Source organism: Eurosta solidaginis, chromosome 4, assembly GCF_040869045.1.
Source record: "Eurosta solidaginis isolate ZX-2024a chromosome 4, ASM4086904v1, whole genome shotgun sequence".
In the NCBI taxonomy this organism is placed as follows: Eukaryota; Metazoa; Arthropoda; class Insecta; order Diptera; family Tephritidae; genus Eurosta; species Eurosta solidaginis.
This window is the reverse complement of record NC_090322.1, coordinates 245,576,829-246,056,811: the sequence shown is the minus strand read 5'-3', so window position 1 is coordinate 246,056,811 and position 479,983 is coordinate 245,576,829. Positions and strand designations below refer to the sequence as shown.

Here is a 479,983-nt window from a genome sequence, read left to right as displayed (position 1 = left end):
AATACTTTGCTGTATTTTTATATTTTCACATGCATACTAACAAACATGCGCATTTTCTTCAATAATAGCACCGACAACGGCGAACTGCAAAAACCTCAAACGGATTTACGCGAATTTGAATTTTCAACACAAACAACTCAATCGAACTTGCCGTGCGTCCAAGAGGCGCCGTTGCAGCGGGCTAAGTGGGATGTCTGTCCACTGACAGCTGGCAAAAAGCATCTTAACGGATATGCCTGCTACTGCTGATAATGCGAAAGGCATAGGAAAAATTCCAAGGTGGGCGGAAGAGTTGCAATGGATGTGCGCTAAATTCCACATCTTAGCAAATATTGCTGGTCCCCAATTCCCTACGGTGGGATGTACGAGTAGTTTGATTGAGGTAAAGTACATATTTCATATGCTACATTTTTGAACTCAAATTTTTTCCGCCAATGAATACCTACAAAGACGAATAAATTTTTTAGGAGCAAATATTGCACATTGAATAGTATATAGTTTCAAAAAAGATGAATCACATGAAATGTCATGGAGGGACCTAAGGTGTCTGAGGAAGATAACACATTTTTTTTGCAATGTTGATCGATCTATGAAGTTCTGCGGATAAGAACTCCACGGAGTGGAAACAAATTATAAGTTAAAGAACTAAGTCAAGGCATCGGGAAGCGAACTCTCTGATGACGAGCATGGCAAACGAATGTGCCACAATGGCCAGGAAATAAAAAGCGAAACGCAAAGTAAAGCAAACCGAACTCGTGAAATACCTGTATTATTTACTACTAGAATGCAGGGCGCAATTAGTATGTAGCTTTAAATTTTCTCCTATTGATTTCTTACAAGCGGACTGAGACGTCTATCGTCGACTAATCAAGTGCTGCGACCTTCTTTGCCAACTCATTGGCCCTTTCGTTAACTTCCATTCCTTTATGACTGGTCCAGTCTGAGCGAAGTATCTCCACTGCTTATTTGCATTCCAGGACACTGCTTGATGAAGTTCTGTCAGGTTATGAACTTAATCGCCGCCTGATTATCAATCATATTAACGCGACTACACCTTAAGCACGCTTGCTCCAGAATTTTTCTTGATTTCTTCACGGCTACAATCTCTGCCTGAAAGGCACTGAAGTAATCTGGCAGCCTGTAGGATCGACACAGGATACACAGGGAGACTCCTGCCAATTATGATGACTGGAACATCATCTGCACTCCCATTTTCATTCTCCCAGATTTTTATTTTAAGTGTAACAGCATTTAATTTGCTACGTACTTTTTGCATTGGTTTATTTTCCGGTCGATTTTTTTACTTTGAACAAAAATTCTAATGCTGGCTGGCAACAGCACAAAAAATGTTACTGGTAACCATAGCAACGGGTGGTTACCATAGCAGTCGGCGCGAGCGGCGGTAGTCGTGCTCACACGTACTCGTTGTCGGCTTTGCGTTGATGTAAATCAAAATTTTTAGATTTTTTCGATTGACAGCTGGTCTATTTGATCGTGGACAACGTGATTGACAAGCATTAGTGTGTTAGTTTTGTGAGAACGTGAAATGAGCAAGTTGGAGGAAGAAAAATATTTAACGTTGCGGTTTATTGAAACCTACGAATGCAAAGGTCGGATGAAAAAATTGCCAAAAATCAGGTAATTTCCTTAGTGGTTTAAGATTAGCATCTTATTATATTAAATTAAATAAGCAACAAAACTGCATACTCGAAAAAATTCTTTGAAAAAAGTACTAACATTTTAATGAAAATTCGCAAAATTTATAACTAATAAAAAATCGTCATCCGATGACATGTCTACGTCCGCACGCTACGAATTTTCAATACAAATGGCGCTTGATGCTTTCTGCTTGTGTGGTGGTCGGGCAAGCGACAATAACCCGATACTCACATAACCACCCGTTGCTATGGTTACCAGCAGCATTGTTTGTGCTGTTGCCAGCCAGCATAAGGCAATTTGTGATTGATTGTCAAGAAATCGACTAGTAAATTAGCTCTTATAAAAAGGCCTGAAGATCTACCAATTCTTTGCTATCTGGCACGTTTGAATACAACAAGCTTATTAAACACAGCTTAGAGCTGCTAATCGGAATTGAAACGCGAACCAAATTGAGATATTTGATGATTTTGCTATGGAAATCCAAAACCTGGCATGTAATTTATAATTTACTAATTGAAAGTAAGCAAGCTATTTTGTTTTTGTGTTAATATCTGATACTAAGCCAACAATTAAACGTTTTAAATGACAAAGCTGCCACACATTTCAAAGCAAAGTCGTAGCAAAAAAAGCCAACGCAAAAACTGGCAGCGCCACAGCAACGAGTTGAAATGGCGCTGTTGAGCAGTTGAGTGAAAAAATGTTGAGGCATTCCAAAATCTCTCTTTGTACGTAGATGGTGGAAATAATGTTTAAAGCGGACGACGGCAAGGCACAAAACATGTTTTCTTCAAATTAAAACCAAGAATTAAATAATTTCTTTCGTTACGGAAATAACTCTCGATTTGTGTGACGAAAAGTGTGTGAAGTTTGTGTTTAATTCAAATAAAAGCCAATTAATTTGGTGTGCAAAGTTATCGCATATTTTCTGGCAAAGCGTTTTAATAAGATATAATAACTCCCTTTTTATTGCTTGTTACCTACTCATTCTTGCGTACGTTCGCGCTCGCCCGCTTATCTTCGTGTTGTTTGTACGTTTTTTTTTTTGTGACAACAACAAAAAGTGAAGGAAAACAAAACGAAAATTAAAACGAGAAAGAAATTGGAAGAAAAAAATTGCAACTCCATCCAACTGGCTGAACAGCTGCAATAAAAATTTCCTTACAACGAAGTCCAAACCTCACTCAACTCAAATAAAGGTGGTACCTCTTCGAACAAAATTAGTATTTGCACGTGAAAACGAAGTTTTGGTTATTTCATCAATTTCTTGATGGATTTCAAGTGAATTATTTTAATGATTTCTCTAATTTTCGCCGCAACTCTATTTTTGGCAGTGACTATGCAGGAATAAAAATAAAATGGTAATTCACGCAAGTGAATTTCTTAAACTCAAAAAATGTTGAGTTAACCCACGAGCATTTCAATCGAGCGAAGAAGTGAAGTAACGAATGTGGAAATAAAAAACACGAATTAAAAAAACCGAAAGCTGCTGGAGAAAAAAAAATGTACCAAAAAGAGCAGTGATAAATTTAGTGCAATAGAAATAAAAAAACGTAAAATGTCAACAAAGTAGGGGAGGGGTAAAGAAATAAATAAAATACTAGTGATTAATTAAAGCAAAACTGTTGCAGAAAATTCCAAGAAAAATTCAACATAGCCAAATAGTTTAAAACTTCATAACTTTTCGTAAAATCTTTGTAAAAACGCCAAGTTTAACAGAAAGTGGATTTGTGGTGGGGGTGAGAGAAGGTCATGGAGAGGCCAAAACCAGCATCCTTAACAAAATCAAATCTATACGTTGTAATGGTAGTGTGCGGCCCTAGCCTACCTTACCAGTTGTCCACCCACTAGAGTGACGGAACAACAGATATCAAAATCACCCATCGCCAAAGTTTGTCAAGCTTTTCGAGGGCATTTCGGCTATGTGATGCCGTCTGAAGCCGTATTAAACAAAATATGATAATGGGATGAGAATATTCCGGGCGTAAGACATGTTTGCCCTAAGAGGCAATTAAAATCCAAAGTATCGTTGGCTTAGCGATTATTGAAAGTTAAAAGGCAAATTTTTAGAACTCCCTTAGAAATTCACTAATTTCGGCAGCCTAAAGACTCAATAAAACCTTAGCCAGATCATGAAGGGAGGAAAACTATCATTTGAAAGAAAGGGTAAGAGTCGTGTAACAAGTTCATTTTTCCAATGCCGGACTCTGGATAAAAGCTAAACAATTTCTGACAGGAGACTTGGCATTAACCTATTTTCTAAGACTATTTTATCCGACCTTTATGCAACAGGACTCCATAATCCCACTTCGGGCAAGGATTGTGAGAAAAAAATTGTTGGTCATTGTCCGTTGCCTGATACAGATCCTGTACGTTCCGGTCACAAGAACTTGGGGTCGCCAGAGCCCCGGTTGCTAAAGAAACAGGATTCGCCACGGGTGGGCGATTATGACAATTGGGTTGGAGAAGCTACATATTGCGCTGGCAACTCCTTGAATCAATTTGATATTTTAGTTGCCTCTTACGACAGGCATACTCGCCGCGGGTATATTCTAGGCCTCCTAACCAGCTGAAGGGGCCTGGAAGGGTATTTTTATTTTTTTTTGATTGATTGATTGCCAACTGCTATCGTACATAAAATCCGCTGCCAGGGATATGCAAATGATATGTTATTTAAACCATCAGGCAAATTTGATAGCTCCCACCGCGCCATCACAATAATGCCTCTGCTGGCATATGATGCGATGAGGGTATAAAGAGCAGCTCCGTCGACGGAGATTCCCGCTGGCATGTGCTTGCATTAATGCTAAATTTGCTACTCATAGTTAAGCCTTTCCTACTAACTGTAGCAAGTGAGGGCGTCACCCATTAGAAGCAATTTAGCTCCTCATGGAACTTGGGGGTGGGGAGGGAGGGAATGGCCTTTAGGTTTAATGTGGCCACATAAATCGTTCCCGAGATGGTCGGGCTAGCACCTTAATGGTGCTATGGTACCGGATCTGTATCCGGCAAAGGACCATCACATCGATAACACTCCCTAAAGCCTTCGGGGAGCAACCTTATCGTTACAACAACAACAACAGGGTGTTGGAAGACATTTGGAGGGAGGAAAAACTACCGAATAGTGCACAAACAACGAAGGGTTTTTAGCGCGTTTTTTAATTGCATCACATCTGTTCCCTTTGGCAGTTTTCAACTACATTTTAGTTACAGACTCATGAGAGGGGTGTGAGAGGCGATGGTTCAACAATATGGTTGAAGAGATGGTTGGTGTCATGTGGACACACGTTACAAGTAGGACATATATGTTTTGTATGTCGGGGTTGATTCTGTATAGGTAAGAGTTTAATCTGTTATAGTATCCAGGACGAAGTTGAGCTAGAGTGACTCGCGTTTCTCTAAGGAGTGTGCGTTCATCAGACTCATACACGCCATCAGTTTAAGAGATGAACCTACGCCGCAACAGGGTTATTCCATTAAAGAATATGTGTACTGAGCGTGAATCATGATGCCATCATGGCACTATATTCATGTTAGATTAAATCCTAACTAGTTCTGGAAAGTGGGGAATCTGTCCTTGCTTGGGTACCTGGTACCATAAAGTTGTGAAGGGGTATCAGCTTTCATTTAGTGTACAAAACTCGTCGGAAATGAGCAGTTTCTTGTAAAAGGTATGCATACTACCAGGGAGAGTCAGGGAAGTTCTGATCCAATGTTAAGGATATAAAGCATTTAATAGACTTTCCAACAATTAATTGAGAAAATTGATGGAACACTGTAGACTTTCGATAATAAATATACGTACATACATACATATACATATATGAGAATACCTAAGAGGATAGCTCTCTTTGAATATAAAAATTTTACTTTTTTCACTAGGAGTGCGACTGTCATCCCATCTAAACATCCTAAAAAATTTATTAAAAAAACAACAACACTACTATGCTAGTGTTGAGTGCTAAAACAAAATTTAGGTAAAAGCTCCCGCTGTTTCAAAACTGCGCAAAAGATTTAAAAAACATTAAAGAAAAATTAATAAAATTCAAGCGTTAAACTAATCGTTTACGAGTGTTTTCAAAAAGTGTGCGCCTGCGCTTAGCGTTAAAATTTCAAAAAAAAAAAAAATTATTAATAAAGTGCATAACAAAATTAAGTTTATTTGGCACTCGATTTTTACATTAAGCGGTAAAAAAATAAATAAAAAAAATTTATATTTTCCCAACTTCCATTCGAAACGACCAGTAAACCAAAATGTTTACGGAAGGTATTTTTCCAATTGGTGATGGCCTTTTGGACATCAACGAGGAACGACTCAAAGAATTGCTGGTACCCGACGATATCAACGAAATCTATGACCTGGAACAGACACCATTTGCCAGGTAAGTTTGTAAAACAATTTCAATGCAATAATCAGCGTTAAAAAAAATCTGCACATAGCACCGTACCCTAGAATTGAAGTTAACTTTCTGGATTAAGGATAATATCACATATGTATGTACATATTTTGATATAAAAAAAAACCCAATCTTTTTTAAGGCTTTTAATACCTACATATTTTCTTTGATACCTATTCGTGCATGATTATGTCTTCATCGCCTCACACTATCTTGACAGATTAATTTCAAATTAGCATTCTTATAAGCATATAAGAAGATATAAGTCTAGGGGCAAGTGTAGAACTCTTACTACTTGATCTACTATGCCGTTCATTGCCATATGATCAAATCGAGGTTGCGGGGTTCAGACGCCAGGCCGTAAATATCGTCAACAATCTGTTGTTATTGTTCAAACAGAAACAGTGGTTTGTCTTATCCAATAGGTGCAATCACCCACAAATTGCCATCAATAGCTTCTAACGGTAGTCCAATGGGCTAGGGGGGCACATAATATACTTGCGACAGGTATACCTGTCGTAAGAGGCGATTAAAATACCCAAATGACTCAAGAGGTTGTGTATCGCAACCCTTTCAAAGGGCGGTACGTAAACATTGGGTATGTTGGAGCTAATTCTGGATAAGTAAAAGTTTAAACTATTACAGTATTCAAATCGAACTGTGCCGACTAATCATGAATGAGACTGAGGGCTTGTTTATGGTCATCAGGTTCAAACAGTTGAGTTCTTATGCGTCGGATTTCTTTGTGGTGCTTACAGAGATGACTTCTTAAGTTCCTAGAAGGCGTGCCACTTCAATAAGATATCTGTTGGCATGCTCAGGTTACTGGGTATTCTTACTGTCAAACAGTGTTTAAAGAATACTGTTGCATCATATGCCGAACATTTTGGAGTAATCAGCGATAAGGAGAACCTTGTTTCTGCCCCCAGTCGGAGGAGGTAATTGTAATCGACTTTCTCTTCGAAGTTCACGAATTTATGAGGTTCTTTAAGAAGGGAATTAATTTTAAAAATTACATTTTTGTTTAAATATGCTGATTTTCTTTATTTAATAATTTGGGAAAAATTTAAGCAGCTTGAATCAGGACGGACAAGGCGACAGCTGTTTCTATTATAATTTAAACCCACACTCCTAAGATGGTTGAAGTGTTACAAACTGTTGATTTTGTTTTCTTGCTTCAGAGCTCCTATCTCAGAATTTGTTTCAAAAAAGACCTAATCCAATATATTTGGACGTTGATTGGGACGCTTATGAAAAAATTCTGATATTGGGGTTATTCAACAAAACTCTGAGATAGGAAGTTTGAAAAAAAAATATTCTTAGATAAACCGTTTTGTTGTTGTTGTATTAACAGTGGATATACCGTTTTCGAACTGGCATTCGAAATAGGGTGACACTCCAATCAGCCGTCCATGTATGGTCTGCATGAAGATGACACAATCACCTGTCGAAACGCGTCAGAGAAAAAAGAAACACATTTAAGTTTCAATTAATTTTCTTTCCGCAACTACTGATTACTTACGTATCTCACCCAAACTATTTATGTAAGTACATATGCTAGCACATTCATACGTACATAATTTAAGATTTACAAACCGGTACCTTGATGAATTCTTTTTGAGTTTCATCATACCCAAATTTAAAAGTTAGTAATTAACTTCATTCACTGCCGCTTCATACTAAAGTAGACGACGGCTTCCTTTTTTGCAAATTTTGTACTTCCATATGATGTGTGCAGATATGTTTATATGTATACATGAATATCGGCACATTATTGGAAATATTTGTTGAAAAATCTGTACATATTTGTATTACCTCTTCTTTAACTGGTTAAAATACTAAGATAAGTTTTTTTTATGTCCAAAGTCGTCTTACCAATCTCACCGACTAGCGCTGCTACAACAAAACCAAACATGCAATCATTCATTTAAGTCTTTATTTATTCATTTACTTACTCATTCAATGAAGTCAACTCGAACCCCTCGAACCGTCGTCAATCGTATACAAGCCAAACTTGGCATAATAATATGTACTTTATTTTTGCGCTTTAATTCTGCTTTGTTAGCAATTTTTCTTATTTTCAAATTTGCTTTGTTCAGTTGCTGTTGAATATTTGTTGTATCTCTTATGTTTTTGTTGTATGCATGTTTACCTTTGCAAAGAATTTTTATGTTATATGAAATGTGTGAGCTAAGTAATAGCATTCCAATTCCAGTTAAAAACAGTCCGGAGAACAGCTTCACTCAGCGTTTTTGCATGAGTAGCTATAAAATATACAGCTGCGGCAAATGATTAGAATACAGCACGTTGACACGTTTGCGAAATTTTTTTACATTCAATATTATGTAATCTGTTGTTTTTAGAGTATTTCTTAAGAAATTTTAGTTTTAGAAAAATAAAAATCGATGTGGAAACAAAAAAAGCTGAAAACGACGACAAAAATTAAAATCTTCTATAAATACAAAAAGTTGAAGTAAAATAAAGATAAAAAAATTATAGGAAAATGACATAAATATATGTATAAAAAAACCGGCCTTGAAGACAATAAATTAATATAATAAAAAAAAAAGTAAAGAAACAAAATTAAAACAGTGAGAATCTAAGAAACGAAAAAAAGTAAAAATAAAAATTGAAACAAAATTAAAAAATAAGTTTCTATAACTAAAAAAGTTGAAAACTTAAAAAGAGAAAAAAGAAGTAAAACAAACTAAAAAAAAGGTTGTTTGTTTGTTTAATGGTGTGTTCGATTTATACTTATTATTTAAGAATTCATGAGCTTAACACCGGCTTATAATAATTGAATATTCAAGCCTTAAGTTTAAGGCAACTACAGTTCCACCGTGTGATTCCCGGTTCTAATCTCGGTGAAACCTTTGATAACATTACGAAATTGCCTGATGATGATTACGTGGCGGTTTTCGAAATGGTACCATCGCAATATGCCAGTAAATGTTTCTTTCTTTCTTTTCAGTTTCTCTTAAAAAACATAATAACAACATAAAAAAAAACAAATAAAAATACACAAAAAGTAAAAAAAAATAAAAAAACAAAAATACAAATTCTAATAAGTAAAAAAGTAAAGAAAAAAATTTGTGACTAATAAAAAAATTTAATTCATGAAAAATTAAAAAGTAGGAATTTTTAAAACCAGCCCAATTAAAATATAAAAGATTTCAAGAAGAATACCACTTACTAAATTTTTTTTCTATATAGATACACGTTTTTATATATAGTTTTGATACAAAAGTATTTAAAAAACTTCGAAAAGACTTTAAAAATAGTCATAACAACAACCACTGTTTAATTATTTATTTATTTATTAGTATACACATTTAACAATTAATCAGACTAAATATAGTACGGATTACAGATAAATTACAGAAGCATACAAATTGAACAAAATTATATTAAAAAATATGTATATACATTATTAAATCAGTTGTCGGGATGGACTGTGATGCCGAGCAACGGGAATTGATTATTAGTGCTGTCGGAATGGACGTGATTTCGAGCAGCTGATGTATATTTGACACACAACAAGTAGGGCTGCGATATGTGGGAGGTTGGAAAGGACGTGATTTCAAGCCACCCGCCCAAAGTTACTGGATCTGCTGATAGACGTGATTTCGAGCAGCTGATGTATATTTGACACACAAAAAGTAGGGCTGCGATGTGTGGGAGGTTGGAAGGGACGTGATTCAAAGCCACCCGCCCAAAGTGACTGGAGCTGGTGATAAGTGTGGGAAGTTGGAAAGGACGTGAGTCTAAGCCACCCACGCACATCATTGCGTGTTTAAGGTAGTCAGCAGATATTTTTTATTACGTAGAGTGAGTCACACGTATCAATGTTCAGTGCTTATTGAAGTCAGTACACAGACAACGATGAGGTTCGTGCATTTCAAAAATTCGATATGCATGTGCTTATATGAAGCGGTTGAAAATGTCTAGAAAGGGAACATTAAATAAAATTTCACCGAGCAGAAAAGGGCTATTTACCATCCCTCTAATAAGTTTTACTACAAATAACACACTACGACTCCGTAACGTCGAGAGCTGAATAAGTTTTAAACGGCAGGAGTAGGGAGGAAGAATCAGTTTAACAGTAAAGAATTTCTGTATTTTTTTTATTAATATAGTGCTGTTATTTTTTAGATATTTTTCATTCAGGAAGAATTTTTTTTAAATAGCCATCTTGAACTAAAAATCTGTTTAAATTTAAAATGTATAGGGCTGTTTTTTTGTATTTACATATATCTGTCCTATAAACACAAATTTTCTTCCCACATTTTGTTTTTTACTGTTTCTTTTTTACCAAAAGCAATACAAAAGAAGTAAATTGAAGTAAAATTAAAAGTTTTTAATAGTTCATTCTAGTCTTTGTCAAGTAAATTAACATTGTTTTTTAAACATTTTTTAGTTGCTGTAAATTTACATATCTGTATCTCTTGATATCTGAAGTTTAAATAAGGTTTTTTAAATTTTTCATTAAGAACCAAACTTAGTAATTCACTTTGTTTTTTAATTTTTTGCATGCTAACTTTTTTGAATAAAAATTGTAGTAGGTGTGACAAACACTCTTACCAATTTTTACTTTGTTTTAAAAATTCCTTTTATACACTTCCATCTTTTTAAATTTTGTAGTAGTTAGTAATTTTTTTTACATACAAAATAGATTTTGTAATACATATTTTTTAACCCTATTTTTCCCTCTCTATTATGTTTTGTATCCTTTTCATTCAATATTTTTAAAATTTCTGAATTGTTTATCTTTATTTCTTTGTTTTTAATTAAAAATAGTTTGTTTAATTTTTTTTTACTAAGCCATTTATAAAATTTTGAAGCAAAACTAGTATTTCATTTTGTTTCTTAGTTTTTACCGTTTTTAATAAACTGAATAAATATCATTTTCCTCAATTTTTTGTAATCTTTATTTAATGAAAAAAAAAACAAAAAAAATTTAAGTTATTTTAAATAAAAACATAAAATTTTTTATTATTAATTTTTTGGATTTTTTCGCTCTCTCACTTTTAAAATTTTTAACTACGTATGTATGTAAATAACTTTTTTCTTTTATTTTTTTTGCTGTTTTGAATTTGTGTTTTCATTTGAGTTTTTCGCAAATTTTCTTTTATAACTATGACAGTTTTTCTGTCCCAATTTTTTGTTTTTAATTTTTTAAATTCAAAAATGATTTTTATAAATTTTTCTTGTGTTTTTAAATTTTTTTCCATTTCGTTTTTTATTCCTCTATAATTTTGATTCGTTTTCATATATGTACACCCTTTTTGTTTAAATTTCCTAGAGAAACAACACTAATTTAATAACAAACAAAAAATGCTTAAGTTGCTCAAAGATTCGAATTATCATTTGTAATATGTATGTACTTTAAAAAGTCAATAAAAACTCTCAGTGCTGTTCTTTAGTGAAAAACACAGTCCCCGGAGGTCTTAGGGAGTGTGATCGATTTTGATAGTACCGTGCCGAACAAGTATTCGTGCCACAGGAAAACTAACACTAGGTACTAGTTCGACTATCTCGGCAGCGATTTGACATGACCATATTGAACTCTCCAAACCATCCCCTTATACCATGAACCGACGCAGCATTTTTCCAATCTTGCCATTTTTATTTTCTAATTTCCTTTCGTTTATTTTACAAGTACAATTTTTTGTTCTCCATTTACTATTAGTTAAAATTTTTATCTCAATCCGTCCGGAAATCAGTTAATGTATGTAGGTGTGTATTTGTCATTTTATCATTATTGTGATAATAAATTTTTCATTTACATATATATAAAGGCAAATGGCTTCTCATACATATTTATACCAGAAGAATCTAGTAAAAAGACTAACCAGTATCATGCAACTTGGGAAAATTTGTTTTTCTAAAAAGAATTTATAACAATAAACAAATTCATACCCAACTCTACCTAATAAAAGAGATATCCGAGATGACTTTCAGACTAGACGACTTTAGAGACTACACTCATCTCTTTTGTTGATTAAAGGCATAACAACAATTTGCTAAATGATAACAAACATGTGGTTTTTTATTTGAGTGTTTCGCATCTAAGGTTTGGTGTTTATTTATTCTTTCCACGTTCTTTTCGTGTGATAATTCTACATTTTTGTTTCTGAACAAAATGAAGTTTGAGTATTTATTTACAAGCTGTTGGAATTTTATCTGAATAAGATAATAATAATAATAATAATAAATTATATTTTTCAACTTATCACATTTTGGTATGTATGTACTAGAGATATACGCCGCCGATAAACGCCGCCGCCGAATGTTAAAAATATCGGCGTGCCGGCGCGGCGTCCGGCGCGTTACTATATTTTCTACTCATTTAAGACTGTTTAGGCCATTTATTGTTCATGTCGAAAATTGGCCGGATATGGTCGAAAGTGGTATCAACGGATGCGCATCACTGCCAGTTATAAGAAACTAATTGCGAAATTTAACTCTTTATAACTATTCAAAAGTTATTTAAAATAACAGGCGCTTTCGATGTCAGCTTAACACCCAATTCAGCAAGTTATTAAAACAAAATACTAAAAGAAAAGTTATATAATACATTTATATGCTCACTTTGCATTTTTGAAAAAATTAATAATGAACAATTAATTCAAATAAAATGACCCAAGGCGAACATGTTTTTAATCTGTCCTCAAGAATAAGCGAAATCAGGTTCTAGGGGCATAAACACTCCTTTGAAATTATTCTTACCTCATACTTAAGTTGAGGATATATGTACATATGAGAAGGGTTTTAAAAATCGCTTGGGCTTACATTCAAACATCTGTTGTTTATTTGCGAAACTATACAATAGCGTCTGAAATGTTAATTTTGATTTTCACACTTCATCCTTCAACACCCAAGTCTCCCGGTTTGACATTTCCTAAAGTTGGCGGCCCTATCGAAAACTAGTCCCTTGGAGTGAATCACATTGATTATAGCCTATCAACGAAGTTTAAATATCACCTACAAGTTACGGCTCCTTTTACAATTGTGATTACGTAGGCACATATATCTATCAGGTGAGGCTTTGTCCTTCCCAAGAACACTCAAAGTGGTGAAGCAAAAGCTTTCCCAAGACAGTGGAACTAATGACCGTATGTGATACTACCCTAACGTAGTGGACAGTCGAACTTGTCTGAAAACTGAAGCTACGCGGTCATCCATAATGAGCTTCTATATCGTAAGGCCGGAAAACAGTAGTTAACAACTTTCAACTTAAAATCCGTCGACTTTCATTCTAAATTTGATTTAACGAAGACTATTGAAATCAATGTTGTGAACACAAACGTCTGCAATCTTTGGTCTACATTTTAAAAATTTTATTCAGGGTCCTTGTAGTAAAATTTTAATTATGTAGATGCGCCGAGGATTATACGGATTTTCACCCATGACGCAATGACATCCTCTTAGACTGCTTATGATTTCGAGGGCGGCATCTTTGGCCGAAAAGTCACTCCCTAAAGTTTCAAAGTGTAGCTCGGCAGCATAGCGCAACAAAAGCATCCGTTGGAAAGTCTTCGGAGCTATACCTAGAGCTTCTAGGAAAGTGACATCGACAAAGGTATGAGTTCGAAGTCGCAGTCGTATAGCTTCTGTACTCGCATATGGTGTGAGGCTCAGGAGGCATGGTAGCGACTGGTGGTAGGGATTCCTACTGTTCGCACATCGGGAATTTTAGCTCTTAAAAACAGCCGAAAAAACTGGAGGCGCCCTGTGCTACGATAGTCATGAGTATTAATACACCATTCATAACAACCCTAAGTCGCCTTTATGCGTGACCGCCAAGGAGCGACAAATGATTTAAAGAAATTGTGTTCGCGACGATTATTAGGAGTTAACTCTAGGTGAAACTACGCTTTGCACGAGATATACAGGCAAAACTGTGACTATTTTATGAATCTCTATTTCTTTTCAGCAGACGCAGCAGTACCAATTCCAAAGACCGGGGTTAGATTCGAAGCCTCTCTGCAGCATGCGAACGAGGGACAATCCCTTCGCAAGGAGCTACTCCTGAAAATTTTTGAACGGTCTGCGATATTTTGATGCAAAAACCCCGGATCTTTCCGAAATGGCCAACACGTTGATTTCCTTAAATACATATAAACAAAAACTTTCCTAAATATTATTTTTTTAAATAGAAAAATTAAGCTTTTAAAGTAAGAACATCGGCGTACGCCGGCGCGCCGCCTACGCCGCCGCCGCCGGTATATAATAGAGCCTACGCCGCCGCCGCCGATTAAGTGATCGGCGTAAACCTCTAGTATGTACATGTGTGGAAAACTCACAGATCAAAAAAGTATCCATTCGCGTTTGAGTTTCATAATACTTATAGTACCTAACTGGTAGTGTTTTTCAGCCAATTATTTAGCTTGGCGCTGGAACACATTGTTTTAAGCACAAAAATTGATGAGTTGCTCCGATTGACGTGCATTCCAACAGTATTAAAATAGTACAAGCCGGACCCGTGCGCATCTTGCGCAACCAATATATAAGTCTCTTATCAAATATCAACAGAAATCAGCTGTTCTATCAATCATTAAAACTTACAGCTTGCGCTGCAATCTGGCGTAATGGTAGCAACTGCCGGCAATGCAGTGCAAATATTCACAATAGTGCCATAGTACAAATAGGTTTCTTTGTGTGCTCACAATGGTTTTTTGTTTTAACAAATTATTTTAATAAAATATAGCCAAACAAAAGCACTACGACCAAAATTGCCCAAAGCTCGCTAATAGCCCGAATTTCCATCTTTACAACCAAAACTTTACTTATAGATTTGGATTCCAAATACGAGCGCAAAAGGGACCCGTACATAAAAAAAAAACAATTAGAAATAATATATATGATAATATAAGAAATTGAGTCCGATGAATGACATTGTCTATCAAAAAGTTTTAGCAGGTGAGAATTGAAAATGCGGTCATTCCAATCTCCCAAAACGTGTTGAGTTGTGTTAATGGGAATTTCAAGCATTCCTACATCACTAATACTCACAGGATTTAAGTTAACACCTAAAAGAAATTTGTATTAAAGTAAATGCGTTGGCACTTAAGTATTTTAAAATGTTTACAATGCGCATGCAAAGTAATTAGATATCTAATTATCGCCTTTACAAATCAGCTGCCCATTGTATGTATTGTTAACAATGGAGAATATTTGCATAAATTAATAAAAAAAAAACACATACATAACTACATACACAAATATCTACGAGATAACTAACTTGTCAAAATGCATTGAAATTTATAATTTAAAATTAAGAGCAACATGACAGAAAACTTTACAAATTGTTGACAACAGGAAGTCAATGCCACTTCTGGTGAGTGCTAAAAATGACGTGTGGTCAGTGAATAGCGTGCGAGCAACGAGTGCGTGTGTGCCACTTCTTATTTTCTGTGGGCATTGGTATCATATTTTCTAATTAAGCTACTTTACCTAACAACTTTGACAAGTTACATTATTGTTGTTGTGAAGACTAAACCCACATGATGCATGTGACGTGTTGGTTGTGTCTAATGCATTTTTGCGCTCATTTTTAGTAATGGGTAAGCTTATATTAATTAGTACACAAATTAAATATGTATTGATGGGAAAAGATCTATTATTTACAAGCATTGTTTTAGTTTGCAGATAATTGTAAAGAAATCATATTAAATATTTCTTACAGATAATTTATGTATTTTTATAGTTATTTTAATGCTTAGAATTATTCGGACTTTTGTTAATTAATTCTTGTTAATATATTCCTGTCCACATCTTTCAGCTTACGTTTTAAAGCGTATTGTTCCAAAAGCAAGATATATTCTGTACAAGAAGGTAAACGTCCCCACATGTGTAGTGTGTTGTCTTAACTGTTTGAAAAAAGTAAATATTTGGCGTTAGAAAGTCTGTTGTGTTTCAAAAGCAGTGATATAGTTCTCAAGAAAGCAGACGTTCCCAAATTTATCGAGTTTCAAGCAATTAACATACTTGGCGTTTAAACGTTTATTGTGTTTCAAAAACGGGAAATATAGGCCCCTATTATGAGACAAATTCGATCTTAGACTGGTCGAAAGAGCTGATCGAACAAATGTTCATTTGGTATTATGACACTCATTCGACCAAGACTAGTGTCATTGTTCGATAATTCGATAAATTCAACCGTTCAGAAAAGCACATTCCCATCATCTGTCAAATAAAATAAAAGTTAAAATTTTTATTAGGAAGAAAAAAGCTTAAGTACTGGAACTAGCCAGAAGCATAAAACGCTGAAATGAATTTTAACGCGTAATTGTAGCTTTCTAAACATTGTAACTTTCTGAACATGTTGTTACATGTGTTAAAAACTAAACTTCATAATGACCATAGAAGCGTTCATGGACTTGCTATCCAGTAAAGATGAATGGCTGCAACAATGCACAAGAGCCAAGTCTATTCCAATCATTTTGAAGTTGGCAACAATTCTCAGATTTTGCGCTAGGGATTGTCTCAACTGAGCATCGGGTACGAGAATGCACTCAGAATTTTTTCCACCAGATCCTTTCTGCAAGTTCGTTTTGTTATAAACGGAGTTTGTCCAATTTATGAAATCAGTCTTCCAAGCAGGTGTCTTGTATTCACGACCTTGGACCTACATATATGTAGGGTTCTTAAATTATATTGACTAAATTATTTTTATTTAACTTTTTTATTGTTACTTTCAACTTTGTAATTTTAATATGTTTTACAATATTTTAATTTTCAATATTGATTTTACTATTTTCGAAAATTTTCGTTATTATTCAATTTTGCATCATGAAAATATAATATTTTCTTTTAAACAATTTGTGTGTGGATATTAATTTTGTTAAAAACAAAGCATCCTACACAGCTATTAGGTAGCAAAAAAGTAGAAGATAAACACAAAAAACTTACATTTCAAACAATTTTCTTCTAATTCGATACAGCGTCGACAACAAATTTCTATTCGTTTCAAAACTAGATACACAACGAAAATTTCGACAGACATTAGATGTCATAATACCAATTTTTAATTCGATTTTCGATGTTCGATAGCCAGCGAAGATCGATGATCGAAAAATGCTCATAATAGGGGCATTGGCTACTCACAAGCAAGGAGAATTTAGTACCAGGTGTTGTTATACCAACAGCTGATTGCTTCTTCTTGATAATTTTCCATACAAAGTCTTGTACAACAATCAGCCCTATTCTTGAATCCATCGTAGAAAATCTACGAATACAACCCTCCGCTACGAATACGACGAATTTGCTATCACTGAACTCATGTGAAACCGAAAAAAGTGCTGCCAACATAAAATGTCAAATTTTGGTTATTCGAAGTCAGCTGAGCGATTGTAAATAAAAAATTTCAACTTAAATTTTAGTTTAAAATTGCATTATATCATTTAAAATAAAAGTTTAGTGCTTAAAATGGATTCCATATCATTTGCAGCTTTGTTAGAAGAAAATGAGGAAGAAAGGCGTGATTTAAAAATTGCGAGGAGTCTTGAAATTAGAAGAGGCTATGTATGTGAAAGGATCCGTGTTTTAATGCACTTATAAAGGTTTTAAAAAATTGTGTTTTATAAAAACTTTCCACCTAAGCAAGGCTGCGTTTACCTACGTGCTCGGTGTTATAAATGAAGGAAGTACACCGTTCGGTGGGCCATCTTCAAATACTCCTATAATACGCTTAGCATCAGTATTATGTGTTTTTTTTTGCGGAAGGTAGCTATCAGCACGGAGTTGGAAAAGATTTTGACTCTCCGATGTGTCAGACCACATTTTCCAAAGTTTTGAAAGATGCCTTACTAAATTTCCAAACGCGGCTATGTCCACAACTGATACACTTAAATATGACCAACGAAGAGAAACGTAGCGTAAAAAGGGATTTCTACGAAAAATATAGGTTTCAATGTGTAATCATGTTTTATAGTTTTTGTAATAATTGTCATTATTATAAGACCCTTAAAAATTTAAATAAATATTTTAGTAATTTAATTCTTTTAAGCTTTCTTCCAAATCTGTGAAGCTCTGTTGCCGATATGCATACATGCATACATATTACAAAACCATTACTTTTTTCTAGGTAGTTGCATCTTTGGTTGGTGGCGCAATACTATTTGCAATGTTTTCCCAAATTTTGTTAACCTCCTCCTTTGGGCACTTTGTAAAGCCTAGCACCATTTCAGGGTGCTGCTGCAATAGGTCTAGTAAGCGGGAACATTGTTGGCGAGTTGTGACAATTTTGGACCTATTATAACAATATATTGCAATTTAATTAGTATAAATATCACTTTTAATAATATACTTACATTTTATTAGTTTAATATTCCTTTTTATTCTGAATTTGAGATAATTTCACTTTTTTCCGCAAGCTGATACGCGTCGTAGAAAATTTGTACGAAACTCTACGATTTGACAGTTCGAGTGAGTTCAGTGAAGGCTTTCTACGAATTTCGAACTTACGATAGATTCAGTGAACGGAATTTCGTAGAATCTACGAAAATCGAACATACGATTGATTCAAGAATAGGGTTGAATATGTCAGTTAATCGAAATCAATGAAAAGTTTCTTTTGACTTGACATTGTTATACACGGCGAATTAGTTTTATTCGCTTTGCCATCACCTTATATGGATTCGCCTTGACTCACAAGACAGAAGTAAATATTTGAAGTTTTGAAGTTTATTGTGTTTCAAAAACAGAAAATATACTCTACAAGACAGCGAGCAATTCAATAGTAAATATATATGGTATTTCGAAGTTTATTGTCTTACGAAAGCAAGATGTATACTGTGCAAAAATGTAGGGGATCCAAAATGTATGGGCGTTAGAAAATTTATTGTGTTTCAAAAATAAGTGACGTACTCTACAGGACAGCAGATGTTTCACAACTTGATGTGTTTTATGCAAAGTACATGTGTACATACTTCGCGTTTATAAGTTTATTGAGTCTTAAAAACCAAGAGTATATTCTACAGGACAGCAGCATTAAGTAGTTGGTGTAGTCCGGTAACACATACATACGAGATTTTAACACGTGTCTCGTCAGTATCAACTTTGTTCTAAGTCTCAGCGAAAACTAGAAAAAAAAAATAGTATAAAAAGCAAGCAAGAGCATAAAGAAAAGAAAAGCCAAATAATATTAATTAAAGGTGCAATCGGCGAGGTACAGCGACAATTTCGGCAAACCAAAGGCGAAAACTGAAGCAGACAACGGAAAGCAGCAACACAAAACATCATAAAAAGTAAAGAAGAGAACTAAAACAGAGCTGTAACAAATTTTAAAAGAAAGTCATACAATGAAGCTGCAGACGAATTTAGTCGTCCCTGTGCACATTGTGGCGCGCCGGTGATAGTGATGACCAAAAACAATGATTATCTATACAAATGTCCATGTAGTTAGTGCAGCACGCTGCAAAGCAGTGCAGAGCAGCCAACGTCATTGTTAGTGGACGGACAGACTTTGGTAAAGTAAAGTAAAAATACCGCAGCAATTCGAAAGCCAGCCACAGCAACTCGAGACATGGCGAGACAAACGACATACAAACAAATAAGACCAGTCCAATAAACCAGACCCGGCTCAACCAGTATAGTGTAGCCAACGAGTATGTGTGTATGGATGTTCAAGCGTGGAGAACTGCAAAAACAAGTTATTTTTTGTATCTTTTCTTATTTATTCATACGTTACGTTTAATATAAAATTTTTCGGCTCTTTTTTCACTTTTCATTATGTGTTTTTTCCTGAAGCTGCAAAATTTACTATACAATTGCGTATGGTATACGACGAAGTGCAAGGATGTTGTAAACATTTTAAAATTCATATAAGCTCAGGAACACGGCGAGCAGTATTGATAACATAGTCCCAAAAATCCTTCATCAAATATTTATATTTATTTCACATTCTTTAGTTTATGAATAAAATGTAAATTAGAAATTTAAAAAAAAAAACTAGTTGTTATGTGGGTAAATATAAAATGTAGAGCATACAATTGTCTACCAGCTGGCATATTTTAAAAATTTAAATCTGCTCTGTTTGTGTAGTCCTTGTAAATGAAATTTCGCAAAATCTTTTTCTAACGTAAGTGGTGGAACAGGAATAAATAAATTTGTCAGGTTGTGTATAATTGTTTAGTAATTAAAAAACAAAAGCATCGAACAACAAAAACGACCGTTGTTGTAACCAGAGTGCCTAGAAAAGATAATTTCGTTACCAATTTTTTCCTATTGCGTGTAGATGAAGCTCGCTTAAAACACTACGGTGCGGTCTCAATTTGTGTACTTTGCTTTCTATTTGGGTACTTCGAAAATGTTCACTTTGATGTAGACGTCAAATTATATGTGTTATCCTTCTCTTGTGCTTGCCTTTTAAAACAAAATTAAAGGAAGAAAATAAAAAAGGCGCAAATAATGTACCTATGATTTTGTCACAGCGACTAAAATGTCACAGGCAATCGTAGCGATAACTTCGAAAAAAATCGCAGTGACATACAGACTGTAACAACATTTGGGTCTCGTTCGCCATCAAGCTTACCAATAAAGGCAATCATCTACGATCATTGTGAGAACATTGCGATCTTTGGTGCACGTGATTGGGAACGGCGATTTAGATCATATTTCTGGTCTATCACTATTTAGTCGCAGCTATATATGTGATTTCGGATTTTTGCAAAGCGGGATTATGAACGGCAATTTAGATTATATCTTTTCAGTCACAGCCACGAAGAAAAATAGCTGCGATTGAGAAGACACAGTTTTCGAAAATCGCGGGATCCTTCAACTCGAATCTGAACACCTTGATTGCAACTGACATCTTATATATTCTTACTATCTTTCTTTGTCATAATTATTTTAATACCCTCGCTCATGCAACAGCTACATGTATAAGGGGCTTTTTTGTTGTTTTCCATTATGGCGGTTGCCCTTTTTGCATTCAACAGCTGCCTGTTATGTTTACATTTACACGGATATTTGCTTTTTATGTTCTGTTTATGTTTGTAAGTTTGTAGTTTCTTGCAGAAATTTGCATATTTCGTAACTCAGTTTTATTTGCTTGGCGTTTTGCTGCTGCGGCTCTAATGCTAGAAATGGTGCGAGCTGAATGTCTTCTCAATTTGCATTAGAGTGCGAATGCAATTCAAATATAAATTTTTCTATGAATTTCTTGCATGGTTTCCAATGAATATAGGGGTAGTGCCTTTGTGTGTGCAATTTAGCTTAAATAAGATTTCGAAGACGGTCGTTTTGTGCGTCTGTCATTCCTTTAGTTCAGTTGCTGCTCTTTCGTTCACATCATTATACACACATGTGTATGTATCTGTATGTACTTATTTATCCGATTATTGCTTCCGTACTCATGGACGAATATAATAATTGAAATGCCAATTTCTTTGTCCGCCCTTCCAAGGTGTTTTTGCAAGTGCAGCTGTTTGTATTGTCTTCACATTATTTTTTTTGCATGCGCATTTAAAATATTTATCTAGAACACTTACTACTGGGTAATTCAACCTGTGGGACGACCTAGAACGTCGAAAGTTAAGTTATGTAGACACAAATCCTGGGTGATCACGACCTTGCTTTTCCTGCGATTTCCGCGGATCCATATGACAGACTTACTTTCCGCCTACGGTAATTGTTGGCAGGCTAAATTTTGTGCCAGACTGCGGTCGATCGTAGTGCGAGGAGAACAAAGCGTCACGGTGTGTTTACGGTTCTAGGGTGTTCGTATTATTTGCCGAGTTGAGTTCGTTTGATTTCGGGCTTTGTCGTGTCTATGTTCTTGGTTGCTGTTTTGTTGATTGTTGACAACAGCGGTGGGTTCACCGTACGCGGTTGTTATTGCTTTGTTTTGCAAATGTTCTGCTCTTCCGTTCTGCACGCTCTGTGGGCTCGCTGATTTCTCATTGTTTGCAGGATCTGGCTATCCCGGATTCATGCAGCCAGCTTTTTCATTATTTCTTTTATATTTAATAGTTTATTTAATTTCACATTTTTTTAGCAACTTAATCAAATTTTTTTATTATTATATATCCGAATATATCAACTACTTACTCAAGTTATTGCCATCTTCTATCCAATTGCCACTGCCTTCACATTTTGCGTTAAAATTCTTGTATAAATAATTGTGTTCCTGCTGTACATCCGCCTTTAGTTGCCCTCCGCTTTTCATACAAAAACCCTAATGCTTTATTGGTACTCATCATTAACGTCTGATAGTCAACGTCATGTTTTCTTCGTTCATTAGCTTTTCTCTTCACTTTGTTCATCATAAATTATTTATACTCAAGAATGTGCAACCCTTCACCAGTTGCATGTTTTCACAATTTGCTTTTGATTTGTTGTTTTTGTTTTTACTTTTCTTGAAGTACGCCTTTGTCGTTTTTTCTCGGTGGCTTTGTTTTGTTGTTAGTCGATGTCGGTTATTTATAGTTTTACTTATTTTTTACAATCTTTTTATCTATGTGACCGTTAGAGTTTTGCAGTGAAAAAAAATAAAAATTTCCAGAAAAATGCCAATCGTTCAACGCAATACTTCCAAGTATTCCAGCCATAGCCTCCTGTTGGCTGGTTTATGTCTACCGAATTTCTGCAACTTTTTCTGCATGCATTGCGTGTTGAAGTGAATTTGAATTCGTCAATCACGTCGTTCCTTTTATTATTATTTCGCATTCTGAAATTCTTATAAAAAGGTTGGCGTAATCTCTTTAATGCCATAGTTCCAACAAGATTCCACACACAAAAAGAAAGATTCCACTTCTGATACTTTTACCATTTTCTCATGTTGGGTTTAATTTGTTTTATTCATCTTGTGTTAATACGTTTCTTGCTTTTCTTATTTTATTGGTGCACATTCTCCTTTCCAAGTCACTTTTCCAGATTAGCTCAACTGCTGAGTACGTTATATACGCTGTCGTATATTCTTAGCTGGCATCTTGCTTGACTGCCTGCCTGCTTGGCTTCTGTGTTGTTGTTTCGTTAGTTTTGTCTGCTTGCGGATTCTGCAATTTTGCGTCCAATGACTGTGAAGGTCGTTCGCTTCTGCTGCGCTTATGGATTCTTTATACACTTTTCAGCTGTTTTTTCTTTTATATTTAAATATTTTTGTTTGTTTTTATGATTTTGTTTGTTAAACTTTTTGTTTTTGGAATTTGTTTTATACTACAGACTACGCTTTCAAAGCGTATGTCAGTTTCCGTAAACTATGTAAATTTCCCCCTCCGTTAAGTTGTCGTTTCACTTCTTATTGATTTGCTTTATTATATTGTTTGCATTGTTGCATTTAAATTTTTGTTGTCTTCTTTTTTTACACTTAAATTTTGCGCAGAGTTGATTCGTGGAATGTTTTTGCATGTTAAGTGGTGGAAATACGTTACTTTTTAATAAAACAAATTCTCAACTCAGGAAGTTGAAAATTAAGAGTCGTGCAGTGTTTCGATGATGAGAAATTGGTAGCGCAAAGAGGAAGTTGGTTGATTTTACTCAAGCTATGACTACTTATATAGTTATGTATGTATTTATATTTCGTATTACTGTACATATTTACACGTACAACGGTATGAGTGTATATTCTTAATGCCAAGGGAAAATACTATATCAACTTAAGTATTGTAAAAAAAAACTATACCAAAAAGTTTACGTGCAAAGAAATATGTATTTTATTCAAGAATTAAGAACAAAGGGGAAGATTAGCACGTGTACTAAAACACGTTTATTATTCAAGAATTGAGAAAAAGGGGAATGGAATAACTTAACTATGGAAGGTTTTATGTTGGATGGCCATTTGTTAGATTCTGATTTTCCGTCTCTCTATGCACAATTTGGGTTTGAGAATAACTGCTTTTGGGTGGTGTGCCAAACTCAGTGGTTTGTGGCTAAATTCGTTGGTAGTGATTCTAATTGCTTAGGCTTCCTTCGATTGATAACGTTTTTGTGCCCCCTTGATTACGTTTTTGAACACACATTACCTATGCTTGTTTGATTTCGTATAGTAATTTGAGGGGTTTGAACAACACATCAGGCACGATATATGTTTTTTTGTTTATTAAATCTCATTAACAAGTTTTCTGTTAAAATATTTCCATGTTGAAGCGGCTTTGGGAGTGTTCGAGAGAAAAGTTCTTCGAAAGATTTATGGACCTGTACGCGTTGGCGACGGCGAGTACCGAAGAAGATTTAATGATGTGCTGTACGAGCTATACGCAGACATCAATATAGTCCAGCGAATTAAAACGCAGCGGCTGCGCTGGCTAGGCCATGTTATGCGAATGAAAGATGATGCTCCGGCCAAGAAAGTGTTTCTATCGGAACCCGCCTATGGAAGCAGAGGTAGAGGGCGAGCCCCACTCCGTTGGAGAGACCAGGTGGAAAACGATTTAAATTCCCTTGGTGTGACCAATTGGCGCCGGTTGGCGGACCGAAGGAGCTACTGGCGCGCCTTGTTGGACGGCCATTACCGTTTAGACGGTTGAGTGCCAATTAAGTAAGTAAGTAAGTTAATCGTAGACCTTTGTGTTCGAATGGAGAATTTTCAGTTTTTTTAAATTTAAATTGTTTTCAAATGTATAGTTTGCAAAGTTATATTCCGCTGCGCTACTGGGTTCTTGAGTTTTCTTTCTAGAACTCCTTATGTGTTCACGAAATCGAGTTCTAATTTTGCGACCAATTTGGCACCTGTACTTTTGCTAGTATTCGCAACTTAACTCCCTGCTCGTCTAATGGGTTCCCCTCGTTGATGCCGTTATTAAATTTTTCCTACGTTGTACCTGGATTTAAAAGCAGTCTTGTTGGTATGTTTTAAGATTATCTTAACTTTTCTTTATGTCCTTGTGCTCCAGCCATCGTCAACCATAGAATTGTCGTCGTCAAAGTCTAAGAGCATCACATCATTATTAACACGATATCGCCAACTATTTGTTTTTTGTTATATCGTTACTGTGGCCGCTCTTTGTCAGGCATCCCTCTGGTGTGTACGTTTAATGTGAAATTGCCGAGCGATTATATAAAACAAATCTTCGAGAGACAATTTTCAAGCGCCTTCCAGCCACAAGTTTCAGCAGCATCAATATGAATACTCGTCAAAAAGGTAAAAATACCACCACCCAAAGTAATGATAGTGACGAAGAATTGGACGGAGATACTACAGTGGTAAATATAGAAGAGTGTACCGCAGCCCAGTAAGCATTGGGTGGTACCGGCGAAACACTGGCTTCGTTAGTAGCAAGTATTGCATCGCTTCGAGACTGTGTGCGAGAGCTTCGTTACGAAACAAGCCGTAGCCAAGTGGAGCTGCAGCAACTGCGAGAACGGATTGAAACAGATACCGATACTACCGCGCCTACTAGTTTAGCACCAATCTTGGGTGCGCCTGCTCCATCATCACAAGCAGCGCCACCACCAGCACAACTACAACCATCGTCAGCAGCAAATGCAATGCTACTAATGGAAGGACATGCTACCAAACTGTACCCGCTACCTACGTTCGATGGAAACCCGGAGGATTGGCCGTTATTTCTGGCGAATTTCGTGGACATCACTGCTGAATTTTCGTACAATAATAGGCAGAATCTCATGCGCCTTCAGAAAGCGCTCCAAGGCAATGCAAAGCGCGCAGTGACATCAATGCTGATCTACCCAGACGACGTGCCAAAAATAATAAAAGAATTGGAGTTCAATTTCGGCCGACAAGATTTACTCATACGATCCCAACTGCAGAAGGTGCAACAGTTTCCCATAATACACGACAATCGCTTCGACCAAGCAAACCGTGTGCGAAACGTGTCAGCGTATTTGAAATCAGCCAAGTGTGATCCACCTCATGAACCCCACTTTACTGGACCAGCTGATAACAAAACTTCCAGCATCAAAGCAATTCGAGTGGAGCAAGTATGCTTCTAACATTTCTCCATTCCCAACTGTGGTTACCTTTTCAGACTGGCTAAGCGATCTTGCGAAAGTTATAGCAATTATGCCTGGAGCCACCGCCGCGCTACAGTACGAATGCTAATCGTCAGCATGGTCTAAGTGGGGTTCAGTTCGCCGAGTTTTGCGTACAAGTGAAGAACGACCAAAGTGTCTATGTTGTAGCGAAACTCACTTATTAACCGATTGCCGTAAATTTCAATCAATGGAGATAGACGCCAGATGGTCACTTGTCAAGCAGCAGCGGTTATGCTTCGGATGTTTGGTGAAAGGTCACAGTCTATTGAATTGTCGTCGCCGTAAACCATGTGCGCTAAACAATTGCAAGCGTATACATCACCAATTGTTACATAAGGAAATTGCATCACAGTCCACATTGCCGGCCGATCGAGAACGCCTTTTAAATTGTCGCGAAGAGCAGGTAGCTAATCTTTTTAAAGTTGTTCCCGTTGTTTTGGCAGGACCCTTAGGTAAGATCACCACGTATGCCATGATCGACGAAGGGTCGTCGGTTACGCTCCTCGAAGACGATGTCGCCGCACAGTTAGGGCTTCGGGGACATGTCACGCCTCTCACCCTACAGTGGTACGGTGATAGCCAAACAACGGAAAACTCTAAACGAGTATCATGTGAAATTGAAACTGTCGACAACTGTCACGTATATCCACTGAAAAATGTTCATACCATCAAGGGTCTCAATTTGCCGACGCAGTCATTAAACAAAGAACAATTTGATCATTTAAAGAATTTGCCAGTACAGAGTTATAATGTCGTCAAACCTGTTTTGCTACTCGGTCTTGATAATGCCCACTTGTATTTGCCAGGAAAAATCGTCGAAGCTTGAGGTGAGCAACCAATAGCAGCAGATACAAAGTTAGGCTGGGTAGTATACGGGCCACACAGTCACGAAAGTATCGCCAGGAGTATTTTTCGATCGAAAGTTTTGTAGTACGAAATGCAGAAGTCGTCTTAGAGTCTGATGCGAATCAACGCGCCCGTAAAATACTCACGGAAACTACAAAGGATCTCGGTCAGCGGTATGAGGTAGGGTTGCTTTGGCGACAGGATTCTATGGTACTTCCGTCGAGCTATGCCATGGCGAAGCAACGTCTACTAAACGTCGAGACGCGTATGCAGAAAGACCCTATTTATGCCAAAAAATACAGAATGGAAATAGCCAAGTACATTGACCGGGGATACGCAAATTTGCTAACGCCAGAACAGGCTGCCTATGTACGACCAACGACATGGTACCTTCCGCACTTTGGGGGTGTCAACCCTTCGAAGCCAGAAAAACTACGTATGGTGTTCGATGCAGCCGCCATTTCTAAATCATGTTCTTTAAATTCCTCTTTACTTAAAGGTCCTGAACAAGCACAGCCATTAATAGGCATTATCCACAAATTTCGTCAAGGTATCGTCGCAAAAGGAGCTTAACAAGGAAAACCGATTATTCGACTTTGACCTCATCGACCAAGAGATGTGCAACCGAAATATCCAGTGGGTCTTCAACTGTCCTGCGAATCCATCAGCAGGAGGTTGCTGGGAGCGCCTCGTACAATGTGTCAAACGATTGTTACAGCGAGTATTAAAAGAGGAAGCCCCGCGCTTAGAGACCTTCAACAGCGTTTTAATAGAGGCCGAAAACATTATTAACAGCCGCCCACTGACAGAAGTGCCTGTATCGCCGCAAGACGAAGAGCCTTTGACTCCGAACCACTTTTTACTGGGTTGTCTTAACTCCACTCAGACGCCGGCTATAAACGAAGAAAAATTATGCCAAAGGAAACAATGGCGTATATCGCAAAACCTCAAAGACCGACTATGGAAAATATGAACACATGAATATTTGCCTCAACTCCTCCGACGATCGAAATGGAGAGAAAAGGCAACGCCTTTGAAACCTGGACAGCTGGTGATTGTCTGCGATCCTGCAAGACCTCGAAATCAATGGGAACGAGGCCTAGTGACCGAGGTGTTTACCGCAAAAGATGGCCAGGTTAGGACTGTCAAAGTTCGCACACCATCCGGGACAATACGTAGACCAGCCAGTAAGCTAGCCGCTTTAATGATTAGTGAATCCTCCTGCGGATCCACCGGGGGTGGGGGGGGGGGGATGTCGTTACAAAATGACGTACAAACGTATGACTGGGTACATTTGCCAATTTACGTGCCTACTGGGTTTGCCTGCCTTTTTATGTTTTTTATGTTTGCCTGTTTTTTATGTTTCTTTTATTGTACCACCTGTATGTATAGTATAAGCTGTGCTGTTCTTTTCCAACATCGCATAGCGGGACTTTAAAAATCACCTAATCAACTTTTGATTTAAATAGGCAGAATTTGGCTGAGAAAATTATTCTCGTACATTCGTTCGCAACGTTGGAGGCTGCAAGGACACACATTAGTGAACACTCCACTATGTCAAAGCAGTGAAATAATTATTGACTTGTATAATTTAAATGAAATAAATTAAATCCCATAAATTAAACTCAGTTTTGTTCTAATTTTTTTGGCGATTTAAGGTATAACATCCTGCACCTTTTATATTCGTTTTTAGTTAAAGGGTGTACTCAAATCTCGTTATTAGTTATCTAAAGTCTGCAGTTTTGTGCTGTGGCTGGTTTCAGGTACTGTTTATTATCGTGTCGCTCGCCGTGTATTTTCTATATACTCGTATATATTCCATGCTTCAGTTTTTTGTTTAATTTGTTTATTTTCATGGTTAGATCTAAATATGTAGTTTAGTTTTACTTCAGTTTCCTTGTCTATTAGTTTAATTATTGGAAGTATTATATTTATGGTCCGTCTAGTGAAAAAGTTCATTGTTGCTCTCAATGTCCTTCGTTAATATCATCAACACATCAGACACAAAAATTTACACTAACACAGCTGTTAGATGTTTCACATATTGTTTATCTAAGCTTTGTATGAGTACTTACATGTTTATAGCTGATATAGGGGAGTCTGATTTTTTGTCCTATGTATATATGCTGCTATTGAATCTCAAGTATTTCGGGTCTAACGTGATCCCAACTGTTCTGGCATGTTTTTTTGTTTTGTTGACCAATACTTTGTGCATAACGCTCATTGTGTCAGATTTTGGTATCTATAGGTAGACATTTATGTTGAATGATACATGCTTACTACTACTCACACGTAAATCTTGTTTGTTCTGTTTCATTGTTTGTCATGATTTCTACACCAATGTTCCCAAACTTCCCAGATTAATGGAAATTACGAGTTGTCAGGTAGGTAAAAATAATAGGGCAACTTATTCAAACTCGCAAATGCCTCGTAAAGCTTGTAAACCGTACACAACTTTCAAGCTTATATAAACTTTTTTTTAATTTTGGACCTTTCTATGGTTAGGAGGCATTTGTGTGAGTTGTTCCAATGAACTATACGTGGTGAGTGTTGTAATTTGTAGTGCTGTTGTAACAGTAACAGAGCTGTAAAGAATATTTTGCAATTTTAATTGTACGACAAAAATAAATGAAATAAGCAGACACAATTTCAAGAGTAATACAAACATGAAATATTCTTCAACAAAGTGACCACAATTCCTAGCTGTAAGTCAGTATGTATAATTTATTCTCACTGCTAACCATTATGTTTTGTATTCTGATTGCGAAACCAAGAAAACTGTTAAAAATATTTTGCAATTTTGGTTACTGTACAAGATATAAATGAAATTTAAAAAATTATAACAACAACGAAACAAAGAAACGTGTGAAAATCTCTACGTAACAACAAGAAGTGAATTCTTGATTATGAGCATATGCAGGTAACTACAGCACCTAAAACATGCGCTAAATGGAAATTTCATCATGCTTAGCTGTGCTCAGTGCCATTTACATAGGTGAATGCAATTAGCTCACGTAAGTAGTCGTGGGCACCATTCGTAATAGGCCAATAACCTTTTTCTTTAAGTGCGCACCTTTGAATGACTAAACTACGAGACAACAAGTAAACATAAATACTAAAGAAGAACAAATTAACAAGTATAAAGCAGACAAGACATTCAAAAACACCTCAAAGGAAGAAATAAAACAAAAATGAAAATGTGTGAGATTTACACACCAAGGCTAGCGAGGGAAATGTAAGAAAAGTACAATGAAACGATTAAAAGGGTTCTGTGATAAATAAATTAGTACAAAGCCGCTAAAGTGAACAAGAGGTTATCTTTGGAGTAACTGGGTTCAACAATTATTTACACACACACACCTCATACACAGCCACACATTTGTTATTTCGATGCTCGTTTGTGAGAATACACTTAAGCGTTTAAGAGCTATAACAGTAAGGATTGCGAAATTGTTAAGAACATGTATGTATGTACATATATTAAGTTTTCTGTGAAAGTTTGGTAATGCAGTGTTAAGTAGTATTGGACTAACGGTTCTTATTTAATTGTGTTTTTATAATTACATTTTTTAGTGCTTTAAAATAATAGTATTAAGTTAAAATAATAGTAAATTGTATGTAGTATCTATAGATATTATTTTAAAATATTAAATTATAGGTAAAAGTGAAAATTACACATCAATATCATCCCGAAACGCTAATCATTCAATATATTTTTTAGTTGAACTCATTACATTATGCAATTAACCGATCATAGCAATTCGCTCAGCTGCAATTCCAATTTAAAGAAAATGAGAAACACTATGTTTTAAGCCTTGAAATTTACATGTTTATAAATCTTCCAAGTAAATTGTAATCGCTTTTTGTAACAAGCTCCCGATGTACCCAAATACTGTGATGATAGAAAATCTGGAATTACCCTACAAATACAGAGGAATAGGTAGAGAAAATGAAGGATTCATGCTTTACGAAAAATAGTCAATAAAAATCTGAAACAATAAAGATTTTGTATCTGCATAGCCTGAGAAACTGTGGACACTTTGAAGATCACGTTAAACCAGAAATATCTCAGATGTAATAACAGCATATAAGGCGATTAAACCAAATGGGAATGGACAACCCAACATCAACCATATTATGAAGTTCAAACAAATCTTGGAAGACCAATTTATGGATAATTTTACAGTTAAATTACTAATAACATTAGTCGCAATATACATATGTTGATGATACTAAATGCGTTATAACGAGAAAACAAGAAAACACAAAATTGTTAATTTAAAAAAACCTGACCTTTTTGGATCTACCTGTGAAAGTAAGCTTAACATAACAAGGAGGTGGATGTGTTATTTTCAAACCCCAAAATAATGAATATGGAAAATATTTAGTCGATAAAACAAAAATTATTTAAAATGCCAAGAAAAGGTAAAGTAAACCATAAAATGACAGATAATCCTAAGAACTGTTAACATACACAGAAAAAATATCATACAAACTAGCTTAGGTATTATAAGAGGATAACATCTAGAGTGCATTCAAAATTAATAACAACGTAAGAAAATATTTAATAACGGCATAAACGGGAGGGGACCCACTAGACGAACAGAGTGTGTATAAGATGACTTGCGAACATGAACAGAGCTACATACATATATATGCCAGAATGGTCAGGATATTGTATATAGACTTGGTAAACTTATAAGAAGTTTTAGCAAGAAAAATCTTAAACTAATTAGTGCGACTAAGGCATATCGGTGAAAATAAATTACGTCCAATGATAATCAAAGGTACAGCCAAATAATTGTTTTAGAGCAATTTTCCGTATCGAGTATCGGGAGAAAATCGTTCCAAAATAATTGATAATGTTTGTCTCCAGACTAGAAGGTGTAATGGAGGACGAAAAACGTACCAAATAATTTAAATGCTTTACATCATCAGTGATTTCTGCCCGGTTGTCGCTGGATTTACTGTGGTAATTCACACACTGACAAAATCACACGCCCTCGAATAAATGCCAACTCTACGCAGTGAATCTACAACAAATCCGCAGTCTATATACCCCCAATATAAAAAGCCAGCCATCTCACTCTGCAAAGCTTGGCATTACTTACATTCACTATGTCTTTCATTCAACACGCGCATCCTTTCAAGCCAAACAAACAAACGATAACAATAATATCCGTCAAAATAGCTGCACCTGCAGCAAATAACATTAAATTAAAACGCGCTATTGCTGTAGCTTATGTAACGGCACTCACCAAATATCCGCGGACCCATTTCAATTATCCAACCGTCATCCTAATTCGTGACATTTTCAACAAAACGATTGAAATAAAAACTGAGCTTAAACTACACCCACAACACCACCTACCATGCAGACATGCTTTATGTTTGACGTATGACGTATGCACAGCCTATGACGCACTCCATTATTACAATAAGCTAGTTAGAGGCCTGTGGGAGTTGTTGTATGCGCAAATAAACCAAAAAACAAATCAAGAAGCCATAATATAAAAAGGATATCAAATGTAGCACGTTAAGTATTCAAACTGCCAAAATGTGAAAAGTTTTGTGTGCTACAAATGGGTAAAGGCAACAGCAGCAGTGAAAGCAACACAGCTGTTCACTTACATGAAAGCTGACCTAACCTCAATAAAAGTGTGTTGTGATGATGGCTTTAAAAGTGGAGCAAAGGCGCGTAGAAAAAGTGGTTGTATAAAACATGAAATATTGCTAAACTTTTGTAAACGACGAAAAAGTTAAGAAAGGTTGGGAAAATCAATGGTGTAAAGCAGAGGGTAGAATGCTACACTGGATCATTTCACTATTTTTATTATTACTCAGTAAAACCAAGAAAAACGAGACAGGAAAAATAATAATAAATCACTCCCCTCGAATTAGTAGTAATTTTCTTCAACCTGAAAGGGTCGCCGTAGAAGGACGTTTCTTATGGGGTGATTTCGAAATCAAATGTCAAAATACCAAATATTAACAGCAATTATGACGTCAAGCGGTGGATGTGTATTGTATAGAGTTTCAATTCCAAAAAATTTTCATTAAAGATAAACAGGCACATTTTAGAGCTTTGTAATAGGACACACGTCACTTTTGAATGAAGGGGAATCCAGACGAAAAAGTGATTTAGCGCGATATTAAAAATAGACACATACATACATAAAGCCAGCAAAAAAGAAATGCAGCAGAAAAAACGTAAATACATCAACCACAGCCCACCAGAAAGCGAAAATAATAATACAAAATATGTTGTACAAGATCAAAATGTGAGGCAACCAAATGGCAAATAGTTGCGGTGTGGTACAAAATATGAACGCTTGTGTATGCGTTGCTGTAATATCATTGAAATGGCATGGCATTTGATTTCAATGGCAACACTCGAGCTCATGTGGTGAGTATGAGAGTGCTTTTTGTGCTATTTGAATGCCAATAGGCCGGTGATGAGTTGGGGTGATGTGGTGACGGCGGTGGTGCTGGTTGCGACTGCAGTAGGGCGAATAGTTTTGTTGTTGGCTAGTAAAAGGAAGGTGAGAAATTGTAGGAGGCGAATGTGAATTTTTTTTTCGTAATTTAATATTTGCTTAAAGGAATTTCTGTTGAAAATGTAGTGGTCACTGAAGCGTTGAAGTGGTTGGTGGAAAATACTAATATACTTTTTTTTTAATGTGCCTTAAAATTAAAAACATTATGTATGTAATTTAGCAAATGCTTAATTAAAAATGTCTCATTAAGATTATGGGAATTTGAGAGCACTTGAAGGAAAAATCGTGACTTCAGTCATCTTTGTTCCTTACTTCTATATATATATATGATATGGAGTAAAAAGCCTGAAGAGGTACTTAGATACATCAAAAGCCTATAGATACAAAATTAGGCTGAAAGGTCTTGCACATACCTTTTCCTGGGAATCGTGGGGAATTTCTTGATGTATTTTTCATGGTGAAATTAATAGATGAGATGGTGAATAGCTAATTTATATCTGACGCGAATGTTTCACCAGCTTTTTCTTGACGTCAGCCCCTACTGGGCATACAATTATTTTCTGAGCAATTTCCTATGTCTTCTTTCTATACATTTCACGACAACCCTGTAAAGGGCATACAGCTTATTTTGAGCGCTTCGCTTTAGCCCCTTCTGGGCATATAGCTTCTTCCAGAATATCTTACATCAGGGAAGATACAAGGTTTTTGAGAGCGCTTGCCTCATGACAAGCAGGAATGCAGGACCGAAGTAAAGATACCAATCCTGTGGCTAGACAGGTAGCTGCAAACCAAATCAAATATTATAGATAACAAGTTCTCTTCTTTGAAAACTCAAAACCTCTTCCTTGCAAAGTAGTTATTGATTTTTTAAATAACAGACTATTTGTATATCAATATCTTTTCGCTACTTGGTCTGAGTGTGTCGCTTATCGGCTTCCGCTACACCTTCCTATCCAACCTGCCGGTTATATTTTTTAGCATAATAAACAAGTCAATATGAAGTTCGATAAAAAACAGCAAAAATATAACATCGTGAAATAAATCACCGATAACAAACGGCCTCATTCTAAGCTTCAGCACTCGTAATTTTTCGTTCCAGCACTCATTACGTTGAAGCAAAAAAGCTAAAAATATCTGCATGAGCTTATTGGTCCCATGTACGCTTATCAATAAAAATAGCGATAAGAGTACTTTAAGCTATATGTCAACCAATTTTATCAAATTTAACCAATATGCACAATGCTTGAGGATATGAATAAATACTATAATATAAGCAATAATAAGTTTCTAACAAAGTTTTCATTTTGTTTGTTAATGAAATCTTTTATGTTATGTTCTACATAGTAGAGGTTTACGCCGATCACTTTATCGGCGGCGGCGTAGTCTCGCAGATCGTTAAAATATTTTCAGGAGTAGCTCCTTGCGGAGGGATTGTCCCTCGTTCGCTTACTCCAGAGAGGCTTCGAACCTTACCCTTGGAATTGGTACTGCTGCGTCTGCTGAAAGGAAATAGAGATACATAAAATCGTCACACTGTATATCTCGTGCAAAGCGTAGTTTCACCTGGGGTTAACTCCTAATCGTCGTGAACACAATTTTTCTAAATCATTTGTGGCTCCTTGGCGGTCACGCACAAATGCGACTTACGGTTGCTATTAATGCTCTATTAATACTCTTGACACTCGTGGCACAGGGCGCCTCCAGTGTTTTCGGCTATTTTTAAGAGCTACAATTCCCGATGTGCGAACAGTAGCAATCCCTACAACCAGTCGCTACCACGCCTCCTGACCCTCACACCATATGCCAGTACAGAAGCTATAGGACTGCGACTTCGAATTCATACCTTCGTCGACTTCACTTTCCTAGAAGCTCTAGGTGTAGCCCCGAAGACTTTCCAACGGATGCTTTTGTCACGCTATGCTGTCGAGCTACACCAGAGAAACGCCATGAAACGTTAGGGAGTGACTATTTGGAAGTCATTGCGTAATGGGTGAAAATCGTATAATCCTCGGCGCATCTGCATGATTAAAATTTTAAAAGCACCCTGGATAAAATTATTAAAATCTAGACCAAAGTTTGCAGACGTTTGTATTCACAACATTGATTTCAATATTCTTCGTTAAATGAAAACGATATTTTAGAATGAAAGTCGACCGATTTTAAATTGAAAGATGTTAACTACTGTTTTCCGGCCTTATGATATAAGAGCTCATTATGGATGACCGCGTAGCTTCAGTTTTCAGACTAGTTTGACTGTCCACTACGTTAGGGTAGTAGCATACACGGCCATTAGTTCGACTGTCTTGGGAAAGCTTTTGCTGCACCACTTTGAGTGTTCTTGAGAAAGACAAAGCCTCACCTGGTAAATATATGTGCCTACGTATTCCCATTTGTAAAAGGAGCCGTAACGTGTAGGTGATATTTAAACTTGGTTGATAGGCTATAATCAATGTGATTCACTCCAAGGAACTAGTTTTGGATAGGGCCGCCAACTTTAGGAAATGTTAAACCGGGAGACTTTGGTGTCGAAGGATGAAGTTTGAAAATCAAAATTAACATTTCAGACGCTATTTTTTAGTTTCGAATTTTAATTCATTGCTCATTATTAATTTTTTGAAAAAATATGCAAAGTGAGCATATAAATTTTTTATATAACTTTTCTTTTAGTGCTTTGTTTTAATTACTTGGTGAATTGGGTGATGAAAAGTCCGTGTTAAGCTGACATCGAAAGCGCCTGTTTTTTTAAAAAACTTTTGAACAGTTAGAAAGAGTTAAATTTTGCAATTACTTTCTTATAACTGGCAGAGATACGTATCCGTTGATACCACTTTCGACCAATTTTCGACATGAACAATAAATGGCCCAAATAGTCTTAAATGAGTAGAAAATATAGTAACGCGCCGGACGCCGCCGCCGCCGCGCCGATATTTTTGACATTCAAAATCGGCGGCGGAGGCGTTCATCGGCGGCGTATATCTCTACTACATAGGTATCATGATGCGAAATGTAATTTTCCAGGAGCTAATTATTATTTTTCGATTATTTTCGATTTTCAAACTGCTTTTACAAATTCGCTTCTAATTAGCTGCACTGCTCTATAATTGTACTGTTTGCTCATTCGTGCGAATATTTTTCTTTTTCGCACTGTCACTTTTTACCACTTTATATACTGTTATTGACATACTCGTATCTTATTAATGATGACTTTTCGTCATATGTCTACGTGCTTTTCTCCGTTACTTCAATTTCATTTTTCGTACATACTCTTAATTTTCAGTATTGACAAAGGTGGGAAATATATGATACCTAACGCTTTGGTTTTCTACACCAACAACTGGCTAAATCAATATTTTTGTATTAACAGTTTGTTTTATTAAATTTTTTTAAATTTACTCTTCATAGTTTTACTAAGAGAAAAACTGCCTATTAACTTAAGAAATTATGTATAAAAATGAAGAGAGTTTTCGCTTCATAAAAAAATTTCATTGTTTGTTAACTTCACTAATTTTATTAGCCCAAAAAATGTTGTGAATTGTTAACACAGCAACATTGAAATATTCGTACGCATTTTTTTTTACCATCTGAACAGCTTTTTAATTTAAATCGATACGAATGGTTTCAGTAGGGTTAAGGAGTTAAAAAAGCATTTATCTACAGAAGGCATGCTTGTCGTTAGAAGCAACTAAAATCGATAGACCAGCAGGTTTGATGTAGAAAAAATCGCTTCTGCGGCAATCGGCCTTCTAAGTAGCCCCCAAAGTGGGGACTGCCCAAACATATCTGATATTTCGTAGCTACTGAAGCTGGGCTCGATAAACCGCGAAAAAGTAAGGCAAGATAGCGATATTATTGCTGATGAGAGAGCAAGAAGAGTGTCGACTAGGTGCATTCAGTAGTTCCTGAAGAATACTTCCGAATGAAGTTAAAATATCGCCATTAAAAAATAACTGACAAATACATATATGTTTTGTATAAAACCAATTTGTGGATTAATTTCATATACTTTAAGGCTAGCTAGAGCTAGATAATTCGATAAATAAATAATTAACAAAAATTAATGTTGCTTCGGCCGGGACTTGAAGCGTTCGGTGTGAAAGGCGGATTACGCTACCACCACATCACAGCGGATTGCTGTTCACATCTGCCATTACTCAATACATCGAGCGACAGCGTTGACTCCAAAATTTGTTTTCATATCACCCAGAAATATGTAATACTGTACAATTACTTCAAACTTTTTCATGTTGCACTTTTTTGGTGCTAAATTTGAAAGTACATCAAAATTAGTTTTGATACTACCCCGAAAAGTGTTAAATTTGAACTTAATTTTTGTTTTTGTGTATATCTGCACAACATACATAACTTTCGTTATTACCTTTACATATCTTATTTAATTCATTCTTGAGTATGGGTTTGCTTTGGCTGACTTTGGAAACGCAGCCTTCTTCTTTTCGACAAGGTTAACTTGACTTCAGAAAAGTGTTTTTATCGAAAAAGTCTAAAGTCGAAGCAAAATTGTTTCGATTTAATTTGATCTGTAAGGACCTCAGATAGACCCAATGTGTTCATATAATGTTGATAAATAATTATGTATTTGGAAAAATCCCGAGTCAAGCCAATCTTCTTCTTGTAGCGGTCAGAAGATTAAGGTACTAACCCGATAAACTCGAGAACGATTTAATATGGGCACATTGAAACCTCTAGGCCATCTCGTTTTTAATTATTCGTTTAAATGTCGGTTCATATTATCTTAATGCAAACCAAATTCAAGAAATTAAACCAAATAAAATATGTTACTTTATTATAATTTTTAACAGTTACACTAAGTTACCTTTACTGTTTATTTGTTATCATTATAGGCATCTACTTTTAGTATAAAAGCTCAATTTAATTTTTATCTTTGTTCAATATACATCTTTTGCATTTAAATTTCACTTAAGTATTTAAATTTGTAAATATTTTTATTTTATCTTCTTATTTTAATTTCGCATATTATATTTCTTCTTTTGATTTTGTCATACATTTTTGAAAATCATTTCCATTGTTTTCTTATGCGAAATATTACTTTAATTAATTTGCATACTAACGTTTGCTCTCAATACAACTTTCGAAATCACAAAGGCAGCTCAGCTGTTTTAACAAATTTTTTTTGGTTCACCTAAATTCAATCATAAGGGCTAATTACATTCACGACGGCGGTGTAGCCGCCACATCTGTCATATTATTTTTACACATGTTCTTATGAGTGTCGCGACAGAGCGGCACGACAATCAATCACGAAACCCGTTGTAGCCAGATTAAACCTAATTCTATTTTTGGGAAGCGACAGTGAGTGGAGTCCTTTTTATTTTGTTAATAAAAACTAAAATAGAAGTAAATAACAGATAATAAAAGCTAAAATCTTTCTTTTGGGCGTTTTTTTAATTATAATTTTTTCTTAAAATTTTCGCTATTCTTTGCTGTAATTTATATTGGTGGCTGCCGCTCTGAAAGTAATTAAGAAGCCAATGCTGGGCTACGGTTGTCGTCAAGCTTTGTTTTATTGTGGTTGTGGTCTGTAGACGCCGTGTTGAATATAATCAGCCCTATTGTTGTGTGTACATATTTGTTTTAAATTGTTTCTTTGTTTCAAAAAACATTTCGTTCCCAGCATGGCGGAACCATACAAGGTGGCAGCATGGTAACATACCTACAAACATAAATAAAAGTTCCATGTAATTTGATTTTGTAAATTAGATGGACTAATGTCAAAATCGTACTGCGCCGGAAGTTGATGTATCACATCAAATTAAAAAAGTACAAATCAGCTGTCCCGTGCTGTCACCTTGTATAGTTCCGCCATGGTTCCCAGTCTATACGTTTTGTTGAGATTGTCTTAAAACACACCTGCTGTGTTATACTCATTTTCTTTACAATAAATAAGTAGTACCTATCAATCTAATTTTGTTTTGTTGATTAAATGTGTTGCCTAAATTTGCTAAAAAAAATCTTTTCTTTCTTTTATTTACAGGTTTGTACCACATGAATATTCGAATTTGATGTTTGCTGGAAAATTCTTTATATTTTATATGTACATAATATATATGGCTTTATTCTTAAGTAAGTTCTCTATCTGAAAGTAGTTTTATTCTTTGAAAATAACACGCTAATTAAGAGTTTGATAAGTTTTTTGTGAAAGTATGGATAAGCAATAATTAAGCACGAAAAGTTTTCAAGTATTTACGAGATCAGAATGGAGATTGCTCGGCACTAGGAATTAAGTTTCCAAAACAAAAAGTGACAATGCAAATGAAAAACATTTTAAACCGAAAAACAACGCCTAAAAAGTGTTCGAGGTGCACAGTGAGGCTGGAATAAATGGTGTTCGGGTTAAGAAAAATGTATGGACCTTAATTGATAAGAATGCAGGCGAGAAAACGTATGTAGTGTAGTACTCATTATAGAGGGGGAAAGCTTGTACTGTGAAAAGGTGAAATGAAAACAAAAGCTTTTTAAAGATAATAGTGAAAAAAAATATACAAAAACAACAAAAAAAAAATTTGACGAATTTTTAGATAAGTATTTGGAAATCGCCTAATTTTTTTTTTAAGTTTACAGTTTACAAAGTCTATACATCCATGTCCCATACGAAAAACAGAAATAGCACATCACGTTGAAATATCAGTGGAAATCCACCAAAGCGTATGACTTTCAAATGGAGCTAAAGACTGTAGAAGTTTGCAGGAAATTCCATTTATGTACGAATGCTCCGACAAAATTTGGGGCAGACAATTCTTTTTCTAATCGGGGTCGCCCCTCGGCAGTGGTTTGGCCAACACTTCAACTGTATTTCTGCCATGTAAAGCTTCTCAGTGAAAATTCATCTGCCTTGCAGCTGTAGGAAAAATTAAAAGGGGCACCTCTCCTCGGAGATAAATCGCGCAAGTTTTAATGCTTGTATTGGACCGATTTTCCGTCATCCCTCATCAAATTCATACCGCGTTGTGTAGAAGAGCTTTCCTGCATGCGTTTTGCAGGGTCATGCCTTGAACCGCTTAGTCTTATTGCCTTCGTTCTCGGCTAGTCTTTGCTTTTGTCCCTGCCCTCTTTCGCTTTCATTTGGCTATTTTCTATGTCTTCGTCTTGGTTTAGTTTTTCTCTTCTTCTACTCCTCAGTTTTAGGCTTCTTTTTTCTCCATACATATACTCGTTTTTATTTTGTTCGTATTTGTCTTAGTCTTTCTCTTGGCCTCCGTGCTTATCTTTGTTTTGCACCTTTTTTGCTATATTTGTCTTCGTGGTTATCTTCACCTTCATATTTGTCTTTATTTTAACATTTATCTTCGCATTGCTCTTGGTTTGCATCTTCGTGTTGGTGTCACATTTACTTAATCCCGTCTTTCTCATTGTTTTCGTTGCCTATATCTTTCTGGTTGTTTTTGTATTCGTGCTAGCCTTTGTCCTTCTCTAGGCCTTCGTCTTCAGAGTACGCTCAAACACACTTTTGATCCTAAAAACGACGTGTCTGTCTTCCCAGGGAAGGATTTTCAGGGCACTCATGCCGCTAGGGTAGGCACTAAATCCTACGAACACAGTCTGCAGCTGCAGTTAATTTGAAGAGAAGGCAGAATGCGGTAAGCCCCTCCGGTCAATAATTTTTTCGGTGATCTCACGGTGATATCTCCTCCCGAAAGAAGGGGTTAGCTAAATTTATTGACTCTACTCAGTTTCTCGATCCACGGTAACAAGGTACAGCATTGTTAGAGCAAGGGTGAGATACCGTTTTAGGGCTTCATAATGCGTTCATTCGTGGCTGCAAGAGCCTTTCAGTCCAGTCCTCTCAACCTAACTTAACCTAACCTATGTATGTATATGAATCTATTGAAAGGAATACACATTTCTTCTGTAAGTAATTTTAAATTAATAACAGACCAAGCCATAAAACTATGCACATCTTTTGATCTGCAATGGAACAGAACCCCTAGAGCGAGTTTTAATTTAGAAATTGTACACACGTTGATAGCACTAAAATATATAAATATATTTTTAGCCATGTTTATATGCTATTCTATTCAAAAATACAATAGAAACAATAGAGCTATCAAACAAACAGCAACACAAATAGATGGAGAAATTAGTATCGCAATAAAAATTCACACACATACTCCACACCACACTTGTGCACACTGGAATGCAGAAAGTTCGAGTTCGCTCGCAAATCCACGAATATGTGCGAGCTTGCATGTTAGATCGTGTAGTAAAAGTAATAAAAGCATCCTATTGCAATCAAACGAAGCGTAGCTGGAGAATGCGTCGAGTGGTTGCGCGCACTATCAATTTGTAATTGGAGAAAATAAAAAATCTTTGTGAATATTAAAAAATGAAAAACTGCGGTAACGTTTTATCTGTATGAATATTTAATCTCTGTTAGATTGTGTTTTGTTAGGTAGCATGTTGTGATGATTATTCTAAACAATTATGCATATGAATGCAGCAAAATTTCCCACCATCGAGTAAACAAATGTCAAACAATAGCAGCGCGCGTAGTAGGAGGTGGGCGAACGAATGAGAGAGGAGTCTAGCATAGCTGTGCACTAGAGATATACGCCGCCGATAAACGCCGCCGGCGCCGCCGATTAGGGTCGTTTGTCGCACGCCGCCGCCGAATGTCAAAAATATCGGCGCGGCGGCGGCGTCGAGCGCGTTACTATATTTTCTACTCGTTTAAAAATACTGTTTAGGCCTTTTATTGTTCATGTCGAAAATTTGTCGGATATGGTCGAAAGAGGTGTCAACGGATGCGCACCACTCACTGCCAGTTATAAGAAACTAATTGCGAAATTTAACTCTTTCTAACTGTTCAAAAGTTATTTAAAAACTACCAGACGTTTTCGATGTCAGCTTAATACGGACTTTGCACCACCCATTTCACCAAGTTATTAAAACAAAACACTAAAAGAAAAGTTATATAATAAATTTATATGTTTACTTTGCATATTTTTTCCAAAAAATATTGAAAAATGAATTCATATAAAATTACCCAAGGTGTTTCAAATTGTTTTCAAATTGTCCTCAAGTTGTTAAACAAAAGCAAAAAAGGTACAGATTTTTTTTTAATTTTATATTGCGATTGGCTGAAAGAATAAGCCAAATCAGTGGTGCAAAATCTTTTAGTAGGTTCTAGGGGCATAAGCACTCCTTTGAAATGATTCTTACCTCATACTTAAGTTGAGGATATATGTACGTATGAGAAGGTTTTGAAAAATCATTTGGGCTTACATTCAAAAATCTGTTGTTTATTTGCGAAACTATACAATAGCGTCGGAATTGTTAATTTAAATTTTCACACTTCATCCTTCAACACTCAAGTCTCCGGGTTTGACATACAGTTGTCGGCCCTATCCAAAACTAGTCCCATGGAGTGAATCACATTGATTATAGCCTATCAACGAAGTTTAAATATCACCTACACGTTACGGCTCCTTTTACAAATGTGAATACGTAGGCACATATATGTATTTGCTTTGTCCTTAGCAAGAACACTCAAAGTGGTGAAACAAAAGCTTTCCCAAGACAGTCGAAATAATGACCGTGTGTGCTACTACCCTAACTTAGTGGACAGTCGAACTAGTCTGAAAACTGAAGCTACGCGGTCATCCATAATGAGCTCTTATATCATAAGGCCGGAAAACAGCAGTTAACACCTTTCAACTTCAAATCCGTCGACTTTCATTCTGAAATATCGTTTTGATTTCACGAAGACTATTGAAATCAATGTTGTGAACACAAACGTCTGCAAACTTTGGTCTACATTTTAAAAACTTTATCCAGGGTCTTTGTAAAATTTTAATTATGTAGATGCGCCGAGGATTATACGATTTTCACCCATGAGTTACGCAATGACATCCACTTAGACTGCTTATGATTTCGAGGGCGGCATCCTTGACCGAATAGTCACTCCCTAACGTTTCAAGATGTTTCTGTGGTGTAGCTCGGCAGCATAGCGCGACAAAAACATCCGTTAGAAAGTCTTCGGAGCTACACCCAGAGCTTCTAGGAAAGTGACGTCGATGTGGTCAGGATTGCTACGTTTGCACATCGGGAATTGTAGCTCTTAAAAACAGCCGAAAAACTGGAGGCGCCCTGTGCCACGAGAGTCATGAGTATTAATAGACCATTAATAGCAACCATAAGTCACTTTTGTGCGTGTGGCCAAGGAGCCGCAAATGATTTAAAGAAATTGTGTCAGCGACGATGATTAGGAGTTAACCCCAGGTGAAACTACGCATTGCACGAGATATACAGACAAAGGTGTGACCATTTTATGTATCTCTATTTCTTTTCAGCAGACGCAGGAGTACCAATTCCAAAGACCGGGGTTAGGTACGAAGCCTCTGGAGTAAATGAACGAGGGACAATCCCTCCGCAAGGACCCAAAGCGTTCATTTCCTTAAATACATACAAACAAAACCTTTCTTAAATATTAGTTTTTTGAATAGAAAAATCAAGCTTTTTGAAGTAAGAACACCGGCGTACGCCGGCGCGCCATCCACGCCGCCGCCGCCGGTATATAATAGAGCCTACGCCGCCGCCGCCGATAAAGTGATCGGCGTAAACCTCTACTGTGCACAAGCAATAAAAAATATAATAAAGTAGCAAAGCGCGGCTGTTGTTGTTTTTTTGTGTATATGTATATAGTAAATGCTGCTGAATCTGTGTCGTTGTTGGGTGTTAAGTCAATATTGCACTTTCTCACCACCAAGAGAGAGTCACAAAAGACAAGACAAAGCGTTGTGCGTAAGTGGGGTATCAGCAACGTCGCTCGCGTGCTCAATTGAAGAAGCTGATGATAAAAATTGCGCGCATAATCATATAAGTTTTTAAAAAGCAAATACCCGTGCAATTGAAGAAAATGAAAAAAAAAAAAAAACAGTGCAACGATGAAACGCGTAGATGCAGCAGTCTTTTATTGCTTTCATCAACGTTAAGTCAGCGGATTCAGCGTCATTATTGGAGATATCATAAAATAAAACAATATAGAAAGAAAAAAATTCCTGAAAACAAACGAAAATCTTACAAGCTTTTAAATGTTAAGTGGAAATGAAGAACTATCATTTTGCGCAGCGCTAGGGGAGTAAGAGGCGTAAATCGTAAAGCCCCTACTGTTTACGAGCGGAAAAAGTGTTTTCTTGCGTACGCCAGTGGTCCTAGGCCGTTCAATGTCTTTTGGTATTGCACGCTTTGGAATGTCAAGGACATCATAACAATTTTATGAGCGTCATCTGCATATACAACTGTTTTACTTTTTTTTTTAAGTTTTAAGCGCATGATGGCAAATACAAAACTTTTATAAATATATTTTTACAACCAACATTATACGTTAAAATTCCGGTGTGTAGATAGATAGAAATATTTATAAAAATTGTTGAGACTTTTAGAGAGGAAGCGAATGCACTTTCAGTTGTTAATCTTAAGACCATTGACGGCGACACATGCAATTACAACGTCACATTAAGTTAATTGTTCACAAAATCAAGTGAAACTCTGTGCCTAATAATGATATATTTTCATTAGAATAAACGAAAAAACATATTCGTTTAGGTTTAGTTAGGAGGGTGTGGATGGAAACTTCCCATATTTCCGCCCTGAGAGATTTTTATCCATCAGTGAGTGACGGGTGTGGTTACATTCGTTCAACCACATACTTCCTAATTCGTCTTCAATAAGCTACTTGCTTAAGTAGGTACAAAAGATCCACCTGTCAGACTCTTGAAAAATCATGCCTACAAAAATCTGAGAAATCTTGTCATGGACCTCAGTGAATAAAGTGATATTCCTTCTCATGCAGACACCTTCTGCAGAGGGTGCTTGTTGGCCAGCGAAGCAACGGTGAAAGAGCACAGTGAGCTGCGATGATGACCATTAGTACTCCCACTGCAAATTTGTGAGGTACAAGAAAGAAGCTTATTCCTTTCATTGACATGGATACCTCACAATTACCCCGGCTCACAGCGAGGTTGTTTTTCCAAAAGTGAATTTGTTTTTCTTCACAAGATCGGTTAGTGGGTGTACTACGAAACTATCCGCTCCGTTTATGTCCGGAAAAGTTCCGACTTGACCATCTCTACAGCAAATTCATTTTCTTTAATGTTGCTGTGCTTTGATCCAACAAAAGAAGATAGAGAGCGAGAATTGACACCCCCGCATGACAAACGATTTTGTAAAGATAGATTCTAATGTCTTTAAAAATTGCCAACAAAAATCGTTACATTTCTCTACAGCCTCTTAGACTGGCCTGTCCTCTCTCTATGGCGCAGACCTCCGCCTGGAAGGCACTGCAAAATTCAACAAGTCGGTACGAAAGATTGACTCCCAAATGCTTCGAATCTAATCTAATATATATTATAAATGGGAAAGTTTGGATGTTAAGATGTTTGGATGTTTGGATGTTTGGATGTTTAGATGTTTGGATGTTTGGATGTTTGGATGTTTGGATGTTTGGATGTTTGGATGTTTGTCCAGACGTTTGTCTTTGTGACTCAATAACGCAAGAACGGCTGGACCGATTTGGATGAAATTTTGCACACATATAGCCAATAGTCTAGAAGGATCTACTAGCTATATATTTTTCAAAAGGGGCGTGGTCCCCGCCCCCTAGGAACAGTTATAATTTAATTATTATATTTTTTCGTCTTTGCGACTGAATCACGCCAGAATGGCTACACGGATTTTGATGAAATTTGGGACACAGACAGTAGTCTACTAGCGAAATTTTTTTCGAACATGGAAAGAGGGGTGGCGGTCCCACGACCCTTCGAGAAATTATTTTTCATAATTTTTACACATTATAACTTTACGTATACTGGCCTTCACCAATATCACAGACTCAAGGGGTCAAATAAGTCGAGGGCTTACAAAGTAAGCAGTGACACCCTCCGCCCGCCCCCCTTTATCTCCCCCTCTGGTGTAAAATCCATAAATTGTTATAACTCAATCTAAATTGTCTCCTAAATCAATAGTTTTTGGTATCTGGTACATACAGATCGAGATCTAGACAATTTTGGAGGAACGATCAGTGGTCCTCTCCTCTACTCCCGCCATCCGCCCTCCATCAATTGTTTTTATTAGCACGCTTTTATTAGCTTTACCTGTATGTTTCTATCAAACTTTTTATTCGCTCCAATGCGCCTGCTGCCTTATTAACATGGTTTTATAATTAGCTTCACCTTATTTGTGATCCCGTAAGGGTCATATCGAGACCCTTCCGGGATCATTTCTGGATGGTTTTCGAGATCGGTCCGGGATTACGCCGGGGTAATTTCGGGACTTTTTCGGGACTATTTCGGGATCATTTTGGGACCCTTCCGGGATCATTTCTGTATAGTTTACGGGATCCGTCCGGGATCCCGTCGGGGTTATTTTGGAACATTTTCGGGACTATTCCGGAATCATTTCGGGACTATTTCGCGATCATTTGGGGACCCTTCCGGCATCATTTCTGGATGGTTTTCGGGATCCGTGCGGGATCTCGTCGGGGTCATATGGGGACTTTTTCGGGATCATTTGTGGGCTCTTCTGGATGGTTTTCGGGATCCGTCCGGGATCTCGTCGGGGTCATTTGGGGACTTTTTCCGGATCATTTTGGGGCTCATCCGGCATCATTTCTGGATGGTTTTCGGGATCCGTCCGGGATCCCGTCGGGGTCATTTCGGGACTTTTTCGCGACTAATACGGGATTATTTGGGAACCCTTTCGGCATCATTTCTGGATGGTTTTCGGGATCCGTCCGGGATCCTGTCGGGGTCATTTCGGGACTTTTTCGCGACTAATACGGGATCATTTGGGAACCCTTTCGGCATCATTTCTGGATAGTTGTCGGGATCCCGTCACGGTCATTTCGGGACTATTAGGGGATCATTTGAGGACCTTTCCGGCATCATTTCTGTATTGTTTTCGGAATCCTTTCGGGATCCCGTCAGTGTCATTTTGGGACTTTTTTGGGGCTAATACGGAATCATTTGGGGATCCTCTAGGGGTCGTTTCGTGACTTTTTCTGTTTTATTTCGGGATCATTTGGGGACCCTTCCGGCATAATTTCTTGATGGTTTGCCGGATCCATCAGGGCCATTTCGGGACCATTTTGGGATCATTTGGGGACCCTTCCGAGATCATTTCTGGATCCGTCCGGGATGCCGTAGGAGCCATTTCGGGATTTTTTGTTACTTTTCCGGGATAGTTTTTGGACCCTTCCGGGATCATTTCTGGATCTGTGCGGGATCCCATCTGGGTCATTTCCGGACTATTTCGGGATCATTTTGGGATCCTTCCGGAATCATTTCTGTATGGTTTTCGCGATCCGTCGTTGATTCCCTCGGAGCCATTTCGGAACCTTTTCTGGAGTATGTCGGGGTCATTTGGGGACTTTTTCGGGATCATTTGGGGCTCTTCCGGCATCATTTCTGAATGGTTTTCGGGATCCGTGCGGGATCTCGTCGGGGTCATTTGGGGACTTTTTCGGGATAATTTGGGGGCTCTTCCGGCATCATTTCTGGATGGTTTTCGGGATCCGTCCGGGATATCGTCGGGGTCATTTGGGGACTTTTTCGGGATCATTTGGGGGCTCTTCTGGCATCATTTCTGGATGGTTTTCGGGATCCGTCCGGGATCCCATCAGGGTAATTTCGGGACTATTAGGGGATCATTTGTGGACCTTTCCGGCATCATTTCTGGATAATTTTCGGTATCCGTTCGGGATGCCGACGAGGTCATTTCGGGATTATTTCGGGATCATTTGGGATACCTACCGGCATCATTTCTGGATGGTTTTTGGGATTCGTCCGGGATCCCGTCGGGGTCATTTCGGGAATTTTTCTCGACTAATACGGGATCATTTGCGGACCCTTTCGGCATAATTTCTGGATAGTTGTCGGGATCCGTTCGGGATCCCGTCACGGTCATTTCGGAACTATTAGGGGATCATTTGAGGACCTTTCCGGCAGCATTTCTGGATAGTTTTTGGAATCCTTTCGGGATCCCGTCAGGGTCATTTCGGTGCTTTTTCGGGATCATTTAAGGATGGCTTTCAGGATTCGTCCGGGAACCCGTCAGGGTAATTTCTGGACTTTTCCGAGACTATTTCGGGATCATTTTGGGACCTTCCCAAGATCATTTCTGGATGGATTTCGGGATTTGTCCGGGATGCCCTCAGGGTCATTTTGGGATTATTAGGTGAGCATTTGAGGACCGTTCCGGCATCACTTCTGGATGGTTTTCGGTATCCGTTCAGATTCCCGTCGGAATAATTGCGGGACTTTTTCGGGATCATTGGGTTCCCTTCCAAAATCATTTCTGGATGGTTTTTGGGATTCGTCCGGCATCCCGTCGGGGTCATTTCCGGACTTTTTCTCGACTAATACGGGATCATTTGCGGGCCCTTTCGGTATCATTTGTGGATAGTTGTCGGGATCCGTTCGGGATCCCGTCAGGGTCTTTTCGGAACTATTGGGAGATCATTTGAGGACCTTTCCGGCATCATTTCTGGTTAGTTATCGGGATCCTTTCCGGGTCCCATCAGGGTCATTTCGGGACTCTTTCGGCATCATTTAAGATTGGTTTTCAGGATTCGTCCGGTATCCGTCAGGGTAATTTCTGGACTTTTCCCAGACTATTTCGGGATAATTTTGGGACCCTCCCAAGATCATTTCTGGATGGATTTCGGGATCTGTCCGGGATGCCGTCATGGTCATTTTGGGACTATTAGGTGATCATTTGAGGACCTTTTCGGCATCACGACTTTTTCTCGACTAATACGGGATCATTTGCGGGCCCTTTCGGCATCATTTCTAGATAGTTGTCGGGATCCGTTCGGGATCCCGTCAGGGTCTCTTCGGAACGATTAAGTGATCATTTGAGGACATTTCCGGCATCATTTCTGGATAGTTTTCGGGATCCTTTCGGGGTCCAGTCAGGGTCATTTCGGGACTTTTTCGGGATCATTTAAAGATGGCTTTCAGGATTCGTCCGGGAACCCGTCAGGGTAATTTCTGAACTTTTCCGAGACTATTTCGGGATAATTTTGGGACCTTCCCAAGATCATTTCTGGATGGATTTTGGGATCAGTCCGGGATGCCGTCAGGGTCATTTTGGTATTAGGTGATCATTTGAGGACCTTTCCGGCATCACTTCTGGATGGTTATCGGTATCCGATCAGGATCTCCTCGGAATCATTGCGGGACTTTTTCGGGATCATTTGGGGTCCCTCCCAAGATCATTTCTGGATGGATTTCGGGATCTGTCCGGGATCCCGTCAGGGTCATTTAGGGGTGCGTTCGAGATCCCGTCAGGGTCATTTCGGGACTTCTTCGGGAATATATCGGGATAATTTCTGGATGGTTTATGGGATCCGTCCATGACCCATTAAGGGTCATTTCGGGACTATTAGGTGATCATTTGAGGACCTTTCCGGCGTCACTTCTGGATGATTTTCGGTATCCGTTCGGGATCCCGTCGGAATCAATGCGGGACTTTTACGGAATCATTTGGGATTCCTTCCGGCATCATTTCTGAATGGTTTTCGGGATTTGTTCGGGATCCCGTCGGGGTTATTTCGGGACCTTTTCGGGGCTAATACGGGATCATTTGGGGATCCTCTAGGGGTCGTTTCGTGACTTTTTCTGTATTATTTCGGGATCATTTTGGGACCCTTTCGGCATAATTTCTGGATGGTTTGCCGGATCCATCAGGGTCATTTCGGGACCATTTTGGGATCATTTGGGGACCCTTCCGAGATCATTTCTGGATCCGTCCGGGATGCCGTAGTAGCCATTTCGGGATTTTTTGTTACTTTTCCGGGATAGTTTTTGCACCCTTCCGGGATCATTTCTGGATCTGTGCGGGATCCCATCTGGGTCAATTCCGGACTATTTCGGGATCATTATGGAATCCTTCCGGAATCATTTCTGTATGGTTTTCGCGATCCATCGTGGATCCCCTCGGAGCCATTTCGGAACTTTTTCTGGAGTTAGTCGGGATAATTTAGGGACCCTTCCTGGATATTTTCTGAATGGTTTCTGAGATCCGTCCGGGAGCCCGTCAGGGTAATTTCGGAACTTTTTCGGGACTATTTCGGGATCAATTTGGTACCCTTCAGGCATCATTTCTGTGTGGTTATCTGGATAAGTCTAGAATCGTGTCGTTGTCATTTCGGGTTTTTTTGGGACTACTTCGGGAACTTTTGGAAACACTTCCGGGGCGTTTCTGGATGGTTTTCGGGATCCGTCCGCGACAGCGTCGGGGTCATTTCGTGGATTTTTCTGGATAATTTCGTTATCATTTTGGGATCCTATCAGGTTATCAGCTCATAAAGTTCTTTTTTTTACTCAATTACAAAAATAAAATGCATTAGACAGAAAAAAAATTTTAAACAGATAACTTTATAAGCAGGCTAACGTGAATAGCCCACATATTTCATTTTCTCCTTGCGGACGGGGCCGCGGGTAAAGGCTATACACTATAAACCTGGTCTTTGGTTTGTGTAAACGGTAATACTCCTATCGCTTTCTAAGCCTTCATAGAATTCCCCTCTCGATGGAGCTCTTATGTTCTTAAAGTCAACACATGCCGTAATAAAGTACATATTTGGAAGTTAGGTCAGTTCAGACATTGTTCTTTGAATACTTTCCGCAAAGGATGCGCTTTTGCGGCCAAACCCCACACGACCGAATGAAGAGACACCAAGTAAAAGAGCACGTTTAACACCCTTGTATGTACGTACCATGTATACTTTACAGCGACACTCCCCAGTTCCTTTCAAAGATCCAATTTCAGTTATGTAAATTCGATGTAGCCAAGCAGTAAGTTTAGACTTTTAAGGCAAAACAACCTCATCAAGTATATTGTGGGAAATCTGTAAGCAGCTCTTTAGTCTTCAGGTGGCGCCCGAGCGGGAACACGAAAAGTACCTGGAAACCGATTATTCAAAATTGAGTGTGAAAGGATCCAAATGGATAAGGATTATTACTAACGATTAAAGAAGCATCCACAATTAGGTAATTTAACAAAATATGCTGACGCTGCAGCGCGTGTATTGAATGGATTTGAAAGAAACAAAATTATTTATCACGTCACTAAATTTTTTATTTTTTGCCGTTCATGAACGTTTGAACAGCAAAGCCAATAGTCATATGTTGCGGCGGATTCCTTTGCAAATTAATTGTCCAAATAAAACGCGAGATATCTAGAGTAATTCACTTAACTAGTATTAACGTCACTTTATTAAACAATTAAATATTAACTTTTACAAAGGTTATATGCTAGTTGAAAAACGTTATTAATATGCGGAATAACTTAATAGAAAATTCACTGAACGGCGGTGTCCAACTGCACTAGTCGAGATCAAAAAACTAATAAAATAGGCAAAGCAGTTCTTCTTAGTTGCGGACATGTCAAGGCTACGGACATAGCATAAAAGGAAATAAGTGAACTCCACATTCTCTAGTTCATACTCCTTCCTTCCATAAATCCTTCAAGTTCCACCTCCGCTATTGTAAACTTTAATTTCACTAACTCCTTTCAACTGCTTGCGCACTTATAAAATAATAAAAATGTCTTGTTATTGCGCTTGGTGTCTTGCTGGATACGCAAATAGTAATCATTTATTCGAATGCAGACTTCTGGAGCCGCTCATAAAATATATATTGCATATTTGAATATACAATGGGAAAATGTTCGCCCGCTCCATAAACCTATTACCACACTCGATTAGCTATTCATTTGCCTTTATTCATTCATATAACTATAACTCAAATGCCAAACGTTCATGCGTACATACTTGCTACGGTTTGCCTTATTCCATTCATCATTCGTTGTTGGCGTCCACCAACGAAAACGCGTCCATTTGGCGTACGTTTTGTGGGCAGCGCAATTAATGCGTGAATACGACCCTCCCACATACGTGCATTTAGCTCTAAATGTTTTTATTTGCACTTTAAGCATTGAGATTACAAATTCATTAAAGAAGAGTTTTATCATCTCGATTAGCAGCTGCCTGGTAGAGGGTCGGTAATCAGAGCGGTAATGCGGGGAGAGTGTGCATCGAAACTACCCACACTTCCATTCGTAGACAATTTTGTCCATTGTGAATGTGCTCGGTTTCTTTCAAAACGCTTCATAAGGCCTCGCAATCATCATGGTTGGGTGATTGCCTGACCATCTCAACTGAAATTTCGTCGGGAGTCGTTGGGATGTCCTCCGCCTGGAAGTCTCGTTTTCCTGTCATCGACTGTTGCTTAGTTCTAGAATCAAAGTGGTGGATCGATGGTTACAAAACGTGTCAAAAACTACTCCTGACCTGCTTAAAACTTTTCGAGACTTGCTCCTGAGAAGTGAACTCCGTTCCTCCTTTTGCTCGTGCGTTAACATTCTCGGCACCCGATACGCGGAAACTTTTCACATACAATGCAATTTGTTCAACTTTTTACGTCATCTTCCATACTATCTATCAACTATCGTCTTCTGTCAATGTTCTTCCCAAGTTAAACGCATTGGCCCAGCGTGAAACTGTGAATTATCGTGGAGAAGATTCGCCTAATATCTCCACCAACTTTATTTATTTTTTTCATTTTTATGTTCGCTTCTGGGCAGTTCGCACTCAAATGAATATACTTGGGAAACATGGCCCATTTACGTGATTTTTATTTTCGTGAACTAAGGGATACCTAAGCAAGTAGAGGACACTTTATTTTTGTTTGCACTGCAAATAAACGATTATCAGCGGGTAAGGGGGTCAGAATATACCCGCGGTAGGTATGCCTGTCGTAAGAGGCGACTAAAATACCAGATTCAAGGGGTGTGTAGCGCAACCCTTCAGGTTGCCAGCGCAATATATAGCTTCTCCAAATCCAATTGTCAACCTCACCTATCCGCGGCGAATCCTGTTTCACTAACAGACGAGGCTCTGGCGACCCCAAGCTCCTCATGGATCTTGGGGGTGGGGAGGGAGGGGATGGCCTGAAGGTTTAATGTGGCCACATAAATCGTTCCCGAGATGGTCGGGCTAGCACCTTATTGGTGCTGTGGTACCGGAGCGTACCGGATCTGCATCCGGCAAAGGACCATCACATCGATAACACTCCCCAAAGCCTTCGGGGAGCAACCTTATCGCTACAACAACAACAACAACAACATTACTTTTTGATCACTCTTCTTATTAAATGTTTAAGAAGTTTACGCACTCGTGGTAGGCTATTGTCTTGCGAATGAAATGTCTACAAGTGTTTACTCGTATTATGCCTGTTTGTGTCTCATTCTCTTGTTGATCGCTTCTACAGTGGGTGCGTGTGTAGTGCTCCCTACTAGGGCGACTGTTTGTGATGCTACTGTGGCAATCTAGCGGCTAGAGGTGTGATTACTTGTGATGCTTCTGAACTAGTGGACATGTCTGGTAAAGCTTGAAACAAAACCTGCACCTTGGTGATCATGGTTGAAAACGCCATACTGGAGTCCTTAGATAGAATGCTACGTCTTTCCGTTATGTGCGTTTGTATATGTGTCACAGCCAACGACCTTATCCCATCAATAATTCTACGGAAATTTCTACTTTGAAGCTCAATAAAAATCCGACTTCATAAAAGTATGACGCACCTTAATGTGCTGTTCTATGAATGAAAGTGCTTTGAGGTTTTCTCAAATCATTTTTTACTCAGACGGCAATAATATTTTAATTTTAATCCAGACTATGGACGGGATGTAATTTTGCAATTAGTTTCATAACAAAAAAATAAATAAACAAAAATTTCAAATGAACTGTTATTGCAGCATTACAGTTAATATTTCCAAGCCTATACGCTACCACTTTAATTGTGTACTTCCCGCATTTACACTTTCTGATTTGGCTTTCCTTCTAATACCAACAAATACTCCTCAAGCGCAGCCACTTTCAAACTTCGCAGAAGCGTCGCACCAGCCCTTTGACTGCGAAAATGTTACTCTTTTAAGAGTTTGTGTGTAGAGCAAATGTTTTTCTTTGTATGCTTTTTACAGTCAAAGCTGCAGCCGTTAAGAATTTGCGCAATAATTTCTGTCTTTCGTAGAATCTGTTTGTATTTCTACTAGACTGTCTGACCGCCTTCCTGCCTGGCAAGTCAACTTCTGTAGCGCACGCTCTCAAGCTAACCCTCTGCAGTCAGTGCGGCGTTAATACTCTTATATAAATCTGCTGACAGTGCTCTTGCTGCGTTTAATTCAGTAGGAAGACTTGTAAGCTGACTGGCTAACCAGTCAGGAAGGAATTACAAGCCTCATCAACGGCGCGCAAAATCATTTGTATGAGGAGCAAAGGAGCCATATTAAAAACTGCTCTTGCTGCTTCAATTGTTTTCTGGCCAAAACAAACGAGCTTACTTAGTCACTATGCAACTTCAATATATATATATATATACACATACATTAGGTAAACCTAACTTCCAGGCTCTCCCACCAGTTGTCTCTTTTGTGTGCATTCATTCATAGACTGATGGTATGGTCGATGTTACATTTTTCGCAATTCAACAGCGCACAGTGTACAATTTCGAAGCGGATAGAAATACGGAAAGCTTGCTTTCCTGAGCGTCTGGAGGCCAAATTGTCCAGACACAAATAGGGAGCTGCCATGCAGTTAGAAAGTGCCTGAGTGGACACATCAGCGCAACTGTTGCAAGCGATTATGCATTGTGCCCTAATACTCGTACCATATTATTTTTATTTAAAAGTAGCTCGATGCCACTGCGAATGAGGTCAAGCAATCCCTAGAAGCCTCATCATCAAGCTGGCAGAGCTTAGAGGGCTTTGATTGGCGCCTAAAAAGCATTGCAATGATCAGGTAGCCAAAATTTTCGTTCAAAACAGATCAATACTCTCCCAACCCTCCCGTCCAGTCTGGATCTGCCCCATAGCAGCTTCTCAGCTCTTTCCTCGCTTGAGCGAATATGAGCGGTAAATGTATCAACTGGGGTGGAAACTGGCGGTGATGTAGTCGACAACGGTCAGAATACTGAAGTCTTATTGCTACAACCGGATACAGCATTACGTCTAAAGCCAGTGTAGGTGCATACGAAGGGCCAACCGTTACACCGCTTTCATCCTCTTGACTGTGAAGATGGGAGTCGTGCTCAAACCACCTCTGACAAGGACTGCCTGCTCATCAGCATAGAGCATAACTTAGCAGCGCCTTCTTTTTAGGTCCGAAACAGGGCATTCACAACGACGAACAAAATCAAAGGGGAAAATAACACACCCCTGTAATGTATCTCTTCCTTTCCTCTGAACGTCGCTTAAGCATTACCGTGGCCGTACTACCTCTCATAAGTTAGCTTACGAATTTTGCGAGATTTGATTAAATTCTCAGTTCTAGTATGGCCCTTTGAATAGACGCTGACAGGACATTTTTGGAAGGTTAAAAAAAAACGCTCACCTTTGCTCGCGGGTAACCTATCCATCAGTTGCACTACCGAACGAAAAGCTGCATATACCTGTCAGCGCATAAGACGTGTTGAGAAGCCAAAAAAAGCTCTCAAAGAATCCTTACTTACGGATAAAAGAGGAGTTCTATCGTTTTTAATAGAAACGATTGGTCTAGATTCTTTGGAAGCGACGGGAGAGTTTCCCCCTCCTTTTGAATGAAGGTACCATGACCAAATTTTTAGACGATTTTGTTACCCCTCTTTGTTTCGGAATTATAACGAACGTCGATCATTTGGAAGGGCCTGTGCTTAATGGGATAAAGTTATTTGATTTAGAATCTTTGAAAGCTATGAGGTGAGTTAAGTTCCACGTTCTCGCAAATTGGTGAAGCAGAATTTTTTCACCACGGCAAATTATATCTCACCATAGTCCTTTGTTATTGTCTGAAAATATGAATTGCGATAAACTACCTTCAAATATCCTTAAATATAGTAAATTGTGACAAATTAAGAGAATTCTCCCCTTCGTCTTTTGTTATCGGTTCGAATCACTAAATGATCAAATAAATAAACTGCAATATTCCGTATATCAAAATGTTCTTCAAAATTCGAAAGTATTTGTGTACTTACAACGTGTTAAAATCAACCAGATTGGGTATTCCATATATTGCGCTGCTTATTTACTACTCAGTTATTTGGCTCCCTACTTTTCGTTAACAGCCTTCCCGAATAGTTGCTTATATACTTCTCGCCACATAATCACTATCGTTTGCGCTCTTGCCGTTGTTGTTGCTGCATTTATTAACACGGGGCATAGTGATGTGTCGAATTTGCGAATACTCGCCACATTATATCTTTTGTGCTAGTAAAAATTCAGTTCTATCCCTCGGCACCTCAAAACCGTACACTGTGCGTCAGGAGCTCCGAGCAATAGTAAGCTGTAGTGGGGTGAGTGCGTTGTCGAGTGAAATTAGCTCACATCGGGATGTAATGCATTGTGTTGTAATTTTTAATCGTGCCCTTTTTGCTGCTGCTCCCCTGCTCATCCTCTACTTGTTGCGTTACGAAACTGAAATACTTTTACTCTTCCATCCCACTGAACTGCTAAAGTGCTTTTACTATACTCACTTCAAACTATGTACGTATGAATGTTTGTACATTTTCTTTTGAATCATAAAAACGTTTGAGTTATTTTAATGCACTTAAGTCATTATCAAAATATTTGCTGTTCTTCCTATGCCCTGCAGTCCATCACTGTAATATAGCATAGCTTGGCGACAGGTTTTATTTTCTCTTAAATTTATACGTTGAATTTCATACATTCACTCTGTGTACTTTTGCACTTGTCTTAGGAGGCAATCAAGAAGGTATTCAAATACTATTCTGGTTGTGGTCTCAGTGTAGGTGAGGTAGGTCATTTGTTACTAGCGGTCGGAATAGGCATGAGCACAAACCTCCTGGCAAACATACCTCTTGGTCACTAGGTCTGAGTGAGTTGGCCACAACCTAACCTCCTCAGCACAGTCGACCAAAGATTTGAAATTCCACCTTTTATGCAAGCAAACTACAATTATTAACAAAATTCTTACATTTTCAAAATTTGTATCCAAATATACCGTTACTTTAGCTACATAAATATTTACTTTAGCATTAGACTGTCTAATAAATACTTCTTCTAATTGCTGCTGCTACATTCCAACGTCTCGACTTCTGCTACATACATACATATTCTGAATTCCACAAGATTTCTAGTGCGGAACTTTTCTAATGACAATAAATGCGCGTATCCGAGGAAATGAGATAATAATTGCTACTGCAACAACAACATTAATATTAATAAAAAAGTTCTACGTATTTACTAAACAATTCAGCGCACATTGTAAGAAATGTTGACATTATTTTGTCGGCTACTGTCGCATTTTGTTTGAATATACAAAACGCTAAATAGTTGAGGCAAGGCAGACCGAAAAATTAAAAATTAAAAAAAAAAAAAAAAAAAAAAATTACAGCTGCGAACAGAAAAATAGCAGCCAATTTTTATCAAACTTCGTTGATTAAATATTTTTGTTTATTTTCGACAATTTAAGAAAAAACTTCTATGAGTTTTGTTACTGAAATTATGCAAACCAAACTGAAAAACGATTTGGAACAAATTTTTCAGAAAATTTAAAACTTATTATATGGAATTTTTGGACTTTTTCGAGTATGCAGTCTTGTAGTCCAATCAATTTTAGTCTGACAAAGTACAATTGGCTTTGGTTTTTGACAATTTTTTTTTCCTAAGAGTGTTTTAGATTTTCCTCCATATAAAAATGAGGGCTATGCTGCCGTATTGAAGAAAATCTAAACACCCTTTGACAAAAATTTGTCAAAAATCAATACGAATCTTGAGACAGCTACAGCTTGTCCTTTTTGAGACTAAAATTGCTTGGGTTACAAAGCTGCATACTAAAAAAAAATTAGAAAACTAAATAAGAAGTTCGAAATTTTCGCGAATTTTGAATTTCTCCGAAACGTGTTTGAGTTTGGTTTGCATATTTTAAGTTACAAACTTCATCGAAGCTTTCTCTTAAAATATCGAAAATATCAAAATTGCCACTGCTATTTTTCTATTCGCTGCTGTACGTAAAAATGAATTGAGCAACAAAACTCATAAAATGCGAAAAAGTGAAATGATGTACAATTATCATTTAGATGCGTTGTTAGGCACGACGTTTGACAAATTTATTGTCACTAAGAAATAATTTTTATTTCATTTTAAGTGTTTCTGGAGATTTTGAGCATCAAATTGTTAAGAACATAGCATGGCGCCAAGCTTTATTTATTACAAGTTATTTTTGACGGAAGGCGACACTCCAAACGAATGAAAATTATGGAAACCAATATAGAAACTGTTTTCGAAAAAATTACATTTCTGGGAAATTTCAAAAATCTTTATAAAAATTTCAAACTATTTAGAATTTCAGAACCTTTTTGAGTATGCACTTTTGTAGTGCCATTGAAATTTTTGCAATTTTATTTGTTAGTCTTTCAGATATTGTTCTGTATAAAAATAGGAAAAAAAAAGAGAAAATCTAAAACACCATTCGAACGTTTTTTTTTAAATCATTGCGAATTTTAAGCGACTTCAAAATTGTATTTTTCAGCCTGCATAATCGCACTGAAAAATCTGAGTGGAATTTAAAATTTTCATGGACATTTTTGAGCATTTCTCAAAATTTCGAATTTTTTCGAAATCATTTTTTTTTATAATTTTTGACGGAAGACGATTGGAGTGTAGTCGCAAACGGGGACCTCAATCTTCTCTACATAATAATATAAATCTCTGAAGGTTGTAAGTTTTCTAAATTTGTTTGAGTATGCAAATTTAGTCTTTCAAAGTCTTCATTGGTTTTTGCCAATTTTTTTTCTGAAAGATGTTTCAGATTTTCTCCCATAGTATGGAAGCTTTATTATCGAAAAAAAAGTCATATACCAAAACGAGTTTTGTGGGACCTATAGCTTGTATAAAAAAATACTTAAATGATTGGGCTACATACACAAACTCTATACTCAAAAAAATGCAGAAAGCTCTAAATAAAAAGTACGAATCTTTCAGAAAGTTTTCACACATTTTCGAAGTTTTCCAAAAACGCTAGCAAATCAATATCAATTTCATAGCTTTAGTTACAAAATTTATATATGTTTTTTGTTAAATTCACAAAAAAAAAAAAACAAAAAAAAAAAAAACAAAAAAAAAATTAATTGAAGAAATAAGGGTATCACATTTTCTACTATGAAACTCAATTTAACAATTTTGCTGAAAGGTCACGTTTTCTGAATCAGTACAATATTTCTTGTTTATAAACAATATTTAATTTTAATTAATTTTTCTTGGCGCAAATGTTTGTATTCTACAGTATTGCAATTTTAATTTAAATAAATAAATCGAAGAAAAAATTCCAAAAAAATTATTTCCAAAAAATTTCGTGACCAAATCGTACATATATGTATGTATATCATGAATTGATATCAGAAATCACATCACGTACACTTGAATCACATTCATGCATGCAAATGGTCAAATTTATTGTTACGCTATTTAGAATGACCTGTAACGGTAAACTGAAACGAATTTTTTGTTTGAGATTGCGAAAATTTCGCGTTGTTATTTCTTTTGATGTGTTTATAAGTAAATGAGAAAAATGAGATTTATAGCAAAAAAAGCAGTTATAAAAAAAATAAAAAAATAAAACAATACACCTGAGTTTAAAAAATTTGCAGAAAAAATTATGGGCAAATTTTAACGGTTGGTGTTTGCTTTTGTAAATTTCCAAAAAAAAAAAAATCGAAAGAACTGTACAATGAAAATTTTGAAAACCAATTTTCAAAAAGTTTAAGATTGAAGAAGTCTTTCAAAATCTTTGTAACATTTTTATTTCCGAAGGGTGTTCACACTTTGTATGAAAAAAAATTTGAAACACCCTTTGGAAGAAAATTTGTTTGAAAGTCAATGCGAATTTTGAGAGGTTTAAAAGTTGTACTTTGTCTAAAATGGTCTAAGTAAACATTTCGAAGATTTTTAAACACTTTAATTTTGGATTTTTACGAAAATATTTCAGAACTTTTAGGAAAACACTTTAAAATTAAAAAATAAAAATTTCGAAGCTGGTTAAAATCAGACCTGTTAAATTTGAATTAGCATTAGTAATCAATTAATTAGATGCCTATTTTAATGGCCAATGATTATTTCAATTGTTTTCCGTAAGAAGCAATTACTAATTGATTACCATTAGAAAAAAATCAAAAAAAAAATCATGATTTTCTCCGATTATTTAAAAAAATCAAAAATAATCAAAAGTAATCAAAAAAGGCGTTTTTGATTACTTTTGATTATTTTTCGATTATTTTTTATTTTTTTTTTTTATTTTTTTTTTATTTATTTATATTTTATTTTTTATTATTATTATTATTTTTTATTTTTTTATTTTTTATTTTTTTTTATTATTTTTAATTATTTTTGTGCTTCGTTGAAAGAAAAATTCTCGTTAGTTGCATGCACGGAATAATTTCTACATACAAGTACATTTTAGGATGCAATATTAAATCGTAACCGCTTATCGAGGCAAATATATACATGCAACATATAGGGCGAATGGTATATGAGCGTTGATCTAAACATATTCTCCGGTAAGTATATACACGTGCATGATTTGATACACTCATTATATAAAATAATAACGGTCCTCTATGTTTCATCCTTAAGTCAAGCCAATTTTGTTTTGTATACAAAATTAATATATCCACTATTTTGGATTATGTTATGGCTATGTACTGATTACTTTGTACATATAAGTACATTGGAGGATGTACCGGTATATCGTGAGCGCTTATCTAGGCATATCTGTACATATGTATGTACATACCCACCTACAATTATCGTGTCTATAAGTGTTTCCGATGAATAGAATGGGGAGTGCGTATTAAGGTTTCAAATGAAACCTCCGACAATGACTGACGCCTTGGAGCATTTATAATTCCTTCAAAGGAAAATAATCGCTCAACAGGAACAGAAGAAGTTAAAGGCGTATTGAAGAGTTTTGCAGTTCAACGCACTTTGTGTTTTCCAAATGTCCATGCTAGTATATGAATCACCCAGATAACTATACAGCTCATTTTGTTCCAAATTTTTCAGCCCACCTTTTGTTGCAGAACATTGCCCCACACTGGCGATGATATGAAACCAATATTACTAAAATAAAGCGAACAATATCATAAACTTTGATTACAAAACAATCAGTGCATAGCCATAACGTAATCCAAAATAGGGATATGCATACATATTAATATTGTATACAAAACAAAATTGGCCTGACTTAAGGATGAACCATAGAGGATCGTTAATATTTTATATAATGAGTGTAGCAAATTATGTACGTGTATATACTTACCGGAGAATATGTTTAGATCAATGCTCATATACCATTCGCCCTATATGTTGCATGTATATATTTGCCTCGATAAGCGGTTACGATTTAATATTGCATCCTAAAATGTACTTGTATGTAGAAATTATTCCGTGCATGCAACAAACAAGAACTTTACTTTCAACAAATCAAAAGTAATCAAAAAAACAAAAAAAAAATCAAAAATAATCGGAAAAATCAAAAATAATCAAAAGTAATCAAAAAAGGCCCTTTTGATTACTTTTGATTATTTTTTGATTTTTTCAATAAAAAAAAAATAAATAAATGTAAGGCGCGATAACCTCCGTAGAGATCTAAGGCCGAGCTTCTCTTCCAATTTGCGTCGTGCTCCTCTTGATTTTTCCCTACAAATTGGCCGGACGGGACCTACATGTTTTATGCCGACTCCGAACGGCATCTGCAAGGCAGATAAGTTTTCACTGAGAGCTTTTCATGGCAGAAATACAATCGGAGCGCTTGCCAGACACTGCCGAGGGGCGACCCCGCTTAGAAAAATTTTCTTCTAATTGAAAAATCTTATTTCTAAAATTTTGATGTTGCTTTGCCCGGGAGTTGAACCCGGGGCATACGGTGTGATAGGCGGAGCACGCTACCATCACACCACGGTGGTCGCCAAATCATGATTTTTTTGATTATTTTTTTTAATTAATTGGAAAGTAATCATTAAAAATAGAAAATAATGGTAAGTAATCATTAAATGGCGTTTAAAGAAAATAATCAATGGAACGGCTAATCATCACCATTAGTAATCATTATTTAACAGTTCTGGTTAAAATGCTCTTTGTTTCATATTTTATTAAGGTTTTTTTAGTTAACGAAAAAAAAAAAAAAATTGCTGTTAAAATTCGCTAATAGTTTTTGTTACTTATTTTGATTGTTTTATTCAAAAATTCGTGCCGTCCTAAAATTTTCCAAAAATGAAGTGCTTTTCATTTCATAAGATTCGAAATTGTTTCATTCACTTGTTTTGTGATTGTTATTTTTTTTTATATAACAAAATAAAGTTGTAGTAGCTCTAATTGTTGTTGCTGTTTTCTTGTTTTATCTATTTAATTTTATTTTATTTTTGGTAAAACGTATCACTTCACTCAGCTTTTGGCTATGCATTGACTTAGCGCGTATGCGTCATAGCGGGAAGTTAAAAAACTACCGGCAAAACACGTACGCACAATTTCAAACCAATTCGGTTTGCGTTAACCTCAATTTTTGTTAGAAACTAAAATCGAATTTGAACTACTTGCATGCACACATACATAAATCTGCCTGTAAAAACATTCAAGCAAAAATTACTTCCAAATTACATCAGTTATTTTCAATTTTTATACTCGAGAGTGCTTTGCACACAGAGTATATTAACTTTGATTGGGTAACGGTTGGTTGTACAGGTATAAAGGAATCGAGATAGATATAGACTTCCATATATCAAAATCATCAGTATCGAACAAAAATGTGATTGAGCCATGTCCGTCCGTCCGTTAACACGATAACTTGAGTAAATATTGAGATATATTCACCAAATTTGGTACACGAGCTTATCTGGACCCAGAATAGATTGGTATTGAACATGAGCGAAATCGGATGTTAACCACGCCCACTTTTTATATATATAACATTTTGGAAAACACAAAAAACCTGATTATTTAGTAAATAATACACCTAGAATGTTGAAATTTGACGTGTGGACTGATATTGAGACTCTTGATAAAAATTTGAAATTTTTTTTAAATGGGCGTGGCACCACCCACTTGTGATAAAATCAATTTTACAAATATTAATAATCATAAATCAAAAATCGTTAAACCTATCGTAACAAAATTCGGTAGAGAGGTTGCCTTTACTATAAGGAATGCTTTGAAGAAAAATTAACGAAATCGGTTAAGGACCACGCCCACTTTTATATAAAATATTTTTAAAAGGGTCGTGGACGAATAAAATAAGCTGTATCTTTGCAAAAAAGAGCTTTATATCAATGATATTTTATTTCCCAAGTGGATTTATAACAATAAAAAGGAAAAACTTCAAATTTAAAAAAATGGACGTGACACATAATGCACTAAGCAATTTTCTACGTTTCGGGAGCTATAACTCGAAGAAAAATTAACATATGGTAATTAAATTGTGTACACATATTTTCCTTATAGCAGAAAATATTTCTAGTAAAAATGGACGGGATCGGTTATAGACCACGGCAACTTAGATATAAAACAAGTTTAATAGGGTCGTAGACTAGAATAATAAGCTATAACTTAGCAAAAAATAGTTTTGAATCAATTATATTTCACTTATCAAGTTTTATTGGAAGAGGAAATGGGGCGACATTTTTTAAACGGGCAGTGCCACGTGTTATGTAGAAAAGTAATTTATCTGAAATGAAATGTACAATTGAAGCTCACGCTAAGTATATAAAGTTCGGTTACACCCGAACTTAGACACCTTTACTTGTTGTTTTTTTTTTTTGTTAATTTTGTCCATTTTATAATTTTTTAGTAAGTGTGTTAACAAAATTCGAGTTAAATTCGAAAAAATTGAAAATTAGAAATTTTTTTTAAAAGTCTCCAAAAAACTTCAATGAACTGTATTACGAAAGGAATGTAAACAGTTCCGAAAGAGTTTTCGAAAAATTTGAAAATTCGTGGTTTTTTAAATCCATTGAAATTTCATTTATTATTATTAATTAATTAATTTTTTATTATTTTTATTATATTCTTTATTAATTTATTATATCACACTTTTACAATTGTGACACTAAATTTATTGCAATCAAATAAGTGTTTAGCCGTAAAATTTTAAATCTACAATTAATTGAAAATCTTTAATTGCAATTCGGTAACAAAATCTCTTTGATTTGATTTTTTAAATTTTATCAGTTTCTACCTTTCTACCTTTATATTTTATTTTCCTTAATTTAGATAAAAGTACGAAAAAACGAAACAGTTCCAAATATTCCAACATTCGTTTTATTTTTTCAAATTTAAAAATTTTTATTTAGAATTTTAGGACAATATTTGAGTATACACTTTTATAATTGTGACACAAAATTTATTGCAATAAAAAATTTATATAGTTGTAAAATTTTAAATCTAACATAATTGAAAATCATTTATAGCAATCAATTTGATTACAAGTTCGATTTTAAATGCAATCAATTATTTATTTAATCCCAAATTTTATTAAATCCCCAAGAATGCAATTATTTAAGTATAACGTGGTATTTGCCACTAAAGCAGTTTATACTAGAGCTTACTATTTCTTCTCGAACACAAGCGAGATTTTCTAGACCCGAGAAATCGAAAACTCGACTTCTCGCGAGATTCTCGTGTCTCCAAGTACTCGTAAATCTCGCGAGCTTCTCGACATTCTTACTTAATCGCTCTATGGACACCTCTTTGAAGTTGGCAAGACAACTTTTACGTGGAAAAAAATTACCTATTGGGAAAATTGCCGTGAATTTGCCGTAATTTATCCGTGAAACAAAAAAATTTGCCGTGGCCATATTTTAGAAAATACAGGGTGGCACGCCAACTTCACGTGAAGTTAGCGTGCCACCCTCAGAAAACCACCTTAGAGACCAGCTAGGAAAATAATTCTTGCACACGAATTTGCCGTAAATTTGCCGTAGATAAGTGGCATATTATATAATTTCGAAAAAATAAAATTTAAATTTTTTTATGGTGCACCGCCAACTTCACGTGAAGTTAGCGTGGCACTTTTCGAAAACCACCTTAGACACCAGTTAGGAAAATAATTCTTGCGCGTGAATTTGCCGTAAATTTGCCGTGAATTATCCGTGAAACCAAAAAATTTGCCGCGGCCATGTTTTAGAAAATACAGGGTGGCACGCCAACTTCACGTGAAGTTAGCGTGCCACCCTCAGAAAACCACCTTAGAGGCCAGCTAGAAAAATAATTCTTGCACACGAATTTGCCGTAGATAAGTGGCATATTTTATAAATTCGAAAAAAAAAAAATTTCAAATTTTTTTATGGTGCACCGCCAACTTCACGTGAAGTTAGCGTGCCACCCTCAGAAAACCACCTTAGAGACCAGCTAGGAAAATAATTCTTGCACACGAATTTGCCGTAAATTTGCCGTAGATAAGTGGCATATTATATAATTTCGAAAAAATAAAATTTAAATTTTTTTATGGTGCACCGCCAACTTCACGTGAAGTTAGCGTGGCACTTTTCGAAAACCACCTTAGACACCAGTTAGGAAAATAATTCTTGCGCGTGAATTTGCCGTAAATTTGCCGTGAATTATCCGTGAAACCAAAAAATTTGCCGCGGCCATGTTTTAGAAAATACAGGGTGGCACGCCAACTTCACGTGAAGTTAGCGTGCCACCCTCAGAAAACCACCTTAGAGGCCAGCTAGAAAAATAATTCTTGCACACGAATTTGCCGTAGATAAGTGGCATATTTTATAAATTCGAAAAAAAAAAATTTCAAATTTTTTTATGGTGCACCGCCAACTTCACGTGAAGTTAGCGTGCCACCCTCAGAAAACCACCTTAGAGGCCTGCTAGGAAAATAATTCTTGCACACGAATTTGCCGTAAATTTGCCGTAGATAAGTGGCATATTTTATAAATTCGAAAAAAAAATTTCAAATTTTGTTTTATGGTGCACCGCCAAATTCACGTGAAGTTAGCGTGCCACCCTCAGAAAACCGCCTTAGTGGCCAGCTATTAAAATAATTCTTGCACACGAATTTGCCGTAGGTAAGTGGCATATTTTATAAATTCGAAAATGAAAATTCAAATTTTTTTTATGGTGCACCGCCAACTTCACGTGAAGTTAGCGTGCCACCCTCAGAAAACCACCTTAGTGGCCAGCTAGGAAAATAATTCTTGCACACGAATTTGCCGTAAATTTGCCGTAGGTAAGTGGCATATTTTATAAATTCGAAAATGAAAATTCAAATTTTGTTTATGGTGCACCGCCAACTTCACGTGAAGTTAGCGTGCCACCCTCAGAAAACCACCTTAGTGGCCAGCTAGGAAAATAATTCTTGCACACGAATTTGCCGTAAATTTGCCGTAGGTAAGTGGCATATTTTATAAATTCGAAAATGAAAATTCAAATTTTTTTTATGGTGCACCGCCAACTTCACGTGAAGTTAGCGTGCCACCCTCAGAAAACCACCTTAGAGGCCAGCTAGAAAAATAATTCTTGCACACGAATTTGCCGTAAATTTGCCGTAGATAAGTGGCATATTTTATAAATTGGAAAAAAAAATTATTTGAATTTTTGAATTTTTTTTTTTTTCGAATTTATAAAATATGCCACTTATCTACGGCAAATTTACGGCAAATTCGTGTGCAAGAATTATTTTTCTAGCTGGCCTCTAAGGTGGTTTTCTGAGGGTGGCACGCTAACTTCACGTGAAGTTGGCGTGCCACCCTGTATTTTCTAAAACATGGCCGCGGCAAATTTTTTGGTTTCACGGATAATTCACGGCAAATTTACGGCAAATTCACGTGCAAGAATTATTTTCCTAACTGGTGTCTAAGGTGGTTTTCGAAAAGTGGCACGCTAACTTCACGTGAAGTTGGCGGTGCACCATAAAAAAAATTTAAATTTTATTTTTTCGAAATTATATAATATGCCACTTATCTACGGCAAATTTACGGCAAATTCGTGTGCAAGAATTATTTTCCTAGCTGGTCTCTAAGGTGGTTTTCTGAGGGTGGCGCGCTAACTTCACGTGAAGTTGGCGTGCCACCCTGTATTTTCTAAAATATGGCCACGGCAAATTTTTTTGTTTCACGGATAAATTACGGCAAATTCACGGCAATTTTCCCAATAGGTAATTTTTTTCCACGTAAAAGTTGTCTTGCCAACTTCAGAGAGGTTCTATGGACAGTATTTATAAACTTGGTTTTTTTAATTGTGACTTTTTTGTTGATTATATTTCTTCAATGACGTTTAACTCAAAACATGTTATTTATTATACATATAATTTTGTTCGCAATATTTTATTTTCCATCGAGCCATCAAGAACACGGCTTCTCGCGGGATTCTCGAATCTCGAATTACTCGTAAGGCTCGCGAACTTCTCGACTTTCAATTCAGTCGCTGCATTGGCAATATTCTATACATTTCGGGGTTTTTTACTTGTGGTTTTGCGGACATTTTGGCTTGTGCTCCAGAAGAAATCGTAAGCTCTATATAAAACAGCAATGAATCGATTAAGTTGAATGTCGAGAAGCCCACGAGCCTTACGAGTAATTCGAGATTCGAGAATCTCGCAAGCCTTACGAGTAATTCGAGATTCGAGAATCTCACGAGCCTTACGAGTAATTCAGGATTCGAGAATCTCGCGAGAAGGCGAGACTCGCGAGAAATCTCTTCTTGAACATGTTCGAGAAATCGTAAGCTCTAGTTTATACGCAACAAAAACACTGAGTAAAAGAAACTACTTTATCAGCAAAAATAGCAATGAATCAACTTATGGCTTAAACAATTAAATTTGTCATTTCACTACCTTCATTCGGCCCGCACATTCGCAGAGATCAACAAAAAGTTACACGGCCGAGTGATAACTTTTTTCCTCTGCCAATTATTTTATTCCGTTGTATTGCTTTTAAGCTGTATTTACACAATTGTTAAGGCATTAGTGGTGAGCAACTGTCATTAGCAACAACTGTTAGTACAACACATAACATACATATATTGACAAATGAATAAGCTTTCCACTTCGAAAAGTAAAATCGCAAAATTTACATACATACATACATACATAAGTATATGGGGTAAAAGTCAACTACCGGGAAATTTAATGCAAAAATAATCCCGCTGGCGGCATAGGGCTTAGCAAAGATAGTGTTAGGTACAGGGTGAAACATTTTGTAAGTTATTAAGAAGAAAAAAAGATGCCAGATTGAGGTTTTACCGATTTAGAAAAACTGAAAACCTATTTCCAGTGATACTACAGATATCCGAAGCAATCCGGAATTGTCCCTCTATAATCTGTAACACACTCCTAAAATGGTCGCGAAAATAATCAGTAAAGTGTACTGGAAGTATTCGGAATAGCGCAAAATGATAACGAAAACAATCCCTGATGGCTTCGGAGATAGACCCGAAATTGAGCCGTAAAACCAATTAATTTTGAAGTAACTCTGAAAATAGTTCCCAATTGAACCCAAAATTATCCCAATTTAGTCCTGAAGTTATGTCAAGAAAAATCTAATATTCCAAATATAGTCCCAAACTGACCTAAGAAACCATCCTGCAATGATACCCAAAATGATTCTGAAGTAACCCAGAAAATAAATTTCGAAATAGTCTCAATTGATCCCAATTTATCCTGAATTTATGATCTTGAAGTAACCCTGAAAATAGTTCCCAATTGATCCCAAAATTATCCCGATATAGTCCTAAAATTATGTCAAGAAAAATCCCAAATATTCCAAATATAGTCCCAAACTGACCTAAGAAACCATCCTGCAATGATTCCCAAAATTATTCTGAAGTAACCCAGAAAATAAATTTCGAAATAGTCCCAATTGAACCCAATTTATCCTGAAATCGTACTGCTATAATATTTTATTAAGAAATACTTTCTCTTTTATAGTAAAAATGTCTTCCAACACTATTACAATTTTTACATACAATACTTACACACTAAAAATAACTACATTCTGATTTCTATTTACCAAGTCAGCAAAATATTCTTATTACCTAACTATGTAATAATATTTGGGCAGTCACATTGACAAACCGACGCTGTCGATCAGTCATGCTGATCGATACGTGAGCTGGTCAGCGTGACGCATACGGGTTAAACTGTAAACGGATACGGCTCCCCGCTGGATTCAATATAACTTATCTATGCCGCTATGAGTTATTTGCGTGTGGTCGAAAGTGAAATTCATTTGGTTTTACATTACAAGCTAGACTCACTCTGGCATTTACATAAATACAAATACCTTGTATTGTGGTAATGCCACACTGCAATGATCTCATAAACAATCCCTAAATGATCACGAAATGTTCTGAAAATAGCTCCAAATTATCTTAAACACTATGACGAAATTATTCACAAATGTTCCTAACTTAATCCGGAAAACGATCTCAAAATTATCCTGTAACCGTTCGAATTGATCTCAAAATTAATCTCGAATGATTCACAAATGTTTCCGAAATAATCTCACATTGATCTTGAAAACGATCCCGAAATGCTTTTCAAATGATGCCCAAGTAACTCTGAAAACACTACGGAAATGATCAAAAAACAGTCACAAAATGATCCAAAACTCAAAAACAGTGAATAGGAGTAAAGGTAAGAGACAGAACAATAATTTAACCTACATAACTAAATGCAATGACAAAAAGAAAAATATACTATGATTCTACTTCCCAATTATTGAATATATAATAAAAAGATACTACAATCATAAGACAACTTTTCATTGAGGATTGTACCATCGGAATTTTCCATAAATTGATGTTCATGTTTTCTAGTAATGATGGGGTGATCAAATTTATTAACATTCCAATCTATTAAACACGTGTAAACAATATTTCTCTTTCCATTTGTCGGCGCTAATATTTTTTAAATTTAAATTTATTACCCTGGCGCATGTTCGCACTATGTTGGATAATAAAAAATTCAGCCCATTATTTTGCAAATTTTTATTGTACAATGTTTTAGTTATTTCTTTATTAAATTTTTTCTTTTTGCAACTTAAATAGCGGTAAATGGAATATAAACATAGTTGTAATTTGCTATATGCATGTAAGCTGTCGATCGCTTTTCGGGCGATCGCTGCAATTTTTTCACAGCTGATTTTGCAAATGTGTGGCAAATATTGTTAAATTATAAAAACAATAAAATTTAATGAGTTAAGTAAAATGTGCGGTAGTATCCATTTATCACGCCACATTTAACTGTTAATGAATGAATGAAATGACATGTTGCTTTTGCTTTAAATTGGAGGAAACATTTCAAATATCTTTATACGAAAACTTTAAATAAAGAACACATTATCATATATTTTGTTTTCAAATAATTGATGAGAATTGTTTAGCATTGATTTTAGAATTATTGGATAAATTTATTATCGTTTTGGAGTAATTTCGATTTTTTGTGATTTTCCGTCATCCATTGTCAAATTTGTTTTGGGAACAAACCGGTTTTGGCGAAGTGCCGTCTTCAGGCTCATTTTTTGTACTGATCTGTTGTTGTCGTTTCTCTTCTATTTATATTATATTAAGACACTTCATACATAAGCTTGAAAGAATACCTCTGACACAAGAGCATAAAAGACAGAGAGCTTGGAGTAATATACATATGTATAACATTGCTGCAAATAACGGATATAAAAAACCACTAGAAAAAAACTTAAAAGAAACCAGTGCGAACAAAAAATAAATAATGAAAAGGAAAGTACAAACACTTGGGCGCCAATGACATACTGGAAGGGCCACATATAAATTGGCAAACCTTTTTTAAAAATACAATATGAGCACAGCGTTCAAAACATCAAGCAATTGAGGGCGAAAACTAAGAACTAACACTAGCTCAGAGCATCCATTTAGCAGCCACAGCGTATACAAGCTTGCGTGCGAATGCCAACACAGTTACTTTGGGCAAACTGGACGAAATGTAAGCACGAGGTTCAGATAACGCATTCGAGATCTAACAGAAAAACATTGAATCCAACCACCATACCAGAGTCCAACTTCGCGCATCACATGGACGAAATATTTCACAGCAAACATCTATAAAAAATTCAAGGTCCTTCACGTACAGGCAAAACAAACAAAGAACATTGGACGGTATAAATATAAAACACTGACACAATATTTGAACCTTAAAAACTTGCTTACAACAAACACACAGAAAGGGTCAAACTACTAATGTTACTGACTTCTACCCGTCACAGCTAACCACACAAAATGATCAGTGAGAACTTTTATGGATGTGTTATTATGGATATTCAGGATATGTTATTATGGATATTCAACTCATCTGGATATTCAGGATATGTAATTATGGATATTCAACCCATCTGGTATTGTTCAATAAATTTATTCGTTCAATATTCACGATACATTTTTAATTAAATATTCGTTTAAAGATAAATTCAAAAGTAAAGTAATATGAAAATTTTCACATCAGATACAACATGAAATATAAAAATTTTAAACTCGATTTTTAAAGAAAAATTAAAGTTTTAACAATAACAAGTATTTCATAACAACGTGTAGTAAATCCCTACAAGAACCACCGCCGTTTCTAAAAGAAAACACAACACACACACATTCACAAACATCCAACTTGTCAATACCTGCTCATGCAACTACGAACTTTAAATATAGTATAAGCGATAACGAGAGATCAGAATGGAAAACATCACTTAAGTTGGCACACCACCGAAACTGGTGTGTCAAGGGATGGCGGAAAATCCTTCCAATATACATCAATTATCCACCCTGTCGTAAAAACTAATAAAAAAAACCAAATTATTCATTTGAAGAATAACTTCGACACAATTTCAGGATTAAGTAGCCTAAGGCCCTTGTTGCTATGGCTTTACAGCTATATTATTATTTTAGCTTTTGAATAAATAAATAAATAGAATTTCAGGATTAGATAAGAATGTAGTCGCGTTGACTTTGATATGATTTTATTACCAGTTGGGCATCTGTTACCAATTACTACGACACTTGGATGTGTTCAAAATATCTTTAGGAAGACTTCGCTTCGGGTTTTGGTAAATGACATTTCGGGCTTGTTTTTGGAACCAATTTATGGTCGTTATAAACTGTATGTATTTGGGTTTATGTGATAACTAAACGCTCTTAAAATTTTGACTAGTTGTCTTAAGTTTTCGAGATGAAATGATTCGGTATTTATCTGGAGTTTGTATGAAGCAGATAATTGGACTTTTTTATTATTAAATAGTAACGATTTCGGATTTTATCTTTTTTTAGTACTCTTTAGGCTGACCAGTTCCTCACGAGCCAAATATGGACAATTTTTTTATTAATTCGAAACAGGTCTTATTTTTGTTTTTACGCCCTCTTTCATTTTTTTTATAACTACTCTGCTATCTATTTATGGAACATCAGTGTAGCACATGCAAACAATAGCCTAGTGCCAAATCCTCACCCACCGTTTGCTGGTAACCATTATATGCAAGAAATGTTTTCAGTTCTTTTCAATAAAATCTTTTTTGTTTTTTTTGCCTTGTGAACATGGTATTTATATTTATTTTATATCGTATTTAGTTCACCTCAATTCAGTTATTGTTTGCATTTAAATATCTCTTTTGCCTGGGGTTGATATTTATTAACTTTTCGTGCTCTACACTCTGTGCTGTTTTGCAGGAGAGTGCGGGTAATGTAGCTGATGCTTGAGGTAATAATGCAACTGAAATAACATTATTTAATGTATTATGCAAAAGACTTGGTAAAAACCGGCAGTGAATTACTTTATGTGTTTATTTATTTATTTTTATTTATTCATTTGTTGGCTTATGGTGTGTAATTCGTCATGCACGAGTATGTAAAATGAGATTATTCCATAGGTGTGTATATATGTTTTTTTTTTCCGATGTCTTGATAGATCTAGTCTATGCACAGCTACACCCACTCACGAAACAGTAGCTAAAATAGATATTTGATAACTTTGATTATAAGTTCGCAAGGAGTTGGTGTTCGAATGACAGCCACCACAGACAAAGTGTCATTCATTGTTTTGTCACAAACTTTGATAGGCAGTTCCCAGCTATTAGATAACTGAGGTGCTAAATCACTGTTAGTGTTGTTGGCTTTTGTGTAGACAGTTTGTCAGAAAAGCAGGCGGTTGTAGGGACTGTTTGAATGGTTTGCGTTCCATTGAATTGTTACGTACCTTCGGTTGCCTGCTTGTGTCCTTCGGACGAACGCCATGTTACGTTCCCTGCTACAGATATGGATATCTTGGAGGGCGCCGCCTCCAGGTCGACGCAATGACATATATTGCCACTAAACCACTAAACTTTACCTATATGTCGTGGTGGTCGTCTCCGCCACGTTTTTACTTCCATTAAAACAAAGCAAGGATCGAATTTAAATTTGATTTTAAATAATTACTTTATTTTTAAAGCTACTTGAAAGAGTATCTATGAAAATAGTACCTCGTTGTCAAAGCTGCCGAAAAATTAATGATGGCCGTGAAACATAAAAATGCCGATGCCATTATTGCCATTCGTCATTTTTATATTTAATTTTACACAACATACTTTGCCTACTGTCTTACACATTAGGGGGACTCATGTAACCGTATAAATGCCTTATAAAGTGTGTAAACGTATAAATTTATCTAGTGCGTAAACGAGCTGTCAAATTTTGTATGAAAAATCATTTACACAATTTGTATAAATTTACGCGCACATTTCATTGTGTAAACGCGGTAAACTCAAAGGAATGCAACCTTGCAGACATTACAGGAGAAATCTCCAACATCAGCAAGTAAAGGCGTTTTAGTTTTGATTTTTCACTTAATCTTGGCATTTTTTAATTTGTATAACAATCAAAAAAATTTTGTTTGGCAATAATACAGCTGATAAACAATCAAGTTTATCAAGAGTATTACTAGGTGCGTTCATATAACCGCGTGTGTAAATTGATATAATTTTACACCTTGTATGTTTATATGCTTTCATGAGTCCCCCTATTGTATTACAATAGCTGACTTCTTATTAGAATATGATTGAACATGTTTCTTACTCTTTCTTACAAAGTGCACCATTCACAATGACACATCTTGCATTGTCAGCAATGGCGTTGCCAGATGTGTCGCTATGTATTAAATTGGGTAATTTTATCACTACAGAATCAGCGGTAGCCGAAGGGCTAAAATAATGCATTACAGCGTTGCTGCAAGCCCATAAGTTAAAACTCCACACCTATTGGATCAGAAGTTGCAGTAATTTTGAATGTGCTAGAAAGCTCAATACTCAAATCAACTTCGAAAGCGCTTTGTACAAATTTGATGATGTATCAAGTAACAGAAAAAAAGTTTGGATAAACTTGAGCGAATCATCCCCAGCGAACGTAAGTGGTAGTTAAGATGGCGCAACGCCCATTTGTTTCCAAACCAAATTTGACAGCTAAAAGTGATCGGAAATATTAACAAACAACTAGTTTCTACGAGAGGAAGGAATCATTAATATATCTTTTAAACAGCCAACTATATGTGGTGTTAAATTTTTTTCCTTTAATGATAAATTTTTAGATAAGTCGACCCAAGTTGTTTCGTGCCTGTAAAAGATGTAATGAAATTCATTAGGGCTCAAAACGTAGAATGAAATACCTGTGGTCCCACAATAGATCTAAAATAAAGAAAAGAAAAGGCAAAACAACTAAAATAGATATAAACAAATCAAGAGACAACAAAACACAACAATGAAATCAAACAAAAACGCAATACAACAGAACACTTAACAACCAAACAAAACAAAATGAAACGAAGGAAAATAATACGAAACAAACAAAAAAACGCAACTTTACAAAACACGATAATATAAAACAAAACGTAAGAATACAGAAAAAGCACAAGACAAAGCAAGTCTTAATCCAATAAAAAACAACAATAATGCAAGAACAGCAAATAAAATAAAAGCTAAAACGATGAAACAAAACTAAACACTACACACAAAACAAAATACACAAAAACAAAAAACAGAGCAGTAAAATAAAAAATAAAAACAAAACAAAGTAAAATGAAACGAATTGGATGAGATGAATTTTAAGAAAATAGAATTCTGGGTTTGAATTCGAGCTCAAGGCCTATAGCAATAAATTTTGTAATATTTTTTTTTCTATAAGTTAAAAAATATTTTTTAATTTGGAATTGAAGAAAAGCATTTTAAGACACCTGCCATAACTTCGCAGAAGAAAGAAAAAAATAAAAAAAAGGAATGTAATGAAAACAAGGAAAGTTAAAGGAGGAAAATGAAAAGGAAGAGACAATATATCAAAAGAAACGAGGGGAGAGAACTGAAAAATAAATTCAAAGAATAAAGGATAGAAAAATGGAAATAATGTTAAGAAAGTAAAAAAGGGGACAAACAAAAAATCACAAAGCACTACACCTAGAGAATGTCAAAGATTCACAATTTTTGCTAGATTTTTACACTCCTTCAGTCTACATATTGGAACTATCGATGTATATCCCTATATGATTGCATTTATATAATTTTTGTAAAGACTGCCAATTAGTTACTTGGACTTCGCGCATGCTAATTCCAATTAAATTTACCACTCAAAGTTCATACTATATTAATTTGATTTCATGCAGAAAGTGGAAATAAGATTCCCACAACTTTCATATCTGTGGGAATAGAAGTATTTTGATAAAAATATTGCTTCGGCTTCTCTTGTGAATGCTTCCCTTAGGCCGAAACGCGAATATCTTTTGAACTTGCTAAACTGCTCCCCTAATAGATATTTGAAGTTTAGGTCCTTACCAAGCAATCAAGAGTTGATGATCGTTATTTTTTTTATATTTAGTTTTCTTCGTGCCAAGAAACAGTTTAGAATGGAAAGCTTTTCTAGTTTCAAAGCAGATTTTAAAGTGAGAACACTATTAACAAAATACTACTAAAGTAGTCGATTTGGTTTAGCCTTATTTCAATCATTCATTCATTGTGATAAATTGCTATGGTTAGAAATATAATGTAAATTCAAAAATATAAATATACATATGTATATGCCACAACAACAATTGCTGACCACAAGCATGCCATAGAAAAATTTAGTTGTTTTGTGGTGGACCACAAAAAACATACACAACAGACCTACCTTAAAGAACCTTCAGCTTAACGCAGCTTAGCACCAAATCTAGCTATGCCTCAGCTCACCTCAATGCGCACTCAAAGGTGCAAAGCTGCAGAACCAGCAACAAATTATCCAACAGCTGGCCACGTCGCTGCTACGAACAAAAAAAAATATAGTAAGTAAAACCAGCTTGAGGCAGGATGATGGATGATGGTAATTTTTCAAGCTCAATTCAATCTCGAATTCTTCTTGAGACGCGCTGATAATACGCCGTGATTACTTATTATGTGGCTGACCGTGCAACTTTTGTCTACTTCACACAGATACAATGGAATTTGCAAACGTCGTTGAGCTTAAGGAAAGATAGCTATTAAGAGACGTGTGCTGTGTTGCATATATGCAGACTAAATGTAGACGAGTTTATGTAGAAATCCTCCAACTAACAGAGTTGCCTCAATATGTGTTTTTCTTGTTCTTTTTGGAATGCGGCTTGGACGTTGAGCGACCTTGAACGTTTTTTGTTCTTGTGCAATCTGCTTTTTTTCTGGCTCTTTATGCTCTTTTGTTGTTGCAAAGCTTATACCTAGATTTAAGATGGTTGTAGCATTCTCCAACAAGTTCTAAACTTAGGTGTTGTTCGGATACTAAGTCTGCCTTGCTGGCGCATTTTGTTATTTTATGCAATATTATTTAAGTGTTTTGCTTGCCAGTTATAATTTTTTGTTGTATTCACACACGTAACATTTTTGCATTTAACATTGACCGTCTTTTCATTTATTGCACTTTTTTCATTATACGAACGTTCTGTGATTTGCATTGTTCTGTTTTCTTGGCATTATTAGCAAGACTGTGATAGATTTTTACCTTAATTTGAGTTATGCATTGTGATGGCATCCAAATTTTTTTGTGTTTATAGAAGCAAGGTTTATGGCGCATACTTTTGTTGGGTTTTCATGTACATTAGGGTAGCTCAATTTGCATGGCGCGATGTTTTTGGAATAACATTTCTAGCAGGTTCAGATTCTATATAAAACTCCAGGAAAAAATATGCTCTTTTTGAGGGAGCTATAAAGTCATGGGCGGCTAGCGTGGTGTAGTGGAAACGTGACCCGCCTACCACACCGGAGATCCTGGGTTCACGCCCCGGGCAAAGCAACATAAAATTTTTAGAAAAAAGTTGTTTCAATTATAAAAACATTTTTCTAACGGGGTCGCCACTCGGCAGTGTTTGGCAAGCACTCCAAGTGTACTTATGCCGTGAAAAGCTCTCAGTGAAAACTCATTTGCCTTGCAGATGCCGTTTGGAGTCGGCATATAATAAGTAGGTATAGAACAAGCAGGTCCCGTCCCGTTGTAAGAAAAATTAAAAGGAGCAGTACATGTATTTATTTATTTATATAGCCATTATCTGGACTCTCATTTGAGATATTGAGACTTGTAGCGCTTTCGTTATCTTTTCTGAATTGTGTATGTTTCAAACTTAATGATGTTTCGTATATTTCTGACTAACGGAGATCGCATTAACATCTATGTTTTGAAAACGATTTGTTGTATTACAATCACAAGTAACAATGTCCTTTTTTTGAATCTTACAACTAAGTAATAGAAAAATTAGATCCAAATTACTCCATTATTATTTACAAAAAAAAAAATTGTTGGCATTTTACAAACAAGTTAAGTTCCCAGTAGATACCCACATTTTTTTTTAGGACAGCAGTATATTCCCTAAATATAAGATCAAATGGGATTTTTAGCCTAAATGTAAAACCTCTTTTTTGAAACATTCGATTAGTTCTTTTTCAGAAGTGGTGCTTATATCCTAATTCTTCTCTGACGTGTAAGCGTTCAATTCAGTCAAACGGCAGTGTTAATATCTATATATTATTTATTGCCTCCGTATGTGTTATCGGATTTGTAATATTCCACTTCTAAATTGTTATTGCCACTCAGCATGCAATTCGTCAAATTGCAGTTGGTCAGCTGTACTGTGTTCACATTGTTGTACTCGTAGTAATGAGCGATATTTAAATGTAATCGATATATTCCTTTTGACAATTCTTTGTTTGTACTCTGAAAAATTTTAAATTAAAATAATATATATCGTACGCCGCCGATTTGTCGCTTTAATTTGAGTCTCGTAAGTTGTATATTAATTAATTTATAAGCGCCTCAACGTATTCAATTTACAATTACATTTGCTATATGAACATATCAGCGTAGATTGCCACTTGATAATCAATTATCTGTCAAATGATATTTAATTTTTTTTCGTTTCAACTTGCTTTATTTGTTTTTGTATAGCAGTTGAGTGAGTGCATGAGAATTGCGCTTTTAGAATGTATTCGTATATATACTTAAATATATACATATGTAAATTTTTATAAATACTACGTCGAAAATATTAAACAGTTTAAAGTTAGCTACGCTAAAAGTTTCCGGTTGAAGGCACTTGAATGAAAAGGAAGCAATTAAATGAAAATGAATACAAATGAGATACAATCATATGTATACTATATAAAATGCAAAATAAATTTAAATAAGGTTATAAAAAAAAAAATAAATGTAAGGGGCGATAACCTCCGAAGAGATCTAAGGCCGAGCTTCTCTTCCAATTTGCGTCGTGCTCCTCTTGATTTTCCCTACAAATTGGCCGGACGGGACCTACATGTTTTATGCCGACTCCGAACGGCATCTGCAAGGCAGATGAGTTTTCACTGAGAGCTTTTCATGGCAGAAATATACCCGGAGCGCTTGCCAAACACTGCCGAGGGGCGACCCTGCTTAGAAAAATTTTCTTCTAATTTAAAAACCTTATTTCTAAAATTTTGATGTTGCTTTGCTCGGAGTTCGAACCCAGGGCATACGGTGTGGTAGGCGGAGCACGCTACCATTACACCACGGTTATAGCTTTTTTTTTTATTATTGGTGGGGGGGAGGCAGAGGTATGAGGAAATATGTATATTAAAAAGTTAACAAGGAAATTTGTTTAAATACAAGTCGTAAAAAATAATATTTAAATTAAATTTAATATTAATTTTTATGTAATGTATGAAATAAAATGAAGAAATGAGAAATCACTCGAGCAAAGTTAACCTTGAAAATAGGAGCTAAAGTCATAACTTACTCATTCACGTCTTTAATGTGTAGATCTTTGAGTTTCACACCAACTTAAGTGGGGAAACTGCACAGCTCTATCGGCCCGGAGTAGTCATCTATTATGTTGTGGTTATTAGATGATTCCAAAGATGTTCGATACTAGAAGTCTGTATAAAATTTCAAAAGCAGGAGTTTTACAAAACGTAATAATCGAACTAAATAAAAACGTTTTATTTATTTATTTATTTATTTGACATAGTGGTTGTATCTGTAAGACAAAGTCCTTTTAAGTACATCAGCAAGTTTTAAAAACAAAATAAATAATTTAAAATTGAAGTTGTTATAACAACTTTAATGCTTAACCTAGAATACACGTTTGATCAGAACATGAAAGTGCTTAAGTATATTAAGAAAGAAAGAATAGAATATAGATGCAATTATGTTGTAACCACATTAATAACACTGAATTGAAGTAACTATGAATTAGCTTCCTGTAGTTGCTCCTACCCATATCAGCCTTGAGAGAGTCAGGAATGGAGTTCCAGAGCCTTACAGCATTAACAAAAAACAGCCTCGATGATGACAAATATAAATATCGTGGTATTATTAGCTTGCGGTGTCTAGAAGACTTGGAAAATTTTAGTTTTTCATAAAGATAATTTGGTGTTTTGAATTCAATAAGTTTGAACATAAATATACAGTTTCGTGCAGCAATATAATCAAAAATACTGCATCCTAGAACTTTGCACCTCCATGTGGAGATGTGGTCATACTTTTTAAGGCCATAGACATAACGCGTTATATTATTAAATGCAACATCAATTTTATGGCTCGACGCAGAATCTAATTGACTGTAGACAAGCTCAGAGTATGTTATGTGCGGCACAATCAATTGTATAGCTAACTTTTTTCTGGTCTCCAAAGGTGTAAAAGAAGCAGAAGCTCTTAAACGGCGCAAAATAAAATAAACATTGCTTAGAATTTTATTAACGTGGTCAATACAGGTCAACTTGGAGTTTATCACAAAACCCAAATTTCGAATCTTTTCAGTAAACGAGAGGGCACTATTTCCAACAAAGAGCTTTGGAATATCCTCAACATGTACAACGCTACTACTTATGGGCAACACATATGACTTTTCACCATTTAAGCATAGACAGTTTTCACAAGCCCATTTCCAGATTGCAGACAAGTCACTATTTATTTTATAACATAAATCTTCGACAAGGCCAACACGACTAGATAGGTATAACTGGATGTCATCAGCATATGCGTGGACATTTACGTGCTGACACACTGAGAAAACATCATTGACAAAAAGACTAAACAGAAGAGGACCAAGCACAGAGCCTTGTGGCACACCAGTAGGGACAACACGAGATTTGGATGCAGAGTTTTTGCAAACTACCTTATGGGTTCTTCCCTCCAGGTAACTGGCCATAAGCTCAACAGATGTAGTGGAGAACCCGAAGTAGAATTCGAGTTTTTTGCAGAGGAGGTGCAGCACAGAGTCAAAGGCCTTAGAAAAGTCAAGGAGGCACAAAAGGGTTAGGTCACTTTTGTCAAAACTAGTTCTTATGTCGTCAAGTATTTTGATCATTGCAGTAGAGCAACTGTGCTTAGGTCTGAATTCAGATTGCACTGGACTCAACAGGTTGTTCTCCTTAACATAAGCTGAAATTTGACCCGCCATCAAGGACTCACACACTTTAGCAAACGCAGCTAAGATGCTAATTGGCCTATAATTGCAAGGTTCAAGAGCATTATATGTTTTGGCGACAGGAATAATTAACGCCTTCTTCCACTCCCAAGGGAAACAAGAAGTTGTGAATCAATGATTTATAATATGCGTGAGAGTTCATAAAATGAATGGCAGAACGAGTTTGATGAACTTCAAAGAGATCCCATCATCCCCAATAGCATTAGATTTGATGTTCATAATTGTTTTACAAACTTCTAATTCTGATACTGCTTTAAATTCAAATTTAATCACTGGCTCAAAATGACTTATAATGTCCGGAGGTATATGACTGTCCCGACACTCACTTGACCTAATAAAATAATCGTTTAGGATATCTGGGTCGACTTGACAGTCCTTTTGACACTTCCCATGTACGTTAAGACCCCTCAAGTTTCGCCATAAATCTTTTGACGGAAGTGACGGGTTTAATTTATAATTGCAATACATCTGCTTCGATTTTCTTATGATAACGGTGGCTTTGTTTCGGGCGATTTTATATAAAGACCAAGCAGACTCAGTTTGTTTCCTCTTCCTCTATTTCGTTCTCTTATAGCAGACCTGACTTTAAAGTTATACCAAGGAACAGAATTGATATCAGCCCGAGCTCTACGTAAAGGGACATGCTTGTCATAAAGCTTACACAAGTTTTCACTTAGAAATTCAAGTTTGCCGTCCACAGTAATAATAAACAAACACAAAGACCAATCAACATTGCACAAATCAACAAACAAAGCATCCACATTAACAGCTCTAAAATCACGATAAACAGTGGTAACAGTGTCAACAGGACGATTGATCGTAACATCTAGTGAACAAAAAATTAAATCATGGTCAGAAATAAAGCTGATTTGGTCAAATTTTGTAATATGGTCACGACTTGACGTAATAATCAGGTCCAACAAGCTTGGAGTCGAATTATGTGCGTATCGTGTTGGTACATGTTTGTTGACTATAGTAAGGCCAGCAGTTGGTCAAGTAGTTTATTTACATATGAGTCATTTAAGAGTAAATTAACATTGAAATCACCACAAATAACAAAACGCTCGAAGTCTATTAAAAACGAAGATAACTCAGCAAAAAAGGAATCTAACAACTAACATCTATTTGGGTTATATACACAGGATACTAGCACTTTATTTATGTTATCAGAAATTTCAGCTATAATAAACTCTGTCTCACTATTTTTAGACACTGATAACACATTAATCTTTAAGGAGGCCTTGCAATATATTGCAACCCCCCTCCCCTTCTAGCTAATCGATCTACACGTGTTAGTCTATAGTTAGGGATACTATAGTAGGCATCAGATAAGTCAGAGGAAAACCATGTTTCTGAGACACAGATAACATCAACATCTGATTCCGAAAATATATCCCTAACATAATCCAATTTGTCACCATTCATACTTCGAGCATTAAAGTGCACTGCGCTAAGTCCAACCGATTGCTTGCATAAAATATTTATTAACGTCTTGTGGCATTCGCCAATGCTAAAGGCAGATTTCTCACAGGGGCTTAATACCATAGGTTGGAGAAGGAGACAACACAAAAAATGCTAAATGCACAAAAACGAGTTACATTATATAGAAAACGAGAGAAAAGTGGGAAGATATAATTAAACAAATAACAATTAATATTTAGTTTGAAACTCATAGTAAGAGAAATCGATAGGTATAGAATTAAGGGAGTAAGGCAAAAAGAGAAACCTATAGCGAAGTTAACATTGTATCTGAAATACATATACAAAGAACAAAACATTGCTAAAACAAACATATGTACGTAAATAATATATTACGACTATATCAGCGCTCTTCTTCCAATAATTGCATTGACTTCAGCTTTGCTATTTACCAGCTTCGACTCTTCCCCTTGTTTATGTCTAACAAAAATTTTGCCACGGATAGAAAACACCGACGCTAACTGCTTCTGCCGTCTCAGTGCCGATGCATGAGTCATTACCTCCCTCAGGTTCTTTGGCAGACTTTCATGTATATACACTGACCCGTACCCAGGCAAATCAAGATCAGAGAGCGCAAGCGATCTCTTTTTAGATTTGCAAAACACAGCGACAGCCTTTAGCAATTGGTTACGGTCAGGCGCTGAAAACAACTTTATTACAATGGTAGTGGGCCTTTGCTGAGTTTTGTTGATTCCTCCGTTTCGCAGTCGAAATGCATCTCTTAAAGGTGGCGATTTGTGCTCAACCGCCCGACAAATCTGCATAAAGAGCTCAGGCAAACTCTCATTCGCAGCTTGAGGTATGCCAGTGATGATCAAGTCAGTGGCAACAGCGCTGATTTCGAGTGCATTGAGCTGGGCCTGAGCTGCAATTAGCTCGTTACGCATAAAGAGCACATCAGAGCACGCATTTTCAACTGCAGTCACTCTCTTCTCTATTGCAGCCATGGATATCTTCAAATTTGATGTTTTAGCAGCCAACTCACCTATTTTCTGCATAACACGCTCTTCTGTTTGCTCCATTACAGCAGTCAAATCTTTAACAATAGAGATTCGTAGAGCATCCAATTTTTTGTCAAATACCGCTGATGATGGTGTAAGGGGGGTTTTAGGAGGGGAAGCCGTTCCTCTTGGTGGATTTTTGCGCGCCATTGTTGCTGTATTTTTTCTATTTATCTATTTTATTGTTTTTTCGGTTTCTTATTAGCTTTTTAGCTCTTATTCAAAGCAGCAGTAAACACAAGACAAGTAATTAGTTCAAACGAATTAACACTACAAACTGTAGGCAACACACACGCACGTAGACAACGCAAAGAAAGTTGGCAAATTGTTAGAAACAATTTACAATTATTAAGAGCGCACAAAACACGTCCTACTCAGTTGACATCTAAATATTATTATTAGAAGCCGAAGGAATGAAATAATTTGTCATGTCCATGTTTTAACCGCAATTTAGCTTATTATTCTAAGACTGACACGAAAACTTATACTTGGAACACCGAGGAAACTTCCCTCAAAAGTAAAATGGAGGCTGAGCACAATAACTTTTGTGATCGCTACTTAATATTATTCACCTCTGTAATATTCTGTTATAGCAGAACCTCCCCAACATGCACTGAGATGCACAAGATAAAGATAAGAGGAATATTAGATAACCAGCTCTACTCTCGAATCTCTAATGTTAGGGGACGACTCCAGAAACAAAAATTGGAGCTAATTATAAAATCGACAAAAATTATAGCTCTCCAATATAATGTTATGTTTGGTTTTACTGGTCTGTAAATAATTAATAATTATATTAATTTATTGTCTTCAAGACCAAGTTTGTTATTTTTGTAAAATGTATATTTTACAAGTTATATTATATTAAGTTATTATACATAGATCTCCAATATCATTCTAATGTATTTCTGTAATGGAGTCCTGCGTGAATTGAATTAGCAATAATTTTCTAATCTAAGGGGTCTGCATTTCATATCACAATTGTGCTCTCATTACGTATGTGAAAGGGCAGTAACTTTCAGTTTTTGAAGACCCATGCTGTAACGATTCTCGATTACAAGTGTAGTGATTATACTACTACCGTTCCTATATACAAATTCTCTAACGCTAGAGAGCGTGATGGATAGGTCGTCTAAATCGCTGTTATAACTGTTTTTTTTTATCCAACTATATAAAAAAGTGAAGTTATTATCCTTGATATCTGAAACTATGGTTATAAAGCTATCGCGTGGACAATTTGAATTCGTGTTGCCTAAAAAACGTTTTGTTTTAAAGCGTTAGCACCATCGCTATTTTATTTTTTGTGAATCCCTAATATCTCTTGAAACTTTACGTACTCTATATTATTTATAACATTAGCTCAACTATATAAAATTTATCTATTTATTTTTTTGCTGAAATCTCTAGCGTTTTTTGTGTATTTTTCGCTATGTTTAGTTTGTTAGTTTGTTGTTTATTCTCCCTTTTTGTTTACAGCTGTTTTGTTGACATTCATCTGTCTTTCTGACAGTTTGCTCATCAACTTTTCCGCTGCGAGTTAACAACGTGTGGTGTACATACTTCTTTGTTTTTGCTTTGACGGCTAGTTTTTTTTTTTAGATTTATTAATTTGTTTTCGGTAACGAAAGTTTAAGACACAAAACAAAACACTTAGCTATGCGGATGTTTTTTTAATTAATTTCGCCGAAATTTAGTAAGAAATCGAGTATACAGGTATGTAGATCATATACATAAATTGGTATGGGTATGCTTCCAAAATTTTCGACATTCTTTGCAGACAATGATTGTATAAAGAGTTTTATGAGACAAAGTATAGTAAATCATCAAAGAATGTCTTATCTAAAAATTATGTTGAATAAAGGCGTCGGAATTTAACTGGAAACGGGTATAAACAAAAAAAATTTTTGCCAGTTTTTCACTCAATCAAAGAACTGCACTAGTCTTCTAGATGAATAAGGGACTGTCTAATTTTCAAGCGAATAATAAAACGTTTTGATATCCAAACGACACTTGGATCATCTATATTGTTACATCATCCGATTCAAAACTATCCTCATAACGTCAGTTGAACAAAAAAAAGTTAATTTAAAATCGCTCGAAGAATCTGTGCAATGAATCGATCGAACAAACAAAAATCTAGTAAAATCGACTATAAAAAGATGAATAAAAAAGAGAACGTCAAATACTGTGCTATGTCCTTTCTAACAAATCATTAAAGATAATAATAATAAAAATGCCAACAATAAATTTGCAAACCACATTTGCATATGCAGAATTTTTATAACTGGTTTAATTACAATTTACGAAAGTAATAAAAGTTCAATTTATATGCCAAAAAGAGAAAAGTCTGTTGAAATTAAATGCGAAAACAGTTCAAGGCCAACAAAGCTGAATAAAACGCAATTGGCAAGCGCGGAAATAAATAAAGTTATCTCAATTACAGATAAAAAGTTCGAAAAGTGGTTTTCTGTGTTTTCTTTTCCTCTTTTTTGTTTTATTAAAAAATAGATTATAAATTAAGCAACGGTAATTTATTGCATTTAATTTTGAGTTCAAGTACAAGTGCGCACAATCTTCATTTAGAAGAAGATATTGCTAACGTAATAGACTTACAATTTATACACTCACATTATTTAGCAATGACCATTTTACCTATATCTATTATCTTTTTATACTCAGCGTGCACACAGAGTAACGCATGGTGAATGAAATCTGAACAAACATATTATAGTCAAAACAAAGTATGAAATGATATTTGTTTTATTTAAAGTAAATTTATTTTAATATCTAGAATATAAAATAAATTTATAAATTAATATTTATTCCATTACGGCTTGTTTTTCGATATTTTTAAGCTCCTATTTTATTTTATTAACAAAATAAGTCGTGTTTTTGCACAGTGTCCTTCCCCATGAACAGGCCTATTAAAATTTGCCCAAAAAGTTTCAATTGGTCGCACCTGGGAGACTTTTGGGGGGTTGTACTTTTGAGGTACAAATTAAATTTTCCGGCTATGTACGTCCTTTAGCTTGCTTTTTGCATAATGTGAAGATGCAAATTCAGCCAGAACACTAGCTTTCTCCTTTTTAATACATTTTTTGAAATTCTGGAATGCATTTCTCTATATAAGTGTGAGCAGAAACGGCTAAACTGCCCTTGAAAAATATGGGCTCACTTATCCCACGCTCGCTGATTGCTAGCCACAACAAAACTTTTCCGGAAAATTTATTATTTTGAATGTGTCATTCGTTGCCTTCCACTGTGAAGTAGCTCTCATCGTCCATAACGCATTTGTAAGTTGAAGATGTGGCAAAATATTTTTGCGAAAGCAGTCGCAACCTGGATTTAATTGTTTGTGCCTGCTTTTCTGTAGTAGCTGGTTTCGATTTTCTTTTTTTAATTTGTATATTCATATCTTTCAAATAATGTTTAATAATTCTTATCAACTTGGTATTTTCGTCCAAGCTGACGAAACGATTTTGATTTGCGCCCCACTGTATCTGCTTTCAACTTTTCACGTATTTTACTGTCTTGAAAATCACATTTTTTGCCGGAACCTTTTTTTCGAAATATGCGTTTATTATATCTGAAAAGCCTGATATAGTCTAGTATATGGATATTTTCTTAAATCCCATGTCCCTAAAATGATGAAATATTACATTTGTGCTTTTGTCAGGATTATTTTCACAAAATTTCCCAATTAAATCGCGCCTCTGAAACTTGTTCAAAGACATTTTGACTACTAATGGTGTGCTCACATAAATAATTTTTACGCGAAAATGTCAAGAAGATGTCCCGTTCATTTTATGCATTCAAATTTGTTTTCAAAATATTAGGGCTACTTAATTTTTGTGTTCACAAGTTGTGTTCGGATTTCATTCACCATACGTTATATTAACTTTGATTGGATAACGGTTGGTTGTACAGGTATAAAGGAATCGAGAAAGATATAGACTTCCATAAATCAAAATCATCAGTATCGAAAAAAAATTTGATTGAGCCATGTCCGTCCGTCCGTCCGTCCGTTAACACGATAACTTGAGTAAATATTGAGATATCTTCACCAAATTTGGTACACGAGCTTATCTGGACCCAGAATAGATTGGTATTGAAATTGAGCGAAATCGGATGACGCCAATTTTTTATATATCGTCGCCCGCTTGCCAGAAGCATGAATGTGCCAAAATGAAAATGTTGGGAAATCGAGTTTCAAAGTTTATTGCTCCCTCAAAATTAGAAGAATTAGTTTCTAGTGTAAAAATGTATTTATATATTATTCTCACACTATTCTCTTTCAACTGAGATAATTGCTCTGCTCGCATCCCTTCTATTTTCCGAGATTTAGCACATTCATTTTCCTGTCACAACAAAAATTTAAAAAATTGATCTAATTTTTTGTTAACACAGCTATACAAAAAAGTTAAAAGTAGGCGGATCAGGTAATGCGACTCATGTTTTCTATACATTTTGATGCGCTGAAACCAAATACGCTATAAGACTTGGCCCAAGTGGTCATCGTATGGCCTTAACCTCAAAACACGTAAAAAATCACTGCAGATTGATTTTTAAATAATGTTAGGGCCAAGCCAATACATGCTAGGCAAATTCTGTTGGCGGATTGGGATTCGGAGCATCACAGTACTTGGGAAAACATCCGCGGCTTTGACTTATCGAAAGTATGTATGTAAATGAAAAAGTTATACATTCAATTCGATTTCATATACACTAATGTGTTTTTATTTAAAATATTATTGCAAACTTAGAACTAGTACTTATTCTCATCAGAATCAGAATCTTCTGAAATATTGGGTTTGGGTAAAGCGTTGCCCTCAAGATTTTTATAAAAATAATGATATTCTTTTGATATAACCAGTTTTAAACACATTTTTTTCAAGTATTTTAGTTTTGATTCGAGAAGAGGCAACGGCTTTGAATAAATCAGTTTGTCTTCAATTAAACAACTATCTTTTTTCGGATTTTTTGTGTATCACAACTAGCATATATATCGCATGGATAGTTTTATAGCTCCCTGAGTAAAATAATTATAATTACAAAATCGTCATACAATTGTGTGTGAACCTCGAATAGTTTTGGTGAGTTACGAGTTAGTGCCCAACATTCAGGCACGTATACCGGAACATTCGACCATATGAATGTGTGCTGTTCGTACTTTTTTCAAAAATTGTTTAGCCATATCAACGAATGTGTCATACAAACCGGAAAATCCATACCTTGTTACCAGGCAGAAACATGAATGTGCTACATTAATTTTTCTGGCTCAACTTTGTGTGATTGGATTATACATTCATGAAACTGGCACTGCAAATTATTGGGGTTTCCATGTGCGTAGGAAGCTCTAGATTTAAGTAGAACCTAGAGAATCTAAAGCGTAATATAACGAGGCCTATAACCCTAAAATCGGAAAATTGCACATTCATGCTTCTGGTTAGTGGGCGACGATATATATAACATTTTGGAAAACACAAAAAACCTGATTATTTAGTAAATAATACACCTAGGATGTTGAAATTTGATGTGTAGACTGATATTGAGACTCTTGATAAAAATTTGAAAAAATGTTTAAAAATGGGCGTGGCACCGCCCACTTGTAATAAAATCAATTTTACAAATATTAATCAAAAATCGTTAAACCTATCGTGACAAAATTCGGCAGAGAGGTTGCCTTTACTATAAGGAATGCTTTGAAGAAAAATTAACGAAATCGGTTAAGGACCACGCTCACTTTTATATAAAAGATTTTTAAAAAAAGGGTCGTGGACGAATAAAATAAGCTATAACTTAGCAAAAAATAGTTTTGAATCGATGATATTTCACTTATTTACTGTAAGAGGAAAAGGGGAGACATTTTTTTTTAAACGGGCGGTGTCACGTGTTATGTAGTAAAGTAATTTATCTGTACAATTGAAGCTCACGCTGAGTATATAATGTTCGGTTACACCCAAACTTAGACACCTTTACTTGTTATTTATTACTGTAGCAACTATTCCACAGCACATTCAATGAAATCACCACATCACAAATTCCATTTAATCTAAATTCGATTAATTTGTATTTGCCTTCATTATTGTGATCATCATTTCAGAGCCTCTCGCATTCCTTTCGGCACTTCCAAGAAATTCTTCGAACGTCATACGTGCACGTGTTTAGAGCCATGGAGTATTAGGGCTGTATAGCAAATTCGTCTTTTAGCGACAAACTTATTGTGTGTTATTTTTGTTAGCGTTTCATATTTCTCCATAAACCTACAAAGGACACACGAAAGACAAAACTGAATTCTTTTAGTTGCATTATCTTATTTTTAGTCCACTACAATATGCTGAGTGAGTATGTTGCTATATTAGAAAATTTAATAAATTTCATTTAAAATCGGCACATCAGCAAAGTCATGTCAGCAGGGATGTTTTAGAGATGCCCTCACTCTTCAAATGCCTACACACCATTTAGCTATTTGCTTTTTCTTGTGGAAGGGAAAAACGATTATTGAATATTTATAGCTTATAAATCGTTGACAGCTTAAGGCTACGACAGAATGATCATTTGCGCAGTAAAACCAAGATATACATATTTCTGTATATTAAAAAATAATATTAATTAATTAAGAATTAGCCATGAATACGAAAATTAAAAAAAAAAGAGTAGGTAGCTATTAATCTTAAGTACGTAAGTTGTTTCAAACCACATTTTACATTTGCTTTTATAATCGATTAATTATTGTTTTTTGTTTTTTTTTTTGTTTTTGTTTTTTTCAGGTATGTAAACAAGTCGAGTTTAAAGAATTTTATGGTCGCAAGTATGAATGCGCAGAAAATAGATCTGGATGTCTTAAGCATTCCCGGAAACTCCCATAAAATGAGAACAAGGACTTTTTGTAAGATGCTCAAGTTTGTTTCAATGAAGCAAAAAGTAACCAAGGTGACCTAATCTCCATTTCATTTTATCTTAATCGTTCTCTTTTTTAGGGCATTGAAAAAGTTGGAATGACGTTTGAAAGTTTATTGTGTTTCAAAAATACAAATAACTGTTAAAGTTTGAGCCTCGAATTTAATTGTGTTTCAAGATCAACAAGAGAGGTTAATGTGGCAGTTTGAAATTTGAAGGGGCAGTAAAAATTTATTCGAATTTAATTCTGTTTATGAAGTGAAGGAGCACGTTTTGGAAATTGATTACCTTTTAAAAATAAAGTAGGAAGTTAAGGCGTTAACTGCTTGATGCCGATTCGGAGCAACAAGAGACATCGACTTCTCCTCTACATATCTGTCAGTGGAAGTCGCCCAGGCCCATATAGTAATCTTCATTCCCAGGTCAAATTATTAAAGTCGGTTTCAGATAAAGTTTTGTATTGTTGTCCAGCATTCCATACTCGTTATAGAGTTGTTATGTTCCGGTGATAGCACCTGGCTCAGATCAATTCAGTTATGGTGGTTTTTCTTTCGTTTCCCACATTGGCGTTTGAATCCATTTGTAATTCGTAACTGGTCGATGAGATATTAGTTAATAACTTAAGTTTGTATGCCTCTGAGCCACACGTGCTCTCCCTCAACTGAATTCATTCAAAGTGGAAATAGGAGGCCTTGAATGAAATCACTTGAAGACAACTACGTGCCCTCCAACCCCTTAAATTTGAGATACGCCACTATTCTACCAGTCAGATTTAAGTTGACGGCAGAGTGCTCGTTATAAGCTATGCTAGGCGAGAAGCAATTTCTTTTTGATATAATTTACAAGCTTGAAACGCCTCTGGCACTCAGAGATCTTTTACAATTTTCATAAAAAATAATATTCGTAGCTTTCTATCTTTATATTATAGCAACACTGCTCGCTTCTACTCTGTCATCAGCCTTAGTGTTGTACGAAGAGCCGGGCTGGTGATAATATAGTTCGACAAATTTTAGGCCTAGAAATGAACCGACACTTTTAAAGGCCTATTTTTTGCTCTGTCAAAGGCTGATTTGAAGTCGACGAAAATATGGTGCATTGTTACCTGCCTACCTTCCCTGCCTACCTTCCCTTTTCTAGAGCACGCTTAAATTCAAATCTGGAGGCATATTGCATGCTTTCTACCAGTCCACTGCTCTGCGTTTGAATAGCTTGGTGGATAGTCCTTCCACAAAAAACACAAAGGGTTTAGGGGAATGCTATGGCTGGCGCAGGTCCTTTAATACATATGAATCCGGTGTTGTTGTATCGATCAGGACACTCCCCGAAGGTTTTGGGGAGTGTTATCGATATTGATGGTCCTTTGCCGGTTATAGATCCGGTACATTCCGGTCACAAACATCAATAAGGTGCTCGCCCTACCATCTCGAGAACGTTTTAGTATGACCACATGGAACCTTTTAGGCCATTCCCCAGTCCATGAGGAACTTGGGGTCGCCAGAGCCTAGGCTGATAAAGCAAAGAATTCGCCACGGGTAGGTCAGGTTGACAATTGGGTTGGAGAAGCTATAAATTTTGCTGGAAAACCTTTGTAAGTGTGCAGTACACAACCTCTTGAATCAGTTTGGTATTTTAGTCGCCTCTTACGACACTTAAATAGCTAAGGTGGTTCAGCGGTGGTGGTGGATGTCGTCAGCGTTTTTTAATATAATTTCCACGAACGGCCATAACAGTTGCGTATTGGGAACAAAGTATTTTGCAGTATAATGCTAGAATATTATAATACTAAGGTTTTCTTATGCACCGAAGCAATATGGTTTTTGTGTCCATAATTTTGAATAAATTGCCACTGCTCTTTGAAGTACGAATGCGCATATGACTAACTAAATATTTTTATGTTTGCGTTGACTTTGCTGCCCTCTAAAGTCGCTGATGGTCAGCCAAAGCCAGGTCACTCAATCAGTCAAACAAAACAATCAAGCAGTGAACAAATCAACCAGTTTAGCTACGCAGTTAACATTTCGTTCCGCGCCGCACCAGCCAAAATACATAACAATCGAATCACGGCTTGTAGGCGTACAATCGGGAAGGTAGGCAGGTAACTAGCACAACAACATTGTAAAAGAAACAATAGAACAACACAGTCACTGGTTGATTCTTTGACGATTTAGCTTATTGTTGTCGTTACTATCTTGCGTTGTTTTATGTTTTATGTGCGATTGCAACAACATGTCGCACATTTTTATTGGCATTCAATGACAACAAGAAAACGTAACAATATTTAAAAAATTCAAAGCCGGCAATCGGCAACAAGCCAAACCAACAACAAAAATATGTAAGCGGTGAACAAACAAACCGTCAAACCGGGCGGCTTCTGTGTGTTTTGGCTTTGATTTGGCACTGATTGGTGGTGGTGGCGGACGTACACAGTTACAGCCACAATCGCAATGTTATGTTGTTCTTGTGGCCATGGGAGTTTTTTGTGTGTGTATTGAATATCGAGGCTGTATCGGTATTTATCTGATTAGTTGGTTGTATTTGCGCCAAAAGAGAAGTATGGCAAGAAAGCGTGTGTTGTTGGTATTGCTTTTTTCATCTGCTTGAGTTTGATTTTACAAATGCCTCTGCTATCGATACCTTTGGTATTGGCTGCTTTAAGCGCCAATACATAAGATTTTTGATGTAGCATCGTGCGCTAACAGAAAAGTAGATTGATATTTCTCGCTCCCCATGCAAACGTATGCAATCTACTCAGCTGTTAATGCACGATGCTGCGTCAAAAATCTTATGTGATCGGGCCTTAAGGCGACCAAAGCAGCACCACCATCACCATCAAAGGGACACCGTGATTTTAAATCGTTTGCGTGGTCAGTTTTTTTACTTAGCAACAGAAAGACACTGAGCGTGACACTCAAACTTAAGAACGCACAATCGTCAAAAGCTGATTTCTTTTTAAATAATTATTTTTCCACGACGGTGCAGAAGGGTGTCTTTAAAATTTTATGATCATCGGGATAATCCGCCACATGAAAATTGGCATACAAAATTTTGGCCCATAGGAAAATCGAAGTTTGATCATGTATGGGGTCTCTGTGTGCTGGGGTTATTTCACTAATGGTCCCTCAGAAGTGGGGTTGCAAAGATGCAGCCCAAATTTTCGCTGGAAAGGTCAAGTTATGATAATGAAAGAAGATGCTCCGACTCAGAATTATTCATATCGGCACCCGTATTGGAAGCGATGAAAGGACAAGACCACCGATGAGTTGGAAGTGGTAGATGTAGGAAGACTGGAGCTGCCTTTGTACTCCCAAACGACTTAAGTTACCGCGAAACAGGCAGATCATGAGCAAAAGAACCTAACTGACAGTAACGTTTATTTAACTTTCTAACTTTTGAATTTCATGTTACCCGTTAAAGCAAAACAGGTGATATTACAAGCTTAAACAAATGGGGACAATTAGAGAGATACATCCTGGCATTAGTCGCATGCTGCTTTGCGACCTATCTCGGATTCGTCATTGATTAATCAATTTTTTTGCGGGGAAGGATCAGCAGCGAGGGCTACATAACGAAATAAATCGGATTTTGCGCTATATAGTACTGTTATCTTTTCTAAAAACCGTTGCGGCTACAAACACTTTTACCATAAAATACGCCCACTATACAACAATCACTGAAGTGATGTGTGTAGGAATACCAACGGTACAACTCAAGAGAATTAATTTCCAATCACATCAATCACACTCAATTCAATTACTGTATAAACTGCATGTCAATTTCTGATTGAGAAGCTACCGCATTCTGAAGACACTTAAGAGTAAGAAGAGAAAAAACTGAAGAAACATGGAAACACAATGAAGGAATGTAGAAAACTATTTAATAAAAAAGCCAGCAGAGAACTTAGAACAAGGAAGTTTGTGCTGCAGCCAAAGCCAAGAACAGACGTCAAGAAATCTATCTTGATGAATTTTACCGTTTTTTTTCTAAATTTTATAGTTTTTGCTTCTGCTATGAACTTAACTTATTTTATGGCTTTGTGTGTGTCTGCTGTTTGTACGCACTTACAGTGGCTCAAAATGGTACGCCATGGCTATTTTGCGAAAGTAAAATTAATTAGGAAATTAACATTTTTGCAAATAACAAACTTAAAGATCAAAACAAACAAAAACTAACACAACAAGAACGAAAAGTATGCAAAAACCAGTAAATTTAAAGATCAAACAAAATATTTGTAATAAAGTTATAAAAAATTCAGTTTTTAATTCACAAATAAAATAATTCGCACATGTAGTAAATTAACAACATAAAATCATGAAAATTAAAAAGAAAACAAAAAAGCTAAAAGTAAAAAAAGAAAAAGAAAAGGAAAAAAAGAAAAAAACCATAAATTAAAAAGAAAAAAAAAAAAAAATAAATAAAAGAACAAAGAAAAAAGTAAAATGAAAAAAAGATTAAATTTAAACATCAAAATTAAAAATGATTGAATAGTTAAAAACTAAGGAAAAAGTTTAGAGAAAAGTATACAAACTAAGAAAACGAAAAATATATATTTTTTTAATTTTCCAAAAGAAATATTAACAAACAAAAACATCTAAGTCTTTAAAAACAAAACTAATAAAACTTAAAATTAAATATTTTCATTAAATATTATTTATAGATATATACATCTGAATAAACCGAGAAAAATTTGCACATAAAAATAAACTGAAACAATTACCTAAAAAATTCGAAAAATAAAGTAATTTAGAAAATTTAAATTAAATAAAAACTTAACAAAGAATTGAAAAAAAAATAGGGAAACGTGAAAAAAATAAAACGGTTGCTAATAATAAGCAATTGCAACAATTATCTAAGAAAGGTTGAAAAAGTTTATGAAAAAGGCATTAAAACTATCTTTAAATTGTGAAGAGGTAATTTTGAAAAACAAAAAAATTAAAAAAAAAATTGAAACAAATTTATAAAATTCAAAAAAGTGGTTTTTTAATCATATATGAAAAAATAGGAAAAATTAAAGAAAATACAGAAAATAAAAAAAAAAATTATGATAAGAAAAAATAATTTGAACAAAAAAAAAGGAAAAAATTAAAAAAAAGAAAATTATATTCAAAATTAAAATACATTTCTTTTTTTTAAGTTTGAAAATAAGTTAAAAAAAAATAAAATTAAAAAAGTTGAAATATGTGTTATTTTAATTTAAGAAAAATATAGAAACAAAATTACAAAACAATTTTTGTTGTTATATCGGCCTACTGACTTGTAAGATCGCGGGTTCCAATCGAGTTCAAGGACTAACAATAATTATTTTATCTTATTATTGTTATGATGATACATTTTTTTTTTAAATGAAAAAATCGTTTAATTTCGAAGAGAAGAAAGAAAAAATTTAGACAACTGCCAAAGCTCGTTGTATAGATCCATTTCATATCCATAGAATTTTTAAAATATAAAACAAAACAAACTTCCTTTAATAATTTGGGAAAAATTTAAACAACGTGACATCAGGACGGAAAAGGCGACAAATGTTTCGATTATACCTTGTAAATCTCTTCAAAGCCTTTTCTCCCGGGAGTGGGATTTGAACCCGCACTCCTACTGTTACAAACGCATTCAGCCACGACATGCCTTAGTTGTTGTAAACCTTATCCCAATTGCCCTATTTGCATATTTTCTTTATTCATAGTTCATACTTCGTATGGCATCATATGGTAAAGTTATGCGTTGGTAAGGCGTTTTTCAGAGAAACTTGGTGTTTTTTTTGTTCTATTTATAGAACTACAACGAATGTCCTTATGTCACGTTGTTTAAATTTTTCCCAAATTATTAAATAAATTATAAATTAAAAATTTCTTCAAATAAATGTTTTCATACATTTAAAGCAATAAGAGTAATCCCCGCTTAAAAACTCATACAAAAAAGACTTCCTTTTGTAAAGAAAATAAAAAAAGGTTTGTTTACCCAAGTGTGTTCATAAAACTTTTGATCGTCAGAAAAAAAAAAAAAATTGCTACAATATTTTTCAAGTATTTCGGTTTATTTTAATGTTCTTAAGTAACTGTAAATTCTGAACCATATTTTAATTATTTTCCCTCTATTTCTACATTTTCAACCAACAATTTTCCATTCATTGATCAAGTAGGTTGGTGAGCTCGCCAGTGTAGGCGTATTGCTTGACTGAGTGCGCGCGTACGCAAATGTTGTTGTGTTCAACTGTTCAAAGTTCATATCTCGGCAGCCAACTGCTGGGTTTGGGACTATTAGGGAGCACAATTATTGATTTAATTATTCCATGAAATATAAAATACGCTTTAAAGTGCATTGCATGCCTTTTGTGTAAGATCTGGTCTTTAGCTTTCCATTTATTTTCTTTTCTAATTGTATAGTCTGCGTTTATTTCTGTAGTTCTCATAACTAAATAAATTTATATTTCTTGTACATTGGAATTTCACCGTTTATGGAGTTTTCATGAAGAAAAGTTGGGGCACGTTACCTTGGCGCGCCATCACAAACAAAAACACTATTGGAATGCGTTTGCTATTTGATGTTTATTATTATCAGATTTGTCTGCTTACTTTTCTTCTATTGTTGTAGTTGCAATAAGCACATTCACATGCCGTGTGCATCATCATTTCTCGCTGTGGCCTTGTACCGCCGCACTGCGTTGCTGCTCATCGTTTGTGTTGCTCAATACCAATATTGGCTAAAAGAATTGCACCACAGTGAAAGTTTATATGAAACTTTTGAACATTTATCGGATTTTCTACTCTTTGTCTATTGATTGCTGAAATGTTTGTTTTACAAAGTACATATCTATATGTGTGTTTAGATGTTATATACTGGCGTTATAATGGGATTATTACGACTTGCCGTAAATGGTAGTCACATATGTATGTTCGCAGAATCGTTATTGGTCTTTAGTGTTAGATGGTGATGCGTGTTGGTCTTTAGTGTTAGCGGGGACAGTGTAAAAGACGAAATATGTGCAGTTGTGAAAGTGAGCGTTACTCGCGAGAGTAAGAGTAGTTTTTACTAAGAAAATTTTCTTTAAAATCTGGAAAAAGGAACAAATGAAAAAAATGAAAAAAAGAAAAAAATAAAGAAAGTAAATAAAAAATGGAATAGCAAAAAATAAAGAATACAAGATATATAAAAAAAAGAAATATAAAAAAGAAAATTAAAAATATAAAAACAAAAAAGACAAACAATAAAAAGACAATTAAAAATAAAAGCAAAAAAAAATTTAAACAAAAAAACTTGAAGAAAAAAAAGCAAAAAATAAAACAAATGAAAATTAATAAAAAAAACAAAAAAAAGGGAAATGAAGAAAAATAAAAAATAAAATTAAAATGAAGAAAAAAATAAATTTAAATGAAAAAAAAAAAAAATTTAAATTAACAAAAAATAAAAAAATTAAAAAAAAAACGAAAATGAAGAAAAAAAATTTAAATGAAGCAAATAATTTAAAAAAAATTAAATGAAGAAAAAAATATAAAAAATGAAAAAAAGAAAAAATGAAAATGAAAAAAAGAAAAAGTGAAAATGAAAGAAAGAAAAAATGAAAAAAAGAAAAAATTAAAATGAAAAAAAAAAAACAAAAATGAAAACGAAAATAAAAAATAAAACTAACATGAAAATGAAAATGAAAAAATAAAAATAACATGAAAATGACAAAAAAAAAAGAAAAAATGAAAATGAAAAAATAAAAAAATGAAAATGAAGAAAAAATAATAAAAAATGCACATGAAAAAAGTAAATAAATGTGAAAAACTAAAAAATAAAATTTAGATAAAAACAAGTAAGGAAGGCTAAGTTCGGGTGTAACCGAACATTACATACTCAGTTGAGAGCTATGGAGACAAAATAAGGGAAAATCACCATGTAGGAAAATGAACCTAGGGTAACCCTGGAATGTGTTTGTATGACATGCGTATCAAATGGCAGGTATTAAAGAGTATTTTAAGAGGGAAAGGGCCATAGTTCTATAGGTGGACGCCTTTTCGGGATATCGTTATAAAGGTGGACCAGGGGTGACTCTAGAATACGTTTGTACAAACGAAAGGTGTTAATGAGTGTTTTAAAAGGGAGTGGGCCTTAGTTCTATGGGTTGACGCCTTTTCGAGATATTGCCATAAAGGTGGACCAGGGGTGACTCTGGAATTTGTTTGTACGATATGGGTATCAAATAAAAGGTGTTAATGAGTATTTTAAAAGGGAGTGGGCCTTAGTTCTATACGTGGACGCCTTTTCGGGATATCGTTATAAAGGTGGACCAGGGGTGACTCTAGAATTAGTTTGTACGATATGGGTACCAAATAAAAGGTGTTAATGAGTATTTTAAAAGGGAGTGGGCCTTAGTTCTATGGGTGGACGTCTTTTCGAGATATTGCCATAAAGGTGGTAATTTGTACGATATGGGTATCAAATGAAAGGTGTTAATGAGTATTTTAAAAGTGGGTGGGCCTTAGTTCTATGGGTGGACGCCTTTTCGAGATATCGCCATAAAGGTGGACCAGGGATGACTCTAGAATGCGTTTGTACGATATGGGTATCAAACGAAATGTGTTAATGAGTATTTTAAAAGGGAGTGGGCCTTAGTTCTATGGGTGGACGTCTTTTCGAGATATTGCCATAAAGGTGGACCAGGGGTGACTCTAGAATTAATTTGTACGATATGGGTATCAAATGAAAGGTGTTAATGAGTATTTTAAAAGTGGGTGGGCCTTAGTTCTATGGGTGGACGCCTTTTCGAGATATCGCCATAAAGGTGGACCAGGGTTGACTCTAGAATGCGTTTGTACATTATGGGTATCAAACGAAAGGTGAAAATGAGTATTTTAAAAGGGAGTGGGCCTTAGTTCTATAGGTGGACGCCTTTTCGATATATCGCCATAAAGGTGGACCAGGGGTGACTCTATAATGTGTTTGTACAATATGGGTGTCAAATTAAATGTATTAATAAGAATTTTAAAAGGGAGTGGTGGTAGTTGTATATGTGAAGGCGTTTTCGAGATATCGACCAAAATGTGGACCAGGGTGACCCAGAACATCATCTGTCGGGTACCGCTAATTTATTTATATATGTAATACCACGAACAGTAATCCTGCCATGATTCCAAGGGCTTTTGATTTCGCCCTGCAGCAATTTTTCATTTTCTTCTACTTAATATGGTAGGTGTCACACCTATTTTACAAAGTTTTTTTCTAAAGTTATATTTTGCGTCAATAAACCAATCCAATTACCATGTTTAAACCCCTTTTTCGTATTTGGTATAGAATTATGGCACTTTTTTCATTTTTCGTAATTTTCGATATCGAAAAAGTGGGCGTGGTCATAGTCAGATTTCGGCCATTTTTTATACCAATAGAAAGTGAGTTCAGATAATTATGTGAACTGAGTTTAGTAGAGATATATCGATTTTTGCTCAAGTTATCGTGTTAGTGGCCGAGCGGAAGGACAGACGGTCGACTGTGTATAAAAACTGGGCGTGGCTTCAACCGATTTCGCCCTTTTTCACAGAAAACAGTTATCGTCCTAGAATCTAAGCCGCTACCAAATTTGACAAGGATTGGTAAATTTTTGTTCGACTTATGGCATTAAATGTATCCTAGACAAATCAAATGAAAAAGGGCGGAGCCACGCCCATTTTGAAATTTTCTTTTATTTTTGTATTTTGTTGCACCATAGCATTACTGGAGTTGAATGTTGACATAATTTACTTGTATATAAGTAAAGATATTAAATTTTTTGTAAAAATTTCACTTTAAAAAAAATTTTTTTTTAAAAGTGGGCGTGGTCGTTCTCCGATTTTTCTAATTTTTATTAAGCATACATATAGTAATAGGAGTAACGTTCCTGCCAAATTTCATCATGATATCTTCAACGACTGCCAAATTACAGCTTGCAAAACTTCTGAATTACCTTCTTTTAAAAGTGGGCGGTGCCACGCCCATTGTCCAAAATTTTAGTTATTTTCTATTCTGCGTCATAAGCTGAACCCACCTACCAAGTTTCATCACTTTATCCCTCTTTGGTAATGAATTATCGCAATTTTTCGATTTTTCGAAATTTTCGATATCGAAAAAGTGGGCGTGGTTATAGTCCGATATCGTTAATTTTAAATAGCGATCTGAGATGAGCGCTCAGGAACCTACATACCAAATTTCGTCAAGATATCTCAAAATTTACTCAAGTTATCGTGTTAACGGACAGACGGACGGATGGACGGACCGACATGGCTTAATCAAATTTTTTTTCGATACTGATGATTTTGATATATGGAAGTCTATATCTATCTCGATTCCTTTATACCTGTACAACCAACCGTTATCCAATCAAAGTTAATATACTCTGTGAGCTCTGCTCAACTGAGTATAAAAATGGGAATGAAAAAAATAAAAACACCTAAACAAAATGTATTGAAATTAAAAAAAAAAAACCAAAAGGAAAATATAAAGAAAGTATGAAAGTAAAAAAGTTCAAAAGAAGAAAACTAAAGAAGAAAGAATAAAAAAATTTGACGTAGTAAAATAAAAACGCAAAAATAAAAAGTAAAATGATAATCAGAAAATTTCCATGCTCCATCACAGAACCACTGACAGTTACTAACCTGCCGCTGTTTAATCACCCCTGAGAAACTGTAATGAGCCATGAAATCATTCCAAACATCCTAAATCAAAGGACGCAATAATATATTCCCTACAAATCACAAATATCACAGTGACCTTCTGTGTGTGCCGCGGTTGTGAGCCCCGTCATATTCTATGGTTATCACGTCTACTGTGGGGCCGGCACACAAAAGCAACACCATAGTCTGTCGGATAACTAGAGTACAGCGGTTAGCCGCATGGAGCATTTCTCTCAACAACCGCAGGTCAATCACGCTCTGGAAGTTATGCTCACACTCCTCACGAAAGGAAGTTGGAATTTGATGAACGCAATCCTAGTCTAGAGTGAACTAAGTTACGGCCATGCCGGAATTCTGTGGACCACAACCGAAAGCATACCTTAACTAGATTGTGCTACACAAATTTTCTCACTCTAAACAAAAACTTCTTCACTAGAATACCAAAGAAGCCCGAATGTAGCGATGCCTCATCTATAGATCCAGAGTCGACAGCCTTTTCACGGATGGCTGCCAAGCTAATGGCTACATGAGCAGTGGTATATACTCAGCAGCGATATGTGTTTTAGGTCAGAGTGGTGTCGTTGTTTATTTTCTAGCTTACTGAGCCCATTGATTCGGACATAAATGAGCTGCAGTCTGTATCATCCTTCGAATTTTCTTCGAAAACATTTGAAAATCATTTCTAGCATAGTATTTCAAGAGCCATGCAGCACCGTTTAGGCCTCCGTTGTTTTGAGGTTCCCTTATCTCGTCCTTTTAACGTTCACACATTCTGATTCTTGCTTCTACTCGTCGAAAAATATGCAAGGTAAGTTTTAAAAGCAAAGCTTTAGTTTGAGTAAGATTATTTCGTTAATTATTATTTGTTTTTTTTTTTGGCATTATGCTCAGATAGATTTTGTATCTCAATTGCTTGGTAGTTCAATTCTTTCAAAGTTTATTATACGCTTGTCGAATGACATCAAAAGGCAATTAGGCGGCCGTCAAACTATTTTCATTAGTTGGTAGAGCGCATTTTCATGTCAATTTAAATCTTAAGAGGAAATAAAATTATAGACTACACAGATATCCTGTGTGTAAGCTCATACATTATTACATTTAGGCGGATGCGTGTGCAAATCACTAGAGACTTATTGCCTACTACAAAAGAGCTAGAGGATGGCCTCACAAATGTATCTCGACGTCCGAACGCAGCTGCCAAGATAAAAATGCCTTGTATTACATTTTCACCTCTAAACTGTGCGCTTGTACGCGCGCATGCGCCATTGTGAGCGCGATTTTTTTTTTATATCAGTGGTGCACAAAAAGGAATGAGCGTCTAATGCGAATGCATCGTTTTTTGCCTTGTATGTTTTGTATGCAAGCTAGCTGAGAGTCACTCAGGCAATTCACGCCATCACGCTCTATAATTCGCTCATCATACCTGTCGAAATATATGGCTCGAAATCATGATCGGTATCTAGAGAAGATGGTTTCGCTGGCTAGGCTTTGTTAAGCTAATAAGACCTGCTAAAAAGTATTCCTCCTGGCACCCATACTTGGGAGGCATCCACCGAGTTGAGAGAGATAGACGGAGGAAGACTTAAACTCGCTGGGTTATTTTCGCACCTGTTATCGCGAGATAGGCATGTCTGGCGTGACATAAGATGCAATAGCCACATAGGTTACGCGGTCAAGCGTCCAGACTAGGCCTAAGTAGGCACATGGAGCCTTCTTCTGAAACCAGTTATTTATTTTGTTACTCTTATGTGCTTTAACCATTTGGTTGGACCAATACACCTGAGAGCCCTTAGCACAAATTGTCCAAAATATACTTGATATTCTCAAGGGGAAATAGACGCCCATTTCTTTACAACCCTTTTAGCCGCAGCTTCTACAACCGTCATTATTCTCAGTCGTTCCACCTTAGGATTCTAAATATTTCCTTCCTTGGCCTTTTTGATAAACTGTCTATTCTAGTCTTAATCAGGCCACGTGTCTATTATGATCTTACAGGTGTGATGTTTGCTAATTAATACCCCTGCTACTAGCTGCGTTTGGGAAACGGATGGAGAGGTTGACTGGGTGAGCTAATTGTTTTCGCGCTGATCCGAGAGCCCAAAGAAACGCCTGGCTATGATAGAATATGATATGACTTTTACCGATACAGAAATGCTTTAGAAGTCTAGTGGATAGCGAAAGTATCGGATTGTAACAGTCTTATCCGAAGGAGGCGGATATATGTTAAGATACGGGCGGGAGTGTTGCAAACCTAGATTAAGAATATCTGAGAGGGCACAGATACACCCCTAGGTACTTGACACTGTGAGAAAGACTTAGCTCCTGACCATATAAAAATGATAGATTAGAACTTGGGATTTTTGTTCTAATGCTGAAGTACACCAGACCTGTTTTAGTTTTGGAGTCCACGCCCAACTTCTTAATTTATCAGTGTTCCCAGAATGATCACGCCGCTAAGGTCGGGGCACAGACCCAAGATGACGGAGTATGCCGTCTATAACTCAAAGCCAGAACAGTAGCGGTGGGACATCGCCTTGTGGATTTCCTTTCCACGGGTGCAACGAGTCTCACTAGCTCCCAGTTTAGCGGTTATCTTCTAGACCATAGGGCGGACGCAATCTAGTTAACAGGAGAAAATGGAAAACGAGGCCATATTTTCCAGCAGAGCATTGTTGAAGGCTCCCTCAATTTAAAAGGAGGACTCCACCTGTGATTCTGGACGTTCAGTAGTATTTCAAAAGTTTTTAAAATAAAATACGAAAGGCTTATGGGCCAGAAGTCCGTTTTATGACACCTCTTGTTAAGTTTTGGAATGAAATAAAATAAAAATAAAACGATTACCCATTGCAATATCTGAAGGGAGGTTAATACCGCGATATACTCAATTTGTCCATTTGCCTGTAGCTACCGTACGGGAAGTGCGCTTTTACAATCAGCTCCATTGTGTTTGCCGAGCTCCATGTTAATGACTGCGGCAGTATCAGGAACACACAAAAAATATTTTTCCCCTGGCGCAAGAAAACCTCACTACGCCACTGCACCACGAAGCCACTGCCAGCGCAATATACAGCTTCTCCAAACCCAATTTTCAACCTCACCTATCCGCGGCGAATCCTGTTTCACTAACAGACGAGGCTCTTGCGACCCCAAGCTGCTTATGGAACTTGGGGGTGGGGAGGGAGGGATGGTCTGAAGGTTTAATGTGGCCATATAAATCGTTCCCGAGATGGTCGGGCTAGCACCTTAATGGTGATGTGTTACTGGAGCGTACCGGATCTGTATCCGGCAAAGGACCATCACATCGATAACACTCCCCAAAGCCTTCGGGGAGCAACCTTATCGCTACAACAACAACAACAACCACGAAGCTGCTGAGTGCACCGCTGATACGTAAACCTCATATGGACAGCTAAGCGTTGCAGTTACTATCAATTCCACGGTGCGACCATGCAGTTTTACGCCTTCTCTTCTCATTTGATCACATACCAGAGTAAGAAAAAAAAAAAAATATATAAAAATGAAACCACAAACCATGCCAGTCAACAGCGTTACGTATCACAATATTATTACCCCACACCCACTCTACCTATCGAAGTGAGCTGTTATGTTATGGAGTACTTGATAAATGCAGTACTTGATAAATACAGCTTAGCCCGAAGCAGCAAATATTTTCAAAGGTCGTTTCAGACGAGTGCGCCACATTTCAATGTTGTTGCTCTCATTGTACGTTTTTTTATGTTTAATAAATCTGTGGCGCATGCGTGTGTATGTGTATGTGTTGTAATGTATCTAATAATATATGTAGCGATCAAAAGAGATGAAACCAAAGCGCATAAACTCGTTCAGCGACTTTGGCGCGCTTCGTCGAGATTGAAAGCCATGAACGAATAAGCTTATTCAGTTTTTTTGTTGTTGTTACTTATTTGAAAGACATTCCATACCATAGGTATCAACCATAATACCCCTATGTGATTTCATCTTGCAATTGCCAAGTCTTCGCTAGCTCTTCTGCCTGCACTTATGTCGTCATGTATTTTACAATTTAATCTCTTTTCAATTCACAGTAGAAGCTACTGTGGAAGTGTGAGACGTGCTTGCACATCTGGTTGGCTGCTGATTTCTTTTGTACTTTTATTTTTTATCTATAATTTTTAGTATTTTTATACTCGTATGCGAAGTACGAGCAAATACCTAGAAAAAAAGTTCTGAAGCACTTTCCTGTATAAGGTATTGGGGTGGATCCAAAAAAACGTCACTGCTGCTCTAGACTTCAAATCGTTTGCGAAACAGGGAATCCTTATACTTACCCTGACGCAGAGGCCTGGTTCACGGATGATGACGGGGCTGGTATCAATGGGCCAAACTCCAAGATCTCGATACCAAAGAAATGCTACGCCACTATATTTCAGGCAGAAATCTATGCAATAGGAGTTTGTGGCAGATAATGTCTGCGGAGAGGCTTACATTATGGCAGACAGTTAGGTCCCTTGCAGATTTACACAATTATTTCTAAGCTAGTGGATAAATGCATTAGAGTCCTAAATGACGTGGATGCCAAAAACAAGGTCTTGTGGGTTCTCCGGCATAGGGACATTAATGGAGATAATGTACAGGCAGACTACCTAGGCAAGCAGGTTGCAAAATCAGCATTCTATGGTACAGAGCACTTCTGTGGACTCACAAAAGCATACACTAGGAAACCATAAGTAACTGGGAAACAAAGTAGTTCAGGCAATACTTGAATTTAATGCCCAAACCAAAAACCCAATTCTTGATGCTCCCAGGAACGAGAGTATCAACCAAACTAGTTAATCTAAGCAGAGAGAACCTACGAACTCTGACTGGGTACTATACGGCGCGCTGTAGTCTACGACATCACCTAAGTAAGTTAAATCTATCCGATGCACAAGCCTGTCACTTTTGTGAGCTAAAGGAAGAAACGGCGGTTTACATTCTCTGGAAATTCGTCGATCCCATCTAAGCGGAGTGACTCTTAATGCCCACGTGATATGCAGTAAAAAGCCTGAAGATGTACTTAAATATATTAGTAGCCTATACATACACGACTTGGCGGAAAGGTCGAGCACAATATAACTTAAAAAAAGTCGTAGTGCATCAAAGCATAATAAAAATAATAATGGACCTATTCATGTACATGGACCCATGTGAGGTCTTTATTGACTGACTAGTTCCAGCTAACATAACTTCTAGTCGTTCTAAGACCGTGTGATGGCCCTGTTATGTCTTTGAAATTTGCCTTTTGAGTGTTGCTTTCGTCGTTCGAAAGAAAGTTAAACCCTCTTTGCGATTAAAGTCATATCACTTCAGCATATTTCATAACCTGGTTAAGAATTGAAGACAAAGGTGAGTGAGTGAAATTAGGGAATGAAAAATTCATTGAGTAAATCAAATGCCTTTTCAATCTAGAAGTATTTCACAAATCTGTATAAAATTTAAATTACTGCTTCAGATTGGATTTGCCTAGAATTTCTTGCTTTTGGTCTAATTTGTGGATTTCATTTAATTATTTGTGTTTTTTTGTCTTACGTCTTACGTCTGGCTAGCTTTTTCAAGACTTTGGTGGTGTTCGGCTTTGAATTTATTGCTTTTTTTTCAATGATTTCTATGGTTTCAGTCCATATTGCCCATAATTACTTGCTTTGGCTATGATGTTTCAAACAGCCACCGCATTTGTTGTTAAATTGTTGTTGTACTTTGTTTTTTATTGTTGGTGTGATTGTTTAAACAACATTGGGTAAAATACCAGCATAATTTAGGTGTAAAGTGAATTATAGCATGAAATCATTTTTGTTGGTTGTTGTGTTTGTTGATTCTGCTTTGGCTTGCCAAGATATTTACTTGGTTCAAGAGTGCGTTTTAATCTTTTGGGTTGTTGTAAATTTTGCTAGTGATTTATACTCAATGCCAATGTTTTCTGCGCTATTTTTTTATAGTGCGTTTTCGTTTTTCTATTATTTTTCCACTCTGTGATCGGTTTATTCGTTTAAACTCGCAAACACAAAAGTGTTAAGTATTGCGTAATAAGTTTGACTGAAAATTCCATTAAAAAGGTGTTTGTGGTTTCGTGCGCTGGTTCAATGATAAACATTTGTTTTAAATTTTATTCTTTATTGAACTAAGAACGTATGAGTATGTTAATGTTTATTGGAGGGCAACGCTTATACTAATTTGGGCGAATATTTTTATAATTTTTTCTTGTTTCTTATCTCATTGTACGATCTACATTTTGAGTTTTAACCTTCACCAATCCGCAAGCGAGTTCAAACACATATCATTCCGAAATCTCGTATTCATATGTCTGTACATATTTAGATAATGATGACCGATCTTATCGTATTTTGATTGCGGAAGTAGGCCAACAGTGATACCCAAATAGGTCATGATGCGTCTCAATTGGTTGAGTGTTAAATTGAATGCGCGTAATGCCAAATATTTACGCCTCCATCGCTGATATAAACAATAAATTCACAAAAAATCTTAAAACACAGCACAAAAAAGTAAGGACAGCGACGCTATTATAAGTTTATATCTTCCACGAATGAAGTTTAAATTTATACATACAAACTTCTGTAAGAGCTATTACCAGTACAAGAGCTCTACATGGTCTAATCTGTTCGATATTTTTAATCAATTTTATAATTATAAAAAGTTCGTGTGCAAAATTTCCCATTATCAATTACTTAATCAGGGGAGTTATGCCGGAAAAACTCTTTTGATTGTTTCCTTATGCTATTTGTCGGTCTATTTCATCTTCCTATCATACATACAAGTACCTTGCGCAAAGGGTAGAGCACGTTTGGTGTTCTTGTCCTGCCCCCTCGCGGTCAAAGCTTCAGCTACTATGAGCAGCTGAGCTGCAAGATTTTGAGACAGCTATTAAGCTTAAGCCTTCTAGTATTTAACAAGAGGACGGAGTTTTTTTATAACATAAGTCCTGGTACCTAATTGGGGTTTTCCGTTTGATCGGAAAACAAATTATGGTAACACTTGGTCTATTCGCTTAGTCTGTTTGAAATCCCTAATGACCGACAAGTTGAACCTAAACTAGAATACTTTTCGTGTGACTTTTTGCAAAGCGCTTAAGAAGCGTTAAAAATTCGCTTTGATCTTCCCGTAATAGATATTTTATTTTTGCTCGGGCGCCATCTCTCAATTCTAAATTTTGTTGGCCAATCCTCACAAGAACCTCGCAATAGCATTGAGATAAGTTTAAGATGCATGACGTGGAATGAAGTTTTTGTCTTTTGAGCTCAACATCTTGGCGTTGTACTCTTTATTTTTTTAAATCTTCTAAATACGTCTTATCAGAGTAATTGAGAAACAACGCTGGTTGGTGCTGATTTTTTTTAGCCTTAAACTCACTACTTTTCAGATAACGCATCCAAACCTGCTCTGGATAGTATCCAAGTTAAGAAAAACAGTTTGATACATGATAAGGCAGAGATAAGCTTTCGGTAATGGCTTGCGAAAGGGGGCGGGAGAAAACCAGCTTTCTTTCTCGTAAAAACAACTGGTCTTTGCAAAATTTATGGACCTTTACAGCTGAATGGACTTCCCATTTCAGCATTAGAAGTTCGTCATCAAAATGTCTGATGACAATATCATTTCAACAGAAGTACGATACGTCATAAGAGTGAAGTATCTCGAACATCTTAAAAAATAAGTTATCGAAATCATCATGTTCCGCATGCTAACTGAAGCTTCGACTGTCAGTGCAGAACAAAGCAAAAGTCAGCTGTTTTGTTGGCTTTCGTGTATTCACAATTTTTTCTACAAAACATTCACAATTTTCGATTTAACTGGGGATTGGTCACTCTGTGTTGGTGAAAGTGAAAATATCAAATGAAGCTATCTGAACTATTGGTATCCTCCATGGAACTAAATTTCAACGGTTAAAAGCAATTAAATGTTAACTAAATAGAGACGGTGAGCTTTAAGATTTGAGGCTTTAAACTTTTATACTCTCCTTTACAAGGCCAATTATGTTTTAAGCGATTACGCAATTTACCACATATTGCAGTCTATAAAACGCTAGAGACAATTAGGAGTACATTTCGTAAGCGTTGTTGGTTTGCGAAAGAAAAAAATAATACAACTCATTTAGCACATAGCATTCCACTGCAACAAGTCAAATGTGATTTTGACCCTTCTCTCTTTTTAGTCATACGCACGCTAATTGCGCAGCGAAAATTCCATGCCTACAATTCAACGAAATCTTCCTATACTATGAGATTCACAATTGTCATGCCATATTAAATAAATAAATATTCATTGATTGTGTCAAACTTGGATAAGCTGAGCTGTATTGTGCGCTGAAATGATCACGGCGATATATGCGTGAATCAACGGCAAACAACGGCGATCGTCCCCTGCTTTTGCTAGCTAGTGATCTATATATGCGGGCGTCGACACGAAAGCTTGATAAAACAAAAGAACACCAACAACAACTTGTCTGATAATGATGTTGGTGCTAACTTGACTAGCTGTCGGAATTGACGTATGGTGTTAATGCTATTGTTCGCGTTTGCATTCGTGATACGAAAACAAAAAAATTTTATCACATTGAGACTGCTTTTTATGTGAATGAGTTTAAGGAAAAATGTGAAGCGCTCGCGTCTTACAATGTCTCGCAGAACGAAATACTAAGACTTGGGTGCTCACAATACACTTACATAAATGACTGCGCTGGGCAGGGGGATCGCTTTGGAGTTACGATATTGATATGGGCTTGATTTTTGCATTATTGTTCTGGACTCCTTCACTTCTTAAGCCGTTTTTATGAGGATCACCAGAAACTATTCTAACGAATTTAGGGAAATTCCGCTTATTCCAAACCTTCTGCTAACGTTAATCGCTAAACTGTTGAATAAATCACTTCTATCATCACTAATATGGTCTTTATTTAGTCTACTTGGGAGTAGTACAATTATACTTCAATATCACGTACTTCACAACAGCGTGTTTAAATCAAACTAATTCGTGATTACACAGCTTGCGCTGCTTTTATACTCTCGGTTTCCTCGTTCACCCATTTCTCCTAAGGTCTAGCGATTTCGCGAACTTCATGCTTGGTTACCAGCTATAGACATGTATATATGTCGTTTATGCGTTTTTCATAGTCTTATGCGTGTGTATGTGTGAGTAACTACTTCGGCTGATCACTACATATTTGTTTGTGTGAGATATGTATCTCTTCGTCGCCTTCTACATAAGATTGGCTGCTTTATTGTTGTTGTGCATTTATTTGGTAACAATGTAGTGATGCTAATATTCGTCACCTTATTATCAAATAGTCTCGAACGATTCTGGAAATAATGACGAATGATCCTCTAACAGTCCCAAAATGGTTTCGAAATTATCCTAAAAAAGTTCAGAGGTGTACCTGATATTGTTCCAAAGTGGCCTCCGAATGATTCCGAAAATAATCCAGTAATAACCCTTGAACTGATGTTTCATTCTCCACCTCGATAAAGTGACAAATTTTTGTATCGGAGAGATTTAACTTACTTAGGTGATATCCTAGACTACAGCACCGATCGATTAAGATTTATATTTAACGATTTTGCCGTCCTTGCCTTGTGCAGTCAATCCAGTGTTAGTTGTCCGAACTGCTTTTATTCCCAGATACTTATGGTTTCCATAGCGTATGCCTTTTTGAGTGCATAAAAGGGTTCTGGACGATAGAATGCTGCTTGGCTAGGTAGTCTTGTCTGTTTATTACCTTCATGTCCCTGATCCCCGGGAACCCATCCTTACAAAACCTTGTCTTTGGCTATGCGATCATTTACTGCCCAACCGATATAAATATATTTTTACATATCTATTGATCCTTTTCAAAAAGTAGGCTCGGCACAGCCTTAGTACCATATTCTCCAAATATCGTTTACATATATCATCCAACCAGTGGGCTAGTAGTATATTAATCGATGTCACAAGCACCATTACTTATTTGCATGATCGATCGTACGATTTAAGTACGGCCAGAAACCGGTAGACTACACAGGAATGTTAGTGTCTCGAGAATTGTGGACAGATCAAATACCTACGGACATCTGGGTACGAGTATGTGATAAATGTTCACATATGTATAAGAATATTAACGCTTAATAACTTGTAAGAGTTCTTCAGCTGTTGAGCTAAGCTCACTGAGTGTGTGCAAATACAAGAATATTTATTTGTGTACAGTCAAATGAAGTACGAGTTTGTTGTGGCATACGTCTCTACGTCCAGGCCAATCCTTCGTACCTACTACATACAGTGTGGTCTTTGTGTATTCACATCTGACTTATGATCTTTTTTTTTTTTTGTTTTTTTTTGGCATGTGACGCGAGTTCGATCACCATGTGCAACTAGACTGCAACTCATGTCCGCAAGTCACCAGCATATCTAACTTCTGAGTCATGTACTCATGTTGAAGAAGAGAGTGTGTGTACATGTCTCACTTGTGTGAATACTTATATCTAGTTACATTGACTTTGTGCAAATATGTAGCATTGTCGGTTTCAAGATTCAAGATTCCAACTACCAAGAATTGCAGAAACGGCGTACGTTGTTGGTTAAATGCTTTCGTACACAATTTGCGGGAGGAATGCAAATGAGCTGCAATAATGCCATATAAAAAGATTGAAGTAAACAAAATGAAGTAACGTCTTGTTTCATAGCAACGAGGATGGACTGATAAGCTCTTGGTAGGATGATCAGTCATAAGAAAAGCCTCTTGTAATAAAGTTTCCAAGAGCTATGAAAAAATGAGATCTTTTTAGTTAGATAACTCAAGCAAGATACAAATACTGATGAGTATCGCTTCCCAGCTAACCAAATACGGAGCGCTCCCAAGCGCAATCGAAAAGCAACTCTCCCAATACACCTTCGGAATAAAGCTCCGAAAAGAAATCTTAAAAAGCACCGCCGCACAGTCTATTTTGTGTCAAATGTCTGTTTATTGGGAATAAAAAAAAAACAATCGAAAAATGCTTCGTTATCGGTTAGATTGAAGCGATTTTCTTTTTTCAAATTGTAAATGAAAAGCGTCCTTACGAAGACTTTTGGGAGTTATCTAAGATAGCATTTTGGAACTCTAATTAAAGCAGACTCGACAATAGCCCCTACTTTGCAAACCTGACTAGAGCGTCATATTTTATTTGTCCACGTTGATTTTCATAAGAAAATTGGGTTCGTCAGCTCCTCCCCTGCTTAAGTGAGAAGTTCTGTCGTAACTAGACTGCAGTATATAAGATTTTTTTTAACCACGTTAAACCGTTTAAGTCATGCTACTTTCCCTCCTTTCGCAAACTAATTGGTGTCGTCAGATCCTCGCCTGCTAAATACGTGTGGGAAGTTCCTCTGATATGTATTGCAATTAACAACCTCTTGAAAACCTTCCACACATCTTGGTAGCTTCCTCATATTTGTATCAATTTATACCAAATCAAGAGAACATTTGGAGAAAAAGAACTATAACCTGAGTTTCGGAGTCAAGCTGTCCCTAAACTACTGCAGGAATTTTTATCCACAAAAATTGTTCTGCTAGCCCGCGCTTGAATTCTGGGGTAGGCGTCGTCAGTACCCATCATGTCATATGCAAGTATTTGTAGGATTTAACACCAGGAAAAGAAAATACTGTTTGTTACAAAAGCGGTGCGTTTCGGCGATAAATACGTTTCATCGAGCAGTAGTTGCCTGCGTTGAGACTAAGGAGACTACTTTAGGATGCTGGCTCCTCCGCTGTACACTATTGCCTTCTTACTCGTACGCTACTTGGGAGGTGGGCGAAGTTTTATTAGCGGACTCGCCGAATGTGTTAACGAGACCCTATTAGAAGTACCTCTGTTATGTCTAAAGCAACCCTGTTCCTCTCTCCTAGCAAATTGTCCATAAGGCAAAACCAGTGCCAAGCGGGAGGATCTGTTATGCCTAATATTTCACCAGTCGGCAGAGTTGTTGCGTCCGAAGGCGTTAACTCCTGCTGACTTACACATGAATTTTGAAAAATCTGTCTATTTAAATAGTGTAGCTCATAAAACAGTGGAGAAGTATAGCATTTTATTTTGCATGAAATGCTATTGACTGTTGATAGTACGCTGTTTGTTCATCACCTGTTGCGGCGCAGATGAATGTGTAAGTAGATGGATGTCGTACCATTGCAGAGCTTCCGTTGCAAAGAACAAACTTGCTGTTGAAGTATGTAAAGAGAGTCTAGATCACAAGTTGCTATAATAAACCTTTTGAACGGGTTGCTCTTTAAATCGCTCCAAATTAAGCACATTTCAAACGCTTCTCGTACATTTTATTGCCGACGTTGTTGATGTAACTCTTCTACCTCAACCGCGACAGACCTGAGTATTTGAAGTACCTACACCATTCTACATTCCTTATTTAAAAGTATGGAATTTCTCATGCTATTCAAACTGCCGACAGCGTAGCATTTCGTAAACAAACAACCGTTAATTGACACAGTTATTAGAATCGAGTCTTACCAAAGCGATGAACAAATATTGTTGTAACTGATCACTATGAGCTTTTTGTTTCCCTTGTCTCTCATTCAATAAAATTCTTTTCATTTGATATGTCAATCTAATGAAGCTTCTTCTTTGCTTTTGTCCAAATACTTACCCTTTTATTCATAAAAAATACAAAAGGTTTATAAAGCTTTTTAAAATGAAATTTCCATACAAATTTTCAATTTAAGGCGGTTCATAAAACATATTCTATAAATAAGGGGGTTATCTGTATTTCTTTTCATTTTCTAGCTAATTAGATGGAGTTATTTTAAATATAAAAGACAATAAAGATACTTCGTTTATTAAGAATCAAACTGCAATGGTAATGATCTAGCCTTTATAGGATTGACGTAATCTGTTATTCTCAAATTGTTTGTATCACAGTTGCTGGTCCAAGTCCAGTTCAATAACCCTTTATAAGAGAAATTAAGAAAGGGAGGCTTGACAAAGCATGCTGACAAATCAGTTGTTAGCGGGCGGTCAAGTGTGCCTACACATTATGCTGGTTCTGTTCCCTCCCGCTTTCTTTGCTATCAAGTGACCTAATTTACGGCATACATAATGCACAACATAATTATCTTATCTTGATTTTGCTTTTGAAATATGACTTGTGCTTTATAACGACCTTTGTCTTTGACCTATAACACACCGTTAGAAGCACCATTAATTTGCCTACAATAGATGAACACGTTGTAAATATAGAGGAAGATGTTTGGGTACTGGAAAAAGTTCATTATTCTGGCAATATTTTATGTTTGTTTTGAAAGATCTTAAAATGAAATGGTATTTTTTTCAGAAAAATTATTAAAAGACGATTCAGGTTGATAATAAGGACAGGAAGCAGATTGAAAAAAAAAAAACAAACAGTACATAAATTCCAACAACGCAGGAAGAAGCACCCTTTTCGAAATAAACAGTTACAAAGGACCATTCAAACTGTCGAAACCCTTGCAAGAAGAGTTCCCTCAACTCTAAAAACCTCGTTAAGAAAGGGGATGAGGAAAACAATGGAATTCTAGTGGGTTGGATGATCTAAACGGTGCAAGGTGGACATATCAAATCGTTCACGAGATGGTCGACCTTAATAGTACTTATTACGGGAACGTACCGGATACATATCTGGCAAGGGACTATTCACTTCTATAACACTCCGAAATTCTTTGTGAAGTACCCTTATTGGTAAAACAATAAAAACTACGAGAAAAACAACAAGAAGTGAAGGGAAATCGATAGAAATGGAAACTGGAAAATGTAGAAACATAATTACCCCCAACAAGAAATCCTTTAAAAAACTTTTAGAACTAAAAATGAGATGAGGTGGCTGACGTGGTGTGGTAGGATTCAAGGGGTTGATAAGCGCAATTCATAGCTTCCTCAACCCAATTGTCAACCTCACATAGGGGAGGCGAAGCTCTGGCGACCTCAAGTTCCTCATAGAACTAGTGGACGGGAGGGTGGTAGATGGCCAAAAAGGTTAAGCCTGGTCATATTAAATCGTTCCCATGATGGTCGGGCTGGTACCTCAGTGGTGCTTTTTACCGGAAAGTTTGTGGATCTATATCCGGCAAAGGACGATGTTGATCGATACAACTTCGGGGATTGTGTTTATCACTACAACAACAGCAACAACGCTGTGTGCTGGTAGCATGCTCCGCCTACCACACTGCCGGCCAAAGTAACATCAAAATTTATAAAAAAGTGTTTCCAGTTAAAAAAAAGTTATTTTATGCGGGGTCGCCGCTCGACAGTGTTTTGCAAACACTCCGAGTGTATTTCTGCCATGTAAAGCTTCTCAGTGAAAATTCATCTGCTTTGCTAGATGCCGTTCTGAGTCAGCATGTAGATCCCGTCCCGCCAATTTGTAAAGAAAATTAAAAATAGCGCGATGCAAATTGGAGGAGAAGCTCCGCCTAAATCTCCTTGGAGGTAAATTGCGCATAGTTTTTTTTTTTTTTTAATAAAGATGAGATGTTTTAAAAGCTCACTAAGCTTCTCCCTTAGAGGATATTTATGAAGGAAAAAGAGGAATAACGCAGTAAAAACTTAAGCTGCAAGTATGCACCGACGTGTGCCTAACGTACGGACGTTTGTAGCACGAAACACGTTTGACCGAACCCTCAAGCCCGTAGGAATCAATGTGTGCGTCTGTGTACATGTACATAACATATGTGTGTGTGTATTGTTTACAGCAAAGCACTGTTGTTTACTAGGCAACTCTGTCTAGTGAGAGAGCGATCAGCTGACACGTTCCTACGGAAAAAATAAAAATTGTTTTGATTTCTACGTTCCGGGCTACTTACGTACGGGCGTTGCACGTCGGTGAGTTTTCGTTTACATTGCACATTCATAAGATAGGTCGTGTCAGCTGACAAGTTTTTTGTACGTACGTTTGTGAGTAATTGAGGTATTAGAAACACTAATAACGTCACAAAAAATTGTGTCTCATAAAGAAAATTGGTGAAAATGGAGACCAGAGAGTATAGAAGCAGAACAGTCTGTAAGAATGGGGACGAGCATTTATATAAATCTCTCCAACGTTGTTAGAAGAACCTTCTGTATATTGTTTTTACATCAGCAACAAGTAAGAGTTTTTGGTTTAGTCGAACAAACTGCTGTTAACATTATGGGCTCATTTTAGACTATGTGAGGTCCTCACGGGACCGCCAGTTCAACTTAACACAGATTGCAAATACTCTGAAATTGTATAGTCTATATTTATTTAAAAGAGGGAGAGAAGGGTTAGCGGTCCATTGCCCCACGGGATCAGTTACTTTATAATTATACTTAATCGTTAAATCTGTAAGTGTGTAGACATTAATCAATGATATTAAGTCTTTAGATCATTTAAATCGCGGTCCAAGGATCCCTCTCCTCCTTTTCGGCACCACACAGTGCTCTGAGTCTATTTGTCCTTGACCAATAATATTTTATGTCGGAGTCGTATAAATTAAGGTTTCAGCAATTTTGGAAAAGTGATCAGTCTAAAGGACAATACGCTGATTATCTACGGGTAATTTTGGTATAGTTTTTGAGGCAAATTTAGGACTACTTAGGGTAAATTTGGGATTATTTAAGGATAGTTTTAGAATTGGTTTAGGGATCATTTAGGGACAATTTATAAGCTGCTTAAACGATCATAACGGAATTATTTTAGTATAACTCCCGAACATTTTGGGATTATATCAAAACTTTTTTTTTACTGTTTCCAGAACATTAAGGATAATTTTTTTCAATATTTTGCGGTTCAGTTGTCATTTCTGAACTATTTCCAATTAATTTTTTAATTCGATCTCGGCATATTATCGGAACTCCTTCCATATTGTTTCTGGATTGTTCTCCCTGTGATTTCTTTTAAACCCTAAACTCTTGAGTCTATTCGATCTCAACCAAAAATATTTGGTAAATGGATCATACATATATATTGCGGCTAATATTAGCATAACTATGCTGTTAGTAAATAATCACAACAACAAAAACAGCAAGCAACTACACTTATGTACAAGGCAACGAAGAACATTCCACACACATAACCAGCAACTCGAAGCGAAGAGATATTTCACACACACATACATATGTAGTCATCAGCTAAGAGAAGAAGTTATACTCACACATACACACGAACATGGCTAGAAGAAAAGCATAAACTACAAATATACATGTATATGTATATGTATATGTAGCTGGGTAACCCAGCAAGAGGTGCAGCGGTTCTAGAACACATGATCGTGAAACGACTACACCTTAGGAGAATAGAGAACGAGATAACGGAGAGTATAAGAGCAGGACAAGCTGAGGAGTCAGTAATCAGTTTGATTAAAACACTCTTTTGTGAAGTACGTGATATTGAAGTATAATTGTACTACCCCAAAAGTAGTCTAAATAAAAAAGACCATTTTGCAATACTGAATATTGGAGTTATCTATTCGACAATTCAGCGATTCGAACGTTTGCAGAAGGTACAAAATAATTATGGGGTTTTCAAATAAAGAGGATGATCCTAGACGATCTTGTTTCTAGACTTTCAGCTCATTTTTCATATACCTTCGAAAGATCCATCCAATCCCCTAGTAAATAGAGATGTCAACTTGGAAAATATAGACAGAAGAACTATATTTCGTTCCGTAATTTTAATGAGTTTGTGGTATTGACGTATGAGCAGCATTTTGTTGGTTCTTTAATCAGTCCCCTTTACTGTACTTCTGTCTACTACTATCAACAGATCGCACGTTCGCGATCGCTGCTTTTCATATAAATATCACCTACAGCGAGCTCACGCACAAACCGAAACGTCATACATCTCGCCTCTAGTAACGGCCCCACAACAGCAGCATCTAATTAACATTTTTTTTTTGGCTACAACGATCGCATCAAAAGCGCGTCCAATGATCATTTGTGCGCGATACAGTTCCAGCGATCGATTGCGTTGTGATTATTACCTTTAGGTAAGTGGTGTGTTCGTTGGTTCAGCGTTTATTGGTGGTGGTAGTGGCACCACATTTCGTATATTTTTGTGTATTATTAAGAATTCATTGAATTTCATATCATTTGGTCATTTGTCCATTTGCTTAGCATTGATTTTGGACTCGCAAGCTTGGGGGAGTTTTTCGTTTTTTTTTTACTGGGTGTTTCACTTGTACACCAAAAATACTGAGAAGAACAATATAAACTTTAAATTCCCAGCCGGGCGCACATGTAACATAGTTGTTTTGTACAGTTTCTGTTTATTTGTTTATTTTTGTATTTGTTGTTGCTTCCTTTTTTTGTGTGGTTGGTCGTGCGATTATTGATTATTGAAATTTATTATGTCAGTTCGTATTGCGATCTATGTATATAATCTCTGGGTATGTTTGGTTCGTCGTCAGCGCCAATATCGACATTTGTTACATTCGCATTTGTTTTGTTTGTTTGTTTGAAAGCATTGAAGCGGAATTCCGTCAAGTTTGTTGAACTCCGTCCTTTCATAAATTTTTCGTTTGTTACATGCACGTTCGCACAGCAAGCAGCGTGTGGCACAGGGCGGCAAACAATTCGAATGCTGTACCTACAACCTGTTGTACATAACATTGTTTCATGCATTTGTTCCTATGACATTGATGATTATGAGACAAACGTTATGTTCTGTATTGACTAACGCGAATTGTACAGAATTCTTGTACACTGAGTTGTACTTTTGAAATTTGTTTGTAGTTATATCATTCAGTTTGTAATAGTTATAAGTTTTTCATAAACATCGCTTTTTAATACTTTTCTCTCTGAAAATAATGACTATTTTGAGAGTTGTTTATTTCACTCGGAAAATAGCTGCTGTCGGTGATTATTATTATTATTATTATTATAGGCCTGGATCTTTGTGCAGACCTGTGCCTGTGACCTTTGTGCGGATCTATTGTGCATGACCATTGAGCCTAATTTTGTATGTGAAGGCTTCTGATGTATCTAAGTACCTATTCGGGCTTTTTACTTCATATCACATAGGGATTAAGAGTCACATCACCTAGATGGGAGAGTCTATGCCGTGCCAGAGCGACGCATTCGCAGAGAACGTGAGCCGGCGTTTCATCCTGCAGCTCACATAAACGGCAAATACCAGGTTTTTACATTGTTCTCACATTACGCTTGAACGGAATGACTACACTTACGCTTGTTTTCCCCCATACACCATACCAATCCTTCACACTATGCCTGTACCTTCCCTACACATACATTCCAAACTCTCCTCATAGCATACCACTTCCAAAGACTATGCTTACGCTTACACCCTCATACCGCCAGGAAAGATGATTACTCGTCAAAAAACCAGGTTATGCTATTTACTGAGTTACCCTGCTGGTATCTGACGACAAGACCGTGATGATGAAAACTTAGCGAAATACGATCTGGTATTCTTACATCCATTTTTTTTTTTTCAGTGTAGGTCAGTATAGATTGTAGTTCGTTGTTCCTTCAAGGCTTCTTAGATTGAAGCATTCCACGACTAATGGATTCTCTCATATTGCGCATACTGAAGTCGCGACGATCCTCTAGCTTTACTGTCATCTTTTTTTACCGTTACTGTGTTTTTCCTTTAAAACTCACAGATCATCGCCAGCAATGCATACCTGAACTCACAATACGCACCTTGATTCTTACTAGCTGCATGTGCCTTTGCTTATCAATCGAAGCACTTGCTTGTTGTCTGTGACGACTTGCTGACGCTGATAATGGCGCTAACATTCTACAATTTCTCACGTCAATCAACCGAAGCAAATATTTCGCATGCCACAATAGGCGGCTAAACGGGTGATAAAGCAACTAGCAAATACGCTTGCTGTAACAAAATCCGCTTTCGTATTTGCACGTATCTATGTCTACAGCGACCTGAATGCCGTCGGCAATTCTGCAAAGTTATCTCGCTCGTATCAGAAAAATACGCAGACGGCGCCAATAATTTTGCAGCGGCAAAACTCACTCACTAAATGATCAACATTGTTGATATCAACAAAACTCATATTGGGCTTAAACTATGGGCGCTTTCAGCGAACACAACTTTTAATGATACATTGCAAACATGATGCGGTTAGTTGGGTGATTGAAATTGTGTCTCATGAGCTGTGAGTTCAGCCAACTGTGAAATGAAATGATAATTATAAAATCTTAAGGAAAGGGATTTCTTAAACTATTTTAAACACTTCATTATTAATATGAAAAGAAAAAATGTTTCATATTTTCATAAAAAAAAACTTTGAAATGTCAAATAACTGTCATACAGCCAAACAGAACCCGTTGCGTAAATGCAGCACAAAAAATTTATGATCAGCAGTTTGACCGAAAATTTAAACCGGTAAGTGGATCAAAAATACTCAACGATGCGTACAGAAAGGAATCACTCAATGGTTGATTAACTGTTGTGTTTGCTGAAAACTCTCTATGTTAGTTGTTATTGCTTTTTTATTTACTTGTTGTAATTGTGAATGCAGAGAAAAAATATTATTATCTTTATATTCGCAAAGCTTTGCTGTTTTTGTTATACTCAGCGTGCTTTGCACACAGAGTATATTAATTTTGATTGGATAAGGGTTGTACAGGTATAAAGGTATAAAGGAATCGAGATAGAAATATGTATGCTTCCAGTATCGAAAAAAAATTTGATTGGGTCATGTACGTCCGTCTGTCCGTTAACACAATAACTTGAGTAAATTTTGAGGTATCTTGATGAAATTTGGTATGTAGCTGTCTGGGCACTCATCTCAGATCGCTGTTGAAAATGAACGATAATGTGATAATTAATTACCAAAGATGGATAAAGCGATGAAACTTGGTAGGTGGGTTGACCTTATGACGCAGAATAGGAAATTAGTAAAAATGGGCGTGGCACCGCCCACTTTTAAAAGAAAGTAATTTAAAAGTTTTGCAAGCTGTAATTTGGCAGTCGTTGAAGATATCGTGATGAAATTTGGCAGGAACGTTACTACGTTACGTGTGCTGAATAAAAATTAGCAAAATCGGATTAAAAAAAATTGTTTTTAAAGTCAAATTTTAACAAAAAATTTAATATCTTTACAGTATATAAGTAAATTATGTCAACATTCAACTTCAGTAATGATATGGTGCAACAAAATACAAAAATAAAAGAAAATTTCAAAATGGGCGTGGCTCCGTCTTTTTTCATTTAATTTATCTAGAATACTTTTAATGCCATAAGTCGAACAAAAATTTACCAATCCTTGTGTAATTTGGTAGGGCATAGATTCTATGACGATAACTGTTTTCTGTGAAAATGGGCGAAATCGGTTGAAGCCACGCCCAGTTTTTATACACAGTCGACCCTCTGTCCTTCCGCTCGGCCGTTAACACGATAACTTGAGCAAAAATCGATATATCTTTACTAAACATAGTTCGCGTACTTATCTGAACTCACTTTATCTTGGTATAAAAAATGGCCGAAATCCGACTTTGACCACGCCCACTTTTTCGGTATCGAAAATTACACAAAATGAAAAAAATGCCATAATTCTATACCAAATACGAAAAAAGCGATGAAACATGGTAATTGGATTGGTTTAGTGATGCAAAATATAACTTCAGAAAAAACTTTGTAAAATGGGTGTGACACCTACCATATTAAGTAGAAGAAAATGAAAAAGTTCCGCGGGGTGAAATCAAAAGCCCTTGGAATCTTGGCAGGAATACTGTTCGTGGTATTACATAAGTATATAAATAAATTAGCGGTACCCGACAGATGATGTTCTGGGTCACCCTGGTCCACATTTTGGTCGATATCTCGAAAACGCCTTCACATATACAATTAAGGGCCACTCCCTTTTAAAACCCTTATTAATACGTTTAATTTGATACCCATATCGTACAAACACTTTATAGAGTCACTCCTGGTCCACCTTTATGGCGTTATCTCGAACAGGCGTCCACCTATAGAACTAAGGCCCATTGTCTTTTAAATAATCATTAACACCTTTCATTTGATACCCATATCGTACAAACACATTCCAGGGTTACCCTAGGTTCATTTTCCTACATGGTGATTTTCCCTTATTTTGTCTCCAAAGCTCTCAGCTGAGTATGTAATGTTCGGTTACACCCGAACTTAGCCTTCCTCACTTGTTTTTCTATTTATTTTTGTTAAATATTTATTAACTTGTTGCTTGTAGCTAAATATCTGTCTTAAAGGTAACTATGGTAGAATATCCGGGTTGTCAAAACAAAAGCAAGAAATAAGTTCAACTTAGGTCGTTAAAAATATTTCTGTTGAAAATCGTTTAGTGCTTGCAGCTAACTATACAATGAAAGGGAATTAAAAATTTTTTTTTTCTTCGTGGTTATCGTGAGTAAAGATCGTGGCGAAGTGCGGGTGTCAAATGTTCGCCACCCACCTCAATTGATTTATTGAGCTGAATTTGTAATTTCAAAGCAGTAATACCAAGAAGGAAATATGTTATCCAGCATCTTTCGGCTTTTAACTTTTACTTAGCGATATTCTAAAATTAAATATAGCTTTCCTTCTACTTTTTTCAAATATTGTTTCGCTTCCGAAACGCTTAAATGAAATTCAGCCAGAATTTCCATTTCAATTCGTCTTATGTAATTTATATTTTGCAATAATTCATTAATATATAATTTTAATCCCTCAAAGCGCAACGAATTCGCAACTTGGCATATCATGACAGCTGATCTCAATGTTCGATCAATCCCTATTGCTGTTATGGCCTCTCAATATTTCAAAATCTTGTTTAAGAACACAAACATCAATAATAATTTGTAATTAGACAAAACATGCATACAGAACGTAATTATTGCAAACAAAAAAAAAAAAAAAACTTCTCTCACCCAACCAACACTAAGCTGCGGAACAAGCAGTTCATACAGTTAATCCCCGGTAAGCTTACACTCACTAAGCTCACTACCTCCTTCGTCAAGAGCAACAGCAATTAGCACTGTGCTCGCTTGTACTTGTACACAATGTTGCCACCTACATAGAAATTTGCATATTTTTACAACATGCGCTACTTATACATATATTAAAATGTTTCTGAATATTCATGAAATTAGATTATGGAGATTATATTTATTTATACATTTTATAAAAAAATTAGATTTAAGGGTAAGCCAAAGATAAAAGTAATCAATAGTGTGAGAAGAAAGATAAAGCTAGCATTAGTAATATGTCTAACGGTATATCTTTCAGTAGTCCAGTATTTCTTTTTTTAGTTGTGGTACCCTGTACTTCTCTCCAATCCTTTGTACCTTGATGTGGACTTGATATTTACCTTAGCAAGCTATGTACGAACTAACCGCAGGTCTGGCTTGTGTTCACCACGGCCCCACATATCGGATTTGTAAGCTGGAATCATAACGGCTAGCTCATCTGATAACGACATACGGGCAACAGATGGTGTTCTTGATGAATGAGCGCTAAGGCGGTGAATTTTTTATGTGACGGAAATAGGCCCGAAGTGCTCATCATTGGTCCGTCTCTATTTTGTCCAGAAAGTAACCACGACAAAACTTTTAACCCATAGCAGAAAACTTTTTTTTACAATATTTGTTGTCTAGCATAGATTTGAAAAAATTTTTCAGCATCCCTTGTCAACTTTTGTTGGAGGAAAAACCGGCTTCGGCATTTGCCATCTTCAGGGTCTTCTTTTAAACTCTATATTCTTATTATTTTACTTCAGAAGCATTAACTAATATTTTTTCCTTATTTCATTCTATTTCAGGTTTGTAAAAAATTACTTCATTTGTTCATTATCTAATTCTGGTTTTAATACGTAAGTAACAAATATACATATATAAATAGATATAATTTTAGATATTTGAAAATAAATTTTATAAAAGATTTAAAAAAGCAACAGTGAGCGCTTTTTTTCTTCTAGCTTCTAATTTTTTTCTGCTTGTTTGGAAGAAAACATTTTATTGAAAAAGGAAAAACAATTTATGAGAGCAGAACTGTGTTGCTTTTCAATTGAAATTTCTTTCTAAGCCAGAAAAAAACATTTTACAGCTAATGAAAAAAAAAACCTAGTAGTCTAATCTTTTGTATTATTCAAATTAGACTGTAATTATCAGTCAATGAACTTAACCCGGAAATTTTTCCTAAATGACAAGCTCACCATAACTGAAGCATATAAAGTTCTTAAAGTGCAAGTTTTGGATTCAGTATATCGCTTCGAAGCTTCATGAACTATTGTTTCAGATTAAGGAAGAAATTAAATTGTGGTGTACTAAATGTATTCTATGAATTGGTGGGGCCTACCTTTTTGCTATACTTCCTAATCGACAAGTGTTTATTTATGGCTTTTAACTCCGTATGACATGGCACTGATGGTGGACTTGAGACAGATCGTACTTGCAAGGCCAGCTACCCAACCGACCTGAATAATATCATGCGATAATAATCTTTGCCATCATACATCTTTACTCCGTTAAGTTAAAATGATAATCACATATTTATCATCAATCACAATAATTTAAAACCACATTTATTAGTGTTAACTCATTTTGCCACGAAAACATTTGATTTAGTGGATAGCTATCATAGGTCAAGCAAATCACTTCATATTATCACCACCTCATATTGTGAGTCGTCATATATCTCAGCACATCATATCTTATTAATCATTACCCTATTTCATGATATATTAATATTATAATATCGCATATCGTATAATTATTAATCAAATATCACCACATCGCGAAATTTTAATTAAATCATAACATACAATATTGAAGGAATACTGAAATGATACATGATTGTAGATATACACTCATATTGATCATTACAGAGACAGAATATCGCAAATCATTCTATGCAATATCACACGATATTCTAGAACGTCGCTATGTCATGCAAACAACTTCATATTATCACCACATCATATTGTGAGTCGTCATTTATCACGACATATATCTGATTGATTTCAACCTCCCTGCATGATATTCATATCATAATATCGCATTTCGTATAATTGTTACTATTATTATAAAAGAATATCATCGCAGCGCGAAATTTTAATTCGAGCATAACCTACAATCTTAAAGGTTTTATTAAATTTCTTGAAGAAATATTGAAATTTCACATATCATATAATTATATCACACCGTGTCACAGTCATATCTCATAAGTGTACATCATATGAACTCACATTTACTAATTTCAACTCAAAGGTGACATACATCACAACAATCTAGTTAATTTATATCCTAATATCACATCATGTATAAGTATCAATATCATATAACTTAAAGGTGACATACATCACTACAAAGAGGAAACATCATAAATCATTCTATATAACGTCACATGATATGCGATTTGTCAAAAACCATGATATCACTTTATATTTCTAATTATGATATCACATTGCGTATAAGTTTTTATTAAATGCCATCACATCACGAATATCATGACTGATCACAGTACGCATCCTTAAAGATTTTATTGATATTGCAGTAAATGTGACGGTACATGGCATAAGATCAAATCGTATCACAACCATATGTTGGTATAAACCATCACCCATATCATAGCGTTTTTAAATCAAATCAGCAAATCATAATATGAATGAATCAATCACATATCGTATTATATTGAACGTAGTCATACATGACATCACAGTCTATGTGGGATCCTCGGGGACCGGCCAGTTCAACCTAACATCACATTTATTATATAATAAATTATGAAATCACTTCGTACATTTAAATCACGATATAACATCGTGTTTAGTTTGGCATTTATCATCAACACATCACTCTAACAAACTTGTTTAAGGCACACAATATTTTATCGAGTTTTTTAAACGGCTGTTGTTTGCATTATTTTAGCACTCATCAATTGCTTTGTTAATCAAGTGCTTTTGTTCCAGCAACATTTTTTTGTATACCTCTAATTAGTTATAAAAAACATATGTATATTCAAAATAATTAATATACTTCGCTTTGTGTTTTTTTGGAAACCTTACTAAAAATATACAACAAATTAAAAAAGTAAGCAAATAGCGCTTCTTTGCGATTAACTGCGAACAGAATAAAAAAAGAAATCAGTAATAAATTGCAAATTCTCATTAGCATTATTTTCTCTCCCTGTTTTCGTTTTTTCTCGTCAGTCTACAACACTTTGCATTCAGCTGTCAAGCACGAGCCAAAGTCAAAGTCAAATGTCTCATCTTGAAATTTTGTTGCTTTTTTGTTCACTTACACTTCCAGCACATTTGAAATGCTTACAAATTATGATTTTCTTTAATTTTTATTTAGTTTTGTAAATTTTCAACCGTTTTGCATGTTTATTTGTTTACAATTTGTTTTTGATTTTTTTTTGCTTTTCAAATATTGCAAACAAACACTTTGCGTGCTCGAGTGTATATTTGTAATTTATCGGACGCGCAATGTTGACACTGTCAAGTTCATCGTGATATTTGATGCTGTCCGCAATGGCGTTTTATTCATATATTCATTAGCGGTTTATTGTTGTAATTATGCATATTTGTTTACTTTGATTATTTTTAGTTTCCATATTTATCGCAAATTATAAAATTCCTCAAATATTTTTATACACACGCAATTTTATGTTTAATTAAAGTTTATTTTTAACGTTTTTTCAGCACTACTTTATAGATCTCAACCAATTGAAAAGATCGTATTATAACTGTTACTAAAAGAGAGATAATGTTTGTTTAGCAAATAACTGTTAACCTCAATGAAATTGTTTTTCGGTTTCTCTTAGTTCGATAACTAAGGTTTCTCTTTGAAACTCATTTTTAAGCTTTGTTCTTTCGATCACCAAATAATTGTTAGTTAAAGGTAAAAATAAATAAATCTCGTATATAAATCACAATGAAAAATGTTTTGTTTAATAATTTGGGAAAAATTTAAACAACGTGACATCAGGACGGACAAGGCGACAGCTGTTTCGATTATACCTTGTAAATCTCTTCAAAACCTTTTCTCCCGGGAGTGGAATTTGAACCCGCATTCCTACAATGGTTGAAGTGTTACAAACGCATTCAGCCACGTCGTACCCTAGTTGTTGTAAACCTTATCCCAATTGCCTTCTTTTGCATATTTTCTTTATGCACTGAACATAATTCGTATCTCATCATGTGGTAAAGTTATGCGTTGGTAAGGCGTTTTCAAAGAAACTTGGTGTTGTTGCTTTTGTTCTATTTATAGAACTACAACGAATTAACCAATGTTGTCTATTTGTATGAGTGTTAAGCGGGGATTACCCTTATTGCTTTAAATGTATGCAAACATTTATTTGAAGCAATTTTTATTTTTATAATTTATTTAATAATAATAAATGTTTTTAAACATTTAAAGCAATAAGGGTAATCCCCGCTTAAAACTCAGAAAAATGTTTTGTTTATTTTCAAGTTATAAAGTTTTTTTCTAAATGTTTTTGAGGATACTTATTTTTTCCGCTGTAATAGCGGGGAAGGATAGTAATAAATCAGTATCCTTTTTATATAAATCTCACCAATAATTATTTTGTTTATTTTCAAAAATTAAGGTTTCTTTCCTTAGCTTACTAAATGATTTTTTTCTCATAAATATCTTTTATTTACGGGAGACATATATACATATATGTGTCTCTTATATAAAACACTAATTAATTTTTATTAAAAGAGAGAAATAATAAAACCTTGAAACATCTTACTGTAATTTATTTTGTTTATTTTCAAGAAACAAAGATTTCATTCTGAAATTTATTTAGTAGATGTATTTGTTCTCACAATTAATGAATGTTATTTGAGAAGAGAAATAAATAAATAGCCAAATAAATCTCACTATAAAAAAATTATTTATTTTCAACAAATAAATAAAAATCATATGCAAATCTCACTTTAGATTAATTTCTTTATTTTTAGGAAATAAAGTTTTCAAGATAATTTTTTTTTCTCTGAATAACTGACATTTAAAAAGAGAAATAAATAGACCTTTATAAATCTCATTGGATTTTCATTGTTTATTTGCAAAAATAATGGGTTTTCTCTAAAATTTATTAGAGAAACTTTCCGTTTCCTCTCACTGAATAAGTGGTATTCAAGAAGAGAAATAAATTAATCTTCTATATAAATCTCACTGTAACTTCTTCTGTTTATTTGAAAAAATAAAGGATACTCTCTAAAATTTATTACGGATTTTTTCTATCACCTCATAACTATTTTTTAAAGAGAGAAATAAATCTTTCTCTCATTTCTTAATGGTAACTATTTTTTTTTTTTTTTCTTTTTTGAACCCTGCATTGACCCATTTTTTTGTTTCAATAAATATTATTTATTCAGTAGTTTTGCCTTATTCAATCATTAGTGAATCTATGTCTCCGCTAGAGGTTTACGCCGATCACATTATCGGCGGCGGCGGCGGCGTAGGCTCTATTATATACGTGCGCCAATGTTCTTACTTTAAACAGCTTGATTTTTCTATTTAAAAAAAATAATATTTAGGAAAGGTTTTGTTTATATGTATTTAAGGAAATCAACGTGTTGGCCATTTCGGAAAGATCCGGGGTTTTTGCCTCAAGATCACGCAGACCGTTCAAAATTTTTCAAGAGTAGCTCCTTGCGGTTCGCTTGCTCCAGAGGGGATTCGAACCTAACCCCGGTTGTTGTTGTTGTTGTTGTAGCAATGCTCGCCCCACCTAATAGCCGCGACCGATCACAAATTGTCATCAATATCCTCTAACGGGAGTCCAAGGAAACTTGCCGTTTCAACAGGGGTGGACCATAAGGAAAGGGGTGTTAGAGGCGTTGGTTCCACATTACAATTGAAGAGATGGTTGGTGTCATGTGGGGACACATTGCAAGCGGGGCATACATTTTGTATGTCAGGGTTGATTCTGGATAGGTAAGAGTTTAACCTGTTACAGTATCCAGAACGAAGTTGAGCAAGAGTGACACGCGTTTCCCTGGGGAGTATGCGTTCCTCTTCCGCAAGTTTTGGATAATTTTCGTTAAGCACTGGATTCAGCGGGCAATTCCCGGCATAAAGGTCCGACGCCTGTTTATGGAGTTCACCAAGGACCTGCTTGTGTTTTTTCACTTCATACGGCTGGGTTCTCAGGTGCCGTATTTCCTCAAAATGCTTACGGAGATGACTCCTTAAGCCCCTAGGCGGTGCTGGTTCATCAATCAGATGTCTGTTGGGATGCCCAGGTTTCTGGGTATTCAACAGGAACTGTTTGGTCAGCATCTCATTTCTCTCCCTGATGGGGAGTATTCTCGCCTCATTATGCAGATGGTGTTCTGGGGACATAAGAAGACAGCCCGTGGCGATTCTGAGAGCAGTATTTTGGCAGGCCTGTAGTTTCTTCCAGTGGGTGATTTTTAGGCTTGGCGACCATATGGGTGACGCGTAGCACGTAATCGGCTGGCTAATTGCTTTGTATGTAGTCATGAGCGTTTCTTTATCTTTTCCCCAAGTACTGCCAGCGAGGGATTTGAGGATTTTGTTACGGCTCTGAATTATCGGAACAATTGTGGCCTAACCCCGGTCGTTGGAATTGGTACTGCTGCGTCTGCTGAAAAGAAATAGAGATACATAAAATAGTCACTCTTTTGTTTTTTGTATATCTCGTGCAAAGCGTAGTTTCACCTAGGGTTAACTCCTAATAATCGTTGCAAACACAATTTCTTTAAATCATTTGAGGCTCCTTGGCGGTCACGCACAAAGGCGACTTACGGTTGCTATAATGGTCTATTAATACTCATGACTCTCGTGGCACAGGGCGCCTCCAGTTTTTTCGGCTGTTTTTAAGAGCTACAATTCCCGATGTGCGAACAGTAGCAATCCCGACCACCAGCCGCTACCACGCCTCCTAAGCCTCAGTCCATATGCCAGTACAGAAGCTATAGGACTTCGACTTCGAACTCATACCTTCGTCGACGTCACTTTCCTAGAAGCTCTAGGTGTAGCTCCGAAGACTTTCCAACGGATGATTTTGTCGCGCTATGCTGCCGAGCTACACCAGAGAAACACTTTGAAACGTTAGAGAGGGACTATTCGACCAAGGATGCCGCCCTCGAAATCATAAGCAGTCATAAAGCATCTACATAATTAAAATTTTACAAGGAACTGGATAAAATTTTTAAAATGTAGACCAAAGATTGCAGACGTTTGTGTTCACAGCATTGATTTAAATAGTCTTCGTTAAATCAAATTTAGAATGAAAGTCGACGGATTTTAAGTTGAAAGATGTTAACTACTGTCTTCCGGCCTTATAATATAAAAGCTCATTATTGATGACCTACACGGTCAGTTTTCAGACAAGTTCGACTGTCCACTACGTTAGGGTAGTAGCACACACGGTCATTAGTTGCACTGTCTTGGGAAATCTTTTGCTTCGCCACTTTGAGTTGAGTGTTCTTGCGAAGGACAAAGCCTCACCTGGCAGATATATGTGCCTACGTATTCACATTCACAAAAAAAAAAAAAAAAAAAACGTATTCACATTTGTAAAAGGAGCCGTAACGTGTAGGTGATATTTCAACTTGGTTGATAGGCTAGAATCAATGTGATTCACTTCAAGGGACTAGTTTTGGATATGGCCGACAACTTTAGGAAATGTCAAACCGGGAGACTTGGGTGTTGAAGGATCAAGTGTGAAAATCAAAATTTCAGACGCTGTTGTATAGTTTCGCAAATAAACAATGTTTGAATGTAAGCCCAAGTGATTATTCAAATTCTTCTCATACGTACATATACATATGTATAACCTCAACATAAGTATGAGGTAAGAATCATTTCAAAGGAGTGTTTATGCCCCTAAAACCTACTAAAGGATTTTGCATCACTGATTTCGCTTATTTTTCAGCTAATCGCAATATACATTTTTTTTTAAATCGGCACCTTTTTTGGGTATTTTGCTTTTTTTTAACAACTTGAGGACAATTTGAAAACATGCTCGCCTTGGGCCATTTTATTTGAATTCATTGTTCATTCTTAATTTTTTCAAAAATGCAAAGTGAGCATATAAATTTATTATATAACTTTTATTTTAGTGTTTTGTTTTAATAACTTACTGAATTGGGTGGGTGATGCCAAGTCCGTGTTAAGCTGACATCGAAATCGCCTGTTATTTTTAATAACTTTTGAATATTTATAAAGAGTTAAATTTCGCAATTAGTTTCTTATAACTGGCAGTGATGTGCGTCCGTTGATACTACTTTCGACCATATCCGACCAATTTTCGACATGAACAATAAATGGCCTAAACAGTCTTAAACGAGCAAATATAGTAACGCGCCGGACGCCGCCGCCGATAGTTTGACATTCGGCGGCGGCGTGCGAAAAACGACCAAAATCGGCGGTGGCGTATATCTCTAGTCTCCGCCCCTGCTCTTACACCATCTCCTACCAAATGTTGCTATTTTTCTTAAATAACGCGCTTCTTCCCTTCCGACGTTTTATGTTCTTACACCCTTTACTATGATCTTTTCTCTCCCTCTCTCCAATACTTCCTATTCAAATTCGAGGTAAAGTTTAATTGCGCTCAAGCATGTCAATTTTTGTTTAGCCCAATCGGTGCTGTATTTATGCTTGGTTGTCTTGGGAAGGAGAGAAGCGTAAAGAGCGCTCATTCACTCACTTATCATTGTCGTTAATTAAATGTTTGCTAAGCTTTTCTGTTTATACGAATAATGTTTTGCAATTAAATTTAACTTTTTTCTCTTTGCTTTGCGGGGACACCTGTGTGGCGTTATGTGAACTGTGTTGTCGTGGTTGGAGGTTGGGTGAATTTTAGCTGTGATAAAAATGGTATTAAAAGTTTTAATCATTTTAAAGTTGTAAGCGCTAATGAATTTTTACTTCGACCCGCCTGGTCGATGTTCTTGTGAGAGAAAAGGCTCACATCACTGCCTGAATGATATACGATGGATGGGACAAGGAATGAAAGCTGTCAGTTCTTAAGATCCCTACGATAGTGGCCACGCTAAGAAAGAGGAACGCGAGTGTTATATTGGATTTTAAGTGGGAAATATACTGGTGTGTAATATTGTAAATCCTGCTTGGTGGCTTAAACACCGGGTAGCCTTAAAGTAGTCTTTCGTAATACAGTCGAAAAATTCAGTCTCCAGAGACTGATTGACTTCGCCGCTTGCTGTACATCTCCTGTGTGAAACGGTTAGAAAAGAGTTGGGTCCAGCATAGCTCCAGCGTACTGGATGTGCACACTCGAGGTTCCAGTATTTATGCCTTTGTAATGGCATAATCCTCTGCGCAGTGAAGGGGGAACCCAAGATACGCATTGTCAAGCAACTAAGGCTTTTTGCACCATAAGATCTGAAGAATAACAGTTATGGTGAATTCCGTGACGCCTCGGCAAAAGCGAACGACGTCTATCGGCTCACGTAAGAAACAACAAAAAGGATGCTGAAAGCCCAGAGTGGAAGAAGACGCAGGTTCATAGAAGGGCTTAACACTGTGGCAAGTTAGGGCGAGAGTGAGGGTGATGGTGATGTTGATGGTGAGAGTTAGGAACAGGAATCCTTTTTTGATCTTCGTCATGATTTTTATACTCAGCTGAACACAGCTCACAGAGTATATTAATTTCGTTCGCAGAACGGTACTCCGTAACGGCATAAACTAATCGAGATAGATATAAACTTCCATATATCAAAATGATCTGGGCGAAAAAAACACGATAACTTGAGTAAATGTTGAGATATCTTAATGAAATTTGGTATGTAAGTTCCTGGGCACTAATCTCAGATCGCTATTTAAAATGAACGAAATCGGACTGTAACCACGTCCACTTTCTCGATATCGAAAATTTTGAAAAACCGAATAGTGCGATAATTCATTACCAAAGACGGATAAAGCGATGAAACTTACTTGGTAGGTGGGTTGACCTTATGACGCAGAATAGGAAATTAGTAAAATTTTGGACAATGGGCGTGGCAGCGCCCACTTTTAAAAGAAGGTAATTTAGAAGTTTTGCAAGCTGTAATTTGGCAGTCGTTGAAGATATCATGATGAAATTTGGCAGGAACGTTACTCCTATTACTATATGTATGCTTAATAAAAATTAGCAAAATCGGAGACCGACCACGCCCACTTAAAAAAAAATAAAATTTTTTTAAGTCAAATTAAAAAAAAAGTTAATATCTTTACAGTATATAAGTAAATTATGTGAACATTCAACTCCAGAAATGATATGGTGCAACAAAATACAAAAATAAAAGAAAATTTCAAAATGGGCGTGGCTCCGCCCTTTTTATTTATTTTGTCAAGGATACTTTTAATGCCATAAGTCGAACAAAAATTTACGAATCCTTGTGAAATTTGGTAGGAGCTTAGATTCTAGGACGATAACTGTATTCTGTGAAAAAGGGCGAAAGGGGCTTAAACGGATAGCCACGCCCAGTTTTTATACACAGACGACCGTCTGTCCTTCCGCTCGGCCGTTAACACGATAACTTGAGCAAAAATCGATATATCTTTACTAAACTCAGTTCACGTACTTATCTGAACTCACTTTGTATTGGTATAAAAAATGGACGAAAACGAACTATGACCACGCCCACTTTTTCGATATAGAAAAACGAAAAAAATGGCATAATTCTATACCAAATACGAAAAAAGGGATGACACATGGTATTTGGATTAGTTTATTGACGCAAAATATAACTTTAGAAAAAAACTTTGTAAAATGGGTGTGACACCTACCATATTAAGTAGACTGAAATGAAAAAGTTCTGCAGGGCGTAATAAAAAATCCTTGAAATCTTGGCAGGAATACTGTCCGTGGTATTATATATATAAATAAATTAGCGGTATCCAACAGATGATGTTCTGGGTCACCTTGGTCCACATTTTGGTCGATATCTGGAAAACGCCTTCACATATACAATTAAGGGCCACTCCCTTTTAAAACCCTCATTAATACCTTCAATTTGATACCCATATCGTACAAACACATTATAGAGTCACCCCTGGTCCACCTTTATGGCTATATCTCGAAAAGGCGTCCACCTATAGAACTAAGGCCCACTCCCTTTTAAAATACTCATTATCACCTTTCGTTTGATACCCATATTGTACAAACGCATTCTAGAGTCAACCCTGGTCCACCTTTATTACGATATCTCGAAAAGGCGTCCACTTATAGAACTAAGGCCCACTCCCTTTTAAAATACTCAATAACACCTTTCATTTGATACCCATATAGAACTAAGGCCCACTCCCTTTTAAAATACTCATTAACAACTTTCATTTGGTACCCATAATGTAAAAACAAATTCTAGAGTCACCCCTGGTCCACCTTTATGGCGATATCTCGAAAAGGCGTCCACCTATAGAACTAAGGCCCGCTCCCTTTTAAAATACTCATTATCACCTTTCGTTTGATACCCATATCGTACAAACAAATTCTAGAGTCACCCCTGGCCCACCTTTATGGCGATATCTCGAAAAGGCGTCCACCTATAGAACTAAGGCCCACTCCCTTTTAAAATACTCATTATCACCTTTCGTTTTATACCCATATTGTACAAACGCATTCTAGAGTCAACCCTGGTCCACCTTTATTACGATATCTCGAAAAGGCGTCCACCTATAGAACTAAGGCCCGCTCCCTTTTAAAATACTTAATAACACCTTTCATTTGATACCCATATCGTATAAACAAATTCTAGAGTCACCACTGGTCCACCTTTATGGCGATATCTCGAAAAGGCGTCCACCTATAGAACTAAGGTCCACTCCCTTTTAAAATACTCATTAACACCTTTCATTTGATACCCATATCGTACAAACAAATTCTAGAGTCCCCCTGGTCCACCTTTATGGCGATATCTGGAAAAGGCGTCCACCTATAGAACTAAGGCCCACGCCCTTTTAAAAACTCATTAACACTTTCATTTGATATCCATATCGTACAAACAAATTCTAGAGTCAGCCCTTGTCCACCTTTATGGCGATATCCCTAAATGGCGTCCACCTATACAACTATTCGAATATTTCATTAGCTTACGATTTGCAAATTACAATTATGTTAAAATCAATAAAATTAATAGTTTTACGTGATTTTAATAGCTTTTTGCATATTTTGCCAAATAAACACCCACCAGCACATTAGCTAGCCACGTATCGTACACTTCCACCACGAAGGGGTTTACACTACATGACAAAAACGACCTTAACGACTTAACGTTTTTCTAGTTGTGAGATTAGTAACGATTTCGTACGAGTTCAACAAACCAAAAAGAACAATTAAATGAGAAATGTAACCAACAATTCAAAGCGCACAACTACCCAAATGGGCATATCTAATGCGGAACAATTGTCATGTGTGCTGGTCGTGGTGGTGGTGATGGTGGTGAGTGTGCACTCTTAACATTAGCTTTCATTCAACTTTCAGCACAATGAGAATTTTTCTAGGAGGCGGCAAACAATAAAGCATCACCCGCACTTTACTTATAAGTACATAATCGTGCAAAAGTAAATTTTATTAATTTCAAAAACGTTGAATAAGGCGTTGCTTCATTTGTGACAATCGACAGCTGCCGATCGACAATGAACGACATGAATTGTGATTGTCAGCGGCATGTGTAGCTGTGACATGAATGCGTTGGAAATGGATTTGATTGTAAAGCGCAAGTGCGCGCGCACAAACGCAATTATACTCGGTTCGAGCGTTTAAACATGGAAATGGATAGTGATTTTTTTTCTAATGTTTTGTGTTTAGTTGTCACCTGAGTCATGCGAATTTGATTTATTATTATTGCAATTTTAATAATCAATTTTAGTAGCAGTAATGCAGGGGGCGTCCCATGCCCCCTTTCATAAACGGTGTCGCGTTCAACGCTTTGTGTAATTTACGCCACCTTATTTGTAACAACAGCATTTGGTGTTTTGACTTGATTTGCATTACAGAAAAAAATTATATTTAATTTGATATTTACCGGCCTCAACAATTGGCAGCGCAATTATACCACTTCGAAGAAGACAGCTAAATGTGATTAGGGCTGTATATAGAATAAAAAAGTTATGCACACAGCTAACACAATTGTGTGTGCATATTAAATAAGATTGACCATTAACGGTATAAGATGACATGCAAAATGCTGAATGAATAAGTGTGAATTTTCTTACAAAAAAAAAAACACAGCACAATTTCTAACTGCTGCCTTTTATGGCGAACGTACGGTCAATAAAATCGATTTATATTTTAAATACGGTAAAATTTGTACAGCAGTCATTTATTTGTATATATTTCATTGTTTTATTAGAAACACGTGTGGTAAATGTTCGTATTTGCTTACAAAATTGTGTAGAGAGAGTAGGTGTGATTATATTGAAAAAAAAAAAAAAAAAAGTAATACAAAAGTTAGACATCAGTCAGAATACTTAAAAAACGCGCATTGTAATGGCTTTGATAACTCCTTGATTACTTACAGTTCGGTGCGTTTCACTGGATTGTCAAATAAATACACGCAAATCTGTTGTATAAATAACAATTTCATTCGCGACTTAGTATTGCAAACTTACATCTACCTTTTTTCATATAGTTTTTTCCAAAAATTGTTTTTTCATAATTTCTTTCATTTTGTTATGTTTCTGGCGATCTTTTTTCACAATTTTTTATTTTTTTTTATTTCTTTAAGTTTTTATGATTTTCTTTTTGGAAATATTTGTTTTTCTACGCTTTTTTATCATTTTACTAATTTTTAAATAATTTCATGTTTTATTAGTTATAATTTTTTTAGTTAAATTTTTGTTGTTAAATTTGTCAATAATTTTCGAAATTTTTTTCTTTTTTCTTTTATACATTTGGTTATTTTTCCGTAACTTTTATAGTGTTTTTTTAAATATGTTCATGTTTTTGAAACTATTTTTCTATCATATTTATTTATGTTTGTAATTTTTTAAACTTTCTTAATCGTAGATTTTTTCATTCTTTTATATGTTTTTTTTAGCAATTTATATACATTTTTTAATAACTCATTTTTAATCAAATATTTCAATGGTTTTTGGATTTGTTAAATTTTTTGTTTGGCGGCCACCGTGATGTGATGGTAGCGTGCTCCGCCTATCACACCGTCTGCCCTGGGTTCAACTCCCGGGCAAAGCAACATCAAAATTTTAGAAATAAGATTTTTCAATTAGAAGAAAATTTTTTTAAGCGGGGTCGCCCCTCGGCAGTGTCTGGCAAGCGCTCCGATTGTATTTCTGCCATGAAAAGCTCTCAGTGAAAACTCATCTGCCTTGCAGATGCCGTTCGGAGTCGGCATAAAACATGTAGGTCCCGTCCGGCCAATTTGTAGGGAAAAATCAAGAGGAGCACGACGCAAATTGGAAGAGAAGCTCGGCCTTAGATCTCTTCGGAGGTTATCGCGCCTTACATTTATTTTATTTTTTTTTAATTTTACTTTTATTTTTTCATCAAATTTATTCGTAAGTAAATTTAAAATTTTTTTTTTATTTTACTCATGTTTAATCTTAATTATCTTTTATCATATTTTTCTATAAAGTTTATGATGTTTTTAAACGTTTCTATTCGTAACCTGTTTTCATTCTTTTATGTTTTACTTTCATGTTTCTTTTATTTTAATTTTTAATACAAACTTTTCTCAACTTCTATAAATGTTTACATCATTCTCTTCATGTTCATTTAATTTAAATTTGTTTTTTTAATCTCCTGTTTTCATTATTTTATTATACTTTTACTTCATTCTTTTAATTTTTTTTATTATTACTTTTCTGTAAGATATCTTTTTATAAGTTTTTTATTTATTACTTTGTTTCATAAAAAATTCCACAATTTTTAAAAATGTTTACATTATTTCTTTCATGTTTGGGTTTTTTCTTTTTTTAATTGTTTTTCCTAAATTTTATAACTTTTTTAATGTGTTTTTCGTGAATATTTTATATATTTTTGTATTTTGTTAACTTTTTTTCATAATATTTTGTTTATTTTTTTTTATAATTTTCCCTTTTTTTATTATATAGAGATAATATAAATTCTTTTATAATTAATATTTTGGAACTTTTTTCGTGATTTTTTTAAGATCTTGTAAGCACTGCCCAAAATTTGAAAGGAACAAATTTTTATAGATCGAATAGGCTTCAACAATCTAAGTGGAGTAGCGCTTATAAAATTGCACACTCCCTTATAACTAAAATTCCTATGAAATTTTGTAAGCACTGCTTGGGTAAAGTAGAAAAAGCTATTTTTAGAATAGTCGTGTTTTCTGAAATTAGCAGAGTGTGTAGCTTAAAAATTTGATATGCTCTTTGCATCAAAGAGATCTGAAAAAAGCATAAACATTGTTCATAAAAATAAACTGTAAATATAAACTGTACTTAAATTTTTTGCTTTAAAATTTAACACGTGCTTACATGAACCTTTTTTCAAATGCGAACTAATTTCTAGCACAAACCTCATTATGTGCTGAAACATTGCCAAACTGATAATCTATAGCCATTCTACAAATAGCTTTGAACTTCAGCCAGTGCACCAAGGTCATCTCCATTATTGCATATCAAATTTAGCTGCATTTCCGCTAAATTTGGCTAAAATTTCAAACCAAGAAATACTCAAATTTAACTGAATAGCGAAACAAACTTACACATTAGCATTTGCACATTTTTGGCTATATTTCACATGCTTTCTGCTACCCCCTCAAGCCCCCCTATAAAAACTCCACATTCTGCAGCGAAACCATGATTTGATATAATTCAACAGAAAAATGGTGAATGCCAAAACTAAAATGTCTTCTCGCCTTAAAATTGTGCCCAATTGTTGATGTGCTATTGCGATTTAATTCACTTTGCACTCTACTCTAGCGCTAAGTCAAGTCGTGTGAAGTTGAGTTGAGGCGTTTGCTGCGCATGCGTGCAGGCGTCATATTGCTGTAAAATCAGCACCAACAGCAGCAAAGTGACAAGTTGTTAAATAAAATTAAGAAAAAAGTCCAAAAACAAAGCAATGAGGGCAGGGCAGGGTAATAATTGCGCCCACATATACTACACTCGGCACTCTACGGCCGGCAGCAGTCAAAGAGAGAAAAAAAAATTTACTGCAAAAGTCTGACAGTTGCATGCATTTTATAAGCATTTTGCTTACAAGAAAAAAATGCAAAAACAAGTAACAATTTGACAGCAGAGCAAAGTGCAAACCAGCATACATTCGTACAACAAAAACAACAAAAAAAAGTGCTACAAGCAAGTGTCGCCATCGACATCGCTGCTGAGTGCGCTGAATGTTGTTGATGGCCTACGATATTTTGTTATGGCGCCATAGCGTTGAAAGCAGCATATTAGTAACGACGTTAACAAGTTAGGTTTGTTTATAATATTTTGCATAATTTATATGAATTTACTATAAATATTAATAAGAAAGAAAAACAAGTAATACAAGCGGTTTAAAAAAAGGATGCCAGAAAAATATAAAAACTACATTTGCTTCGAAGACAGTGATTACTACAAACAGCAGGCTGAGGACTTTGCTTGCGAATAAGATTGGTTTGCTGGTATTGAGACCTAAAAAGATTATGATGGGAGGAGAGTGAAATGACAAACGTTAGAGCTTAGTTAACCCCCATACTTCTTATTCAGCTTCATAGAAGCTTTCGCTTTTGAACTAATGTTTTTCTAAGTAGTAGTAAGGATTAAATGGCGTCTGCTGTTGTTGTTCTAACAGAAAAGCGCTGCTTGAAGATTGTTGGGACTGTTCCTGAAATGTACTGTCCCTTGCAGGATATATACCGCATACCAGCGCCTCCCTCTAGTAGCCCGCCTGTCCGCTTGAACTTTTTGTTATCACCACATCGAACCTGAAAGGTCAACCGACTTAACTATGAACCGAACCCGCCCATCTTATGTAGAGCTTTCAGCTCAGTTCGCCTAAAAGGATTTTCTCGATATATGTTATATATATATTTTTTTTAAATAATTTTAATCATAATAACATAATAATAATAACTTGAAGTTCCTTGAGCCAAGATCAAGCTTTATTTGTGGTGCAGAGAGTAAAGCTCTGGGATAATGACGGTAGTTTTTAACGACTTTCACCAGAATAATTTCTGAATCATCGGTACTATTTCGGCATTTATTTTGAAATATTTTCGAGATTACTTGTTGTTCTGTTAACAGTGCTTCGCTATCACTTTGTGTTTATTTCGAGACTATTTTCGGGCCACTTCTGGATTATTTCGGAACTGTTCCCTGATTATTTCGGGATTGTTTAGGGCATCATATCGGAGCCAGATCGGAAACTCTCCCTTCTGTTGCGACTGATATTCCCTTAGTATTATTCTTTAAATGTATATCATAAGCTTTGATATGTAATAATCGATAATTGTTATCGCTGGTCAATACTATTTGTAATAACTATACCTCTTTCCTTTATTTCTTGATTATACCTACTTACAGTAATTCATATATGATATGTACATATGTGTGTATATATGTACATTAGACTGGCCGTAACTTTTCTTTCTTGGAAATCCATACATTTTCGGTTCTTAGAACATGAGGTTAGGATTAATGAAAAACGGTGTAATTTTTTAACCCAATCCGATGATACCTAACCGTGTCCATTTGATCCCAAAGTACGGACAATTTGAAAAAATCACAATTTTTACACATACATTTTTTTTTTGTTTTCAATTTATATAATTTATTTAAATTTAATAAAATTTTAATTAAAGATTAGATTGTCTATTTAATGAGAGATGTTTTGGTTTAAGACGGATAGAATTGCCTGTAGTGGTCAACAACTTGCAGTAAGTACTGTTTATCTTCTTCATTATATTAAAGTCTGTGATCAATTTCAATGCAGCGTCATTAACAACATACAAATGCTGACAATTACGTTTTCCTGCTATATAGTCTTCACTTTCTTGCCATGTTGAAGGATTTGATTCCAAAAAACTTGCTTCAATTCCTAAGCGGATAAAGAATGTTTTAGTTCTTGATGAAATAAAATTATTTATATTCTTTCTGCCGTAAAGCATTATTTCTGACATTGTTGCAACAACTCTCTTTGGAACAGCATCTTCCTTCTGGTTATCGCTAGTAATTGCTTCCACCATTTTTCGCTTAATATGTGAAGGAATTTTATCATCAAAAAATGAAAGGCCAACCGCCTCTTCCGACAAATACTATAAATGATTTTAACAAGGCATTGGATACATTCTTATCGAAATATGCAATCACATCTTGAATGAGCAGCTATTGGATCCACACAACCAAATCAATATGGAACGTAGATGCAGGTTAAAAAAATACAAACGCTTCTTAGACTCTTTATCTCTGAAGTCGTTAACACGAATTGCTCGCGAAATGAAACATTTTGTAGCAATATGGGCACTTCGACATAAACCTTGCGTGTGATGTTGTACCAGGTGACCGTACTTGTGAAAAATTTTGTATGTCTTCCCCAACAAAGAGCAACGATACCTGTAGTAGTTCCTTATAATCGGTCATCACACTAGACTATTTAATGCAGTTAGACAAAAATTCTTAAATATTTCAACTTCAGCTATTGTAAAGGCTTTCCGAACTTCATTGTCCAATATTCCTCTTTTGAAAGACTTAGAATTGAGGTTTTTCCAGCTGCTAGAGAAACGATTGAATAGGGGAACTTCCGGTGCTGATGATTTTCCAAAATTTAGTTCGAACACTGCTTTGACTAGCAACTCACTAACATGGTGATGACAGGGAAAGAAAAGTAGATTTCGGCCTAATCTTTTCTCAAGCAAGAACGCTACTCCATTATTAACTCCCGTATCAGCAGCTGTTGTATCAAATGATACAATTTCCATTAAATCATCGAGCTTCCACTTGAACAAAAAGTTATGTATTTCTGCAGCTATTGCATCTCCCGTTGAACTTTCAATTTTTGGTATTCCCAACAGTTTTTCCATATTTTCTCCTGTGACAACGAGAGACAATCTATCTTTCTTTTCTGTGCCTCGGATTTCTGGAAGAAGCTTGCCATCCCAGTGAAGGAGGAAAGGTCAAGAATCCAAAGTCTTATAAACATATTCAGTAAAACCATTACATTGAATCCATTTAAAATCTCCTGAGCTTGTCTGCGACGATAATCTCTTGTTGTTCGATTAAGAATTTAATCTTCCATTTTTATTGACGGCGTTCCATTAACTTTTTGCATGGTACCTATGAAAGCAGCAACCGTTGCACTCACCAAATGCATGATATCTCTTATTCAGAGGTTACATTTATCCATGCATGCAAGCATCCTATCATCAATAAAATTAATTTTTCCTCGATTTGCCTTTTTCGATAGTAAATTAATGTTATGTTATGTATATTCCACGTATCACTAGTCAGTTATGTGTGCTGAAGTTGTGTGCTGAAGTCGCCTTTTTTCAGGTGCCTTTCGCGATATAAATTGGGCCATACCGCAATAAAGTAAACAAGATTATCAATTAAAATTGCATCATATCGATAAATATAAGATTCGAACAAAAAAATTGGAAACAAAAAAAAAATTGTAAAATTGTGATTTTTTCAAATTGTCCATACTTTGGTATCAAATGGGCAATATACCGTTCTTTATTGCATCTAACCCCATATTTTACGACCCGAAAACTTTTGGATTTTCAATTTTTATTTTTCGCCAAACAAGCTGCCGGCAGTCTAATGTACATACATATGTGCATATTTTACTTATTACTTTTTGTACTCATTTTTGTTTATGCATTCTTTTAATCAGTCAAGGTTAAACTCTAAAGTGCATCGGTCATTTCTACATCACGATTTCGATCCAGCTACCTGTGACATGGAAACAGAAACAGGCAAAACCGTCTCTTTGGATGAAGACCTGGTCAAGTCAGTCAACAGCATATTATTACAAGCGCAACAACAGGACTTTACAGAACAAGAAGGGACAGATGAACTCTCTGCTGACGACGATATGTTTTTGCGCTCCGATGATGAACAAAATCTCCTTGTCAAAAATCCAAAAGATGGAGACGTCCAGATAGCAATCAAGGACTTTATAGACGAATGTAGAAAAGTTGAAACGTTAACTCAGATAAGTGATGATTATATGTTGTTTTTCTTGATGGTAGAAGAGAATAAAAAATTAGCATTATATCATAAATTATACGCTCAGCAGAGAACCTTATTGCGCAATTATCCGTCAACCATAGTAACAGGATTAATTCTACGAATCATTTCATTTTTAAATCCACATCAATTTGTAGAAATAGACATCTTGATTAAAGGAGCGATCACAATGTATGAAGTCAAAGCTTCAATATTCTCGGATAAAATAATAAAAAAGTTACAAAGACTTCCAACCGATATGGAATATTCTGCACAACAAATAACCGGATGCACCAACACTATTGATGATAGGGTTGAATCGCTTAGAGAATCTACTAATCTTATAGTTTCTACAACCAAAAAACTAGAAGTGGAGTCCACAAAACTTGAGATAAAATCTATAAACCAACAAAAACAGATAAAATATTCTATCCCGTCTTCTACTGGAAAGAATAAGAGAGTTATCGCTTGCTATTCTTGTTATCCTGTTAATTTAGCGCTTAATACTAGGAAAACGCTCGATGTGGATGTTACATTGGAAATAAATTCCGGGCTCACAGCTTTAGATAAACGTATTCTTGAAATGCTTTCGCTAGTAGGGCCCAAATCTCTATCAAGGGTTGCAACAATGACCTGGGCCAACATTAACCTCATTTGTCCTAATGATTCTACCATCTCTACAGTGGAAAGAAGAAATCAATTTTGGAGAGAATATCTTGATTCCAATCGGCTTAAGTCTTATGCATCAATTATTACTATAGATATTTCCACCATAGATAATTAATATTGTTATTATAGAACAAACAAACACTTCATAAATTTTCTAATATAATAAAAAAAAAACCTTTTCATGATCTTGCCGCGTTTGAAATGGGTTCTTGGCAGCATGACCGAAGTAACTAGAGAAGACAACGATAGAGTACGGGTTGTCACAGTAAATGCCAGTAGCGGAGAGTACAAACGACCTATTACCAAGATAGCGCCACTCCCATCATCCTGAACAGTAGTTCAGGGGGGGGGGGGGGTACGTACGCGACTGATATTCCCTTAGTATTATTCATTAAATTTATATCGTAAGCTTCGATATTACATACTTGTTATCGGTGGTCAATACTATTTGTAATAACCAAACCTCTATTCTTTATTTCTTGATTTTACCTACTTACAGTTATTCATATACGATATGTACATATGTGTGTATGTATGTACACTAGACTGGGTCGTTTTATTAACCGATATCGCGCCATCGATTTTTCGATTGATTGTAAAATTAAAAAAAAAAAAACTGTTATCGACGATTTTAGCGGATATTTTTGGGTCGGACAGGATATACATATGAAAATTTTTTAGTAGGTCATTAAAAAAACCTTAAAAATCAAAGTCGCAAAAAAGTAAAAAAAATGAAATTTCGCAGGCTCGAAAATTATTTTTTTGGGTATGCGTAGTGGAACTTTTTTTTCTGAGCCCAAATCCTATCGAAAAATCGATGGCGCGATATCGGGTAACTTTCGTCCATACAAATCGACCCACCCTAATGTACATACATATGTGCATATATTACTTTTACTTCTTGTACTAATTTTTGTTTATGCATTCTGTTAGTAAATCTGTCAATATTAAACTCGAAACTGAATCGGTCATTTCGTTAGGTAACATACATTGCTTCGTATGATATCGAAGCACCATTAAATTATCCCTCCCACTTCCCCTCAACATGACAACGAAGTTACAGAAATTCGCGAGACATTCTAGAAATGGTCCTAGCGGAGTCGCACAAATTGTCGCTTACAAATCTACAAATTACTGCTTTTAGAGCCGTGGGTACTCTAACAACAATACGACTGAATCTGCAAACTAATCTTAAGCACAACAAAAAAAAATGTATTACATAGCATAACTGAGCAAACAAAAATATTAAGATATGTATACCCGTAAAAAATCAAAAAATAAAATAAAAACTTTCGGAAAAGCCAATGGTCAATTACGCATACATATGACTGATGGGCGATCTTGCGCATTAAGGGCTCATTACTGATACTTAGCATAGACTTGACTTGACTTGAGAACTGTCACTTACAGTTCTGTTAAATGAACATTGCATGTTACTGATTACTCAAAACTTAGCAACACTTAACTTGACTTAGAAGTCTGTTGAATTTTGACTTTCTATGTAAGTTCTAAGTGACGTTTACATTTTGAGATGCCATTTGTTTGTTTCCATTTCATTTTGACATTTTGTCATACAAATTGACATTTATTGATTATGATGCCAGATTGTATGCGCTAAGTGGAGTATAATCGTGGCTAAGTTGCCAAGTTTACGTCAAGTTAAGTCAATGCTAAGTATCAGTAATAAGATCGTTCAAAACTGCAACAAAACAAATATAAATCCATATACACAAAATATCTACATACATATGTATGTATACGCAATTGATCGTAATTTATATGTCGATTGTACTATCTGATGCTTAATTAAATTTTTTGTTTTTTAATGTACTGGACTGCCTTGAATGACCTCCAGCGGTCAAGATGTGTATTCAACGATCGCTCCGATCATCGATTAGCATTGCGTACCATAACAACAACAACGAAATCAACTAAATATTGGCCAGGTGATTGAGAGCGTAAACAGATCGGACGCCAGTTGTTTTAACCAATTTAGGGAGTGCGTAATGATGACTAATACGACGTAAATTTTGGCCAAAACAAGCAAACGACTTGTTTTTACGTTTCTTTGTATTGCAATTTCGTAAATACTTACAAATCTATTAATTGATTTTGGTTTGACTTGCTGTTGATTAATATATCAAAAGATTCTATTTTTAGTTTGCTCACTCATATCAACGCGTGACCTTTTAGGAACTTGCTTGAAAATGTCAAAATTGTTGTAATTGCATTATATCTTGTTTATACTTCATGCGTGCGCTTTTATGAGTCATTAAATGTAGGCGATTTATTTTAGTATAACGAATTTTAATATTTTTTGTATTATTTACTGTTTTCTTAGTATGTTGTTGACGGTGTATAGTTTTTTTTTTTTTAGAAAAATACGTATACACAATTAAACACCCACTAGTAGCTGCATAATGATTTAGGGCTTGCGGTCACTGTTCGTTGTTTTTTTTTTTTAAAGTGCTTAAAATTTGTAAGCACTGTTATTTAAGGCTTTAATCTGTGCTAAGTGGTGTACCCAATTGCTCATACTTTTAATTGAAGCACGTTTTTCAATTCAGCTAGTTGTATGATCATTTTCAAAGTTGTAAGCACTATGTTTTCAAACTTTGCTACGCCCTCAAGTGTCGCTTACAATATTAATACTAACTTCTCATTTTTACTAACCTTTCATTACCTTGTTAATTAATATGCATTAGCAACCAAATTCGTAAGCACTATTGTTAAGGGTTTTATAACAGCAAATTAAACAATTCCTTATATTTATATTCTAATCAGTTAATTTATAAAAGTTGTAAGCATACCTCTTGAGTTATCAGCACTTGGTATATGGTACATACACATTCATATGTAGAACTTCAAAAGTGTGTTAGAATCAGGTAAAGTTGCTTTATTTTTATATAATTAGTTCAGAGCTTTAAAACTACCCTGATGACATGCCAATTCGCTTAAAGTTGAAAATGTATCCTATTTTTCCACTCTTTAAATTAAAAAAATTATAAGCATATCTCTAAGATTGCAAGCACTCTGCTTGCACCCTTCACTACACGCGCTAGCAACTTTCAAGCAACGCTTACAAAATTAAAATCACTTCATTAGTTTTAGAAATACTTTTTAGCTTATAGCTATCATCATGACAAAGATTTGTAAACAGTATCGTTGAAAGCTTTGAAAACTGCTAAATAATACCCTTTTTATACTCAGTTGAGCAGAGCTCACAGAGTATATTAAGTTTGATTGGATAACGGTTGGTTGTACATATATAAAGGAATCGAGATAGATATAGACTTCCATATATCAAAATAATCAGGATCCAGAAAAAATTTGATTGAGCCATGTCCGTCCGTCCGTCCGTCCGTCCGTCCGTCCGTTAACACGATAACTTGAGTAAATTTTGAGGTATCTTGATGAAATTTGGTATGTAGGTTCCTGAGCACTCATCTCAGATCGCTATTTAAAATGAACGATATCGGACTATAACCACGCCCACTTTTTCGATATCGAAAATTTCGAAAAACCGAAAAAATGCGATAATTCATTGCCAAAGGCGGTTAAAGCGATGAAACTTGGTAGATGGGTTGACGTTATGACGCAGAATAGAAAATTAGTAAGATTTTGGACAATGGGCGTGGCACCGCCCACTTTTACAAGAAGGTAATTTAAAAGTTTTGCAAGCTGTAATTTGGCAGTCGTTGAAGATATCATGATGAAATTTGGCAGGAACGTTACTACTATTACTATATATGTGCTAAATAAAAATTAGCAAAATTGGATGAAGAACACGCCCACTTTTTAAAAAAAATTTTTTTTAAATTCAAATTGTAACAAAAAATTTAATATCTTTACTGTATATAAGTAAATTAAGTCAAAATTCAACTCCAGTAATGATATGATGCAACAAAATACAAAAATAAAAGAAAATTTCAAAATGGGCGTGGCTCCGCCCATTTTCATTTAGTGTGTCTAGAATACTTTTAATGCCATAAGTCGAACAAAAATTTACCAATCCTTTTGAAATTTGGTAGGAGCATAGATTCTATGACGTTAACTGTTCTCTGTGAAAATGGGCGAAATCGGTGGAAGCCACGCCCAGTTTTTATACACAGTCCACCGTCTGTCCTTCCGCTCGGCCGTTAACACAATAACTTGAGCAAAAACCGATATATCTTTACTAAACTTAGCCCACGTACTTATCTGAACTCACTTTATCTTGGTATAAAAAATGGCCGAAATCCGACCATAACCACGCCCACTTTATCGATATCGAAAATTACGAAAAATTAAAAAAATGCCATAATTCTATACCAAATACGAAAAAAGGGATGAAACATGGTAACTGGATTGGTTTATTGACGCAAAATATAACTTTGGAAAAAACTTTGTAAAATGGGTGTGACACCAACCATATTAAGTAGAAGAAAATGAAAAAGTTCTACAAGGCGAAATCAACAGCCCTTGGAATCTTGGCAGGAATACTGTTAGTGTTATTGAATATATAAATAAATTAGCAGTACCCGACAGATGATTTTCTGGATCACCTGATCCACATTTGGTCGATATCGCGAGAACGCCTTCACATATACATCTAAGGGCCACTCGCTTTTAAAACCCTCATCAATACCTTTAATTTGATATCCATATCGTACAAACACATTCTAGAGTCAACCCTGGTCCACCCTAATGGCGATATCTCGAAAAGGCGTGCACCTATAGACCTAATGCCCACTCCCTCTTAAAATGCTCAGTAACACCTTTCGTTTGATACCCATATCGTAAAAACATTCTAGAGTCACCCCTGGCCCACCCTAATGGCGATATCTCGAAAAGGCGTCCACCTATAGACCTAATGCCCACTCCCTCTTAAAATGCTCAGTAACACCTTTCGTTTGATACCCATATCGTACAAACATTCTAGAGTCACCCCTGGCCCACCCTAATGGCGATATCTCGAAAAGGCGTCCACCTATAGACCTAATGCCCACTCCCTCTTAAAATGCTCAGTAACACCTTTCGTTTGATACCCATATCGTACAAACATTCTAGAGTCACCCTTGGTCAACCTTTATGGCGATATCTCGAAAAGGCGTCCACCTATAGAACTGAGGATTACTCCCTTTTAAAATACTCATTACCACCTTTCATTTGATACCCATATCGTACAAACACATTCTAGAGTCACCCTGGCCCACCCTAATGGCGATATCTCGAAAAGGCGCCCGCCTATAGACCTAATGCCCACTTTCTCTTAAAATGCTCAGTAACACCTTTCGTTTGATACCCATATCGTACAAACATTCTAGAGTCACCCCTGGCCCACCCTAATGGCGATATCTCGAAAAGGCGTCCACATATAGACCTAGTGCCCACTCCCTCTTAAAATGCTCAGTAACACCTTTCGTTTGATACTCATATCGTAAAAACATTCTAGAGTCACCCTTGGTCCACCTTTATGGCGATATCTCGAAAAGGCGTCTACCTATAGAACTAAGGATTGCTCCCTTTTAAAATACTCATTACCACCTTTCATTTGATACCCATATCGTACAAACACATTCCAGAGTCACCCCTGGCCCACCCTAATGGCGATATCTCGAAAAGGCGTCCACCTATGGACCTAATGCCCACTCCCTCTTAAAATGCTCAGTAACACCTTTCGTTTGATACCCATATCGTACAAACACATTCTAGAGTCACCCCTGGCCCACCCTAATGGCGACATTTCGAAAAGGCGTCCACCTATAGACCTAATGCCCACTCCCTCTTAAAACGCTCAGTAACACCTTTCATTTGATTCCCATATCGTACAACTAGAGACACCCCTGGTCCACCTTTATGGCGATATCTCGAAACGGCGTCCACCTAGGGAACTAAGGATCACTCCTTTTCAAAATACTCATTAACAGCTTTCATTTGATACCCATATCGTACAAACATATTCTAGAGTCACCCCTGGTCCACCTTTATGGGGATTTCTCGAAAAGGCGTTCACCTATAGAAATAAAGCCCATTCCCTTTTAAAATACTCATTATCACCTTTCATTTGATACCCATATCGTACAAACACATTCTAGAGTCAGCCCTGGTCCACCTTTATGGCGATATCCCTAAATGGCGTCCATCCATAGAACTATGGCCTACTCTCTCTTAAAATACTCTTTAATACCTTCCATTTGATACACATGTCATACAACCACATTCCAGGGTTACCCTAGGTTCATTTTCCTACATGGTGATTTTCCTTATTTTGTCTCCATAGCTCTCAACTGAGTATGTAATGTTCGGTTACACCCGAACTTAGCCTTCCTTACTTGTTAGCTATACTTTCAATTTAATCCTTACTTTGCACCCAGGTTAGGTTAGGTTAGGTTCAATTGGCTGCCGTCCACTTGGGAGCGGCACACTTAAGCCTTTATAGGCCCATTGTGAAACCACACTGATTTGGACGTACTCTCCTCATCAAACCACTTCGTTGAGTTTGTGAAGCTAACTAAGCGTCGTGTATTGACCTCAGCTATATCAGTCGGATCTACGAGAAACATCTTGCCCATAAAACGTTGCCTTCTTCTACCGAGCGCTGGACATTCACAGAGTAGGTGCCTAACAGTTTCAGGCTCCTTTCCATTGCCGCAGCTTCTACAATAATCATTAAATGGAGCGCCAATTATTTCCGCATGCGGTCCAATACAAACATGACTAGTGAGAAGACCTACAACTAAGGGAAGATCCCCCTTACGGAGGGTTAGAAGCTCTCGCGATCTCTTTTGCCGTGTGGCATCTATTATGATGCTTCCACCTGGATCCCGCTTCCATCAGTAGAGCCTCCTTTATCTTGAGCTTGCAGGTGGAGAGCGGCATGCCCAACATCTTCCAGGATGGCGAAAGTGGAAGGGAGGTACCCTTTCTTGCAAGCTCATCCGCCATCTCATTACCTGGTATGCCCTTATTTCCCGGAACCCATACCAGATTCAGAGTAAACTCTTCATGTGTAGAGGGCAACCGTGGCCTTAGGGACACGTTCCGTGGTGTTTTGTGTCCAGTTCAATTTCTTATCAAGTGTGAGCCCTAGATCGTTGGCGGACTCACTTAACTTAAGCACTGTGTTTGCCAGCACTGGAGTTGAGAGAGGTGGTATCTTATACCTCCTCATAAAGAGCACCAGCTCTGTTTTATTTGGGTTCACGCCCAGACCATTATCAACGGACCATGCTTCGACCCTTCTTAATTCCACCTGCATCATATCGCAGAGAGTTTGTGGAAACTTCCCACTTATCACCAAGGCAAGGTCGTCAGCATATGCTATAATTTTACTTTGCACCCAACAGCGTTCGAAAATTGTAAGCATACATTCAAAGTTGTAAGCGCTATATTAAAACACTTCTCTACGCCTTTAACGAACTGTTTCAATCAGCGCTTACAAAACTATACGAATTCAATAATTGCAAGCATATCTCTAAAATTGTAAGCACTATATTTACACACTTTCCTACACCCCCAATGTCTGTTCCAACCGACGCTTACAAAGTTAAAATGTCATTATAAACATCATGAGAAATTAGCGTTATAAAGTTATTATGCACTTCTTTTTTAAAAGGTCACGCAAAAGAAGAAAAAAACTGAAACAAAAATCTCTGTGTAAACATAAAACTTAACATACCCAAATCTACTTGTAACAATTTAAATGCCCAATTGCCCATAAAATATCCCACTCAATAATATAAAATATATACGCCACTTACTCCAAACTGTCTGCAGCGAATATTTATTTACTGCAATTCCAATTTTAACGAATTAACAATACTCGTACAAATGTAGATAAGTATAGCAACAGACAATAATGGTTAGTGTAGCAATAAATTTATTTTTCAAAAAACCATTCAAAAGTAGAAAGACAAATTTGTGCACAAAAACAAATAGTGCAGCCAGCGAAATATAAAACAAGGTTCATTATTGTTGTGCGAGTAAATTTATTTCGACTCTTTAAAATTTAACTTTTAACAATTTTTGGCGTGAAGGTCTAATACAGTTTTGTTGTTGCAAATTGTTGTTGTTTAGCAGTGTTTTTGTTGTGGCATGTTTGGCCCATATTACACGAATATTTTTTTTTTTGCCGCGCAATTTTCTATGCAATAAATTTCGAAATTAAAAGCGCTGCTGCTGCTGCTGCAAAAAACTGAGTAGATAGAGAGTGAACGAAAAAAAAAAAAAATAAAATTTAATAAAAAAATGAAATGTAAAGTGATTGCAGAATTGCATGCAACACACGGAAATCGTTTTGCGGTCTGTTGAATCGAAAATTTTGCTTTCATTACGAATAATTTGTGATTTACAATTTTTTTTTTTGTTGCTGAATTCAATATTTTATTTTTTTTCTATTCCCATATTGAACATTTTTTTCCTATACTTAAAATTATTATTTTTTTCTTAGTATTTGTTGCGGTATAATGTATGTATAACTTATTCAGCACATCTCACTCTCCATTAGCTAGCTTTTAAACACACTCCTTCGTTTTTTATTCGCTTACACGACTACCTAGTAAGCGCTATACCTAGATTATTTGAAGTATAAAAATCTAAGCGCTGCCTTCTTTTTTCAAATAAATTTTTTAAGTAATAATTTAGTTTTTAATTTTTGTCAGCAACACGAAAATTTTATCAAGATCAACTTTTGAGTCAGCTTTCTGGACAGTTTTGCATCCTAAACTTATATAATTGATTTTTATAGACTTCTATCTGGTTTTTTATTTGTATACACTTTACAAATTTTGTAAGCAGCTGTTTAAACTACTTTTTCTCGCGTTGCAAGACCTCCTACAGCAACGGCTTGCATAATTAAGCGCTTTAATATATGTAGGCACTTTTAAAATCTTGTAAGCATCACTTGTAACTGCTTTCATATACGCTGAAACGCATTATATATCTTGCGCTAACAAAATTTTACTTGTAGTTTTGTTGAAAATTTGTAAGCACTTAAAATATTTTTAATTTTTAACTGGTTTAAAACGCAGTTTACACGAAAACTTATAACCACTTAAAAAACTTTGTAAGCATGTCTTTTAACTGACTTTATACACATGTGCAGTGACAAGGGTTTATAAAACTGACTGCTTTAAAATTCGTAAGCACTTTAAAAACAAGTGCTTATAAAATTTAACAGCTATTTCAATTGAAAGTTTTAAAATTTGCAAGCGTCTGTTTTAATTGCTCAAGATACCCACTCTGTTATGCATTTCATAGCATGGGCTACAAAAAATGTAACTTGGAAGCATTTTAAATATTGTTTAGCTATCACATTTATGAGTGCATAAGGCATTCAATGGGTCGATAAGCGCAATGCAAAGCTTTAAAGCTTCGCAGCTTCCGCATCCCAATTATCAACCTCACCTATCCGTGGGGAATTCTGTTAAAAATATGAATGTATCATACACATATTTAGCAGGAGAGGGGGCCCAAGCTCCCAATGGAACTAGGCGGTGGAAGGCGGGGCGCCCTGGAAGGTTCAACGTGGTCATATTATATCGTTCCTGAGATGGCTACTACCTTAACGGTTTTTGTTTCCGGAACGTAGCGCATCTATATCCGGCTTCGGGGAGTGTCTTTAGCGCTACAACAACCACAACATGAGTGTATAATTAAATAGGGCATAATAAACATAACTCTAAAATATACCCAGAGATTTTCGAAAATTAATTTAACGTACTCAAAGCTATCCTTAATAAATTCATATCAGTCTACGATATCACATTTGTTAAAGGCATGTAACAAACAACAAATGAACTTTCTATGCACATTACGAGCCAAAAACAATTTAACTAAATTTTTCTATGTAAGCACTTGTGAAAATTAATAAGCCTTACACTTATGCATAACTTGTTTAAGAGTAGAATATAAAAATCTTAGTGCTTACAAAAATTAATATTACTTTAAGGGAAAATGTGAAAATTTCGCAACTAATTAAATGTGTTCAATACTGTTCTTGTAGCGTTGTTTATGCAAATTAAAACGCATTTAAGAACAAATGTCTTCCGCTCTAACACGGACATCAAATAAGTAAGTTAATTTTAAGGATTTTAAGTAAAAACAAATTTTTTTTTATAAGCACCTGCGCAATTTTGTAAGCCTCACGCTCTTAAACATCCAAATGCACAATAAAGCAGTATGAGCAAAGTGCTTACAAAAAGTAATATCATTGAACTTCTAAATCAGCGAAAATTCCACAAAAAAACCCTAAAATGTTCAGAGGGTTATGAGTACAATTTTTGTATGCATTGCATTTCAATTTTAAATCAACCCTAATGAAGTTTACACGTTTGAATGCGCATTCGAATTTATTACATTTCAAATACTACATCACTTAAACAAGCTGTCCAGCAATCATAGCAGCCGGTTTAAAAGAAATTTTGCCCAGCAGCAATCCACAACAAGTTATTGCTTTTTCAAATTTCACATTGCCACGAAATTCACGCCAATTTTCGCATTGATTTGAATTTTTTTGGTAAGGTATTTGTTTTGCAAAAATTATGAAAACTGTAGTTAACAAGATAAGCGGCCGCGGTGCAGCCGTGGCCATGGCGGCCAAACAAACAGCATAAATGACGGTGGCGATCGTTAGATAAATGTTGCAACTGAATTGTTGGAGGTAGATCAATTGAAGTAACTGATTAGTTGTTTCATTTTTTTTCCTATTATTTATTTGACAGCTAAAATTTCACTACTGACTCATTAACCGTCTGACTGTCGCTGCGGCTAAAATGAATGGTTGCTTAACTGTGACTGGATGTCTGACTGGCTGTGAAATTCAAGTTGAAGTGGCTGTGCATTTTGAAAAACACTTCAGTCATAACTCGCATTACCAAGAAAGAAAAAAAATTAAGTAAAACGATTTTTTCATTTCCATTTTGATTGCTTGGATGTCGCGTTGTTATTGTGTAGCTGAATGAAAACAAAAATGTTTGGCGAGTGTGCGGGAATTTGATTAGCTGCCAGAGTTAACAAAAATATGCCGAAAATGAGCTAAAGAAATTATGAGGTAGTTTTGTTCAATGAATAGATACATTGCAAGAATACAGGGTGGTTGTTGATTATTGCTAATTCAAATAAAATCAGCCGAATTGAAAAAACGCTTATGTAGATTTTATGTTTTTCTTAGGTTAAAGATACACTATGGACTCTTTCAGTCTATGTGAGGTCTTCACGGCCCGCTAGTTCAACCTGGGATAAATATTTTTTAACCTTATTTTATTTTTATTATTGTAAGCGCATCCACAATTTTGTAAGCGCGTCTTAGTTATTATTTAAAATACCATGAAAAATATTTTTTAGCAAGTGCAAGTGAGCGCTAATAAAATTGTGATTTTATGCATTTTGATGTGCATAAAATTCGCAAGCGCATATCGAGTGCATACAAAGCTGCATTACTTACTTAATTGGCGCTTAACCGTTTAAACGGTTATGGCCGTCCAACAAGGCGCGCCAGTCGCTCCTTCTGTCTGCCAATCGGCGCCAATTGGTCACACCAAGGGAGTTTAAATCGTGTTCCACCTGGTCCTTCCAGCGGAGTGGGGGCCGCTCTCTACCTCTGCTTCCATAGGCGGGTTCCGAAAGAAACACTTTCTTGGCCGGAGCGTCATCTTTCATTCGCATAACATGCCTAGCCAGCGCAGCCGCTGCGTTTTATTTCGCTGGACTATGTTGATGTCTGCGTATAGCTCGTACAGCTCATCATTAAATCTTCTTCGGTACTCGCCATCGCCAACGCATAGAGGTCCATAAATCTTTCGAAGAACTTTTCTCTCGAACACTCCCAGAGCCGTTTCAGCTGATGTTGTCATGGTCCATGCTTCTGCGCCATATAGCAGGACGGGAACGATAAGTGACTTGTAGAGTATGATTTTCGTTTGCCGAGAGAGGACTTTACTTTTCAATTGTCTACCTAGTCCAAAGTAACATTTATTGGCAAGAATGATTCTTCGCTGGATTTCAGAGCTGATGTTGCTAGTATTGATGCTGGTTCCCTAGCGGCATATAGGCAGCTCCTTTTCGTGCTATCGAAGACGGCTTTAAAATCGACGAAGAAGTGATGTGTGTCGATTCTTTTTTCGTGGGTTTTTTCTAAGATTTGGAGCATTGTGAAAATCTGGTCGATGGTAGATTTACCAGGTCTGAAGCCGCACTCATAAGGTCTAATCAGCGGATTCACGGTGGGCTTCAATCTTTCGCGCACTACATTTGTCAGGACCTTATATGCGATATTAAGAAGGCTGGTTCCACGATAGTTGGTGCAGTTTGCAGAGTCCCCCTTCTCGTGGACTGGGCAAAGAACAATTAGATTCTAATCGTCGGGCATGCACTCGTCCGCCCATATTTTGCGAAGAAGCTGATGCATGTGCCTTACCAACTCCGCCGCCGTATTTGAATAGCTCTGCAGACAATCTATCAGCGCACGCGGCCTTGTTTTTTCATTCTGGTTATTGCTATTCTGACTTCGTAATAATCGGGTGGGGACATTTATTTCATCAAAGCTGCATTACAAACTTAAAATAATAGGCGCTTACATTTTTTTTAATATTTTTTATATGTATACATACATATTTTGTAAGGGCTTCTTATATAGCGTTCTAAATACCCACACAAACATTTTGTGTCAAAGGCTCACGTCAATTGAATACGAAAATGCATTCTAGATCTTAAGTAGTGGGAGCTTAAACATTTCTAAGTGTTTTTTTATTTGTAAGCACATTCAAAATTTTGCAAGCGCATCCTATATATGGCTGTAAATACTCGTTATAGCATTTTGTATCAATTGCTTACAAGAAATGACCATAATAAAATAGCTAAACACCGAAAAAAAATTTTTTTTTCGAAATAAATTTGAATTTGTAAGCAAATTGCCAAACTTGTACGAGTCACCTTGATTTGCATTTTAACAGTAATCGTGCGATGCAATTGAAAAAACAATTATTATGCTTTCAAAATGTCTTGAATCCAGTGAACCACCCTGTGCTGGTATACAAACTGATAACAGCCCAATGGCAATACGCTGACCTAAACTCGGAAAAGCTAAGCTGAAACAAAATATATTGGTGGGAAAAGAAATTAGCATTCTGCTTCCACAAAAAAGATATATGCTGATAAAAAAAATTATAAAATTCCAAAAAAAAAGTTAACATGAAAAATGTGTGAATTGCATCTTTTGCACAATGATTGACTGCCAAACGTGCATTTGTGCGCTTCACCGCACCAAACTCTACTCTGGTTTTTGTGAAAATTTTGAAAGTTGTGAATTCAAAGATAAAGCTATAAATTTTAGGCATGACTGTTATTTGAGCTGCTGCAACATTCAAAATCCGGTTACGGTGGCCGGTGGCCATAAATCTTTGAAGCAGATCATTTGTTTGCTTTTTATTGGCAGATAATTTTTTGCTTGACTTTGATTTTGTGTTAAATTAAGTATTTACTGACATTTTTAAGCATAATATATTTATGATTCGTATTAGATTGTTAGTAAGTAGCTTTTTGGGTTAAGTAGAGAACGGAAAGCAGTTGAGAAATGAAAATGTGTAAAATCGATACGTTCTGAATAAAATTCGATTGTCTTCGCAAATGGTTTAGGGAGTTGCTTCGTTTTTGCCCCAAACTAAATTTAGTAAAGGATGGCGAAAAATTGTTCCAATAAATGGCAGTTAGGCAGTTCCTACTGAGCTGCTGAATCCTGTTTTTCTATAAGCTTGTCCAGTAGGGCGGAAATTTTCCAAAAGAGAGCAAAAATTTCACTGAAGATGGCAGGGCATAGAAAACGGGCTGGCCCAAATAAAATTATTAAAGGATGGCAAAAAAATGTTCCAATAAAATGCGATGGGATTTTAAATCTTGTTTTTTTTTTTTAATAAATTTGTCCATGTTGTTGTTGTTGTAGCAATGATTCGCCCCACCTAATAGCTGCGACCGATCACAAATTGTCATCAAAATCCTCTAACGGGAGTCCAAGGGAACTTGCTGTTTCGACAGGGGTGGACCATAATGAAAGGGGTGCTAGAGGCGTTGGTTCCACATTACAATTAAAGAGATGGTTGGTGTCATGTGGGGACACATTGCAAGCGGGGGCATACATTTTGTATGTCGGGGTTGATTCTGGATATGTAAGAGTTTAACCTGTTACAGTATCCAGAACGAAGTTGAGCCAGAGTGACTCGCGTTTCCCTGGGGAGTATGCGTTCCTCTTCCGCAAGTCTTGGGTACTGTTCCCTGAGTACTGGGTTAACCGGGCAATTCCCGGCATAAAGGTCCGACGCCTGTTTGTGGAGTTCACCAAGGACCTGCTTGTGTTTTTTTGCTTCATACGGCTGAGTTCTCAGGTGCCGTATTTCCTCAAAATGCATACGGAGATGACTCCTTAAATCCCTAGGCGGTGTTGGCTCATCAATCAGATGTCTGTTGGGATGCCCAGGTTTCTGGGTATTCAACAGGAACTGTTTGGTTAGCATCTCATTTCTCTCCCTGATGGGGAGTATTCTCGCCTCATTATGTAGATGGTGTTCTGGGGACATAAGAAGACAGCCCGTGGTGGTTCTGAGCGCAGTATTTTGGCAGGCCTGTAGCTTTTAGGCTTGGCGATCATATAGGGGACGCGTAGCACGCAAACGGCTGGCCAATTGCTTTGTATGTGGTAATGAGCGTTTCTTTGTATTTTCCAAGTACTGCCAGCAAGGGATTTGAGGATTTTATTACGGCTGCGTGCTCACCAAAATGTAGATCCTGATCAAACGTCACACCCAAGATTTTGGGGTGTAGGACAGTCGGTAGCGTAGTGCCATCGACGTGGATGTTCAAAATGGTCAGCCATCCACCTATTTACATTACGCATGACCTGGTTTAATTTTAGCTGTGCCAGCTCGCAGCTTGGTGCTGTTATCACAGCTGCCACGTCGTCTGCAAAGGCAACGAGGAAGGTGCTTTCTGGCATGTCTAATCGAAGAAGACTGTCGTAAGTTATATTCCAGAGATCGGGACCTAGTACCGAACCCTGGGCTGCTCCACCTGTTATTTTTACCTTTTTTTGACCGTGAGTACTTTCATATATTAGATACCTCTCTCTTAGGTAGTCCCTTAAAATTTCTAATAAATATTGCGGTACTTTGAAAGTGCTTTCTAGTGCCTCAAGCATGTCCTCCCACCTAGCTGAGTTAAAAGCGTTTTTGACGTCCAGCGTGGCCAGCAACACTATAGGTCTTGCTCTGTGGCACGCTGTCTCGGCTTTCTTGACTGCGTCTATAACTTCTGCTATGGCATCGATTGTGGAGTGCCCCCTCCGAAAACCATGCTGTCTGGGCGACAGTCCTCCAGCGTCCTGTAACGCTCTGGTGAGGCGTTGCTTCAGGAGACTCTCCAGCAATTTCCCTGCTGTGTCCAACATACATAGGGGACGGTAGGATGATGGAGAGTTGGGATCTCCTTTCCCTTTTGGAATGAGAACCAGTCGTGCTGTCTTCCATATGGTGGGGAAAGTTCTTTCTTCGAGACATTTGTTGTACATGTGCAACATAAGTTCTGGGCAGTCATTTGCAGCTAGTCTAATTGCCTCCGCGGGTATTCCGTCGGGCCCAGATGCTTTCTTAGGTTTCATAGTTCGCACGGCAGTTTTAAGCTCTTCTTCTTGGAATGGTTCCACGTTGCGATCTTCATGGGTAACGTACCCGCCCTCCCTAGGCAGTTTGGTGGGAAACAGGCCATCCACAATGTTCCTTATTTGGTTCTCGTCCATCAGCTGGTTTAGCGGACGGAACTTCTTCATTACTATCTTATATCCCTGCCCCCATGGGTCTCGATCCACTTCTTCGCAAAGCGCTTTCCAGCACTTAAGCTTGCTTTGCTTAATGACAGCACTAAGAGCTTTCTTCGCTCCTTTGTATGCTTCCGACTTTTCTAGAGCCTCAGGCCTGCCGCGCGCGCGAGTTGCTAGCCTCCGCATCCTGTGGCATATTTTCCGCAGCTCCGCGATTTCGTTATTCCACCAGTATACCTGCTTTTTACCCCTCCACACTCCCCTCCGTGGCATAGAGAGGTTGCAAGCGTGGCGAGGACAGCTCATTGTCTTTTCAACCGTCTCCTCCGTCGGACTGGAGTTGTTGATTATCCGTCGTGCATCCCCCAGTACTGATGCGGAGAACGTGGCAGAGTCGACCTTGGATGCGTCCCATGATTTTGTTCTGCGTGGCCCGTTCGGAATCTGCCTCTGACCGGGATCGTTTAGGTGGAAAGTGATGTAGTTGTGATCGCTGCCAGTCAGATCCTCTATGACTCTCCATCCAGCAGGGGTCAGCAGCAGGCTTTCTGACACTAGTGTTACATCGGGGATCGAGTATCCAAAGCCTGGCCGTCGGTATGTAGGGGTCGTACCAGTGTTAAGCACGTTCAAACCGAGCCTGGCTGCCATCTCAAGGATGTTAGTCTGCGGCATTCCCCATTCGACGGCTCTTGCGTTAAAGTCTCCCGCCACAACCAGGTTACTAGTTAAGTCCCTCAGGTCGTCTTCAATAACTTCAAGCTTGTCCCTGAACGTTTGAATGGGATCATTCGGTGACAAGTAGCAGCTTACTATTGTGGTATTATTCGTAGTTAGGCGGACGTAGCCTTGTCCGGCAACACGGTTCACAATATTGGCGTTTGCATCTGTCATCCAGATTGCGGCGGTGCCGGTGTTGTCTATATGCCAATCATTTCGGGCTCTATAGGGTTCGCTGATGATAACGCTGTTAGCTTTATTATCTAAGACCAACTGTTGTAGTAGCTCATCAGCAAGTCTGCTCCGGTTTAGGTTGCCTTGGATAAAACTAATCACTATTGGATTGAGACTTTGGCCTTTGCAACAGCGAGTGCCGCTCTGAAGATGCTGCATGCTCCAGATCCAGGGACATGATCGAGCTTCTGTGTATTACACAGGTAACATTTTGGAGCTGCGGTACAGGCCGAAGCTTTGTGGCCGTTTTGCCCACACTTCCAGCAGGCGTTACTCCTGTCTGGACCCTTGCATTCTGCCTTCCGGTGTCCGTAGCCGAGACACCTAAAGCAGCGTTGTACTTCTGCTCGCTGTCTGATTCGGCACTGTATCCATCCGATAGGAATTTTACCTTTTTTGAGTAGGGCGTTGCCAATATTCTCGTCCACTTCGACGACCCCCATTTTCTGTTCTCTTTGGTTTGCTGCGAACACAGAGACACGGAGAGGTCTAGTGATTTCTTCTTTTCCGACCTCCCTCCTTATTGCGTCTTGGATTTCTGTTTCAGTTGTGAGACAGTCCATGCCAAGTACTTCCAACTTCATCCGCTTGGAGAGCTGTTGTGCTTCACCGACCTCTCCTACTGCACTACCTATAACTTAAGGGCCCATTACTGATACTTAGCATAGACTTGACTTGGCGTAAACTTGGCAACTTAGCCACGATTATACTCCACTTAGCGCATACAATCTGGCATCATAATCAATAAATGTCAATTTGTATGATAAAATGTCAAGATGAAATGGAAACAAACAAATGGCATCTCAAAATGTAAACGTCACTTAGAACTTACATAGAAAATCAAAATTCAACAGACTCCTAAGTCAAGTTAAGTGCTGCTAAGTTTTGAGTAATCAGTAACATGCAATGTTCATTTAACAGAACTGTAAGTGACGAAAAATTACGCTGAAGACAACAGGAAGCTGAAATCGGGTTGTTTACAAACCAAGTTTGATTAGTACGAGGAGTTGCATTATTTGATCTAAAGCCATTTTGCAGTGTTCCTCGAAAAAGTATTATAGAGGAGTATATACCCAACAAAATGTAGTTATATCTTTATTTTATATGGTCTAAATTAGCTTTTCGTGAGACATCCAAGATCCGTAATCAGCAATACTTACATTAGTGATTAATACTTAAAAAATTTAAGAAAAGGCGATGCTGAAAGTGTAAACCTCCTGGGAAGAAATTTAACAGGGGCTAATCAGACCCACCCGCACATTATTGGGTACTCTCGTCAGATGTTCCCAAATGAGCTCCTGTGCGAGCGCATTCCGAGAAATTCGCTTCATATTCCTTCTAAGCACCTCACGTCAGCGTCCTACTGGCCAAATTTAAAAGAAAGCAAGATTTGTAAGCGCAATAAGAACTATCTTATCACACCTTTGCCTAATTTAGTTTGGGGAGACCAGGTTTCGATTGTCTGCCATCTTCAGTGAAAATTTGGAGCCCTGTCGGAAAATCAGCGAAGCGATGGACCTCGCGAAACCTGGCATTATCACCGACTAAATCATCCGCGACCTTATTTACAACTTGGACGTCCCAAATGTCGACCATTTTGAACATCCACGTCGATGGCACTACGCTACCGACTGTCCTACACCCCAAAATCTTGGGTGTAAATAAGTTCCTTAAGTTAGGCTAAGTATGACTGAAAATAATTACGATACACATCAGCTTTCTAAAAATCATACTGAATCACTGAACATGATATTTAGTTAGTTCGATTCAGATTAATCAGTTCCAGATCAATAAGATTCCGATTAGCTAATTCCTGAAACAAAATTAATTTAGATCTGAGTAGTTTTGTTATTTTCCTGCAAATGTTAATCAACTTTCGAAAAATCATACAATTTAATTTATTGATTAATCGCACTGCCTTACAACCCTACTATATAGTAAGAATATCGCCAATGTAGGCCTATAAAACGTCGAATCATTGCTACCCCATTTTAAATTACCTTGTTAATTGCTTAAAGTAGTTTATAATTGTTAAAAATCACTTCTACGAATAAAGGCGTGCCCGATACTTAGTTCAAAGCATTTTTTTATAATATATAATATTTTTCAACTAAGTATTCTAACACCCACACCAAGAGCCCAACTAAAGAACAGGGCTACACCATTTCTATGTAGTAGATCCCGTTGAGTAAGCTAGCAATTATGTATTGTAGAACAAGAAATAGAAAACAAAAAATTGCCATTTTAGGTGCAACAAAACAGTAGACGAATGGCTACTCGAAACCGTTGTAACTCACATTCGAAAATGCTTGTAAAACTATTTTTCATTAACTGATTTGCATGTGACAAAGCAAAGAAATATGAGTCAAGCTCAAAGATAAGTAGCAGGTTAAAGTGAATAAATATTTAAATAAATTATGGCTATAATACAGAAAAATAAATTAAAACAATGCAATTTATTTATTGCTCTGAGTGTAAAAAATGAAATACATAAAAATATCGAAAAAAAATTATTGAAAAAGGTATATTTAGTTGAGCAATCATAGCACAAACCTGACCACCCGCAATTAAATGAATGTAATTTTTCAAGCACAATTATTGTCTTTAATTCAAAACAACAGCAATAATTGCTACAACGACACAACCAACCATTAAAGGCAACATTTGAGCGGCAAAAGCAAATATTAGAATTGGCAACTACTTGAAATTAAAATAGCTATAAAAACAATTTACATAAGAAATGTAGCTAACTAAATTGGCAATTAACACTTCAGAAAAAGCATTAAAAAATCGTAATAAAAACATAAGGAAAATTTTATTTTTTAATTTAAACGAATGCAATCTAAATTGCGCAATAACGTTCTTTCCTCTTGCTTGCATTACCTTTCTGCAGCTGTTGATAAAAGAAATACGTATATAATAACTTGTTTTATATGTTGCTTAAAGTGCCATGAGCGATACAAAAATTTTGTGATGCAAGATTCATAATAAAATACAAAAATTTTAATTTAAAAATCTACAAATCAATGAAAACATTAAACAAGAAAATCCAAAAAGAAAAAGCTTTAAAACAAAGTATTGTATAGAGATTTCAAAGTTAAAAACATAAAAAAAAAATTAAAAAGTCTAAAAGTAAAACAAATCCAAACAAATTAAAAAGTTAATGTTAAGAAAAATTAAAAAAATTATGAATGAAAAAATCGAAATTTAAAAGTAGTTAATTGAAAAGATAAATAAATATGTATCTTTACAAAAAAAAAAACCAAAAGAAATAAGGCGTTTTGAAATTTCTGAAGTTAGTTATTATTAAAAAAAAAATATGAAAAAATTTATATAAAAATTACAAAATAAAAAAGTTTTAAAAATAAAATTTGTGATTAAGAAGTTTGAAATTTTTTAAATCGAGAAATATAAATTATAAAAATTTCAATTTAAAATATATTGAGAAAAAAAATTTGAATAAAAAACTTAAATGGAAAAGTGAGAATTAAAATAATAATAAAACAAACAAAAAAATAAAAATAAAACTGCCGATGAAGGAATTTAGCAGTTCCCGAAATGGATCTATACAACGAGCTTTGGCAGTTGTCTAAATTTTTTCTTTCTCTATTCTAATTTAATAATTTTTTCAATTAAGAAAAAATTTATCATAATAATAATGATAAAATAATTATTGTTAGGCCTTGAGCTCGATTCGAACCCGTGATCTTAAAAATAAAATAGTTTAAAATAAGAAACTTAAAAAACTTACAGAAAAAATCAAAGAAATACTAAAAAGTTAAGACGTTTTGAAAACAAAAAAACAAAAAACGATCAACTGAATAAACATTTAAAAAAGCTGTTCCTATTCGAAAACTCAGTACGAAACTTTTTGTATATTTTTTTTGCTTTTAATGGCAAAAAAAAAAATAAATTAAGCTAAAATTAAGTTTAAATTTATAAAAGAAAAATATTAAATTAAAATTTCAAGTAAGTAAAAAATAGGAATTAAAATTTAAAAAATAGCAAAACTACTAACATATTAAAAAAAATTTTGATTTATTGAAAAAAAAAAAACAAAAGATTTGAAGCCCGAAGTCATAACAGGAACTGGTTCGAAATTACAAAAAAGGACGTGTGGCACTCGGGGACTGCCGCGGTAAAACTATTGCATATTATCAATAACTTTAACTTTAGCATTCACTTTAACTTTAACTTTACCTTTAACTTTATTTTTAATTTTAACTTTAACTTTCACTTTAACTTTAACATTCACTTTAACTTTAACTTCCACTTTAACTTTAACTTTAACTTTAACTTTAACTTTAACTTTAACTTTAACTTTAACTTTAACTTTAACCTTAACTTTAACTTTCACTTTAACTTTAACTTTAACCTTAACTTTAACTTTCACTTTCACTTTAACTTTAACATTCACTTTAACTTTAACTTCCACTTTAACTTTAACTTTAACTTTAACCTTAACTTTAACTTTAACTTTCACTTTCACTTTAACTTTAACTTTAACTTTCACTTTAACTTTAACTTTAACTTTAACTTTAACTTTCACTTTAACTTTAACTTTACCTTTAACTTTAACTTTAACTTTAACTTTAACCTTAACTTTAACTTTCACTATAACTTTAACTTTCACTTTAACTTTAACTTTACCTTTAACTTTAACTTTCACTATAACTTTAACTTTAACTTTCACTTTAACTTTAACTTTACCTTTAACTTTAACTTTCACTTTAACTTTAACATTCACTTTAACTTTAACTTTAACCTTAACTTTAACTTTAACTTTAACCTTAACTTTAACTTTAATTTTAACTTTAACTTTATTTTTAACTTTAACTTTAACTTTCACTTTAACTTTAACATTCCCTTTCCCGCGGGGGTATCGGTCCCCTACCGGGCGCCTCCTCAGGTGGTGGATAGAGGAACGCTTCCCACAAGACGGGAGGTACTGAGTGAATTAAGTACTCAGGGCGAACCAAAACGAGCAATCCAGTGGAAAAATGGGAATGTGTTGCTCTAAGGGCAACACATCCCAAAGTTCCGGTGGAAGGGCGATAGGATGCCGCCCTAAAATACCCCATCAAGCATCCACAGGATCGAGACCAGTAAGATCCTGTTGACCAAAACTGGAAATATGATTATGAACTGATTGCTACGGGCTGGCGATGACGATAGGCTACTACCTTAATAAGCAAGGGTGACACCTTGCCGAAACGGCTGGTAGGTTAATATCGGCATCGTCTCCGTCTCGTTAAAACCTTGGCAGGTCTTCAAGTACGTTCGAAGCACGTCGCCATTAAGTTGGTGGTGCAGGCTCAGTTGAGACGACTCCTGACTAACGCTGTATTCTGGCTCTGAACACAGACTCCCATAAGGACCTGTGTCAACCCACGCGTGGCCTCCCTGCTTCTGCAAAGATAACCACGGGAATTGAAGACGGCGACTGCACATCGTGCGGAGATAGCGGCTTGAAGCGGAGACCCAATAGAACAAATGACCAACAAAATAAAAACAACAAAGGAAGATAAAAGTAGAGAAAGCGAGAAAGAAAGGGGCGATGAAGCGGTGTTCAAGAAGAGCACTAAAGTGTTGAGATCGCCGGTTTTAACAACCCCTGCTAAAGCGACCTTGTCGGTAATGCCCACACAAGGCACCGAATCGGCGGAAAAGACAAAGGCAGCGAAAGCACAGCTGCGCAATAACCCCAGCCAGTCAACACCTGCTACTGCAAGGGAAAAAGCGTCGGTCAGCTCACCCAATGTCGTTGCACAGCGCGCTGTTGGGAAGGAGAAACGTGCGACTCCGCCAAGAGGCTCACTCTCCTACACAAGCCTCGAAGGGAAGAGCCAAGACGAACTGCTGGAGTACGCGGTATCAGTGCTGCGCGAGATGCAGGAAACCGCTCTCAAGCAGAAGACCGTGTCCAAGGACATAAAAACCGGTATGGCTCTTCTCGAGGAAGCGTTAAGCTGCATGGGATCGTTAAGGGCCCAAAAGGTAGATGAGAGCAGAGAATCGGGCCGAAAAAGCAAGAGGGCACGAACGAGCTCAGATTCCCACTCGGAGGACTTGGAAGCCAAAAAGAAACGAGATGAAAGAACAAATACGCTTTCACAAGGTGAGTCTTGGTCCATTGTAGCGCGCCGGAGGCTGAAACAGCGGGCCCAGCCAGCCAAGCAGGCAACCCCCGTCCAAGCTCCTAAAGCTCAAAAACGGGCGAGAAAGAGGAGACAGGCAGCAACTTTCGTGGTAAAACCTGTGGAAGGCAAAAGCTATGCCCAGGTACTAGGGGCCATACGCGGCCAGATCCGCCCTAATGACACAGGTACGGTGGTACGGTCAGTACGAAAAACCAAATCTGGTAACGTACTGATTGAAACGGCGCGCTGCAGTGACCGGACGGCCTTCAGAGCAGCTATAGGTAGTGCAGTAGGAGAGGTCGGTGAAGCACAACAGCTCTCCAAGCGGATGAAGTTGGAAGTACTTGGCATGGACTGTCTCACAACTGAAACAGAAATCCAAGACGCAATAAGGAGGGAGGTCGGAAAAGAAGAAATCACTAGACCTCTCCGTGTCTCTGTGTTCGCAGCAAACCAAAGAGAACAGAAAATGGCGGTCGTCGAAGTGGACGAGAATATTGGCAACGCCCTACTAAAGAAAGGTAAAATTCCTATCGGATGGATACAGTGCCGAATCAGACAGCGAGCAGAAGTACAACGCTGCTTTAGGTGTCTCGGCTACGGACACCGGAAGGCAGAATGCAAGGGTCCAGACAGGAGTAACGCCTGCTGGAAGTGTGGGCAAAGCGGCCACAAAGCTTCGGCCTGTACCGCAGCTCCAAAATGTTACCTGTGTAATACACAGAAGCTCGATCATGTCCCTGGATCTGGAGCATGCAGCATTTTCAGAGCGGCACTCGCTGTTGCAAAGGCCAAAGTCTCAATTCAATAGTGATTAGTTTTATCCAAGGCAACCTAAACCGGAGCAGACTTGCTGATGAGCTACTACAACAGTTGGTCTTAGACCATAAAGCTAACAGCGTTATCATCAGCGAACCCTATAGAGCCCGAAATGATTGGCATATAGACAACACCGGCACCGCCGCAATCTGGATGACAGATGCAAACGCCAATATTGTGAACCGTGTTGCCGGACAAGGCTACGTCCGCCTAACTACGAATAATACCACAATAGTAAGCTGCTACTTGTCCCCGAATGATCCCATTCAAATGTTCAGGGAGAAGCTTGAACTTATTGAAGACGACCTGAGGGACTTAACTAGTAACCTGGTTGTGGCGGGAGACTTTAACGCAAGAGCCGTCGAATGGGGAATGCCGCAGACTAACACCCGTGGAAGGTTAGTCCTTGAGATGGCAGCCAGGCTCGGTTTGAACGTGCTTAACACTGGTACGACCCCTACATACCGACGGCCAGGCTTTGGATACTCGATCCCCGATGTAACACTAGTGTCAGAAAGCCTGCTGCTGACCGCTGCTGGATGGAGAGTCATAGAGGATCTGACTGGCAGCGATCACAACTACATCACTTTCCACCTAAACGATCCCGGTCAGAGGCAGATTCCGAACGGGCCACGCAGAACAAAAGCATGGGACGCATCCAAGGTCGACTCTGCCACGTTCTCCGCATCAGTACTGGGGGATGCCCGACGGATAATCAACAACTCCAGTCCGACGGAAGAGACGGTTGAAAAGACAATGAGCTGTCTTCGCCACGCTTGCAACCTCTCTATGCCACGGAGGGGAGTGTGGAGGGGTAAAAAGCAGGTATACTGGTGGAATAGCGAAATCGCGGAGCTGCGGAAAATATGCCACAGGATGCGAAGGCTAGCAACTCGCGCGCGCGGCAGGCCTGAGGCTCTAGAAAAGTCGGAAGCGTACAAAGGAGCGAAGAAAGCTCTTAGTGCTGCCATTAAGCAAAGCAAGCTTAAGTGCTGGAAAGCGCTTTGCGAGGAAGTGGATCGAGACCCATGGGGGCAGGGATATAAGATAGTAATGAAGAAGTTCCGTCCGCCAAACCAGCTGATGGACGAGAACCAAATAAGGAACATTGTGGATGGCCTGTTTCCCACCCAACTGCCTAGGGAGGGCGGGTACGTTACCCATGAAGATCGCAACGTGGAACCATTCCAAGAAGAAGAGCTTAAAACTGCCGTGCGAACTATGAAACCTAGGAAAGCATCTGGGCCCGACGGAATACCCGCAGAGGCAATTAGACTAGCTGCAAACGACTGCCCAGAACTTATGTTGCACATGTACAACAAATGTCTCGAAGAAAGAATTTTCCCCACCATATGGAAGACAGCACGACTGGTTCTCATTCCAAAAGGGAAAGGAGATCCCAGCTCTCCATCATCCTACCGTCCCCTATGTATGTTGGACACAGCAGGAAAATTGATGGAGAGTCTCCTGAAGCAACGCCTCACCAGAGCGTTACAGGACGCCGGAGGACTGTCGCCCAGACAGCATGGTTTTCGGAGGGGGCACTCTACAATAGATGCCATAGCAGAAGTTATAGACGCAGTCAAGAAAGCCGAGACAGCGTGCCACAGAGCAAGACCTATAGTGTTGCTGGTCACGCTGGACGTCAAAAACGCTTTTAACTCAGCTAGGTGGGAGGACATGCTTGAGGCACTAGAAAGCACTTTCAAAGTACCGCAATATTTGTTAGAAATTTTAAGGGACTACCTAAGAGAGAGGTATCTAATATATGAAAGTACTCACGGTCAAAAAAAGGTAAAAATAACAGGTGGAGCAGCCCAGGGTTCGGTACTAGGTCCCGATCTCTGGAATATAACTTACGACATTCTTCTTCGATTAGACATGCCAGAAAGCACCTTCCTCGTTGCATTTGCAGACGACGTGGCAGCTGTGATAACAGCACCAAGCTGCGAGCTGGCACAGCTAAAATTAAACCAGGTCATGCGTAATGTAAATAGGTGGATGGCTGAGCACGGTCTTCAGTTAGCAACAGCCAAAACGGAGATCGTCATCCTCACAAAGAGACGTATTCCCACTACCAGGAACATGATGGTTGGGGACCAGCCAATAGAAACACTCGCTTCAACGAAATATCTGGGAGTGAGGTTAGACAGCAAACTCAACTTCTCGGATCACATACGAGGGACCTGCGAAAGAGCTGCGCGCATAATAGCGCAGTTGAGTAGATTAATGGCAAACACAGGTGGCCCAAAGCCATGCACAAGGAAGTTGCTTGCATCAGCCTCGGATTCTATACTCTTATATGGTGCAGAAATCTGGGCGGACGCAATGAAATACCGGAAGAACCGAGTCGCCCTCACCTCGGTCCAACGCAGAGGGGCGCTGCGAATATCTTCGGCTTACCGCACGGTATCAGCTGAAGCTGTCCTGGTCGTTGCGGGAACCATACCGATATATCTTCTCGTTGAGGAAAGAAAAACAATATATGACAACGGATCGCAAGCAAGTAGAGCTGCTGTTGCAATGCAGGCGCGAGAAGAATCGATCCGACGTTGGCAAGATCAGTGGAGCAACAGCATCGTAGGAAAGTGGACTAGGGAACTAATCCCTGAACTTGATCCATGGTTGAAGCGACCGCACGGAGAGGTAGACTTTTACCTGACCCAGTTTCTAACGGGACATGGTTACTTCCGCAAATACCTACACAGAATGGGTAAGGTTGATAGCCCGAGCTGTCTGTACTGTGGGGAAATAGACGATGTACGCCACACCTTCTTCGAATGCAGGCACTTCTCCCATCAGCGAAGGAGGGTAGAAGAGGTACTTGGCGACCTATCCCCGGGCAGTGTCATCAATAACATGACCTGTCGAAGAGACAGATGGGATACGGTCAGCACATATGTGAGGCATATACTTACCAGTAAACGAGAAGACGGATGCCTAGCCCATTAGCGTGAGAGCAGCCATAGAGCTCACGTAGCGCGCACCCGTACCCGAAGTAATGCTAAACGCGGTCCCAGGTACGGGGATTTGCGCGGGCCGTGGGAGGTTAGGTTTTAGTGGGTAGGCCTTCATGGAAGAAGGGAGTCCTACACTCGGAGAGTCTCGCAGTGAGGCTTAAATATCCCGGTCAGTGCATAAAGCATTTCCTCCTTCCACGAAAAAAAAAAAAAAAAAAAAAAAAAAAAAAAAAAAAAAAAAAAAACTTTAACATTCCCTTTAACTTTAGCTTTATGATAGAGATCCAATTTTATGTATTTGGCCTATTGCTAACACCGAACTTGTTCGAACCTTTTCGAACCTTTTTTGACAAATATCCGATAAAATCTATGCAATAGCTTAAAAAACAACAAAACTATGAATATAACTCAATTGACATTTAAAAATAGTAGTATTAAAATTAAAATAAAATAATTAAAATTAAAAAAGAAAACAAAAAAATTAAAAACAATTTATTAAAAAAAATTTAATAATGAAATCGCAAGTAAAAAACAAAAATAACAAGTAAGGAAGGCTAAGTTCGGGTGTAACCGAACATTACATACTCAGTTGAGAGCTGTGGAGACAAAGTAAGGGAAAATCACCATGTTGTAAAAAGAACCTGGGGCAACCCTGGAATGTGTTTGTATGATATGTGTATCAAATGGAAGGTATTAAAGAGTATTTTAAGAGGAAGTGGGCCATAGTTCTATAGATGGACGCCATTTAGGGATATCGCCATAAAGGTGGACCAGGCCTGACTCTAGAATTTGTTTGTACGATATGGGTATCAAATGAAATGTGTTAATGATAATTTTAAAAGGGAGTGGGCCTTAGTTCTATAGGTGGACGCCTTTTCGAGATATCGCCATAAAGGCGGGCCAGGGGTGACCCTAGAATTTTTTTGTACGATATGGGTATCAAATGAATGGTGTTAATGAGTATTTTAAAAAGGAGTGCGCCTTAGTTCTATATGTGACCACCTTTTCGAGATATCGCCATAAACGTGGACCAGGGGTGACTCTAGAATGTGTTTGTACGATATGGGTATCAAATTAAAGGTATTAATGAGGGTTTTAAAAGGGAGTGGCCTTTAGTTGTATATGTGAAGGCGTTTTCGAGATATCGACCAAAATGTGAACCAGGGTGATCCAGAACATCATCTGTCGGGTACCGCTAATTTATTTGTATATGGAATACCACGAACAGTATTCCTTCCAAGATTCCAAGGGCTTTTGATTTCGCCCTGCAAAACGTTTTCATTTTCTTCTACTTAATATGGTAGGTGTCACACCCATTTTACCAAGTTTTTTTCTAAAGTTATATTTTGCGTCAATAGACCAATACAATTACCATGTTTCATACCTTTTTCGTATTTGGTATATAATTATGGCATTTTTTTAATTTTTCGTAATTTTCGATATCGAAAAAGTGGGCGTGGTCATAGTCGGATTTCGGCCATTTTTCACACCAATATAAAGTAAGTTCAGATTAGTACGTGAACTGAATTTGGTAAAGATATATTGATTTTTGCTCAAGTTATCGTGTTAACGGCCGAGCGGAAGGACAGGCGGTCGACTGTGTATAAAACTGGGCGTGGCTTTAACCGATTTCGCCCTTTTTCACAGAAAACAGTTATCGTCCTAGAATCTAAGCCTCTACCAAATTTCACAAGGATTGGTAAATATTTGTTCGACTTATGGCATTAAAAGTATCCTAGACAAATTAAATGAAAAAGGACGGAGCCACGCCCATTTTAAAATTTTCTTTTATTTTTGTATTTTGTTGCACCATATCATTACTGGAGTTAAATGTTGAAATAATTTACTTATATACTGTAAAGATATTAACTTTTCTTTTAAAACTTGAATTAAAAAAAAATTTTTTTTAAAAGTGGGCGTGGTCGTTCTCCGATTTTGCTATTTTTTATTAAGCAGACATATAGTAATAAGAGTAACGGTCCTGCCAAATTTCATCATGATATCTTCAACGACTGCCAAATTACAGCTTGCAAAACTTCTAAATTACCTTATTTTAAAAGTGGGCGGTGCCACGCCCATTGTCCAAAATGTTGCTAATTTCTATTCTGCGTCATAAAGTAAGCCCACCTACCAAATTTCATCGCTTTATCCGTCTTTGGTAATGAATTATCGCATTTTTCGATTTTTCGAAATTTTCGATATCGAAAAAGTGGGCGGGGTTATTTTCCGATATCGTTCATTTTAAATAGCGATCTGAGATGAGTGCCCAGGAACCTACGTACCAAATTTCATCAAGATACCTCAAAATTTACTCAAGTTATCGTGTTAACGGACAGACGAACGGACGGACGGACGGACATGGCTCAATCGAATTTTTTTTCGATACTGATGATTTTGATATATGGAAGTCTATATCTATCTCGATTCCTTTATACCTAATCAAAGTTAATATACTCTGTGAGCTCTGCTCAACTGAGTATAAAAAGGCAATACTATGCTATGGCCACATTTACATATGCCTTAATCTTCAATAGATAATCTATGCGTTTACATATGTTCCATTCCTGGGAACTGAATTAATTTGTCAAATTTTTACGTTTCTGTTTTATTTTGTGCTTTCAATTAGAGATTACACTTTAGAGGTGGAACTTTTTCTATGAAAAAAAAAAAAAATAAATAAATAAAAATCCGCATATCTAAAATTTGTTCATTGTTACAGATTTTCGAGGGGAAAAATGTATATGGGAAATCTCGTTATATAATTAACGATTAGGGTTAAGTACGAAAATGGGGATAATCGAGTTTTATGTAAACAAGGTCTAAGAGACCAATTACAATGCTTGCAGCGGTGCTTTCATATAACTGAGAGGATAGTCATCTGCTTTTACGCCAGTATGAAATGTGAATGTTGGAGATTTCGAGTTCGAAGCTCGCTCCCGAAAAGCTAGCTGAAGAAGAAGTGAAATCAGAAACATGTCCTAGTAACCATTGCCGTGTGTAAATTTCGTTACTTTTATCTAATATCAATAACGAAAAAGTATATATATAATAATAAAAAAAGGACTTAAAATAAAAAAAAACCAATTAAAATAAAATTATAAATTAAAAACTGGAAGTCGAAAATGTTAAAAATAAATAGAATAAATGTAAAAAATAAGTTAAAAAACTAAAAAGATATTAATTATAAAAAAAAAAATTGTTTCCCAAACGTTGACGTCACAGAAAAAATGTGGTAAATATTTTTTATTCAATCAAAAAAAAAAGTAGCCACACAAATCTTAAAATTGAAATTACTCAATACTTTATTAATATATTACCTCTTATCAAATATTTCCAAAACTTTTTTTTTGATATGGAATTTATATTTAAATGTGAAATGAAAATTTCTTTAATAATTTGGGAAAAATTTAAACAACGTGACATCAGGACGGACAAGATGTCACGTTGTTTAAATTTTTCCCAAATTATTAAATAAATTATAAAACTAAAAAATTGCTTCAAATAAATGTTTTCATACATTTAAAAAAAAAAGCAATATGGGCAATCCCCGATTATTAAAAATCAGAAAATTTCTTTACTTCCTTACAATATTCTTCCTATAAATCTTGAAAAATGGAACACATTTTCGAACTTTAAATCCCGCAAATTTTGAAAATATTTCCGTGCTGAATCTAGATCATATGTATATGTCTACGAAATTATTTTTTTATATCCGCACTCTATATACGCCCGCACATTCTAATTGCAAGCACCAATTAAATTTTTTCTTTACATTTTGAATTGGCTATAAAATGCATTAAGCATAACGAATTTTAAATGATTTATAATGGTATAAATTAGTTTGATTTGTTATGGTATCAACATTGTTTACAAAACAAATTTGCATTTAAAGTTTTTTTTATTTGTGACTTTGTGTACGTTAATAATGAACAACAACAGAAAAAATTAAAACAACACAAAATTGCCTTGTCATGATATTCTCGTAATTGTAATTAAGTCAAATGTCAAATAGTCGTTAAATTTTTCTAATTAAAAAAAAATAAGTTTTGTAAAAAATAAATAAAAAATTAAGACAATAAAACTGTCGAACATTAGCTTTATTTGTATGGATTTGCTTACAAATATGGGGTATTTAAATAATAAAAAAGTAAATGGCAGGTTTTGGGTACAGAGTTCCACATATACAAAATTAGCATTAAATCTCAGGATATTAATTTTAAATAAAAAAAAAAATATATAAAAGATTACAAAAAATTTAAAAAGGTTATAAAATTAATAATATAAACATTCGAAAATTTTTGTTTTGTATTTATTTGTGCTGTCAAAAAATACAAACTTTTCTCAATTAAAAAAAAAAAATTTAAGAAATATTAAAAAAAAAATTAGGAAGAATTAAAAAAAAATTGTTTTCAAAGCTCAACGAGAATGAATTTATCAAAATATTTCCTTTCGCGTAATTAAAATTTCCGCATAAAAGACTAGCAACGTTTAGCTGACCTGTAACCGCGATTAGCTCTATGTAAGATATGTAGATAGTTTTAAAGCTCAATATGCCGCTGGTATGCCATGCACTGAACGTATATTTCTTAAGCACTCACTGGCTACTGTGACCGACAGCTGTTGGCCAATTTGTTGTTGCAACACTTTGTGTTTTTTTTTTTCTTAACCTTTTATTCTTGTTGTATTTTTCAACAGCACATATATATTTGTTACTTAGAAACTCGTGTTTTTCCATTCAAAAATGCGCCTGCATATTTAAATTAACTAACAACAACAACAGCAACAGTAAAATGTGGCAACGGAATTAAAATGAAAAACAAATAGTTATGAGCTTTGATGTTTAGCCGCTTTGCGCGTGTGCTTATTTACATATATATGTATACTGGTGGCAAAATATAGTGAAGACCGACGAACTAATTAATGGCAAATGGCAAAAAAATGGTAGTTTTCTTCAAAGTTCTAGTTAGTTTTTTTTTTTTATCTTTTGAAAATAAAATTTGAAATTAAAACAAGTAAGGAAGGCTAAGTTCGGGTGTAACCGAACATTATATACTCAGCTGAGAGCTTTGGAGACAAAATAAGAGAAAATCACCATGTAGGAAAATGACCCTGGAATGTGTTTGTATGACATTGGTATCAAATGGAAGTTAAAGAGTATTTTAAAAAGCAGTGGACCATAGTTCTACAGGTGGACGCCTTTTCGAGAAATCGCCATAAGGGTGGACCAGGGGTGACTCTAGAATGTGTTTGTACGATATGGGTATCAAATTAAAGGTATTAGTGAGGGTTTCAAAAGGGAGTGAAGCTTAGTTTTATATGTGAAGGCATTTTCGAGGGTGGCCCAGAACATCATCTGTCGGGCACCACTTATTCATTTATATATGTAATACCAGAACAGCATTCCTGTCATGATTCCAAGGGCTTTGGATTTCGCCCTGCAGAACTTTTTCATTTTCTTCTACTTAATATGGTAGATGTCACACCCATTTTACAAAGTTTTTTCTAAAGTTATTGCGTCAAAAAACCAATCCAATCACCATGTTTCATCCCTTTTTTCGTATTTGGCAGGTAATTATGGCATTTTTTTTTCATTTTTCGAAATTTTCGATATCGAAAAAGTGGGCGTGGTCATAGTCGGATTTCGCCCATTTTTAAAACCAAGATAAAGTGAATTCAGATAAGTACGTGAACTAAGTTTTATAAAGACATATCGATTTTTGGTCAAGTTATCGTATTAATGGCCGAGCGGAAGGACAGACGGTCGACTGTCTATAAAAACTGGGCGTGGCTTCAACCTATTTCGCCCATTCTCACAGAAAACAGTTATCGTCATATAAGCTATGCCCTTGCCAAATTTCACAACGATTGGCAAATTTCTGTTCGACTTATGGCATTAAAAGTATTCTAGACAAATTAAATGGAAAAGGGCGGATCCACGCCCATTTTGAATTTTTGTTTTATTTTTGTATTTTGTTGCACCATATCATTACTGGATTTGTATAAATACATAATTTACTTATATACTGTAAAGATATTCAATATTTTGTTAAAATTTGACTTTTAAAATTATTTTTTTTAAAAAGTGGGCGTGTTCGTTATCCGATTTTGCTAATTTTTTTTTAGCGCACATATAGTAATAGGAGTAACGCTTCTGCCAAATTTCATCATGATATCTTCAACAACTGTCTAATTACAGCTTACAAAACTTTTAAATTACCTTCTTTTAAAAGTGGGCGGTGCCACGCCCATTGTCCAAGATTTTACTAATTTTCTATTCTGTGTCATAAAATCAACACACCTACCAAGTTTCATCGCTTAATCCGTCCTTGGTAATGAATTATCGCAGTTTTTCATATCGAAAAAGTGGGCTTGGTTATAGTCCAATATCGTTCATTTTAAATAGCGATCTGAGATGAGTGCCCAGGAACGTACATACCAAATTTCATCAAGATACCTCAAAATTTACTCAAGTTATCGTGTTTACGGACGGACGGACATGGCAAAATGAATTACTTTTTTCGCCCATGTCATTTTGATATATTGAAGTCTATATCTATCTCGATTAGTTTATGCCGTTACAGGGTACCGTTATGCGAACAAAATTAATATAAGCTGTGAGCTGTGCTCAGCTGAGTATAAAAACTTTGGAAATTTTCGTAAAATTATTTTTTTACATTTACAATTTTTAAACTGGCTTTTTAAGTGCTTATGTATGTTTATAATCCATAAGCATAAATAAATTTAATCTAAAAAATTAATAGCAATATTTTCAAAAATGTTTCATTTAAACTGCATTTGCATTTTTATATATAATTTTTTGTATATTTTTTATTTTTTTTTTCATTTAATTGAAATTCCTTTAACTTTCATAAAATGTATAATAATATAATTTTATTTAAATATATTTTCTTTAATACTAAATTGAAGAGTCCAAAAAGTTCAATTTATTCATTTGTATTTTGTTTCCCTTATACAGCCTAAAAAATTATTTTTAATTTTAGGACGTATCTATTAAAAGTAATACACAGTTTTGTAACTACATTTAAACATTTTTTTTTTAATTTTATTAAATAAAAAATTTTAATTCCTTAAATTTGGGTTAATGGTTTTACACGACTTTATATTCACATCTTTTTTATATTTTTATTATTTATTTTATCTTTATCAAGATTTCTGGCTTAAAAAAGCTTTAAAAAATATCGAAAACATTTATAGTTGTCGGTATAATTAATTTTAAATTAAGATCCTATAATTATTATCAAAGCTTCACGGAAGTGTTTGTTTACAGCTAATATTTTTGTAAGCCTTTTTTTTCGAAAAACTCATACATATTTCTCAAAATTTGTTTTATAATTCTTTTTCCTTATATTTCAAGTAAAAAACGTTTCATATTATAAAATTAATAGATTTTGCAGCGATTTTGTATTGTATTTGGATATAAATATCTCCTTTTTTAAATATTAAGAAGAATTCGAAAAAATTGCAATTCATTTACTTAATTTAAAGTTTCCAGCTCTGAACAAGACAAACTAACAAAATTTTTTTTTTTTATAAGTCCTGAAAATTAAGCAAAGGTCTTTGTTTTTTATTTTTTATTAAATTTTTCATGCAATTTGTATAGTATCCTCAAAAGTTTCCTTTTCTATTTAAAATTTTTTTTAACTTTCAATTTTGGTTAATTCAATTAAGAAAAAAAAGTAACACAATAATTAAAAGGAAACAAAATTATTGTTAATGCCTCAAGCTCGAATCGAACCATTATTTTTTTTTTTCAAAAAATTGTTTTTAATTTTAAATTTTTTCTTTAATTTCAAAATTTTTTTTACTTTTTTAACTATATTTACTTATATTTAATTTTTTTATATTTTTTTAATTTTACATTTGTTGTTGTTTGTACTTTTATTAAAATATTCTTTTTTGTTTCTAGAATTTCTTTTTAAACCTTTAAAAACGTTTGTAAATTTAAATTTTTACTTATGAATTTTTAAGCTTGAAAAAGTTCTTTCCTTATACTCTAAAATATTTTGTATAAATTAAAGACCCAGTTTTGTGAATTTTTTTTATTGATTTGTCAAATTTTGAAGTATTTCTAACAAAATATGTTTACGCGCAATAACTTTAAATATTTATAAAACGGTGATAGAATGATACAGCCACCACTATTTGTGTGTGCATAAGAGTTTCCAATCTATTGGAATCGTGCAGGGTGCAGGCGTTTAGTTGGCGACTGTAAGCGCGTACTGCATTGTTGTAAATGCAAATTTAACTACGCAAAAATGCACAAAACAAAAAAGCTTTACATATATGTAAATGTAATGTAGCAACATTTATAAAACGGCGCTGCCCGGTAACACTACCTGTAATCTTTTGGTAACGATCTGCAAAAAAATAAACAACCCAAAAAATATTTATAAAGCGCATTCATAAATTTTTCTATCGCAGCAGCAGTTTTCGAAACAATTTGAAAAGTTAAATTTGAGTAAAACTTTATCAGCGCAATTAGTTTACTCGCACGTTCGTTGTTGTTTTGAATTTATTATATTGTTCTGTTGGTTTTTTGTTTGCAACTAAATGACAAAAGATTACGACCAGTATATTTTTTTTTTCGTTTCTTATTATTCACATCGAGGCTTTACTTAGTTTATTATCACATTTGCAACTCCCCCACATAATTGCGTTTTATATTTTGCCTGCTTGCGTCTTCCACTCATACAAATGATCGTTGGAGCTTGCAAAAATTGCTTCTATTGCAACGTTGCATTTTGATTTTTCTCCCCTCACCGCACTGAAGACTGATATTTCGCATTCAAAAAACTTCTACGAATTTCGCTACTTCTGCATCTAATTCTCAGACTGCTCTTGGCTGTGCGCAAACTCTGCGCTTGCCTTTATTGCTCCACTTGCGCTGTGACAGCTGTTTGTTGGCCCCTTTTTATACCTTTCATGAACATGAAATGGTATATTAACTTTGGTCCGATATTTGTAACGTTGAGAAAGAAGTATAGAAGATAGACTCACCATTAAGTATACCGAATTGATCATGCGACGAACTGAGTTGATATAGCCATGTCCGTCTGTCCGTCCGTCTGTCTGTTTGGACGCAAACTAGTCCTTCAAATTTTGAGATATCTCAATGAAATTTGGCACAAGGATGTATTTTTGTATTATATTAGACATTTGTCAGATCCGGTAGGATCGGACCACTATAACATAAATCTGCCACACAACCGATCGTTCAGATAAGACGATTTTGGTCATTCCTGCCGCAATTTAGAAAGTATAAACGTGAAACTGGGTGATATATATTCTAATATATCATAGAAGATATCCTGAAAAAATCACTTTGATCGGAGCTATATATAGTTATATCCCATACAACCGATCGTTCAGTTTTGGCCATTTCTCCCTTAATCTAATATATAAAATTCTTCTGTCACGGTTTTAGAGGCTGAACTCCTCCGAAACGGCTGAACCGATTCTCATGAAATTTTGTGAGCATATTGGGTAGGTCTGAGAATCGGCCAACGTCTACATTTTTTTCGCTACGTGCCTAGGGTCTTGAGATCAAAACGTGGACGCGGGTACCCCTAGAATGTGTTTATACAATATGGATATCAAATGAAAGCTGTTGATGAGTGCTTTAGTATAGAATATTTTTCATACAACTGGGAAGATAGGGTCTCGAGATATAGCCCAAAACGTGGACCCGGGTACCCCTAGAATGTGTTTATACAATATGGATATCAAATGAAAGCTGTTGATGAGTGCTATACTACAGGATAATTTGCATACAACTGGGAGGCTAGGGTCTCGAGATATAGCCCAAAACGTGGACCCGGGTACGCCTAGAATGTGTTTATACAATATGGATATGAAATGGAAGCTGTTGATGAGCGCTATAGTACAGGATAATTTTCATACAACTGGGAGGCTAGGGTCTCGAGATATAGCACAAAACGTGGACCCGGGTACCCCTAGAATGTGTTTATACAATATTATGGATATCAAATGAAAGCTGTTGATGAGTGCTATAGTACAGGATAATGTTCATACAACTGGGAGGCTAGGGTCTCGAGATATAGCCCAAAACGTGGACCCGGGTACCCCTAGAATGTGTTTATACAATATGGATATCAAATTAAAGCTGTTGATGAGTGCTATAGTACAGGATAATTTTCATATCCCTGGGTGAATAGGGTCTGGAGATATAGGCCAAACGTGGGCCCGTGAACGCCTAGACAATGTTTTTACATTGTGGGTATCAAATTGAAGCTGTTGATGAGTGCTTTAGTACAGGGTAGTTTTTATATCTATTGGTTTCTAGGGCCTCCACATAGAGGCCAAAACGTGGATCAGGGTAACACTAGCACGTGTTTTTACATTATGGGTTTAAAATTGAAGCTGTTGATGTGTGCTTTAGTACAAGGTAAGTTTTATGCCGCTGGGTGACTAGGGTCTCGAGATGTAGGCCATAACGTGGACCCGGATACACCTAGAATGTGTTTATACATTATGGGTATCAAATTGAAGCTGTTGATGTATGCTTTAGTACAGAGTAAGTTTTACACCGCTGGGTGACTTCGGTCTCGAGATATAGGCCAAAACATGGACCCGGATAAACCTAGAATGTGTTTTTATATTATGAGTATCAAATTGAAGCTGTTGATGTGTGCTATAATACAGAGTAAGTTTTACCCCTGAGTTACCAGGGTATCGAGATATAGGCCGAAACAAGGACCCGGATACCCCTAGAATGTGTGTGTATTATGAATATCAAATGAAAGCTGTTGCTGAGAGCTATAAAGTTCATTGTGATATTCCATTTATTCGCATCAACCTGGCAAAACTGATAAATATGCATGCGAAGCCGAAATAAACACAAGAATTAATAATACCCACATACCTATTTACATACGTCCTATTCGATTTGCCTGAAATTTCGTATATAAATTTGCCTATATTAGTATTTACGATGCTTTTTTCCGGGAAGTATACCAGAGACGCACTGGTACTTGGATTAGGACTAGGACTCAGTCCCAGTCCTGAGACTCGGAGTGGGACTGGGATTGGGGTCTGAGAAAGAGATAGAATGAGACGAAGATGGAGATGAAGCGAAAAAGACGGAGTGAGGAGTGAATAAAAAGATTAGGAAAAAGTGTAGAGGGGTAGGGCAGAGTTAAACGGAAAACGCTTATTAAAATGTATGCAGATAGGCCAAATTTAGGGCAGAACAACGTCTGCCGGATCTGCTAGTTTCCAATATAAAAACGTTAAACTTAGTGATATTTATTCTAATATATCATACAAGATTTTCTGTAAAAATCATTTCGATCGGAGGTATATATAATATATATCCCATACAATCGATCGTTCAGATAAGGGGGTTTTTTGCCATTTTTTTATATATATCTTAAAATCATTTAGGTATGTACATCTGTTCACTATATATTTCTTATCTTATACAACGCATTATTTGGAGATTACGAATGGGATAAGATTATTGTTCAGCCCCATTCATGAAAGGTATGAAGTCTTCGGCACAGCCGAAGACAGTCCCGTCCTTACTTGTTTTTTTGTTTTTTTTTTGCTTTATTATGAACACTGCTGGCCAGTTGCATTGTGTGCCTGACACCATAGCGATAAGTTTAAGTTATTCTTAAATTTGCAAAAATTTAGTATCAACAAAGTTGCTGACTCTACGGAATTGTTTTGTTATCATTGTCCTCACTGTTCTACAAAACTGGAAGTCAATCTCTGAACCTTCTACTACATGTCAATAATTTTCTGTGCCTCAACTGCTGATTACTTACTTACGTTTGTCATTTTCCCTTTTTTTGTTTTTTTTTTTTTTTTTGTTGCTTTGTCTTACATATGGCCGACTTGGCGCAGCTGGGTCTGGTCTGACATGCGACGAGCGATAACAGTTCGCGGTTTGTAAAATGATTGTTTCTTTTTTCCGCTTGTTTGCTAAATTATATTTGCTCTATTTTTTCTATCTTTTCGCTTTGCTTCTTACGCAAATTGAGGTCAGTTTTACAGGCTTTTGTATTTTTTTATTTCGTATCTTAATTATAACTTATAATATTTTTTTTGCTTGGCTTTCTATTAATTCTTATGAGACTGCATTTTATATCGGATTTCTCTCAAACAAAATTCGAAATGGAATGATGGAAAATCAAAAATCCAATATACGAGTACGTAGTAGGTTGAACTGGCCAGTTCATAAGGACAGCATATTCCATAATGTTGAAAACAAAGTAGCTATGATAAAAAATTGTTTATCTAAAAGGTCTCGTGGTCATATTCCCTGTTGTGTTCGGAGCTAAGCAAAAAATGTCTTCAAAATTCTAGGTCCCTGACTTCTCTTGTGGAGCAAACTGTATGAGCATAACTGACATAATATTTATTGAAAAAAAGTTGAAAAAAATTCGTGTAACTCTGATATTGTCACAGTGACTGGAACCCTATAATTACACGTAAGAATATCGCCACTCGGAATAACGTTTTGTCCGTCAAACGTTTGCTTTCTCAGTCCGACACCTAAGTACAGGCCAGAAGTACTTAGTCGTTTTTTTTTTTTCAGTATTACATAGTAGCCGAGTTCAGAGTTGTTCTAAGAATGTCACCCCTCGACGAAAATTTTATGAGCTTTACAAACTCTTGAAGAGTCGAATTAATGAATATTCGTGCAATTCTGATTTTGTCACAGTGACTGAAAGATTATAGTAAATCGTAACAGCTGCTTCGAAGTCGTGACTGACTGACGGTAAAAGCATCTGCTTCTCGTTTGCAATAACGCTTACCAATAATCACAGTCAAACCTCTCTCTTAGCTGCGTTGATATAAGCCAAAGAAGCTGTGATATGCGCTTACTGCTACGATGGCACCTACTGTTGCTTTGTCACGGCACAAATTACAGGTTTCTTGGCTCATATTACAGCAGCTGATGAGGAGAGCTGTGATAGGGTCTATGAATGCGATTATTGGTTAGCTATGCAAACGCCCCCGCTCGCAGCTTACTGTGCCGTCTGCTGCCACTTTTTGGCAGCAAAAAATCACAGATCATTGATTCATAATGTCGCCATTATTCGACCATAGCTGTGATTGCTTTTATTGGCATGCTGATTGTTTACTGCGATTTGGACTATATTTCTCCTTTATCAATGGCAAGTCAGTCACGGATCGCTACGACTACTAGTGCGAGTCACAAATGACTCCCCAAAAATGTCTGGGAATGCCAACTTTACAGATTTTTATGATAATTGCTGCTTCGAATTGAAATGGGTGATAGGAATTATAAGAAGTATTATATTATATATTAATAGAGAAAAAGGGAGAGTCAACTTCATTTCTTAGGGCAAATGAGGTTCATTGGGTTAGCTAGTTAGACTCGGCAAAAAAAGCAAAATGTTTAATATTTAAAAATATGTTTGAGAACGATCGCTATATATTTCTTTGTTGTTCTTGTATTTTCAGGTAAGTCAATTCTTCTATCAGAGCTAAATGGAATGATTCTCAAATTGCAGCGAAAGAATGAAATACAGAAATAACCATTAAAATAAGTGAGTCTAAATAATTAACTTTTTCATATTATGTCGAAGATACAAACATGACTCCAAGATCACAAAATTCTTTGATTGAGCGAAGAGATACATTTCAGATCGAGCATGTTGGTTAAATCATTTGATAGACCTAGAAAACGTTAAATGGCAACATTGTTACTATCAAGCAGCAGTAGTGACATACTTAGCAATTTCAAATCGTATGCAAAAAGTAAATACCTAAAATGCTTTTAATATTAATCAACGTCATTGATAAAAACTACTACCGCTTGTCGGGTTGAACATAATATGGTGGTTCACCTCTTCGATGTTAACATTTTTTATTATCATTGATGTTATTATTCTCTTCCCAGTTCCTGTTCGGGCTTAATTCTTGGATTTCAACGTTCGCATCTTCTAGGCGCTTCCAGAATCTACTAGTCCAACAGCTCTCAAACTTCTCAGCTGTACCTACAATTGCACAGTTTTATAGTTTTTCTCATTGCATACTTTCAGGAGTATCTCAGATATATGCATGTGTTTGTGCATTGACTCTCCGCTGCTCGTATACGTACATGGTACATATATGTAGACGCAATTATTGTTTCGTTTATGTAGATACATAATGATTGAATTATTGATGTGAATTCACGTCACTGCTTAGCATCGGCTTAGAGACGATAGCATCGCTCAGTGCTGCTAACATTCGTTACAATATCATTTATTTCTTACGGCTTACACCAAGTGAGTTCTATACCCATTTCGCGTAATTAATATATAGTTCAATCTACACTTACGGTTAAAAAAAGCCGAGGAAACTTTTTTCCCTGTTACGGCGTTTTTACAGTCATTACAGCTGCGTAACGAAACTTTTTAGTTATTGTGGTTAATATCGATAATTCCTTAACTCATTATGTTAGAAAGTCCCTAGCAGTTTTCGTAAAATCAACTATATTTCATATAAGTAATAGTTTTATCCTTGAAGGAAAAATTAGAATAATTGTCTAAAAAGAACAAATCACGCAAAATATGGAAAGCGTCAGCGGAGAACATTATAATGAATTATCCTTAAGGAGATCCTGGAAGAAATATATTGAATAGGTGACTTTATTCACTCGTTATCGAAGTGGACGACCACGAAAGTCCACCGAAAGCGTTAATAGGTATATCGGATATAGGATAGCTTTTTTAAATACATTTAAGTCTGTTCTAGAAACTTTCGCGGAATTGAAGGATAGTATAAACATGAAAGCTATAATATTGCTGGTCCGCCGTCACTTGAGGTAAAATAATTAGATGGTCCATGGCAAGAATAAAACCTGCTTCTTACCACAAAAATCCTTTCCCACACACTAAGCTGGTTCCGCGAAAAAACAAACTGGCCTCGGAGCGACTGGGGACGAGTCATATTCTCTGATTAGCGCAAAATAAATAAATTCAATTCAGTTTTTTAATGCGTGGTTAGCCCCAAAAATACAAATATATGGATTCATAGCTGCGTTCAGATTATCGTGCTCGATAAGCCCCCCAATTCTTTGTAAGATGCCGTCGTGATGTATACGACGGAGGTAGCTTAACTCCCCATTAACACAATCTAAGCAATGCTCACGGTTTTTAATGCGTACCACACCATTATATACGGAGAATACTTCACTGTTGCGTTAACGCAGTTTTGACTCAATCTTCCTGGTGTTTGGCCTTACTACACATCGCGAACCTTAACTGAATAAAATTTATTTTGCACTCATAAGAGAATATGAACCATAGCCAATCGTTCCCTATCCATTTTATGTTTCCATAATACCAGTTAGCATGCGGGATCGCTTATTTTTGGTGGAAAGCGGTTTTTTTTAGCCATGGGACATCAAATTATTTTTCCTCAAGAACGCTGTACCGTTGCGATTCTAATTTTCATGTTTATACTATCCTTTAACGTTTTAAACTCCCTTCGTGTGACCAATTGGCGCCGGTTTGCAGAGAGAAGGAGCGACTGGCGCGCCTTGTTGGACGGCCAAACCGTTTAAACGGTTAAGCGCCAATTAATTAAGTACTATCCTTAAACTCAATAGCAATTTCTGCAGTCATTTTAAATGTGTTCAGAAGAGCTATCTTCATGATATCCCTATCATCGCGATCAGTTGCCTATCGTGGTCATCCGCTTCAAAAGGATGATTCATTGCAATTTACATCGGCTAGGCTATTCATATTTCGGGTTATTTTCGGTTTGTAGACATTTATGTAAATTTCTTTCTTAAGGTCAACACTTTTACTTTTATTAAATATCATTGCTTTTACGAAAGCTGCTAGAGACTTACTAATTTTTTGTCTTAGCATATCACCAAATGAGGTAAGGTATTATCAATATTGACCACAAGAACTAAAAACGTTCTTTGCGTAGCTGTAGTGACTGTAGAAACACTGCAAGAGGGAAACAATTTTCTTTAATAATTTGGGAAAAATTTAAACAACGTGACATCAGGACGGACAAGGCGACAGCTGTTTCGATTATACCTTGTAAATCTCTTCAAAGCCTTTTCTCCCGGGAGTGGGAGTCGAACCCGCACTCCTACGATAGTTGAAATGGTTATAAACGCATTCAGCTACGTCATGCCTTAGTTGTTGTAAAGTTTTTCCCAATTGCCTTCTTTTTCGCATATATTATCTTCTACACATCCCGTAATTCCACGTGCTGGATATGACCATTTTCATCCCGGGGGCAACGCTGATATGTGCATTCTAAACGTTCATAGAAGGCGCCTTTCCCCTCATCGTCTTTCTCCTCTGTCGGTGCAGGAGCGCAGATGAATGATATATTGAACAATTTTGCTTTTATTCGGATAGCGGCGAGACGTTCGTTCACAGGCGTGAACTCTCCCACCACAATTCCGGTGCTGAAATTGCGCTTATTTGTATAGCCGCTCCAGTAGATGTCACAATTTTTAATCTTCTTCCTTCGTTGCTTGGTCCCACGAATTCCTTGGATGGTGGGGATGTTGGATTTTGTTTTGACGAGGACATCAACCAACTGAGGATTTGCCATAATCCCGTTCAGGGAACGGACATACCAGGTGCATTCCCTCAAATCATAGACCTTTTAGCTTTTGCCATAGTTGTAATCAGTGTGGTTTGAAGTGGCGGGTCCCAAGCCCTGCGCACAACCCGCTCAGCGAAGATAAATATATTTTTTGCACTTTTATAAAGCGAGCCGCTTGATCCAAGACAGACGCCCTCTTGCAGCCGCACCTTGTGGTGGACAGACGCTGCTGATGAAAATCCCCCAGCTAGCCCTTATGTCAGAGTGGCCGAGCCAGGATGTCGCCTTCCCACATTAGCTCACCACTAAACGTCTGTTCAGTGGCTACCCAGAGGAATAATAAATGAACTTATTTTTGGAGCACTTTCAAATTTAGCACCAACACAGTGCAATGTTAAAGTGTTTGGTGTGATTGTCCATTATTATGATTTTTTATGTAGAACAACACCAAAAAGTGCGGTTTTGACACCAAAATTTATAAGTCTGTAATTTCTTCCACATAAAAAAATATTTCTGCTAAAAAAATTGTTAAGGCACAAATCAACATGATATGATGGGTCAAAAGGTGAGTGTTTCCCGAAAAACCTTGGTAAACTTCTTGCAACTAATGGATCCTAGAGGATCTCAAACTTAGGTGTTCTGTAAAAAAAGCAAATTACTCAGAACCCCAAGGTGACTGTCTTGGAATTGTTTTTGTAAATCTTCTTTTTAGACGCAGATGTCACATTATCCCAATTGGGATTATGAGACCTCATAAGCAGTGACACAATCTCAAGTAAAAAACGTGGGGCTATGCTATTTGGGATTATGTCATGTACATAAACGCATTGAAACATGTTTGTCTACGTTTTAGACTATAAAATTGTTTATTCTTTAACAAGACTACGGGCCTAGGGATTAAAAAATAAACATTTGTATTTTATAGCTTTAGCATAAATTCTTAAGTTGTTTTCATACCAATTTCTGAAAACTAGAAGAAAAAACATTTGCTTATTGTTTATTCACACGACAGTACTAAGTTTTTATACTCAGTTGAGCAGAGCTCACAGAGTATATTAAGTTTGATTGGATAACGGTTGGTTGTACATATATAAAGGAATCGAGATAGATATAGACATCCATATATCAAAATAATCAGGATCGAAAAAAAATTAGATTGAGCCATGTCCGTCCGTCCGTCCGTCCGTTAACACGATAACTTGAGTAAATTTTGAGGTATCTTGATGAAATTTGGTATGTAGGTTCCTGAGCACTCATCTGAGATCGCTATTTAAAATGAACGATATCGGACTATAACCACGCCCACTTTTTCGATATCGAAAATTTCGAAAAACCGAAAAAGTGCGATAATTCATTACAAAAGGCAGATAAAGCGACGAAACTTGGTAGATGAGTTGATTTTATGACGCAGAATAGAAAATTAGTAAAATTTTGGACAATGGGCGTGGCACCGCCCACTTTTAAAAGAAGGTAATTTAAAATTTTGCAAGCTGTAATTTGGCAGTCGTTGAAGATATTATGAAATTTGGCAGGAACGTTACTCCTATTACTATATGTACGCTTAATAAAAATTAGCAAAATCGGAGAAGGACCACGCCCACTTTTAAGAAAAAACTTTTTTTAAGTGAAATTTTAACAAAAAATTTAATATCTTTACAGTATATAAGTAAATTATGTCAACATTCAACTCCAGTAATGATATGGTGCAACAAAATACAAAAATAAAAGAAAATTTCAAAATGGGCGTGGCTCCGCCCTTTTTCATTTAATTTGTCTAGGATAATTTTAATGCCATAAGTAGAAAAAAAATTTACCAATCCTTGTGAAATTTGGTGGGGGCTTAGATTTTGGGACGGTAACTGTTTTCTGTGAAAATGGGCGAAATCGGTTAATGCCACGCCCAGTTTTGATACACAGTCGTACGTCTGTCCTTCCGCATGGCCGTTAACACGATAACTTGAGCAAAAATCGACATATCTTTAATGAACTTAGTTCACGTGCTTACTTGAACTCACTTTATCTTGGTATGAAAAATGAACGAAATCCGACTATGACCACGCCCACTTTTTCGATATAGAAAAATGAAAAAATGCCATAATTCTATACCAAATACGAAAAAAGGGATGAAACATGGTAAGGTAAATTGGATTGTTTTATTGACGCGAAATATAACTTTAGAAAAAACTTTATAAAATGGTTGTGACACCTATCATATTAAGTAGAAAAAAATGAAAAAGTTCTGCAGAGCGAAATAAAAAAACCTTAAAATCTTGGCAGGTATTACATATATAAATAAATTAGCGGTATCCAACAGATAATGTTCTGGGTCACCCTGGTCCACATTTTGGTCGATATCTGGAAAACGCCTTCACATATAAAACTACCACCACTCCCTTTTAAAACTCTCATTAATACCTTTAATTTGATACCCATATCGTACAAACGCATTCTAGAGTCAACCCTGATCCACCTTTATGGCTATATCCCTAAATGGCGTCCACCTATAGAACTATGGCCCACTCCCTCATAAAATACTCTTTAGTGCCTTTCATTTGATACACATGTCATACAAACACATTCCAGGGTTTCCCTCGGTTCATTTTCCTACATGGTTATTTTCCCTTATGTTGTCACCATAGCTCTCAACTGAGTATGTAATGTTCGGTTACACCCGAACTTAACCTTCCGTACTTGTTTTTATTTAATTTGCTCATTGTTTTGCAGTCTTAAATAAACAGTCTTAATGAATAGAAAAACATATTTCAATACGTTTATATCTTTTCCAAGTAAATACTTTTGTACGCATACCATTTGGAGTAATAATTTTTTATATAAAAAGGGTGTTGGTGTCAAGCCTTTTACAGTTATATATTCAACTTCTTATAATTTCGATCACGTTTGTCTCTAAAAAGAAATGAGAGCTCTTACTACTTTACTAGCTGCCCTAGTAGCTTTGATGTTGATGTTGAACGAGGTTTCATCTAACAGTATTCATCAAACTGGCCTTGAAAATTATCCTTCTCAACTTCCTAGGGAACATCTTCAACCACAAGGCGATCCTGTTGCTGCTGTTTTGGCTGATCGTATGCTAAGTTGTTTTGGTAAATGTTTACGAAGTAAAGACCCTCCAAAACCAAAAAAAGAAAAAGAAGAGCTACCCCATCGTTTACCGTGGCCACGCACGCAATGGAAATAAAATGCTGAAACAAAAAAATAATGTCTCATAGAGCCAAACGACTTTGGGAGCTTCAAGCTTCAATATAAGTACTTCGTACAAAGAAAACTTTTAATTATACATACATACATATGTAATGAGTTGTAGAATAATAACGCACTTTCAAAAATAAAAATAAAGGTTTATTTCATTCACTTTTTTTTTGTGTTTCCATGAAAATGTACAATTTTAGCTTAAGTGTAAGGTTTTTACTTTTACCTTTAAGTTTAGCGAAAGTGTTCCGAAGTGGTCCCTAAATAGTCCCGACATTAGTTTAATATAATCCAAAAATAATTTGAAAGTTATCGCTCAATAATGCTGAATTGGTTCTGAAAATAACTTCGGCGCAGTCTCAAAATAATCTTGAACCGAATTCGCAAATAAATCTGAAAAGATCCTGAATCCCGATTCGACACCAAAGCAGTCTACGAGGTGATCCTGTAATCCGTGGAAAATTTTCGAGAAAGTCCCCCACATCCCTGGATTTGATCACGAAACGATTCCAATAAGATTCTGAAAAAATGTGGAAACTAAACCGAAATAATACCGCTATGATTGAAGTTAACCTAAAACTAGATGAAAAATAGTTCGAGAACCCAAAGTTTTTCCGAAATGATCCCAAAATATCCATGAAATTAGCTTAAAAAAATCCATAATTATTTCAAACTTAACCATGTACACAGTTCACAGTGTGCCGCCAGAACCAAATGGTGCGATCACTCACAAACGTCACCAACATTCTCCAACAAGAACCCAAGTAAATTTGTAGTTTCAACAGGGTTGGACCAAAGAGACGTTGATTCCACATTGCGATTGAAATTATGGTTGGTGCGAGTCGTGCCTATGGCTAAGTAAGAGTTTAACTTATTACAGTATCCAGATTGAAGTTGTCATTTAGAACGGGGTTCCCGGAATATTTATTGGCACAGTAATTTGCCGATCCTTTTATGCTTTTTTGGTTCAAATGACTGAATTCTTTTGTGTCGGATTTCTTCTTCGTGCTTGCGGGAATGACTCCTTATGTTCATGGGAGGCAGAGCTTTTTAAGTCAGATGTCTATTGTGATGCCAAGGTTTCTGGGTTTCAACAGAAACTGTTTTTTCAGCATTTCGTTTCTCTCTTTTATCAGGCTATGCAGCATCGTTGCAATAAACCCGTGACCTGCCGTCCTGTCAAAGTGCACCTCTTCAGAATGGTTTATCTGAGACCATCTGGAACCCAGATCTTCCACAAGGATTCTTCGACGTCGTCCGCTTGTCTTTCTTTGAGGGTTATCTTGAACACCTCTCCCTCTACTACTCTCAAGTCCGGTAATCTACTCGTATTTTCCTGGATGCCTCGTTTCAGAGATTCATATTCCGGGCTTGAAAACTCAGTTGAATTGAAGCCTAGCACCGAAATCACCGCACCTTCCGCTATCTCTTTCATGTACATCCGGCTCCCTTTCGTCAAATGACTGAAGCTTGAGGCTCCAGCTGGCAAGTCGTCCCGAAAGATCCTTTTGCCTCATCAGCCGTTTTACGGCACGAAACTTCTGTACGCTAACGACTGCGGCGAGACACTCCATCTCGGTAATGGTGTAATTCCGCTGGGCGGAATTAAGCTTCTGCGACACGAAGGTAATGGATCTCTCATTTCCTTCCTCGTCTTTTTGGAACAGCACACCTCCAATGCCTTGAGTTGAGCCGTCGCACTGGATGAAGAAGTGCTTGCTGAAATCACGGTTGACCAGGACATCTGTGGAAGTCAACGCCCGCTTTAGGTCTCCAAAGGCTTTTATGGCCTCGGCTGTCATCGCGCAAGCTTTCGCCTTCCGGAGGCAGTCTGTCATCGTCGCGGCGGTTGTGGCAAAGTTAGGTATGAACCGTCTGTACTAGTCACACATACCAAGGAAGCGCCAGACCTGCTTGATGGTGGTAGGTACAGGAAAGTCGACCATTGACTGGATCTCGGCCGGGTCCGTTTTCAATTGACCTTGTCCTACAATGAAACCAAGATACTTCAGCTCCTTCTCCAGAATTTGGACTTTTCCAAATTTATCGTCAACCCCGCATTGGCAAGACACTTTGCAACCTCTCCCAAGTGTTCCAGGTGGGTATCAAAATCGGGCGAGCAGATGAGCAAGCCATCTATGTAGACAAATACATGCTCTCGCAACCGAGAGGGGATGACCTTATCCATCTGTCTACACAGTCTCTGGCTGGCGTTGCACAAACTGAAAGGCATAACCTTAAACTGGTACAGCGGCCTGCCAGGGACTGTGAAAGCAGGTTTTTTCCCGGGATGACGTCTCCAGAGGGATCTGCCAAAAGGTATCCTTCAAGTCGATTCCGGAGATACAAAAAGGTCTCCCGCAGCCGTCACAAGATCCCTTTCACATGCTGCGTTGGGTATGCATCCTTTCTCGTACGTTCATTAAATTTTCGCATGTCTACACACAGGCGTTTCTTTCCCGGCTTTTCGACAAGTACAATTGGCGAACTCCATGAGCTATTGCTCTCCTCCATCACATCGAGCTTCAGCATTCGGTCGATTTCATTATAGGCGTATTTCTGTTTCACCGCCGACAGTGGGTAATGCCTCTGCTGTACCGGTACCGTATCGTCGAAAACTTCTATGATGTGCTCCATAACGTGCGTTCTGCCCAAACCGAGATCTGCGAAAGATGGGAAGAGCTTTTTAACTCGCCCAGCTTCCGAACCTCCGCCTTTGTAAGCTCGATTTGGTTGGCGTCTGCCACATCTAGCCCCGAAACTATTGTCGGGGCGATACAAAACGCGTCCCAAAAACCAATACCCAGGTACAGTTCCTGTTGGAGACTTGTAACCAGATATAACACCATTACTACTGTTTTACCACGCCAGGTAATTAGGGCGTTGAATTTTCCCACAATTGCCTGGGTTTTACGTCCGCCGTATTCAAGAACCTGTTCAAGGATTGTACCTTGTCGTTTAATCGGGCTGCCCACACGCCCCAGTTCGATCCGAGACATCTTATCGAAGCCTCGCTGTCCAACAAACTCTTCACCGGAATTCTTTCTATCTATACATTTATATATGGACGCTTATCAATCGTATCGCGTATTACCGTCTCAGCGATAGCATTTTCTCTCTTCTTCGCTGCTTCCCCAACTTTCTAATCTTTAAAATCTTTCTCCAAGTCCTAGGTTATGCTGTTTTGGGTGCGTTTTCACCCGAACTATCGTCACGTCACATTTGAAGCAAACCATTCGATGTAGTTTTCCATCACACGCAGAGGTCGTCTGACCACCTTGCTCGGCAAGATACTTCTTCACCCTTATGTCATTGGGTAGACCATATCGCATAAACTTGTCCTTCGTCGGCCTGGTCATCGCTTCAACCGCATCGAGCTCTTCCACGAGATCGGCCTCTAGCTCCTCTACAGTCCTCCTTCGAAAGGTCTTCTTTCTGCTGCAGCCGCTATCGCTATATTTTTGGTCATTAGGTCTGTAGATCGGATGTGCAGAGTGGCATGAAGTGTTGCTGTCGCGGTAGTTTTCAGGGCGCCTGTTTTGCTAATTATTGATAATCTACATATCCCCCTGCTAGCAAGGGACGCCAGTAAATTTCTGTCGTCAATGGTGAAGGTATAAAAAGTTTTTCGAAAACATATTGCTTTAACAGACTTTCCCGCGCTCTTCGCGCAAACAGGGTTGTAGGATATTACGTTCTGCAAGCGTTTTCTCTGAACTCTGCTTTCAGCAGGTCAACACATTTTTCTTTGCTGAGTGGAAGCCCTGCGCTATATTTGGATTGGTCAGTCCGGAACATTTTCTGTTTTTGTCAGTGAACTAAGTACAGGTCGATCCGTAAATGGTTATAAATTCGGGCCTGAACTGTGAGGGTTGATTTACTAACACAACCCAAGAGTTAAGGCGGATGTACTTTAAAAAATTAATTACTTACTCGATTGGCGCTTAGCCGTTTAAACGGTCATATTCCTCTGTTGGTGCATGAGAGCAGAAGAATTATATATTGAACAATTTTGCTTTTATTCGGATAGCGGCGAGACGGTCGTCCACAGGCGCGAACTCTCACTGCGATTCCGGCGCTGAAACTGCGCTTATTTGTATGGCCGCTCCAATAGATGTCACAATTTTTAATCTTCCTTCGTTGCGGTCCAACGAATTTCTTGGATGGTGGGGATTTTGGATTTTATTTTGACGAGGGCATCAACAAGCCTAGCATCTGCCATAATACCATTTAGGGAACGGACATTCCAGGTGCATGCCCTCAAATCATAGACCTTTTAGCTTTTGCCATAGTTGCCATCAGTTAAAGTTTATCTTCTTATCCGAGGCTTTGTTGAGTTTATCTTTGAGGTGTGGTTTGACGGGGCGGGTCCCAAGCCCAGCGCAAAACCCGCTCAGCGGAGATGAATATATTATTTGCACTTTTATATAGCGAACCGCTTGATCCAAGACAGACACCCGCTTGCAGCCGCACCCTGTGGTGGAGAGACGATGCTGATGGAAATCCCCCAGCTAGCCCTTATGTCAGAGTGGCCAAGCCAGAATGTCGCCTTCCCACACTAGCTCACCACTAAACGGCTGTTCAGTGGCTACCCAGAGGAATAATAAATAAACTTATTTTTGGAGCACTTTCAAATTTAGCACCAATATAGTGAAATGTTAAAGTGTTTGGTGTGGTCGTACATTATTCTGATTTTTTATGTGGAACAACACCACAAAGTGCGGTTTTGACACCAAAATTTATATGTGTGTAAAAAATATTTCTGCTAAAAAATTATTAAGGCAGGAATAACATGATGGGTCAAAAGATGACTGTTGCCGGGAAAACCTTGGTAAACTTCTTGCAACTAAGGGATCCTAGAGGATCTCAAACTTAGATGTTCGGTAAAAAAAAGCAAACTAAATCTTCTTTTTAGACGCAGATGTCACATTATCCCAATTGGGATTATGACACCTCACAAGCAGTGACATAATCTCATGAAAAAAACTTGGGGCTATGCCATTTGGGATTATGTCATGTACATAAACGCATTGAAACATGTTTGTCTACGTTTTAGATTATAAGATTGTTTATTCGTTAACAAGACTATGGGCCTAATTATTAAAAAATAAACATTTGTTTTTATAGCTTTAACATAAATTCTTAAGTTGTTTTCATACAAATTTCTGAAAACTAGAAGAAAAAACATTTGCTTATTGTTTATTCACACGACACAATGAGGAACTTAATTAACTTCTCGTTAGCAATTATTTTGTATGCTTTTCAGTTCAATAAATAAAGGAAGTACTAATTAAACATTGATTGCTAGATAATATTTACTTTTTAATTAAAAAAATATTTCATACAGAGAAGGATTAGCGTGTGACGTAAGGTTATGCTCACCTGGTTGCTATGGACTCCAGTAAAATTTTTGGTAATCAATGGTCACACAAATCACTTTTTCGCAAATATTTCGCTTTCTTCGACTTTCAAACGTTCGTCGTGGAATATCAAGTTGTAGGTCTGGAAGGAGTCCTCGCAGATCAATGAAAATTAGCAGTAAAGCTTTGTGGCATCAATTAAGAACACGTTGGAAATTTAAACAAAATTGGACCTAGGAAACGCTCACCTCAATTATAACTGGAAACTAAGACTTGATTTTATATGAAAAATTTTACCCCATCCTAACCAAATTTTATAACTATATGACCAAACTTGATGGCAGCTCTAACACACTTTACAGTCTTAGAAATCCGCCCACATCCCATATACCACCGTCATTATCATACATTGGCGTTGAGCCCGCTGGGCAAGTTTGGCCATTTCTTAACAAGTCATGCCTGCTTTCCCTGTTTCGCGATAACTGGCGCCAATTGGGACTACCAAGGGAGGTCAAGTCCTCCTCCACCTTCCTCTCCCAGCACAGTGGCGGACTCCCCCTTTCTCTGCTTCCAAACTGCGGTGTCAACTGAAATACTTTATTGGCCGGAGCGTCTTCGTCAATTCGCATAGCATGGGCAGCGAAGCCTTTGGGTTTTAATTCGCTGCACACTTTGAGAAAAATTGATTTTTGTGACCTTTGACCATTGATTACCTAAAAATTCAATTCGTCCTTAGCTAGCGGCTGAACATAGACCTATGGAACACGCTAACGGTACTTACTCTGCCCCATATATTTAGTTTATTAAAACTTAGGTAAAATATGGCTGTCGTGTGATGTTGATCAGTAATTCCTTTATTTATTGAACTGAAAAGCAAACATAAGAATTGCTAACGAGAAATTAATTAAGTTTTCCATTGTGTCGTGTCAATAAAAAATAAGCAGACGTTGTTTCTTCAAGTTATCAGAAAATCGTACGAAAACAACTTCAAAATAAAAATCTATCTAAATCTATTTAAAGCAAATGTCAAGTTTTAATTACCTTTATATAAAGTCGCTTTCATGTTTGTCCCCTCATTTCCATACGAATTTTTGACCCACGGAAAAGTCTTTTTCGGTAACTTCCCGCTGAGCTAGACACTTGATACTTAGAACATAGTTCAGATCTGGGAGACATTACAATGCAAGTGAAAAAAATCCGCTAGGTGGCGCACGGATCGAGATATACAGAAAATTAATTTTAAAATGGAAATTTTGCGATCGACTTTTAACTAACTTCTCGGTGATCCAGAGACTTGAAACTTAGCACATAGTTTGCGAGTCGATGGCACTACAATTCGTGAAAAACCAAATGCCGCCAGGTAGCAGACGAATCGAGATAAACGAAAAACCCCGAAAATCCCTGAAAAAACGCAGGGAATCTTGCAATCGATTTTTGAGTAACTTCCCGGTGAGCTGGAGATATGAAACTTGGGCCGTGAGTCAGAACCCGGTGACAATGCAATGTTTGATCAAAAAAATTTCGCTAGGTGGCGCATGGATCGAGATATTAAGAAAATTAGTTTTGATTTGGGAATCTTTCAATCCATTTTTAACTAACTTCCCGGTGACCTAAAAACTTGTAACTTACCACATAGTTTGCGAGTCGATGGCACTACAGTTCGTGGAAAGCAAAATGCCGCCAGGTGGCAGACGAACCGAGATAAACGAAAGTCCCTGAAAAAACGCAGGGAATCTTGTGATAAATTTTTAAGTAACTTCCCGATGAGCTAGAGACCTGAAACTTCGGCCGTGAATCAGAAACTGGCGACAATCCAATATTTGATCAAAAAAATTTCGCTAGGTGGCGCATGGATCGAGATATTAATAAAATTAATTTTGATTTGGGAATCTTTCAATCCATTTTTAACTAACTTCCCGGTGATTTAGAGACATGAAACTTGGCACACAGTTCGAGGCTTGGTGATATGATTTATAGGTGGCGCGCTAATTCAGATAACTACAGATCCCTGAAAAACGAGGGGAATCTTGCGATCGATTCTTGAGTAACTTGCCGGTGAGCTAGAGACTTGGAACATGGGCCGTGGGTCAGAACCCGATGACAATGCAACATTTGATCAACAAAAAATTCGCTGGGTGGCGCACGCGGATCGAGATGGTAAGAAAACAAATTTTAATTTGGGAATCTTTCAATCCATATTTAACTAACTTCCCGGTTACTTAGAGACTTGAAACTTGGCAATTAGTTAGAGGCCTGGTGACAATACAACTTATAGAAAACAAATTTCCGCTAGGTGACGCGCTAGTCAAGATAACTGCAAATCCTTTAAAAACGGGGGGAATCTTGCGATCGATTTTTGAGTAACTTCCCGGTGAGCTAGAGACCTGACACTTGGGCCGTGAGTCCGAACCCGGTGGCAACGCAATATTTGATCAAAAAAAAATTCGCTAGGTGACGCAGGGATCGAGATATTGAGAGAATTAATTTTGATTTGCGAATCTTTCAATCAATTTTTAACTAACTTCCCGGTTACCTAGAGACTTGAGACTTGGCATTTAGTCGAGGCCTAGTGACAATACAACTTATAGAAAACAAATTTCCGCTAGGTTACGCGCTAGTCAAGATAACTGCAAATCCTTGAAAAACGAGGGGAAATTTGCAATCGATTTTTAAGTAACTTCCCGATGAGCTACATACTTAAAACTTGGGCCGTGAGTCAGAACCCAAAATTTCACATGCCTATTTGTAGGCAGCACTAAAAAGGCGAAAATAAAAAGATGATAAAAAAATTTTAAGGACTACCTTTATATAAATGGACCAAAAAATAGAATGCAATTTTTCCTTTAATACAGACATAATCTTGTTGAATTTTGACTAAAAAACTTTTTTGGGATTTAAAATTATAAAGGTAGAGCGCGTGTTTAAGTTTTAAATAATCAATTAGTTAATCCCAAGTACATGGTTAATTATTTAATGCCTTAAATTGAAAGATTGCGCTCCACCTTTATAGTTTTAAATCCCAAAATTATTTTATAAGAGCTATTGTTAAAGTTTTTTAGTCAAAATTCAACAAGATTATGTCTGTATTAAAGGAAAAATTGCCTTCTATTTTTTGGTCCATTTATATAAAGGTAGTCTTTAAATTTTTTTTATCATCTTTTTATTTAATTTGCTCATTGTCTTTCAGTGTTAAATAAACAGTCTTAATGAATAGAAAAACATATTTCAATACGTTTATATCTTTTCCAAGTAAATTCTACAACTCTATACAATTTGGAGTAATAATTTTTCGTATAAAAGGACCCTTGGTGTCAAGCCTTTTACAGTTATATATTCAACTTCTTATAAGTTCGATCACGTTTGTCTCTAAAAAGAAATGAGAGCTCTTACTACTTTACTAGCTGCCCTAGTAGCTTTGGTGTTGATGGTGGACGAGGTTTCATCTAACAGTATTCGTCAAACTGGCCTTGAAAATTATCCTTCTCAACTTCATAAGAAACATCTTCAACCACAAGGCGGTCCTGTTGCTGCTGTTTTAGCTGATCGTCTAGGTTGTTTTGGATGTTCAGGGTGTAGTAAAGACCGTCCAAAACCAAAACCAAAACCAAAACCAAAAGACGAGCCAATCTATGGTGTTCCGCACCCCTACCCAACATAATGTCGCATAGAGCCAAAAGATTTTGGGAGCTTCAAACTTCATTATAAGTACTTCGTACAAAGGAAACTTTGAATTATACATACATGTGGGACCTTTTATATGTTTTACTATTAAACACGTTTATTTCACGTATAGTTTTACAAGTAAAAGATATGTAAAATGACTTTAATTAATTAGATTTAGAATTATTACATTAAATATATATTTAGAAAATGAAATCGTCTCAAAGTTTACAATTTTGCGCGTCTATACATTTTCGAATCCAACAAAGGCTGCCTCATCGCTGTCGGCGTTGTAGTGCTTGACGTTGCTGTCGCTTCGGCTGTCGCTTCAGTTTCTGGGTTCTATTCTAGTGTTTCCGTCTGTGTCGAGTTTAACCGTATCCTACATACTTACATATGTAATGAGTTGTAGAATAATAATGCACTTACAAAAATAAAAATAAAAGTTTATTTCATTCACTTTTTTTTTTGTGTTTCCATGAAAATATACAATTTTAGCTTAAGTGTAAAGTTTTTCTTTTACCTTTAAGTTTAGCGAAAGAGTTCCGAAGTGGTCCCTAAATAGTCCCGACATTAGTTTAATAATATCGGATAATAATTTGAAAGTTATCGCTCAATAATACTGAAATGGTTCTGAAAATAACTTCGGAGCAGTCTGAAAATAATCTTGAACCGAATTCGCAAATAAATCTTAAAAGATCCTGAATCCCGAAAAAAGTCCCCCAACATCCCTGGATTTGACAAGTACAATTGGCGAACTCCACGAGCTATATTGCTCTCCTCGATCACATGGAGCTTCAGCATTCGGTCGATTTCATCATAGGCGTATTTCTGTTTCACCGACGACAGTGGGTAATGCTGCCTCTGCTTTACCGGTACCGTATCGTCGAAAACTTCTATGATGTGCTCCATAACGTGCGTTCTGCCCAAACCGAGATCTGCGAAAGATGGGAAGAGCTTTTTAACTCGCCCCAGCTACCGAACCTCCGCCTTTGTAAGCTCGATTTGGTTGGCGTCTGCCACATCTAGCTCCGAAACTATTGTCGGGGCGACACAAAACGCGTCCCAAAAATCAATCCCCAGGAACAGTTCCTGTTGGAGACTTGGAACCAGATATGCACCATTACTACTGTTTTACCACGCCAGGTAATTAAGGCGTTGAATTTTCCCACAATTGCCTGGGTTTTACGTCCGCCGTATTCAAGAATCTGTTCAAGGATTGGACCTTGTCGTTTAATCGGGCTGCCCACACGCCCGAGCTCGATCCGAGACAACTTATCGAAGCCTCGCTGTCCAACAAACTCTTCACCGGAATTCTTTCTATCTATACATTTATATATGGACGCTTATCAATCGTATCGCGTATTACCGTCTCAGCGATAGCATTTCTCTCTTCTTCGCTGCTTCCCCAACTTTCTAATCTTTAAAATCTTTCTCCAAGTCCTAGTTTATGCTGTTTTGGGTGCGTTTTCACCCGAACTATCGTCACGTCACATTTGAAGCAAACTATTCGATGTAGTTATCCATCACACGTAGAGATCGTCTGACCACCCTGCTCGGCGAGATACTTCTTCATCCTTATGTCATTGGGTAGACCATGATGCATAAACTTGTCCTTCGTCGGCCTGGTCATCGCTTCAACCGCATCGAGCTCTACCACGAGATCGGCCTCTAGCTCCTCTACAGACTTCCTTCGAAAGATCTTCTGCTCGAATTCCTACAGATACTTCTCGGCTCGGCGATACTCAGTTCGCAATTCATCTAACGTTGCTATCCTGCATCCAAAGGTAAAATTCTTAATTCTGGGTCGAAGGTTCCTTCTGATCAAATTTGCTCCGTTCCGGCATCCTCGTTGTCATAGTCAACCCCATGCCCCTCACTGCTGCATAGAACTCATCGAATCTCTCGTTGTAGTCTTGTTTCCGATCATTCATCGCTTGACGAATTTCTTCGTCGCAGTCAGCTTTTCGGAAATGCTTCACGATGGCAGATCGAAACTACTGATAGTCTCCTACGGTTCCTTCGAAACGCCAAGGTCTTCGAACTGGATGTCTCGGGTGAATGTCCATCGTCGTTTGCCGACCCTATCTCGTTTTCTGAGTTTACCTCCTGAGTACCCTAGTCGATATGCCTCATCTCTCCCCCCATCTCTTGGTTTGTAGAGCACCCTATTTGAGGACTGTTACGATGCCTCCCTTTTGTTTTGGAGGGTTTTGTCAGCATATCGGCGATATCCGAAATAACAAATTTTGTTTCAAAAGGTATAATTGCAGTGGAAGTTTTATAAACGTTGTAACTACTTTAACCCCAATCCCATAAAAGTGTTTCTATGCGTGTGAATGTTTTTATATACCAATAACTTTGTTAGGGTTGTGTTTCATCGAGTGACCTTTTAGTTTTAGGATGTGATTACTGTCCACTTAATGTCGTTCGTCAATTGTCCGATTCTTACCTAGATGTCAACGGAAAATCCTTCGATAGCACAGCGTAAAAATAAATGTCTAAACTTGCTCCCGTTGACCAAAAAAACAAAATAATATTAATTTATCTGCCGGCACATTTAGCCAGCCTTTAAATGCCCGACTACGATGCCTGAGCAGTTCCCTCCTGTATTTTATAGTTCACAACACTTTCGATCGCTCCAATATTGTCAAAACGAGCTGCCTGTGAACCTTTGATGGTGTCCCATGGCTGACACAGTTGCTCAGCTCTAAATCAGCTAGGCAAGATATCAGCCCTACAGATATCCACCTTCCCCCATTAAGCAATTCTCGTGGGAAAGTTAACATAATTATAATGGCATTTAGTATGAATCTACTTAGAATAAAAAAATATTTAATATGTCGACTAGTCTGACTTAGTGACATGTGCCTCGCTTCCACTATGATGACAACGTCGTCTACCAACAATGTACGCTGCTCACTCTTCGCATTCAGTTGGCTGTTTTAGTGATATTACTCCGATGTAAATAAAAGCAATGATTTTGCGATGAAATTCGGTACCGGATTCATGATATATTATTTTTCTTTTGAACCACGTGATGTGGGAAACATTTTTGATTGACTTTTTAATGATGAAGGAATTTTTATCACGTCTGATTGTGAAGACGACCGTAGCAGAAAAATAGAAGTGAAAGTCGAGGAAATTCTTCAGTTAGTCGCCCGCGCACATAATGCCACAAGTCATTGTCAGCTGATCAGGATGCGTTCGCAAGGCGAGCGTATGGTTGCACTCGCGCAATGAAAATTTATTTTAAGCTGGACTCTGTGACCGCAACAATATATTGCTCTTTTTCGATTAGCACAGTGGTATTTGCTCCGTCCGCCACCGCCGGAACTCGCTCTTTACCCAGGTCCTTCCGTTAACTTGAAACCATCGACAAACACATGTATAAAATGTTCTTACATTCCCGCACCGTTGTGCAAACCCTTCGCCTTTATTTTGGCCCCCAAAATGTCTTTCGAAGCTATACTTCTGGGGTCATATTGCAAAGTGGCATGCAGTGCTGCTATGCGGTAGTTTTCAGGGCTCTTGTTATGCTAATTATTGATAATCTACATATCCCCTGCTAGCAAGGAACGCCAGGAAATTTGTATGTTATCAATGGTGAAGGTATAAAAAGTGTTTCGAAAACATATTGCTTTATCAGACTTTCCCGCGCTCTTCGTGTATTACAAAATTGTAGGATATTACGTTCTGCAAACGTTTTGTCTGAACTCTGCTTTCGGCAGGTCAACAAATTTTTCGTTACTGAGTGGAGGCCCCCGCTATATTTGGATTGGTCAGTCCCGATCATTCTCCGTTTATGCCAGTGCACTAAGTAAATGGTTATAAATTTGAGTCTAAACTGTGAAGTTTGAGTAATTCTTAAAACTAGTTTACCTTAATTTAAAAAGTTGAAAAAAAAAAATCCAAAAATAGAAACATGTGTATATTACTGTGATTTACTAACAAAACCCAAGAGTTTAAATATTAAGACCATCGTGTTATAGTATATATAGATGTGATAGCTTATAAGATAGAGCAAGCTACTGCAAACCGGGAAACGTTGGTTCAAAACCAGTCCACCGCCCAATTGAGTTTTCTTTGTTTCATAACTGCAATTGTAGACCGTTATAGCCAAAATTTCAAAACAAATTTGGTTTGATCCTATATAGGTATATACAATAAGATGCTTAGACATGTATATCCCGAAGCGCTTGGCCCATCAGAGAGCTGATTGTTGGCAAACATCTGCCGCTTATTATGACTGATACGTCATCTACATACGCCACATGAGTTTGAATGGTCCTCTGCCGAGCCGCCTTAGCAATTTGTTGATGACCAGTGGCCACAGCATTGGTGATAATACCCCACCCTGCGAGGTTCCTCTGTTTACAAATTCCGTGGCCTTGCATAGGCCCCATTGCGACGAGATCATTCTGCAGCTAAACATGACGCCGATCCAATTTTTTAAGGGCGGATGTACTTTAAAAAAGTTGAGATTATCGATGACCACTTTTCGGTATAATTAATTACTTACTCGATTGGCGCTTAACGTTCGTCCACAGGCGTGAACTCTCCCACCACGATTCCGGCGCTGAAACTGGGCTTATTTGTATGGCCGCTCCAGTAGATGTCACAATTTTTAATCTTCTTCCTTCGTTGCTTGGTCCAACGAATGTTGGATTTTGTTTTGACGAGGACATCAACCAGCTGAGCATCTGCCATAATCCCATTCATGGAACGGACATACCAGGTGCATTCCTTCAAATCATAGACCTTTTAACTTTTGCCATAGTTGTCATCAGTTAAAGGCTGTCTTCTTATCCGAGGCTTTGTTGAGTTTTTCATTGAAGTATGGTTTGAAGTGGCGGGTCCCAAGCCCAGCGCACAACCTGCTCAGCGGATATTAATATATTATTTGCACTTTTATATAGCGAGCCGCTCGATCCAAGACAGACGCCCGCTTGCAGCCGCACCTTGCGGTAGACAGACGCTGCTGATGAAAATCCCCCAGCTAACCCTTATGTCAGAGTGGCCAAGCCAGAATGTCGCCTTCCCACATTAGCTCACCACTAAACAGCTGCTCAGTGGCTACCCAGAGGAATAATAAATAAACTTATTTTTGGAGCACTTTCAAATTTAGCACCAAAATAGTGAAATGTTAAAGTGTTTGGTGTGATCGTACATTATTCTGATTTTTTATGTGGAACAACACCACAAAGTGCGGTTTTGAAACCAAAATTTATAATGTGTGTAATTTCTTCCACATAAAAAATATTTCTGCTAAAAAATTGTTAAGGCAGGAATAACATGATGGGTCAAAAGATGACTGTTGCCGGAAAAACCTTGGTAAACTTCTTGCAACTAATGGATCCTAGAGGATCTCAAACTTAGGTGTTCTGTAAAAAAAAGCAAACTACTCAGAACCCCAAGGTGACTGCCTTGGAATTGTTTTTGTAAATCTTCTTTTTAGACGCAGATGTCACATTATCCCAATTGGCATTATGACACCTGATAAGCAGTGACATAATCTCATGTAAAAAACTTGGGGCTATGCCATTTCGAATTATGCCATATACATAAACGCATTGAAACATGTTTGTCTACATTTTAGATTATAAGATTGTTATTCTTTAACAATAACACGGGCATAATGATTAAAAAATAAACATTTGTTTTTATAGCTTTAACATAAATTCATAAGTTGTTTTCATACAAATTTCTGAAAACTAGAAGAAAAAACATTTGCTTATTGTTTATTCACACGACACAATGAGGAACTTAATTAACTTCTCGTTAGCAATTATTTTGTATGCTTTTCAGTTCAATAAATAAAGGAAGTACTAATTAAACATTGATCGCTAGATAATATTTACTTTTTAATTAAAAAAATATTTCATACAGAGAAGGATTAGCGTGTGACGTAAGGTTATGCTCACCTGGTTGCTATGGACTCCAGTAAAATTTTTGGTAATCAATGGTCACACAAATCACTTTTTCGCAAATATTTCGCTTTCTTCGACTTTCAAACGTTCGTCGTGGAATATCAAGTTGTAGGTCTGGAAGGAGTCCTCGCAGATCAATGAAAATTAGCAGTAAAGCTTTGTGGCATCAATTAAGAACACGTTGGAAATTTAAACAAAATTGGACCTAGGAAACGCTCACCTCAATTATAACTGGAAACCAGGGATGCACCTTAACGTTAAGCTAATCGTTTATCAAAAAATTTCCACCGCTTCCGTTGAAACACTTCGAAATATTATCGATAAAGAAATTATCAAGATAAATTGTATCTCGTTTTTAACCGAAACGAAAAGCTTTCGTTAACGTTAAAAACGTTAACGAAAACGTGATACTTTATGTTTGAATTGTGCTGGCAATGCTATAGCCATGGTGAAGCCGTAAGGTGGCAACAACGAGCGCACATACACACACAAACTCTATGTAATTTGTTTGTGTAATTCGTTGGTGGTAATGTCAAAAATACTCTGAGAAATGTTCGTACTGTCAAAATTCATGAGAAAAGTTGCAATCAGCTTGGATAATGCTTTCACCTTTAATGACTCCGCCATCAATCAGCTTTGCCAGCATAGTTTGAAATTAATAATCAACATAAACGATTTGATTTCGTTTTGATATGGCAGAAACCGAAACGAAATCATTTCGTTAATTTGACGATCTTAACGTTAATAAACGAAACGAAATGACTTCGTTTCGTTTATTAACGTTGATTATCGTAACGAAATGATATCGTTTCGTTGGTTAAGCATGCCTGCTGGAAACTAAGACTTGATTTTATATGAAAAATTTTACCCCATCCTAACCAAATTTTATAACTATATGACCAAACTTGATGGCAGCTCTAACACACTTTACAGTCTTAGAAATCCGCCCACATCCCATATACCACCGTCATTATCATACATTGGCGTTGAGCCCGCTGGGCAAGTTTGGCCATTTCTTAACAAGTCATGCCTGCTTTCCCTGTTTCGCGATAACTGGCGCCAATTGGGACTACCAAGGGAGGTCAAGTCCTCCTCCACCTTCCTCTCCCAGCACAGTGGCGGACTCCCCCTTTCTCTGCTTCCAAACTGCGGTGTCAACTGAAATACTTTATTGGCCGGAGCGTCTTCGTCAATTCGCATAGCATGGGCAGCGAAGCCTTTGGGTTTTAATTCGCTGCACACTTTGAGAAAAATTGATTTTTGTGACCTTTGACCATTGATTACCTAAAAATTCAATTCGTCCTTAGCTAGCGGCTGAACATAGACCTATGGAACACGCTAACGGTACTTACTCTGCCCCATATATTTAGTTTATTAAAACTTAGGTAAAATATGGCTGTCGTGTGATGTTGATCAGTAATTCCTTTATTTATTGAACTGAAAAGCAAACATAAGAATTGCTAACGAGAAATTAATTAAGTTTTCCATTGTGTCGTGTCAATAAAAAATAAGCAGACGTTGTTTCTTCAAGTTATCAGAAAATCGTACGAAAACAACTTCAAAATAAAAATCTATCTAAATCTATTTAAAGCAAATGTCAAGTTTTAATTACCTTTATATAAAGTCGCTTTCATGTTTGTCCCCTCATTTCCATACGAATTTTTGACCCACGGAAAAGTCTTTTTCGGTAACTTCCCGCTGAGCTAAACACTTGATACTTAGAACATAGTTCAGATCTGGGAGACATTACAATGCAAGTGAAAAAAATCCGCTAGGTGGCGCACGGATCGAGATATACAGAAAATTAATTTTAAAATGGAAATTTTGCGATCGACTTTTAACTAACTTCTCGGTGATCCAGAGACTTGAAACTTAGCACATAGTTTGCGAGTCGATGGCACTACAATTCGTGAAAAACCAAATGCCGCCAGGTAGCAGACGAATCGAGATAAACGAAAAACCCCGAAAATCCCTGAAAAAACGCAGGGAATCTTGCAATCGATTTTTGAGTAACTTCCCGGTGAGCTGGAGATATGAAACTTGGGCCGTGAGTCAGAACCCGGTGACAATGCAATGTTTGATCAAAAAAATTTCGCTAGGTGGCGCATGGATCGAGATATTAAGAAAATTAGTTTTGATTTGGGAATCTTTCAATCCATTTTTAACTAACTTCCCGGTGACCTAAAAACTTGTAACTTACCACATAGTTTGCGAGTCGATGGCACTACAGTTCGTGGAAAGCAAAATGCCGCCAGGTGGCAGACGAACCGAGATAAACGAAAATCCCTGAAAAAACGCAGGGAATCTTGTGATAAATTTTTAAGTAACTTCCCGGTGAGCTAGAGACCTGAAACTTCGGCCGTGAATCAGAAACTGGCGACAATCCAATATTTGATCAAAAAAATTTCGCTAGGTGGCGCATGGATCGAGATATTAATAAAATTAATTTTGATTTGGGAATCTTTCAATCCATTTTTAACTAACTTCCCGGTGATTTAGAGACATGAAACTTGGCACACAGTTCGAGGCTTGGTGATATGATTTATAGGTGGCGCGCTAATTCAGATAACTACAGATCCCTGAAAAACGAGGGGAATCTTGCGATCGATTCTTGAGTAACTTGCCGGTGAGCTAGAGACTTGGAACATGGGCCGTGGGTCAGAACCCGATGACAATGCAACATTTGATCAACAAAAAATTCGCTGGGTGGCGCACGCGGATCGAGATGGTAAGAAAACAAATTTTAATTTGGGAATCTTTCAATCCATATTTAACTAACTTCCCGGTTACTTAGAGACTTGAAACTTGGCAATTAGTTAGAGGCCTGGTGACAATACAACTTATAGAAAACAAATTTCCGCTAGGTGACGCGCTAGTCAAGATAACTGCAAATCCTTTAAAAACGGGGGGAATCTTGCGATCGATTTTTGAGTAACTTCCCGGTGAGCTAGAGACCTGACACTTGGGCCGTGAGTCCGAACCCGGTGGCAACGCAATATTTGATCAAAAAAAAATTCGCTAGGTGACGCAGGGATCGATATATTGAGAGAATTAATTTTGATTTGCGAATCTTTCAATCAATTTTTAACTAACTTCCCGGTTACCTAGAGACTTGAGACTTGGCATTTAGTCGAGGCCTAGTGACAATACAACTTATAGAAAACAAATTTCCGCTAGGTTACGCGCTAGTCAAGATAACTGCAAATCCTTGAAAAACGAGGGGAAATTTGCAATCGATTTTTAAGTAACTTCCCGATGAGCTACATACTTAAAACTTGGGCCGTGAGTCAGAACCCAAAATTTCACATGCCTATTTGTAGGCAGCACTAAAAAGGCGAAAATAAAAAGATGATAAAAAAATTTTAAGGACTACCTTTATATAAATGGACCAAAAAATAGAATGCAATTTTTCCTTTAATACAGACAAAATCTTGTTGAATTTTGACTAAAAAACTTTTTTGGGATTTAAAATTATAAAGGTAGAGCGCGTGTTTAAGTTTTAAATAATCAATTAGTTAATCCCAAGTACATGGTTAATTATTTAATGCCTTAAATTGAAAGATTGCGCTCCACCTTTATAGTTTTAAATCCCAAAATTATTTTATAAGAGCTATTGTTAAAGTTTTTTAGTCAAAATTCAACAAGATTATGTCTGTATTAAAGGAAAAATTGCCTTCTATTTTTTGGTCCATTTATATAAAGGTAGTCTTTAAATTTTTTTTATCATCTTTTTATTTAATTTGCTCATTGTCTTTCAGTGTTAAATAAACAGTCTTAATGAATAGAAAAACATATTTCAATACGTTTATATCTTTTCCAAGTAAATTCTACAACTCTATACAATTTGGAGTAATAATTTTTCGTATAAAAGGACCCTTGGTGTCAAGCCTTTTACAGTTATATATTCAACTTCTTATAAGTTCGATCACGTTTGTCTCTAAAAAGAAATGAGAGCTCTTACTACTTTACTAGCTGCCCTAGTAGCTTTGGTGTTGATGGTGGACGAGGTTTCATCTAACAGTATTCGTCAAACTGGCCTTGAAAATTATCCTTCTCAACTTCCTAAGAAACATCTTCAACCACAAGGCGGTCCTGTTGCTGCTGTTTTAGCTGATCGTCTAGGTTGTTTTGGATGTTCAGGGTGTAGTAAAGACCGTCCAAAACCAAAACCAAAACCAAAACCAAAAGACGAGCCAATCTATGGTGTTCCGCACCCCTACCCAACATAATGTCGCATAGAGCCAAAAGATTTTGGGAGCTTCAAACTTCATTATAAGTACTTCGTACAAAGGAAACTTTGAATTATACATACATGTGGGACCTTTTATATGTTTTACTATTAAACACGTTTATTTCACGTATAGTTTTACAAGTAAAAGATATGTAAAATGACTTTAATGAATTAGATTTAGAATTATTACATTAAATATATATTTAGAAAATGAAATCGTCTCAAAGTTTACAATTTTGCGCGTCTATACATTTTCGAATCCAACAAAGGCTGCCTCATCGCTGTCGGCGTTGTAGTGCTTGACGTTGCTGTCGCTTCGGCTGTCGCTTCAGTTTCTGGGTTCTATTCTAGTGTTTCCGTCTGTGTCGAGTTTAACCGTATCCTACATACTTACATATGTAATGAGTTGTAGAATAATAATGCACTTACAAAAATAAAAATAAAAGTTTATTTCATTCACTTTTTTTTTTGTGTTTCCATGAAAATATACAATTTTAGCTTAAGTGTAAAGTTTTTCTTTTACCTTTAAGTTTAGCGAAAGAGTTCCGAAGTGGTCCCTAAATAGTCCCGACATTAGTTTAATAATATCGGATAATAATTTGAAAGTTATCGCTCAATAATACTGAAATGGTTCTGAAAATAACTTCGGAGCAGTCTGAAAATAATCTTGAACCGAATTCGCAAATAAATCTTAAAAGATCCTGAATCCCGAAAAAAGTCCCCCAACATCCCTGGATTTGACAAGTACAATTGGCGAACTCCACGAGCTATATTGCTCTCCTCGATCACATGGAGCTTCAGCATTCGGTCGATTTCATCATAGGCGTATTTCTGTTTCACCGACGACAGTGGGTAATGCTGCCTCTGCTTTACCGGTACCGTATCGTCGAAAACTTCTATGATGTGCTCCATAACGTGCGTTCTGCCCAAACCGAGATCTGCGAAAGATGGGAAGAGCTTTTTAACTCGCCCCAGCTACCGAACCTCCGCCTTTGTAAGCTCGATTTGGTTGGCGTCTGCCACATCTAGCTCCGAAACTATTGTCGGGGCGACACAAAACGCGTCCCAAAAATCAATCCCCAGGAACAGTTCCTGTTGGAGACTTGGAACCAGATATGCACCATTACTACTGTTTTACCACGCCAGGTAATTAAGGCGTTGAATTTTCCCACAATTGCCTAGGTTTTACGTCCGCCGTATTCAAGAATCTGTTCAAGGATTGGACCTTGTCGTTTAATCGGGCTGCCCACACGCCCGAGCTCGATCCGAGACAACTTATCGAAGCCTCGCTGTCCAACAAACTCTTCACCGGAATTCTTTCTATATATACATTTATATATGGACGCTTATCAATCGTATCGCGTATTACCGTCTCAGCGATAGCATTTCTCTCTTCTACGCTGCTTCCCCAACTTTCTAATCTTTAAAATCTTTCTCCAAGTCCTAGTTTATGCTGTTTTGGGTGCGTTTTCACCCGAACTATCGTCACGTCACATTTGAAGCAAACTATTCGATGTAGTTATCCATCACACGTAGAGATCGTCTGACCACCCTGCTCGGCGAGATACTTCTTCATCCTTATGTCATTGGGTAGACCATGATGCATAAACTTGTCCTTCGTCGGCCTGGTCATCGCTTCAACCGCATCGAGCTCTACCACGAGATCGGCCTCTAGCTCCTCTACAGACTTCCTTCGAAAGATCTTCTGCTCGAATTCCGACAGATACTTCTCGGCTCGGCGATACTCAGTTCGCAATTCATCTAACGTTGCTATCCTGCATCCAAAGGTAAAATTCTTAATTCTGGGTCGAAGGTTCCTTCTGATCAAATTTGCTCCGTTCCGGCATCCTCGTTGTCATAGTCAACCCCATGCCCCTCACTGCTGCATAGAACTCATCGAATCTCTCGTTGTAGTCTTGTTTCCGATCATTCATCGCTTGACGAATTTCTTCGTCGCAGTCAGCTTTTCGGAAATGCTTCACGATGGCAGATCGAAACTACTGATAGTCTCCTACGGTTCCTTCGAAACGCCAAGGTCTTCGAACTGGATGTCTCGGGTGAATGTCCATCGTCGTTTGCCGACCCTATCTCGTTTTCTGAGTTTACCTCCTGAGTACCGTAGTCGATATGCCTCATCTCTCCCCCCATCTCTTGGTTTGTAGAGCACCCTATTTGAGGACTGTTACGATGCCTCCCTTTTGTTTTGGAGGGTTTTGTCAGCATATCGGCGATATCCGAAATAACAAATTTTGTTTCAAAAGGTATAATTGCAGTGGAAGTTTTATAAACGTTGTAACTACTTTAACCCCAATCCCATAAAAGTGTTTCTATGCGTGTGAATGTTTTTATATACCAATAACTTTGTTAGGGTTGTGTTTCATCGAGTGACCTTTTAGTTTTAGGATGTGATTACTGTCCACTTAATGTCGTTCGTCAATTGTCCGATTCTTACCTAGATGTCAACGGAAAATCCTTCGATAGCACAGCGTAAAAATAAATGTCTAAACTTGCTCCCGTTGACCAAAAAAAACAAAATAATATTAATTTATCTGCCGGCACATTTAGCCAGCCTTTAAATGCCCGACTACGATGCCTGAGCAGTTCCCTCCTGTATTTTATAGTTCACGACACTTTCGATCGCTCCAATATTGTCAAAACGAGCTGCCTGTGAACCTTTGATGGTGTCCCATGGCTGACACAGTTGCTCAGCTCTAAATCAGCTAGGCAAGATATCAGCCCTACAGATATCCACCTTCCCCCATTAAGACGTGCGTAAAGCTGGCAGACCCAAGTGCTCAAAAATAAGTTTAAGTTGTGTGAGAATTAAGTGCATTTTAGGTGCTATTTAGGGCCACAAAAGATAATTTAGGTGCTCATTTGGTTTTCGAGATATTCGCAAAAAAGTGTGGGTCTGCTAGGTTAACGTCAAGCTAGCAGACCCACAACTTAAATTTCATTTTATTTTAAATAAAAAATATATCAAAATTAGGAGCTATTTAGGTGCTTTTTAGGGCCACAAAAGATAATTTAGGTTTTCATTTCGTTTTCGAGATATTCGCAAAAAGGTGTGGGTCTGCTAGGTTAACGTCAAGCTAGCAGACCCAAAATTTAAATTTCATTTTTTTTTAAATAAAAAGTATATCAAAATTAGGAGCTATTTAGGTGCTTTTTAGGGCCACAAAAGATAATTTAGGTTTTCATTTCGTTTTCGAGATATTCGCAAAAAGGTGTGGGTCTGCTAAGTTAACGTCAAGCTAGCAGACCCATAATTTAAATTTCATTTTTTTTAAATAAAACGTATATCAAAATTAGGAGCTATTTAGGTGCTTTTTAGGGCCACAAAAGATAATTTAGGTTTTCATTTCGTTTTCGAGATATTCGCAAAAAGGTGTGGGTCTGCTAAGTTAACGTCAAGCTAGCAGACCCTAAAACCTAAATTATCTTTTGTGGCCCCAAAAAGCACCTAAATAGCTCTTAATTTTGATATACTTTTTATTTAAAAAAAAATGAAATTTAAGTTGTGGTTCTGCTAGCTTGACGTTAACTTAGCAGACCCGCACCGTTTTGCACCTAAATAGCTCCTAATTTTGATATATCTTTTATTTAAAATAAAATGAAATTTAAGTTGTGGGTCTGCTAGCTTGACGTTAACCTAGCAGACCCAAACCTTTTTGCGAATATCTCGAAAACGAAATGAAAACCTAAATTATCTTTTGTGGCCCTAAAAAGCTCCTAAATAGCTCCTAATTTTGATATATCTTTTATTTAAAATAAAATGAAATTTAAGTTGTGGGTCTGCTAGTTTGACGTTAACCTAGCAGACCCACACCTTTTTGCGAATATCTCGAAAACGAAATGAAAACCTAAATAATCTTTTGTGGCCCTAAAAAGCACCTAAATAGCTCCTAATTTTGATATACTTTTTATTTAAAAAAAATTAAATTTAAATTTTGGGTCTGCTAGCTTGACGTTAACCTAGCAGACCCACACCTTTTTGCGAATATCTCGAAAACAAATTGAAAACCTAAATTATCTTTTGTGGCCCTAAAAAGCACCTAAATAGGTCCTAATTTTGATATATTTTTTATTTAAAATATAATGAAATTTAAGTTGTGGGTCTGCTAGCTTGACGTTAACCTAGCAGACCCACACCTTTTTGCGAATATTTCGAACACGAAATGAAAACCTAAATTATCTTTTGTGGCCCTAAAAAGCACCTAAATAGCCCCTAATGTTGATATACTTTTTATTTAAAAAAAATGAAATTTAAATTTTGGGTCTGCTAGCTTGACGTTAACCTAGCAGACCCACACCTTTTTGCGAATATCTCGAAAACGAAACGAAAACCTAAATTATCTTTTGTGGCCCTAAAAAGCACCTAAATAGCTCCTAATTTTGATATACTTTTTATTTAAAAAAATGAAATTTAAATTTTGGGTCTGCTAGCTTGACGTTAACCTAGCAGACCCACACCTTTTTGCGAATATCTCGAAAACGAAATGAAAACCTAAATTATCTTTTGAGGCCCTAAAAAGCACCTAAATATCTCCTAATTTTGATATACTTTTTATTTAAAAAAAAATGAAATTTAAATTGTGGGTCTGCTAGCTTGACGTTAACTTAGCAGACCCACACCTTTTTGCGAATATCTCGAAAACGAAATGAAAACCTAAATTATCTTTTGTGGCCCTAAAAAGCACCTAAATAGCTCCTAATTTGGATATACTTTTTATTTAAAAAAAATGAAATTTAAATTTTGGGTCTGCTAGCTTGACGTTAACCTAGCAGACCCACACCTTTTTGCGAATATCTCGAAAACGAAATGAAAACCTAAATTATCTTTTGAGGCCCTAAAAAGCACCTAAATATCTCCTAATTTTGATATACTTTTTATTTAAAAAAAATGAAATTTAAATTGTGGGTCTGCTAGCTTGACGTTAACTTAGCAGACCCACACCTTTTTGCGAATATCTCGAAAACGAAATGAAAACCTAAATTATCTTTTGTGGCCCTAAAAAGCACCTAAATAGCTCCTAATTTGGATATACTTTTTATTTAAAAAAAATGAAATTTAAATTTTGGGTCTGCTAGCTTGACGTTAACCTAGCAGACCCACACCTTTTTGCGAATATCTCGAAAACGAAATGAAAACCTAAATTATCTTTTGTGGCCCTAAAAAGCACCTAAATAGCTCCTAATTTTGATATACTTTTTATTTAAAAAAAAAATGAAATTTAAATTTTGGGTCTGCCAGCTTGACGTTAACCTAGCAGACCCGCACCTTTTTGCGAATATCTCGAAAACGAAATGAAAACCTAAATTATCTTTTGTGGCCCTAAAAAGCACCTAAATAGCTCCTAATTTGGATATACTTTTTATTTAAAAAAAATGAAATTTAAATTTTGGGTCTGCTAGCTTGACGTTAACCTAGCAGACCCACACCTTTTTGCGAATATCTCGAAAACGAAATGAAAACCTAAATTATTTTTTGTGGCCCTAAAAAGCACCTAAATAGCTCCTAATTTTGATATATTTTTTATTTAAAATAAAATGAAATTTAAGTTGTGGGTCTGCTAGCTTGACGTTAACCTAGCAGACCCACACCTTTTTGCGAATATCTCGAAAACGAAATGAAAACCTAAATTATCTTTTGTGGCCCTAAAAAGCACCTAAATAGCTCCTAATTTTGATATACTTTTTATTTAAAAAAAATGAAATTTAAATTATGGGTCTGCTAGCTTGACGTTAACCTAGCAGACCCACACCTTTTTGCGAATATCTCGAAAACGAAATGAAAACCTAAATTATCTTTTGTGGCCCTAAAAAGCACCTAAATAGCTCCTAATTTTGATATATTTTTTATTTAAAATAAAATGAAATTTAAGTTGTGGGTCAGCTAGCTTGACGTTAACCTAGCAGACCCACACCTTTTTGCGAATATTTCGAAAACGAAATGAAAACCTAAATTATCTTTTGTGGCCCTAAAAAGCACCTAAATAGCTCCTAATTTTGATATATTTTTTATTTAAAATAAAATGAAATTTAAGTTGTGGGTCTGCTAGCTTGACGTTAACCTAGCAGACCCACACCTGTTTGCGGATATTTCGAAAACGAAATGAAAACCTAAATTATCTTTTGTGGCCCTAAAAAGCACCTAAATAGCTCCTAACTTTGATATACTTTTTATTTAAAAAAAATTAAATTTAAATTATGGGTCTGCTAGCTTGACGTTAACCTAGCAGACCCACACCTTTTTGCGAATATCTCGAAAACGAAATGAAAACCTAAATTATCTTTTGTGGCCCTAAAAAGCACCTAAATAGCTCCTAATTTTGATATATTTTTTATTTAAAATAAAATGAAATTTAAGTTGTGGGTCTGCTAGCTTGACGTTAACCTAGCAGACCCACACCTTTTTGCGAATATCTCGAAAACCAAATGAGCACCTAAATTATCTTTTGTGGCCCTAAATAGCACCTAAAATGCACTTAATTCTCAAACAACTTAAACTTATTTTTGAGCACTTGGGTCTGCCAGCTTTACGCACGTCAAGTAAAGGTGTCTAAGTTCAGGTGTAACCGAACATTATATACTCAGCGTGAACTTTAATTGTACATTTCATTTCAGATAAATTACTTTTCCACATAACACGTGGCACCGCCCGTTTAAAAAAATTTCGCCCCATTTCCTCTTACAATAAAACTTGATAAGTGAAATATCATTGAATCAAAATTATTTTTTGCTAAGATATAGCTTATCTTATTCGTCCACAAGCTTTTAAAAATCTTTTATATAAAAGTGGGCGTGGTCCTTAACCGATTTCGTAAATTTTTCTTCAAATCATTCCCTATAGTAAAGGCAACCTCTCGAATTTTGTTCCGATAGGTTTAACGATTTTTGATTTATGATTAATAATATTTGTAAAATTTATTTTATCACAAGTGGGCGGTGCCACGCCCATTTTAAAAAAAATTTTCAAATTTTTATCAAGAGTCTCAATATCAGTCCACACGTCAAATTTCAACATTCTAGGTGTATTATTTACTAAATAATTAGGTTTTTTGTGTTTTCCAAAATGTTATATATATGAAAAGTGGGTGTGGTTATCATCCGATTTCGCTCATTTACAATCTATTCTGGGTCTAGATAAGCTCGTGTACTAAATTTAGTGAAGATATCTCAATATTTGCTGAAGTTATCGTGTTAACGGACAGACGGACGGACATGGCTCAATCAATCAATCGAAAATTTCGAAAAACCGAAAAGGTGCGATAATTTATTACCAAAGCCGGATAAAGCGATGAAACTTGGTAGGTGGGTTGACCTTATGACGTAGAATAGAAAATTAGTAAAGTTTTGGACAGTGGGCGTAGCATCGCCCACTTTTAAAAGAAGGTAATTTAAAAGTTTTGCAACCTGTAATTTGGTAGTCGTTGAAGATATCATAATGAAATTTAGCAGGAGCGTTACTCCTATTACTATATGTGTGCTAAATAAAAATTTGCAAAATCGGATCACGAATACGCCCACTTTTTAAAAAAAAAAAATTTTTTAAGTCAAATTTTAAAAGGAAAGTTAATATCTTTACAGTATATAAGTAAATTATGTCAACATTCAACTCCAGTAATGATATGGTGCAACAATATACAAAAATAAAAGAAAATTTCATAATGGGCGAGGCTCCGCCCTTTTTCATTTAATTTGTCTAGAAAACTTTTAATGTCATGAGTCGAACAAAAATTTAGCAATCCCTGTGAAATTTGGTAGGGGCATAGATTCTATGACGATAAATGTTTTCTGTCAAAATAGGCGAAATCGGTTGAAGCCACGCCCACTTTTTATACACAGTCGACCGTCTGTCCTTCGGCTCGACCGTTAACTCGATAACTTGAGCAAAAACCGATATATCTTTACTAAACTTAGTTCACGTACTTATCTGAACTCACTTTATCTTGATATAAAAAATGGCCGAAATCCGGCTATGCCCATAAGAATATGAACCTAGGGTAACCCTGGAATGGGTTTGTATGACGGGTATCAAATGGAAGGTATTAAGAGTATTTTAAAAGGGAGTGGGTCATAATTCTATAGGTGGACGCCTTTTCGAGATATCGCCATAAAGGTGGACTAGGGGTGACTCTAGAATGTACGAACAGTATTCCTGCCATGATTCCAAGGGCTTTTGATTTCGCCCTGCAGAACTTTCTCATTTTCTTCTACTTAATATGATAGGTGTCACACCCATTTTCCAAAGTTTTTTCTAAAGTTATATTTTGCGTCAATAAACCAAAACAACCAAATATTTGATTTGTGCCCATTTCCTGAATCTAGAAGTTTCTACTTATTTGTTATTCACACAATCCACTAATGCATAAATAGCGCCACAAAACCGTCTAGATTTTTTACTCCATTAGGCACTCAATAAAGCAATAATGAGATAATTAAGAATTTGTGTTTTGTATGGAACATTGGGTTTATCAAGGGCTTTAATGTAGAAAAATTAGCTAAATATTTCATTAACCCTCAGTGTGAAATTGTTATAGAAATCTCTAAACTTTACGAATATGGGAAGGATGAACAGACGTTTAAGTCCAAAACCAACTAACGTCTCATTAACACTTAACACAGGATCTTGATGATGTAGCAATGTTGCTGCTCAAAACTTAGTGCACTGCTCCCCACTCTGTTGTTTTGGCGGTATAAAATAGACAGATTAGCAGTTTCGAAACAGATAAAACTAATTAGTGTTTATTCATTAGAAATACCAACAGATACAACTAATTAGTGTAGCTTTTGTACTTTTCTGTGTTTGTTCATTAAAAATACAAACATTATATCACATGGCCTTTCTCAATTCAATAGCACAATTAAACTGTGCAAATATATAAAAAAGTCACGTGGAAATTTTCTTTGAAAACAGCCAAATATTTGATTCGTGTCTATTTCCTGAATCTAGAAGTTTCTACTTATTTCTTATTCTCACATCCCACTAATGTATAAATAGTGCCCACAAAACTGATCTTGATTTACTCTATATTTAACAAGCGTCTCAAAAAGTTATAATTTAAAATGAGTTTAAGAAATTATTTCGTACTGTTGGTCGCGCATATTTTTTCTTTTACTTACACGAATGCCGAATTTCGCGGTGGTGGTAGCAGTTCTAGCCATGGAGGTAGCAGTTCTAGCCGTCCTGTGGTTACAGAGGATAAATCATATCTGGTGGCAGTATATCATGCCAATAAATATGTTTCCACTGGATCATTGATAACTTTGGAATACGTGCTTACAGGTGAGGAATGCTTGAGAGAAGCCCTACTGGAATTGACTACAGTTAAAGCTGGTGTAGTAGAAAGAATATATGAAGGTGGGGATGTTCGCAATGCCTGTGCTCTAATGACACCCCGGGACAGCTACGAAATAGATTTAACTATAATTCAAGTGTGCCCCGCCTTTGGCCAAGATTCAGCAGGAACAATAGAACTTTGCAAAACTAAATTAAGACCGGGCATGGAAATGCATGTTCATGGATGGTATTCATTTAGTGATAAGATCTGTTCTACTGTCGAAATTATAGTAAAGAAGGAATGTTGTACTCCTTATATCCATGTGGTAAGGAAAAGTTTTACAGGAACGGATTGTGCTATACATGGTTTACAAGGTTTAGCAGATAATGGAGCACCGGGCATTGTGGACGGAGCTCTTTGTGCACTGGCATCACGTGTGTGCTCTTCGTCAAATACATATACAAATTTATCTAAAGGAAGTATTGCTCGACACTATATAAAATTAAGAACGGGATGTTCATAAGTGTTATAAATTAAATGCTGTCTGTCATAAAATTATCTAATACTTCTGAATAAATAGTACAGAGACGAAACACTCGCAAACATCAGAGTGCTCATATCTTTCTATCAAAATGTTTTCGTTTTTCTTTTCCATAAGGAAATTTACCTAAATTATAATTTTTTATTGTCAAATGACTGCTGACTGGAACATCGCCCTATCTCGCCTGAAAGCCCCATTACAGGATTTTTTGTATAAATGCCTCAGCTCACGTCCAAACATCTTAAATTTATGCAGAGGTAGCGCGTTTTCGAAATGGTGGCTGAGATAGCGTGAAATTCCACTCAGCAGTCGAAAGGGCGACGTTTTTATGGTATTATCTAGAAAATACGATTTAATAAAAAGTTTTGGTTATATTATATTATATTGAATGTGTGATAAATTAAGTTGTTACTTTCTTTACTGACTAAATAGCTCCTAATTTTGATATACTTTTTATTTAAAAAAAATGAAATTTAAATTATGGGTCTGCTAGCTTGACGTTAACCTAGCAGACCCACACCTTTTTGCGAATATCTCGAAAACGAAATGAAAACCTAAATTATCTTTTGTGGCCCTAAAAAGCACTTAAATAGCTCCTAATTTTGATATATTTTTTATTTAAATTAAAATGAAATTTAAGTTGTGGGTCTGCTAGCTTGACGTTAACCTAGCAGACCCACACCTTTTTGCGAATATCTCGAAAACCAAATGAGCACCTAAATTATCTTTTGTGGCCCTAAATAGCACCTAAAATGCACTTAATTCTCAAACAACTTAAACTTATTTTTGAGCACTTGGGTCTGCCAGCTTTACGCACGTCCCATTAAGCAATTCTCATGGGAAAGTTAACATAATTATAATGGCATTTAGTATGAATCTACTTAGAATAAAAAAATATTTAATATGTCGACTAGTCTGACTTAGTGACATGTGCCTCGCTTCCACTATGATGACAACGTCGTCTACCAACAATGTACGCTGCTCACTCTTCGCATTCAGTTGGCTGTTTTAGTGATATTACTCCGATGTGAATAAAAGCAATGATTTTGCGATGAAATTCGGTACCGGATTCATGATATATTATTTTTCTTTTGAACCACGTGATGTGGGAAACATTTTTGATTGACTTTTTAATGATGAAGGAATTTTTATCACGTCTGATTGTGAAGACGACCGTAGCAGAAAAATAGAAGTGAAAGTCGAGGAAATTCTTCAGTTAGTCGCCCGCGCACATAATGCCACAAGTCATTGTCAGCTGATCAGGATGCGTTCGCAAGGCGAGCGTATGGTTGCACTCGCGCAATGAAAATTTATTTTAAGCTGGACTCTGTGACCGCAACAATATATTGCTCTTTTTCGATTAGCACAGTGGTATTTGCTCCGTCCGCCACCGCCGGAACTCGCTCTTTACCCAGGTCCTTCCGTTAACTTGAAACCATCGACAAACACATGTATAAAATGTTCTTACATTCCCGCACCGTTGTGCAAACCCTTCGCCTTTATTTTGGCCCCCAAAATGTCTTTCGAAGCTATACTTCTGGGGTCATATTGCAAAGTGGCATGCAGTGCTGCTATGCGGTAGTTTTCAGGGCTCTTGTTATGCTAATTATTGATAATCTACATATCCCCTGCTAGCAAGGAACGCCAGGAAATTTGTATGTTATCAATGGTGAAGGTATAAAAAGTGTTTCGAAAACATATTGCTTTATCAGACTTTCCCGCGCTCTTCGTGTATTACAAAATTGTAGGATATTACGTTCTGCAAACGTTTTGTCTGAACTCTGCTTTCGGCAGGTCAACAAATTTTTCGTTACTGAGTGGAGGCCCCCGCTATATTTGGATTGGTCAGTCCCGATCATTCTCCGTTTATGCCAGTGCACTAAGTAAATGGTTATAAATTTGAGTCTAAACTGTGAAGTTTGAGTAATTCTTAAAACTAGTTTACCTTAATTTAAAAAGTTGAAAAAAAAAAATCCAAAAATAGAAACATGTGTATATTACTGTGATTTACTAACAAAACCCAAGAGTTTAAATATTAAGACCATCGTGTTATAGTATATATAGATGTGATAGCTTATAAGATAGAGCAAGCTACTGCAAACCGGGAAACGTTGGTTCAAAACCAGTCCACCGCCCAATTGAGTTTTCTTTGTTTCATAACTGCAATTGTAGACCGTTATAGCCAAAATTTCAAAACAAATTTGGTTTGATCCTATATAGGTATATACAATAAGATGCTTAGACATGTATATCCCGAAGCGCTTGGCCCATCAGAGAGCTGATTGTTGGCAAACATCTGCCGCTTATTATGACTGATACGTCATCTACATACGCCATGAGTTTGAATGGTCCTCTGCCGAGCCGCCTTAGCAATTTGTTGATGACCAGTGGCCACAGCATTGGTGATAATACCCCACCCTGCGAGGTTCCTCTGTTTACAAATTCCGTGGCCTTGCATAGGCCCCATTGCGACGAGATCATTCTGCAGCTAAACATGACGCCGATCCAATTTTTTAAGGGCGGATGTACTTTAAAAAAGTTGAGATTATCGATGACCACTTTTCGGTATAATTAATTACTTACTCGATTGGCGCTTAACCGTTTAAACGGTTTTTTGGGTGCGACGAGATAATGGTCCAAGTCGATGTTAGGTCTTCGGATCGTGAGCACATCTAAAACACTAGAGGCATGGCGTCCGTCCACCACAACGTATTCGATCTTTTTGCGTGTATTTCGATCGGAGGATAGCCATGTAGCTTGATGTATATTTTTATGCATGAACGTCGTGCTGAATATGACCATTTTCATGCCGGGGGCATGATATGTGCATTCTAAATGTTCATGGAAGGCGCCTTTCTCCTCATCGTCTTTCTCCTCTGTCGGTGCATGAGCGCAGATGAATGATATATTGACCAATTTTGCTTTTATTCGGATAGCGGCTAGACGTTCGTCCACAGGCGTGAACTCTCCCACCACGATTCCGGCGCTGAAACTGGGCTTATTTGTATGGCCGCTCCAGTAGATGTCACAATTTTTAATCTTCTTCCTTCGTTGCTTGGTCCAACGAATGTTGGATTTTGTTTTGACGAGGACATCAACCAGCTGAGCATCTGCCATAATCCCATTCATGGAACGGACATACCAGGTGCATTCCTTCAAATCATAGACCTTTTAACTTTTGCCATAGTTGTCATCAGTTAAAGGCTGTCTTCTTATCCGAGGCTTTGTTGAGTTTTTCATTGAAGTGTGGTTTGAAGTGGCGGGTCCCAAGCCCAGCGCACAACCTGCTCAGCGGATATTAATATATTATTTGCACTTCTATATAGCGAGCCGCTCGATCCAAGACAGACGCCCGCTTGCAGCCGCACCTTGCGGTAGACAGACGCTGCTGATGAAAATCCCCCAGCTAACCCTTATGTCAGAGTGGCCAAGCCAGAATGTCGCCTTCCCACATTAGCTCACCACTAAACAGCTGCTCAGTGGCTACCCAGAGGAATAATAAATAAACTTATTTTTGGAGCACTTTCAAATTTAGCACCAAAATAGTGAAATGTTAAAGTGTTTGGTGTGATCGTACATTATTCTGATTTTTTATGTGGAACAACACCACAAAGTGCGGTTTTGAAACCAAAATTTATAATGTGTGTAATTTCTTCCACATAAAAAATATTTCTGCTAAAAAATTGTTAAGGCAGGAATAACATGATGGGTCAAAAGATGACTGTTGCCGGAAAAACCTTGGTAAACTTCTTGCAACTAATGGATCCTAGAGGATCTCAAACTTAGGTGTTCTGTAAAAAAAAGCAAACTACTCAGAACCCCAAGGTGACTGCCTTGGAATTGTTTTTGTAAATCTTCTTTTTAGACGCAGATGTCACATTATCCCAATTGGCATTATGACACCTGATAAGCAGTGACATAATCTCATGTAAAAAACTTGGGGCTATGCCATTTCGAATTATGCCATATACATAAACGCATTGAAACATGTTTGTCTACATTTTAGATTATAAGATTGTTATTCTTTAACAATAACACGGGCATAATGATTAAAAAATAAACATTTGTTTTTATAGCTTTAACATAAATTCATAAGTTGTTTTCATACAAATTTCTGAAAACTAGAGAAAAAACATTTGCTTATTGTTTATTCACACGACACAATGAGGAACTTAATTAACTTCTCGTTAGCAATTATTTTGTATGCTTTTCAGTTCAATAAATAAAGGAAGTACTAATTAAACATTGATCGCTAGATAATATTTACTTTTTAATTAAAAAAATATTTCATACAGAGAAGGGTTAGCGTGTGACGTAAGGTTATGCTCACCTGGTTGCTATGGACTCCAGTAAAATTTTTGGTAATCAATGGTCACACAAATCACTTTTTCGCAAATATTTCGCTTTCTTCGACTTTCAAACGTTCGTCGTGGAATATCAAGTTGTAGGTCTGGAAGGAGTCCTCGCAGATCAATGAAAATTAGCAGTAAAGCTTTGTGGCATCAATTAAGAACACGTTGGAAATTTAAACAAAATTGGACCTAGGAAACGCTCACCTCAATTATAACTGGAAACTAAGACTTGATTTTATATGAAAAATTTTACCCCATCCTAACCAAATTTTATAACTATGTGACCAAACTTGGTGGCAGCTCTAACACACCTTGCAGTCTTTGAAATCCGTCCACATCCCATATACCATCATTATCAACAAAAATTGGTGTTGAGCCCCCTGAGCAATTTTGGCCGTTTCTTAAAGTCATGCCAGCTTTCCCTGTTTCGCGATAACTGCCGCCAATTGGGACTACCAAGGGAGGTCAAGTCTTCCTCCACGTTCCTCTCCCAACACAGTGGGGGACTCCCCTTTCCTGTGCTTCCAAACTGCGGTGTCAACTAAAATACTTTATTGGCCGGAGCGTCTTCGTCAATTCGCATAGCATGGGCAGCGAAGCCTTTGGGTTTTAATTCGCTGCACACTTTGAGAAAAATTGATTTTTGTGACCTTTGACCATTGATTACCTAAAAATTCAATTCGTCCTTAGCTAGCGGCTGAACATAGACCTATGGAACACGCTAACGGTACTTACTCTGCCCCATATATTTAGTTTATTATAACTTATATAACATATGGCTGTCGTGTGATGTTGATCAGTAATTCCTTTATTTATTGAACTGAAAAGCAAACAAAAGAATTGCTAACGAGAAATTAATTAAGTTTTCCATTGTGTCGTGTCAATAAAAAATAAGCAAACGTTGTTTCTTCAAGTTATCAGAAAATCGTACGAAAACAACTTCAAAACAAGTAAGGAAGGTTAAGTTCGGGTGTAACCGAGCATTACATACTCAGTTGAGAGCTATGGTGACAACATAAGGGAAAATAACCATGTAGGAAAATGAACCGAGGGAAACCCTGGAATGTGTTTGTATAACATGTGTATCAAATGAAAGGCATTAAATAGTATTTTATGAGGGAGTGGGCCATAGTTCTATAGGTGGACGCCATTTAGGGATATCACCATAAAGGTGGATCAGGGTTGACTCTAGAATTTGATTGTACGGTATGGGTATCAAATGAAAGGTGTTAATGAGTATTTTAAAAGGGAGTAATCCTTAGTTCCATAGGTGGACGCCGTTTCGAGATATCTCCATAAAGGTGGACCAGGGGTGACCCTAGAATTTGTTTGTACAATATGGGTATCAAAAGAAAGGTGTTAATGAGTATTTTAAAAGGGAGTGATCCTTAGTTCCATAGGTAGTGCCGTTTCGAGATATCGTCATAAAGGTGGACCAGGGGTGACTCTAGAATATGTTTGTACGATATGGGTATCAAATGAAAGGTGTTAATGAGGGTTTTAAAAGGGAGTGGTGGTAGTTGTATAGGTGGTCGCCTTTTCGAGATATCGCCATAAAGGTGGACCAGGGGTGACCCTAGACTTTGTTTGTACCATATGGGTATCAAATGAAAGGTGTTAATGAGTATTTTTAAAAGGGAGTGGGCCTTCGTTCTATAGGTGGTCGCCTTTTCGAGATATCGCCATAAAGGTGGACCAGGGGTGACTCTAGAATATGTTTGTACGATATGGGTATCAAATGAAAGGTGTTAATGAGTCTTTTAAAAGGGCGTGGGGCTTATTTCTATAGGTGGACGCCTTTTCGAGATATCGCCATAAAGGTGGACCAGGGGTGACTCTAGACTTTGTTTGTACGATATGGGTATCAAATGAAAGGTGTTAATGAGTATTTTTAAAAGGGAGTGGGCCTTCGTTCTATAGGTGGTCGCCTTTTCGAGATATCGCCATAAAGGTGGACCAGGGGTGACTCTAGAATATGTTTGTACGATATGGGTATCAAATGAAAGGTGTTAATGAGTCTTTTAAAAGGGCGTGGGGCTTATTTCTATAGGTGGACGCCTTTTCGAGATATCGCCATAAAGGTGGACCAGGGGTGTCTCTAGACTTTGTTTGTACGATATGGGTATCAAATGAAAGGTGTTAATGAGTATTTTTAAAAGGGAGTGGGCCTTCGTTCTATAGGTGGTCGCCTTTTCGAGATATCGCCATAAAGGTGGACCAGGGGTGACTCTAGAATATGTTTGTACGATATGGGTATCAAATGAAAGTTGTTAATGAGTCTTTTAAAAGGTGGACCAGGGGTGACTCTAGACTTTGTTTGTACGATATGGGTATCAAATGAAAGGTGTTAATGAGTATTTTTAAAAGGGAGTGGGCCTTCGTTCTATAGGTGGTCGCCTTTTCGAGATATCGCCATAAAGGTGGACCAGGGGTGACTCTAGAATATGTTTGTACGATATGGGTATCAAATGAAAGGTGTTAATGAGTCTTTTAAAAGGGCGTGGGGCTTATTTCTATAGGTGGACGCCTTTTCCAGATATCGACCAAAATGTGGACCAGGGTGACCCAGAACATCATCTGTTGGATACCGCCAATTTATTTATATATGTAATACCTGCCAAGATTTCAAGGGTGTTTTATTTCGCCCTGCAGAACTTTTTCATTTTCTTCTACTTAATATGGTAGGTGTCACAACCATTTTACAAAGTTTTTTCTAAAGTTATATTTCGCGTCAATAAACCAATCCAATTACCATGTTTCATCCCTTTTTTCGTATTTGGTATAGAATTATGGCATTTTTTTAATTTTTCGTAATTTTCGATATCGAAAAAGTGGGCGTGGTCATAGTCGCATTTCGTTCATTTTTTATACCAAGATAAAGTGAGTTCAAATAAGTACGTGAACTAAGTTCAGTAAAGATATGTCGATTTTTGCTCAAGTTATCGTGTTAACGGCCATGCGGAAGGACAGACGGACGACTGTGCATATAAACTGGGCGTGGCTTCGACCGATTTCGCCCATTTTCACAGAAAACAGTTAACGTCATAAAATCTATGCCCCTACCAAATTTCAAAAGGATTGGGAAATTTTTGTTCGACTTATGGCATTAAAAGTATCCTAGACAAACTAAATGAAAAAGGGCGGAGCCACGCCCATTTTGAAATTTTCTTTATTTTTTGTATTTTGTTGCACCATATCATTACTAGAGTTGAATGTTGACATAATTTACTTATATACTGTAAAGATATTAAATTTTTTGTTAAAATTTTACTTAAAAAAAATTTTTTTTAAAGTGGGCGTGGTCCTCCGATTTTGCTAATTTTTATTAAGCGTACATATAGTAATAGGAGTAACGTTCCTACCAAATCTCATCATGATATCTTCAACGACTGCCAAATTATAGCTTGCAAAAGTTTTAAATTACCTTCTTTTAAAAGTGGGCGGTGCCACGCCCATTGTCCAAAATTTTACTAAGTTTCTATTCTTCGTCATATGTTCAACTCACCTACGAAGTTTCATCGCTTTATCTGTCTTTGGTAATGAATTATTGCACTTTTTCGGTTTTTTGAAATTTTCGATATCGAAAAAGTGGGCGTGGTTATAGTCCGATATCGTTCATTTTAAATAGCGATCTGAGATGAGTGCTCAGGAACCTACATACCAAATTTCATCAAGATACCTCAAAATTTACTCAAGTTATCGTGTTAACGGACGGACGGACGGACATGGCTCAATCAATTTTTTTTTTTTCGATCCTGATGATTTTGATATATGGAAGTCTATATCTATCTCGATTCCTTTATACCTGTACAACCAACCGTTATCCAATCAAACTTATTATACTCTGTGAGCTCTGCTCAACTGAGTATAATTAAAGCTAAATCTATTTAAAGGGAATACTAAGTTTTTATACTCAGTTGAGCAGAGCTCACAGAGTATATTAACTTTGATTGGATAACGGTTGGTTGTACAGGTATAAAGGAATCGAGATAAATATAAACTTCCATATATCAAAATCATCAGTATCGAGAAAAAATTTGATTGAGCCATGTCCGTCCGTCCGTCCGTCTGTCTGTTAACACGATAACTTGAGTAAATTTTGAGGTATCTTGATGGAACGCCCACTTTTTCGATATCGAAAAACCGAAAAAGTGCAATAATTCATTACCAAAGACAGATAAAGCGATGAAACTTGGTAGGTGAGTTGAACTTATGACGAAGAATAGAAACATAGTAAAATTTTGGACAATGGGCGTGGCACCGCCCACTTTTAAAAGAAGGTAATTTAAAACTTTTGCAAGCTGTAATTTGCAGTCGTTGAAGATATCATGATGAGATTTGGCAGGAACGTTACTCCTATTACTATATGTACGCTTAATAAAAATTAGCAAAATCGGAGAAGGACCACGCCCACTTTAAAAAAAAAATTTTTTTTAAGTAAAATTTTAACAAAAAATTTAATATCTTTACAGTATATAAGTAAATTATGTCAACATTCAACTCCAGTAATGATATGGTACAAGAAAATACAAAAATAAAAGAAAATTTCAAAATGGGCGTGGCTCCGCCTGTTTTCATTTAATTTGTCTATGATACTTTTAATGCCATAAGTCGAAAAAAAATGTACCAATCCTTGTGAAATTTGGTAAGGCTTCTATGACAATAACTGTTTTCTGTGAAAAAGGGCGAAATCGGTTGAAGCCGCGCCCAGTTTTTTTATACACAGTCGACCGTCACGATAACTTGAGCAAAAATCTAGATATCTTTACTAAACTCAGTTCACGTACTTATCTGAACTCACTTTGTATTGGTGTAAAAAATGTCCGTGATCCGACTATGACTACGCCCACTTTTTTCGATATCGAAAGTTACGAAAAATGAAAAAAAATATGCCGTAGTTCTATACCAAATACGAAAAAAGGAATGAAACATGTTAATTGGATTGGTTTATTGACGCAAAATATAACTTTAGAAAAAAACTTTGCAAAATTGGTGTGACACCTACCATATTAAGTAGAAGAAAATGAAAAAGTTCTGCAGAGCGAAATCAAAAGCCCTTGGAATCTTGGCAGGAATACTGATCGTGGTATTACAAATATAAATAAATTAGCGGTACCCGGCGGATGATGTTCTGGGTCACCCTGGTCCACATTTTGGTCAATATCTCGAAAACGCCTTCACATATACAACTAAGAGCTGCTCCCTTTTAAAACCCTCATTAATACTTTTAATTTGATATCCATATCGTACAAACACATTCTAGAGTCACTCAGGGTCCACCTTTATGGCGATATCTCGAAAAGGCGTCCACCTATAGAACTCAGGCCCACTCCGTTTTAAAATACTCAGTAACACCTTTCATTTGATACCCATATAGTACAAACAAATTTTAGAGTCACCCCTGGTCCACCTTTATGGCGATATCTCGAAAAGGCGTCCACCTATAGAACTAAAGCACACGTCCTTTTAAAATACTCATTAACACCTTTCATTTGATACCCATATCGTGCAAACGCATTCTAGAGTCATCCCTGGGTATCAAAACCAATATCGTACAAACAAATTCTAGAGTCACCCCTGGTCCACCTTTATGGCGATATCTCGAAAAGGCGTCCACTTATAGAACTAACAAACGCATTCTAGAGGCCCCCCTGGTCCACCTTTATGGAGATATGTCGAAAAGGCGTCCACCTATAGAACTAAGGCCCACTCCCTTTTAAAATACTCATTAACACCTTTCATTTGATAGTCATATCTTACAAACAAATTCTAGAGTCACCTCTGGTCCACCTTTATGGCGATATCTCGAAAAGGCGTCCACCTAAAGAACTAAGGCCCACGCCCTTTTAAAATACTCATTAACACCTTTCATTTGATACCCATATCTTACAAACAAATTCTAGAGTCACCCCTGGTCCACCTTTTGGCGATATCTCGAAAAGGCGTCCACCTATAGAACTAAGGCCCACGCCCTTTTAAAATACTCATTAACACCTTTCATTTGATACCCATATCGTGCAAACGCATTCTAGAGTCATCCCTGGGTATCAAAACCAATATCGTACAAACAAATTCTAGAGTCACCCCTGGTTCACCTTTATGGCGATATCTCGAAAAGGCGTCCACCTATAGAACTAACAAACGCATTCTAGAGGCCCCCTGGTCCACCTTTATGGAGATATGTCGAAAAGGCGTCCACCTATAGAACTAAGGCCCACTCCCTTTTAAAATACTCATTAACACCTTTCATTTGATACCCATATCGTGCAAACGCATTCTAGAGTCATCCCTGGGTATCAAAACCAATATCGTACAAACAAATTCTAGAGTCACCCCTGGTTCACCTTTATGGCGATATCTCGAAAAGGCGTCCACCTATAGAACTAACAAACGCATTCTAGAGGCCCCCTGGTCCACCTTTATGGAGATATGTCGAAAAGGCGTCCACCTATAGAACTAAGGCCCACTCCCTTTTAAAATACTCATTAACACCTTTCATTTGATACTCATATCGTACAAACAAATTCTAGGGTCACCCCTGGTCCACCTTTATGGCGATATCTCGAAAAGGCGTCCACCTATAGAACTAAGGTTGACGTCCTTTTAAAATACTCATTAACACCGTTCATTTGATACCCATATCGTACAAACAAATTCTAGAGTCACCCCTGATCCACCTTTTTGCCGATATCTCGAAAAGGCGTCCAACTATAGATCTAAGGCCCACTTCCTTTTAAAATACTCTTTAATACATTCCATTTGATACACATGTCATACAAACACATTCCAGGGTTATCTTAGGTTCATTTTCCTTCATGGTGATTTTCCCTTATTTTGTCGCCATATCTCTCAACTGAGTATGTAATGTTCGGTTACACCCGAACTTAGGCTTCCTTACTTGTTTAATTTAATTTGCTCATTGTATTTCAGTGTTAAATAAACAGTCATAATGAATAGAAAAACATATTTCAATACGTTTATATTTTTTCCAAGTAAATTCTTTTGTGCGTATAAAATTTGGAATAATAATTTTTCGTATAAAAAGGGCGTTGGTGTCAAGGCTTTTACAGTTATATATTCAACTTCTTATAAGTTGTCTCTAAAATGAGAGCTCTTACTACTTTACTAGCTGCCCTAGTAGCTTTGGTGTTGATGGTGAACGAGGTTTCATCTAACAGTATTCGTCATACTGGCCTTGAAAATTATCCTTCTCAACTTCCTAGGGAACATCTTCAACCACAAGGCGATCCTGTAGCTGCTGTTTTAGCTGATCGTATGATAATTTGTGGAAGTAAAGATCCTCCAAAACCAAAACCACAACCAAAACCAAACCCAAGACCAAAACCAGAAGATAATCGTGCACCGCGCCCACCCCAACGAATCGCATAAAATGGTGAAAAAAAAAAAATAATGTCGCAAGGTGTCAAAAGATTTTGGCAGCTTCCAACTTCATTATAAGTACTTCGTACAAAGGAAACCTTGAAACATACATGCATATGTAATGAGTTGTAGAATAATAATGCACTTACAAAAATAAAAATAAAAGTTTATTTCATTCACTTTTTTGTGTTTCCATGAAAATATACAATTTTAGCGTAAGTGGAAGGTTTTTACTTTTTAACTTTAAGTTTAGCGAAAGAGTTCCGAAGAGGGACCACTTCCTGACATTAGTGTAATATAATCGAAAAATAATTTGAAAGTTATCGCTCAATAATGCTGAAGTGGTTCTGAAAATAACTTCGGAGCAGTCTGAAAATAATCTTGAACCGATTTCGCAAATAAATCTGAAAAGATACTGAATCCCGATTCGACACCGAAGCAGTCTACGAGGTAATCCTGAAATCCGTGGAAAATTTTCGAAAGAGTCCCCCAACATCCCCGAATTCATTCCAGAAATGATTCCAATAAGATTCTGAAAAAATCTGGCAACTAAACCGAAATAATACCGCAATGATTGAAGGTATACTGAAACTAGATGAAAAAGAAATCCATAATTATTTCAAACTTAACTATGTACACAGTTCACACAATGTCGCAGTGTGTCTCCACAACCAAATGGTGCGATCACTCACAAATCTTCACCAACATCCTCCAACAAGAATCCAAGGAAACTTGTAGTTTCAACAGGGTTGGATCAAAGAGACAGGAGGTTAGAGGCGTTGATTCCACATTGCGATTGAAATTATGGTTGGTGCGAAACATACTTTATGTGTGTCGGCATTGCTGGCACTATTGGCATTCGTCATTTTTATATTTCATTATATACAACATACTTTGCCTACTATCTTACACATCGTATTACAATAGCTGACTACTTATTAGAATATGATATGAACATGTTTCCTACTCTTTCTTACAAAGTGCACCATTCACAATGTCACATCTTGCCTTGTCCGCAATGGCGTTGCCAGATGTGTCGTTATGTATTAAAATAGGGAATTTTATCACTACATCACCCTTTTTGGGGAAAAGAAGAATTGACAAAGTGATCAATTTTGTCACATTCTTCTTTGGCCATAAACTTATAAAAATTGTTGCGAACAAACGAATATATATTTATATTAGGGTGTTCCTCCCCTTTTTAATTCGTTGGGTCGGAACCATTTTTATTAATAATTGAAAAAGATTTTATACATCGAATAGTTAAATTTTAGTCACATTTTTATAGTTCATTGTAACTTAAATAAAAGGTATAAATATTAATAATATTTTAATTTACGACAAAATATGTTGAACTTTTTGTAACTATTTTTGCTTTACATATTCAATTTAAAGTTTTACATTTTGTATTACATATTAAGTATGTATTTTTGTGTTACGGACAATTTTATAAAAAAGTTTTTTTTGAATATACAAAATTTGTGTTATTTTCTCTTTTTGATTTTTATTTTAATAGTTTTTAAGCCTTCGTGGCTGCTTAAATGCTAATAGGAAAATTTTGGATTTGTTTTTCAATCAAATTTAAAGTGAAAGCATTGGAGTAATGTTAATTTACTTTACTTAGGCGGTTTTTATGTACTACTTTTTCTTTGTTTTTAACTTCATCGAAAATAGTTACGTTAGGTTCGTTAATTTTGGTTATAATAAACGGACCTTGATAAATATTTTCGTATTTATGATGTGGTTCTTTTTGTAAAAGTACTTTATCTCCGATTTTTACAATTAAAGGTCGTGCCGTTTTATCGTACAGATTTTTACTTTGTAATTTATTTTTATTAATCAGATTTTGTGCCATTTTGTGCGTTTTCTGCATCCTAAACTTGACTTCTTTGGAATAGTTCTCGACGTTATAAATTGGGTCAATTGTTTCTTTTGTTAATTCATTAGGCAAAGTTGCCTTTTTCCCAAAGACTAACTCGTAAGGCGAAAATTGATTGTCGAAAACTGTGGTACTCGTAGTGTTGTGTAGGAAGGTAAAATATTTTAAATAAACATCCCAATCAGAAAAATTATCTTTTAAATATGCACGTAAGTATTCATTAAAAACTCTATGGTTACGTTCAATCGTGCCAACAGTTTCATGGTTGTATGCAGTTGAAAAATTGTGTTGAATATTTAAAAGCTTTGTTAATTCTTCGAATAATTCATTTTTAAATTCAGTACCTAAATCTGATTTTATGGCGTTCATTGTGCCGTATGTTAAAATGAATCCTTCAAAGATTGCTGAAGCGATTGTTTTTGCCGATTTGTCTGGTATAGCGACTGTTACCAGGTATTTAGTCATGTCGCAAATCATGGTAAGTGCGAACTTGTTACCATATTTGGACTCAGGTAGGGGTCCTATTGTGTCAATTACTAGTATATCGAATGGTTTACAAGGAGTTGTTGTTAAAACAAGTTTTTCTTTTGTTTTAGGTTTAACCTTGTTTAAAAGACAATCTTTACATATGTTTGTTTAATGGTGTGTTCAGTTTATACTTATATTTAAGAATTCATTCTTTTCAGTTTTCTCTTAGAAAAAACATAATAATTGAAATTCAATTATTATAAGCCGGTGTTAAGCTCATGAATTCTTAAATATAAGGACAATCTTTACAATTTTTGATATATTTCGATATATCACGAGTCATGTTCTTCCAATAAAATTTTGTTCGCAGTTTTGCGTAAAGTCTTTTCATTCCGCAATGTCCACCAGAAATGGGATCATTATGGTAAATTTTCATAAGTTTTAATTTTGTATCTTCATCTGTTACTGCCTCCCCTGGATCTGTCAGTATAATTTCTAATGATTTTAAAATTTTATTTCCAATATTTTTGAAATTTGTAGTAGTATAATGTTCGCACAAAATATCGTTTTTAGGCCATTCAATTTTCTTAATTTTGCGTTTGTCGGCTTCCGATTCAAGCCTCAAAAGTAATTTCTCTAAAGTCATTATTTCGTTAACAAGCTCAAAACTAAGTAACTCGAGTTTCTTATGTTTAATATGCGCAAAAATTCTTAAATTTGTTGTTTTATTATTTTTATCGTACGTAATTGCAGATCTTATTCGTGGAACTTTTTTCGAAAAATTAAATGAAAATTTGTCGTAGACATGTAAAGTAAGTTGTTTTTCATTGTTTTTGTCTGTTTTCCTATGTAAATTTTTGTCGTTTGCCTTTTTTGTCATGGCTCTTGTCTGTACTGCCAAAATTTGTTTGTTAGCTTCTTTAATCTCATCGATTGTTATACGCGATAGTGCATCAGCACAAACGTTTGATTTACCTTTTAGATATACAATAGTAAAGTTATATTCAGATAGTTCCAGTCTTATTCTTGAAAGTTTTGAAGATGGGTCTTTCATGTTGAATAAGTATACCAGAGGTCTATGGTCGGACTTTACAATAAAATGGGTGCCATAAACGTATGGTCGAAATTGCTTGATTGCAAAGTAAATAGCTAAAAGCTCTAATTCTATAATGGGTTTTTTCTGTTCGGCTTTATTAAATGCTTTAGAAGCGAAACAAATTGGTAAATCACTACCTTGTTGTTCTTGACTCAAAATAGCGCCACATCCAGTTGTGTAAGCATCAACTGTAATAATGAATTGTTTAGTAAAATCTGGATATTGAAGTAATTTTGGTGAAAGTAACGCTGCTTTCAAAGATAAAAATGATCTTTCGCACTCTACATCCCATACAAATTCAACACTTTTCTGCTTAATCGATTTAGAGGCGCTGCCAAAGACGCAAAATTAGGTATAAACCGTCTGTAATAGTTTGCAAACGCGACGAATCGTCGTACCGCGTCTTTGTCAGCCGGTTTTGTATACTTTTTATTATCATCCGTGGTATTTATAACTTTAATTATTGGGTTACTGGAATTAACAATGCACCTAGCTGTAAAAACACCTTTTTCAATTTCCTGCGAGTCCACGAAAAGTGGTTCGGGTGAATCTCCTAAATCAAAAAGTCTGAATATTTCACATCTTGGTGGAATGATACAACTGTCGCCTTCTGTTCCGTGTAGGATTGGTATCGCGACTTTTTCATTACCTACCTAAAAGGAAATACTGTTTCTTTCATAATTAATAATGCATTTGTTAATTTTCAGAAGATCTTTACCCAGTATGCCATCGGATGGAATAATAAAGTCTTCGTTTACTACATGTAAAGTATGTTTAATAGAAAAGTTAGAAAAATTTAAATTTACGGTAATTTTACCTAAAGTCGAAACTGAATTTGAAGTGACACCGGTAATGTTAATAATGTCGTTCGTATTTAAGGAAATATTTCTGTCTAAACATGATATCTTTATTAAAGAAATGTCCGCTTGAGTGTCTACTAGGAAAGAACAAAATTTTTGTGACTCGTTATGTTGTAATTCTATGAAATCTGAGTAATTTAAATTTAAACAATAGATGGCTATTGGTGAGGGAAGTTCACTTACTCGCTTAATTCGTCCTCCCTCAGTGTTCGCTCCTGAGGGGCACTGGCGTTTAAAGCGCGAACGTTTGCGTTTCTACCTCTACCGTTGGATGATCTAGAATTGTTACCTCTATTGTTACCGCTGTTTGTATTTGAATTGGAATTTGGACGTATATTATTATTGTTGTTATTTTGGTATCTATTTCTGTTATCATAGCGATATCTCTGATTATTGTTACCGTTATAGTTACTATTATATGAAAATGAACTATTATTTCTATAACCAGTATAGCCGCGGTTTGGGTAAAAACCTCGATAACTACCACGTGAATTTCTGAATGTGTTGTTACCACGTGATCGAAAAGCTAAAACCTGACGTTCAGTTACTTCGTTGTTTTGTTCCACAATTAATTTTGCTACTACGTCTTTCGGATCTGTAAATGCCGTTGAGGCTAAAATGGTTTTTACTAAGTTTCATTTTGCATTTAAACGACACACGTTAACAGTTTGTTCGACTGCCATTTCATGAGCTTTTGCTTGAGTGATCCCTTCAATAATAAGAGACCGCTCAAGTGAGTCAGCTAAATCTTCAACTTTTTTGGCAAAATCTGTATAATTGTTACCGTTAACATGCAACGCTGCAATTCTCCCTACTACAACTTTCGAGTTGTCTGGATTGTTCCTATTACTTAGAGCTGTTTTAATATCATTGACTGAAGTTACTTGTGTTGGTATTGCTTCACGGGCTTTACCCTCTAATTTTGATTTTAAGAACGCTATAAAAGTATCGGTTAAATCTGCAGTAGCGAATTGTTCAAGTAATGCGATTTTGTCTATGAAAGAATCAAGTGCTAGTGGATCACACTGTAGTTTTCTCTAATAGAATTAGCACATGGGTTAATAAAAATTCTCTTTTCCTCAGGTGTTGCCATGATTTGATCGTTAAGATCTGGAGCTGAATTAGCAGAAGGTGAGGCCACGTTTGTACTATTTGGATCGTTAAGATCTGATTTTAAAGTAAAAGAAGTTGAAGTTAGTTTTGCAATATTTGAATCGTTAAGATTTGAATCTAAAGTAGAAGTTGAATTTTTAATGGAAGATTTTTCGAAGCCTGGAAAATCTGTTCACAAAGAAAATCTATTTTCCTGGTTTGTGACTTCTTCGGTCGAGGATGAAGCGAAACTTTCGTAGCTTGATGCTGAATTATCGGAATCGGATTCTGAGTCTGAATTTTTTTGCACTTGCTTACCACTTCTAAGGTACATATGTAGTTGTCAGAATAGCTCCAATAATTCAGTTCAAACTATGAAATTAATGAAGTACTTATTTGAATGTCTGCTTTTATATTTGAAGTTGAATTATTAATGAACAAGAGAGAAGGAAAAAAATTTTATAAAAGGGAACTGATTTGCAGGTGAATAGTCGCTAAGGAAATATTTAACAATTTATTAGAAGAATTAATTGAAACTGCAGTATACTTTTATGAAAAATCTGTAAAAAGTGATTGAATTCAAAATGGCTCAAAAGTATGTAAGTATTAATTGGTAAAAGTCTTAAAATGTACTCACGGACGCACCGCTTTATTCAAAAAAATCTCAGTTTGGTTTTTCACGGAACCATCGCATGTATTAAAAAGTTGAATTGGTTTTTAACGGAACCACCGCATATTGTCAAAAAAATTAATTGGTTTTTTCGAAAACCACCGTATGTATCAAAAAAAATTAATTGGTTTTCTAACAAACCACCGTTTCTCAAAATCCAAAATTTATATGAATGCGAAATTTATTTTTCCTTTAATTTTTTGAAATTTTAAATTTTTGATTCAAATGCGAAAACGCCGAATTTTATACAATTTTCATAAATGTTTTAATATACATACATACATAAAACGTAAGAAAAATACCCGTAGGCAACATGTTAAATACATATATGTATACTTATTTTTTCTGGTCGCTGCTGCTGCTGCGCTGGCAGACCTGAATCGCTGCTGGTGTTGTTGCTGCTGCTGGTATGCGTCTTTGTGTGTTAAAGTTGGTGGTGGTGGAAAATTTTTGGGTGCCGTTAAATTCGCCGTTATGCGTGGCGTGGTGCGAGTGCCGTTATGTAAAATTTATGGAATTTGATTTATTTAAATGTTGATTAGTAGAATTGTTTTTGCGGTTTATTAAATTCAATGTAGAAAAATGGTACTGTCGTTTTTAGATTTAATTTATGAAATTGAATTGTAGAATTGTTTAAAGTTGTATTTAGAAAAACATATTTTAGGTTTGTTAAATTTTATTTTAAGAAATTATATCGTAGTTTAGTAGAATTTATTTAGAGAGTTGTATTGTTATATTTTTGCACGTTTTTCGCACCACACACACTTTTGCTTTTTTTCCAACTCAAAGAAAAATTTTCCCACTCACCACTGTTAAAAAAGACGTCCGATTCGTTGCGTTGCCAAACTTGAAAAGGAAAGACCGGGCTCCAGCCTCACGGTCGCCATATAATGTACGGCTTCTGCTTGCCGAGCCGAAAACTTGCCCTCGATCACCTTGACATTGTTCTGGGAGGACGCCGCCTCCAGATGCTCGCCATGTTACTCTATTGCGTCACTTACGAGGCGGTCTCCTCCGCCATACACCCATTTATGGAACCACTCCAAATAAAAACTTTTCCTTTTTTTATAATCACTTTTATTTTACCTCTTATATATATATTGGTAACTGAGGGTTTTACCTCTTTTTTTAAAATACTTTTTCGGACTACTAATTCGTGCGCTTGCCAAATCTATATTAATGGCGGTGAAACATAAAAATGCCGATGGCACTATTGTCATTCGTCATTTTTATATTTCATTATATACAACATACTTTGCCTACTGTCTTACACATCGTATTACCATGGCGGAACGATACAAGGTGGCAGCATGGTGACATACCTACAAACATAAATAAAAATTCCATGTACTTTGTTTTTGTAAATTCGATGGACAAACGTCAAAATCGTACTACGCCGGAAGTTGATGTATCATATCAAATAAAAAAAGTTTATAGTCAGCTGTCCCATGCTGCCACCTTGTATCGTTCCGCCATGCGTATTACAATAGCTGACTACTTATTAGAATATGATATGAACATGTTTCCTACTCTTTCTTACAAAGTGCACCATTCACAATGTCACATCTTGCCTTGTCCGCAATGGCGTTGCCAGATGTGTCGTTATGTATTAAAATAGGGAATTTTATCACTACAGTTTCGGGTATTTGTCATTCAGAACGGGGTTCCCCGGGCATTTATTGGCACAGTAATTTTCCAACCCTTTTATGCTTTTTCTGTTCAAACGGCGGAATTCTTTTGTGTCGGGTTTCTTCTTAGTGCTTGCGGGAATGACTTCTTATGTTCATGGGAGGCGGAGCTTTTTAAATCAGGTGTCTTTTGTGATGCCAAGGTTTCTGGGTTTCAACAGAAACTTTTTGTTCAGCATTTTTTTTTTTACTTTTATTGAGAGCATTCTCGCCAATAATATCATTATTATCAAATTCAAGGGAGCTTTTCATGCAGTAACAACATTTCCGTTGTCCTCATGAAAGCAGTGCTCAGACGTAACTTTAGGAGCATGTAAAGTGGGATACTGATAAAGCGAGAAATTTTGAGAAAAATTGATTTTTGTGACCTTTGACCATTGATTACCTAAAAATTCAATTCGTCCTTAGCTAGCGGCTAAAATAAAATGTGGCTGTCATGTGATGTTGATCAGTAATTCCTTTATTTATTGAACTGAACAGCAAACAAAAGAATTGTTAACGAGAAATTAATTAAGATTTTCATTGTGTCGTGTCAATAAAAAATAAGCAAACGTTGTTCCTTCAAGTTATCAGAAAATCGTACGAAAACAACTTCAAAATTAAAGCTAAATCTATTTAAAGCAAATGCCAAGTTTTTTTTATTTAATTTGCTCATTGTATTGCAGTCTTAAATAAACGGTCATAATGAATAGAAAAACACATTTCAATACGTTTATATCTTTTAAATTCTTTTGTGCGCATAAAATTTGGAGTAATAATTTTTCGTATAAAATGGGCGTTGGTGTCAAGTCTTTTACAGTTATATAATCAACTTCTTATAAGTTCGATCAAGTTTGTCTCTAAAAAGAAATGAGACCTCTTACTACTTTACTAGCTGCCCTAGTAGTTTTGGTGTTGATGGTGAACGAGGTTTCATCTAACAGTATTCGTCAAACTGGCCTTGAAAATTATTCTTCTCAACTTCCTAGAGAACATCTTCAACCACAAGGCGATCCTGTTGCTGCTGTTTTAGCTGACCGTTGGCTAAGTTGTTTTGGTAAAATCGGTAAAAGTTCAGGAAATAAAGATGATAAAAAAAAACCGTACAGACGCCCATCATTTAATGATCCAATCAACTGGCGAAAAATTAATAATGTCGCATAGAGCCCAAAAAAATTTTGGGAACTTCAAACTTCAGCATAAGCAAGTACATACATATGTAATGAGTTATAGAATAATAATGCACTTACAAAAATAAAAATAAAAGTTCATTTCATTCCTTTCTTTTGTGTTTCCATGAAAATATACAATTTTAGCGTAAGTGTAAGGTTTATTTTTACCTTTAAGTTTAGCGAAAGAGCCCCGAAGTGGTCCCCAAATAGTCCCGACATTAGTTTAATATAATCCAAAAATAATTTGAAAGTTATCGCTCAATAATACTGAATTGGTTCTGAAAATAACTGCGGAGCAGTCTGAAAATAATCTTAAACCGAATTCGCAAATAAATCTGAAGCAGGCAGTCTACGAGGTAATCCTGAAATCTGTGGGAAATTTTCGAAAGAGTCCCCCCTCATCCCCCGGATTTAATCATGAAACATTCATGAAACGATTCCAATAAGATTCTGAAAAAATCTGCAAACTAAACTGAAATAATACCGCAATGATTGAAGTTATCCTAAAACTAGATAAAAAATAGTTCCGAGAATAAACCCAAAGTTTTTCGAAATGCTCCCAAAACAAACATGAGATTAGTAAAAAAAAATCCACAATTATTTAAAACTTAACCATGTACACAGTTCAAACAAGGTTCTCAGGCAAGTGACACTCATTACTACTACAAAGAACACAGAAAGAAAACTGAATGCTTGTTGTTGATGTCACAGTGTGCCGCCACAACCAAATGGTGCGATCACTCACAAATCTTCACCTACATCCTCCAAAAAGAATCCAAGGAAACTTGTAGTTTCAACAGGGTTGGATCAAATAGACAGCGGGTTAGAGGCGTTGATTCCACATTGCAATTGAAATGATGGTTGGTGCGAGACATACTTTATGTGTGTCGGCATTGCTTAAAGATAAGTAAGAGTTTAACCAATGACAGTATCCAGATCGAAGTTACGCCGTGAAGCGCGGCTCGCTGGGGAGATTGATTGCCTAAGTTGTGAGTTTCGGGTATTTGTCACTCAGAACGGGGTTCCCCGGGCATTTATTGGCACAGTAATTTTCCAACCCTTTTATGCTTTTTCGGTTCAAACGGCTACATTCTTTTGTATCGGGTTTCTTCTTAGTGCTTGCAGGAATGACTCCTTATGTCCATGGGAGACAGAGCTTTTTAAATCAGATGTCTTTTGTGATGCCAAGGTTTCGGGGTTTCAACAGAAACTGTGTGTTCATCATTTTGTTTTTCACTTTTATTGGGAGTATTCTCACCTCGCTGCGTAAATTGTGTTTTGGTGACATAAGAAGACATCCTGTGGCCCTTCCATGAGGGGTGTTTTGACAAACCTGCAGTTTAGTGTGCCCATTGTGTATTGAAGACGGGAGGCATAAAAGCGTCTGGACAATTGTTTTAAAGGTAGCTAAGATTTTTCTTTGTCTTTGCTCCAAGCACATCTTGATCGAACGTTACACCCAAAATGCTTGAGTGTTGGACAGTCGTTAGCGTAATGCCATGGTCAATATTTGCGACGTCTATGTTGTATATTTGGCCGCCAAAGATTTGGCCGGTGATAGTCCCAAGCTTCGCGAGATGAAAAAACTGGAAATACTTGTGAGATAGTTGGTAATTTTGCAGCAGAGCTCATCAATGGGAGGACCAGCACTTGTTGTCATTATCGTGCTGTCATCGGCGTAGGACTCAAGAAGTTACCAATCTGGTGGGGAGGGAAGCTTCGAAATTCAAAAGTCAATAGTGGGAAAAGGACACACCCTGCGACACCGATTTTTTAATTCTTCTTGATTTGGTGTAAAGTTCCTGAAATGGACCGTTGCCTGGTGACCATACAGATATTTTGGTGTCACTAGATTTTATACAATTTTCGTCTGACTTGCGAGTCATCTGCGAATGTGCTGATACTGAATAAATAAGTGGCAACGAATTTTTCGCGTAAGTTTACATTATTATAAGACGTCTTTGTTTTATATTTATATCAAGTTTATATGTAAGCTTATAATCGGGGACATAACAATTAAATAAGAGAAAGGAATTAAAGAGCTTACTTAACCATAAAGAATAATATATTAAGATATTTGTTGTGAAGAACAATTATGAAGACAACTTTTTTATTTAGGTTACGATTACCAATAAATGGTTATAAACAGCCATTGTAACAACCAAAATTTGATTGTGACTATAAATAACTGTTATGGTTACCAAAATGTGCATTTTGGTTACAGATAACCATTATTATAACTAAATGATTGTTTTTGGTTATCAGTAACCAAAAAAACCAAAATTTTTTGTTACAGTTAAAACAATGTCAATACTCCCAGCTTATAAAAATAAAGACAGCTAAGTTCTGGCGAGGGCTTACTCTTTCCTAGCTTGTGTAGAAATCAGTGGTCACCAAAATGAAAACTGTGGCTGTGTGAGTAAACTTTAAACAAAATAAATTCTTAACATTAAACCATGAAATCATTCTGCGCATGAGCGTTTGTTTGCAAAATATCGTTTCGCAAATGCGCAAATGAATTTGTACCTGGTTTCCGCTGTTAATGATGCGGTAGTTGGAATTCTATCAAATCAATAAATTCTGGCAAAGTGAGGTCGGGAGGTTTCAGAGATTATTTGCTCTCAATTACAGTGGCTTCCTGAAAAAAATGTATTTGGTTAGCAAAGCATAGGGATATCCCTTTATACAAATGTATGGCTTTGGCCATGGGTGAAAAATTAGTTGGTAAGATTGACTTCTGCTACAGCTAATGACTTTTGTTGTATGATACCTTCATATTTGTAACAGGACTCCCCTCGCGTAGGTTAGGTTGACAATTGGGTTGCAGAAGCTCTGAAGCTCTAAAGGTTTGTATTGCATTTATCAATCCCTTAAATCCCAGCTAATGACCGTCCTTGAGCTTTATTGATAGGGGTAGGAAATTTGAGGCATTTAAAATTGAAAACGCATATCTACCGGTATCAATGGAATACTTGGTTTTAAACTTTTTTGTTTTCGAAATTTGCCGATAAAATGAATTGCTTCAATCACATTCGTAAAAGTTTTGTGATGAAAAGCCTTGTCCCACTACATAAGCGCGGAGAATCCAAATAACGAATAATATATATATAATAAATATTATGGGCCTTTTTTAAGGATCAGTCGGATGAGGAGGAATTCCTGATGGCTCAAAAGAGTTAAGAAACTCAACCGGATATGCACAGCTTGGGATTCTTCCACGACGGTGTTAATAGAGTGATAAGTTGTCTCGGTTCTATTGATATTAACATCCTCATTTTAAGATGCCAAAACTGCCCATTCTCGAAGCCATTTATAGTTTGCAAGGATAGATTCAGTATTTGGAAAAAACATTAGCTATTAAAGCTCCAGGTGATGTCATAATTTCTTGCAGGAAAATAAATCAAATCTGATAGTAAGAAATAGGAATTTTGCCGTAATCAATTTCAAGCAGTTGTTTAACAAAAGCTGCTGCTGAATTGTTTCCGCTCTCATATTTCTAAAGAGAGTAAATTTTTGTACGTCGATGAACGAAGAAGCACGCATTTACTTCATCTGCGGCTATTCCAGCAAGTAAGAGGAAAGCACCACCCTTTTATGATCATTACACCTCAAATTCTTAAGGGTTCGGTCTAAAAATTGCAGCGACTGTTTATGAGTCATGGTGCACACATCCCACACACTCACTTTGGCCTGACCGTCTGCTTATGTTGCACATCGGCCTATCAGATGTTTGCGGACAATTGTAATTTAAATGCGGAGTGAGCAGTACGTCCACCACACAAATGATATCCGCGGTACCTGAGGAAGGAACTACCATAGTGATTTCTGTTTTTAGCTCTTACATTAATTAATATAAAATTTAGCAGAAATGTTTTTTCCGGTTCCTCCAGGCGTACCCAAAAATACCAACCCTCAACGTAACAAACCCCAAAAGAATACTAAAGGAATAACGGCCAAACCCAACTCTGCAATCAAACTTTACGTGTTGAAATAACCAAAGCTTTTACGGCAGTCATAGTTCTGCAAAATCCCATTTGCCTTGTTTTTTTCAATTCCATATGTTAATGGTGCTGTTAGGATTTAACGTCATATAGCTCGTAACCAATTTTTATTTTCTTACCATTACTACATCCAGAGATATGCAGTATGATATATTCCATTTGTATGGGAGGTGCCACGCCTCCTTCTCCCTCACCGCACATTTTCTTGGTGGTGTTAAGGATTGACCTCATATAACTCCTTACTGAATTTCAATGTTCTTGCATGAATACTTCCAGAGTTATGCTGTATCAATTACTCCATTTGTATGGTAGGGCCACGCCCTTTTTAATATTGAAGTTATGTTTAGCCTATGACCATCCTTGGAAGGTTACTAGTGGGTGATTCCCGATTTATACCTACGTACAAACATACATTATTTTGAATTTTATATATATATAGAGATAAGATGTAGATAGACTGAAGTTAACAAAAAATTTTACCGGCGGCAGATTTCTAAACGTACAAAAGGAATAACAGCAAAACTCAACTCTATAGTCAAACTTCAGCTGTTAAATAACCTAAGTTTGTACGACAGCCATAGTTCTGAAAAACGCCATTTGTAGGGAAGGTGCCACGCCCCCTTTTCCCAAATTCCACATTTTACTGGAGGTGGTAGGACTTAACGTCATATAGCTCCTTACCAATTTTCATTATCCTACCATTACTACATCCACAGATATGCAGTATGATATATTCCATTTGTATGGGAGGTGCCACGCCTCCTTCTCCCTCACCGCACATTTTCTTGGAGGTGTTAAGGATTGACCTCATATAACTCCTTACTGAATTTCAATGTTCTAGCATGAATACCTTAATAGTTATGCAGTATCAAAGATTCCATTTGTTTGGCAGGTGCCACGCCCCTTTTATATATCGAAATTATTTCTAGCCTATGACCATTCCTGGAAGGTTTCAAGTGGGTTGTGCTAATTTGGTTGTGATCGGTCCATCCGTTTAGGATGCAACACGATATATACCTACATACATACATAATTTGAATTTTATATGTATAGATAGATGTATGAAAGGGAATGAATGTAGTAACGTTTGGTGATAAACCTATGTGGCCACCGAACTTATGAATATTATAGTTAAAGTACAAAGTAAAAAAATACCTTTACTTTGATACCCATATTGACAAGGCCTAAGTCATATATTTAATGTAGTACAATAGCTGCGTACCAAATTCCCATAAAATTCGTTGAGCGATTCCGAGATGGTGCCGAATAAGCAAAAATACCAGAATAGCTCGTTTAGAGTTAAAAGAGCCATGTTACGCCCGTTACAATCCCTCCAAAAGTTGTCATCATTGAAGCAACTCCAATCCGTTGGAGTACACCTTATACTAACTTTCCTATTAGGTACCAAATCTTGCTCTCTATAAGTGAACCGTAAGCACACAGAAGAACTCCAGCTCGGAAAAACACTGTTAATGTAGAAAATACCTGCTTGCAAACCCGTTTCGTAATCTTCACATAAAAGGTGCATTTGATTCTTGAAATTGCAGGTATGAACCAAAAACATATACGTTGTTTTGATACTAAAATAAAATAAAAAGAAAATAAAAAAATGTTAAGCATTTCCTTTATATAAAAACATATTCTTGCTGAACTTTGATTTTAAAATTTTGACATAGACATTTGAAAAATATTTATGAAAAATAAAAATATAAAGATGGAGCGCAACTAATTGACTATATATTGATAAGTTAATTCCTTTTCTGCCAACGTTCCAATCCAAGTAATGTGCGCTCCACTTTTATATATTTATTTCTCATAAATATTTTAACGATTTCTATGTCAAAATTTTTAAATCAAAGTTCAGCAAGAATATGTCTTTATATAAGGACAAATTTTAACTGCTTTTTGTCCATTTATATAAAGGAAATGCTTACATTTTTTTTTAATTTCTCCTTTTGTTCCTTTGTTACGGTGTGTTAACCTATCTGTAAAGCTTCACATTTGTAGCTCAATGAGAACTTACTTAAACATTTATATCAAAATTCAAAATTTTTCAAATTCGTATTTAAATATTTCGATCCGTTCGTCACCTAACGATTTTTTTTTCTCATTTTGTTCCTATTGTGTACTGCCACAAAACCATAGTTGGGAGCAGTGAACTATTTATTCACAAAATTCAAGGTATTTATGCATATTCCAGCGAAATGAAATGACCTCAGCCTTGAACAAATATTTTGCTTTACTTTTGCCAAAGGAAATTTCTAGCAATTGTTTGTTTATATATTGTGACGAATATTAGCATGACTAAGTGATACTCACATCCCTAAGGTTATTAAATAAATGCACAACAACAATAAAGCAAGCTGCCACTCCTGTGTATGTAGACAAATCAATCATCATTTAGTTACATACATGCAAGGCAACGGAGAGATACGTACAAACACATGTAATCATCAGCCGAAGTAGTACTCACATATACACACGCATATGGATACCAACTAGAAGTATACATGTGTAGCATGAAGTTCACGAAATTACTAGACCTTAGGAGAAATGGATGAACGAGAAAACAGAGAGTATAAAAGCAGCACAAGCTGAGTAGTCGGAGCAGTTTGATTTAAGCACGCTATTGGTTGCGAAGTATAAGTGGTATTGTGAAGTACTTTCAAAGTAGTCTAATAAAGACCATTTTGCATTATTGAATATTGGAGTTATTTATTCAACAATTTAGCGATACGAACGTTCGCAGAAGGTGTAAAATAAGCGGAGTTCCCCAAAATCCGTTACGATATCAACTCACAGAGTTGAATTGTGTTATTAATTTGAAACGTGTACAACAACATTCTGTTTCCAAACTGCTTAGTATGTTCTATTCTCTACTGCCACAAAACCATAGTTGGGATCAGTGAACTATTTATTCACAAAATTCAAGGTATTTATGCATATTCCAGCGAAATTAAATGAGCTCAGCCTTGAACAAATATTTTGCTTTACTTTTGCCAAAGGAAATTTCCTATCAATTGTTTGTTTATATATGTACACTCAAGGTGTCTTAACCTATCTGCGAAGTTTCACATTTTTAGCTCAATGGGAAGTTACTTAAAAATCAACTGCAAGATTTGTGTTGAAAATGCGGACAAACATTCAACCGACTTAATATAAATTAAATAAAAAATTGAAGACGCGATAACCTCCGAAGAGATTTTGGACCAAGCCTTTGTTCCACTTTCGTCGTGCTCCTTATAATTTTCCTACGGGACCTACTAGTTTTATGCCGACTCCGAACGGCATCTACAAGGCAGATGAGTTTTCACTGAGAGCTTTTCATGACGAAATACACTCGGAATGCTTGCCAAACGCTGCCAAGCGGCGACACCACTTAGAAAATTTTCCTTCTAATAGAAAAAAAAATTTGTTTTTCTAAAATTTGGATGTCACTTTGCCCGGGCGTGACAGGATATTCGGAGAATTGGGAAAGGCTGAAGAGGGGCGCGAAAGCCTTAAAGCAAAAGGCCAAAAGCCGGACGAAGACGTCACGACGAAGGCGTTGGAGGGAGACAAACAGCCCAATGGTGCTGTAAGTCTTACAGATACTTCCAACACAGTAATTTACATCAAACGAACTCCCCCAAGCTCTTGAGCAGGGCTCGTTTGACGTGGCGCTGATCCAGGAGCCGTGGCTCTCATTGGGAGGACAGTTTTATTGGCTCAGCGCACGCGAATTTGGCGTTTACTATGCGCAAACCGAAGGAAGGTTGCGAGCTGCAGTCTTGGTAAGGAAAAGCTGCGTTTATATACGCTGCCTAATCAGACTACTGAGGGCCTCGCAGTGGTGGCCGTCAGGCAGAAGAATAAGCGAGCATTTATCCTGGCCCATACTGCGGAGGTTCTACCGGTGGAGTGCAAGAGGCTAGTGTAGGACGAATGGCGCAAAGGGCGGTTGGTCATAGGCATGGATGCAAATACCCAGAACAATGCAACAGATGGCGCAACGCTAATTAAATATAGTTGGTAAAGAGGAATAGAATTAGCAATTCATCAGTCAAACAAACCACCGCTGTATATCTAAATTCTTAGCGCAGCGTGCCTAAAGCGTACTGCAAGTGCTTTCAATCTAATTATACATGATGTAATTGGCTGTACGGTTGTTATAGAGGTCAGTGATCTGTTCTCCAAAGATTATCGAGATTGGTGAACCTTTTTTTTTAAATCCTTCTGGCACTTCAAAATAAGTTTTTGTGCGTCGTAACAGCATAAACGAAACGTAAACGGTATAAATGATATGAACCGGACCCATGCGCATCTTGCGCAACCAATATAAAATTCTCTTATCAAATATCAACAGAAATCAGAACAGATCAATGAATTAAAACTTACAGCTTGCGCTGTCATCTAGCGTATAATAGCAACTGCCGATAATGCAGTGCAAATATTCACAATAGTGCCATAGTACTAATAGATTTATTTGTGTTATCGTTTATTTTTAATAAATTATTTTAATAACATACAGCCAAACAAAAGCACTACGACCAAAATTGCCCAAAGCTCGCTAATAGCCCGAATCTCCATCTTTACGAAAGAAAAGTTTTGGATTCCAAATAAGAACGAAAAAGGGACCCGTACATAAGAACAGCAATTAGAAATAATATGTATGATAGACTTCTATGGGTGCAGGTGCAATTATTTTATTAATTTTTCTCAAATTACATGCTTTACCTTATTCTCAACAGATATGTGTACACATAAAATGCTTTAGGCATATAGTTATTGTCACAGACAACCGTTGTGTATGCATCCTGAAAGAAAATCCCATCCCGCAACACCACAACTTTGCTTTAAACAGTAACGGTATGGCAACGTTGCTAGCAAATCAACAAACTTTGTGAAACTTCAAAAATCCCCAAATACGTAAATAAATTTTGAGTGGAACTACCTTCTTTTTTACACCATGAACATAAGTATGTATATTATTATTGACCTCACTGGAAATCAATAATATAAGTCAAATTTCAAAAATGTCAAATAATTTGCTTATTGTTCTTAGAATAGATTGCAAATATGAATATTTTAATAAAAAAAAACATGTTTTCCTTATACCCCATGTAGTGAAAATAAAGAATTTATCCAACTTTTTCATTATGCCTAGTCCACTGTGCGATTACACAAAAATACAATGAACCATCAGTTTTGTATGTGCTATAACGCTTTGTCACTGTCTGAACCACAAAAGAAAGCCAAAGTGACCAATGTAGCGCAACATGTTGTGGAATTGAATGAAAATAAAAAATGTTATTTAAAATGTAGAACTTTTTGCTTTCATTTTTGCACGTTTTGCCATCTTGGCATTTGAGACCAAAGCCAAGCCGATGCGCGCGCTAAACTTAAAAAGACAAAGACTTCTTCAAGTCAATGAGCAGGGTTGAGGCCACAAAAAAAACAGCCTTTCTTCTTCGTATTGTTATTGTTTTTTTTTTTGTACAACAATTTAAATGCTCGATAATTGATATGGTTTAAGTGCAGTAATTATTAGTGTACAAACAGAATGGGGAGAAGAACATGAAGAAGAAGAACCAGCAAAAGCTATTGATCATGTTTGTTTACTTCCATTTCATACTTTACGACTTCAACTGAACTCTAGTGATCTTTTTCGCTTGTCACCACCTTCACTTCGAATTTTTAGAAAAATAATGCTTTTGTAGCAAAGTGAAAGGATGGTGATGTTCAATTGGAAAAAATGGAAAAGAATTTAAGAAAGCATGCCATGTCACCAGCAGCCACTTTCTTTTTCATTGCTCTCAATGGCTGTTCAATACGAAGCACCGAATCCCAACCAACGTCTTTTAATGAGAATTAAATGGTTTCTTTGGGTATATTTTATCAATTATTTTATTATTTACAATATATAATTGGAAGTTTATGCTAAAATTCGATATGTAATTGTAAAGAAACGTACAACCATTTTTGGATTTTCATAATGACAGACAATAAAAACAGCAAAATTTTTATCTGCTTAATTTTTTGTTGCTCTAATTATTTTGGGGGAATTTCACTCTTTTCAGCAACTGAATTTAAAATGAGAAAATAATTGCTATCATATTTATGTTATGAACAAAAAACTGGAAGCACTATGGCATACAGAAATATGTTAAGAAAAAAGCCAAATACATTTTTTTTTTTCATTTAAAAAAACTTCATAAAACTAAACATATCGTTAGCTCGATGTGAAAATGTGCTAAGTCACCTTTTACGAATTTTACAGGAGACGAAAAAAATGAATAATTTTTGAAATAACCTTTTTTTCAAAACTGTGAATGAGGATACCTTAGCTGCAATACTTTTGAGTGTAGAAGCTTTGAAAAAGATAAATACAAATCATGTATGCTAACCCAGCAGTTATTTTATGACTTAGCACAATTTCCGCACTCAAAACAAATTTTTTCTCCTGACTTAGCACTTTTTACTCAATATGTTTCCCCATCACTCCTCTCCTTTAATGTTCGAAATATAACACTAAAACTATATATTTCACAAAAAATACTATTTATTTGTCAAACTATTTCCAACGGAGTCCAGTTTTTTGCCGGATGGTGCGCAGACAATAATTTATTTTTAAATTCAAACAAATGCTGTGTTGTGTCTTATTCCATAAAGACAACTGCCACATACTCTATCTACAAACTAAATGCTAAATCTCTTAATCGTTGTCAAGAGAGTAAAGACTTGAGTGTAATTTCTCTTTTTCTAGTCACATTGAATTCATTGTTTCAAAATTTGTTGCAATGGTTGGGTTCAGTAGACGTAACACCAGTGACTTTAAGGACCCTATGACGTTGAAGGCACTTTATATATCCTTGGTCAGAAGTGGTCTTGAATATCGCTCAATAATATGGAATCATTTCTACGAATCTAACTCCTATAAAATTGAGAAAGTTCAAACAAATTTTACAAAAATTGCTTTACGTATGCCTCACTGGCCAGACGGCCTCCCATCATATACCAGCAGTCACAAATTGCTTGGTCTTCAGGCTTTGCTCGACAGAAGAACTTTTATCTCACACATGCTTACTTATAATGTAATAAACTTTAGCACGAATTGCTCTGATTTATCTACTTTATCCATTCCATATATTCCACTGCGTGATCTTCGGCATAATAGATTATTTATCATAATAACTCATAAAACGAATTATGCTATGAATGAACCTATAACTAGGACTATACATCTAGCAAATCGATTCAGTAATGTTCTTAATTTTAATAACAGCTTATATAAGTTTAAGTTTAAATTGTTTTCTATTTTTAACTAGTCTGTAAGAAAGCATGTAGTTATCGACATGTAAGAATTGAAGTAGATTATAGTCAGCGCAAAGCATTTATCATACACCAAAAGCATGTCTCAATTGGGTAAATCCAATTTCAAGGGGTTGTGTTCGCAACCCTCTAAAGGGGTTTCCAGCACAATATATAGCTTCTCCAACCCAATTGTCAACTCACCTAACGGTGGCGAATCCTGTTTCATTGACAGCCGAGGCTCTGGCGATCCCAAGTTCTAGGATGGCCTAGAAGGTTTAATGTGATCATATAAATCGTTCCCGAAATGGTCGAGTTGGTAGTACCTTAATAGTGCTTTGTTACCGGAACGTACGGGATCAATATCCGGCAAAGGACCATCAACATCGGTAACACTCCCCAAAGCCTTCGGGGAGTGTCTATATCGTTAATACAACAACAACAAAGCATATACTTTTAGACTGAATGATTTAAATAAATAAATAAAATGCGCGCACAAAGAAATGACTAGTAATTCAGATTGATATTACCTTAATATATTTGAATTCACTTTTAAAACTGCATTAAAATAAAATTTTTCAAAAAAAGTGACTTAGCACATTTTCACATTAAGCTAACGATATATTTGTACATTTTTTCACAACCAAAAAATTTAATAGTGAATTTGTTTTAAATTTGAGCAAAAAATTAAATGCTTTTTAACTTCCTAAAAAGTATGATGCTTTATTGTCAACTTCCCCGATTGTGATTTTGATGTTTAAAAAAAACATTAAAAGTTGTCAAAAAACGAATCGTTTTTGGAACTGTTGAGCCCATAAATAGCACAAAATTCTGCCCCTATCCCGCTTCGATTTTGCCGTCTGGGGTTATATGCCCCCGCTCCCCCTTGCCACCCCTTTGTTTTTCTGGACAGACCGTAGTTTATGTTGGAGCACATAAATAGCACATAATTCCCACATTTAAATTTTTTTGTGTGTCGTAGTGCTTATGAGGGGGGGGGGGGGGGGGGGAGTCTAGCTGGACGTCCAGCTGGACCCCCCATTTTGAGTTAAAAAAAAAACGTACTTAAATTTTGAGCACACAATTTTTTATTTTGGGAACAAATTAGCACATAAATAGCACATAATACCTGGCCTACCAAATTTCGAATCCATCGTGGGGGGGTCCAGCTTGACGGATCTCGATTGTGAACTCATCGTATTAAGGAAGAGGGTAAATAAATAACCAAAATGCGATATGATACCACAATCGCCGCGATTCATCTGAATCCTCAAGGCAGGAGACAAGACCTAATTACAAGCATCATGTGATTCATTGTATCAGGTCACTACTGGCTTGTCTTGCTCCCTGCGGTACAGTTTTTATTAACCGTCATGCAAGCGATGCCCGTGCCCGCATTGCTGCCTTTCGAGTAAACAACACTCCAGGACTGGAAAGCCTGATTAGTAAGCGCCACTAATTAGATGACAAGACAATTGGTTACCATGGTATTTTGATCGCCTTTTATGATCGGTATACCTACCGCGGAAATATTCTTGACACCTTACCCGCAGGGGAATCAGTGAGTGACAGTAAACCTGGGTGCCTTAGTGATTTTTAGTGGTGTGAATGTGAGTGACTACGACGCAAAGTGTCACGGAGCCATACATAATCTGGTCCTTATTCAAGTTTTTAAATAGCACTAAAATTTTTTAAACTTTCCAGTTTTAAATTGTTTTTTTTTCTAATTGATTGTTATAAAAATTTTAAAGATTTTTCTCCGCAAATTTCACATATTTAAACAATTTTGAAGTGAATAGTTTTAAGATTATCTATACCATAAAAATTTCCAAGGATTTAATTAGATTTAGTTCATGGAAAATTTTTGATTTTTTAGGTCTTATTATTTAATTTAAGTGCAAGTTTTATTCAGGAACATCAAATTCACTTCAAAGATAAAAAATAAATAAATGTAAGGCGCGATAACTTCCAAAGAGATTTTAGGCCGAGCTTCTCTCTTCCAATTTGCGTTGTGCTCCTTTTAATTTTTCCTAAAATTTGGCGGGACGGGACCTACTTGTTTTTTTTTTTTTATGCCGACTCCGAACGGCATCTGCAAGGCAAATGAGTTTTCACTGAGAAGCTTTTCATGGCGAAATACACTCGGAATGCTTGCCAAACCCTGCCGAGGGGCGACCACGCTTAGAAAAATTTTCTTCTAATTGAAAAAAGTTGTTTCTAAAATTTGGATGTTGTTTTGTCCGTGGCCTGAACCCAGGATCTTCGGTGTAGTAGGCGAAGCACGCTACCATCACAGTGAAAAAAAAATTTTTTATGTATATTTAATTTTTTTCATGTTTTTTATTTATTTGAATTTTTTTTTTTATATTAAGTTAGGTTAGGTTGAACTGGCCGGTCATGAGAACCTCACATAAACTGAATGAGTCCGTAGCGTTGCCAGAACTTTGTTTTAACGACCAAACTGGAAAACCCTATCAAAAAACAGGACCTATGTTAAAAAATAAGTCCGTCCTCTTGGCAAATACTAGAAGCTTCCTAGGACTTAAGCCACTTGCTAGATCTGACAGCTGTATCACTCCTAATAGCTGGAGTGTTAGCCTGGCAAGCGCAGGGTACGATCACAGAACGTGCTCAATTGTTTCCTCCTGCAACCCGCACTTCCTACATCTGCTATCACTGACCAAGCCCAATTTAAAGGCATGTGACGCCAGAAGGCAGTGTCCAGTCAGAATACCCGTCATGAGTCTACAGTCCTCTCTTTGTAATGATAGAAGCAACTTAGTTAGTCTAAGGTTGTAAGACCTACACATAATCTTTGACACCTTACAGCCCCGCGCTAGAACCCACGCCTTTCCCGCTTGGTCGATCATGTGCACCTCTCGCCTTCGCTTAATCTCGCCCAGTCTAATTGGGACGTCTACGGAGCAAGCTTCAAGGAATGCACCCTTTTTAGCTATTTCATCTGCTTTTTTTCCCATCTATTCCCATATGCCCTGGAACCCAATATAGATGTATGCTTCTCCCTGTCCCGATTCTCTCCAGAGACTGCTTACACTCTAACACGCATTTAGATGCTGTGCTATGCGAGATTATTGCCTTAATTGCTGCTCGACTGTCAATATAAAAGTTAACACGGTTGCAGCTGAAGCTATTCTCTTCCAGGGTTTCTACTGCTTTGGTTACGGCTAATATTTTATTGATTACATAACTTTTTGCTGTTTTCCATATTCTCCATTTCGGACAAACTTTTTTTTCGTACGAATTTTTTTCTGAACGCAGTTTTGTTTTCGCTTCATAACAAAAAATTCCTTGCAACGCCCTCACTATATCGTATCGTATAGTGTCTCTATTATTTTATGCCCAACTGTAAGGTTTTTGTCTAGTTTTTTTGTTGTGCACATGCGAAATTTTGTCGTTGTTTTTCTTGCGTGTGACCAGCTGTTTCTTTTTTTATACATTATTAATGTTCTTTTAATATCTGAAGTTGTGTTGTTATCAAATATTGTTGATTTTTGTGGTTGGTGTTGTTGTCGTGTTTACATTGTGGTGTAGTCGTACTTATAAAAGAGTAAAATTGGGCCAAGAACATAAGTACTACATTATAGTATATTCAAATGTACTTAGTATTGTATGTATATCTCTAGCAGCTCAACTGAATTACAACGTACGTGCTGTTTTACTTGCGTGCTTTTATGTATTCTTGTTAGTTAAAATGTAGATACGGAACTTAATTTTAAATTTACATAGTTAATCTCATATTTTTTTTATTAAGTGCAACTAATTGGATAGTAAATAGGTCATATGAAAGGACACCTTACAAGAAAATATAGGAACGCCCTATCATAGAAATTGTTTCAAAGCAATGGTATCTGCGAAACGCTCCTTCTTGTTCTTCTATAAAGGACGATGAAAGTTGTATACTTTTGCATAGTTCCATCAGAAGTTTTTTTTTTGTTTTGACTAGCTGCCAATCCGGAACTGTGTGAAAAATAGTAATAATCGACACAACACTGGTATCCCATAGAACAGGTGCCCGAGAATTATACCGTGCATGTGCAACGATCCTCCTAGTCACGAAAACGGCCCGTTTTTGGGTTTTACGCTGGCTCTGGTTACTTAATATGCGAACAGCATTTCATAAGGAACTAAGTTATTGATCAAGAGGGTTGTTTCTTAATTTCTCTCATTGAAAAATCTAGTAGAAAGGTTGCTCACAGCTACAAAAGTCGTACCTTATTTGGCTACATTCAAATATAATCGACGTTTCTTTAAAACCGTCATCCGAGCCATAAGTCATACAAAAATTACGAATTTTCAGATATCATTCATGGGTCCCATCTGAATAAGTAAATTACTAGCTTTTTAGTTTTAGCTCGAGTGCAAAAGTGAAAATCGAAAATAAGATAAAGAAAACAGAGAAGTCATATTTCAGTAATTTTACAGGGTTCCGAAAAAAAAAATTGTTTTATTTTTGAACTTCTTATACGGTAAGTTTCAAAACGTGTATAGTACATTTTCAAACTTATTTTTCTTCATATTGATACTTTTTATTGGCTCCACCGTAGGTTTTGAGGAGCATTATCTGCGTTGAGTGTTTTTTGAATGATATCAAACCGTTACTCTTCGGAACTAGCTCTTTGAGGTTCTTGCCTGAACATCTCAACAACAATTTGAAATGACCTCATCGAATCTTTTAGGTCAGTCCTTAGAATCGCTTGAGTTTTGCCTGCTAAACATATTTACGCATAAATTCATACTTATACCAGTCTGACAATTGAGTTGACAAGTTCTGAAATCCCATTTTTATATCTTTTTGTACCTTTGTAATTAAAAAACATGTTTTCTTTGTTTTTTTCTTTTTATTTTTCTTTATCTTGATGCTTATCTTTATTTTAATATTTGTCTTTGTTTTTATATTTATCTAAATATTTTTCTTTATGTTCATCTTTATCTATGTCTTTATTTTGATCTTTATTTTTTTCTTTATCTTTAACTTTATTTTTACTTTTACCTTTAGATTTAACTTTACCTTTACCTGTACCCTTATCTGCATCTTTATTTTCATCCTATTTGTACCCTTTATCTCTCTTCATCCAATCTCTTGCTATCTATTTTTCGTTTTTCTTATTTTTTGCTTTATTTTTTTTTTTTTTGATGTAAATTGGAACAATTTACCGCCATCCCTTGTCAAATTTGATATAGAGACAAGCCGGTTTCGGCGTTGCGCTATCATCAGTGCCATTCATCTTTAACATTATCTTTATCGTGATGTTTAACATTATCTTTATCTTATTATTTTTCTCTATACTTTATTTTAATTTTAAATTTGTCTTATGCATATCTTAACTCTATCCTATCTTTATCATTTATTTATCTTACCGTCATTTCATATTTTACTTATCCTTATCATATCTTACCCTTGTCGTAAATTTTTTCATCTTTATATTATCGTTTGCTCTATCGTGCCCTTTTTATCTCAGCTGAGCAGAGCTCACAGAGTATATTAACTTTGTTCGCATAACGGTAATCCGTAACGGCATAAACTAATCGAGATAGATATAGACTTCTATATATCAAAATGATCTGGGCGAAAAAAGAAATTCATCCGTCCGCCCGTCCGTAAACACGATAACTTGAGTAAATGTTGAGGTATCTTGCTGAAATTTGGTAAGTAGGTTCCTGGGCGCTCATCTCAGATCGCTATTTAAAATGAACGAAATCGGACTACAACCACCCCCACTTTTTCGATATTGAAAATTTCGAAAAACCTAAAAAGTGCGATAATTCATTACCAAAGACGGATAAAGCGATGAAACTTGGTAGGTGCATTGATCTTATGACGCAAAATAGCAAATTAGTAAAATTTTGGACAATGGGCGTGGCACCGCCCACTTTTAAAAGAAGGTACTTTAAAAGTTTTGCAAGCTGTAATTTGGCAATCGGTGAAGATATCACGATGAAATTTGGCAGGAACATTACGCCTATTATTATATGAGCCTTAAATAAAAATTAGCAAAATCGGATAACGAACGCGCCCACTATTAAAAAAAAAAAAATTAAAGTCAAATTTTAACAAAAAATTTAATATCTTTACAGTATATAAGTAAATTATGTCAACATTCAACTCCAGTAATGATATGGTGCAACAAAATACAAAAATAAAAGAAGAATGGGCGTGGCTCCGCCCTTTTTCATTTAATTCGTCTAGAATACTTTTAAGGCCATAAGTCGAACAAAAATTTACCAATCCTTCTGAAATTTGGTAGGTGCATAGATTCTATGACGATAACTGTTTTCTGTGAAAATTGGCGAAATCAGTTGAAGCCACGCCCAGTTTTTATACACAGTCGATCGTCTGTCCTTCCGCTCGGCCGTTAACACGATAACTTGAACAAAAATCGATATATCTTTACTAAACTTAGTTCACGTACTTATCTGAACTCACTTTATCTTGGTATAAAAAATAACCGAAATCCGACAATGACCACGCCCACTTTTTCGGTATTGAAAATTACGAAAAATGAAAAAAATGCCATAATTCTGTACCAAATATGAAAAAAGAGATGAAACATGGTAATTGGATTGGTTTATTGGCGCAAAATATAACTTTGGAAACACTTTGTAAAATGTGTGTGACACCTACCATATTAAGTAGAAGAAAATGAAAAAGTTCTGCAGGACGAAATCAAAGGCCTTTGGAATCATGGCAGTAAATTAGCGGTACCCTACAGATGATGTTCTGGGTCACCCTGATCCACATTTTGGTCGATATCTCGAAAACGCCTAAGGGCCACTCCCTTTTAAAACCTTTTTTAATACCTTTTATTTGATACCCATATCGTACAAACACATTCTAGAGTCACCCCTAGTCCACCCTTATTGCGATATCTCGAAAAGGCGTCCACCTATAGAACTAAGGCCCACTACGTTTTAAATAATCATTAACACCTTTCATTTGATACCCATATCGTACAACACACATTCCACCTTTATGGCGATAACCCGAAATGGCGTCCACCTGTAGAACTATGGCGCACTGCCTTTTAAAATACTCTTTAATACCTTCCATATGAAACCCATGTCATACAAACACATTCCAGGGTTACCCTAGGTTCATTTTGCTAAATGGTGATTTTCCCTTATTTTTTCTCCAAAGCTCTCAGCTGAGTATGTAATGTTCGGTTACACCCGAACTTAGCCTTCCTTACTTGTTTATGTCCGTTTTTTCTTTGTATTTGTATCTTTATGTTTACCTACAAAATTAAAATTAACTCATTTTGCACTACACATCGTCGACTCGCCATTCCTTTTGCGAAGGAGTACCTTTTCTCTCAATTCCTTCATTTTTTTTAGTTCCTCTCAAAACAAACTTTCGAAATTCCCAGTTTTTATTTACTTTTTTTTTATACAAAACAAATTGTTTCCCCAAATATTTATTAAAATTATCTGCATGCTGTTGACGGTTATGCAATTACAACAGACAAAATTCAATTTGCTTAAGTGAATGACGGTGCGAACAAATTAAAATCAGAGAATTGTGAGAAAATTATAAATAATGTTTGCACGCCGCACATTTATTAACATAAAATGTTTATGGTTTTTGTGCAAGCAAAAAATATTTACAAATTTTTGATGAAATTTCACTGATTAATTTGTGGAAAGATGCAAGCGTTTTAATGTTTCGGTATGCTGTGACAGCAACGTATGGCATTGTTGTTAGTGGGAGCAGAGGGTGATGGCAAGTGTGATTGGTGGTGGCATTACGGCTCGGTAGTGAAAGAACAAATTACACAATAAATGCAATTAAGCAATCAACAGCTGCGCGCGAGCTATCTACAAGAGCAACAACATAATTTACCACTGAAAATAGCAATTTTCATTACAACAACAACACCAGCATAAAACAATAACTAGGTTGTGTGAGCATAAATGTTGCAAGCAGCGGCAACAGCAACAGTAATGAGCAATCATCTGTCTGTAAACAACAACAACAACAACATCAACGTTGTAGTTTCCTGGCATAACGAAAATGGCAGTGGCAATATTTGTAATCAAACGGGCTACCACCATTGCCTGCGACTTCATGCCACATACGTACATACAGGCCAACATACATTTCTCTGCTGTACCCCCTTACTGATGTCTTTTGCGCCGACATATTGGCCATGCGTTATTTAGTCGTTGCGTCTGTCTGTCGCTTGACCTAAAACATAGGGAAGATCGACAGCCTTTTTTTACTTCCTCCAGTTCTTTTTTTGCTTACATTGCTTTTTGTTTTTTTCTTCTTTTAAATTGTATGTACATTTATTAGCATTGTTCTTCGCATAGCTTCATTAAGGTATTTTAGTTTTGTTTTGTTACTGTGAAGCAACTTTGTTGCAATATCAGTAGCAGTTTGTGGTGTAAAAGTTATGATGGCAGGCGGCAGTCAGCTTACAAATAATTATCATCATCTTTTGTTTATCTATGCTTTGTTGTTGTCGGTTTGTTGTCGTGTTATTTTCTTGAGGTTTTTAAGTTTTTTATACTCAGTTGAGCAGAGCTCACAGAGTATATTAAGTTTGATTGGATAACGGTTGGTTGTACATATATAAAGGAATCGAGATAGATATAGACTTCCATATATCAAAATAATCAGGATCGAAAAAAAATTTGATTGAGCCATGTCCGTCCGCCGTCCGTTCGTCCGTTAACACGATAACTTGAGTAAATTTTGAGGTATCTTGATGAAATTTGGTATGTAGGTTACTGAGCACTCATCTCAGATCGCTATTTAAAATGAACGATATCGGACTATAACCACGCCCACTTTTTCGATATCGAAAATTTCGAAAAACCGAAAAAGTGCGATAATTCATTACCAAAGACAGATAAAGCGATGAAACTTGGTAGATGAGTTGAATTTATGACGCAGAATAGAAAATTAGTAAAATTTTGGACAATGGGCGTGGCACCGCCCACTTCTAAAAGAAGGTAATTTAAAACTTTTGCAAGCTGTAATTTGTCAGTTTGGCGGCCACCGTGGTGTGATGGTAGCGTGCTCCGCCTATCACGCCGTATGCCCTGGGTTCAACTCCCGGGCAAAGCAACATCAAAATTTTAGAAATAAGATTTTTCAATTAGAAGAAAATTTTTCTAAGCGGGGTCGCCCTCGGCAGTGTCTGGCAAGCGCTCCGATTGTATTTCTGCCATGAAAAGCTCTCAGTGAAATCTCATCTGCCTTGCAGATGCCGTTCGGAGTCGGCATAAAACATGTAGGTCCCGTCCGGCCAATTTGTAGGGAAAAATCAAGAGGAGCACGACGCAAATTGGAAGAGAAGCTCGGCCTTAGGATCTCTTCGGAGGTTATCGCGCCTTACATTTATTTATTTATTTTATTTAATTTGTCAGTCGTTGAAGATATCATGATGAAATTTGGCAGGGACGTTACTCCTATTACTATATGTATGCCTAATAAAAATTAGCAAAATCGGAGAAGGACCACGCCCACTTTTAAAAAAAATTTTTTTTTAAAGTAAAATTTTAACAAAAAATTTAATATCTTTACAGTATATAAGTAAATTATGTCAACATTCAACTCCAGTAATGATATGGTGTAACAAAATACAAAAATAAAAGAAAATTTCAAAATGGGCGTGGCTCCGCCCTTTTTCATTTAATTTGTCTAGGATACTTTTAACGCCATAAGTCGAACAAAAATTAACCAATCCTTTTGAAATTTGGTAGGGGCATAGATTTTATGATGTTAACTGTTTTCTGTGAAAACGGGCGAAATCGGTTAATGCCACGCCCAGTTTTTATACACAGTCGTTCGTCTGTCCTTCCGCATGGCCGTTAACACGATAACTTGAGCAAAAATCGACATATCTTTAATGAACTTAGTTCACGTACTTACTTGAATTCACTTTATCTTGGTATGAAAAATGAACGAAATCCGACAATGACCACGCCCACTTTTTCGATATCGAAAATTACGAAAAATTAAAAAAATGCCATAATTCTATACCAAATACGAAAAAAGGGATGAAACATGGTGAGGTAATTGGATTGGTTTATTGACGCGAAATATAACTTTAGAAAAAACTTTATAAAATGGTTGTGACACCTACCATATTAAGTAGAAGAAAATGAAAAAGTTCTGCAGGGCGAAATAAAAAACCCTTAAAATCTTGGCAGGTATTATATGTATATATAAATAAATTAGCGGTATCAAACAGATGATGTTCTGGGTCACCCTGGTCCACATTTTGGTCGATATCTGGAAAACGCCTTCACATATACAACTACCACCACTCCCTTTTAAAACTCTCATTAATACCTTTAATTTGATACCCATATCGTACAAACACATTCTACAGTCACCCCTGGACCACCTTTATGGCGATATTTCGAAACGGCGTCCACCTATAGAACTAAGGCCCACTCCCTTTTAAAATACTCATTAACACCTTTCGTTTGATGCCCATATTGTACAAACAAATTCTAGGGTCACCCCTGGTCCACCTCTATGGCGATATCTCGAAAGGGCGTCCACCTATGGAACTAAAGATTACTCCCTTTTAAAATACTCATTAACACCTTTCTTTTGATACCCATAATGTACAAACAAATTCTAGGGTCACCCCTGGTCCACCTTTATGGCGATATCTCGAAACGGCGTCCACCTATGGAACTAAGGATTATTCGCTTTAAAAATACTCATTAACACCTTTCATTTGATACCCATATCGTACAAACGCATTCTAGAGTCACCCCTGGTCTACCTTTATGGCGATATCTCGAAAAGGCGACCACCTATACAACAACCACCACTACCTTTTAAAACCCTCATTAATACCTTTAATTTGATACTCATATCGTACAAACACATTCTAGAGTCACCCCTGGTCCACCTTTATGGCGATATTTCGAAACGGCGTCCACCTATAGAACTAAGGCCCACTCCCTTTTAAAATACTCATTAACACCATTCGTTTGATGCCCATATTATACAAACGCATTCTAGAGTCACCCCTGGTCCACCTTTATGGCGATATCTCGAAAAGGCGACCACCTATACAACTACCACCACTCCCTTTTAAAACCCTCATTAATACATTTAATTTGATACCCATATCGTACAAAAAAATTCTAGGGTCACACCTGGTCCACCTTTATGGCGATATCTCGAAACGGTGTCCACCTGTGGAACTAAGAATCACTCCCTTTTAAAATACTCATTAACACCATTCGTTTGATGCCCATATTATACAAACGCATTCTAGAGTCACCCCTGGTCCACCTTTATGGCGATATCTCGAAAAGGCGACCACCTATACAACTACCACCACTCCCTTTTAAAACCCTCATTAATACCTTTAATTTGATACTCATATCGTACAAACACATTCTAGAGTCACCCCTGGTCCACCTTTATGGCGATATTTCGAAACGGCGTCCACCTATAGAACTAAGGCCCACTCCCTTTTAAAATACTCATTAACACCTTTCTTTTAATACCCATATTGTACAAACAAATTCTTGGGTCACCCCTGGTCCACATTTATGGCGATATCTCGAAACGGCGTCCACCTATGGAACTAAGGATTAATCCCTTTTAAAATACTCATTAACACCTTTCTTTTGATACCCATATTGTACAAACAAATTCTAGGGTCACCCCTGGTCCACCTTTATGGCGATATCTCGAAACGGCGACCACCCATGGAACTAAGGATTAATCCCTTTTAAAATACTCATTAACACCTTTCTTTTGATACCCATATTGTACAAACAAATTCTAGGGTCACCCCTGGTCCACCTTTATGGCGATATCTCGAAACGGCGTCCACCTATGGAACTAAGGATTAATCCCTTTTAAAACACTCATTAACACCTTTCTTTTGATACCCATATAGTACAAACAAATTCTAGCGTTCCCCCTGGTCCACCTTTATGGCGATATCTCGAAACGGCGTCCACCTATGGAACTAAGGATTAATCCCTTTTAAAATACTCATTAACACCTTTCTTTTGATACCCATATTGTACAAACAAATTCTAGGGTCACCCCTGGTCCACCTTTGTGGCGATATCTCGAAGCGGGGTCCACATATGGAACTAAGGATTACTCCCTTTTAAAATACTCATTAACACCTTTCTTTTGATACCCATATTGTACAAACAAATTCTAGGGTCACCCCTGGTCCACCTTTGTGGCGATATCTCGAAACGGCGTCCACCTATGGAACTAAGGATTACTCCCTTTTAAAATACTCATTAACACCTTTCTTTTGATACCCATATTGTACAAACAAATTCTAGAGTCAACCCTGATCCACCTTTATGGCGATATCCCTAAATGGCGTCCACCTATAGAACTATGGCCCACTCCTTCATAAAATACTCTTTAATGCCTTTCATTTGATACACATGTCATACAAACACATTCCAGGGTTTCCCTCGGTTCATTTTCCTACATGGTTATTTTCCCTTATGTTGTCACCATAGCTCTCAACTGAGTATGTAATGTTCGGTTACACCCGAACTTAACCTTCCTTACTTGTTTATTACTACACCATACAACATCGCTTAATTTATTCTTTAGTGCGGAATTGCCAATCAACACCTTTTCCTTTGTTTCAGAAATGTGCAAATTTTTTTCAGAATATATAGAAATCATTAAAAAAATATTTATCTGAAATTTAAAAATCAAAATGCATCACATTTTCCGCAACTTTTTGAATCATTTATATGAAGGAAGTGTTAAAAGTTTTTTTATCTCCTTTTTATTTTCCCCTTTGTTGCCTTGTACTCTCAATTATGTACGAAGTTTCAAGTTTATAGCTCAATAGCAAATCTATTAAAAATTGATGGCGATTTTTCCCCTTCCGTAAGATTTTTTTTAAATACATCGTTTAGCGCCCCACCCAGTAAAACTTTTTGTAATATATATATGTATAACTCCCATGGGTCTCGGAACCGCTCCTCCAGTATTTCAAATCTGTAGATTACGGCATGCTTCTAAAAATTTGACCCCAAGATTGGAAATCCCGCAAAATTTTTCTATTTATCTCGATCCGTACGCCACCTAGCGGCATCATTTCTCATTTCGTCACATTGCCTGGGTTCCCTGAACTACATATGTACATTTGTTAAATTTTTTAGCTCAATGGGAAACTTCTCAAAGATTGAGTGAAAAGTTTCTTCGTTTCCGAAGACATTTTTAAATATCTTGCTCGGGCGCCACTTAGCGGAATGTTTTCTGTTATTTAATGCATTGTTATTCGGTTCTCGACTATGTTTGAAGTATTAAGACTGTAGCTCACTGTCCTTGACCGCGTTTTTAATTTCAAGTTTTTAGCTCACCGGGAAGTTACTTAAAAACCGTTCCCAAGATTTCAGATCATGTATAAACTTTGCTAGATATCTCGACCCATGCGCCACCTAGCGGATTTTTTTGTTTTCGGTGCCGCAACTAAGTGTTAGGCTTAACTAGAGACTTAAACCTAACGCTCAGTGAAGATTTGCTTTAAAATTCATCACAAGATATAAAAATACATACAGCAGCGAACAGAAAAATAGCAGTGGCAATTTTATCGAACTTCGAAAATTAAATTCTATTTTGTTTATTTTCGATATTTTAGGAAAAAATTCTATGAAAAATTCTTTAACTTAAACTATGAAACCAATGTGAAAAACGTTTTTGAAAAAATTATTGAAATTCGAGAAAATTTTCGAACATTTGAGGTTCTCAGCTTTTTTTTTTTTGAGTACACAGTTTTGTAGCCCAATCAATTTTATTCTTGCAATATTTTTCCGAAGAGTGTTTAAAATTTTCTACCATATAAAAAAAAAATCCACACTTTGTATGGAGGAAAATCTTAAAATCTAAAATATCCGCCTAAAAAAATGTCAAAAATCAATGCAAATTGTACTGAAGAGTCCTATAATTTATATGCATTTTGTAACTGAAACTTTGCAAACCAATCTCAAAAACGTTTTCGAAAAATTTTCAAAACTCAAGAAAGTTTCACGAAATTTTCGAACTTTTTTTAGTTTTGAATTAGATTTTCTTTTTTGAGCATGCAGTTTTCTGACACAATCATTTTTAGTCTAAAAAAAGTGCAAGTTATTGATAGCCAAACATTCCCATTGATTTTTGAAATTTTTTTTCTGAAGCTTGTTTTAGATTTTCCCTCATGCAAAATATGACAATTTCTTAATGTATATGGCAGAAAGACTGAAACACCATTCGGAAAAAAATTGTCATAATTCAATGCAAATTTCGAGAGATCTATAACTTATACTTGTTCGGCTATAATTGATTGGACTACAAAACTGCATACTCAAAAAAATTGCAATAAAAAACCTTTTTGAGATTGGTTGGCATAGTTTCAGTTACAAAACTCGTACAGTTGTTTCATAAAATATTGAAAATAAAGAAAGAAGAATCCTTTTGACGTAATTTGAAAAAAATTCCCCCCTGCTATTTTTCTGTTCGCTGCGTACATACAATTACTGAAATTCTAAACTAACGCATTTTTCTTAAAAAAAAAAGCTTTTCGACTAAACAAAAAATTACAAAGCTGTTCATAGGTAGTCATCCGTAAAATTCATTAAAAAAATTTCCGACATATTTGTTTTGTTTTTTTAGGTCATTTTGTTGCTTTTTTTTGATTATAAAAAGCTGTTCGTCCAGAAATATTAGTACAAAAATTTCAGAATTTTTTTATTTTCCTCTTTTTGTTTTTTCTGACGTTTTCGAACGAATAGCCCCATGCTCGACAGTTTTATTCATAATCTCAAAAGAATGGTGAAAGATTGCGGCCTGATGACACTATACTATGGTCAGTTTAGTGGCCTACCTTCCCATTAATAACAACAAATTTTGTAAGTCATTTGACACCTTTTTCTTTATGTTGTTTGCATTTGCTTTTATTATCAACTCATTCATTTAAGCTGTCCTTGGAAACTTACCCCAGGCATATTTACATTATATATTCTTATATTTGCAATAGATTGCAAATTTGTATTGTTAATTTATGTGTGGATTAGAGAGGGGTACATGTGTTGTGCTCGTTTAGCTGTCGTTGACAAATTGTTATTTAATCAGATCTATAAAGTCTGTCCGTCCGTCTGTCTGTTTGAACGTAAACTAGTCCCTCAAATTTTGAGATATCTCAATGAAATTTGGCACAAGGATGTATTTTTGTATTATATTAGACATTTGTCGGATCCGGTAGGATCGGACCAGTATAACATATATCTCCCATACAACCGATCGTTCAGATAAGACGATTTTGGTCATTCCTGTCGCAATTTAGAAAGTACAAACGTGAAACTCGGTGATATATATTCTAATATATCATAGAAGATTTTCTGAAATAATCACTTTTATCGGAGCTATATATAGTATATATCCCATACAACCGATCGTTCAGATAGAGAGGTTTTTTGCAATTTCTCCCTTAATTTCCAATATAAAAACGTTAAACTTGGTGATATTTATTCTAATATATCATACAAGATTTCCTGAAGAAATCACTTTGATCGGAGCTGTATGTATATAGTATATACCTATCCCATACAACCGATCGTTCAGATAGAAAGATTTTTGGCCATTTCTCCCTTAGTTTCCAATATAAAAACGTGAAACTTGGTGATATATGTATATTCTAATATATCATAGAAGAAATGTAACAATATTTGCTTAGATTTCATAACAAATAATTAAGTATCTGGTTACTTAAAAATTTGCTGCGGGATACAAGCAATTAGATAGTGCGGGCTGTGACATAGCTAATTTAGGTAAATAATATGCTAAATTAAATTGTTAATGTTAAAAGCAATGCATTTGAAAATAAAATAAGAAGCAATAAATTAAAAAAAAAATCGAAGTAAATAAATAAACTAAAAACAAGCGAACATAACAATGAAACTACAAATTATTTGAGATATGGGGGATGAGATTTGTATGAGCCATTAACCCTTGGAAACTCTTATGTATGTATATATGCCTTAGTTTATATAGTAACATTATTAACATATTCTGTTTAATTATTTTAGCTACGCGATTGTGCTAATTTTTTGTTAGTTTTCTTGAAAAAAGTGGAACATTTTCAAATTTTTTGAAATAAAATATTATATAAAGCATTCTTCTATGCATCGAGGGTCGCACATGAGGCAAATTTTCTTGCTAATTGTTTTGAAGGCTAAAGAAAATATCTGATAGTTTAGCCAACTCGTGATGAAATGAAATAAGTCTGTCGTGACTTTGCTATATGATAAACCGGTGGTAGAAAAACACTTTTGATAAACGCGCCTAAAATGAAGGTGTGAAACAAGTTTTTTTTTTTTATATAGAAGACAATTTTAAACACCCTTCGGAAAAAAATTTTTCAGAAACCTATAAGATTTTCGAGAGACTTATTACTTGTACTGTGTAAGACTGAAATTGATTGGGCCAAAAACTGCAGATTCACAAAAATTCATAGACCCCGAATAAAAAGTTCGAAGTTTTCTCGAGTTTCCGAGATTGGTTTGTATAATCTTGTATATAATATTCTCAGGTCACGGGTTTTGTGGTTGAACTCCTTCGAAACGCAGAAAGAGGGGTGAATAAATGATAAAGAAAATGGGGAGTGTTATAGGTAAACATTTCTTAAAAGTTATGCAGCTAGACGAAAGTGTCTGCTAGTTTTATTCATAGAAATTTTTCATAAAATTTCGAAACTAAAAAATAGAAGAACTTAATTAACGAAATTTGTTTGACTGAAATTTATTGGACTTCAAACTGCATACTCAAAAAAAAAAAAAAAAATCAGAAGCCTCAAATTAAAGGTTCGAAATTTTCATAAAGTTTTCTCGAATTTTTGAATTATTTTGGAATCGAGATTGGTTCATATATATATATATATATATATATATATATATATATATATACTAGGCCGGGTTGATTTGTTGGGAGGCAAAACAATCGCCCATTGCTTTCTATTCTATTTATATTCTATATTATTTCATATTCTAGGGGTCGAAATAAGAAACTTTGCCGAAGGGGCAAATTTTGAAAAATCCCACTTTGAAATGCCTATGTTTTTTCGTTTTGGAGTTTATTTTTCTCTTTAGAAATTTATTTAGTCAGAACATATGTAAATGAAAAATTGAATTTAACTTAGTAATAGAAAAGAAATTAAAAAAAAAAATTTATAGAAATTAGCGTTTTTACAACCCCCTTTTAAAACCAAGGCATCACTGTGATGCATTTGCATGTCGTAAACATAGTTGCGTGGGTTTTTTATTCAAACGGTTTAAAAAATGAAGGTATCACTGTGACGCAATTGCAGATCGTAAAATTGCTTGTGTTGTTTTTTTTAAGCCACCACAAGACGCAGCAGGTAGAATTGAAATTGACCCTACCCAAAAGTTCGACCCAAATTGGGGGACATCAGAATTCGTTTTAGAGGTATGGGTCCTTCGGCAAAGTTTCTTATTTTGATCCCTAGAATACGATTTTCATAGAGCAATGAGCGATATTATCCGAAAATTACCGAAATGATCTCTAGATAGCCCCAAAATGAGTTCTAAATGCTCTTTAAACGCTCTCCAAACAGTCCCGATAGTTTCCTAAAATAAGTTGAAATGAAATTTTCTCAAAATTGTACGGAGAACGTCCCGAAATACAAACGAAATAGTCTCAAAATGATCACGACAACTTCACCGAGATGATACACATAGTCTGAAAGTATCATAAAATGTTCGCGAAAAAACCCAAAATTATTCTCCCCAATGGGAGGCTAGCCACTCGCCTCACTTTTAGCAAAGTACGTATACCTCGATCTTTATTATTGATATTAGAGAAAGATTGCAAAGTTTACAAACGGCGAAGTTTACAAACGGACATGTTTCTGAATTTCACTTCTTCATGAGCTAGCTTCTCGGGAGCTGAGTATTGAGTATCTTAATGATTCATGTACTGTATATCATTGGCTTATATATAACCTATACACGAAATATAGACTGAGAGTTAAACCGGGGATTTAATTTCTGCCCTTTTTTCCAAAAAAAAGAAACGGGGCCTCTTAAGGCGGTTAAAAAATAATTAAAACAACTATTTCCAGGGAATGAGGGACCTGTTTTTTAAAGCATATTTCCAGGAGATCCTTTATGACTATTGGCTATCTGTGTGCTAAAATTCTTGCAAATCCTTCCAGCACTTTTGGCGTGATTAAGCAATACAAACAAATGTCTCGACATCCTCACAAGAATTTTTCGCATTATATTTTAATATGATTAAGTTTATGTGGTCGTACTTCAGAGTTTCGTCGGCTCTCCTGATTAGACCAAGTAAAGCCATTTTGATCTTTATATCCAAGATAACCTCGTTCCTATTTCGGCTGACAGTTCGACAATGACATATCTCAGAATATTTTTCAAAAAACGGGCTATATCTCGATTTGTTTCAAAATGCTCTATCTCGAGATTAAGATAAAGAACGCCCTATCTCTAAATTTTTTTGACGCGCTATCTCAAGCCAAAATATATTGAATTTATGCTCATATAGTGCGTTATTGAATCAGATTTTGATATAGGACGGTTTTTAAAAGTTTCCTCAGATAGGACATTTGAAAACCGAAGCCGATATTCCATTCAGCAGTGGTATGGAAATGTTTCTGGTCGAAATTTTTTGATCCCTCTATGTCGATATAATCTCCTCCTTCATCAATTTGTTTGAGCCACCCATCGATTTGTTGCTCACTGTCGTTCCCGTAGTACGATAGTGTTTCCGCTCCGTCAGTTGATGCACTTCAACATTCGCAGCAACCTATAAAATTCGTCAAAGAAACATTTTAAATTCTTTAGAGATGTTTTCCTTGTTTCAGTTTGTGACATAATTTATTAACATATTGTACAACATAATCTGGCAGCTTTTCAATTTTAAATAGCAAATAATTTAATATTAATTTGTAATTTATATGTACAGTACAAACAAAATTGTATTTTCAGATATTTTAAAATAGAAATTGCATTAAATTTTCTTGTGCTGGCAGACACTGTGCATTTTTAATGGTATGCTTCTTGAATATTTGAAATCCTTGAACTGAACGTGCTTTTGGTCGCCAAAAATAACTCAAATTCCTCATATTCTTTTGCATTGTAGAAGACCCTCTAATAGCGTAGTAGAAACTGTGAAAACATGTTTGAGACACACACAATTTAACGCAACAACTTGGGCATGAAGAAAGGTGTCAAGCATGGTTAGTGAATTTAGGGAACCTTGAAAATTGTAAAAACTAAAATTTTCACAAAAAAAAAAAAACAACAGGTGTCGCCTTTAACATTTTGTAAAAAAAAATAGTTTAAAAGAAAACTTAAATGCATGAAGCTGGGCAATTCCCAATTCGCATTAAAAATATGTTGGTACATTGTTGTTGGTGATATAAAAATAAAAAACAAAAACATGTTCCAAATAGCCTACCATTTTAATAATTTCCATACAACTCAACATACAAAATTATTATTACGTTTGCAATGCCAATCAATTTGTTAAATATTTTGGGGAAAATTGAAACAAAGCAACATCAGCACGGACAAGGCGACAGACAGCTGTTTTTATTATATCATGCAACATTTTTTAAAACTTTTTCTCGTTAAGAAATTTACGCCAACAGATTTCAAAATATTCGTCCAACATCGATGAGAAATGGAACAGCTCTGGAAGACATCGGGAGCGATTTTGTAATAAAAACTCGGAGTGGCTTTCGGGAACAGATTTCAAGTTTACAATTACGATGGATTCAAGGTTGCCATCAGAGCAACCAGCTTCGTCTTCAGGTAACCCAGGACCCGGAAGACCACAGAAAGACTTTCTGCTTTCCAGTCAAAAGACCAAACGTCGTCGAGTGAACGACCTACTGCAATCCAGAAGTGCTGATGAGTTAATTTGTGCGGCAGAAGTATCAACGCGGATGTCCGGCAACAGGAATATTGCTAATATTATAAAAAGTTCACAAAAAACCACGAACAAGGTAACATGTGAGCAAGGTGCAAGATGCTTGAGCACTGTTGAAGCTTTGGCATACTATGTATACAGCAAGTCGACGACTCATGGGTACAAAACGACTCGGAAGTGGAGTATCAAGGCAGGCCATAAGGTGTATCCATCATTTTATAGTATAAGAAAAGCTAAGGCAGAATGCTACCCAAATGAGATTGATATGGGTGAAACAAGTGCTGAAATTAAAGTTCAAGCCGTATTAGATAAAACTGTTGAACGTTTAATTTTAGCAATCCAAGAAGTTCTTGTTAGTTTGTTACCTACATCTACATATGTCATTTACTTTAATCAGCAAGTGCGGTTCCGATGGAAGTTCTGGTCATAGTACATATAAGCAAAAATTCACATGCAATGCTGACACTGATGAGTTTTTGTTTATATTTTCTTTCGTTCCTCTTCAGTTACAGGACGAAAAGGGTAACATTGTTTGGCAGAATCCAGGACCTTATTCTACGATGTATTGTCGTGCAATTGAATTTATTTTCTCTAAGGAAACAAAATATTTTATTGTTTCTGAAACAAACAAAGTTTTAGAGGAGGTAAATGCTTTATTGCCAACAAAGTACTTTCTCGAAGAATGCGAGGTTTCTGTAAATCACAACATGCTCCTAACAATGATTGACGGAAAAGTTTGCAATGCTTTGACTGAAACTTCTTCCGCACAAAAGTGTTATATTTATGGTGCCACTCCAAAAGATATGAATGATGAGACACGGGTTCTTATGCCTAACCGAGATAATCTTGGTTTTGGCTTGTCTACTCTCCATGCTGGATAAGATGTTTTGAATGCTTGCTTCACATAAGTTATCGCCTGGAAGTAAAAAAATGGCAACTTAGGAATGGAGCAGATAAAGAGAGTGTTAAGCAACGTTCCAAAGAAATCCAGAATAAATTTAAAAGTGAACTTGGATTAATAGTAGATCAACCAAAACCAGGATTCGGCAATACCAATGATAGTAATACTGCTCGAAGGTTTTTCGAAAATTCTGAGGCTAGCGCTGAGATTACGGGATTGGATGTAACGCTCATCAAAAGATTCGATACTCCTTCACGCATTAGCATCTGGGTATAATATCAATGTCCAAAGAGTTGAGATATTTGCGAGTGAGACTAAAAAACTATACATAGATCTCTATCCGTGGTTTTATATGCCTGCTAAAGTTCATAAATTCTTAGTGCATAGTACTGATATTATAAAATCAGCAATTTTGCCTATTGGTCAACTTTCTGAAGAAGCACAAGAAGCCCGTAACAAAGATTTGAGACGATTCAGGGATGATAACACTCAAAAGCAGTCGCGTGTCGCCACGAATAGAGATCTTATGAATATGTTACTTATAACATCGGATCCCTTAGTTAACAGCTTAAGGGAGATACCCAAGAAAAAATTTAAAAGCCTGACTTCAGAAGTCTTACATTTACTGTCCTCCGATAATGTTGAGGAGTCAATAAATGCCCCAGTTGTTTCAAGCTTTCACAGTAATGATGCTCATGACTATTCCACAAGTGACTCATCGAATGACAGTGACAATAATGAATGGTAACATAACTATAAAAGAAAACTTACGCTATAGCTTTTTCCTTGATCAGTAAGTAGTAAAGTAAAGTAAAAAGAAGTAAAATTTTAGAAAAAAATAAGAAAAAAAGCACATATGGTTGAAAAAATATTATACTTGTAATAAATGACTACGTATGAAACTGAAAATATCAGAAAATAATTTTGTCCAGCTAGCTTGTTCTACACGAAACACTGTGCAGCGTTCTGGCGATGATCAAGCTATTGATAAACAGACTTGACCAAAGCCATGTCTTGTTGTTGTACAACTTTTCCCATTTGCCCTTGCATTACATCAAATAAAATCTTTATCTTAATGTTTTCCAAATAATTATCCAACTAAAATAACCCACCGTTTTCTGTTTGCACGAAACAAAAAAAGGAACCAAAAATTACTTTATGTCATTTGTCATTCGTTTCTTTTGCTTCTACACCGTTTCTAAGTTATCTTAATCGTTTAGTGACAAGTTTTGAAAGTGTGTAATTTCTTATTTGTATACTTCAACATTTATTCAAGTAAATTTGCTTCTGGTTATTGTTGTTGTTCTGCACTGCTACTTTGTCTTCTTTCTTTTTTTTTGTTACCTACTTAGTTATTTCCTTTTATCGGAAGTGGAAGTTCGTTCATTATTCCTCTTCATCAGTTTTAGTATTCTGGGAGTTAGATAGATAGATATAATGTTGTGAGGTTATTCACTGCCACCTATTGGTCGATTGTGCCCTCATTATCTGCACAGCATCTCGTCCAAACCGAGTTCACTGAGAAAATCCAGAACAGTGCTCTGCTTCGGAGCGTGTATGGGTTTACTTTCTAATTTGACGATCAAAATTACATATTTTTCTTGCGACTGCAGCGAATTCGAGCAGTATGTGTTCTGCAGTCTCATCCTCGCAATGACAGAACCGGCAGCTAACACAAATTATATTGTTGCGTTGCAAACATGTTCCCATTAGTTGAGTGAATGGAGAGTTGAGCCATCTGCAAAATGAAATAAATATCTTTAAATTTTAAGGAAAAGGATTTCTTAAATTATTTTTCACATTTCACTTTAATGTTGAGAAAACAAATTTTATTCATAACCAATACTTTAAAATGTCAAAGAGCTGCCAGGCAGCCAAATAAACACGTTGAGCGAATGTAGTGAAAAAAATGTCTGCTCAGTAATTTGACGTTAAGTTCCAACCTGTGAGTTGATCAAAAATACTCAACAATGCGTTCAGAAAGTTATCACTCAACGACTGACCAACAGTTGTGCTTGCTAAAAGCACCCAATGTCTTGATTTGTGTTTTCTTTTGCTTACGTTGAAACATTTACGTGATACGTTGAAACATATACGCGAAATATTTATATATGGAGGAATTTGTGTAACCATATCAACTGCTAAGTGGAATACGATCCTATTTCAGCTGCTGGATCGAAAACACGCTATCTTATTTGATTGAAGATCGTCCTATCACAGCATAATTTCAATTAAATAAGAGATAGGGTGGTCGTCAACCATTCTGACATAGCGGTGTAGTTCAAAAATCGACACTCCTTCATCTTCAGAGAATTCTTACCTGGTTTGTTAACCCATTTGGCTATCCATACTATGGTTCATACACTTGCCACAGGGTGTCAACAATCTGTCCGGAACCATTTCGGATTTTTTCCGAGTCGGTTCATGGCCCTAATTTCGTCATTATCTCCGGAGCACTTTGCTTTCGCGATTGATTCGGCACCATTTAATGTAATTTCAGAGATTGTACCCACCCAGCAAACACAGTTTCTAACGTTAGAGAAATATTGTAATTTTACATTAGAATTCTAATGTAGTTCTCTAATGCATTTCGAATCGAAAACTAGGTTAGAATTCGACTGTAAAACGATTCGAATAACACTAGAAATGCTGAGCTCAATATTTAAGTACGGTTTTAATTTATTATAATAGAAAAAGCCTTTGAAATATGTTCCTTCTTAATACACAAGTTTATAACCAAATAAAATTATTTGATATAATGAAACAATAAAAATTTCGCTGATTTTAAATAATTGAACTTAATTGCGCATCACTTCAAAATTCTCATTAGAAACCCATTAGAAATTGACGTTAGAATTCTAACCATTTCCTCGATATCGAGAACGAAGTCCCCTTTTTGTCGAGAATGCTATAATTCGCGACAGTTTCGCAAATCGTCCTCTAACCTTCTACCTTAGAGAAATACATTAGAATTCGATTCGTCTTCTAATCGTTTTCTAACCTAAATGTTTGTTGGGCAGAACCATTTTTGGAACATTTAGGAAACATTTCGATATTGTTTTCGGAATTAATGCGTAACTTTTTCAGAACTAATTTAAGATTGTTATTCGGATAGCTCGCCACTATTTCCGAATAATTTCGGGATAATCTTGAAATAATTCGAGAACCATTTCGGAAGACTATCTCCGGATCATTTCGAAGTCCTATGATCGTTTGATCCTGTCGGTAATTTTTTCGTGTATATTTTCGGTATCATTTCAGGATTTGAATCAACTCAAAAGCATTTATGGCATGATTTCTGTGGTGAATGCTGGTGGTTTGTTTTTATTTCTTTTATTTCAATATCCAACTTGGTTTGGTGTGATATCGGCCAAATATGAGGCAGAAGAACCTCGAGTAAGTTTTCAACTATGCATACCAACTCAAAAACGTTATTTAAAAAGTTGGAAGATTCGAGAAAATTTTACAAAAATTCGAAATTTTTATTTATATAATGTTTATAGTGTGCAGTTTTGTAGCCCAATCAATTTTAATCTAACAACGTACAAGTATGTGTCTTTGCGGAATTCACATTGACTTTTGACAATTTTTTCTTCCGAATGGTATTTAAAATTTTCTTTCAGTAAATTGTCAAAAAATCAATGCGAATATTGAAAGATCTATAACATGTACATTGTTGTTTTTCGTTTGAATGGTTTTAGTTGCAAATTTCCTGGAAGTTTTTTCTTAAATTTTATAAAAATTGCTACTTATATTTTCCCGTTCGCTGCTGTATCTCTCAACGTTGCACTCAACTTTAGTTGCAAGAGGAAAATTGATGAAAACAATTTTTTCATCCGTTACATTGTCCAATTATATTTTGAAAGTTATTTGAAAAAATGATATTGTCACGAATATTAGCAACACTAAGGGATACTATCATCTCTAAGCCGATGCTAAGCAGTGACTTGTATGCACCTCATTAAATCAATCATATGTCTTCACATATATACGTACACGCAGCGGAGAAGAGACGCACAAACACATGCAGATATCTTATCTGAGATGCTTCCAAAAGTATGCAAATATAATTGTGCTCACATATACACGCGCATATGGGAAGCTATAAACGTAGTAATTTTATAGCTGATAACCAACTAGTAAATTCTAGAAATGGAAGTGCCTAGAAGATGCGAACGAGAAATCACAGAGTATAAAAGGCAGCAACATTAGAGGCACGACAATCAGTTTGATTTAACACACTATCTGGCGAGCAATAGTAGTGTTATTCTGAAGTACTTTAATAAAGACAATTTTGCATTATTGAATAATTTAGCGATTCGAACACTAGCAGAAGGTTGCAAATAAGGGGAATTGCAGTAAAATCGTTACAATATGTCTATTAGGGTGGGTCGATTTGTATGGACGAAAGTTAACCGATATCACGCCATCGATTTTGCGATAGGATTTGGGCTCAGGAAAAACGTTCCAATACGCATACCCAAAAAAATAATTTCGAGCCTGCGAAATTTCATTTTTAAACGGTTTTATTTAGATTGACTTGACTTTTTTTCGACTTTGATTTTTAAGTTTTTATCATTACCTACTAAAAAAATTTCATATTATTTTTTTTCATTTTTATTTCAAAAATAATTTTTTTTTCAAAAATATTTTTTTTTTTTCAAAAAACTGTTATCGTCAACGTTTTTAACGGACATTTTTAGTGAGAATTTTTTTAATAGGTCATGAAAAAAATCTTAAAAATCAAAGTCGATAAAAATCAAAAAAATGAAATTTCGCCGGCTCGAAAAATTTTTTTTTTGGGTATGCGTAGTGAAACTTTTTTTCCTGAGCGCAAATCCTATCGAAAAGTCGATGGTGCGATATCAGTTAACTTTCGTCCATACAAATCGGACCCGGGTTAATGTCTATATATATTTAAAAAAAAATCTTCAATTTTCGAATTTTTTCGAAAAAGTTTTCGAAATTGGTTCACACTGTTTTGTTTTCTTTATACCATTCATGAGTTTTTTAGGCAGTGACTGAATAGGAACACATTTTTGTTTATCGGCCAGAATGAAGTAAAATGAAAAAACAAAAAACAGTTAAAAGAAAAAAAATACGAATACGAAATAAAATTTAGGAAATTTTTGTACTGAATTTTCCGACATGTAAGACGGGTTTTTTTTTTTTTATTTAAGAAAATAAAAAAGAAGAAAACAACGTGGAATATCTAAAAATTATGTTTGCTTCTATTTTTTACTCGCAGTTATATGCAGTGATGCCATCGAATCGAGAAAATAAAACCCACGAAATTGGATTCATTTACCCATTTTCCCCTTATTCGAGTGAGAAAATCCTCACTTTTACCCACCAAGATAAATGATCTCATTATATATGGATATTTAAAAAAATAATTGCAATAAAATTGGAAAATTTAGTGAATACGCAAATATTTATTTATTTGTAACTTAGAACAAATTTTTTCACATAAACTGAGATTTTTTGTATTTGGTTTTATAAAGTTGTACATGTTTTTTCGTTACCTCAAAATTTTTACAATTGATATTTCTTGAGACAAAAGAAGTTCTTATCTTTACTATGCTGTTTAATGTTAACGGTCCCAGCCTTTTTTTACATTTAACATCTGTAGTAACAGAAAATACCCTCTCTGTATCAGCATTTGAATGAGGCTGTAATCTGTAATCTGTTTTTTCGTCACTGAACAATACTGCAATGTTGTTTTTATATTCAAGACAGGCAGAATCGGCAGAATCAAGTTTGAATTTTTTAGAGCAGAAGATATTTTAGTATAACTTTATATCTTATTAAAATTATTCATTTCGAAACTACCCACATTTTGTTCTGCTGGCTTGCGGAAGTCCCTTTTACCCATTCAGCTAATTTTTTGTTGGAAAAAACCCACGAATAGGCGAAAACCCACGTTTTGGCATCATTTGCTGTATGTGGTTTCTGCTCTAGAAAATTTGTTCAAGAAAATTAATGTTGGGGAGGAAGGTCTGTCTGGTCTGCTAATATTTTCATTTTTCACACAATTTTCCAAATTTAGATCTACGCTCCCATGTAACTATGGTTCTTAAAGGGAGTTCAGTATTTTGTGTAAATGGCCTAGCATCATTGCATTTGTAGTGTAGTGTAATACTTTTACGAAAAACGCCAAAGAATTATACGGCTATGCATTTGCTACGTCATGGCAAATACGCATCCTCAAAACCCGTAGTTTATTTTTTCAATTTTGAATAGCAAATGAACTGAACAACTGTCAAAACAAAGCAAAATATGCAAAGAAAAAATTTAGAACGAAAAAAAAAGTTAAAAAAAAAAATGTTTAAGTTAAACGGTTTTATTGAAAACAATACTTACATTAAGTAGTAATAATACTAAAAGGTAGAAAATTTTTAGGTATGTAGGTACTAGGTGGTAGTCATCACACTCCCCACCAATCTAGGGCGTTGATCAGACAATTAAATAAAAGCGTTGGACGCGTCAAATTTCTATTGATAGTCATAAGTAAGACCAACTGAACCTTAATCAGGTTATGCCACGCCTCACATTTTCAGAAATTTCACGCGCCCAACGCTTTTATTTATTTGTCTGATCAACGTCTAGATTGATTAGGAGTATGATGACTAGTACCTAGGGCCTACCTAATTACTTTCTAGCTTTTAGTATTATTATTACTTAATGTAAGTACTGCTTTCAATAAAACCGTTTAACTTAAAATTGTTTTTTATTTACTTTTTATACTGAAATTTCACTAGCAAAATTTTAATTTATGTGCTCCAAAGTATTCTGACGTCACTTCTACCGGGAAATGAATTTTTGTAATGAAATTTCACTAACAAAATTTGAACTTATGTGCTCCAAAGTATTTTAACGTCTCTTCTAACGGGACTAGAATTTTTATACTGAAATTTCACTAGCAAAATTTGAACTTATGTGCTCCAAAGTATTTTGATGTCACTTCTACCGGACTATATATTTGTTCAAAGAGCCAAATCGGACAGACAAGTACGAGTTTTTTGAATATCTCAATTTCTGCGACAGCTAGCGTGAATTTGTTTTACTATAGCGGTTTCTATTTCAGTATGTCAAATATGATTTCCAAATAAAAGCCAAATCGGACCACAAATACGATTTTTGTGAATATCTCGATCCTTGCGCCACCTAGCGGCGATTTTTTTTTTCATAGGTTGCTTTCTATTCCTGTATGTATGTGGGATCTGATACCTTGAAAGGCAATCTTAGCCTTAAAATACAACCAAAATAACAAACTCTGACCTGACGAACAATTTAACGCAAAAAGACGAGAACAACGACAACGACTGAAAACAGACGAGTTCAGTTAAACTTTGAAACCCGAAGCGCACATAAGAAATAAAAGTCGCACACAAAAGAAATTATCTAATTATACTAAAAATTTAATTTAATACTAAGGAAAACTCAAAATAACTATAATTAAACAATATGAAACAAATTAAATGTAAAATCCTTAACAAACAAAGTGAAATTAAACATTTAAATAAAACAAAACGCTTGTTTCATTCCACATGTATTATGTGTTCCGAATATGTTCCAAATCGGACCACAAATACGATTTTTGTGAATATCTCGATCCTTGCGCCACCTAGCGGCGATTCTTTTCATATTATTGCATTGTCATCGGGTTCTGAACTATATTCCAAATTTCAAGCTTGTAGCTTTCATAGGTCGTTTTCTATTCATGTATGTATTATGTGTTCCAAATATGAGCCAAATCGGACCACAAATACGATTTTTGTGAATATCTCGATCCATGCGCCATCTAGCGGCGATTTTTTTTCATAGGTCGCTTTCTATTCTTGGATGTATTATGTGTTCCAAATATGAGCGAAATCGGACCACAAATACGATTTTTGAGAATATCTCGATCCTTGCGCCACCTAGCGGCGATTTTTTCTTATTATTGCATTGTCATCGGGTTCTGAACTATATTCCAAATTTCAAGCTTGTAGCTTATCGGGAAGTTATTTAAATTTTAATTACAAAATTCGCGCTGGCCGGCCGGCCGTGCAGCCTGTCAAGTCAAGCTAAATAAAACCGTTTAAAAAAGTTGTTTACGATCGACAGCTTTCATTTGCTATAGCAAAGTTTCCAACACTAAATACACAAAATTCTGAACGCGATTTTAGTATTAGTAAACATTTCCAACCAAAGCTCTTCATCAAAGGTTGAAAATTGTGCAAATAAATAAGTAATTAGAAAGCAAACGCCTTAGAGCTTAAGTAGCTTTAATAGCTGACCAATCTTTCCATCTGCAACTGAAGAAAAAAGAAACGACACTGACTAATAAAAATGTTGAACATAAAATGTCATTTACACGAGTCCCAACGCCTACAAAGAACATAAATTAAGAGAAGAAATAAAAAATCACAACAATGAAAAAAATAGCTGTGTGTCAACGCGGAAGTTGTCAAGCTGCAACGCAAGCTTTAAAAATTGTAATAAAAAAATTTACAGAAATTTTAATTAAATTTAAATGTGCTTTTACTACAAGTCATAAATTTACGGAAAGCCATTTTCATTCAGTTTGCTTCTTGCACAACATCAACAAAGATTATCAAAACAACAAAATGAAACAACAACGCAGCGACACGCACAACATGAATACGTAAAATTTTTAAATGCCGACTAGCTGTAACTCCAGTAGCCAACTGAAATATGTACATACAAATATACAAGAATTTGTAAGATATAAAACATAGCAAAAATGGCAGCGATTAATCAATGGCTCACCTTGCTGCAATAAAACAACAACAATAACATAATACAATAAAAGCAACTTCAGCAATAATGGAATATGCCAACAGCTGTGGAAGATTTTTGTAGTGATGCTTTATTGATTTATTGATGTCAAGAACCTCATAAAAACGTTACACGGATGCAACAGAAAAACGACAGAGTTGTAGATTATGAAAATGAGCAAAATTAGATGAAACAAATGTATTAAATTTTAAACTGTTAAGTTTTAAGCAAAAATAAAAACATTGCATTGAAAATATCAGCGTAACCCGTAATTACATTCCCAATTTTGTTGTCAATCATATTATTGGAAATCTACGTTGCAGCTATAATTGTGACGTTTCGTTTTGAAAACAGTCCACTGTAGCATCTGCCGTTTCTCAATCTCGCCTAGACTTTTCACACTTCCAGCATGACATCCATCCATTCCTTAGACGCCAGCTATGAGTATTATATGGTAATGAAAGTGCTTATTTGCGTCTTTAGCAGCTGTACAATGATACTTTTGCACTTAAAAGTTTCTAAAATTACTTGTATTAAAATCACAAGAAAACAAGTAAGGAAAGCTAAGTTCGGGTGTAACCGAACATTACATACTCAGCTGAGAGCTTTGGAGACAAAATAAGGGAAAATTACCATTTAGCAAAATGAACCTAGGGTAACCCTGGAATGTGTTTGTATGATATGGGTATCAAATGGAAGGTGTTAATGATTATTTAAAACGTAGTGGACCTTAGTTTATTGGTGGACGCCTTTTCGAGATATCGCAATAAGGGTGGACCAGGGGTGACTCTAGAATGTGTTTGTACGATATGGGTATCAAATTAAAAGTATTAATGAGGGTTTTAAAAGGGAGTAGCCCTTAGTTGTATATGTGAAGGCGTTTTCGAGATATCGAACAAAATGTGGACCAGGGCGACCCACAACATCTTCTGTCGGGTACCGCTAATTTATTTATATATGTAATACCACGAACAATATTCCTGCCAAGATACCAAGGGCTTTTGATTTCGCCCTGCAGAACTTTTTCATTTTCTTCTACTTAATATGGTAGGTGTCACACCCATTTTACAAAGTTTTTTATAAAGTTATATTTTGCGTCAAAAAACCAATCCAAATACCATGTTTCATCTCTTTTTTCATATTTGGTACAGAATTATGGCATTTTTTCAATTTTCGTAATTTTCGATATCGGAAAAGTGGGCGTGGTCATTGTCGGATTTCGGCCATATTTTATACCAAGATAAAGTGACTTCAGATAAGTTCGTGAACTAAGTTTAGTTAAGCGCAAGTTATCGTGTTAACGGCCGAGCGGAAGGACAGACGGTCGACTGTAAAAACTAGGCGTGGCTTCAACGGATTTCGCCCCATTTTTCACAGAAAACAGTTATCGTCATAGAATCTATGTCCCTACCAAATTTCACAAGGATTGGTAAATTTTTGTTCGACTTATGGCATTAAAAGTATTCTAGACGAATTTAAGGAAAAAGGGCGGAGTTACGCCCATTTTGAAATTTTCTTTTATCTTTGTATTTTGTTGCACCATATCATTACTGAAGTCGAATGTTGACATAATTTACTTTTATTCTGTAAAGATATTAAATTTTTTGTTAAAATTTGACTTAAAAAAAAATTTTTTTTAAAAGTGGGCGTGTTCGTCATCCGATTTCGCTAATTTTTATTTAGCACACATATACTAATAGGAGTAACGTGCCTACCAAATTTCATCATGATATCTTCAACGACTGCCAAATTACAGCTTGCAAAACTTTTAAATTACCTTCTTTTAAAAGTGGGCGGTACCACGCCCATTGTCCAAAATTTTTCTAATTTTCTATTTTGTGTTATATGGTCAACGCACTCACCAAGTTTCATCGCTTTATCCGTCTTTGGTAATGAATTATCGTACTTTTTCGTTTTTTCGAAATTTTCGATATCGAAAAAGTGGGCGTGGTTGTAGTCCGATTTCGTTCATTTTAAATAACGATCTGAGATGAGCGCCCAGGAGCCTACATACCAAGTTTCATCAAGATACCTCAAAATTTACTCAAGTTATCGTGTTTACAGACGGACGGACGGACATGGCTAAATGAATTTCTTTTTTCACCCAGATAATTTTGATATATAGAAGTCTATATATATCTCGATTAGTTTATGCCGTTACGGATTACCGTTATGCGAACAAAGTTAATATACTCTGTGTGCTCTGCTCAGCTGAGTATCAACCTCGACTTTTTTATTAGTCAGGATTGCATAAAATACAAGTTTCTTTTTTTAATGTTATAATTTATTATTATTTTTTTAAGATAGTTTCTAAAGGTTTTTTAATGCGATAAAATCAAGTTTTTTTCCGTGATAAAATAAAGTTTGTTTAGTAATTTTTAATCGTTATTTGTATACATTCTGATTTCTATTGTTTTAAATTTTTAATTTAATTTTTTATTTTTTAGTTTTTTTCGTTTCCATTGCTTTTTATTCTTACTTCATTTTATATCATTGCTAATATAATTAACTTATATTTTTTAAGTTTTTTTAATATACGTTTAAAAGTCACGTATCCGTACCGAAATTGGAAAGAAAGATATAGTTGATACAAATATTTTGTTTTTAAATACGACAAAGTAAAGTTTTTTCGTGATGCACATTTTTTTATTTTTTGATATCTTTTACTGGTACTTTTTTCTTTCTATAGTTTTTCATTTTAGTTTTATACTTGAATTTTGCTCAACGTTTGAATTTTTATTTTTTTTTTCGTATTTTTTTTTTTTTTGTATTTTTTTTATTTCGTTTTTGTTTAAGTTTTTAAAACTTTTCTTTTTTTATGTCTACTGTTTTTTTTATTTTGTTTATCGTCATTTTATTTTTAATATATTTTTTCTATTTGTTCCTAAGTTTTTTTAATTTAGCTTTTTCTTATTTTTATTCAATGATACCTTTTATATTATATTTTTTTAGTTTAATTTAAAATTATTTTGTTCTATTCAAATGGTACTAATTTTGAGATTTTGACTAAAACTTGGTAAAAAAATGGTTAACTTTATTGATCCATTTTTAATGTGTAACAGAATTTTCTTATATATAATAATAATATATAATAAAATATTTTTAATTTAGATTTTTTTATTAATTTATAATTAAAATAAATTTATTCAAGATTAAAAATTTTTACATTTTTAAAACAATAATTTCTTTAATTGTGACATAAATTTTTTTTAATATGTAATAATATTTTTATCGTCTAGAATGAAGTAAAATGAAGATAAACAGCAAAAAAATAAAAATATATGTAAAAAAAAAACGAACAATTTTTGGAAAATTTTCGTACTGTTTTTTCGAACCATTAGGAACAGCCAATTCGTTTATTTTAACTTTTTTCCTATTATTTACGGATTATTTCCAGGATTTCAAAGTTATATAGTTTTAGGAGTAATTTTATATTCAATACGTTTTTTGTTTAGTGTGACAAAATTACTTTTCTTTACTATTTTTCTCTTCTCTGGGCCACTTGCAGAACGGCAAGTCGTTTTTTGAACTCATAGTTAATTTCAAAAATCTGTCAAAGATGTATACATACGTATAAGCCCTCATGCCAGGTTAACTCTGGGTTAAAAAGGTAACTTGCGGTTCTGCAAGTGGGCCCTAATTTCTTAATTTTTATAAGTATTTTAAAAAATTTTTTTGAATATATGAAATGAAAAAAATGAAATATTTTTTTTTTTATTAAGATATCTTTTAATTGGTTTAGATATTTTAGTGCCAAAAGTAAAACTTTCAGCTATGATGAAATTTATTTATTTTGATAATAATTTAGTTTTAACTAATTTTTGTTTAAATATGTTTTTTGAGCTATCAAACTTTGTGCACTTTTTTATTTAAATTTCTTTTTAATTAATTCGAAAAAAATTCGTTCTATTCAAAAGTTTACAACTCATTGCAGTAAATCTAGAGTAATCACGAGTTATTTTTAAATATTTAAAAAAATGTTCTTCCTTGCTTCAAGTACACCACAGTGCGCCTCCTAACTTGTTTTTTTTTTTCTTTTTTCAATTTAATTCTAAAAACAAAAAATATTTATTATTTCACTCACTCTTCGCAATTTAAATTTTAAATGCCAATTTGCTGTTATTATTCTATTTACGGCCGCTGAACGCTGTTCCACCGAACTTATAACCTGTCCCTGTCCCGCTACCCCACCACTGGCTTCTGCTGGTCAAGCGCCAAGCTCGCTTTATTATGCTACCGCTGAGTGCAGGCATAAATCAGACAGCAATCAAGCAGCTATCAACACGCGCCTCGGTTGTCCAACAGTGTTGCATTCTCTGTGTACAATATAATTACACTTGAATTACTTCATACTTAAATGAGGAGTCAACCGTGTGCCGGCCACTAAGTGGCATTTTCTGATTTGTGTTTGATGCTGCGCTGACAGACCTCTACTATTTTGCTGCTATACTCGTCTAAAATCGTAGTCAGCTCGTGTACAATTTATTTATGTACTTCTATTCTATTCTTGAAACTTTTGATATATAGCTGGCTAGATAAGTGGTAATTACTATTTAATTACATACATACAAGCAGCATATTACCTAAGCGTATTTGAAAAAAAAAAAAATGTTGCTTGAAGAATGAAAAGCGCCTTGATTATATAATTACAATCACTATTTGCCGTGAATGTTTAAATCAAATATGCATATTCAGCGAACGCATAGTTTAAAAAACATTTTTATGACATCTAAATCGAGTCGTATTTCGAAATACTGTCTTTAAAATTTTATTGTTTTAGGTAATGGATTCGAATACGAGCTCAAGGACTAACCAAAATTTATTTCTTTAGTTGAAGAAAAATTATTATTTTTTCTTAATTAACAACAGTTGTCTTATTTTTTGTATAGAGGAAAGTATAAATCACCCTTCGGAAAAAATTATCGAATATCAAGAGACTTCGAGCTTACACTTTGTTACACTGAAATAAATTAGATACGATACTGCTTACTTGAATAGCTGTCTAAAATTGTGAGCAAAAATTTGGAAATGTTCATGAAGAATTTTAAGAACTTTTCGGATTTAGCCGCAAACATTTCCGAAACTACAAAAGTAGTTTACACCGTTTTTATACTCAGTTGAGCAGAGCTCACAGAGTATATTAAGTTTGATTGGATAACGGTTGGTTGTACATATATAAAGGAATCGAGATAGATATAGACTTCCATATATCAAAATAATCAGGATCGAAAAAAAATTTGATTGAGCCATGTCCGTCCGTCCGTCCGTTAACACGATAACTTGAGTAAATTTTGAGGTATCTCGATGAAATTTGGTATGTAGGTTCCTGAGCACTCATCTCAGATCGCTATTTAAAATGAACGATATCGGACTATAACCACGCCCACTTTTTCGATATCGAAAATTTCGAAAAACCGAAAAAGTGTGATAATTCATTACAAAAGACAGCTAAAGCGACGAAACTTGGTAGGTGAGTTGAACTTATGACGCAGAATAGAAAATTAGTAAAATTTTGGACAATGGGCGTGGCACCGCCCACTTTTAAAAGAAGGTAATTTAAAACTTTTGCAAGCTGTAATTTGGCAATCGTTGAAGATATCATGATGAAATTTGGCAGAAACGTTACTCCTGTTACTATATGTACGCTTAATAAAAATTTGCAAAATCGGAGAAGGACCACGCCCACTTTAAAAAAAAAAAATTTTTTTAAGTAAAATTTTAACAAAAAATTTAATATCTTTACAGTATATAAGTAAATTATGTCAACATTCAACTCCAGTAATGATATGGTGCAACAAAATACAAAAATAACAGAAAATTTCAAAATGGGCGTGGCTCCGCCCTTTTTCATTTAATTTGTCTAGGATACTTTTAACGCCATAAGTCGAACAAAAATTAACCAATCCTTTTGAAATTTGGTAGGGGCATAGATTTTATGACGCTAACTGTTTTCTGTGAAAATGGGCGAAATCGGTTAATGCCACGCCCAGTTTTTATACACAGTCGTCCGTCTGTCCTTCCGCATGGCCTTTAACACGATAACTTGAGCAAAAATCGACATATTTTTACTGAACTTAGTTCACGTGCTTACTTGAACTCACTTTATCTTGGTATGAAAAATGAACGAAATCCGACTATGACCACGCCCACTTTTTCGATATCGAAAATTACGAAAAATGAAAAAATGCCATAATTCTATACCAAATACGAAAAAAAGGATGAAACATGGTAAGGATTGTTTTATTGACGCGAAATATAACTTTAGAAAAAACTTTATAAAATGGTTGTGACACCTACCATATTAAGTAGAAGAAAATGAAAAAGTCCTACAGGCCAAATAAAAAACCCTTAAAATCTTGACAGGTATTACATATATAAATAAAGTAGCGGTATCCAACAGATGATGTTCTGGGTCACCCTGGCCCACATTTTGGTCGATATCTGGAAAACGCCTTCACACCACTCCCTTTTAAAACTCTCATTAATACCTTTAATTTGATACCCATATCGTACAAACACATTCTAGAGTCACCCCTGGTCCACCTTTATTGCGATACCTCGAAAAGGCGTTCACCTATAGAACTAAGGCCCCCCCCCCCCCCCCCCCCTTTAAAATACTCACTAACACCTTTCTTTTGATACCCATATTGCACAAACGAATTGTAGAGTCACCCCTGGTCCACCTTTATGGCGGTATCTCGAAACGGCGTCCACCTATGGAACTAAGGATTACTCCCTTTTAAAATACTCATTAACACGTTTCTTTTGATACCCATATTGTACAAACAAATTCTGGGGTCACCCCTGGTCCACCTTTATGGCGATATCTCGAAAATGCGACCACCTATAAAACAACCACCACTCCCCTTTAAAACCCTAATTAATACCTTTAATTTGATACCCATATCATACAAACACATTCTAGAGTCACCCCTGGTCCACCTTTATGGCGATATTTCGAAACGGCGTTCACCTATAGAACTAAGGCTCACTCACTTTTAAAATACTCATTAACACCTTTCGTTTGATGCCCATATTGTACAAACAAACTCTAGGGTCACCCTTGGTCCACCTTTATGGCGATATCTCGAAACGGCGTCCACCTATGGAACTAAGAATTACTCCCTTTTAAAATACTCATTAACACCTTTCTTTTGATACCCATATTGTACAAACAAATTCTAGGGTCACCCCTGGTCCACCTTTACGGCGATATCTCGAAACGGCGTCAACCTATGGAACTAAGGATTACTCGCTTTTAAAATACTCATTAACACCTTTCATTTGATACCCATATCCTACAAACGCATTCTAGAGTCACCCCTGGTCCACCTTTATGGCGATATCTCGAAAAGGCGACCACCTATACAACAACCACCACTCCCTTTTAAAACCCTCATTAATACCTTTAATTTGATACCCATATCGTACAAACACATTCTAGAGTCAACCCTGTTCCACCTTTATGGCGATATTTCGAAACGGCATCCACCTATAGAACTAAGGCCCACTCCCTTTTAAAATACTCATTAACACCATTCGTTTGATGCCCATATTGCACAAGCAAATTCTAGGGTCACCCCTGGTCCACCTTTGTGGCGATATCTCGAAACGGCGTCCACCTATGGAACTAAGGATTACTCCCTATTAAAAAACTCATTAACACCTTTCTTTTGATACCCATATTGTGCAAACAAATTCTAGGGTCACCCCTGGTCCACCTTTATGGCGATATCTCGAAACGGCGTCCACCTATGGAACTAAGAATTACTCCCTTTTAAAATACTCATTAACACCTTTCATTTGATACCCATATCCTACAAACGCATTCTAGAGTCACCCCTGGTCCACCTTTATGGCGATATCTCAAAAAGGCGACCACCTATACAACTACCACCACTCCCTTTTAAAACCCTCATTAATACCTTTAATTTGATACCCATATATCGTACAAACAAATTCTAGGGTCACACCTGGTCCACCTTTATGGCGATATCTCGAAACGGCGTCCACCTGTGGAACTAATCATCACTCCCTTTTAAAATACTCATTAACACCTTTCTTTTGATACCCATATTGTACAAACAAATTCTAGAGTCACCCCTGGTCCACCTTTATGGCGATATTTCGAAACGGCGTCCACCTATGGAACTAAGGATTACTCCCTTTTAAAATACTCATTAACACCTTTCATTTTTTCATTTGATACCCATATCGTACAAACGCATTCTAGAGTCAACCCTGATCAACCTTTATGTCTATATCCCTAAATGGCGTCCACCTATAGAACTATGACCCACTCCCTCATAAAATACTCTTTAATGCCTTTCATTTGATACACATGTCATACAAACACATTCCAGGGTTTCCCTCGGTTCATTTTCCCACATGGTTATTTTCCCGTTTGTTGTCACCATAGCTCTCAACTGAGTATGTAATGTTCGGTTACACCCGAACTTAACCTTCCTTACTTGTTGTAATACAGTTCATTAAAACTTTAAAGGAACGAAAACAACAAAAAAACAATTTTTTTGATGGCAGATGTGTGTTGAATAGCAGTTAACAGAAAAAGAGCAATGACAATTTTTATAAAATTTCATGAAACTTTTTTTTTGTTATTTTGGATAGCTTAAGAACCAATCTCAAAAAAGTTTTCGTAAAATTCGAAGAAAGAAATTCGAGAAAATTTTACGAAAATTTCGAACTTTTGATTTTGAGTTCTCTGAATATCTTTAAGAATGAAGTTGTGTTGCCCAATCAATTTTAGTCTAACAACAAACAAGCAATAGACCCCTCAAAACTCGCACTGATTTTTGACCATTTTGTTTTTTTTTCGAATTGCGTTTTAAATTTTCTCATATACGAAGGGCGCATAGCTTTATTTCTTATATGAAAGAAAACATGAAAGAACCTTGTCAAAAATAAATGCGAATTAATAGAGAAACTGCATACTCACAAAAATTTATAAAACTCGAAATAAGTTCGAAATATTTGTAAAAGTTTCTCCAATTTTTTCGGAAACATTTTCGAAATCGGTTTGCATATCTTCAGTTACAAAATTCAGAGAAGTTCCTTTCTTAAAATTCCGCAAATTAAAAGAATTTAATGAACGATAAAAATTGCTACTGCTATTACCGTGTACGCTACTGTATGTATAGATTGAGTTGCGTCCGATTTTTTTTGTTCACCACTGTCATTTTTATTCTTTTTTTTAATTTTTAAAATAATAAGTTTTTTTTTAAACTCTTTTTCTCTTCTCATTTAACGCAAGATTTTTTTCAAAACATCATCAACCATTTCTTGCCCTCCATCCGTTCAAATTGTGAGTTGTCCGCTGCCGTGATATACCAACCAATTGTTACACTCGAGCAATTTTACTACAAATTGGCAAATATCGCTTAACGCTATAGACGTCGCCTTGGGCCTTTGTTGTTACATAATTTTGCAAACGGTATTTGCTAGTAATTTGCTTGTACCATGGAAACACGCTTTAAGGGGGCGGTTGATGCGTTTTACATTTTTTTGTCGTTAACACTTTTTAGCGATACAAATTGGTTCCAGTTATTTGCTGTTTTGTTGTTGCTGTGCAACCAGTGTAAAAAAAAACAAGCAAGGAAGGCTAAATTCGGGTGTAACCGAGCATTACATACTCAGCTACCAACTTACAGCTTGCAAAACTTTTAAATTACCTTCTTTTAAAAGTGGGCGGTGCCACGCCTATTGTCCCGTTTACTAGTTTTCTATTCTGCGTCATAAGGTCAACCCACCGACCAAGTTTCATCGCTTTATCCGTCTTTGGTAATGAATTATCGCACTTTTTCGTTTTTTCGAAATTTTCGATATCGAAAAAGTGGGCGTGGTTATTGTCCGATTTTGGTCATTTTAAATACATACTAAATTTCATTAATATACTTCAAAATTTACTCAAGTTATCGTGTTCACGGACAGATGGACGAACGGACGGACATGGCTAAATGCATTTCTTTTTTCGCCCAGATCATTTTGATGTATAAAAGTCTATATCTATCTCGATAAGTTTATGGCGTTGCGGGGTACCGTTACGCGAACAAAATTAATATTCTCTGTGAGCTCTGCTCAGCTGAGTATAATTAGTTATTTGAATGCTGCACGCAGCTGATGAGTTTCCAAATTTTGTCGGTAGGTTATGGTTTGCCATTACAGAACCATGAGAAATAGATTCTCCAAAGTATGTAAAATCGAAATACCATGGAATCTATTTTTTTCGATTTTTTGAACCCAACAAGTGGATTAACCCCTCAATATAGCGACCTAGACATGCTTTAAAAACTTATACTGCAGTACCATGACCCAATCAGCATTCTAACTCGCCAAGGGAACATTAACGTTATGATGCCGTCGTTACGCAGGTAGAATATTATAGTAATGCATTATGCTTATCACTATTTCAATTATAACTACACCTTTAGACACTTTAGCTTAAATCGGTTTTAGCAACTTTTCAAACTTTTTTTTATACTAAATTGGACACTTCAATTTACTACTGTGTTTTTTTTAATTTTTGTGCGGTTTCAATTTAAAACTTATTTTAATAATAAGTCTAAAATCTTAAAACTATTTGAAACCGAAACCAAAAAAGCTTCAAAAATCTAAAAATAAAAACTTGTTTGGTTTTAAAACAAACCCCAAGAGTTTTAACTTGGTGCTGAAAATTTAAGATTAAAAAATTTCATTTGTGAAAAGTGCTGCAAGTCATACAGGATCTTCGAAACATTTATGTTATATGTTTTCTCAAAAATATGTGATAGCTTGTAGAGAGAGCTACTCCAGAATCCGTCGCGCATCGGCTCACTATTTTTTTTTTACAACTGCAAGTGTGTAAACTCCTTTAGTTTCAAATTTAAACCCAATTCTGCGCAGTCATTTTCAATTTTCAAGAAAACCGGTATAACCTATATTTGAAACTGAATTTGGTATGGTCTCATATGTTTCAGATTTCAGATTATATAAAAAGTTTCAGATTTAGGATCAAACTTTTAACCGGGTAGTGACATTTTGGAATAAAGGTGGAATTGTAATAATCAAAAATTTGGAAAAGAAGTTTTTTGAATTAGAAAAAAAGCTTTTCTTTGTGATGATTTGGCAAAGTTTCCGGGATTATTTCTGCCATTAAAAGCTTCTCACTGGAAATTCACTGAGGTGCCGGTCATAGTCGGCGTAAAACATGTAGGTCACGTTCCGCCAATTGGTAAGAAAAACTAAAAGGAGCACGGCGCAATCTCTTCGGAGGTTTATTGCGCTTTTCTATATTATTAAATAGAATTGCGATATCACATTTGTTATTGATTCTCAAACAATACCGGCAACCTCACGGCTGCTTACTTATAGAAATGGGGATTCATTTAATAAGTATTTAAAGTGGATCACCACACACCACTCATTTCTTTACTATTTACTACTTCAATATACTAATTATTCTTTTTCTTTACTTTACAGGTAAATATTGCAAGCACTGACTTAATTCTAATTATGTGACACTTAACGGTGGTGGTAAGCCAAAATTTTTAATTCTTTAGAAATTAAAAAACAAATCTAATAGCATATCTCCACCTAAAGCTTTAGCTGTTAAGATTTATTAAATCTCATATTTTAACCTGCACTGTCTCCACTGTAGTTTTATTGGACGTTTTATTTTTCATATTGAGAAAACTAGATATAAAGTGTGAGCACATGCACAGTTACAATGTTTGTGAAGTTTTTCAGTCACAAAAAATTTACATTTTCAAGTTAAACATATACATATGTACATTTCAACATGTTCTACAAAACAAAAACATATCTGAATATTCTATTTTGATAAATTTTTTATTTTACTCACGTTTGGCAATAAAAATTCAAACTTGAAAATCCTGAAAGATTTAATGAAAATTTAAATTAAATCTTCTGTCTCTTGTATGATATAACTTGCAAGATTTAAAGTTAAATCGTTTCAGATGCCTAAATCTCGAATAAAGCTCTAAGTGAAGATATGCTAAAAAAATGTATAAAGTTCCAAAAACAGTTTAAATAAATTGAAAAAACACTTAAATTGATTTAAAAATTGTTTGAAATGTTTCCAGAATATTACAATATTTGTTGATTTTCCTACATGACGGATAATCTATGTATATTGGAACGATTTTCTGTCAGTCCTTGCCAAATTTGGTTTGGAGACAAATTGAAAGAATGCAACACGGAAAGGAATTGTTTCGATTATTCCTTGTTCCAAAGCCTTTTCTCTCCGCGGTGGAACTCGTACCCACACTCCTGCGATGATCGATATAATTACAAGCAAACTCGACCAAAGCTACGCCTTGTTGTTATACAACCCTTATCGAACTCAAATTTTCCATACTAAATACAAATTCCAAATTATCTCATTATTGCTTTATTGAATTCCGTATGGATTCAAAAATCTAGTGCGTTTTGCTTGATGGTTCGGATTTTTTTTTTGTCAATGTAACAAATGTTAATCAAAAATAACTTATTTTCAATAATTTACGAAAAATAGAAAAACACCAAAAAAAAAAAAATTAAAAATTGTATTTTCGCTGCTTTGTCAGCTAAACATAATAAGGCCTTTTCTAAAACAGGCATATATTTGATTGCGTGCAACATTTATGAGTAGTTGCGCATGCATTTTATTTTGATTGCCTAAATTGTTAAAAGGAAATGGATATCGATAGTTACTTTTTTTGTAAAAGTGTATTATTTTTTTGGGGCTGCTGTCAGATGTTCGCTTAATGAAGCAAGTGGCCCAAATGTGAAAAGGAAAACTTGACCAACGCATCCAAAGTTTTTAATATTTATTTAATTTATTGTCAAATTGAAATTTTTTAAATTTTTATTCAAGTTTTTCTTATTTTTTACGAATGTGGAAGATGAACAGATAATTAAGTTTAACGTAAATTTTTACTGAAATTGAAAAACAAATTTTATTTGACGAAGAAAAAGTGAGTTTGTTTTTGGTGTATTTTCGATTCAGTTTTATTAATTTTATAAAAAAAAACAAATTATATTAATAGCAGTACTTCATTGTAAATATCATTCGCGAAGGTTGAAATGGCAAATGGCTAGCATCACTTTCTTAGCTTCTTACCCCTTAAATTAATGTTAGAAAGTTTTCGTTAAAAAAATTTGTTTCCTTTTATTAAAAAAAAATCTCACAAAGCTATGATAATCTTAAGTTAGTAATAACAAGTAAAGGTGTCTAAGTTCGGGTGTAACCGAACATTATATACTCAGCGTGAACTTCAATTGTACAGATAAATTACTTTACTACATAACACGTGGCACCGCTCGTTTAAAAAAAAATGTTTCCACATTTCCTCTTACAATAAAACGTGATAAGTGAAATATCATTGATTCAAAACTATTTTTTGCTAAGTTATAGCTTATTATTCTAGTCTACGACCCTTTTAAACTTGTTTTATATCTAAGTTGCCGTGGTCTCTAACCGATTCCGTCCATTTTTACTAGAAATATTTTCTACTATAGGGAAAATTTGTGTACCCAATTTTATTGCGATCCGTTAATTTCGAGTTATGGCTCCCGAAACCCAGAAAATTGCTTAGTCATAAAACACCCATTTTCAAAAATTTAAGTGTTTTCCAAGTTAATGTTATAATTCAATTTAAAAAGTAAAAGTAAAGTAAGCCCCTTTTCGCTAAGATATAGCTTATTTTATTCGTTCACAACCCTTTTAAAAATCTTTTATATAAAAGTGGGCGTGGTCCTTAACCGATTTCGTTAATTTTTCTTCAAAGCATTCCTTATAGTAAAGGCAACCGCTCTGCCGAATTTTGTTACGATAGGTTTAACGATTTTTGATTTATGTTTAATAATATTTGTAAAATTGATTTTAGCACAAGTGGGCGGTGCCACGCCCATTTTAAATTATTTTTTCAAATTTGTATCAAGAGTCTCAATATCAGTCCACGCGTCAAATTTCAACATTCTAGGTGTATTATTTACTAAATAATCAAGTTTTTTGTGTTTTCCAAAATGTTATATATATAAAAAGTGGGCGTGGCTATCATCCGATTTCGCTCATTTTCAATACCAATCTATTCTGGGTCCAGATAAGCTCGTTTACCAAATTTGGTGAAGATATATCAATATTTACTCAAGTTATCGTGTTAACGGACAGACGGACGGACATGGCTCAATCAAATTTTTTTTCGACACTGCTGATTTTGATATATGGGAGTCTATATCTATCTCGATTCCTTTATACCTGCACAACCAACCGTTATCCAATCAAAGTTAATATACTCTATGTGCAAAGCACGCTGAGTATAAAAAGTACACCTTTTTACGTAAAATCGCAAATTGTCTCAAACAATCGACTCGCTGTGCGTGTCGAATAACCGTTAATTTTTAGCACGTTTTCCTTATTAGCATTGACAACAGATGATGTTTCTTTAATTGTTTATCTTTAACACCTCACGCAATTGTCTGTTGTTATTTTACATTATTTGCGCTCTTTGCTATTCTTTAGCAAATGTTTGTTAAAAAGCCGTTGGAATTAAAAGAGAAAACAATGCAAAAAAATTATGAGATAACAAAAAAAGCGAATTAACATAAAAAGTTGTGAAAAGAAATACAAGCACTGCTCCATAAAGTAAAGTAAGATTACAAAGAAAAAAATTAAGTTTGATTTTCTTCTCAAGTGACTTTTTCCAGACACCTTTTAACGTTTAACTTGTCTCTGCTTATTTGCTATTCTCTTACAAAATTTTCCGACGAACAGCCATCGAAGTGCTACGTATAGTCAGTCAAGCAGCCAAGTTACTACAATAGCACCACAGTCATTTAACTAACAGACAGATAGACGGAAACTTTTAGCGATACGTCACAAACCGCAGCCCAGTTAGACAGTGCGTATGAGTGACTTTTTCTTTTTGCTCAAACGACACGTATGAAAATGCTTAAGCACTCATATCTTCAGCTGCTTTGCACGTTGTGTGCATTAAGTGACAGCACATTGTAAGCAAGTGTTGCTTGCTTTTTTGATGTGGGAAAGAGTTTGCCATTAAAGGCAATAATGTTAGATAATGTAGAGCGCATCTTATTTTTCCTCAGTTGTTGGTAGAAAAATTGCGCACAGTGTGCAATGTTGAAGTGCGATAAGAAGGATATACCTTTTTATAAGAAAAAGAAAATTATAAAAAGATATAAAAAAATAAAAAAGTTTTTACAAAGCAATTTTTTTTTAAATCAAATAAAAAAATATTAAAATTAAAAAATATACGTGTGACCCGGCCTATGAAAAGGTGGCTTATGACTTTTTTTTTAGTCATAAGCCACCTTTTCATAGGCCGGGTCACATATATATAAAAAGTTATAAAAAGTGTAAATAAAATTTACATACAGATTGGAAAAGTAAACAAATAAAACAGAGAAAATAAATTCTAAATATTTAAATGAAATGTTTGAAAAAAATGTATTTTACTTTAAATTTTATTTGTCTATTTTCGAAATACATTCTTGATATATCTGCTGAATATCTATTGTAAACATTTATTAAAGAACCCTGTTAGTTTTTTTTTTTTTCAAATTGAAAAATATAAACTTTAGTTTTAAGGAAATATTTACAAATTAATTTAAAAAATACCCATTTGTTTTGGGTTTTGCACGAATGAAACTGCCAAAAATATTTTTTGAAATAAGAAATTTGGAAACAATATTCGAAATGGTAAACGAAAATTAAAATTTTTATTGCAAAACTTAAGCGGAAAACAATTTGGGATATAACTTTATTTTAGTTTTAGGTAATTATTTAATTAAAAAAAAATTTTTTTCGATTTTATGCACAAAGCGCTTTTAAATTTATAGCGTCATGCAAAGAAAATTCAGAAACAGAAAAGTAGCTTGAAAAATACGCTATGTGTTCATCTATAATGCAGATAAAATATTTAAAAAATTTATATTCGGTTGTATGAAAAAATTAATATTAACTTGCAAAAATTGAGCGGCAAAAATTAATATTTATTTTAAATTTGACAAAAAAAAATTATAAAAATTGAGCTGCAAAAATGTATATTTATTTGCAAAAATTGAGCCCAAAAATTAATATTTATTTTAAATTTGAAAAAAAAAAAAAAATTATAAAAATTGAGCTGCAAAAATTTATATTTATTTGCAAAAATTGAGCGACAAAATTTAATATTTATTTTAAATTTGACAAAAAAAACATAAAAATTTTTGGATGCCATTGTTAATTTTTTTTTATCTGATTTTCATTTTAGAAAATGTTTTTGTATTTTTTTTGCTTGTTAGCTGGGTAAGGCTTTCTCAACTGAGCACCGTTTTCACCAAAGTCAATATTTTGCAATGATATTTGGTCAGCGCCGAGTTTTGTGGTCGAGAAGAATACTTGTAAATTTTGTTGCAAAATTCTGCATGGTTTTTTTTTTTTTTAATTGGCAATTAAATATTTTTGGACTGTTTTGGGAAATTAATTCTTTATCCGAAAGTAAACGTCCAAATGGGACAATTTTTTAGGTATATATTCAAAGGCATTCAAGTACAGGGCAAAATTATTTTTTTTTTTTGCAAATTTCTCCGCCTTGCAGACGGAAATTTTAAAGAACAGCTCATGTAAAAACCATTTCTGGGATAATCTAGGAAAAAAATGCTTGAGATCTGACATAGTTTGAAAACATTGTTTTGTTTTACGAAACCTTAATTAGAGTTATTAATAATTATTTTCTTTGCATTGATATTGTTACGAATGTTAGCAACACTAAGGGGTACTGCCATCTCTATGCCGATGCTAAGCAGTGACGTGAATGCACATCAATAATTTAATCATTTTGTCTACACCTATGTACGTACACGCAGCGGAGAAGAGATGCACAAACACATGCAGATATCTTATCTGAGATGCTCCAAAGGTATGCAATTATAATTGTGGAAGTGTCGCTCACACATACAAGCGCATGGGGTATGAGAGAAGCTATAAAAATTATACATCTGTAGTTGTAGCTGAGAAATTTATAACTAACTAGTAAGTTCTGGAATTAGAAAAGCCTAGAAATATGCAACGAGGAAATCAGACAGTATAAGAAGGCGACAACAGTAGAGGCGAAAATCAGTTTCATTTAAGCTATCAGTCAGTTTGGTTATTAAGCAAGCTAGTTGCAAAGTATAAGTGTTATTGTGAAGTACTTTAATAAAGGCCATTTTTCCATTATTCAATATTGGAGCTATTTATTCAACAGTTTAGCGATACGAACGTTAGCAGAAGATTGCAAATAAGGGGAATTGCAGTAAATTCGTTACAATATTAAATACGAGCATATTGGTGAACAAAATGCCGAATCAAAATCACTGGTGAGCCCTTTTCAAAAAAATAGCCATAATACAGTGTACACAAATTTAATGCGAATAAGTGATAAAAATGTTAAATTTAGCGAACTAGCCGGACAATACGTGGGTCGAACGTGTAGAAAATATTGTAACGAATATTAGCAACACTAAGGGGTACTGTCATCTCTAAGCCGATGCTAAACAGTGACGTGAATGCACATCAATAATTCAATCATTATGCCTACACATATGTACGTACACGCAGCGGAGAAGCAACGCATAAACACATGCAGATATCTTATCTGAGATATGCAATATAATTGTGGAAGTGTCGTCACGCGCATTAGCTGTGAGAGAAGCTATAAAAATTGTGCATCTGTAGTTATAGCTGAGAAACTTATAGCAGATAATCAACTAGTAGATTCTAGAACAGAATCGCCTAGAAATGTCAGCGAGTAAACCAAACAGTATAAAAGGCGACACCAGTACAGGCGCAATAATCAGTTTCGATTAAGCACGCTATCTGTCGAGCAATAGAATTGTTATTTTGAAAGTACTTGAATAAAAGCCATTTTGCATTATTAAATATTGGAGTTATTTATTCAACAGTTTGGTGATTCGAACTTAGCAGAAGGTTGCAAATAAGAGGATTTGCAGTAAAATCGTTACAATATTTATACAACGGAAAATTATATTCGTCTCCTAATGGAAATTCTGGTCATACCCTGTGCAAAGGTTATAATTATTTTTTATGTCACATAAATAAATTCCACTGTTGATGATGGTTCGCAAAATATTGTGGAAAATCCTATGGATCTCCAAACCTTCGAGAGCAGATGCAGAAAAAATTCCGTCAAGTGGCAATTACATTAAGAATAATAATCAGTAGTTCGGCTTATATTTCAGATTTTTTTTTCACTGCCGTCTATAGGATTTTCCACAATATTTTGCGAACCATCATCAACAGTGGAATTTATTTATGTGACATAAAAAATAATTATAACCTTTGCACAGGGTATGACCAGAATTTCCATTAGGAGACGAATGTAATTTTCCGTTGTAAAATATTTTATACACGTTCGACCCACGTATTGTCCGGCTAGTTCGCCTAATTTAACATTTTCATCACTTATTCGCACTAAATTTTTGTACACTGTACTATGGTTATTTTTTTGAAAAGGGCTCACCAGTGATTTGGATTCGGCATTTTGTTCACCAATATGCTCGTATTTAATATCAATGCAAAGAAAAAGAAATCCCTTATGGAAAAGAAAATTTTTAGTAATAAAGGTTTCGTAAAACAAAGCAATGTTTTCAAACTATGTCAGATCTCAAGCATTTTTTTCCTAGATTATCCCAGATTGGTTTTTACATAAGCTGTTCTGTAAAATTTTCGTCTGCAAGGCGAAGAAATTGTTTAAATATTAAATTTTTTATAGAAAATTTATTGAAAACCAACAACAAAAACAATTTTTGCAAAAAAAAATAATTTTGCCCTGTACTTGAAGGTCTTTTGAATCTATATCTAAAAAATTGTCCCATTTGGACGCTTACTTTCGGATAAAAAATTTATTTCCAAAAACAGTCCAAAAATATTTAATTGCCAATTTAAAAAAAAAAACCATGCAGAATTTTGCAACAAAATTCACACAGTGTTCTTCTCGTCCACAAGACTCGGCGCTGACCAAATATCATTGCAAAATATTGACTTTGGTGAAAGCGATGCTCAGTTGAAAAAGCCTTATACTGTTTTCACACAGACGGCTTATTGAATAATAAAGGCAGTTTTCTACATTAAGACGCTTATTGAGCTCAATCTTCCCTACAAAATTCGAATCTATAATAAATTCATTAGTAGCTAATCGAATGCCTAATGAAGTCGAAAGCACAATGCAGCTCTGTTGGCAGCGTTCCGCTTCCGTTTGCGTTTCTTAGTTTTTGGTGTGTTCAGTGCTTAAAAATGTCATTTGTCAAAATAAATGTCATTGTCTACATGGCGGAACGATACAAGGTGGCCGCATCGAACAGCTGATTATAACCTTTTTATTTGATTTGATACATCAACTACCGGCGCAGTACGATTTTGACATTTGTCCATCGAATTTACAAGTACATGGAATTTTTTTATGTTTGTAGGTATGTCACCATGCTGCCACCTTGTACCGTTCCGCCATGATTGTCTGTCATATAGAATTGTCATTTTATTCGCTTGGCATTTCATCCTTCATTCTAATCGAGCAGTTACTTCTGTGTGAAAGCAAAAAATTTACGATTTCATTAGAAGGTGAAATGAGATCATTAAGTATCTGTGTGAAAACAGCATTACCCAGCTACAAAACTTCAGCTGCAAAAAAATTTGCATTTAATTTAGCTATCTACTATAAAAAATTCCTTTGAAAGTAAATTTTATTTTTAAAAGAATTTTAAGATTCAAGGGGTGTGTAGCGCAGCGCAACCCTTCAGGTTGCCAGCGCAATATATAGCTTCTCCAAATCCAATTGTCAACCTCACCTATCCGCGGCGAATCCTGTTTCACTAACAGACGAGGCTCTGGCGACCCCAAGCTCCTCATGGATCTTGGCGGTGGGGAGGGAGGGGATGGCCTGAAGGTTTAATGTGGCCACATAAATCGTTCCCGAGATGGTCGGGCTAGCACCTTAATGGTGCTGTGGTACCGGAGCGTACCGGATCTGCATCCGGCAAAGGACCATCACATCGATAACACTCCCCAAAGCCTTCGGGGAGCAACCTTATCGCTACAACAACAACAACCCAAAATTTTGGTTATTTACTAATAACGAAAAATGTATCTGAAATATATAAAAAATAATGTATTTTCTTTTGAAAAATTTATTTTGTTTTCGTATTGTTTTTTTAGTTATCTGGTTTGTTTGTTAAAAGTCCTTTTTTGTCTATGCTTCCATATATACAAAATTATACAAAAAAGTGTTTGCTAACTAAGTACATAAAAATTCAATTTTTTTTATGAACTCTTATAAAAACAAAAAATCAGATTCAACACATAAAAAAATTCACTATGTGTTTGTTTGCAAACTGAGTTTTAATAATTTTAGGTACTTATCATGAAATTTTATTTTTAAATTTCTTCAGGTTTTTTATTATTTTATCTGATTTATACTTTTGAAACTTTTTGTTATATTTTTTTTTTGTTGTGCAAGCTGCTTTTCCTTGTAAAATTTACAGAATTCTTCATACAAAACGCAGAATATAACAAAAAACTTTACTTTACGTTTTTGTTATAACTTGGCATATTCATAATTTTTTATAAAATTGTATATAAAACTTCAGTTTTTACGAAATCTTGTAAAATTTCAAAATATTATCTAATTGTTTAGTAATGCCTAGTCCAAAGCTTTAATAAAGTTAAAGCATTTTCTAACAAACAAACAAATTTACCAACTTCCATAATATTTTTTTTCTGTTTTTTTTTTAGAAACTTGTTTATGTTTCGTTGTTTTTTTTTTTTTTTGTTCTTTTTTCCAAGTTTTTTTAACTTTCTATTTTTTAATTTTAATAAAATTTTTTTTCTTTTTAATTTTTATATTCATCGTGTTCCTTACTTATATAATTTACAAAATCATACACACAATGCAACAAATAATTTTTTTCTTACATATTTATTTGCTTGCTTTATCAAAAAATCCAATAAAGGGTGCTTGTTAGAAATATTAAAATCGCACACTGTGCCTAGCCGTGAAACAATAGACTTATACTCCGCAGTTGCTCGAATTTTCTTTCATTACTCGTAACTTACATTAAAGCCATCACAAATGAGGCGGACTGCGTTGCATTTTTGTTTTTGTTTCTTTGCATTATCTTACAAATTTACAAACTAAAGCACAAAAACTACACTATGCAGAGCTTGGTTTTACAACTTCCTTGAAAATGCTATTTAATATGTTTTTTTTAATACCCCACAATGTTAGCTGTCTGTTTTCTATTTTATGGTTTTCCTTATTTTTTTCAATCACACTTTTATGTCGCTGCCATTCAACACCAACAGCCCGCAGTGTCATCAAATATTTTGTATCTTTGTACGCTCGCATCAACAATCGTAACTCGATCAATCAGTTCAACACCTACACATCACATAACTTATCTTCATCTTAAGCTTAAATACCACCAAACCTTTCTGATTTTGTTGAAGTAACTAAGATTTACATTGGAATTTTTATGTACACTTTACTGGTCTCGTTGCTCCTCATCTTCTTCGTCTAAACCTTGTGGAAGCTTTTGTCATTTTCTGATATAATGCACCAACATTGCCAAGTGAACCGCACAATGACACTTAACTAAACACCCGAAACCGCAAAATTTATATTGCTATTTAAAATAAATTTGATACATTTTTATAAGTTAATGTTTTCAAAATTTTTTTTTATTGTTATTGTTTTTTTTTTTGCAAATTTGTTTAGTATTTTTTATTTTTATTTTTTTTCATTTCATAGTTTCTCACCTTTTTTTTTAGCGCCCATCTAAGATTACAACAATTTCCATCGCCTGTCAATCAAAGGCGCAGTGAAGCGTGAGCTCAATAAGCGTCTTATTTAATCGCGACTGCCAGCAACTTTGTTTTTTATTTGTTATTAGACAAATAATTTTTCTGTAATCTTTTTTCTTCTTGAGATTGCTGTCATTAGCTTTGATTACAATTTAACTTTGTAGATATTATTTGTGACCTTAATATTCATGTGCATTACGAAGGAGGGGTAATTTGACGAACTTAATATTTCATCTATAAATTTCTATATTCGGGTTTTCAGTCGAAATAATTAGAAAAACGCCTTTATTATTTAATTACCGACGTTTCGACCGTTTATTGTGGTCTTCTTCAGGGCTTATAAACCTCTGCGTTCTTCTTCGTCAAGTTTTGCTTTATATATACGTGTTTTTGAATAAAACATAGTCACTCTATCACTTAATTAAGAACACGGAAATTGTTTTATAATTTAAAATTACTACTTTCAATAGACAAATCGAAACAAACAATTTATATTTCAAACTTTGTATGTAAGTATACAAACCAAACAGTCGGTAGTATCAACACAACAACATTAATATTTCATCATATGCTGATCGAAGGCAAACATAACACCAGTGTCCTACATGTACACAATCTACGAGCTCCAAATATTGACTGGGATGAGAAATCGTACCGCCGAAAAGCTGTCGTTGCTTACTTCACTTAGCGCACTAAGTGCAATCTAAAACAATCTGACGTTGTTACCGATCAGTGGAAAAGTTACTGGTATGTTGAAGATGGCCACGCAGCCTGGAAAAAGGACTTTACCGACAGGGAAAAGGGAATTGAGACGTCTACTTAGCACTTTCCTAATTAGAATAGTGCCCAAAAATTCGACCAGAAAATATGGAGGATGTTCGCAAGTTCTAAAACCATGGCGGACTCCACCGATCTATTCCAACCCAACCGATGTTGCAAACAAGGCAACTACTTAACATATTTTGCTTTGTTGATTTTCCGACAGGGTGGATAAATGATGTATATTGGGACGATTTTCCGTCATCCTTCGTCAGTGTCGAAAATCGTTCCAATATAGGGCAACGGCTTAAGGTGCAAGGCGCTGATGTGCTAAAGTTCGTCCCTTGGTAGGGCAGAGTTCTAAAACTAATAGCTGCGTTGGTGGGGTGCTTTCACATCTTCTATATCTGACCACTGTAAATAGCATTAAAGTAAAGCTCAACAAAATCCGGGTGAAGATTGTGACCAACTTTATCTATGGTGCGACCCTGATCTCCATATATTTTCTCTCCCATAGTCGAGAAGTTGCCCGTCGGCAACCGAAATCAGTATAGCGTAAAGGTCCCGATACACCAATTTGTAGGAAAAGTTAAAAAGGAGCACAACGAAAATCGGAAGAAACAAGGCCTCGAAGGTAAATCGCGCCAAGATTTTTTTATGTGCCGTGGAGATAGTGGGACTGCTCCTGACTTACGAATCCGTAGTGTGATGGGAAGCTCTACGATATAGCTAAAAATCGTTCCAATATACATCAATAGCTAAAACCTCACCAGCTTAAGTACATTGGTACCACTGCAGCTTGTCGCACCTATCTCCCAGTTCGCTGAATGTGATAACCTTCCTGATAAAACTGTTCTGCCGAGCATTTGACTTCCTTCGGATAGACTGATGGAGAGTGCAAAAAAAAGATTGGTTATCTAAGTTGTTTTCATACGTAAAGCGGGAAGAAGATCTCATAAAAACATTTTAGACTACAGAGCCATAAGCCCAAGAGGCTTTTGGATATTCACGTAAGGTCGGTCCTAACTTTACCCAAATTCCTCTGGCATAGCAAGCGTGCCTGGTGGCCATATTAAAAGGCCATAGGTAACATATTAAAAAGATGCATACACATATAAACAACAGTGAGAGAGATTTTACCAAAGCTCGATAAAAATGGAGTGACGACTATACGCGGACGACGTCGTTATCGCTGCATTAGTTCCATTTTCTCCGACATTAAATGAAACACTAAAGGAAGCGCCTCAGAGGCTACATATGTAGCTGGGCTGCCAAAAGCAGGGCAAAATGTAAATCCACGAGAGTTAAGTATCTACGTTTCGAGAGATACTGTAAGATTAGCTAGAAAATTAACATCGAAGGTAGGGTTAAAAGCTCTACATAGCTTACTACTATTGTAAGAATAATAAGCCTAAATCGGGATCTAAAACTTAAAGACGTAATATGATTTTATACGGCCGTCATCAAACCCATTGGCCAATAATATGACCTGCCTTAAACAAATAGTAGAGTATTCAACTTTTTTTGGTTTTATTTTCGTTAACGGTAAAAAATGAAAAAATTTTTTAAAGAAAACTATGGGAACTAATTTCGAAAACATTTTCGAAAAAATTCCAAAATTCGATAATTTAAGAAGAAACTATGAATAACTATCTATGAAGTTTGTAACTGAAACTGTACATACCAATCACAAAAACTGTTTCGAAAAAAATTCAAAAATTCTAGAATATTTAACGAAAATTTCAAACTTTTCTTCTTGGAGTTGAATTTTTGTGAGTATGTAGTTTTGAAGAGCAATAAATTTTAGGCTAGCAAAGCACAAGTTTTAGGTCTCTCAAAATTCGCATTGATTTTAGACATTTTTTTTTTAATTGTTTGCCACACAAAAAATTCAGAAAACTAAATAAAAAGTTCGAAATTTTTGTAATTTGCTATCGAACTTTTTTCGAAAACATTTTTGAGATTGGTTTGCATTTAGAAAATCAGAAAACTAGATTAAAAGTGCGAAATTTTTGTAAATTATTATCGAATTTTCGAAAACGTTTTTGAGTTTGATTTGCATAGTTTTTGTTACACATTTTATTAATGTCTTTATAAAAATAATAAAAAGAGAGAAAACGATAAAAACAATTTGATTATAATTGGTATTATCTTTCTTATTGTTCGTAGCAATTATCTCATTGTACACAAGGAATACAAAACCGCAAAATATCAATAGTGTCAATTCATTAACACCAACCGAAATTTGAGTAGTATTTACCAGAGCTGTACAACAAAAATAGTTTATTATAGGCGTAACCTTACCAACCCCACCACATTTAAAGTACGTAATGATAGTTTGGATGTTGAAGAGTAATTTATTAATTTAAAAAAAAAAACGCTCTTCAGCGTAAAACCTTAATGCGGCAGCAACTTTTTTCCCCTTCACTGCTTCACTTGATTTTGTCACGATACTGCATTTTGTGTTATATTTTGTATTCTTTTTTCTGATATTTTTGTAACCACAACTTGACACTTCACTAAATGCTGTCAACACACGCTCTCGTTGAAATGAGCGGACACCCTTAAGCCTTAAAATCACATTAAAGCTCTTTCTTTATCTTACACAAATTCACAAAATGAATATACCGCAAATAAAACAACTAGTTGTAGACTACATGCAGCTGGAACATAGTGCTGTCTGATAACACTAGTCAACAGTGACAAATTTTCCAGACTTTTTTTTAGTCATTTTAAGTCAATTTAAGAGTGCTGATTACGAAAAAATGATGTTTCTTTCTAACAGCTCTGGTTTTTAACTTTCGTATAGGTGTTAAATTCTTACAAAAATGAGAATTTTTACATACTTAATTTTAATGATTTACCGCGTATCAGCACAAAATTGCCTTTTATAAGACTTTCTTGTCTGTAGGTCTTGTTCAAGATCCCGACAAAGACTCCAGCAGTAACCGGCCATCATATGCGTATACCATCTTCCTTGGTATCGCTCTTCCATAACACGAATATCTTGGTGAAATCTTTCACCCTGCTCTTCACTAAAATCACTAAGATTCTTAGGTAACCGATTTAAATGGCTATGCAAATAATGAATCTTAATGCTCATGTTGCAGCCTAGCTCTTTCATATTACACAATAAATACTCTTAGTCAAAGCCAATACGAACGAACAGTAATTGAAAAGTGCAAAAGCGAAAGACGCAAACTTCAATTTCATTTTCATTTTAAACTATTTGTTTTTGTATTTGTTGTGTATTTGTTGTTTAATTTAACGAAAGTTTAAGAACGAAAAACAAATAATGCCGATCACTTTCGCTGAGTCCTTCTTATTGACATTCTTGTAGTTTTTTTTTTTAATTTTCGTTAAATGAAACAACAAATACACAACAAATACAAAAACTAATAGTTTAAAATGAAAGAGCAACGGAAAATAATAAATGCTTTTGTAAATTGTTGCATTTTTTGTTTTTGCAGTTTTCTACTCCTGTGAGATAAGTTTTCGGGTAGTCGAAAATATCTCAAAAATCAGAGCTGTTACAAAAAAAGTAAAATGATTTATGAAATCAGCCCACAAAATTACATTTGGTTTCAAGATATCATAAAATAGCTTCAGCATGGTGATATTAATATTTACCCAAGCAAAAAAAAAAACGAAATACAGGGACTTGAGTGTTTTGCTGCGATCCTTGAAAAGTTTCGTTTCTGTCAAATATGCCCGTCTATTTTGATTTGTATTGACTTCACCATGGTGCACACTCAAAGCAAACGGTACGACTATCGACTGACAAACTCTGTGGTACGATCACAGGAGCGATTCGATTAGTGATTTTCGACATGTCACCGAATCACATGAAAATAACATCCCAGGATAGTCAATTTTGCAAAATACAGAAGACTCCCTGAAGATGATTGTAATAATATTACGGAAACGAGTAGGATTCATATCTCTGTGAGAAATCATTGAGAAGATGGCAAATTTGATGCAGAATCCATCGACTATACTATAATACTAAAAACCAGGCATGCTTAACCAACGAAAAGATATCATTTCGTTACGATAATCAACGTTAATAAACGAAACGAAGTCATTTCGTTTCGTTTATTAACGTTAAGATCGTCAAATTAACGAAATGATTTCGTTTCGTTTTCTGCCATATCAAAACGAAATCAAATCGTTTATGTTGATTATTAATTTCAAACTATGCTGGCAAAGCTGATTGATGGCGGAGTCATTAAAGGTGAAAGCATTATCCAAGCTGATTGCAACTTTTCTCATGAATTTTGACAGTACGAACATTTCTCAGAGTATTTTTGACATTACCACCAACGAATTACACAAACAAATTACATAGAGTTTGTGTGTGTATGTGCGCTCGTTGTTGCCACCTTACGGCTTCACCATGGCTATAGCATTGCCAGCACAATTCAAACATAAAGTATCACGTTTTCGTTAACGTTTTTAACGTTAACGAAAGCTTTTCGTTTCGGTTAAAAACGAGATACAATTTATCTTGATAATTTCTTTATCGATAATATTTCGAAGTGTTTCAACGGAAACGGTGGAAATTTTTTGATAAACGATTAGCTTAACGTTAAGGTGCATCCCTGCTAAAAACTAACTTCAAGCCATGTCAAAAAGCTCTTGAATTCCAGCTGGTACAATTTTAGTCCTTTTCGCACTAGTTTGATTTCATTCAAAACACTCCGGTTCTTACTGAGTAGTTTGTTGTTTCACTGCAGGGTATATACATATCTACATACGTTTATGGATGAACACATTGCCGGAATGCAATATGTCAAAGACTCAATTGCATATGGGGTTGTTGATTACATTCATTCGCCTGTTCACACAGAAGTGCATTTAGTTGCCGTACAAGGCGTTCAAGTCAATTACTAATCCGACACTTTGTACTTATCTAGTTTGCCATTTGCCGATTTATCTTTGGTTCTTTGGCAAGCACCCTTTTTTGAGCTTAAACGGCGGTGTTGCTCACTTCCATTCACCTACAGTTTTTGTTGTTGTTTTTTTGTTAATTGTAATTTTGTCTCTCTGTCGTTACTATGTTAATTCCTTTGTAATCCTAGAGCTTATCGTTTCATGCTGACTGAATGCGACTGGCAGGGTTTGCTTTGGTTTTGCTGCAGGCGAAATGTGTTGCTTGGATTTGCAGAGTTGCCATGAAAGCAATATTTTCGAACAATTTTTTATCATTTCTTCTCAATTTACCAAAAGGTAGTACCAGCCAATATTGAAGCAATTTCACTTTCTCTCTTGGTCGACGCTTATGTTTCGGGCTGCAGGTCGGCCTGATAAGAACAAAGAATGTAATATTACTAAGCACCCAATTCTTAAAGGTTTCTCATCCAGTTTCGATGTAATGTGAACAAGTTCACGTACATATAGAAGGCCTCAATTATTCCCTTTTCTGTGTGGATGCTAAAACTAGCGTTCCTATCGGTATGAAGTCTAAACCATGCAGGGTCCATGGCCCTCAATTTTCCAATGCAATCCGTCTAAAGCCGTCGGTAACTGTAAAAAGAAACTATTTGTCGTAGTTATCACGCTTTTGTGTTCCAGAAGAAGTGAGTTGCGAAGAAAAGAACCCTAGTTTGGAGTAGATTCATGCTGTGTAACCCCAATAATTATTTTAAGGACTTGCCAGGTTTTAAGCCACAATTGATTGAATTTACGTCTGAGTGTAAGATCAGCCTCTATCAGAAATTATTTCATAAACATCCTCTCAGGAATGGGTTAGGGTGCACCCTATTTCAATCCACGCAAGTTTCACACCTGATCAAATTTTAATATAGGGTGATGCTGTTCCAAATAGGCCTTGTTCGAAACTGGTTCTTATAGAAGGTATTCCTCTACTAAATGCCAGATGGGGCAGGGCGTACTTCAACCGTTAGCGTTTTAAAAAAATATTTTCTTAAAGTCGTTGAAATAGCCTTCCAAAATGCGACAGTTTTGCTTGTTGTTATTTGCAGAAGCTCGCTGAATCGAGTTAAAACGTCTACTGCTGTGTCCCGGAGCCCAGATGATATTAATATTAAAATAGCTCGACGCGGCCGCTAGTGAGGTAAGGCATTCCCATAACATCCTCGATCGCTCCACAATTGAACTGAGCACTTTAGTAGCCTCTTGACTATCGGAGGTAGATGCTATGCTTGGAAGACGCTGCAGGGATAGATAACTTAAACTTACGTCGGACTACTGACAGAAAACCCCTCAACCGACCTTTCCGTCCGAATTCTACCCATCCGTGAATGAGTTAATCAGTCCACTGCCTCATATGAATTCTTTTCGCCACTTCTCTCTCGAGTTTCGACACGATGACTGATTCTGAAGCTTGCACAGGGCTAGCTCTTGGCACACAATAGCCTGTTTTGTCTAGGATGAAATCTGGCTCTTTTGGGCTTTGTGCACCTCACTAATTTTTTTGAAGTGATTTTCCAACATGGCTTAATATTTATGATTGAAGCTGCGAATTGGCAACCCGCGACCACTTAAGCCGTCCACCATAGCTTGTGACTACTTTGTCAAAGTAAACACAGGGGTGTACCCTTTGGTAAGCCATATTAAAAATGCTGATTGACAACCAAATCACAAATCTGAGATGTGGGAAAGTGTTGCACTTCTGCAAACGCATTAATTATTCATGCAGCAACTGACCCCAACGAATTTCTATTGCCGCCGCAGGAGTTGAATCCCAGCAAATGAAACATTTCCCAAAAAAAAAAAAAATATTGAAAATATATTTATACTTCACAGTTTTCGAAAAACCTATGCCTACATCCTGCTTTACACAACTAGTGAGTGGCAAAGGTCTGCGCGAAAGTGAAATATCGTTGACACTCTCCGCAGTTGAACTGGAATGGGCCCTGCGGCTAAACTAAATATTGATTGACGTTCTGAGTTTATTGTTTGTTGCAATTTCATGCGTGTGTGTGAGTGTGTAAATAGCTGCCCGCCATATGCTAGGTGGCAAAAGCAATCAGCAGACAGTCGTTTCGTTTTAATTGAATTTCCGGCGTTTATTTATTTGGTCGTTTTGTTTTATTTAATTTCTTTTTTTTTTGGATCTCAAATTTATTGAAACCAATCCATCAAAGTTTGCAATGGAAAAATGCGAAGTGTGAGTGTGTGATCAGCTGGTGCACAGAGTTGCATGAAGCTTTTATAACAGCATATATTTGTTTGCAGGTAGCGCTGCAAGCGCAGTGGATGTTTTGTGTGTGGACCCAAGTGCAATCAATGTGAAATCGGAATACTTGCAAAAATAGAAAACCAATGGGCGAAAGCAAATGAACTGAAAACGCATTTTACATACCAACACAAGTACCAACATAAGAGTACATTTATATGGGAAAGGATGCCCAAGCTATGGCTTTGTTTGGCTCACAGCGTCATCACTTTGGCTCCGACCAGCTACCAACAATAATCTAATCGATTTTGTTAGAATAACACAGAAAATAATCTCAGTAAGCTTTGGAATTTGAATGAAATGAAATTTTGAATGGCATTCGTGCCCGCATGCGTCACAATCAAACGAACCGTACGAAAATCCGTCAAAATTCATTCAATGCTGCCCGGCATTGTGGATAAGACAAGTGCGATAACTTCTGCATAGACATTAAAATTACAAATGGAATGGATCACCTGATATTTAATTGACTATCGCTGTCTCATTGTGTATCTCTTTCTATCACCCGCTGAAGATAGCCGGTTCTATGCGCCGTCATATTGAACACCTTGTCAAAACGCTAAAAAGTAGCCATTAGCAGTTGACGGATAAGATATCACACTTGTTTTATCCACAATGCTGCCCGGCCTACATCTGCCGGTTTTTAATTGTGGGGTAGGCTTGAGTTTTACTGCTTTGCTTTGTTGTACCATATTTCAGTATGAAACCAATTTGGTCGAACTAACAACTCGGGAAGGAGGCTGCTGTACTTTTACTGATGTTGTTGTCTTTTGGCTGTCTGTGTTAGTCAAATCTGTTGAGCACCCTTGATATAGAGCTTTCTTAATCTGTTGCGTCAGAGTTCAATTTGACTCGACTTGTAATTTGGCAAGCCGCAATGTTAACCATCCATTGACTTATCTATCAATGTCAGCTCGTGAATAAATCAATTAATGGTGTCCGAAGAAGAAGATGAAGATGAAAGTCAGGTAGAAATTCGCCATTTGTCTACCGTTGAGTCTAAATATTCGAAAAGCTACCCAGGCATATATTTAGATACGCATACTCCACACGCAAAGTTGTCAATTTATCTGATACTTTGACTACTCTATTGTTGGCAACACGCTTAACCCACAGAAATTCATCGTACAGAACTAAAGATTCTGTAGTTTGTTTCGACTATGTCTCAATTCCGGCAGCTGGCAATATCTACGGGGGAATGTATTAATATTGATGAACGGTCAAAAGCTTTTCTCTGCCCCTTATCCAGAACTTCATATGGCTATTCTAAGTAGTTTTACATGATCTATGTAGACTAGACTAATGAAACGAAGAGATGATCGAAATGCATTAGGAATACAGGCCTGTAAGTGATTCTGGTGAATATTTCTGAAAATACAGGAATGAAAAAAGATTATTATGAATACGAATAAAAAGAAGAAAAGAAATTGAGATAGGAATTAGGATAGGGATAAAAAATAGTAATAGGAATATCGATAGGGATATGGATGGAATAGGGTTAGGTACATATACTAGGTATATATAGGTACATATATAAGCATGTAGCATTTACCTCAGCTCTCCATGTCTTGCCCATTTACATTTTTGCATGCCGCACATGAGATTCAATTGAAAACCTAAGTCTTATTGAAAAAAGCGTATTAAAAATGAATTTTATGCAAATTAAGCTTACAGCAGACAAAAACAATACTCGAAAAAAGAAAAGAAAATAAAAACAAGTATGAAAGTCTCAGTTCGGGTGAAACCGAACATTATATACCCAGCCGTACACTTTAAATGCTGTTGTTGTTTGTTTTGTGTGCTTAATAGTGTTACAAGACTGCGCAATAATACATATACATATGGTTCTATTCTGAACTAATTTTTCTTCGAGTTATGCTTAGTCATAAAAGGGGCGGTGCCTGGCCCATTTTTTAAAATTTGAAGTTTTTTCTATTTATTGTTATAAATCGACTTGGGAAATGAAATACGATTGATATAAAGCTCTTTATTTTTTGCAAAGATATAGCTTATTTTATTCGTCCACGACCCTTTTAAAAAACTTTTATATAAAAGTGGGCGTGGTCCTTAACCGATTTCGTTCATTTTTCTTCAAAGCATTCCTTATAGTAAAGATAACCTCTCTGCCGAATTTTGTTACGACCGGTTTAACGATTTTTGATTTATGATTAATAATATGTGTGAAATTGAGTTTATCACAAGTGGGCGGTGCCACGCCCATTTTAAACAATTTTTCCAAATTTTTATCAAGAGTCTCAATATCAGTCCACACGTCAAATTTCAACCTTTCAGGTGTATTATTTACTAAATAGTCAGGTGTTTTGTGTTTTCCAAAATGTTATATATATAAAAAGTGGGTGTGGTTATCATCCAATTTCGCTCATTTTCAATACCAATCTATTCTGGGTCCAAATTTGGTGAAGATATCTCAATATTTACTCAAGTTATCGTGCTAACGGACGGACGGACGGACATGGCTCAATCAAATTTTTTTTCGATTCTGATGATTTGGATATATGAAGTCGATATCTATATCGATTCCTTTATACCTGTACAACCAGAAAAAAAAGTTAATATACTCTGTGTGAAAAGCACGCTGAGTATAATTAAACTTCATAATCAATGCTACAAACTTAAAAAATATACAACAACAACATACACACGTCATGCATATGAAATGCGTAAATTGTTGCATTTGTTGCAAGCCCCACAAACCATACACAACGGCTCTCTCGTGTAACTGACTGGCCCGACATAGCGGTTGACTGCCTACGTTTTATTATTGCTATTGCCTCAATCGAGTATGTTTGTTATTGTAAATTGTGTATTATTTTTGTCTTGTTTACTATTTTCTTTTGTTTTTATTCTAAGTATGTCTATATCTGGATTTTTTGTTGCCCCATCGCGTTCTCCATTCATACAATAGAGACGTATGTACATTTGTTGGTATTTTTGTCTTCATATCGTAATTGAAATTTTCTTCATTTATTCTTTTCACAACGAAATTCGTTCATTCATTCATAAATTGGCTGCATAATAAATGAATGAATTGCTTGAATGGAAGAAATTTGTGGCAACATTCCATATGTTCCCCTCAACAGCCATCCGCTCGTATGGAATCTTTACGCGCATTCTACCCACCTCATTCGCACACGCACTTTTGTTGTTATGTTTTGTGTTTATCTTATTCTATGTTCTTTGAGCTGCTCCAAAACATTGTTGAAAGGGGAGAAAATAAATTAAAGCAATGCCTTAACAAATTAAGATTTACGCACGTCGTACATACAGTGACTACTAAAATTGTATATGTATGTACTTGATGAGTTTTATACAGTTGTTTTCAAAGAGATAGAGATAGTTCGAAGGGGCTCCTGGTAAAAATAACAAAACAAACAAAATTCTGAGCTTTACAGACTACGAAAGGTCTTCAGACTTTTTTTTATAAAAAAAATAAAGCTTTGCTACCTAATAGAGGTTTACGCCGGTCACTTAATCGGCGGCGGTGGCGTAGACTCTATTATATACCGATGGCGGCGGCGTGGCCAGCGCGCCGATAAAGTGATCGGCGTAAGCCTCTGAATTGAATGGCTGGATTTCAGAGTATCATATTGTCCACAACTAATGAATATGGAAACATACTGCTGACTTCAATGGTATTTTTGACGATCTGGAACAATATCATTAACTTGCGGATGAGTATCTGGGAGTCTTGTGAAGCGAAAATTAAATAAAAAATAATATTTAGAAAGGTTTTGTTTATATGTATTTAAGGAAGTCGACGTTTCGGCCATTTCGGAAATATCGCGGTTTTTGCCTCAAAATCTCGTGGATCGTTCAAAAAATTTCGGGAGTAGCTCCTTGTGGAGAGAGGGAGAAATACTTAAAATGGCCAAACTTTTGTAGCGTAGTTTCACCGAAGGAGATGTTCTGGGTTAACTCTAATACGCGACGTCGCCACGATTTCTTTAAATCATTTATGGCTACATGGTGGTCACGTACAAAGGCGACTTACGGTTGCTGTCAATTATCTACTAATAAATAGTCAAGACTCTATTGGCACAGTTTTAATGATTAGCATCAAAGCTGGATTATTGTTGATCCGAAAAAGGGCGCCTTCTTTTTTTTGGCTGTTTTTAAGAGCTACAATTCCCGACGTGCGAACAGTAGCACCACCAGTCGCTACCACGCATCCTGGCCCTTATACCATATGCCAGCACAGAAGTCATAGAACTGCGACTTCGAACTCCTACCTTCGTCGACGTCACTTTCCTCGAAGCTCTAGGTTTAACTCCGAAGAAAATCTGACGGATGTTTTTGTCGCACCATGCTTCCGAGTTACACAAAAAAACAACATCTTGAAACGTTAGGGAGTAACTATTCGGTCAAGGATGCCGCCCTCGAAATCATAAGCAGTCTAAGTGTATATCATTACGTAACTCATAGGTGAAAATCGTATAATCCTTGGCGCATCTACATAAAAAAAGGTTTAGAAATTTCGACCAAAATTTGCAGACGTTTGCTGGAGCCGTCACGTGTAGGTCGTATTTAAACATGCTTCATAGGCTATATCCAATGTGATTCACTCCAAGGGACTAGTTGGGGATAGGGCCGCAAACTTTAGGAAATGTCAAACCGGGATACTTGGGTTTTGAATGATGATGTGTGAAAATCAAAATTAAGATTTCAAACGCTATTTTATAGTTAAGCAAATAAAGTGAATTTTCAAACCCTTCACATACGTGTTGAATATATATGCAACTTAAGTGTGAGCTAAGAATCATTTCAAAGGAGAATTTATACCACTGGAGCCTACTAAAGGATTTTGCATCACTGATTTCGCTTATTCTTTCAACCAATCGGGATATAAAATTCGGCACCTTTTTCGCGCAACTTGCTTTTTTAACAACTTGAGGGCAATTTGAAAATATGTTCGACTTGGGACATTTTATTTAAATTCATTGTATTTTATTAATTTTTTGAAAAAATTATGCGAAGTGAGCATTTAAATTTATTGTATAACTTTGGTTTAAGTATTTTGTTTTAATAACTTGATGAATTGGGTGATACGAAATCCGTATTAAGCTGGCATTGAAATCGCCTGTTTTCTTAAATAACTTTTGAACGGTTAGAAAAAGTTAAATTCCGCAATTGGATTTTTATAACTGGCAGTGATGCGCATCCGTTGATGCCACTTTCGACCATATCCGACCAATTTCGAGATGAACAATAAAGGGCCTAGACAGTCTTAAAAGAGTAGAAAATATAGTAACGCGCCGAACGCCGCCGCCGCGCCGATATTTTTGACATTCGGCGGCGTCGTGTGAAAAACGTCTCAAATCGGCGGCGGCGGCGGCGTTTATCGGCGGCGTATATCTCTACTACCTAAGTATGGCAGAAAATCTGAAATACCCTTGGGGGAAAAAAAATTTCAAAAATCAATGCAAATTTTGAGAGCTTATACTTTGCTAAACTAAAATTGATTGGCTACAAAACTGCGTACCCAAAAAAAAAGTCAGGAGCCTCGCAATAAAAAGTTTTCGTAAATTTTTCTCAAATTTTCGTAAGGGTTTTTGAGATTGGTTTGCATAGTATCAGTTACAAAATACCTGGAAAATTTTTCTTAAATTAACGAAAGGAAAAAAGAAGGATTTGATTGATGAAATTTGATAAAAACTGTCACTGCTATTTTCGCGTTCGCTGCTGTATTTAGGACTCTGCGACTATTAGAGTAATGTCTTTTTTCCGCCGTCCTTAAGCCTTCGCTTTTGAATAAAGTGAAGGTATACGTCTCGAGCTTTCCAAAAACCGTTTTTGGCACAACAGACGAGCGCTTCAGTTCAATATACTGCACATCTAGCCATAGGTAATGACTCTCACCTGACCCAATATTAATCGTTTTCGTTTTTTATAATTATTTTTTATCTTTATTATATTATGATCTATAAACGTATTTACCTTGCCTTATTTTATCTATACATCTGTCTTTATCTTTCATTTTACTTTAGGCTTTGTCTAAATCTTTATCCTGATATTTCTCTTTATTTGTATCTCTATCTATTTTTCCATTTTTTTTTTTTTTTCATTTCTATCTTAAATTGTAGCTTTATTAAATTTTTTGAATAAAAGTTTTTTTTTTATTTTAACTCCTTTCTTTGTTTTTAATTATTTGTCGCCTTTCAGCATTACGTAATTGCCTACTTTTTACGGACTTTTAAATACCCCTCTCAATATCAGTATCAGCTCCCACGCTTCAACTGGACACTGTTAAATAATAAGCTGGATTTCTCGTCTGCAGTGTATTTAAACTTTTTATTTAAGTACTTCCTAGCAAAGTATACAATCAAGTTTGCCAAAAATTTCACACTTCTTCAAGTGGTTTTTTCTCTTTGCCCTTGCATTATACTTGGATGTGGTTAAGTATGTGGGCGTCAATTTCTTGTTAAGCATGTTATTTTCTTTTGAAATAAAGCTTTATTACATTTCTTGTATGTTGCCATTCCACTTTTGCCACTCAGGGGGTAATGTTGTTTTAAAGCCGTTCGCTATATGTATATATTTATTTTAGCTGTTACATTTTTGGTCAGATATTAGGTACATATGTATACATATGTATTAATTATTTTTTACTTTTTCTATTTATTCGAATTTATGTTACAAAATTAGTTAGTTGACATTTATTTCTTTGAAGAACTTTCTACTTTTGGGGGTACTTTTGTATCGATTGTATTGTTGGTTTTGAGTGATTTAAAATTTTGATCCCAAAGCAGTCTTGGAATAATGTCAAAAAAATCCCAAAATGATCACGAACATAATCCTGAAATCATCCCGAAATAGTTCTAGCATCATCGCGAAAATATTTCCGGAATAATCATTAGTGTATTACAAAGCATTCTTCAATAAGATCCAGAAATAATCCACAAATTTTGCCGAAATAGTCCTGTAATGATTTAAATGGTCCCGAAAATAGTCCCCAAACAGCTTCGAATAAATATCCTGAAATAAATAATCCTGAAATAGTATTGAAATTAAACAAAAAAGATTTCAAAGCCCCACCGAGAATAGTTCCGAAACATTTCCTGGAATAGTCTCGAATTGATATTGCAACAGTCTTGGAATGATACCACAAAAACCCTGAAATGGTCATAGTGACAATCTGGAAATTATTCTGAAATAGTCCTGGAATTATGCAGGAAATAATTGTAAACTGATTCCGATATATTCCGGAAACAATTGCAAAATTTGACAGAAATAGTGTTTCAGTGAAATTACCACAATAATTCGTTGAACAATCCCGGAATAGTTCCGAGAACAATCGCCAAATGGATTCCAAATGATCCCATACACAGTGCCGAAATTACTAAAAAAATATCACAACATTATCTCGAGCTCAACAATATGTGTACAAGGTTCTCAAAGTTCTCATGTGAAAGTTTGGATTCCACCAAACCGTAACCCATCATAGGTAAGCCACCATAGTCTTGTTAAAATACCAGTTCTTTCAATCAGGTCTGTTAAGCTAGCCCAACCTTTTCAGCCCAATCAAAAAACGAGACCGTACAAAATTGCACAACATTTATTACTAATTTAGTACCGATTAATTAAATTTATTACCCTTGTATTTTAAAAAATATCGAGGGTTGGGCTAGCTTAAGTTTAAGCCAGCCCAACCCATATGCACAATCAAAAAACGAGACCGTACTAAATTGCACAACATTTATTACTAATTTAGTACCGATTAATTAAATTGATTACCCTTGTATTTTAAAAAATATCGAGTACAAAATATCTAGGAGTCATCCTAGACAGTAAGCTGTCATGGAAGCTCAACGTGGCGGAGAAGGTGAAGAAGGCTTCAGCTGCACTTTATGCATGTAAAAGAGGGCTGGGGTGTACGTGGGGCTTATCGCCCTCTCTTTCTAATTGTTTTTTACAGCGATTGTAAGCCCTATCCTATAATATGGAGTTCTTGTTTGGTGGAAAGCCACACAAAAAGCAACCTACCTCAAAAAATTAGAGGGGGTATGCAGACTATCAATGCTCAGCTTTAAGCTTTGAAAACAATCCCGACAGCTGCACCCTTCTGCACATTCCATCTGTAGACCTTGTAGCAAAGAACATAAGCGTTAAAAACTGCAACCAGGCTCGGTGCCTCGGGGCAGCTGGAGCGCCTACCATACGGCCATAGTAGTATAGCGTCATCAATCACAAGACGAACTGACTACCTGATTCCCTATCTGCGCTTCGAGGGCGATCTTAAGGCCACAATAGAGGTTGACGGTTGGCGCAAAGGTGCGCAAATGGCGGACGAGGCGATACATGTATACACAGATGGTTCCAAAGTAGTAGATGGAGTAGGGTCGGCGGTATACTGTGCTGATCCGGAAATAAACACATCCTACAGGCTAATAGTGCAGGAAATAGCAGCCGTAACCAAAGCAGTAGAAGCCCTGGAAGAAAATAGCCCAAGCTGAAATAGTGTTAACTTTTATATTGGCAGTCAAGCAGCAATTAAGGCAATAATCTTGCATAGCACAGCATCTAAATGCGTGTTTAGAGTGTAAGCAGTCCCTGGAGAGAATCGGGAAAGGTAGAAGCATACATCTATATTGGGTCACAGGGCATATGGGAATAGATGGGAATGAAAAAGCGGATCAACTAGCTAAAAATGGCGCATCCCTTGAAGCTTACTCCGTAGACGTCCCAATTAGACAGGGCGAAATTAAGCGAAGGCGAGAGGTGCACATGATCGACCAAGCAGGGTAAAGTGTAGACGAAGTGAGGGTTAATGAAATAATTAGCCAAGTTTTTTTCATTAAAGCCCTTAATGAACCCAATTTTCCATACAAAATACAAATTCTTAATTATCTCATTATTGCTTTATTGAGTTCCTAATGGAGTCAAAAATCTTGACGGTCTTGTAGACGTTATTTATACATTAGTGGATTGTGTGAATAAAAAATAAGTAGAAACTTCTAGATTGAGGAAATGGGCACAAATCTAATATTTGGCTGTTTTCAAAAGAAAATTTCCATGCGATTTGTTTATATATTTGCACAAGTTTAATTGTGCTATTGAATTGAGAAAGGCTATGTGATATAATGTTTGTGTTTTTAATGAATAAACACAGGAAAGTAGTAATTAGTTAGTTTTATCTGTTTGTATTTTTAATGAGTAAACACTAGTCAGTTTTACCTGTTTCCAAACTGCTAACTTGTCTATTTTATACCGCCACAAAACTAGAGGTGGGAGCAATGCACCAAGTTTTTAGCAGCAACATTGCTCGAAGTTAAGTGGGCTGACATAATAAAAGTCCTGTATTAATGAGACGTTCATTGGTTGTGGACTTAAACGTCTGTTCATCCTTCACATATTCTTGAAATTTAGAGATTTCTATAGCAATTTCACACAGAGGGTTAGTGAAATAATTAGCCAAGTTTTCTTCATTAAAGCCCTTAATGAACACAATTTTCCATACAAAATACAAATTCTTAATTATCTCATTATTGCTTTATTGAATTCCTAATGGAGTCAAAAATCTTGACGGTCTTGTAGACGTTATTTATACATTAGTGGATTGTGTGAATAAAAAATAAGTAGAAACTTCTAGATTGAGGAAATGAGCACAAATCGAATATTTGGCTGTTTTCAAAAGAAAATTTCCATGCGATTTGTTTATATATTTGCACAGTTTAATTGTGCTATTGAACTGAGAACGGCTATGTGATATAATGTTTGTATTTTTAATGAATAAACACAGGAAAGTAGTAGTTAGTTAGTTTTATCTGTTTGTATTTTTAATGAGTAAACACTAATTAGTTTTACCTGTTTCCAAACTGCTAACTTGTCTATTTTATACTGCCACAAAACTAGAGGTGGGAGCAATGCACCAAGTTTTTAACAGCAACATTGCTCGAAGTTAAGTAGGCTGACATAATAAAGGTCCTGGGTTAATGAGACGTTCATTGGTTGTGGACTTAAACGTCTGTTCATCCTTCATATATTCTTGAAATTTAGAGATTTCTATGGCAATTTAACACAGATGGTTAATGAAATAATTAGGCAGGCTTTCTACATTAAAGCCCTTAATGAACCCAATGTCCCGTACCAAATAGAAATTCTTAATTATCTCATTATTGCTTTATTGAGTGCCTAATGGAGTCAAAAATTTTGACGGTCTTGTGGGCGTAATTTATACATTAGTGGATTGTGTGAATAAAAAATAAGTAGAAATTAGAGTCAAAAATCTTGACGGTCTTGTAGACGTTATATATACATTAGTGGATTGTGTGAATAAAAAATAAATAGAAACTTCTAGATTCAGGAAATGGGAACAAATAGAATATTTGGCTGTTTTCAAAAGAAAATTTCCATGCGATTTGTTTATATATTTGCACAGTTTAATTGTGCTATTGAATTGGGAACGGCTATGTGATATAATGTTTGTATTTTTAATGAATAAACACAGGAAAGTAGTAGTTAGTTAGTTTTTTCTGTTTGTATTTTTAATGAGTAAACACTAATCAGTTTTACCTGTTTCCAAACTGCTAACTTGCCTATTTTATACCGCCACAAAACTAGAGGTGGGAGTAGTGCACCAAGTTTTTAGCAGCAACATTGCTCGAAGTTAAGTGGGCTGAGACGTTCATTGGTTTAATTGTGCTATTGAATTGAGAACGGCTATGTGATATAATGTTTGTATTTTTAATAAATAAACACAGGGAAGTAGTAGTTAGTTAGTTTTATCTGTTTGTATATTTAATGAGTAAACACTAATTAGTTTTACCTGTTTCCAAACTGCTAACTTGTCTATTTTATACCGCCACAAAACTAGAGGTGGGAGCAATGCACCAAGTTTTTAGCAGCAACATTGCTCGAAGCTAAGTGGGCTGACATAATAAAAGTCCTGTGTTAATGAGACGTTCAGTGGTTGTGGACTCATCCTTCACATATTCTTGAAATTTAGAGATTTCTATAGCAATTTCACACAGAGGGTTAGTGAAATAATTAGCCAAGTTTTCTTCATGAAAGCCCTTAATGAACACAATTTTCCATACAAAATACAAATTCTTAATTATCTCATTATTGCTTTATTGAGTTCCTAATGGAGTCAAAAATCTTGACGGTCTTGTAGAGGTTATTTATAAATTAGTGGATTGTGTGATTAAAAAAAAAATAAGTAGAAACTTCTAGATTCAGGAAATGGGCACAAATCGAATATTTGGCTGTTTTCAAAAGAAAATTTCCATGCGATTTGTTTATATATTTGCACAGTTTAATTGTGCTATTGAATTGGGAACGGCTATGTGATATAATGTTTGTATTTTTAATGAATAAACACAGGAAAGTAGTAGTTAATTAGTTTTATCTGTTTGTATTTTTAATGAGTAAACACTAATTAGTTTTACCTGTTTCCAAACTGCTAACTTGTCTATTTTATACCGCCACACAACTAGAGGTGGGAGCAATGCACCAAGTTTTTAACAGCAATATTGCTCGAAGTTAAGTAGGCTGACATAATAAAGGTCCTGGGTTAATGAGACTTTCTTTGGTTGTGGACTTAAACGTCTGTTCATCCTTCATATATTCTTGAAATTTAGAGATTTCTATGGCAATTTAACAGAGATGGTTAATGAAATAATTAGGCAGGCTTTCTACATTAAATCCCTTAATGAACCCAATGTCCCGTACCAAATAAAAATTCTTAATTATCTCATTTGCTTTATTGAGTGCCTAATGGAGTCAAAAATTTTGACGGTCTTGTAGACGTTATATATACATTAGTGGATTGTGTGAATAAAAAATAAGTAGAAACTAGAGTCAAAAATTTTGACGGTCTTGTAGACGTTATATATACATTAGTGGATTGTGTGAATAAAAAATAAGTAGAAACTTCTAGATTCAGTAAATGGGCACAAATCGAATATTTGGCTGTTTTCAAAAGAAAATTTCCATGCGATTTGTTTATATATTTGCACAGTTTAATTGTGCTATTGAATTGAGAACGGCTATGTGATATAATGTTTGTATTTTTAATGAATAAACACAGGAAAGTAGTAGTTAGTTAGTTTTATCTGTCATTGGTCCAACATCCAGCAATGTTTTCGATATTAGACTGAGCTCCGAACGTGATATATTAAGGTATGCTTGGATGGTTCTGGATAGACCATCCTTCTGCGACCATGCGTATATCAGCTTCAGCATTCCCCTAAAGAGGGTAGAGAAGGGAGGAACCTTTAGAAACCCTATGTCAACAAACTGGACTAAATTCCATAAACAGGTAGAAACGAAACTGGGACAACACAAAGAAGTTGCCAATGTGGTGAATCTGGAGGAGTCTAATGAATTCCTAACAAGGACGCTTATGACTACGTATAACAAAGCTTGCACTATAAGAAGATTCAGAGGAAAAGGAAAGCCGCCATGGTGGAGCAATGAGCTGAGTCTTCTAAGAAGACAGGTAAAATAAATGTTTAAGATACCAAAGACCGGGGAAAGCGAAGCGTGTCGGAACGAGTACAGGGATCTACTGAAGATCTACAAGCGTGAAATTTCCAGGGCGAAGAAAATCGCATGGAAAAGTTTCTGTACAGACATAGAGTGCTCCAGCGAACAGTACGGTTGAGAAAAGTCCTAGCAAGGATAAGTCCAGGGACTAATAAAGAAAGAGAACGGGGAATGGTCACGTAATAGTGGGGAACCCCTTGAGGTGCTTCTCGATACACATTTCCCATGTAAAGAGTACATGGGGATCTTCAGCATACTGCAGGAAAGGCAAAACTACATTCTGAAAATTCTGGCCAAGAAGAAAAATTTATACGCACCAACGTAATAGAGCATTAAAACTACTGGATGCCAATTCCATTTTCAAACTAACGGTTTTAAATGAATTTTATGAGGAAAATGACTTTCAGGTCCCACTATCTCACAGTCTTTGCACACGAAGGCGCCTAGAGAAAAGACTAATAGTACCAAAGTTTCTAAATAATTAAACTAACAAATCTTTGTGCGTGTCACTTCCTGCACTTTTTAATAACTTGCCAATAACCTTAGCCAATTTACCAAATACATTTAAAAGAAAATCCCTTCTTAAAGATCATATTAAAAGTTTACTTCAACGAAATTCTCAGCGTAAATATATATAAAGCTCACTTTGAAAACTATATATAAAAGATCTTTAATATCACTTAACATTATGTAAATAAAAAGTTTGTAAAAATTTATGTTCATATTTATACATTAATGCACCATTTCTAATTGAAGATTTATTTAAACATATGCTGTTAAATACTTGCATTTAAATAAACCTGCAGACAAGCACTTTAGAGTCGCGGGTTTTATCTTACATTGTATTTGTATTAGTAAAAGAACGAAAAGGTTAATAAATTCAAATTCAATTCAATTGTTATTATACATAATATATAAATAAAAAAATTTTAAGAACTGGCCAAAAAAAGATGCATATGGTACTTTTTTAACCGACACCAATGCCGAATACTGCTGTTAAATATTGCTAAACAGTATTAAGTGAGGCGCCACTCGAAACGATTCTTTTCGGGCAGTTGACTTGCACTTAGCTTTACGAATGTTATATATGTATGTATATTCCATTAAAACAAAAGCTAAAAATTTCATTTTATAGAAAAATTGGATGCACATATACAATGTACACCAAGATAATTCGATATAAAACTTTGAAAACAAATACAAAACACCATTCATTGTATTATTTTTATTACTGATATAAAATAACTTATAAATAAAACTGCGACAAAATAAAACAACTTTAAGAATGCTCCTTGCGATCTATTCAACAAGTTGTAGGTCTGCTCGAGTATACAAAAAGTGCATTTTCATAATTTCCAAAAAATCCCCAAAATTGGAGTTAGGGGCCAAAACGCCTTTCCATAGATCGAATCATATACATAAGTATTGCTTATAACTTTATTACTGTCCGTTCGGTATTTAATTAGCATTAAACGTGATCCCCAACATTCGATATTTTTTAAAATACAAGGGTAATAAATTTCATTAACCGGTACTAAATTAGTAATAAATGTTTTGCAGTTTAGTACGGTCTCGTTTTTTGATTGTGCATATGGGTTGGACTGGCTTAAACTTAAGCTAGCTCAACCCTCGATATTTTTTAAAATACAAGGGTAAACAATTTAATTAACCGGTACTAAATTAGTAATAAATGTTGTGCAATTTAGTACGGTCTCGTTTTTTGATTGTGCATATGAGTTGGGCTGGCTTAAACTTAAACTAGCCCAACCCTCGATATTTTTTAAAATACGAGGGTAATAAATTTAATTAACCGGTACTAAATTAGTAATAAATGTTGTGCAATTTAGTACGGTCTGGTTTTTTGATTGTGCATATGACTTGGGCTGGCTTAAACTTAAGCTAGCCCAACCCTCGATATTTTGTAAAATACAAGGGTAATAAATTTAATTAACCGTTACTAAGTTAGTAATAAATGTTGTGCAATTTAGTACGGTCTCGTTTTTTGATTGTGCATATGAGTTGGGCTGGCTTAAAGTTAAGCTAGCCCAACCCTCGATATTTTTTAAAATACAAGGATAATAAATTTAATTAACCGTTACTAAATTAGTAATAAATGTTGTGCAATTTAGTACGGTCTCGTTTTTTGATTGTGCATATGAGTTGGGCTGGCTTAAACTTAAGCTAGCCCAACCCTCGATATTTTTTAAAATACGAGGGTAATAAATTTAATTAACCGGTACTAAATTAGTAATAAATGTTGTGCAATTTAGTACGGTCTCGTTTTTTGATTGTGCATATGAGTTGGGCTGGCTTAAACTTAAGCTAGCCCAACCCTCGATATTTTTTAAAATACAAGGGTAATAAATTTAATTAACCGGTACTAAATTAGTAATAAATGTTGTGCAATTTAGTACGGTCTCGTTTTTTGATTGTGCATATGAGTTGGGCTGGCTTAAACTTAAGCTAGCCCAACCCTCGATATTTTTTAAAATACAAGGGTAATAAATTTAATTAACCTGTACTAAATTAGTAGTAAATGTTGTGCAATTTAGTACGGTCTCGTTTTTTGATTGGGCTGAAAAGGTTGGGCTAGCTTAAGAGACCTCTTTCAATCCACCAAAAACTATAGCCTCTTTAAATAGTTATCCCCAATGACAAGTGGGTGCAAAACTTGTCGGTTTTTACCATATTAGAACTGGAACTATGATGGACATCTCTTATTTGTGATCTGTATGTATTACATTACATGTTGCCATAGCGAGGGGCCATGATGGGAAAGAGAGAACTAGAACTGGAGAGGAAGATGGAGAGGCGAAAAACAGTTTACATATAATTTTACAATGAATAAAAGGTGCGAGAGAGCAGGAATGCCAGGATGAGAAATAGTTGCGGGGGGGAGAGAGAGAAGAGAGTGAGAGAAGTTTAGTGAGGGACACAGAGTTGATACCATTGTGAATTCATACAAGTGGCGAATGTTTGATAAAAACGTTCACAATAGTAAACAGCCTCGATCACCTGTTCAATCGCCGTTCGATTACTTAAATCATTTGCTAAATAGTGTTTTTCACACATTTTTGTAGACAACTGGTATATTGCATTATTTAAATATTTTAAAATGTTTGCTTAACTGGCTGCTCACATTTAATCTATTAAATAGTTTTTGGAAATGACTTTTAATATGTCGTCTGATTTTCTGTATACACATTTAAAAGAAAAGCTGATTTGAAGCACAAATGGGCAATTCATGGCACTTCAATTTAATAACTCCGAGCAAAAAACAAACCTTTCTTCCATTCGCAACAGCCGTTCTCCCTGTCAGCTATTATTTGCCAGGTAGGTATGGTAATGGAGGAATAGAAAGATTTTTCACTTGTATGAATTCACAATGGTTGATGCATAAAGCAGGAACGAGAGTCGGTAGCAGAAGGAAAGCGGTCCTGAGATAGGCGATGATAGGAAAAAGAGAGAACATGCGGATAGAGTATGAGCAGAATTGCTAGATTTAAACCAAAGAGAGTGTAAGGAAATATGGGAAGAGTGGAGGAGGAAAAAGTGGAAAGAGGTTAGGAAGATGGAATTGGGAGAAATTAAGAGATGTAGAGGTAGATTAAAGGGAGAGAAGGAATGCGAGAGATCACGTAGGAGCAAGAAGGAGGAGAAACTGGGAGCTAGAGTTAGAAAAAGGCAAAGGAAGAAAGAAGGAGAATTATGTGTAGTTTTTAAGATACTGGAGGAGGAGAGGACTAGAGCGAAAATAGAGGGAAGGATGTGTTGAAGAATAGATCATTGCGGAGGTAAACATAGAAGTAGAGAGAAAAGCAGAAAGGGAAAAGGCGAGGAAGAAAGAGTCTTAAAGGATATAGAAGATACCGAGGGAAGAAGAGAGAAAGAAAAAAGTGCACTGAAAATTTTAACTATGTACGTAGACCAAGTTTCGTAGTTTCGGAAGGTTTCCTTTAGAAGTGGCTATTCGTCAGGATTTCTTTTCTAACAAACATTAAAAAGGGGAAAAGTTCTTGAAATTTTAACAGAAAAAAGAAACAGCCTTATTTTTAATGTAGCCTAAACTGCAATTATTTTGGAACGCTTTTCCACTTTATCGAAATCATATTTAATTTCTATAGTAAAAAAAAAAACTAAAACTTTCAGTATCACTTTCGTGAACTCATTTGCCTGTAAACTTTATTCCATTTTCCTGCACGTTAATCGTTTAAACTTTTCCCATCTCTTAAGCATTTTTTTTTTGCTTGGCTTTGAGCTTGCAATTTCGAAAAATTCCGTTATTCTTATTATTCTTATTCTCGCTATCGCATTGCAAAGTTTCAACAAATGGCTTGCAAACACGAAAGTGAAATGCAATCTCAAATTGTCAACATGCAGCAGCATTTGGCAGTGAGCACGAACGAATTCCATTTCAAGTAGCAAAAAAAAAAAACAAAAAATTATTTAACTGTCACCAAAAAAAAAAAAAATATTGCAAACAAGACGATAAAATAGCCACCCACACTCAGCATCCCCAACAATTACAAAAACAACACAAATAGTGTGAAAAATTTAGTGCGCAATAGCACAGCCAGAGCTCGAGAGCTACACAGCAAATACAGTGTACTCTCTCTTAAACGGACACCAAAGATACTGCCAAATTTGTCCGCTTATGAGAGGTGTCCGCTTATGAGAAAAGTATTATTGATGAATGTTTAAACAGTTTAAACGGATGATGCACTAAAATCGTCGTAATTGAGTCTCACTGCAATTTCTTTAGCTTTGCTCCTTATAAGTGTGCCTGACAGAGGAATGCTCTTATTTCGAGCCTTCACAAACCATTCGTAGCACAATTTATCAATATTAAGTAAGGCCTTTGGGCTTCAGCAGACTCCTTTTTCTCTCCGGGTTGACGTCAGTGTCTCACAAACTTAAAATTTGATCTTTGTTTTTGATAAAGCTTGCTGCTTGCGTTTTGCTGATCTTACATTTCTTTGCCAACTCTCGTACACTTAGTTTTTCTTTCTTATGAATTTCAATGACATTAACTTTGTCTTTAATTTTCAACACTGCTTTAGTCATTGCGATTCACGTACGTGCACACATAAGAATATACTAACTACGTGTATGCAATAGGTACATACATTTTTATGTTTTTACTGTATTGAAAACAGGTTCTTCGTATTTAGGGGATTCCCCTACATCCATACACGCATTAGTGAATAAGCAACAGCTGTACGAATATGGTAAAGAGTATTAAAAAGCCCTTTGGGGTAAAAAGCAAGTGTCCGCGTCCTATTATGGGAGGGTTGTCCGCTCAAAAGGGAAAAACTTAAAAAATGCTTAAGGATTTTTTTTGTACTGAAAAAATTGTCCGTTTATGAGGTGTCCGCTTAAGAGAGGTGTCCGTTAGGAGAGAGTACACTGTATTGTATTTATGCTCAGACAATCACACATTTTCCGTTGACCTATATTCCATATCAGCAACAGAGGAGTATTGTTGTGCAAATAGGAAATGAAGAATTTCCATATTTGCTATGACGAGGAAAGCTTTTTCGTTTGTGTTATTTGTTTTATTCTGCAAATTTTACTAGCCTAACAGGCAGGGCTTACAATTTTGCTCGCCACCGCCCCCAAAGCAACTTAGTGTAACCTCTACTCTCTCGCTGTTGCACTCTAGCTCTGGATATTGTATCACCGCCTATTTTGCGTTTCTAATCGCTGAAAGAGCTTCATATTCAGTTGAAAGCATGCTTTCTTCGTTCCGTTTGCGGTTTTTGAAGCTTTTGAATGATAGAAAGGGAATTAGAAGAATTTAGAAGCAAGGAAAAAAAGGTGCAAAAAAAGAAACTGTAAAATACCCATCAAAAGTGTGTCATGCTGCTGTCAGGAATATTACTTGCAAAAAAAAAATATACCCAACTCCATTTGGTTCTGCGGTCACTTTTGCTGTTTTTATACACAGTTGTACTATACACGGGCTTATATGAGTCCACAATAGTTTACTGTTGAAACTGGTTGAAATCGGCCCACTTTTTCGATATCGAAATCTTCGAAAAAAAAAAGAAAAAAAGGGACCTAAAACTTAATGGTATTGCAAATGGGCGAAATCGGATGGCCCATTTTCTGGATATCGAAAACTTCAAAATTTGAAGATTTATTAACATATACATTAGTACTTCTAAAGTGATGGAACTTGCCAAGTGTATTTTTTTTTAATTTAATTTATTTATTATTACGGCTGTTTAGGCCTAAAACTTAAACTACTAAGTACAATTCATTATTATATCACTTATTTCTATTGAATATGCTGTTGGAATGCCATGTGATTCCGATTTACTGGCGTGACAAACGGACGAGTCTGGGAGCCAGTCATTTAAGGAAGGTTGGAAAGGACGCGTTTCCAATCCTCCAGTGCTCCCAGCTTAAGGCAACAAAATTTGGAACTTATATTTTTCAATTATATTTGTATTTTAAGCTGTCGGAATATATTGGTCTCCGATCAACACAGCTAAACATGTCTTTAGATGTTGGAAATTGAAAATAATGGGTACACATCACCCCTCAACTTTGTTTAGTAAAGACGCTGTCGGAATGCATGAAGATTCCGATCAGCACAGCTCAAAATATAATGGGAGGTTGAAAAGGGCGTGTTTCCAATCCCCCTGCTCCAACTTTTGTTTGACCTTTTTTTGGTTACACATCATATAATTTTATTGTTATATTAATGCTGTCGGAATGCGAGTGATTCCGATCAGCAACAGTAAATATAGGCTGAAAATACCGAATTCCGGCGAAATCAGCTGTTGAAACTGTCTGGAGTTACAGGTCGCGACTGATTTTCTTTTCCTTAGGGCCGGGTGCATTGTATTTTGCTGCTACCAATATTACCATTCCCTTTTCGCGCTCCAGTATCGGTATATCATGTAAAAAAATAAAAGAAAAACAACTTTATCTTATTGGAAGGGTTTTACAATGCTCCAATAAACTTTTTTTTTAAAAGTATTGAAGTTATTACTACTTTTTATGTGATTAGGAAAATGAGTATGGCACTGCCCACATTTAAGACTAAATATTTTTCAAGTTTTCCATGCCGTAAACGACAGCCGTATCATGTAAAATTTACTGAAGCGTTTTTCTTGCTAATTTATACCTACACCTGGGAAAAAACGTGCAAAATAGAGCGGGCACGCCCACATCAAAAAAAATATCAACATTGACTAAAATTGCGATATATTTGTGGCATATCCCTGCAAAAATCGTTGGATCATGTGGTACACTGGAGTACTTACCATTATACTCTACTGTAATGCAGCGATGGACCAACTCAATTTTCTACACGAACATATTGTAAGCCGATCATTGCTCGTTTTTAACGATTGTAATCACTAAACGATGTTTATTGGACTGTGGGTACTCCATGGATTACTCTGATGTAATGTGGAGCTGGAGTATATGGTCCAGTCCTAGGACATCGCAATGTTAATTGGACCATATTGTTTGTATGAATTGTGGTTAATTTTGGAGCACTCGGTTGGTCCATTGCGAGTACTCCATACATGCATGCATGGGGTACTCGTGATTTTTGCAGGGATATACCATCTCTGTAGTGCTTCGGTAGCGATAAGTGGAAATTTTTAGAATAGTCCCGCCCCTTTTCAGCTAGTCTTTCCACAATAATTCTAGTGCCATAAGTATAACGAATTTCGATCAATTGCAATGAAATTGGTATAATGATCAGAGTTTGCTGTGAAAATATACGAAATTGTTTAAAAGTAACGCCCTTTTTTTAAACCCAGCCGTCTGTCTATTCCTCCGTTCAACCATTGACAAGTTATTTAGAGGAAAAATGGAGATGTGTTCACCTAATTTGCTACAAGCTTAACTGGATACAAAATATGTTGTTATTTAAAATGGGCAAAATAGAAATGCTCTCTTTCGATATCGAAAATTTCGAAAATAAAGAAAAAAAGGGATATTTCAGTAATAAATACTGTTCAAGTTTTGAATCTTGGCTAGTGAATTAATTTTACAATGCAAACTACATATTTATTAAAAATGTTGGAAATAGTTAGGCTGCCCACATTTAAGAGTAGACAATTTTAAAGTTGAAATTTGGAAAAGTCCTTTGCCGCTATTCTTATATCTAAACCTTATGAAAATGCGCAAAACCGATCGACCAAGCCCACTATTTTTTTAATTTTATAAGTCTAGCCTTAATCAATATTAGTGGTATTTATTCTGATATCCATCTCTTTATTGATTGTGTGGAAATTTTTAAAATGAGCGGAACCCCGCTCCGTTCTATCTAATGTCTCGACAATAATTTGGATCAGTCGTAAGGAAATTTGGTCAGAACCTTATTTTTGTGACGGTTAAGGCTTGGTTTCCTCCAAACACGGTGCTGCTATATTACAGGCATGCTTAACCAACGAACCGATATCATTTCCTTGCGATAATTAACGTTAATAAACGAAACATAAAGTATTAAGTTTTTGTTAACGTTTTTAACGTTAAAGAAAGCTTTTCGTTTCGGTTAAAAACGAGATACAATTTATCTTGATAATTTCTTTATCGATAATATTTCGAAGTGTTTCAACGGAAACGGTGGAAATTTTTTGATAAACGATTAGCTTAACGTTAAGGTGCATCCCTGCTATATTACGACCGCTAAAAAGCGGCCGATATAATCACCGTTTTCAGCCCTACCTCTTTGTTGTAAATTTAGAAAACTTAAGGCAGACGATCCGCAAAATTATATTTAGAAATTTTTTATGCTTTTTTTATTTTTTTTTATTTTTTATATTTTTTTACACTAAAAATAAATTCAAAAAAATCAAAGTTTAAAATGTTGTTTATGCTACTGAATGATTTCAAATATTTGACTAAATGTTCACCGCTTTGAGTATAGCGTTGGGAAAAAACTTTGATGAACGAGTTTGTACCATCATGACGGCCGTAACATTAATTGTCCTGTCGCTATATTACGTTATGGTGAGCTTCCCGTCTTCTTAGTTTGCATATATGTAATTACTTTCACATTGCAACATTTTTGACAACATACTCTACCGCTATGTAACGGCCGCTATATAGCGGCACCGCCGCTTTCGAGGAAACCAAGCCTTTATACTATGTTCAAACAGAAAAATAAATTGAGGGTTTCATTTTGAGTTTTCCATGTTCTTTCGACAATCCCCCTACTCCAGTGAAATGAAAAAAATCAAATCAGCTGATGAGATGAACCAACCATATAGTTGTACCATGCGTAACTGACGTTTAAATCTACTCAATAAACACACTTTACAAGGTTGCATTTGCAGTTTGAAACAATTTATTACGCAATTTTTTTTTAAATTGGCAATTTATTAGATATTACAATTTATTATATGATAAATTGCCCAAATGGTATAATTGCCAATTTGGTGTGTGTTTGTACACACAGTATTACAGTCAGTATAGTTTAGCTTTCATATTGATCATGTTCGTGAATTTGTTCTTAATGTCGTTTGTGTGAGCTCACAACTGGAACTTTACATTTTTTTCCTGTATATGTCATTTGGGCCACATAGCAGCTTACTGCTATTTTTTCTAGGTTTATTGCTTAACATAAAGGGAAATAAATACAATTAAAGTTAACTCTCCTTGCTGCCTTCAACGCCTGCCTTGCTAGTTTTGCATTGCTCATAAAATATTCTTCCAATTGTTCAATAGTTTGTTAACAAACTGCCAACAATACCCTTATTCATTGACAGTCATTCTTTTTTTTCATGCCATTTAAGAGTATTCTTTTGCCTTTGTTGTCTGCTGAAAAAATTATTGTCTTAGCCGGTTGTTACCAATTTTTTGTTTTGAAAGTGAAGCACTTTGTTGTAATTTTTGGCAGGGAAAGACTTCAATTTGGGTATGCAAATTCTTGTCAAACATTTTGAGTTTTTTGTTGTTCTTGCCACTTTCTATATATTGTCGTTCGAGGCAGTTATTGCCGTTTAAAGGTTAGTGAAATTGCCCAATATTGTCAATTGAAAGGCTTTCAATATTTTGCTGTACATCTATAGCAGATTTTATGTGTCACATATAAATAGCAAATGGGCTGACAGAGATTTACGATGCTTTGAATTGTTTAATGTCTTTTCTTCTATTTATGGAAGTTCCAATTTTTTAGAATCTGAATTTAATGTATTACTTTCTTATATATTTGAAGATAGTGGGTTTAAAATATGTCTGAAAAAAAGCTGGATTCTTAAAAAGCCTAGGAAAAGGATCAGAAATAGGTTCCCTAGTTACTGAAACATTTGTTTAAAAATGATTATAAAACCCTGTATATGTATATCTTGAAATCGGAGTAATTTTAGACTCTTTTCGGTGCGCTCGCAATCAAAAGCGTAGCATAGAAACATGTGATCGTGTTATCGTAAACGCGGCAGCGTATTAGCGTATCTGATACAATTTGCTATTTCCATTGCGAATGAAACTGTGATTAGCTTGTTTTTTTTTTTTTAAATAAAGTTTGCTAAAATGTACCGTTATCCTGCTATATATTCTGCTACTATTTGCCGTTTTCAGGGGTCACACTGGATAGAACCCTCACGTGGAATGCTCATATGGATACTATCCTAAACAAGGCAACAAGAGCTTTCTTCGCATGTACTCGTCTCTACGGCAAAACATGGGGATTTGTCCAAAAATGGTATATTGGACATTTAATACTGTCGTAAGGCCAATAGTCACCTATGCTTCCCTAGTTTGGTGGCAGAAGGCTACGCAAAGAACGGCAACGGCTAAACTAAGCAAACTGCATTGATTAGTTTGCGTTGGCATAACGGGTGCGATGAGAACCGCCCCTGCTGACGCACTTAGTGCTTTAGTGGGAATACCTCCCTTCCCTATTCTGATAGAGAAAGAGGCAACACTAGGTGCACTAAGACTTCCAAATATTTCTGAGTTGAAGGAAGAAAATATGACAGGGCATATGAAAGTAATAAGAAAATTCATAGGAAATCCCTCAGTGCAACTGCGTGACGTAATGTCCCCTAAGCTCAGAATCTCACGGAACTTTGAAGTGTCCATTGTGGGCAGGACCCACTGGGAAATAGGGAATCTTTATAACGACCCTGACTCAGAGGTCTGGTACACGGATGGATCGAAATTCGATGACGGAAGAACGGGAGCTGGCATCTATGGGCCAAACTTCAAAAAATCGATACCAATGGGATGTTACCCCACCATATTTCAGGCAGAAATTCATGCAATAGAGGTCTGTGGTAGAGAATGTCTGCGGAGAGGCTCAACATCGAAGAGCATCTACATTATGTCGGACAGCCAGGCTGCACTGCGTGCCTTGCAATCCTACACAGTTACATTTAAGCTAGTGGATGAATGCACTGAAATCCTTAATGCCCTGGGAGCCAAAAACAAGGTTTTGTTGGGATGGGTTCCCGGAGATCAGGGAAATGAAGGTAATGAACATGCAGATTACCTAGCAAAGCAGGGTGCTACATCAGCATTCTATGGTCCAGAGCCCTTTTGTGGACTCACAAAAGCACACACCAGGGAAGCTATAAGTAACTGGGAAACTAAACAATTCACACGTCACTGGATTGATTGCCCAGGGCAAAGGCAGGCCAAACTGTTTTATACTTCCGGCAACGAAAGTATCAGCCAAACTCATTAACCTATGCAGGGAAACCAACAATTAAACAAAATGTTTGTTTTAAATTGATTTGTAACGGGAGCTCAGATTTTTGTGCAAATGGACTAACATCGTTGCAAATGAATAGCAAATCATCAACTGTCAAAACAAAACAAAAAGTGCAAAGAAAAAATTGAATATGAAAAAAGTGGCTCACTATCCGTAGCTTATATTTGCAATAGCAACGTTTCCAACGTCAAATACAAAAACTTTTGAACAATTCCTTAAAGTTTTTCTAAAAAAAAAAAAAAACAAAAATGTAAGGGGCGATAACTTCCGAAGAGATTTTAGGCCGAGCTTCTCCTTCAATTTGCATCTTTCTTCTTTATTTTTTGCTAGAAATTGGACGGGACTTGACGGGACCTACATGTTTTATGCCGACTCCGAACATCGTTCGGAAGGCAGATGAATTTTCACTGAGATGCTTTTCATGGCAGAAAAACACTCGGAGTGTTTCCCAAATCGCTTAGAAAAACTTTTCTAATTGAATTTTTTTTTCTAAATTTTCGATGTTGCTTTAACCGGGAGTTGAACCCACGATCTTAGGTGCGGTAGGCAGAGCACGCTACCACCACACCTTGGCGGCCACAGTTTTTCTAAAATTAACGAAAAAATGGGAAAAATAAAATAAGACAAAAATGTATCATTTGTTCTACTTTTCTGTGCTCGGAGGTGTATTTCCTTGCAGAAGCTCTTATATTCACATTTTATCGTATTTTCTTCCGTCTTACTATGTGACGGGGCTTACAAATTTTGTATGCCAACTTTTTTTATATAATCTTCTTTAAAAATTGGAGGAGGTAGTTTTGAATGATTTCCGTGAATATTTTCAGTTTACCCCTAGGAGGGGATATAATCCCTGTAGTGGTTTTAGTAAGCACCGTATCAGCTAAGGTGTGAAATAAAGCCTTACTGGACCGGAATTTGTGAATTTCTAGGATGCATGTATCGAGGCTTCAATAAGAGATCTTGCTTAGTAAAAGAAGTAGATGATAAAACGCACCCTAAATCACAGAAGTTCTCGAATCGCATGGTTGTGACTGCAATTTGGCCTAGAATGAAATGTTGACTTGAATTCAGGACTTAGTTGGTATTTTTTTTCTCAAGATCGTACATTTTGCTATTATAGTTCTTCTGTATGTATGAAGACAACAGATTTTCTTTGACGTCAACTACAAGTACTTCTTTACATCTATATACTTAATTGCTTCATTTTTATACTCAGCCTGCTTTGCACACAGAGCATATTAACTTTTATTGATTAACGGTTGGTTGTACAGATATAAAGGTTTCGAGATAGATATAGACTTCCATATATCAAAATCATCAGTATCGAAAAAAAATTTGATTGAGCCATGTCCGTCCCGTCCGTTCGTCCGTCCCGTCCGTTCGTCCGTCCGTCCGTCTGTCCGATAACATGATAACTTGAGTAAATATTGAGATATCTTCACCAAATTTGGTACACGAGCTTAGCTGAACCCAGAATAGATTGAAAATGAGCGAAATCGAATGATAACCACGCCCACTTTTTATGTAATACCACCAATACATAAACACACAAAAAACCTGATTATTTAGTAAATAATACACCTAGATTGTTAAAATTTGACGTGTGGACTGATATTGAGACTCTTGATAAAAATTTCAAAAATTTTTTTAAAATGGGCGTGGCACCGCCCACTTGTGTAAAATCAATTTTACAAATATTATTAATCATAAATCAAAAATCGTTAAACCTATCGTAACAAAATTCGGCAGAGAGGTTGCCTTTACTATAAGGAATGCTTTGAAGAAAAATGAACGAAATCGGTTTTATATAAAAGATTTTTAAAAGGGTCGTGGACGAATAAAATAGGCTATATCTTTGCAAAAACGAGCTTTATATCAATGGTATTTCATTTCCCAAGTGGATTTATAACAATAAATAAAAAACTTCAAATTTTAAAAAATGGGCGTGGCACCTAATGCACCTATGACTAAGCAATTTTCTACGTTGCGGGAGCCATAACTCGAAGAAAAATTAACATATTGTAACGAATTTAGTGAAATTCCGCTTATTCTAAATCTTCTGCTAACGTTCGAATCGCTAAACTGTTGAATAAATAACTCCAATATTCAATATTGCAAAAATGGTCTTTATTAGACTACTTTGAAAGTACTTCACAATAACACTTAACTTCACAACCAATAGAGTGCGTAAATCAAACTGATTACTGACTACTCAGCTTGTACTGCTTTCATACTCACTGCCCAAATGTCTACACGTTTCTTCTTCTAGAATCCTCTACCTGGTCACCAGCCATACGCGCGTGTATTTGTAGTGTGTAACCATATGCGTGTGTATATGTGAGTGCTATTTCGGCTGATGATGACATGCGTTTGAGTATTTCTCGGCGTCTTATATGCATGTGTGTATATGATGGCTAATGTGTTTATGTAGCTTGCTTTAAGGTTTTTGTTGTTGTGCATTTATTTAGTGATGTGAATATTCGTCACAATATCGTAATGAAATTGTGTTCATATATTTTCCTTATAGCAGAAAATATTTCTGGTAAAAATGGACGCGATCCGTTAAAGACCACGGCAACTTAGATATAAAACAATTTTAAAAGGGTCGAGCACGACGCAAATTGGAAGAGAAGCTCGGCCTTAGATCTCTTCGGAGGTTATCGCGCCTTACATTTATTTATTTTATTTAACTTAGCAAAAAATAGTTTTGAATCGATGATATTTCATTTATCAAGTTTTATTGTAAGAGGAAATGGAGAGACATTTTTTTTTAAACGGGCGGTGCCACGTGTTATGTAGAAAAGTAATTTATCTGAAATGAAATGTACAATTGAAGCTCACGCTGAGTATATAATGTTCGGTTACACCCTAACTTAGACACCTTTACTTGTTAATGCTAACTTTTTTGCATATCAAATTTACTAAATGAATTCATTATTTCATTTCTAATCTTTGTAAGTTCAATAAAAAAACTTTGCGCTTATGATGATTGCGCTTCCTATGATTCACATACGATACTTACTTGTTTCATATGCAAATTTATCACACAGAAACCGCAACTTGAGTGATGAACTTCACATTTTACTTGCCATGTCATTTAACTTTGGCATTGACTACTACATACTTCCAGTGTTTTTTGTTTTTTTTTTTCTTTATTGTTTATAAAAATTTGCAATTCCATACTTTTCTTTTCTTTTTTTGTTGCACTTCGCCGTTACTTTGATACCCGGTGTAACTGCAAATACAAACATGCTTACACAATATATCATATTTAATTATTACTTCATTAGCAAAATGATTTTGTAGGTACTTTGTTAAATTAAAACGGGTTTTATGTTAATATCTGACAGATGACAAGATTCTTATTTACATACAACTTCTTTCTTTTAGACTTTTTCCTTTTTTAGATCTTTTGCTTTTAGCCTCACACTTTGTCACTAAAAATAAAGAAGTAAAACGTTATCTCAGCTCATTTATCTATTCTTATATTTCAAGCTTATTTATTTATTTTTCATTACATTGTTTCTCTCATAATGAGTTTTTTTTTAAATAAAATAAAGAAAGGTACCTTACCGCTTTCCATCATGCCGCCATTTAATTTACCATAAAGATCAGCAAGATAAAATGCGTGGCTGGATGTAAAAATCATTTCTTATTTTAAGTAGAATTCTTTGTTTTCTTGGTGATTTCATTTCAAAGCCGTAAGGGTAAATCGCTCAGACTACTTGAGTGCCAAATTGCGAGAAATCCAGTGAATCCAGAAACATCCGGGTGCTGAAACTGTCGCATAGGAAAACTGCACAAATGGTGTGCAAGAAAGGTCGCAGACAACGCGAATTCCTTTGATATGAACATGAAGCCAGCAAAGCACCTACAACGGATCAAAAAAATTAATAGGTCGGTATTTTGTCGCAAAATATGCGCTATGTAGTTTATTCCATTTCATTTATTTAATGGTCAAAATTATTAGTACAATAAGATTTGAGGCCTTTTATAGTACAACATGAAAGGAAAAATAGTTTATAAGTAGTAGTACAAAAAGAAAATAAACAGTTATATGATACTGGTATAAGCAGATATATATATAGATTGTAAGCCTATCCATAAAAGCTAAATTGTAATTTATTCTAGTATCGTGATCAAATACACGGCCAGTCTACATACTATTATCAGAAAAATAGTTATAGATAACATTCTTATAGTTGCTCATGCTTATACTATTTTTTATAGCATTGGGAATATAATTCCAGGTACGTATAGTGTTCACGAAGAATAGCTGGCGCAACAGATTTAAATGTGGGTAGTATAAGGTCGTTTGAACGAGCGGATCTTGTGAAAGAAAGCTTATTATAAAGATATAAGGGCGGCTTAGTGAGCATGAGTCGGAAAAGGAAAATGCAGCTCCTGGCTTTGAAATAGTCGGATATTTGACATCCCAGAAGGCTATATTTCCAACGGGATATGCGGTCGAACTTCGAAAGTCCATACACATAGCGTGTTATATGCTTAAAGGCCACGTCTAACCGATGAGCCGAGTGCGAATGTAGCTTATTATATATCAACTCGGAATATGTCAGATAAGGTAAAATTAGTTGGACAGCCAATTTATGGCGGATGTTACGAGGAGTAAACATCGCCGATAGCCTCAGATTTCGCAGTGCGCCATACACCCTTCCTATAGCCTGGTTACCGTGGTCAACACAAGTCAAACTGGAGTTGACTACAAAGCCGAGGTTTGTAATTTTACTCACCAGTTTAATTTGGTCAGTACGAATACAAGTCGGTGGAATACCCGTCTCAGCCAACTTTCTCTTTGATATAGGTAAGACGTAAGTTTTATTTGCGTTAAGACGAAGCCCGTTGTTATTAGCCCAATGGAAAATTTCTGAGATGTCAGCATTAAGTTTAGAACAAAGATCATCGACGTCATCAATACGGCTAGAAAGGTAAAGCTGGACATCGTCTGCATAAGCGTGCACAGTAACAAACTTAAAGACTGTAAAAATGTCATTGATAAATAAGCTAAACAGCAACGGCCCTAGAATTGACCCCTGAGGCACACCGCATAATTAGCCGTTGGTATCGGTTGGCTAAATAGCTTTTAATTAACGCCAAAGAATTGTCACTAAAACCAAAGTAGGACTTCAGCTTAGCGCAGAGCAAATGAGTCAAAGGCCTTGGAAAAGTCAAGCAGATACAGCAAAGTTAGTAAGGTTTCATCGAAGTGACTACGAATATCGTCGAGGATCTTAAGAATAGCTGTTGCACAACCATGCTTAGCCCTAAATCCAGACTGCAAAGGTAACAGAAGTTGATATCTCTGCACGTAGTTTGAGATTTGTTCGGCTATTAATGCCTCAAATGCTTTGGACAGGGCATGTAGTATGCTAATGGAACGGAACTCAGAAGGAGTGGCGGTATACTTCTTCTTTGCAATGGGTCGAACTGATGCAATCTTCCTTTGATTAGGGAAGCAAGATGAAGTAAAGCAGTGATTCACAATATGAGTTACGGCTCCAATGATGAATGGTAACACCATTTTTATAAATCTTATGGCAATCCCATCCACACCAGTATCTAGCATTCGATTTAATTTTTGATATACACTTTATGACGTCCAAGTCCGATACAGCTTAAAATTCAAACGTATTACTGGAATAACAGGCGTTATCGCGGGGGATAAACGCACGGTGAGCGCCGGGTGTTGGGCAGATAACAAAGGCTTCATTAAGCAGGTCAGGATGTAGTAAGTAAGCTTAAGTTGTAAAGATAAAAAATTTGTCGCGCTTATTATACTCAGTTGAGCAGAGCTCACAGAGTATATTAAGTTTGATTGGATAACGGTTGGTTGTACATATGTATATAAAGGAATCGAGATAGATATAGACTTCCATATATCAAAATAATCAGGATCGAAAAAAAATTTGATTGAGCCATGTCCGTCCGTCCGTTAACACGATAACTTGAGTAAATTTTGAGGTATCTTGATGAAATTTGGTATGTAGGTTCCTGAGCACTCATCTCAGATCGCTATTTAAAATGAACGATATCGGACTATAACCACGCCCACTTTTTCGATATCGAAAATTTCGAAAAACCGAAAAAGTGCGATAATTCATTACAAAAGACCGATAAAGCGACGAAATTTGGTAGATAAGTTGAACTTATGACGCAAAATAGAAAATTAGTAAAATTTTGGACAATGGGCGTGGCACCGCCCACTTTTAAAAGAAGGTAATTTAAAACTTTTGCAAGCTGTAATTTGGCAGTCGTTGAAGATATCATGATGAAATATGGCAGGAACGTTACTCTTATTACTATATGTACGCTTAATAAAAATTTGCAAAATCGGAGAAGGACCACGCCCACTTTTAAAAAAAAATTTTTTTTAAAGTAAAATTTTAACAAAAAATTTAATATCTTTACAGTATATAAGTAAATTATGTCAAGATTCAACTCCAGTAATGATATGGTGCAACAAAATACAAAAATAAAAGAAAATTTAAAAATGGGCGTGGCTCCGCCCTTTTTCATTTAATTTGTCTAGGATACTTTTAACGCCATAAGTCGAACAAAAATTAACCAATCCTTTTGAAATTTGGTAGGGGTATAGATTTTATGGCGATAACTGTTTTCTGTGAAAATGGGCGAAATCGGTTGATGTCACGCCCAGTTTTTATACACAGTCGTCCGTCTGTCCTTCCGCATGGCCGTTAACACGATAACTTGAGCAAAAATCGATATATCTTTCCTAAACTCAGTTCACGTACTTATCTGAACTCACTTTATCTTGGTATGAAAAATGAACGAAATCCGACTATGACCACGCCCACTTTTTCGATATCGAAAATTACGAAAAATGAAAAAAATGCCATAATTCTATACCAAATACGAAAAAAGGGATGAAATATGGTAAGGTAATTGGATTGTTTTATTGACGCGAAATATAACTTTAGAAAAAACTTTATAAAATGGTTGTGCACCTACCATATTAAGTAGAAGAAAATGAAAAAGTTCTGCAGGGCGAAATAAAAAACCCTTAAAATCTTGGCAGGTATTACATATATAAATAAATTAGCGGTATCCAACAGATGATGTTCTGGGTCACCCTGGTCCACAAATTGGTCGATATCTGGAAAACGCCTTCACATATACAACTACCACCACTCCCTTTTAAAACTCTCATTAATACCTTTAATTTGATACCCATATCGTACAAACTCATTCTAGAGTCACCCCTGGTCCAACTTTATGGCGATATTTCGAAAAGGCGAACACCTATAGAACGAAGGCCCACTCCTTTTTTAAAAATACTCATTAACACCTTTCATTTGATACCCATATCGTACAAACAAAGTCTAGAGTCACCCCTGGTCCAGAAAGGCCCACTCTACTCATTAACTCCTTTCGTTTGATACCCATATTGCACAAACGAATTCTAGAGTCACCCCTGGTCCACCTTTATGGCGATATCTCGAAAAGGGGTCCACCTATAGAACTAAGCCCCACGCCCTTTTAAAATAATCATTAACACCTTTCATTTGATACCCATATTGCACATACGAATTCTAGAGTCACCCCTGGCCCACCTTTATGGCGATATCTCGAAACGGCGTCCACCTATGGAACTAAGGATTACTCCCTTTTAAAATGCTCATTAACACCTTTCATTTGATACCCATATCGTACAAACGCATTCTAGAGTCACCCCTGGTCCATCTTTAAGGCGATATCTCGAAAAGGCGTCCATCTATAGAACTTAGGTCCACGCCCTTTTAAAATACTCATTAATACCTTTCATTTGATACCCATATCGTACAAACGCATTCTAGAGTCAACCCTGATCCACCTTTATGGCTATATCCCTAAATGGCGTCCACCTATAGAACTATGGCACACTCCCTCATAAAATACTCTTTAATGCCTTTCATTTGATACACATGTCATACAAACACATTCCAGGGTTTCCCTCGGTTCATTTTCCTACATGGTTATTTTCCCTTATGTTGTCACCATAGCTCTCAACTGAGTATGTAATGTTCGGTTACACCCGAACTTAACCTTCCTTACTTGTTTTAACTGATTTTTTAGGTGTTTCGCTAGCTTCACGTGAACTAAGCGAACCGCACTCATAAAAGCTGACTTCTACTGCACTCGTCGCTAATTGCGAAAAGAAAAAACTGATTCGCTTAGTAGACGTGAACAAGAGGCGAGCGCAAAGCCGATGAGTGCGAGAAAACAGTTACAAAGCGTTTTACGCACTTGTTTGCATTTTTGATGTTTGCTTTTTAGCGTGAATTCGTGTTTTTTAATGGATATGGATCAAATAATAAGTGAAATCGATCAAATAATAAGGGAAAATTTTTTTTTAGTGTAATTGGATGTTTTCCAAATACTTTTGCGTTAATAATTGCATTAATCACACTAGGAGAAGTAAAATACTCTTCATGGATGAATCCATTACCGTGTACAGCAATTATATAAACCAGGCATGCTTAACGAACGAAACGATATCATTTCTTTACGATAATCAACGCTAATAAACGAAACGAAGTCACTTCGTTTCGTTTATTAACGTTAAGATCGTCAAATTAACGTTAATTTGTCGTTCTTAACGTTAATAAACGAAACGAAATGACTTCGTTTCGTTTGTTAACGTTGATTATCGTAACGAAATGATATCGTTTCGTTCGTTAAGCATGCCTGATATAAACACAAATGAACAACAAGAATAAATTACATAAAAGCAAAACACATGGAATAAACAGAATTTCAGCGCTGGTTCTCGCATTCACTGTGTTCTATACAAATTTCCTTCTCGCATGAAAATAAGCTCGGCTCGGCTCGACGAAGTACTCGCTGTCATCCAAGAATGAATCGGAGTTCATCGAAGGATGTTTATTGATGAGCTGCATGACTTTTAAACAGATATGTACATTAGGCTAGGAACAAAAGCCCTAAGTCTTCACTGGCTAAGCCATGTTAGGAAAATGGAAGAGGTTTTTAGAAGTGTCAGGTATTGCGAAACAGAGATAGCTGGCGCATTTTGTTACGCAACAGCCAAAATCGTCTATTCGGTTAATCCTAAATTAATGGTGTGTTTCCACGATTTACACATATTAGCAACCTGTGCCTTAGGACCTTTCTAAGTAAAAAATGTGTGGCTCTTTGTGCATTGTACTTTGTGCGGCTTCAAAGTATATGTATCTAAACCGCACCTTTGCTTGTCCAGGTTCGTACACTGAAAGAAATGGTGCTAGTAAAATCAACAAATCGGTTCTGTTGTTCTTGACTTAGCGGAGATTCGGTGAATTTTATCGAAATATGGTTAATTCGGCCGAGTTCTTCTAAAATACTCTTTAATACCTTCCATTTGATACCCATGTCATACAAACACATTCCAGGGTTACCCAAGGTTAATTTTCCTACCTGGTGATTTTCCCTTATTTTGTCTCCAAAGCTCTCAGCTGAGAACATGTAATGTTCGGTTGCACTCGCACTTAGCCTTCCTTATCTGTTTGTTTTATATTTTCATATATTTGTATTATAATTTTTATATTTTTTCGTTTTTTTTTTTTTTTTATTTCTAATTTTTTTCTTACATTTTAATATTTCTATATCTTTTCGTTTCTTTATATTTTTTTCAAAAATTTTTATTTTTTTTTTGTTAATAGTTTTTTCCAATACTTTTATATTACTCCAATGTTCTATTTGAAGAGGCCTTGTCTGCAATACGTGCCTTTGCAAGCATTATTATGGGGGCCCCAAGTAGATATCCCTGGGCACATAACATTAAAACACTCATTCTCATAGATATATCGCGCCAGTTATTTCTATTATTTAACAAAATGCTTCCTATTTTTAGTACAAAAAAAAGATACGGCTAATTAAAAAAATTAAATAAATTTGTATCCTCTCTTTTTATTGCAGGTAATTAAATAATTACAACACAAAACGCTCAGCTCCGCCAATATGACTCTAGCAATTCCAATTCCAACATGATTTTTGCAGTCTTAATAAATAAGTATTAAAGTAAAACTTGTTTACTAATTAGAAATACACACGAGTATGTAAGTATTCGCATAATTTCTTCAATCAAACACCATTTTCCTTCTGCTATACAAATGACCAAAATTTGATTGCTATTTACTCACTGCCATAAAGGAGTAGCCTATCAACACAGATGTGAGATGTTGTCTTATAGCGCGCTGCCACCTGAACATATTGAAGAGACTTGAAATCGTACATTTATTGCAAAACTACATCCCGCCTCGCTTTGTCCAGCCCTCATGATTCTCATCCGTAAAAACCATGCATACCATGCAACACTTTCATGCAAAAAGCAACAATTGGTTTTTTATTTAACGCTTTCAATATTTACGGTGGGGCATTTGCGTCAAGACACTGGCGCTTGTGTCTACCACGACTACGATGCTTCTATAGCCGCTACATACAACCGGCCGGTTCGTTTGGTCAATCAACAGCTATCTTTGGCAAGTTTGATTGGCATTTTGTTTAATGCTAATTTGCATTATTATGCGACGCATGCCTGCAACAAATGTACACATCCATACATTTATACAATCACGTATATTTGTTGTTTTTACCCGCAATCGATCAAATTTGAAAAAGACGCTTTGCATAGTGGCAGAGTTTAAGTTGGCGATGAAGAAAATTTATTAACTTTAAATAAGGGGAATAATATTTAAAGGTTCATAAAGTTCTCCCATCTATTTTCGAGCCCCTCCTTGAGTCCGTGATCTTTTTATGTCGACAAGAGTTTACTTTTCAATTGTCTACTCTGTTCTTAATTTTCCTTGTTGATGCTTGTTTTCAAATCGAAGTTTCAAATTTTTAACTGTCAAGTAAGTAACTGGTTCCAAAAAATTACCCACATACCGCATGTAACGATCGGCTACATCGCCTGATTGATTTCTGACGTAGCAAGTCACGCAATTCCAGCATCGCAATCTCTCATGCTAATTTGGAGTGCAAAGAGAAGTCACGTATTCCTCCAACTAACTTTCCCTACGCAGTGCCAAGTACGGGTATCGATGTAATTGTTGTCTTTGCCGTAGCGTCTTCATCCATTCGCTTAACTTACCTTGCCAGAGAGCATTCAGCTTTTATTCGTTGCTCCACACTCAATTCATTATTAAACCTCGTCGGAAAGTTAAACCAATTTCAATAGTATCTCTTATAATAAATTGTACCTATTATATCGTTAAGACCTGCTGCTATAGTTATCTTCTCCATAAGCATCACTTTAAAAAGTTCGAACAATCGAAAGTCGTCTTGTTCGCAGGCTCGAATGGCTCCTAGAGGTACATAGCAATTCCTATGAAGCTGATGGTGTTGGTGTACATCAGTTAATAAGGCCGTGTAAGCCTTGAAAGGAACTGAAATCCGGACATAGTAGCATACAGGTGACTCCTTTTCGCTGGGATATTTTCATACTTACATCTTCATAGGCAGGTGGTGTAACGTATATTCCAAAGTTAGGGATTGGGGTATCTGTTGCTTCATCTCACTGGCTATATAGGAATGATTGAATACTTTGAAATATGTTATCTGTATATTTAAAAAAGGATGCACGTAGGTAGTCTATAGACTCCGAAACAACTCAACCTATCTTTTTCCAGTTTTCATGATCGCCTGATAGCAATCCGTAGAGTGGACCTATCAAATTTGGTTATTTTTCTGGAGTTGAATCGTAGAATGATCTATTTTAAAAAATAGTATGTCATTTGTCTAAAATTGGGTATTTAGGCAACTGTTTACCATGATTAAGATATTCGAGACTATAATGCTAAGAAGAGGCCAGAGGCCTGTAAACTCAAAAAACATTTATTCATGATTTTCCGGAACTTAATAGAAAAAAACCCTTGGGTAAAAGTTAACCTCTTAAATCAAGTAAATCGTGGTGTCGATAAGTCGTATAAGCGTAAGAGCGTAGTAGCGCAAAATCGTAAAAGCATAACAGCTGCAAAGCGTAAAGCGGCACCGGCTTGAAAGCGCATCAGAGTAAATTGGCATTATCGGTAAAGCGTGGTATCGTTTTCTAACGTAGAAACGTAAAAACGTAAAACCGTGAAATCGTATAATTGTGTTAACGTAGCTTCGAAGCTTGAAAATCTATTCGCATAATTTCGCAGTATCGTTAATACGTACTACAGTAAAAGCGAGCTAGCGTAAATGCTTATTACCGTAAAATAACAAATTTTCGTAAAAGTAATATAGTTGTCGACAAAGCTAATGCGTTTAGCGTATTAGCGTACGGACGGTTTGTCGTAACTGCGTTATAGCGTATTGCCATAAAGTAGTAAAATAACAGAAATATTCGTAATTGTAATTATCGTTTTAGGCGTTGTTGCGGTCGTAAGCCTAATGGTATGAACGAGTTGACGTCACTTCAATTAAAAGCTTTGGTGACTTTTTATCGGATCGCTTTTGTCATAAGAAGTTATAAATTTTTATGTCTGCGCGACATCAAAGCAGACCACTATGCGGCGCTTGCTGTCATTGCCGATTAGGTAATGCTCTTTGATTAAACTATGAAAAAAATGGGTTTTTGTTTCGATAAATGAACACCATACCCGTTATCAGCCATAGACAGTGTGGTTGTACATGTTCCTTTCTTTGGTTTTTGGTGCGCCGCATGAAAGGAAAGCCGGCAATTATTACCAGTTTTACGCCAACTAACCGGCCAAACAAGCGTGTCGTCTAACGACCAACTGACTTTTTGCCTGACTGGCATATTTCTTTTTTAACTTTTCCGTTTATTTATTTAACTTCTCTTTGCAAAAGCGTGCAATGTTTTGTCAACGTTTTGCGTATAACTGGATTTGCAAGGAGTCAAATAAAATACGCAGGTGATCATATTCAAATACCAATACACTGCCATATATGTATATAGATGTGTATATGTGTTTGTATATATGTACATATCAAGCCAATATTAATAGCCCCACCGTTGTTTGAAAGCTTTTATGCGGGGCAGTAGTGCCAAGTGCAGCGCGTTTGTATGTGCATTTGTCATTTCGTAAACGAGCAAACAATAAAAATTAAAATAAATGCCGGGTTTTCTATTGCCTCACTACTGCAAACGCCTTAGACAGACGTTCATATATATGTACATACAGCAACTGGTTATATTGATATGATGCGTTTTGTTTCACTTTTCCATTTTGCAATGTATGCGCATGCGCGTATTTTGTCTTATTTTAAATGCAACTTTTATTAAGCATTTGAATGCTTTTATCGTCACTTTTGCATTAGCACATTCATTTTTGTTTGTTGGATTTTGAGTTATGGTCATTGCAATAATAGTCATCACTTTTGGTCGATTTCAAATTTGGTGCTTTTAAATGCGTGTCCAATGCGTGTCGTATGCATCAGTCATCCCGGATACTGTGCATCGAGGCGACAATGGTAATGGCAAACAGTTGAGAAGCGCTTTTATTACATTTAAAAGTTTTGGTATAATAAAATTTATTGTGGCATTAATAAATTTTATTGAATGCATTTAACATCTTTACTACCAAATTTTGCATGAAACTTCCGAATACGGAAGATTTCTTAGACTTTCAAAACTTTCACTAAATAATGGGTCCTTACATGTGCGTGATTTTTGGGATGTGCTACTCTGTCTGGTCTCAAATCCTACCACTGCTCTTCACAGCCAACTGGACTTGCTGTTTGGAAGTATATTCCTTTGGAGCTAGCTCAAATGTCTGAAGATATACCGTAGTGGGCCCTCAAATTCCAACAAGTACAACACCTCATAAATCGCGTACATTTTTTCCGAATCTCATAGCATCTGTGTTTGCCATCCAAGCGTTTTTTATCTTCAAAATTATTGTTGGAAGTCCCACACCGCGATGAAAGCCAAATTCGGGGGCCCACGTTAGGCGCCATTTTAACTCTTCACCTTCATAGCTTTTAGTTTAACGGCACCAGTTATTTTTATGCGGTATATTGCCATTGGAATATGTATTCCGTTGTCAATCATTGGGATATCGGCTTCGTCATCTACGTTGCTATTTAGCAATGAGGAGAAGCATTCCCTCCATGAATTGTGCACGCTCTGTACGTCGGCCACGGTATGTCGAATCCTTTACGGACTTGCTGGATTACTTTTTTCTCCCACTGATCGATTACATCGCTAGGTCGAAGATTGCTCTCAGTGAAAAGGTGTGATTTAGGAGTTGGGTTATCATTAACTATCTATTTCGGGAGCAGCTTCCCGATTGCAAACTTTCCTCTGGTGCACTACGTTTACGCTCTTCGCTACACAGTGGCATGTACACATTAGAGATCTGCTTTCAATACTAATAAAATTAGTGCACTTAGTCCTGAGCCAAAAAATTGTGTCTAAATGTGTACTTAGTCAAGTACAGACAAATACTATGAGTGATTAGCACATAAAATAGAAAATACATACGAGTGCCCCGTAACACATATGTCTCATACATATATGACATTTTTGAGTATAAACTGATGTCTCAGTCGCTTTTACTCAGAAGCATGTTGATTTCGTGTGTAATACACTGTATACTTCGTTTATCATCGGTTTTACTTTAGCGCTGTATTCAGTTTAGTTTCGTGTACATCGTTGTGTTGCTAGCGTCAGAAGACTGATATGACTATATATTTTATTGCACTATTAGTCTTACTTATTCCAATTAGTGTTTTCGTATAACACAGTTGACTTTCATGCTCAATAAGTCAATTGAGTACTGAACTGCTTCGTGGCTTATGAGCGGTTATTCATTTTACGAAGCATGACTATGTAAATGTGTGTTAGTGGATATAAGTGCTTGATATTCTTTGTTTGCATACGCACTAATACTCATTTTTTGGTTAGTCCACTAATAACCTTAAAAGATGAATAATTGCAGCTCACTGGTAGACACCACAAGGTGGTGGCCTGAGCATATATTTGACCCTTGTACCTTGACTGATGCTTTGTCTTAACTTAACGACTTAAGCCACATAAGTCATTTAAAATATATGTACCTCTAAAACTCCTCATGAAATTTGTGCATGATTTTTGGAAAATCACAATTCTATCTGTTTTAACGTACATATATTGTTTTCTGACACGCTATAATTATTTTCAGAATTATTTTTGATGAAAGCCAATTTCGTGGGCCCCACGTTGGGCGCTATAATGGCTAAATTTTCAAAGTTACAAAAGCTATGATTTTCGACAGTGACAACTGTTGGGAGTCATACCGTTTTCTGACGAAGCCATTCGTGTCTTCAAAAATATCGGTTAGAATTTACACTCGGTGAGTCAAATTGGTCAGCCTCATGTTGGGCGCCATTTCCAATTTATACGTAAATTATCGAAGCTACATAAGTTAAACATTTCGAAAGGGAATCAGCAGCGGAAAGATACTGAATACGTGGTACTCTGGGAACATTTCAATAAGCTTAAGGGAATTGGGTTTTTTAAGTAAAATGTATTGGATTTTAAATTACATTAACATGTGGTATATGTATATAAGAAATTGTTTTAAAAGAGCACATCAACGTTAAGTAAAATAAATGTAAGGCGCGATAAATTCCGAAGAGATCTAAGGCCGAGCTTCTCTTCCAATTTGCGTCGTGCTCCTCTTGATTTTCTCTACAAATTGGTCGGATGGGACCTACATGTTTTATGCCGACTCCGAACGGCATCTGCAAGGCACATGAGTTTTCACTGAGAGCTTTTCATGGCAGAAATACACTCGGAGCGCTTGCCAAACACTGCCGTATCAATATTTCAATATTTCGAATTCCATACAATAAAAATTATTATAAAATGTGCTTATGTGTTTAATCTTGCGCAAAATAATCCTCACAACAACTTGAAAGGAAAGTCAAGGGCAGTGGCTTAACACGTAATCAACGAGAGTCAAAAATAACTTGGAAAAAAAGAATGTTTAAACCTCCACTAATTGCTGATATTTAGCAATACAAAAGTGTCGAAAAAAGAAGGAAATAACCAAAAACTTAAATCGAACATCTGTTGTTGCATGAACTCCAGCAGCATCGAAATCGACCGTGACACAGAATACCCAAGAAGCTGCTGGCGGATGCACTGATTCATATTGCAAATTTTTCACGCTGCATGCAAGCCAGCGTGCGATAACGAAGCAATATTACACCAAAACGAAACGAAAGCGAGTCATTTTTCATATTAAAATTTTTTAGTTTTATTTTTTTTAATATTTTTTTTTATTAACACAATTATGAACAAATAGATTTAATAAAAGACGGTTAGCGCTGAATTTGCGAAAGAGTAGCCTCAAAACAGATACAAAACTCCCTATGCTGATGACACATGTACAGATGCGAGTAAAAAAAATGTTTATCAAAAATAATTGGCAAACCGTTTTCGCGCCTTTTTTATTTTCGCTGATTTTAAAAATGCTATAACGAATTGTATAACAAAAACTGTGTAAACCATTCTTGAAAATGATTTAGAAAAAAAATTTAAAAATTCATAAATTATTCACAAATTTGAATAAAAGTAGTTGTCTAAACATCCATTAATTCGTCAATTTTTTTTTCGAAGAACACTTTAAAAGTTTTTCCATATCAAAAAAAAAAAATGTTATCGATTTTTCACTCTCCTCGCTCAACAAGTTTCATGAAGTTCTAAACTAAAAATTTTGAAACTTTCATAAAACTTTTCGAAGTTTCAATTTTTTAGAAAAAGTTTTCTTAAATTAGTTAAAATAAAAAAAGAACATAACTGATTAAATTTGCTAACTATATCTGCTGCTTTTGTTTCACTCGCAGCTGTATATGATGGTGAAAGTGATATGAAACCTAATCCCGATGCGATGATATCGCGTTAGCTCTGCCAATATATTGTTGAACAATACTTTGTTGGAGTGTCCAAGAATATTGCTTAATAGGAGCTTATCATACACATATTATTATATTGTACAGGGTGCTTGAGGTCTCTGAGGGTATATATAAATGAAAATTAGAGTTTTTTGCCAAACTTTACATTAACATAAAATTCCTTTTCATACTAACATGTCACATTAATTCTACGTAATAGCGATGTTGTCATATTCCGTTGTTCTATTCAACACATTATTACACGGTGACTTGGTCGTTTCTCAAAATGTTGCATTGCAATCCCACAACTATTCTACCTTTCTCAAAACGAAAGGGCAGTAGAGATATACACCGCCGACAAACGCCGCCGCCGATTTTAGTTGTTTTTCGCACGGCGCCACCGAATGTCAAAAATATCGGTGCGGTGGCGGCTTTCGACGCGATACTATATTTTCTACTCATTTATGACTGTCTAGGCTATTTATTGTTCATGTCGAAAATTGGTCCGATATGGTCGAAAGGGGTATCAACGGATGCGCATCACTGCCAGTGATAATAATCCAATTGCGAAATTTAACTGTTGTTGTTGTTGTTGTTGCGATAGGGACACTCCCCGAAGGCCCTTGGGAGTGTTATCGATATTGATGGTCCTTCGCCAGATGCAGATCCGGTACGTTCCGGTAACAAGCAGCATTAAGGTACTAGCCCGACCATCTCGGGAACGATTTGGTATGACCACATGAAACCTTCTAGGCCATACCGCCCTCCCACCCCCTACATCCATAAGGAGCTTGGGGTCGCTAGAGCCTCGGCTGTTAAAGAAACAGGATTCGCCACGGGTAGGTGAGGTTGACAATTGGGTTGGAGAAGCTATATATTGCGCAGGCAACCCCTTGAGAAGGTTGCGCTACACAACCCCTTGAATCAATTTGGTATTTTAGTCGCCTCTTACGACAGGCATACCTACCGCGGGTATATTCTAAGCCACTAACCCGCTTAGGGAGCGAAATTTTCTAACCGTTCAAAAGTTATTTAAAAAACAGGCGCATTCAATGCCAGCTTAACATGGATTTTGCATCACCCATTTCACCAAGTTATTAAAACAAAATACTAAACGAAAAGTTAAATAAACAATTTAAATGCTCACTTTGCATATTTTTTATCAAAAAATTAATTCAAATAAAATGAGCCAAGTGGAACATGTCTTTAAATCGTCCTCAAGTTATTAAAAAAAAAGCAATTTACCCGAAAAAGGTGCCGATTTTTTCAAAAATTCTATATCCCGATTTGTGCCACGCCCATTCTCCAAAAAAATTATGTGGATCAACTACATGCAATGTCAGTAATGTTCACGCCAAATTTAAATAAAGTGGCTTCTTTAGATACTGAAATATCGCATGTTCTGTGCGGAAACTTCTATATACAGAAAGAGGCGTGGCCGATCGGGTGACCGATTACGCCCATTTTTTTTAGAAAGCTTTCCCATCATAGCAGAATGCGGTGTACCAATTTTCACTCTAATAGTTGTATTGGAACGAAATTTATTGCAAAGATCCACTGCAAGTTCACTATTTATACTACGAGATTTTCGATATAGATTGTTTATGATAAATTTCTAGTATTATTAACATAAATTATCAAAAGTCCATAAGTTTTTTAATTTTAGGAATCCAGGAGAGACCATTGGTACCAAATTTTTTTAATTCGGATAAGTGGCCTTGAAAAATAAAATTTCGGATTTAACTTTTATTTCTGGACTTATATTTTTAAAAGTCCGAGTTTAACTAGTTCTATCGGATCAAAAAATAAAAATACAGATTTTACTTTTATGTGTGGACTTTTATGGAAAAAGTTCGAAAAATAAAAAGGATGCATGATTCGACATGATATTGCTATAGGGATACCTGGGAACTCAAACATTTTCACTTAGGAAAATTTTTTGACTCGGGCTTTTTCGACTCCCAAAAACAAAAAAAAATTTATTTTCGGTCCCTGCTTAAGAATATTAAAATTATGCCAAACGAAAACTGTAAATTTAACAAGTAAGGAAGGCTAAGTTCGGATGTAACCGAACATTACATACTCAGCTGTCAAATTACAGCTTGCAAAAGTTTTAAATTACCTTATTTTAAAAATGGGCGGTGCCGCGCCCATTGTCCAAAATTTTACTAATTTTCTATTCTGCATCATAACGTCAACCCGCCTACCAAGTTTCATCGCTTTATCCGTCTTTGGTAATGAATTATCGCACTTTTTCGGTTTTTCGAAATTTTCGATATCGAAAAAGTGGGCGTGGTTATAGTCCGATTTCGTCCATTATAAATAGCGATCTGAGATGTGTGCTCAGGAACTTACATACCAAATTTCATTAAGACACCTCTAAATTTACTCAAGTTATCGTGTTTACGGACGGAAGGACATGGCTAAATGAATTTCTTTTTTCGCCCAGATCATTTTGATATATAGAAGACAATATCTATCTCGATTAGTTTATGCCGTTACGGGGTACCGTTATGCGAACAAAATTAATTTACTGTGTGAGCTCTGCTCAGCTAGCTACAGTCACTACTTCGCTCTGCTAACTGGCGCCAATTGGTCACACCAAGGGAGTTTAAATCGTTTTCCACTCGGTCCTTCCAGCGGAGTGGGGGCCGTTATCTTCCTCTATTTCCATAGGCGGGTTCCGATAAAAATATGTAGTTTCGGGATCGTCATTTTTCATTCGCATAACATGGCCTAGCCAGCGTAGCCGCTGCGTTTTAATTCGGTGGGCTATATTGATGTCTGCGTAAAGCTTCTACAGCTCATCATTAAATCTTCTTCGGTACTCGCCGTCACCAACGCGTAGAGGTCCACCAATCTTTCGAAGAACTTTTCCTTCGAACACTTCGTTTGCCGAGAGAGGACTATACTTTTCAATTGCCTACCTAGTCCAAAGTAGCGGGGTATTGGCAAGAGTGATTCTAGCTTCGTGAAACATTACGCTTAAATCTTCTAAGCGACAACTTGAAGCTTAGAATTTAAAAGAACTAAAGCTTAACTCAACAAATGTATGTCCCTTATACATAATTTTTTTCATTTAAAACTTAATGCCTGGAATGAAAAACTTAGTACTTAAACATTAAACTTGAAGTTTAAAATCATCAAATGACAGATATTAACAGATTTTATTCAAAAAAATATTTCCTTAATTTCAAGGACATATTTTTTCTTATTAAACAAAAAATAAGCGTAATTTTAACAGATTTTTTCCATAAGGAACTTTTCAGCCGATAAATAAAGTACAACAAAGAAAGTTTTTTCTTGTTCTCATACGCGTTTCGTTGTTTTTCTTTTACATCTTCATCACGAAGTCTGATTTATTTTATTTTTTGAAAAACATGTCGGCCAAAAAGCTGGTTAGGGAAAAATTCAGTAAATAAGTTTTAAGTTGTAAGAAAAAATGTCTACGGTGAAAAATAATTCACATTTTCTTTGTTTTAAGGAGAAAAAATATTTGGGTGTATATTAAGGTATGAGTTTTTATATACCTCACGCACCCTGTATAAGAATAACTCTCATCTTCATCATCACTCTTTGATGAGGTGATGGCGTCAACGATAATGGTTAAACGCAAAAGATAGCCATTGAAAATTGCATACAGCGTGCCGCTGCTGCTGGTCGATTGTTAATGAGTAATAAGAGAGGCGCATGCGTGCCGTTAAAAGTATTGAAGTAGGCGAAAAAGAAGAGCCAAGCAAAATATGACGCTTAAAAAAGGATAAAAGAGTACAAAAAAAAAACTCATAAACAAATCAAAGAAAACTGCAGCTGAAAGCTTGTAAATTGCACAGCCAAAGGCCATTTGTGGAAAAATAAAAATTCATAATTACACTTTCCAAAGTCTGGATTTAATTGTTAAGGCTTTAGTATTAACACGACGCTTTGGTTATTGCAGTATTGAGTAGGTTACGATGCCAGTAGCCGTGAAGGTTATGGCGTTAAGCTAAACAGGTTTAATGGAAAATTTTAAGATCGATAAAGAATGATAGTGCAAAACAAGTAATTATTTGAAAGTCTTGTTTTATTAATTTCAAAAAGAGGTGTGAGAACCAAGTGCTCGCGAAGTTAGATGGTAATCGATAGCAAATGGATAACTTTTTGTTAAAAAATGGATAACTTTTCGATGAATTCTCGGTAATAAATTCATATCAATTGGATAACTGTTCCATAACACATAGATAACTTCAAACTGTCGATAATAAATCGATAACTTGTTGACCAAAACTCGGCAGCTTGTTAATAACAAATCGATAACTCTTTGATAGCACATGGGTAATATCAAATCGATAACTTTTTGATAATCCATCAATAACTTTTCGATATAAAATTTGAGGCACTGCAAAAAAAGATTGGCATTCAATAAAAAATCGATAATATATCGATAACTTTTCGATAGAAAACCGATAGGTAAATCGTCGATGAAAAATCATTTATAATCGATAGCAAATTTATAATACTTCGATAATAAATCGATAACGATTTCTTTACTTCCCTTCCCTTCTCTACCTTTCAAGTTGTTGGTCTACAAGCGTCTTATTAATGCTGGAGTGTATCCGCCTCTACGTGAGGATGAAGACTTCCTTTTTGCTCTCCCCAGCTGTGGATCGTGATCAGTCAGCCATCCACCCACGCTCGCATTCCATTATACTGTGTCGATTACATTATACAGTTTCGTGCTCTTATCACAAAGGGCACTTCGGCATCGACGATAGAGTTGATTTCAGGCGGGGATTCAAGAGGTTGGCAGCCCGATTAATAGTTTCTCCTACCGAATTATCAACCTCACTTACCCATAGCGAATACTCTTTATTCATCAGACGAGGTTTTGGTGGTGCTATTTCCCAGAATGTATGTATGTATAGATCAATATTCGGCAAAGGGCTATCAACATGGATAAAACTCCCCAAACCCTTCAGGTAGTCTCCTTCTCACCCCTCGCAAGCAGAAGAAAAACTTGATTTCAGTTATGTACAAGAGAAGAAGACTGTCGTAAGTAACATTTAATTTGGCCGTAATTCACATCGCATGGTAGAATCCGGTTCTAAAGTAGACCTCAAGATGTCAAGTGCGTCAAACACCCCATATCATCTGGCTTATCTAAAATCGTTTTAACAAATGTTGTTGTCATTTTCTTTCTAGCGTGACCAGCAAGATTTTTGGCTCGATGGCACGCTGTCTTTCATGACTGTGTCTACTTTTGCTGTGACATATTTTGTACAGTGCACTCCCCCGAAACCATTCTGTGGGGGAGACAGTCCTCCCCATCTTCTATTGCATCTTCTCGTGAGACGCTGCTTCAGATTTCTCCATAATTTTGCCTGCACTTCTCCTTTTTTAAGTTGAAAGGGTCTTTACGATGCTTGGTGGTAAAAAACTCTGCCGTGGGAAGTTGCAATTTTAAATTTTTTCTTTACACAAATCCATAACTGCCAATTGTCAGCAACAACACAACAAAATAAATAAATGTTTCAAACTAAAATTGTGAAAAGAGAGTTAGTTGGACTGATTGCTATGTGATGGAAGCATCCGTTATAATAGCAAGGGAGGACAGTAAATTCTAGACACAAAACTTAATGAAAAGTGGGAGTGGCATGATGAAACGATATACAAGCAAGAACGTAGAGATAAACTTAACAGCAGGAAATGAAGAAGGGAAACTAAGTAAGTACAAAATTAAACGATTTATAAATAGCAACAAGAACGAGACAGGAAAAGAAATAAATTGGAAAAACAATGGAATGCAGACTGCAAATATCAAGGAGGGTGGATGATGGCTCAGAAAAATAAGAAATGATTGATGGATTGGCATGTAAATGCGACATGAAGGGGACGACGTAATATATAATTGAATGACGAGTTGAATTGTGTGAAAGAGTTAATGGGCAAATATAGAAAATTAGTTTTTGAGGGAGAATAGTAGCTTTGTTCTCAAGACAAACAGCAAAATACGTAAAAAATGCAATCCACTTGAATGAAACAAATAGTAAATAAAACAAATAGAAAAATTAAAGGAATGTCAGCAATGTAAACAATTAAATGCAACACGCAAATTATGCCAGTGAGGCAACAAAGCAAAAAGCAACAGCAAAGTGGCGCAAGCATGACTGACGGTATTTATTTTCGCACACAAATCACTCACAGCATGTCATGTGGTGATGGTGCATCGAAGAAAAGTTGGCGTGTACAAGGTGCTGTAAAAGGTAACATGGAACAAGTTGTATGTATCTGAAAATTACGCTCATTTGCCACATCGCATAAGTTAAGGGGAAAACATCTTGTTTCAGTGCAGTATACTTCTTTTTGTGCATTTCGCGTCAGCTATTTTTTAAGCATTCCGCGTTAACTCCTCATCTCCTTCTCGACAGCTCCTCTCAGAACACTTTGCGTCAGCTCCGTTGGTAAGCACTTCATAATAACTCCTTTGTGAGTACTTCACACCAGGTCCCTTCTGAACATTTCACGTCAGCAACTTGCCGAACACTTCATATCATTTCATTTTTAAATACTTCATGTCAGCTCATTGCTGAAAACTTCACGTCAGCTTCTTCCTGAGCACCTTCACGAAAACTTCTTTCTAAGCAGAGCAAAGAGCTGACGGTTTAATTGCTGTTCTTTTCTGAGCAATTAACTTAGCTCATTTCTAAATACTTCGGGTCAGATCCTTACTGAGAGCTCCACGTCAACTTTTTCCTGAGCACCTTCACGACAGCTGCTTTCTGCGTACTTTGCGTCAGCTCCTTGCTAATCATTATGATCATATGATGATTTCTGAGTTGATAATTTCGCGTCACTATGTACAGCTCATTCTGCCAACAGCCTGTTGATGTTACATGTTGCATGTCATCACACACACAAACGAGATAAAATTACAAAAGCAGTGCTGGTGGAAAGGCAACATAATTGAAAGAAAAAATAAACGAACTCCCTAACTAAGCAAGCAAAACGAAATAGTAGAAAAGTAAAAACTTTAAAACCATTCATTTCGAACATAAAGCGCTGTCACTACTCGTATTTTCACTAATTCCGCACCGAACCACTAAATCAGTTGCTTTAGCATCTCCATAACTAAATCTAGTTTTATAAATGGCGGTACAAGTTTTTTTTATTTTCTTCTGTCTAAGTGGCGTCCACTTATGGTGTGGGTCAGCAGGAAGCCGTCGCTATAACGTTAGCTTGGTTTGCCTCTTCAAGTTCGTTATTTGTTCGTATTTGATCATTTGATTGGTTGAGTGGTTCGCGTGGGAATAATTCTATGCGCACAGTGCTTACTCGCTCGATTTAAAACGCTCATATTCGTTAATTTTGTTTTTTTTTTGCTAAATCGCCTCATATTGCGATATTCTCAGACAATTTATATATGTATATCATGTAAATTGAATGAAATAGAAAATATATATACATAAATAAAAACAACAATTCTAGCTATCCAGACAGCAAACATGATGTGAGTTTGTGTATTTGGTTGACCGTAGTCGAAGTTCCAAGCACGTTTGTGTACGGCATCTTCTCAAGCATTCCAACAGTTAGTTACTCACTTATTTCAACTTGTTAATTAACTCTAATGGGCGTTATAAATAGTTGAGTATAGTCATGGGAGTTTGACCGTGGCATGCAGTGATTCATTGTATTGTATTTGAAGAAATGAAGAAGTCGGAAGAGAATGCAAGTGTAAAAATACAAGAACCTAAGTAAGCTGTAGCCTAGAGCAGTTGTGGTGAAAGGAAAAATGTAGCAAACAAATAAAAAACTTAAAAATTATGGCAAAGAGTTCGATGTTCTTTGTGAGATCCATATACAACTGGTTCTTATCTGACCATTCGTGGACAGATGATCATGGTGATTTACATCATCTGTTCATTTACTTAATTCGTTAGCATAGCTTTTAATCTGGGTATGTCAACATAAATAGAAAATATTGTGACGAATATTAGTGACACTAAGTGATACTCACATCACTAGTCTGATGCTAAGTAAATGAAGCCACAACAACAATAAAGCAGACAGTCGCTTATATCTACATAACCAAATTAATCATTACACGCAGCGGAGAAGCAACGCACAACCACATGCATATATCTGAGATACTCCTGAAAGTATGCAGTAATTGTGCAAGTATTACTCACATATACACGCGCATGGGCTATGAGAGAAGCTATAAAAACCGTGCATCTGTAGTTATAGCTGATAACTAACTAGTAAGTTCTGGAAATAGAAGCGCCTTTAATAAAGGCCATTTTGCATTATTAAATAGTGGAGTTATTTATTCAACAGTTTAGTGATTCGAACGTTAGTAGAGAAAGTTGCAAATAAGAGGAATTGCAGTAAATTGGTTACAATATATTTACATAAATGATTTACTTAACAAAATATCCCAGCTAACATTGCGTAGTTATTGGTAGCTAACCAACCAACGTCCATCCTTCCTAATAATAGACCGAAATCAAGCAGTATACAGTTTTTCAGCTGTGATTCTCTTGATTACAAAAATATTGGTGTTGGCTCTCAAGTAATCACTGAGTGCAAGTGGAACACGCTTCTGTTTAACAAAGGCCTTAAGATTTTCAATTTGTTTTAGCTGCATCTACCTCCTAATATCGACATACTGAGATTGTGTTTATTCGCAACGTCGAAGAGATGCACAACGCCAGCAGAATAGAAAGTTCGCGTCCGCTCCTTTCTGAGCGCTTCACTGCAGCTCCCTTATGAGTTACAGCTCTCTTCTAAGCACTCACTTCACTCAGATATTTTTCTCTGGATATATCGGAATAACAACGCTGTACGTAAGCCGTTATCGAGACATCATCGATTAAAATCTGGAGAACGCATTCATAGTACGATACGGCTACAAAGGTACGTCGAAATAAGGACTCGTATCCCATCTGTTGTAAAATCAAGCGGTGGGCAGCTTATTTTTTATTATCTCTTACTTCTATCTTTAACTTCCTCTCGCTCCTTGTTATTATTGCTCTCCCTCTCCCTGCGTCTTTTTCTCCTTTCCTATCTCTCTCCCTATCTCCTTCTTCGCTTCTCAGTTTTTTCTCATTCACTCGCTTTTCTTTTCTCTCGTTGCCTCTATCAAGGGTTCTAGAAATCCACTTCCTTAAAAAAAAAGTATGCGAAATATTAAAGTAGGCGAATAACAAAAAAATCCGATCGTAAATTAGACAGTTTCGCATAGATCGGTCCGAAGTCCATCACCCAAAAAAATTTGTGTTTTAAGCTCCTCATAATCGAAGCAAGAAGCTATCAAAATGTAAATAGTTGCATCCTAAATGTGATTTTTCAGAATTGATCGGTGCCTGGTCCAGATCCCGATAAAACTTAATATCCGCAATTTGCCACGCCGCTAAGCTTTAAATGTGTGAAGGGTCACTTCAGAAGTATAATGAAGTCTTGCTGTATATCAATACTTCAAGACTGCTGCCATCTAAGCATTTTTGGGCAAAAATGTAAAATTTTCGAAAATATCAACAAAAACTTAGTCAAACGGCGCAATAAAGTAGCAGAAGTCCGAATTTTAAGATCAACGGTTTTTCAAAAATAAGCGGCCTAATAAAAAACACCTCACACATATTAATGCAGATGCAGGCATTCATGCTTAAATTGAGAAAATTGTTTATTAATCGACAATTATTATTTTTTTATTGCATATGACCGACATTAAGTTTATAAATAAAACGTGTATGTGTGCAATTCTAAGAATTAAATTTTATACTACTTTTTAGTTGGTAATAAAATTGCTTTAACTTTCGTTCAATGTTTGAAAAGTTCTAAAAGAGAAAACTCCTATTCAATTGCCGTTATTTAAAAGCCATATTTATTCAAATGCAAAACATGAAATGCATGTTTTAGATTTTTTATGCGCTTTTCAACGCTTAGAAGAAACAACTGGCGCCACCGAAAATACCTGCTGCTCCTATTAAAACTGATACTGCGCATGCGCGTGGTCAATGCATTTGTTTGTATGGATTTATGTAGATATGTAATATAATAAAGCAAACTTTAAAAACATGAGTCCACGTTGTTAGAGTCACGCACAATTCTTATGAAAAAAAAACAAAATAAATACAATAAAAACAAAAATGCATTTCTACTTAAATCATGCTCGACAACGACTTTGGTGGCCCTTTTTCAGGCGTTCAAAAGCTCTTGTATTACTGCGCTTGATGACACAATGCATACGTTGGAAGTGAAAAAAATATTTTTATTGTCTTTTTGGCTGTAAATGCAGATTTGAATGTAAAGTAGGACCCCATACTTAACAGAATAATTAAATTCGAATTGTTCTTAGAAAATGGATAACATGAATGGTTTTAACGCAAATCAATACTGTTAAGGGCGATATAATTAACACTTTCAATATACTCACGTGGGTGTTTTATGTTTAAACAAAATCAAAAAAAATTCTAGCCGCACTTACTGTGTTTGATGTGCAACTCCTCAAATGTTCCTAGTTATACATATGTATGTTTCAATCTTCAATTAAATCCTGCATACATAGTACGAATTTACTTGAAAAAGAAAACAAATTTTTTTTTGTATGAATTAAGCTTTTAAATATATGAAAATATTTATTTGAAGCAATTTTTAATTTATAATTTATTATTTGGAAAAAATTTAAACAACGTGACATCAGGACGGACAAGGCGACAGCTGTTTCGATTATACCTTGTAAATCTCTTCAAAGCCTTTTCTGCCGGTAGTGGGATTTGAAGCCGCACTCCTATGATGGTCGAAGTGTTACAAACGCATTCAGCACGTCATGCCTTATTTTTTTTTACTAAAATTTTGTTGCTTACTTTTAGTTATGTTATTTTGTGTGTTAAATTCATGAAGAAATCTGTTTTAAAAAAATTAAGAAATTTTATATTACATTTATAAAAAATCAAAATGTTTTTTTTTCTTAAATCTAAAATTTATTTAAAAACATATTTTTTGTATTTTTTTATATTTACGGAGGCTAATTTTTTTAGTTAAAATATTAAAAAAGTTTAATTATTTTTTAGTTCAAATATTTAAAAAAATCTAATTTTTACACAATAAAAAATATAGTTTCTTTGAAAAACTTGATTTCAAACAACATTTTATATTACATTTATAAAAATCAAATTTTTTTTCTTAAATATAAAATTTGTTTAAAAACATATTCCTTGTATTTTTTTATATTTTGTAAACCAGTTTTTTATTTTGTTTAAAACAAAAATTAAATGTTTTTTTTTTAATTTAAAAATAAAAGTTAAAATTTTTACATCAAAATTTAAAAAAAAAAATCTAAAATTTTACACAATTAAAAACATATTTTCTTTGAAAAACTTGATTTCAAATTTTTTTTCCTTAAACTTTGGTCAAATAAAAAACATATAATTTCGAATGTTGAGGAAATAAGTCCCATTCGGAAACAGTACTTTAACTCTAGCATACAAAAGTTTGTTGAGTTTTCAAAATACTATTTAGAAAATTTGCTATTAAAAGAATTTTTTCTTAGAAATTATCTTATAATCTTAAAAAAATTTATTTTAAAAGATTTTTTTACATCAATTTTTTAAGCTTTCTTTTTTTTTTGTTGTTTTAGCTTCGTAAAATTAAATTTGTTCAATATAGTTTTGGCCAAATTTTTTTTACAAAATTATTATTATTTTTTTTGTATCATAAATTTTCTAAAAAAAATAAACTATATATTTTTAAGAAAAACGTTGATTTTTAAAATTTGATCATATTTTATTTTAAAGTTTTATTTATTTTCGTTTCTTAAAATAAATTTGTTCAAGTTCATTAAAAATTTGTTGTCTTCATTTTATTCTACGATTTTTTTTTTTGTATCAACAAATGTTCCATTGCGTCGCACTGTGTGAAATTTATTTTGCAAATATTGTTTTGTACTGAATAATATAATTGTTTTATGAAAATAATTTTTTAATACATTTTTTTTTTTTTTTTTGAAACGTTTTCATTTCATTTTTTGATTACCTTCAGTAGTGCATGTTTTTTGTAATAAAAAAAAAGAAATGAGAAAAAACACGAAAAAAAATTTCCTAAATTTTTGTACTTTATTTTCCAGAGAGTAGGGACATTCATATTTATTATTATTAAATCTATAACGCTCGCTAAAAACGGAAATGAAGTCATTAAAACTGTTTTGTTAATTTAATATTTATAGCCATTTTCATTTACTATTTTTGATAATTGATTTTCTTGATATATTTTTGTTTTGACCATAAAACAATTTTCCCATGAATGTTGGCTTACACTTCAATCGTCTAACGTCCTAACATTTCTTTCTTTTCAATCTATGCTTCTAATTATTAAATTTTTTCTTTTAATATATATATATATTTTTTTAATAACAAACTGTTTTGGACTCGTTTAAGCTTTTATATATTTTATTTTTGTTTTTATTAAAATAGTTTTCTTAATGTGTTGGCATCGTAAATGTTTTTAATATTACGTTATCTTCATTTTATTTACTTTAAATTAAAAAAAAAAACAATTTTTTCCGCTCGTTTTGACCATAAACACATTTTAATTATTTTCAACTGTTAATAATAATTTTAATTGTTATAGTGATTGTTTTATGCCTTTTCTGCTTTTTTTTACGACCAACCATTTTTAGTTATGTTATATGCAATTGGCACACCACGTTCGTGTGGCTGTGAAATGACCAACTTCTCTCTTCTACAGTTGTATTTTTTGCTATTGCTTGTGTAATTGCCATCATTTTCATTACATTCGCTTTTTGCTGCTTTTTGTATCTATGCGTACTTGTCTATACATGCCCTTTGGGAACAGGGCTACTTTAAACTATATCTGTCGTGCCAAGACTACTTTAAGTTGCTTTACTGGTTCTTGATGGAGACTTCAACTTAAGTGTCGCAGAACAATATTCTTGTAATAACGAACACATTCAGTCTATTTGAGATAGTTCAATCTATGTAGTCTTAAGATCCTCAGAGAACTTGCATTTGATAACTGCAACAAGAGTTAAATTTTCCACTAACTACATACTAACTATTATGAAACTACTTTGTAGTTAGTTGATTAAACGTTTAAAGTCTTCAAGGTTCGATTCTAGCCCAAGGCCAGAAACTATGATTTTTTTCTAATGATAACTATTGTTTTTTTAATTTTTATATAATTTAAAAATTGTATTTTGTTTTTGGAATAGTAAGTAGAAAATTTTTCAGGCAACCTGCCATAGCTGCGCAGATAGATCCATTTCGAAGGGTGCTAGGCCTTCATCATCAGTACGTTTTAGGCATGCTGCGCTAACCATTTACTATTCCAAAAACAAAATACAATTTTTCAATTATATAAAAATTAAAAAAACAATAATTATCATTAGAAAAAAATTATTGTTTCTGGCCTTGAGCTCGAATCGAACCTTGAATCATTTATCAATAGGCCGATAAAACAAAAACAACTTTTAAAGTCTTCCTAATTAAAAAGCACGATACCAGGATTACATATATGTTATTTACAATATTTTAGTTGGTGCAATGTTAACTCTTACTACTAGGCTACAAAATTCTCAGCAGGGTACATTCATTAATTACTAACGGCATTTTTCAATTCCACAAAAGTAATCAATTTCTTGCTTATGTCCACCACACACGAACGCTATTGTGAATTGAGCTGTACTCGTATCTCAATAGCTTGTCCTAATTCACAATTGACAGCTGAACTCATGTGTGGTCATATCGCCGCCAATTCTTTCTCTCCCTTTCGTTCCACCTCCCACCATCTCGATTGTCACTTGTTTGTGCCCTTATTAGCGCCGGCTTGCGTTTGTTTAATTAAACGAAAATAGCACGCAAGCGCCGCCATACAGCTCACACAAGCATAAGATACCTTCAGTCGTGGTCTCATTTGATCTGATTTTTATTTGTGTGGATATTATTTTACATTTGTGGTTGGTCAGAAGCTGCATTGACCGTAACCTAAATTGTGGTCATAATTGTTGTTAGTTTACGAGTTGAACGTATTAAATTTGCTAGCTAACTTTTTTAAAGATGTATAAATTTAAGGAGGCCATTACGCATCAGCTGAAAGCCTAGAAATTTCACAAAGATTTACTCTTGCCCAATTTTGGACTAAATAGGCAAATGCAAAGTAAAATTATCTCTTCACAAAAGAAAAGCTCCGTGTTTAGTAAATGAGCAGACCCCTAATGTTGTGTGATTCGTGGCCTGAAGCTGACAAACATTCTAACCACAAAATACTCTTATCAACCACTGATAGAGAAACAGTTATAGCGAGACCCTTACACCTTGGTAACGACCAAGTGAAAAGTCTCCTTTCCCGAACCATGAAATGATGCCCCTCTCAAAGAGCATTGAGCGTGGAAGAAAAACATAATGTGACGAATATTCACATCACTAAGTGATACTAGCATCCCTAATCCGATACTAAGCAGCCACTTGTATGTACGTAAACAAATCAATCATCATTTACACATGTACATACAAGGAAGCAGAAGGATACTCACCATCAGCCGAAGTAGTACTCACATATACACACGAATATGGCTATGCGAGAGACTATAAACTACAAATATACATGTACATATATGGCTGGTAACCAAGCATGAAGTTCGCGATGTTACTAGACCTTAGGAGAAATGGGTGGACGAGGCAAAAGAGAGTATAAAAACAGCGAAAGCTGAGTAATCAGTAATCAGTTTGATTTTACTACTCCCAAAGTAATCTAATAAAGATCATTTTGCATTACCGAATAAGAATGATTTCTGTAAATCTCACAAACCCTCTATCTGTTCTGTAATTTTGTCGCAGTGACTTAAAGATCACAGTAAATCGCAGCGACGGATTTAAAAAAATCACTGTGACGCTCGTTTGCCGAACAATTTTTTGTAAAGATACACATGTTTATTATCAAACTTTTCAATCCAATCCATATTAATTTTTTCTTACAGAATTAAAAAAAAATATTAAATTCGAAAAAATATCTCTAATAATTTGGTTTTAATTTTTCAACAAAAAGAATTGGTACAGAATCTAAAAATATTATTTTCGAAACAGAAATGTCGGTATCGTTTCTACTTTCAACTTTGTATATTTTTGAGTTCAACCACCCCACTCAAATTGATTTATTTTCAATGTTATCATTCAACCATTTTAGCATTGGTATTTTAAACGCCTCACGCTTCTGCTGAGCTGCACCACACGTCCATCATAAAAAAGTTTGATGAACGATGATGGTTTGGTATGGCGTCGCCTTGTGTGCAATTTAAATGCTGCGGGACAATAAATTATGCATAAGTGTCATTGTGTGTGTGTGTGTATCTATGTGTGCAATGCTTGCATGTATATGCAAATGCTTTTTGGCCCAAATCTGTCAATCATTTCTTGTGGGTGCGCTGCTATGTGGAGTAGTTGCAACCATAAAATTTTTTTCTGTTGAATGTTATTTAAGAAGCCACAAAATCAATAACAGCAGCCGACAGCAAACATTTAAATACTAAAGTAGTAAAACCAAAAATATTTGAAGTGCAATTGTTGGAAGGCCACCACAGCAAAATTTACGTAGTGAAAAAATTTTAAAAATAAAAATAAAGTAAACAAATTTTAAGCACTTCCTTTATATAAATGGACAAAAATCAGCGAAAAATGTCTCCTTATATAAAGACATATTCTTGTTAAACTTTGATTTTAAATTTTGACATAAAAATATAAAAGTGGGGCGCACATTACTTGGATTGGAAAAGTTGATAGGAAAGGAGATATTATTAGTCAATCAATTGCGCTCCACCTTTAGATTTTTACTACTCCTAAATATTTTTGCAATTTCTTTGTCAAAATTTGAAAATCAAAGTTTAGCAAGAATATGTCTTTATATAAGGAGACATTTTTCGCTGATTTTTGTCCATTTATATAAAGGAAGTGCTTAACATTTTTATACTCAGAGTGCTTTGCACACAGAGTATATTAACTTTGATTGGGTAATGGTTGGTTGTACAGGTATAAAGGAATCGAGATAGATATAGACTTCCATATTTCAAAATTATCAATATCGAAAAAAAATTTGATTGAGCCATGTCCGTCCGTACGTCCGTAAAGAGACATTTTTCGCAGATTTTTGTCCATTTATATAAAGGAAGTGCCTAAAATTTTTTATTTTATTTTCTCCTTTTCTTACATTTTCTCGGTGTCTTAACCTATTAGTTAAGTTTTACGCTTGTAGCTCAACGAGAACTTACATAAAAATCAATCCCAAAATTCCCCCCGTTCCGTTTGATTTTTCTAAATATCTCAGTCCGTGCGCCTCCTAGCGAAACTTTTTGTATTGTGTCATCGGCTATCATCGACCTCTGTATTAAGCTCTAAATTTTCAGCCTCTACCTCAACGAGAATTTACTTAAAACCCAGTTTCAAATTTCCAAATTATTGTATAATTTTTTCGATCCGTGCGCCCCCTAACGGAATTTGTTTCTCCTTTTGTTCCTTTGTCACGGTGTCTTAACCTGTGTTTGAGGTTTCATGTTTGTTGCTTAATGAAAACTTAAGATTTGTTGTCAAATTTTTGTATGCGTTCTGAACAACAAACCAATAAAATTTACTGAAAATAAATTTTTGCTTAAAATCTTGTTTGGAAAATAACCAAACTAATAAAAAATGTATCGATCTTAATATCAGAAACTAAAAATGTATAATCAGCATTACTTAAAACAAAATATCTTCTAAAAAAAGTAATCAATATTTAATTTGGAGAAAAGCGCATTTGGAGAAAATTAATTTTTTAAATTCCCTATTCAAAATTTTCAATCACGCTTTCTTTTAATTTGAAACAAAATTTCAGAACAAAAGTTAATAAAAAGAATTTTAAGTTTTTAGTTAAAATTTTCTATGCACTGCTCTGAGCAACAAAACAAAAAAATATACTGATTTTAATATTCGAAAAATTATTTCAAAACTAATTTTTTTTTATAAGAAAATAAAAACCTAAACTTAAGCACTTATATCTATTTTTATACTCAGCTGAGCATAGCTCACAGAGATATTAATTTTGTTCGCATAACGGTTCCTCGTAACGGCATAAACTAATCAAGATAGATATAGACTTCTATATATCAAAATGATCTGGGCCAAAAAAGGAATTCATTTAGACATGTCCGTCCGTCCGTAAACACGATACCTTTAGTAAATGTTGAGGCATCTTAATGAAATTTGGTACGTAAGTTCCTGGGCACTCATCTCAGAACGCTATTTAAAATGAACGAAATGATTATTTAAAGCATCCCATAAATGTAAAAGTATTGAAAAATTTTACTTTACTTATTTTAATATTTCAAAATTTATTTGAAGAACTTTGGTCGACTTTTATATATGCAGTTAAAAAAAACATATATGTAAAACTCCTATATTGCTACAAAAGGCTAGGTACATTCCCAAACATCAGAGTGCCGATATATTGCTGTTTAAACGTTTTTGTTTTTGTATTCAATAATGGAATGTACCGAAATTTAAATTTTTTTCTTGTCACACTTATGCTGCTACAATCACAAAAATTTTATAGACTGTCTTGTTTTGATTTCGAATTCAAAACACATTGCGAGCCTTTTCTATTAGCAATATAGGAGTATTACATATATGAAAAAAAGGACTTATTATCAAAATTATTTAACTAAAAAAAAAATATTTTAAAAATCAAACTTTTAGGAAAATTGTTTCAAGTAAACTGAAAAAACTGCCTTAGTAATTTTTTGAGATGCCATTTAAATTTAGTAAACTGAATATCTCCAAATTTCAATATTTCAAAGTTTGCTCAAAACTTTAAACTTTGGAAGTGGCTATTCGTCCGGAAAACATTTTTTAATGGTGCGGTATACATTTTTTTCTAAACAAATTTTTACTTTCGAATTGTACTAAATTGCATTGTGCTGATTTTATTACTAGCAGACCCGGCAGACGTTGCTCTGCCCTATGTTTGGCCCCTCTGCATAACTTTTAAGAAGTTTTTACCTCTTCTTCCTTCCGTTTTACCTCTCTTTCCTTACCTCCCTTCCCTTCTCTCCGCCTTATCCTTATCCTTTTATTCACTTCTAAGACTAAGAGAAAGGCAGATCGACTTTCTCTTAGTCTCTTTCTCCCTCTCCGTCTTTTCCATCATTTCTTTTCCGCTCCATTCCAATTTCTCTAACTTCGTCTAACCTCTTTCTCAGTCTTTTTCTCATTCCCTCATTTCTCTTCTTTCTAGTTCTTATTCTTCTCCGTCCCTTATTCCCAGTCCAAGTCCCAGCCCAAGTCCAAGTCCCTGTCGCGGTCCCAATCTCAGTCGATCCCTGGTTCATTTTCCCGAAAAAAGTGTAGTAAAAACTAATCTAGACAAAGGGCTTTCTATATACCAAATTTCAGGAAAATCGAACCGTGACTAGAATTTGTTCGAATATATCGGTCCTTGGTCCATTTCGCGGAAAAAAATGCTCTCCGGGTAGCAGTGTGAATAAATAAAAAAAAAAATGCAGTGTGAAGCTATCCTGTAAATTCGAATAAAATCTGCGGAGTGATTTCGGAGTCTATAAGCTGCATACAAACATACATCCTTCTTTAGATACATATATAAGTATATAAGTAGCATATCTGTAGTATTTGTGCATCATCATACACATTTAAAATTTTTCGCCACAATGTACATTTTTTTTTTTTGTGCGTAAATCAATATTACTGATGATATGCAAAAAAACACCCGCATTTGTATAGGTTGCCAGCAGCAATGCATAAAGGGCTCTATAAAAAGTGATGTTGACCAGCAATATGGATCAGTTTGTTGCATATCATTTCCTATTGATTGTGCATTTTTGTTTGAATTGCTTTTGACGTTCATTGCGTGTGTGAAGGAAGATCTTGACATTAAAGATCGATGTCTGTCATGATTTTGTTCTTATAGTTCATCTTCCACCACCTTCCAAAATATGTAAGTCTCATAAATTTATTGTAGAGCTTAAGGTTTGGTTGCATTTATTGTTGATCTTTTGTTTTGATTGACAGTTTCAATTGAATGTTGACAGAAAGTGCATATAACGATTGAATTGGGTTGTTGATATAATTGCGGTGCCTTTGAAGCAAATTATTTTCGAATATATGGGTCAAAAGTGTAAAAAAAGTAAACAAATATTAGTTACATATGCACTTAAACTTCCCAGCAAAAAATGCGATTAGTCTAGGATGAATCCGGGATGAGTCAGTGATGCCAATTTTGATATCTTTGTATGAGTTGAACTGTTCCCTTTTGTTTGAGCACACCCTGTGAAGAGTCTAATTGTACCCATTTATACCCGAAAGGGAACAATTAGGACCAACCCCCTTTGTACCCATATGGGAACATAAGAAGACTATACCCTTTTCGGTTCTATAAGGACTCGAATAGGGCCAGTCGCATTTTTCATGGCAGAAACACAATCGAAGGGTTTGCCAAGCCACAAAATCTGATGTAAGTTGTTCCGCCCGCTTTTCAAAATGGAATAAAAAATATTCTCCGAAAATTTAACACTAACTCCAGCGTAGTTGTTAAGTCCTAGTAATTTAGGTTCGGTATAGGGCTCCGCATTTTTCTTAAATAATACGTTTCAATCACCTGCAATCTTTTTTATTTAACTCATTCCGTTGCCGTTTTTTTAATATTTCTTAAAATGGGCTACATAGATATCAAACTGACTAATCCCAACTGTACCCGAAAGGAACTAAAGGGGATCAATTATGCCCAAATGTAGACAAAAGAGATCAATCGAAGACCAATCTCTTTAGGGATTAATCGCACGATTTTTTGCAGGGTTTATATGGACTGCTAAGTGTATAACTTTATCTACAGTTATGAAATTGTTGCGCAAAAAATTGGTGCTGCTAAATTTAAGTATGCACTAAATATGTCTTTCCATTTTATCTTTACACTATTCTCCACTTCCATGACCGAAACGATTCAGCTATGGATTATACACTATAACCAACAGAGGTGCGTGTCTCCGCTATTCATTATCTAAGTGATAATTAGCGGTTTTTTACCCGCAAATGTAGATGTATATACATATATAAAAACGGCTTATATCAGCAGTTCTTGCATATTTATACGTCCACCACTACCTCGGGAAAAGGCTTAACCGATTTGAATGAAATTTGACATGTCTAAAGCACATCACAGCCTTAGATTTTTGACTAAGTAGGTGTTGTCACTGAGAAAGCCTTTACAAGATTGCCACATTTTTTTAATAAAATCCAGTATGCCTATGTGGTTGAAGCGAAATGCATTTTAGATTCTGAGTTATGACAAGCTAAGCGGCGTCACCCAATTATTAGTTGTATATTTATTATTTACTGTAAGAGGAATTTCACTCTCAATAAAATAATTAAAAACATATTCTAATTGCTAGCTTACATTACAACCTTATCGCTAAAGAAACAATTGCGCATAATTGAGTTGTACAACAGCTTGTAGAGAAAATAATGATACAAAATTCCAGGCTGATGGCAGGTAGCCAACCAAGAACTCTATACTCGTAAGTAGCCGCTTGGATGTTTTAGGCGTTGTAGAATTTCACCTCGTTTTTAATAACAATTATTACACAGGCCGACAAAATTTAACCAACATTCAGACCCAGAAACCAGACTATATATTTCCGAAGGTTTATGATGCGTTGAATCCAAATCTGGCCTCAGAATTGCTCTATCAGCTCTGGTTTTCGAGATACCAAAAGTGCAAAAAACACCGTTTTTGACTATTTTTGAGGTTATGTAGCCTTACAGATGTTTTCTTTCACCAAAATAATAGGCTGGCATCTTTAAGTACAAGTCTTCTTCTTTCAAATGGCGTTGAGTTTGCTCAAATATCATTTTTTTTCGCTGAGATATCGCATTTTGAAATTTTCATGTTTCTATATTTTCCTACACCTGAAAATCGATTGAGATAATATAGACATCATATAGTCGATTACTAATTTTCTTGAATTGAGTTTTATTTTTCTTAAAATATACGACTATCGCTGTTCCCAAGGTTAGGTGGGTTTGCCTGCTTGAGGTCTGGTAGGGGTGGTTTCTATGGGTTAGGGCTGTGTGCGACTTGGTACCCGAGGGTTAGATAGTGTAGGGGTGTGGTGAGTTAGCACACTTATGGTCTGAGACAAAATTTTAAGAAAAAATGCGATATCTCAGCGCAAAAATTTATATTTGAGCAAACTCAACGCCATTTGAAGGAGAAGACTTGTACTTAAAGATGCCAGCCTATTATTTTGAAGAAAGAAAACATCTGCAAGGCTACATAACCTCAAATATGGGCAAAAACGGTGTTTTTTGCACTTTTAGGTTAGGATATCTCGAAAATCAGAGCTGATAGAGCAATTTTGAGACCAGATTTCGATTCATCGCATCAAAATCCTTCCAAAATATATAGTCCGGTTTCTTGATCTGAGATGCTGTCGGCCTGTGTTATTAAACGGTGTTAAAGCTCATGAATTTCTTCAAATATAAATGAAAAAGAAAGTTTCAACAAAAAAGATCTTCCAACATTCAAAAAATATATGAAAATTAAAAAAAAATGTATTAAAAAAATTATTTTTATTTGAAAAATTTGTTTTCGTTTTCTGAAAAAAGTTTCAAAATTCTTAATTTTTTCCAAACATGAAAAAAAACGACTAAAACATATATATTAATGAAAATTAAAGATTGTTTTAAAAGGACGTAAAAAACATTTTTGAAGTTTTTTTTAAATAAATTCCTCAGTATTTACTAGCTGAAATAAAAAAATTTAAAAAACAATTTTTTTTTTGCATATAATAAATACTAAAAGTAAAAGTTTTAAAAATCGCTTATTTTTATATCTTGAAAAAAAAAAAACGCACAACAATATATTAATTTATTAGAATTCAAAAAAAATTTTTTTTTTATATTTGTTACTTGAATAAAAAAACATCTGGGACTATTTAGCATGCAAATCTCACACAAAAATATAAAAAAAGGTCGCTAAAATCGGATATGATTAACAAAAAAAAAACAAACGTTTTTATGTAAAAAATAGAATTCGTTTATTTTTCGTAAAAATTCGAAAAAAAACAGTTAAAAAAAAGCTTATTTAATAAATATGAAAGACTGCGAAGAAAAAAGGTTTATGGCACAATTTTAAGCTGCCCATTCGTCCGGAATATTTATAATACAAATTTCCGACATTTTTGTTTGTGTTTTTTATTTCTGTTCTTTGCTGTTTTACTTCATTATACATCAATCCAGACGATAAAAAAATGTTTCCCGCATGATTAGCCTCTTCCAAAACTTTATTTGCCAGGCACTGAAAGCTAACGTCCCGGATGATGGATTTTTATTGTATTTATATGCAATTGATCTATCAAAAGGTAAAATGAAATTTTAAAAATGGAACTTCAAACTCTGACTTTTTTCCGAGTTTCGCAAAACCCCGAATACATACTTTTTTCTCTTATTTTGTACATATGAATTTGTTCAAAAATGAAATTTTGCGGAAGAAAAAAATGTTTGTTTTTTAAAAAACGTTTTGTTAATTTCTTAGTTTTTACGAATAGCGATTTCCATTTTTTGTGTTTTTTTTTTTTAGAAAAATATGAATACGAAAAAATATTTCGTAGAAAAAAAATTGTTTGTTGGAAAAAAAAACGATTGAAGATATTTGAGTCATAATTTTTAAGTTTTGTAATTTCAAATGTTCAAGCGGCTTGCAGTGGAGTTCTTGCTTTAGCCCTCTTGCTGCTTTTAGCATGAAAAATTCCAAACAGATATAAAAAGAAGTAAAACATAAAACTAAATAAACACAGTAAGCTGTGAAACAAAACAAATTATTGAATCAACGGATTACTCATCGATGCGCGCTTGCCCGTGAGACGACAACGAGAAATGCAACGTCAAGATCACTTGGATGGCGACAAAATAAAATTCAAATACACAATAATAAGGCAAATGTACTGGCACCAGGAAGTTTATGTGTTTAGTTTAGTTTTTTTTATAAGTAAGACGGCGTCAAAGTCATAGAACCGATAATAAAATAAAAAATAAGTTAAAACAAGTAAAGGTGTCTTATATACTCAGCGTGAGCTTCAATTGTACATTTCATTTCAGATAAATTACTTTTCTACAAAACACGTGGCACCGCCCTTTTAAAAAAAATTGTCTCCACATTTCCTCTTACAATAAATCTTGATAAGGGAAATATCATTGATTTAAACCTATTTTTTGCTAAGTTATAGCTTATTATTCTAGCCTACGACCCTTTTAAACTTGTTAAAAGTGGGCGTGGTCCTTAACCGATTTCGTGAATTTTTGTTCAAAGCATTCCTTATAGTGAAGGCAACCTCTCTACCGAATTTTGTTACGTTAGGTTTAACGATTTTTGATTTATGATTAATAATATTTGTAAAATTGATTTTATCACAAGTGGACGGTGCCACGCCCATTTAAAAAAAATTTTGTATTTATCAAGACTCCCAATATCAGTCCACATGCCAAATTTCAACATTCTAGGTGCATTATTTACTCAATTATCAGGTTTTTTGTGTTTTCCACATTTTATATATATAAAAAGTGGGCGTGGTTATCATCCGATTCAATACCAATCTATTCTGGGTCCAGATAAGCTAGTGTACCAAATTTGTTGAAGATATCTTAATATTTACTCAACCTATCGTGCTAACGGACGGACGTACATGCCTCAACCAAATTTTTTTTTGATACTGATAATTATGATATATGGAAGTCTATATCTATCTCGATTCCTTTATACCTGTACAACCAACCGTTATCCAATCAAAGTTAATATACTCTGTGTGCAAAGCACGCCGAGTATAAAAATCAAGTGCAGTGAAAAAATTAGTTTTATGCTAAAAGCTGTTAGAACCCATAAATGTAAGTAAATGACCAATAATATGAGGGAGATGTACACTCAAAGAAAAAACCTTATTTCTAAAATGTTGATGTTGCTTTGCCCGTGGCGTGAACCCAGTATCTTCGGTGTGGTAGCGGAACACGCTACCATCCAACCACGGTGGCCGCCGAATAATCTGGTTTTATTTTAAGAACCATGTGTGCTCACTTCGAACACAAAATGTTCTAGAATTATTAAGATTTCTCGTTCAACTTCAAAACGTCTCTGGCTCTGTTTAACATTTTTGGTGCTCATTTTAAAACCCGTTCTTTATTTGAGGGAGATCAAGCTATGTTAGGAGAAAGTAAGTTTGTTGAGAACATAAATATTTTTAATAATAAAAAACATTATGAAAAAAATCATAAACCAAATAAAACTTACCTGTTTTTTTGGGGTTGCATTTCCCAGATTTGGAAGTTGTTAACCGTATTTGTATTTAAACTATTTCATAAAGAAGTTGAAAATAACCAATATATGAAAGAAAACATGAAGTGAACGAAAAATAGATTTTCGTACCGATATTGCCTATAGAACGGATTGTGATAGTTAAAGAACAAGTATTCTGTTTTAAATCACGGCGAGGTAAAAAAAAAGAAAATATAAAAAGGAAAAAGCTTCTAAAACTTTCAAAGTTCCGTGAGTTTCGAACCCTTGCACCTTCGATCAGAATCTCAACATCATAGGCTACTACGACTGCTAAGCATTGTGTGCCAAATGCTGTATATGCATACGAATTGTACCGTTGTTGTTTTACGAAGCCCTGGTATGTAATGAAGAAAATGTTTCGTTTTTGAAAACAAAAAAGTTAGAACACGAAAAGCTAAAATTTGAGTTCGGTGCTGCTCGATTTCAGAGCGCTATTTTTCTCTGAGTGTACACGCTCAAATATCGAACTCATACATAGTTATAGGAATGCACATACAAAACAAATGGATCAATAATCACGCAAAGAGTGGGGAGTAAATGATATTTGCCTTGTAAGTTTACTTTTACGATCCCCCTTTGGTGTTGATGTCTTGCTTTGTTTTGGTGTTGGTAGTTCTTTCACAGCGTGTCTGATGCTTTCAACATGACTCACCTTTATTGTTGATAGTTGCGCCACGCAACACAAAAATAAAACCAAAAACATAAATTACAAAAAAGAAAATTCTTCAGCATTTGCATTCCAAGAAGTTAAATGCGCAGAAAACTTGAGTTGCTTTTACTCAATCGAGCGTGTAAATTATAAAAAAAAGAATTGAATTGCAAATGAAGGACAAAGGGTTTCAAAAAATATGTGCTCTGTAAAACGGCGAGCTCGAGAAGTTCTCACCAAGATGGCAATTGTGATTACCCCTGCTGTCACAGAAGGTCACAGTGATTTCATTAAAGCTCTAGTCAACACTACGCCACGCGGATGGACGAATATGGATCCAAAATTAGCAGTTAGCCAATAAGCTAAAAGAATATACTAGCGATATATAAAAGCAGGCGGTACCACGCCCCTGACAACAGTTACTAACCTACCCTAATACACTGAAAGAAATGGCGCTAGTGAAATCAAAAAAATTGTTTGTTGTTCTCTGTTGAACAGATAATTCATCTGAGTTTTTTGTCAAAGGAACAAATTTGTTTAGTCATTCCAACAAAAGAGAAACTGTTGGCCTAAAGTTAACAGTATTCTATAGAAATGACATATTGTCAATCAATCTGACAGATTTTTCTGTTAAAATCACAGATTTCATTGGTAACTTCAACAGCGAACTACTGTTAATATTATGCGAATACATCAGCAAACTTAAAAGAGAAACTTACGCTCACAACTTTTTTCTTATTACCTGAGTGCTGCAGCCTTCACTACTTTTCTAAACTGTTATTTTAACAGTTTTTATTCGGATGACAGTAATAATCGATTCAAAACCAACAATTTCTGCTAAGTTAATTTAACAGCTATTTGCTATGAATAAAAATGGACAGAAGCTTTGGTTGTATTGACCCGTAATCCAGTTGATTTTACCAGCTTTTTTCATTCAGTATAACAGTTGAAATCTGGATCGAGATCTTAACAATGTTAGAAACGTTAGCTGTGCCTCCGACTTTCTACCTTTCTCTACCCTTGAACCTGTTGTTAAAAGCGGTATAACTCTATGTAAAGAATGATAGACGAATGATTTCGGCGCTAAATCGGAATAATTTTGGGTCTGTCTCTGGATTGTTTTCGTTATCATTCCTGGGCTAAATCATAACAATTTCAGGGCTGTTTCGGACAGATTCTATCGGAATCTTTTTCAGGACCATTTCGGGACTATTTAAGAATAATTCCGTGACAATCTCCTTGGGCTCATCTTGGCGCTGTTTCGGAATTGTTAAGATAATTTTGAAATTATTTCGCAACGTTTTCTTGCCTTCTCAATCAATCTTCCGATTATTTCGAAATTATTTACGGGGCTGTTTCAGGATAATTTCAAGACCATCTGTTAGTTGTTTCAGGAAAATTCGCATGTATCGGGTTTATTTTGGTAGTATTTCTGTTCCATTTGCCGTCTATTTCGGCATCAAATCGGGCTAATCTTCTGATTATCTCAAAATTATTTTACGGGCTGTTTCAGAATAATTTCAGGACCATCTGTTTGTTATTTGGGTATAATTTCGGGAAGGTGTTATGGATAATATCGGAACTATTTCGTAATCGTTTTGGGTTATTTCCTGGAGTTGATTGCAGTTTTATTCTGGCATGGTTTGTGAGAAAAAACTGATTGCTGGCCAAAAACTAATAACCAAGGGGAACAATATCATCACATAAGAAAGACTTCGCCAACGAATAACCAAAAAACGAACAAAAAATAACAACTGCAAAGAGTAAAAAAAAACTTTACTTTTTAATTTCATTTTATGAAAGACTGTCTTCACTATTTGTTCATTGCACCATCTTATCGATTATCATTTACCTACATATATATTTTTGTATTTCTTATTTTTTTTATTATTATTTTTTTTCCTACATGAAAGTGTGCCTTGTCAGCTGTTGTTTTTGTGTGACCGCAGTTGAAGCTGTGGATATAACCATACCAACCTTTTTACAAAATTTATTACTCACTAGTTTTAAAGTTATAAAAGCTTTAAAGCAAAACTTATGACAAAAAAAAACAAATTTGACATTAATCGCATGTGACCAACCAAGTGACGAGTCACTCACAACAAACTGTGACAAATTTTGACCTAAATATTTTTAAGGGCTTTCAAAAAAAAGGGCTGGAAAGCAAACCAACCAAAGTTGCGGTCAACATTAAGCGTTTGTCAACTCTTTTTTTTTTTTTTTATGTGCTTTCATCACCGTTTTCTTCAGCTGTGGGTGAAGGTCAAATAGCTTAAAGACATTTCGTCATGCCTTTTTTGTGTATGTCATTTTTACAGTTATGTGTGGAATGTAATGTGAAATGTTTCAATCAGCATTTTGAGGGAGTTTTGCATTTTTTGTTTTTGTGGTCACATAGTGTGAGGTAATTTATCATTTGATAGATGATAGAGCGTATACCGCTAATGTTATTATATAAGTGATGATAAATATACATATTTTTTTGTTTAATTGACCGTTATTACAAATGATGAAAGAGTGGACGTAACAGTCTTCGACCTTGCCATGCATGTAAAGCAGAGAGCATAAAAATAGCAGTGGTAAGTTTATTAAAATTTTGTGAAATACCCCCCTCCTTTTTCATTTTCCATATCTTAAGAAAAATTTTTATGAGTTTTGCATCTAAAACTATGCAAATTAATTTCGAACACGTTTTCGAAAAAAATCGAAAAATTTTCACGAATATTTTTATTTACATTCTTCTAAATTTTTTTTGAGTATGCAGTTTTGTAGCCCAATTAATTTTAGTTTAACAGAATACAAGTCATAAGTCTCGAAATTCGCAGTGATTTTTGAAAATGTTTTTTCCGAAGAGTGTTCCAGATTTTCTTCCATATAAAAAAAGTCACACCGTAAAAGGACTTAAGAAACAAGAATTTAAAGATCAATGCGAACTTTGAAAGTTGTGTAACTTGTGCTTTGTTAGACAAAATTTAATCGGACCTGCATACTCAAGAAAATCAAGAGTACTCGAAATAAAAATTTCGAAATTTTCGTAAGATTTTCTGGAATTTTCGAATTTGTTAAAAACGTTTTCGAAATTTGTTTGCATAGTTTCAGTTACAAAACTCATAGAATTTTTTCCTTAAATACCTAAAATAAAAAAGAAGAAATTAACTGACGAAGTTTGATAACAAATTCCGTTGGTATTTTTCTGTTCACTGCTATAGGTTGCTAAAAGTTTTTGGAAAATTTATTAGAAATTCTGTACAGGATAAAATATTTTCAAATTGAATATTTGTATAGGTCTTGGTATTTTTTTTTTGTTGTTTTATTTGGAGCTTTTCGGCCGGTTTATCTCAATAAAATCTACTTTTTTTTTTAATTTTTTTCATTCAACGGGACTGTTTTTATACTCAGTTGAGCAGAGCTCACAGAGTATATTAACTTTGATTGGATAACGGTTGGTTGTACAGGTATAAAGGAATCGAGATAGATATAGACTTCCATATATCAAAATCATCAGTATCGAAAAAAAATTTGATTAAGCCATGTCCGTCCGTCCGTCTGTCCGTTAACACGATAACTTGAGTAAATTTTGAGATATCTTGACGAAATTTGTTATGTAGGTTCCTGGGCGCTCATCTCAGATCGCTTTTTAAAATGAACGATATCGGACTATAACCACGCCCACTTTTTCGAAATCGAAAATTTCGAAAAATCGAAAAATTGCGATAATTCATTCCAAAATAGGGATAAAGCGATGAAACTTGGTAGGTTGGTTGTAGTTATGACGCACAATAGAAATCAAGTAAAATTTTGGACAATGGGCGTGGCACCGCCAACTTTTAAAAGAAGGAAATTTAGAAGTTTTGCAAGCTGTAATTTGGCAGTCGTTGAAGATATCATGATGAAATTTGGCAGGAACGTTACTCCTAGTACTATATGTATGCTTAATAAAAACTAGCAAAATCGGAGAACGACCACGCCCACTTTTAAAAAAAAATTTTTTTAAGTGAAATTTTTACAAAAAATTTAATATCTTTACAGTATATAAGTAAATTATGTCAACATTCAACTCCAGTAATGATATGGTGCAACAAAATACAAAAATAAAAGAAAATTTCAAAATGGGCGTGGCTCCACTCTTTTTCATTTGATTTGTCTAGGATACATTTAATGCCATAAGTCGAACAAAAATTTACCAATCCTTGTGAAATTTGGTACCGGCTTATATTCTAGGACGATAACTGTTTTCTGTGAAAAACGGCGAAATCGGTTGAAGCCACGCCCAGTTTTTATACACAGTCGACTGTCTGTCCTTCCGCTCGGCCATTAACACGATAACTTGAGCAAAAATCGAAATATCTTTACTAAACTCAGTTCACATAATTATCTGAACTCACTTTCTATTGGTATAAAAAACGGCCGAAATCTGACGCCCACTTTTTCGATATCGAAAATTACGAAAAATGAAAAAAGTGCCATAATTCTATACCGAATACGAAAAAAGGGTTGAAACATGGTAATTGGATTGGTTTATTGACGCAAAATATAACTTTAGAAAAAAACTTTGTAAAATAGGTGTGACTCCTACCATATTAAGTAGAAGAAAATGAAAAAGTTCTGCAGGGCGAAATCAAAAGCCCTTTGGAATCATGGCAGGAATACTGTTCGTGGTATTACATATATAAATAAATTAGCGGTACCCGACAGATGATGTTCTGGGTCACCCTGGTCCACATTATGGTCGATATCTCGAAAACGCCTTCACATATACAACCTACCACCACTCCCTTTTAAAATTTTTATTAATACCTTTAATTTGACACCCATATTGTACAAACAAATTCCAGAGTCACCCCTGGTCCACCTTTATGGCAATATCTCGAAAAGGCGTCCACCCATAGAACTAAGGCCCACTCCCTTTTAAAATACTCATTAAAACCTTTTATTTCGTACCCATATCGTACAAACAAATTCTAGAGTCAGCCCTGGTCCACCTTTATGGCGATATCTCGAAATGGCGTCCACCCATAGAACTAAGGCCCACTCCCTTTTAAAATACTCATTAACACCTTTCGTTGGATACCCATATTGTACAAACGCATTCTAGAGTCATCCCTGGTCCACCTTTATGGCAATATCTCGAAAAGGCGTCAACCCATAGAACTAAGGCCCACTCTCTTTTAAAACACTCATTAACACCTTTCGTTTGATACCCTTATTGTACAAACGCATTTTTGAATCACCCCTGGTCCACCTTTATAACGATATCCCGAAAAGGCGTCCACCTATATAACTAAGGCCCACTCCCTTTTAAAATACTCCTTAACACCTTTCATTTGATACCCATATCGTACAAACAAATTCCAGAGTCATCCCTGGTCCACCTTTGTGGCGATATCTCGAAAAGGTGTCCACCTATAGAACTATGGCCCACTCCCTCTTAAAATACTCTTTAATACCTGCCATTTGATACGCATGTCATACAAACACATTCCAGGGTTACCCTAGGTTCATTTTCCTACATGGTTTTCCCTTATTTTGTCTCCATAGCTCTCAACTGAGTATGTAATGTTCGGTTACACCCGAACTTAGCCTTCCTTACTTGCTTTTAATAATTTGGGAAAAATTTAAACAACGTGACATCAGGACGGACAAGGCGACAGCTGTTTCGATTATACCTTGTAAATCTCTTCAAAGCCTTTTCTGCCGGGAGTGGGAGTCGAACCCGCACTCCTACGATAGTTGAAATCGTTACAAACGCATTCAGCTACGTTATGCCTTATTTGTTGTAAAGTTTTTCCCCAATTGCTTTCTTTCGCATATATTATCTTCTGCACATCGGGGATTGCCCGTATTGTTTTAAATGTGTGAAAACATCTCTCTAGATTTAGTTACAGAAAAAGTCAATTTCCACGATTTCCTGGAAAAATTGTTCCGACATAGTTTTCTCAGAAGCATGACAAGTGTTCTGCAACATTTGCTGTCCAAAATTCAAGGGATGTAGCAGGGAGGTTCCATGAGAAAGTGTATCTTGGTGCGTAGATAATTTTTCTAACAAAACTGGAGATAGTGTGGATACAATTGTTGTAAAAACTGTCAATCAACCGAGAAATATTAAATTTATTCTTTAAATGCATTTCCAACACATTTTTCCTCTTAAAGTTAAGTGCTGACTAAACTATTTCAATTAGCTAGGAAAAGCTTGTTTTGATAAAACTGTAAAAAAATGTGTGATATAACACTCGAGTTATTAAAAAGAAATATACATAACTGGATTTACTCATCATTATTTAATGGAGGTGATGAAAATACCAAATTATATAAGTCCTATATTCTTAATATTAGATCTATCGAATAGTGTTAGCTTTGTCGCACCCGTGATAAAAAAATCAAAAGTTGTTTAAAATATATCCAACAATTCAGCTTTGATTTCTTTGACGTTCTTAAGGAATTATTCAACAATCACGTTTATGCCAGCCGTGACAAGTATGTAAAAACTGTTCTTAGAATGAGTCATAATCCCAAAAAAATATCTACTAATCACATCCATTAGAATTTATATTCAAAGCACCAAATCTTAGAAGTATGTTTTTTCATGGCCCTTGAACCTGAGTCAAAGCCTTAAACACCGAAAATTCTTAAAATTTTCCGTTATTGAATTTTTTTTGGCCCATAAAATGATCCCATGACGTGAACCATATTTTAAGCCTTTAAAATACTTTATTTACTATTAACATGTTCATTAAGCGTTTTCCAAGCGAAGATATCCCACCCGTGACACTTAATTTTACATTATAGCAATAAAATCTATTCAGAAAATTAATTATTTTTATTCTATTGGATTCTTTAAATGTTCGTTTATCTAAAAGTATTTAAATAAAACAAGCTACTTCCATATATTTGTAGTTTTTATAATTTGTAACATCACTAATGAATAGCGCCTCTTTTTTGTCCCACCCGTGACAATTATAAAACTTCTATTATTTGCATATATACTAAGATATTGTGAGATTTTTTAAATAACATTACTGATTCAATGTTAAGTGTCTCAACCTATCTATTAGGACCTCAAATCTTCAGTTGGTTTTATCAGAATCAGTCAACAAAGATGAAATATTGCGCACAAATGTTCCACCTGAGACGATGAAACATCCCAGTGTACTTAGATCCAAACCTTTCCCAAGCAAAAAACTTAGTTGAATGCGTCTTAATGTTAAAACAACTAAAAAAAATAGTTTCTATTACGCTGAACGATGATTGATCAAAGTTCAAAAAATCATTAGGCAACAAAAAATTTAAAAAATTCTATTAAAAACTAAAAACGCAAATAAAAATTCACCATAAAATAAAAAAAAGATAGCCGACAGCTTAGCGAACCATATGGAGTAGGAAACATAAACAAATAAAAAAAGTTGAAACTGGCTAAAAAGTAATAACAAAGTAAGCTTAAAAAACAACATACTGTACAGTTTCATTAAAAAAAAAAAGAATTTACGAGCGCATAAATAAATGACTATTAAACGTAATTTAACTTGTTTTGACTTTGTAGCGACTGTGAGGGAGCATGAAAAAATATCCGCGCATACAGATTTGATGGGCATGAGAATTCGAAAGATTTTTTAACTTTATTAACATCTCGTCAATGTCGGTTAATGAGCTCTACGGAATATTCAGTGCGTAAATGAATGTTAAACAATTAACAACAAACGACAATAAATAAAGCATTGAAGTGTGAGAAAACCGCGTACCAAAAATATTCCTTAAGGCTCACCTTTGTACACTGAAAGAAACAATCTACTGCACCACGAATCAATTCAACCGAAATTTCTATCCACGTTTCTGTTGGTTTAGCTGTTGAATCAACTTCGCAAAAATTGTTAATTCTGAGTTGACCGTTTCAACATTCAAATCTATGTTAACTTTACATTTATTACTTGCAACTGGTCGTTAGAACAAAGTAATTAGCGTCGTAAGAGTAAATATCTCTTTAATATTAGCCTATGTATATTCGTAATATTTACAGTTTTTCGCTGTAGAAATTACCAATAAAATCAGTTCCTTTAACAGAGAAATCAGTAAGGTTGATTGTGAATCTGTAAATTTGACAGAACAGGTCAACAGTTGCATTTCTGTTGCAATAAATACACACATTTATTCTCTTGAGAAAAACACGGTTGCATTAACCATAAAACAATTTTACTGAATGCTTGTTAATTCAAGAACAACATTAAAAATTAGAATTCGGAGACGAATTTAAAAACGTAAAAAATATTTTAAGAAAAACTAAATTGGCGCGTAGGTACCTACTTACCTTGGAATGCCAACCTTGTATTTCCCAAGTAGTAGACCAGGGATCGATCTTTTCGAAAAAAATCATTTATAGATAATAAACAAGAGGTTGGGGTAGAAGAAAGTTAGAAAGTGGAATATAGAAAACGGAAGAGGAAGAAGCGGGAGGTGATTGAGATAATAAGGAAAGTGTAAGAAAAAGAGAGAGAGATGAAATGGATGAAAAAGATGAGATAAAAAGATTATGGGGAAGGCAGTGGTGAGAAAAGTGAAGAGAAACCTAAAAAGAAGCAAGGGAAAGAAAATTCTTGAAATTCTTTTAAAATTATGCAGTTTGGCATTAACCACGTATCGGTAATTGAAAAAAAATATCGATGAAAACAAACTAAATAGCGTGAGTATTGCATGCACAAAAGGAAGATACCAAGTGAATCAAGGAGCTTAAAATCAGGACCGTAACTTTTCGCACAAACTGAACATCACCTCGGCTTTGGCGAGGTTTTTTCGGTGTTTTCACGCTAAAAACCTCTTTTAAAAAAAAAAAGTACAATTAATTTGTATACGCAGACACGGGGGATGACTGGTTTAACCAGTGCTGTGCAGCTTATCCGTTATAAAACCTTTCCTCTACTATTTTTAATGTTACCAGTCCCCTGACTTGGCGGCCACCGCGGTGTGATGGTAGCGTGCTCCGTCTACCACACTGTTGCCCTGAGTTCGCACCCCGGGCAAAGCAACATCAAAATTTTAGAAATAAAGTTTTTAAATTAGAAGAAAATTTTTCTAAGCGGGGTCGCCCCTCGGCAGTGTTTGGCAAGGGCTCCGGGTGTATTTCTGCCATGAAAAGCTCTCAGTCAAAACTCATCTGCCTTGCAGATGCCGTTCAGTCTGCATAAAACATGTAGGTCCCGTCCGGCCAATTTGTAGGGAAAATCAAGAGGAGCACGACGCAAATTGGAAGAGAAGCTCGGCCTTAGATCTCTTCGGAGGTTATCGCGCCTTACATTTACTTGATCTGTCTTGTGACGCCCCATTGTCCCCTGACTTGAAAATGGTATCTTCACAACGTTGTTTTGGTAAATACTTCTTAACTACGGTGCCTGCCTGGAGCCCGAGCAGGCGCACAATCGCCGTCAGTTATCTTGAAATTGAAAAGACCGTTTTCCTACTTAAAAACTTACATGCAGATTATAGCTAAAATTTTATGTGCTTATCATTCACAAATGTGCCAACCATTTCCGTCTTAAGTGCCACCAATACATTTTTCACAATTGATTCACAATTGATTTCACATTTATATTCACAATTGACCGTTGTTTGCTTGTTTTTGTGTCAATGAAATGTGTAAATGTTACTCAAACGTCACCTACGCACCAAAAATGGTTTGCAAATTACGCTGCCTTCACTAATTGCTTTCGAATTTGGCAACAGTTAACGAAAAACACAAAAGCTTCATTCAATAGCAGCTCTGTTTGAAATTTTAAATTGATTTTTCGTTTCTACATATTGAAATCAAATTTAAAAAACAGTCAAAATTGGTTATACATAAAAGTAGGCACTTGAGTGACCGCTTCCAACGCCACCGCATTCACATCACCAAAAAATGTCATTGGGTACAAACCTTTTTTGGTGATCCTCGCAAAAAATTTAAGTGGCAAAAAATAATAGCTGCTTGTATTTGGTAGCACTGAAGTGGTGTTAACTGATTTTAAAAAATTGTATTGTATTTAAATTGTTTGTCTGCGTTGCTGCCTTTTGTGTTTGTTTAATGTATCTCAGAGACTGATTGATTTGGAGATGATTAAATAATTTTTTTTAAATAAATATTTTTAAAGTTAATTTTATTTTGGTTTTGGTTTTTAATGCTCTGTTTTCACTTTGATTAAAAGATGAAAAAAATTTTTATACGATCGTATGTGCATTCTTCTCATTGATACGAGTATTTCATTAAATAAATTCTTCTTACACAACATGCGAACATTATTTGAAATTTTTAACGAGATTTCTTTTAGTTTCAATTGCTTTTGCAGTGCCTTTAAGCTTTTTTAAGTGAATCAAATCAACAAAAACGCTTACTTCTGCAGTGTAAATAAAGTAAAAGAGACGTTTACATTAGGGTGTACCTTTTTTATATAAGGGATCTTTTTTTTAACTTTTTTATGTATGTATATAAAAACTAAATTTAAAAAACAAGTTTATAAAAATCCATAATATCCCAGATGCAAAAATTGCTTTTTGTTTAGTTCATTCGATTTTGTCCAAAAGTTCTATTTCAAGAAAAAATCAATTGTGCTCATATGCTTGTTCTAAACAAATTTTTATAGAAAAAATGCTTTTTGCTTGGTTCATATGAACAATACAAAAAATTAACATATTTCAAGTAAAAAGACTACATTGAAAAACAAAAAAAATATTTTTATTTAAAAATAATATATTTCTTAGATTTTTTCAAATGCTTTTCATTGTTCTGAGAAAACTTTCTTAGAAAAGAACTAATATGAATTTGTACCAAAATCTATTTTGGAAAAAAAATTTTTTTATTTTTTTTATGTTTGCTCTGCAACTTGGTTTAGGAAATAAAATTTCATTGAGAAAAGAAACAAAACAAAATAAATATTTTTATTTTTTATAAAGAACACTTCCTTAAAGTCAAATGATATGTTGCCATCGTTTAACATAGTGCATACGACAACGTCGTTTCGTAATGAAGGCTAAGTTCGGGTGAAACCGAACATTACATACTCAGCTGCCAAATTACATCTTCTTTTAAAAGTGGGAGGTGCCACGCCCACTGTCCAAAATTTTATTAATTTTCTATTCTGCGTCGACTCACCTACCAAATTTCACCGATTTATCCGTCTTTGGTAATGAATTATCGCACTTTTTCGGTTTTTCGAAATTTTCGACATCGAAAAAGTGGGCGTGGTTATAGTCCGATTTCGTTCATTTTAAATAGCGATCTGAGATGAGTGCCCAGGAAATTACATACCAAATTTCATTAACATACCTCAAAATTTACTCAAATTATCGTGTTTACGGACGGACGGACATGGCTAAATGAATTTCTTTTTTCGTCCAGATCATTTTTATATATAGAAATCTATATCTCGATTAGTTTATGCCGTTACGGGGTATCGTTATGCGAACAAAATTAATATACTCTGTGAGCTCTGCTCAGCTATAATGAGGCCCTTAGATTTTTTCCGAATTTATTTATTTATTTATTTTGTAAACCTTCGCCCAATAATTTAAAATTATAGACTAGGTAGGAGCTATGGCTGCCAGGGCCTTAAGCTCGATCGATAACAAATAAATACTATTATTAATATTTTTATAATTAGATTTGTTCTTTTTAACATAATGTATGTTTCTAGTATACAGGAAGTTTCAAATTATATTGTTGAATAGAGTTTTGTTAGTTTCCGAATGTTTTTATTGCATTCATCTGAGTTTGTGGTAAATTTTGGTTTAAGAAACACAAATTTTAATGGAAACAAAAAACAGAATAAAGAGACAAAATTTAAATTTTTTTGAATGCTTCTTATTTTGTTCGCATAAAATTTGTTCAACATAAAAAAAAATAAAAAGTTTACCTTGAGAAGAAAAAAAATATTTTTCTTTATTAAAATTCTTAAAGATTAATTCTTAATATAAATTTGTTCCACAATTCTTTAAAGGAAAAAATTAAAGCTATTTTTTAAACATATCATTAATTTAAAGATGTTTCCGAACAACAAAGGTTTAAAAAAAAATATTATGAAAAAGATTTCATTCCTAAAAAAAATTAGATTTTTGCTAAAAAAACACTTAATTAATTATTATATTTTTTCCAAATGCTTTTTATTGCGTTTTTATGAATTTATTCAAAGTATTTTTAGAGATAAAAATTTTAATTTAGCGTAAGAAGCAACAAAAAAATTAATTTTTAAAATTCTTAATAATATAAATTTTCTTAAACAAATCAATAATTCTTGGATTTTTCCCGAACGTTTTTTATTACTTGCATATATATTTGATTTTTAAGACAGAATTTGTTTAAGAAGGAAGTGTTCATTTCAAAAAAAAAGACACAAAAAAATATTTTGAACTGTTTGAAATCATATAACTCATTCTTTGATTTTTTTAACATGCGTTTTATTGCGTGCATATTAATTTTTTCCAAAATTAGTTTAAGGAAAAATTTTCAATTTGAAGAAAAACTTTTTTATATTTAAAAACGTTATATTTATTCTTTGTTTTTTTCGAAGTTTTTTAGTGTGTTCATTTGAAAAAATTAACAAAAAAATTCATTCAGTAAAAAACAAAAACCTTTTTATAATTGATATTAGAGAAAAATTGTAAGTTTACAAACGGCGATGGTTACTAGGACATGTTTCTGAATTTCACTTCTTCATCAGCTAGATTTTCGGGAGCTGAGCGTTGAACTCGAATCTCCAACATTCATATCAGTGCAAGCCTTTATTTTCCAAAAGCGCGCCTAAAAATCATATCCACACCATTAGGAATAAACTACATACAGAGTGTATGTGCCTACATGGTGATCAAAAAGGAATATAAACAAAAAGGCAACTCCTAGAGACCAATTGTACAGCGAACAACGGGACATTCATATGGCTTAGCAGCTAAAAAGGATATGAATGTTGGAGATTCGAGTTCAACGCTCAGCTCCCGAAAAGCTAGCTGATGAAGAAGTGAAATTCAGAAACATGTTCTAGTAACCATCGCCGTTTGTAAACTTACAATTTTTCTCTAATATCAATTACAAAAACCATTGTATAAAGCAATATGAGCAAATCTCGCTAATTAAATACATATAAAAACCTTTTTATTTTAAAAAACCTTTTTAATAACATTTAGATTTTTTTTTCGAATTTCCAAATTTGTGACGATTTATATAGACTTTTGACAATTTTCGTGAATCAGCTGATTTTCAAGCATTATGGTGAATATTTTCCCCCACGCTATACATGAACATCTCCTGTGTGAGCCTTGCTTTATAGCACACCCTAATGTACAGCCATACTTGCTTATGTACATTGCTCCCGCGCAAATTGACACACATTGACTTGCGCAAACAATAACAACAATAATATATGCAAGGTAAAGAGAGATAGGCCGGAAGGTAAGCAAATAAAAAGTCGTCGCACAACAACAATGCAATGCAATGTAAAATATTACAAAATTTACACAATAACACACATATGGATGCATTTCTTACAAATGTGTTACTTCAATTTTAACCATAAGCCAACATTCTCGCATTGACATACACAAAAGCATTGAAAAGAGAAAAGCTCGTTAAGATTGCATAACGCAAAAATGACTTCCTGGTACTTTATTTGCATTCATACTGCTTAGGGAATATACACACAAACACACATTTAGACTACTAATGCATGCAAATGTTTACAACATAACTGACAACACACGCACACACTTACCCCATTTGCATTTACTGCATAGTACCAGTGACTTTGTTTGGTTATTCATTCTGAATTTGCTGCCGCATGAACTTACATAAATGAATGCCTGGATAGATTATTGAAAGACTGACTACAGAAATGACCGGCGAGGTGAATGCATTATAACCAGGGATTGTAAGTCACTGTTAATAAAAGTCTCCAAAAATAAGTATTATTCCACAAAAACTGTAAATTTTTTTATCGAAATAAAAAAATTTAAATAAAAACTGTTTTTTTTTTTTTCGAACGTAATAAAAACAAAAAAAATAAGTGTACCTTTCAGAATGAAATAAGAGCCCCGAAAAAATAATTTATAAAAAATCGCGATTTTTGTAATATCAAGTAAGGACGGGACTGTCTTCGGCTGTGCCAAAGACTTCATACATTTCATGAATGGGCTGAACAATAATCTTATCGCATTCGTAATATCCAAATAATCGGCTGTATATAATAGTGAACAGAAGTACATACATAAGCGATTTTTAAGATAAATATGTATAAAATAAAAAAATAGGTAGGTACTTTATGTGAGGATGCAAAGTTTCACGTTTTTTGTAGTCTGCATGTAAAAACTATGACTATGAATCACTTATTTCAACAATATAAGACGTAAGCGTAAGTATTGGATGAAATTTGAAGCTGCTAGCCGTAAAAAAGGGGCAAAAATGACAGTTAATATGGGGTATATAATATATGTATATACCACCGATCTCTGTGATTTTTTCAGACAACAATATATGATATATGTAAGCATTTTGTGAAATTTGAAGCCTCTAGCTCTTAAAATGGGCCAGTAATTACGAAAAGTTTGTTATTTGAACAATCGGTTGTGGTGGATATATGCTATATATACGCCCGATCTCATTTTTTCAGACAACAATATTTGCAATATACGAAAGCATGTGGTAGGAAGATATGACAAAATCCTCTTTTTCTGAAAAATCAGTTGTATGGAGGATATATGCTATAGTGGTCCGATCCGGCCGGTTCCGACAAATGTCTCATCGGACACCTAAATACACCCGCTGACCAAATTTTATCAAGATATCTCAAAAATTGAGGGACTAGTTTGCATACAAACAGACAGACGGGCATGGCTAAATTAACTCAGCTCTTCATCCTGATTATATCGGTAGACTAAATGGTGGATCTATCTTATTTTCTTTTAAGGACTCACAATTTTGGGATTCGTGCCGAAGTTAGTACATATACCATTTCATTTTCATGAAAGGTATAACAAGTTCAACTGCTCCGATGCCTTATTACAACGATACATGCAAATCATATGGATGATGTTAAAAAAGCCACTGCTGTTCTCGTAAGGTGTCAAGACGTTAAGAGAACGTTGTCATCATTGTCGTTGTCAACGACGGCATCTTCATACTTTTACAGACATACATACATAAAGAACGTAGAATAGGATATGTTATATAATCATGGATAGCTTGACTTAGTAGTGAAGTGAAGTGTGCTTAAGAGGCATACGCGCACTCTCTTGAGTCAAGTGGGCTTAGTACGACACACAAGTCGAGTGCAAGTATGTGCCAAATTGTCGTCTGCCTGTTGTTCAGCGTTTGTGTTATGATTCGTATGAATATGTCTACATCGCTTTCTGCTTAAATTAAAATAGTTGATAAAGCATAAATACATTAAAAAAAAACAAGGTGTAAACAAGCATAATCAGCTTGAGAGTTACATATCTTACAACGAGGCTGAGGTCAATGTTTGCTGTCATATTTTAAGGTGAAGATATGTTTGTTTACATTAAATTAATAAAGGAGTTTTTTAATTTGATATACAGCAGTTAAAAAAGAAATAGCAGTGAGTATTTTTTTTTACATTCAATTTAATTCTTCCTTTTTTAATTTCAATATGTTAAGAAAAACTTTGAGTTTTGTAAAAAGGTTTTCGGAGAAAATCGAAAATTCCAGAAAATTTTACGAAAATATCGAACATTTTATTTGGAAGAAAATCTGAAATACCATATGGAATACAAAAGTCAATGCGAACTTTTTTAGACTAGAATTCATTGGGCTACAAAACTGCATACTCGAAAAATTCAGTAAACTCTAAATAAAGAATTCGAAACTTTCGTAAAATTTTTTCGAGTGTTGAAAATATTTCGATAAAGTTTTCGAGCTTGGTTTGCATAGTTTCAGTTCACTTCTTAAAATATCGAAAATAAAAAGAAATTTAAAAAAGTTGACCGCCGGTCGAAGCTTGTACTTGTCATTCTAAATTGATAAGCCGATTTCATAAACTATCATTACTTTTAACCCATTCTTACTTATATTCGACAAGGATAATGGGTCACTTCGTCCCCTCTGGTAGAATTCCTGAGATTCCGAAATCTTATCCAAAGTTCTGGCCTTATCGTAGTGATCTTTTGAGACAACTAAAACTGCAAGACACCCTAGTAAATTTGTTATATTCGGAGAGCAGACGGATTGTAGACGAATAAAAGTTAGGTAAATGGCAGGAGTATCTCAGGAAGTTCAACCTCTGGTAAATGGTGAAGGCATTGTAAAATTCGGCAAAGCATATCGACAAGATAATAGCGTTTTGCTGTATTGCCAAAAAAATAAAGGTATGTTCGTAGTGGTAGACATATGTAGCTCGGTCATAGTTTCAACCGCATAGACGTAACGTAGACATATTTGAGCTTGTTAGCGCAGAAGCGTGTTTTCTTACACACATCTTGTCGTAATGTCAAAGTAGCGTATTACCGTAAAAGATCATAAATTTATTCTTAGTCGTAGACAAAACTATAGTCGCAGTTGTAAGCATAAAGGTGTAGCGTTAAAACATTTGAGATGTTTAGCATAGAAACGTATTAGCGGTCAGAGGGCTTGTCGTGATTTAGTGAAAACGTACTACCGTAAAAGCGTAAAAGCGTGCATACTATCGTATTAAGATACGTGCGTATTAACGCAAGCGTGTTTGCGTACCATCGGAATATGAAAAACGCGTGTTGGCGTATCAGGGCATTATACCCTTGTAAGAGCCAATTAACGTGCAAGAGTTCTGTCGCAATAATGTCTTACCGCAAGAGCGTATCATGACATATGTAGATATATTCGTAATCGTGGACAAAGCGTATGCGTATAGGCGTACGTAGAAACATTTACGAGTAGTTGTGTGCTAGCATGTTAGCTTTCTCTAACCTTCATGTACTCCTACTTAGCCGCAGCACAATTCAATAGTCCGCAGGAGTATATTACGGAAGAGGAACGCACTCTCCCTAGGGAAACTTCGATCTGGGTAGTGTAACAGGTTAAACTCTTATCTGTACAAAATCAACCCCGACATACTAAATGTATGTCCTGCTTGCAATGTGTTCCACATGACACCAACCATCTCTGCAATTGTAATGGGGAATCAACGCCTCTAATACCCCTCTCATTATGGTCCACCCCTGTTGAAAGAGCAATTTTCCTTAGATTCCCATTAGAGGACATTGATGACAATTTGTGATTGGTCGCACTTATTGGAGGGGCGAAACACTGCTACAACAACAACAACAATGATATAGCAACTTACAGCAGTTGAAATTTACTTCTACTTAACAACTAAAGTTCGTCGCTGTAAACAACGTCTGTTACAGTTTCTTATTTCCATTGCCGAAATAGTGTAATATTTGCTCCATTTTTACTCTTTTATTTCTTTAATTTCACTGTCTGTAATGTATGTGGGAGGCATAAATCAGCCCTTACGTATGCATAGGCCAACATAAGAATGATTTTTGAAGTTTTCTTTGAATAAAATGTCACACTTCAAACTGCGATCCCTTGACCTTCAATTGATCTATGTTATGCAAGCACTGACAATTCATAATTGTTAATTTCGAAATCATTCAATTAATAGCAAATAAACACCATGCCTATTCAATTATCTCTTAAGCGCTGTAAATTTTAATGGCAGGGTTTATAGCAGCACCTACCACACCTAGAGTCAAAATAAAAAATAAAAAATGTCTAAGGCATCATATTTTTGGCGCTACTCAGGCGTTAATGAAATGATAAAACTGCACTTAACAGCTTGAACTTAAGTATGTACAAACATACTTACCTTACTTAGAGGGCATTCAATTAGTTAAATGACCAAGGCTTTAAAATCTTTTAGGCTGTACTAAATAACGATAAATCTTTTTGGATTGCGCAGTGGCATAATTTTCAAAATATGGCACTCCCTCGCAATTTTATGTGTGCTTACAGCAGCGAACAGAAAAATAGCAGTGGCAATTTTTATTAAATTGTGTCAATTAAATTTATCTTTTTTGATTCGTTTTGTTGCGTTGATATTCCGAATGGGTGGATAATTGATTTATATTGTAACGCTTTTCCGTCATCCCTTGTCAAATTGGGCGGCGCTGTGCCATCATCAGTGTCACTTTTCCTTCTTATCTTTTGAATTTTCGTTATTTGAAGAAGAAACTTCTATGAAATTTGTAAATTATGCAAACCAATCCCAAAACATTTTCGAAAAATTTCGAAAATTCAAGAAAATTCCGATTTTTTTCATTTGGAGCTCTCTAAATTTGTTTGAGTATACAGTTTTGTAGCCCAACCAATTTTAGTCGTACAAAGTATAAGTTAAAGGTACGTAAACTGAAAGAAATGGTGCTAGTAAAATCAACAAATCGGTTCTGTTGTTCTTGACGTAACGGAGATTCGGTGTAATTGATCGAATTATGGTTAATTCGACCGAGTTCTTTGTCAAGCGAACAAATTAGTTTAGTCATTTCAACAGAAAAGAAATTGTCGCTCTTAAGTTAACAAAATTCTGTAAAATTGACAGATTCCTAATCAATCAAACTGATTTTTTTGTTAACACAACTGATCTCCTGGTCATTTCAACAGCGATCAAAAGTCAATACGTGAGCAAATTTCAAAGAGAATTTTACGCTCACTGCGCTCTCTACTTTTTACTTATGTATGCTGTGTACTATATGTATGCACATATTTACGTATGTATATGGCGGCCGCCGTGGTGTGATGGTAGCGTGCTCCGCCTACCACACCGAAGACCCTGGGTTCACACCCCGGGCAAAGCAACATAAAAATTTTAGAAATAAGGTTTTTCAATTAGAAGAAAATTTTCCTAAGCGGGGTCGCCCCTCGTCATTGTTCGGCAAGAACTCCGAGTGTATTTCTGCCATGAAAAGATCTCAGTGAAAACTCATCTGCCTTGCAAATGCCTCAACATACACTCAGAGAAAAAATCGTTCTAAAACGAACGAAACAAGTTCAAAATTAAGAACATTCGTTGACAAAAGTCTGTTAAGTACGTTTTTTCTTAACTCGTGACCGATGGGCTTGTTTTAAGAACAGTTTTTCCAAGCACACCGTTCGTATTTTATGACCAGTTTGGTATTGATGTGTGAACCTTCTGTGCTCATTTCAAGCACTATTTGTGCTTAAATTAAGATTTTTCGTTCTCACGCTTCGAGAACGACTTGGGGTCGATTTAACATTTTTCGTTATCAATTCAAGAACGGTTTGGGCTTGATCATTGATGGGAGGGGAAAGTATTTTTTTCAATAGGTATCCGTTTATTTTTTATTAATAATAATTTTTTTGTCATAAATAAAAATATTTATAACAAAACAATTTTTATTATAGTCCAAAAATTTCTCTTATTGAGAAATTATTCTTATTTGAAGATGTAATCTGCATATATACTTAAAACATTTCATAACAAGTTTGAGAATTATCTGTGCATAAGTGAATGGAAAAGTAATTGCACGAAAAATAAAAGTTAAAAAATTGTTTTAAAAAATTTTATAGTTTGACTGTGATCGAACTCACGCCACGCGATCGCAACCACAACCACGACATCATAATCGCCGGGCCACTACAGCTGCTTGACAGCTTGCGCCAAATGTTGTATTTAACATTGTAGTACACACGAATTTTACCGTTTCTTTTTACTTGGGGCCGTGTGTAGAAGTCCACGAAAGTGGGGAAAGCTTCTGACCGCCATTCACCTGGGAATGGCCAGAGAGATTCTTTTGCATACGGTTCAAGCAGCTCACTACTGCCGGTCGCTTGCGGCCAAGTATCCTCTGGGTAGCCGCTAAACACCCGTTTAGCGGTGAGCTAATGTGAGAAGGCGATAACCTGGCTAGGCCACTTTGACATAATCGGTTTAAGGGCTAGCCGGGGGAGATTTCATCGGCAGCGTCTGTACACCTCTAGGTGCGGCTGCAAGCGGGCGTCTGTCTTGGAGCAAGCGGCTCGCTATATAAACGTGCCAAGTAATATTTTCACCCCCGCTGAGCGGGTTGTGCGCTGGGCTTGGGACCCGCCACGTAAAACCATACTCCAATGAAATATAACAACAAGCCTCGGATAAATACACTATCTATTGATGACGACCATGGCATGAAGGACAATGAATTGAGGGCATGCACCTGGAACGTCCGCTCCCTGAATGGGATTGGTGCAGATGCCCGGCTGGTTGATGTCCTCGTCAAAGCAAAATCTGACATCACCGCCATCCAAGAAATGCGTTGGACGAAGCAAGGAAGAAAGAAGATCAAAAATTGTGACATATATTGGAGTGGCCATGCGAATAAGCGCAGTTTCGGCGTCGGATTCGTGGTGGGAGAGAGACTTTGTCGCCAAGTGCTGGCGTTCACGCCTGTGGACGAGCGTCTCGCCGCTATTCGAATAAAAGCAAAATTTTTTAATATATCATTCATCTGCGCCCATGCGCCGACAGAGGAGAAAGACGATGAGGTGACAGACACTTTTTATGAACAATTAGAACGCACATACGAGCGCTGCCCCCGTCATGATATAAAAGTCGTGCTTGGCGACTTTAACGCCAGGGTGGGCAAAGAAGGTGTTTTTGGCCCTACAGTCGGAAAGTTCAGCCTACACAATGAAACTTCTCCTAACGGACTGAGGCTGATTGACTTTGCCAGTGCTCGAAACATGGTCATATCAAGCACGAGGTTCATGCATAAAAAGATACATCAAGCTACATGGCTGTCTCCTGATCGAAATACTCGCAATCAGATCGATCACGTTGTGATGGACGGACGGCATGCCTCCAGTGTTTTAGATGTGCGAACGATCCGAGGACCTAACTAACGGACCATTATCTCGTTGCAGCTAAAATACGCACCCGCCTCAACGCGGCTAAAAACAAGGAACAAAAAACACAAGGAAAGCTAGACGTCGAAAAGCTTCAATCACAACAGACTGCCAATGATTTCGCAACTCGGCTCTCACACCTGCTCTCTGAGAGCACAACTCATCCTGAAGGAATACAGGAGCAGTGGGAGCATATCTCCAAAGCACTTCATACTGCCGCCAAGGAAAAAATTGGTTACCGGCGGCCACGAAAAAACAACTGGTATGATGAAGAATGCCGCGTTGCAACCGAAAGAAAAGACGCTGCCTACAGGGCTACGTTAAAAGCGAGCGTGACAAGAGGAGTGTGTGAACGCTATCGTGAGTTGAAAAGGGAAGCGAGACGCCTTTTCAGGAAGAAAAAAGTAGAAGCAGAAAGGCGTGAGTGCGAGGAGCTTGAGCTGCTAGCCACCAGGAATAACGCCCGAAAATTCTACCAAAAAATACGGCGACAGACGGAAGGTTTTAAGACCGGGGCAAACTCCTGTAAGAATGAAAACGGCGACCTTGTAACTGATGTCCAGAGAGTGCTTAGATTATGGAGGGAACACTTCTCTGCTCTCCTAAATGGAGGCAGCAATTCACCGCGCAGAGATGAAGAACCCGATTCCGCAATCGATGATGATGGAATATATGTCCCCCCGCCCGATTATGACGAAGTTAGAATAGCAATAACCAGATTGAAAAACAACAAGGCCGTGGGCGCAGATGGATTGCCTGCGGAGCTATTCAAGTTCGGTGGCGAGGAGTTGGTAAGGCGCATGCAGCAGCTTCTTAGCAAAATATGGGCGGACGAAAGCATGCCCGACGGTTGGAATCTAAGTGTTCTTTGCCCAGTCCACAAGAAGGGGGATACTGCAAAATGCACCAACTATCGTGGAAACAGCCTTCTTAATATCGCATATAAGGTCCTTTCAAGTGTATTGTGCGAAAGATTGAAGCCCACCGTGAACCGGCTGATTGGACCTTATCAGTGCGGCTTCAGACCTGGTAAATCTACCATCGACCAGATTTTCACAATGCGCCAAATCTTGGAAAAAACCCGTGAGAAGGGAATCGACACACATCACCTCTTCGTCGACTTTAAAGCCGCCTTCGACAGCACGAAAAGGAGCTGCCTATATGCCGCTATGTCTGAATTTGGTTTCCCCGCAAAACTTATACGGCTGTGCAAAATAACGTTGAGCAACACCATCAGCTCAGTCAGAATTGGGAAGGACCTCTCCGAGCCGTTCGAAACTAAACGAGGTTTCAGACAGGGTGACCCCCTATCGTGCGATTTCTTTAATTTTATGCTGGAGAAAATTATACTAGCTGCAGAACTTAACCGCACTGGAACAATATACTATAAAAGCGTGCAATTACTGGCATATGCTGATGACATTGATATCATCGGCTTAAACACCCGCGCTGTTAGTTCTGCTTACTCCAAGCTGGAAAAAGAAGCGGTACGAAGTACCTGCAGTCATCGAGCAAAGAGTCAGCGCATATGCGCCTTGGCAACCACGCTACTGTTGGCAGCCATAATTTCGAAATAGTAAAAGACTTCGTTTATTTGGGAACCAGCATCAACATTAGCAACAACATCAGCACTGAAATCCAGCGAAGAATCAATCTTGCCAATAAATGCTACTTTGGACTAGGTAGGCAATTGAAAAGTAAAGTCCTCTCTCGGCGAACGAAAATCATACTCTACAAGTCACTTATCGTACCCGTCCTGCTATATGGGGCAGAAGCATGGACCATGACAACAGCAGATGAAGCGGCTTTGGGAGTGTTCGAGAGAAAAGTTCTTCGAAAGATTTATGGACCTCTACGCGTTAGCGATGGCGAGTACCGAAGAAGATTTAATGATGAGCTGTACGAGCTATACGCAGACATCAACATAGTCCAGCGAATTAAAACGCAGCGGCTGCGCTGGCTAGGCCATGTTATGCGAATGAAAGATGATGCTCCGGCCAAGAAAGTGTTTCTATCGGAACCCGCCTATGGAAGCAGAGGTAGAGGGCGGCCCCCACTCCGTTGGAAGGACCAGGTGGAAAACGATTTAAACTCCCTTGGTGTGACCAATTGGCGCCGGTTGGCGGAGCGAAGGAGCGACTGGCGCGCCTTGTTGGACGGCCATAACCGTTTAGACGGTTAAGCGCCAATTAAGTAAGTAAGTAAGTAATTTAAGAACATTGTTCTTAATTTAAGAATATTGTTCTCATTAATAGAACATTTGTTCATATTTTAAGACCAGCCGTTCTCTTTTCAAGAAAATGGTTGTCAGCTCAAGAACAAGGTTGTTGTTTTGAGAACAGGTCGGTCGTGTTTCAAGAACAAAAAAGTAAGAACATGAAAATCTTGAATTGAGTCCGGTGGTGCTCGATTTTAGAACGGCGTTTTTCTCTGAGTGTAGGTACTTTCGTACAAAGCTGTCGCAACAAATTTTTTTGTTCATTTGACTACTAAAACGGTCAATTACGAATCAACGATTTATGCGCAGTTGATTCAACATCTTGTTGCGATGGATAAAAATTGACAGACATTTCGGTTGAATTGACCCGTATTTCGGTTGATTTTACCAGTCCTTTTCTTTCAGTGTAAGATTCGTTTCGATTATAGAAAATTTTCTCCGAAGGTTGTTCTCTATGTGAAACATTTTTTTTTTTTTTTTTTTGGAATGGAACAAATCTGAAACGTTCTTTCGCAAAAAATGTGTCAAAAATAAATGGGAATTTTAATATTTCTATAACTTTGTCTGACTAAAATTGATTCGGCTACGAAACTACATACTCAAAGAATCCTAAATAAAAAACTCGAAATTTTTCTCAAATTTTTGAATTTTATCGAATACTCGAATATCGAGTAACAAAACTTATTGAATCTTTTTTCGAAAATAAAAAAAGGCAGAATTTAATTGGCGAAATTCGATAAAAATTGCCACTGCCGTTTTCTGTTCTGTATATTTAATCGAGCTTACGTGATGTTCAAATTTCTATCAAAATAAAAAATATTTATAAACAAAATGTCGAAATTGTGTTAACGTGCATTTTTGTTCAGTGAACTTTGTTTACGCGTTCATATTTTTTACTCTGCAGTATGATAATTTACCTACTGCATACGAATGCTGCTTTGAAATATAATATTTTAAGAGATAAAAACAAAAATTTGCAAAAACTAATGACATTAAAGACAGCTTAAACGTCACGTTTTCAGTTGCCTGGATGATTGACTGAATGGACCAAAACAAAAAAAAAAAAACAACCATGCAAATGTACATAACTATCTATTAGTAAAAAAAACCACTTAAAGTACTGAAACTAAAACAGCCTGATGGACATAATGATGGAGCAAGCAAAGATATTTTTTTTTCTAGACATATGTGACTTTAGTTCAATGCGCATGCGCGCGCGCAGCAGCAAAAGTTTCCGCTCATTTTTCATTTTGCACTCGCTTTTGTTGCTTAAGTTATTTATAGCAACATTTTTGAGTTGGTATCTCAAGGATACTTATAAGATGAATGGGCTTCTTGCGAAATTTAATTAGCAAACCGAATGCACCGTTGTACGTTAGTATGTGTGACAGCGTTTACTTGGCCTAGTTTCTGTTACAAATGAGTATTTTATTGCTGATTGCTTAGGCATCGTAAATTGCGAATAAGTTAGTACATAACTCAGTTTAAGAAGAATATCCACAATGGGCAGAAAAAGTTACGGTATGCAAACCCGTCACCATATTCAAGACCGTTATCGAAACTCTAGGCATAACACAAACTTGATAGTAACCGTAATGGTAACCATATTTCTGACCGCAGGCGTTACCACATCCCTTACAGTAAAAACATAACCATAAACATAACAGTAACCGTGACCGTAGCCGTATATATAACCTAAGCTTGAACCATAACACACCCCTGACTTGTAGTAACAGAAGCCATCAAACACCGTAGCCTCCTTGACTACAGTCGATACCCCAGCCATGCAAGTAACTTGTTGTTGTTTGTTGTGTAACTGTTGGTGAGTTTAGGTTTGAAAGTTTAAGCATGGGAATCACTCGAGGACATTTTTGTTCTTTGTGAATTCACCCACTGAGAGAGAGGTGAGGTGAGCGGAAGGTCCGTGCTCTGCATGGGAATAACCCACATTTCTACTCGGAGACATTTTTGTTCATTGTGAATTCTCCCGGTGATCGAAAGATACACAATCTTTACTTTGCACGGATTATCGAAAAATTCCTGCCAGGAAATCGTTTTATCTGCAGTCCTAGACGGCGGTGTTTCTCTTGTCCTGATAGCTCATCAAGTTAAGAGTTTGTTGGTATACGCCAACAAAGCAGATGTGTTGGGGTATGTGATGAAAATTCGTTTCTTTCCTATCCAAAAATGGCCAAAGAGGCCTCACAGTCGTCCATCTTACAGACCATCTCATCCGCACTTTGGTTCCCTTCAGTGTTGAGATGCTTTATTGACGACAGCGAGGCTCTAGATCTCCTACAAGATCCGATTTTATAAAATTGAATTCTATCTCCTTTCCGGATTGCAACGAAAGTCGATATACTGCCTCGTTGCAGTAGCCTCGTTTATATCTATATCTGTTCCCTTCAATATTGATATGTGCTATGAACGCCGAAGTTCTGCATCTCCATCTGATTTCATCAAGTTGAATTCTTTAGCTTTAAAGCAGTCCGGTTGTCAACGAAAATCGTTGTATTGGTTTCTGGGGCTGTACTGTTTTGAAGCCATCTAATTGCTCTTACCCCTGTTCCATTTTAGTAACTGTAACATCGCGAGCAACGCTTTCCCTGTCCCATTTTGACTGTGTGTGACTGTGATACGGCTAAAATGTGTTGTTTCTATGAAGCAAACCGCATCCTAATTTTTTTGCCGCAGAAGTTTTCCGTAAATTTATTAGTCATATGCAGTTACTTCAAGAGTTATAATTAGCATATAATATTTGGCTGTTGAGAAATTGAATTCAGAGGTCGTGAGGAAGCGGTTAGTCACCCCAGGGGGTTAGGGGGTCAGAATATACCCGTGGTAGGTATGCCTGTCGTAAGAGGCGACGAAAATACCAGATTCAAGGGACTGTATAGCGCAACCCTTCAGGTTGCCAGCGCAATATATAGCTTCTCCAAACCCAATTTTCAACCTCACCTATCCGCGGCAAATCCTGTTTCAGAGGCTCTGGCGACCCCAAGTTCCATGAGGAGGGATGGCTGGGGGTGGGGAGGGAGGGATGGCCTGAAGGTTTAATGTGGCCATATAAATCGTTCTCGAGATGGTCGGGCTAGCACCTTAATAGTGCTGTGTTACTGGAGCGTGCCGGATCTGTATCCGGCAAAGGACCATCACATCGATAACACTCCCCAAAGCCTTCCGGGAGTAACCTTATCGCTACAACAACAACAACAACAAGCGGTTAGTCAAATATTAAGTAAAAAAAATTTGAAGAATTGTTTATAACGAAAAGTTCCCCTTCTTAGACCAAACATAAATCTTTAGTCGATTCCCTACCGGGTTCCAGGTATGAGTCAATTTCTACTTAGTTGCATTTGTCATTTTATCGTGATTTCCTCCTGAGTCCTATGCCTTTTCTTTCTCATCATAATCACCAAATAAGTAAGAAGCAACAAAACTTTGGATTCCAAATTTAGTTGGCGCCAACCACATGTTAACATATTGAAGCTTATGTTGCAATATGCTTCCACGTATATATATAAATGTGCGGTACATAAAAACCCAGCAAAAATTAGGTAAGAAATTATACAAAATTCAAGCGTTGTCTTCAAAATTTTTTAAAACGTGGTTGCAAATTAGAGACGCATACAAAGGCTAATAAAAAAAATTAAGAAAAAGTTCAATCTGAAGTAGTTTCAACAACGTGAATAGAAACAAGTAAAGGTGTCTAAGTTCAGGTGTAACCGAACATTATATACTCAGCGTGAGCTTCAATTCAGATAAATTACTTTTCTACGTAACACGTGGCACCGCCCGTTTAAAAAAATTTCTCCACATTTCCTCTTAGAATAAAACTTGATAAGTGAAATATCATTGATTCATAACTATTTTCTGAAAAGTTATAGCTTATTATTTTCGTCTACGACCCTTTTACAAATCTTTTATATAAAAGTGGGTGTGGTCCTTAACCGATTTCGTTAAGCATTCCTTATAGTAAAGGCAACCTCTGTGCCGAATTTTGTTACGATGGGTTTAACGGTTTTTGATTTATGATTAATAATATTTCTAAAATTGATTTTATCACAAGTGGGTGGTGCCACGCCCATTTTAAAATTTTTTTTTAATTTTTATCAAGAGTCTCAATATCAGTCCACATGTCAAATTTCAACATTCTAGGTGTATTATTTACTAAATAATCAGGTTTTTTGTGTTTTCCGAAATGTTATATATATAAAAAGTGGGCGTGGTTATCATCCGATTTCGCTCATTTTCAATACCCATCTATTCTTGGTCCAGAAAGCGTACCAAATTTGGTGAAGTTATCGTCTGAACGGACAGACGGGCGGACGGACGGACATGGCTCAATCAATTTTTTTTTCGATACTGATAATTTTGATATATGGAAGTCTATATCTATCTCGATTCCTTTATACCTGTACAACCAACCGTTATCCAATCAAAGTTAATATACTTTGTGTGCAAAGCACTCTGAGTATAAAAAGGGATTTGCCAACAGAGGGAGGGGACACTTGCACCATGTTGAGAACGCAGGTTGTGAAAATGTTGATCTCATTTGATGCTCCTAACTATTGACCCTTATTACTGGCATAACTTCTACACAATGGCCAAAATCGCCCTGGTAGTTAAGCGCTAATTGGTGATGATAATAAGACAAATTGAAAAATTTTTGTTGGGTATTCATAATCGAGCGCATGTGAGTAAACGTTTTCATCTACCTTTTTGTCGTAGCTTCTTCATTGTTTTAACCTGCACTTCCACTTACGAGTCACTTAATGGCCCTACAATGGTACGACAACAAAGTTGCTTATAAACCCGACATGCATTTCTTGTTTTCATCTTTTTATTGTAACAACAACAACTACTGTAAAAGGTTGAATGAACTTAAGTTCACCACTACTACCGTAATATATGCTCTTACATACATACATATTTATGTAAATATAGGGTCCGAATAAACGTGTATGAAACTCCAATTTGGAGTGCAAACAAAACCTTAACCAAATTATGTGAAAAGCAGAAGATCATTAGCTGATTATATCGTCAGTTATAATAGCGGGGACACATAGGGTATAATAGTTTTGAAGTGCCTTTGACTTTGTTGCAGTAATTTTATTTTTGCTGCATCGAAGAAACACAAAAAAGAAAGGAAGAAAAGCTTAACGTAAAAATAATTAAATATACCAGAAGCAAAAGGAACCTTACTAAATCGGTTTAAGGCCGAACCCCAAATTCTAATCAGACCCGTAAATGGAACCGAAAAAGAAACCAAACCGAAACACAACCCGAATCGAGTACCTAAACCGAACCTAAAGTTCGAACTGAATCGGTAATCAGACTGAAACAAATTAGGAAGCGAAACCCCGGAGCAAAGCCAAAACCCGAACTAAACCGAATCAAGAATCGAAGCTAGAACCAAAACTGCATCCGAACCCTAAACTAGCAACAAAACTGAATCAGTAAGCTTAACCGGAACCGGAGCACAAATTGAGCCCTGAACGGAAACCAAACGAAACCTCATCCAAATCTGGAACCGAAGCAAGAATCTAATACGAAAACAAACCGAAACGAAAATTGGAACCAGAAATCTTGTCGAAACCTAAACCAAAACTGAACCCGTAGAAGAACTGAATACAGAAGCAAAAGCATGGTCAAGGCTGAAAATGTCTATAGTGTTACCAGAATTTCTTGAAGGAGCATACGGAAAAGTCCAATTAGGTACCAAGATTTATGCTATAAACTAAATTCGTCCTTTTGGCGTTTTTTGGACCTAGCTTAATAGCTCCTTCGACATCTGGCAACTCTGCTGCCCCCGACTAGCTGGAGTCTTGACCACGCGCTCGTAGAACACCAAAACAACACGTGCTCAACTGTTTCTTCCAACAGCCCGCACTTTCTACATCCGCTGTTACTAACGAGACTTACGCGTAACTTAAGTTGAAACTGAAACAGGAACCAGTGGCGTAGTGAGGGAGGGGCAAGGGGGGGCATCTTGCACCGGGCGCTACTCATAGGGGGCGCCAAATGGTCCGCAAAGCAGAACTTCCTGGACAATTTGTATTTTTGTTATAACTGATTTCTGGAAAAAATTTTCTTTCACACTTTCGACAGGTTGTGGAACAATTAAACGCATATATCACTGTCAAACCTGAATATGAAACACGATGGAGCGCCAGAATACAAGCGGTTAGCGTTATCGTCGATGGGCAGAGAATGTAGTAGAACACTTAGAACAATTAGCAGAGGACACTAACACCACAAGTGACACCAGAATAGAGGCTACAATTCTGTTGCAAATACTAAATTTTAGCTTCATAACGTTAGCTCATTTCTGGTATGAAATCTTAAGGAGGATTGATCGTGTGCAGCTCAGATTACAAGATCCGGGTATGAATTTTAGAGAAGTATATCATGATTTTAATCATTACCAACTGAACTATCCGAAATTCGAGACACCCTCTGTGAAGAAGCATTAGAAACAGCGAAGTCTCTTTGTGAAAAATGGGATGTCGATATGGTAAAACATGTAAGAAGGCGCCGCAAAATGTCCGAAGAGTCGGCTAGAGATGTTGGTCTTTCCGCAGAATGTCATATTTCTCGCGTTATGAAAAGTGTTCTCGAAGAAATACGTACAAGATTTACACGACTAAATGATTAATTTTAGATTTGGCTTTCTCTTAGACGTTGGAAATTTGTTAAACAAGGCTAATAACGACTTAGAAAGAAATTGTAAGAACTTGGGTGAATTTTATAATACATATTTCGATGGAACAGAACTTTTTATCGAAATATGTGACTGCCAAAAATATAGTTTGCCCGGCGCAACAAACCCTCACTACGCCACTGACAGGAACCCACCCGAAAGCGGACCACAACAGGGATCTGTAATCGAAACTAATAACCAAAGCTTAATTTGGTACCAAATCAAAAAACGGCACCAAAACCCCAATTGAACCGATACTGGCACTGTAATCAAAACCGAGTGCCGACCCATTATGGAACCAATATCAAAGTCGACATGGCAGCCGAAATCAAATTGTGAATCAAAATCGAAACTAGCGTAAGATATAAAAACGAAAAAGTTTTGTTCTTAGTTCCTGATGAACCAAGCTCAGTTTGCTTTATATTTATATTTTCAATATAAACAACGGAAGTATATTTCCTTCATCAACCAACCAACAGGACACCCAAACACAAGCAAATACACAAACAAACAATTCCTCTCACCTCCTATGCCTTTCGCATTTCAACGCTTCTTCGCCACTCCATCGCTTTCATAGTTGTTGTTGTTATTATAGCGCGCAATTTAGCCTGAATCGAAGTTTCTTTGATTCTGCACGTGAGTAAGTTAAGTTGAGTACTTTCCATGTGCGACTTCCATGTGTGTTCATATTGTAGTGCAGGAAGTTTTGCTTCGTTTTTGTTTGAAGTTTCTTTTGATTCTTTGACAAAAAAAAAAAAAAGTATTATGAATTGTACTCCAATGTGTCTGCCATTTTCTTTTTCGCTCTTCAACTTGCTTTTATACTCAGCTGAGCAGAGCTCACAGAGTATATTAATTTTGTTCGCATAACGGTAATCCGTAACGGCATAAACTAATCGAGATAGATATAGACTTCTATATATCAAAATGATCTGAGCGAAAAAAGAAATTAATTTAGCCATATCCGTTCGTCCGTCCGTCCGTCCGTAAACACGATAACTTGAGTAAATTTTGAGGTACCTTAATGAAATTTGGTATGTAAGTTCCTGGGCACTCATCTCAGATCGCTGTTTAAAATGAACGAAATCGGACTATAACCACGCCCAGTTTTTCGATATCGAAAAATCGAAAAAGTGCGATAATTCATTACCAAAGACGGCTAAAGCGATGAAACTTGGTAGGTGGGTTGACCTTATAACGCAGAATATAAAATTAGTAAAATTTTGGACAATGGGCGTGGCACCGCCCAATTTTAAAAGAAGGTAATTTAAAAGTTTTGCAAGCTGTAATTTGGCAGTCGTTGAAGATATCATGATGAAATTTGGCAGGAGCGTTACTCCTATTACTATATGTGTTCTAAATAAGAATTAGCGAAATCGGATGACGATTAAAAAACTGTTTTAAAGTCAAATTTTAACAAAAATTGAATATCTTTACAGTATATGAGTAAATTATGTGAACATTCAACGCCAGTAATGATATGGTGCAACAAAATACAAAAATAAAAGAGAATTTCAAAATGGGCGTGGCTCCGCCCTTTTTCATATAATTTGTATAGAATACTTTTAATGCCATAAGTCGAACAAAAATTCACCAATCCTTGTGAAATTTGCTAAGGGCATAGCTTCTATGGCGATAACTGTTTTCTGTGAAAATGGGTGAAATCGGTTGAAGCCACGCCCAGTTTTTATACACAGTCGACCGTCTATCCTTCCGCTCAGCCGTTAACACAATAACTTGAGCAAAAATCGATATATCTTTACTAAACTTTGTTCACGTATTTATCTGAACTCACTTTATCTTGGTATTAAAAATGGGCGAAATCCGATTATGACCACGCCAACTTTTTCGATATCGAAAATTTCAAAAAATGAAAAAAATTGCCATAATTCTATACCAAATATGAAAAAAGGGATGAAATATTGCGATCGGATTGGGTTTTTGACGCAAAAAATAACTTTAGAAAAAACTTTGTAAAATGAGTGTGACACCTACCATATTAAGTAGAAGAAAATGAAAAAGTTCTGCAGGGCGAAATCAAAAGCCCTTGGAATCACGGCAGGAATACATTGCATGGTATTACATATATAAATCAATTAGCGGTACCCGACAGATGGTGTTCTGGGCCACCCTGGTCCACATTTTGGTCGATATCACGAAAAAGCCTTCACATATACAACTAAGGGCTCTCCCTTTTAAAACCCCCATTAATACCTTTAATTTGATACCCATTTCATACAAACTCATTCTAGAGTCCCCCTGGTCCACCTTTATGGCGATATCCCGAAATGGCGTCTACCTATAGAACTATGGCCCACTCCCTTTTAAAATACTCTTTAATACCTTCCATTTGATACCCCTTTCATACAAACATATTCCAGGGTTATCCTAGGTTAATTTTCCTATATGGTGATTTTCCCTTATTTTGTCTCCAAAGCTCTCAGCTGAGTATGTAATGTTCGGTTACACCTGAACTAGCCTTCCTTACTTATTTTTTTTTCTTCGGTTTTGATTCATGTTTTATTTTCTTAAGAATTTTCTCTAGCTTTTAGCCATAAAATGCATTGTCGGCCTTCAGCTGTTGGTACGTTTCGCATGCTTTTACAGAGCGTTAAGTTTTATTATGCCAACTCACTTCCTTAAAAAAAAATGCAGATAACAAATGCAAATGTGCAGTCGAGCCTTTTAGGCGATCGTAACCTTTTAGTTTTTATTTGAAAGACGCGAAAAGCCGCATTTTGTACTTAAGAGTAGTCGTTGTACTTAGTACCTGCATATGTAAGTTCATACCTAAATTGTTTTAAGTCTTCCGGCTTTGTAGAGATTAAGAATCTAAGTTTGCATATGTAAATGGGTGAGAATGAAGCAACTACAAGTAACACGGAGCTGGAGCGAAGTTACTTAGGTATGAGCTCGAATGAAACATTTTTGGTGTACAAGTATAATTAAACCTCTTTTCTCACGGCAAGCGTAGGTGTAGTCACTTCGATGTAGCATAATGTGGGAGCAATGTACGTGGTAGGGTTGATATGAGCGAAACCAGTCAGCAAATCAAGGAAAGTAAGGGAAGGAAAAAGAAAAGACATCGAAATCTGTGAGGGTGTTATCAATTTTGTTTACGATTTGTTAACCACCAGTTACAGGTTTGTTATAGGTATGTTATCGATGAGTTATCGATTTTTACCGAAAAACTATCAAAGAGTTATTGATTTGTTATTAAAAAGTTATCGATTTGTTATCGCAGTGCCACCAATCTGTAGTCGGCGTTTTATCCAATTTTTATGGTTCCGTTATCAAAAAGTTATAAATTGCATATCTAAAAGTAATAGATTTGTTTTCGAAAAGTAATCGATTTGTTATAAAGAAGTTCTCGATTTGTAGTCGAAATGTTATCGACTATTTTACGAGTTGTTACTAATTTGTAATCAGTGTTTTATCTATTGTTGGATTGTAAACAGATACAGTTAAAATTTCAATATAAAATCGATGACACTTCTGTAACGCGTCAAGAACAAGTCGATTAGAGACTAAGAAGACGTAGATGATTCGGCGACAACAAGCCGATAACAAACCGATAACTCCACGATTCCATTTTGGATAATGACTAGATAATAAAACAGCAATCTGTCGGTACCTATTGTTACAGATTATAAGCCGACGAAGTTCTTCTCAAACAGGCCGAAATAATTTGTTACTGGTGAATTTTTCTCTGTTGTGGTTTCACTTCGTCCGCTTGGCGAGCTCTAGTTAATTTGGTTTCCCAGACGAAAACCTTTATGTTTACACATCGAACTACACGAGTACTTGGTACTCACATCCTATTTTTGCAGTATTTATTTTTATAATACTTTTTTTGAGTATCAATATTAAGAAGTGTTTCCAAGCGATGTCGCCCTTTGGTAGTGACTTGGCAAACACTCCGAGTGTCTTTCTGCCATGAAAAGCTTACCAGTGAAAACTCATCTTGCAGAAGCCCCTCGGGCTTGTAGTAAAAATTAGAGGAGCACGTCGAAGAGCAGTTCGGCCTAAAATATCTTCGGAGGTTATTGCGCTTTGTATTTATTTAATATTAAATTTAACCAGTTGTAATTTCTTACTAAATCTATATCTAATTTTCTGTATCCTTTTTTATCTTTACAGGTAACTTTTATTCATATGTGTTGAGGATGGTTTTCAAATCAGGTATGAAATATCTTGGTTTTATGTTATGAAATATCTTGGTTATGTTTAGCTACCAGTTATTTAACTTAAGGTTGTGTGACAACCAAAAAACTCCAAAAACGTATCGAACTTTTTTTTTAAAAAGCCTTTTGTTTGATGCTCTTATTGGTGTAACTATTTTGAGTTTTCAAAAAAAAAATTGTAAAAACAGCCTCAGTGGCAGGCTTTTAAATATCATATTTCAGCCAAATCATCACTACTTAACCATATCGGTCTTAATAAAAAAAGTTGGCAACCTTTCATGGTGATACAATAACTACGTACCAAATTCCATGCAAATATTTTTAGTAATTTCCGAGATATTGGCGGATAATGATAATGAAGTAATAACCATAATAAAATTAGGGGTAACTCTAGGTGACAATCCCACATAGAATACTTTTTTTCAACTGCGACGTAAACCGCCTTACATTTGACACCCATATTGGCATACCACTTTAATTAAAAAAAGTTCAAATTCAAACTAGAATACTTGATTGCTCTTGCTCCCAACCGCCCCAATTCTCCTATCCGTTCATCATTATTAGGATGAGTACACCGGGTGATATTTTCGGGCTAGTTTAGGTACGGAACGTATCGGATCAATATCCGGCAATCGATCAGCATCGATAAGACTCCTTAAAATATGCGAGGAGTCTCCATATTTCTACAAAAAGAAGAAGTGAGTGATATTGAGGTAAGAGATGCGGAAATACATAGATAAGTAAAAAATTGATGGAAATGGCCTTTCTGTCCGACACCTTAATCAATAATGTACACGTTGTGTCATCATACATGATCTAAAAGAGTCAATAAATTTTGATGGCACCAGCAAAAATGCGTAATCAACTCCATTCGGATGGCCTTGGTATGAGATGTGTTCTGGATCCGAGCGAATAGTCAGTAACGGTTGGTATATAAAATATGGCATTAGTACTCATAAACAAAGATTGTTAGCTTACATTTATCCAAAAGACGGTTTCCTCACTGTACTCTACAAGGCTGTAAGCACGGCTGCTTCCATAACCACAAAGTCAAGGGGTAATTCAGTTTAGTCTTAAATCCTTTGGGATCTGCGCAGCTCTGCGTTGATATATTAAAAATGCCTTTTCATATAAGAATATTCAAGCATATTTTCGGAGCCATGCACTTCTCCCTGGTGAACTTCCTACCTTCCATTCTGTGAATGCCGTAATTGTAGCGCAATCATCACTTATTTAAGAAGATATAACCTCTGGAAGGGCCCCGTTACTCTGGAGTAAATTTAATTAGATTGAAAAAATGGCTAAGTTCATCCCTGAGTAAAATATCTATTAAGTAATCAAAAATGATAAGCTTATTTGTTTTACTATGCTATCAAATTTCTTGATACTACGAATAATTGTATTCTCTAATTAGATCTCCACATTTGTTTACAATAAGTTTTTGTAGACAATATGCGGATATGCCCATTAAGTTTCCGTCATAACCACATTCTATGAGGAAGTTTATTTAAAATTTGTAATTGCGGCCAATATTGTAAATTCAATATCAAGAATCATGATGATCAACGTCAAGGAAAACTACAAACTATAAATAATAAAAAAAAAAAAACAAATCATAATCCGCCCACAAGTCGGAGAAACTCGATTGTACTAAATCCATAAATTGCAATTATTTAAAAATGAAAATATTTTTTTTATGCAATAAATTTTAATATTTAATTACTTATCCTCATTTGTGCTGATCGGCAAATATATATTTGTTGGTATGTTGCTTATATTTTCGAAGACAAAATCAAGGCGTTAATTAACAAGTTGTTCTTAAGTAAAATTTGATTTACTCTGTCTGGAGAGTCATGACTGCAGTCACTAGGTCATTTGGATAATTTTTTGTTCGCAAAGAAAATATCAATGTTTCAATCATAATTTTTCATTTTAACACTTTTAACATTCATAACGAACAAATAAATAATTATCACATATTCAGTTCACACATGTAGTACAATAGACCGTCTCCAAAAAGCATTACATTTTCATGAATGCGAACGTTTTTGTATACTTTTTTTTTTTAATTAAATTAATTTATATATAATTTCGCTATATTTATTCTTTTGTATATTTTATATATGTTTAACTCGCTACGCTCCAAGCTTTCTTATTTAGGTATTACATACCTTTTTAAGGTTGCCACTTTTTTGGAACTAAACAAAAGTTTATATGAAATACGCCGTCTTGGAGTGAAATGTCCAAGATAATGTGAAGGTCTTACGACATTAGGCTAAATAATTTCTCTTATCACTTAAAAGGAGGTGGCTGTAGGCGTTGGCGATAGGCATTCTCACTAGATACTGGACACCCTACAACGAAGAGCACTAGTTTCGTAATAGCGGAGAACTTTCGCTTTAAAAGACAATTATAGTTCTTATTCTGTCCCCCGCAGTGATCTCAACTGACACTTCACATTGAGATGTCGTAAAATCTGACAAGTTTTTTCCCTTTTCGAACCTTTAGAACGCGTTCTTTACTAGTTTGGTAGTGGTTCTGAGATAGCTTCCTTGATTTATCAGTTTAAATACATATATGTAGCCCACACTTCAATGCTGTTGGTACAAGTGCGGCTTCCAACTCTCTCACTGTGCTTTGGAAGGAAATATAGAAGACCCTTCGGAAATAAAATTGTAGAAAATCAATACGATTTTTAAGAGATCTATAACTTAAACTTTGTTCGACTAAAACTGATTGGGCTACAAAACTGCATACTCAAAAAACTCAGAAAACTCTATAGTCTAAGAGCCCGTGACTGCCAGACCTTCGTCATTTTATAAAAGTTGAAAAATCCTGAAGCAGGATCGTTGGTCTATTAGAAAACTTGAGTCATAGTGGCTTTAACAGATATCGTGCAAAAATTTTGCAGAAAAATAGACCTTTCTTTCGTCATTTTATAAAGACTGATTTTCATATATGGTCTTCGTCACGATATAAGAAGCCACTAGCCTCATTGCCAGACACTTTCCATAGTGGCTTTGTCCAGCCAGACAGCATAGTACATTGCACCCCGGTTTCCATACAAAGCCCGCATATTCGTGAAGTGATCGCACAAGGTTTGACATAGAAATATAAGTTTCTTTTTGGGGTATGTCCTTGATAGTGCTTAGTGTTGGGATACATATATAGCATAAAGTTATGAGGTGTCTTATAGGGTTATAGAGGTTGAGGTCATCGGGGATAAACAAACGTTTGTTATGTTTGAAGACGTTCACGACATCGTTGATAAATATCGTGAGATAGTCTCGAATCAATACAAAAACAATTTTTACTATTTGCCTTAAGAAATTTTCAATAGGACTCTTTAACTAATCTTCCACCTTATACTAATCTTCCACCTTATACTAATCGATTAAAGCTTATCAGTCTTCCAACTCTTGCTAGTCGAAGGGAAATGCTTGGTGTAATATTTATGACAAAACTTTTAAATGGATCAATTTCTATGGTGATTACTTTAGAACCAACTATGCAAATAATGCCCCTATTAATCGCGCTATTCGTGAATTGAACTCCCTGAGTAGTACAGTTGAGGATTGTAATCCAAAGACTTAAACAATAAACAATTTCGAGCCCATTCCTTCTGAACGAAGTGAACTTTTTTGTTCCCTCTCGGACATCGAAACACTTCAAACCTCTTCTGCTGAAACAATGTAGAACGAATTTCGAACAAAATGAACCTTTTCGGCGTTTATGCCAAGCTTATAACTCTCACTCAAACACTATTGATAGCTCGGACTCCCTTTTTTCTATAAAAAAGACTGTTCTCACCTCTCTTAATAATTAATATATGTAAAATACGTTTTCTTCTGTTCTCTTTAAGTATTACGTTTGGCTGATGAAATCTCTTCTGTAGCTGAGCACTTTCAGATCGCGATGCGTGACAAACCGCTGCCCATCAAAGACTCGGCAAAATCAAAGTGATAGGCCTAAGTGACTACCTTGGGACATACGAGTCAAGTTCCTGGCATAAATGGTTTCACTTTTACTGACGAAACACAAAAAATTTTTTCTGAAAAATCGCTGTTTTTCCTAACTTTGACCTCAATTAGGCACGTGTTAAAATTATCGGATTGGCCTCAAACTTTATATGTATCATTTAATCTATTGGCATATTTTATGGGGGTGCGGAAAATCTAAAATTGATTTCTTGTGGCCACCCTAATATGCATGTATATAGCTGGTGATTTACTTACACATTACAAATAACAATCGGTTTATTAGACAGAGTCGGTAAATTTTCTTTTGTTTTGATATGCTCTCATTACACTTAACCTTGTTATCAATTTGTATTGAATGCAAAATAAAATTAAACGGTGAATTGAAATGAATCGAGGCAAAGCTAAAGCGCGGGTTGTTCGATTGCGTGACGACATGTTTTGACGCTTCTACTCATATAAATGCAGTCAAATGTTTTGTTTGCTAATTTGTGCTTACAATATAAATTACGACGCTCACGTCGATTGAAATAGATACCTACAATGAGATTTTTTGTTACAACAAAAAAGGCAAAGTGGTTTACAGATGATATTTCAAAAAAATTGATTCCCAAAGTTTTCTAAACAAATTCTTTGGCATGCAGTCCTCTGAATTCATTCTTTCAAAAACCCAATATTTAGGTAATAATAATCCATGTATTTAGAAAAAATTGGATGGCGTGAGAAGAGGACGTCGATGTCGGAGGAGAAATAAAAGGAAATGGAGATGGAAGACAAGAAAAGAGTGGCACAAGAAGACAAGAAAAGAGAGGGAGAGGAGGGATAGCAACGTCTTGATATATTCCAAAACTATCCAAATAAGCAAAAGTTCGGGCAAGCAACGTCTGCTATTAGTTCAATACATTTTTAGACATTTTTCTTAATACGAATAAAAAATTTTAACTTGGTGATATAAGCTAAGCACCTTCCAAAATGCTTCTCCAAAACCTATTCTGATAGTGTTCATCATCTCTGGAATTTTTTGGTTTTCGTCGTTTCTGCCAGCAATTTCGGCCCAATTCGAAAAGTCTCCCTACTTCGTAGTTTGTATCGAATTGAAATTATATTCGAAAGCATCAATTTATTTCGGAAATTTGCTATTGATAATTTCTGGACTATCTTCGTATCCTTTCGGTAGTATTTCACAATAATTTCGAAATAAATTTTGTATTGTTTTCAGGAGCATTTGGGGAGTATTTCGCAAAAATTTAGATAACCTCAAGACTATCTCCAGAATCATTTCGAAACTATCTCGGCCTACTTTGGGGACTGTTTTCAGAATCATTTGGATACTATTTTGGGATATTGTTGTTTTCAAGAAAATTTAGTTTTGTGTTTATGGTAATTTCAGGCTTATCCGGATTGTTTCATTTTCGGATTATTTAGGATAATTACAGGACTATCTCCGAATCCCTATTTCGAAGTTTTTATCGAAATAAAATTGTATTCGAAAATATTATTTTATTGTGTTGTTGATAATTTCGGGACTATCTTCTGATCATTTCGGTAGTATTTCGCAAACATTTAGGGATACATTTTGGATTGTATTCAGCAGTATTTTGGAAATATCTCGGTATAGTTTTAGGATTGTTTTCAGAGTCATTTCTGGACTATCTCCTCGAATAACTGCGGTACAATTTTTGGGTCTTAAAAGAACTATCTTCAGGTGTTTTCCGGATTGTTTTCGAGATCGTTTCAGGGCAATTTCAGGATAGTTTCGGCACTATCTTTGGATCGTTTTTTTTATATTATTTGGGCTATTTAGGGAAGATTTCGGGACTATCGGAACTATTTCGGGATGATTTCTGGATTGTTTTCGAAATCGTTTGGGAACATTTCGCGGTTATTTCAGGATGATTTTGGGATCATCTCAAGATCAGTCCTCGACCATCTCCTAATGATTTCAGGACTATCCCCGAGATATTTTGGGATTTTTTTCATTATCGTTAGTTCATAAAAAATTATGCAATTAGTAAGTTCAGCGCCGTTGTTTGTCGTGAATGTATAGGAGTGCTTGCGCAACATATGATATGTGCACCCACAATCACCATCTTAATAAGCAACAAAATAAAAAATTCACACGCTGGCGCTCCACATATTAATAATACAATAAAACATGCAAACATGCAAACAAACAAGCAAACATAAAATAAAGGCAAATCATAAATGGCCGCATTGAATTGAAATCGTGCACGACCTTAGCGCACCCGCTTAAATTGCCATTTCGCACCTTTTTAACGCTGCCATTGTAAAATCAAATGTTTATTACAAAACATTGTTTATTATTTGCAAAACATTTAATTTTTTTTTTTTTTCAAGGGAAAGGTGGGGAGATCGATTTCCACACATATTTTTAAACGACGTTGTTGTAGTCCAAATTAGTGAATTTATGTTCGTTGCTAATTTAGTGGGATTAGCTGGCGTTAGTAATTTGCGAAAGTCGTTGTGTTGTTGTTCGTGTGAGTGGCGTGGGCGCGTGCGCAGTGATTCGTACTTCATACATATTTACGCAGCGCTTAAGATTACTTAGTAATTTAATTTGTTTGTTTATTGGTTTATGTTTATGAATTTACATTTCAAAATCAACTACATTTATTTTTCATCTCTACATATTAGTACTCATATGTCTTGTTGTTATTGTTTACATATATGTTTTCTGTGTGTCAATGCACTGTCGCTACTTAAAGATTTAATATTTGTTTTCGTAATTATTACATCGAATGTACGCACTTTCATTTGTAAACAAATTTCGATTGGAAATAAATAAAACTTAATGATTTTTATAACCTTTCGATTAGCAGTTGTTTGATAAATACATACATTATAAACCAGAGGTGGTCATAGCGGCACTAATATAGTGTTACGAATATTAGCAAAACTGTGACGTGAATTCACATCAATCATTATGTATCTACATAAACGAAACAATAATTGTACATATATGTACCATGTACGTATACGAGCAGCGGAGAGTCAATGCACAAACACATGCATATATCTGAGATACTCCTGAAAGTATGCAATGAGGGAAGCTATAAAATCGTGCAATTGTAGTTACAGCTGAGAAGTTTGAGAGCTGATGGCAACTAGTAGATTCTGGAAGCGCCTAGAAGATGCGAACGTTGAAATCAGAGAGTATAAAAGGCAGCAAATGTAGAGGCGCTGGATTTCAGTTTGATTTGAGCTATCAGGCAGTTTCGATTAAGACGCTATCTAGCGAGCAATAGCAGTATTACTTTGAAAGTCAGTTTCATTTAAGCTATCAGTTTGGTTAGTAAGCCATCTAGTTGCAAAGTATAAGTGTTATTATTTAGTACTTTAATAAAGGCCATTTTTCCATTATTCAATATTGGAGTTATTTATTCAACAGTTTAGTGATTCGAACTTAGCAGAAGGGCAAATAAGAGGATTTGCAAGTAAATTCGTTACAATAGTATTAATTGAGCAAACTTAACCATCTAAAAATTCGAATAGTTTGGGTTTTATATAACCTCACCTAAATTGAATGAGTCCATAGTGTTACCAGAAGTTTGCTCATCGAGCAAACTGAAAAACCCCTTTCAAAAACCAGAACCTATGTTATAAAATAGCTCCATCCTCTTTGCAAATAATAGAAGCTTTCTCGGACCTACGTTACTTCCTCACTGATTTTGAGACTTTCAGACAAGTTTTCGTTAAGATTTCAGAATTATTTTCAGAAATATTTTTCTATTCGATTTCAATATATTAATATCCTGGAAATTAAATTTCATTCGTTATCGATTCACGAGAGAACTGCTGTATGAACTTTGGCGGAAGAAGGAAATGAAATTTCGGTGGAGAAGAAGGGATTGACGTAAGATTGTTATATATCCCAGCAAACACAGTTTCTAACGTTAGAGAAATATTGCAATTTTGCATTAGAATTCTAATGTAGTTCTCTAATGCATTTCGAACCGAAAACTAGGTTAGAATTCAACTGTGAAACGATTCGAATAACACTAGAAATGCGATGTTATGATTATTTGCACAGTTATCGATTATTTTTACGACATGACCACTCATCCTTAGAGTTATACAAACAAAATAAAAATAGAGAAAAGTTGTGTGGAAATATTATAAGCTGCAAAATAAAGTTTTTTATTTATAACAATAAATACTAGTAAATGAAAATGATTAAAAAAAAGTTAAAAAGGGAAAGCGAGCAGATTGTTGAAGTGCTATTTGAATAGCTGAGGAAAACGCTTCCTCATCCGTACCTCAAACCAACGCTGAGCTCAATCCTGAGGGAATAAGTGGAAGCGACAATTTTAACACCATAGCTAGCACTGTGAAACATACGATAGGATTTTGAATTATTTTTATTTTATTATTTATTATGAAATGTGCAAAAAGTACCTTTAATCTCACTGGCGCATAGTCATAGTCAAAATAAAATAGATTTTAAATTTAGTTGCAGCTTTTTGACATAATTTTCTATGAGCTATCTGTCAAAAAAGCTGCAACTAAATTTAGCACCTATTTTATTTTGACTATGACTATGCGCCACTGAATTTAACTGATTTATACCTATATGTGCACCGAATATATTTAGGTTTTAAGTTCTGTTTTAATTTATTATAATAGAAAAAGCCTTTGAAATATGTTCATTCTTAATAATAATAAGCTTATAACTAAATAAAAGTATTTGATATAATGAAACATTGAAAAATTCGCTGATTTTAAGTAATTGAATTTAATTGGGCATCACTTCAAATTCTCATTAGAAACCCATTAGAAATCGACGTTAGAATTTGATTTGATAATTCGCAACAGTTTCGCAAATCGTCCTCTAACCTTCTACCTTAGAGGAATACATTAGAATTCGATTCGTCTTCTAATCGTTTTATAACCTAGATGTTTTTTGGGATAAACCATGGCTGGTGTTAAAATAAAAATCCCTGGTGAAGGAGGGAAAGCGTAGAAACGCGTTGGAGGGAAAGTTAAAAAATTTCGTGTTTCTAACTCAAACGCAGCAAACAATTGTATAATAACTTGACCCCAATAACAATATAAAATTTAATCACTAAGAATTTGTCCCGATGATCGATTAATAATTCTCGGTACTGGTAAATGGCCTGTTTGAATTTGGTTTCCCCACAAATCTTATACGGCTCTGCAAAATGATGTTGAGCAACACCTACAACTCAGTCAGAATTGGAAAAGACCTCTTCGAGCCATTCGAAACTAAACGAGGTTTCGGACAGGGTATCGTACGATTTCTTTAAATTGATGCTGAAGAAAATTATACTAGCTGCAGAACTTAATCGCTCTGGAAAAATATTCTGTAAAGTCTGCAATTACTGGCGCACGCTGATAATATTGATATTATCGGATTGAACCGTAAGTTCTGCTTACTCCAAACTGGAAAAAGAGGCGGAAAAGATGGGTTTTGGTGGCAAATGAGGACAAAAGGAAGTACCTGCTATCATAGAGCAAAGAGTCAGCGTATTTGCGGCTTGGCAACCACAGCACTGTGGGCACCTATTATTTCGAAATAGTAAAAGACTTCGTTTATTTGGGTACCGACTCCGAACGTCATCTCACTCATTACACTGAAAAGCTTTTCATGGCAGAAAAACACTCGAAGTATTAGCCAAACCACTGCCGAGGGCGACCACGCTTACAAAAGCTTTTTCCTAATTGAAGAAACTTTTTTCTAAATTGTGATATATTGTTTTGGCGTGGTACTTGAACCCAGAACCTTCCGTATGATAGGCGGAGCCGACGTTTTGAAAGGGTCCCGTAAAAGTCACGAAACAAATCTATAAATCATATCGAAATTATAAATATCTAGTGATCGTGAAATACAATTGAATGGTAGTGCAAAAATGCCCAACTCTGATATATGTACATATGTAGTCATATGTAAATGCATAAAATTTGCACTTGTAAATATCATCGGAAAATCGCTATGCGCGTGTAGGTCGTATGGGTGGTAACTCAGCAGGTGTGTAACAATGTAATTAACCATTTTTGGTTAACAAGCCGGAAATTTTTGCATTCACAAATTGGCATCACATCTAAAAATGGTATGCAACGACGTCCGTCGTCAGTATTTACGATTTTATCAATATTGCTAATTTTTGCAAAGTCAAATAGAAATTAAGTAGAGAGATCTTGTTAATGCGTAAACAAATTGTAGGCGGATTAAAATATTATTTACCTTAATTTTTGATTGCTTGCCGTGCATGTGATATCTAATTATAAAATAAACAAAATTGTGCGAAGCTCATAAAAAATAATAGTTAATTAAACTTTCCTAAAATAACGGCAACCGAAAATGGCAACGCTGTGACTATTGAGTAATGAATATTGTAAGAAATTACTAAACAAGTATTGTATTCTAAGGCTAACTCTCATATTCATGTCACTTCACAGTTGTTATAGCAAAATATCAGCAGTTCCTATTATTTTTGAAGTTTCAATAAAAACTGAGCTATGACGTTGTCGCGCCAGAGCATGGCTGATAATTAAATCAATAATTAAATAAACTTAAACCGATTACTAAATACTGACTATTTTCAACGGCTGTCAGTGGGAATTGCATTACAGCAAGCAAAAAAAAATAATATTCTTTTTAAATTTTTTTTCTAAATTTCGAATTGTTTTTTTTGGAGTTCTCTGATTTTTTATTGAGGATGCAGTCTTGTAGCCCAATAAATTTAATCTAACAAGATACAACTTAAAGTCTGCCAAAATTCGTTTTGATTATTGACAATTTTTCTTCCTCCATATCATATTTAGGACAATGTAAAACTCAACTCCACAATTAAAAGCTGTTCACTTTTCGAAATGGGAGAACTGCTCCCAAACTATGCTTGTATATGTTCGAATTCGAGATTTTGAAAAATTTTCGGAAAATTGGAAGACCAAAGGTTTTTAAATGTTTATGGAAACATTTTGAAATTTTCTTGAATACTTTGAAACAACTCTTCACATTTGGAGCTTTTTGAAAACGATTCTGAAATTGGTTTTCATAATTTTCGTACTCACAACAAGATATTGTATATGATTATCAAAAATTTTCCTGTTCTAAGAAAAACACTCGAAATTTTGAGGAAAATTTTTGAGACTCTTTGAATTATCGACCCTTTTTCAACTCGACTTTGAAGTAGGTTTGTTTAAATTTTGTATTTCGAAAATTCTGTATACGAAACACTTGTCATAAATTTGAAAGTTTTCAAAAACCTTTGAATATAAAAAGATTATAATTCTAGGGCCCAATTGCAGAACGGCAAGTTATTTTGTTTTAGCTCACAGTTAATTTGAAAAATTTGTTAAAAATGTATGAGTTTAACCCTTCATGCCAGGTGTACTCTGAATTAAAAAGTTAACTTGTCGTTCTGCAAGTGGGCCTAAGTAAAAACTAAATTTTTTTTCTAATTTGAAATTTTTATGAATGTTTTCATATTCTACGTAAAAATTTCAAAATTTTCATAAATGCGCTATCTAAAGCCTATCTCGAATTTTAGAACTTTATTGAAAATGTTTTTGAAATTAGTATACTTTTCGTGTTCAAAGATGCAAATAATATGAATATCAAAAAATTTCTGAAAATTCTATGTACAAATTTCAAAATTTCCATGAATATTTTGAATTACTTCTCGAAATTGGATTATTTTCAAAAATATTTAAAAATTGTTTATAATTAATATAAATATGAAAAAGATGCTAGTCTGAGTAGCAAAAGAATTTCTGAAATGTTTTGAAGCACTTTTTGAATATTCGAACTTTTTCGAAACTGTTTTCAAAATTAGATTGCATAGTTTTCGTGTTCACATCTGTATATAATATGAATCTCAAATCGTTTCTGAAAATTCGAAGTGATAATTTCGAAATTTTTATAAAGGCTATGAAACATTTCTTAAATTTTCGAACTTTTTCGAAAACTTTTTTACGCTGTTTTGCATAGGTTTGCGTTCACAATTGTATGTGGTATGAATATCAGCTTTTTTCTGAAAATTTTAGTGAAAATTTCGAGACTTTCATAAAGATTTTTAATCATTGCATTGAAGAAGCGAATTTTTTCGAAAACATCGTCGAATCGGTTCGCATAATTTTCGTAACAACAGTAGACAAATTTCGAGCCTACTCAACAAATTTTTTGATGTACAAACAATATGCTTATTTTTTATAAACTTTCAACATTAATCTCTTTGAAATAATTTGGGATTTTTAATCACTTGGCAGTTTTTGCAATACTTAAATATTATAATTTAAATAAAACAAAACCACAAATCCACTTTTCCAAAAATTCCATAAGTTTTTTGATTTAAATATTTGCTAATCTCAGGTGAAAAAAATGTTGGCCATTGATTTCCTTTGCATACCTCAACTTTTTTTTAAACAAATATTAGCAAGTGCTGGAAATAGAAGCAAATACTTCAAAGAAATTTCTAAATAAGTAAATATTCTAAACATCATTGACTTAGCAATCATTTTGTAGTACGTGCGTGCGCTTTAAAATCTCATTCACACTCAATTATCATAAAAATGAAATCAAAATAAAACCGCTAAGTAGCCAAACAGCACGTTCCCACAAAATACTCGACATAAGCGGCGGTGGTGGTGGTGCAACAACAAAGCACATAATAAAAACGTTTACAAATTTCAGCACTCGAATGTTTTGGCAAGTGGCCAACAAAAGCTTCATCATCATCATCATTGATTGGCATGTTAACAATACCACAAAAGCAGAGCGCACTACATAAACCTCCCAACCACCGGGCGCTTGTCCATTCACTACATCATAAAATGCGGAACAACCCCAACGCCCAACCAATGCAAGCTGCTAATCACACACACCCACCTGTTGAGGTGGATTGTTGTGGCGTTATGCTACTGTGTAACGTTTATCCAAATTTCTGCACTTTATTTGATATCTTCCAGATATGAGCAGGGCGATGATAAGTCGGTGCTGGCCTATCGTTCAGCCCATTGTGTGAGAAATGCAGAGATGGAGGGAAGTATTGTGGGGAAATTCACACGTTTTGGTAATATTTTTTTCTTGTGGTTTTGCATCTCATAGAACTTCTACAAAATTTTTCGTTTTTTGGAGGGTTTGGGTAACTGTTGGCTTAAATTTCTTTAAGCTGTGTCACAGCTCGAATCCCGCTTTTTAAGTTTGAAAAACAGTTTTATAGTTGAGGAGAAAGAAATTTCTTGAGAAAAGGTCTCATTATCCGAGACTTTCGAAATTAGTGAAATGCGGTTTACAATGCAAAAGAATTTCCCTGGACATTGCCCCGCCCCCGTGAACTTCTCCCATTTCAAAAATATGTGTGTATACAAATATCGATCTGCAAAAATTTCAAAAAAATCGTAAGTATGAGACTAGCAAGAGCAATCAATCACTTTCCTAACCTTAAGGTGAGTGCTCAACAACACTTCGTAAAAAAAAATCCACTTGTTACAGCTTTGCATTTTGAATGCTTCGAATGAAACGCTTGAGTCCTACCTTGAATTACTTAAGTAGCCATAAGCCAACCGAATAAATTCCGCGTTTCAAAATTTCAACTAAATTATTCATAATAAGTGCGAATACAAAAAATTTCTCGAGCGGATGGAATCGATAAATAATATAACTACATAATAAAGTGTTAACGGTTAGGTTATATATAAGGTATAGCTACCTATGTTTGTGACCCAAGTCGCTCAAGTGGCTAAAGAAAATCCGTTGTACTACATCGGATATGTACTACAACCAGCCCGATTTGTTGAAAAATCAAGAATATTTAAAATCCCAATTTCTGATTATCTACCCAGATTTTCCAAAAAGGGGCTTCCTAGAGTTCTTAGACATGTTCTAGCTAAAGCCGGTAATTTGCACAGAAATTGCTCAACAGTCTCTTTCTTAGAAACGTCTTTACAGTTTCTGCAGTACTCATTATGCGGAATATTCATATTTTCCGCATAAGTGCCTAAAACCCAATGACCAGGGCAGATCGTTATAAGTTTATGGGTGTCCGCTCTAGATCTACTCAGTAGATTTCTTGTCCTTCTTTCAGTGTATTATGGTCATGTAGCTGTTAAAACTCCACAGCTCGCAGTGCTCTTTCAATTTTGCTGAGCTCTGTATACGTAAAAATTCCGAGATTCCCTCTGGCTGCCCTTTAGGGTAAGCCCACTTCAGCGCCGATTATTCCCTCATTCCTTCTGCTGAGCCCATACGTGCCAGCTCATCAGGCATCTCATTTCCTTCATTTCCCCTATAGGCCGGAACCCAGATAATAGATATTTTTAGAATGTCGCTTAATGCAGCTAGCGCTTGTCTATCAGGAACGATAAATACCTAACCAGTTATGTTTCGGATTTCGAGTTGTTTTGCAGGCTTGCCAAATTGCGAAAACTTCAGCTTTGCCGTAACTAGCTAAAATCATATCTCTCTTCAAAACATTCCTATTTAGAAGAATAATATTAATGCGGCCCTCAAGCTGCGTTTTTGGGGGATAATATTCTATTTCGGAGTTGAGAGATACCGCCGGAAGTAATATATATTGTAACGAATTTAGTGCAATTCCTCTTATTTGCAACCTTCTACTAACGTTCGAATCACTAAACTGATGAATAAATAACTCCACTATTCAATAATGCAAAATGGCCTTTATTAAAGTACTTCACAATAACACTTCTACTGCTCGACAGATAGCGTGCTTAAATCAAACTGATTCGTCTTGCCTCAGCTGCTGCTGCTTTTATACTTTTTGGTTTCCTCGTTGACATATTTCTAAGCGTTTATATTTCGAGAATTTGCTACCAGCTATAAAATTACCAGCTATAACATAACTACAGATGCACGTTATAGCTTCTCATATGCGCGTGTATATGTGAGTGATACTTCCACAGATAATTGCCTACTTTTGGGAGCATCTCAGATAATATATATGCATGTGTTTGTGCGTCTCTCTCCGCTGCGTGTACGTACATACATATGTGTAGCAGTGATGATAATCATGGTACATTTGTACATTTTTTGGTACATTTCGCTGCCCGAAAGTACGTTGGTACTACAATGACATATTTGGTACATTTTTGTAAAATACAGCACTACACTTCAAGTCATTTGCAAAGCAGCTCTGAATGTACAAACAAATTTTTACATTTTTCGAAGAAAATATATAGTTAAGTTGTTTTGTTGCCGAGCACATTTTGCCATTTGCAATTATGGATCATTTAAATATGCTTATGAAAAATAGCATAACTGATTCTAAAATTGTCAACAAATTTTGCATCAATGGAATTAAAGCACAGAAAATAATAACACAAATAACAGGGCCAGAAAATTATAAATCCATAATTGCATTTTGTCAGAAGAAGTATTACTCTCTAATAATAGATGAAACGACTAATATATGTATGTATATCAACAAATTTGGCAGTTTCGATTCGAATTTTTGATAAAAAGTGTATTGATAGATTTTTAGAATTGATAGCTTTGACCGATAGTAGCACGGAGGGTATTTTTAATACCATTAGTAAATCTTTGAAACACCATTAAATACCACTTGAAAAAAAAAAATGATTGGTTTCACTGTCGACAATTACTCGGTTATGATGGGAGCAAAAATCGGAGTGAAAGCAAGGCTGAAGCAAGTTGTTCCACATCTGCATGTTAATGGATGTGTTTGTTTGTCACATTTTAAATTTAGCTTCAGTGGCCGCTTTTGATGTATTTCCCAACAAAATTGATAAATTTTTAAAGACGTAAACTAATCTTTTTGTAACAGCCCCCTTAAGGTGGCTTTCTAGACAAGCAGTCATAGATAGAATTCTTGAGCAATGGGATGCCCTCAAGTATTATTTTAATATTTACGTATTGAAAAATAAAAGCAGTAATCGAAATATTAATCTTATATCTGAAAATTTTCAAAGTCCTATTTATAAAGTATATTTACATTTCTTTCTTATATTTTAAATGAAATAAATAATGTGAATATAGAAATGCAGTCTGAAGATATTCGCATACATTTACTTATTACCAAATTAAAAATTTTATAAAAAAAATCGTATTTAGACTCCAGTCCTATTTGGATGTTAAATATTGATTCAGACGAAAATCACCTACACCCAGATGAAGTTTACTGCGGTGTTAATGTGTATATTAAACTATCAAACAATCTTTTCGAAAAAAATGACGTACACATATTTAAGAGCTGTGCTAAACAATTTTATATACAGTTTTGTAGTACTTTATTAAAGAAAGTAAATTCGAATGATAAAACTTTGTTGTGGGCTGCAAAGCTTTCACCAGAAAGTATTTTAAGCGGTGAAACAAATAGTATTGTGCCTTTAGTTATGGACTTGTTTCCGAAATCTGCATTTGATAAAATAGAGAAAACTAATTCTGAATTTAGAGTTTTAGCAGAGCATGAGAGCCTTAAAAAATTCAAGAATTTAAATATATGCAGCTTTTGGGAAGATTGAAGATCAGTTAAAAATGAATTAAATGCGCACATGTTTTCCAATATTTATAGAATAGTTCAAAGCATATTGTCTATCCCACATTCATCCACAAACGTAGAAAAGATATTTTCTATACAAAATTTAATTAAAACTAAGTGTAGAAATAGACTTCAAATAAACACCATTTCAAATTAAAAAACTAAAGACTCGATGAAATCAACTAACAGTAGTTGTTATAGTATAGATACGAAAAAAAGCTTTTTGTCCACTGAGGTATTTAAAGAACTAAAGAAGAAGAACTGTTATTGTAGTGATTGAAACATGAGTTATTAGTATAGATGTAGGCGACAATTATCCAACTTTTATACCTGAATCTAAATCTTTTGTACCTAAAAAGTTTTTATGAAATGTTTTTGCATTGAATGCAGCTGTTATTTTTTATACTCAGCGTGCTTTGCACACAGAGTATTTTAACTTTGATTGGATAACGGTTGGTTATACAGGTATAAAGGAATCGAGATAGATATAGACTTCCATATATCAAAATCATCAATATCGGAAAAAAAATGATTGAGCCATGTCCGTCCGTCCGTTAGCACGATAACTTGAGTAAATATTGAGATATCTTCTCCAAGTTTGGTACACTAGCTTATCGAGACCCAGAATAGATTGGTATTGAAAATGAGCGAAATCGGATGATAACCACGCCCACTTTTTATATATATAAAATTTGGGAAACACAAAAAACCTGATAATTTAGTAAATAATACACCTAGAATGTGGAAATTTGACATGTGGACTGATATTGAGACTCTTGATAAAAATTTGGAAACAATTTTAAAAATGGGCGTGGCCCGCCCCTTTTACGACTAAGCAATTTTCTATGTTTCGGGAGCCATAACTCGAAGAAAAATTAACGGATCGTAATAAAATTGGGTACACAAATTTTCCCTATAGCAGGAAATATTTCTAGAAAAAATGGACAAGATCGGTTAAAGACCACGCCCACTTTTATATAAAAGATTTTTAAAAGGGTCGTAAACGAAAATAATAAACTATATCTTAGCGAAAGAGGGCTTTGTATCAATTGAATTTTACTTTCTAAATTTAATTATAACATTAAATTGGAAAACACCAAAGTTTTGTAAAATGGGTGTGGCACCTCCCCTTTTACGACTAAGCAATTTTCCATGTTTCGGGAGCCATAACTCGAAGAAAAATTAACATATTGTAATGAAATTGTGTACACATATTTTCCTTACAGCAGAAATTCTAATAAAAATGGACGGGATCGGTTAAAGACCACGGCAACTTAGACATCAAACAAGTTTAAAAAGGTCGTAGGCTAGAATAATAAGCTATAACTTAGCAAAAAATTGTTTTGAATCAATGATATTTCACTTATCAAGTTTTATTGTAAGAGGAAAGGTGGGAGACATTTTTTTTAAACGGGCGGTGCCACGTGTTTTGTAGAAAAGTAATTTATCTGAAATGAAATGTACAATTAAAGTTCACGCTGAGTATATAATGTTCGGTTACACTGGAACTTAGACACCTTTACTTGTTTAAATATTAATTTTATGTTCCTTACTGGTACTCAATAAAGAATTGTTTTTATATATGTACATAATGGTACGCTTCAATCGATAAACTTCTCATATTATTTTTACTGGAAAAGTGTTTCTTCATAAATCATATTTCCCCGTTATACTGCCTTTAATTTGTGTTAGAAAGTTTCCTGACTAAAAACAGTTTTTGGATAAAGAAGCAGAATATAGCTCTATTTTGGTTCAAAGTCAAATCCGAAGACTTTGGTACATTTTTGGATGATTTGGTAAATTTTTTTTTTCCTCGTGTGGTACAAAATGAAAAAATTCATTTATCATCCCTGATTGTGTAGACATAATGATTGATTCGTTTATGTAGATACAAGAGACTGCTTGCTTTATTGTTGTTGTGGCTTCATTTACTTAGCATCAGACTACTGATGTATCACTTAGTGTCACTAATATTCGTCACAATAGCCGTGTTTTTTAACACGCGTATATCCGTTTACGCTTAAACTTTATATTGACTGCTAAGAGACAAACTATAAATACACCTCTGAAATTGCTGCGCATAAATTTTGTCCTACTAAATTTCAATACGCATTATACTCAGATGTAACTGAAATATGTGTCTTTGTTTCACCCTGTACACTAATTCTATGTATTATATGTGTGTCCACAATTCATCGCAACTGATTCAGCTATATGTTATACCCTATGGCCATCAGAGCGTTGCGTCTCCGCTTTTCGGTACACCCTGTTGCTGTAGCTAGTTGTTTTACCACAGCCGCTAGATGGGTCTCCTAAGCATTATCTAAGCGAAGATAGGCGTTTTTTAACACGCGCAAACGAAACGTATACGCGCGTGTTAAAAAACACGGCTAATATATGAGCCCTTGATTTTGAAAGTGGTCTAAGTCATATTTTCCTTGTTTCGAGATAATTAGAGTTTTGCGTTATAAAGGATTGAAAAATATTTTTGCACTATGGAAAATGATTTTTCGACAGTAAAGTAGTGCCAACAAACAAGAATTTATTATGGTTGTGAAATTTATTACCATTTTTAACTGGAAATGTGCTTTTGAAAGGTTGGAAATGACTTAGACCACTTTCAAAATTAACAGAATGACTTTATAAATGACTTATACCAAGGAAACATTTTAATTAGTAATTAACATTTTATTCAAACTCATTTCATTATAACAAAGTAAATTATTTATTATGACATATTTAGGGAAGTGAAGTGTTTGTGAAAAATTGGTGGGATATAGGGTAGTAAATCCATCATATCTTTATGTTTTTCTTTTGTTATTGGTCTAATAGTTGTGTATAATGGAGGCAAATCAATATTTGCATATATTCTAGGTCTTCCTTTTTTAGGTGAGAGGTCTAATATTTTGAATTCGGAATTGTCATCCAAGGAAGTTTTATAAAACATCTTATATGGAGATTTTTTTAGAAATCTGATCCATTGAATTTTAAGCCAAGACACAGCTTCTCCATTGGTGTTTTTCTTTCTATTATTCGTTGAATCTTTAAGTTTTTTTGTCGAAATAAAATTTCTCTGAGCCATTTGTACCACCAAAAATGGGTTTTTCTTTTTACATACTTCTATTAAACTATAATAATGCTCAGGTATGTATAAATAATTTGATTTTTTAATTTTAGTTTCTATTAAACCAAAATCCCGATCATTTGGCAAAAAAGAATGGCCGGATACCATAAATTTATGATCAACAGTTTCAACATTATTATCAGATGACTGAACAATTTTTAACCAAATTAAAGCTATGTTGATGTTACGATTTTGTCCTGTGCAGGCATCACTGTAAGCTATGACATGCTTTTGAGTGGTAATGTCCTGAATGTGCTTTTAGATGCAAGACGCAACTTCCTGTGATCCCCTTGAAGCGATTGTTTCATCCCATACATACATTTTAGCATTTTCATTGTGGAAATTATGAAACCCTAAATTGTATACATACATGTTGCGCTTATAATAAGCTACCGAGACAGAAAGTTTTGGGTAAGAAAGTGCTTTCTGTAGATCAAATGTGAAACCGTAATATTCACTCGGGTTATCTTTTGCTCTTTGTATGTCTTCTGTCAAACTTTTTCTAGCCTGTTCGGCACTGTTAAGATGGGAATCATGAATTTCCATAAGAAGCAACTTCTCGTCTTCGTTACTGGATGCTTCTATTTTTAGTTTTAGTGAATCACACTTTTGGCAAGTGTCTTTGCGAGGAGTATGAAAATTTAAGTTGAACTCCGTATTGAAAATTTTCTTGTAAGTCCACTCCTTCACACGTGGTGTATTATTTTCATCACATTTTTCTACATACAGCTCATACATTTTTCGAATATCTAAGTCAGCACTTAAATACTTTCGACCTGAAGTGTGATGTGATCTCGTGTAATGGCTCTCACATGCTGGAAAACTCAGAATATGTTCTCGTACCACTTTAATTTTTTCTTCATCTGTTTTTCTCGATGAACCAGTCATTTTGCCACGTAAATCCATTCCAGGGGATTTAGCATTTAAGGCACGGTTTAATCTTCCGTAAGATATTTTAAAAGTATCCAAAAAAAAAGTTCTACAAACAGAAACTTCTGACATCCGTAAATTTATATGAAACTTATAACTACATTTTCTCATGTATCCTTTGTTATTTCTGGGTCGCCTTTGCTTTATTAATAGTTTTCCAACCAAACCATGCAGAAACAAATTCTGTTTTTCGAAACCTGCTAATTTCCAAAATGCATCAAAATTAGCTTTCCTGTCTTCATATCCAATTGCATTTATACATTGTTTGGAACAAAGGCAATATTTATTTTCGAAAAGTTTGCCACTCACAAGCTTAGACTTTTTTGTTTCATATTCCTCTCCCCTATTTCTCTTAATTTTTCTTAAATTTTGTGCATAATTATGTTGATTTCGGCTCCTCTTTCTTGATTTCATGTTAATTTCTTCCATTTGTAGGGGTTCCGAATTCACTTTTAAAGTATCAGTTGATTCATCTGAAGACGATATTACTCTTATTCGTTTCCATTTCTTGGGAGCATTACTTACACTTCTTTGCAGGATAATGTCTACAATTAACTATATATAGAACATTTTTACATTTTAAGGATTACTTGATCATACCTGAATCGTTATCTGAAGGCATTACAAAATTACTATTTATTTTCCAACAGACTGACTTAGACCACTTTCAAAAGAAACAGTTTCTATATTTTGTTTAACAACCAAAAAATTCATTCAATTTTACGAGTTAATTTTCATGGCATACCGCCAATCTCTTCAGATTATGTTATTTTATTATGGTTAGATAACAAGTAGCTGATAAACTCGATTTTTAAAAATTTTGACTTAGACCACTTTCAAAATCAAGGGCTCATATATAGATATAGCGTTTCTGTGCATAATTCCAGATTCCCTGAGTCTCAGTCTGGTTTGTGCTGACGTTCATGGTACATATGTATATACATACATGTCTATCGGTAGCAGGTTTAATATGGGGACTAAGGCCGCTGTGGGGCAGGTGCGCCCGTTTTTCTTCGAATACGGTCGGTTTCTATTTTTCTTTATCAAGTATTACTTCAAATAAATGTATTATACTTCTACAAAAAATATTCGATATCTATCTTTTGTAGCTTTTTTTTTTTTTAATTTATTAATTTTTTGTTTATATTTGCATAGAAACTATTTAAATTTTTAATTTTTGTGTTATTAATAATTTTCATTAAAATCAGACGTAATTAGCAAAACAAATATGTAAATACCCACATAATATCCATGTCATGTCATATGTTTGAGCTAGTTTTTGAGTTGCGAGTGCGGGCGGCATCATACAAAGTGATATCTTCCGCCATTTACGGTTGACAAATGTCGCTAACAGTTCGCAAACAAACAAACAAAAAATCGTAAAAAATAAAAATAAAAATTTAATTGCTATAAAAACGCGTTAAAAAGCTACTGATTTAATGTACGTTGTTTACTGCATAAATACACACGCAAAAAATACATACATACACATGTAATTCGTGATCGGTCACTAAAATACAACACAGAAATCTTGGCTATTTAAGGTTTGCCACATTTTTGCCAATTATTTACCTTTGAGACGCGTCAACAAGTCGAAAAACAAAGCGAGTGGCAATAACAATCAAACACATACAATCACACAAAAAAGCTCGACCATAGCTCAACTACAGTGTTTTAAAATAAAAAGGCGGTGTACACTTCCTATTGACGGTCCTAGAAAGCTTCTAGTATTAGCTAAGAGGACAGAGTTTTTTATATCATAAGTTTTTAATAGGGCTTTTCAGTTTAGTCGTTGAGCAAACTTCTGGTAATACTAACGACTCATTCATTCTATGTTTGGTCCTTACGAATCGGCCATTTATTTTTTGGTTTAATACTACGAACGATTGGCCATTACTATAAAAATTTTGGTTTGGAGAAGCTGGTTTCGGCGTTTTGCCATCTCCATTTCCTTCTTCAATTCCTTTTTTTATTTAGTACTCATATTGTAAAAAAGTTAATCAGCCCAATTCTAAACGAAAATTCCGTGCGAGTTTTTCCCTTCTCCCATTCCTCGTATTCTAAATAAAAATTCCTTGTGGGTTTTTTCACTTCTCCCTTTCCTCCTATTCTGAACAATGTTCGAAAAAGCGGAAACCGGTTATGGGAGAAAAGTATGTATTATGACCCTCAGAGGGAGATTTCTCTGCCATTTCATAGGAGTTTTTTCACTAGTTAAATTAAAGGGAATGCATCAAAATAGTTAAAGGAAATTGGTTATTTTAAGAAAGAACACTTATTTATACTAAAATATGTATTTACATTCTACCACAATATTCTCTCTGTTAATACAACAACCACAATATTCTTTATTTTAAGTCGAAAAGTATAGTATAAGCAACGGAAGAGCTCTTCGCATATTTGATGCAGCCATCCAGAAATTGCGCAAGGATTTTTTAAGAAGGCTTAAATAGATTTTGGCATATGGCGAAAGGCGAATTCAACTCGACTTGGCCGCCAGAAAATTGCTTTGCAGAATGAACGCGCGGCGGATTTGTGTTATCCCGCCGGTCTTCTTCTTATGCTCCTCTGTTGACCACCAATTCATTACTCATTTCAGTGAATACCACATGAAATGCAATAATGTGCATTGTTTATACCCTATTCCTTAATTTCAAACCAATTGGCAACAATAATTAAACTTTTAAATTTTTTTAACAAAATAAGAAATGCGCAACGAAATTTCAATTGACAAAACAACTGACTTCGAAAATTCGAAATTCCTATTCCCCAATTATTCTTCTCCCTAGGAGAAAATAATTGGAGGAATTTTTCCGCGGGAATAAAAAAATCCGCGAGAACAAAATTCCGCGAGAATATTTAGAATTGGTCTGAATGTGTTAATTTTCGCCAATATCTCTGATATCGCTTAGCTAAGCCTACGAAGCCGTATACCGACGGAAACTGAAACTGACCCGAATCAAGCACTAAGACCAGAACCAAAACTGGAGCCTGATATCCGGAGATGCAACCAGAGCTGAAAGCCAAACTCACGCCGATTACCAGCCCGAGACGAACAATTCCAAAAACCAATGCGGATTTTAAAAGAACAGGGACTTCAGACAGAAATAGATTTGACTTCAACACTGCATACTCAAAAAGTTTCTATAAATTCTATAATTGTTACATATGTATGTATAACAAAAAGCATTGAAATTCTAAGCAAAAAATTCGAAATATTTTGAAACATTTCTGCAAAATGTTTAACTCTTTCGAAAATATTTTCGAAATTTGTTTGCATATTTTTTAAATTCTAAGTAAACATTTTGAAATTTCATTTCGACATTCCCACCTTTTTCAAAATGATTTCGAAAGTAGTTTGCATAACTGAATATAGTATGATTATCAAGTGCTTTCTAATTCTATCTAAAAATTTCGAATTTCGGTTTCTGGATATGATATGTTAAGTAAATCAGACTTGAGATTGCAATTTGCAAAGCAACTAAAACCGAACTCACAGAGTGGATCGGAATCGAAACTTTTGGTTTTTAATCGAAAATTGTGCAAACCAATTTAAAAGATGTTTCGAAAAAAAATGCGAAAATTCGAGAAAAGGTCATGAAAAATTCGCAATTTTTAGGTAGAGTTTTGAGAAAATTTTAATAATAGCAATGATAAAATAATTATTGTTAGGTCTTGAGCTCGATTCGAACCCGCGATCTAAAAATTTTTAGGCTTGCAGAAAAATATTGGGTATGCACTTTTGTAGTCCAACTTATTTCAAACACGTTTTCGAAAAATTCGAAAATTCGCGAAGTGTTTTAAAATCTTTATGGAAATTTTGAACTTTTAGATAAAGTTTTCGTAAACTTTTTGAGTATGCAGTTTTGTAGTCTTAGGCCCACTTGCAGAACGGCAAAGTTATCTTTTTAACGCAGAATTAAACAACTTTCCAAAAATGTATGAGTTTAACCCCTCATGTCAGTTTAACTCTGAGTTAAAAAGATAACTTGCCGTTCTGAAAGTGGGCCTTAACAATCTAAAAAAAAGTTAAAAAAAAAAATATTGACGATTCGAGTATCGTTTAAACTCTTGAGGAAATTTCGAAACATTTAGTTAGCATTTTTTGAGTATGAAGTTTTGTACCTCTGTGTCTACAAATTACAGGTTTCAAATTTCTCAACTTTCAAAAAAAAAAAAAATATGTACTCTCAAAGATTAAACTTTTTCAACAACTTTTTTGAAATGACTAGATTTTAACTAAAATTTCGAAATTTTCATGGAATTTTCTCGAATTGTTTTGAAAGATTGTTTGGTATAAGTATGCGAAGTTTTCGTTTTAAAATTCATTATCAAGATCAAGGTTGTTGTCGTTGTTGTAGCGCTAAGGACACTCACCGAAGGCCTTGGGGTGGTGGTCCTTTTCCGGATGCAGATCCGGTACGTTCCGGTAACCATAAAGGTACTAGCCCGATCATCTCGGGGAACGATTTGGTATGACCACATGCAACCTTCTGGGCCATTCCGCCCTCCCACCCCCTAGATCCATCAGGAGTTCCAAGTCGCCAGAGCCGCGACTTTTAATGAAACAGGATTCGCCACGGGTAGGTGAGGTTAACAATTGGGTTGGAGAAGCTATTTATTGCGCTACACAACCCCAAGCTCAAGGTTGTGTTGGCCAATTGTTGATACCAAGCGCTCAGTGGAACAATTAGAGTTCACAAAGGTAGATGGAGTGTTGGCTACTTTTCTTATTTTACGAAAATAAAAACCTTAAGAAAATCAGTAATTTGTTTACCTTTTTACTTCAAATTTGCTGACAGCTTTTGCTGCTATTTTTGTGGTTACCACTGTAAATGCTCAACCATTGGAGTGTAGTAAAGCGCTGCAGTTCGGCGCTGAAATCGCATAATATGCGAAAAATTAATGAGGCAAATACATAATAGTTATAGCAAAGCATGTAGGTATGTGTGGATGTGCGTTGATGTAAATGCCCATATAAGAATGTCAACAACACCGTAACAGAGAGTGAGCAGAACGTGCTGTGAACTCACCCGCCACTGCGCACGATTTGCGTTGATGGACCGAACAACACCGTAAGCAGCGGTGATATTTTGTTTTTTGCAAAATTTTTTTATATCAATTTAGAATATGACCATACACATACTTAGCTATGGACATTCATATGTGTTTCTGTAAATAAATTTTATTTTTAACTGCATGTGGGTGGGAGTGTCCACTGTTTATTAAAACCAACCTCAACTTTTGGAATGGCTCGAGTTTGCGAGTGAATGACTGCTAAATTAAGAATAACAAAAACAAAATATTTCAAAACATCAAAAATATTAATAAAGGTACAAAGTTCTACAACAACAATGTCAATAAATGATAAATGAGCGAACAGTCGCGAAAATAAACCGAGACGAGCCATGAACTTTGAATGCCCTTAGCAAATGTCAATAATCATTTAGTTACACCACAGAATAGACCAACAACGACGGCGAGTCAAACGGCCAACCACCACTCTAAATACCAACTATCAAAATAAAAACAACAATATTGTATAAGTTTAAAGTTCTCAGCCTTTAAAGGTTCAATAGCTTTTCGGCATTTTTTTATACTCAGCGTGCTTTGCACACAGAGTATATTAACTTTGATTGGATAACGGTTGGTTGTACAGGTATAAAGGAATCAAGATAGATATAGACTTCCATATATCAAAATCATCAGTATCGAAAAAAAATTTGATTGAGCCATGTCCGTCCGTCTGTCCGTTAACACGATAACTTGAGTAAATATAGAGATATCTTCACCAAATTTGGTACACGAGCTTATCTGGACCCAGAATAGATTGGTATTGAAAATGAGCGAAATCGGATGATAACCACGCCTACTTTTTATATATATATAACATTTTGCAAAACACAAAAAACCTGATTATTTAGTAAATAATACACCTGAAATGTTGAAATTTGACGTGGGAACTGATATTGGGACTCTTGATAAAAATTTGAAAATTTTTTTTAAAATGGGCGTAGCACCGCCCACTTGTGATAAAATCAATTTTACAAATATTATTGATCCTAAATCAAAAATCGTTAAACCTATCGTAACAAAATTCGGCAGAGAGGTTGCCTTTACTATAAGGAATGCTCTGAAGAAAAATTAACGAAATCGGTTAAGGACCACGCCCACTTTTATATAAAAGATTTTTAAAGAGTCGTGGGCGAATAAAATAAGCTATATCTTTGCAAAAAAGAGCTATATGTCAATGGTATTCCATTTCCCAAGTGGATTTATAACAATAAATAGGAAAAACTTCAAATTTTAGAAAATGGGCGTGGCACCGCCCCTTTTATGACTAAGCAATTTTCTATTATTCGGTAGCCATAACTCGAAGAAAAATTAAGGGATCTTAATAAAATTGGGTACACAAATTTTCCCTATAGCAAGAAATATTTTTAGAAAAAATGAACGAGATCTACCGCAACTTAGTTATAAAACAAGTTTAAAAGGTTTAAAAGGGTCGTAGACTAGAACAATAAGCTATAAGCAAGAAATAGTTTTGAATCAATGATATTTCACTTATCAAGTTTTATTTTTAAGAGGAAATGGGGAGACATTTTTTTTTTAAACGGGCGGTGCCACGTGTTATGTAGAAAAGTAATTTATCTGAAATTAAATGTACAATTGAAGCTCACGCTGAGTATATAATGTTCGGTTACACCCGAACTTAGACACCTTTACTTGTTTTTAGTTTGATTCATATGAGCATGTGTGTGGTGTGTTTGTATGACTATTTTTTATTTTTTTTTTTTTGCAATGCTTACAAAAAAACGGCGCCTAAAGTCACACAACAATGTTTAAAGTTATTTACGTCTATTTATGTAAATTTTTTTTATTTCCAAAAACTACTAAATTTAGCTAGACATTTTGTAAACAACAAATGACTGAAACAGCAAAAATAAAAAACAATAACATCATAAAAAACACTAAAAGCTCATAGCTTTTTTTTTTTTAGCTATATTTGAGCTGCTTCGGGATAATTTTGAAACCATTGCCTAATTGTTTCACGGATCATCTGTGGACTGTTTGGATATATTTTCGGTAAAGTTTGCGTGATTACTTGAGGAACATTTTGGTACCATTTCGACACTTTTTGAAGTATCGTTTAGGGCTAGTTTTCAGAATAACGTTGGCACTATTTCTATTGCTGAGTATAATATTTATCTATCTCGATTATTTTTCTTACTTGGCAATTCGGTTGAAGAACTCCCTATCTAAGAATTTTTTTTCAAACCGCCCTTAACTCACAAATTCAATACATTTTGTGGTTAGGTAGGGCGCTCTTCAACGAATTTTGCGAATAGGGAATTTTCAAAACAGCAGTCGAGTTGCGCATTGCTTGAAAGATTATAAAAAAATATAAATGAGTGCCTTTCGGTATAATTTTTTAATTATTGTCGCCCTTAAGGTAAGCTTTTTTTAAATAATTGCGAGACAAACAGCCCTTTCATTATAAACAATCTTTGCCTAATTCATTTTTAATTTTTTGTATGCTCTTTTAATAATCATTCCTTTTTTCTTTTCTTAATTTCCTGCTACTGGAAAGCAACATGATTTATACAAAACTTCTGTCTGAACCCATATTTGCATCAAACGCAACTTGTTGACCAATCAACAAATCAACAGCTTGGGAAAAAAGAAGTCTTCACAATATTTTACACGCATATCGAACATCCTAGTTAGCAATAAGCCTAAGGGGGTAAACAGACACGCACACTAATCCCACTAATCTATTAACTTAATGTGATACTTCAGAAGGCCTATGCCCCGCCCGAGTTTGACGCGGTGTATCAATACTTTCACTGCTCTTATTAATCCGACTCTTCAAATTGCTCTCTTCAGTAATGGTAATAATTTGCTCCATATTCGCAAAATAATTAGTCAGCTCCCTTAGTTTAGACCTCTTCATATCGTAGCATTGCTTCTCTCTTTCACACCGTCGCTGATTTATAGTTGGAAATTAATCAGTATAGTCGATTTCAACTCTAAATTTGATTTTAAAACACATTAACGAGCCTTCTGTGAAGGTCATGATACTTTTCCTTCAATAGGACTGTGGATTTAGTTTTTACTAACAACCCGACACGAATCTTCCATCTAATAAATGGATAGTATTGATGTGTTACGTGCTGGATTCCGTTTGGTCATAAATTGTCACCAAATAGTCTATCTGCATCAGCATACGTGTGTATGAGAAAGAGTTCGCAGCAGCTGCTACTGTAGCTGACCTACAGTGAAACGCTTTACTTGTCAGACAAAGTATTTATTTACAACTAAAATGTTCAGACTGATATGAAACTAGTGGGAAAAGACTTAACCTTTTAACTTGGAAACTACATATTCGGGTACCAAATGATGGTGCGAGTAGACAACCATATCCACCACGAATTCCCCGACAAGGTCGCTTTCGGGCGCCATGGCCATCCTTTTCCCCGTAATACCTCTTCTTAAGTCGTTGGTCAAACTTTCGTAACTGAAAATACTTCCTGTTAGGGTGGGGGAACCCTATGCAAACATATATTCACACATCACACCTGAAAACTTCTGAGGTATACAAATTTGACTTATCCAGACTTTAAAACCCTACAGTTACCTAAATCCATATGCACAATACTTCTACACAAAGGTCGTAGTGCTTCCAGCCCTAATAATAACCTAAATCTCTAACGTCCGAATACTCTGGAAATTCACAAAACACTTGCCCAACACCTTCTCAATCTGGAGACAACAGCAGGTTGAGAATAGGTTGTTCTCAGCAAATCCGTCGAAAGGGTGCGTCGCACAGTCAGGAGTAGATGCTAAGATGAGCAGTCTCATACACCTCCAGCAAGCTGCTCAATGAGCTGAACATGTCTCTCCGGATAAAAAGATATTATTGCCAACTGTGCCACAGACGATATAGCCTAAAGGTCAGAGATCTACCAAAAAACGGTGAATCAACACCAGATAGACTGATAGGAATACATAGAAAAGGTTTTGGTGAAAATGCTTTCTGCTGAAGTGGCAAGGATGAGGCTGAATAGAGAGTCATATGATAATGATCGAATAGATCTAAGGGAGCATCTCTGCCTCAAGCACAGTTCAGCTGCGCTAAGCTAACCAAACATACTTTAGAACTAGTTCCTTTAACTGCTGGGTGAGGCCAGAGCTGCAACACGCATCATTATTATATCCCGTCATATGTGGAAACCACGACAACTACTAACAAGAATTTACCGCAATTTACAGCTGTGCCTACAACAACTATATATGTACATTAGGGTGGCCCCTATTTTCCAAAGTGTTCCGATTCTCGATCTCACCCCCTAGAAATATGCGAATAATCTAAAAACTGGAATATACAAAGCTTTAAGTCAATCGAAAAAGAGATAGAGGTGGCGCAAAGAGCTTGAAATCCTGAAAAATTACGAATTTTTACGTTTTCTTAAATTTGGTCAACCCTACTTCATATGTTATGGGCGAAACGTAATTTATCGTGATATTAGTAAGTTCTAGAAATATTTTACTTTCAAATAAATCTAAAACAACAAACATTGGTCGAATAATAATAAAGTTATTAAATAAATTATGCCTTAAACACGGTGTCATTACTTCAAGAATGTGTATATAATGAGTATACGTAAATGAGTTTGTTTCAAATTTTTTTATTATAAGCCTTTTTGAAAATACATTTTTAAAACATATGCATACATATATCTTGTGAAACTTTAGCTGACACGTATATAATATGATATTATTTCCTAGGATCTAATTAATGATGATTTATTATGTGATTCAAATTGTTTTTTGTAATCAGTTACAACTTGTAATAAATATTGTTTTTCTTGTATTTAAATATTGTCATTTGTAAGTATTCTCTTATGTTCTTCCATAAGTTTTACTCCCCGTTCTGCTGTGTCGTTAACTACTTTTATATTTATAACAGTATCCTTAGCTTTTTATAGGTTTCTGTATCCCCCCCCCAGTATAGTGGATCTACCTCCAGAAATTGAGATGATATCCCAAAACGACCAAAAAATCAATTGTATTGTCTATTACAAAATCGTGTAGTTCTTTTTCTATAAATTTATTGATTTCACTGGGCCTTAAGTGTAACCGCTTTATATTTTCTGTTGCCTTGTAGTAGTTGTCTATGCTTTTGATTTTTTCCACAATCTTTTTCTTCATGGTACAAGAGAACGTCATCATCGAACAATGCCAATGTCAATACATTCTTCAGAAAGGTACCATAGGTGGTTACAAAAATTTTTAATTTCAATGTCAGATATTTCTTATTAACATTTCTGTATTAATAAATTTCTTTAATAAAAGATAAGTCTCGAAGAGGTGCTCTATGAGGATTGGTACAGTTAAACCAAAGCTTAACATAGAATTGTATAATAAACGCGCATATACTTGCTATGGAATTCTCTTCATACTCCGTTAGTTTAAACTGTTCACGAAATAAATAGATTTTTAAGCAATACAATACCTTAGACATCCACTGAGCATGATGAGTGGGCCCTGGTACACGAAACTTTATGCCATCACTTGCTCCTAGACATATAGACGTTAATTCCAATAATTCCCTATAGTCATCTCTTACTATTTTCTTTTTTGACTCTTCCTTAGAGCCCTCACTAAGGTAGGCACCTTGTCGTTGGTGTGAGGGCTTAGCCCAACTCCATAGCGCCCGACTATGAGGCGGAGCTGTTTAGGACTGACATCTACGCCGTTTCGCCTCATAGGAGGGCGGCGGGATGTCGGTGACCAAGAACTGCCAACCCCCTAATCCAGGGTGTTATGCGGACCGTGCCTATTGGACGATTTGCAGCCAGGGGATAAATTCGGCTGTATTCGAACGGAGCCTTCCCGATACCGGGCCATCTCGGGAAGTATTTATGGCCTTACCGCAGTAAGGGGCGCTGCTGTGGCGGACGGTTCTTTCCCCGTATATAATACTGGACCGCTGAGCCCGCCTTGTCGGGCAGGTGGTCGTACGACCAAGATGAACAACTCATTACCTGAATGTAATAAGGAGGATGTAAAGAGGAGGACTGAGTCGCAATCCAAGGACGACAAATACGAATTAAGCGATGCGTCGGACTCGGGGAGCGAGAGTAGTGCTGATTCAATGAACTCCGTGTTGGAGAAGCACACAAATGAAAACGGAGTAGAAGAGTGGAGAAGGGTACGGAGCAGAGGAAGTAAAAGAGCTCTCTCGCAGTACCGTGCAGCACTAAGAATTGTACAACGCTTGGGAGCAGTGGTCGACCCAACAGAAGTGGAGATCGAGCGCTTGGAATGGGCCCATGAAGCGGTAGAAGTAGGTCGAAGGCAGTTCAAAAGGTTTGCTGCGAGAAACCCTCGGTTCTGCAACCGGTACGAGGAGGAAGAAGCGTCGAATGGCAGAATGAAGGGGCAACGTTCGGCAGAAGGCGACAAGCCTGCTTTCAAGAGGCAGAAAGTACCCAGTCCTAGAGCCGCGAGGCAGGGCAGTCGCATAGACAAGACAAGTAGGCCCAAAGCTGTAAGACAGATGGGTTCCAATAGCGAGGTAGCAACTACCTCGAAAGCTGCCAGTCAGAGGGAAGTTCCAACTACGGAAGTAGGAGATAAGCCAAAGGGAGATAACGCTAAGACTCCGGCTTTCTCGGAGGCGCTAAAGGGAGTTAACGCGAAGACTCCGGTGTTCTCGGAGGTTCCAAAGGGAGATAACACTAAGACTCCTGCTTTTCCCGAGAAGATGAGTGATGTGGCAAAGCAGTCACTGAATGTGGCGCTGGTTGATCGTAGCAGTCCGTTCGGACAAATGACTACTGAAAGGTGGAGATCTGTGGAAAGGGAGCTTATTAGCTTAATGCTTAAGATGATGCGGGAACAACCAAGTAAGCCCCTTCCAACCTTTGATTCGGGGGGATGGTATAATGGTGTGAAGATGATAGCGTGCGACAACATCGCGAGCTTGCGGTGGCTGGAGGAAGTCGTTCCAAACCTCCAAAGGCAAGGCACGAACGCGCGGTTTGAGGTGGTGGATAAAGCGCAAATCCCCACGGTACCAAAAGTTAAGGTATGGATACCATGCGTGATGAAGTCGGAGGATGCACTGCGACTTCTGCAGAATCAGAATCCGAACATACCGACACAGGATTGGAAGGTACTTACTGTATCTCGGCCTACCGAGGATGGTCAGTTATACATCTTCCAAATAAACAAGCAGGCGGAGGATATTTTGTACACGCAGCTTGGCAAAATGTCCTTTGGCACTGGCAAAATTTACATGCGACTCAGGAAAAGAAGTCCCGAGGATAAAAATCCTAACACGCTGGAAGTGGGCGAAGTCGAAAAAGGCCTCAGAAGCCTAAGGGAAAAAAGACAGGTGGAGGTCTCCGACGTCACCACGAACGTGCTAGAAGAGGACCAACCGCTAAATGGTGCTGTGACTCGCACAGAGGAACACACGGCACAACATTCACGAGGGGCTGAAGGGGGCCTCGAATACTCTAAACCAAAAGGGCAAGAGGAGGACGACGACGTCAAGACGAAGGTGCTGGAGGGGGACAAACAGCCCAATGGTGCTGCGAGTCCTACAGATAAACCTCCAACACAGTAAAGTGGCGTCGAGCGAACTCCTCCTAACCCTTGAGGAGGGTTCGTTTGACGTGGCGCTGATCCAGTAGCCGTGGCTCTCATCGGGAGGAAAGGTTTCTGGACTTAGCGCGCGCGGGTTTGGCGTTTACTACGCACAAACGGAAGGACGGGTGCGAGCTGTAGTAATGGTAAGGAAACAGCTGCATTCATATATGCTGCCTAATTACACCACCGAGGATCTCGTAGCGGTGGCCGTTGAGCAAAAGAATAAGCAGGCATTTATCCTGGCGTCCTGCTACATGGCCCATGCTGCGGAGGTTCCACCGATGGAGTGCAAAAGGCTAGTACAGGAGGAAGGGCGCAAAGGGCGGTTGGTCATAGGCGCAGATGCAAATGCGCACTACAATGCGTGGGGAGGAGCAGATACGAACGAGAGAGGCGAATCTCTATTTTGTTACATCCTGCAAACCAATTTGCAGATAGCCAACAGGGGAAATGTTCCTACATACATTGGTCCAATATCCAGCAATGTTCTGGATATTACATTGAGCTCCGAGCGTGATATATCAAGGTATGATTGGATGGTTCTCGATAGGCCATCCTTCTCCGACCATGCGTATATAAGCTTCAGCATCCCACTAAAGAGGGTAGAGAAGGGAGGAACCTTTAGAAACCCTAGGGCAACGAATTGGACTAAATTCCAGAAACATGTAGAAACGAAACTGGGACAACCCAAAGAGGTTGCTAATGTAGAGGAACTGGAGGAGTCGAATGAATTCCTAACGAGGACGCTTATGACTGCGTATAACAAAGCTTGCCCTCTAAGAAGATTCAGAGGAAAAGCAAAGCCGCCATGGTGGAGCAATGAGCTGAGTCTTCTAAGAAGACAGGTAAAAGAAATGTTTAAACTCACAAAGACCGCGGAAAGCGAAGCGTGTCGGGACGAGTACAGGGATCTACTGAGGATCTACAAGCGTGAAATTACCAGGGCGAAGAGAAACTCATGGAAAAGTTTCTGTACGGACATAGAGTGCTCCAGTGAAACAGCACGGTTGAAAAAAGTCCTAGCAAAGGGAAACATAGTCCAGGGACTAATAAAGAAAGAGAACGGGGAAGGGTCACGTGATAGTGAGGAATCCCTTGAGGTGCTTCTCGATACACATTTCCCATCGGGAGACGGTTTAGAAGAACCAGCAGACATCACTCACACTTCGATCACGGAGCTAGTGGTGCCGGGCTTGGTGACCGATACCAAGGTCGAGTGGGCAGTGAAGACGTTTTCTAAGTTTAAATCGCCGGGCCCAGATGGTATATTCCCGGCCATGCTACAAGTCTCAAGTAGGGCGGTCGTGGAATGGCTTAAAATAATATTCGATGGGTGCATAAGACTGAATCATGTACCGCACTATTGGAGAACTGCTCGTGTAGCTTTTCTACCAAAGGCGGGGAAGATCGGTCACGTGTATCCCAAAGACTATAGACCCATTAGCTTAACATCATTTCTGCTCAAAACCTTTGAGAGGCTGATAGATGTGTACATAAAGTCCAACGTGGATGAAAAGCTGCTCTCCACAACACAGCATGCGTACACCAAAGGCAAGTCGGTAGACACCGCTTTGCATAGGGTGGTAATAAGCATAGAGAAATTCCTGGAATATAAGGAGTATGCTCTAGGAGTCTTCTTGGACATTGCCGGGGCTTTCAATAATGTTGCAAAATGGGCGATTATGGATGGTCTTAATTACATTAAAGTACATCCTGCCTTAATCAGATGGATCGGCTGCATGTTAAATTGCAGAAAGATTACATCACAATGGGGATTGTACGAGGCCACGAAATCAGTGGACAGGGGCACGCCGCAGGGAGGGGTGCTATCACCTCTGCTGTGGACACTGGTCATCAACCAACTGCTCAGGCAATTCGATGAGGGACCCGTAAAACTTACGGCTTACGCAGATGACGTTGCAATTGTCATAAGTGGAAAATGCCTTCCAACGATTAGTTCTTTGATGGATCGGGCGCTTCGGGATATTCATACCTGGGCATCTAATGTCGGGCTGAAAGTCAATGCGGAGAAGACGGATATGGTCTTGTTTACAAAGAGGTACAAGGTCCCAAATTGGACCAGGCCTAAGCTAGGAGCGGTGACCTTACAGGAGAAACCTTGCACAAAATATCTAGGAATCATCCTAGACAGTAAGCTGTCATGGAAGCTCAACGTGGAGGAGAGGGTCAAGAAGGCCTCAACGGCACTCTATGCATGTAAAAGAATGCTGGGGTGTACGTGGGGCCTATCGCCCTCTCTTTCTCATTGGGTTTTTACAGCGATTGTAAGCCCTATTCTATACTATGGAGTTCTTGTTTGGTGGAAAGCCACACAAAAAACAACATACCTCAAAAAATTAGAGGGGGTATGCAGACTATCGATGCTTTGCATTATGGGAGCCCTGAAAACAACCCCGACGGCTGCACTGTATGCCATTCTGCACATTCCACCTGTAGACCTGGTAGCAAAGAACAAAGCGTTAACGACCGCAACCAGGCTCGATGCTTCGGGGCAGCTTGAGCGCCGACCATATGGCCATAGTAGTATAGCGTCCTCAGTCACAAGACGAACAGACTACATGATTCCCTACCTGCACTTTGAGGGAGATCTTAAGGCCACAATAGAGGTGGACGGTTGGCGCAAGGGTGCGCAAATGGCGGACGAGGCGATACATGTGTACACCGATGGTTCCAAAATAGTGGAAGGAGTAGGGTCTGCGGTATACTGCGCTGATCCGGAATTAAGCAGATCCTACAGGCTGCCGGATTACTGTAGCGTTTTCCAAGCGGAAATATATTAGCCGTAACCAAAGCAGTAGAAACCCTGGAAGAAAATAGCTTAAGCTGCAAGCGTGTTAACTTTTATATTGACAGTCAAGCAGCAATTAAGGCAATAATCTCGCATAGCACAGCATCTAAATGCGTGTTAGAGTGTAAGCAGTCTCTGGAGAGAATCGGGACAGGGAGAAGCATACATCTATATTGGGTCCCAGGGCATATGGGAATAGATGGGAATGAAAAAGCGGACGAATTAGCTAAAAAGGGCGCATCCCTTGAAGCTTGCTCCGTAGACGTCCCAATTAGATTGGGCGAGATTAAGCGAAGGCGAGAGGTGCACATGATCGACCAAGCAGAAAAGGCGTGGGTTCAAGCGCGGGGCTGTAAAGTGTCGAAGATTATGTGTAGGTCTTACAACCTTAGACTAACACAGTTGCTTCTATCATTAAAAAGAGAGGACTGTAGACTCATGACGGGTATTCTGACTGGACACTGCCTTCTGGCGTCACATGCCTTTAAATTAGGCTTGGTCAGTGATAGCAGGTGTAGGAAGTGCGGGTTGGAGGAGGAAACGATCGAGCACGTTCTGTGCTCATGCCCTGCACTTGCCAGGCTAAGACTCCAGCTATTAGGAGTGATACAGCTGTCAGATCTAGAAGCAGCAAGTGGCTTAAGTCCTAGGAAGCTTCTAGTATTTGCCAAGAGGACGGAGTTATTTTATAACATAGGTCCTGGTTTTTGATAGGGTTTTTCAGTTTGGTCGTTAAAACAAACTTCTGGTAACACTACGGACTCAATCAGTCTATGTGAGGTCCTCATGGACCGGCCAGTTCAACCTACCTACCTTCCTTAGAGAAATTTAGAATAGTATCTTTGCTATCGCTTAAAAGTAATTTCAATTCGTTATTTTGTAGCAAATCTTTAAAAATATTTTTGTCGATGTTTTTCCAATTTACTTGAAATCGCCGAAAAAACTGGACGTCCTTACTAGTATTTTCTGGAAAATAACATTAGAAACCCCTCTCAGCAAAACTTCATAAATATGATGACGACAAAATAGATACAAAAGCTTTCGCTCAAGTTTTTTTTCTAATGACGTTGCAGCTCCTTTGTAACGCCTATGTTAACCGATGTCGTATCAAAACAACAGGCCACAATATCATCCTTCAGATCCCATTCAAATAACAGTTCATACAACGTATCAGCTATTTCCGAGCCTGTTGCAGCATATAATTTGGAGCTCCTGTTAATTGTTCGCCATTCCTGTAAGTAACAACAACTGGAAGTCTACCTTTTCACGACCTGTTATTTCTGGAAGTAGTTTTCCATCCCAATGCAAAGTGCCGCAATTTATCTATTTAAAAAACCTACTACTCAAAATTTGTTCATTCAAGAGCAGTATAGTTTTAGTAAGAAAATGGGCAAAGAAATTTTTTGTAGTTGTTTGCAATTTGAAAATATATATTTTCATTTCTGTATACTTTTTTTTTTTAATTTCTTTCGATATGCTTGTTGCAAGAACAAGTTGCAGTGCAGGCTTAAATTTGTTGTCGCATCACGCATTTCGAAAGAAAATTTATAAAAAAATATATGTGCATAACTTTTTAAATAAATAAACTTCAAGTTTGGCTTCAAGGGATATATGTATTTCTGTATAAAAAAGTTTATTTGAGCGTTTTTTTACCCGAATACCACGATTCACTGATCAACACATTTGCACAGACTTAATTTACTTTTCATATTTGTTTGTCGAAAGCAATATATATTTTTCCCTGTAACTGTTATTGGTCAACCGATTTTGAAAATTGTGGCCATTTTAGAAAAGTAAGAAAATACAGATCTTACTACGTTATGGAAAAGCAGTAAATTTTTGTAAGGTTTAGAAATATGGAAGCCTAAAGCAGGAAATTGTAAAAATTCGTAATTTTTCACGATTTCAAGCCCTTTGCGCCACCTCTAAATTTTTTTTGATTGGCCTAAAACTTTGTATATATTCGTTTTTGAGCTATTCGCATATTTTTAGGGGGTGAGATCAAGAATCCAAACACTTTTTCCTCCATACAACGAAGGGCCACCCTAATGTACATATGTAAGTTTGTGTGCTTCTATAGACTCTATAGTATAGAGGCTTTATTATTAAGTCTCTTAGTGCCAAAGCACGCCTTACTCATTATTCTAAACACGCAAGCGTGCTTGTTGCTAGATTTTTTTGTTACACATATTACATATTGTTGTTGTTGCTGCAGTGGCTGCTATTCTATCAATGAATGAACAAATGGATGTTGTTGTCGGACGCCAAAGTTACTAAAACCAGGAGGCTGGTGGCTACTCACGCCCAACTTGACGCATCCAAACAAAACGTATACATCCGTTTGAATACTGGTTATTTTCCTGATTGTTGCTTGTCTCGTTGTTGCTATATAGTCCAGTTTCAGTTGAGCAGCAGACACAAGTTGGAGTGGGCTTTACATACATTAAATTTTATTTGCGATTGTAAAAATGTATGGAAGTTAGGGGAGACACTATTGCACAAGGTACAGTCTTCAAATGCGAGCTTTATCGTACGTACCTTACCTTGTACCTTGTAGAAACATGTTAGATGTGATTTGGGACTCTAGTACAGAGTCCCTGATCGATACTCTGAAATGTTGGTTGGTTCGTTGGCTGGAATGGCGATGTATGCAGGACCCGAAAATTCGAGTTAGCTATCAAGTCACAACCAGAGCAGTCTGGCTGATATCAGACGATTCATATCCAGCAAATAACTGCCCTCATCAGCAACACGCGCATAAACATTCAAGAATGTTTTTACCGATATAATAACAACAATAGTACCGTCTTAATAACACAACGCTCAATTGAACCAATGAAAAATACTACAAACAGAATAACGTATTTTTCAGGGCAGGGGTGGGAATATTGTCCCACTTTAAGTATACATCCCACTGAATTTAAATACCTGGATAATTTCCTAGGGCTGAGCATAGTAAGGTATGCTGGGCGGGACCAAACTTCACCTTACATCGGCCTTTACAGGTTTCTCAACGTATCTCTCCCCAGAATATTGGAGCTGCGGCATTAGTATCGAGCTATTTTCTTCTCCATCTTTAAAAATTATTGCAGATCGTCCTGGTTATACGACATAGGAAGACGTTTACAGACTCCACACGACTAAAGCCTACACAATTTAGCTTCGTTTAACCAGAGCACTTCTGAGATACGGCCCTGAGTGCAATCCAAGGGCACTCGTCTCTAAAAACTAAACCGCGCCAGGCTAGCTTGGCAACTATCTACAATGCTCAACCAAGCTAGATTTTCGAGACCCGCTTGGAAAGCGACGTCTCTTTAGGGAGACGACAATGATATTCAGGCAGTTCATATTTTTCTTATGTGGCGACTGCAAACTATAACGCTTTCTCCCAGCTACATGCTGGGACGTGGCACCTGTTGAACAAACGTCCCCTCTTACTCTGCCGTGAGTACGCGGTTTGCTTACGGGTATATGGCTACCTCACTGTACTGGCCAGTGCAGTAAAGTTGAGCTGGATGTCAATGTATGGCCTAAGAGCACAATGCCGTTGTTAGTATTAAGATCAGGTCTATCTAAAGTTGCTATCACACCAAATTTCCAACTAAATAGTCACTTTCTCGAGCTATACTTATCTCGTATAATGGTGATTTTGTGCCAGCGACTTAAATATCACATTAAATCACAGCGAAAGCTTAAAGGAAATTGCCGTAATTCACGGCATTTGAGTCTCGTTCGCAATCACTCTTAACTAAACCTAAACCATTTACAGCTCTCTTCACAGAAACAATTTGATGTGATAATATGATCAAATGGGATATGTGCTGCAACTAAGTAGCCTTAGATATCGCAATCAACTGCTACATGGTTCGCTTTGCAGTCGCCCCCAAATCGATGACTCCGCGCTGCTTTTTACTACTAGATGTCACAGTAATCTATGTGTCAGATTATTGCGACATCTGGCGGTAGGTAGTAGCACAAATCACGGGTCCATTTGTCCATATTGTTACAAGTAATTATCCTGCTATTATGCAGCTGTGATTACGAGTATTGATAAATTCTGAACTAAGATTTATTTATATATTTATTTTCTATCAGTCACAGTCGCGGATAAAAGTCGCTGCGACTTAGAAGACACAGTCAAAGATATTTTATTTTTCTTTCCGGAAGCAATCAAACAGTTTTTTCCCTACACATTGAAAAACACTTGAAGTGCAAATGTAGTTTTTAAGCATCTCACACATTATATACATTTTTTTTGTTTTCGTCATTAACTTGACTATCGTATTTGTACAACACATCACTATGTGTCATCCTCCAAGTGGCATTCCCTCTCTTGTTGTTGTCATTATAATTATTGTCATCAAAATACTATTGAATGCTGTAAATGTACGAGACAAAATGTTAAAAAAATATCGCGCACGCCTTTCACACCTCGTCAATAACATCAATAGAATAAGTGCAGTATATTGATTCAGATGTACGTGCTATACTATCACTGGCTCACTGTCACTGTCTAACGTCACTAAGTACGGTGTACTAAGTCCGCTACTCTTAAACGTCTCCATGCAAAGAACCATTGATATTACGAACGAAAACGTCCGGCAGTATTTATTGTGTTTGTTTGCTGTTGTTTGGCCATCTAACTGGACTACGTTGCCGGTTGGCTGACGTATGTCTATCAGTAGGCGCCCCCAGACCCGTTCTTTATATTTTCGTTGCAATAATTTTAATAATCAAGCTTTTGTGCAGTTACCTCCGTCGGGCTTAACAACTCAACTTGATACATTTTATAATTGGCGAATACTTATGCAGCTGCAATTTGGTCACAGCGATTGAAAGATTGCAGTTAATGTCAGCGAAGACTTTGAATAAATCGCCATTACACAGTGAGTGACGGCATCTGGGTCGCGTTCGCAATCGCGATAGTTGTTGGGAGCCCGCCGGAGCCAAAGTGAATTCGACTATCTTTCCGTTCGTTTGATATGCCGGCACCAACGCGATTCAAAATTTTAATTTCATTTGAAGCATGCTGTGACTATTTTTTGTGTTATCCCATCGAAATAGATTTGGTTGTTGTTGGGAGCCAGTCGGAGCAAAATCGATGATTTTGGGAGCCAAAAGAGCCTTTGCGTGAGCACCCTTGATTTATAATATATTGTTGCTCTTCCATTATTGTTCAGTTTCCGTCAAAATGTGTAACTTTGGTTCGGAAACACAGTTATAGATAACTTTGTTTCTCTTAAATTGCGCAATCTGCCAAGATGAGCTCATTTTGTTTTATTGATTTTAGAACAGGGTGAACAATTGATGCATATAGCGATTTTCTGTCATCACTTTTCATGGGCGTGGCACCGCCCACTTTTAAAGGAAGGTAATTTAAAAGTTTTGCAAGCTCTGATTTGGCAGCTAAGTATGTAAAGTTCGGTTACACCCGAACTTAGCCTTCCTTACTTGTTGATATTCTAATTACCTACTTCATTCTTTATCTTTGTATTTCTCGCTAGTCTGTTTTTCTTTGTCCCCATTTCTGACCTAACTTTCTCTTTATATTCACCATTGTGATCTATCGTACTAGTCCCTTACTTCGATGGCTTCGATTTTACTCATCATTTTAAAACTATTTCGAAACCATTTCGGAACAGTTATAGGATGACTTCACATTGGACTATGTTTGGAATAATTCCAATACAATTTCTGAATCAATTCGGAACAATCGCAGGACAGTAACAGGATAATTTTATGGTCACTTCGGGATTGTTTTTGAAATGATTTTTATATAATTCGGGGATTGTTTTTTCCCGAAATAGTATTGAAATGATTTCGAATTTCCGATATGGTTTCAAAATACTCTTGAAAGGATCTTGAAGTTTTTCCAAAATGATACCTAAAATAAAACAGAAGCTATCTTGAAATTGTTCCGAATTGGTTTCGATATAGTCCCGAATCATTCTGAAGTCATCCCGTAATGTTCATTAAACGGTGCCGAAGTAGTCTCAAAATGGTCCAAGAATATACGATACAGTTCGATCCCCGTCAAAATTGTATCGAAGTCCGTCAGTTCCTTAAGATGAGTCCCTGTGTTTAAATCGATGTGTCCGTGTTTAAAGGAGAAAAATGAGAAAAGCCCGCTTTTACTTCGCTTTAAATCACTCTTGAAATAAATACATCACCTGCCTTTCGTATAAAACTGTTATTATAAGTAAAAATTTTTTAGCGATACTAATCCCCAATTTTATTTTATTTTTCTCTTGTATTCTAACAGAGGCAAATTTGCTGCAGTACGCCGTGCAATACACAAAAATTCCGGTGTACATTTTGCTGCTAAATTTCTAAAGAGACGCCGACGCGCACAATCCTCAGACAAGGAGATCAAACATGAGATCGCCGTACTGAAGCTATGTGATGGCGCTGAAAATATTGTCAAATTGAGTGCAGTGCATGAGTCACGCTCCGACACAGCGTTGCTGCTGGAATTGTAAGTGCTTGAAACAAAAATTTGTCATAGATAAAATTAAATACAAAAAATAAAAAATCAATTATTTCAGAGCAACTGGTGGTGAGCTACAAACATTTCTTGACAATGAAGAATGCCTCAGTGAGGCACATGCCCGCTATTGCATGCGTGAAGTACTTAAAGCATTGCAATTCCTACACAAACGTTCAATTGCACATTTAGACCTAAAGCCACAAAATATATTGCTCACTGGTGAGCGCATTGAAGGTAAATATTGCATAATATGGCTATTATAATCTATCTGTATTCACTCTTCATTCTTTATTGCAGATGGTTTAAAGCTGTGCGATTTTGGAATCTCTCGTGTTGTTGCCGAGGGCACAAATGTGCGTGAAATTGTCGGCACACCAGATTATGTTGCGCCCGAAGTATTACAATACGAGCCGCTATCATTGTTAACAGACATTTGGTCGGTGGGCGTATTGGCATATGTGCTATTGTCCGGTTTCTCACCTTTCGGCGGCGAGACAAAACAGGAAACATTCCTCAACATATCGCAGTGTGCACTGACATTTCCGGATAAATTATTTGGTGGTGTGTCGGCTGCAGCAATTGATTTTATGCGTCGTGCATTGCGAATAAAGCCAAAGTAAGTAATATAATGAATAAATGTCGAAGTTTAAGTACACAGATGGACATCATGTATGGAGACATGGCTCAATATATGGTTGGCTCATCTCATCAGCTGGTTTTATTTATTTCATTGCATGGTCGATGGTATTGTCAAAGGGAGATGGCAAACTCAAAATGAAACCAACGCATTGGCAACATTTTCTTACAACATACAAAAACTGCTAAATTTTATGTTTCCATTCCATACCATTCGCACCAACACCAACACGCAGATTTTGACAATCTGAACTAACACATTTTTTATTTTTGTACAGATGAGCCAACCATATAGTTGAACCAAGGTATGGATACAAGTTTCAAGGGCTTCATATTATCGGGCATTTTTTGTTTCAAACAATCGATGAAAATATAATTTCTCATTTGGCCCACCCTAACATACATACATATTCAGCCGAATTCTAAATATTCCCTCGGAATTTTGTTCTCGCGGATTTTTTTATTCCCGCGGAAAAATTCCTCCAATTCTTTTCTCCTAGGGGAATAGGAATTTCGAATTTTCGAAGTCAGCTGTTTTGTCAATTGAAATTTTGTTGCACATTTCTTATTTTGTTTAAAAAATAGAAAAGTTTAATTATTGTTCGAATTTGTTTGAAATTAAGAAATAAAGTATAAGCAATGCACTGTATTGCATTTCATATGGTATTCACTGAATAGGGAGAAGTGAAAAAACTTACAAAGAATTTTTATTTAGAATACGAGGAATGGGAGAAGGGAAAAAACTCGCACGGAATTTTTGTTTATAATTGGGTTGATTATGTGGCAGCTGCTCAAATATCATTAATCTGCTCTCATAAAGTTTAACTAAATGTGCGCATTCCGCGTGGAAAATCGGTCGTTCAAGTTTTTCGAGAAATCTGGACTATCAGTTCTTGAATTAATTTTTAATTTTCCAAGTAATACAAAGTTCGGGCAAGATTTTCTCAAACAGGCGAGTAATACTTAAAATCTAGATATCTATATGACACCAGGCTAGATCTGGTTAAATTAGGAAAGCTTACTTAGACACTTTTAATAAGCCGCTGTTACGCTCAAGCCAAGATATTTCTTACTTACTTACATGAACAGGTTCACAAGACTGCCTATAGGGTTGATAGCTAATCTTCATGACAGCTCCTACCTTCTAGGCCGTAACCATAGTGGAGAAAGAGAACCCCTCCCTTTGCTCTCACGGTTTATAAATTCGCCTAGCCGTCAGCCACTAAATCTATCTATGTAATAGATAGTGATAGCGAAGCTAATTCAGACCAAATTCGCCGTACAGGAGCAGATTAAATCAGAATAAAATTTGCGTTACTTCGTTTTACTGACATCCACTGCCACCAGATTTTCTTATGAAAATCGCAAGACAAATTCAAAGCATTCAGCTTAACTCTTCTTCCGAAATACTTACAGTTTATTAAAAAATTTGTATTTTCTTCATATTTTAGCGATCGCATGACCGCTGCAGGATGTCTCGAGCACATTTGGTTGAAAGACGAATGCTCCATCGATAGACAAATTCGCACAGATATAACTAAGCCAACTACAATTGATGACGATGCAGATGAAGAGGACGAAGAAGAGCAATTAGAGGACGACGCAGAAGTAGATGGAGAGGAGGAGTTGGATGATAATAAATTGGAAGCTGAAAATGAAAACTTGATGTCACACGATGATGATGCCGATGTTAATGGCGACGAACTTAATATGAGTACAGAAGATGAACGATTAAATGCTACAACAACAAATGACAGCAAAATGGAATCGTCTGATGCTGAGGAAATAGCCGAGGACGAAAAGGTAAAGCCAAGCAAGCCAATGCAACTGAGTAATAGAAAAGGAGCGCACAATAACAGTAATGAAAGCAGTAGCACTAATGGTTATTATAATGGCCGTAGCGCTAGTAATAGATATTCAAGCAACAACAATGCTGGTTATGCCGCAGGCACAATTTATACAAATTGCACAAAATCAACTGCGAATGGTAAATCAACAGCAACAACAACACAGCGAACAACTGCTATAGTAACGGTGCCAGCAATGCGTGCAACGACAATACCGTTACAATACAAAGGTGGCCACTATCAACAACAACATCAAAAGCAACAACTACAACACTTACAGATACCTGCACGACGTCATTCATCCTCACACTCAAATAAGGAAAATACGTTTTTGGCTACTAAGAAAATAATGCCAACTGCAGCCTTGATCAAGAAACCATTAATAGCAACAACAACAACAACTATTATTATAGGAGGCAACGAAATGATGGATAGCGCCGCTGTAGCGAGTACAACGTCAACGAGTGTTGTCGCCACATTTACGCTGCCCAGCAATGGCTACAATCACCATGGGCATAACGCCAGCACCAACAACAACAGCAGCATCCAAAATGGTACAGTAAACGGTAGCGAAAGTAATAGCCATATCAACAACGAAAAATACGCAACAGCAACACACTGTCTCTTTCCCGATGCACCCACCACACCTAAAGTCATACGTAAAGCGCCCAATGCTGAAGGTTCACCCACATCGGTTAAAGCATTAGTAAAGAAATTTCAATTAGAAGGCAATAATTCCACAAGCCCAAATGGTACTGAAAAGCATGCTACAACAACAACGCATTTGAAAGAGGCACAATCAACAAATCAGCAAACGCATTCTATGGGGCCCACATCACCACAAATAAATTGTGGTATCCATGGACATGGAGGCAGCAGCAAGAAATCAACGCCTATGAGTAATGGTATATGTAAGAAATATGGTGGTAGCGATCAAAGCAACAATGGTAACCATTATATCACATCCAATGGACGACGCGCTTCCGAACCAACAACGATTGCAACACATGTCACAGTAGCGCATAATCGTAGCGGCAGCGGCGGTGACGTCGGGTCCAATTATAAATCGACGTGCGTGTTTTGTATTAGCTGTGGTAGTAAGGCGGCAAGCAGCAGCACTAACACCAATGGATGCAGGCATTCAATGGACAACACGACAGCAGGCAAGGTCAGTAAAGGCAGCAGCAACAGCAACAAAAGCAACAACACCGCCAAAGCTACCGCGAATACAACAGCAAATGGTAGCAACTCAACGACATCTAACAGCAGCACAGCGCTCTCATTGTATAGTCCTCAAAAGCAGCAGCAGCAGCAACAACAACCTCACATAAATGGTGTGCATCCTCATGCGCACACACATCATCATCATAAACATCATCATGCGCATGCGCACCACCATCACATGCATGCAGTGACGGCGGCGACGAAAAATGTTACAGCAAACAATTTAAGTTTAGATCAGGGTATTATTTGTTAGCTAAGGGCCAGTCGGGCGCGTAGAAATGCCAGAAATTTCTTTCATCGATTTCTATGTTGTATGTAGTATTGCGTTGATGCTGTGTAAGCCGCAAGATGTAGTGGCAGGCATAGCAAAAGCATAGACCCATAGAAGCAGAGCCCTTATAAGATTGGTTTTGCAGAGCTAGCAAGTTTTGGAAAGCATATTTTTGGAAATTTTTCTAACATTTCAGTTTTATTGTTGAAAAAGAAATAGGCTTTCCAAAAATCAGCGCGGCATACTGTCTTACCCTCTCTATGCCAAAAGCATTCACCTCAGTGCTTACACGCATGCGCGCGCCGCGCTACGAACGCTACAACAGCTCGTATTGAAGACGCTGCTGCTTTCTAAATTTACTTATATATAGTTAAGTGTTATATAACTTTAAATTTAATTTAATTTAAAATAATATAATATATATATGTATATGTAAATGTAAATGCAGAAGTAGTAACATGAAATTGTTTGATGATAAGTTTATAATATTGAATTACATTAATACATAGTTCAATGGTGTATGGCTTGATAGTTGCACAAGACTTTCTTGATGCATGTTTAGCAAACATAAATATTTCCCTTAAGTAAAAAGTAATTAATAATGTGAAACATTTTCAGGAGCTTTAGAATAGTTCTTCGCGCTGTGTAATTAGTTTGTTTCTCTGTAATTCGGAAACCAATTTCGCTTCTGAACTTTTTCTGGATGTCACACAAAAACTTGGGTAAACTTAAAAAAATGGGCTTTCGATGTTCAAACGGTCGCACTATTCTCATTAGGTTTCTTAAATTATATCAAACCCCTTTATCTGGAACGTAATAGATTGGACAAATTTTTGTCGACATCATTTGATTTAATCTTTTATCGCACTGCGCCGTTCTTTCATTTGTTGATTTATCTATTACTTCAATAAACGAATTTTCGAACATCAGAAGCGTCAACAATCGAAACGAGAAAAAGACTAACGCGTGCCGGTTTATTTGTATTTGTTAAAAATGTTTAATTCAAAAAATTCGATCCTAGTCTTCGCATATTTCGATTTCGAAAATTTCCCACTTCTGCTTTCAAAATTGTGAACTTCTAAGTCAAAAATTTACTTTTTGAATCTCAATATTTAGTGTTCTTCCACAATTTTAAAAAGTTCAGCTTTATGTATAAACTTTCAAAGTCGAGTTGAACTCCGAAACTGAGAAAAATTCGTCTTTTTAATTAAAAAAAACTGTCAATTGGAATTGGTAAATTTCAAGTTTAGCGTGTTTCTAAATCTTAATCTCATCTTTCTTGAATCCGAAAATTGTATGCATCGAATTTGAATGTTTCAAGTGAAGTATTTTAAATCCGAGTCCCAAGTATTAGCTTAAACTGCATATATGTTTAAGGTAAAATCAATCACATTGAACCTCGTATTCACTGATTTCAATCTTTGTTTCTGATATTTTCGAATTGGTATATTATGATTTAAATATCCTGATTGAATACTTCAACTCGCATATTTCGAATTTTTCTAGTTATTGGAATGTAATACAAAAGCTTCTAATATTTTATTGTAAAATAAATATTTCCGACTGTAGAATCCAGCTTAAAATTCTTAGATTATCAGCGTCGATTAGAGAGTTCTGAACTTCGAATTCAATTATTTGAAACTTTTTGTTTGATATTTTCGATCTTGGTATTCGTATACTTACAGCATACTTAAAATTCAAGTATTTCGAGTTAAGATATTGAAATGTTTAAAATTATGCCAATGCTAATTTGAAAATGTTTGAACTGTACACAAATTTTAAGCATTGATGAAGATGATATAAAGATTTAACGAATGATTGCATAATTAAAGCCTTGACGTCCAAGCATTTTTTTTTTTAATTCACTTTTATTTAAATATTTTTTTTTTATTTACAAAAATTTATTTATATGATTTAAAAAAATTTTTTTTTTTTTGATAACTAGGTAGATTCAGTAACTGTGAGTTTTAAAATGTACATTTCAAAACTCACATTTACTGAATACAGCCCCTGCTTTCTTCTCAGTGGCTAAGTGAAACAAAAATTTAATCCAGCTACTTGTCTTTATTTATTTATTTGTTATTATTTTATCTATCTTATCTATTTTATATGATAACTATGCATTTTTTCGCTATTTACAATTATAAACATTATAAAATCTTAATACGTTATGTATTTTATTTAAAATCTTTATTATTTTTTAAAATAAACTTAAAACTGTTTACTTCTAATGTATAGAGTAAACAAATAAAAATTTTCAAGTTAAAATTTATATTTGTGCGAAAGTTTCAGATTTTGTGTTGTAACTTCGAATTTATCGAACTAGGGCTTTTCTATAGTTTCAACTTTTTGAATTTAAAAACGTCGAATTTAGCTTACTTCGCGTCCCAAAGTTTTAGTAATTTTAATGTTCGTGTTCGCAGATTTCGAATTAGGTATATTGGCTTAATACAAACTTATCATAACTGATTTCGAAAAATTCGTTATTCGTGTTCGAAAATATGAAGAAAAAAGTAATGAAATTTATTAAAGATATATTTACCCCAATTGTCCTTACTGCACTCTTACTAAACTTAAAATGTAGCAAATTAGTTAAAAAAATAAATTTAATTGTATAATTTGGATTGGCTGTTAAGGCTTAAAATTGCTTGATGTCATAGCTGTCGCCGCATGTGCTGCTGTTGCTCGGCTAGGCCAAAGCCATTGTATTTAGATGAGATTTATGCGATTTACTTGATACCTACTATATATTACTTATATTTTCGTAGTATAAAATAATTTGTTTTTTCTTCAACAAATGCTGTGTATTGTTTAAGCCTTACTCCCTATACGTACTTACTAGAGCTTACGATTTCTTCTCGCACACAAGCGAGATTTTCGAGACCCGAGTAATCGAGAACTCGACTTCTCGCGAGATTTTCGTGTCTCGAAGTACTCGTAAATCTCGCAAGCTTCTCGACATAAATTTAAGTGCTTTTTTTGATTATATTGCTTTCCAATGATATTTAACTCAAAACACATTTATAATACATATAATTTTGTTCACAATATTTTATTTTTTTAACGAGACATCAAGAACACGGCTTCTCGCAAGATTCTCCAATCTCGAAATGCTCCTAATACTCGCGAGCTTCTCGACTTTCAATTTCAATTCAGTCGCCACGTTGACAGTATTCTATACATTTCGGTGTTTTTTAGTTGCTAAGTTCTATATAAAACAGCCCCGATGAATCGACTAAATTGAATGTCGAGAAGCTCGTGTGCCTTACGAGTATTTCGAGTTTCGAGAATCTCGCGAGAAGGCGGGACTCGCGAGAAATCTCCTCTCGAAAGAGTTCGAGAAATCGTAAGCTCTAGTACATACATATATTTTTAAATATATATATGTATCATTAATTCTAAAAAATATTTTAATACCGAAATGGTAAGCTTTTGAATTATCTACCTTTATTATTATTATTTCTTTTTTGTTTGTTTATATTATGTCTTTAGTTAAAAGTGGTATTCTTTAAATACCTAAATATGTATGTAGTGGTATACATACATACATATGTTAGCGCGTATGGAATTATACGGATCGTATATATAGATAAATATGTAGTTACTAATTAATTGAATTATGATAATTGATAATGAATTGAAAGTTGAAACTTAAATGTATGGTTTACTTTATTTTTGTCAATGCCGGAATATTTGAAACGAATAAAATAAATTCATTATTATTTGATAATTATTACGAATATTGTTTGTTTTTATTTCAATTTTTTGTTTCTAAGGAGATTTTTTTTTTTTGTATGATGTTTTGAATAACTTTCATATTTTCTTTTTCTCTTCTACAAAGAACTGTACTCAGTTCTTCGAAAACTTGCAGATCTTCGAAAGCTCAAAAGTTTAAAAATGCCCTTTCGAAATCAAACAATCAACCTCGTATTTATATTAAATTCAAATGCGAAACTTGCAAACTGCTCACTATGATTCAGATAGTTTGAACTTCGCATTTATCTTTTCCATCTGTGAAGTCGTAAAATTTAAAACGGGTTTCGAAAATTTATTTTAAAGATGCATATTTCAGAACTTAACATTTTTAAGTTTAAGATTATAGATGTGAAAAATATTGTCTAACTTAAAACAAACAAAAAATTATAAAAAATTTTAACTTCGATTGCAATTTGGAACAATGGAGTCAGAAATCTAAAAGCTTTTCTAAATATGAGTTTCAACACCTGTCTTGCATTTCAAAATATGTACTGCAGTAAGCAGTAAATGATGTAACACCTTTCAGCTAGTGGGCCATGTTATTCCAAAATTTCACAATTGATATTCGAAAATCTCGAACATCAATTAATAATATTTTGAACCACCTTTACATCTAAAAACTTCATGTTAATACAATATAATGTGAAAATGTACGCAAAAGTTCAGATGCGAAAGTCTCTAAAATCTGTTTCGAAAATTCTCAACTTCATAAATGAAATTTTTGAATTTTATTCCGTTAGTCGACTCGAATGAAAATACGATTCGAAAGCTGTCAAACTACATACACTTTTTTTTCAAATGCGTAAGAAATTACGCTAGAATTGAGTTACATAATAAGGCCCCAGTACAATAATTGAAATTTCGAAAGTTCAAAAATTTAAGAAATTTTTTAAGTGAATTTCGAGGTTTGTTAAGTTATGCTATTGCAATTTCAGTTTTTGATCTCCGTGTTTGAAAATGCTGAGCATCGGCTTTAAAAGCTACGACTTTTGATTTGGAAATTTCGACATTGAGCCGTTTGGCTCTAGAATATTTCATGAAACGAGACTCTTCACGGACATTTTCAATGTCACATTTATAAGATTTGAACGTGCATCTGTTAAAATATTTGAAATTTTTTTAAAATTGTAATGATAATAATTCCATCATGGGTATGCATATTCAAAAATTTCAATCCAATAAATATTTTTATTTGTATTTATCAAATATTGTATTTGATTCTATAAATTTGCAAATTCAAAAATCTCCAATAATTAAATTCGGTGCTTCGAAGTTCAAAATTTTGTCCATGGAATTTCAAAATTGCATTCGAAATTTTTAAAAATTGTTTTTGAATGCTACGAGTTTGAACATCGGAAATTTTCAACTTTGTATAAATATTCAACTTTAAATTTCCTATTATGAAGATTTGTGGCTCTTGTTTCAAAATTTTGCACACCGGTCATTTGATGATCTTGAACATTTCTTGTATCCACTTATGCACAATTCGAGTTTATACTTATAACTGCTAATTCAAAAATTTTCAAAAATGAAATTCGGAGCTTATATATTAAAAATTTAGCATGAACGCTTAAATATGGAAAATTTCGTACTTTAAACCACTTTGACCTCAAAAGAGAAAATATTTGAATTCGAAATTTCTGAATAACGTTTTTGAATGTGTTAATTTAAACATCGCACATTTTTCACTTTGTATAAATTTACAATTTCGAATTCAAAAATTTCCTACTATGAAATCTTGTGGCTATTATTTCCAAACTTAACACACCAAATTCTATAATTGGTAAGCATAATTTTGAAAGATTTCGTAGTACAAAACACTACGGCCTCAAAACTTAAAAAGAAGTTCAAAGAGAAATTAGTCCTTTAATTATATCGAATTAGAGTGTAACATTTGAAGTATCGTTTTCGAATGCTAAGAAATAAAATTTCGCGTTTTGTATAAATTTGCCAATTTAAATTCGAAAATTTTCAACAATGAAACCTGAAGCCTCCCATTTCTAAATTTGACACATCAAATTATGAAATTGGGATTCCTTATTTTCAAAATTTGTAATTAAAACATTGGGCTCCAAAACTTAAAACATTCAAGGAGCAAATCGTTTTCTGAGCTATATCGCGAACAATCTTAAATGTGATCCAACAGAAAAAAGGTTTGAGGTAGAGCTAGACGTGGAATTCAGATAAAGTATCTAAATTCAAATATTTGGATATACTTTACGGTTGCATGTATACAGAAGCAAAGTGTGAAAGATAAAGAGGTCGAAGTGAGCAAGATAAGAATTCAATGAGATTCTGATTTAAGTCTTTTAATGGTAGGTCTAACTGCCTCAAAAGTCAAGAGAGAATTCTTCGGCTGAAAAGGAATGAGCAACTAAAAAAAATTTCAAAACTCCAATGTCACCTTTGGAGACTTAAACTTGTTTATACTATAACTAAAAGGTCTGCAAAACTGCGTACTCAAAATTAAAAAAAGGTAAGTTTTGAAATTTTTAGTTTATATAATTTCTGTTTTAGATCCAACTGCATATATTTCAAATTACAATTATAAAAAAATTCATAAATTACATACAATTCCATTATGTATTTTGCACCTATTTTATTGTCCATGAGTAGTAGTCGATGAGCTTCTTCTATTATAAGTATTTTGTTATTCATATTTTTTTTTTTTTTTTTGTTTTTAATTTCACAAATTTATTTTACAATGCTCTTCCTCAAGAACGCTTCACACAAACTTTAAAGAAATCTCTGCGACCTAAAATGATTTAAAAAATATATGTGTTGTAAAAAGATTATAAGAGTTGCAAAAAGAGTTTTAAGACGATTTAGCATTTCAAGTTTGAAAATATACCAAATATGAAATGTATGAAATAAAAACGAGAATTAGTACATAAGGATAACAATAATTGCAAAAAATAAAAATATTTTGAAAAATCGATCAATGAAATTCGAAAAAATGCAGCCCGGGATACTAGAAAACGCAATCCCCCTAAAACTTTGCTGCCCAAAATCTCAGAAAATATCATATGTGCCTAAAAGTATACAATATTTACCATAATGTCTCTCATACTGCTAAAACTACTTCGTCCATTCCGGCAATATGACTGCCATATAGCAGACATAGTGCTAAATATTGCATGCTTTTAGGCGCATTTGTGAAAACGTATACTGGATTCCAGGGGGCCTACTCTGTATTGCGATGTGAAAGAAAAAATACGCGAAATCGCAAAATCGGTACTCTGTATCTTGACATTCGCATGTATATTTTGACTTTCGCATTCACATTTTGCCCATTCGCAATTGTTCTCCCTTTTCGCATTACCGGCACTCTGTAAAGCGAAAGCGAATGTCAAACAGCATTCATTTTCGCATTTTTCTTGCTACAAGTAATAGGCATTCGCATTGTTCAAATATGTAAGTATTAATTGATGATTTTATAAATTGATATCTTTATATTCATTTAAAAATATATAGGACAACTCAAAAAACAAAACAAACACAAAAGCAACAATTTGTAATCCTAGTGGACTTAAAATACATAAATAAATAACAATTAAATCGAAACCACTTTTTTATAAAGCATTTCTATTTGAAATCATGTCATTTTTTATTTGTTCTCTGATACAACTAGCAATATTTCCCATTCTATGATTTTCCACGTTTTCTGTATTTATCACGTTCACTTCTTCCAGTTCAATTTCTGAACTGAGAGGATTTCTTCATTTAAATCAATCCTTTCTTCATTTAAATCGTTCCATAATGCTACAGAATCCTTTTTTAATTTGTTCAACAAAAATTAATCGTTTGCCGAAATTGTAATCGCCTTGTTTCTTTTGTTCTCTTTCTTTGAGTTTGGTCAGTGATGCATACTCAAGCAAAAAATTAGCGAAAAATAAAAAAGCTACATTGTTAGCGATGCGATAGCGCTACAGAGTTCCAATTACCTTTCGCATCGCAATTTATTTTCGCATCGCACTGCCTTTCGCATCGCAATACAGAGTAGGCCCCCAGTAAAATATACTTACACATACACATATAAACATATCAAGCTCGTTATATCAGATATTAAAAAAAATTTATTGGATGTTAATGGCAGAAGTATGATCTCATGTATAGAGAAGCTGTAACAATATGCTTATGAAAACATTTATTATAGGTGAAGCTTAAAAAATCTGTATTAGTTATAATAAAAGTCAACGATCGTATGTCAATTCCAAATCGTCTAACAAATAAGTAATCTAAAAAAATGTTAGAATATTTCATAGTTCTCTGATAAAAATTTCAAAACATTCAAATGTGATCTTGTATACAACAATTGATTATATGGCGAAAAATGCGCCTAAAAATATGTTATATCACATTAGCAACATCTATGCAAAGTAGGGGATGAATTTACAAATTGAGTTGGTTTTCGAATTCAAACCCCCTGGAGACATAGTTCAATGAACATTTTTCAACCTTCGAATTCCAAAGTGTCAACTACGCTTTCGAAGATATTGAGCGTTATCCTGAAAAATTTTATGTTTGAAAACGTTTCGAACTTTTAAAGTCAAAAATTTCGAACTTACGATTAAAAAATTTCGTATCGATTCATATTCCAAGTTTTTATTCGTATTCTTCAAAAGTTCCAAGACTTCTGCATAATTTTCGAAATTTGGCTTAAAAAATTTTCAATTGAAAAGGTGTTTTAAAAGTTACGAATCTCATTTTTGAAAATCCTGAACATTGTCAGAAAACTTAAATTTTGTCTTATAAAATTAAGTATTAGAGAATTTTTGACAAATTGAGATCTTACAATTAAAAATTCTCAAATTAATGCATATTCAAAATTTCGATTCTTAATCTACAAATATTCCAAGATTTTGAACTTAATTTTCGAAATTCGCGTATATTTGGCTTAAACTTTCAGCTTTGGCTTAACAAATTTTCAACTGAATAGAGGGTTTAAAAATTTCGAGTTTCGTTTAAAACATGATTTTCTTGATGAAAACCCTGAAGATTGTCAAGCATCTTAAAATTTTCATTATATAAAATTTTAGATTTCATATTCGAATAAAACTGAGACGTTTATTATGAAATTTTGTGCTGACAAATCTTAAAATACGAAACACTAATACGAAAATTTCGCTACTTAAAAAGTTACAAGTGATGCAACTCTATTCAAAAAATTCACCACACAACTTGTTTCGAAATTGGACATAATAGCAAAGACACAACCAGGTTTCAGATAGATAGCTTAGTTTTACAAAATATTCATGTTTTTGTCGGCAGCCGACAGGCTAGACGGGTTTTGCTAAAGAAAAAGTATGAAAGTATGTAAAACTCAGTATGTACGATAATTTCGAACTTTCGGATTCGAAAGCTTCTAGCTTGATATTCGAAAATTTCGTACCTCCTCATACCTAAAATGAGCAGTTTCAAAACATACAACTCCGAAATTGAAAAACTTTCACTCTTCGATTTTCGATTTCAAAATTTTCGAACTTTCAATTAGAAAATATCGAACTTTCATTCAGAAAATTCGAAAGCTTCTAGCTTCATATTCGAAAATTTCGTACCTGATTATACCAAAAATGCGCTGTTTCAAAAAACATACAACTACGAAATTGAAAAATTTCGGATATCGAATTTACACTTTTTGAGTTTCGATTTCGAAATTTTCGCGCTTTTAATTATAAAATGTCCAACTCCATATTTCGCATTACTTTAGTTCGTATTCAAAATTTTTAAACTTCCTATTCGAAAACTAAGCAATTATTATATTTATGTTCGAAAATTAAGGAATTGTTCTACAATTTTAAAACCTTGAATTCAGTGTCGTACAATATATCATTCTAGTGGCTGGATGGTAATATCCCTGGCTTGGAGAGGTGACACAGAATTGAAAATCAATTGAATTTGAAATTTTAGTATGCTACACCACCATTTAAGTAAAGTAAAAACCAAATTGATTAACCTGCCTTAATTGACTCTACATCTCTTAGTTATGTTTTGCTTAGATTGAACTATGAAATGGTCTAATGAAAACAAACTTCAAACAGTAGTCAGGAAATTATACAATAATAAATACATTTACGAATGTGAAATGACGAACGCACAAAATTCAGTTTACAAACTGAATACAACATGTTCTCACATCGAATGCGAATTTTATATTCGAAATTGCTATTTTTCAAATTTAACGAATATTAACAAAAATTAAAAACCAAAAAATGATAGGAAATGTTATGCACGGTTTCGAAAAAAAATAAATAATACAAATTCAACGCTGATAGGATTGATCTAAAAAAAAAAACTTTTGTGTAGATATTAAAAATATAGAAAAAAATTCGAAAATATTAATTACATGTTTTGAAGTTTTTGTTTTAAAAAATTTGATTGTGGAATATTTTGGAATATTTAAATGTTGTTCAAAACGCAAAAAAGTACAATATACAAAAACATAAAATATGAAAATTCAGTGCTTCAAAATGCCGTAAAATTGTTAAATATATTTGTGGGTTACTTAAGTGTATTTGGAAAAAATTTAAAGTGTGAAGCTTATAGAAAAAGAAGATATACATACATACATATTAGAAATAAAGATAAAATAAATATAGCAGCGTTATTTGTTTGAATAATTATAAACAAACAAAAAAATTCAGAACAAAGTTTCAAAGGCGTGAGCTCCCAATATTGAGCAGCATCGTTTGCTTGCTTGAGCCGTCAGGAGGAGCTGGTTTTATTTGCCGAAATACATATTTTAAGATCTGCATTATTTTGAGCGCCTGATTATATGCTGCTTGATTTTTAAAAGCAAAACTTTAATTTAAAAGAAGAAAAAACAATAACCTAGCATCTCAAAAATCAACGTGAAAATATATTTAAAACAAATATATTAAGTAGGTTAAATAAATTGCAAAAAGTAAAGAAATACTTAGCTATTAGTTTTAAAATATCAAATTGACGCAGTAAATATAGAATTTCGCGTTATGGAATGTACAACCTAAGTTGGCCAAATCGACACCTTTTCATTTGGATATATTTTTGTCAAACTTTTTTTTCATGAAGATCTTACCACTGTTCGTATTTGCACACACACGTGCGGGAAATAAATTCTGACTGAACTCAATGCTCATGGTTAGGTGCACATGAGCTGTGCAATATTGAAAAACACATGCTCGTGTGTGTGCTGTGTTTAATTCAATATACTGGCTCAGGTAAATTTAGCGAGTGCATTTAAAACGATGCACATGAGCAACGATGCTTGTCCTATGGCTCCAGATGGCTCCCAACAACATCATTTTGGCTCCGACTGGCTCCCAACAACAAAAACCAAATCGATTTCTGTAAAATTACACGGAAAATTGTACATGCCTTGAAATTCAAAGGAATTAAAAATTTTTGTCACACAAGCAAGACAATCGATCGACATTCACTATTTTGCCCAGTAAAGCAAATTGATTTTGGTAGAAAACGTGCAAGATAAGTTACATTTTGATATCATCCATATGTAACTTTCGCAGCTCTCTATATAGTTTATCTTCGTCAAAAAACATTTTCGGGTTTTTTCACGTCTTACTTCGAATTTACTAAAATCCGTGACATTTTCTCAAAATCCAGGACAGGTTCCAGATTTCCGGGACGCATGGTCACCCTAAATGTGCTGCACGTGTGTGTGTAAATACCAAACCTGGATCTTGCCCAACAAGCATTTCTGTAAATGTTTCAGAAAATATATTCAAGTAAGCTTGCTATAATAAACAAAGTATAAAAGTTTTCAATATTAAATTTATTTAAATTTTTTTAAGTCTCAAAATCGCTGTTTTGAAAAAAAAAATTTTTGTTGATTTTTATAATTTTTATTTTTAAATTTTTTTTTTTATAATTCCAAATAATTCTTCCAACGCTTTTATTTCGTCAAATCTAACCTGAAGAACTGTGTTCAACTCATATTATTAAGCATTTCTTTAACCAAATACACAATTTAGCGAAAATAATTAATAATTCCATACAAATATAAATATAACGTATCGTAATTATAAATTAGTAATTATAATAAATGAAAGATAATCTAAATAAATGTTACAAGTTATTCAATGTTATAATTGTCTTGTTTTATTGAAATAGTTGTAGGGGAGTTACTGCAACGAGTACTTCGCCGTATAGCTCGCTGTCTTCTAGAGTAACCAAATTAAGTCGTTGTCGACAGTAGACAAATTTCCTTCTGTGCGTAAGCATTATTCAAAGTCAAGACATCGACGTGTTGAGCAGCTGACCAAGTTCTGTTGTTATTGCTGTTGCAATGATCAGTGCACTCATATTTGTCATTCTCTTGATAGCGTCGCCTTGTGGGCCTTTCCTAGACAATTGAGCCCAGTATCGGAAATTTTGAGGACCAAATATTTTCCAGTATGGGGAAAAATTGCACAGAGATCCTGTGCCACATGCGTTAAAGATAAAAGTGGATGGATGCGTTAGCTGTGGTGACGTTTGCTTCGTCGCAATCAACAATCCCAAGGTCTTCACAACAAGTCACTTACCTGTAATACATGCGCCCAGGAAAAGAGGCATCGCTGGAAATTTATGAAGCGCCAGCTTGGAGTACGGTAGCACGATGCGAAGGTATCATGTTAGTAAGATGAAATGGGACAAGTTGTAAGTTTGTCAACACACTCAACAGCCATGGGGTGAGGCGTGTGTCTTCGGTAAATCAGATTGCTAGCAAAGCCAACAAGAGATCACAAAGTCATGATGAGCTAATGCTTCTATGTCGTATAAGATATGCTTGCAGATTTCTGCTGGGGTTCAACTTGCCCTCGGGTTTACTTGTTCTCTTTTCATGAATTACAAGTTTAATAAGGTTTTATTTTTTACAATGATGTCCTTTACAGTGTCTGCTTTTAAATAAATCCAAGAAGAATTTGAGCCCACAGCAGATAACTACAAGTATGAATAACAGGACGTACACAGCGAAAGCACTGACACCTTCATTACTCTCGACTTATTTTCAAGCTAATACTTTTTTTGTTAGTTTTATGGAAGGAGGAAATGCTTTTTCGCGATATTTTAATGCTCACTAGGAGATTGGCCGAGTGTAGGGCTCCCTTATTTTTCGAAGGCGTAGCGTGCGCGCTACATGAGCGCTCAGCGAGAAGACGCACATATATATTGGACCGAGGTGTTTCATTGCGTTCGCCCAGATTTCTGCACCATAAAACTGTCGTGTCAATGATAGTGGGCATTCGCCCCTACGTAAGGATTACGATCTCTGTTTTAGCTGTTGTCAGCTGAAAACCATGATCAGCCATCCAGGACTTACAGTTAGCCATCATCGCCCATTGAAAAAGAAGAGCGGAGCGCAGTTGCATACCCTAGCTTTGCTCATCCAGACTGAACCTGAATGTTCTTAACCAATGGCACGGAGAGTTAATAATTTCTTTGAATGGGTCGGCCGCCATTTGTAAAAGACCACTAAGGCAAAATTTCCCATGTCCGCTCTTTAAACCTAATATTCTACTCTGTCAAAACTGGAAATCTCTTCCCAAATAACCACAATTTAGCACACATGAGCAGGAGTTTCGAATTTCAAAATCCCGTTTTGGTGACATCCTGTGAAAGGAGAATCTGCATAGTTTTGCGGTTGTTATTTCCTTTAAGGTAAGTTTATCCGCCAACAAGGGCGTATGCAGTGGGGTAGGGGGTGGCGTTGCCTCACCCTTCGCGAACTTATTACACAAAACTGAAAGTTAAACATCAACAACATAAAAGGTTTTTAATTCCTCACCTTTTTTCAAATTATGAGCTTAATAATATTTATTTACATAAATTTATTAATAACTACATACACATACATAATACTTACCTATTCTTACTAATAAAGTAACTAAAATGATAAATAACTTTGAATAACAATAAGATATAAGGTACATAAACGCACCAGATACTGTGCATCTCTGAAAATGTCGATAAACATCAATTACACGTGAATAAATAAAACAGCTGACAATTGTGGTCACTGTTTGAATTTAATTAGCAAACGAAATATAAACTATGGTTATTAGGAAAATTTTTTTCTACTTCTGTGGGTAAATCTGATTTTATTAATTATATCACTATTAGCCGACAACTCATGTATCTTCGAAAAGAAGACATAGCCCAACTAGCTCTGATGAGAGTGCCGTGGAACCAGTAGGATGTTATTATCATCATAATGACATTGGGGAATGGATCAATGTCCGAAGCACTATGATTTTCGCACAAAAAAAAAGAAGTGCTATTAAATTTTTGGGTACCACCGTCACACTATGACTTTTCGGCTGATGCAGCCCATTTAAAAAGAAAACTTAATCACAATTGGCTAGAAATATACAAGCCATGGATGGTTTATTCAAGCAAGCTTAAAGGCGTTTTTTGATTGTATTGTGTTCTATTCAAATCTTAAAAAATACGTGGGATTGTGAGTTCTTTTGTGATTCGACCGTTCATGAAGTAAAAGAATATACATGAGTATAGTAAGAGCCACGCCGCATCAATCATCATCGGAAAATCATACGGAGTTAAAAGATCTAATATTAGATGAATTTACAATAAATCCATGAAGAATTATACTTACTTAGCAGGTTTTCTAATACTCAGAGAATGAGTAATGCAATTTAAAATACATCTCTGTAACTAAATAAAGTATGTGAAAAAATACAATTTTTTTGAATCTGAAACGCACTTGGGGGATCACATTTCTAAAGTAATTACACCTTGTACTGACTATTAAATTAATCTATCTAATTAAATAAAATTTTGAATTCCCAAATCCTAGACATGGTAGATATTTTAGGGAGCTCTTAATAAATAAATAAAAATTTTAACGGACTGCTAGAGCCCACAGCTGAGTCTATAAAGCAGGCTTCGCTTTTACGTCATTACTCTTTATACCTATAAATACGCTATATATGAATCTGAAATTTAAAAAAAATTTGGCTCTCCCCTCCCTCCCCCCCTTTGTGAAAGGCTGGATACGCCCTTGTCCACCCACTTCCGATTGATCTGCATTCAAATCAACCCACCCGCTATTGCAAGAGTCGATTGCGGTAGATAGCTGAGCGATAATCGATTATTTTCATATCGCCCAAAGAGTATGTATGTTATATACATACGTCGAAAAGTGAAAAAGTTTGACATCTGTTTATAATAAAAAATAAAATATTCCATACATTTAGGGATTAGTTTGCACAAAAACAAAATTAAATTAATAAAATTGGATCGACAAATAGTCAACACTCGAAAGGCACATTGTCAGTACATAAATTTGTAAGGATTATCTCACTTTAAAATTTGAATTAAATAATCTACAGTTTTGTTTTGAAACTGAGTCGAGAACTGTGCGTGTGAATGTGCGAATTTTCACCGATCAGCTGTTAGTTGCGCTACTTGGTAAAATTTACAATGGTTGTGTGTTTGTATAGCAAATATGTATTTAGTAATGCGCATTGCATTGCAATCATTGTAAAGGTCTACAAGTAGGATATGTAGAAGCACGCACATACACAGCCACGCTCACCTGATAAAATGTTTGTTCTTATTCGTTTTTTGTATGGATGCTATTTTGCACTGTCGTACTTCTTAGGTCCAAGAAAAGTGTAGTAGCTGCTAACGAAAACTGCGTAAAATTTTTATTGTAAAATTACAAAGAAATATCCTTATTTACTTTCGAACGAGCGCTTAATTACTTCTCTCTTTAAAATACATATGTTTTGGACAATTTTAATTAACAAATTGTGATACTTTATTACCGGGGACGATTGCCAAAATACGACCAAAACCGTCGGGGGAGGTATTAATAGACGCGTTTTTGCCTCGCTTCCAATAATTCGAATACTTTTCCGCTTTTGGACTATTGATAACAGGACAAAACGCGTCTTTTCATTTTTCTTTTCGCTTTTTTGGACGGGTTATTGCAGTCGACCTCGGTTTCAAACTGTTTTTCGCGGAGAACTTTTGAACGGGTAGAAAAACTTAACTCCCGTCTTTGTATTCTTAATACTGGAATAACTACGCGTCCTAAGATAACCCAAATTGAAAACTTTTTATAATTTTCTGAAGGACCCATATGGGTGCACTTAAAATTTCCTACTAAATTCGTTCAAAAAAACTTACCATCACAGCAACCCATATCTGATATTCCGATCCCTTTTTTGCTTCCCTGTGTCGCTTTCGACGAAGCAACCCCGGTAATTTTGACACTTCGTTCAGTGTCAAAACTCATGTTCCACGAAGGTTCCACTGGGTTCCACGCTAGTTTGACACTGACCGAAATGTCAAACTGCCGTGTGTTAGAAAGGGAAAGAAATTGTTTCCCTCTCATACATATCATACTTGTAAACCTGTACAATGATTGCAATTTCTAAATTTGCAAATTTTGTTCGTGCACTTCGTCAATTTGATGTGCGCCTGGATAAGCGAGTTGAAGTGCACAAAATTCGGTCAAGAAGAATGCGAATGTGTGTGTGTATCAAGGAAGAATCAGCAACAGAATAAATATATTTTCTAATTTAGGCGTCCATCAAAATTTAACAAGTGTGCGTCATAGCGTCTTGCTCATTGCGTATATATTTTTGCTACAAGCATACTAGATGAGTGTACAACAAAACTACCTGCTCATCGGTCATACACACACCCTCTCTTAAATTCGCCTTTTCTCGATCTACCCAGTGAGAAAATGGTCACGCAACTTTTGTTTCTCCGATCTTTAACTATATTTGTCGTTTTGCTATAAAAAGGCATCGATTGGTATAGTAGTGTGCTGTCTTTATCGTATTGAAGACATTGTGAATGATGACAAAGTGTGATCTCTTATCTGTCAACTGCCTGACAGGCTGTTCAATATGGCTACTTTTCGGCATTTTGACAGGCTGTTCAATATGGCGGCGCCTATCTTCAGCGGGTGATAGAAAGAGAGACAGAATGAGACAGCGATAGTCAAATACGAATCAGGTGATTCAATCACTTTGGAATTTTGACGTTTATGCAGAAGAGATCACACTTCGTCATCATTCACAATGATTGAAGATCCGAGGCTCAAGTGATAATTAATATCCGTTAAAGGTCAAACTAAGAATGCAATATTTACCAATTTTCTGGGAAAAAAGTAGAGATAATATAACAGGGAAATAAAATTTATCGACCTTAAGCTGGAGACATTGGTGCTTTATCGGTAACCTTATAACAGCTGATTCGACCAACCTTATGAGAATCAATGCAATCGATTATTGGTGCCGCTAATGTCGTAACCGTATCGTAGCCAACCAATTGGGTTTTGGTTTACCGTCGTAACGATAAACAGCTGATTACGTTAGGGATACGGATACAGCGATACGACATACGGCACCAATGACTCCGGCTTTAGGCTTTATTCAATGATTTTTACAGCGATATCGTAGGATGGCAATTCATCCGTTTAAAAATACCAGATTAATGCCAAGGAGAATGCTTCACTGAGCATTAAATTCATCAACATAGTTTGGGATATAGTTTTTCTTTCTACCCACAAAAGCCTGATCGACCAAACGGGAAGGCGTGTGAACTTTACCAAGGCTAACAAAGTTTCTCCTATCATTAAAAAAGAGGAGTGTGGAGGTATTCTGACTGGACACCAGCTTTATAAAAATGCGACAAATAAATTACATTAACTTAAAGAATAGAGAGACAAAAAGTAGGAAAGAAACACTCTACCGTTCAAGGCGAAACCGTAACCGTGTTTAGTTCGCTGTATTTGGGATCCCTTGAGTAGAGAACGTAAGCATGATCACTTCGCAGTCTTTAAAATGCAGACGAGTATGCGGAATCTTTGAAGCTTCAACAGAAACGCACAAGTCTCTCTTCCGAGTGCATGCAACCAAGCCTAAGATTTATGATTGTTTCGACGCTACCAAAGATATTGATTTTGGATGTCTTAATTTTTACACACAAGCCTTCGCTTGCATCTCCCCATAAATCAACAGTCATGGATGACCAGTTTTCCCACTGGGTACTATTCAAATGTCGTGCACTGTTCGTCTGTGCAGGGGAGTAGAAATGAAGCCAAATTTGTCAATTAAACAAATCAGGCAGATGTAGTAAATATGTATATGCTTCCCTCACTTTCCACTTTTTATGAACTCCTGGTCATAATAGTTTAAATACAGGCACCTCCTTTTTGAGTGTTTTTGGAATACGAAATTTGAGTAGTTAGTTATTACAACTGATCAGGCGCGCATAAAAATTAGAAAGTGCTTGCCCTCCGCGAATATGTTTTTAGTTCATGCGCCTGTTTTTCGTACTACCCAGTGGGAAATTGGTTTGACAACAAAAAAGACTGTAGGACAGTGCACGATCAGCTGCAATTGGTCTTGCATCGTTGCATAGCAAATTTTAATTGCATATAAAAATATATTCGCAATGCAACAACAAAATACACGCAAATGCACTTGTAACAAGCCTTGCAAATTGCAAAATTAAAAATCCATTGCTTATACAATGCAATGTTGAAAATAGTATTGCAAACAGCTAGCATTCCTTACAAAAACACTTTCGGTTAGATTAGCAGCGATCTCAATGAAAGTTCTTTCGAATTCACAAAAGGAAATTGAGCATACTATGCGTTGATTTTATAAATTGTTTTCATTTAAGTGGTCATCATTTTATTCGTACACATCTTGTAGGGTTTGTTTTCTATAGTATTTGCTATAATTATTTACTAAGGTCACTCACGATCTGGTGTATATTTATACAATTGCATAACTTTGTCTTTTGCCTTTATGATTTCAAATAAGAAATTCGTGGCTTATTAGGTCCTAAATTCTAGTCACGGTGCAGGTAACTTTCAAAAGTACTTAATGTTTTTTTTTTTGCTACCAAAGCTAATGGCCAACTATCTTGTTTCTGGAGGTAATAGAGAAAGAATGAAATTGGTAAATGAGTTTAGCAATTAATAATGTTCTATGGAATCGGCACATTTCTTACCTAGGACATGTTTTTTCTATGCATCACTTTTTCTCACTGGGTATTTGTCGTATGTCGTCACAAAAGCATGCGCATTTACACTAACGAAGGTCAACCCATAGAAATCGATCAATATGCAACTTTGTTTCGTACCTTTTCTAAATTTTATGTGCGCCTGAGCATATACTAGCTTAAATGTCACCACAAAATCAGTCGAGTAAAACCGACAAGACAGTGTTGGTTGAAAGGCTTGCAATGGCTTCTCTTACCTTCATGTGCTCCTGGGGCCCTATTCAGTAACTGTGAGTTTTAAAATGTACACTTTTTCTTCATATAATTTGTATGAAAGAAAAATGTACATTTCAAAACTCATAGTTACTGAATAGGGCCTCTGGTCGTAAGTTTAAATGCCGGCAAATCAGGGCGTCCGTTTTTGAAACCACCTTTGAAAGAAATCGTTGAAAGGCCTACGACTAATTCCCAGGATTTTTTTTATTTCACTTCAGATTATGAAGTTCATATTTAAAGATATAGTTTATTTCCTTCTATAACACTGGAAAAACTCAATTCTAATAAGAACTGGCCTGGCTTTCCTGCCCTTCGAAGCGGAGATGTGGTTAAGATAGATAGATCACGAAAACTGGGGGCTGGGTTGACAAAATTATAATCTGATTGAATGTAAAGTGCTCCTCAGAACCTACAAATTGTCGTCTGAGGATGAAAAGTAGACAACCTGGAAAAGTTTGCTCCACAAAGTAAATTGCAAAGTATCTATTACCTTCGGTGATTGCGCAATGTCGAACAGCTTCTTTAGGTGGAAATTTATCATGCATCCATTTGTGAAAGTCAAATTATTCCGCCCCCCCTAATAGCAGCGTATATTGACGAACACCCTTCTATCACTATCACAATACCAAATTCATAAGCCTTCCGATAGCGTAAAAAGCAGTGCACCAGCAACGTGCTAAACAGATTAAAAATTGAAATAATTTATGGGCCAAGTTTGTCGGACTAAAAGAATGGTTTCGGGTGGCACTTAATTTTTGGCACAGCAATATTCTCATATATACATTAAGGACAAGCTATAAAACAGTGCCAGTCATAGAAACAATGTTTTTACCAAATCTCGTTAAAATGTGTCGCTTTTTGTCCGACTTAACGGTCGCCGTGGTGTGGTGTTAGCGTGCTCTTTCTCCCACACCGAAGGTCCTGGGTTCAAGTCCCGGAAAAAGCCATAGTTTAAAAAATATTTTTCAATTAGAAAAAAAGTTTTTTTTAAGCGCGGTCGCCCTTCGGCAAACACTGCAAGTGTATTTCTGACATGAAAAGTTTCTCAGTTAAAATGCATCTGTCTTGCAGCTGCCAATCAGATTCGACATGAAACGTAACGTATAAGTCCGGTCCCCCAAGTTAGGATTACTTCAGGAAGCACGGCGCAAATCGGAAGAGGGGATCGGCCTCAATTTCCTCGGCCACGCCTATTTTACTAAATCTAGTCGCCTGGTTTCATTACTTGGCCAGTATTTGTGAATACATTGTCAATTTTTTTTTCGATTTTCGATAACGAATAGTAGGAGTGGCTATTATCAGATTTCAACTATTTTCAATACAAATATATTTTTGAGTTCCGACTAACATTAAGTAAAATGTTTCAATTTTGCTTAAGCTAGCGGACAATGCCGGCAAATTAAGACGTTCGAGGTACACACCAGGCGTACATAAAAATTAGAAAGTGCTTGCCTTTTGCGAATATATTTTTACTTGATTTTCGTGATTCGGTACAGGTTTTTTCTGTTTATGGTTGTTTATGAAACATCCTCTCAATGTTGTAAGAAAAGAATTTCTCCGACAATAAATCAACCAATTTTGTTTTTAGTGCAAGATATATGGTTTTATTACTGTCCAGCGAAGTAAAAGACATATATTGTTTTTTTTTTTTAAATATTGCGTTTAATAATTTTGGTTAAAGTTTTTTTTTTAAGTTTTTTATATTTTATTCAGAACTTACGTAAGCATTTTAAGTTAGGAAAGCAAATGACGGCCGACTTTTTTCTATTTTAATACATATAGAGAGTTTTGGATATTGCCTAAATGTATTGCGCTTCAAAAACATGTTTTTGTCTTTTTAATTATAAATATGCATACATTTTTTATATTTTAAAACATTTTTTTTATAAATAAATAAATAAAACATATCTACGTTTTTAGTTTTCAAACAGTTTATAGCTTAAAAATGCACACCATGTTTATAAAAATCAATAACCAAGGCCCAAAATTTGTTTTTTTTTGTAAGGTTAAAAGATATCGACTGCTAAGTGGAGTATCACCCTATCTCGGCTGTCGTTTCGAAAACGTCTTATCTCAGAAATGAATGACGTCCTATTTTAGAAATTTTTTAAAAACGCCCTATCTGGGTTTAAATACAATATATTTTGAGCTGGCTTATTCAAAAAAAAAAAAAAAATCTTGGATAGGGCGTTATTCAAAAGTTTTCTGAGATAGGGCGTTTTCGAAACGGCAGCCCATATAGCGTGATATTTCACTCCGCAGTCTATAAAATAAAGCAAGGAGCTTTTTGGCTAGTACCTTTTTTTTCTTAATTTTGGCCGCAATAGAATCGGAAGTAAATATTCATTATTTTTTTTTTTTTTATTAATCATTTAATATGGGGGATGGCTGCAAATGTTTTTCTCTCTTGATGTTTCTCTCTTATTAATACTTTTAAGTAATTAGGATTTTCCTTGTTATGTCAATTGTAATATTCAAACAATATACTAACAATTCGTTAAAAATTTAATAAATTTTTGCGTAAATTTTTCAAATTCTTAATTTTACATAGCTAAAGAGGCATTCAATGGCATTCTTTTACGACTCTCTCAATTTGATTGACTGAAAAAAGGGGCAGTGCGCGATTGTTAAATACAATCATACATTGGTGATTTTTTATTTTTTTTATTTTATTTATAAAAGGCTCTATTATTCGCAGGCCCGTAAACATTAATATAACATTTATTTTAAAATCAGTTTATATTATATTTCATAAATTTCGTGTAAGCTTGCATTGCCACTGGCAAATCAGTTTATTATATACACATAATATTATTTTTTATCAGGTAACACGAAATTGTTACAGCTATGTATTCAATTTAAATTTATGTTGTTGCTTTTTTAGTTGGAACCGTTTTGTTACGCTTAAGTTTTTTTCTTCTTACAAATAACAATTGTAATAAATATCATATCAGGGTCTTGCATGCTAGCATAAAAAAATTTCGCTGAAATTTTCTACATTTTTGAAAGTTAGAAAATTTCGGTATTTTTTTATATTAGATTGGTGAATAACTGCTTCCACTGGTCTTATTTTTGATGACTTTTTGCAAAAAAAAAAAATTATGCCAAAGTTATTTATTGAAAATATTATTATTTTTTGAATTAAATGTTTTAAATTTTTAAAAATTTAGATTTTACTATCAAAACTTTTGAAAAATTGTCCAGACTGGGGCTATCTTTTTACTGATATAATAAACTAAAAGTAATTTATTAAAAATATGATTGTTTAATTAAGCAATTAATTTTATGAATTTTTCAAAATCTGGGGTTGTTTTTTTTTTAATAACTTGTTGAAAAATTGCCAGAACATAATAATTTTTTGAATTAACTATCAATTATTTATTATAATAATGTTTGTCAAAACCTGATTTATTTCATTTTACAACGATTTCGTTGAATTTTGTCACATACGTACATATATAATTTTTTTTAAATTTCGGTATTAAAAAAAAAAATGGTGAATCATTTTATTCGCAAAAAATATTTTGAAATTTTTGTATTGATTTTGGTTTTTTCTGCAATTAAAATTTTTAAATTTCGCATTTTTTCTTTCTAACACTTGTAATGTAAATGCCAAACTTAGGTAATCTTAATTTTATCTTCTTTTGGAACAAAAAAACAAAAAATATGTAACTAAAAATTTGAATCTTTTTTAATTGAAAATTTTAAATTTTTTATAAATTTTTTAAAACGTAATTTCTTTTCAATTCA

General features: G+C 35.6%; 1 protein-coding gene across 9 annotated transcripts; it reads left to right on the top strand.

The window, feature by feature from the left end:
- Window positions 1-2,387: 2,387 nt before the first annotated feature.
- Drak (Death-associated protein kinase related) lies at window positions 2,388-460,972 on the top strand. Of its 9 annotated transcripts, XM_067785419.1 has the most exons (7): window positions 2,391-2,855; window positions 2,991-5,327; window positions 5,539-6,038; window positions 453,032-453,244; window positions 453,315-453,490; window positions 453,554-453,872; window positions 455,344-460,972. In XM_067785419.1, exons 3-7 carry the CDS (start codon window positions 5,911-5,913, stop codon window positions 457,214-457,216), a joined length of 2,709 nt encoding a protein of 902 aa, XP_067641520.1. In that variant the 5' UTR covers window positions 2,391-2,855; window positions 2,991-5,327; window positions 5,539-5,910; the 3' UTR covers window positions 457,217-460,972. The 9 variants fall into 9 exon arrangements, with proteins under 9 accessions (XP_067641524.1, XP_067641520.1, XP_067641523.1 ...); XM_067785423.1 differs by lacking the exon at window positions 2,991-5,327 and having other exon boundaries at window positions 2,388-2,515; XM_067785422.1 differs by lacking the exon at window positions 2,991-5,327.
- The last annotated feature ends 19,011 nt before the right edge of the window (window positions 460,973-479,983 follow it).

Bases quoted from the DNA above. Each gene is read 5' to 3' on its own strand.
- Drak (XM_067785423.1), top strand. From the start codon at position 5,911: ATGTTTACGGAAGGTATTTTTCCAATTGGTGATGGCCTTTTGGACATC. The intron at 6,039-453,031 runs GTAAGTTTGTAA...GTATTCTAACAG, and splicing joins GAACAGACACCATTTGCCAG to AGGCAAATTTGCTGCAGTAC. The intron at 453,245-453,314 runs GTAAGTGCTTGA...CAATTATTTCAG, and splicing joins ACAGCGTTGCTGCTGGAATT to AGCAACTGGTGGTGAGCTAC.